This window comes from Scyliorhinus torazame, chromosome 7, assembly GCF_047496885.1.
Source record: "Scyliorhinus torazame isolate Kashiwa2021f chromosome 7, sScyTor2.1, whole genome shotgun sequence".
Lineage (NCBI taxonomy): Eukaryota > Metazoa > Chordata > Chondrichthyes > Carcharhiniformes > Scyliorhinidae > Scyliorhinus > Scyliorhinus torazame.
In genome coordinates, this window is record NC_092713.1 from 295,743,092 (window position 1) to 296,319,807 (window position 576,716).

Sequence of the window (576,716 nt, forward strand, 5' to 3'; positions counted from 1 at the left end):
AATGTGTTTTCCACACAACCCGACTCCATCCTCGGCTATGTCGTGGAAAACGGAGTCCTAGGGCGCGACCCCGACCGCATGCACCCCTTCCTGCAACTCCCCCTTCCCCACTGCCCCAAGGTCCTGAAGAGATGCCTGGAGTTCTTCTCATATTATGCCTGTCCCCTGATGACTGTGGCCCGCCTGGCCTCCAGCCGCATCAAGGCAGACATTACCAAGGCCGCGATGCACGTGGTGAACGAGTCCATCCCCTTCCAGGTGGAGAGCGATGCATCAGACGTCGTTCTGGCCGCTACTTTTAACCAGGCAGGCAGGCCCGTGGCCTTCTTTTCCCGTACCCTCAACACATCCAAGGTTCGACACTCCTCTGTCGAAAAGGAAGCTCAAGCCCTTATGGAAGCTGTGCGACATTGGAGGCACTACCTGGCCGGTAGGACGTTCAGCCTCGTCACCGACCAACAGTCGGTAGCCTTTATGTTCAACAACACACAGCGGGGAAAGATCAAGAATGATAAGATCTTGAGGTGGAGAATTGAACTCTCCACCTATAATTATGATATCGTGTATCATCCTGGGAAGCTCAATGAGCCCCCAGGTGCCCTGTCCCGCACATGCGCCAGCGTGCAAGATGACCGACTTCGGGCCATCAGCAATCACCTCTGTCGCCCGGGGGTCACCCAGCTTCTCCACTTCATCAAAGCCCACAACCTGCCCTACTCCACCGAGGAGGTCAGGGCCATGACCAGGGACTGCCAAGTCTGCGCGGAGTGCAAGCCACACTTCTATCGGCCAGACAAGGCCCACCTGGTGAAGGCCTCCCGCCCCTTTGAGCGCCTCAGCATCGATTTCAAAGGGCCCCTTCGCTCCACTGACCACAACGTGTGCTTTCTCAACGTCGTTGACAAGTACTCCCGTTTCCCCTTCGCCGTCCCATGTCCCGACATGACCGCGGCCACTGTCATTAAGGCCCTGCACAGCATCTTCACCCTGTTCGGTTTCCCCACTTACGTCCACAGTGACAGGGGCTCCTCTTTTATGAGCGATGAGCTGCGTCAGTACCTGCTCGGTAAGGGCTCGAGCAGGACTACCAGCTACAACCGCCAGGGAAACGGACAGGTGGAGAACGGGATGGTATGGAAGGCCGTCCTTCTGGCTCTACGGTCTAGAGGTTTCCCGGTTTCCCGCTGGCAGGAGGTCCTCCCCGACGTTCTCCACTCCATTCGGGCGCTCCTCTGCACAGCCACGAACGAGACCCCTCACGACCGTCTATTTGTCTTCCCCAGGAAGTCCATCTCCAGGGTCTTGCTTCCATCCTGGCTGACAACACCGGGGCCTGTCCTCCTCCGGAAGCACGTGAGGAGCCATAAGTCTGACCCCCCTGGTCGAGAGGGTCCAGCTCCTACATGCCAACCCTCAGTATGCCCACGTGGCGCACCGCGACGGACGACAGGATACAGTCTCCCTCCGGGATCTGGCACCCGCCGGTTCCCCAGCGACCATCACCACGCGCCCCCTCCTACACCGCCTATCACCACCAACCGAATCCCTCACGGTGGGCTACCAGCTGCCCCACTGGGGATCCTGAACACCGCCCCCGCCCCTACATGGCCTACACCCCCCTTCCCTCATCGCCGACACACCGTGATGAAGCTCCAGATGACACGCTCCCGGAGTTAATGAGTCCAACTCCCGTGTCCGCAGCGAAGCCGGAGCTGAGGCGATCACAGAGAACAATTAAGGCTCCGGACAGACTCGATATGTGACCCCACTTCACCCCCGCTGGACTTCAATTTCTAACAGGGGGTAAATTTGGTGAACGTATTTCTACTGCAATTCACCACTGTATTGTGCTGTGCTATGTTGATGCCCCTGTGGGCTCCGCCTGTGGCTCTGCCCCCTCAGGGGTGGTATATAAACCTGCAGCCTGTAGACGGCACTCAGTACAGTGCAGTCGCAGGCAGGCACAGATCTAGCTTATTAAAACCACTGTTCACTTCTACTAATCATCTCGTGTGAATTGATTGTCGCATCACTCTGTAAATTATTAATGCATTGGTGTCTCTTCTGCAACTTTTTTCTCTTCAGTGCAGATCTTAGTTCCTGCATCACATCCTGCCTACAAATTGCAACAGGATGTGGCCGGGGACCAGCTTTACTGGACAAAAGCTCAGCTTCAATCACATTGTGTTCATTTGATTGGGCATCTTTTTGAAATCTCCCAATTGAGCAGTATAAATAATTAAGACACACCTTATTGCACTGTCAGTAGGTCCTGTATTCAAGTTCTTACTTATTATCATAGAATTTACAGTGCAGAAGGAGGCCATTCGGCCCATCGAGTCTGCACCGGCTCTTGGAAAGAGCATCCTACCCAAGGTCAACACCTCCACCCTATCCCCATAACCCAGTAACCCCACCCAACACTAAGGGCAATTTTGGACACTAAGGGCAATTTATCATGGCCAATCCACCTAACCTGCACATCTTTGGACTGTGGGAGGAAACCGGAGCACCCGGAGGAAACCCACGCACACACGGGGAGGATGTGCAGACTCCGCACAGACAGTGACCCAAGCCGGAATCGAACCTGGGACCCTGGAGCTGTGAAGCAATTGTGCTATCCACAATGCTACCGTGCTGCCCCTTAATTAATCTAAGGATGAATTAGTTTTGGGGGTGAATTGGAATGCGAAAGGGTGATTAACCAGCACCGTGCCCCTGGCACAAATCCCCATTCCCCCCCACCCAGAGTGTGACCGCCGGCTGTCTGCTCACACCGCACGCTGCACAATATACCAACACCCATACCACCTGCCATGGCTGGCACACACAGGCCACGAGCTGCCCACCCCCTTGCTACCCACATACGACTGCCTCACATTGTGCAACTTCTGTCCGCCCCCCCCCACCAGAAGGAGGCGCACAATCGCAGAGACAGAGAGCAGACTGGAGGGGGCACGCCAGACCCTTGCCTCACACCGTCGTGGAGTAGCTGCCGTTGCACTTAGTCAGTGGGCCCGGAGAGCGTCGCAGAGGTGGAGGACAGCATGGGGACCAGGTGAGCCCCCGCTGAGTTGCGGTGGCCCTATGGCACATGTGGCATCACCCCCATATCACTACACCACCCGACACAGCCCTCCGCTCAACCCCAGAATCCCACCACCTCCACACCACCCGTCCACCATCGCCACCCGCAATCCAACCAAGCGTTGTGTCTTGTAGGATCACCTGGTAACAAGGCAGGCCCTCTGGTGCCCACCACCTCCACCATAACTCCAGGACACATCGAGCGACGAAGACGGACTGGAAAGTGACGCGAGCCTCCAAACGCCTGCCCACGACATCCCGAAGCACCAGTCCGGGGATGACACTAACTTTCTGTCACAGCTGACACAAACACCTTCCACTATCCCAGAGACACTCACCTTGGTTGGGTATTATAGTGAAGAGGCTCCTGGGGCACTAACAGATGCAGCGGCACCTCAGGTGGAGGTTGTGGCACCCATACGGCCGGTGTCGCTCTGCGCAACCACGGATCACGGTGGGCGGCAAATGCGGTGCGCAGCAAGATGGCTGCCTTGCAAGCCGCAGCAGTGGCAGTCCGTGCCTGGACACCTTGGTCCGGAGGGACACCCAACCCCACGGTTCATCCCCTGGTCACACCCTGGTACTCCTTCCGGATCTAGCAGGCGCCCTGTTTCCTGGTTTTAAATAACACAAGTGAATCACGGTGTTGGAAATTTCTCCTGGCAGAGACAGAGCATCGCGGGAGGCCTGGAAAATGCTGGGGCTGGCCCATTAATGATATGCCAATGGCATTTACTGTTCAATTTACGTGCCCACGCTGGCGTGTGGCATAAAATGCATTCACGCTGCTGTCGAGGCACCGGAGAATGGCATTCCATTGGGCACCTAGCGCCGGCCTTGGTTTTCAGCTCAGCCAAATCGCATTCCGCCATTCCGGAGTCGCTGGACGGAGAATTCAGCCCAACTTGTTTAACCTGTACATCCATTAAAATGACAATATCATGAAATTAAATTAATTATTCGCCTGTCATCTGGTTCTGTCTGTAGCTCTAAAGTTGTTAATTGTTTAATGTGTGCATGTACTTGTATTTTCAATTGGTTTAAATTCATAGACGAATAAGTAATGATAAAATGAAGGGTAATGGATGTGTAAGTTGCTAAAGTAATTGCTTTGTTCTGGCAAGAGAAAGAGAAAGATGGGTACTTCACGGGAGATAATGAGGAATGTTAAGCGATGGCAGAGAAAATGTGAGCTGTGTTGCTTCAGTTTTCTTAAGTGGAAACCTTGAAGATTCTCCACCCCCTAAGCCCACCCCCAAACCAATTGACTGCCAAAGGCTGTAGGTTAGAACGTACAGAACATTACAGCGCAGTACAGGCCCTTCGGCCCTCGATGTTGCGCCGACCTGTGAAACCACTCGAAAGCCCATCTACACTATTCCCTTATCATCCATATGTCTATCCAATGACCATTTGAATGCCCTTAGTGTTGGCGAGTCCACTACTGTCGCAGGCAGGGCATTCCACACCCTTACTACTCTCTGAGTAAAGAACCTACCTCTGACATCTGTCTTATATCTATCTCCCCTCAATTTAAAGCTATGTCCCCTCGTGCAGTTTATAAACTTTTTCCAATAAGAATGCTTTTGTGAAAACTCACTTTTGCTTCATTTTTAGTGATAGTATTTGAAGAAACAAGAACACTGACATAATTTATTTCCTTTGCAGCAAGTTTGTGTAACAAAGAATTTTGTTTGTGTGTTTAAAGTTTTAGTGAGTTTTTCTTTCCTAAATTGAGATTTTGTTGAGTTAAAAAAAAACAATGATAGTTCTACTTGAATCATAAATATTAGTAATTTCTAGCTTGCTAAGCTAGGCTGGACCTAACTGAAATGAAATGAAAATCGCTTATTGTCACAAGTAGGCTTCAATGAAGTTACTGTGAAAAGCCCCTAGTCGCCACATTCCGGCGCTTGTTTGGGGAGGCTGTTATGGGAATTGAACCGTGCTGCTGGCCTGCTTTCAAAGCCAACGATTTAGCCCTGTGCTAAACAGCCCCTAACTGAGGACCCATAATTAGAAATTAAGAATTTGGAACTTAAGAGAGTTTAATTTAAAATGTTTTCTAACTCGAAACTCCTAAACTTACAATATGAACAGGGATTCCGGCTGGATTTTCCCATTTCTGCGCAAAGGCGAGAAAACGGTTGATTAGCTCACTGGTCGCACAGCTGGATTTTCTCGCCACATTGTACAGCACTCCGTCCAAAACAAAATGGAGGCCTGGCCCTTACTGTTACACTGGCAGGGTGGGGCTGGAAAAAGCCAGTTACATTGGGAATCCCGAGAACAGGGCAGCCTCTAAAAAGGGTACCAAGATCTCTGAGAAAAAAACAGGAACCACCCCGCGCACACGTAGACACCCCTACATTCACCCCTACAACCCCGTCCTCCCCTGTCTATGTGATAGGCCTACCCCCCGCTCCCCCCCGCCCCCCCTCACGGGGAAGGGAAGCTCCCCCCGCTTCACGGATAAGGGGAATCCAATCAATGGAGTACCCCAGAGGGGCCCTTCGTGGAAATGCCCCCTGGCATTGCCCCACGGGCAGTTCCAGGATACAGTCCCACCATGTCCCTCTCCCCCAGGGGCTATATTTACCTGTGCACCCCTGGCGGGTTTCCTTCACCTGGCTCCCATTTTAAAAAACCTGATGTAAAGCTCGCTGATGTGACGTCACCTATTCTAGTTCTCGTGGGATTTTGTGCCCCCATCACCATTTGTGCCCGCACTCACCACCCTCTGCGCAATATGGGTGCAAATTCCCCTCGCAAAAGCTTAAAATGTAGCAGTATTTATAACCGCACTACCAGAAAAGTGTGGAGGCTTTGGAGAGGGTGCAGAGGAGGTTTACCAGGATGTTGTCTGATCTGGAGGGTGTTACCTATGTGGAGAGGCTGAATAGACTTGGACTGTTTTCATTAGAAAGACAGAGGTTGAGGGGCGACCTTATAGACGTCTACAAGATTATGAGGGGCATGGATAGAGTGGATGGGCAGGTACTCTTTCCCAGGGTGGAGGGGTCAGTCACCAGGGGGCATAGGTTTAAGGTCCGTGGGGCAAAGTTTAGAGGAGATATGCGAGGCAGTATTTTACGCAGAATGTGGAGAGTGCCTGGGACGCGTTGCCAGGGGAGGTTGTGGAAGCAGATACATTAACGGCGTTCAAAAGGCATCTCGACAAATACATGGATAGGATGGGTATCGAGGGATATGGCGCTAGGAAGTGCTGAGGGTTTTGGCAAAGGTTGGTATCATGACCAGTACAGGCTTGGAGGGCTGAAGGGCCTGTTCCTGTGCTGTATTGTTCTTTGTTCTTTGGATTTAAATCGCATCTTTTGCAACAACAGGACACCACAAATGTTTTCGAGTCAATGAATTGAAATTAATCATTTTTTAAATTAGGGCACAAAGATCGTCGAAATAATTGATTCTGAAACTCTACACATTATATATTTTATAAGAATTTATTATTTTTCCATCAGATAAATTAAGCATAAACATTTATGGGCTAAGCAGAAAGAGGGACAAATTGAACAATATTATCTAAGAGACAACCCAGATATGCTGGGCCAATGGCATCCTTCTGAGTCTGTGATAAGTTAGTAGCAAATATTCAGCATTTTCTATAATTACAATCACCAGTTTTGCCAGCTTTGACATTGCAGTTCTCTGTCAGATAAATACGATTTTTGTATAATGAAGAAAATTTCACATTTTCGTAAATTGTTATTTGGTGGTACAGAGCGCTTGAGTATTGCTGAAAACAGAAACTTCGAAGCTTTTCGTCTGCGTTCAGCAGGACGCTTCTCAAGAATACTGTACTTTTGCTTTATAATGTATTGTGGGTTTTCATTATATCTGCATTCTTGCAAGACATCGTGATGAGTACAAGATGGAAAACTTTGACCTTTCTCCTTTTCCAGCAACATTTGTAAATGTTGCATACATAACAGTTCAGCATGAACTTGACAACAACATTCAGTTGATAAATAAATAAATACTGCACATGATTTTTGCATTTCAGAAAGAAAATGAGCTGTCCCAAATTAATAAGCTTTAATTACCCTCCCAATGCAGAATGCTAATTGAAGATAAGATCTCTAAGTTCTTCAAAGTATCATTGTCTGTATATACTCCTGGAGAGCTTCTTCAGATGTCTCACAAATGTGCCTAATTCAATCAGAGAATCGTTGTTCACGATGCAAGTGGGTGCCTTTAAAGAGAAAAATATTGGTTTCACTTTATGGTCACAAAACATGGATTACAGCAGCTATTTAAATAACATCACCTTACTGGTAGATTACTATCACTTTTAATTCCTGACTAAAGATGACCTGTCAGTATCCTTTGGTTTTGCCTACTGAAAGCATTTATTGCTGATCCTAGTTGACCTTAGAAACAGGTGGGGCGGGCGGGGGGGGGGGGGGGGGGGGGCATTCTTCCTGACCCACGTGAAGTGACTGATACAAATAGATTTCTCAGCCACTTCAGAGCATAGTTAAGAGTCATCAACATTGCTGTGCAGCTAGAGGCACGTATGTGTCAAATTGTGTAAAGGGGAGGCAGTGCTGTTGTGGTATTGTCAGGGACAAGTAATCCAAAGACCCAGGGCAAGATCTGGAGACCTGCATTCAAATCCCACCACGGAAGCTGGTGAAATTTGAATTCAATAAAAATCTGTATTTAAAAGTCTACTGATGACCACAAAAGCATTGTCGATTGTCGTAAGAACCCATCTGATTCACTAATGTCCTTGAGGGAAGGAAATCTGCCGTCCATACCTGGTGCGGCCTACATGTGACTCCAGACCCACAGCAGCAATGTGGTTGACTCTTAACTGCTCTCTGAAATGAAGGGCAGTTAGGGATGGGCAAGAAATGCTGGCACAGCCAGTGACGTCCACATACTGTCAATGAATTAATAAAAGGATGGCAAGTTCCTTTCCGAAATGTTATTTATCGCCCACTTGGGTTTATTTTTCACTGACAATCTGCCAGAGTCAATTTGTTGATGCCAGTTTGTCTTATTTCCAGATTTTTTTCGAAATTGAACGCAAGGCCTCAAACAGCCATGCCAAGATCGTATAAGTCAAGGCCTCTGGATTACTAGTTTGCTATATTCCTGGAATTGCAAACATTTCCAGAACTGCCAATATTTTATTCTATATATTAAACGATTTTCTCTGTTAAAAAGCAGTGTTACCTTTTCTCCTGCTTTCAGTAAGTTCATGTGAAGTTTCTCCAGGTCAGGTTGGATGGAAGGGCAAGGAGTAATATTCTTCAGAGCTTTGGCAGCTTTGCAAAACACTTCATTTGGACCCTGTTAGAGATCAAATTGTTGAACACTGAGATAGTGATAGAAAAAAGTTAACGTTCACCAGATTGTCTCTGGTTTTTAACCATCAAATTTTAAATCAACCAATGTATATAGGTGGTTCGGTAGCACAGTGGTAAGCACTATTGCTTCACAGTGGCAGGAACCCGGGCTCGATTCCTGGCTTGGGTCACTGTCTGTGCGGAGTCTGCAGTATCTCCCCATATCTGCGTGGGTTTCCTCCGGTTTCCTCCCACGGTCCCCAAAGACGTGTTTGTTAGGTGAATTGGACATTCTGAATTCTCTCTCAGTGTACCAGAACAGGCGCCATACTGTGTCAACTAGGGGATTTTCACAGTAACTTCATTGCAGTGCTAATGTAAACCTACTTGAGACACTAATAATGATTATTATTATTCGTACTTAAGGCTTAAAGAAGTAATTATGTAAATATTTGGATCATTAACACTGTTCTTTGCTTTCATAATTAAATGGAGTTAAAGTTCAGAGATAAAGACCCAAAAAAGAAATATAGCATTTAAATGTTTATTGCTGTTATAAATGCTGTTAAAATCCTTTCATTAATATAATTAAATAATAAACTTTCCCATGTCTATTACTTGTAAACTAATGCATCAAAGCGTAAACTCAGGATTTACATTCAGATCTCGTTAGACGTTATCTCATTCTGATGAAGGGACCCACCTAAGACACTAATCTACCTTTCTTTTACAGATGTTCTTATTTTCAGCTTTTATTGCTGCTCTAGAAATTAAACGACATTCAAGTGTTATTCAAATTGCCAGCTAATTTGGAAATTGCTGCAATATGTTGCCAAGTATTGCTGCCTATTATATATATTACAGCACACATGAACATCTGATCATTTTCAAATGGCACTGAGGAACATTTGGTAAGCAGTTTTAAAAGTGCAAACAGGGTGAAATCATAGAATGTACAGTGCAGAAGGAGGCCATTCAGCCCATTGAGGCTGCACTGGCCCTTGGAAAGAATACCCTACTTAAGCCCACTCCTCCAGTCTATCCGCATAACCCAGTAACATCACCTAACCTAAAATCACATTAGTCGTATGAGTTTATTAATTTATACAAATGAAAGTCCACCGCCTGTTACTTTTACAAAGGTGCTACTTCATTTAAAATGATATAACATAGTACTGTTCATCCTAAAAGTTTTTATTATAATAATAATAATCTTTTATTATTGTCACAAGTAGGCTTGCATTAACACTGCAATGAAGTTACTGTGAAAGCCCCTAGTCGCCACACTCCAGCGCCTGTTCGGGTACACAGAGGGAGGATTCAGAATGTCCAAATTATCTGACAGCACCTTTTTCGGGATTTGTCGGAGGAAACCGGAGCACCCGGAGGAAACCCACGCAGACACAGGGAGAACGTACAGACTCCGCACATTCAGTGACCCAAGCCGGGAAACAAATCTGGGACCCTGGCGCTGTGAAGCAACAGTGCGAATCACTACAGTGCCGCCCCTGAACATTATTAGCTGAACATTCTACATTCAAAGAGCCTGAGAAAGAATATCCCTATAGGATGCTTTATATGGAACCAACATGGTGTCAAATAGAACAAAACAAAAGATAAGTCATATCCATGTCATAGAAAAGGTAAATGGATTAACAGTTAAGTTACAGGACATTCGGCATGTTGGCATGGATTGGCTTCAATCACTGGAGAGCTTCAGAGGAGAACTCTCCAGATTTCTTTCATTAAATCATAGAATCCCTACAGTGCACAAGGAAAACGCTTGGCTATTCGAGTCTGCACTGACCCTCTGAAAGAGCACACTATCCCTGTAACCCCACCTAGGGGCAATTTAATAATAATCTTTATTATTGTCACAAGTAGGCTTACATTAACACCGCTATGAAGTTACTGTTAAAATCCCCTAGTCGCCACATTCTGGCGCCTGTTTGGGCCCAATGGTGGAGAATTCAGAATGTCCAATTCACCCAACAGCACGTTTTTCGGGACTTGTGGGAGGAAACCGGAGCACCCTGAGGAAACCCACGCAGACACGGGGAGAAAGTGCAAACTCCATACAGACAGTCACCCGAGGCTGGAATTGAACCTGGGTCTGTGGTGCTGTGAGGCAGTAGTGCTAACCATTGTGCCGCCCCTCTTATTGGCCCGGTTTTCTTTGTCTTTTTTGACATTTCATGCAAAAAAGCAGGCATCATGAGCAGAAGGGCAGGTTTGCTATACCAACTGTTCTTTCCCTGCCTGTCATTTTGATAGGATAAAGCAGCAGAAGAATCTGAATATTATTAAATATTAATAATCCGCTACTAACTGTTAGTGAACACAAGCTGCAAATTTATTCTTCCAATCAATCTACTGTAAGATCAAAAATTATTATAGAGTTAACGTTTGGTGGAGACTGAAGCTTTGTAGGGTTGTAGTGATATTTGATATTTTTGCAGTCTTTAAAATATAATTCACAAATTTTAATTTCACAATGAAACATCAATTTAACTTACTGCCTTGTCGCTAAAAATGTCCGGCACCATGGTTTTATCACAGGCATCCTTCAAAGACAGGAAATGAACTGTTAGAACTTACACTTAAACACTTCAGTACAATATGTTTGTCGCAATGGAACAGAAATATTCCTATGTCCTGAACTGACCCTAACAGATATATAATAATAATAATAATAATATATAATCTTTATTATTATCACAAGTAGGCTTACATTAACACTGCAACGAAGTTACAGTGAAAATCCCCCAGTCGCCTCACTCTACTGCCTGATCGGGTACACAGAGGGAGAATTCAGAATGTCCAATTCACCTAAAAGCAGGTCTTTTGGGACTTGTGGGAGGAAACTGGAGCACCCGGAGAATATCCACGCAAACACGGGGCGAACGTGCAGACTCCGCACAGGGACCCAAGCGGGAATCGAACCTGGGATCCTGGCGCTGTGAAGCAACAGTGCTAACCACTGTTCTACCGTGCCGCCCGCAATTAACATCTTTACAACCATGTATCCTATATGACTGCCACACAGAATGTTTTTTTGTACATAATGTTAGTAAATAAAAAAACTCCTCTCCATTTATTTTTAAGGAAGGCATTTAGCCTTCAATGTAGAACACGCGCAGTTGCACGTTTCCTAATTTGATCCTTTTTCTAGATCTTACTGGATACCTGACATACAATCATCCCGATTGCATTGTCTGTATCCAATTAGACAGACTATGAACACTCATTTTAGATGTTACAATATGTTTTAAAGTATATTTAGAACCACAAAGATGCATTGTAATATTCAAGTGATCTGTTATTAAAATAAAAGATTCTTACTTTACTTATCCATCCATTTGTTAAATGCATCAGAGTGTGGATGATCTCTGTTAAAGTCTGGTAGTCTTGGATTATTGTTCTGATGGCTCCACAGTCGATACTCACTACAATGGAGAAAAGCAAAATCACAGCTTTCAGCATCTTGGTCCCGATAACTGGTAATCTTCTGATTTCTTGAATGAATTACCACCAGAAGCTTGTGAAAAACTGAAGTGTGAACTCACCCTTTTATATTTATTTCTCCAATGTTTAGGAAAAACCCAGAAGGTCAACGAAGCACCATCAGATCATCTTATCACGTTTGAGATTTACCAGAATAAATCATTTTGCGTATTAAGTTACATAATCTAAGGTCTTCCCCCATGCACTGAAGCTGGCAGGAAGGAAACTCTTATCGATGATCATTGTAGTTGGCATTGATGATTCATTCTGAGATATATTTTAGTCCAGATAACAATTACGAAGTTTCCAATTCTTATTTCACAAAATAGGCATTTTGAGACAATTGTGACAATATCACTTATGGTTCTCACTTGTACTATCTGTATTCAATTAACTGAAAAGTGCACCATAGCAGCCAGGGCGAAGAAACAGTGAGGGTGTGAGAGAGATAGGAGATCAGTGAGAGTAAGTACTGCACTAGAATGTCTTTGGGAATAAAAGCCCATCAGTTTCTGTTGCCCTAACAATCACAGAGCATGGTTTCCTCATGCAATGGCCAATTAAGGTGCAAAGAATAGGATGCTCAGTGCACAGCCTCAGGATTTCTCTGGTAAATAGCGCGCAGAGATACTACTACTATGGCCGTGGAGGCTTTGTTTTGCAAAAACAATGTTCCACAGTTTTAGAAAACACGGAGGGGTGGGGCGATTTTCAGCCCACGTTTTCCATCTGTGAGAATGGCGATGCCAGCGCAAAATACATTGAGAATTGGGAAACACGAGCTCGCCAGCAAGATCGCGTTTTCCGATTTTCCAGACTCCTCGCTGGTGTTGTAACCAGGTTCCTGCTATGGAAGGTGGGGAAACTTATTTAAATGTATTAGTATTAGTTAATGAGCTATCCCGCTCGGACTTCCCCCATCCGCACCCCCCTCACTGAATATTCATTGGGTGCCGGCATGACATCACGCTGGTGCGATTTACAACAGCTGTATAGAAAAGAGAACCTGGCGATCTCACCTCCGAAGAGAGTATTGGAGGTGAGCACTCAAGTCGACATCACCCTCCAGGGTGCCCGTTACAGAGGGGGCATCGGAGAGGATGCAGGGGAGCCAGGTAAGTGCGACTTGGGTCAGTGGGAGGGGGAGCAATCTTGGCATCTTGGGTGGTGGGGTCGCTCACTGGCCTTAGCAGCCCTTCATGGTTGTTAGAGGGGTCTGGCGGTTGGTTTGGAGGCAGGGATTGCCATGTCCTCCTTGCTGGGCTTGTGGTGATATCACAACTGAGGGATTGCCCTTCTACAGTGGCAGCTGGAAGGTCAATGTGAGCAGGTGAACTCACAGGGCCAGCACGAGGGGTGTGGGGGGCACTGTGACGTTCTGTGAGATGCCAGGCTGCGCGGGCAGATTGGGGTCTCTGAGTAGGGGTGGTTTCCAGCCTCATGATGCATGAAGACCCTTACATGAGGGGTTGCAGTTTGAAGCCTCAGGGCACGAGCTGTCTGGAAGTGGTTATGGAGGCCAGGCTGTGTTCCGGGTGCGGCTATGCAGAGCTAGGTCGCATGTTCGGTAGCTCCCGCTTGGAACTGACTTTTGGGCTCTTTTACAGGGCCCCCACGGCATTTGTTTGACATTTCCCGGTGTGGCAGGCGGGGGAAGGACAAGCTTAAAGCTGCAATCTGACTTGACTCTATCAAAGGTGAATTCTAGCAGCAGAGGGAACAACTGTGTAAAGATCTACCAAGGCCACTGAAGAAGCAGGGACGAGGCTTCCGGTGGCGGCCATGGAGGAGTAGGTCGAGCGTTCGGCAGCTCCCGTCTGGAACTGACTCTCAGACCTTTTTCAGGAGTTTCCATAGACTTTTTAAACGGACCAGAAGTGTAACGGCCAAAGGAGCGGCACTGGAGCAACGGGAGAAGCGAGGGAAAAAAAACAAAATGGCGGCGGCCAGGGACAAAGGGGAGCTGCAGGAGTTCATCAAGCGCTGCTTCGAGGAGCAGCGCGAGGAGATGCGCAAGGAGATGTTGGCGCCTATGCTTTCGGCAATTGAAGGACTCGGGATCACCCAGAAGGTCCACGAAGCTAAGATCCAGGAGGTACAGAAAAGAGTCAGTCAGAACGAGGAGGAGCTCATGGTCCTGGCGGTGAGAGTGGAGCAGAACGAGGCACTACACAAGAGGTGGGCGGGAAGACTCGAAGACCTGGAGAACAGGTCGAGGAGAAAGAATCTGCAAATCCTGGGTCTCCCTGAGGGAGTGGAGGGGGCTGATGCTGGGGCATACGCGAGCACGATGCTCGAGGCAATGATGGGCACGAAGGCCCCTTCGAGGCCGCTGGAGTTGGACGGGGCACATCTGGTGCTGGCGAAGAAGCCCCAGGCAAATGAGCCGCCAAGGGCGATGGTGGTGAGGTTCCATCGGTTCATGGACAGAGAGTGGGTCCTGAGATGGGCCAAGAAGGAGCGGAGCAGTGAGTGGGACAATGCAAAGATCCGAATATACCCGGACTGGAGCATGGAGGTTGCAAAGAGGAGAGCGGGTTTCAACCGGGCCAAAGCGGCGTTGTACCGGAAAGAAGTGAAATTCGGAATGCTGCAGCCAGCGCGACTGTGGGTCACATACAAGGGCCAACACTATTACTTCGAAACGCCTGAAGAGGCGTGGACCTTTGTACAAGCCGAAAAGTTGGACTCTAACTGAGGGTTTGTGAGGGCAGGGGGGATGTTTGAGGTTTGATGTGTGATGGTTGTTATATACAGGGGGTCAATCACGCGCAGGAAATGTTACATGGGCTGGGGGAGAGAGACAAGGCCGCGACAGGAGCTGCGCCAGAGGGGGCGGAGCGGGCTTTGGAAAGCGCGGGGTGTTTTCCCGCGCGCGGGAAGAAAGGCGGGACGGGGAACGAAGGAATGCATATGGATTGCGAGACTCCCACGCGGGGAGGTCAATGGGACAGCGGGGGAAGCCGGGGTCAGCAGGCGTCAGCTGACTTACGGGAGTGACATGGGGGGAGCAAAAAAGCTAGACAGGAGTCTAGCGGGGGGGAGGGGAGGGGGGGAAGCGGGGGGGGGGGGGGAAAGGGTTGCTGCTGCACTGGCCGAAAGGGAATGGGACACAGAAGAGGTGGTCGGGACGGGGATCCCCCTCTGGGGGACTGGAGGGTGAGGGAGGCGTGACACGGGACTGGCCCAGAAAAGGAGATGGCTAGTCGGCGGGGCGTGGGGGGGGGTGAGAGCCCCTCCAATCCGGCTGATAACGTGGAATGTGAGGGGCCTGAATGGGCCGGTGAAGAGGGCTCGAGTGTTCGCGCACTTAAAGGGACTGAAGGCGGACGTGGCCATGCTCCAAGGGACACACCTGAAGGTGGCGGACCAGGTCAGGCTAAGAAAGGGATGGGTAGGACAGGTATTCCACTCGGGACTGGACGCGAAGAATAGAGGGGTGGCAATATTGGTGGGAAAGCGGGTGTCATTTGAGGCCAAGACTATTGTAGCGGACAATGGAGGGCAATATGTAATGGTGAGCGGTAGGCTGCAAGGGATGTGGGTGGTGTTGGTAAACGTATACGCCCCGAACTGGGATGATGCAGGATTCATGAAGCGCATGTTGGGGCGCATTCCGGACCTGGAGATAGGATGCCTGATAATGGGAGGGGACTTCAATACAGTGTTGGATCCAGCATTAGACCGCTCCAAATCAAGGACTGGAAAGAGGCCGGCGGCGGCCAAGGTACTTAGGGGGTTTATGGATCAGATGGGGGGAGTGGACCCATGGCGGTTTGCAAGGCCGCAGGCCAGGGAATGTTCTTTCTTCTCCCATGTACACAAAGCCGACTCCCGGATAGATTTCTTTGTTCTGGGTAGGGCGCTCATCCCGAGGGTGGAGGGGACGGAGTATTCGGCTATAGCCGTTTCGGACCATTCCCCACACTGGGTGGAACTGGAGCTGGGAGAGGAGAGGGACCAACGCCCGTTGTGGCGGCTGGATGTGGGACTGCTGGCGGACGTGGTGGTGTGTGGGAAGGTGAGGGGGTGTATCGAAAGCTACTTGGAGGCCAACGACAATGGGGAGGTGCGGGTGGGTGTGGTATGGGAGGCGTTGAAGGCGGTGATCAGGGGAGAGCTCATTTCCATTCGGGCTCATAGGGAGAAGACAGAGGGTATAGAAAGGGAGAGGTTAGTGGGGGAGATTTTGAGAGTGGGCAGGAGATACGCAGAAGCCCCGGAGGAAAAATTACTTGGGGAAAGACGACGGCTCCAGACGGAGTTTGAGCTGTTGACCACAGGGAAGGCGGAGGCACAGTGGAGGAAAGTGCAGGGGGCGACCTATGAGTATGGGGAAAAAGCTAGTCGGATGCTGGCACACCAGCTCCGTAAGAGGATGGCAGCGAGGGAAATAGGGGGAGTCAACGATGGAAGGGGAGCCACGGTTCGGAGTGCGACGAAAATAAACGAGGTATTCAAGGCCTTTTATGAAGAGCGGTACAGATCCCAGCACCCAGCGGGGGAAGAGGGGATGAGACGATTCCTAGATCAGCTGAGATTCCCGAGGGTGGAGGAGCAAGAGGTGGCTGGTTTGGGGGCACCAATTGGGTTGGAGGAGCTGAGCAAGGGTTTGGGGAGCATGCAGGCGGGGAAGGCCCCGGGACCGGACGGATTCCCGGTGGAGTTCTACAGGAAGTACGCAGACCTGATGGCCCCGCTACTGGTGAGGACCTTTAATGAGGCAAGAGAGGATGGGACCCTGCCCCCGACAATGTCGGAAGCGACAATTTCTTTGATCCTAAAGCGGGACAAGGACCCACTGCAATGTGGGTCGTACAAGCCGATCTCGCTCCTCAATGTGGATGCAAAGTTGCTGGCAAAAGTGCTGGCCACGAGGATCGAGGACTGTGTCCCGGGGGTAATCCACGAGGGACCAGACGGGATTTGTAAAGGGCAGGCAGCTAAACACCAATGTGTGGCGGCTCTTAAACATGATAATGATGCCATCGGAGGAGGGAGAGGCGGAGATAGTGGCAGCTATGGACGCGGAGAAGGCCTTTGACCGAGTAGAGTGGGAGTACCTCTGGGAGGTGCTGCGCAGGTTTGGGTTCGGGGTAGGGTTTATCAATTGGGTTAAACTCCTTTATAGAGCCCCGATGGCAAGTGTAATGACGAACCGGCGGAGGTCGGAGTACTTTCGACTGTACTGAGGGACGAGGCAGGGGTGCCCCCTGTCCCCCCTGTTGTTCGCATTGGCGATCGAACCATTGGCCATGTCATTGAGGGAGTCTAATAAATGGAAGGGGTTGGTCCGAGGGGGAGAAGAGCATCGGGTGTCGCTATATGCGGATGACCTGTTGCTGTACGTGGCGGATCCAATGGAGGGGATGGTGGAGGTCATGCAGACTCTAAGGGAGTTTGGGGAGTTTTTGGGCTATAAGCTCAATGTAGGGAAGAGTGAGCTCTTTGTATTACAGGCGGGGGACCAAGAAAGAGGGATAGGGGACCTACCGCTCAGGAGGGCGGAGGGGAGCTTTCGGTATCTGGGGATCCAGAAAGCCAGGAGTTGGGGGACCCTACATAAACTGAATCTGACAAGGTTGGTGGAGCAAATGGAGGAGGATTTCAAAAGATGGGACATGTTACCGCTCTCGCTGGCGGGTAGAGTGCAGTCGGTCAAAATGGTGGTCCTTCCGAGGTTTCTGTTTGTGTTTCAGTGCCTTCCCTTCGTGATCACGAAGGCCTTTTTTAAGAGAGTAGGCAGGTGTATTATGGGGTTTGTGTGGGCGAATAAGACCCGAGAGTAAGGAGAGGGTTCCTGGAACGCAGTAGGGACCGAGGAGGGTTGGCGCTGCCAAACCTGGGGAGCTACTACTGGGCAGCAAATGTGGCGATGATCCGCAAGTGGGTTATGGAGGGAGAGGGGGCGGCATGGAAGAGGATGGAGATGGCGTCCTGTAAAGGAACGAGCCTGGGGGCGTTGGTGACGGCACCGCTGCCGCTCTCGCCGACAAAGTATACCACGAGCCCGGTGGTGGCCGCAACGCTAAGGATCTGGGGCCAGTGGAGACGGCACCGGGGTGCAATGGGAGCATCGGTGTGGTCCCCGATCAGGGGTAACCATCAGTTTGTCCCGGGGAAGATGGACGGGGGGTTCCAGAGCTGGCATCGGGCGGGGATTGGAAGAATGGGGGACCTGTTCATCGACGGGACGTTTGCGAGCCTAGGGGCACTGGAGGAGAAGTTCGAGTTACCCCCGGGAAATGCCTTTAGATATATGCAGGTGAGGGCTTTTGTGAGGCGACAGGTGAGGGAATTCCCGTTGCTCCCGGCACGAGAAGTTCAAGATCGGGTGATCTCGGGTGTATGGGTCGGGGAGGGCAAGGTGTCGGAAATACACCAGGAGTTGAAAGAAGAGGGGGAAGCGCTGGTAGAAGAGTTGAAGGGTAAATGGGAGGAGGAGCTGGGGGAGGAGATTGAGGAGAGGTTATGGGCTGATGCCCTAGGTAGGGTTAATTCCTCCTCCTCGTGTGCCAGGCTCAGCCTGATACAATTTAAGGTGGTCCACAGAGCGCACTTGACGGGGGCGAGGTTGAGTAGGTTCTTTGGGGTAGAGGACAGATGTGGAAGGTGCTCAGGGAGCCCGGCGAACCATGTCCATATGTTTTGGTCATGCCCGGCACTGGAGGGGTTCTGGAGAGGAGTGGCGGGAGCAATATCTCAGGTGGTGAAAGTCCGGGTCAAGCCAAGCTGGGGGCTAGCAATATTTGGAGTAGTGGACGAACCGGGAGTGCAGGAGGCGAAAGAGGCCGGCATTCTGGCCTTTGCGTCCCTAGTAGCCCGGCGAAGGATCTTGCTAATGTGGAAGGAGGCGAAGCCCCCCAGCCTGGAGGCCTGGATAAATGATATGGCTCGGTTTATAAAGTTGGAGAGGATTAAGTTCGCCTTGAGAGGGTCTGCGCAGGGGTTCTACAGGCGGTGGCAACCGTTCCTAGACTATCTCGCGGAGCATTAGAGGAAGGTTGGTCAGCAGCAGCAGCAACCTTGGGGGGGGGGAGACGGGGGACGTCCTGGGAGGGGTGGGGGGAGAGGGGGGACTGCCTGGGAGGGTGGATGAGCAAGAGATAACATGAAGGGTTGGGGAAACTGGTACGTACGGGTGAGGGCCAGTGTACAAAGCTGTGTAAATATATCATTTTGCCATGTATATATCTTGCTCTGCGCGATTTCACTTTTTTTTTTTGTTACGGGTGGGGGGGGGGTTATTGTTTGTAAGGGAGAAAAATTGTGTTAAAAAACGTTAATAAATATATATATTTTTTTAAATGGAGGCCAGGCTGTCAGGCATTACTGTGTGGCTGTTCAACTTGGAAGGCTTGCTAACTCCACAGCCCATGAGTGAAGGTGCCATCTAAGGGTGACGTTGACTGTTAATTGTAGTCTACACACACCAGGTGTGCCTTACCTGCATCAAGGGGATGGCTGATGCCACCAGTGCGGAGACCACAAACAGCCACTGAGGCTTGCTGCAATTGGGTTCATGTGCCACCGCGTGTGAGAGGTCATCGTGATGACAGCCACATTCATGGGCAGGGCACTAAAGCAATTGGCTGGACGCTGCAGGAGAATAATGATGACTTGCAGTGAGGACAGAGCGATGATTCTCTTATCCTCTGCAAAATGTCTGACTACTTTGTGATGTCACCAGGGGCTGGATTGCAATATGTCGGGGGATTGGGGGGGGGGGGGGGGGTGCGGGGGGAGTTCCCTCAGTATAATAACTGAGTTATTCATGTACAATATAAAGGTGAATGTTTATTTACAGGTCTTTAGACATTCAGCAAAACAAAAAGAAAGGAAATGAATAGCAAGCTCTTCCTTGAGCTAACTTTACACGCAGTTCAGCACACAGAAATTCCTTCACTCGTCCAGTCCGCCTTCTCTCATTCACCAAGTGGGCTTCCCCTCCAGCAGGGCTCAGTACTCTGCTTATATAGTCTGATCAGGCTGCACAACTGATCCTCATTGCACTGATTTCTCATCAGTCTGTCATGTTGACTCCCTGGTGGCCAACTTGGAAGAGAAAACCCTGTTCAGAAACTGGAGGATAATATGATGGAAATGCTACCCTTCTCGCACACAGCCCCTGGTTGCACCACACATGCCTGACAGAGAGCTGAACATGACCTGCCACTGAACGGGGTGATCTAGGGGCCCAGAGAGACCTCAGCTGGTACTGCCTCCTCAGAGGTCAGGGTGTATTTCTCTACCTACTAAAGACATGTTTTCAGCCCTTGGCATTCTCATAACTAGAGAATGCTGGCAGACATGAGAGGCTTGAACATTGATGTGGGGGTGAACCTTCCATGGATGTGGGGGTTGAAGTGCATCACCAGGAGTGGAGAGGCCTTACTGCGTCGTCAGTGTGGGGGATGGGAGACACACAGCGCTGCCATTCTCACAATGCACCAGGGATGAAGCACTGAGCTTGGGCGGGGATTTGTGGAGCATGGCGCCTAAATATGGCAACGTGGAGGTTCTGTATGGGTGAATAAAATTATTTTGAATACAAGTGTGCTATTAAAATGGTGATTTGTCTCTACTAGTGCCTAGTTTCACCTGTGCCCACTAGGTGCCTAATGTTTCTTACTCAGCCTCACCCTCCTACTACGTCTAGGTGTATCCCCAGGGTCCGCAGCTGAGATTGAGGCGCCCTGCTGACTTCCATGTCCTGTTGCCTGTGAGGACCTTGGTGGTCGTCCTCTGCGGGGCCTGGACCTTGAGGGCTCAGACCTACTTTTGGGCTGTACGGATGTCACAATCTTAACCTCCTCATTCTACGGGGTTGGAAGTGTGTCACTCACAGGGAAGGAGGTGTCTAATAGGTTGGGTACCCCCAGGGTCTCCTGGGTGGAAGACGCCAGGCTGCGCTCCTGCCAATCTTCTTCCTTTTGGGTTTCCGGAGTCCTGTGGTTCCTCCGTGGGGTGGAGGGTAGCTGGAGTGAGATCCAGAATTCCCATGAGTGCCTGCACCATGCAATTGGAGCCCTGCACCATGGGGTTCATGCCTTCAACCATGGAGGTCATGAGCTGAACCATGGAACGGATGTCCCCTACGATGGAATGTATGTCCACTGTGGATATCACCCTCGCAGCGTTGGCCTTGTTGCATTAGACTGACAACACCATCTCCTTGGACAGAAGGCAATGGGACTCCTTCAGTCAGCCTTGCAGTTCGAGGAGGATGCTGTCATTCGTTCCTAATGCTCGTGACTCTATCTTTGATGATCCAGTAACTCTGGGATGACGGTACCCAGGGGCACTTCGCCAGCTGGGACTCAGCAGAGTCCTGGACACTGGCAGCCTTCTCAGTTCCTGATCTCTGGGATGTCCCTTCCTCTGCCTGCTGTGTATCTTCAGCTGTGAGGTGCTCATCAGTGAGTGACCCAGAAGCCTGCCTGCTAGATAATCCCACCAAAGTGTGAGTATCTGCGCTGGCGGAGATACAGGTAAAGCTGTCATGCCTCCTTGATGTTGGTCTCCATGATGTCTCCCTCATAGCTGCTTGCATCTGTGGTCTCCAGAAGGTGCAAGGATGGTCTAGCCTGTTCGACTGATTGACCTGCAAGGGAAGCAAAATGACATTAGTGCATCAGAGGAACGTCTAATGGGAGGTTAACCCACGTGTGGCTTGCGCCATCGCCGGATGTGTTGAGGGTTCTCACTTTTGCCTCTTGTCCCCACCTCATCCTCTGCACAGGCGCGATTCCTCGCTCAAGAGCGCTCTCCTGAAAGTGCGTTAGTGTTATTCAGCTGGGGCTTGACTCCAGCAGGCTATGCTTCCTCATGCTGCTTGTGCTCAAATTTGCCCTTCAGAGACAGATGGGGGGAGTTCAGATGGGTGTCCTGTCAGGTCAGATGCTGATGAAGTCTGGCATGCGTGGGAAATAAATGAGCGAAGTGGGGATGTGAGGAGCAGATTCTCATCACCACGGGGAGTGGGGAAGGGGTGAGGTGGGGGGGTTGGAGGGTTCCATGACAAGTGTTGACACCCCGTGAGGTGCCTGGGAGAGATCACTGTGGAGGTGTGATGGGTGTGTTAAGGGGTGTATTGGGAGAAATGAGCAGACAGACTTAATCTGGCTACAGGAAGGTCATTCATCTTCTTTTGGCACTGCAGCCTCGTCCTCTTATGGAGTGAACTGGCACTCACTATTGTGGCCACAGCCTCCCAGGCGGGGCGGGGGTTCTGACCTTGCTTGTTGGAATCTGGCTGATCACAGGTACAGGATGTCATGCCACTGCTCAACGCCATCCAGACTTTTGGTGACCTCCATGAAACGTGGTGCTGTTTTCCAGGCTGGACTTTGACCAAGTGCTGGAGAGGCGTTTAAAAGGAACGCCCCACTGATTGAAAAGAGTACGTTTTCCAAGGGCGAACGAATGTGCAAGCACAGTGTAAAAAACATGGAAGAAAGATCATTAAAGAGGCTGAATATACAGTAACTTTTCCCGCTGGAGCCAATGGGATACTCCGCAGTTTCTTCGCCGGGACCGACTCTGAAAAAATATAGGAAAAATCCACCCGGTGAACTTGTAACACTGACACTGCTCTGTCACTGACTATTGAGATCACGCTTTCATTTCCATGTCATCACCTCATTCCAGGTTGGGACTAAGGATATTTGTGACATAAGTCTGACATTTAAACTCTAATTTGGAGCCAATGAGACATTGACGCTTTTATAAAACAATTGGCCAAATGTGTTGGTATTGCAATTTAGGTAAACAGTTTGGACTCAGGAAACTGAAAATACGTTTGAAAATAAAATTCCAACTAAGGGACAATTTAGCGTGATCGATCCACCTACCCTGCACATCGTTTTGTGGGTCAGAAACACACAGACAAGGGGGAATGTGCAAACTCTACATGGACACTGACCTGGGACCGGGTGTCATGTGAGAGTACCTTTAAGAAATGGATGTTTAAGCAATGTACCTTTAAGAAATGGAGCTGATCATGTTGCTGAATGATGTCAGAGGGTGGGGGGAGCTGAGCTCACTTCTGCTTTTTTGAGTTTCAGTTTGCGAAGGCAGCTGGGCGTGTCTGTGTGTTTTGCTGAGAGCTGCAGGAAGAAACACAGAGCTGGTCTGTTTATTTCTGAAATCCAAAGACTATAAATATGTTGAATGTAACTTAATGTGTTCCAATTTTTGAAGGTTTGAAGTCTTTTGGATGTTTAAAGGAACAGTTTGAAGGATTATTTAGTGTTGCAGTCTTTTGGGGGGTTATCTTTGAAGTAATGGGTGTTAAGATATTCAATGTTTGTTTTTAAAAGGTTAACTTGAGTTCATAGAATAAACATTGTTTTGTTTTAAAAACCATTTGTCCATTTCTGCTGTATCACACCTGGAGAGTACGCTGTGTGCTTCCCACACCACAATCTATTACAAGTTGTGGGTCGGTTGAACTCCATGAAACACTTTAGGGTTCTGTAAACCTGGAACCATAACACCAGGATCGAACCAGGATTCTTGGCTGTGTGAGGCAGCAGTGCTAACCATTGGGACACTATGCCGCCACCGGAAATATTGGCAGACGACACTAAATTGGGAGATTATAGTTGACACTGGGGAAGGCTGTGGCAAAATACAAGAAAATATTTAATACATTTGCCAAATGATGCCACCCAGCCCCCCCCACTCATGGCAGTGTCACCCATGGACACTACCCCACACACCCAAAGTGAGGACACGCCGCTATGGGGTCCCTGGGGGCCCCCCCTCTTCAGGCCCCCCAAGCCCCCTTGCAGCACTCCCTCTCTTTCAGGACCCCCACCCATCACCCGCCCAACCTCCCGGAGACCACTACCTACCTCCATTCACCCTTATTTTATGGGCATGGCCCCCTCATCCCCTGGTCCATGGCAGTACCGCCATGGCTCCCGGGCACCCTTGCACTTGCACCATGGTACCCTGGAAATGTTCCTGCTGGCTCGGCAGAGCCATCCAGGCACCTTGGCTGTGCCAGGGTGACAGTGCCAAGGTGCCCATGTTCCAGGGAAGGGCCAGGGGGCCACCCTGCACTTAGCCTTACCACCCTGCGGTCTCTGGTGGCCTGGGAGACCCCCCAGGTTGCCGTTCTGCCTGATCCACGTTTGTGTGGACCAGCACTGATTGGTGCCCGGATGCAGCCTCCTTCGGGAGGCCGAAGAATTGAGGGACGCCAGCGGATCCTGCGCAGAAAGTAGATCGTAAGAGGGTTTACAATCTAATTCCGTGAGCATCATTCAGTCCCACCTATTTGTGGCGGGGTTCCGACTCCAACCTCTTGTGGGACTTCAGAAAATCACGGGAGGCGCGGAGCCTGGCGGGAGGCCCGCTGCAAGCCTCTCCCGGCATTCTCCGTCAATCCCTGCCTTGGGTGACTGTCCGTATGGAGTTTGTACATTCTCCCCCTGTCTGCGTGGGTTTCCTCCAGGTGCTCCATTTTCCTCCCACAGTCCAAAGATGTGCGGGCTAAGTCGATTGGCCATGATCAATACTCGGAGTTAAGGGGATAGGGCCTCAGTAGGGTGTTCTTTCGGAGTGTTGGTGGCAGACTTAATGGGCCGAGTGGCCTTCTTCTGCACTATTTGGATTCGAAGGCTACCAATATCGTAGGCACCAGCTCAGGGACTGGGCATCATACACAAAGTCTAGGTTGGAAGACCAAGCCGCAAAATGGGATGGACCAGGCACCAGTGTGAATCAGCCCTGAAGAGTGGAAAAGACATCATAGGTGCCCCGTTGGCACAGGGAATGGGTAGGAAAGGTCACATCCGAGGTCTGCTGCAGAGAAGCCGGATGAGGGTCTTGTAGTGCAATGCTGCATAATAGGGTTGATTGGTGCAATAAATCAACTGGAGCGCCTTCCTGGAACTTAGCTAGGATGATGGAGGAGTCCATCTCTATCGGACTCTGGGGCAGAACTCAGAACGTGGAAACTATCCTCTCTAGCATGGTGAGGATGATCAAGTTCAGCCAGTAGTCTGTAGACCCTGCCACGCAGAGTCTGAGGTTACAGCTTCTACTGCAGTCATTGCAAGTGACTGCAATGGAAGCTTAGGCAGCTGCGGTGGTGGCTCTAGGCTTCTGTGTTGAACGTGACTTGTATATTCTGTCTGAACACTGGGAGGGCTGAGCTCCGAAGCAGCAGCGTGTGAAACATGGGTCGGGAACTCTCTTTGGATATCAGCATTGCTGCTCCCTCCCCTGCCCATGTCATCAGGTGGCCCAGATTGCTGAAGTCTTTGCAGTCTGAAAGAAGGGCATCATGGCCCACAACCTCTCAAGGATGTCCCAGGAGAATATTCCCGTAACAGCCTCCCCGAACAGGAGCCGGAATTTGGCGACTAGGGGCTTTTCACAGTAACTTCATTGAAGCCTGCTTGTGACAATAAGCGATTTTCATTTCATTTTTCATATGTGGACTTCCCCCTTCAGATTCCCAAAAGCCGTCTACCTCGTCTGCTGTTACCACTGGAGATAAACTTTGCAGAAATAGCAGATTATGAAAGGTTACGTATAGATAATCTCTAAGGGCAAACATTAGGGTGATTAGTTTCATATATTCTGGTTGAGTAAGATTTCCTTGTATGTTTTTGCTGTAGATAAACACTGACAGGGCCATGGTGGAGTTGCTTGTCTTAGTAATTATGATCCTCTTGAGACGAGGTTGAAAGGATTGAGTGTAACTGATGAATAGCTTGACACATTGTAGGTTGTGGAAGGAGTGTCATGCGTCAACAGTGACAGTCTAGAAGGTTGCAGCGGCTTAAACCTGGCTCGTTCCTCTCACTTTCATGCCCCTCTCTCTGCCAGTACCTGCTACCGCTCTATGAGGCTTTTTCCTCTTTTCCAGAGGAAAGGGAACCCTTAGCAAGAACCCTTTCTCCTGGTGACCCCTATACGGTGTCTAAGAAGGTAAAGTAGCATAGTAAGTAGTTGCTTAGGTGACATCCTCAGCATTTCAGGAAAGAAATGTTGATAGAATGTTGGTGAAATCATCACAAATTGTCCCCAAAAGACTCCTGAGGGGCCCCAAAAGTCCTCTTCAAATGCAAGGTAATTTATCAATATCAATCATTGAAAGTCGAGTATGGCTTTACATAGCACTTGCAAACTCAGAAAGGATTTGTTTACTCTTATTCAAATTTTCATTGTTAGAAGAACAATGTTCAAAATAAAGTGTAACTCACCATAACGATATCCCGCCTTTTAATGAATGCTGGCTGGCAATTGTATTGTTAATCAGGCCCTTAATAATTCTCTCAGCAATTGCTCCCAATGCGTGCTTCAACTAAACTGTCTTCTTCACATGAGTTAAACAATTGGTGCAGCTTTACACCCCATCTTGGTCACCTTGGGGGTTTCTGCAACAGTATTTGGTGAAAATAGTCCCCTTAAAATATTATGCATAGTTCTGGTCACTATATTATGAAAAGGATATAAAGGTGCCAAGAAGATACAAAAACAGTTTGCAAGGATTTTAAGGGGTAGTCACAGAGGATTATATGGCTGGAAGTGGTTGCAGAGATCCAGAAGGCAATGGAAATGAGGAGAATTTGAAAATCATGGTATTGCTGGACTGTGAAGTGTTAGGAAAATGAAAGTAGTTTTAAGGGATTTATGTTTTTATTGGTAAACATTAGAAATAAGTTACAGTTTTAAGCGGATTGAATTTTTCTGTGCCTGGAAGAATAAAACCTATAGTTAGATTCATGCTGGACAAAGGAGTTTGTATGTGTGGGGATTAGTTCTAACTGTGTTTCTATTGCGCTTAGATAGGGCTACCATGTGAAGAATAAATAAAAGGTATTAGCATGTGGATGTTGCATAGCAACTGGGGACTTGTAAGGTAGATAAGTTTTAGTTTATCTAATTTGTTGGCAGTTAGAATAGGACCCCTGGAGTGAACATCTCTCAGCTCTGCCAGAAGAAAGACTAGACAAGAAGGGAGTTGCAAAGAGGCAGGCTTCCTAAAGTACTAGTTACTTTCCAGATAACCAGGGAATTGGGATAGAAAGAATGTTTACGATGGCTGGAGTTAAGTGAACAGATATGAAGGTATTGTTCAGAAGAATTCAAGGAAAAATAAACAAAATATTCTGTGTTAAGAGAGAATTACGATAACCAGATTTAAAGTGGGGCAGCAGCCTTCAAAGGTAAAACAAATGCTTGATGCCATTTTAATACAGTCTGGGAATCAAGAATTAAAGCAATTGTGCATAGTTCGCACAGCCGTCAAGATAAATGAACCCGACAGGAAAATTCTGGATTGGATTTACTATTAAAAGTGGAATGGAAGCTTTGCTCAAAAGTGTCATTTAGAAAGTCTGGTATGGATTTTGGAATGCAAACCGCTAAGAGAAAGCATTATTTTAGGAGAAGATGTTATAACGCGTTTTGGGAGTGGAGTTTGGAAACTCTCACATGACAATCATTTGCGGGGATTCTGAGGAGAAATCCACAGACACTAACTTGGGTTCAGAGTGGAGTATGTCATAGAATTTACAGTGCAGAAGGAGGCCATTCGGCCCATCGAGTCTGCACCGGCTCTTGGAAAGAGCACCCTACCCAAGGTCCACGCTTCCACCCTATCCCCATAACCCAGTAACCTCACCCAACATTAAGGGCACTTTTGGACACTAAGGGCAATTTATCATGGCCAATCCACCTAACCTGCACATCTTTGGACTGTGGGAGGAAACCGGAGCACCCGGAGGAAACCCACGCACACACGGGGAGGATGTGCAGACTCTGCACAGACAGTGACCCAAGCCGGAATCGAACCTGGGACCCTGGAGCTGTGAAGCAATTGTGCTAACCACTATGCTACCGTGCTGCCCATTTTTTGGCAATAGTCATCTTGTGTGCCAAAAAGGGACTTTGGGTGTTAATAAGACCATTGTAGCTAAAGATATACTTTGGAACCCATGTCAATCTTAAAACCTGGCATTATTTGCTAAGCTAAAGGGATAGTATTGTATTTTAATCCAAATTTTTCATGTTTGATAAATGTTTTTTTCCTTGTTGTGGGCGGCACGTTAGCACAGTGTTTAACACTGTTGCTTCACCAGGGTCCCAGGTTCGATTCCCGTTTGGGTCACTGTCTGTGCGGAGTCCACACATTCTCCCCGTGTCTGCGTGGGTTTCCTCCGGGTGCTCCGGTTTTCTCCCCTAAGCCCCAAAAGACATGCTTGTTAGGTGAATTGGACATTCTGAATTCTCTCTCAATGTACCCGAACAGGTGCCATAGTGTGGCGACTCGGGGATTTTCACAGTAACTTCATTGTAGTGTTAATGTAAGCCTACTTGTGGCAATAATAAAGATTATTATTATTCATAAATTATTATTCATAAATTATTAGTATTATTACAAATTAGCATTCCTGTGACTCTGTTCCTCCACATTTTATAACAAAAAATAAAAGTTATTTTGAGCCACCGTTCCATTCTGGGATCTTCCTGTCCAGTTATAACATCAACTCCGATCATAACAGAAGAAATATAGGTCAATATCGACATACGTTCCTGCATTCTTCAATGGCATTTAAACTATGTTTTGATTTCACACAGGAAGTTGAAGATAAATAGTTTTCTCCTTCTAGTTAAATAAAATACTCAAAGGGCGGCACGTGGCACAGTGGTTAGCGTTACGGCTTTGAGGACCTGGGTTCGAATCCTGGCCCTGGGTCACTGTCCTTGTGGAGTTTGCACATTCTCCCCGTGTCTGCATGGGTTTCACCCCCAAAACCCAAAGATGTGCAGGTTAGGTGGATTGGCCACACTAAATTACCCCTTAATTGGAAAATAAAAATAATCAGGTATTCGAAATTTATTTAAAAAAAAAAAATACTCAGAAGTATAGCATTGCCATGAAGAATGAAAATAACTCAATTCTAGATATAAACACGGAAAAAATATGAAAGGGGTGCACTACTTTTTAAAAGTTTTGTTTTTAAGACACCATTTCACTCAATCCAGTGGTACCCCTCTCCAATCTATGACAGTGCTATATGCATTTCACTGTCTTCGAGTTTAGGTGCAGGTTCAAAAAACGTGTTCAATATTCTTTCAAAGGTCTCCCTGCTGGAACATCCAATAGAGAGACTTCACATGAAGTTAAAGATAAAGGAAAGTGTAGAGGTAGTACTTTCCTACTGAATCACTCCCTTATCTCCATCTTATGTGATTGCATTGCCTGATATTCAATGCAAATATGCATCATTTATACACTCTTAGAAAAAGCCGAATTATTTTTGATAAGTCTCTTTTGCTTCTTGGCGTCTCTAATGGTGAGAATTATGGGTATGGACTGAAAGGATAAAATCGTTCCGAGCCGGATTCTTTCCCCAATTTACTGTTTTCTCCTTCTGGGGCCTCCATTCCTTTAGATGGAAATATGATACATTTTTGGCTCATATTTATGGAATAGCAGCCACAACAGTAGTAATTTGAATTAATAATCAATAAGTTTAACTTATACGTTGTTGATCTCACATACCTTTTGTGAGGTGTGCTACTCAGGCTTTCCTCAAATATCTGGCAAGTTTAATTAGTCTGTGCGATGATGTAATACATACAGCACACCCTTTTTAATGCAAAATCAGAATAGTAAGTACATTTTGTTTCTAAGATGGTGTTGGAGCATGGCGACTCTACAGATCCTTATCCTACACTTTTATAACCGTTCTAACCTTTTAAATCTTAATTCTAATACTAATAAAATCACTAACCATGTTCTTTTGCATTTACTTACAGGTCTGGATATTCTTCAACTCCCGAGTACAGACCCACATGACCTAGCGCGACCCGGTAAGGATTTGACCGACGACCAGAATCTGACTGGAAACAGAAGAGGCCCGACAATCTTAGCAGTGCCTCCATACATTTAGGGCGGCACGGTAGCACAGTGGTTAGCACTGTTGCTTCACAGCAGCAGGGTCCCTGGTTCGATTCCCGGCTTGGGTCACTGTCTGTGCGGAGTCTGCACGTTCTCCCCGTGTCTGCCTGGGTTTCCTCCAGGTGCTCTGGTTTCCTCCCACAAGTCCCGAAAGATATGCTGTTAGGTATCCGAACAAGTGCTGCAGTGTGGCAACCAGGGGATTTTCACAGTAACTTCATTGCACTGTGTAGTGATATTCAGATATCAATATACATGATCAATGTATGTAAATGTAGTACAGTCATTTCAACACTAGATGGCTCACAGTCAGATACTATAAGAACTGGTTTCCCACTTTTTCTAAGTCAGATGATGATGTGATTCAGAACAGTGAACAAGCAAGACATAGAATAGCTAGAATGAGAGAAGTTAGAACTAGTTTTTTATAATAGTGTATAGTTATATAGTTATCTGTATTGTACTTTAATTCTTTATTGTTAGTTTAGTATTGAGTAAAAGAACTCACAGTTTATTATTTTATTACTGATTAAATAGTTAATCTTTCAACAAGAAGACTATTGGTCATTTAATCATCCTGGTGGATTCAAGAAGAATATATATATTTTAGATAAGTCATTATTTAAAATATAACACACTGTTAATGTAAGCCTACTTGTGACAATAATTTTTAAAATTTTTAAAATATATTTTATTAAAGTTTTCGAACACAATTTTTCCCCCTTACAAATCAACAAAAACGGTAACATGATAACTGATAGATAACATTGTTTAAATAAAATAGTGAACTAACAAAATAACACGAAATAGTGCTCCCCCCGCCCCTTCATCCCCTCTAGAACAAAAACAATTTACCCCCCCCTCCCTCCGCCCCCCCCTCCCTCCGCCCCCCCCCCCCCCCTCCTGGGCTGCTGCTGCTGGCTATCTATTTTCCCGCTAACGTTCCGCTAGATAGTCGAGGAACGGTTGCCACCGCCTGGAGAACCCCTGAGCCGATCCTCTCAACGCAAACTTCATCCGCTCCAGTTTTATGAACCCTGCCATGTCGTTTATCCAGGCCTCCACGCCGGGGGGCTTCGCTTCCTTCCACATGAGTAAAATCCTTCGCCGGGCTTCGAGGGACGCAAAGGCCACAATATCGGCCTCTTTCGCCTCCTGCAGTCCCGGCTCATCCGCTACCCCAAATATAGCTAACCCCCAGCTTGGCTTGACCCGGACCTTCACCACCTTCGTGATCACTCCCGCCACTCCCCTCCAATACTCCTCCAGTGCCGGACACGACGAAAACATATGTGTGTGGTTCGCCGGGCTTCCCCCACTCCTCCCGCATTTGTCCTCCACTCCGAAGAACCTGCTCAACCTCGCTCCCGTTATGTGTGCTCTATGTAGCACCTTAAATTGGACCAGGCTAAGCCTGGCATGTGAGGTAGAGGAATTTACCCTACTTAGGGCATCAGCCCACAAACCCTCCTCAATCTCCTCCCCGAGCTTTTCTTCCCAATTTCCCTTCAGTTCTTCTACCAGCTCCTCCCCCTCTTCTCTCATCTCCCGGTATATCTCGGACACTTTGCCCTTCCCGACCCACCTCCCCGAAAGCACCCTGTCCTGGATCCCATGTGTCGGAAGCAGCGGAAATTCCCTCACCTGTTGTCTCGTGAACGCTCTCACCTGCATATACCTAAAGATATTCCCTGGGGGCAGCTCATACTTTTCCTCTAGCGCTCCCAAGCTCGCAAACGTCCCATCTATAAATAAGTCTCCCACTCTCCTAATTCCTGCCCGGTGCCAGCTCTGGAACCCTCCGTCCAACCTCCCTGGGGCAAACCTATGGTTGTTCCTGATCGGGGACCACACCGAGGCTCCCAACACACCCCTCTGTCGCCTCCATTGCTCCCAGATACTTAATGTTGCCGCCACCACTGGGTTCATGGTAAACCTTTTCGGGGAGAGCGGTAGTGGTGCCGTCACCAACGCTTTTAAGCTCGTTCCTTTACAGGACGCCATCTCCAGCCTTTTCCACGCCGCCCCCTCTCCCTCTATCATCCACTTACGGATCATCGCCACGTTGGCAGCCCAGTAATAATCGCCCAAATTCGGCAAAGCCAGTCCCCCTCTGTCTCTGTTACATTGCAGGAATCCCCTCCTTACCCTCGGGGCCTTCCCTGCCCACACGAAGCTCATGATGCTCCTATCTATTTTTTTGAAAAAGGCCTTAGTGATCAATATAGGGAGACATTGAAACACAAATAGGAACCTCGGGAGGGCCATCATCTTGATCGCCTGCACTCTGCCCGCTAGTGACAGCAGTTGCATATCCCACCTTTTGAAATCCTCTTCCATTTGCTCCACCAGCCGAGTCAGGTTGAGTCTGTGTAAGGTTCCCCAGCTCCTGGCTATCTGGATCCCCAAATATCGGAAGTTTCTTTCCACTCTCCTTAGCGGCAGGCCATCTATCCCTCTACTCTGGTCCCCAGGGTGTATCACAAAAAGCTCACTCTTTCCCATGTTAAGCCTATATCCCGAGAAATCTCCAAACTCCCTCAATATCTGCATAACCTCTGTCACCCCCCCACTGGATCCGCCACATACAGCAGTAGGTCAGCTGCGTAGAGCGACACTCGGTGTTCCTCTCCCCCTCTAACCACTCCTCTCCATTTCCTGGAGTCTCTCAGCGCTATGGCCAGTGGTTCAATTGCCAGCGGGAACAGTAATGGAGACAGATGGCATCCCTGTCTTTTTCCCCTATGTAGTCGAAAATACTCCGATCTTTGCCGATTTGTGACTACACTTGCCATTGGGGCCCCATAGAGGAGTTTAACCCAGCTGACAAACCCCTCCCCGAACCCGAACCTCCTCAGCCCCTCCCATAGATACTCCCACTCTACCCTATCAAATGCCTTCTCTGCATCCATTGCCGCCACTATCTCTGCCTCCCCCTCTGATGGGGGCATCATTATCACTCCCAATAGCCGTCGCACATTGACATTCAATTGTCTCCCCTTTACGAACCCTGTCTGATCTTCGTGCACCACCCCCGGGACACAATCCTCTATCCTCATTGTCAGCACTTTTACCAACAACTTGGCGTCCACATTCAGGAGCGAGATAGGCCTATAAGACCCGCATTGCAGCGGGTTTTTATCTCGCTTCAGGATTCGTGATATCGTCACCTCCGACATTGTCGGGGGTAGAGTCCCCCCTTCTCTGGCCTCGTTGAAGGTTCTTACCAGCAGCGGGGCCAACAAGTCCATGTATTTCCTGTAAAATGCCACCGGGAACCCGTCAGGTCCCGGGGCCATCCCTGCCTGCATGTTCCCCAGCCTTTTGGTCACCTCGTCCACCCCAATTGGCGCCCCCAGGCCTGCCACCTCCTGCTCCTCCACCCTCGGGAACCTTAGTTGGTCCAGAAACTGCTGCATCCTCTCTTTTCCCTCCGGGGGTTGGGACCTATATGACCTCTCAGAAAAGGTCTTAAACACCTCATTTACCTTCCCTGCTCTCCGCACCATAGTTCCCGTTTCATCCCTAACTCCCCCTATTTCCCTCGCCGCTGTCCTCTTACGAAGCTGGTGGGCCAACAGGCGACTCGCCTTTTCCCCATATTCATATCTCATCCCCTGTGCCTTCCTCCACTGTGCCTCTGCCTTCCCTGTGGTCAGCAGGTCAAACTCCGTCTGGAGTCTTCACCTCTCCCTAGAGAGTCCTTCATCCGGGACCTCCGCATATCTTTTATCCACACTCAAGATCTCCCCCAGTAATCTTTCCCTCTTTTTGGCCTCTGTTTTCCCCTTGTGAGCCCTAATGGAGATCAACTCCCCCTGACCACCGCCTTCAGCGCTTCCCATACGGACCTCCCCATCATCATTGGCCTCCAGGTACCTTTCGATACATCCCCGCACCCTTCCGCAGACTCCCTCATCCGCCAATAATCCCACATCCAGCCGCCAGAGTGGGCGCTGTTCCCTCTCCTCTCCTAGTTCCAGATCCACCCAATGTGGGGCATGGTCTGAAACAGCTATGGCCGAGTACTCCGTTCCTTCCACCCTCAAAATCAGTGACCTTCCCAGAACGAAGAAATCTATCCGGGAGTATACCTTATGGACATGGGAGAAAAAGGAGAACTCTTTGGCCAGCGGCCTGGCAAATCTCCACGGATCCACTCCCCCCATTTGGTCCATAAACCCCCTAAGCACCTTGGCCACTGCCGGCCTTCTTCCGGTCCTGGATCTAGATTTATCTAACCCTGGGTCTAGCACGGTGTTGAAGTCCCCCCCTCCATTACCAGGTTTCCTACCTCCAGGTCCGGGATGCGTCCCAGCATCCGCTTCATAAATCCCGCATCATCCCAGTTCGGGGCATATACATTGACCAGCACGACCTCCATTCCCTGCAGTCTGCCACTCACCATCACATACCTGCCCCCGCTGTCCGCTACAATGTTCCTAGCCTCAAACGACACCTGTTTCCCCACCAATATGGCCACCCCTCTATTCTTTGCGTCCAGCCCTGAGTGGAACACCTGTTCCACCCATCCTTTCCTTAACCTAACTGGTCCGCCACCTTCAGATGCGTCTCTTGAAGCATGGCCACATCTGCCTTCAGTCCTTATAAGTGCGCGAACACTCGGGCCCTCTTAATCGACCCATTTAGGCCTCTCACGTTCCACGTGATCAGCCGGACTGGGGGGGCTGCCCGCCCCCCTCCCCTGTCGACTAGCCATCAACCTCTCTGGGCCAGTCCCACGTCCCGGTCCCGCGCACCCACCCGTCCCCCAGGCGGCGCATTCCCGTCTCGACCACCTTTTCTCTTACCAGCTCCCTTTCGATCTCTGCAGCAGCAACCCAGTTGTCCGCCCCCCCCCCCCCCCCCCCCGCTAGATCCCCATCTAGCATGGTTACTCCCCCCATATTGCTTCCGAAAGTTAGCTGACTTCAACTGACCCCGGCTTCTCCCGCTCTCTCCTTGACCCCCCCGTGTGAGGAACTCCCATCCTTCTTGCGCCTATCTTTCCGCCATCATCTCTCTGGCGCGGGAAAAGTAAAAGAAACCCCGTGCTTTCTAGAACCATCCCACCCCCTATGGCGCAGCTCCCCCTACAGCCCCGTTCCCATTCCCCATCCCCCGCCTGTGTCTCTTCTTCCCCCCCACCGGCACTCACATTTCTCAGTGTCCTCCCCCCCCCAATTTAGACCTCTATACATCAACATTGTCGTTTCCCCTCCAACATCAGTCCCTCAGTTCTGGTCCAGTTTCTCTTTTTGAATGAAGGTCCATGCTTCTTCCGACGTTTCAAAATAGTAATGTCTGTCCTGGTGCGTGACCCACAATCGCGCCGGCTGCAACATCCCGAACTTCACTTTCTTCTTATGCAGCACCTCCTTGGCTCTATTGAAACTCGCCTTCCTTCTCGCCACCTCCGCACTCCAATCCTGATACACTCGTATCACCGCATTCTCCCATCTGCTACTTCGTACCTTCTTGGCCCATCTCAAAACAACCTCTCTGTCATTGAAGCGGTGAAATCGCACGACCATCTCCCTAGGTGGTTCTCCAGCCTTTGGTCTCCTCGCAGGGACCCGGTGGGCCCCTTCCACTTCCAAGGGGCCCGTGGGGGCCTCAGCTCCCATTAGCGAACGTAGCATCGTCCTCGCATAAGCCCCGCCGTCCGCTCCTTCCACTCCCTCGGGGAGACCCAGGGTCCGAAGGTTCTTTCTCCTTGATCTATTTTCCAGGACTTCAATTCTTTCGATGCACTTCTTGTGAAGCGCCTCGTGCGTCTGCATTTTGACCGCTAGGCCCAGGATCTCGTCCTCGTTGTCCGTTACCTTCTGCTCCACCACACGGAGCTCTATCTCCTGGGCCTTTTTTGTCTCTTTAAGCCCCTCGATTGCCTGTAACATCGGGGCCAGCACCTCCTTTTTTAGCAGCTCCACACACCGTCTTAAAAATTCATCCTGGTCCGGTCCCCATGTCGCCTGGGCTCCCTCCGACGCCATCTTGTTCCTTTCTTTCCTCTGCCGCTGCCCTCGAGGATCCTCCGTGATCTGGCCGCCGCCGGCGATCTTTTCCTTTCACACTGGGGGGTGGGACTCCCTGTTGCTTCACCCCACACCGGGTTTCACCACAAAAATTTCCCGTTGGGGCTCTTAAAAGAGCCCGAAGGTCCGTCAAAGCTGGAGCCGCCGAAACGTGCGGCTTAGCTGGTCATCGCCGCAACCGGAAGTCACTTGTGACAATAATAAAGATTATTTTTAAAAGTAGGCCCAATCTGGCCTGAAGCAAGACCCAGCATCCAAAGTGCCCGACCCGCCATCCAGCCACATGATCCGGTCTGACCCGACTCACAGAGGACCAATCTCGGGGGCTCCCGACCGCCGGCGCTGGATACGACAACGTGACCCGATCCAGAAAGACCCCGCCAGTGACCCAAACACGACCTAACCATCCCCAAAGCAGTCAAGACCCCACTCGGGAACCCCAAAAAACCAAAAGGAAGACCCGACCTTGTGAAACCCCAGGGCCCGACCAGACCTCGAAAATACCCCCCTCCTGTGACATCGAAACCGCAATCAGAGCTCAGGGCCCCTCCAGACGCAACCACTGACCTTCCACAAGGTCAGACTTCTCTCATTGGATCCCAGGACCACCTAGAAGCAGCCACCAACCTAGGAAACGAGTGAAACGCGCCAGTCTGCAGGTGTGACGAAAACAATGCGGTTTCAAGTCTCCTTTCCCGAGCATTCTCCTGGCAAACGTCCAAGTGATCAAAAAGAAGTTGGGCAAGCTTAACAGAGGTAAGTGAGAGATTGCTGTGTTCTCTGTTTCACTGAGACATGGTTCACTCCTACCTCACCAGGCTGCGCCATACAACCTGAGGACTTCTCAATACACCAGATGGACCGCTCGTGGCATCCTCGGACAAGGCGAAGGGTGGAGGGTTTGCCTCCTCATCAACACCTCCTGGTGCTCAGACATGGCGACCCTGGCGAATTACTGCTCCCCAGAACTAGAATACCTGACAATGAAGTGCTGCCCATACTACCTCCTGCGGGATTTCACTTCTGCCCTCTGTACAGCAGTGTACATCCCATCCCAGACAGAAGTGAAGAAGGCACTTGGTGAATTGTACACCGCTTTAAACAACCATGAAATGGAATACCCAGAAGCCTTGTTCATTGTGGCCTGCGACTTCAACGATAGCATATGGCCAAACTTCCACCAACACATCTTCTGCCCTACCAGGGGCCCTAACAATCTTGACCACTGCTACACAAACATCAAGGACACCTACCGATCAATCCCCCGACCACATTTCGGAAAATCGGACCACAAGTCAGTGCTCCTTCTCCCGGCATAAAAGCAGAAACATTAGCGGGAGGATCCAGTTAAGAATGTTGTGAAATGCTGGTCCGAGGTAATCGAAGAGCTCCCACCCGACTGTCTGGAGTCAGTGGACTGGTCCATATTCAAGAACTCGCCGACCAACCCAGCCGGGAATGCCACCACTGTCACAGACTTCATCTGTGTGTCAAGGACTGCGTGCCAAAGAAGGTAGTATGAGTGTTCCCCAACCGGAAACCATGATTTAACTGGATGATCCACTCCCCACTGAAGTCAAGGTCTGAGGCATTCAAAACAGGTGACTCGGACCTATACAAGAATCCAATACCAGGCAAAGCTAGAGTCACAGACTAACGACACGGACTCTCATCGGTTGTGGCGGGTCCTAAATAATATAGTGGGCTTCAAAGCAAAGCCGAGTAGAATCTCGGGCAACAGTGCACCCTGCCCCGATGAGTTCAATGCATTCTATGCTCGATTTGAGCAGGAAACCAACAAGCCGTTGTCAACTGCCCCAACAGCCTCGGACACACCCATACCTACTGTCACAGCCTCAGATGTTAGATCGGCCTTCTCGAAAGTGAACTCACGGAAAGCAATGGGTCCTGACGGAGTCCCTGGTCGCGCACTCAGATCCAGTGCGGACCACCTGGAGGGTGTGTTTGCGGACATCTTCAACCGCTCCCTACTCTGTTCCGAGTTTCCCATCTGCTTCAACTACCGCCCGGTGGCCCTGACATCTATTATTATGAAGTTCTTCAAGAGGTTAGTCATGATGAGGGAGTTGAAGGGTGGGTCAGTAAATTTGCAGACGATACGAAGATTGGTGGAGTTGTGGATAGTAAGGAGGGCTGTTGTCGGCTGCAAAGAGACATAGATAGGATGCAGAGCTGGGCTGAGAAGTGGCAGATGGAGTTTAACCCTGAAAAGTGTGAGGTTGTCCATTTTGGAAGGACAAATATGAATGCGGAATACAGGGTTAACGGTAGAGTTCTTGGCAATGTGGAGGAGCAGAGAGATCTTGGGGTCTATGTTCATACATCTTTGAAAGTTGCCACTCAAGTGGATAGAGCTGTGAAGAAGGCCTATGGTGTGCTCGCGTTCATTAACAGAGGGATTGAATTTAAGAGCCGTGAGGTGATGATGCAGCTGTACAAAACTTTGGTAAGGCCACATTTGGAGTACTGTGTACAGTTCTGGTCGCCTCATTTTAGGAAGGATGTGGAAGCTTTGGAAAAGGTGCAAAGAAGATTTACCAGGATGTTGCCTGGAATGGAGAGTAGGTCTTACGAGGAAAGGTTGAGGGTGCTAGGCCTTTTCTCATTAGAACGGAGAAGGATGAGGGGCGACTTGATAGAGGTTTATAAGATGATCAGGGGAATAGATAGAGTAGACAGTCAGAGACTTTTTCCCCGGTTGGAACAAACCATTACAAGGGGACATAAATTTAAGGTGAAAGGTGGAAGATATAGGAGGGATATCAAAGGTAGGTTCTTTACCCAGAGAGTAGTGGGGGCATGGAATGCACTGCCTGTGGAAGTAGTTGAGTCGGACACATTAGGGACCTTCAAGCAGCTATTGGATAGGTACATGGATTACGGTAAAATGATATAGTGTAGATTTATTTGTTTTCAAGGGCAGCACGGTAGCATTGTGGATAGCACAATTGCTTCACAGCTCCAGGGTCCCAGGTTCGATTCCGGCTTGGGTCCCTGTCTGTGCGGAGTCTGCACGTCCTCCCCGTGTCTGCGTGGGTTTCCTCCGGGTGCTCCGGTTTCCTCCCACAATCCAAAGATGTGCGGGTTAGGTGAATTGGCCAATGATAAATTGCCCTTAATGTCCAAATTGCCCTTGGTGTTGGGTGGAGGTGTTGAGTTTGGGTGGGGTGCTCTTTCCGGGGGCCGATGCAGACTCGGGGGGCCGAATGGCCTCCTTCTGCACTGTAAATTCAATGATAATCTATGATTAATCTAGGACAAAGGTTCGGCACAACATCGTGGGCCGAAGGGCCCGTTCTGTGCTGTATTTTCTATGTTCTATGTTCTATGATCACAAACCTCCAGCTTCCAGCTTGCCTTGATCCATTGGAATTCCCCTACTGCCATAACCGGTCCACAGCAGATGCTATCTCTCTGGCACTACACTCATCCTTGGAGCATGTGACAACAAGGACACCTACATCAGACTCCTGTTCATTGACTACAACTCCACCTTCAATATGACAATCCCAGCCAAGCTTGTGTCCAAACTTCAAAACCTAGGCCTCGGCTCCTCCCTCAATCAGTAAGGATGAGCAACCACACCTCCTCCACGATATTCCTCAATACCGGGCCCCATACGGGCAGCACAGTGGCGCAGTGGTTAGCACTACTGCCTCATGGCGGCGAGGTCCCAGGTTCGATCCCGGCTCTGGGTCACTGTCCGTGTGGAGTTTGCACATTCTCCCCGTGTTTGCGTGGGTTTCGCCCCCACAACCAAAAGATGTGTGGGGTAGGTGGAGTGGCCTCGCTAAATTGCCCCTTAATTGAAAAAAATGAATTGGGTACTCTAAACTTATTTTTTTTTTAAATACCGGGGCTTCGCAAAGCTACGTACTTAGCCCCCTACTATACTCCCTATACACACGACTGTGTGACACAATTTGGCTACAACTCCATCTACAAATTTGCTGATGACACGACTGCAGTGGGTTGGATCTCAAACAACGATGGGTCAGATACAGGAAGGAGATAGAGAACTTAGTGGTATGGTGTAATGACAATGGTCTCTCCCTCAACGTCAGCAAAACCAAAGAGCTGGTCATTGACTTCAGGAAGTGAAGTATTGCACACCTCTGTCTGCATCAATGGTGCTGAGGTGGAGATGGTTGATCTCTTCAAATCCTGGGTGTGCACATCACCAACAATCTGTCCTGGTCCACCCACATTAACGCTATGACCAAGAAAGCACAACAGTGCCTTTGCCTCCTTCGGAAACGAAGGAAATTTGGCCTGTCCACATTAACTCTTACCAATTTTTACAGATGTGCCGTAGAAAGCATGCTGTCTGGCTGCATCTCAGCTTGATATGGCAACTGCTTGGCTCAAGACTTCATGCTCCTGATTGGTTGGTAAGTCAATTATGACTGGCAAAGGAGTTGCCACGGCAAAAGCAACAGGTAATTCATAAAAGGGCACCAGGCTTGAGCAGGGCATAATCAGAAGTATGGGGAGCCTATAGTTCCCCATTGTTTTTTCCATGGCAATGTCTCGGCCAATCAGAATTGATGTACCAACCAGTCAGCACCCTCTTTTCTAGAGTCGTGAACACCGCCCAGTCCATCACACAAGCCACCTCCCATCCATTGACTCTGTCTCACCTCCCGCTGCCTTGGGAAAGTGGGCAGCATAATCAAAGACCCCTCCCACCCAGGTTATTCTCTCTTCCAAACTCTTCCATCGGGCAGAAAATACAAAAGTCTGAAAACACGCACCAATCAATTCAAAAACAGCTTCTTCCCCGCTGTTACCAGACTCTTGAATGACCCTCTTATGGATTGAACTGATCTTTCTGTGCTTCTTCTCCACAGTTGTAGCACAAAACTCTGTACGCTTCACCCAATGTCTGTGTCAATGTATTTAAATTGTGTATTTATTGTATGTTCTATGTATTCATGTATGGAGCAATCTGCCTGGACTGTACGCAGAACAATGCTTTTCCCTGTATCTTGGTACACATGACAATAAATCAATCAAATCAAATTTAAAAATATGGCAATGTCTTGTGATGCAAAAACATTCAAATATGGGAAGGAAAAGTATTAATTAAGGCAATGAATTTCCTCCATTGAGCCATTGTTGTAACAGAATAATGTCCCGGACACCAGCAGCATGGTAGCATTGTGGTTAGCACAATTGCTTCACAACTCCAGGGTCCCAGGTTCGATTCCCAGCTTGGGTCACTGTCTGTGCGGAGTCTGCACATCCTCCCCGTGTCTGCATGGGTTTCTTCCGGGTGCTCCGGTTTCCTCCCACAGTCCAAAGATGTGCAGGTTAGGTGGATTGGCCATGATAAATTGCCCTTAGTGTCCACATTTGCCCTTAGTGTTGGGTGGGGTTGCTGGGTTATGGGGATAGGGTGGAGGTGTGGACCTTGGGTAGGGTGCTCTTTCCAAGAGCCGGTGCAGACTCGATGGGCCGAATGGCCTCCTTCTGCACTGTAAATTCGATGATCCCTGTGTATGTGCTGTCCCACAGACAGGACAGGCCTAGCAGAGGTGGTGGCACAGTGGTATACATTCAGGAGGGAGTTGTCCTGCGAGTCTTAAACAATGACTTTGGACCAAATGAAGTCTGATTGCACCAGATCAAACATGGACAATGTATCCTCCTTATGATTACCACCTACCGTCCCCCCTCAGCTGATAAATCAGTACTCCACCATTTTGAACAGCACTCCGAGGAAGCACTGAGTATGGAAATGGTGCAGAATGTACTCTGGGTGGGGGGAATTCAATGTCCATTGCCAAGATTGGCTTGGTAATACCACCACAGACCAAGCTGGACAGGCCCTAAAGGACATAGCTGATAAACTGGGTCTGCAGAAGGTGGTGAGGGAGCCAACAAGCGAGGGAAAACATACTTGACCTCTTCCTCACCAACCTGCCATCCGCAGATACATCTGTCCATGACAGTATTGGTATGAGTGGCTACCGCACAGTCCTTGTCGAGACGAAGTCCAGTCTTCACATTGAGGAAACCCTCCATCGTAATGTGCGGCACTACCACTGTGCTAAATGGGATTGACTTTGAACTGATCTAACAACTCAAGTGTGGACACCCACGAGATGCTGTGGGCCAGGAGTAGTTGCAGAATTGTACTTAACCACAATCTATCGCCTCATGGTCCTGCATATTCCCCACCAAGGCAGTGGATCAACCCTGGTTCAATGAAGAGTGCAGGAAGGCATGTCAGGAGCAACACCAGGCATACCTAAAATGAGGTGTCAACCTGGTGAAGCGACAACATAGGATTACTTGCGTGTCAAGCAGCATAAGCGACAACTGAAAGACAGAGAGAGCTAAGCGATTCCACAACCAACAGATCAGATCTACGCTCTGCAGTCTTGCCACAACCAGCCGTGAATGGTACATAAGAAACAGGACAAATCCAACCCAGCTAATTACTGCCCAATCAGCCTACTCCTGACTGTCAGTAAAGCGATGGGAGGGGTCATCAACGACCCTATCAAGAGGCACTTACTCAGCAATAACCTGTTCACAGACATTGAATTTGGGTTCCACCAGGGTCACTCAGCTCCTGATTGCATTACAGCCTTGGTTCAAACATGGATAAAGAGTTGAATTCCAGAGTCGAGAGTGATTGCCCTTGACATCAAGGCAGCATTTGACCAAAATGGCATCAAGGAGCCTAGCTAAACTGGAGTCAATGGGGATCGGGGAAAACCGTCCGCTGGTTGGAGTCATATCTGACAAAAAGGAAGATGGTTGTGGTGGGTTGTGGCCATCTCAGTTCCAGGACATCACTGCAGGAGTTCCTCAGTGTCGTGTCCTAGGCCTATCCATACTGAACTGCTTCATTGATGACCTTTCTTCCACCATAAGGTCAGAAATAGTGATATTCGCTGATGATTGCAAAAAGATCAGCACCATTCGTGACTCCTTAGTTGCTGAAGTAGTCCAAATGCAACAAGACCTAGACAATATCCAGGATTGACAAGCGGCAAGTAAGATTTACACCACATAAGCGCCTGACAATGACCATCTCCAATGAAAGAGGATCTAACCATCACCCCTTGACATTTAAGGGCGCTTCCATTTCTGAACCCCCCACTATCAACATCCTTGGGGTTACCATTGACCAGAAACTGAACTGGACTAGCCACATAAACACTGTGGCCACAAGAGCAGGTCAGAGGCTAGGAATCCTGCGGTGAATAAGTCACCTCTTGATTCCCCAAAGCCTGTCCACCGTCTACAGGATACAAGTCACGGGTGTGATGGAATGCCATCCAGGACAAAGCAGCCCATTTGATTTGTATGCCTTCGCCAAACATTCACTCTCTCCACCACTGGCGCACAGTGGCAGTAGTGTGTGCCATCTACAAGATGCACTGCAGGAACTCACCAAGGCTCCTTAAGCAGCACCTTCCAATCCCCAACCACTACCATCTAGAAGGATAAAGGCAGTAGATACCTGCAAGACCACGGTCTGGAGGTTACCCTCCAAGTCATTCACCATTCTGATTTGGAAATACATCCTTCACTGTTGGTAGGTCAAAATTCTGGAACTCCCTCCCTAACAGCACTGTGAGTGTACCTACACCTCAGGGACTGCAGTTGTCCGGGAAGGCAGCTCACCACCACCTTCTCAAGGGCAACTAGGGATGGGAAAAAATGCTGGCCTAGCCAATGACACCTGCATCCCGTATATGAATAATTGAAAAAAAGAATTTTAAGCCATTCACCAACAGAGGGAGTTGCACACTGGTGTCCTAGTTAAGTTAATATTCACCTGAACTGGTAAAGTCTCTGACATTATTGCATTCACAGAAGAGAGCAGGTTAGGCCCAGAAGTCTGTAGTGTAGAAACACTGTGGCCTCTGAAAACGGAGTACTGCGCCGACTGGGCATATAGAGTCTCCATGACGATGCAGATCCACCTGTGCACTGAGCTCTGCGAGACTCCAGACAGGTGCCCACCCAGCGCACCGTATCCTTGCTGGTGGCACTCCACCGGCCAGTCCAGACCACTGCATTCCACAAATGCAGAAGAGTTAACACCCCCATTTCAGTCTGACACCAGTATGCATATTTGCCTCACAGCAAACATCTGTACTGGCAAGTGGAAATGTTAAAAAATAGAGATGAGCTGCAACAGTGCAAGGCCAAAATCAATGCAGATGGCAAGAGGACGGAACTAACACTAAAACAGGAGCCTGGATTCTGAGCTACCTGCGTTTATTGACTAAAAACAGACAGATAGGATCCAATGCTCCACATTTGACTGTCTGAATAGAGTAATGGGTCAACTATCCAATAGGGGGAGCCAGTGTGCACCAGATGACATCAATTCAGATTAGAAGCTTGTTCATTGTTTTCTATGAGATATGGTGATATCTGATTATAATTATGAGACTTACAGCTTTAATTGGCCTCAGTTAGTAGTTCTCTGAGTCAGGACGTTCTGAGCTCTGACTGGGCTCTAATTCTACTCCAGGACCAACTGATTTCTGGGGATATTATTGTTTTTCTTCTTTATGTGGCAGCGGTAAAATCAAGTTTCTTCTGTTATTATGATCACCACAATTGTTAAGACTCAAAGATAATCATGCTTAATGGTTTCGGCACAGCACCAACTTCTGGACAATTATCTCCGAAAGAACCATATTAGTTAATACAAAGAACAAAGAACAAAGAAATGTACAGCACAGGAACAGGCCCTTCGGCCCTCCAAGCCCGTGCCGACCATACTGCCCGACTAAACTACAATCTTCTACACTTCCTGGGTCCGTATCCTTCTATTCCCATCCTATTCATATATTTGTCAAGATGCCCCTTAAATGTCCCTATCGTCCCTGCCTCCACTACCTCCTCCGGTAGTGAGTTCCAGGCACCCACTACCCTCTGCGTAAAAAACTTGCCTCGTACATCTACTCTAAACTTTGCCCCTCTCACCTTAAACCTATGCCCCCTAGTAATTGACCCCTCTACCCTGGGGAAAAGCCTCTGACTATCCACTCTGTCTATGCCCCTCATAATTTTGTATACCTCTATCAGGTCGCCCCTCAACCTCCTTCGTTCCAGTGAGAACAAACCGAGTTTATTCAATCGCTCCTCATAGCTTATGCCCTCCATACCAGGCAACATTCTGGTAAATCTCTTCTGCACCCTCTCTAAAGCCTCCACATCCTTCTGGTAGTGTGGCGACCAGAATTGAACACTATACTCCAAGTGTGGCCTAACTAAGGTTCTATACAGCTGCAACATGACTTGCCAATTCTTATACTCAATGCCCCGGCCAATGAAGGCAAGCATGCCGTATGCCTTCTTGACTACCTTCTCCACCTGTGTAGCCCCTTTCAGTGATCTGTGGACCTGTACTCCTAGATCTCTTTGACTTTCAATACTCTTGAGGGTTCTACCATTCACTGTATATTCCCTACCTGCATTAGCCCTTCCAAAATGCATTACCTCACATTTGTCCAGGTTAAACTCCATCTGCCATCTCTCCGCCCAAGTCTCCAGACAATCTAAATCCTGCTGTATCCTCAGACAGTCCTCATCGCTATCCGCAATTCCACCAACCTTTGTGTCGTCTGCAAACTTACTAATCAGACCAGTTACATTTTCCTCCAAATCATTTATATATACTACAAAGAGCAAAGGTCCCAGCACTGATCCCTGTGGAACACCACTGGTCACAGCCCTCCAATTAGAAAAGCATCCCTCCATTGCTACCCTCTGCCTTCTATGGCCTAGCCAGTTCTGTATCCACCTTGCCAGTTCACCCCTGATCCCGTGTGACTTCACCTTTTGTACTAGTCTACCATGAGGGACCTTGTCAAAGGCCTTACTGAAGTCCATATAGACAACATCTACTGCCCTACCTGCATCAATCATCTTAGTGACCTCCTCGAAAAACTCTATCAAGTTAGTGAGACACGACCTCCCCTTCACAAAACCGTGCTGCCTCTCACTAATACGTCCATTTGCTTCCAAATGGGAGTAGATCCTGTCTCGAAGAATTCTCTCCAGTAATTTCCCTACCACTGAAGTAAGGCTCACCGGCCTGTAGTTCCCGGGATTATCCCTGCCACCCTTCTTAAACAGAGGAACAACATTGGCTATTCTCCAGTCCTCCGGGACATCCCCTGAAGACAGCGAGGATCCAAAGATTTCTGTCAAGGCCTCAGCAATTTCCTCTCCAGCCTCCTTCAGTATTCTGGGGTAGATCCCATCCGGCCCTGGGGACTTATCTACCTTAATATTTTTTAAGACACCCAACACCTCGTCTTTTTGGATCACAATGTGACCCAGGCTATCTACACCCCCTTCTCCAGACTCAACATCTACCAATTCCTTCTCTTTGGTGAATACTGATGCAAAGTATTCATTTAGTACCTCGCCCATTTCCTCTGGCTCCACACATAGATTCCCTTGCCTATCCTTCAGTGGGCCAACCCTTTCCCTGGCTACCCTCTTGCTTTTTATGTAAGTGTAAAAAGCCTTGGGATTTTCCTTAACCCTATTTGCCAATGATAATGTCTGACATAAGCTTGGAAATGTTGCTGCGGTCTCATGGTATTTTGTGATTTCTAATCCCTGCATGGCACCATCCTTTTTAAATGATATTGCCAGTTTGTGCTAAATTATGAGCAGTGGCAAATTATGAAATATGTTTAGCCCATCATTCCAGGTAGAAACTCTGACTTTAACATAGTTTTTTTTACAGTACCCAATTCATTTTTTCCAATTAAGGGGCAATTTAGCGTGGCCAATCCACCTAGCCTGCACATCTTTGGGTTGTGGGGGCGAAACCCACACAAACACGAATGTGCAAACTCCACACGGACAGTGACCCAGGGCCAGGATTCGAACCTGGGACCTCGGCGCCGTGAGGCAGCAGGGCTAACCCACTGCGCCACCGTGCTGCCTGACTTTAACATACTTAACATAGAACATAATGCAGAAGGAGGCCAGTCAGCCATCGAGTCTGCACCGACTCACTTAAGCCCTCACTTCCACCCTATACCCGTAACCCAATAATCCCTCCTAACCTTTTTTGATCACCAAGGGCAATTTATCATGGCCAATTCACCTAACCTGCACGTCTTTGGACTGTGGGAGGAAACCGGATCTCCCGGAGGAAATCTGCGCAGACACAGGGAGAACGTGCAGACACCGCACAGACAGTGACCCAGTGGGGAATCGAACCTGGGACCCTGGCGCTGTGAAGCCACAGTGCTATCCACTTGTGCTACCGTGCTGCCCTAAGGTGACAATGCAGTTGGGCATTATTTATTTTGAACTCGGATACTTTGCCTGGTGCTTAACTGGGTCCAGTCATTCGCGATTAGTGCCAATGATTCCCTCTGAACAACTCCTTTTGCTTTGCCATCCAAGATTTGTAAAATGAGATCCTTAACACCAGTTTGTGTAACATAGAATAAAAGGAGAGTGAGCACAGACATTTGCATTTATTTAACACCATTTGTTATAAATTTAAGGTTTATAAGATTGTTACATTTTGAGACTGTTTCTTGAGGATAAAATGAAGGGATCATGAGTCAGTTCTAAAATCTGCCGTATATAGGGCCTTGGTAACATGGATCGTTTCCTTCAAAATAGTGTTAGCTACTCACAATTGGAGATAACGGCAGCAGCATCTGTGTTTACAGTGGTTAGACCTCAAGTCTCTAAAGTCCCAGGAAGGTGTTGAGAATGATGGATTCTAAATAATTATGCTTTAAACTGTACATTTACTTGCAAGATAAAAGAGAATTTGGTCTCACGATTAGCTAACTAGCATTTCTACCTGGATACAAACCCATGGTAATCAGGTTACAATGAAGATGGGCTTTGAGAGGTGAAGGGTTTCTGAAAATATCACTGAATCTCCTAAGCAAATTAATCTGTAAGCATTTCCGGAGAGTGAGCAGCTAGATGCTGAAAGCCCCACTGTGAAAAAATATGGGTAGGAGCTCACGCAGAGATTGAAAAGATCAAGGGCTGGATCCTCCGATTCTGCAGCTATGTCCATGGGATCCATCTGGTCTTATGACCAGAAAGTCAGCGCCGCCCCTGCACCAATCCTCCGCCCGGTGGGGGGCTGGCAGCCATGCAGCGTAAAGCCCCTGGCTTTACCTGCGGATACTGCCACAGAATGGCCAGGTCCGTGGCTGCGCATGTGCACAGCGGTGATCTGTGGCGGCTGCACCGGGCAACATGGCACCGGCCGTGCACGGACCCGGCCTGCCAAAAACTGCCCCCTATAACCCCCCACAGTCCCCCCAGCCCCTGCCGAAGCCTCCCCAGCCAGCGAAATGCCCCCCCCCCGACTCAGGTGGCACTGGACACCGTCCACAGCCGCCATGCGAAGTCCCCAAATGTTGTGAGGACCCGCGCCCCACGCTGTCAGGGACTCGTCCCATCGGGGGCGGAGCCCTTGGGAGAGGGCCTCAGGTGACATCCTGAGGCCATCCATAAGGCGTGCGGTGTACTCCCCGAGTATGCAGTTTTTGAGGGGGCGGAGCATCGCAAAAAAGGCACCGCCCCCAATTCCAGCATAAACGTGGGATTCTCCGGCCAATCGCCGATCGTGATTTCGGTGTTGGTGATCGGAGAATCACACCCCAAATTTTTGATTTGAAATGAGGATTTGAAGATTCACCTAGCTTGCACTTGATGGAGAATCAAAAGGAAAAACTTTCACTATGAAAGACAGTTTTGAGAAACACAATGCTATCTAATGTGACTCTGGTTAGATATGGATCCTCAGTGGGAAATGCGGCGGCCAAGGCCACACTTCGTCTCGTTCCCTGCACTGAGGAGCCCTGCCCGTCAAAAGTCCTCAGTGCTACAAAATGTCACATGGGATCAGAGGTGAGGTGGCAAGATGGATACAGAACTGGCTCGGTCACAGAAGGCAAAGGATAGCAGTAGAAGGGTGTTTTTCTGAATGGAAGGTTGTGAGTAGTGGTATTCCACAGGGATCAGTGCTGGGGCCTCTGTTGGTCATAGTATATATAAACGATTTGGAGGAAAATGTAGCTGGTCTGATTAGTAAGTTTGTGGATGACACCAAGGTTGGTGAAGTGACAGATAGTGTTGAGGATTGTCAGAGGATACAGCAAGGCTTAGATAGGTTGGCGACTAATCCAGACAAATGTGAAGTGATGCATTTTGGTAGGTCTAACGTAGAGGGGAAATATACCGTAAATGTCAAAACTCTTAGGAGTATAGAAAGTCAGAGGGATCTGGGCATGCAGGTCCACAGATCTTTGAAAGTGGCAACACATGTGGACAAAATGGTCAAGAAAGCATACGGAATGTGTGCCTTCATTGGGCAGGGCATGGAGCATGAAAACAGGCAATTCATTCTACAGTTGTATAGAACCTTGGTAAGGCTGCACTTGGAATATTGCACACAATTCTGGTCGCCACACTAACAGAAGGATTTGGAGGCTTTGGCGAGGGTGCAGAGGAGGTTTACCAGGATGTTGCCTGATCTGGAGGGTGTTAGCTATGTGGAGAGGCTGAATAGACTTGGACTGTTTTCATTAGAGCAACGGAGGTTGAGGGGTGACCTGATAGAGGTCTACAAGATTATGAGGGGCATGGATAGAGTGGATGGGCAGGCACTCTTTCCCAGGGTTGAGGGGATCAGTCACCAGGGGTCATAGGTTTAAGATCCGTGGGGCAAAGTTTAGAGGAGATGTGCGAGGTAGGTTTTTTACACAGGAGGTGGCGAGTGTCTGGAACGCGTTGCCTTTTAAAATTGGCGTCCCGATCTCTCAAGCCCTAACGAGACCCCCAAATCTCAACTCACATAGAAGGGGTCCACGGGTTCCTTGCACCCCCCCAACCCAAACCCCACCGTGCCAAAGAAATGCCATCTTGGCAATGCCAGGCTGGCACCGAGGTGGCACTGCCAGGGTGCCAAGCTGGCACCAGAAGTGCCAGGGTGCCACCCTGTCCAAGGGGCCTTCGATCCCCTGGGAGACCCCCACAAGACAGATCGGTATGGTTCCCGTTTGTGGGGACCAGCACTGAACGGCGCTCACCTAAGGCCTCCAAGGCACTCCCAATGCCTTGGTTGCATCAGGGAACTGCATATTAAAGTGAGACTAGCTGTCCTACTCTAATTTGCAGATTTGTCAAAAAGTGATCTTGCACACAATAGGTGAACTTCACATCACGACATCTCACATTAGATCTCGTGAGGCGTGGCGACCGGAATAGCTTCCTTCGGCACTGTATGGATTCTATGGATTTTACATTGTTTAAGTGGCACGTTGGCACAGTGATTAGCGTAGTTGCTGCACAGCTCCAGGGACCCGGGTTCAATTCCAGCTTTGGCTGACTCTCTGTGTGGAGTTTGCACGTTCTTCCTGCGTCTGCGTGGATTTCCTCCAGGTGCTCCGGTTTCCTCCCACAGTCCAAAGATCCGCAGGTTTAGTGGATTGGCATGCTAAATTACCTCTTAGTGTCCAAAAGATGTATAGGTTAGAGAGGGTTATGGGGCAGGAGGTGGGCCTGGGTAGGGTGTTCTTTCAGATGGTTGGTGCAGACTCGATGGGCTGAATAGCCTCCTTCGGCACTGTATGGATTCCATGGATTTTGGGCGGCACGGTGACACAGTGGTTAGCACTGTTGCCTCACAGTTTCAGGGTCCCGGTTTCAATTCCATCCTCGGGTAAGTGTCTGTGTGGAGTTTGCGCTTTCTCCCCGTGTCTGCGGGATTTCCTCTGGGTGCTCGGGTTTCCTCCAACAGTCCAATGATGTGCAGGTTAGGTGGATTGGCCATGCTACATTGCCCCTTAGTGTCCAAAAGGTTGTGTGCGGTTACTGGGCTACAGGGATAGGGTGGAGGCATGCTTTTAAGTGGGATGTCCCTTCCAAGAACCGGTGCAGACTCGATGAGCCTCCTTCTGCATTGTAAATTCTATGAGAGACTACACTGTTTGTAACATACTTACACAGGATCTAGAACACAAAGTGCCATAAAACTTGCTGATTAATCGCTTAGGTTCTGCAGAAATCAGGATTCTTTTCCACCAGGGAGACTGAAGTGTCAAGATGCGTAGGTGACTGATTTCTGATAAAGTCTCTAATTCACAGATATTTTAAAAAGGTGTATCTCAGGATATCAAATTGTTGGCATAGCTGCTCAAAAAATGACAAGGAAGCACCACTGAATATATATCCCAGCCTAAAAATACCTCCAGCTCTGCAGATATCGAAGCCATGGTCCATAAGAGCTGGTGGGAAACCTGGATTGCCCTGAATGGGAGAGAAAGCGGAAGTTAATTTTGATCACCCGTCCAGATGATTGACCATCCTCCAGACTCTAAGAGTATAAATAATTATAAGATTCTCACGATTGTAAGTCCTAGCCTTAAAATCCCTGTAAAACCGCAGGGCTTGTAAGGAGTATATAGACTGGTCTTCTTCAATGTCGAGCCAAATGGAGGAGCAGTCCTCTCCGACCCAACTCTTATAAACCTAAGATGAGAGGCTAATTGATGCTTCTTAACATTCAGCACCCCTAACCAGGCCCCGCCAACCCGGGAATTGCAATTTAGTCATTTTCAAGCGAAGCTTCTATTTGTTCCATATAAATGAATGAACATCCCACTGATTTTCTTCAGGACCCTACGACAACAAGATTGGCAGCATCTGTGAAATAAATTAGGCAACACTTTTGTCTTAATCAGCATTTTCCTGCCCAAACATGATATCGGCAAGGAGGACCAATGGAACAGGCCCCACCTAATAGGTGCAATTAATGTGAAGATGTTTGCCCCATACAAATGTTTAAAGGAGGGGGTAACGGAAATACCCAGATAAGAAGGGGATCAATTAAATGGAAAATTAGGTAAGGGTGGAGGTCTCCCTCTAAGTCCGCAGACATGGCATGGCCTCAGACTTTGTATAATTGATATTGTAGCCCGAGAAAAGGCTAAATCTATTCACCACATCAATAATAGCAGGAACAGAAATGTGCAGCTTAGATACAAACAGCAACACATCATCCACATAAAGTGTGATCTTGAGCCCGCTTCCCTCCACTGTGTAGCCCAAAAACCAAAGTATCTTGTCGAGCAGCCTCCACCAGGAGCTCTATGGTTATTGCAAACAATAACGGGGAGAATGGGCACCCCTGTCTAGACCCTCACTGGAGATAAAAATTCGCAGACCTATAACCGCCCCTAAGCACTGCTACTATAGGACTTTTATAAACCACCTGTATCCACGTAATAATAATCGCTTATTGTCACAAGTAGGTTTCAATGAATTTACTGTGAAAAGCCCCTAGTCGCCACATTCCGGTGCCTGTTCGGGAGGCCAGTACGGGAACATACTTAACATACTTCCCTCCCAACCCAAACTTCTGCATGGTATAAAATAAATAATTCCACTCCACCCAGTCGAGAACTTTCTCTGCATCTAAGGAGATCACTAACCCATCCGACGCCCATTTTTCAAAGACCTGAAAATATTCAATAATCTCGTGACCTTGTTACACAAATTCCAGCCTTTTATGAACCCAGCCTGATCGCCCTGGATGATCAAAGGGAGAATTCACTCCAGACAACGCGCTAACACTTTGGACAACAATTTCAAATCTACATTCAGGAGTGTGAATTGGCCTATATGGTGCACACTTTTCAGGATTTTTGCCTGCCTTCAGGAAATATTTTCTTCTTGGAGCATCCGCGACAGTAAACCTGCTTCTAATGAGTGACTCCACATGCTAATCAGTAGATCCATTCGTAAATTTTTAATTCCTTGTAAAATTCACCGCCAAATCTATCCAGGCCTGGGGCCTTACCAGTTTGAAGATCCTTCAAGGCAAGAACCACCTCCCCTTTAGAAATAGGAACATTCAGGACCAGCCTTTGGTCCTCAGAGATTGTTGGGAGCTTAAGGAAGAGAGGAAGCTCTCCATGATTGTTAGTACATCCCCAGACTTGGTCGGTTTTGTACAAATTGGTATAAAATCCCTTAACTGCTTTGTTAGTATTCTCTGTTTTAATCATTCTATTATGCTTGGAATCTAGCACAGAGGAAATATCCCGAGGGTCATCCATCTTCCTAGTCATTCTAATTGGTTTGTTTCCAAACTCATATAACGTTTGTTATGCAAACTTTAAATTCTTCTCAGTCCGCTGAGTCAGCAAGGAGTCCAGCATTGCACGAGTTGCATTAATTTCTTTCAATGAGTGGTAAGGATTCCTGCCATGCTCCCTCTCTGCTTCGGGCAATTTTGTTTCCAACCTGCGCTGTCGCTCAAGCATTTTACGCCTTTTGGTTGGATATGAAATGAATAACCCCCTGGGATAAGCCTTTTTTTAAATTAAGGGGCAATTTAGCATGGCCAATCCACCTACCCTGCACATCTTTGGGTTGTGGGGGTGAGATCCACAGGGAGAATGTGCAAACTCCACAGTGACCCGGGTCCTCAGGAGCGTGAGGCAGCAGTGCAAGTGGTTGAGGCAGAAACGTTCGAGACATTTAAGACTTATCTAGATGGGCACATGGACAGACGGGGTATAGAAGGATGCAGGTGGTTGGTCTAATAGGTCACGGGATCGGCGCAGGCTTGGAGGGCCGAAGGGCCTGTTCCTGTGCTGTACTGTTCTTTGTTCTTTGTAGCCACTTTACCCTTAGGATGGAATGTTCTCTACACATGCAAATACCCTACATCCTCACAAATCAATATTAACACCCTTGCTTGTTGGGTGGGGAAGGTTTCTGGTTATTGGGAGTTTGTCCACCAAGGGGATAAGGTGGCAATTGAAGTCCCCACCTATAAATTAATTAGCCAACGCCAGATCAGCAAATCCATGAAGACTTTACTAACAAAATCAGGGGAATAATTTGGTGGATCATACATATTCATTATTGAGACAAATTCCCCACACGAAAGTCCCTTGACAATTACATATCAACTCCCTTGTCCTTTACACAGTTCTCTACTTTGAAAGGCACATTTTTGTTCATTAATGTTGCTGCACCCTGACTACTGGTGGAGAATAAGGCAAAAAACACCTGTCCCACCCAGTCCTGCTGCAACTGAACTGCTCCTTTTCACCGGAATGAGTTTCCTGCAACAAAATTATGTTAGCTTCCTCCTTATTAAGAAATGATGTGGAGATGCCGGCGTTGGACTGGGGTGAGCACAGTAAGAAGTCTTACATCACCAGGTTAAAGTCCAACAGATTTGAAATGAAATGAAATGAAAATCGCTTATTGTCACAAGTAGGCTTCAAATGAAGTTACTGTGAAAAGCCCCTAGTCGCCACATTCCGGCACCTGTTCGGGGAGGCTGTTATGGGAATTGCTGCTGGCCTACCTTGGTCTGCTTTCAAAGCCATCGATTTAGCCCTGTGCTAAACAGGTTTGTTGCCAATCACTAGCTTTCGGGGCACTGCTCCTTCCTCAGGTGAATGAAGATGTAGATTCCAGAAACATAAATATAGACAAAGTCAAAGATGCAAGACAATGCTTAGAATGCGAGCATTTGCAGGTAATTAAGTCTTTACAGATCCAGAGATAGGGGTAATCCCAGGTTAAAGAGGTGTGAATTGTCTCAAACCAGGACAGTTGGTAGGATTTTGCAAGCCCAGGCCAGATGGTGGGCGATATGAATCCAAGGTCCCGGTTGAGGCCGTACTGATGTGTGTGGAACTTGGCTATAAGTTTCTGTTCGGCGATTTTGCGTTATCGCGCGTCCTGAAGGCCACCTTGGAGAACGCTTACCCGGAGATCAGAGGCTGAATGCCCTTGACTGCTGAAGTGTTCCCCGGCTGGAAGGGAACATTCCTGCCTGGCGATTGTCGCGTGATGTCCATTCATCCGTTGTCGCAATGTCTGCATGGTCTCGCCAATGTACCACACTTCGGGACATCCTTCCCTGCAGTGTATGAGGTAGACAATGTTGGCCGAGTTGTAGGAATATGTACCGCGTACCTGGTGGGTGGTGTTCTCATGTGTAATGGTGGTACCCATGTCGATGATCTGGCACGTCTTGCAGAGATTGCCATGGCAGGGTTGTGTGGTGGCGTGGTCGCTGTTCTGAAGGCTGGGTAGTTTGCTGCAAACAATGGTTAGTTTGAGGTTGCGTGGTTGTTTGAAGGCAAGTAGTGGGGGTGTGGGGATGACCTTGGCAAGATGTTTGTCTTCATCGATGACGTGTTGAAGGCTGGAAGAAGATGTCGTAGTTTCTCCACTCCGGGGAAATACTGGACGACCAAGGGTACTCTGTCAGTTGTGTCCCGTGTTTGTCTTCTGAGGAGGTTGGTGCGGTTTTTTGCTGTGGCTCGTTGGAACTGTCGATTGATGAGCCGAGCGCCATATCCCGTTTGTACGAGAGCATCTTTCAACATCTGTAGATGTCTGTTACGCTCCTCCTCGCCTGAGCAGATCCTGTGTATACGGAGGGCTTGTCCATAGGGGATGGCTTCTTTAATGTGTTTAGGGTGGAAGCTGGAGAAGTGGAGCATTGTGAGGTTATCCGTGAGCTTGCGGTAAAACAAAGTGCTGAGGTGACCATCCTTGATGGAGATGGGTTTGCCCAAGAATGCAACTGATTTTGGAGAATAGTCCATGGTGAGTCTGATGGTGGGATGGAATTTATTGATGTCATCATGTCGTCGTTTCAGTCATTCTTCGCTGTGAGTCCAAAGGAAAAAAATGTCTTTGATGTATCTGGTGTATAACGTCGGTTGAAGGTCCTGTGCGGTGAATAGGTCTTGTTCAAACTTCTGCATGAAGATGTTGGCATATTGAGGTGCGAATTTGGTCCCCATGGCTGTTCCGTGTGTTTGGATGAAGAACTTGTTATCGAAGGTGAAGACGTTGTGATCCAGAATGAAGCGGATGAGTTGCAGAATTGCATCTGGAGATTGGCAGTTGTCGGTGTTGAGTACTGAGGCTGTTGCAGCAATGCCGTCGTCATGGGGGATGCTGGTGTAGAGTGCCGAGACGTCCATTGTGACGAGGAATGTTCCTGGTTCAACTGATCCATGGATGTAGGAAATTCGGCAGGAGCTAGGGAATGTGGATTGGGAGCAGTTGTTTAAGGGTAAATCCACATTTGAAATGTGGGAGTCTTTTAAGGAAAGGTTGATTAGAATGCAGGACAGACATGGCCCTGTGAAAATGAGGGATAGAAATGGCAAGATTAGGGAACCATGGATGACGGGTGGAATTGTAAGGCTAGCTAAGATGAAAAAGGAAGCATACATAAGATCTAGGCGACTTAAAACTGATGAAGCTTTGGAGGAATATCGGGAAAGTAGGACAAATCTCAAATGCGCAATAAAGAGGGCTAAAAGGGGTCATGAAATATCTTTGGCTAACAGGGTTAAGGAAAATCCCAAAGCCTTTTATTCGTATATAAGGAGCAAGAGGGTAACTAGAGAAAGGATTGGCCCACTCAAAGACAAAAGAGGGAATTTATACGTGGAGTCAGAGGAAATGGGTGAGATTCTTAATTAGTACTTTGCATCGGTATTCACCAAGGAGAGGGACATGACGGATGTTGAGGCTAGGGATGGATGTTTAAGTACTCTAGGGGTCAAGTCGGCATAAGGAAGGGGGAAGGTTTGGGTATTCTAAAAGGCATTAAGGTGGACAAGTCCCCAGGTCCGGATGGGATCTATCCCAGGTTACTGAGGGAAGCGAGGGACAAAATAGCTGGGGCCTTAACAGATATCTTTGCAGCATCCTTCAGCACGGGTGAGGTCCCGGAGGACTGGAGAATTGCTAATATTGTCCCTTTGTTTAAGAAGGGTAGCAGGGATAATCCAGGGAATTATTGACCTGTGAGCTTGACGTCAGTGGTAGGCAAACTGTTGGAGAAAATACTGAGGGATAGGATCTATTCACATTTGGAAGAAAATAGACTTATCAGTGATAGGCAGCATGGTTTTGTGCAGGGAAGGTCATGTCTTACAAACCTAATAGAGTTCTTTGAAGAAGTGACAAAGTTAATTGATGAGGGAAGGGCTGTAGATGTCATATACATGGACTTCAATAAGGCGTTTGATAAAGTTTCCCATGGCAGGTTGATGGAAAAAGTGAAGTCGTATGGGGTTCAGGGTGTACTAGCTAGATGGATAAAGAACTGGCTGGGCAACAGGAGACAGAACAGCCTTCATCGGACGGGGTGTTGAGTACAAGAGTCGGCAGGTCATGTTACAGTTGTCTCGGACCTTGGTTAGGCCACATTTGGAATACTGCGTGCAGTTCTGGTCGCCACATTGCCAGAAGGATGTGGATGCTTTAGATATGGTGCAGAGGAGGTACACCAGGATATTGCCTGGTATGGAGGATGCTAGCTATGAAGAAAGGTTGAGTAGATTAGGATTATTTTCGTTGGAAAGACGGAGGTTGAGGGGGGACCTGATTGCGGTCTACAAAATTATGAGAGGTATGGACAGGGTGGATAGCAACAAGCTTTTTCCAAGATTGCGGGTGTCAATTACAAGGGGTCACGATTTCAAGGTGAGAGGGGGAAAGTTTAAGGGAGATGTGCGTGGAAAGTTTTTTACGCAGAGGGTGGAGGGTGCCTGGAACGCTTTGCCAGAGGAGGTGGTAGAGGTGGGCACGATAGCATCATTTAAGATGCATCTAGACTGATATATGAATGGGAGGGGAACAGAGGGAAGTAGATCCTTGGAAAATAGAAGACAGGTTTAGATAAAGGATCTGGATCGGCGCAGGCTGGGAGAGCCGAGGGGCCTGTTCCTGTGCTGTCATTGTCTTTGTTCTTTATGTCGTGACAGAAGCTGGACGTACCTTGTACGATGGGTTTCAAGATGCCCTAGGTGTAGCCAGAGAGGTTCTCACACAGGGTCCCATTGCCTGATACGATAGGCCGGCCTGGTGTGTTGGCCTTGTGTGTTTTCGGGGGGCAGTAGAGATCTCCAATGCGGGGAGTACGTGGGATGAGAGCACGTAGGGTGATCTGAAGGTCTGGATCCAAGGACTTGATCTGTCTGTTAAGTATTATTAAGAAAAGACAAGGGGCAGGATGCTCCATTTGGGAGATTAAGTGTTGCTGCAGGGCTGAATTGTGTACGGTTCGTGTTCCCGTTGGGGGCGCTATTCAGTAAGCAGGTCAGGACATGCAAATGTGCCAACACTCTACTGGCGCGAATTCCGAGCAATCCCGGCCCAGCCGGCATTCTATCCGCTGGGGCCAGAGTTAGCGCTAAAGAGTCTGGCGACTGGAGCAGTTTTTAAGCACTCCATTTGAAACGCATTCACTGCAGCCGCCAAGATGGCTCACTGAAGACCTGCCCCCCCAAGGTCGGGAGTCCAAGGTGGACCCACAGCCCTATGCCAGTGAGGAGCGGAGGGACACCCTTTTCCCCAGGGTGGGCTGCAGATTCAAGCCTGACCTCCTGAACAGCACCTGGGAGTTGGTGGCAGAGGCCGTCAGCGCTGCCAGCTTCTCCAGGAGGAGACATCTGGTGATCTGAAGGGGTCGGTGTCACTGTTGAGGCCTCTGCCCTCAGAGGGGCAGAGAACCAGGGAGGGTTCCGTGGGCTGCAGTGCAGGTGTCCTCTGGTTGGGCTGAGCTGTGCTGAGCTCCTCCTTCCTCTGTATTGGGGCAATGCTTCTGAGGAGTGCCAACACCTGGTGGGCCCCTGATTGATCTTGGCCACACCCATTCCTTTGATGGAACATGTGGGGTATGACGGCATACAGAGGGAGGCCTGGGTGGGACTAGAGGCCTTCTGAGCATTTATAGGACACCATCAGCACTCAGCAGTGTGAGCAGCCAGGAGCCTGGAAGTAGCACCAATGTGTGCGGTTACAAGATGAACTGCAGCAATGGCGATCTGAGCCAGGCCACTCTGATCCCAAGGGGGACACCTCGAGTCCACGCACTTGGCACCACACTGAGAAACCTTTCTATTAAATCGGCAACACCTTTTTCTGCCTGTACCACTGAAGGATCCAGTTAACGATTCTTTAGCCCCAAAATGAAAAAAATACAAAAAAAAAAAAATCGCAACATTAATTCTAAGGGGACATTCTCCAGCACATGTGAGGAGCTGTAGGGCTTTCCTTCATTACGCACAGGAGACATACTCATCAGAAAAGATATGTCAGAATGAAAAAAGCCAAATGCCCCTTCTCCATTTTGATCCCACTCATGGAGATGTAACCCACTCATCCATTTCCAGCTGTGGCGCGACTCACATTTATCATGATTAAAGTAAGGAGACAATAAAGCATAGATTATCATCATAAAAGTACAGATAAGAAGAAGAAAAGACGGATATGTATCATGCAGCCCCACTCCCATACCACCTACACAACACACCCCTTAGCTAGAAGGAGCAAGTTGAAGGGTGTTTTCCATTCAAGATAAATGGAAGTCCCTGAGATCCTTCAGGATAAAACATTCAAAATAGTGCTTGATTGCTAATACCTCCATATGACATGATAAATAGTAGCATGGTCAGGCAGGAAACCAACACAGAGTCATAGAGGTTTACAGCATGAAAACAGGCCTTTGGCCCAACTTGTCCATGCTGCCCAGTTTTTAACCACCAAGCTAGTCCCAATTGCCCGCATTTGGCCCATATCCCTCTATACCCATCTGTGGTAGTATGTATTGGGGGTCATGTGGGACTGGAAGCCCTAATGTCATTGGCTGACAGATCCCGGGTCCTGGTTGGCCGTTGACCTCTAGCTCCGCCCTGAAGGCGGAGTATAAGAAGCCGGAGTCCTCCCCCGCAGGCCATTCTACTATCGAGCTGCGGGGGAACACACACGCTTAATAAAGCCTCATCGACTTCACTCTATTCGTCTCACGGAGTCTTTGTGCGCTACAATTTATTAAGCGTGCCTAAAAAGGACTATGGAGCTCAGGATCATTCCGGAATGCCTGAGGATCAGCCCCCACGCAGTGAACGCGGCAGCAGCCTTCAAGCACTGGCAGACTTGCTTCGAGGCCTACCTCAGAACGGCCACCGGCCGGGTCACAGAAGACCAAAAACTACAGGTCCTGCACTCGAGGGTGAGCACGGAGATCTTCTCCCTCATCGAAGACTCGGAGGATTTCCAGACGGCGTTCGCAGCACTGAAAAGTCTCTATGTCCGCCCAGTTAACCAAATCTACGCTCGCTACCAGCTCGCGACGAGACGGCAAGGTCCCGGAGAATCGATGGACGAATTCTACGCCGCGCTGCTGATTTTGGGACGAGCCTGCAGCTGCCCTTTGGCGAACGCAAATGAACACACGGACATGTTTTTTTATTTTTTTTATTAAATATTTTATTGAAAATTTTTGGTCAACCAACACAGTACATTGTGCATCCTTTACACAATATTCTAACAACACAAATAACAATGACCTATTTTATAAACAAAAAATGAATAAATAATAAATAACAAAAATGAAAACTAGCCCTAATTGGCAACTGCCTTGTCACAAGTAACACTCTCCAAAAATATAATTTAACCGTCCAATATATAATTATCTGTAGCAACGACCTATACATACTATACAGTATATATTAACAACCCTGAGAGTCCTTCTGGTTCCTCCTCCTCCCCCCCCCCCCCACCCCTCCCCCCCCCCCCCCCCCCCCCCCCCGATCCTGGGCTGCTGCTGCTGCCTTCTTTTTCCCATTCCGTCTATCTTTCTGCGAGGTATTCGACGAACGGTTGCCACCGCCTGGTGAACCCTTGAGCCGACCCCCTTAGGACGAACTTAATCCGCTCTAGCTTTATAAACCCCGCCATGTCATTTATCCAGGTCTCCACCCCCGGGGGCTTGGCTTCTTTCCACATTCGCAATATCCTGCGCCGGGCTACTAGGGACGCAAAGGCCAAAACATCGGCCTCTCTCGCCTCCTGCACTCCCGGCTCTTGTGCAACCCCAAATATAGCCAACCCCCAGCTTGGTTCGACCCGGACTCCTACTACTTTTGAAAGCACCTTTGTCACCCCCATCCAAAACCCCTGTAGTGCCGGGCATGACCAAAACATATGAGTATGATTCGCTGGGCTTCTCGAGCACCTCGCACACCTATCCTCCACCCCAAAAAATTTACTGAGCCGTGCTCCAGTCATATGTGCCCTGTGTAATACCTTAAACTGAATCAGGCTTAGCCTGGCACACGAGGACGACGAGTTTACCCTGCTTAGGGCATCTGCCCACAGCCCCTCCTCGATCTCCTCCCCCAGCTCTTCTTCCCATTTCCCTTTTAGTTCATCTACCATAGTCTCCCCTTCGTCCCTCATTTCCCTATATATATCTGACACCTTACCATCCCCCACCCATGTCTTTGAGATCACTCTGTCCTGCACCTCTTGTGTCGGGAGCTGCGGGAATTCCCTCACCTGTTGCCTCGCAAAAGCCCTCAGTTGCATTTACCTGAATGCATTCCCTTGGGGCAACCCATATTTCTCGGTCAGCGCTCCCAGACTCGCGAACTTCCCATCCACAAACAGATCTTTCAGTTGCGTTATTCCTGCTCTTTGCCACATTCCATATCCCCCATCCATTCCCCCCGGGGCAAACCTATGGTTGTTTCTTATCGGGGACCCCCCCAAGGCTCCAGTCTTTCCCCTATGCCGTCTCCACTGTCCCCAAATCTTCAGTGTAGCCACCACCACCGGGCTTGTGGTGTAGTTCCTCGGTGAGAACGGCAATGGGGCTGTCACCATGGCCTGTAGGCTAGTCCCCCTACAGGACGCCCTCTCTAATCTCTTCCACGCCGCTCCCTCCTCCTCTCCCATCCACTTACTCACCATTGAAATATTAGCGGCCCAATAATACTCACTTAGGCTCGGTAGTGCCAGCCCCCCCCCTATCCCTGCTACGCTGTAAGAATCCCTTCCTCACTCTCGGGGTCTTCCTGGCCCACACAAAACCCATGATGCTCTTTTCAATCCTTTTAAAAAAAGCCTTCGTGATCACCACCGGGAGGCACTGAAACACAAAGAGGAATCTCGGGAGGACCACCATCTTAACCGCCTGCACCCTCCCTGCCATTGACAGGGATACCATATCCCATCTCTTGAAATCCTCCTCCATCTGTTCCACCAACCGCGTTAAATTTAACCTATGCAATGTGCCCCAATTCTTAGCTATCTGGATCCCCAGGTAACGAAAGTCCCTTGTTACCTTCCTCAACGGTAGGTCCTCTATTTCTCTACTCTGCTCCCCTGGATGCACCACAAACACCTCACTTTTCCCCATGTTCAATTTATACCCTGAAAAATCCCCAAGCTCCCCAAGTATCCGCATTATTTCTGGCATCCCCTCCGCCGGGTCCGCCACGTATAGTAGCAAATCGTCCGCATACAAAGATACCCGGTGCTCTTCTCCTCCCCTAAGTACTCCCCTCCACTTCTTGGAACCCCTCAACGCTATCGCCAGGGGCTCAATCGCCAGTGCAAACAATAATGGGGACAGAGGGCATCCCTGCCTTGTCCCTCTATGGAGCCGAAAATATGCAGATCCCCGTCCATTCGTGACCACGCTCGCCACTGGGGCCCTATACAACAGCTGCACCCATCTAACATACCCCTCTCCAAAACCAAATCTCCTCAACACCTCCCACAAATAATCCCACTCCACTCTATCAAATGCTTTCTCAGCATCCATCGCCACTACTATCTCCGTTTCTCCCTCTGGTGGGGCCATCATCATTACCCCTAACAACCTCCGTATATTCGTGTTCAGCTGTCTCCCCTTCACAAACCCAGTTTGGTCCTCGTGGACCACCCCCGGGACACATTCCTCTATTCTCATTGCCATTACCTTGGCCAGGACCTTGGCATCTACATTTAGGAGGGAAATAGGTCTATAGGACCCGCATTGTAGCGGGTCCTTTTCCTTCTTTAAGAGAAGCAATATCGTTGCTTCAGACATATCGGGGGCAGTTGTCCCCTTTCCTTTGCCTCATTAAAGGTCCTCGTCAGTACCGGGGCGAGCAAGTCCACATATTTTCTATAGAATTCGACTGGGAATCCATCCGGTCCCGGGGCCTTTCCCGCCTGCATGCTCCTAATTCCTTTCACCACTTCTTCTACCTCGATCTGTGCTCCCAGTCCCACCCTTTCCTGCTCTTCCACCTTGGGAAATTCCAGCCGATCCAAGAAGCCCATCATTCTCTCCCTCCCATCCGGGGGTTGAGCTTCATATAATTTTTTATAAAATGTCTTGAACACTCCATTCACTCTCTCCGCTCCCCGCTCCATCTCTCCTTCCTCATCCCTCACTCCCCCTATTTCCCTCGCTGCTCCCCTTTTCCTCAATTGGTGTGCCAGCAACCTGCTCGCCTTCTCCCCATATTCGTACTGTACACCCTGTGCCTTCCTCCATTGTGCCTCTGCAGTGCCTGTAGTCAGCAAGTCAAATTCTACATGTAGCCTTTGCCTTTCCCTGTACAGTCCCTCCTCCGGTGCTTCCGCATATTGTCTGTCCACCCTCAAAAGTTCTTGCAGCAACCGCTCCCGTTCCTTACTCTCCTGCTTCCCTTTATGTGCCCTTATTGATATCAGCTCCCCTCTAACCACCGCCTTCAACGCCTCCCAGACCACTCCCACCTGGACCTCCCCATTATCATTGAGTTCCAAGTACTTTTCAATGCACCCCCTCACCCTTAGACACACACCCTCATCTGCCATTAGTCCCATGTCCATTCTCCAGGGTGGGCGCCCTCCTGTTTCCTCCCCTATCTCCAAGTCCACCCAGTGTGGAGCGTGATCCGAAATGGCTATAGCCGTATACTCCGTTCCCCTCACCTTCGGGATCAATGCCCTACCCAGCACAAAAAAGTCTATTCGCGAGTAGACTTTATGGACATAGGAGAAAAACGAGAACTCCTTACTCCTAGGTCTGCTAAATCTCCACGGGTCTACACCTCCCATCTGCTCCATAAAATCTTTAAGTACCTTGGCTGCTGCCGGCCTCCTTCCAGTCCTGGACTTCGACCTATCCAGCCCTGGTTCCAACACCGTATTAAAATCTCCCCCCATTATCAGCTTTCCCATCTCTAGGTCCGGAATGCGTCCTAGCATCCGCCTCATAAAATTGGCATCATCCCAGTTCGGGGCATATACGTTTACCAAAACCACCGTCTCCCCCTGTAGTTTGCCACTCACCATCACGTATCTGCCCCCTTTATCCGCCACTATAGTCTTTGCCTCGAACATTACCCGCTTCCCCACTAATATAGCCACCCCCCTGTTTTTCACATCTAGCCCCGAATGGAACACCTGCCCCACCCATCCTTTGCGTAGCCTAACCTGGTCTATCAGTTTCAGGTGCGTTTCCTGTAACATAACCACATCTGCCTTAAGTTTCTTAAGGTGTGCGAGTACCCGTGCCCTCTTTATCGGCCCGTTCAGCCCTCTTACGTTCCACGTGATCAGCCGAGTTGGGGGGCTTCCTACCCCCCCCCCCTTGTCGATTAGCCATCACCTTTTTCCAGCTCCTCACCCGGTTCCCACGCAGCTGTATCTCCCCCAGGCGGTGCCCCCCCGCCCATCCTCTCCCATACCAGCTCCCCCCTCTCCCCAGCAGCAGCAACCCAGTAATTCCCCCCTCCCACCCCCCCCGCTAGATCCCCCGCTAGCGTAATTACTCCCCCCATGTTGCTCCCAGAAGTCAGCAAACTCTGGCTGACCTCGGCTTCCCCCCGTGACCTCGGCTCGCACCGTGCGACGCCCCCTCCTTCCTGCTTCTCTATTCCCGCCATGATTATCATAGCGCGGGAACCAAGCCCGCGCTTCTCCCTTGGCCCCACCCCCAATGGCCAACGCCCCATCTCCTCCACCTCCCCTCCTCCCCCCATCACCACCTGTGGGAGAGAGAAAAGTTACCACATCGCAGGATTAGTACATAAAACCCCTCTTTGCCCCCCACATTCGCCCCACCACTTTGTTCGAACGTTCTTTTTAATAACCCGCTCATTCCAGTTTTTCTTCCACAATAAAAGTCCACGCTTCATCCGCCGTCTCAAAGTAGTGGTGCCTCCCTCGATATGTGACCCACAGTCTTGCCGGTTGCAGCATTCCAAATTTTATCTTCTTTTTATGAAGCACCGCCTTGGCCCGATTAAAGCTCGCCCTCCTTCTCGCCACCTCCGCACTCCAGTCTTGATAAACGCGGATCACCGCGTTCTCCCATTTACTGCTCCGAGTTTTCTTCGCCCATCTAAGAACCATTTCTCTATCCTTAAAACGGAGGAATCTCACCACTATGGCTCTGGGAATTTCTCCTGCTCTCGGTCCTCGTGCCATCACTTAGTATGCTCCCTCCACCTCCAACGGACCCGCCGGGGCCTCCGCTCCCATTAACGAGTGCAGCATCGTGCTCACATATGCCCCGACGTCCGCTCCCTCCGCACCTTCAGGAAGACCAAGAATCCTCAGGTTGTTCCTCCTTGCGTTGTTTTCCAGTGCCTCCAACCTTTCCACACATCGTTTCTGATGTGCCTCCTGCGTCTCCGTCTTCACCACCAGGCCCTGTATATCGTCCTCATTCTCGGCTGCCTTTGCCTTCACGACCCGAAGCTCCCGCTCCTGGGTCTTTTGTTCCTCCTTTAGCCCTTCGATCGCCTGTAGTATCGGGGCCAACAGCTCTTTCTTCATTTCCTTTTTGATCTCTTCCACACAGCATTTCAAGAACTCTTGTTGTTCAGGGCCCCATGTTCAACTGCCACCTTCCGACGCCATCTTGGTTTTTGCTTGCCTTCCTTGCCGCTGTTCTAAAGGATCCACTGCAATCTGGCCACTCTCTCCTCCTTTTTCCATCCGTATCCAGGGGGGATTCCCTTCTGGTTTACCGCACAGTGTTTTTAGCCGTCAAAATTGCCGTTGGGGCTCCTATCAAGAGCCCAAAAGTCCGTTTCACAGGGAGCTGCCGAAACGTGCGACTCAGCTGGTCATCACCGCACCCGGAAGTCACACACGGACATGTTAATGCGCGATGCTTTTGTGGCAGGTATGAATTCCTCCCAAATCCGCCAAAGACTTCTAGAAAGAGAGTCGCTAGGACTCTCAGAGGCCCGGGCCCTAGCAGCCTCCCTAGACGTGGCCGCGCGTAATACCCGTGCCTACAGCCCCGACCGCGCGGCAGCCCATTGGGCCCCGTACGAACCCGTCGCGACAAACCCACCTCCCCCCCGGACACCCCACAGGCTTGCGCGGTCCAAACGCCAAGTCGCACCGGGGGCGCCCGCTGTTATTTCTGCGGCCAGGCGAAACACCCCCGACAGCGCTGCCCGGCCCACGCAGCTATCTGCAAGAGCTGCGGGAAAAAGGGCCATTACGCGGTTGTGTGCCGGTCCCGCGAGGTCGCCGCCGTCCCGGGAGAACAGGGAGCCCTGCAAGCCGTTTACGCTCCCCAACCCCCCCAGCACGCCACGTACGACCCGCAGGCGCAGCCGCTCTGGGTCCCGACCACCGCGGTCCCGGGAGAACAGGGAGCCCTGCACGCCGCTTACGCTCCCCAACCCCCCCCGCACCCCATGTATGACCCGCCGGCGCTACCGCTTTGGGTCCCGACCACCACTCTCCACGGAGAAGAGGGAGTTTTGCGCGTCCCTAACGCCCCCCTAACCCCCCCCCCGCGCCCCACGTCTGACCCGCCGGCGCTACCAACTTGGGTCCCGACCACCGCTGTCCCCGGTGAGGGAGCTCCGCGCGGTCCTAGCGCTCCCAGCGCCCCATGTGCGACCCGCAGACGCCACCATTTTGGGTCCCGGCCACCACGAGGGGAGGAAGGGCGCCGCCATCTTGGACCACCCCAGACCTGTACGACGCGTGGGGGCGGCCATTTTGTCCACCCCCGCCCCCATCTTGTGACCCCCCAGCCACGTGCGATGTATGGGGGCGGCCATTTTGTTCATCCCCGACGCCATCTTGGACGGCAACAACGGACCCTACTCCACTACTACAACCACGTCTCGCTTCAATTACGCTCGATCAAGCTCGGCCCCGGACACTCCAGACGACGACGACAACGGTGCTAATAAACGGCCACGAGACACCATGCCTAGTCGACTCCGGGAGCACGGAGAGCTTTATCCACCCCGACACGGTAAGACGCTGTTCATTGACCACCTATCCCAGCGCACAAAAGATTTCCCTAGCTGCAGGATCCCACTCCGTACAGATCCAAGGATTCTGCATAGTTACCCTAACGGTGCAGGGGAGGGAGTTCAAAAACTACAAACTAAACGTCCTTCCCCAACTCTGTGCCCCCACCTTACTGGGATTAGATTTCCAATGCAATCTACAGAGCCTTACGTTCAAATTCGGCGGCCCAATACCCCCACTCACTATCTGCGGCCTCGCAACCCTCAAGGTGCAACCCCCGTCCTTGTTTGCGAACCTCACTCCGGATTGCAAACCCGTCGCCACTAGGAGCAGACGGTACAGCGCCCAGGACCGGACCTTCATTCGGTCCGAAGTCCAGCGGCTACTAAAGGAGGGCATAATCCAGGCCAGCAATAGTCCCTGGAGAGCGCAGGTGGTAGTAGTGAAGACAGGGGAGAAACAAAGGATGGTCATAGACTATAGCCAGACCATCAACAGGTACACACAACTAGACGCGTACCCTCTCCCCCGCATATCCGACATGGTCAATCGGATTGCCCAATATAAAGTCTTCTCCACCGTGGACCTCAAGTCCGCCTACCATCAGCTCCCCATCCGCCCAAGTGACCGCAAGTACACAGCCTTCGTGGCAGACGGGCGATTATACCATTTCCTAAGGGTCCCATTTGGCGTCACAAACGGGGTCTCAGTCTTCCAACGGGAGATGGACCGAATGGTTGATCAACATGGGTTGCGGGCCACGTTCCCGTATCTCGACAATGTAACCATCTGCGGCCACGACCAGCAGGACCACGACGCCAACCTCCAAAAATTCCTCCAGACAGCCAAAGCCTTGAACCTCACGTACAACGAGGACAAGTGCGTTTTTAGCACCAATCGGCTAGCCATTCTGGGCTACGTTGTGCGCAATGGGATAATAGGCCCCGACCCCAAACGTATGCGCGCCCTCATGGAATTCCCCCTCCCGCACTGCCCAAAAGCCCTGAAACGCTGCCTGGGGTTCTTTTCATACTACGCCCAGTGGGTCCCCCAGTACGCAGACAAGGCCCGCCCCCTAATACAGACCACGACCTTCCCTCTGTCGACAGAGGCTTGCCAGGCCTTCAGCCGCATCAAAGCGGATATCGCAAAGGCCACGATGCGCGCCATCGACGAGTCCCTCCCCTTCCAGGTCGAGAGCGACGCCTCCGACGTAGCTCTAGCGGCCACCCTTAACCAAGCGAGCAGACCCGTGGCCTTTTTCTCCCGGACCCTCCACGCCTCAGAAATCCGCCACTCCTCAGTGGAAAAGGAAGCCCAAGCCATAGTGGAAGCTGTGCGACATTGGAGGCATTACCTGGCCGGCAGGAGATTCACTCTCCTCACTGACCAACGGTCGGTAGCCTTCATGTCCGATAATGCACTGCGGGGCAAAATCAAAAACGACAAGATCTTAAGGTGGAGGATCGAGCTCTCCACCTTCAACTACGAGATTTTGTATCGTCCCGGAAAGCTGAACGAGCCGTCCGATGCCCTATCCCGCGGCACATGTACCAACGCACAAATTAACCGCCTCCAAACCCTCCACGAGGACCTCTGCCACCCGGGGGTCACTCGGTTTTTCCACTTCATCAAGTCCCGCAATCTCCCATACTCTTTAGAGGAGGTCCGTACAGTCACAAGGGACTGCCACATCTGCGCGGAATGCAAACCGCATTTTTTTCAGGCCGGATGGTGCGCACCTGATTAAGGCTTCCCGCCCCTTTGAACGCCTTAGTCTCGATTTCATAGGGCCCCTCCCCTCCACCGACCGCAACGCATATTTTCTTAATGTGGTGGACGAATACTCCCGCTTCCCATTTGCCATTCCCTGCTCTGACATGACCGCGGCCACAGTCATTAAAGCCCTGAACAGCATCTTCACACTGTTCGGTTGCCCCGCATACGTCCACAGCGACAGGGGGTCCTCTTTCATGAGTGACGAGCTGCGCCAGTTCCTGCTCAGTAAGGGCATAGCCTCAAGCAGGACGACCAGCTACAACCCCCGGGGGAACGGGCAAGTAGAGAGGGAGAACGGCACGGTCTGGAAGGCCGTCCTACTGGCCCTACGGTCCAGGGACCTCCCAGTTTCACGGTGGCAGGAGGTCCTCCCGGACGCTCTCCACTCCATCCGGTCGTTATTATGTACGAGCACTAATCAAACGCCTCATGAGCGTCTCCTTGTCTTCCCTAGGAGGTCCTCCTCTGGAACGTCGCTGCCGACCTGGCTGGCGGCCCCAGGACCCATCTTGCTCCGAAAGCATGTGCGGGCACATAAGGCGGACCCGTTGGTCGAAAGGGTTCACTTCCTCCACGCGAACCCGCAGTATGCTTACGTGGAGTACCCCGACGGCCGACAGGACACGGTCTCTCTGCGGGACCTGGCGCCCGCCGGCAACACACCCCCCCCCCCGATACCATTCACCCAACCCCCCCCCCTTCCTGCCACCGCCGCACCCCGCGACCGCCCCCTTCCCAGGAGGATCGGTTCCCCTCCCCTCAGGCCGACCAAGAATAAAGCCCAAGCTGAAACCGTAAGGCTCCCGGAGACGACAACACCGGTACAAGCACCACCACCACCGGGGCCGAGGCGATCGACACAGACGACCAGACCGCCCGACCGACTCGTGGCGTCGATCTAAATCAAAATATGGACTTTTCACAAGAACATTTTGCTTTTCTCCCTATACCCTCTGTAAATAGTCGAAACAGGACAAAATTGTACAATACTGTATTGCCATGTGAATGTTTTTTTTCCTCCCAGGACCAGCCCTGTAAACCCTTACCACCATATGAAGCATCACCCCGCCGGGTTCATTTTTGACAAGGGGTGAATGTGGTAGAATGTACTGGGGGTCATGTGGGACTGGAAGCCCTAATGTCATTGGCTGACAGATCCCGGGTCCTGGTTGGCCGTTGACCTCTAGCTCCGCCCTGAAGGCGGAGTATAAGAAGCCGGAGTCCTCCCCCGCAGGCCATTCTACTATCGAGCTGCGGGGGAACAGACACGCTTAATAAAGCCTCATTGACTTCACTCTATTTGTCTCACGGAGTCTTTGTGCGCTACACCATCTTGCCCATGTAACTGTCAAAATGCTTTTTAAAAGACAAAATTATACCCGCCTTTACCACTGCCTCTGGCAGCTCGTTCCAGACACTCACCACCCTGTGTGTGAAAAAATTGCCCCTCTGGACCTTTTTATATCGCTCCCCTCTCACCTTAAACCTTGCCCTCTAGGTTTAGACTACCCTACCTTTGGGAAAAGATGTTGACTATCTACCTTATCTATGCCCCTCATTAATTTATAGACATCTATAAGATCACCCCTAAGCCTCCTGCACTCCAGGGAAAGAAGTCCCAGTCTATCCAGCCTCTCCTTATAACTCAAACTATCAAGTCCCGCTAGCATCCTAGTAAATCCTTTCTGCACTCTTTCTAGTTTAATAATATCCTTTCTATAATAGAGTGACAAGAACTGCACACAGTATTCCTTACTAATGTCTTGTACAACTTCAGCAAGACGTCCCATCTCCTATATTCAATGTTCTGACCAATGAAAGCAAGCATGCCGAATGCCTTCTTCACCACCCTGTCCACCTATGACTCCACTTTCAAAGGGCTATGAATCTGTACTCCTAGATCTCTTTCTTCTATAACTCTCTCCAACACCCTACAATTAACTGAGTAGGTCCTGCCCCGATTCAATCTCCCAAAATGCACCACCTCACATTTATCTAAATTAAACTCCATCTGCCATTCATCGGCCCAATTGATCAAGATCCCGTTGCAATCCTAGATAACCTTCTTCACTGTCCACTATGTCACCAATCTCGGTGTCATCTGCAAACTTACTAACCATGCCTCCAAAATTCTCATCCAAATCATTAATATAAATAACAACTAACAGTGGACCCAGCACTGATCCCTGAGGCACACCGCTGGTCACAGACCTCCAGTTTGAAAAACAATCCTCTACCACCACCCTTTTTCTTCTGTCGTCAAGCCAATTTTGTATCCAATTGGCTACCACACCCTGGATCCCGTGAGATTTAACCTCATGGAACAACCTACCATGAGGTACCTTGTCAAAGGCCTTGCTAAAGTCCATGTAGACAACGTGGCGCATTTTGGTAGATTGAATCGGGGCAGGACCTACTCAGTTAATTGTAAGGTGTTGGGGAGAGTTAGAGAAGACAGAAATCTAGGAGTACAGATTCATACAAGATGGGTATAGAGGGATATGGGCCAAATTGCGGCTTGCAGTGGGGACACTGCACCCTTCTTGGTTACCCATTCAAAAAACTCAATCAAATTCGTGAGACATGATTTCCATTCACAAAGCCATGCGGACTGTCCCGAATCAGTCCCTGCCTCTTTAAATGCCTGTAGATCCGACATGCCTGTAGGTGCGACGACAATAATCTCTCCCTCAATGTCAACAAAACGAAGGAGATTGTCATTGACTTCAGGAAACATAGTGGAGAACATGCCCCTGTCTACATCAATAGGAACGAAGTAGAAAGGATCGAGAGCTTCAAGTTTTTAGGTGTACAGATCACCAACAGCCGGTCCTGGTCCCCCCATGCCGACACTATAGTTAAGAAAGCCCACCAATGACTCTACTTTCTCAGAAGACGAAGGAAATTTGGCATGTCAGTTACGACCCTCACCAACTTCTACAGATGCACCATAGAAAGCATTCTTGCTGGTTGTATCACAGCTTGGTATGGAGCCTGCTCTGCCCAAGACCGCAGGAAACTACAAAAGGTCGTGAATGTAGCCCAGTCCATCACGCAAACCAGCCTCCCATCCATTGGCTCTATCTATAATTCCCACTGTCTCAGAAAGGCAGCCAGCATAATTAAGGACCCCACGCACGCCGGACATACTCTCTTCCACCTTCTTCCATCAGGAAAAAGATACCAAAGTTTGAGGTCACGTACCAACCGACCCAAGAACAGCTTCTTCCCTCCAGCCATCAGACGTTTGAATGGACCTACTTCGTATTAAATTAATCTTTTCTCTACACCTTGCTATAACTGTAACATTATATACTGCATATGTACGGTATGCATTGTTTGTACAGCATGCAAAAAACAATACTTTTCACTGTGTACTAATACATGTGACAATAATAAATCAAATCAAATCCTGGGCGGGATTCTCTCAGCCCACACCGGGCTGGAGAATCATCAGGTCGGGAGCGAATCGCGCGACGCCGCCCTGACGCCGCCGCGCCATTGGCGCCAGCGCAGTTGGCGGGGCGCCGGTTGGGGGCTGTTCTACGCGGCACCCCGCCGATTCTCTGCCCGGGATGGGCCGAGCAGCTGCACAAAAAATCCGAGTCCCGCCGTCGCTGTCCACGTGTGGTCTTACCCGGTGGGACCTCGGCGTGCATGCATCCGGGAGCGGCCTGGTGGGGGTGGGGGTGGGGGGGGGTCTGAACCCGGTTGGGGGGGGGGGGCTCCCCTATGGCCTGGCCCACGATCGGGGCCTACTGATCGGCGGGTCGGCCTCTCGGGCTGGAGGCCTCTTTTGCTCCGCGCCGGCCCCTGTAGACCTACGTCATGTTACGTCGGGGCCGGCACGGAGAAGGGAGCCACTACGCATGTGCGCGTTGGCGCTGGTCGCACTGCGCATGCACGCATTGGCGCCAGTCGCACTGCGCATGTGCAGACCCATGGCGCCCAGCTGACACCGGCAGCGGCAGCTAGAGCGGCGTGGGTCACTCCTGTGCAGTGCTGGCCCCCTGTAGAGGCCAGATTCGCTGCTCCTGAGGGCATGTTGACGCCGTCGTGAAATGCAACGGCGTTTACGGCAGCGTCAACACTTAGCCTCAGGATCAGAGAATCTCACCCCCTTATCCCGTGGGTAAGTCTGACAACTTACCCATCACAGACGTAACAGGGATAGAGTCCAGATTTTACAGTGAGCTGCAGACTGTTACTCCATGTTATTGCTTCCATGGAGCTAACAAAAGCCAAGGCCGTAGGCAAATTGTCAAATGTCTTTCTGGAGTTGCAGGATAAAGAAGGGCATATTTCACTCCAACAGCTTTGAGTGGTTTTCTAACTTCATCGGAGTCTCTATGCTTCTGATGCATTGCCGCTGCAAAATCTTGGAAGAAAGGGGCCTCTGCCCCCTCATGCTGTCACGTTCCATTACATCCCGTCACTTCCAATACTCTTTGGTGATCTCTGAAGTTATAAAAATAGATAATTACAGGCCGGGAATGCTGATTGTCCCCAGGCCTCAAAGACGGGATATGATGTGGCCCTTTCCACCTTAATACACTTTCCTATCCAGCATGGCTGCCAGCTCTCAAAGAATTTAATAGGGATCTTACCCTCCATTCCTTCTGGAAAACCGATGAACCGGATATTTTTCTTCCAGCCTCGATTCTCCAGATCCTCCAGGATTTCTGACATACCATGCAGCTGGTTTTCCAAAAATTGCAAGCAGGCCTCAACTGAGGGAGTTGTATTTTCAACAGTCAGGATTCTCTCCTACGTTTCATCAAGCATCTTATTAGTATTCTGCAGCTCAGTCTCATAAGCACTAATATTTTGTGCTAGCATGCTGAGTTTGTCGTCAATGAGTTTAATGTCCGCAATGATCATCTGCAATGCCTTTGAGAGTGCCAGATCAAGATTCCACTTGAGCATCAAATCGCCATATTGAGGAGCTCCAGCCAAGCTGCAGCTGACTGCTCCCTAATGTTGACGATTTTCTTCGGAATCCTCAGTGTTTTGTCATCTATGCTCAGCCAGAAATCCTCCAGGGACGTACTGCGGAGTATTCACTCCCGGATGTGCCACATAAACAGGATAAATGGGAGGATTGAAGGATGAATAGTGCCAGAGCCCATGGAAACGCTGCTATCCCCGCATCTGCATCACGTGATCCCCTGCAACTCACACAGTGGTGGAACAGACCATTGGGATGTTGAAGGTGAGGTCCTGTGCCTGGAGCGGTCTGGTGAAGCCCTGCAATGCAATCCACTGAGGGTATCATGTATCGTGTTAACTTGCTGCGCCCTGCACAACCTGGCGCTGAAACGGAGGGAGGAACTGCCCGAGGAGGAGATTGAGGAGCGGCGCGTTACCTCCAATGAGGACATCAAAGGGGGCAAGGCTGAGGAGGTCCTAGAGGGAGAGGATGTCAGACATGAGGCAGTGGCAATTCCCAGATGAGGCAGTCGAGCTCAGGATGTGCTCAATGTCGCTAGTTTCATGGAGGGTGATGAGGACATCTAGTGAGGACATCCATTATCCTTAACCTTCTTCTGTGAGTCTGACTGGTGGCAGTGTACTCTCTGTGTGATAAGGCTCCTGTCATGGGGATGCCGGTGTTGTCCATAGTCCCTACATTGCAGGAGGATGATGACGACTTGCAGTGGGGAAAGTGCATAGATCCTCACAGAGGATCTGACTTCTGTCTGGTTGATGGCAGCTTGCTTGCTCTCAAGGACAAGGGTCATATCACGGCGCACAGCAGGGAAAGTTTCACCTCTCCTCATCTAAGGTCACTCTTCATGAACTGCCGTGCGGTTCAGTGTCATTGGAGGCTGAGGTAAATGGGATGGGGGGGGGAGGCACAAAAGGTGCAGAGAGCACACATTGACTTTTCATTTGATTTAATTTATTGTCATATATACCGAGATACAGTGAAAAGTATTTTTCTGCGGCCAAGGGAACGTACACAGTATGTACATAGTAGACAAAAGAATAATTTGCAGAGTGCATTGACAAATGGTACATCGACAAACAGTGATTGGTTACAGTGCGGAACAAGGGCCAAACAAAGCAATTACATGAGCAAAAGCAGCATAGCGCATCGTGAATAATGTTCTTACAGGGAACAGATCAGTCCGAGGGAGAGTCGTTGAGGAGTCTAGTAACAGTGGGGAAGAAGCTGTTCCTATGTCTGGATATGCGGGTCTTCAGACTTCTGTACCTTCTGCCTGATGGAAGGGTCTGGAAGAAGGCAAAGCATGGGGAGAGGGGTCTCTGATAATGTTCTCTGCTTTCCTGAGGCAGCAGGAGGTGTATACAGAATCAATGTGAGGGTGGCAAGCTTGTGTGATGCACTGAGTTGAGTTCAGCACACAACCACAGTTTCTTGCGATCTTGGACCGAGCAGTTGCCATACCAAGTTGTGATGCAGCCGAATAGGATGGTCTCTATGGCACATCTGTAGAAGTTTGTGTGAGTTGATGCAGACATGCCAAATTTCTTTAGCTTCCATAGGAAGTAGAGACGATGTAGGGCTTTCTTGACTGTTGCATGAATGTGAGTGGACCAAGACATACTGTTGGTGATGGTGAGCCTCAGGAACTTAAAGCTATCGACCATCTCCACATCAGAGCCATTGATGCAGATGCGGGGTGTGTGTCGTGCTACGCTTCCTGAAGTTGATGATCAGTTCCTTGGTCTTTCCGACATTTAGAGAGAGGTTGTTTTCGGTACACCATGCAGCCAAGTGATCTATCTCCCTTCTGTAGTCTGATTCGTCGTTGTTTGAGATACGACCCACCATAGTCGTATCATCCGCAAACTTATAGATTGAGTTGGAGTTAAATCTTGTCACACAGTCATGTGTGTATAGAGAGTATAGTAGAGGACTGAGCACACATCCTTGCGGGGCCTCGGTGTTGAGGACTATTGTGGAGGAGGTGCTGTTGCCTATCCTGACAGATTGTGGTCTGTTGGTGAGGAAGTCAAGGATCCAACTGCACAGGGAAGGGTCAAGTCCAAGATTGCAGAGTTTGGTTATAAGTCTTGTCAGGATAATGGTGTTGAAGGCGGAGCTGTAGTCTATGAACAGCAATCTTACATAGGTGTCCTTGTTGTTGAGGTGTTTGAGTGTTGATTGCAGAGCCAGGGAGACAGCATCTGCTGTGGACCGGTTGATGTGATAGGTGAACTACAATGGATCGAGTCCGTCTGGGAGGCTGGCGTTGATCCGTCTCATGACTAGCCGATCAAAACACTTCATGATAACAGACGTCAGGGCCACTGGTCGGTAGTTGTTGAGGTAGCCTACCTTCTCCTTTGGTCCTGGTATTATGGTAGTCTTCTTGAAGGAGGTGGGGACCTTGGAGCGGAGGAGTGAGGTGTTGAAGATATCTACGAATACGGCTGGTCTGCGCAGGCTCTGAGTGCTCGCCCAGGGACTCCGTCGGGGCCCTTCACTTTCCGCAGGTTCACTTTCAAGAAGGCAGCTCTTACCTCTGAGGCTGTAATGGTGGGTATAGGTGTGTCCAGGGCCATTGGGGCGGGTGGCACTGATGTATTGTGTCATGTGAGAGTACCTTTAAGAAATGGGTGTTTATAAATGGGTGTGTATATAAGTATCTGTAGTGAGAGTACCTTTAAGAAATGGGTGTTTATTACTGCAGTGATGTCAGAGAGTGGATGGAGCTGGGCTGTGTCAGCTTTTTACTTTCATTTTAGGCTGTTTGCTGCAGGGTGTGTTTTAGTTTCATTTTCAGAGCTGGCTTCATAGCCAGAAGGTGTATGAATCTCTCTCTGTAATCTAAAGACTGTAAATCGATCCTGGGGATTTAAAACTAATAACAGTAGTGACTTTAACCTGATGTGCTTCTGGTAAAAGGTGTTTTAAGTCATATGGATGTTAAAAGGAAAGCTTAAAGGATTACTTAGTGTTGAAGTCTTTGGGGGTTGTATTTGAAATAATGGTTGCTAAGATGTTCACTGTATGTTTTAAAACGTTAATTTGAATTCATAGAATAAACATTGTTTTGTTTTAGAAAAATACTTTTCCATTTCTGCTGCACCACACCTGTAGAGTGGGCCAGGTGTGGTGCAGCAGACACCTGCTCCCCATACCACAATCTAGTAAACGTTGTGGGTCAGGTGAACTCCATGATGCACTTTGGGGTTCTCTAAACCCTGGCCCATAACAATTGGCTGACTGTTCAAAGTGGGCATAGAACTTGTTCAGTTCGTCGGGGAGGGATGCTCCAGCCCCAGATATTCCACCTGGCCTTGCTTTGTAGCCTGTAATCTCGTGTAAGCTCTGCCACAGGCGTCATGGGTTTGTGTCGTTGGCCTGGGACTCTAGTTTGATGCGGGATTGTCTTTTGATGTGGTATTGACAATGACTGGAATGAGTGACACTAGCTCTGTACATTGTGGGAGACATCCTCATTCCCGACAGAAACAAGCATGACTGATGTGTTCAGCCTCTGTGAGGGGATGCCAGCAATGTGCTGGGAACCTCGCACAAAGCACACGGAGAATCCCTGGACTGAGCACCCTGTCCTTTCCCGGTGCAGGAATACAGTTTTATAGTCAGGACTACAGGAACATAGCTCATCAGAACAAGGAGCCATAGAAAGGATGGAATCAATGAGAATTTGTTTACAGAGGTGAATGTTACGTACAAATGTCTAACTCCTGTGCCTACTCTAAGCAATTAGAGCTTCTTAACCTTTCTAAACCTACCACGACATCTTAGTGCATCCTCAACATCCACAACGGAGGTGAAGGTAGCCTGCTGTCTGCCATGCCCTCTTGTCTGTGATGACCTTAGCTGGTGTCCTCTGGATGTCCAAGACCTGCACGGCTCCGGCCTGATTTTGGGATCCTGTTGTGTGGCAGTTCTATCCTCCTCGGCCTGTGGACTGGGAGCTAAAGCAGTCGCAGGAAGAGGGGATTCAGATTGGCAGGACATTCGGTGCCAAGAGCCTTGGCTTCCTCCTTGGAATACATGGATAATTGGAGTAGGCTCGAGAGGCCCTGCCATCCTTTGGTGTTGGCACTCTTAAATCCCAGAAGGTGCCTGCACCATGGAGGCCATACAATAGTGCAGGACAAAAGTCTTGCATCAGTGTCTTCACTGCGGCTGCCGCCCTCGCTGTGTTGATCTCATTGCATTGCAGTGTCAACACAATCACCTCAGACATAGGCAGACAGACTGCTCCATGCAGCCTTTCAATCCAAGGACTGTACCAGACATCCCTTCCTGATGTTCCCGGCTTTGATTTTGGAGCTCCAGCAACTGAGGCTTGACCAAGTCCAGAGGCTCTTCCAAGACACAAGAGAGTTGAGGTCTCAGCAATAGCTAATCAGCATTTCTACATGGATATCAGGCCCATGTTATTCATGTTACCATGGAGATGAACTTAGAGAATGGAAAGATTTCCTAAAATATCACTGAATCTCCAAGGCAAGTTGGTTTTCCAAGTAAAGGGAGCAATTAGAGACAAAGTCACTATTTTTCAGTGGGAAGATATGTGGATAGCAGATGTCCGGATTGAAAATACCAAATCTGTGAGGATTTGAAGATTCACCTAACTTTCACTGGCGGGAGAATCATTAAGAAAACCCTTACCATGAAAGACAGGGATTAAAAGTTTCCAGGCTGGGAAAGGAAAGGAAGAGAAATAAACCTCGGGAGCTGAGAATCATTTTGGACTGGGAAAATCCAATGATTTCTTAAGAGACAGCATAAAGTATACAATGCTTGTGAAGTGGATTTTTTAGTTTTGTTGAAAGTAAAAATGGGAAAGTTCTGCATTCTGTAATTTAAATTATAGGCTCCCTAAAAAATTGTGTGTAGTCAAGAATGCTTTAAGTCTATCTGTTATAGTAATGAATGTGAAATCTTGTCAAATCTTTAGCTTTCAACTGGAACTTCATATTTTATTTCTTTAAGTTATTGATATCTAATTATAACAATAATCATTATTAGTGTCACAAGTAGGCTTACATTAACACTGCACTGAAGTTATTGTGAAAATCCCCTTGTCGCCACACTACGGCGCCTGTTCAGGTACACTGTAGAGGAATTAGGAGGGATGGCAGAAAACACAGTCAGAGGAAGCATTCAATAATAAGAGAGAAATTACAAAATAGAAGCGTTTAGATAGGTGTTCTCAGAGACTAAAAATTCTTCTTCAAAGATGGCAGAAGCCCCAATCACCGATAGTGGAGTAAATGGAAGGGCAGATTTGGAGGAACAAAGGACAAGGATTAGGAGGAAGACTGAAAGGTCTTAGAAAAGCAGGTTCGGATAAATTTATGGAGAGATTGGCAAACAAGGATGAGTACTTTAATTTGATCCTTTGAAAGGCAGGGACATATCAGAGGTTTTTGAAGACAGGGCAAACTCACATAAGATGGATAAGGGAGTTTGATTGAATAACTAAACACAACTCTGTGATGCATTGTAATTAAAGGAGCATCGTCTTCATTAAGAACAGATTAGTAAATCTTGTTCCAAATTGCTCAGAAATACAATATATACTCACATAGTTCTGATCAAAGGATGCATATACAGTATGCCTCGTCAGAATGGAGATGATTGGGTAATTTCCCTGTAAAGCTTTGCAGAGTGGGACCAGGATACATTTTACACACACAGGGCTGGATTTTACATGCCCTCGTGGGCATGTTTCCTGCAGAGGTGGGGAGGAGACAGGGGTGGTGAATGCCCATCCCACCACTTCCTGCCCCCTCCTGGATTCACGCCCATCAATATAGGGGGTGGGCATCGATATCGACAGCCTGGCTGCCATATTTAAATGAACTATTAAGAATCGATTAGCTTTGTTATCTGGCAGAGGGATACCACCAGCTTTGGTGGTGGATGTTGGGCCCACTGCTGCCTTTGTTCAATGCTGCCCATTCTTTCCTCAGGGCCTCGCTGAGGCTTGCTTTATATCTGCAGGCAACAGGCTTTTGAAACCGAAGCTGAAAAGCTGCAAATTGCTACTTTCTCATTTGTTTTGTCTTCTCCCTTAGCCTTTTCAACATTGGGCAGCTCTTTCAAAGAGCTGGCACAGACAGCATGCCCTGGTTGGCCCCCTTCTGCGCTGTTAGATTCTATCATTGCTGACTTCCCAACTCCATGGGCTCTGGCCCTTCACTAAAGATTTAAAGCTTGTGAGAATAAAGCAGAAGGAAAACCCAGCATCTGACAAAATTTCCAGCAGTTTAATTGGGCTTCAAATTTTACCATGGGGAAATTACCCTATTGTAAATGCTTGCTATATTGTGGCTCAGAAATGCAGCAATAGGCAAATTATTGTCTTCTTATCTACAAGTCATTGCAAAACAGCGATGGAATCAATATTTTTTGACAGTATGTTTCAGGATTATTCAATTTTTCTGTTGTTTGTTTCCGTCAACAAAATACGTTTATAGATGCCAACTTGTTTTTAACCCTCTCTAAATTCCCCAAAATGATTTTTACATCATGGGTGGTAAATATGTTTCTGTTCAAAGGATTTTTCCATTCAATCCACCACATGCCACCAGGAAGACTACGGCAGCTGTGTGCTGTTGGCAGGAACGGAAGATCCCGCTGGTGTTGACAGCTGGAATATCTCGCCCACAGAGTCAGTAGGATGAATTTTAACATGGTGGAGCAAATAGGTTCAGGTATGGGTCAGAGGGTGGAGGGGGCGAAGATCGTCAATAACGCCAAAGCACCTAGGAGTCAGCTCCAACCTACAGATTTTCACTTTAAACTCGCAGGAAGTGCTACCCACGAAACAGGGTGTACCGGCTGAGGCTCAGCTTCCTTGATCTGTTTTGAGAACCTAGTGCTTCCTTCATCGGAATGGCAAGTGTTGTAGACGGCGCCAAGTCTGGATTCTAAGAGTGACAATCTGGAGGCAAATCAGAGTATTTACTCCCAAACTAGTTTATTTACATTATTTACAGTATGCACATAATAGGTTAAAGTGAAGACACTTCTTTCCTCAGGGTTGCCTGTCTGCTGCCTCGAGCGGTGTTTTTCAAACTTATTTTACCGGGACCACTTTACCCAACGGGCCAACCTTTGCGACCCAGGCCGGCTGACCTTCATGATCCACGCCAGCTGATCTTTGCGACCCATGCCGGCAGACCTTCGTGACCCAAGCCAACCAACCTTAGTGACCCACGCCGATCGATCGTTGCGACACACCATTTATGCTTACTTTTAATGTGACAAGTGAGCCTGCTTGGTCCTCATGATCTCATTCAATGTTACGTTTCTGCTAAGGGCTTCAGCTGATGATTTAAGTCCTCGCTGCATCTTTTGAAAATAAATTAAGAGGTTTGTCCTCGAACTCGCCATGCCTTTGAAGTTTTGAGGGTTTTAAACTTCCATTTAAATGCCAGTACTTCCCTGCATATAACACACATGGGCTTCGCATCCTGATTTGCTTTGACACAATTAACAAAGCCACACCTCAAGAAATCATCTTTACACTGCTTTGTTCTCGATTTCAGTTTTTTCTTTGTTTGAAACAATCCATCTTCAATTCTTCACAGTCCTGTTGGATTGCTTGGCTCACAGCTAGAAAATGGAGGAATCTCTCCTCTGTGATTTCGCCCCAAAAGCATGGGCATACATGACATCAGGGTAGAATGCTGGGAGCTGATCTGCTCTCTGCCGCCGCTTCTGGCTTGAAGACTACATTGTTCCATTTAAAAGCTGGTCGCGGCCGACTTTCTCAATTTAAGAGCGAGAAGAAGAAAAATCATCAAGGCACCCAACAACTGACCCGTACCCAAACTGGCAGGACAGACCAGGATAAGAACCAGCACATTGCTCACCCAGATAGAGAAAAGAAGAGAAGAAACCCCTGTGGAAAGGATGCCCAAACTAACTCGAATACCTCAAAGGAGTAAAGAGAGAGATCCAAGCAAAGGCAAGAAAAAAACTCAACCTCAAGGAAAAGTCAAAAGGAACCCAGTTCTCCCAGGATACAAAACCTGCCCAGGCCATCGAAGGATAAAGACGTAGATTTTTAAATTCAAATAACATTTTTTGAAAGTCCGAGACCGATTCGCTCTAACTGGGGGGGCTATCTTCAATTTCAGTGCGGACTGAACTAACCTTACCAGCCCAACCCACCCAACCTTCCCCCGCCCCGGCTCCACTCACCTTCTTTATGAACGAGACTGGTGTGGTTTTTAAAAAAACACACCCCTCCCTCAGCCACAAGGATTATAAAACACAATAACAAAAAGGAGTAAAACTGTGCATAGATCACATTTCACATAATCGACTCGATATGGTTTTGCTGGAATTGGATAATTGTTGACACTCGGCCTCATGCATACATCTCGTACCCCCTTGCAGGAAAAAAGATTATAAATAATCAACAGTATGATCACCAGGGAGTAACATCCAGGATTATAGAAGAATTGCAGGGTTAATTGGTCAATAAAGACATCATCCAGGTTGCACAAGAAGGAAAAGGATAAGACAGGGTTAGATAGGATCACCAAACACTGTCCAGGATCTCTCAAGGATTCCAACGATTACAGCACAAGGTACCGTCACTCCCACCATGTCCTCTCTGAGGCCCAGGCGATCCACAGCCTATGCCCCAGTGGGGGGGAATGGCTCAACCCACTCAGCATGGTGGCCAATTTTCAAACTCAGCCGGGAACTCTCCCAAATCCATCAGAATAAACGACACACCATACAGCAGCGTCTCAAAGACACTAAGGTGGGCCCTCATCAGGCAAAGTGCTCTTTTGAGTGCAAGAACTCTCTCATGCACCTCCACTGCTCTCCCAAAGGTACCCGCACTTCTTCAAAGTGATCTCTAATGACCTGCACCACAGAGCCATGGTCCTCAACCAAGACAACAACTTTGATGGCGGCCATCATCTGGATGCTGACAGCACTGCCAAAGCGAGTGGCCACTCAGCCGCAACTGTGTCGCTGCGAGTTGGGCTCCGCCCCAGCCCACTCTGACCGCCACAAACAAATTAGTATTTTCATGGTTTATATTGGCTCTTCCTCACAAAACAGCACTCAGGACCCTCCAGAGACATGGCACAAGCCATGTAACCCAAGAAAAAGCAAAAATGAAATATGCACCAGGAGACCTAAAGGATGAAAACGCAGCCACTTCTGCGCTCACATCAAGATGAGGATTTTAAAATTGAGGTGTCGCCAGGACTTTGCAATTCAAATTATTATCCTGGAGCATGGTTTGAACATTGCTGAATCTTCATTACTTTAAAGAGCGCAATCTGCCCACTCACCTTAAACTGGTGGTTAATATCAGTTCCTAATTATATCTTTCTTCCAACCCTCATCACTATCTTTATTCACATTGTGCTGCTGCAATGCAAGTCAAAACACTCATTGTGTGTTTGCTGAGCTATGGGTTGTAGTTTGTGAAATATTTCTTCATGAAGAGTGCAACCCCTCAAACCGTGAGGTGGGGTGGGGAGGTTGGGAGTTGTGGGGTGGGGGATGGTGGGTAAATTCACCATGGTGGGTAACATTGGACAGATTTTGGTGAATGTGGGCACCCGTTGAAATGTCAAAAAAAACAGGCATAGCGTAAAACAAATGATGAAATTGCTGTCACTCATTTTTTTTCTTCAGCACAAGATGAAATTCATTTTGCTTAGTTTAGCAAATCATTGCTACTATCAGCTTCATCTGTTTTACAAGGTTTTGGGTTAATTATATTATCTCTTTCATGCTACATCTTAACTTGCTGATGAATGATTCTGGTTTCAAGCAACCCAGAGGAAATGGCCATACTACAGCAATAGGCTGTGAATCGATCAGATAACAATGTACAACCAATTGTGATTGACTATTAAATAGGACAGAACTGCTTCCTTTTTCGTTGCCACGTAACCATAATTAATTCGACTCTGAACATTTACTGCTGAGGCTTTGCAAAAAAATCAGCAAAGCTAAATTGTTGATTCAGTTTTGAGACTTTGGGTAAAATTTTCAGTTCTGTAGGATTAAAGTATACTTTTTGTCCAATCTAAAGATCACTTCCCTTTATCAAATGGCAGAGCCAACGACGAGTTTGGGCACTATTGCCTTGAAAGTATCATAAGGAAGTTTGGACTTGAGGTGGCTAGTGGACCATACGTCATTAGCATTCGCACAGTGGGCTCTGATAGCCTCGGGGAAGATGACTGGCTCCAGACCATTTCAAACTTATGAAAATACGACTGGTCTCAAAGATTATATATATTTGGGTGGAGTGGTGGTTTGGGGGGTTGGTGAAGGGTGGTGGGGTAGTCGTGTGACTGAGATAGTTGCCAGAAGCCTGGAGGGTTTGCTGGGGTTGGGGAGGGGTGCTAAAATTACTTCACAATAATTCAGAAGAACCTACTTTGGGCTCCTCCTCGAGTGAACTGCCATCTGGCCGGGACGTTGAGTGTCTTTAAGACAGAAGTTGATAAATTCTTGATTTCTCGAGGAATTAAGGGCTATGGAGAGAGAGCGGGTAAATGGAGTTGAAATCAGCCATGATTGAATGGTGGAGTGGACTCGATGGGCCGAATGGCCTTACTTCCGCTCCTATGTCTTATGGTCTTATGGTCTTATGATGCTGGTCATTGCATGTATGGCACATGCTTCAACTGGTCCAATAATGGTAAAGAGGCGTCATGTATGTCATATTAATCTGACTTGCATTTTAAATTGGAGCACTATCTGACTCAGCGATAGTGCAAGCTTAGTTGTAGTTCATTAGCCATCATTTTGGGGGCATAATGGTCCCATTTTTATCTGGCAGGAGACTTGAGAATTCACTCCAATACACTTGTTTAAAATGATAGATTCCAAAATACTGGTTTAATAATCTCTCCAAGGACTGATTCATTCTGATTGTAAAGATTATGATTGCGAACTCTGCTTATCATCAATTTACATAACATATGCAATTAAATCTAAGAAAATAACCTTTAAGTTAATCTTCCGTTTACCTATTAGGGTTATTTATATATTGAGACATTTCAACACAACTTTTGGGAATCAGAAATAACCCATATGACCTTGGAGGTGATAACAATGGAAAATTATAAACCTCTTACATCAATATGTGTGTTACAACATACGTAGAAACTCTCCCCCAAGTACTTTCAGACAACTAGTTGCTTGGCCATTGGCCTCCCATTTGTCACAATATTTCTGAAACTAACAACTTATTCAACCATTCCCCCACTTACACTATTCATTCCACTGTCCGCAGTAAAGTCCGCCAACAAGGGCAAGGGCAGCAGATACATAGGAACACCACCAACTCCAAATTCCCCTCCAAGCCACACACCTTCCTGACTTGGAACGATATTGCTGTTCTTTCACTATGACTGTCAAAATCCTGGAACTCCCTTCCTTATAGTAGCCTGGGTATATCTACAACACATGAACTTCAATGATTCCAAAAGAAGGTTCACCACCACCTTCTCAAGGGCAATTAAAGATGGCCAGGCCGGCTTAGCCATTGACACCCACATCCTGTGAACAAATAAATAAAACAATTATGTGAGAAATTCGGCTCGGTGGTGACTGTTTTTTGAGTGTCCTTAGAGTGGAAAAGTGCCGTTCACTGCCTATGTTCATTGTGATGTGAAGGCGCTGGAAGCCATCTTGGTGTAGGTGTTAATAGGCACACAGCAAAAGCACACCGAAAGTATGCAGAGCAGGTATTACAGAGCTGATGCCAATGCTGCTATTTTGGTGCTCAGATTTCAGAAACATCCTTTCTTAACCTGGTGCAGCTGAAGCGATCGAAAGGAACCGTGTTGCTAGACCCACGCATCTTCCTGTGTTATTGAGTCAGGTCAATAAAACACCAGGGTTTGCAAGTACAGGGGTCGCCTTCTCCCTGTAGCCACACACCAGTGTCTACCTGGGCAGAACTTCGGCGGCGTGAGAACAGCTGGTGAGTCAGTTTCAGCGGGAGCACTGCGGAAGGAGGTTGCTGGGAGGTAAGTCAACCTTTAAAAGCACTTGTCTTTGCAGGGGCAGGCCAGTCGATTTCGGCGGCAGAACAGCTGGTGAGTCAGTTTCAGCGGGAGCATTGCGGAAGGAGGTTGCTGGGAGGTAAGTCAACCTTTAAAAGCACTTGTCTTTGCAGGGGCAGGCCAGTCGATTTCGGCGGCGTGAGAACAGCTGGTGAGTCAGTTTCAGCGGGAGCATTGCGGAAGGAGGTTGCTGGGAGGTAAGTCAACCTTTAAAAGCACTTGTCTTTGCAGGGGCAGGCCAGTTGATTTCGGCGGCGTGAGAACAGCTGGTGAGTCAGTTTCAGCGGGAGCATTGCGGAAGGAGGTTGCTGGGAGGTAAGTCAACCTTTAAAAGCACTTGTCTTTGCAGGGGCAGGCCAGTTGATTTCGGCGGCGTGAGAACAGCTGGTGAGTCAGTTTCAGCGGGAGCATTGCGGAAGGAGGTTGCTGGGAGGTAAGTCAACCTTTAAAAGCACTTGTCTTTGCAGGGGCAGGCCAGTTGATTTCGGCGGCGTGAGAACAGCTGGTGAGTCAGTTTCAGCGGGAGCATTGCGGAAGGAGGTTGCTGGGAGGTAAGTCAACCTTTAAAAGTACTTGTCTTTGCAGGGGCAGGCCAGTCGATTTCGGCGGGAGTGGAGCTGGCTGGTTAGTCAATTTCAGCAGGAGCTGAGAATTTTTCTTTTTTTTTTAAGTTAGTTTTTTAGGCGGGAGCAGGAAGTCGACCCGCGGACGTCTGGGAAGACCCTCACCAATAAATTCTGGTGGAGAGGAAACCCGAGACACTACACGTGTAGTGTCTCCCACCCGCCCTCCTCCTCTAACCTAATAATAAAACCCATTGGTCTGAGGTAAGTACCATATTTTATTATATTATTATTATTTTTTATAAAAAATTAATTTAGTTGTTAGCCAGATCTTGGTAGAAAGTTAGAGGAATGGCAGGGAAGGGAGTGCAATGTTCCTCCTGCAGGATGTTTGAGGTGAGGGATGCAGTTAGTGTCCCTGCTGATTTTACCTGCAGGAAGTGCTGCCATCTCCAGCTCCTCCAAGACCGAGTTAGGGAACTGGAGCTGGAGTTGGAAGAACTTCGGATCATTCGGGAGGCAGAAGGGGTCATAGATAGCAGCTTCAGGGAATTAGTTACACCAAAGATTGGAGATAGGTGGGTAACTGTAAGAGGGACTGGGAAAAAGCAGTCAGTGCAGGGATCCCCTGCGGTCGTTCCCCTGAGAAACAAGTATACTGCTTTGGATACTTGTGGGGGGGACGACTTACCAGGGGTAAGCCATGGGGTACGGGCCTCTGGCACGGAGTCTGTCCCTGTTGCTCAGAAGGGAAGGGTGGAGAGGAGCAGAGCATTAGTAATTGGGGACTCTATAGTCAGGGGCACAGATAGGAGATTTTGTGGGAGCGTGAGAGACTCACGTTTGGTATGTTGCCTCCCAGGTGCAAGGGTACGTGATGTCTCGGATCGTGTTTTCCGGGTCCTTAGGGGGGAGGGGGAGCAGCCCCAAGTCGTGGTCCACATTGGTACCAACGACATAGGTAGGAAAGGGGACAAGGATGTCAGGCAGGCTTTCAGGGAGCTAGGATGGAAGCTCAGAACTAGAACAAACAGAGTTGTTATCTCTGGGTTGTTGCCCGTGCCACGTGATAGTGAGATGAGGAATAGGGAGAGAGAGCATTTAAACACGTGGCTACAGGGATGGTGCAGGCGGGAGGGATTCAGATTTTTGGATAACTGGGGCTCTTTCTGGGGAAGGTGGGACCTCTACAGACAGGATGGTCTACATCTGAACCTGAGGGGCACAAATATCCTGGGGGGGAGATTTGTTAGTGCTCTTTGGGGGGGTTTAAACTAATGCAGCAGGGGCATGGGAACCTGGATTGTAGTTTTAGGGTAAGGGAGAATGAGAGTATAGAGGTCAGGAGCACAGATTTGACGTCGCAGGAGGGGGCCAGTGTTCAGGTAGGTGGTTTGAAGTGTGACTACTTCAATGCCAGGAGTATACGAAACAAGGTAGGGGAACTGGCAGCGTGGGTTGGTACCTGGGACTTCGATGTTGTGGCCATTTCGGAGACATGGATAGAGCAGGGACAGGAATGGATGTTGCAGGTTCCGGGGTTTAGGTGTTTTAGTAAGCTCAGAGAAGGAGGCAAAAGAGGGGGAGGTGTGGCGCTGCTAGTCAAGAGCAGTATTACGGTGGCGGAGAGGATGCTAGATGGGGACTCTTCTTCCGAGGTAGTATGGGCTGAAGTTAGAAACAGGAAAGGAGAGGTCACCCTGTTGGGAGTTTTTTATAGGCCTCCTAATAGTTCTAGGGATGTAGAGGAAAGGATGGCGAAGATGATTCTGGATATGAGCGAAAGTAACAGGGTAGTTATTATGGGAGACTTTAACTTTCCAAATATTGACTGGAAAAGATATAGTTCGAGTACAATAGATGGGTCGTTTTTTGTACAGTGTGTGCAGGAGGGTTTCCTGAAACAATATGTTGACAGGCCAACAAGAGGCGAGGCCACGTTGGATTTGGTTTTGGGTAATGAACCAGGCCAGGTGTTGGATTTGGAGGTAGGAGAGCACTTTGGGGACAGTGACCACAATTCGGTGACGTTTACGTTAATGATGGAAAGGGATAAGTATACACCGCAGGGCAAGAGTTATAGCTGGGGGAAGGGCAATTATGATGCCATTAGACGTGACTTGGGGGGATAAGGTGGAGAAGTAGGCTGCAAGTGTTGGGCACACTGGATAAGTGGGGCTTGTTCAAGGATCAGCTACTGCGTGTTCTTGATAAGTATGTACCGGTCAGACAGGGAGGATGGCGTCGAGCGAGGGAACCGTGGTTTACCAAGGAAGTGGAATCTCTTGTTAAGAGGAAGAAGGAAGCCTATGTGAAGATGAAGTGTGAAGTTTTGGTTGGGGCGATGGATAGTTACAAGGTAGCGAGGAAGGATCTAAAGAGAGAGCTAAGACGAGCAAGGAGGGGACATGAGAAGTATTTGGCAGGAAGGATCAAGGAAAACCCAAAAGCTTTCTATAGGTATGTCAGGAATAAGCGAATGACTAGGGAAAGAGTAGGACCAGTCAAGGACAGAGATGGGAAATTGTGTGTGGAGTCTGAAGAGATAGGCGAGATACTAAATGAATATTTTTCATCAGTATTCACTCAGGAAAAAGATAATGTTGTGGAGGAGAATGCTGAGCCCCAGGCTAATAGAATAGATGGCATTGAGGTACGTAGGGAAGAGGTGTTGGCAATTCTGGACAGGCTGAAAATAGATAAGTCCCCGGGACCTGATGGGATTTATCCTAGGATTCTATGGGAGGCCAGGGAAGAGATTGCTGGACCTTTGGCTTTGATTTTTATGTCATCATTGGCTACAGGAATAGTGCCAGAGGACTGGAGGACAGCAAATGTGGTCCCTTTGTTCAAAAAGGGGAGCAGAGACAACCCCGGCAACTATAGACCGGTGAGCCTCACGTCTGTGTTGGGTAAAGTCTTGGAGGGGATTATAAGAGACAAGATTTATAATCATCTAGATAGGAATAATATGATCAGGGATAGTCAGCATGGCTTTGTGAAGGGTAGGTCATGCCTCACAAACCTTATCGAGTTCTTTGAGAAGGTGACTGAACAGGTAGACGAGGGTAGAGCAGTTGATGTGGTGTATATGGATTTCAGCAAAGCATTTGATAAGGTTCCCCACAGTAGGCTATTGCAAAAAATACGGAGGCTGGGGATTGAGGGTGATTTAGAGATGTGGATCAGAAATTGGCTAGCTGAAAGAAGACAGAGGGTGGTGGTTGATGGGAAATGTTCAGAATGGAGTACAGTCACAAGTGGAGTACCACAAGGATCTGTTCTGGGGCCGTTGCTGTTTGTCATTTTTATCAATGACCTAGAGGAAGGCGCAGAAGGGTGGGTGAGTAAATTTGCAGACGATACTAAAGTCGGTGGTGTTGTCGATAGTGTGGAAGGATGTAGCAGGTTACAGAGGGATATAGATAAGCTGCAGAGCTGGGCTGAGAGGTGGCAAATGGAGTTTAATGTAGAGAAGTGTGAGGTGATTCACTTTGGAAGGAATAACAGGAATGCGGAATATTTGGCTAATGGTAAAGTTCTTGAAAGTGTGGATGAGCAGAGGGATCTAGGTGTCCATGTACATAGATCCCTGAAAGTTGCCACCCAGGTTGATAGGGTTGTGAAGAAGGCCTATGGAGTGTTGGCCTTTATTGGTAGAGGGATTGAGTTCCGGAGTCGGGAGGTCATGTTGCAGCTGTACAGAACTCTGGTACGGCCGCATTTGGAGTATTGCGTACAGTTCTGGTCACCACATTATAGGAAGGACGTGGAGGCTTTGGAGCGGGTGCAGAGGAGATTTACCAGGATGTTGCCTGGTATGGAGGGAAAATCTTATGAGGAAAGGCTGATGGACTTGAGGTTGTTTTCGTTGGAGAGAAGAAGGTTAAGAGGAGACTTAATAGAGGCATACAAAATGATCAGGGGGTTGGATAGGGTGGACAGTGAGAGCCTTCTCCCGCGGATGGATATGGCTGGCACGAGGGGACATAACTTTAAACTGAGGGGTAATAGATATAGGACAGAGGTCAGAGGTAGGTTCTTTACGCAAAGAGTAGTGAGGCCGTGGAATGCCCTACCTGCTACAGTGGTGAACTCGCCAACATTGAGGGCATTTAAAAGTTTATTGGATAAACATATGGATGATAATGGCATAGTGTAGGTTAGATGGCTTTTGTTTCGGTGCAACATCGTGGGCCGAAGGGCCTGTACTGCGCTGTATTGTTCTATGTTCTATGTTCTCTTGTTCTATGTGCTGTAGAACTCATGCCGCCACCGCAATGAAGGTATGCGACGGGATTCTCCGTCAGCTGATGCCAAAATCGGGAAAGGCGATTGGGGAAAGATACTGTTTTGATGCCGAGACCGTGGCAGGTGCCGGGTTCATACCAAATCGCAATTCTCCGGTGCCTCGACAGCGGCGTCAATGCGTTCCACTCCGCACGTACTCTGCACATACAGCAAAAGCCGTTTGCATTTCATTAGCGGACCTGACCCGGTATTCTCCCGCGGCGCCGCGATTCCCCGCTCCACTGGAGGGAATTCCTGATGGTGACGTTCACTTGTGCATTCTAAAATCGTGAAACAAGCGTCGTGGCAGCGGAGGGAGAGAGTGTGGGTACAGAAAGTGAGCAACATCACCATAGTGTGCTGACAATTGTGCCACTTGCCGGAGTGGGGCTTCTGCCAGGGCCAGGGAGAGTAGGGGGGGGGGGGGGGGGGGTGAGCCAGAGGTGGGCTGTCGGGCACGGAACATCATAGCCACAGCCTGCAAGGCAGCCATGCAGTTGCGCACGCCGCTCACTGCCCACTGTTAACCTTTGTGCCACTGGTCGCATGTTTGTCCCCCCGGGTCACCCCCTAGGTGCCCTCTGGCCCCAGCCAACCCATCAATGGAATGAGCATTCTCCTGCATAACCAGTGCCATCTTGCTGGCTGGGATGGTGTGTGTGGGGAGTGCAGTGTGTATGTGCGGCTGCAGCTTGTCAGCCTCCTGAGTGTCATTCACGGACCCGGCGAATCAGACACCATTTTTCATTGGAATCAGTCGTGTTCCACGTGGCGCCTGTGCTAGCCCCTCAACGGTCACTGAATCAGCCCCGGTGCGGCGCCAGTTTTGCTGTCGTAGAAGACCACAAATCCTGCCCCAGCGTCAACACTTAGTCTCAGAACAGAGAATTCAGCCGATGGAGTTCGACCAGTGGTGGAGTGCGAGGTGAGGCTGGGGGTGTTGAGCGAGGGGTGGCCTGATGAAGACAAGAGGGAACATTGGAAAAAGGGCTGTGCGATGGGTGGGGGGGGGGGGGGGGCGCGCGCGGCGGTGAGGGCTTACATTGGCAGGCAGAGGGGCAAGGAGGTGGGTGAAGAAGACAAACAATGGAATGCAGAGGGAAGACCAAGGGAAAGGAAGCTGGACTCTGACATGACTGCATGAAAAACTCACAAACAAGGGAGTCAAAGGGAGACCACATAATTTACTGAAAGTGATGCAAAAAGATTCCAGATGGGTAGAGGTCCAAGTGGGGCATGAGTGCCTCACAGCTGATGGGCTGCGGGGAAGGGTGATTGAATCAAGGAACAGACTTCTTCTTGAGGCTGCTAGCCTTTCCCCTCTGGGTTGGTGACATCCTGCACGGCCTGGTGGAAACAGGTGGGCTGGGCTAGTGTTTAAATATGGGGCCGGGACCTTCAAACCCGTCAGCTGATGGTGGGCGGACAAATCAGCTGCCGGTCCATTAGAGATTCGGAGGGGAGCTCATCTGTTCATAATTAATGACGCTCCAAACTCTGAATCTGACATGGGATCCTGTCATTCTGACCAGAGTCACCCACCACTGCACGTAATCTCAAAAGCTAAGAATTCTGCCCATGGGTGATGCCATCTAACTCTTGCTTCTTCATTTGCCTTATTTTCTCACCCAAACCTTTTCACTTTATTACTATTTTTTGGATGGCAAATTTATGTTTTTCAACTGGGAAGTTTGGAAAACACAATCTGCATTTTAAATACATTTCCAGCAGGCTAATAATTTTTTAAAAAAATCAATCGTGGGCTGTGGATATCACTGGCAAGGCCAACATTTATTGTCCGTCCCTCGTTGTCATCGAGAAGGTGGAAACAAACAGCCTCCCTGAGCTGCTGCAGTCCCTGTGGTACAGGAAAGGAGTTCTAGGGTTTTTACCCATCAATGGTGATATCTTTCCAAGTCAGGATGATATGTGAATTAGACAGGACATTTAAGCAATTTCCAACCTCTGATTTAGGACAAAGAACAAAGAGAAGTACAGCACAGCAACAGGCCCTTCAGCCCTTCAGGTCTGTTCCATTCATGATGCCTTAACTAAAACAAAAACATTCTGCCCTCAATCGGTCTGTATCCCTCTATTTCCTCCCTATTCATGTACCCAACCAGATGCTTCTGAAATATTGCTAATGTGCCTGCTTCCGCCTATTCCTCTGGCAGCACGTTCCAGACATCCATCACTCTCTGCATGAAAAACGTATCCCGCACATCTCCCTTAAACTTTCCCCTCTCACCTTGAACCTGTGCCCTATTGTAATTGCCACTTCCAGCCTTGGAAAAAACCTCTGACTATCCACCCTGTCTATGCCTCTCATAATTTTGTTGACCTCTATCAGGTCTCCCCTCAGCCTCCGTCTTTCCAGTGAAAGCAATCCTAGTTTATTCAACCTCTCCTCAAAGCCAATACTCTCGAGACCAGGCAACATCCTGGTGAACCTTCTTTGCACTCTCTCCAAAGCTTCCATCACCATGAGTGGCAGATGGAGTTTAATTTGGATAAATGTGAGGTGATGCATTTTGGTCGATCAAATCAGGGCAGGACCTACTCAGTTAATGACAGGGAGTTGGGGAGAGTTACAGAACAAAGAGATCTAGGGGTACAGGTTCATAGCTCCTTGAAGGTGGAGTCACAGGTGGACAGGGTGGTGAAGAAGGCATTTGGCATGCTAGGTTTTATTGGTCAGAATAGTGAATACAGGAGTTGGGACGACTTGTTGAAGTTGTACAAGACATTAGTAAGACCACACATGGAATACTGTGTTCAGTTCTGGTCATCGTATTATAGGAAGAATATAGTAAGAAGTCTTAAAACACCAGGTTAAAGTCCAGCATGTTTGTTTCAAACACTAACTTTCGGAGCACTGCTCCTTCCTCAGGTGATCGTCAGGATTCCTGACATCAGGAAGAATATTATTAAACTAGAAAGAATGCAGAAGAGATTTACGAGGATGCTACCAGGACTTGATGGTCTGAGCTATAAGGAGCAGCTGGATAGGCTGGGACTTTTTTCCCTGGAGCTTAGGGGTGATCTTTTAGAGGTTTATAAAATGATGAGTGGCATAGATAATGTCGATGGTCAACACCTTTTCCCAAAGGTAGAGGAATCTAGAACTAGAGGGCATAGGTTTAAGGTGAGAGGGGAGAGAAAGAAAAGAGACCAGAGGGGAAATTTCTTCACACAGAGGGTGGTGAGCATCTGAAACGAGCTGCCAGAGGCAGATGTAGAGGAGGGTACAATCTTTTCCTTTAAAAAACAGTTCGACAGTTACATGGACAGGGTGGGTATAGTGGGATATGGGCCAAATGCAGGCAAGTGGGACTAGCTTAGTGATGGAAACTGGGCGGCATGGACAAGCTGGGCCAAAGGGCCTGTTTCTATGCTGTAAACATCTATGACTCTATGATTCTATGATACTGTGGTGACGAGAACTGCACGCAAAACTCCAAAGGCCGCCTAATCAAGGTTTTATATAGTCTCAACATGATTTACCAGCTCCTACTCAATGCCCCTCCTGATGAAGGCTAGTATGCCATATGCCTTCTTAATCACCTTGGCCATCTGTGTTGCCACTTTTAGGGAACTGTGGACCTGCACGCGCAGATCCCTCTGTATGTTAATGTTCCTAAGGGTTCTGCCATTTATAGTATAATACATACCTAGATTTGATCCTCCAAAATGCACCACCTCACATTTGACTGGATTAAACTCCATTTCTGTGACCAAGGCTCCAATCTATTTATATCTAGTTGTATCCTCTAACAATCCTCAGCACTATCAGCAACACCGCCAATCTTCATGTCATCCGTAAACTTACTAATCAGACCACCCACATTTTCCTCCAGTCATGTATATATACTACAGAGGTCGGAGTACTGATCCCCGTGGAACACCACTAGCTACAGATCTCAATTATGAAAAACACCCTTCCACTGCTACTCTCTGTCTTCTATAACCAAGCCAGTTTTGTATCCATCTAGCCAGCTCACCCCAAATCCGATGTGATTTTAGTTTGTGCACGATTCCACGATGTGGGACTTTGTCAAACGCCTTACTGAAATCCATATAAACTACATCCACAGGCCTTTCCTCATCAATTTTCTTTGTCACCTCTTCAAAAAACTCAAACAAGTTGGTGAGAGATGATCTTCCCTGTATAAAACCATGCTGCCTGTCACTAACTAGTCCATTTTCTCCAAATATACATGTATCCTGTCCCTCAGTATCTTTTCCAAAAGCTTCCCTCCACTGATGTCAGGCTTACCGGCCTATATTTTGATGGATTATCCCTGCTTCCTTTCTTAAAGAAGGGAACAACATTGGCTATTCTCCAGTCCTCTGGAACTTCGTCTGTGGTCAAAGAGGATGTGAAGGGATCTGTTAAGGCCCCAGCTATTTCTCCGCTTGCCTCCCCCAGTAGCCTGGGATAGATCCCATCTGGCCCCAGGGACTTGTCTACCTTAATGCAATTTAGGATACGCAACACTACCTCCCTTGATATATTGACGTTCTCAAGAGTGTTCACACACCTATCCCTGACCTCAACATCCGTCATGTCCTTCTCCCTGGTGAATACCGATATAAAGTATTCATTAAGATTTCACCCACGTCCTGTGGTTCCATGCATAACTTCCCTCCATTGTCCTTGAGTGCAACTACTCTTTCTCTTGCTACCCTCTTGCTCCTAATACATGCCTAAAAAGCCTTGCGATTCTCCTTGACCATGTTTGTTAAAGACATTTCATGGCCCCTTTTAGCCCTCCTAATTCCACGTTTAAGTTCCTTCCTACTTTCACTGAACTCCTCAAGGGCTTCGTCAGTTTTTTTAAAAATATATAATTTATTAAAGTTTTTCGATCAAACAAAAATTCCCCATTTTACAACTTTGTAATAATATATACATTGATCGTTTTTTAAATAAATAATATGCTAACTAACGGCAACTGCCAACAACAAAATAAGAAACAACAGATATAATAACTAAAATAGTAACTTTGTGAAATCAAATATAAATAACTAATATATAAACACACACATAAAACCCCTGAAGACCCAAATGAGCCCCCCCCCCCCTCCCTCCTGGGTTGCTGCTGCCTTTCCTATTTTCCCTTATCGCTCTGCGAGATAGTCGAGAAACGGTTGCCACCGCCCGGTGAACCCCTGAGCCGAACCTCTTAATGCATATTTTATCCGCTCCAGTTTTATAAACCCTGCCATGTTGTTGATCCAGGCCTCCACACTCGGGGGCTTAGCTTCTTTCCACAGAAGTAGAATCCTTCGCCGGGCTACTAGGGACGCAAAGGCCAACACGTCGGCCTCTCTCGCCTCCTGCACTCCCGGCTCATCTGCAACCCCAAATATAGCCAACCCCCAGCTTGGTTTGACCCGGACCCCCACCACCTTCGAGATCACTTTTGCCACACCCACCCAGAACCCATGCAATACCGGACATGACCAAAACACGTGGGTGTGGTTCGCCGGGCTTCCCGCGCATCTCCCGCACCTATCCTCCACTCCAAAAAATCTACTCAGCCTTGCTCCCGTTATATGCGCCCTGTGTAGAACCTTGAATTGTATCAGGCTGAGCCTGGCACACGAGGACGAAGAGTTTACCCTACGTAGGGCATCTGCCCACAGCCCCTCCTCAATCTCTTCCCCCAGCTCCTCCTCCCATTTTCCCTTCAGCTCCTCTACCATCGTCTCCCCCTCGTCTCTCATTTCCCTATATATATCTGACACCCTACCATCACCCACCCATGCCCCCAAAATCACTCTGTCCTGGATCTCTTGCGCCGGGAGCTGCGGAAATTCCCTCACCTGTTGCCTCACAAATGTCCTCACTTGCATATAGCGAAATGCATTCCCAGGTTGTCATGATATTCAAACACACACATCATGATGGACACACCAACAGACAAATCAGAGCACACAACACCACAACCAATCACACACAAGGACAGCAACCACATAAAAGCACGAGAACGACACCTAGTAGACAGTAGGTCTGGGGACAAAGACACGGACAAGACCAGTTACAAGATCACAAACAGGGAATCCCCACGTGCAGAGTATCAAGACAAAACTGTACATAGAAAGTTTAAATAAAATAGCGGTGTACCATATACAACCGTGTTGGCTCATCTGTGTGTCAGAACGCCCAACACCACATGGTACAGGAATGGATCGATACCTGCCAACTAACCTGCCATTCTGGACATGGACCGCACCGACAAACCGCAGCTGTTGCAAGTCGCGGGGAACCTAGGTACCAATTGGAAGCTCTTCAGGCAGCGATTTGACCTGTACATCCGAGCCAACGAAAAACAGAGTGCCTCGGATGAAACGAAGATTGCAATGCTCCTCTTCTACGCAGGTCAGCACGCCCTCGACGTCTTCAACTCACTGGTGTTCGAAGAAGGCGAAAACCAATCCAAGTATGACACGGTCATCCTCAAACTGGACCAGCACTTTAAGGTTGAAGTGAATGAAAGTTTTGAAAGATACCTCTTTCAGCAACGCCTGCAAGATAAGGAGGAGCTTTTTCAACCCTTTTTGACGCACCTCCGAATTCTAGCGCAGTCCTGCGGTTACGGCAGCACCACAGAGTCCATGATCAGGGACCAGATTGTTTTTGGCGTTGCCTCTAGTGGCCTACGCCAGCAGCTTCTTAAAATAAAAAGCCTCACCTTAGCGTCTGCTGTGGAAGCCTGTGTCCTCCACGAGAATGCAACCTGCCGTTTTGCCCAATTTCAGGCGTCCGAGTTGGCACGGAGGGGGTCCCCAGCCGTCGAATCGGCAAGCCAGGCCGCCCACGATGCCGAACGCATCCAGGCCGTCGATTACTTCCCGACCCACGGCCCGGACGACAGCGGCCGCTTCCTGCGCTTTTCGCGGTCTCCCGCGCTGGTGCGCGCCAAAAATAACGGCCACATCGAGGGACGCACTGCGCAGGCGCGCCCACCGCAAGATCGCACTGCGCATGCGCAGTGGCGCAACGAACGCCGTGACATCATGACGTGCGGCAATTGTGGAGCTGTACACTTAAAAGGGCAATGTCCTGCTAAAAACCGACAGTGCCTCAGATGTGGCAAGATGGGCCACTATACTGCCCACTGTCATTCGGCTCAACCCATGGATCCTGCACATCCCCGACAATCTCGCAGACAAGTCAGGACCGTCCAGCCCACGCATCAAGACTTCCAGTTAAGTGATGCAGATGACCAGGATGCCTTCCGCGTTTCCGTCATCGATGTCAACAAGGTCAACGCCATCAATCCAGCCGATGAGTGGTGTGCCACCCTGACGGTCAACCCGAACTCGTCGCAAGCCCATTAGACTGGACTTATAACACCGTTCATATGTCTAACAAGTTACACAATTTTATATGATAACCTGTTGTTGTTTATCGTTCCAGATATCGTCTGACTGGACCACTGTTCAAGTTTTTTTTTTCTCGTTCGCATTCATGTTCTGTTATGGTACAACCTTGTTCATGTGACGCAACCGACATCGCCCCATGTAAATAGTTACGTCATATGCACATGCTGTACACAACACACACACACTCTTAGATGCACTCACGGCGCGATCATATTTATTACCACGTAGGCACATATCTTTGTAAAAAGGGGGGATGTCATGATATTCAAACACACACATCATGATGGACACACCAACAGACAAATCAGAGCACACAACACCACAACCAATCACACACAAGGACAGCAACCACATAAAAGCACGAGAACGACACCTAGTGGACAGTAGGTCTGGGGACAAAGACACGGACAAGACCAGTTACAAGATCACAAACAGGGAATCCCCACGTGCAGAGTATCAAGACAAAACTGTACATAGAAAGTTTAAATAAAATAGCGGTGTACCATATACAACCGTGTTGGCTCATCTGTGTGTCAGAACGCCCAACACCACACAGGTGGCAACCCATATTTTTCTGTCAGTGCTCCCAGACTCGCGAACGTCCCGTCTAAGAACAAGTCCTTCAATTTCGCAATTCCTGCTCGCTGCCAAGATTTAAATCCCCCATCTATCCTTCTCGGGACGAACCTATGGTTGTTCCTTATCGGGGATCACACTGAGGCACCCGTCACTCCCTTATGTCGTCTCCACTGCCCCCAAATTTTCAGAGTTGCCACCACCACTGGGTTTGTGGTGTATTTTTTCGGGGAGAACGGTAACGGCGCCGTTGCCAGTGCTTTCAAGCTAGTTCCCCTACAGGACGCCATCTCCAGTCTTTTCCACGCCGCTCCTTCCCCTTCCCTCATCCACTTACATATCATTGACACGTTGGCGGCCCAATAATAATCACTTAGACTCGGCAGTGTCAGTCCCCCTCTGTCCCTACTGCGCTGCAGGAACCCCCTCTTTACTCTTGGGGTCTTTCCAGCCCACACAAAGCTCATAATACTCTTGTCCACCTTCTTAAAAAAGGCCTTTGTAATCAGTACAGGGAGGCACTGGAACACAAAAGGAAACCTCGGAACGACCACCATTTTAACTGCCTGCACCCTGCCCGCCAATGACAGGGGCGCCATGTCCCACCTCCTAAAGTCCTCTTCCATCTGCTCTACCAGTCGTGCCAAGTTAAGCCTATGCAAGGTTCCCCAGTTCCTGGCCACCTGGATCCCTAAATACCGGAAATCTCTTATTACCCTCCTCAACGGTAAATCGTTTATTCCCCTGCCCTGTTCCCCGGGGTGCATCACAAACAGTTCACTCTTCCCCATATTCAATTTATATCCTGAAAATTCTCCAAACTCCCTGAGTGTCTGCATTATCTCAGGCATCCCCTCCACTGGGTCCGCGACATACAACAACAAATCATCCGCGTATAATGACACCCGATGCTCTTCTCCTCCTCTAAGTACCCCCCTCCACTTCCTAGAGCCCCTCAGCGCTATGGCCAATGGCTCAATTGCCAACGCAAACAGTAACGGGGACAGGGGACATCCCTGTCTTGTACCCCTATATAGTCGGAAGTGGTCAGATCGTTGCCTATTTGTAATCACACTTGCCACCGGGGCCCTGTACAGGAGCTGAACCCATCTAATGAACCCCTCTCCAAATCCAAATCTCCTCAGTACTTCCCACAGGTAGTCCCACTCCACTCTATCAAATGCTTTCTCTGCATCCATCGCCACCACTATCTCCGCCTCCCCCTCCGGTGGGGGCATCATCATCACCCCCAACAGCCTCCGTATGTTAGCATTCAATTGCCTCCCTTTAACAAACCCCGTTTGATCATCACGCACCACCCCAGGGACACAGTCCTCTATCCTCGTCGCCATCACCTTGGCCAAAAGCTTGGCATCTACGTTCAAAAGGGAAATAGGCCTGTATGGCCCGCACTGCAGCGGGTCTTTGTCTCTTTTCAGGATCAGCGATATCGTCGCCTCCGACATCGTCGGGGGTAGTGTCCCCCTTTCCCTAGCCTCATTAAAGGTTCTCGTCAGAAGTGGGGCCAGCAGGTCCACGTATTTCCGAGAGAACTCCACCGGGAACCCATCCGGTCCCGGGGCCTTCCCTGCCTGCATGTTCCCAATTCCTTTTACCACCTCCTCCACCTCAATCTGCGCTCCCAGTCCTGTCATCTCCTGTTCCTCAACCTTCGGGAACTCCAGCTGGTCTAGGAAACGCATCATTCCCTCTTTCCCTTCCGGGGGTTGAGCCTTATATAGCCTCTCGTAAAATACCTTAAACACCCCGTTCACCCTCTCCACTCCCCGTTCTATCTTTCCCTCCTCGTCTCTAACCCCTTCGATCTCTCTCGCCGCCCCCCTCTTCCTAAGTTGTTGGGCCAGCAGCCGGCTCGCCTTCTCTCCATATTCATACTGCACTCCCTGTGCCTTCCTCCATTGTGCCTCCGCCTTACCCGTGGTCAACAAGTCAAAGTCTGTGTGCAATCTCCGTCTTTCCCTGTATAGCCCTTCATCTGGAGCCTCCGCATATTGCCTATCCACCCTCAAAATCTCCCCCAACAATCTCTCCCTTTCTTTACCCTCTTGTTTCCCCTTATGGGCCTTTATGGAGATCAGCTCCCCTCTAACCACCGCCTTCAGCGCCTCCCAGACCACTCCCACCTGGACCTCTCCGTCATCATTGATCTCTAGGTACCTTTCAATACATCCCCTCACCCTTACACATACCCCCTCGTCCGTCAACAGTCCCATATCTAATCTCCAGAGTGGGCGCTGCTCCTTTTCCTCTCCTACTTCCAGATCTACCCAATGTGGGGCATGATCTGAAATGGCTATAGCCGAATACTCCGTTCCTGCCACCTTCGGGATCAGCGCCCTTCCCAGGACAAAGAAGTCTATCCGGGAGTACACTTTGTGGACATGGGAGAAGAAGGAAAACTCTTTACTCCTTGGTCTAGTAAATCTCCAGGGATCCACAGGGATCCATCTGCTCCATAAAGCCCTTAAGCACCTTGGCCGCTGCCGGCCTCCTCCCGGTCCTAGATCTGGACCGGTCCAGCCCTGGGTCCAGCACCGTGTTGAAGTTCCCCCCCCATTACCAACTTTCCCATCTCCAGGTCCAGGATGCGCCCCAACATACGCTTCATAAAGTTTGCATCATCCCAGTTCGGGGCATATACGTTCACCAGCACCACCGCCTCACCTTGCAATCTGCCACTCACCATCACGTATCTACCCCCACTGTCTACCACTATGGTCTTCACCTCAAACAATACCCGTTTCCCTATGGCCACGTCTGCCTTTAGCTTCTTTAGGTGCGCAAATACCCTTGCCCTCTTAATCGGCCCATTCAACCCTCTCACGTTCCACGTGATCAACCGGGTTGGGGGGCTCTTTACCCCCCCCCTCGTCGACTAGCCATCCCCTTTTTTAGACCAGCTCCTCACCCGGTTCCCACGCACCTCTTATCCCCCGGACGGTGCCCTCCCGTCCCGACAATCCCATCCCGTAACAGCTCCCCCTTCCCCTTAGCAGCAGCAACCCAGTTAACCACCCCCCCCCCCCCTCCCCCCCCCCCCCCCGCTAGATCACTCTCTAACTTAGTTGCTCCCCCCATATTGCTTCCGGAAGTCAGCAAACTCTGGCTGACCTCGGCTTCCCCCGTTTATCCTTAGCCTCCCATTATGTGAGGCCCCCTCCTTCCTGCGCCCCCTTTTCCTGCCACAATTTCCATAGCGCGGGAACAAAGCCCGTGCTTCCCTCTCGGCCCCGCCCCTGATGGCACAGCTCCCTCTCTCCTTCCCCCTCCCCTTCCCCACTGGCGCCCACATTTCTTCGTGTCCCCCCCTTTCGAGGGGAAAGAAAATTTTCCCCCATCTGATTCACAGTCCCTTGCCACCACCTCGCTACTTCATTTCAAACACTCTTTCTCAAATCTAGTCCAACTTCTCCTCTTCAATAAATGTCCACGCCTCCTCTGCCGTCTCGGAGTAGTGGTGTTTACCCTGGTGTGTAACCCACAGTCTTGCCGGCTGCAACATTCCGAATTTCACTTTCCTCTTGTGGAGCACCGCCTTGGCCCGACTGAAACTCGCCCTCCTTCTTGCCACCTCCGCACTCCAATCCTGATACACGCGGATCACCGCGTTCTCCCACCTGCTGCTTCATGTCTTTTTCACCCATCTCAGGACCATCTCCCTGTCCTTGTAGCGGTGGAACCTCACCACTATTGCTCGAGGTATTTCTCCTGCCTTTGGTCTTCCCACGAGGACTCGGTACGCTCCCTCCACTTCCAGGGGGCCCGTCGGGGCCTCAGCTCCCATTAAGGTATGGAGCATCGTACTCACATACGTCCCAACGTCGGCTCCCTCTGCCCCTTCGGGAAGACCCAAGATTCATAGACTCATAGAATCATAGAAGTTTACAGCATGGAAACAGGCCCTTCGGCCCAACCAGTCCATGCCGCCCAGTTTTTACCATTAAGCTAGTCCCAGTTGCCCGCATTTGGCCCATAACCCTCTATACCCATCTTACCCATGTAACTATCTAAATGCTTTTTAAAAGACACAATTGTACCCGCCTCTACTACTACCTCTGGCAGCCCATTCCAGACACTCACTACCCTCTGAGTGAAGAAATTGCCCCTCTGGGCCCTTCTGAAACTCTCCCCTCTCACCTTAAACCTATGCCCTCTAGTTTTAGACTCCCCTACCTTTGGGAAAAGATGTTGACTATCTACCTTATCTATGCCCCTCATTATTTTATAGACATCTATAAGATCACCCCTAAGCCTCCTACGCTCCAGGGAAAAAAGTCCCAGTCTATCCAGCCTCTCCTTATAACTCAAACCATCAAGTCCCGGCAACATCCTAGTAAATCTTTTCTGCACTCTTTCTAGTTTAATAATATCCTTTCTATAATAGGGTGACCAGAACTGCACACAGTATTCTTAAGTTCTTCCTCCTCGAGCTATTTTCCAGGGCTTCCAGTCTCTCCATACACCTCTTATGCAGTGCCTCGTGCGTCTCCGTCTTCACCACCAAGCCCTGTATCTCGTCCTCATTTTCGGCAGCTTTTGCCTTCACTCCACGGAGCTCCATCTCTTGGGTCTTCTGCGCCTCCTTTAACCCCTCAATTGCCTGCAGCATCGGCGCCAGCACCTCTTTCTTGAGCTCCTCCACACATCGCCGGAGGAACTCCTGCTGTTCCAGGCCCCATACCAACTGGCCTCCCTCCTCCGCCATCTTGCTTCTCACTTCCCTTCTTTGCCGCTGCTCCAGAGGATCCTCCGCAATCTGGTCACTATTATCTCTTCTATCCATTCACATCCGGGGGGACTCCCTTCTATGTCGCCTCACAGTGGGTTTAGCCTTCGAAAATTGCCGTTGGGGCTCCCGATAAAAGCCCAAAAGTCCGTTAAAACGGGAGGTGCCGAAACGTGCGACTTAGCTGGTCATCGCCGCACCCGGAAGTCGGCTTCGTCAGTTTTTAAGTGCCTAGACCTATCGTATGCTTTCTTTTTCCTTTTGACTAAGCTTACAATTTCCCTTCTCATCCATGGTTCCGGAATTCTGCCATTCCCATCCTTCATTTTTGCAGGGACATGCCTGTCCTGCACTTCAATCAATTGTCCTTTAAAAGCCTCCTATATGTCAGACATGGATTTACCCTCAAATAGCCACTCCCAATCCACAAACCCCAGTTCCTCTCTAATTTGAGTGTAATTGGCCCTTACCCAATTAAGCACCCTCACCTGCGGCCCACTCTTGACTATCCCAAATCTTATGGAATTATGTTCGCTAAACCAACGACAGAGGTAGGAAAAGGGATAGGGATCTAAGGCAGGAATTTAGGGAGCTAGGGTGGAAACTTAGATCTAGGACAAACAGAGTTATTATCTCTGGGTTGTTACCCGTGCCACGTGATAGCGAGGCGAGGAATAGGGAGAGGAATTGAACACGTGGCTACAGGGATGGTGCAGGAAGGAGGGTTTCAGATTTCTGGATAATTGGGGCTCATTCTGGGGTCGGTGGGACCTCTACAAACGGGATAGTCTACACCTGGACCAGAAGGGTACCAATATCCTGGGGGGGAAATTTGCTAATGCTCTTCGGGAGGGTTTAAACTAGTTCAGCAGGGGCTTGGGAACCTCAATTGTGGCTCCAGTATACAGGAGGTTGAGAGTAGTGAGGTCATGAGTAAGGTTTCAAAGTTGCAGGAGTGTACCGGCAGGTAGGAAGGTGGTTTAAAGTATATCTTCTTCAATGCCAGGAGCATCCGGAATAAGGTGGGTAAACTTGCGGCATGGGTTGGTACCTGGGACTTCGATGTTGTGGCCATTTCGGAGACATGGATAGAGAAGGGACAGGAATGGTTGTTGCAGGTGCTGGGGTTTAGATATTTCAGTAAGCTCAGGGAAGGTGGTAAAAGAGGGGGAAGGGTGGCATTATTAGTCAAGGACAGTATTACGGTGGCAGAAAGGACGTTTGATGAGGACTTGTCTACTGAGGTAGTATGGGCTGAGGTTAGAAGCAGGAAAGGAGAGGTCACCCTGTTAGGGGTTTTCTATAGGCCTCCGAAAAGTTCCAGAGACTTAGAGGAAAGAATTGCAAAGATTATTCTGGATAGGAGCGAAAACAACAGGGTAGTTGTTATGGGGGACTTTAACTTTCCAAATATTGACTGGAAACGCTATAGTTCGAGTACTTTAAATGGGTCCGTTTTTGTCCAATGTGTGCAGGAGGGTTTCTTGACACAGTATGTAGGTAGGCCAACGAGAGGCGAGGCCGTATTGGATTTGGTACTGGGTAATGAACCAGGACAGGTGTTAGATTTGGAGATAGGTGAGCACTTTAGTGATAGTGACCACAATTCGATTACGTTTACTTTAGTGATGAAAAGGGATAGGTATGTACCGCAGGGCAAAGTTATATCTGGGGGAAAGGCAATTATGATGCAATGAGGCAAGACTTAGGATGCATCGGATGGAGAGGAAAACTGCAGGGGATGAGAACAATGGAAATGTGGAGCTTGTTCAAGGAACAGCTACTGCGTGTCCTTGATAAGTATGTACCTGTCAGGCAGGCAGGAAGTGGTCGAGCAAGGGAACCGTGGTTTACTAAAGCAGTCGAAACACTTGTCAAGAGGAAGAAGGAGGCGTATGTAAAGATGAGACATGAAGGTTCAGTTAGGGCGCTCAAGAGTTACAAGTTAGCTAGGAAGGACCTAAAGAGAGAGCTAAGAAGAGCCAGGAGGGGACATGAGAAGTCTTTGGCAGGTAGGGCGTAGAAGGATGGGTGAGTAAATCTGCAGATGACACTAAAGTCGGTGGAGTTGTGGACAGTGCGGAAGGATGTTACAAGTTACAGAGGGACATAGATAAGCTGCAGCGCTGGGCTGAGAGGTAGCAAATGGAGTTTAATGCAGAAAAGTGTGAGGTGATTCATTTTGGAAGGAATAACAGGAAGACAGAGTGCTGGGCTAATGGTAAGATTCTTGGCAGTGTAGATGAGCAGAGAGATCTCGGTGTCCATGTACATAGATCCCTGAAAGTTGCCACCCAGGTTGAGAGGGTTGTTAAGAAGGCGTACGGTATGTTAGCTTTTATTGGTAGGGGGATTGAGTTTCGGAGCCATGAGGTCATGTTGCAGCTGTACAAAACTCTGGTGCGGCTGCATTTGGAGTATTGCGTGCAATTCTGGTCGCTGCATTGTAGGAAGGATGTGGAACCATTGGAAAGGGTGCAGAGAAGATTCACCAGAATGTTGCCTGGTATGGAGGGAAGATCTTATGAGGAAAGGCTGAGGGACCTGAGGCTGTTTTCATTGGAGAGAAGAAGGTTAAGAGGTGACTTAATTGAGGCATACAAGATGATCAGAGGATTGGATAGGGTGGACAGTGAGAGCCTTTTTCCTCGGATGGTGATGTCTAGCACGAGGGGACATAGCTTTAAATTGAGGGGAGATAGATATAAGATAGATGTCAGAGGTAGGTTCTTTACTCAGAGAGTAGTAAGGGCGTGGAATGCCCGCAACAGTAGTGGACTCGCCAACACTAAGGGCATTCAAATGGTCATTGGATAGACATATGGACGATAAGGGAATAGTGTAGATGGGCTTTAGAGTGGTTTCACATGTCGGCGCAACATCGAGGGCCGAAGGGCCTGTACTGCGCTGTAATGTTCTATGTTCTAAGCCCAAAATGCTCCCCCACTGAAACATCAATCACCTGTCCTGGCTCATTCCCCAATACAAGTCTAATATGGCCCCCCCCCTGATTGGATTGTCAACATACTGTATCAGAAAGCCCTTCTGGACACAGAAAACAAATTAAACAAATTGCTCTCCATCCGAGCCCCTGGCTGTAAGAGATTCCCAGTCAATATGCGGGAAGTTAAAACTACCCTGATTTTTTTCACATCTTTTCAGTATCTGACGACACAACTGCTCGGTCTCCTACGGGCTGTTGGAAGGTCAATAGTACAGTCCCAACATTGTGATTTCACCCTTCTTATTCCTGAACTCCACCGATAATGCCACATGACAAGATCCCTCCAGTGCGTCCTCCCTCAACACAGTTGTGACCTGCTCCCTAATCAGCAATGCAACTCCCCACCTCTTTTGGTTCCCCTTCTGTACCGTCTAAAACAACGGTATCCCAGAATGTGAAGCTGCCAGTCCTGTCCCTCCTTTAACCATGTCTCCATAATTGCAATTACATCATAGTTCCATGCAGTAATCCAGACTCTCAGTACATCTGTCTTACCCGTTATACTTCTTGTTCTTATATCCGTGATATCGGCGTGGCAGGTCCAGTTGAGATTCTGGTCAATGGTGAGAAACAAGTACTTGTTTGGGATTTGAGATGCTAATACCATTGAATTTCAAGTGGAAATTGTTGGCACTTATGTGGTGTAAATAATTGTAACGACCAAGTACAGAGAGGGTTGAATTGGCTCTCCCTTTGCCCTTCCCCAGTTTGACCACAAGTGTTTATATTGAAAAGGATATACTTGGCACTTCAGTGAGTATTTAATGTGCAGTAATCATAAAAGAACGAAAGGTTTCCTTGAGTTTAACAAAGGAAGAGGTTAGCTTTATTATACTTAAACCGATTTACATAAAGTAATAAAATACTTTTGTACAATCGTCACATGGATAGCACTGTTGCTTCACACCTCCAGGATCCCAGGTTCGATTCCTGGCCTTGGGTCACTGTCTGTGCGGAATCTGCACGTGCTTCCTGTGTCTGCGTGGATTTCCTCCGGGTGCTCCGGTTTCCTCCCACAGTCGAAAGATGTGCAGGTTAGGTGGACTGGCTATGATAAATTGCCCTTAGTGTCCAAAAAGGTTAAGTGGGGTTACTGGGTTACGGGGATAGGGTGGAGATGTGGGCTTAAGTAGGGTGTTCTTGCCAGGGGCCGGTGCAGACTCGATGGGCCAAATGGCCTCTTTCTGCACTGTAAATTGTATGACTCTATGAATCACTCACTTTCTCAAACACACATACGTACAGATTGCAAAGTAGGGAAGATATGTTGGCCAAATGAGAGTCAATAAAAAAAAAAGTAAAGAGTCTGTAGTTTGGTGACTCATCTGGCTTCAGGCTGAATACTTTCGATTTAAAGAGGTAGACAACTAATTTGGTTTCTCGTTCAAAGGCGATAGTGCTGGATTCTTTAAAGAAACTTCTGTCTCCAGATGGTATCCCTGGATGATCATGGTCAGCAAACAGGGCTCAACGCCTACCAGGTGAGTTGGGAGTGGAAAACGACAGGAGGGACCCCAACTAGGACTTCTCCCTAAGCTGCTGGTGCTCAGTTCTGCTGAGAAAACATGTGCTTAAAGCATACAAAGGGTTTTCTTGTCATATGTTCTCCCTTCTCCAACTGCAAGGGGGATACAACAGCTCTGGGGGCTCCCCCACCACCAGGCCTGGAGATCAGTTCCTGTCTCAATCAGGGTCTCAATGCTCACGGCCATGGAGAACAGGGACTGGGTCACCTCCTTCTGGGACAGGCCATGTCGCTCTGTGGCTGGCTCAGGTCAGCCAGTGCCTTGGCAATGCCGTTGGCACCCACAGCCATGACCCGTTGTGACTGGGCCAAGCTCTGGAGCGTCGCTGCAATGTCCAGGTGACCCTGGTACATAGCGGCCTGTGACAGGTCAGCCCTGTTCTGTGCCTCGGGCACCAGAGTGCCCCAGGCCTTGGACATCCTGACCCATGGCCAATACCTTCGCCCTCAAGGCCTCCACTTTGGAACTGTGTGGTGTTGGCCTGGGTGGCATGCATGGTTGGCACCGCCTCCTGCTCATGCAGATGGTTGGATTCCTCCTACTACACCTGGATGGTCGCTGACAACCTCTTATATAGACACCGACTCTGTGTCTGCATCTCCAGCATCGATGGGGGCCTCCCTTTCCAGAATCTTGAGACCCATTTGGATGGCAGCTAGTCCCTGGGACCGGGCCTCCCTCTGATCATCCACCACATCTGGGGTTGCTACCTCCACCTGACGTACTACCGCAGATGTGTGGTGCGCACCAGATAGTGCACCAGGAGCATTTTCACTATAATGACAAACCGAGGTGAGTGTCTCTGGGATGGTGCAAGGTGTTGGAGACAGCTGTGACGGAAAGTTAGTGTCCTTCCCAGGCTGGTGCTCCGGGGTGTCGCGGGCTGGAATTTTGGAGGCACGTGTTGCCGTCCGGTGCCGCCTCTTCACTCGACATGTCCTGGGGCTGTGGCCGGGGGCGGGGGACACCAGAAGGGCTCGCCTTGTCACCTGCAAAACACAAGACATGACGCATGGTTGGACCGGTTGGGGTGGTGGACGGATGGTGTGGTAGTGTGGCGGAGGTGGGGTGGTGGGATGGTGTGGGGGTGGTGGGGTAGTGTGGGGGTGGCATGGGGGCTGTGCCACGCCTGCCATAGGGACACCGCAACTCAGCGAGCGCACACTTGGTTCCCCGATGCTGACCACTGGCTCGGCGATGGACCTCTCTTCGGGCCCACCGACCAGGTCCAATGACCACTGCTTGTGACGGTGAGGGGCCGCAGGTCCGGCAGGCCCCCTCCAGTCTTCTCTCTCTCCTTGCCGCCTTCTCCTGGGAACGGGAGTGGAGGGGGCTCGAAGACTGAAAATACACAGTGTTAGCCAGTCAGACATAGGCAGCGTGGTGGGGGGGGGGGGGCAGCTGGCGTCTTGGTGAACAGGGCACCCGGCGGGCGGTATGGATGTTGGCATGTGTGGCAGGGTGGCATGTGGTGTTCGCTCACCCTCCGGATGGATTGGGAAGGGGTGTGGTTATGGGTGTTGGGACAGGGGTTGATACCAGGGGCACAGTGCTGGCTACTCACCCTGGCAGCCATGAGGAGGTCGTGCAGCTTTTTCTAGCACTGCTATTTGGTCCTGGTGGTGGGGCCCACGGCGCTCACTGCCTCTGCCACCTGGGCCCTGGTCCGGTGTATAGAAGCGGGTGGCAGTCTCCTTCCCACCCCATGTACAGGGTGCCCCGCCTTTCCTCCATGGCATCCAGCAGGGTCTTAAGCTCTGCATCTGCAAAATGGGGTGACGCTCTTTGGGCTGCCATCTAATTGGCTGGAATGAGTATGTGTGTGGGGAGTGAAGTGCTTCTATGCGGCTGTAGCTTGTCAGCCTCTCGAGTGGCAATCCCGACCCTGGCAAATCAGACACATTTCATTGGAATTTCTCTAATTCCACGTGGCGCCGGTGCTAGCCCATTAACCGATCCTGAATTGCTCCGGGACCGGCGCCGCTCCCATGGTATTAGAACACCATCAATTCAGTCATCAACACTTACTCTCTGAAATGGAGAATCCCACCCCATATATTTTAAATGGACAGAGTCGACAGAGGGATTGGGGGGTGTCCTGGTACATGAATTTCAAAGCATTAGTGTACAGATACAGCAAATGATTACATAGGCAAAGTGGAATGTTGACATTTGCTGCAAAGGGAATGAAATTTAATAGCACGGAAGTTTTGCTTCAATTGTATTGGACATTGGTGAGACCAAAACTGGAGTACTGAGTATAGTTTTGAGCTCCTTGAGAAAAAGTATAATAATATTAAAAACAATTCAGAGAAGGTTCACTCAGCTGATACCTGGTATTGGGAGATATTTCAGGAAGAAAGGTTGGACAGTTTGAAGCCGTCCCATTTGGGTTTAGAAGAATGAGAGGGGATTTTACCGAATGGGCTTCACGGTAGCACAGTGGCTCGCACAGTTGCTTCACAGCTCCAAGGTCCCAGGTTCGATTCCAGGCTTGGGTCACTGTCTGTGCAGAGGCTGCACATTCTCCCCGTGGCTCCGTGGGTTTTCTCTGGGTGCTCCGGTTTCCTCCCAGAGTGGATGCTAAGAGGATTGGTGTGATTCACCCAAAGAATTTCTATGTCCGATTTCAGGCACATTTCGCAGGGTGTTTCCTCACAGCTGCAGTGCACTTCACCATTTTTTGTGGCCTTCGGGAGTTTCTCTCCGCCAATGCACTGAGGTATTTCCTGCTGGTGAGCTTAGTCGGGCTATTTAGTCTGGCTGCCATGATCTTTCTCCCCCCCCCTGCCATTTCTGGCCCCCTCCCCTCCGTTTACAAACCCCCCCTCAATCTTGTCTTGAGGAGGCCCCCGGGAACACCGCCCACACCCCCCCTTGACTTGGTGTAGCCCCCCAGGCCCAGTCTCTTGCATTGCCAACCAGGCATCTGGGCACATTGGAAGTGCCAGCCTGGTATCATGGCAATGCCATCCAGACACCCTGGCAGTGCCAGGTAATGCCAGGGTGCCACGCTGCTCTTTCCTCCACCACCTGGGCATCTCCAATGGCCTGGGAGACCCCCCAGGTGCCTTTACGCCTGGTCCACATTTGTGTGGACCAGTACTAACTGGCGCCCTGGTGAGGTCTTGTTGGCTCAGCCACTGTGTACCAGGTGCCAGGACAGTGTGGTGAACCTATATTTAAATGAGCTGTATGGCTCATTTCAATGTGCTGATCTGGGTCATGCCCAGTGAGGGCGAGATGCAGATCACGGAACCTGCGAGATTCCATTTCAACCGCCACAAATCTCTCGAGAGGCCTCAACAAGGCTGGTAACCTTGGTGCTGTTTCTCCTGCGGCTGCATATACACACTGCACTCGTCACACACACAGTTCCAGCCAACAATGTGGCAGCAAGACGTGCGGCACTGAGATTTACCGACTGGAACTGGAGACGCTGATTGGTGCGTGGAGGAGAGGCGGGCAACTCTGTACCCTAGGGTGGGAAGAAAGCTGCCAGCTTCTGCCGTTCGCTGGGCCTGGACACAGATGGAAGAGCTCTTCAGCGCCATGGGCCACACCTTCCGGACCGGCCAACAGTGCTGAAAGAAACTACAAGACCCCCTCAGGGTGGCTAGGGTGGCTAGGCAGCACTTTACCCCTGGTACTAACCCCTGTCCCACATACCCATAACTCCACCCCTACTCATCCGGTGGGCGGCCGAATCCCCACCCTGCACCACATGTCGGAATTCATACCGGCCGCCGTGGCTGGGTGCCCTGGCCACTGAAGCCACCAGCTACCCACCCCCTGGGCTGCATGCGCGGACTGGCTAACTATGTTCGTTTTCTGTTTTCCCTCATCCCCCGGAGAAGGTCGCGCTGAACCTCTGAGAGCGGGAGAAGACTGGAGGTGAACCGCAGGTCCTGCAGTCCCTGGCCTTATGGGCCCCAATGCTACATATAGGTGGATCACCACGTGATACTGTGGTAGTCACCACTGTTCTATTGTATATACTGCATACGAGGGTATTACGGTAAGGCTCCTGTACTACAGGTACGGGGGTAGATCCCTGCCTGCTGGCTCCGCCCATTTATAGGGGTATAAATGTGTGTGCTCTCCGAGCTGCAGCCATTTCGGCAGCAGCTGCGGGAGGCTCCACATCTCTGCTTACTAAAGCCTCGATTACTCTCTACTCTCGTCTCGTCGTTATTGACAGTGCATCAATTTATTACGCAGAGATTTTACAACGATGGATCTCCGCATCAAGCCGGATCGCCTGCAGCTGCATCCTCAAGCAGACAACGGCAAGTCGGCCTTCGCACATTGGCTAGCTTGCTTTGAAGCCTACATCGGATCTGCGACAGACCACCCTCAGAGGCACAGAAGCTCCAGATCCTTTACACGCGGCTGAGCTCCGATATCTTTCCCCTCATCCGGGACGCACCGACGTACGCTGAGGTCATGGCGCTACTGAAGGAGAACTACACTCAGCAGACAAACAAAATCTACGCCAGGCACCTCCTGTCCATGCGGCATCAACTCCCCGGTGAGTCTGTGGAAGATTTCTGGGGCACCCTGCACGTCCTGGTGAGAGACTGTGATTGCCAGGCCATTTCGGCCGCTGAACATTCAGACCTGCTACTTAAGAGACAAATTCGTTACGGGCATAGGGTCGGCCTACATCCGCCAGCGCCTCTTAGAAGGGGTTACCCTCGAACTCGCGGCGACCAAGAAACTAGCGCTCTCGCTCACAGTCGCCTCACGCAATATACAGGCATACGTCCCCGACCGCACGGCCCACTCCTTCTGGGCATCGTGGACCCCACCAGCGAACACCCCACCATGGTCCGCATTAGTGACCCCCCCCCCCAGCCAACCCCATGCCTGCGCCGCGCGGTAGCCAACCAATCCCGGGGGACCAAGTGCTACTTCTGCGGACACTCAAAACACGTGCTCTGCAAGGCCTGCGGGAAGAAAGGATATTTTGATGCTGTGTGCCAGGTCGCTCGGTCACCACTATTGTCCCGGCACCCCCATGTGCGACCCGCGGGCGCTGCCATCTTCCGCGCCTCAGACCGCGTGCCACCCGTGGGCGCCGCCATCTTGCTCCCCTCACAACACGTGCGGCCCGTGGGTGCCGCCATCCTGCTCGCCTCACTACACGTGCGGCCCGTGGGCACCGCCATCTTGCCTGCCTAAGGACGCGTGCGGCTCGTGGGCGCCGCCATCTTCCCCGCCTCAGGATCCCTGCTCGTCGGCACCTCATCGGGCCGCTCATCGACTGCAACCGCCGCCGATCAGCCACGCCTCGCCTCCATCACGATCGACCAGTCCCGATCGCACAAACTCGCGACCGCGTGGACGACGGTGAAGGTCGACGGGCACCAGATATCCTGCCTTCTGGACTCCGGGAGCACTGACAGCTTCATCCACCCTGATACGGGAAAGCGCTGCTCCCTCATGGTACACCCCATCAACCAGAGAATCTCCCTGGCCTCCGGATCCCACTCCGTGGTGATCTGGGGGTATTGCACCGCCACCCTCACCATCCAGTGTGTAGAGTTCAGTGGCTTCCAACTCTACGTCCTCCCCAACCTCTGCGCTGCCTTGCTAGTCGGCCTGGACTTCTAGTGCAACCTCCAGAGACTAACCCTGAAATTTGGCGGGCCCCTAACCACCCCTTACTGTCTGCGGTCTCACGACCCTGAAGGTCAACCCAACTTCCCTGTTTGCGAACCTCACCCCGGATTGCAAACCCGTCGCCACCAGGAGCAGACGGTACAGCGCCCAGGACAAGACCTTCATCAGGTCTGAGGTCCAGCGGCTGCTGCGGGAAGGTATTATCGAGGCCAGCAACAGCCCCTGGAGAGCCCAAGTGGTAGTGGTGAAAACGGGGAAGAAAACAGGATGGTTGTTGACTACAGTCAGACCATCAATCGGTACACGCACCTCGACGCGTACCCCCTCCCACGAATATCTGATATGGTCAATCAGATTGCACAGTACCGGGTCTTCTCGACAGTGGACCTGAAATCTGCCTACCACCAGCTCCCCATTCGCAAGGCGGACAGTCAGTACACCGCGTTTGAAGCAGACGGCCGCCTTTACCACTTCCTTCGGGTTCCCTTCGGCGTCACTAATGGGGTCTCGGTCTTCCAACGGGAGATGGACCGAATGGTTGACCGGTACGGACTGCGGGCCACCTTCCCGTACCTGGATAACGTCACCATCTGCGGCCACGGCCAGCAGGACCACGATGCTAACCTTTCCAAATTCCTCCACACCACCAAACTCCTCAACCTAACCTACAACAAGGAGAAGTGCGTGTTCAGCACCAATCGATTAGCCATCCTCGGCTATGTGGTTGAGAACGGAGTTCTAGGGTCCGACCACGATCACATGTGCCCCCTCATGGAACTCTCCCCTCCCCACTGCCCCAAGGCCCTCAAACGATGCCTGGGGTTCTTCTCGTACTACGCCCAGTGGGTCCCTAACTATGCGGACAAGGCCCACCCACTCATCCACTCCACAGTTTTTCCCCTGACGGCCAAGGCTCACCAGGCCTTCAACCGTATCAAGGCCGACATCAGCAAGGCCGCGATGCACGCGGTCGACGAGACGCTTCCCTTCCGGCATCTATCCCGAGGTACTTGTGCCAACGCACAAGTGGACTGACTCCGGACCCTGTACGACGATCTCTGTCCCCCAGGCGTCACCCGCTTTTATCACTTTATAAAGGCCCGCAATCTGCCCTACTCCATCAAGGAAGTCAGGGCTATCACCAGAGACTGCCAGGTCTGTGCGGAGTGTAAACCGCACTTCTACCGGCCAGACCGAGCGCACCTGGTGAAGGCCTCCTGCCCCTTTGAACGCCTCAGCGTGGACTTCAAAGGGCCCCTCCCCTCCACCGACCGCAACACGTACTTTCTTAATGTGGTCGACGAATATTCAAGATTCCCCTTCGCCATCCCATGCCCCAATATGACATCTGCCACCGTCATCAAAGCCCTCAACACCATCTTCGCTCTGTTTGGTTTCCCCGCCTACGTCCACAGCGACCGGGGATCCTCATTTATGAGTGATGAGCTGCGCCAGTACCTGCTCAACAGCGGCATTGGCTCGAGCAGGACGACAAGCTACAACCCCCGGGGAAACGGGCAGGTGGAGCGGGAGAATGGGACGGTCTGGAAGGCCGTCCAGCTGGCCCTACGGTCCAGAAATCTCCCGGCCTCCCGCTGGCAGGAGGTCCCCCCCCCCGACGCCCTTCACTCCATTCGGTCGCTCCTGTGCACGGCGACTAACAAAACTCTCCATGAACGTCTCTTTGCCTTCCCCAGTGAGGTACCCTCAATAATGACACTTGGAGATTAAACTGTAAAGAAGGCTTGATTAGACTAATAACTATGCTAGAGCTAGAGATGAGAGCTGACTGTTACAGACCATGAGGCAGCCCTTACGTATGGCTCCCAGATGGGCGGAGCCAGAGGCAGAGTCGCCAGGGTTACAAGCCCGGTCTTAAAGGGGACATCACCTTACATGATGATAAGGCAGTAACCGTTCATCACATTCACCCCCTGTTTAAAAAGGAGTCCGGCGGGGGTGAAATGCCATCATAGGTCCATCCGTCTCGGTGGCAGGATCGTCCTCCTCGACCTCCTCAATTCGGGCGGTGGTGCGGCGGGCACGGACGTCCCGGTTGAGGGCACATCCGGGAGCACAGCGGTCGGAGCTTCGGTCCAGGTCGGGGCAGGGGATCTAGGCAGGGCCGGGGGTAGCGGAGCCGGTGCCGGCGGGGTGTGTAAAGGGGGGGCGCAAGGGCGCACGGTAGGAGCTCACCAACGGGTGGTAGGGCCGGAAGGGGGTGTGTTGTAGGGGGCGACGGGTCCTGCAGGGGAGCGGCGCGGGAAGGGGTGTCTGTGCTGGAGGATCCAGTGGGTGCCCGATCCCGGAGGGAAACCGTATCTTGCCTGCCGTTGGAGTACTCCACGTAGGCGTAACTGGGGTTGGCGTGGAGCAGTCAGACCTTTTCAACTAGGGGGTCCGTTTTATGGCTCCCCGCGTGCCTCCGGAGAAGAACAGGTCCCGGAGCCATCAGCCAAGGTGGAAGCGAGACCCCGGTGGTAGATTTCCTGGGGAAGAGAAACAATCGGTTGTGAGGGGTCTCATTCGTGGCCGTGCAGAGGAGCGACCTGATGGAGTGTAGGGCATCGGGTAGGACCTCCTGCCAGCGGGTGGTTGGGAGATTTCTCGACCGCAGGGCCAGAAGGACAGCCTTCCACACTGTCGCGTTCTCCCTCGCCACCTGACCGTTTCCCTGCGGGTTATAACTGGTCGTTCTGCTCGAGGCGATGCCTTTGCTGAGCAGATACTGACGCAGTTCATCGCTCATGAACGATGTCCCCCGGTCGCTGTGGATATAAGCGGCGAAACCGAACAGGGTGAAGATGCTGTGCAGTGTCTTAATCACCATGGCTGAGGTCATGTCGGGGCAGGGAATGGCGAATGGGAAATGGGAGAACTCATCGATCACGGTGAGGAAATAGGCATAACGGTTGGTGGACGGGAGGGGCCCCTTGATTTCCACGCTCAGTCGCTCAAAGGGGCCCGAGGCCGTCACGAGCCGAACCTTGTCTGGCCGGTAGAAGTGCGGTTTGCACTCCGCACAGACTTGGCAGGCCCTGGCCATGGCCTTGACCTCCTTGGTTGAGTAAGGTAGGTTGCGGGACTTGATGAAATGGACGAGTCGGGTAACCTCCGGGTGGCAGAGGTCATTGTGGATGGCTTGCAGGCGGTCCTCCTGCACGTTGGCGCATGTGCCGCGGGACAGGGCATCTGGGGGCTCGTTGAGCTCCCCTGGACGATACTTGATATCGTACAAGTAGGTGGAGAGTTCGATCCTCCACCTCAAAATTTATTGTTTTTTATTTTGCCCCGTTGCGTGTTATCGAACATATAGGCGACCGACCGTTGGTCGGTGACGAGGGTAAACCTCCTACCGGCTAGGGAGTGTCTTCAGCGCCGTACAGCCTCCACAATGGCTTGTGCCTCCTTTTCGACTGCAGTGTCGAACCTCGGAGGCGGTGAGGGTTCGGGAGAAGAACGCTACTGGTCTGCCTCCTTGATTGAGTGTAGCAGCCAGGGCAATGTCTGATGCATCGCTCTCTACCTGGAAAGGGATGGTTTCGTCCACCGCGTGCATGGCGGCCTTGATGATGTCGGCCTTGATGCGGTTGAAGGCCAATTGAGCCTCAGCCGAGAGGGGAAAAGTGGTGGTCTTTAGGAGTGGGCGGGCTTTGTCCGCATACTTGGGGACCCACTGGGCATAATAGGAGAAAAGCCCCAAGCACCGCTTGAGGGCCTTGAGGCTGTGGAGGGGGAGGGAGTTCCTTAAGGGGGCGCATGCGGTCGGGACATAGGACCCCGTCTTCCACGACATAGCCGAGGATGGCCAGCCGGGTGGTGTGGAAAACGCATTTGCCCTCGTTATAGGTCAGGTTAAGGGTTCGGGCTGTCTGGAGGAACTTTTTGAGGTTAGCGTCATGGTCCTGCTGATCATGGCCGCAGATGGTGACATTGTCCAAGTACGGGTATGTAGCCCGCAAACCGTACTGGTCCACGATTTGGTCCATCGCCCTTTGAAAGGCGGAGACCCCATTTGTGACACCAAAGGGGACCCTGAGGAAGTGGAAGAGCCGGCCGGCTGCTTTGAAGGCAGTATAGGGGCTGTCTTTTGGTCGGATGGGGAGCTGGTGGTAGGCAGATTTGAGGTCGACCGTGGAAAAGACTCGGTATTGGGCGATCCGATTTACCATTTCCGCGATGCGAGGAAGGGGGTACGCATCAAGCTGCGTGAATCGGTTTATGGTCTGGCTATAATCCACGACCATCCGTTTCTTCTCCCCGGACCGGACTACCACCACTTACGCTCTCCAAGGGCTGTTGCTAGCCTCGATGACCCCCTCTCCCAGTAAACGCTGGACCTCTGACTTGATAAAAGCCATATCTTGGGCACTGTAGCGCCGGCTCCTGGTGGTGAGGTTAGCGAATAGCGCGGGGGGGGTGCGACTTTCAGTGTCACAAGGCAGCACACCGTGGGGGGGGGCAAGGGTCCGCCGAACTTCAGTGTCAGGCTTCTGTGGCTGAACTGGAAATCCAGTCCGAGCAGCAGGGGGGCACAGAGGTGAGGGAGGATATAACATTTGAAACGGGTGTATTTGGCACCCTGGATCGAGAGATCCGCAATACAGTACCCTGTGATTTGTACCGAGTGGGACCCAGATGCGAGGGCTATGGTTTGGGATGCGGGATGGGTGCGTAGGGAGCAGCGCCTTACCGTTTCAGGGTGGATAAAGCTCTCCGTGCTCCCGGAGTCGAAGAAGCATGCAGTGTCGTGCCCGTTGACCTGGACCTGCATCATGGAGTTCTGCAGGTGTTTTGGCCGAGTTTGATCGAGGGTGATCGCACCCAGTCGCGGGTAGTCGGAGTCGTCAGCCGAGTCGGACTCGTAAAATGGCCACCGCCGCCGGCTGCGCTTGTTGGGTCGAGAAGATGGCCGCCGACAAGATGGTCGCTCCCATGATTCGCACTAGGCTGATGACGCGTCAGAAGAGGGCGTGTCGGGTTGGTGCGCAGCAGCATTCCGAGGCCTGTGGGCCTGAGAGCCTGATTTTTGGGCCGGCTGTTCTTTGCTTTTCTGGCCCCTGGGTCTGGCCAGGCAGACCCTCGCAAAGTGCCCTTTCTTCCCGCAGTTGCTGCAGATCGCGGAGCGGGCTGGGCAGCGTGGGCGTGGGTGCTGGCCCTGCCCGCAGAAGTATCATGGTGTGCCCCCATGGTGAGCGGGTCGCCGCGTTGCGCAGGCCTGTAATACGGTTGAGTCTGAGGAAGTCCGGGGGGGGCTGGCAGAGTCCGCGGGGTACGTACCCAAGTTATGTCGGGCCACCTCCAGTGAGGAGGCGAGTGTTAGCGTCTCCTGGAGGTCTTTTGCCCCATTATCGAGCAGCCGCTGCCGGATGTAGGTCGAGCGGATGCCGGACACGAAAGTGTCCCTGATGTGCAGGTTCATATGGACTTCCCCTGTCACATCCTGATGGTCACAGTCCCTGGCAAGCGCGGTGAGTTTCTCAACAAACTCGTCGAGCGATTCCCCCGAGCGCTGCCGGCAGGTAGAGAGCTGATGCCGGGCGTGCACTTCATTGTTGGGTTTGACAAACCGCTTGCGGAGCAACTCGATCGCTTTGTCATAAGTCGGCGCTTTTTCGAGCGTGGCGGAGATTCTGTGACTCACCCGGGCGTGGAGTAGACGCAGCTTGCGTGGCCCCAGGATGGGAGTCTCTGCGGAGTCCAGGTAGGCCTCGAAGCACCGCAGCCAGTATTTAAAAATTTCCTTCGCCTCCGGCGTTCGTGCTTCCAGATTGAGATTCTCTGGTTTTAGGCCTGCGTCCATCCTGAATCTAGTTTAGTCCAATAAATTGAGGTACCCTCAATAATGACACTTAGAGATTAAACTGTAAAGAAGGCTTTATTAGACTAATAACTATGCTAGAGCTAGAGACGAGAGCTGACTGTTATAGACCATGAGGCAGCCCTTATGTATGGCTCCCAGATGGGCGGAGCCAGAGGCGGAGTCGCCAGGGTTACAAGCCCGGTCTTAAAGGGGACATCACCTTACATGATGATAAGGCAGTAACCGTTCATCACACCCAGGAAGTCCACCTCCGGGGTTTCGCTCCCAACATGGCTGGCAGGTCCAGGACCCATTCTCCTCCGCAAGCACGTGCGGCTCCACAAGGCGGACCCGTTGGTTGAGAGGGTACAGCTACTCCACGCGAACCCGCAGTACGCCCACGTTGCGTACCCCGATGGCCGCCAAGACACAGTCTCCCTCAGGGACCTGGTGCCAGCTGGGTCCCCACACCCCTCCCCCCCTCTGCTCCGGCGCCACCCTCCCTCCCCCCGGCACACCCCACCACAGCCCCCGCTCCAGTACGATCCGTCCTCCCCTTCGTCCCATCAAGGGATGAAGATGAGGTCGACACGCTCCCGGAGTCACCAACGATTAAACCAAAGCCTGAATCGTCACCAGAACTGCGGGGCTCGCAACGACGGATCAAGGCGCCCGATCGTCTAAATTTGTAACCGCTTTCTTAAATTTTAAACAACCTGTATCTCAATAGTTTTCCGCCACCCCCGCTGGACTCTTTTTTAACAGGGGGTGAATGTGGTAGTCACCACTGTTCTATTGTATATACTGCATACAAGGGATATTACGGTATGGCCCCTGTACTACAGGTACGGGGGTAGATCCCTGCCTGCTGGCTCCGCCCAGTAGGCGGAGTATAAATGTGTGGGCTCTCCGAGCTGCAGCCATTTCGGCAGCAGCTGCGGGAGGCTACACATCTCTGCGTAATAAAGCCTCGATTACTCTCTACTCGCCTCGTCGTAATTGATAGTGCATCAGGTACATCAGGAGCGGAGACAGCCTACTGTGTTTCCCGCCCTGTGGCCTGGGTCACAGCAGAACAAAGGGCCCGAGGAAAGGGCAGTCGCCGGGGTGGAGGTTGGTATTGCGAGAAAGTGAGATCCCACTGAGTTGCGGTTTCCATTGGCACGTGTGTCACCACACCCCACCACCATACCCACACTCCCACTCCACCACTACCGCCCCCACACCCCTTCTCCACCACCACACCTGCTCTCCCCTCCCCACACACTCCCACTCCCACAGAATCCCGTGTGTCGATCAGCAACCAAGACGGGACCGACAGGGAAAGGAGATCTCGCCCTGCATCCCAAGCCACCCCGGATCTCGAATCCGTGGATGACACTGATTTCCTGTCACAGCTGTCTCCAACACCCTCCACTATCCCAGAGACACTCACCTCGTTTGGGCATTTTAGTGAAGAGGCTCCTGGGGCACTATTTGGTGTGCACCATTCACATGCTCCGGTACAGTAGGTAGAGGCACGAACCCGTGAGCGGGCCAACCACAGGAACTAGCTTCCATCCAGGCGGGTTTTGGGCTTCTGGAATGGACGGTCCCACCAACTTTGGAGATCAGACGCAGAGCCAGGGGCTACGTGAGGAGTTGTCGGCGAGCATCCAGCACCTACAGGTGCAGTTGGAGGAGTGCAACCGCGTTAAGGAGCAGGAGGTGGTACCGGCCATGGGTGCCACCCAGGCCAAAACCGCACGGGTGGCAGCCGAGGTGGAGGCCTTGGGGGCGAAGGTCTCGGCCATGTGTCAACATGTCGAAGGCTTGGGGCAATCTGTGCAGGTGGTGGCCCAGGCCCAGGACAGGGCTTCTCTATCACAGGTCGCCATGTTTGAGAACCATCTGGACATTGCAGCGGCGCCCCTGAGCATGTCCCAGTCACCACTGGCCATGGCTGAGAGCATCGGCGGCATTGTCCAGGCACTGGCCAACGTGGCACAGACCAGAAAGAGGTGGCCCAGTCCCAGAGTGAGATGGTGCAGTCACTGGCTGATGTGGCACAGGCGCAGACGGGGATGGTCCATCCCTGTGCTCCATGGCAGCGAGCATGCAGATTCTGGTCGAGTTGAGAATGGGTCTCCAGGACTGGGAGCGCCAAATCATGGGGGAGCCTCAGTGGTTAGCTCCGCTCACACCTCCGCCCCATGGAATAGCCCGGGGGCCATCCGGCATCCCAAGGGAGGAGGCAATGGGGACCCTGCCGGTGACTCCCACAGGGGATGTCCCAGAACCTACAGCACCTCGGACTCCCCCCTCCTGTCCCTGGTGCATCACATGGGCAGCGGGCAGGACAGGGCATAACCACGTCACCTGGGACACCCGAGCAGCGGCCGGGTCCATCCAGTCCCAGTCACCCCAGAAGACAGCCGCCAACAGGGACCCAGGCCACAAGGCGGGAACCACAGTAGGCTGTCTCCACTCCTGATGTACCACGTGAGGATCCACCTATATGTAGCGTTAGGGCCCATAAGGCCAGAAACGTAGACACCAATTAAGTTGGTACGGGTGCAGGGCACAGTATAGCGATAAGGGCTAGGGCACAAACCTGTATATATTTGTTGACATTAAACACCTGTGCACAACATTACAACCTGCCTTGATGCTCTGTCAGAATGGTGTGAGGGGTGGGGCTGGTCTGGGCCGGCCGCAGAGCGGGTGCAGGGGGCAGTGGCTGGGGGCGGGCGGGATATGGACGGACATAGTGGGTGGGATTGGCCCGGGGACTGCAGTTCAGCCGGGGCTCACGGTTCTAATGCCTGTAGAGCGACATGCATCCTGTCGCTCATCCCCTGGACCGGGGGCTTTTCGGCGAACCCTGCTGCCAAGGTATCCTGGTGGGCCCGATCTACATTGAAATGGATGTATTGTGCTGACCAGGCATTTAGGGCCTCAGTGACAGCACGGATACACCGCACCGAGCTCTGTGAGATTCCAGACAGGTCCCCACTCGGTATCTGGAAGGTCCCCTTGGTGTAAAGGTTCAGAGTGACCTTCACCTTGATGGCCACTGGGAGCGGGTGTCCTCCCCCATACCCCCATGGTGCCACATGCGCCATGATCTGGCGAATATGTCACATAGTATCCCCCGCTCAGCCGAGTCTTCGATAACGAGGGCATATTTCAGCGTCTGTAGATGTCTGTTACCCTCCTCCTCGTCTGAGCAGATCCTGTGTATACGGAGGGCTTGCTCGACAACGCAGAATCGCCGAGCAGAAACTTATAGCCAAGTTCCACACACATGAGTCCGGCCTCAACCGGGACCTTGGATTCGTGTCGCATTACATTCACCCCCCACCATCTGGCCTGGGCTTGCAAAATCCTACCAACTGTCCTGGCTTGAGACAATTCACACCTCTTTAACCTGTAAAGACTTAGTTACCTGCAAATGCTCACATTCAAAATATCGTCTTGCATCTTTGACTTTGTCTATATATATGTTTCTGGAACCTACATCTCCATTCACCTGAGCAAGGAGCAGTTCTCCGAAAGCTAGTGATTTGAAACAAACCTGTTGGACTTTAACCTGATGTTGCAAGACTTCTTACTGTGCTCACCCCAGTCCAGCGCCGGCATCTCCACATCATTTATTACTAAAACTACATTAACAAATAACTAAAATGTCTAAGATGAATACAGTTGGGAATAAACGTCTATCACTAACTTACACTAAGGTACAACAGAGCTACTTTAAACTGCGACTGCTATCGACTCCTGACAAACACCTTCTGATGGAGCCCTGGTGCATCCCGGGTCCTGGGACTCCGTACTCGCTCCACCTGCTGATCGGATGGTAGAACTACAACAATAAAACATATAACTTATAATATACATGCTGAATTTACAGGGGTGATGAACTATTCATATTATGTACAGATAGATGATAGTCTACCTACACTCTATCTTTTGTTGAATTGCAGTGGTCTTTGGCACAGCTGACCTGGTATTCTATAGCCTTATTAATGGTGGCATTTTGAAAAATGAAGCTCTTAAGTGAAAGGGAAGTGCCCAACATATTGTACAGACTCTCCAAAACGTATGTGGGAGGTGGGATATTTGGCTGACCAGGTGTGGATTGCTACCTGAGTTTTGTTTTGGAAAGGCTGGGTTTCTTGTATGCAGAGTTGAAGAGATTGAGAGTGGCTTACAATCTGGTGCTGAGTGGGCAATAACAGGGAGTGAGTAACTGTCACTTAATAGCACTATTGATGAGAGCTTCCACCACTTTGCTAATGATTGAAAGTAGGTTGATAGAAGTGGTGATCGACTGGGTCGGATCTTTACCTGGCAATTTTCCACACAATCAGATAAATACCCGTACACTGGACCTGTTTGGCCAGTACAGGTTTAGTCTGGAGCACACATTTCCAGTTCTACAAACAGGATGTTATGGCCTTTGCTGCAATTCAGACTCAGTAAATGAAATGCCTGAAGTAAAAATAAACAAATAATAACCTCAAAGAAACCACAAATGGGGTATAAATGTTGGTCATAGAATCATAGAAGTAGAATCATAGAAGTTTACAGCATGGAAACAGGCCCTTCGGCCCAACCAGTCCATGCCGCCCAGTTTTTACCATTAACCTAGTCCCAGTTGCCGGCACTTGGCCCATAACCCTCTATACCCATCTTACCCATGTAACTATCTAAATGCTTTTTAAAAGACACAATTGTACCCGCCTCTACTACTACCTCTGGCAGCACATTCCAGACACTCACTACCCTCTGAGTGAAGAAATTGCCCCTCTGGGCCCTTCTGAATCTCTCCCCTCTCACCTTAAACCTATGCCCTCTAGTTTTAGACTCCCCTACCTTTGGGAAAAGATGTTGACTATCTACCTTATCTATGCCCCTCATTATTTTATAGACCTCTATAAGATCACCCCTAAGCCTCCTACGCTCCAGGGAAAAAAGTCCCAGTCTATCCAGCCTCTCCTTATAACTCAAACCATCAAGTCAGGTAACATCCTAGTAAATCTTTTCTGCATTCTTTCTAGTTTAATAATATCCTTTCTATAATAGGGTGACCAGAACTGCACACAGTATTCCAAGTGTGGCCGTACTAATGTCTTGTACAACTTCAACAAGACGTCCCAACTCCTGTATTCAATGTTCTGACCAATGAAACCAAGCATGCCGAATGCCTTCTTCACCACCCTGTCCACCTGCGACTACACCTTCAAGGAGCTATGAACCTGTACTCCTAGATCTCTTTGTTCTATAACTCTCCCCAACGCCATACCATTAACTGAGTAGGTCTTGGCCTGATTCGATCTGCCAAAATGCATCACCTCACATTTATCTAAATTAAACTCCATCTGCCATTCGTCGGCCCACTGGCCTAATTGATCAAGATCCTGTTGCAATCCTAGATAACCTTCTTCACTATCCACTGTGCCACCAATCTTGGTGTCATCTGCAAAATTACTAACCATGCCTCCTAAATTCTCATCCAAATCATTAATATAAATCACAAATAACAGTGGACCCAGCACTGATCCCTGAGGCACACCACTAGTCACAGGCCTCCTGTTTGAAAAACAAGTCTTCTGTCGCCCAGCCAATTTTGACTCCTATTGGCAACCTCACCCTGGATCTCGTGAGCTTTAACCTTCTGCAACAACCTACCATGCGGTACCTTGTCAAAGGCTTTGCTAAAGTCCATGTAGACAACGTCTACTGCACTGCCCTCATCTACCTTCTTGGTCACCCCCTCAAAAAACTCAATCAAATTTGTGAGACATGATTTTCCATGCACAAAGCCATGCTGACTGCCCCGAATCAGTCCTTGCCTCTCTAAATGCTTGTAGATCCTGTCTCTCAGAATACCTTCTAGCAACTTACCTACTACAGACGTTAGGCTCACCGGTCTGTAGTTCCCAGGCTTTTCCCTGCTGCCCTTCTTAAACAAGGGCACAACATTCGCCACTCTCCAATCTTCAGGCACCTCACATGTGGCTGCCGATGATTCAAATATCTCTGTTAGGGGACCCGCAATTTCCTCCCTCGCCTCCCTCAACACCCTGGGATACATTTCATCAGGTCCCGGGGATTTATCTACCTTGATGCGCTTTAAGACTTCCAGCACCTCTTCCTCTGTAATATGCACACTTCTCAAGACATCACTATTTATTTCCCTTAGTTTCCTAACATCCATGCCTTTCTCCACCGTGAATACCGATGAGAAATATTCATTCAGGATCTCACCCAACTCTTGTGGCTCTGCACATAGATGTCCTTGTTGATCCCTAAGAGGCCCTACTCTGTCCCTAGTTACTCTTTTTCCCTTTATGTATCTGTAGAAGCTCTTTGGATTCTCCTTTGCATTATTTGCCAAAGCAATTTCATGTCCCCTTTTTGCCCTCCTGATTTCCCTCTTAACTCTATTTCGACAATCTCTATACTCTTCAAGGGATCCACTTGATCCCAGTTGTTTATGTACGTCATATGCCTCCTTCTTCTTTTTGACCAGAGTCTCAATATCTTGAGTCATCCAGGGTTCCCTACTTCTACCAGCCTTGCCCTTCACTCTAAAGGGAATGTGCTTACCCTGAACCCTGGTTAACACATTTTTAAAAGCCTCCCATTTACCAGCCGTCCCTTTGCCTGCCAACAGTCTCCCCCAATCTACCTCTGAAAGTTCCTGTCTGATACCATCAAAATTGGCCTTGCCCCAATTTAGAATTTTAACTCTTGGGCCAGACCTATCATTCTCCATAGCTATCTTAAAACTAATGAAGTTATGGTCACTTGTCCCAAAGTGATCCCTCACTAACACTTCTGTCACTTGCCCTTCCTTATTTCCCAAGACGAGGTCAAGTTTTGCCCCCTCTCTAGTCGGTCCATCCACATACTGAATGAGAAATTCCTCCTGAATACACTCAACAGATTTCCCTCCATCCAAGCCCCTAATGCTATGGCTGTCCCAGTCAATGTTGGGAAATCTTGCAGCTATCTGTAATCTCCTTACATATTTGCTCCTCAATTTCTCACTGACTATTTGGGGGCCTGTAGTACAGTCCTATCAAGGTGATCTCTCCCTTCTTATTTTTCAGTTCCACCCATATAGACTCAGTGGGCGAACCCTCGGATATATCCCCTCTAAGTACTGCCGTGATGTTCTCCCTAATCAAAAACGCCACTCCCCCTCCTCTCTTACCTCCTGTTCTATCCTTTCTATAGCATCTGTACCCCGGAACATTGAGCTGCCAGTCCTGCCCCTCCCTTAGCCATGTTTCAGTCATAGCTATAATATCCCGGTCCCATGTGCCCATCCATGCCCTGAGTTCATCCGCTTTACCCGTCAGGCTCCTTGCATTGAAATAAATGCAGTTTAATGTAGACTTTCCTTGCTCTCTGCCCTGCTTCCTCTGGTCATGCTTTACACACTCTCCCTTCCTGCCTTTTGTTTCCGTCCCCACTGACTTCCTACATCGGTTCCCACCCCCCTGCCACATTAGTTTAAACCCTCCCCAACTGCACTAGCAAACACACCCCCGAGAACATTGGTTCCGGTCCCACCCAGATGCAGACCGTCCGATTTGTACAGGTCCCACCTCCCCCAGAACCGGTCCCAATGTCCCAGGAATTTGAAACCCTCCCTCTTGCACCATCTCTCAAGCCACGTATTCATCCTAGCTATCCTGTCATTCCTACTCTGACTATCACGTGGCACTGGTAGCAATCCTGAGATTACTACCTTTGAGGTCCTACTTTTTAGCTTAACTCCTAACTCCCTAAATTCAGCTTGTTGGACCTCATCCTGTTTTTTACCTATATCGTTGGTGCCTATATGCACCACGACAGCTGGCTGTTCACCCTCCCCCTCCAGAATGCCCTGCAGCCGCTCCGAGACACCCTTGACCCTTGCACCAGGGAGGCAACATACCAACCTGGATTCTCGTTTGCGTCCGCAGAAACGCCTGTCTATTCCCCTTACAATTGAATCCCCTATCACTATAGCTCTGCCACTCTTTTTCCCGCCCTTCTGTGCAGCAGAGCCAGCCACGGTGCCATGAACCTGGCTGCTGCCACCTTCCCCTGGTGAGCCATCTCCCCCAACAGTTTCCAAAACGGTAAATCTGTTTTGGAGGGAGATGACCGCAGGGGATCCCTGCACTGCCTTCCTACTCTTCCTCTGTCTGTTGGTCACCCATTCCCTATCTGCCTCAGTAATTTTAATCTGCGGTGTGACCAACTCACTGAATGTGCTATCCACAACTTCCTCAGCATCGCGGATGCTCCAAAGTGAGTCCATCCGCAGCTCCAGAGCCGTCAAGCGGTCTAACAGGAGCTGCAGTTGGACACACTTCTTGCAGATGAAGGAGTCAGGGACACCAGAAGGGTCCCTGAATTGCCACATCTCACAAGAGGAGCATGACACGGGTCATGTGATGTCACATCTCACGAACAACAAAAGATTCTGGTAGCTATGTTCTTGAGCACTCAACCAGCTCAATCAGTGGTGTTGCTATTGAACCAATGTGGTGATGGACACCCAGAGTACATTCCATGACCTTGCCAATCTCTGTACCTCTTCCAAGTGGTGTTGATCGTGCAGGAGTACTGATTTATCAGCTGAGGGAGGGTGACAGATGGGAATCAGTAATAGATTTCCTTGCCCAAATTGACCTGAGGAATTGAGGAATTCCAGTGCCACTCCCACCATGCCACCAGCATGGTGCCGCCAACTCTGGTGAGTCTGTCCTCCCAGTGGAACCAAGCATACCCAGGGATGGTAATGGAGGAGTCTGGGATATTCGTTGCAAGGTATGATTTCTTGAGGATGACAATGTCAGGCTGCTGTTTGATTAGTCTGTGGGGGATATTCCCTAATTTTGACACAACCTCTCAAACACGAGTGAGGAAGACTTAGCAGGGTTGCGCTTGTCTTTGTCATGTCTGACACATAAGGTGATATTGGGCCAGTCATCCGATTCTATTCTTTGTGTTCCATCATGGTTTGGTACAACTGAATGGTTTGCCAAGCCATTGCAGAGAACAATACATTTTTTTCCTTGTGATATAATTATTGCAAATACAGCTTGTCATTCATGAAACAAAACACTGTAATCAAAAATTCACGAAAAATGTGCAAGTTTACAAATATAAAAAGAATTTATTGATTTCCATATACTTCAATAGGATGAGCTTTTAACAGTCGTTAAAACTTAAATAGAGAAAATCCCATGCTGAATATTTATTTGATAATACTTCCAAGCAATTTAGAAACAAAAATAAAGGTTTCTGAGCAAAATCCACATCACAGTGATGAATTTCTATAATAAAAATACATACATTCCCACCGGCTTCAGCGAGAAACATACTTAAGTGAGATCTATCAATTCTAATGGGTGGGATCTCTGGCTGAATCTACACAGTGGATTTCTCATCCAGCCCACCCAGGGTGACCAGACATCCTGATTTTGCAGAGGCAGTCCCTGCTTTTCTTTAAATAACCCCCTGCCCCAACGATTTCCTAAAAACTGTTCAAATGTTCCAACTTTCACCATTTTTGTCAAATGTAATCTGGTCCTGGGAGGAGAATAACTGTTTGGAATTTTGTCCTTCTGCCTATAACTACCTTCACAGTGCATTGCATTTCATAGAATCATAGAATTTACAGTGCAGAAGGAGGCCATTCAGCCCATCAAGTCTGCACTGGTCCATGGAAAGAGCACCCTCCTCAAGCCCACGCCTCCACCCTATCCCCATAATCCAATTTAACATGTTTGGATACTAAGGGTAATTTTAGCATGGCCAAACCACCTAATCTGCACATCTTTGGACTCTGGGAGGAAACCAGAGCACCTGGAGGAAACCCATGCAGACACGGGGAGAACGTGTAGACTCCGCACAGACAGTGACCCAAGCCGGGAATCGAACCTGGGAACCTGGAGCTGTGAAGCAACTATGCTAACCACTGTGCTACCGTGTTGCCTGCAGACAGCAAACCTGTATCCCCTCCACCCCCCCCACCCCCTATCTTCCTTTCCATCCCGACCCCCTGCCCCATTGACATCTACAAACGACTGTCACTACCTTTTTGGCACCAACAGATCCAGTGCTGATGACTTCTTTTAAGAATTCAACAGAATAGGGTTGCCAAGTCTGGCAGGACAGATTCCAGGAGATGTTATCAAATGACCTCCCGCCTTCGATTGCCCTGCCACCAAACTCCTGCCATTGGTCACCGACATGTCAATCAGCACCGAGTCCTGTTTTCCATGGCTTTTAAATGTGTCCCAGATTTGACTTTTGAAAATATGATCACCCAGAGCCCACCTCCCCCAAAACCTGCCCGAGTTAAAATCAGGCTGATACATTCTTTCATTTGTATTACCGCAGACCAACATAAATGTTAAATATATACGAATATATAATTTGTAATAATATATCAATTAGGTTCAAAATTCAGCAATTTTCATCTTTTATATAAAGTAACAAAGAAATAAATAAATAAATAATATTTAAATTGCAGTTCAGTTGTGCTTTTTTTTGCATACAAAACATCCTAATCTTTTAGCCTGGCTGTTCAGAGTTTGCAACTGTTACGCCTCACAAATTTGGAGAATATCCTGAGGCCACGCAGAAAAGTGTTCAGATCAACTTCTTCATCTTCATTTACTGTACAATTGATATTCTGCAATGAACAAACAAAACACTGATTTAGCCACACGATGAAAACATTTCCAAGGGTTAGATTTATTGAATGGTGGAACAGGTTCAAGGGGTTGAATGGCCCCTAACGCTGCTCCTAATTTGTACGCTGGTACTGTAGATTATTGTTTTCTTCATTCGGTGTGTGGAGAAATGCAAGGTTTGTGTATCAGGTTACAATGAGCTCTACAAACACGATAAATCCATAAGTAATGCTGCTGGTTGTTAATTAGCATTAAACTGAATTTGTATCTTGAAATAACTCAAAGTTACCCAACCCAAAGTTCCAAAACACCCTGTACTCTAATGCATATACTCTTCAATTAGCGCAGTAGCAGGCAGAAGAACTTGAACCAGATTACCCTCTGCAAGTGCCTAAGAGCCATTCACAATGTACCACCAAAATGTTGCAAGTGTGTGACTTGATTCATCGCACTAAGAATAAATGAGATTGCTTTTTTCAGATTTCAGCTGATGGTGGTGTGAGTGGGTGTGATTATTAGCAGTTTAGTGCATTCGTTATCTGATCTTCAGAAATCAGAATAGAGTTAAATATATGTGGTTAAGCTGGTACGCGTCAATCTCTGTTACAAAATAATATTTTTATTGGTATTCATCTGAATAGCACATGACAATTGTTAACTGTGTGGTCAGTTGAAATTGGAGGCTGAAAACGTGTTGTTTTGCATAGTGGACAGTACATCTTCAATCACTGCCAAGTTAGAGGGGAGTATGACTTTGGCATTTTCCAGTGCACATATTTTAGTTTTTCTGAAGCCAGGTCATAGGTTAAAAAACCCAACGAATGGTTCCAATGACAATGATTAGCATTTCCTTTCAGCTCTGGAGCTTAGCTATGCTGAACAATTTACTTGATACTCACCTTGACATAAATTGAAATTTGTCAATTAAATTGCCCAAATTAAATGTTGGAAAATTATGTGAGACCAACCCTGGAAGGCCATCTCATAGTGTTGCATGTAGGATTTGCTGCAGTTGATGGTGAGTGGAACTTTGTAAATTTAACTGCTAAATTTAACCAACATTGATGGAGCCTTGCTCCAAAGTAAGACTCACCTGGCCAATGGCGGTAGTTTGCACGTACATCCGAAACACGTTGAATTGCTGACAGTTATGATTATGAATGATATTCCCCAGGGCTTTAGCAGCTTTGCAGAATACTTCAGATACATTAGCACACTAGGAATGGCAATTGCCAAGAGATATTGAAATGAGTTTGGTTAATTGATTCAGAAAAACAAATAACTCGATTACTGCTGAAAAAAGAGACATGGGCCGAATCTTGCCCTCCGTTTTGCGGCAGAGGAAGCGGCCCGCCATTGGCCGGTGACAGGATCTTCCAGTCCCACCATTGTCAATGGGGTTTCCTGTTGTTCGTCAACCTCTGCCACAAGGGACCCCATGGAGGGGACTCGTCCATGGCAGGACCAGAAAATCCTACTGCCAGGATCGGCCGGGAAATCATGCCCACGCTGTTGAAGCTTTTTGTCGTGCACTTATCAGGACTGTTCGCAAGAATACCAATAGTAAAGGGAACAACAATTAATACTGCTTGAGAAAAGAGTGTTGTTTGGCTGGCAAATGGACTCTGATTGGTAGAGGCATTGCCATGGCGAATGTGCCAGGGAACAGTTAACTTCCAAGCTCTTGTTCAAATTCAAACCAGGCAGGTCGACTCTGATTGGTCAAGGCCAAGGGAATGAACTCAGGCATGGCTGTCTCAAAAGCTTTTGTTTAGCTGAAAATAAATAAATTACTGGCCTATTTTCAATGGAGGGGGCTGATCCTATTAAATTCAGTAAATCAATTTTCAATTCAATTAGCACTTTTTGTCTGTGGGTATTGATAATTCACTAAGTTAGTGATTTGATGGACAGAAGGATTAAAATGTTGCAAATGATTCTCAAAAGTTCATTATTGCATTTGCAAACACACGCACACATATTTACACACTTGAAGGGCCGAATGCCCTATGTTTGTTCCTGTCTCTTATATCCACATATCAATTTAATAGCTACCCCAGGATAATTTTGTATTGCTAAGTAATTGGGTAAACAGATTTTCTTGTACATTACCTAACATCCACATTAAAAAGCCCCTGGCTCTGACCTGGGTCCTCATACACACAAGCATTATACATTTAGACACCTGCATCAATGTTGGCCTTGTCTTGATTTGTTATTCACTGGTCTCAGTTGGACTGGAACAGCGGTGGGTGGACCAGAAAATAAATGCCTGCCAAACCCCGTAGCCGGAGGTCTTACCTCCGTTTCCGACCTCTCCCATTTTCCTGAGGGTGGGGAGCATGAAGGTCACCAAACAGGCCCACTCCCATGAAGAAACATGGAGGGAAGGACATGTCTTGGAGTTGGGAAGAATTTTAAAACGCAAGTAAAAACGTTTTTTGAAGTTTAAAAGGCCCTTTGTTAAAATTGCTTTAGAGGTCAAGGGAGGACCCAGAATAAAGAACTTTGCCAGTTCTGGGGTCATCATCCTCTTGGCAATGTTTGGCATATGTGGGCATCAGAAGTAGTTTTCCTCCACCTGAGCACCAGGAAGGGTGCGGTTGGAGTGGGTGCTGCACCCTCGGAAATTGAGTTCATTGGAGGTGAGGAGTAGCATTTGCAGAGGAAGAGCCAGAGTGCCAAAGAGGAGGCCAGGCAAATAATGAGGGGCATGAAGGAGAAGGAGATACTAACCTGATCACTGGATCTACAGTCACAGGCATAGACAACCTGTAATTAACTTTGGATCAGTAGAGAAGACTCTTAACTATTCGGCAGGTAGTCACTGACACAGTTCATAGAATCATAGAATTTACAGTGCAGAAGGAGGCCATTCGGCCCATCGAGTCTGCACCGGCCCTTGGAAAGGTCATCCTACCTAAGCCCACACCTCCACCCAATCCCCGCAACCCAGTAACCCCACCTAACCTTTTTGGACACGAAGGGCAATTTAGCATGGCCAATCCACCTAACCTGCTCAGCTTTGGGCTGGGGGAGGAAATCGGAGCACCCGGAGGAAACCCACGCAGTCACGGGAAGATCGTGCAGACTGCGCACAGACAGTGACCCAAACCGTGAATCGAACCTGGGACCCTGGATCTGTGAAGCAACTCTGCTAACCACTGTGCTACCGTGCTGTCCACTGGTTGCCGGCAGTAGTGCGGAGATCTATGGCATCTTACAGGCGACTGCACCCTGGGCAGTATCCCAGATGCTCTCTTTACCAATGCTGGACAACACATTAAAATCACAGCTGAAAGGAACTTCCTCCTCTCCCTCAAGGGTGCCAGACCTCAAGCTCCCCTGTGCCACTTCAGGATCTTGTGGCCCAGTGGTAGGCTTAGGCACAGACTCTCCCTCATGACAAGGAGAGAGAGAGATAGAAAACAAGAAGGATCATCTGATCAGTCACATGATGAATCCTATGATTCAGATGCCACAGACTTGCAACTAACATGCATCTTCAGTCACATCATCATTCCTACTTAAGAGCTAATACTCTTTCTGAAAACAAATGCACCAATGACTGATTAAAGTATATAACCATACATAGAAGTAAAACCCATAGCTTGATATAAAACATTGAAAATATCATGTTGAAAATAATTGTTGAAAATAAATCAGGTTTCCCTTGCCATTAGGGAATAAAAATTTCTGCTGTCATCATTTTTAAAAAATTCTTTCAGGAGATGATTGCATCCCTGGCAGTGACAGCATACATTGCCCATCCCTAATTATCCTTGAACTGAATGGTTTGCTGGACCAATTCAATGGGCAGTTAACCACATTGCTGTGGGTCTGCAGTCACATGTTGGCCAGACCAGGTAAGCATGGCAGATTTCCTTCCCTGAAGGACATTAGTGAACCAGATGGGTTTTTAGAATTGTTGGCAGTTTCCAGATGTTTCAATTAATTACCTTTAAATTTCATCAGCTGCCATGGTGGGATTTGAACCCATGCCCCCTGACCTGGGCTTCTGAATTACTCATCCGGTGACATTACCAGTACACCACCCCCCAACACAACCCTATGGTTAGAGTAATGGATTTGGATAATACCATTGCAGTCACTGTCCTCAAGAATAACCCAATTAAATTTTAATGAAAATATACGAGGCTGAGATCTAAATGACAGCTCAACTAAAGTTTACTATAATGCTACACTAAGAGATATATTTGCAATATGACATTCACGTATAGCCATGTACTTGCGAATGTTCCTGAACATTGTACTCAAAATATGATTAAAAAAAGATACAAAATATAAAATTACATTCAATTATAGAAACGTGAATGAATGTCATGATTGTTCTTACTTTATGCATCCTGAAGTCCACATTATGGATCATGGTGTCACCACAAGAAATCTAAAAAAATTTAAAAAAACAATTGTAAGATTTACAGTAGTAGGTCAAACCCAAAATATTTTATAGTCAATGTCCTTTGGCAGAATAGTTACTAGAAAATTAAAAACGTTATTGCCATTGATATTATATATTCTATTGTAACTGAGATTAACCAGATTTCAACAAACGCTTTACTATATGAATTTACTTCCCGCTCAGGATTGTTTTGCAGAATTATATAAGCAGATTTGTTCAGTAAGCATCTATTCAGTTATTCTGCACATTACTCATTTACTTTTTCTTCTGATAGATCCTGAATGACCTCTTTCAATGCAGTTTGAAACTTGCATTTGACGCTCGCTAAGATGAAGAGAAGAATCACAGCCTTCAGCGCTTGAGACATGATGATGTTCAGAGCTATCAGTCACAGCAACAGGTTGATTCAATGTTGGTTGACTTTCTGAAGGTGAACAGTTGCCTTTTATAGCCAGTAGATCGATGGAGAGGAAATACTGGGGAGTCACCAAAGCGTCACAAATTCCTTAACTATTGAGATAGCAAATCTGCAAGACTAGGTTAAACTAAAGAGGAAGGAAACCCTATTTCTTCATTGAAATTGAGAACAAGGTCAGAGTAAGTAGAGGTGGAGGAAGGGGAGGGAGAAGATGTTACAATGAGATACCAAGCATCATCATTTCAAACAAATTCCTTATGAATATCTGGTGACGCAAATGCTCAATAAATGTTTCAACCCATTTTTGCAATTGTTTAAAATCTTTTATACTGGCACACAAAATGTGATTATGCAAATCAAGGAGTTGAATACAAAAAAATCCAGTCCTTAGCGCAGTTCCAAAGGAGATGCTGTTTTTCGAATGAGACACTACAGGTAAATGTAAAAGATCCTATGGCATCAGTTGGAAGACGCGCAGAGAGCTCTCTTTGGTGTCCTGGCCAATATGATCCCTCAATCAATAAAATATTACCTGGTCATTGCCTAATTGCTGTTTGTGCGATGTTCGGTGTGCTAATTGTTTGCCTTGTTTCCTACATTACAACAATGGCTACATTACAAAAGTCGTACATTGGCTGTGAAGAACTTTGGATATGGAGGTTATTATACGTTGCAAAAAAGGAATGACTTTGGGCAAGATTTTCCGGCCCTTCCCATCGGTGGGGTCTTCCGGTCCCACCGAAGGTGGCAGCGGGACTGGCGTGCCACGCAAAATGCTGGGACTGGAAGATCCCGTCAGCACCCAATGCAAGCCACCGCAGGAAAACGTGCTCACAGTTTTTCTATCTTTTCAATGACTAAATCCGAATGCAAGATTTGATGGGAATTGCATGTTAATGGGGGTGAATGTCCTTGGCATTTCTCCCACTCCACTGCAGTAGCTTTGGTCAAGGTTCAGCATGTTCCACTTTATCCGCGTTGCTCTTTACTTCCTGAAAGAACTCCAATAAATCAGTCAAATGTCATTACCTGTTCAGTAAGCCAGGTTGATTCTGTTTGATTGCATTGAAATTTTCATGTGCCATGCTATATATCCTTAATAATAATTTCCAACAATTTTTCTCCAACAGATATTTAACTGGCTGGCTTCTCTCTCCTTCCTTTCTTGAATAGAATACATCTGTTATTTCCCAACCTGATGTGTCCTTTCCTGGATCAAAGGAATTTTGGAAAATTAAAACCATCTACTATCTCAGTAGCCACTTCTTTTAAGACCTCAGGGTGAAGTCCACCAGGGCCGAGGGACTTGTCAGCTTTTAGTTCTAATAATTTTCACAGTTCCCTGGTGATTATAATTGTTCTAAGTTCCTCTCACCCTTTCACTTCTTGATTTAAAATAATTTCTCGGATGTTACTTTTATCCTGTACAGTGAAGAAAGATGCAAAATATCTTTTCATTTAATTTTCCATTATTAATTTCCATTATTCATTCCTCAATCTCTCTCCCTAAAGGATCCACGCTCACTTTAATTACTCTTTTCTTTTTTAAATACCTGTAGAAGCTCTTGTTGTCCTTTTTTATATTACTAGCTAGCTTTCTCTCATACTCCAATTTCTCCCTCCTAATTAGTGTTTTATTCATTCTTTTCTGTTCTTTATATTCTATCCAATATTCTGACCAGCCACCAATCTTTGTGCAATTGTATGTTTTTTCTTTTGATACGATGGGGATGGTTTTAAACCCACTCTAGCCGTCAGCATGAACAGCATCATAGACCCAATCTCAGGAGAGTCAGAAAACAAGTTCTCGCCGGTGCAATCTGATTTTCTGAACTTCCACGCCTCATGCCGATGATGTAATGAGATTCCAGCAGGCAGGAATTTAAATATAATTAAAGGGCTTCCCCACAACAGGTATTTATGGAGGGAGTGGGGGTGGGCTCCCCCTTATATATGGGCAGGCGGGTTGCTTGTGTGGGGGAGAGGGTCATCCTGATGCCTGTGTTTGAGAGGGAAGGGGTCAGTCCGATGCCTGTGTGGAGGTTTGCTCCAATGCTTGTGCCGGGTGGGGTCACCCAATGCTTGGGGAGGGGGGGGGGGGTTCCCCAGTGTCCCTGCGGGAGGGGGGGGCTTTCACACTGGCAGGGCACAGTTTGATAGAGGTGGCAATGCACGCTCCACAAAGATCAGGATGTAATCTTTAAAGGGTGTCCCAATCTGCGTTTGACACCCCACAATGGGGTTACTGAGAGTCCCCCTTTTCAGGCTTTTTCACGCCCTTTTTCAGGCCCCCCCCCCTTTAGGATCCCCATTCTTTAACCCCCCAGCCCAACCTTCCAGAGGCCCCTGCATAGCCGCCCTGCACCTTCCTTTCATGGGCATGGCTCCCCAGGCCCTGACCCTTGGCAGTGCCACTCTGGTACCTGGGCACCCTGGCACCAATGCACTGCCACCTTGGCACCCTTGCAATGCTACTGCTGGCTTTGCAGTGGCACTCAGGTAGCACCACGATGCTCGTGTTCCAGGGAGAGGTCCAATGGGGCACCCTGCCCTATCCCTGATGACCGAGGGGCCTCCGATGTCCCGGGAGATCCCCCTCCGGGTGCCGTTCCACCAGGTCCACGTTTGTGTGGACCAGTACTGAACAGAACCCGGTTGGTGACTCCCTGGGGAGGCCATTTGATGTCGGGAGCACGATATTCCCGGGCGAGCACGCCTAAGTGGGTTTAAAACCGACTTAGGTGCGTGAGGCTTGGTGATGCCCATTGTGGGCAGGATCCTAATAGCGACGCCTTGTAAGATCACTGGGTAGATCTGGGTAGATCCTGCAAGGTGTATGTGGTAGTCACCACTGTTGTATTGTATATACCGCATACGAGGGGTATTACGGTACGGCCTCTGTACTACAGGTACGGGGGTAGATCCCTGCCTGCTGGCTTCGCCCAGTAGGTGGAGTATAAATGTGTGTGCTCACCGAGCTGCAGCCATTTCGGCAGCAGCTGCGGGAGGCTACACATCTCTGTGTAATAAAGCCTCGATTACACTCTACTCTCGTCTCATCGTAATTGATAGTGCATCAGTGTACTGGCTGCTGGAAATGCCCTATAAATTGCAAATCACCACAAGTTGCTGGACAACTTGCACTGTTCCACCATTAACCTCATGAATATGGCAACGACCATTCAACTGCCTTGTGTGTTTCCTGAAATTGTTTCATTTGTCCATTGCAATTTATTGCCCATTAACTTAAAGAAACTTGCTAAGTAACAGTGTAAGTATGTTTTTAATGATGAGACTTATGTGTCTGCATTGCTACTCCACCTCATCTTGCTCAGTTAGGAAACAATTGGGGTTTCATTCCTATAGGCGTGGTTGGAGATTTTATCTCAGTTACTTTTTCCTGTCCCTCAATCCAGTCTTAATTTCCCCTTTTTAATTCACTTCTGTAGCTGATTTGACTCAAATTTACCCTATTTTCTTCAAGATCTTTATTTTATTTATTTCTCAAACCTTAAATCTAATTAATTGAAGTGACAGAACAAGGCCCCATTGCCCTCAACAGACTCTTTATCAACTTGCACTTCCAGAGTTTTACAGGGGAAAAATATACTTCAAATTGAAGGTTTAGGAACAAAGTCTAATTAACACGTCACATTCTGAGATGTGCTACAAAGTGATTTGTTATAACACTGCTTACAGCTACTAGGAAATTCCCTTTACGAGAACAGAAACTCCTGCTCAGAAACACAGGATCATTGGGAGGTAGAGATGGGAAACTTTAATTTGAAGGAGACAGCTTCAGAGGATTCTCCTTTGATTTCCCATTTACGGCATCTAATCAAAATTGACAATGTTTCTACTCATTTATATTTTACACTTCAAAGACTTCCTGTATGGGTGGCACGGTAGCATAGCGGTTAGCACTGTTGCTTTACAGTACCAGGGACCGGAATTTGATTCCCGGCTTGGATCACTATCTGCGCGGAGTCTGAATGTTCTCCGCGTGTCTGCGTGGGTTTCCTCCGGGTGCTTTGGTTTCCTCCCACAAGTCCCCCACAAAAAGATGTGCTTGTTAGGTGAATTGGGCATTCTGAATTCTCCCTCAGTGTACCGGAAAGGCACCTGAGTGTGGCAACGAGGGGATTTTCACAGCAAAGTCATTACAGTGTTAATGAAAGCCTACTTGTGACAATAATAAAGATTATTATTATTATGAGGCTGACTCAGCACTCGCTTACGCCTGTTTTCAGTAGCATATTTTCCCCAGAACAGGTTGCTAGCCTAAAGCCAAAAGTTATAGCTTGAAGAGTGCCACTCTGTATCAAGCATGGTTGTACAGTCTGTTTTTTCCCATGTCAGCTGTAGGCATGTTGGAAGCATTTGCTTGGCCACATAACAAATGCACTTTCTGTAGCCATCACGCCCTGGAGTGGGATTAAAACCTGGAGCGTCCGGCTCAGAAGCTATGATGCTACCCAGTGTATCACAAGACCTCCAATCTATTTTTGGCTATTATATTAATTGATTTGAGTGGGGGAGCAAGCAGCTGGCAAGGGAATGGGTAGGGTTTTTACAGAATCTCGGTAAGCAGAAGCTACAAAGCGTTTAAAGGGAACTGGAGTGAAAACAGAAACTAAGAATTAAATGGGTTCATCCTATTCAAAGTGGGTGAGATATTCTGATGTGCACCCTCAGGGAACCAAATACACCTATTCACAGAATTTCCTCTTTTTGACCATGACGCACTAACTCCAATGTTACTCAACCTCAACAGATTGACAGCTACAACAGTCAGACCCATATATGGATTCTAATTATATACTGCAAGATAAGAGTAAATTCTGTGGCCATCAACATTCATCTGATTCTAAATGTCACATTTCGTTGAAAAGAGCTGAAGATAATAATTATCTTCTGTGATCTGCCACTAAACATCCTTCCATTGCTATCTTCTGTCTGCTGCAAAGATGCTTTTTACTCTGCATTAAAGTGACCTCATTAAAGCATGGACAGAACTGTTAAAGCAGGGCTACTTTCTTATTGAATGATAATATTTTACAATGTGGTGGGAGGGCTTATCCTGCCTGTGCAGACTCTTTAAAGCAGTAGTCGTGCACGGTCTCACATCTCTTGTTTCTGTTCATAACCCTGTAGGTTCCTCAATCACCATCCGCTCCATCTCTGTTTCAAAATTATCCATGGAAGTGGACACTGTGGCACATCAAGGAGGGGGAAATGTACTTGGCTGCTTTGTACCAGGAAGCAATCACACCCCTTAGGATAGGGTCTTCTGAGTTGGTCAGGGACAGGAGAGTTTGAGTACAAGAGAGGCAGGTAAGGGGACCCAAAGGGTGGAAGTGCAAGAGTGCAGGAGTTTCAGCCTTTGCCATTGTCCAACAGGTTTGAGGTCCTCTCAGTGTGATGAAGTGCATACAGCAATTCTGTATATAATATTGTATACAACCTCCGACCAGCAGTTGGCAGTGTAAGTCTCTGTGCCGGAGATTCAACGTACTGATCTGCTCTGCTGTAAGCTCGCTAGCGTGACATATTTGGATAACATTTTCGAGTTGAAGCTCTGTTTGTCTTAGAAGCCTCTCGCTTACCTTGTCATTGGAGATCCCGAATACTATCTGATCGCGGATCATTGACGACTGGAGGGTACCTCGAGGAAGTTGGGAGTAAGTTGTGTTGGTGAATAGACGTATTTTGCAGTAGCTCTAGAATATTTAGTTAGTGTTAGTAGATTGTTAGTTATTTTTTCCAGTTATCTTTACCACACAGTTGTTTCATAATAAATGATTTAAACTGTCAACTGGTGCTCAACGTGCGGTAAAACGTCAAAGCCCAGGATGCAAGGTACCAAGGCACCTCAACAGCTGCGGATCACTGGTAACGTAGACGAGAATTGGCGGGTGTTTAAGCTCAAACTCTATGTTATAGCCCTTGGTCCACAGGCACAGCCTGTCGAGAGGCGTATTGCATTGCTGCTCACTGTATAATCATAATATTTATTGTCACAGGTAGGCTTACATTAACACTGCAATGAAGTTATTGTGTAAAGCCCCTAGTCGCCACATTCCAACGCCTGTTCGGGTACACGGAGGGAGAATTCAGAATGTCCAAATTATCTAACAGCACGGCTTTTGGGACCTGTGGGAGGAAACCGGAGCATCCGGAGGAATCCCACGCAGACACAGTGAGAACGTGCAGACTCCGCATAGTAGCAGGTTCCCAAGCCATTGAAATTTTCAACACGCTTGTCTTCGAAAGCGTGGCAGATAGTCAGAACTTCGATGAAGTGCTCAAGCAATTTGATTGGCATTGCTCTCCTAAACAAAATGAGACCGTCAAGCATTATATATTTTGCATGTGCACCCAGAAAGCAGGCGAATCATTTGATAGTTTTCCCATCGTCCACCAGTTCCATTAAAAGACAATTTGAAGGCTGAGCTAGAAGAGAAAGACCATGACAGTTCATTGGGCATTAACGAAGGAGTGGTATCAAGTACCAGCGAATCTGTGCAGGAGAAAGATTGTGAAAGCTCTAAGATGGAGCGTGCAGAGGCTGAAAGTGAGATTGCAACAAAAGACAAATTAAGTGGGAACACATCAGCTGGGAACAACCAGCTGTAAATTGAAGAAATAATCCCCATTTTGGAAGACATTGACCTGTCCAAAATACAGGAACACAAGGGTCTGCTGACATTGGATGCCACACCCGTTCCTGGCCACACAGTACAACTTTCGAACGCAAGCGCTGAACCAAATTAATCGACCAAACCCCTTCAATCCAGCAAAAGCTCCAGAAACAGCTAATTCCTTGGCCAAGACCAACAGCAAGGACGATGCCAAAGGTTCACAGGCCGATGTGAGCGTGGACCTTACCAAGTTTGAGGGTGCTGGCACTAAAGCTAAGAAAAAAAGGAAAAAGAAAGAACTGATCTTTCAAAAAAGAGGGAAGTGCAAGAGAAGGGCCGAGGACACATTCTATTGGCCAGGCATTAACCACGACATTGAAGCAATAGTAAAAATCTGCACACCGTGTAAAGAGTCAATTACTCGAAGACCAGAGAGGAAACCGATCTTTCGACAAAAATGAAACACAGCCACAAATTCTGCTGCCAGTCAGAAGAGTTTGTTAGTTATTTATTCCAGTTATCTTTACCACGCAGTTGTTTCGTAATAAACTATTTAAACTAGATGTTCTGTACTGCATTGTTCATATCGGCCAGTCTACAGAACATGAAATGAAATGAAATGAAAATCGCTTATTGTCACAAGTAAGCTTCAAATGAAGTTACGGTGAAAAGCCCCTAGTCGCCACATTCCGGCGCCTGTTTGGGGAGGCTGTTACGGGAATCGAACCGTGCTGCTGGCCTGCCTTGGTCTGCTTTCAAAGCCAGCGATTTAGCCCTGTGCTAAACAGCCCCTCTCAGCTTGTTTGGATGAGAGTGGGATCTGCAGGGTGGATGAGCTGACTGAGCTACGGGCAACTTGGCAGAGGGCAAATAAGATTAGAGAAATAAATGTGTGGCTCAGAGACTGGTGTGGGAGAAGTGGGTTCCAGTTCAGGGGCACTGGGCCAGTACTGGGGAAAGTGAGGGATATATCTTTGGGACGGTCTAACACCTGAACCTTGCTAGGACCAATGTTTTAGCAAGTGCCATTAGATAGCGGGGAAACTCGCCTGCAGAACTGGCGTGAAACTGCCAGCAAAACACTCCACAAATGACACTTCGAAACGTTTCCGTTAGATCGCGCCGAACGCAGGAAATAAAACAGATGAACTAGAAATAAGTATGATCTGATAGCCATTCCAGAGACATGGCTGCAGGATCACAGAGATTAGGACCTAAATATTGACGGGCACATGACATTTAGGAAGGATAGGAAGCTAGTTGAAGGTGGAGGGGAGGCTCTTTTAATTAATGATGGTGTTAGCACAAGGGAAGGGAATGACCTAAGTTCAGGAAACTAGGATGTAGATGTGGATTGAGTAGAGATGAGAAATTATAAAAGCAAAAAGTCACTTGTCGGAGTGGTGTACAAGCTACCTGCCTGTACCAACATGGTGGGACAGAGTACAAAGGAAGAAATATACTCCTTTATATTACCCGAGCTTATCAGACAAGTACAGCAACAATCATGGAGGGATTTTAATCTACATATAGACCTGAAAAACCATATGGGCATCGGAAGCCTAGAAGAGGTCATAGAATGTTTTGGGGATATTTTCTTAGAATAACACATCCTGGAGACAACCAGAGAGCAGGCTATACTACACCTGGTATTATGCAACAAGATAGATTTAATTAATGGCGTCATAGTGAAGGCACCCCCTAGGTAGCACTGATCATAATTTGATTAAATTTGACATTCAGTTTGAGGGAGAGGGGACTGGGTCCAAGACTAGTATTTTACACATAAATGGGGGCAATGATAAGGGCATGAAAGCAGACCTATCCAAAGTGATTTAGCAATTTAGGTCAAGTATTGGTTAGTAGAGATGCAGTGGTAGACATTGAATGGGATATTTCAGAATAAATGCCCTCCAATGAGGAAGAAAAATTCCAAGGGGAGGACTCACCATCTGCGATTGACTAAAATACCTAAAGATAGTAACAAACTTAAAGAAAAAGCACATAACTGTGCAAAGATGGGTGGCAGGTCAGAAGATTCGACAGAATATAAAACATAACAAAGAATGACTAAAAGATTAATAAAGAGGGAAGAATTAGAGGACAAGAAAAAGCTAGATAGAAAAATAGAGACAGCACGGTAGCATTGTGGATAGCACAATTGCTTGACAGCTCCAGGGTCCCAGGTTCGATTCCGGCTTGGGTCTCTGTCTGGGCGGAGTCTGCACATCCTCCCCGTGTGTGCGTGGGTTTCCTCCGGCTGCACCGGTTTCCTCCCACAGTCCAAAGATGTGCAGGTTAGGTAGGTTGGCCATGATAAATTGCCCTTAGTGTCCAAAATTGCCCTTAGTGTTGGGTGGGGTTACTGGGTTATGGGGATAGGGTGGAGGTGTTGACCTTGGGTAGGGTGCTCTTTCCAAGAACGGGTGCAGACTCGATGGGCCGAATGGCATACTGCTGCACTGTAAATTCTATGATAGTATGAGTATCTTCAGATATTTAAAAAAGAGTTAACAAAGTGTGAACATTGGTCCGACAGAAAGTGAGTTTGGGAAATTAGTAATGGAAAATAAGGAGATGGCAGATGAATTGAACAGAAATTCAGCATTTGTCTTCACTATCGAGGATGACACAAGTAACATCACATTAATGAATAGCTGAAAATCAGGAAATGGAAGGAAGAAAGGAACTTAAGAAAATTACAATCACCAGGGAAGTGATCTAGAGGAAACTGTTGAAGCTATGGGTTGGTTTTAATTTTCCAAAATTCACCTGATATGGGGAAGATTTCAATTAGATTGGAAGATAGTAAATGCAACTCCTTTATTCAAAAAGGAAAGGGGGGGGGGGGGGACAGAAAGTAGGAAACTACAGGTCAGTTAGCTGAACATCTGTTTTAAGATGCTACAGCATGGCACTTGAAAACATTCCATACAACCAGGATGAGTCAACATGGTTTTGAGGTATATTAAGGAAATTAGGTATATTACATTTATTGGAGTTATTTGAAAAAGTAACATTCGCCGTGGATAAAGAGGAAATGGTGAATGTACTGCACTTAGATTTCCAGAAGGCATTTAATAAGGTGCCACATCAAAGGTTATTGCAGAAAATAAAAGCTCATTGTGTTAGTGGTAACATATTGGTATGGATAGAATATTGGCTAGCTAACAGAGAGCAGGCATAAATTGCTAATTTTCTGGCCAGCAAGATGTAATGAGCGATGTGTCACAGGGATCAATGCTGGGGCCTCAACGTTTTACAGTTTATATAAATGACTTGGATGAAGGGACTGAAGATAGGGTTGCTAAATTTGCTAATGGCGCAAATATAGGAAAGTAAATTGTGAAGAGGGCATAAGGAGGCTACAAAGGGATAGAGATAGATTAAGTGAGAGGGCAAAGATCTGAAAATGGAGTACAATATGGGAAAATGTGAAATTATTCATCTTGTCAGAAAAGATAAAAAAAGAAGCTTATTATCAAAATGGTGAGAGTCTACAGAGCTCTGAGTTGCAAAGGTTTCTGTGTGACCTATTGCATGAATTGAAAAAGGCTAGTATGTGGGAAAGTGGAGTTGATCTTGTAATCATTTCAACCATGATATTGTTGAATGGCGCAGCAGGCTTGGGAGGGGGGAGAACAGAGTGGCCTAAACCTGCTCCTAATTCATAATAATAATAATCTTTATTAGTGTCACAAGGAGGCTTACATTAACACTGCAATGAAGTTACTGTGAAAATCCCCTAGTCGCCACACTCTGGCGCCTGTTCGGGTACAGGGAGGGAGAATTCAGAATGTCCAAATTACCTAACAGCACGTCTTTCGGGACTTGTGGGAGGAAACCGGAGCACCTGGAGGAAACCCACGCAGACACAGGAAGAACGTGCAGACTCCGCATAGACAGTGACCCAAGCGGGAATCAAACCTGGGTCCCTGGCACTGTGAAGCAACAGTGCTAAACACTGTGCTTGACTGGGAGTGAGTGCTGAGGGACCATTTAATTGCTGCTCCCCGAGTTAGCAATAAACAGCTGAACCCCGAGTTGGGTGAATCACATGCCTGGGGAACTCTGGCTCAGCGTGTTTCACGTGGTGGTTTTTTGCACTACGTGTAGGTGAATTGTGCTCTGGATCGCGCCCATACACCCGGTGGAAACATTTTTAGAGAGAATCGTGCCCTTGGTTTTTAATGGTGTACCAAGTTCACAGTTACTGCCTAATAGTCAAAATGTCCATGAAAGACTAATATTTCCGCAAATTGTCAAATTACTCGGTGATGAAAAAAATTGGTAAAACTAAATTCTTGATATTTCAGCTTCTATCTTAACATCATGTGAATGCTCCAATCACTCTTTTGCTCTTTGTCAAATGATATTTACAGGCATTTGACAGCCTGAAAGCTGTGATAACCACACTTTCAACTACCAGTTTTGCTGTCTGCGTGAATATATCAGTGTGATGTGTTATGGGCCAGGGTTTAGTATCATGGGGTTCACCTGACCCACAACTTTTAATAGATTGTGGTACGGGGAGCACATGGCCCACTCTACAGGTGTGGTACAGCAGAAATAGAAAAGTATTTTTTAAAGCAAAAACAATGTTTATTCTATGAATTCAAGTTAACCTTTTTAAAACATAAAGTGAACATCTTAGCAACCATCAATTCAAATACAACCCCCAAAGAATACAACACCATGTAATCCTTAATAACTTCCCAAACAACATCCAGAAGACAAAAGAAACACCTTCTAAAAGAAGCACATCAGGTTTACATTCACTACTGAAAACATTTATAATTCTGAATTCACCAAATGATCAAGAGATAGTCTTTTCATGGCAGAGAGATCAACAGTACACCTGCTCTGTCTGGCTTCAGCTCCAGCACAGAAAACGAAACCAAAAAAATACAGACACACCCAAGCTTTTCTCAAATTGAAACTAAAAAGCAGAGCCAGAGCTCAGCTCCACCCACACTCTGACTTCACTGCAGGAACATGAGCAGACAGACATTTCTTAAAGTAACATTCACATGACAGATGGGATGCTAACTTTACTTGCAGACATGACTACTGCTGGATGTCCCCTTAACACGGCACTAGATTCAAACAAACGTCAGGAAAGGGGAAACCCATGTCACAGAGATTGCTAGGTATTATGGGCAGTTTCCTATAAGGTCAATGGGCAAGTATCATCACTTTGCCACAAACTACAAATCTCTAACCAATCAGCCACCCCTAGAACAACCCAATGCTTGATCAGAACTGACGTTCCTCGAGACTTCCGGTGACGGTGATGTGCTGAGCGGACATACATTAGGTGGCTCTCCTCCCAACCAACAAAGTCACTTTTAGAAGAATTTGACCTGAAAAACCAACAGAAAACAACCCTAACGGAAGAAAAGAAGCAGAGGAGAAGATGCCAGCGAATGGAAGTTCGAGGGGCCGATGAGAGGGCAGAAGTGGTGGAAAGGGTCACAAGTAATGGGCACACGAGTCGGTGCACCCACGAGCGGGATGGAGGCCCCGGCCGCTTAAGAGCGGGTGAGGCCAGTGACCCGAATACTGGTACCGACACCAGCACCAGCCTGACCGTCCCCACCAGGGGACAGTTGGAGGACTTTTCTAAAAAAGGAGCTGGCCGCCATGAAGGAGGTGATTAAAATCGAGATCCAGGTGGCCGTGAAGGCGGTTGTGACGGAGGCGATGGTCTCCCTACAATGCACAATCGATGGGCTGGGAAAGAAAGTGGAGGTGCAAGAAAGGACCTCGAGAGAGCTTCGACGGAGAGGTGAAAAGGTTGGTGGCGGCCCAGGGAAGTTTGAAGGGAAAGGTCGAGGACCATGAGAACAGGTCCCGGCGGCAGAATATACGTATTATGGGTCTGCAGGAAGGAATCGAGGGCAGAGACCCAACGGGCTAGATTGCCCAAATGCTGGGCAACCTAGTTGGGAGGGTCAGTTTCCTCAACCCCCAGAACTCGACAAGGCACACAGACCCTCCGACCGAAGCCCAAAGCAGGGGAGCAGCCAAGAGCGACTATAGCGAAGCTGCACTGAAACCAGGATCGGGAAAGGATCCCGTGGTGGGCCAGGCAAACGCAAGTAAGCATATGGGAAAGACATAGAATCCAGGTCATTCAGGACATTGGGTAAGACCCGGCAAAGAAAAGGGCCGAGTTCAACAAGGCAAAGTCGACGCTCTACAAAAGTGGGGTGCGATTCAGCATGTTATTCCCAGCCAGATTCTGGTTCACGTACCAGAGCACAGAACATTACTTCAATATCCCGACAGAAACAAATGACTTCCTGCGGTCTACTGGCCTGGACAGAGAATAGGTACGGCAGCGATGAAGGCATGTCGGAGCAGGATCGATGAAAGACAGAGACAGAATCAGAGTCTTGGCTATGTGTTTGCGCGGGACTGTACTGCCTCATTCTGACCAGAAAGACCAGCTACAGGAGAGACGGAGGACAGGGAAAGCAGGTCAGGGTTAGAGAGTGAGGCACGATCAATTGGACAAAGACGATAGTTGAATCCAACTGAGGCTTTATTGCTATCAGATGTGTGGCCTCCCATAGCAGCTGGCAAAATGGCTGCTGGCTGGAGGACACGCATATTTATACAGGCAGGGACTACCGGTGAACCTGTAGTACAGGTCCTACCGTACATCACCTAATACAGGTGCAACAGTGATTTACCACATTCACCCCCTGTTAAAAATTGAGTCCGGCAATGATGGTGGATAATTATGTACAACAATAAGTTAATTATTACAAGATTTGAGCAAACAAGTGTCCTTTGATGTCCCGTGGACCAGTCAGAGGTTTAGCCGGTCCGGGGCCTTGATGTTCCTCTGGGAGAGACGCAGTGGTGTCGGCGATGTTGGTGCTGATCTGGTCGATGGTAACTCTGGGAGCGTGCCGAAATCCTCTTCATCGTCGGGCGTGGGCGGGTGGTGGTGGATGGTCCTAGGGTGGGTGCTGTTGGGAGTGGCGGGAGAGGGGAGGGTGACGCCGGGGGCAGAGGGGGTGTGGGGGTGGAACCTGCTGGTGCCAGGTCCCTGAGGGAGACAGTATCCTGGCGGCCGTCGGGGAATGCCACGTAGGCGTACTGAGGGTTTGCGTGGAGCAAGTGCACCCTCTCCACCAACGGGTCCACCTTGTGGAGTCGGAAGTGCTTATGGAGAAGCACGGTTCCCGGAGCTGCGAGCCAAGTTGGGAGCGACACCCCGGATGTGGACTTCCTGGGGAAGGCAAAAAGACGTTCATGTGGTGTATTGTTCGTGGCAGTGCAGAGTAATGAGTGAATGGAGTGGAGTGCATCAGGGAGGACCTCCTGCCAGCGGGACGCCGGGAGGTTTCTGGACCATAGGGCCAGCTGGACGGCTCTCCATACCATCCCACTCTCCCTTTTTACCTGTCCGTTTCCCCGGGGGTTATAGCTTGTCGTTCTGCTGGAGGCGATACCCCTGCTGAGCAGGAACTGACGCAGCTCATCACTTATGAATTAGGATCCCCTGTCACTGTGGATGTAGGTGGGGAAACCGAACAGAGTGAAGATTGTGTTGAGGGCTTTAATGACGGTGGCAGACGTCATGTCGGGGCATTGGATGGCAAAGGGGAATCTGGAGTATTCGTCGATCACACTGAGAAAATATGTGTGACGGTCGGTGGAGGGAAGGGGGCCTTTGAAGTCCAGGCTTAGGCGTTCAAAGGGGCGGGAGGCATTCACCAGGCGCGCGCGGCCCGGCCGGTAGAAGTGCGGGTTGCACTCCGCACAGACCTGGCAGTCCCTGGTGATTGTCCTTACTTCCTCGACGGAGAAGGGCAGATTTCGTGCCTTAATGAAGTGGTACAACCATGTGACTCCTGGGTGACAAAGGCTGTCGTGCAGGGCCCGGAATCGGGCTACCTGTGCGCTACCACATGTACCTCGTGATAGGGTGTCTGGAGGTTCGTTGAGTTTGCCGGGGCGATACATAATCTCGTAATTATAGGTGGAGAGCTCGATTCTCCACCGCAAGATTAAGTACTGGCAGTCAGAGGGCACAGACAAAGTGCTAGACCAGCTCTGGGATGGGAGCCACCGTACTGGCAGGGAGGGCTAGCACGGGAAGACAGGCAGTAAAGGGGGACATGGCCCGCCACTCTGCAGAGAAGGAGCGCCTGGCCGGGGGGGGGGGGGGGGACAGCAGTGGCAGGGAGGGGGATCTCCAGGGGCAGACAGGGTTGGCAATTGGATTTGCTTTGATAGGCAGGGAGCAGGCCGGGGAAACAAGATGGCGCCGGAAGCAGCCACTTCGGAGGGCCCCTAAACAAAGGGATACCCTGGAGTGCAGGGCGCACCCACGTGGCATAACACAGTTGGCAGCCATGTTGGTTACCTCCTGGACAAAGGGAAACGCCTGAGCGCAGGTGCCCGATCCCATGATGAGAACGGTGACCGTTGACGACCTCCTAACAAAGGGAAATCCCGGAGTGCAGGGGTGTGTCCACCAGGTAAGTATGGTTGATCCCGCAAGAACGGTGGGTCAGAAACCCCCCACCAGGATAGTCACCGAGAATGTAAGGGGACTTAACAGCGTAGTGAAAAGATCCATGGTCTTCACTCATTTAAGAAGCCTGAAGGCCAACATATTCTTCCTGCAGGAGACACACCTGAGGGAGAAGGACAGACTGCTGATAAAAATGGACTGGGTGGGACAGGTGTGCCATTCGTGCTACGGTACGAGGGCTTGGGGAGTAGCCATACTGATCAGCATGAGGACGAGGTTTACGGAGACTAGGATGTTTACGGACCAAGGGGGACGTCATGGTCGGCGGTGGCCTAGATGGGCCACCAGTAGTACAGGTAAATGTGTATACTCCCAACTGGGACGACACAGACTTTATAAAGAAGACCATGGCAGGAATCCCCGACATTGATTATGGGGGTAACTTTAACTGCGTGCAGGACCCCGCTGATTGACCGATCAAATCCCAGAACGGGGAAAAAGACAGGCATGGCTAGGGAATTGGCAACATTCATGGAACAGATGGGGGCGTCGGACCCATGGCAGTTCCTACATCCCGGTCAGAGGGAATTCTCGTTCTTCTCTCCGGTCCACAACGTATAAACCCAGATTGACTTCTTTGCAGTGGGGAAATTGGTGCTTCCAGGAACAACAGAGGTGAAATACTCCACGATAGTCATCTCCGATCACGCTCCACATTACATGGATGAGATTGGAGATGGGCTGTGCCCAGCGCCCCACATGGAGGCTCGACACAGATCTCTTGGCCGACAAGGCCTTCTGCCAGGAAACATCTGAGAATCCAAGAACCCCAAATCAACACTACAGAGGAAAAAAGACAGGGGTGGTCTGGCACTACCAAATTTACAATACTACCACTGGGCAGCAACGGCAGAGAGAGTGAGGGGCTGAATAGGTGAGCCCACCATGGAATGGGTGTGGATGGAGGAGACCCCCTGTAAGTGAATGACCCACCGGGCCCTCGCCACAGCAGAGTTCCCATCCCCCCTGATGAAGTACACATCCTGCCTAGTGGGGATAGCTACACTAGGAACATGGAACCTGAAGTGTTGGGTACTCTGATACACAGACGAACCAACACGGTTGCGAACAGTACAACGCAGTTTTATTTCAATGAACTATTAACATATCAAACTCTGGTATTCAGCACATGGTGAACCTTTGAGTGGCTGGCAATGAGGTCTGTGCCCTGAGCCCTCTCCTGCTCGAGTGCCCAGGAAGTGTCGTGTTCCCTGCTTTGTACAGTGTATGCTCTTGTCCGTGATTGGCTGTCGTGTTTTGCGTGTTGATTGGTCCGTTGATTTGTCCATCATTATGTGTGTATGTATGTGCTGTGATGTTCACCTGAATATCATGACAGAACCAGATGAGGCAACATTTTGGTTTGACCGAGATGTCCCCCATGGTCCCCATCTGCGGAAACCACAAGTTCCCACCAGCCATGCTCGACATCACTTTCAAAAAATGGAGACAGGGAGGGGGGACGCTAACAGTCAGGGACTTTTACATGGGGGACAGACTAAGGCCACTGAGAGAACTGACGGAGGACCTGGAACTACCGACAGCACAGGAACCTAGACACCGACAGGTGAAGGACTTTCTCCGCAAGGAGACAGTCTGATACCCCAAGCCCCCGGGAACTACATTACTAGAGGACCTGATAAACACAGACAGTAAGGAAGGGGGAAACTGTGAGAAAATCTATGGACAGCTACTGGACAGGGCGAGATTGCCACTGGATGAAGCTAGATGAAAATGTGGAGACGAACTGGTGACAGAAGTGGGGTGAGAATTCTGGAGCGAAGCACTGAGCAGGGCCAACTCCACCTCCTCCTGCGTAAGGCTCAGCCTCATGCAGCTCAAGGTGGTGCACAAAGCACACCTGACCAGAACCCGAATGAGCAGGTTCTTCCCGGAGGTGGAAGATAAATGTGAACAGTGCTAGGGAGGCCCGGCCAACGACACCCACACGTTCTGGGCCTGTCCCAAACTTGTAGGGTCCTGGACAGCCTTCTTCGAGGCAATGTCCAAGGTTGTGGTGGTGAGGATGGAGCCGTGCCCGATAGTGGCAATCTTCGGGGTTTCAGAACAGCCAGAGCTACACATTGGGAAGAGGGCCGAAGCCCTTGCTTTCGCTTCCCTAATCGCACGCTGGAGAATCCTGCTCGGCTGGCGACCAGCAGCACCACCCACAGCTGCAGACTGGCTGGCAGACCTGGTGGAATTTCTACATTTGGAGAAGATCAGGTTCATCGAGCTGGATTCTCCGAATTGAAGACTAAGTGCTTACCCCAGAAGAAACGACGTAAAAGCTGCACCGATCCTCCATCTGGTGGGGGCTAACAGCCGCACAGCGTAAAGCCCCCGGCTTTACCTGCAGACACAGCCTGAGAATTGCCGGGTCCATGGCCGCGCATGTGCACGGCGGTGGCCTTCAGCGGCTGCGCGTGCAACATGGCGCCAGCCGCGCGTGGACCCGGCCTGCCAAAAACTGCCCCCTGGAACCAGCATCACCACCCCGGGACCACCCCCCACCAGTCCTCCCAGCCACCGACAATAAGGCTAAGTGTTCCACACGGTCGGGAACTCAGCCCATCGGGGACGGAGCATTGGTGGAGGGCTTCAGGTGACGTCCTGAGGCCATTCATACGGCATGCAGTAGTACACCATTTTCGAGGGGGCGGAGGATCGCAAAATCCGATTTCGGCGCAAACAGGGATTCTCCAGCAATCGGTGAATTTTGGCGTTGCCGACCGGAGAATTCTGCCCCTTATCCAAAGGTCGGAAGAAGGCTTCCTCAAAGCATGGGGGCAGTTCGTCGGCCTGTGCCAAGACCAGTTCGAAGCCAACAGCAACGAGAGAGAAAGCGAGAGGCGGGAGAAAGCAGGCAGGGATGTACAACTCTAAAGGGAAGGGGGTAGGAAGAGAGGCGGCAATTCAGGGGAACTACAGAGAGATGCGTGGGGGGGGGGGGGGAAAGAGGGCAGGAAATGAACCCACAAGGCCGACAATCAAAAGCATAAAGGGAAGGGGTGGTGAAAGGGGAGAATAGGAGCTCGGGGATAGAACACCCTGAATGAAAGAGAGGGGTGCCAAGGATAGGCCAGGGCGGAGGGGGGGAAGCGGGGGAGGGGAGGAAATAACAAGAACGACTGTATGTACATAAGAACTGCATGTGCTGTAAATATTGAATGTAAACTTTTACTGTGTATAATTGAAAATGCCAATAAAAATATTCCAGCAAAAAAAAACTGCCGTTCCTCATCCTTGGATAATGAATTGGCCCTTGTGTAGCCTTTCGAAGGCCCTTATACCTTTCCTGAAGCATAATGCCCATGAGGACCAAGCCTCGGCAGTGCCCTCTGGAACTGCCAGGGAATACTATCAGGGGCACTGGAGTGTCACTGCCAGAGGACATGGAAGTGGCATTGCCAAGTGGGCTCTGGTGGAAGGTAACCCGCCTCCATTGTGGGTGGGATCCCCTTATGTGTGGTGGGAGGGGAGAAGGGGAGGTAGCGCTCCCGATACTCGATACTTCCACGGTGGTGGTGACATGGGGTAGGCAGGGAGTCACCCCAATGCTTGTGGGGGTGATCCTCTGTTACTTCAGAGAATTAAAACAAATCAGCCAAATGCAATTTACAGTTAATAAATCTGTACTGATTCTCCTTGATTAATCAAATGAATGTTTAGATTTTCCTGATAACTCCCGCACTGAGGATGTTATGCTATCTGCCCTGTGATTTCCAGGCTTGCCCCTGTGCGTTACTCCTATATTCAATGAGGATTGGAAAATTGTAACCAATGTCTCTAACTTTGTTTCTTTCAGCAACCTAGGATGGATTGGATTGGATTGGATTTGTTTATTGACACACGTGCCGCGGTACAGTGAAAAGTATTTTTCTGCGAGCAGCTCAACAGATCATTAAGTACATGAAATGAAAAGGAAATAAAAGAAAATACATAGTAGGGCAACACAACATATACAATGTAACTACATAAGCACCGGCTTCGGATGAAGCATACAGGGATGTAGCGTTAATGAGGTCAGTCGATAAGAGGGTCGTTTAGGAGTCTGGTAACAGCGGGGAAGAAGCTGTTTTTGAGTCTGTTTGTGCGTGTTCTCAGACTTCTGTATCTCCTGCCTGATGGAAGAAGTTGGAAGAGTGAGTAACCCATGTGGGAGGGATCTTTGATTATGCTGCCCGCTTTCCCCAGGCAGCGGGAGGTGTAAATGGAGTCAATGGATGGGAGGCAGGTTCGTGTGATGGACTGGGCGGTGTTCACGACTCTCTGAAGTTTCTTGCAGTCCTGGGCCGAGCAGTTGCCATACCAGGCTGTGATGCAACCATATAGGATGCTTTCTATGGTGCATCTGTAAAAGTTGGTAAGAGTTAATGTGGACATGCCGAATTTCCTTAGTTTCCTGAGGTAGTATATGTGCTGTTGTGCTTTCTTGGTGGTAGCATCGACGTGTGTGGACCAGAACAAATTTTTGGAGATGTGCACCCCTAGGAATTTGAAACTGTTAACCATCTCCACCTCGGCCCCTTGATGCTGACAGGGGTGTGTATAGTACTTTGCTTTCTAAAGTCAATGGCCAGCTCTTTAGTTTTGCTGGCATTGAGGGAGAGATTGTTGTCGCTGCACCACTCCACTAGGTTCTCTATCTCCCTCCTGTATTCTGACTCATCGTTATTCGAGATCCGGCCCACTATGATCGTATCATCAGCAAACTTGTAGATGGAGTTGGAACCAAATTTTGCCACACAATCATGTGTGTACAGGGAGAGGAGTAGGGGGCTAAGTACGCAGCCTTGCTGGAGGAGGTGTTGTTGTTTATTCTTACTGATTGTGGTCTGTGGGTCAGAAAGTTAAGGATCCAGTTGCAGAGTGAGGAGCCAAGTCCTAGGTTTTGGAGCTTTGATATGAGCTTGGCTGGGATTATGGTGTTGAAGGCGGAGCTGTAGTCAACAAATAGGAGTCTGATGTAGGAGTCCTTGTTGTCGAGATGCTCTAGGGATGAGTGTAGGGCAAGGGAAATGGCATCTGCTGTGGACCAGTTACGAATTGCAGTGGATCAAGGCGTTCTGGGAGTATGGAGGTGATGCGCTTCATGACCAACCTCTCGAAGCACTTCATTACAACTGAAGTCAGGGCCACCGGACGGTAGTCATTGAGGATGCATTCTATCGGGACAAAGCAACCTCCCTACTTTCAATAATGACAATGAGGTGGGAGTTAATCTTGTTTGGAAACTGGCAGGTAACACCTGGAACAGCAGAGCCAACACATAAGACACTGCTTCACTCGCCCTGGCCTAGCCAACTGCAGAGTACGTCTGCTCCACTTCCAGGAATTCATGGGGATCATTTCTGGGACATTGAGACCAACACAGTTTCATTGGCATCCTGTGCCAGCACACGTTGAACCTTCTGAGGTACACAGGAAAAACATCCTCCTTAAAGAACACCAGTAACTGACGGCCACTGAATGACTCCCACTCTGTAAGAGTCCTTCTTGTTTATTTCCTTTGTCCCTATTTCTTTAATTTTATTATTTTTGGTCCGTGGACCCATAGTCGGGATGCCTTTAAGGAGATGACCCAAGTTGAAGCAGTTTGATTATCAGGACATTGTGTGCCCAGGTTTTATGTTTGGAGAGAAGACGCCAGACTCTTAGGCACCGGATGAATCGTAGGAACCAGCTTTGGAGGAAGCCGTTTCGATTGTTTAACTGGAAACCAGTGGGTTAGCCAGGGTGATGTTCTGTCTGACAAAGATCAGTGATTGGTTTCTGCAAGATGCTTTCTGAGAGAACTGGGCAGAAGTGATTAGGCATTGGAAGGGAAAGGAACAGTTTCTGTCTCTCCTGCTGCTGAGGTAAAGGACTGTTTTATTGTTCTAAAACCAGTGAGTGCCTGGCACATCTTTGCTGTGAACCTGAAATTATGTTGAATCTGCAGACAAAGTAGACAACCTTTCCAGAGAAAACCATCTCAAGCCCAGAAGGAAGAAGTACCAAAACGAAAGCCTGAACCTCAGAAAGACATTGACTGGAAGTCATCCCAGTGCATCAGTGATTCTTATCCTTTTATTTTTATTAATATTTTGTTTCCCTTTCCACCACCCTTTCCCCTCTGTGATGTTTGTGTCTGTGTGTGTGCGTCTGTAAAGAGTGGGGTGAGTTAGGAAAGGGGGTTGGTAAAGGGGGAGCAAACAGCCAGTTACATTTTCTGTCTCTTTAATTATGATACTGTACATAATGAAAGGTTACTTGTGATTTAAAGTTACAAACCTGGCAACAGTAGTTTATTTGGGCTCAACCAAGGACTTTGGGTATTTTAAATAAAATCTAATTTCACCTGTGTTGTGACTCCGGGTCAAGTGGGGCTGGAATTGACCGTGCACTAGCCCAGGGTGTCGTAACAACTGACACAGGACCTTAAAAAACCTACGCACTTTGTCTGAAATCCCGTGGATCTTACTGGAACACACTCCCCACCCGATAACTGATGACAGCGCCACCTCTCGATGATGCACCTCTTGGGTGACTGCAAACATTACGAAGGGTGACTTGGTAGCTGACCTGAGTGGTGAGGTCCGAGGTTTAAACCATCCACAGAAAGTCTGGAGACCCTCAATTGCTTGAGGATGGGCCAGGGAAGATGCATGGGGTGGTACAGTGATTAGCACTGCTGCCTTACAGCACCAAGGACCCGGGGTTGATTCCGACCTTGGGTGACTGTGTGGAGTTTACACATTTTCTCGTGTCTGCGTGGGTTTCCTCCGGGTGCTTCAGTTTCCTCCCCGAGTTCAAAAATGTGTAGGTTAGATGGATTGGCCATGCTAAAATGCCCCTTGGTGTCCAAATGTCTAAATTGGCGTTGCGGGAATAGGGGATTGGTCCTAGGTAGGGTGGTCTTTCGAAGGGTTGGTGCAGTCTTGATGGGCTGAATGGCCTCCTTCTGCACTTTAGGGATTCTATGATTCAATCCTGCCACCTATTTCACAAGTGAAACATGAGGAAGAGCTTTAACTGTGACAGTGGCCATCCAAGTCAGGCCATCGCCCATGTACTGAACTCTTGCCCTGAGCAAAGAGCTTCAGGCATTATTCACACTCCTCTGGCTGAAGCCACTGAACAGATTGTTAACATCAACATCAAGCTTGAAATGTTTTCCCTGACGAATTAATAACAGTAATGATAATCATTGTACCTCATTTTCACTATCATTTATGATATGCTATTATGCCTATAAATTCCCTCTCCTCTATTGGCATAACCTTTACATACCCCACTTCCTCTATGAGGACAAATGCAAAGCATTGATTCATCGATTGATTGATTGATTGATTGATTTATTGTCACATGTACCGAAGTACAGTGAAAAGTATTTTTCTGCGGCCAAGGAAACGTACACAGTACGTACACAGGAGACAAAAAAAATAGCAGATAGAATGCGAAAGAGTACACAGTACATTGACAAATAAGTAATTAGTTACAGTATGGAACAAGGTCAAAATAACAAAGCAAATACGACATAAGCAAGAGCAGCACAGAGCGTCGTGAATTATGTTTTACAGGGAACAGATCAGTCCAAGGGAGAGTCGTTGAGGAGTCTGGTAACTGTGGGGTAGAAGCTGTTCCTAAATCTGGATGTATGGTTCTTCAGACATTTGTATCTTCTGCTTGATGGAAGGGTCTGGAAGAAGGTAAAGCCTGGGTGTGAGGGGTCTCTGACAATGCTGTCTGCCTTCTTGAGGCGGCCAGAGGTGTATACAGAATCAACGAGAGGATGGCAAGCTTTTGTAATGCAATGGGCTGAGCTCACCACACTCTGCAGTTTCTTGCGATCGTGGGCCGAGCAGTTGCCATGCCAGGCTGTGATGCAGCCGGATAGGATGCTCTCCATGGCACATCTGTAGACGCTTGTGAGAGTCGATGCAGACATGCCGAATTTCTTTAGCTTCCGCAGAAAATAGAGTCGTTGTTGGACTTCCTTTTTTAAAATAAATCTAGAGCACCCAATTCATTTTTTTCCAATTAAGGGGCAATTTAGCGTGGCCAATCCACCTACCCTGCACATCTTTTGGGTTGTGGGGGTGAAACCCATGCAAACACAGGGAAAATGTGCAAACTCCACATGGACAGTGACCCAGAGCTGGGATCGAACCTGGGACCTCGGAGCCGTGAGGCCACAGTGCTAACCACTGCGCCACCTTGCTGCCCTTTGATCGACTTTCTTGACTGTTGCATCAACATGAGTGAACCAGGACAGTCTGTTGGTGATGGTGACCCCCAGAAACTTAAAGCTATCGACTATCTCCACTTCGGAGCCATTGATATAGACAGGGGGGTGGGGGGGGGGGGGGATGCCATACTATGCTTCCTGAAGTCGATAATCAGTTCCTTGGGTTTGCTGACATTAAAAGAAAGATTGTTTTCAGTACACAATGCAACCAAGTGATTTATCTCCCTTCTGTAGTCTGACTCATTGTTTGAGATACGACCCACCACAGTCGTATCATCCGCAAACTTGTAGATAGAATTGGAGCCAAATCTTGCCACACAATCATGTGTGTATAGAGAGTACCATAAAGGGCTGAGCACACATCCTTGTGGGGCCCCGATGTTGAGGACTATTGTGGAGGAGGTGCTATTGCCTATCCTGACAAATTGCGGTCTGTTGGTGAAGGAAGACAAGGATCCAGCTGCACAGGAAGGGGTCAAGTCCAAGATGGCAGAGTTTGGTTATTAGTTTTGTCGGGATAATGGTGTTGAAGGCGGAGCTGTAGTTGATGAATAGCAGTCTGACGTAGGTGTCCTTGTTGTCGAGGTGTTTGAGTGTTGATTGCAGAGCCAGGGAGGTAGCATTTGCTGTGGACCGGTTGCGGTGACAGGTGAACTGCAATGGATTGAGACCGTATGGGAGGCTGGCGTTGATCCATCTCATGACGAGCCGCTCAAAGCATTTCATGATAACAGATGTCAGGACCACTGATCGGTAGCCGTTGAGGCACTCTACCTTGTCCTTTTTTGGTACTGGTATTATGGTGGTCTTCTTGACGGAGGTGGGACCTCGGAGCAGAGAAGTGGGGTGTTGAAGATATCTGCGAATACACTCACTAGCTGGTCCACGCAGGCTCTGAGTGCTCGCCCAGGGACTCCGTCGGGGCCTGTCGCTTTCCATGGGTTCACTTTCAATAAGGCAGCTCTTACCTCTGAGAGTGTAATAGTGGGTATGGGTGTGTCCAGGGCTGTTGGGGCGGGTGGCACTGACGTATTAGCTGACTGTTCAAAGTGGGCATAGTACTCAACAAATTTTCCTGTTAATCTCAATAAAACCGTCCAAAAATCAAAAAGCCTGTTTTGTTAAACACACACTGGGTTTCCTGTTTGAATTTTAAAAATTAACAACACCAACTTGTATTTCAAGGTAGCAAAACATCCCAGGTTTCTTCACATGAATACTGTCTAATAAAATTTGACACTGAGTCTCATAAGAAGGTGTGATCAAAGGTTTGGTCAAGGAGATAGGTTTGAAGAAGCATCTTAAAAGGAAGGGAGCGAGATAGAGAGGTTTAGGGATGAAATTAGGACGAGGCAATTGCCAAAGGTTGAGCGAAGGTAATCGAGTCTGTGTATACCACAATAAGGTGAGCACAGAAGTTTCAGGGGGTTGTAGGACTGGAGGAGGTTACAGATGTATACAGGACCATGGATGGATTTGAAAGCAAGGATGATAATTCGAGAACTGAATCCATTGCTAGACCAATAGCCAGTGTAGGTAACACTCATGCGGTGAAATCAAGTCCTCACTACCCATCTGAATTTTCCTTCTAAATCTGGTCAAAGCTCGTTCTTTCTTTTTTTAAAATATGTCTGAGTACCCACATATCTCCCTCTGTTTTTATCTCAACTTGCTCACAGTGGGAAGGGGAGGGCGGTCAGATAATCCCACCTGAGCCCTGATATCAATGACTCCTCAACATAATGAAAGTAAAACATTTATCGCATTAACAAGCTAATATGTTGCAAAGTTTTTACGGCCTCGATGGAAAATTAATATCTTAACCACCTTTTATCTCAGTTCCTATCTATTCATTGGTATGAATACCCTTAGCTTTAAAACACAAGGGACTCTTTCACTCATATCCTTTCTGTGGAGAAATAGTCAAACAAAAATTTCCAAATGTAACATTGTGGTTGGTGAGATAACAAAACGTCTTTCTGATTGATAATATGTCTAGAATAGCAAGTACCAAATATATTTTTTCAATATTAGAAAGCCTTAATTTTTGCTGCGGTCTTTAGTCTCACTTAAGATTGTTCCCTTGGTGCCTTGTAAATTTGCATGGGAATTCACACTGGCTGAAGTTCAAATTGAGCAGCACCACATTGGCTGTCCAGTGTGGCTCATCTGATAGTCAACTCCAGTGATTTCAATGGAATGTGCTAGCTGACATTTTATGTTACTGGACTAGAAATCCAGAGGCCTGGGGATTTGGAGAGACAAGTTCAAATCTCACCATGGCAGTTGGGGAAATTTAAATTCAATTAAATAAATAAATCCTGGAATTAAAAATGACGTGCCAGACCATCAAACTACTATAGAATCCCAACAGTGCAGAAGGAGACCCTTCGGCCTGTTGAGTATGCACCAACCCTCCGAAAGAGTATCCTACCTAGGCCCAGTCCACCGCCCTATCCCCATAACCCCGCCTAACCTGGTCGTCTTTGGACACTAAAAGGAAATTTAGCCTGGCCAACCTTTAGAACGCGGGAGGAAACCAGAGCACCTGGAGGGAACCTACGCAGACCATGAGGAGAGTGTGCAAACTCCACGCAGTCACTCAAGATCGGAATTGAACCTGGGTCCATGGCACTGTGAGGCAGCAGTGCTAACCATTGTGCCACCGTGCCGCCCATGCTGGATTATCATAAAAGCCCAACTGATTTACTAAATGTCCTTTAGGGAAGCAAATCTGCTATCCTTACCCAGCCTGGCCTACATGTGACTCCAAACCCATCGTGACATGCTTAACTCTTAACTGTCCTCTGAACTGGCCAAGAAGGTCATTCAGTTGTTAGGGAAATGTAATAAATTCTGGCTTCACAGTAATGGCTGTATATAAATAATTAAAACCTAGCTTGCAATTCCGTCCAAGATGAATCTCTTCCCCAAGTAGCTCAGGTAATATTATACAAATATGTAGATGCAGTTTTTACATATCTAACTGCTCAGTTATCCTTTTCACTTTTCATCCCCTTGAGGCATTGACTCTCACAAGTGAATGGCTCAACAAGCAAATGTTTGTCAAGGTGTTTATTGACCAAGAGACACTGAGTATTAATGGATGAACTGACAGTGGGAGACATCTGGATCATTCTGCATTAAGATTATATATGTGCAGCATCTTGAATGTCATCAAAAGCAAGTGACCAGGTTTGAATTTTCCTCTTGGCTGAGAGGCACTAAGCCCAATTGAAGCCCAGGTCAGTCACATTGTGTAATGATATACTTTCAGAAACGTTATTAGTGAACAAAAAGGGATTTATTTACAGAGATCTACAAGGGCTGCATGTTTGCAGCTAATTCTAAAATACATCTACACTTGGTGAACTCCTCCACCCGCAATGATTCCCCAATTGGTCACCCAGGCCAGGTGATCCTTACTCTGCTGTGTTGCTCTTAAAGGGACAATCACCACATCCCTTCCCCTTTAACTCCTTCATGCAGTCTTCAATAAATAATTTACTCAGTCCTAAATTCTAACTATTGTAAATAGAGTCTTTGAGGGGGTTTCATGACCAAATACAAGATTTATATTGCTTCACAAATTGTATTTAGGTAACTAAGAATCTGGGAGCCTTCGCAAACTCAATGTTCAACCAATTCAGAGCATTTATCAATACAGCCATTAGAATGCTGAGATACAACAAGAACAACTTGCACTAATATAGTGCCTTTAATGTAGAAAAATATCTCAAGGCACCTAACAGGAGTATTATCAGTAAAAAAACAATTTTTTCACAAACCCACAGAAGGAGATGAGAAGACAGATGTTCCAAAGCAGAGTCAAAGAGGTAGTTTTCAAAAGCATCTTGAGACAGACAGAGAGGTACAGAGAGGAAATTCGAGAGCTTATAACCAAGATGACTGAGAATGTGGCCATCGCCCATATTTCCAGTCATCTTGGTCATAAGTGATCAAATTTTTAAAATATAAATTTAGAGTACCCAATTTTTTTTTCCAATTAAGGGGCAAGTTAGCATGGCCAATCCACCTAACCTGCACATCTTTGGGTTGTGGGGATGAAACCCATGCAGACACGGGGAGAATGTGCAAACTCCACACGAACAGTGACCCAGGACCGGGATTCAAACCCGGGTCCTCAGCGCTGCAGTCCCTGTGTTAAACACTGCGCCACGTGCCACCCCAATAAGTGATCAAATTTAGGGACACACAAAAAGCCATCGAGCAGTGCAGAGATCTCGGAGGCTTAGTAGGGCTGGTAGATGTTAGAGAGAAAGGGAGGGGCAAAGCCATGGAGGGATTTGAAATAAAAGATTTTAAAATTGAGGTATCATCGGACTGGGATCCAACGTGGCTCAGCAAAAACAGGAGGTGACGGGTGAATGTGATTTAGTGTGAGTTTGAATATGGGCAGCAGAGTTTTAGATGGACACAAGCTTGTATAAGGTGGAAGAGGTAAACCGGCATAGTCAAGTCTAGGGGTAAAAATTGGATGGGTGAGAGGTTCAGCATCTAAGGTGAGGTCGGAGACGGACAATGTTACAGACGTGGAATTCATTGTTCTTGGTGATGGAATGAACTTGTGATTGGAAACTCATCTTAGGGCCAAACGCACCACCAATGTTGTGAATGGTCTGACAGTTCACAGGGATAGAAACGACAGCCATGGCAGGGACCAAAGACAATGGCTTCTCTCTTCCCAATATGTGGTTGGAGGAAATTTCTGCGCACTCAATATGGAGTACCAGACAAGTAGCATGACAAATCAGAGATAATGGAAAGTTAAAGAAAGGTGGCAATGAACTAGAGCTAAGTCTTGTCAGGAGATATGTGGAACCCAATATTCTGTTTTCAGATGATATTGCTACACAACCAAAACAATAGAAACTAAAGGAATTAAGTTACGATCAAACATACAGTGCTCAGGCCATACCTTAAGGATAGTGCCCAGTTTCTGCAATGGCGAAGCAAAAGATATTCAACTACCAGAAGAAGAGAAGAATTGCATAGTTGATTCCCAATGTCAAAAACATTTGAGTTGTTTGAAAAGAAACTGGGGATATCTGGGTTTCCAGATGTTACAATCCAGTTGATATTAATACTGGGCAAGTCATATCCCAGAGTGAAACCTGGCTTGATAGATCCAAACATTTATTTTGTTTTACAACCTGTGGAGGAAAGTTACTGTACAAATTTACAGGAGTATGCTGATGAACTTCAACAAAATAATAAAACATTAATTAAAGAACAAAAAATGAGCTATATTACACCAGACAAAAAGGTTGGAAAGACTTATAAACGCAAGAAAATGATTCAAATATCCACTATTGCATCACCCCAGCTATAGGTTTATGGACACTCACAAATCTGGAAAGATAAACAATTTACCAGATGTATTTTATACTCTGATATTCAGGGTAAATGTGCAGTATATGTGAATCAATTGATAAACTGGTGAGACACACCACACTCCAAAGTAATGGCTGATGCGACCAAAGTAGATTCTATAGATTACTAACAAAATCCACCCAGATGCTTGTCACACCTTGAGGCAACGGGTCTCACTGAAACTCTGTCTTTCTCACAAGGGTTTCCATTTCCATGTTTGAAACTCACCTGGGAATTCTCTCCCACACAGCACACTCACTTGGGGTGGATTCAAACCAGGATTCACCCCCAAACTTTCAATCTTGCTTTTTGAGATTAATTTCTCCTGGATCTAGACATACACTCAGGCTCCACCTTCCAAGCAGACTTTCAGATCTTCGGCCACCTGAAGCATTACACGGCTGCTCCAAAGGTCCACAGTAAGAAGTCACCTATTGTCGCTGCCTCCTTAGGTCTACTGGGCTTCTCTCAAACCCACTTTTCTTCAGGTCTGCTCCCCGCTGCTTTTTCTTTAACTTGGACCCTTTACCCCGGCTTCATTCTCTCAACTTGACTTAATAGGATCAGTTTCCCACCTCTGCCCTTGTTCCTCAGCTAGGATCTGTTTCTGCCCCACTCCCTCATTTGGAACCTTATTCTTAGTTTGGGACCTCTCCCTGTCCCCCTCCCCATGTCTTGTTCGTTGAGACTCTTGTTATGGGCGAGGTGTTTTCAGAACCCCAAAATGTATCATGGAGTTCAACCAACCTCTCCCTTTAATGTATTTGTTGCTTTTCCTAGCACACGGCTTTCTCCCTAGGTGTGGGATTACAATTATGGACATGTGGGTTTTTAAACACAAAACACTGTTTATTCCATGAACTCAACTTAACATCTTAAATAAACATTGGATCTCTTAACACCCCTTACTTCAAAGATAACTCAGAAAATATTGCAACAGTAAATAACTCCTTAAAATGTTCCTTCAAACTTCCAAGAGACTTAACACCTTTGAACAGTATCACATCAGGTGAAAGGATCTATATATTTTCTGTAGAATGGCAGAGATATATTAGCTTGGTTGACTTTAGCTCCAGCACCTTGCTTTTTTCCTGCAAACTCTCTAGAAACACACAGACACACCCAAGCTGCTTTCTCAAACCTGGCTTTCTCCCTTCAAGCAGATCACAGCAAACCAGAACTTCTCAAGCTGCTGTCTCAAACTGGCTTTCTACTTTTAAACTGCTCTCAGCAAAACCAGCCAGGCACTTTTTGAGCTGCTCTCAGAAAAAACAGCCAGGCACTTTTTAAACTGCAAAACCAAACTGTAAAAATGGCTGAATTGAGCTCAGCTCCACCCACTCTCTGACATCACTGTTTTCTTAAAGGTACATTGCTTAAACATCCATGTCTTAAAAGTACTCTCACATGACACCTCCCCCCAAGAAAAAATAAATAAACCATCAACTTCAAGGTGGTTTCATTTTTCACTTTTGCACCATCCACTAAGAAATGTACACAGTAAATATACCTTTTCGTTTTTAAAAAAAAAACAACACAGGCAAACAGGTATAATAATATAGTCCATTTTTCTTTGTTCCTTATCGATTGACAGTCTCTTTGAGCAAAGTCTCTGCACGATCCATCCATTCCTCTACTCCTCGGCATTTCTCTTTGGAATCAGATACTTTATTCAATCTGACCACAGAGTCCCTTGCAATTCTCCAATACAGGAACATTGGTTACCACAGCTTTCAGGCAGTCAAATGCCTGTTGAAAGTCCGCTGTCCATTGAACTTTTTAACGTTTCTTCAGCATATCCATCAGTGGAGTAATCACGCCACAAAACCTTTGCACAACTGTTCGATCAAATTCATTCATGCTAAGAAATCGCATTATTTCCCTTCGTCTTGAAGATAATGGAAACTCCGCAAGGAAAGTGACTCGGGCTTCTCAAAATTCACTTTCGGCTAGGTTCATCACCAAACCTGCCACCTGAAGTCGATCGAAGAACTCCATACGATGTTTTAAATGTTCTTTCCATGTCTGGAAGTTGGAAATAAAAGCAGATTGTCCCACTTTCTCCATGCAATCCTTCAATGGTGGGACAGGATAAGAGTCCGTTCTTGTAACTGCATTCACCTTTCTATAGTCCACACACAACTGTTGGGTACCATCTGGTCTAGGTACCATCACTATGGGTGAGCTCCATTGGCTGCAACCCACTTCAATTATGCCATTCTTCAGCATACTCTCAATCTCTCTGTTAACCTGTGCCAATTTTAAAGGATTAAGTCTAGATGGATGTTGTTTGATAGGAACAGCATTTCCCACATCTACATCATGTATAGCCATTTTAGTACTTCCCAATTTATCTCTACAAACTTGCCCATGTGATATCAATAACTCTTTCAGGTCAGTTCGTTTTTTCTCTGGAAGGTAACTTAACAATCCATCCCAATTTTTAAGAACATCCTCATTTTCCAATTTAATTTGAGGTATGTCAAATTCACAGTCATCTGGATTTGGTTCATTGCTTTGAGTTAGAATCATTAAAACCTCCTTTTTCTCTCCTTCCTTTTCAAAGTACCTTTTAGGCATATTCACATGACACACTCGGTGAGTCTTCCTTCTATCTGGTGTTTTTACCACATAATTCACCTCACTTAATTTCCTTTCAATCTGATACGGTCCACAAAACCTAGCTTTTAAAGGCTGACCTACCACAGGTAACAACACTAAAACTTTATCCCCACTGACAAAACTACGAACTTTGGATTTCTTGTCCGCTGCCCGTTTCATCACATTTTGTGCAACTTTCAAATGTTGTCGAGCCAATTCACCTGCTCTATTTAATCGTTCCCTAAAATTTGACACGTAATCCAATAGTGTAATTTCCAATTTCTCACCCACCAATTTTTCCTTAATTAATTTAAGTGGTCCTCTTACCTCATGACCAAAGATTAGTTCAAAAGGACTAAATTTGGGAGACTCATTAGGTGCATCCCTAATTGCAAACAATATGAATGGAATTCCTTTATCCCAATCCTCTGGATAATCTTGACAATACGCCCTCAACATTGTCTTTAATGTCTGATGCCACCTTTCTAATGCTCCCTGCGATTCTGGATGGTGCGCAGTTGATTTAAATTGTTTTATTCCTAAGATATCCATAACTTCTTTGAATAACTTTGAAGTAAGATTTGTTCCTTGATCCGATTGAATTTCTGTGGGTAGTTCATGAAAGAATTTAAGTAACTCCTCCACAATCCTTTTAGCTGTAATATTACGTACTGGAATAGCCTCTGGAAACCTAGTAGACACATCCATTATAGTCAAAAGATATTGATTGCCACTTTTTGTTTTAGGAAGCGGTCCTACACAATCGATTAGGACCCTTGTAAAAGGTTCCTCAAATGCTAGAATGGGTATTAAGGGCGCTGGTTTTATCACTGCTTGAGGTTTCCCTATCACTTGACATGTGTGACATGATTGACAAAATTTAACTACATCTTTATGTAGTCCAGGCCAATAAAAATGTTTCTGGATTTTAGCTTGAGTTTTCCTTATTCCCAAATGACCTCCCACTGGTACCTCTTGTGCAACTCGCAACACCTCCTTTCTATACCCTACTGGCAATACTACTTGATGAACTTCTGCCCACTTTTCATCCGCCTGCATATGAACAGGTCTCCATTTTCTCATCAATAAATCATTTTTACGGTAATAACACTCTGGTATACTCTCAGATCCCTCTTCCGTATATGCTTTCTGATATATCCATTTTATTTCTACATCTTTCTGTTGTATCTCCGCCAATTTTCCTGAACTAAAAATATCCGCCTCATCCTCCACCTGTTCTTGTTAATTTTCAACCATCTGATCAAAAACCGTTTCTGATAATTGCACTTCCACTTCATCTTCACTCTTTGATTTCTCCTCGATTTAACCTGTGACTTTGCGACCTTGTTACTACACAATCCGGAAAAATCCCAGGATATTTGTTCTTCAACCCTTCAGTTGTCTGATTTTCCAATGGCTTATCAACCACAGTAGGCATCACTCCCACCTGCGATCCAGCTATATCATTACCCAAGATAAACTGTATTCCTGGACAAGATAGTTTATCTATTACTCCTACTACTACTTCACCAGACTTTCCAACCTTACCTTATACCCTGAATTCCACATATCACCACCTTTTCTGGCAACATTCTTCCCAAACTACATAATTCCTCATCTTTTACCATTAAAGATTGACTAGCACCTGTATCTCTTAAAATTGTAACTTCTTTACCTGCTCCTCCTGATACACATGAGTAAACTTTACCCACATAAGTAAATTGTTTAAATACATCTGGCACCTTCTTAACAATTACTTCTTGAACAGGCTGGACAATCGTTTGCACCTCCTTCGCTTCCCTTGGGCTTTCCTTTACCACTCTAACAAACCCCACTGTCTTATTCTGTTTTACCACATCAGCCTTCCCAGTGCTTTTCTTCAACCACCAACACTGTGACTTTACATGGCCTAGTTTATTACAGTGAAAACATCTAAAACTTTTCATTTCTTATCTACCCTCCTGGATTTCTTTTTTAACCTGAGGTACACTCTCTTTATTGTCTCCCATCAGATCACCTTTACCTTTACCACTTGAGTATTTCTCATGTCCCCAGTTTCTATCCCTCACCGGCTGAAACTGATGTCGGAAACCAATCTTTGATTTATGAACTAATTCATAATCATCTGCCTTTTCCGCTGCTAATCTCGCAGTTTTAACCCTCTGTTCTTCCACATGAGTTCTCACTACGTCAGAAATTGAATTTTTAAACTCCTCCAAAAGTATAATTTCTCTGAGAGCTTCATACATTTGGTCTATTTTCAAAGCCTTTAGCCACCTATCAAAATTACTCTATTTGAGCCGTTCAAACTCCATGTATGTTTGACCAAATTGTTTCCTTCAATTTCTAAACCTTTATCTGTAAGCTTCAGGCACTAGCTCATATGCACTTAAGGTGGATTTCTTCACCTCCTCATACGTTCCAGATACCTCCTCCGGTAGTGATGCAAACACTTCACCAGCTCTAACTACCAGCTTTGTTTGAATCAGTAACACCCGCATGTCCTGTGGCCATTTCATTTGTTTAGCTACCTTCTCAAATGAAATGAAAAAGGCTTCCACTTCCTTCTCATCATACCTTGGCAATGCTTGGACATATTTAAATAGATTCCCACCAAGCCTTCGACTATGACGCTCTTTCTCACTATCCTCATCACTATCATCCAACTGTATGTTTCCCTTTACGTCTGCCAATTTTAACTGATTGTCATGTTTCATGGCCATTTTCTGAAGTTCAAACTCCCTCTCTTTATCTTTTTCCCTGATCTGTATCTCCCTTTCTTTTTCTTTTTGTTCTGCTAGGGCTATTCTTTCTTTTCTCCTTTCTTCTCTCTCCTTTTCTTTTTATAGAATCATAGAAGTTTACAGCATGGAAACAGGCCCTTCGGCCCAACCAGTCCATGCTGCCCAGTTTTTACCATTAAGCTAGTCCCAGTTGCCCGCACTTGGCCCATAACCCTCTATACCAATCTTACCCATGTAACTATCTAAATGCTTTTTAAAAGACACAATTGTACCCGCCTCTACTACTACCTCTGGCAGCCCATTCCAGACACTCACTACCCTCTGAGTGAAGAAATTGCCCCTCTGGGCCCTTCTGAAACTCTCCACTCTCACCTTAAACCTATGCCCTCTAGTTTTAGACTCCCCTACCTTTGGGAAAAGATGTTGACTATCTACCTTATCTATGCCCCTCATTATTTTATAGACCTCTATAAGATCACCCCTAATGATGGTGCAAGAGGGAGAGTTTCAAATTCCTGGGACATTGGGACCGGTTCTTTGGGGAGGTGGGACCTGTACAAATCGGACGGTCTGCATCTGGGTGGGACCGGAACCAATGTTTTCGGGGGCGTGTTTGCTAGTGCAATTGGGGAGGGTTTAAACTAATGTGGCAGGGAGATGGGAACCGATGTAGGAAGTCAGTGGGGATGGAAACAAAAGGCAGGAAGGGAGAGTGTGTAAAGCATGACCAGAGAAAGCAGGGCAGAGAGCAAGGAAAGTCTACATTAAACTGCATTTATTTCAATGCAAGGGGCCTGACGGGCAAAGCGGATGAACTCAGGGCATGGATGGGCACATGGGACTGGGATATTATAGCTATGACTGAAACATGGCTAAGGGAGGGGCAGGACTGGCAGCTCAATGTTCCGGGGTACAGATGCTATAGAAAGGATAGAACAGGAGGTAAGAGAGGAGGGGGAGTGGCGTTTTTGATTAGGGAGAACATCACGGCAGTACTTAGAGGGGATATATCCGATTTTTCCTCTCTCTCTCTTTCTTTTTCCTCTCTCTCTCCTTCTCTTCCTTTTTCCTCTCTCTCACTCTCGTATTCAAGCCGCTTTAATTCTTTCTCATGTTCCATTTGTTTAATTTGCAACTCAATTTTTGCCATTTCCAATAAGTCAAACTCTATCTCAGGCAACTTTAAATGCTTAACCACCGCCATAATTACCTCAACTTTTTGCATTTTGTCAGGTAATGTTAACTGCAATGTTCTTGCCAAATCTAACAGTCTGCTTTTCGTTTCTGTCCGTAAAGTACTACGTGTGACATTCTCCACCCCCAAAAACGTCTGAGCCTCTGAAAGAGCCATTGTTCACAACACTCTCCCCACTTAAACTAAAATACCACACCGTAAAAGCAACAATCCTTCACTGTCTTTAAGCTTACAAAAGCCAATCCAATGGATAGACTTTTATTCCCTTCGAGCCCCCAATTGTTATGGGCGAGGCGTTTTCAGAGACCCAAAATGTTTCATCGAGTTCAACCAACCTCTCCCTTTAATGTATTTGTTGCTTTTCCTAGCACACGGCTTGTTCCCCTAGGATGGAATTACAATTGTGGACATGTGGGTTTTTAAACACAAAACAATGTTTATTCCATGAACTCAACTTAACATCTTAAATAAACATTGGATCTCTTAACACCCCTTACTTCAAAGATAACTCAGAAAATATTGCAACAGTAAATAACTCCTTAAAATCTTCCTTCAAACTTCCAAGAGACTTAACACCTTTAAACAGTATCACATCAGGTTAAAGGCTTTACAATTATGAGTTTAAATCACCCAAATGATCCAGAGATAGTCTTTCATGGCAGAGATCCAGCTCACTGCAAAACACAGACACAGACCCAGCTGTTTTCCTCCAAACTGCAAAACTAAAAACTGCAAAATGGCTGACCTGACCTCAGCTCCACCCACTCTCTGACATCACTGTTTTCTTAAAGGTACATTGCTTAGACATCCATGTCTTAAAGGTACCCTCACATGATACTCTCTAATGGTGCCCTTTCCAGGTCACCTGATGTACTTTTCATGTCATTTCATTTTTTTTCTCTTTCTTTACTTCTGCACATGTTTGCAGCCTAAAGAACGTAAAACCACTAACTGGACATGTGCGCCCCTTTTCCTCCCCAGTGCTTTTGTGAAACCAATGAATTGTTTCTGTGTGGCCATCTCTTACTCGGTGCATACGGAGGAGGCCCAAGGCCCACTGGGAACTGTAGTTCCTGGCCCCTGAATGGACGATCTCTGACTACCGATTAAGGTAAGTATCAGAGTTTACCGATTAAGGTAAGTATCAGAGTTTGTCACACAGCTTGGGAAACAAAATGTGTCAGTTGATCTTCTAGAGGTGTAAAGATAGCTCATAAAATGGAAATGGACAATATTCCTTGTATCACTTTAAATTGTGACAGTAGATCAAGTGGTGAAGGGGTTGATCTTGATCTGAGCCTGTTGGACTAGGCAGTGAATTATATCACATCTCATCAGTAAACCTAGGGCTGATAATATTCTTTACCTCTCCTACATTGCTCACCTGAGTGAAGACATCAAAGACGGACTATCTGCCTGGCCGGTAATGGATTTTGTTTACATACCAGGAGCCTGAACTGGAGCAGACTATTGCTAATGGGGATAGGAGGGTAGGATGGGTGGTATCTGCAGGAATGGTGTGATCTAGATGGGGTCCTTTAACAGATGTCACACTCTTAATTTACCTATTAAAGGGAAACAGTTGTTTGGTAGCACAGAACTTGAATATTGCTGAAAAGAAAGACATGCTCCTGAAGCTCTTGCACTCATTAGGACAAACACAAGAATGCCAACATTTCGAACAATCAGAACAACTTGGGTTTGGATTTGTTTTATTGTCACATGTACCGAGGTACAGAGAAAAGTATTGTTCTGCATACAGTCCAGATAGATCATGCCATACATGAAAATAAACATAGGACAAACATAAATACACAATGTAAATACATAGGCACAGGCAACAGGTGAGCATACGGAGTGTAGTACTACTCAGTAGAGAAGATGCGTGAAGAGATTAGTTCAGTCCATAAGAGAGTCATTTAGGAGTCTGGTAACAACAGTTCTCAGACTTTGGTGTCTCCTGCCCGATGGAAGAAGTTGGAAGAGAGAGTAACTCGGGTGGGAGGGGTATTTGATTATGCAGCCTGCTTTCCCAAGGCAGCGGGAAGTGTACACAGAGTCAGTGGATGGGCGGCGGAGTCATGTGATGGACTGGGCTGTGTTCACGGCTCTAGAAAAGAGGGTGCTGACTGGTTGGTACATGAATTCTGATTGGCCGAGACATTGCCATGGAGAAAGCAATGGGGAACTATAGGCTCCCCATGCCTCTGATTATGCCCTGCTCAAGCCTGGCGCCCTTTTATGAATTACCTGTTGCTTTTGCCATGGCAACTCCTTTGCCAGTCAGAATTAACTTACCAACCATTCAGCAGCATTCTTCTCCTCTCGTATACATTTTTGAGATTGTTTGAAATTTGGCATTCTTGCATTTTTCTTGATGAGTGAAAAATTAAAGGCTTCAGCAACATGTCTCTCTTTTCAGCAATATTTAAGGGATGTAACATTCATCCTAGATGCCTACTTTATTCCCTCAAATTTAGTGTGGGACAGATGCGATCAAAAGATTGAGCCTGGACTGTCCTACTGCTAAATTGGTACAATTTGTGCCTGCTCAGAAAACAAGCACAACACATTCCAATTTATAACCCAATTTATAACAATTTATGTCAAATAATTAATAAAGTAAATTTGGGACTAATGATAGGAAGCTCTTTTCACAGAGAGTGATCAACTTTTGAAATGGACTTTCAAAACAGATCAGTGAAGACAACACCCTGGACTGTCTCAGGAACAATGAGCTGCTTCAACAGAAGGATGATGCCCTTCCTTGTCCATAATTATTTTGCAATGTAAGTGCCTTCAACTTCCTTGTGACAGAACTCCGAATACAGTCAATCATGCTAAACTATCACAGCAATTATGTAAGTTAGCAACTATAGCAATAATTCAATGGTCATCTCTTTTTTTCCCCGCCACAGATCCTTCTATGAGAAAATCCACCCTACCTTCCCCAACGTCGGAGTTGAAAGGAACCATAACCCCATCCTCTTAAAATCACAATCTTGCAGGATTGTGACACCGATAACGCACAATATATAAATTGACTTTTCTTTATATGTCTCATGCCATTCTGAACAACCAGCTTGCGGCAGATTTAATTTGTTACATTTCATTCAAATTCCACATAGGAGTTTGGTTAATTTCCTGAGGAAAGGTCATTTGATTAATTTCAGACTGGACAAACCTGACTGCAATAAGCGAGAGAAGAGAACAAAGACAGGTGAAAACAATTCATCTCAGTTCAGAATTAATGTGGCCTTCTCTTATAATCATCAACACTTTCAGAGCAGTGACAAGAATATTGGAGTGAAGATGAATTGACGTTCTGAATATACATAAGTTATGTTGAAATTAGATAAAGTTTCATAATGTTTTTGGAATATTCCATTTGGGGATGAGCAAAAAATCAATGCAAACAATTATTAATGGAATTTTCATGCCATAAAAATTGATATTCCTTTTAGTTAACGCAAAATTAGATTTTTACCAGTTTTATTAATCCTGTCCCACTCCCGCCCTGCGAGTACCCTTATCCAAATGACACCTTGGTACCTGTTATCTTGAATAACTGGGCACCCTGCTTGCATTCATACTCTTAATCATTATTCAGTCATGCGTACTGGGGCAGACAGGATCAGACTCAGGATTGATGAACTCCACAATCAATTAACCCACCAGTCAGCACTTGTTTTTTAGACTTGCAATGAACAATGATCACTTTGGGTGAGGAACCAGAGGCTGTTTGTTGCCTGTCTGTGGAGTTGCATCCTGAGCAATTAACCTTGGCTCTTCTGCAGGGCCGGACCTTGATGCCATTCAACAATATTTGACAAAAGCAGAACAGTCCCCTTGTAAGGACCTCACACACTTGTACATTCTGACACAAGCTTGAGGAGATGCCATCTGCTGTCGCTCCAACATGTCAACATGTCATTACTTCAGGCTGTGTAAAGCCTTTTTAAAGTTATTTGGCTTTAAACAAAGAGAAGGGGGGGGGGGGGGGGAACTAGGCTTATAACTGAGCGAATCATGCTGAAGCTGTGTTGTGTTCTAGGTCAGGTCATGCCTTTGAGTAGAAAGTTTGGGTCCAGTCAAGGGAACCATGCAAAGAAGGATTGATCCCTATTGGCAGGCGGGAGAGGGGAGGCATAATCTTTAATATCCTTTATTTTCATAGATCTATCCAGTTCCCTATTCAGTAATAATCCAGACTCTGTCTCAATAAAGTAGTCCAACCTCGACTGATCCATTGTTCTTTTGGTGGTAATTCTGAGTCAGTAGTGCTGACGCTCTCAATGGTTTCTCGGGTTCCCAGTAGGTCACTGGGCTTTGCGGGGTAATTGATGCATGTGTAATGGCTCCTTAATCCCAGTATCCACCTCATTTCCTTATAATTCATAAAGATTTATTTTTTTGCTTTGATTTTACAAATGATTATGTATTGACTTTGGACATTGTTTCTAGTAGGGGTTTCCATGTCCCAACAATCATAGAATCTCTACAGGCCCATTGAGTCTGCACTGATCCTCCGAAAGAGCACCCTAGCTAGTCCCTCTCCCCTGCACTACGTCCGTAAAGCCACCTAACCTTTTGGACACTAAAGGGCAATTGTGTGCGGCCAATCCACCTCCTGCAGAACTTTGAACTGTGGGACGAAACCGAAGCACCCAGAGGAAACCCACGCATACACGGGGAGAACGTGCAAACTCCACGCAGATAGTTACCCAAGGCTGGAATTGAATCTGGGTCCCTGGCGCTGTGCCACTGTGCCACCCATCCTTCTGTATGAAATAGAATTCTCCTAACCTACTATCTGATGAACCTAGATTTACACCTTCCAATTACTGACTCACTGACCAGTGAAAATCATTTTTCTCACTTATTCTTCATAATTTTAAAGAGTTATTTCATGTCTTCCGTTATCCTTCTCTATTTGAGTAAAAAGAGGCCCATTTTCTTTCAGCTCTATTCTTACCAAAGTAGTTTACCTAGGAGATGCAATGAAGGCTCACTAGACTGGAGGGGCGGGAAGTTTCCAATGAACAAAGATTACGAAGAATGGGTTTATATTCGCTGAGGTTTAGAATAACATAAAATATTCTCATTGAAATATGTAAAATTCTTCAAGGGCTTGAGAGGTTTGATGCTGTGAGGCTGATTCCTTTGGTTGGGGAGTCCAGAATTTGGGAATATAGTCCTAAGAGTAGGGGCGACCATTTAGGGCTGGGATAGGAGAAATGTCTTCATTCAAAGTCTTCGGAATTCTCTACCCTACAAGGCTGTGGATGCTACTATCATTGTACATTCAATGTTGGGATGGGCAGATATTTGGGCTCAATGAATCAAGGCTTATGGGGAGCGGGCAGGAAGATTCCAGGCAGTACCTGATGATACCTCTGTGGGTACTTCAATAGACTGAAGCATTCATGCTGAAATGCAGCAAGACCTGAACAACATTTCAGCTTGAGTTGATCTGTGGCAGATAATATCCACGTCACAGAAGTGCCAGGAAATAGCCATCTCTAACAGGAAAGAATCCAACCACTGTTCCTTGAATAGTGTCACCCCACTATCAACATCCTGCCCGTTAACATTGACCAGAAACGAGGGTGGACGTGGCCCAGTGGTTAGCACTGGGATTCTGGCACTGAGGACCCGGTTTTGAATCCTGGCCCTGGGTCACTGTCCGTGTGGAGTTTGCACATTCGCCCCGTGTCTGCGTGGGTTTCACCCCCACAACCCAAAGATGTACAGGTTAGGTGGATTGGGCCACGCTAAATTGCCCCTTAATTGGGAAAAAAAATAATTGGGTACTCTAAACTTATTTTTTTAAAAACATTGACCAGAAACTGAGCTGGACCAGCCATATAGGGCAGCATGGTAGCACAGTGGTCAGCACTGTCGCTTCACAGCTCCAGGGTCCCAGGTTCGATCCCCGGCTTGGGTCACTGTTTGTGCGGAGTTTGCACATTCTCCCAGTGTCTGTGTGGGTTTCCTCCGGGTGCTCCAGTTTCCTCCCGCAGTCCCAAGATGTGAAGGTTAGGTGGATTGACCATGCTAGATTTCCCTTAATGTCCAATAGGGTTGGGTGGGGTTGCAGGGAAGGGATGGAGGTGTGGGCTTTAAGTGGGGTGCTCTTTCCAAAGGGCCGGTGCAGACTCGATGGGCCGAATGGCCTCCTTCTGCACTGTAAATTCTATCTATAACATAAATACTTTGGCTACAAGAGCAGATCAGAGGCTAGGAATTACATCCAGGGGTGTGATGGAATACACTCCACTTGTCTGGATGAATGCTGCTCAAATATTCAATACCATCCAGGACAAAGCTGTCTACTTAATTGGTACCCCATCCACCACCTTCAACATCCCCTCACTCCACCACTGATGCACAGTAGCAGCACTTCACTCTATCTAGCGGATGCACTGTTTCCACTTACCAAGGCTCCTTTAACAGTACTTTCCAAACACACAACCTCTATTATCTAGAAGGACAAAGGCAACAGATGCCTTCGAACACCATGACCTGCAAATTCCCTCTGAGCCTCATACCATTCTGATTGGGAACTATATCGCCATTCCTTCACTGTGTCTGGCTCAAAATCCTGGAACTTCTTCCCCAACAGCACTGTGGGTGTATCTACACCACTGGACTGCAGTGGTTCTAGAAGGCAGCTCACCACTAGCTTCTCAAGGACAATTAGGGAAGGACAATAAAAATGTTTACCTAACCAGTGACGCTCACATCTCGTGAAAGAATAAGAAAATGACTACCACCTCTAGCGGGTGGTTAAGCGTCAATCCATCCTTGAAGAGACCTCTCTGAAAATAGACTGAATGCAGGAACATGCTGGTAAACCAGCAAGCCAGCTGTTATGGCAAAGTGTGCCGGCCTCTGGCCCCACCTCCACCCCGAAGGATAATTCAGCACCTTGCGCATCAATTATATGACCCAGAGGAAAATGTTGCCTCTGTGGATGCTTAAGGACATATCACAAATTCCGAAGACTTTTCTGTAATTTCAACACATTCGGCAGCAGCAATGTAGATTGGATACCTCCACCACATATTGGGCTGGATTCACCGGCAGCGAGAATCGGTTTTGGGTGGAAAATGTTGTGTGGAGAAAATTGCACCGATTCAGATGTGATACTCTGGTCCGCCACTGGCGGCAGTAATGAGGTTCACGCCCCGCACCGGTCATTTGCATGGGTATGACTGCGATTAATGGGTTAGACACTGGGTGTTGACCACCCAATGTATGTTCCAGGGTCGCCGCGCATGGAACCACCTCACCAACGTCCGATTTACCAACTAGGGGACTGGCCCCCGGCAGCTCTGCAGCCCAGTCCCAACTTCCCCCCACCAGCTTTATTCCCCTATTCCCCCTCCCCTCACACGATGCCCTCTTTCCCAGAGCCTCTCACCCCTTCCGTACACTCAGCCCTACACTCCACCTTCTCCCTAGCCTTACATTCCTTCCCACTACGCAGCACCCTCTCATCCTTCCAAGGGCCATACCAGTATCACCTTCGGGTGTTGGTCCTGGGTCAGCAGTGTCAGCAGGTCTTGTCCACGGGATGGATGATGATGACCACTCGCTGCTGATGAGCTCTGGTGCTCCTCATTGTTTGCCAGAATCTGACTTCTGCCATGACATTCCACTGTCCGCCTGGGTAATCCCTGCATGTTTACTGGCAAATTCTTATCACGGGCCCCTCGATGCCCTGCCACGTCTCGCTGAGGGTGTCACCATGTGGGACGTTCATGTGTCATGGGGGCCATGTACTGCCCCAACCTCCACACCCCCTCCCCCCAGCAGACACACTACACTGAGCCCAGCACTTCCCCTGTGGGAGCCGCTGGCAAGGGCCCCATCACTTCCACCTCCCTCTGGATGCTCTCTGGCTCACGGGCTACTCCATGGGACGGAGCTGAGTGAACTCCGGAGGCGCCACCATCACCTGGTGCTGCCAGTCCTGATCTGAACCATGCTGTTGATGCTCTCAGCCATGGCGCACTGAGGCTGGGTCATTTTCCTCAGTGAGTGAACCATGCCCCTTATCACCTCAGTCATGTTCCTCTGTGACAGGCTAAGGTCAGTCAGTGCCTGCCTGCTCACGATGCCCTCAACCATGGCCCTTTGTGATTAGGCCAAGCTCTGGAGTGCCGCTGTAATGTCCATCTGTGCCCGGGACATATCCGCCTCTGACTTGGCAACTCTGTCCTGCGCCTCAGCCATGGACAGCGCAGTGTGCCCCAAGCCTTGGACATCCTGACACGTGGCTCTGATTTATTGCCCCAGGCCTTCTACCGCAGATGCCAGCCTTTCAGTGTTGGCCTGGGTGCCATACATTGTCGGCAGCATCTCAAGCACCTGAAGGCTGTTGGACTCTTCCAGCTGGGCTTGCAGGCGCTCGAAGGTTGATGACATCCCTTTCTTGTTGATTCTGGCTCTGCGTCTGCATCTGCACCAAGATGGGATCATTTTTACAGAAGTGCGAACATGTCTCATCGACCACTATTTCCTGGGACTGGGCAGCCCTCCGACCACCCATTCCCTCAGGAGTCCCTGCCTCCACCTGATGTGCTGCAGCATGAGTGTTGTGCATAGCAGAAGGTGACCCAGGAGCCTCATAACTACCATTTTCCACCAAGATGATATTCTCTACGATGATGGATGGTGCAGGTGACAACAATGTAAAAACATCCATCCCCAAAGTGGTGCTGGGGATCTGGCAGGAGGGGCAGGAACCCCAGGCCCCGGCCTGGTCTGATGGTGATCCTGCAAGACAAAAGAAATGGGGCGGGATTCTCCGGGATGCAATCGGGTTTGGCGATCGGCCGGAGAATCCCCGTTCACGACCGAATCGGGGACGGCGCCACTTTCACAATGGGCCCCCCCCTCCAAAGTGGCATACTCGGAGAGTACTCCGCGTGCCGTATCGACGGCCTCAGGACATTGGCTGAGGTCCACTCCCTGAAGCTCCACCCCCGACCGGCCAGGTTCTCGACGGCATCGGTCGCGTGTGGTCTCATCCGTCGGGAACCCGGCATGGCGGCTGCAGACCCTTTAAAAAAAAAATTTTAGAATACCCAATTCATTTTTCCAAACCCACGCAAACACAGGGAGAATGTGAAAACTCCACGCGCACTGTGACCCAGAGCCGGGATCGAACCTGGGACCTCGGCGCCGTTAGTCTGCAGTGCTACCCACTGCGCCACCGTGCTGCCCCGGCAGCTGCAGACTCAGTCCAGCACCGCCAGTTGGGGGAGGGCCGATCTGCAGGCAGGAAGGACTTTGCCAGGGGCTGGGGACCTGTTGCGGGTGGTCCAGGGCAAGCGGGCATGCCAAAGGGGGGGGCACTATTTCGCAGGCCGGGTCCGCGAGTGGCCGGCGCCATGTTGCACGGGGCGGCCGCTGCAGGCCGCCGCCGCTGTGCACATGTGCGGCCACGGACCCGGCAATTCTCCGGGCCGTACCAGCAGCTGGAGCCGGGTGCTCTATGCTGCCTTGATGCTAGCCCCCAGCCAAACGGAAGATCGGTGGTCATTTTATGCCATTTCTTCTGTCGTAAAACATATCCTCAAAATCAGAGAATCTAGACTATGGACTGAGATCTTGGGAAGGACTGGTCTGTGGGATAAAGGGACATCAGTGTAGCATTCGCCTCTAACTTGTTCGTTGCATGCCGACTCCATCACCACCACTGCCCTCTTTCCAGCCTCACCGGCATCCTGGAAGGCCCTCTCCTCAGCTGGGGTCTGGACCTGAAAGTCAGGGATTCCCTCTCTCATCTTCTGATGCTTTTGCCTATTATGGGCCACGATATCATTGGGACCTAATGTGACGCATGGAGTACTACGGGGGAGTTTGTAGCTGGTGGCATCTGAGTGCAAAACCCTGGCCAAGGATGGCAATAGATATGTTGGGGTTTTGTGGAGGATGGGTTGTCAGAGAGATGAGGGAGATGGGGTAGTCGTTGGCCTCTAGGAGTTTGGAGACTCATGTGAAGAGTGAGGGACGGGAGTCATGCCAGGGGCACAGAGCTGGTGACTCACCTGAGCTGCCCTAAGGAGGTAATTCATCTTCTTGCGGCATTGCATGCCAGTGCTCCTTGTCATGCTGGCAGCACTAGCAGCCTCTGCTCTCTCCTCCCAGGCACTGTTTAGGAGGCTTGTCTTCAGTCTCTGCCCCACCCTGGGGAAGAGGGCGTCCCTCCTCTTCTTGATGGCATCCAACATTCTGCCGCTCGGATTCCCGACAGTGGGGGAGCATGTCTTCTTACAGTTGTCTTCTTGGCTGGAATGAGAATGTGTGCTGAGTGGAGCATTTCTAAGCAGATCCAGTTTGTCAGGAACTTTAATGTGAATCCCGGGCCCAGAGAATCAGATGCCAGCGGGGCAGGGTATCACTTACATTTGCCTGACCTGAATTTGGTCTGAACGCTGCTCCTGGCGGGAAAATGAATTCCACAAGATTCAGCTCCGGTGGGAGAACATAGGGCTGGATTCTGCACCTCGCGATGACGGAAATGCGAATTGCGATCAGTCGGAGAATCTGGTGTCCGGCAAAAATCGAGGTTCGCACCGGTTTGGGTGCCATGCAATCGCGAGATACCTCACCAGTGGCAAAAATGAGGTTTGCGCACTGCGCCGGCAGGGGCTTACAAAGCCGGCATTTGTTTGCATTTAAATGTGATTAGCAGGTTGGAGACTTCATGCCCTTATGCAGTGTTCCACCCCTCTCAGGCATAAATCTCGCAGGAGCAAATTGCTGCAAGTATTTATAAACGGGGACTGGGCACCGTGTCGGGCTTCCTGGGCTGGGGGGTGGCTGCCCGGACCTGGAGCAGTAGCAAGGAGCAACCTGATGCTGTATTTGTGGAGTTGGAATTTCCCCTTGGGATCAGTGTGGCCTAGCTCAGACCACCATTGCTGCAATCTGAATTTTAAATGCACCATTTAGTGCTGGTCAGAAGCTCCTGGCTGAATGCTGCCTGTGTACTTTGAATGCTCAGAAGGCCTCTGGTCATATGGGAGCCCACCCAGGCCATCCCTCTGGATACCCTCATTGTCCAGCTATTGCATCAAGGAGATGGGCGTGGCTTTCAGGACGGAGGCCACACCAGTGACCCCCTACCCTCTTGATCACCAGCTGTCTCCTCCTGGTGAGGCTGGCAGCTCTGACTGCCTCTGCCAACACCTCCAAGGAGGGCAAGCTTGAGGATGCGGTCCTTGCTGGGGAAGAGGGTCTCTCCCCGCTACTCACTGGCATGGAGCCTGCGTTCGCTTCAGTCTCCTGAATTCGGGGGTCAGGTCTTCTCTGAGCCACCTTGGTGGCTGCAGCGAGTGTGTGCTAAGTGCTTAAAAACAGCTGCAGCTGCCAGTCTTTGTACCACGAACTTTGTCGCCCAGTGGTTAGAACTCCTGCTGGGCCGCAAATTGCTCGGAACTCACGCCAGCAGAGTGCTGGCCCATTTGCATGTCCTGACCCCCTTACTGAATCGCGCCCCCAACGGAAATGTGAACCACATGCAATTTAGTGCCCTGGTGTTTTCATTTCCTTCATGGACTCTGGGACACTACAAATTGGCGGGTGTAGTTTATTTAGACTTTCAGAAAGCTTTCGACAAAATCTCACATAGCACATTACTGTGTAAAGTTAAAGCGCATGGGGTTGCGGGAAATGTCTGGAGATGGATAGAAAGCTGGTTAGCAGACAGGAAGCAAAAAGTTGGAATAAATGGGTCTTTTTCTGATTGGCAGGCAGTGACTAGTGGAGTACATTACTGCAGGGATCTGTGCTACGACCCCAACTGTTCACATTATATATTAATGATTTGGACGAGGGAACTAAATGTATTATCGGCAAATTTGCAGATGATACAAAGTTGGGTGGGAAGGTGAGCTATGAGGACAATACAGCGATGTTTCAGTAAGATTTGGACAGTGCGCGTCAAACAGACAATGGAGGTCTTAAGTTTGTTCCCTCGTCAATGTTAACAACAACAATAACTTGCATTTGCATTGCAACTTTAATGTAATAAATATGGCATGTGTGATGACTGTAGGATATTGTTAAAAATTATATTTTATCGTAGTAATGTTATCAAAAATCCTGGGTTCAGATACATGCAGGCACTATTATTTAGGGGTTGTGAAGGTGAAGTAATCATTGTTTTTCACCATTTTACAGAGAGATGACTAATAGAACATTGCTTTGATTTTGAGGTATAGATAATTTATGAGGGATAGTGTTTAATCCTAGCTAAGCAGGGCAAAGGACAGCTTCATAGAATTACATAGAATCACTTCAGTGAAGGAGGCCATTCGGCCCATCGAGTCTGCACCGACCCTCTGAATGGGTACCTAGGGTCAGGCCCCCACCCTATCCCTTTAACCCAGTAACCCCACCTAACCTAACCTTTTGGACACTAAGGGGCAATTGACCATGGCCAATCCATCTCATCTGCACATCTTTGGACTGTGGAAACCGGATTACCCAGAGGAAACCCATGCAGACATGGGGAGAAAGTGCAAACTCCAGACAGTTACCCAAGGTCGGAATTGAACCCGGGTCCCTGGCACTGTGAGGCAGCAGTACTATCCACTGTGCCACCATGCTGCCAGTGGGAGGAGACTGGAGACAGCCTTATTCTTGAGATACAGATTATGTAATTAATGGGAGGAGCCAGGTCTGTCTGTAGTTTGCAGTTTGTCATAGGATTTTGGTCTGACAAGATAGAAGGACTTTCGGGTTGTTCTTGAAAAGGTTTCACTGCAAAAGTCTGCACAAAAAACCAAGTGTCCCTGGTTGATAACTTTATTTATAAGTGGCATTTGAACTGTATTGGGTTGATTAATTGGAATATACAGTAGCAGGTGTAGATAGTGAGTTAAAGTTTTTTCTTTTTATTTAATAACTGTTTTAACTGTCAATTGGAAAACCATTACTCTGCTGTTAATGTGATAAATTCTGTGTTTAAATTAAAGTTTGCTCTAATATAAAATATATCTTTTGGTCAATGTTATCACTCCTGTAGTTTAGTAGTTTTTCCTCACAGTCTCATACAGGAGTGCTAACATACACTTCCCAAGAGCATTAGAAAGCAAAATTTGCCACAGAGTCAACCAACAATATACTAGGGCAGATGTCTAAAAAATTGGTCAAAGAGTTTTTTTTAAAAAAATTCATTAATGGGATGTGGGCATCACTGGCTAGGCTAGCATATATTGCCCATCCCTAATTTCCCTTGAGAAGGTGGTGATGAGCTGCCTTCTTGAACTGCTGCAGTCCCTGTGATGGAAGTGTACAGAGTGTCTTGTAGGAGAAAAGAAGTGGCAAACTTTATGGAGGGAATTCTAGAGCTTAAGGGCTAGGAGCTGAAGGAAGGACACAAATGGTGTAGTGATTAAAATCGGGGATACTCAAGAGACAAGAATCAAAGGAGTGCAGACATCTCTGAGGGATGCAAGTAGGATAATGTGGGAAAATGTGAGCTTGCCCACTTTGGCGGGAAGAATAGAAAAGCAGCATATTATTTAAACAAAGAGAGATTACAGAACGTGCTGGTACAGAGCTACCTGGGTGCCCTGGTACATGAATCGCAAAAGGTAAGCCTGCAGGTACAGCAAGTGATTAGGAAAGCAAATGGTATGTTGGCATTTATTGCAAGGGAAATGGAGTACAATATGCAGGGAAGTTCTACTGCAGCTGTTCAGGGCCTTGGTGGGACCACCTCTAGAATACTGTGTGCAGGTTTTGGACTCCTCATTTGAGAAAAGATATAATTGCACTTGGGGCAGTTCAGAGAAGGTTCACCTGACTCATTGCTGGGATGTGGGGCTTATTGTGTGGAGAAAGCTTGAACAGGTTGGCGTATTGAACCATATTTGTAATATATAACATATAACATGTCCTTTGGAAAAAGGTTGAAAAAGTTGGAGTTTTGAAACATATTTGAAAGGGTAAATAATGGGATGATGTTTCCACTTGTGGGAGAGACTTGAACCACGGGACATAGTTTTAGAACAGGAGGTTTACTGTTTAAGATGAAGATGAAGAACATTTTTTCTCTCAAAGAGTTGCTAGCGTGTGGAATGTACTTCCCAGAAAGGAGTGGATTCATGGTCATTGAATTTAATCTCGGCTGAATTGGATAGATTTTGGGTTGACAAGGGAGTCAAGGGATATGAGAAGTCAAGTTGGAGCCACAACCAGATCAGCCAGGATCTTACTGAATGGTGGAGCAGGCTCATAGGGTTCAATGGTCTGCCTCTGCTCCTAAGTTTTATGGAATGGAAGTCCTATGCACCTATATAGTGGGGAGAAATAGCAAAGATAGGGAGCGGCAAAGGCCATGGAGAGGTTTGAAAACAAGGGTGAGAATTTTAAAACCACGGCATTGTTTAAACAGGAGATAATGTAGCTCGGTGAGCACTCGGGTGATGAGTGAACCGGGCTTGGTGCGAGTTAGGACACAGGTAGCACAATTTTGGATGACCTCAAGTTTAGGGAGGCTAGAACATAGGAAGTAGGTCATGAAAGTATTGGAATGGGTCAAGTCTAGAGACAATAAAAGATGAGGGTTTCAGCAACAGATCAGCTGAGGTTGGGGTGAAGTCAGGCGATACAATAGACGTAAAAATAGGCCGTCTTAGAATCAGCATTGATATTTAATTGAATTCTCAACTTGGGGTCAAATATGACATCAAGTTATTTGACATCAGCCGCAATGGTGGTAGAGGTTTGACCACTGACCTTAGTGCTGCAGAATTAAGTTGAAACCAAGGACTTCACTTCTGCCTGATGTCTAGCAACCCCAATTAAAAGGTTGTGCACAGCAAAACGAGGTGAGGACAGGAGAAACTTTGTCAATAACATTTCTCCACCCACACTAATGCTTAACTGTGTTCAGACAAAAAGAATGCCGCATTTACTGAATATTATCCATAAAAGATCGTCACAATTAATAATGTGGTACATTTAGGGGAGAGCAGCAGCATAGTAATCCAGAGGCCCAGGCTAATTCTCCAGGGACATAGGTTCAAATCCCACCATAGCAAATGGTGGAATTGAAATTCAATTAGTTAAGAAAATCGGGAACTGAAAGCTGGTCTCAGTAATAGTGACCATGAAATAACAATTGACTATTGCAAAATGCCATCAGGTTCATTAACGTCCTTTAGGGAAGGGAATCTTCCACCCTTACCTGGTGATGCCAGAGCCGCAACAGTGTGGTTGACTCATGGCAACCTTCAAAGGAAATTGAACGATGGGCTGCAAATATTGGTTTTGTGATACCTATATCCCATCAAAGAATTAAAAAAAAAAAATCCAAATTGATTTTGAAATATCTAAATGCATAAGATCAGTCCCCTTGTTACTTCCACATTCTCCTTGTGCTTGGTCTTTCCTCTGGTCATTATGAAGCACATTTTAAACTAATGACAGGTTTTTGGCCCCCAATGTGACAGTGGAAATTGAGCTGGACAGATGTGGAATTTTCCCGTCACAATCACAATTCCCGGCCCTTTGTGTGGAGGAGGGACAGTTACCTGCCTACAGGTGTTCGGTACTAGGGAGGGGGCAGAGCAGCTGGTAACCGGATTGTCTCATGTAAAACTGAGGGCTGTAACTCTGCTCACTGCTGGAGAGCTCCCTGTTGGCCCTCGAGCTTTAAGAGCCCATCTGCCATACATGATTGGACAGTAAGCACTCATCCTGGCCCCTAATTGGCCAATCCAGGAAAAATCGATGCCGGGTTCCTGCTTCTGATGTTGTGCGGGTCAGGAGCCGAACACAAAATGGAAAATCCTGCTGCTAGAAGTCAGACTCAACTGCAAATTTAGGACTGGGTAAATCAATGCACCTCAAGGCAAATACAGCCCAAGTTTATAATAAAGTCCTTAATTGATACAAACTGAATCATTTCTGAAACTCATGCCTAATAAAGCCCTCAATTAGACTTGCATAATAATCCCACACTATGTGTTGCAGTACACTTATAGATTAATCTTTGTTTGAAGTCTCTTTATTCAAACTGTTTAAAAATGCCACCGTGCTGCTTTAATTAAATTGCTTGATTCAACATACAGGAAAATTTGGCCTTCATCTAGAGTATTAAGAATCTTTGATTTAATAAGATTAGACTACAACAAGAAAAAAGAAAAAGAAAAAAATCAATCGCAGATGCTGGAAATTTGAAAATAAAAATGGACATAATGGAAACACTTAGATTTGCAGAGTGATTTGCAACCAATACACTCATTGCTCTAAGAGTTCTCCGTTCTCAGGCTATGTGATCTCTCAGCATTTTCTAGTTTTACCATGTTGGCAAGACTGTCCTCTAGTGTTAACTACAGGAAATTACTTTGCGTGGAACATTGCAATCCTTTTAATTTTGAACAAGAGTGTAATATTTGCAATTCTCCAGTTCTCTGGCATCGAAGGGGGATTGGAAAATTATGACAGTCTCTGTAATTTATACTTTTCCTTCCTTTAGCATCTTACCCCAGAACTTTAGTTAGATCTGACTTAGAATACTGTGTACAGTTATGGTCTCTATTATACAAAGAGGATATTAAGGCAATGGAGAAGGTGCAAGGACGGATTTACTTGAATGACATGAGAACTGAGAGGTCAGAACTATGAATAGGTGGCTGCGTTGGTAGAATTCTTACCTTCGTCTCAGGATTTTTCTCACACTTCAGGGCTTGAGCACAAGAATCAAGGCTGACCACCTGGTACAGAGAGAATGCTTCACAATTGGAGTTGTCATCTTTTGGATGAGATGTTAAACATACGAAGATTAGGAGCAGGAGTAGGCACTTGGACCCTCGAGCCTGCTATGCCCATTCAATAAGCTCACTGCTGATCTGATTGTAACCTCAGTCCCACATTAATGCTTACTCTTGATAACATTTCACCCTCATGTTAATAAGCAATCTATCTAGCTCAGCCTTAAAAAATATCCAAAGACTCTGCTTTCACTGCCTTTTAAGGAAAAGAGTTCCAGAGACTCACGACCCCGTGAGAGAATTTTTTTCAGAATCTGTCTTAAATGAGCGACCCCTTATTTTTAAAAAGTGTTCACTGTTCTAGATTCTCTGACAAGAGGAAGCATCCCCTCGTCATCCACCCTGTCAACACCTAGGAACTTAAAGGTTTCAATCATGTCGCCGCATACTCTTCTTTTTTTTTAATAAATATTTTATTGAAAATTTTTGGTCAACCAACACAGTACATTGTGCATCCTTTACACAATATTATAACAACACAAATAACAATGACCTATTTTATAAACAAAAAATGAATAAATAATAAATAACAAAAATGAAAACTAACCCTAATTGGCAACTGCCTTATCACAAGTAACTCTGCAAAAATATAATTTAACAGTCCAATATATAATTATCTGTCGCAACGACCTATACATATTATACAGTATGTATTAACAACCCTGAGAGTCCTTCTGGTTCCTCCTCCCCCCCCACCCCCCCCCCCCCCCCCCCCCGATCCTGGGCTGCTGTTGCTGCCTTCTTTTTTCCATTCCATCTATCTTTCTGCGAGGTATTCGACGAACGGTTGCCACCGCCTGGTGAACCCTTGAGCCGACCCCCTTAGAACGAACTTAATCCGCTCTAGCTTTATAAACCCTGCCATGTAATTTATCCAGGTCTCCACCCCCGGGGGCTTGGCTTCTTTCCACATTAACAATATCCTGCGCCGGGCTACTAGGGACACAAAGGCCAAAACATCGGCCTCTCTCGCCTCCTGCACTCCCGGCTCTTGTGCAACCCCAAATATAGCCAACCCCCAGCTTGGTTCGACCCGGACTCCCACTACTTTTGAAAGCACCTTTGTCACCCCCATCCAAAACCCCTGTAGTGCCGGGCATGACCAAAACATATGGGTATGATTCGCTGGGCTTCTCGAGCACCTCGCACACCTATCCTCCACCCCAAAAAATTTACTGAGCCGTGCTCCAGTCATATGCGCCCTGTGTAATACCTTAAACTGAATCAGGCTTAGCCTGGCACACGAGGACGACGAGTTTACCCTGCTTAGGGCATCTGCCCACAGCCCCTCCTCGATCTCCTCCCCCAGCTCTTCTTCCCATTTGCCTTTTAGTTCATCTACCATAGTCTCCCCTTCGTCCCTCATTTCCCTATATATATCTGACACCTTACCATCCCCCACCCATGTCTTTGAGATCACTCTGTCCTGCACCTCTTGTGTCGGGAGCTGCGGGAATTCCCTCACCTGTTGCCTCGCAAAAGCCCTCAGTTGCATATACCTGAATACATTCCCTTGGGGCAACCCATATTTCTCGGCCAGCGCTCCCAGACTCGCGAACTTCCCATCCACAAACAGATCTTTCAGTTGCGTTATTCCTGCTCTTTGCCACATTCCATATCCCCCATCCATTCCCCCCGGGGCAAACCTATGGTTGTTTCTTATCGGGGACCCCCCCCAAGGCTCCAGTCTTTCCCCTATGCCGTCTCCACTGTAAACAAATCTTCAGTGTAGCCACCACCACCGGGTTGTGGTGTAGTTCCTCGGTGAGAACGGCAATGGGGCTGTCACCATAGCCTGTAGGCTAGTCCCCCTACAGGACGTCCTCTCTAATCTCTTCCACGCCGCTCCCTCCTCCTCTCCCATCCACTTACTCACCATTGAAATATTAGCGGCCCAATAATACTCACTTAGGCTCGGTAGTGCCAGCCCCCCCCTATCCCTGCTACGCTGTAAGAATCCCTTCCTCACTCTCGGGGTCTTCCCGGCCCACACAAAACCCATGATGCTCTTTTCAATCCTTTTTAAAAAAGCCTTCGTGATCACCACCGGGAGGCACTGAAACACAAAGAGGAATCTCGGGAGGACCACCATCTTAACCGCCTGCACCCTCCCTGCCAGTGACAGGGATACCATATACCATCTCTTGAAATCCTCCTCCATTTGTTCCACCAACCGCGTTAAATTTAACCTATGCAATGTGCCCCAATTCTTGGCTATCTGGATCCCCAGGTAACGAAAGTCCCTTGTTACCTTCCTCAACGGTAGGTCCTCTATTTCTCTACTCTGCTCCCCTGGATGCACCACAAACAACTCACTTTTACCCATGTTCAATTTATACCCTGAAAAATCCCCAAACTCCCCAAGTATCCGCATTATTTCTGGCATCCCCTCCGCCGGGTCTGCCACGTATAGTAGCAAATCGTCCGCATATAAAGATACCCGGTGTTCTTCTCCTCCTCTAAGTACTCCCCTCCACTTCTTGGAACCCCTCAACGCTATCGCCAGGGGCTCAATCGCCAGTGCAAACAATAATGGGGACAGAGGGCATCCCTGCCTTGTCCCTCTATGGAGCCGAAAATATGCAGATCCCCGTCCATTCGTGACCACACTCGCCATCGGGGCCCTATACAACAGCTGCACCCATCTAACATACCCCTCTCCAAAACCAAATCTCCTCAACACCTCCCACAAATAATCCCACTCACTCTATCAAATGCTTTCTCGGCATCCATCGCCACTACTATCTCCGTTTCCCCCTCTGGTGGGGCCATCATCGTTACCCCAAACAGCCTCCGTATATTCGTGTTCAGCTGTCTCCCCTTCACAAACCCAGTTTGGTCCTCGTGGACCACCCCCGGGACACATTCCTCTATTCTCATTGTCATTACCTTGGCCAGGATCTTGGCATCTACATTTAGGAGGGAAATAGGTCTATAGGACCCGCATTGTAGCGGGTCCTTTTCCTTCTTTAAGAGAAGCGATATCGTTGCTTCAGACATAGTCGGGGGCAGTTGTCCCCTTTCCTTTGCCTCATTAAAGGTCCTCGTCAATACCGGGGCGAGCAAGTCCACATATTTTCTATAGAATTCGACTGGGAATCCATCCGGTCCCGGGGCCGTTCCCGCCTGCATGCTCCTAATTCCTTTCACCACTTCTTCTACCTTGATCTGTGCTCCCAGTCCCACCCTTTCCTGCTCTTCCACCTTGGGAAATTCCAGCCGATCCAAGAAGCCCATCATTCTCTCCCTCCCATCCGGGGGTTGAGCTTCATATAATTTTTTATAAAATGTCTTGAACACTCCATTCACTCTCTCCGCTCCCCGCTCCATCTCTCCTTCCTCATCTCTCACTCCCCCTATTTCCCTCGCTGCTCCCCTTTTCCTCAATTGGTGTGCCAGCAACCTGCTCGCCTTCTCCCCATATTCGTACTGTACACCCTGTGCCTTCCTCCATTGTGCCTCTGCAGTGCCCGTAGTCAGCAAGTCAAATTCTACATGTAGCCTTTGCCTTTCCCTGTACAGTCCCTCCTCCGGTGCTTCCGCATATTGTCTGTCCACCCTCAAAAGTTCTTGCAGCAACCGCTCCTGTTCCTTACTCTCCTGCTTCCCTTTATGTGCCCTTATTGATATCAGCTCCCCTCTAACCACCGCCTTCAGCGCCTCCCAGACCACTCCCACCTGGACCTCCCCATTATCATTGAGTTCCAAGTACTTTTCAATGCACCCACTCACCCTTAGACACACCCCCTCATTAGTCCCATTAGTCCCATGTCCATTCTCCAGGGTGGGCGCCCTCCTGTTTCCTCCCCTATCTCCAAGTCTACCCAGTGTGGAGCGTGATCCGAAATGGCTATAGCCGTATACTCCGTTCCCTTCACCTTCGGGATCAACGCCCTTCCCAGCACAAAAAAGTCTATTCGCGAGTAGACTTTATGGACATAGGAGAAAAACGAGAACTCCTTACTCCTAGGTCTGCTAAATCTCCACGGGTCTACACCTCCCATCTGCTCCATAAAATCTTTAAGTACCTTGGCTGTTGCCGGCCTCCTTCCAGTCCTGGACTTCGACCTATCCAGCCCTGGTTCCAACACCGTATTAAAATCTCCCCCCATTATCAGCCTTCCCATCTCTAGGTCCGGAATGCGTCCTAGCATCCGCCTCATAAAATTGGCATCATCCCAGTTCGGGGCATATACGTTTACCAAAACCACTGTCTCCCCCTGTAGTTTGCCACACACCATCATGTATCTGCCCCCGCTATCCGCCACTATAGCCTTTGCCTCGAACATTACCCGCTTCCCCACTAATATAGCCACCCCTCTGTTTTCGCATCTAGCCCCGAATGGAACACCTGCCCCACCCATCCTTTGCGTAGCCTAACCTGGTCTATCAGTTTCAAGTGCGTTTCCTGTAACATAACCACATCTGCCTTAAGTTTCTTAAGGTGTGCGAGTACCCGTGCCCTCTTTATCGGCCCGTTCAGCCCTCTCACGTTCCACGTGATCAGCCGGGTTGGGGGGCTTCCTACCCCCCCCCCCCCCCCCCCCCCCTTGTCGATTAGCCATCCCCTTTTTCCAGCTCCTCACCCGGTTCCCACGCAGCTGTATCTCCCCCAGGCGGTGCCCCCCCGCCCATCCCCTCCCATACCAGCTCCCCCCTCTCCCCAGCAGCAGCAACCCAGTAATTCCCCCCTCCCACCCCCCCCCGCTAGATCCCCCGCTAGCGTAATTACTCCCCCCATGTTGCTCCCAGAAGTCAGCAAACTCTGGCCGACCTCGGCTTCCCCCCGTGACCTCGGCTCGCACCGTGCGACGCTCCCTCCTTCCTGCTTCTCTATTCCCGCCATGATTATCATAGCGCGGGAACCAAGCCCGCGCTTCTCCCTTGGCCCCGCCCCCAATGGCCAACGCCCCATCTCCTCCACATCCCCTCCTCCCCCCATCACCACCTGTGGAAGAGAGAAAAGTTACCACATCGCAGGATTAGTACATAAAACTCCTCTTTCCCCCCTTTTTAGCCCCCCTCTTCGCCCCCCACATTCGCCCCACCACTTTGTTCAAACGTTCTTTTTAATAACCCGCTCATTCCAGTTTTTCTTCCACAATAAAAGTCCACGCTTCATCCGCCGTCTCAAAGTAGTGGTGCCTCCCTCGATATGTGACCCACAGTCTTGCCGGTTGCAGCATTCCAAATTTTATCTTCTTTTTATGAAGCACCGCCTTGGCCCGATTAAAGCTCGCCCTCCTTCTCGCCACCTCCGCACTCCAGTCTTGATAAACGCGGATCACCGCGTTCTCCCATTTACTGCTCCGAGTTTTCTTTGCCCATCTAAGGACCATTTCTCTATCCTTAAAACGGAGGAATCTCACCACTATGGCTCTGGGAATTTCTCTTGCTCTCGGTCCTCGCGCCATCACTCGGTATGCTCCCTCCACCTCCAACGGACCCGCCGGGGCCTCCGCTCCCATTAACGAGTGCAGCATCGTGCTCACATATGCCCCGACGTCCGCTCCCTCCGCACCTTCAGGAAGACCAAGAATCCTCAGGTTGTTCCTCCTTGCGTTGTTCTCCAGTGCCTCCAACCTTTCCACACATCGTTTCTGATGTGCCTCATGCGTCTCCGTCTTCACCACCAGACCCTGTATGTCGTCCTCATTCTCGGCTGCCTTTGCCTTCACGACCCGAAGCTCCCGCTCCTGGGTCTTTTGGTCATCCTTTAGCCCTTCGATCGCCTGTAGTATCGGGGCCAACAGCTCTTTCTTCATTTCCTTTTTGAGCTCTTCCACACAGCATTTCAAGAACTCTTGTTGTTCAGGGCCCCATGTTAAACTGCCACCTTCCGACGCCATCTTGGTTTTTGCTTGCCTTCCTTGCCGCTGTTCTGAAGGATCCACTGCAATCCGGCCACTTTCTCCTCCTTTTTTCATCCGTATCCAGGGGGGATTCCCTTCTGGTTTACCGCACAGTGTTTTTAGCCGTCAAAATTGCCGTTGGGGCTCCTATCAAGAGCCCAAAAGTCCGTTTCACCGGGAGCTGCCGAAACGTGCGACTCAGCTGGTCATCGCCGCACCCGGAAGTCCTCGCCTCATACTCTTCTAAACTCTAATAGATAGGTTCCGGGGATAGGGCGGGGGTGTAGGCCTGGGTAGGGTGCTCTTATGGTGGATTGGTGTAGGATCAATGGGCCGAATGGCCTCCTTCTGCACTCTAGGGATTCTATGATCTTTGAGATGGTTACAAACCTAACCTCTCCAACCTTTGCTCATAAGGCAACCTGCTTATTCCTGGTATTAGTCTAGCAAACCTTCTCTGAACTACTTCTAACACATTTACGTCTTTCCTTAAATGAGGAGATTACTCCACCTCAGTTAGGTGGATTGGTCAGGCTAAGTTTCCCCTCAGCGTCCAGGGACTTGCAGGTTAGCTTATTGGGATATAGCTGGGTGGGCTGAGAAGCTGGCTGAGGTAGAGTGTTCGTTCAGATTGCCAGTGGGGGCTCGATGGGCCGAATGGCCTCCTTCTGCACTGCAGTGATGCTATGACTCTATAATTCTATGAATATTGTACACAATACTCCAGATGTGGTCTCACCAATGGCCTGTACAACTGAAGCATAATCCTACTTTTGTAATCAATTTCTTTCACAATAAGTTAAAACATTCAATTATAATAATCATTATTATTGTCACAAGTAGGCTTACATTAACACTGCAATGAAGTTACTGTGAAAATCCCCTAGTCGCCACACTCCAGTGCCTGTTCGGGTTCACAGAGGGAGAATTCAGAATGTCCAATTCACCTAGCAAGACTTGTGGGGGGAAACCGGAGCACCTGGAGGAAACCCACACAGACACAGGAAGAACGTGCAGACTCCGCCCAGACAGTGACCCAAGCTGGGAACAGAACCTGGGATGGCAGCATAGTGGTTAGCACAATTGCTTCACAGCTCCAGGGTCCCAGGTTCGATTCCCGGCTTAGGTCACTGTCTGTGTGGAGTCTGCACGTTCTCCCCGTGTCTGCGTGGGTTTTCTCCGGGTGCTCGGGTTTCCGCCCACAGTCCAAAGATGTGCAGGTTAGGTGGATTGGCCATGATAAATTGCCCTTAAGTGTCCAAAATTGCCCTTAGTGTTGGGTGGGGTTACTGGGTTATGGGGATAGGGTGGAGGTGTGGGCTTGGATAGGGTGCTCTTTCAAAGAGCCGGTGCAGACTCGATGGGCCGAATGGCCTCCTTCTGCACTGTAAATTCTATGAAATCTATGACCCTGGCGCTGTGAAGCAACAGTGCTAACCATTGTGCTACCGTGCTTTGTGCCATCAGTAAATTTAGCAGCCATACCTTCCTCCTTAATCCAGGTCATTTATATACATTGTAAAAGGTTGAGGCTACAGCAATGACTGCTGTGGTACACCACTTGTCACATCCTGCCAACCAGAAAAAGACTCATTTATGCCAACTTTTTGTTTCCTCTCAGCTAGCCAAACTTCTACCATGCCAATATGTTGCCCCCTACATCATGAGCTTTTATTTTCCACAATAACCTTTGATGTGGCATCTTATCAATTTCCTTCTGGAAATCTAAATACAGTACATCCACTGGTTCCCCTTTATCCACAGCACATGTGACTCCATCAAAAACTGGTTAAGTGGTTAAACATGATTTCTCTTTCACAAAACCATGTTGACTTTGCCTGATTGCCATGAATTTTTCCAAGTGCCCTGCTGTAACATCTTTAATAATGACATCTAACATGTTCCCTATGACAGATGTGAGGATAACTGACCTATAGTTTCCCACTTTTTGTCTCCCTCCCTTTTTGAATAAAGGAGTTACATTTGCTATCTTCCAACCTAATGGAACCACCCCCGAATCTAAGGAATTTTGAAAAATAAACCCAAAGCTTCAACTGTCTCATTCGCCAATTTTTTCAAGATTTTCGAGTGAAATTCATTAGAACCAGGGATTTGTCAGCCAGCAGACCAACAACTTACTCGATACCACTTCCCTAGTGATTGTAATTTTACTGAGTTCCTCCCTCCCTACTATTTCCTGATTTACAGCTATTTCTGGGATGTTATTTGTGTCCTCTACAGTGAAGACAGATGCAAAATACTTGTTTCATTCATCCTTAGTAGCCATACTTTCCATTATCAATTTCCCAGTTGCACTTTCTATAGTTCCAATGCTCACTTTGCTAACTTTTTTCTTATTTAAATATCTATTGAAACTCTTACTGTTCATTACACTGAGACACCACCTGCCTGAATGAGATTCCCTGACATTATGTCAAAGAAGAGCAGAGGAGTTATTCCTGGTCCCCTGGCCAATACTTACTTCTCAATCAATGTCACAAAAACTGCTTAACTGGTCATTGTCATATTGCTGTTTTTGGGAGTTTGCAGCGTGTGAAGTGGCGACATTACATCAGTAGCTCCACTGCAAAGTACATTATTGTCTTTGAAGTGCTTTGAGACATCCAGTGGTCATATAAAGCAATATGTAAGTTTGAGTCTTTCCTTGGCTTTTTTTGTCTTATTCAGAGAAGGCAGGGTGTCTTAATAATTATGAAGGAGTTTGATGGGATGGATAGTTTGGAAGATGATGCCGGGAAGACCGGAACTAGTTTAAGATAATATTGTAACTGATAAATCCAATAAAGAATTCATGAGTGGTTAGAATGTGCAACTTGCTGCCTCATGAAATAGTTGAGGTGAATAGCATTGATGCCTTTCAGGGGCAGCTAAATAAACACCTGAAGAAAAGATGAAGTGAATATACAAATCAATGAAAAGGTTAGGGGAGGTTCATGTGATGCATAACATTTTAAAACTTGATTACAGCTTCTTAACTCCATTGTAAACAGGCCATGTTTAATCTCTCTTCATCCAGAGCATAATGCTAATTGAGGCCTAGGGCGACAGATTCAAGATAGCTGTCTCCAGTTGCTTCACAGCATCACAAACAATCATTATTCAGGGTTTCAGCAGTCTTATTACAATCTGGCCGCTTGTTGACTAGAAGCCCAACATGCCCAGTGATGAGAACTAATCAGCTTGCAAGGTACTACCATCTCTAAGGCTCACATAACTGTGTTCTCTCCCTTTAGCGCCTCAATGCCTGGGCAGCACTGGTATTGCGAGGCTGAGAAGAGATGCAACCACTAACAGGTCCACCTCAGAACCTTGGTTTAAAAGGAGGGGCTATGAGCCTCATACTGAAATGGAGTAATAAGTCACTTCACATATACCCCTCACTCTGGTTGCATTCTAACTATCTAGCATAGATTGAAGTTAGGAGGTGGAAAATCAGACCTTGGCACTAAGTGGAGGCATGTCAATAAGAAACTGTTGATAAAGTTTAGTGCTTAATCATAAAAAGTATGTCAATGAGGCTGAGGTTTCTGCATTGTATTGTTTCTATAGAAAGCGAGCCACTAGCATCATCATTATTTTAGTTGAAATGCTAGTAGGTGAATCCATCATTGTGTTCAGTAAATGAAAGTGTTCATGTGGCAGCTCATGAAGTGGTCAAAACGTAAGTAAGAGAATTTGGAACTGGGTTTGTAAAGAGTAATTCAATTCCAACAAACTTGAATGATTTTTTTGAAGAGGTGGCTAAAGGGCAGGGAATGTGTATTGATTCTGCATATATGAATTTTGAGAAGGCATCTGATAAAGCACCTCATGAGATACTCTTAGGCAAACTTTATGGAATGAAAGGTAAATTATAAGCCTGGTTAGGAAAATGGGTAAGCAGCAGGAGACAAGGAGTAGGGATATTGTTCTTACTGACATGATATTACTACTATCCGTTATATGAAATCCTCAGCTCCACTCGTGTTTCAGGTTTCAGATAATTAGTTTTCAGATACTGCATGTGGACCAGGCCTATTTACATTCCAATAACCTAAGCCTAGGTTAGCAATAGTCTAGATTGAATAAAATGGCTAGAAAAGTAAGATGTATTATTGATTAATAGAGGGCAATAGCTTCCCACCGTGGCACCATCTGCGATCCTGCTTGTGGGAGAGGGTTCAGAGTATCAATGTACTCTGATGGGAGGCATTCTTAATTGTTTTCAGCTTCATCTGCCTCATCAACATTGTTTTTTGTTTCATAAGTTTGTCTTTTATTTTATGGACTGAAATCATTTCTTGCCCACTTATAAATGTACGTTGTTTGAGTGCATCTATCAACACATCTTAATAATATCGACTATAGGCACTTTCTTTACCGCATTCACTGTGTTCATCCTCGCCATCACTGTTTTGATTAAATTGATCTTGATGTAACATCACTTCCTCAATCTTCCTATCAGTTAAAGGAAGAATGATGGAAACATTGTTATCAGCGTTAAACACTTTCTCGATAGCCTCGGCCTCCAGTGTATTTACACATTTCATTGAAAAACCTTTTAATCAAGGAGCTGGCTTACCAGATTATTTCCTTTTTTCAGGAAAACCTTCAAAGTCTTTGCCAAATTTTGTCTTCAGTGAACATTGTTGTGGACCTAAGGTAGTCTCAGCCGTTGGTCAAGATGTTTATATCAACAAGACACTAGGCATTAGTAGATGTGTAAATGGCACCCTTAACTGTAAACACCTTTTGGAAGTTTACCATCCTCTAGGCCTGTGTTCACAGAACCTGGCATACTATTTATGAAGGAGTCTTTATATCTGCATTCCATGGACCGAAGAATGCCCTGAATTAATGACATTACGCTGGGGGAAAGTAAACAGCAAAAACATGAGTTCAGCAGGGGAATGTGCTGAACAATTGTCTAGGAGCAGCATGATTGCACAGTTTTCTTCAAGTCCAGCTACCCGAAAATGAATTCATGCTTGTGCAACAAAATGGTTGTGAAATGAATCAGAACATGTCCCTGGTTCCCCTGGCTATCTCAGTGACAGAATAGTGAACAGGCAATGTCTGAATATCCTTGAAGCTCCTGGGAAATTTGCTCTTCCCGATTACAGCCAATTTCCATTTGTGTGTACCAGCCACATTAGCACAGCCAAGGACAGTCAATATAGCATCCTTAAACGTGTTTGTGTACTCTCCTCAGCCTTTGCTAGCTCTTTCCTAGGGATGTACTGGCCTCCCCGAACAGTCGCCGGAATGTTGTGACTAGGGGCTTTTCACAGTAACTTCATTGAAGCCTACTTGTGACAATAAGCGAATTATGTACTGCCAGAATAGATTTGTTTCATCAGCACTGTCCATTTGTTCAAGCGATTGGCTTTCGTCTGGAATTAGCATAGAAAACTCTTCTTATTTATATTCAGTTAATACCAGACTCATCAATAAAACTTTCAGCAGTGTCAGGGCTGCAGATGATTTATCACCACAAACTTTCAAAAACTGATACTGTGATGCTTCCTGAATATCTGCAAACTACCTGTCACGTATTCACATGCACGTTCAAGCCGCAGGTCTGCATTGTATATCTTAGCTTGCTGCATGATCAATGGGCCAGTTGGTGGAAATCTTTCATTCCTGCGCTGCTGAATCCGCTCCATCATAACACAATTATGTTTATCATTTTTCGACGTTTGCAAAATTTTCCTATTATTTATTAACTTTTGTGAATCACTTTCAATATAAAATTTCAACAATTGGCCTTTCTGGTTCTTTATATGGTGGTGATACCCACTCCATACCCCTCACTCAATTGCCTCACAGGTGCACCATGGTAAATTCTGCAGCAACTCTACTTTCTTCGCAATTGATAACGAATTATGCCGCCTTTTCCTTTTCTCATTGCTATCCTTAAGGGTATCGGATGGTCTTTTTTGACAAGTTCACGCCCAAAATCGCAAGGTAAACAGTACGGACAAACTAGACTTTCCACACTAAAGATCGATCGGGTGTAGTCAGCGAGGTTGGTGTTTGCTTGGATTATGTCAGCTCAGGTCGTGCAAAAGGTCAATGAGATTCAAAAGAAGTTGGGTTTTTGGATGTGTTCGATTTTCGGATTTACTGATAAAATATACTCGACCAGCAGTGGTCTTGTGCAAAGATCTGTATTGCGGTCTCAATGATTCATTGTATTTATTAACAACTTAGGTGATGAGATAGAAGCCACATATCAAAGTTTTCTGATGGCACAAAGATTGGTGGTTTTGTCAGCAGCATAGATGGAAGATATTGAGATATTGGTAGATAACGTGAATGGGCAGAACTATGGCAAATGGATTACAATTAGGTCAAAGAGATTTGGGGGTGCAAGTACATAAGAACAGAAGAAACAGGAGCAGGATTAGGTCCTTTGAGTCTGCTCTGCCATTCAATAATATGAAGGATGTACTATCTTCCCTTGTTGTCAGGGGCAGAGTTTCAAGGAAACACACTGTGCCTAGTAACAGGGCCCTGAGTAATGGGGGAGGGGGAGTCTCATTAGCTGACGTCTAATCAGAGCCTGGTAACGTTTGCTGATAGGCTCAACAAATACAAATGAGCCAATCAGCAGGCAAAGTAGAGCAACTTCAATCTCTGATTGGTCAAGTCCACTTGAGTGGGAAAGCAAACTGGTGTGAACATTGAGGTGACTAGGCAAGGAGGGAGAGAGGCAGAGGATCCTGGATGGGATTCTCTGGTCTGCTAGTCGTGTTTTCCGGCATTGCTTGCCCGCCGGCAGCGGGATTCTCCATTCCCGCAGCCGGCCAATGGGGTTTCTCATTGTGGCCACCTCATGCCATCAGGAAACCCGCAGGCATGGGTGCATTGCTGGGGGACCGGAAGATCCCGTTGATGGAGAATTCCGCTGCCTGTTTTTATTTTTGAGAAAAAAGGCGAAGCCAGCAGGATTTTTGACTCAGGGTTGAGGGCAGGCCAGCTAGCAACAGCAACAGCAAGGCAAGACGCGAGGCGCCGGGCAAAAGGCACGGGTCAAGGAGAGCCAACCGGTCAGCAGCCATTGTGCAGTGAGGGGAGCAGGCGAGGGGCGATTTGACCCAGCCAGGGTTGAGGAGGGCAGGTCAGCCTGCAACAGTGAGGCGCCAGGGCCGAGCGAAAGCCACAAGGTGGTGAGCTAGCCAGTCATGGTCACCAACCATCATGGTGGGGCAGAAATGAAGGTGAGCAACTCCGCTTCTGTCTGTTGTTTGAATATCATTTAATTCCCTCAGTATCAAAAATCTGCCGACCTTTCTCCAATAAATTCAATGACTGAGCATCTACAGCTCTCTGGGATAGAAGATTCCAAAGATTCACATGCTTTGAGTGAAGACATTTCTCCTCACCTTAGCACTGAGGAGCACGCTCTTTATTCTGTAACTGTGACATAATCACTAAAATGCATGAACAGATACAGAAAAAAATCAAAAAGGCTAGTGGAATGCAAGATAATGCCTTGGTTAGATCACACCTAGAGTACTGCGAGCAATTCTGTGCACCACACCTTAGGAGGGACACATTGACCTTGAAGGGTGAGCAGCGTAGGTTTCCAGAATAATAGCTGGACTCCTAGGGTTAAATTACAAGGACAGGTTATACACGGATTGGATTCTCTGGAATTTAGAAGATTAGGGAGTGAAATTATTGAAGTTTTCAAAATATTAAGGGGAACAGATAGGATACATAGAGAGAGAGAAACGATTTTCGCTGGGTGAGGAGTTTGGTCTTTCAGGAGTAAAATTCAGAAACACTTCAAAACAAAGACCGGGTGGTCGAAGTTGGAAACTCTGTTCTGAAAAGGCAATTTATACTAGGTCAATTGTTATCGATCAATTTCAGATTTAAAATTATTTATTAGTCAAAGGCATTGAGGGATATAGGCAAAGGTGGGTGTATGGAGTCAGGTCGTTGATCAATCATCATCTCATTGAACAGTGAAACAGGTGTGTACTTGAATGACCTACTCATGATCCTATGTTCCTATTGATATAAATGAACCAATTGGGTTTCAATGGCAATTTAACAGTGTCATTGTTACTGACACCAGTTTTTACATTTTAAAAAAATGATTCATATTCTCAAATATCGATGGTAGGAATTGAACTTTCATTTCCTTGTTTATTAGTCCAGACCATCGGATTCTTAGTCCAGTAACATAATTACTTTGAACTGCCCAGATAGTGTGGCTTCATTCCCAAAAGTACAAGGAGATTATCAATTGCAAAGTGGCCAATCAAGTCAGTCAGTTGTATCTAACCAATACAAAGTCTACAAAAAGAAATTAAACTGGCATTGACCAAGGAACCGGAAATGACATTGGCAAACCCAGCCCTGTCAGCCCCGCAAAGTCCCTCTTACTGATATCTGAAGGCTTATGTCAAAATTTAGAGAGCTATCTCATAAATTAGTCAAGCAGCAGCTCGATATTGTCTGACTGGCAAAATCAAAAATTACAGACAATATCCCAGACACCACCATCACCATTCCTAGTTATGTTCTGTCCAACTGGTAGGACAGATCCAGCAGAGGTGGCAGCACAGTGGTATACAGTTGGGAGAGTGGATCTGGGAGTCCTCAACATCGACTCCGGACCACATTAAGTCTCATGGTAGCAGGTCAAACATGGGCAAGGAAAGCTCCTGCTGATTACCACATACCACGCCCTCCTCAAGCTGACGAACCAGCACTCCTCCATGTTGAACATCACATGGAGGAAGGACTGAAGGTGGCAAGTATGTGGAATGTACTGTGGGTGGGGGACTTCAATGTCCATTACCAAGAGTGGCTCGGTAGCACCACTATTGACCGAGCTGGCAGAGTCCTAAGGATCATAGCTGCTAACTGGGTCTGCGGCAGGTGGTGAGGGAACCAATGAGAGAAAAAAACATATTTGACCTCTTCCTCACCAACGTACCTGCCGCAGATTCCTCTGCCCATGACAGTACCGGTTATTGTAAATACCTTTCATCATGTAGTGTGGCACTGCCACTATCCTAACTGGAATAGATTTCAAACATATCTAGCCACTCTGGGCAATCATGAGGTGTTGTGGGCCATCCGCAGCAGTAAAATTGTACTGAACCACAATCTGTAACCTCATGACTTGGCATATCTCCCACACTGCCATTATCACCAAGCTGGGGGAATCAACTTTGCTTCAATGAAGTGTGCAGGAGGGCCTGCTCGAGCAGCATAAGGCATACCTAAAATTGAGGTATGAACCTCGTGAAACTACCACACAGGACTATTTGCATGCCAAACAGCATAAGCAGCAAGAGATGAATAGAGCTGAACAGTCCCACAACCAACAAAGCAGATCTACGTTCTGCAATCCTGCCAAAACCAGCCATGAATGATGATGGACAATTAAACAACTGACTGGAGGAGGTGGCATCACAAATATCACCATCCTCAATGATGGGGGAGCCCAGCCCAGCCCATCAGCACAAAAGACAAGGCTGAGGCATTTGCTACAATCTTCAGTCAGAAATGCTGAGTGGATGATCCATCTCAGCCTCCTCCAGAGGTCCCCAGCATCACAAATATCAGTATTCAGCCAATTCGGTTCACTCCACATGATACCAAGAAATGGCTGAAGGCACTGAATATTGCAAAGACCCTGACAATATTCCAGCAATAGTACTGAAGGCTTTTGCTCCAGAACTTGTCACGCCCCTAGCCAAACTGTTCCAGCTCAGCTACAACACTGGTATGTATCCAGCAATTTGGAAAATCTCCCAGGTATGTTTTGTACACAAAAAGGACAACTTCAAACCAGCCAATTATTGCCCCGTCAGTCTACTCTTGATCATCAGTAAAGTGATGGAAGGGGTTATTCATAGCGTAATCAAGCGGCACTTGTTTAGCAATCACCTGCTCATTGACGCTCATGTTGAGTTCCACAAGGGCCATTCAGCGCCTGACCTCATTACAGCCTTGGATCAAACATTAAATCATATCTAGTACAAAGAAAGATGGCTGTGGTTGTTGGAGGTCAGTTATCTCAGTCCCGGGACACCACTGCAGGAGTTCCTCAGGAGAGTATCGGAGGTCCTACCACCTTCAGCTGCTTCATCAATTACCTTCGTTCCATCATAAGGTCAGAAATGGATATGTTCGCTGATGACTGCACAATGATCAGCACCATTCATGACTCCACAGATTCTGAAGCGGCCCATGTCCAAATGCAACAAGACTAGGACAATATCCAGGCTTGGGCTAAAAACACCTGCACCACACAACTGTCAGGCAATGACTATCTCCAACAAGAGAGAATCTAACCATTGCCCCATGACATTCAATGTCATCACCATCACTGAATCCCCCACTATGAACATCCTGGGTGTTACCATTGATCAGAAACTGAACCGGACCAGCCTTATATATTTTGGCTGGAAGTCAGAGGCATCCCATTCACCCCTTTATTTCCCGTATCTGTTCATGATATTTTAGTGACCTGACAAACATACTGCCCTTACTTTGTTTGGTTTATATGTGACCCCAGTCCCACAACAATGAGGTTGACTGCACTCTGAAGGGGCCTTGTAAACCATTTAGTGTGTCAGAAGATCATAAGACATAGGAGAAAAATTTGGCCACTCGGCCCATTGAGTCTGATCAAACCACTGCCGCTACTTTCCCAGAGAAACTAGAGGAAACATCAGTTTGCCAGGAATCTTCACACCTTAATTTGTTTAAGTTGCTTATTTTTATTAGGCTAATACCATGGAAAATAGTTTATGGCAAACCGTACTAATCTGAACCATCATCATTATTTGTGTTTTGTGATCTGACCTCTATGGATAAAATAAAATATTCAAGGTCATGTGCATCACTTGATCTTGATGGTAGGAAGACCTGACTGTTTCATCTAAAAGCTTTAAACTCAGCAAGAAACATATTCTGGAATTGGTGTGTTGTATTAGATTATTTGATTGTACTACTGAATGTTGTCTGTATGTTGTTGTCAAGCCTGCGTGTAATTATTGAGAAAGAGAAACAAAAATAAGATGAAAGTTTGTGACTACAGAATTTTGAAGCATCGAATAAAAACACCAGCTCAGACATAGAAACTGGTGCGCCATCTCTGCATATCTCCAAGCCTTAAAACACAATTGGCAATGAGGTGGAGAATGGTTTAAATTTACCACTCCAGCACTGTTACTTTCTCCATTAGGAACGTCACCCAGGCCATGAAATTAATTGATTTTGGGGCTTACGACCTATTTATTCACTTCAGGGATGGCCAGTCGGGATGTAGCAGTGACCTGAAAAAAACCTATACTCATACATTGTCTTGGAGCTGAAGGCCAGTGAATGTTCAAGCAGTTCACAGAAGACCCATCTCAATTTGATGCAATGGTATTCAAGACATTAGCCATGAGCTATCCATGCAACAGTGTCACAGGAGTCAAAATGACTTGAAATAGATGGTATTATTGAGTAAATTGACTTGTTGCTTGGGATATTAAAGCTAGTCATTCCGTGACCACAAATGCACATCATCTCTATCAGGGCCAAAACAGATCAGGTAGATGCTCAGTACCATCAGCTGGCTGTCCTTTGATTAGAGGATGATGTCGACTCAGGGTTGTGTTTTTTTTGCCATGGGTCTTCATGTGTCTGAACAGGCCAATTCCCGACCTTTGGATTTATGGCACACAGAGCAGGACATCCCACAAAGTAGTGGGATCCAGAGTACAAGATGTCCTTCCTTTTCTTTCTTTATCTGCCATTGCCTTGTCGCATCATTAAGGCATTTGGACCAAATTTTCCATCTAGGCAGTATTTAATGGTCCCATCAGAAGGCAGTTTATCTTTGAGGTGAATAGCCATCAGATTGTAAACAGTATTGGGGTTATCACACAGCCTTGGCACTGGGCCAGATTTTGAAGGTGTCCCACTCAGGACAGTTGCAAACATAACAAAGAGCCAGAGCTGTCAATCAAGCAATACTTTTTTCTGGGGCTCAGGTGTTTTAGTACTCAAATGAAAGTCTGGGCTCATAGCCAAGAATACATAATGAGGCTTGGTTGAGAGCCCAGCAATCCAATATTCTGATGAAGCACATGAGCCTGAGAGAAAACATTGCTTGATTGACAGCTCTGGCTCTCTAATCACGGTCATCAATTTCACAAAGCTTAGTTACACAAGGTTTAGACTATTTCAAGGGCTTGCAGTTTCTGTTATTGATACTTTAAAGGGTTTGGATGATTGACATTTTTAAAAAAAATTCTAAAAGCTAATTTCACTACAGGGCAACAAAAGCTTAAAAACTTTTTTTTTTTTTTTTTTTACACATTCTATTGTTACTTTCAGATCTATTAGTTCCATACAATGCACAGTGGGCCAATGGGCACCGAAGGGCCATAACCTGGCGTAGGTGACATTAGGAACTATAGGGTGGGTGTGTTTTGATTCCTGAAATCAGGAATAGTAAGGCGAAAAGATCACTGATAGGAGTAGTCTATAGGCCACCAAATAGTAACAGGATGGTAGGGCAGGCAATAAGCAAAGAAATAATGGATGCATGTAGAAATGGTACAGCGGTTATCATGGGAGATTTTAATCTGCATATCGATTGGTTTAACTAGGTTGGTAAAGGCAGCCTTGAGGAGGAGTTTATAGAATGTGCCCGGGATAATTTCCTGGAACAGTATGTAATGGAACCTACAAGGGAACAAGCGGTCCTAGAGCTGGTCCTGTGTAATGAGGCAGGATTGATTAATGATCGCATAGTTCGGGATCCTCTTGGAAGGAGCGACCACAATATGGTGGAATTTAAAATACAGTTGGAGGATGACAAGGTAAAATCAAACACTAGTGTTTTGTGCTTAAACAAAGGCGATTACAATGGGATGAGAGAAGAACTAGCTAAAGTAGACTGGGAGCAAAGACTTCATGGTGAAGCAGTTGAGGAACAGTGGAGAACCTTCCGAGCGATCTTTCAGAGTGTTCAGAAAAGGTGCAAACCGACAAAAAAGAAAGACGGTAGAAAGGGGAAAAATCGACCATGGATGTCTAAGGAGGTGAGGGAGAGTATCAAATTGAAGGAAAAAACAGACAAAGTGGCAAATATTAGTGGGAGACTAGAGGACTGGGAAGTCTTTAGGGGTCAACAGAAAGGTATTAAAAAAGCCATAAAGAAGAGTAAGGTAGACTATGAAAGTAAACTGGCTCAGAACATAAAAGCAGATAGTAAAAGCTTCTACAAATATATAAGACAAAAAAGAGTGGCTAAGGTAAACATTGGTCCTTTGGAAGATGAGAAGGGAGATTTAATAATAGGAGACGGGGAAATGGCTGAGGAGCTGAACAGGTTTTTTGGGTCAGTCTTCACAGTGGAGGACACAAATAACATGCCAGTGACTAATGGAAATAAGGATATGATAGGTGAGGACCTTGAGATGATTGTAATCACTAAGGAGGCAGTATTGGGCAAGCTTAATGGGGCTAAATGTAGACAAGTCTCCTGGCCCTGATGGGATGCATCCCAGAGTGTTAAAAGAGATGGCTAGGGAAATTGTAAACGCACGAGTGATAATTTATCAAAATTCACTAAACTCTGGGGTGGTCCCAGAGGATTGGAAAGTAGCAAACGTGACACCACTGTTTAAAAAAGGAGGTCGGCAGAAAGCGGGTAATTATAGGCCGGTAAGCTTAACTTCGGTTGTAGGGAAAATGCTGGAATCTATCATGAAGGAGGAAATAGCGGGGCACCTGGAGAGAAATTGTCCCATTGGGCAGACGCAGCATGGGTTCACAAAGGGTAGGTCGTGTCTGACTAATTTGATAGAATTTTTTGAGGACATTACCAGTGCAGTAGATAACGGGGAGCCAATGGATATGGTATATCTGGATTTCCAGAAAGCTTTTGACAAGGTGCCACACAAAAGGTTGCTGCATAAACTAAAGATGCATGGCATTGAGGGTAAAGTGGTAGCATGGGTAGAGGATTGGTTAAATAACAGAAAGCAGAGAGTGGGGATAAATGGGTGTTTCGCTGGTTGGCAAACTGTAACTAGTGGGGTCCCTCAAGGATCAGTGTTGGGCCCGCAGTTGTTCACAATTTACATAGACGATTTAGAGTTGGGGACCAAGTGCAATGTGTCAAAGTTTGCAGACGACAGTGGTAGTATGTATTGGGGGTCATGTGGGACTGGAAGCCCTAATGTCATTGGCTGACAGATCCCGGGTCCTGGTTGGCCGTTGACCTCTAGCTCCGCCCTGAAGGCGGAGTATAAGAAGCCGGAGTCCTCCCCCGCAGGCCAGTCTACTATTGAGCTGCGGGGGAACAGACACGCTTAATAAAGCCTCATCGACTTCACTCTATTCGTCTCACGGAGTCTTTGTGCGCTACAATTTATTAAGCGTGCCTAAAAAGGACTATGGAGCTCAGGATCATTCTGGAATGCCTGAGGATCAGCCCCCACACAGTGAACGCGGCAGCAGCCTTCAAGCACTGGCAGACTTGCTTCGAGGCCTACCTCAGAACGACCACCGGCCGGGTCACAGAAGACCAAAAACTACAGGTCCTGCACTCGAGGGTGAGCACGGAGATCTTCTCCCTCATCGAAGACTCGGACGATTTCCAGACGGCGTTCGCAGCACTGAAAAGTCTCTATGTCCGCCCAGTTAACCAAATCTACGCTCGCTACCAGCTCGCGACGAGACGGCAAGGTCCCGGAGAATCGATGGACGGATTCTACGCCGCGCTGCTGATTTTGGGACGAGCCTGCAGCTGCCCTTCGGTGAACGCAAATGAACACACGGACATGTTAATGCGCGATGCTTTTGTGGCAGGTATGAATTCCTCCCAAATCCGCCAAAGACTTCTAGAAAGAGAGTCGCTAAGACTCTCAGAGGCCCGGGCCCTAGCAGCCTCCCTAGATGTGGCCGCGCGTAATACCCGCGCCTACGGCCCCGACCGCGCGGCAGCCCATTGGGCTCCCTACGTACCCGTCGCAACAAACCCACCCCCCCCCCACCCCGACACCCCACAGGCTTGCGCGGTCCAAACGCCGAGTCGCACCGGGGGCGCCCGCTGTTATTTCTGCGGCCAGGCGAAACACCCCCCACAGCGCTGCCCGGCCCGGGCAGCTATCTGCAAGAGCTGCGGGAAAAAGGGCCATTATGCGGTTGTGTGCCGGTCCCGCGAGGTCGCCGCTGTCCCGGGAGAACAGGGAGCCCTGCAAGCTGTTTACGCGCCCCAACCCCCCCAGCACGCCATGTACGACCCGCAGGCGCAGCCGCTCTGGGTCCCGACCACCGCGGTCCCGGGAGAACAGGGAGCCCTGCACGCCGCTTACGCTCCCCAACCCCCCTCCCCGCACCCCATGTATGACCCGCCGGCGCTACCGCTTTGGGTCCCGGCCACCACTCTCCACGGAGAAGAGGGAGTTTTGCGCATCCCTAACGCCCCCCTAACCCCCACCCCGCGCCCCACGTCTGACCCACCGGTGCCACCAACTTGGGTCCCGACCACCGCTGTCCCCGGTGAGGGAGCTCCGCGCGGTCCTAGCGCTCCCCAGCCCCCCATGTGCGACCCGCAGACGCCGCTATTTTGGGTCCCGGCCACCACGAGGGGAGGAAGGGCGCCGCCATCTTGGACCGCCCCAGACCTGTACGACGCGTGGGGGCGGCCATTTTGTCCACCCCCGCCACCATCTTGTGACCCCCCCCAGCCACGTGCGATGTATGGGGGCGGCCATTTTGTCCAACACCGACGCCATCTTGGACGGCAACAACGGACCCCACTCCACTACTACAACCACGTCTTGCTTCAATTACGCTCGATCAAGCTCGGCCCCAGACACTCCAGACGACGACGACAATGGTGCTAATAAACGGCCACGAGACGCCATGCCTAGTCGACTCCGGGAGCACGGAGAGCTTTATCCACCCCGACACGGTAAGACGCTGTTCCTTGACCACCTATCCCAGCGCACAAAAGATTTCCCTAGCTGCAGGATCCCACTCCGTACAGATCCAAGGATTCTGCATAGTTACCCTAACGGTGCAGGGGAGGGAGTTCAAAAACTACAAACTAAACGTCCTTCCCCAACTCTGTGCCCCCACCTTGCTGGGAGTAGATTTCCAATGCAATCTACAGAGCCTTACGTTCAAATTCGGCGGCCCAATACCCCCACTCACCATCTGCAGCCTCGCAACCCTCAAGGTGCAACCCCCGTCCTTGTTTGCGAACCTCATCCCGGATTTCAAACCCGTCGCCACTAGGAGCAGACGGTACAGCGCCCAGGACCGGACCTTCATTCGGTCCGAAGTCCAGCGGCTACTAAAGAGGGCATAATCCAGGCCAGCAATAGTCCCTGGAGAGTGCAGGTGGTTGTAGTGAAGACAGGGGAGAAACAAAGGATGGTCATAGACTATAGCCAGACCATCAACAGGTACACACAACTAGACGCGTACCCTCTCCCCCGCATATCCGACATGGTCAATCGGATTGCCCAATATAAAGTCTTCTCCACCGTGGACCTCAGGTCCGCCTACCATCAGCTCCCCATCCGCCCAAGTGACCGTAAGTACACAGCCTTCGAGGCAGACGGGCGATTATACCATTTCCTAAGGGTCCCTTTTGGCGTCACAAACGGGGTCTCGGTCTTCCAACGGGAGATGGACCGAATGGTTGATCAACATGGGTTGCGGGCCACGTTCCCGTATCTCGACAATGTAACCATCTGCGGCCACGACCAGCAGGACCACGACGCCAACCTCCAAAAATTCCTCCAGACCGCCAAAGCCTTGAACCTCACGTACAACGAGGACAAGTGCGTTTTTAGCACCAATCGGCTAGCCATTCTGGGCTACGTAGTGCGCAATGGGATAATAGGCCCCGACCCCGAACGTATGCGCACCCTCATGGAATTTCCCCTCCCACACTGCCCAAAAGCCCTGAAACGCTGCCTGGGGTTCTTTTCATACAACGCCCAGTGGGTCCCCCAGTACGCAGACAAGGCCCGCCCCCTAATACAGACCACAACCTTCCCTCTGTCGACAGAGGCTTGCCAGGCCTTCAGCCGCATCAAAGCGGATATCGCAAAGGCCACGATGCGCGCCATCGACGAGTCCCTCCCCTTCCAGGTCGAGAGCGACGCCTCCGACGTAGCTCTAGCGGCCACCCTTAACCAAGCGGGCAGACCCGTGGCCTTTTTCTCCCGGACCCTCCACGCCTTAGAAATCCGCCACTCCTCAGTGGAAAAGGAAGCCCAAGCCATAGTGGAAGCTGTGCGACATTGGAGGCATTACCTGGCCGGCAGGAGATTCACTCTCCTCACGGACCAACGGTCGGTAGCCTTCATGTTCGATAATGCACAGCGGGGCAAAATCAAAAACGACAAGATCTTAAGGTGGGGGATCGAGCTCTCCACCTTCAACTATGAGATTTTGTATCGTCCCGGAAAGCTGAACGAGCCGTCCGATGCCCTATCCCGCGGCACATGTGCCAACGCACAAATTAACCGCCTCCAAACCCTCCACGAGGACCTCTGCCACCCGGGGGTCACTCGGTTTTTCCACTTCATCAAGTCCCGCAATCTCCCATACTCTTTAGAAGAGGTCTGTACAGTCACAAGGGACTGCCACATCTGCACGGAATGCAAACCGCATTTTTTCAGGCCGGATGGAGCGCACCTGATTAAGGCTTCCCGCCCCTTTGAACGCCTCAGTCTCGATTTCAAAGGGCCCCTCCCCTCCACCGACCGCAACGCATATTTTCTTAATGTGGTGGACGAATACTCCCGCTTCCCTTTTGCCATTCCCTGCTCTGACATGACCGCGGCCACAGTCATTAAAGCCCTGAACAGCATCTTCACACTGTTCGGTTACCCCGCATACGTCCACAGCGACAGGGGGTCCTCTTGCATGAGTGACGAGCTGCGCCAGTTCCTGCTCAGTAAGGGCATAGCCTCAAGCAGGACGACCAGCTACAACCCCCGGGGGAACGGGCAAGTAGAGAGGGAGAACGGCACGGTCTGGAAGGCCGTCCTACTGGCCCTACGGTCCAGGGACCTCCCAGTTTCATGGTGGCAGGAGGTCCTCCCGGACGCTCTCCACTCCATCCGGTCGTTATTATGTACGAGCACTAATCAAACGCCTCATGAGCGTCTCCTTGTCTTCCCTGGGAGGTCCTCTTCTGGAACGTCGCTGCCGACCTGGCTGGCGGCCCCAGGACCCATCTTGCTCCGAAAGCATGTGCAGGCACATAAGGCGGACCCGTTGGTCGAAAGGGTTCACCTCCTCCACGCGAACCCGCAGTACGCTTACGTGGAGTACCCCGACGGCCGACAGGACACGGTCTCCCTGCGGGATCTGGCGCCCGCCGGCAACACACACACACCCCCGACACCATTCACCCAACCCCCCCCTTCCTGCCACCGCCGCACCCCGCGACCGCCCCCTTCCCAGGAGGATCGGTTTCCCTCCCCTCAGGCCCGACCAAGAATAAAGCCCAAGCTGAAACCGTAAGGCTCCCGGAGACGACAACACCGGTACAAGCACCACCACCACCACCGGGGCGGAGGCGATCGACACGGACGACCAGACCACCCGACCGACTCGTGGCGTCGATCTAAATCAAAATATGGACTTTTCACAAGAACATTTTGCTTTTCTCCCTATACCCTCTGTAAATAGTTGAAACAGGACAAAATTGTACAATACTGTATTGCCATGTGAATGTTTTTTTTCCTCCCAGGACCAGCCCTGTAAACCCTTACCACCATACGAAGCATCACCCCGCTGGGTTCATTTTTGACAAGGGGTGAATGTGGTAGTATGTATTGGGGGTCATGTGGGACTGGAAGCCCTAATGTCATTGGCTGACAGATCCCGGGTCCTGGTTGGCCGTTGACCTCTAGCTCCGCCCTGAAGGCAGAGTATAAGAAGCCGGAGTCCTCCCCCGCAGGCCAGTCTACTATTGAGCTGCGGGGGAACAGACACGCTTAATAAAGCCTCATCGACTTCACTCTATTCGTCTCACGGAGTCTTTGTGCGCTACAGACACTAAGATGAGTGGTAAAGCAAAAAGGGCAGAGGATACCGGAAGTCTGCAGAAGGATTTGGATAGGTTAGGTGAATGGGCTAGGGTCTGGCAGATGGAATTCAATGTTGCCAAGTGTGAGGCTATCCATTTTGGGGGGAATAACAGCAGAATGGATTATTATTTAAACGGTAAGATGTTAAAACATGCTGCTGTGCAGAGGGACCTGGGTGTGCTGGTGCACGAGTCGCAAAAAGTTGGTGTGCAGGTGCAACAGGTGATTAAGAAGGCCAATCGAGTTTTGTCTTTCATTGCTAGAGGGATGGAGTTCAAGACTAGTGAGGTTATGCTACAATTGTATAGGGTGTTGGTGAGGCCGCATCTGGAGTATTGTGTTCAGTTTTGGTCTCCTTACCTGAGAAAGGACATATTGGCACTGGAGGGAGTGCAGAGGAGATTCACTAGGTTGATCCCAGAGTTGAGGGGATTAGATTATGACGAGAGGTTGAGTAGACTGGGACTGTACTCATTGGAGTTTAGAAGGATGCGGGGGGATCTTATTGAGACATATAAAATTATGAAGGGAATAGAGAGGATAGATGCGGGCAGGTTGTTTCCACTGGTCGGGGAAAGCAGAACTAGGGGGCATAGCCTCAAAATAAGGGGAGGTAGATTTAGGATGGAGTGTAGGAGGAACTTCTTCACCCAAAGGGTTGTGAATCTATGGAATTCCTTGCCCAGTGAAGCAGTTGAGGCTCCTGCTTTAAACGTTTTTAAGAAAAAGATCGATGCCTTTCTAAAGAATAAAGGGATTCGGGGATATGGTGTACGGGCCGGAGAGTGGAGCTGAGTCCACAAAGATCGGCCATGATCTCATTAAATGGCGGAGCAGGCTCGAGGGGCCAGATGGCCTATTCCTGTTCCTAGTTCTTATGATTGTGTATCTATTGACTTTTCGCCATGTGCTATTTGTTAAGCCTGGATATGGTTACTAAGAAATAAATTAGAAGTAAGCTGGAAGCTTTGACTGCAGACATTTTAAAGCACTGAATAAAAGTTATTGTTTAAACATAGAAACTGGTGTGTCATCTCTGCATATCTCCAAGGCATATAACACATTATGGTGTATGCTGTAAACGTGTTTCTTTGGCTTGAAAGCATTGTCCTATGTCAATTTAATGCAGTGGTTTACTGTTTAGTTCACCTTGTAATTAAATCTGTGCTAAAAAGCTTTACCTATATTCAATGTTTGCATCAGCTCAAACAGGACAGGAGAACCTGTTAGGCCTCCTGAATTACAACCGGGCGCATCTTGAAACTAAGTACTTGGTGGCTCTAATTAAGAGTTGGCTGAAAAAATCTAATTAAAATGTTTTTTAAAAATGCTTTTGATCTCCCCACAGGTGGAAATACCTTCTCTATTTTGTAATATTGATTGAGGGATAAATATTGGCCTCTGCTTTTTCTCAGCTGTAATAATAATCTTTATTATTGTCACACATAGGCTTACAATAACACTGAAATTAAGTTACTGTGAAAAGCCCCTATTCGCCACATTACGCGCCTGTTCGGGTACACGGAGGGAGAATTCAGAATGTCCAAATTACCTAACAGCCCATCTTTCGGGATTTGAGAGAGGAAACCGGAGCATCCGGAGGAAACCCACGCAGACACAGGGAGAACGTGCAGAATCCGCAGAGTGTGGCCCAAGCCGGGTATCGAACCTGGGCCCCTGGCGCTGTGAAGCAACAGTGACAACCCACTGTGCTACCGTGTTTATGTCAGCTGTCAGGATATTATTGGAAAAGATTCTTAGGGACAGGATTTATTCATATTTGAAAACAAATGGACTTATTAGCGATAGGCGGCATGGTTTTGTGAAGGGTAGTTCGTGTCTCGCTAACTTGATGAAGGAAGGGCAGTGGATGTTGTCTACATGGATTTCAGTAAAGCATTTGACAAGGTCCCTCGAGGCAGACTTGTACAAACGTGAAGTCACACAGGATCAGAGGTGAGCTGGCACGATGGATACAGAACTGGTTCGGTCACAGAAGACAGAGGGCTTCCGCAAGGATCTGTGCTGGGACCTTTGTTGTTTGTAGTAAAAATAAATGATTCGGAGGAAAATGTAGCTGGTCTGATTAGAAAGTTTGCAGATGACCCAAAGATTGGAGTTGCAGACAGTGAAGAAGATTGTCAGAGGATACAGCATGATATAGGTTGGTTGGAGACTTGGGCGGAGAAATGGCAGATGGAGTTTAATCCAGACAAATGTGAGGTAATGCATTTAGGAAGGTCTAATACAGATGGGAATTATACAGTAAATGGCAGAAAGAATTGACAGGCAGAGAGATCAGGGCGTACAGATTCACAGATCACGGAACGTGGCAATGCAGGTGGAAACAGTATGTGTCCAAATGCAGCAAGACCTAGACAATATCCAGGCTTGGGCTGACAAGTGGCAAGTTACATTCACGCCACACAAGTGCCAGGCAATGACTATCTCCTATAAGAGAGGATCTAATCATTGCCTCTTCACAATCAATGACATTACCATCGCTGAAATCCGCACAATCAACATCCTTGGGGGTTACCATTGATCAGAAATGAACTAGCCATATTAATAATGTGACTACCAGAGCAGGTCAAAGGCTATGGCGAGTAACTCACCCCCTGACCCCCAAAGCCTGTCCACCACCTCCAAGGCACAAGTCAGGAGAGTAATGGAATACTCTCCACTTGCCTGGATGAGTGCAGCTCCAACAACACTCAAGAAGCCCGACACCATCCAAGACAAAGCAGCTTGCTCGATTGCTACCCCTTCCACAAACATTCAAACCCTCCAACACCACCAAACCATGGCAGCAGTGTTTACCATCTACAAGATGCACTGCAGTAACTTGCCAAGATTCCTTAGACAGCAACTTCCAAAGCCACGATCGCTACCATAAAGGAAAGGAGCAGCATCTACCTGGGAACCCCACCACCTGAAGGTTCCCTTCCAAGTCATTCACCACCCTGACTTGGAAATATATCGCTGTTCCTTCACTGTCACTGGGTCAAAATTTTGGAACTCCCTCCCTAACAGCACTGTGGGTGTATTTACACCACATGGACTGCCGCGATTCAAGAAGACAGCTCACCGCCACCTTCCGAAGGGCAATTCGGGATAGTTAATAAATGCTGGCCTAACAAACGACACCCACATCCCGTAAATGAATTTTTAAAAAGGCTATCAAGAAAGCATATGGCATGCTTGCCTTCGTTGGTCGGGGAATTGAGTATAAAAAATGGCATGTCGTGCTGCAGCCGAACAGAGGCTTGGTTAGGCCCCACTTGGAATATTGCGTACAATTCTGGTCACCACCCTGCCTGAAGATGTGGATGCTTTGGAGAGGTTTACCAGATGTTGCCTGATCTGGAGAGTATTAGCTATGATAGGTTGGATAAACCTGGATTGTTTTCACTGGAGCAACGCAGGCTGAAGGGTGACCTGATGGAGATTTACAAAATTATGAGTGGCATGGACAGCATGGATAGTTTAGACGCTTTTTACCAGGATGGAAAAACCAATTACTTGGGGACATAGGTTTAAGGTGCGACGGGCAAGTTTAGAGGAGATACGTGAGGCAAGGTTTTGTTACACAAAGGGTGGTGAGTGCCCGGAACACACTGCCGGGGGAGGTGGTGGAAGCAGAGACCAAAGCGGCATTTAAGAGGCATCTTGACGAATACATGAATAGGATGGGAACAGAGGGATATGAACCCTGGAAATGCAGAAGGTTTTAGTTTAGACAGGCATCATGATCAGTGCAGGCTTGGAGAACCGAAGGGCCTGTTCCTGTGCTGTACTGTTCTTTGTATACCTGAGTATTATCACCTTTCTAACTCCTTACAGGCTATACTCTGGTCTTTCCTCCAAACCCATGCACGTCGTGTGGAGAAATGAAATTATAATAGTGCGCCAGCTGCACCTCCCACAAGGAAACAATATTAAAATGGCATAAGCAAGAATTCACACAGAAATTGTTGGCCTTGAAACAATTTTAATAACGGTTCTCCAACAGGACCTGCAATCACCCCTTCAATGTCCTCCAACACTCGAGGAAGTAATCAGTTTTTAGGAAGAGGAAAGTTGCTTTCTCCCGAATACAATTGGAGCTTAAATCTCAAACACAATATTCGAATCACAGGATGGGGCTACAATCAGGCACATCCGCATTTGCCGCACAGCAGAAACTAAACCCAAGATTCAGTGGCCCAACTGCTGGAATACAGGCAAACTGGACTCAAATTCAGAATGCTTTAAAGAATCCAAGGTGGAGTGCGGAGGCAATTAGTTTGGCTGTGCCCTGGGTGGCATGCCAGATATTGGAAGAGTCCAACTTATTCTCATTAACCCAAATCTATAACCCATTCATAAACAACCCTGGGACTGGAAATGAAATAAAGTATTTGAAACATTTGAGACATCCGAGTAGATGGATGGTTCACTTTCAGTATTTCATGACTTAAGCTTCAATGTTTGCTTTTTCCAACTTGTGTTTGAATTTTGTCTGAAGAGGGTCATCAGCTTTAGAATGATCTAATCCCAAATATAGTAGTTTGTGATGAACAAATGGATTCTTGATCATTTACAATTAAGATGTATCTATTCTGCTTAAATCAATTTATTTTATGCTTTTACATTACTGCACTATTTAAGCTTTTTCCCCTTTTTTTTTTAAACATAAAAACTAACCACAGCAAAGTGGTATCTTCCATTATTTTCCACGTGATTTAACCTGACCCACACTAATTTCCCATTTTTTAAAACTAACCTGAAGTAAAAGTTAGGTTATTTAAGATTCATGCTAAGATTGGCAGTTGGATCCAGAAACTATTCTCAAACTGTGAGTAAGTTAGTAACATAGCTAAAGATTGCCTTGAAAGTTAAAATTTAACCAAGAATTTGCTTCTAAACCTGTTGTGGCTCCTTGATTGTGGTTTACATCTAATACTCAAGTACTAATGGAACTTAATAATTTGAGGCTTAACTTCATCTTAATTTCACCTAGATGCAGCAAAGCCTAGCACCGAAGCGGAGAATACAGTAAGCTAGTGAGATGCCTGTGTACTGGAGAAATCAAACTTCCTTTGCTGTGAACTCATAATGGGGCTCTTTGCTGGTGTAGTTTAATCAGCGGCTAGACACTGGCTGCCCCAGGGTGACGAGCTCGGAATAAACTAGACTATTTATTCTAACATCTGTCTTTTCTTTTTTAACATCTTAATATTTGAAAAACTGGATGTGTACTTGTTCCTATTTGCCTGTTCAGACAGCACATCCATACAGGTTGGCCTCTATTTGTAAAGGTAGAAGGGTGATGGGGTGGGATGAAAGATGCTTCATTATTTCTGCACCAGTTTAAAATACCTTTGATTGTGTGTCAACAGCATGCTAAATTTCCGTCCCAAAATTAATCTCTTGATCATGCAAGTGATCAATTTACAAAACAGTTTCAGTCCCAGGTCACCTTGAAATGTTATTGAGATAAGACCCGATGCAGACATTCACGAAGCATGCGAGTTCAGGGAGTTGACGCTGCATTTCACGATTTCCGAACACTGATCGATATTTTTTTTGATTCGGTAGAAGCTTTCGATGTATTGCGAGCGACTCAGCAGTTCCACAAAATCTTCATCGTGAGTGATCACCAGCAGCTGGAAGTTGCTTTGGTTTGAGCGGCTCTTTATAATCCTGCAAAAACAGTGACACGACATTAACAATAAAGATTGGTTAATTTGCCAAAAGAAAAGAAAAATGGAGGGACATAGCAATTAGCATATCTGCTACTCTCCACCCCTCCTTCCTGTAATGGCAAGATTCTACATAATGCAGAGACTGGTTCAGTGGGAGCAATCTCAACTCTACGTTGTGTTCAAGCTCCACTGCACACATAAGTATATAGATTATTCTGGTTAAGTTTTGTTTGCATTTTGGGGCGTGGGGTTGTGAGGATGGCTAAGTTTGGTGTTGTATTTGTTAAGTGTTGCAGTTTTACTGTGTTATAATGAAAAATGTTCTCAGTAAAAATATATATTTTTTAAGTACATAATCGAGGTTGGCATTAAGTTGCAGATGCCACCTTTCAGATAGAATTTCAAATTGCTGTTCCTGTTTCTATTTGCAGATGGACGCAAATGATTCCAAATCACTGTTTCAAAAGTGGAGAGTACCAGGTATACCAGTTAACATTATTCTCTGAAAAATAGATTATCTGACCATTTATTCATTTGCTATCAGTAGTTATGTGCAAATTGGCTAACAGGTTTGTTACAGTACGATACTGAAATTCATTGATTGGAAAATATATTGGGAGATTCTGAAACTGTAAAGATCTATTCATAGAATGGAATCATACAGTGCAGACGGAGGCCATTCGGCCCATCGAGTCAGCACCAGCCCTTGGAAAGAGCACCCTACCTAAGCCCACGCCTCCACCCTATCCCCATAACCCAGTAACCCTACTAAGGGACAATTTTGCATAGCCAATCCACCTAACCTGCACATCTTTGGACTGTGCGAGGAAACCGGATCACCAGGAGGAAACGCAGACATGGGAAGAAAGTGCAAACTCCACACAGACAGTCACCCAAGGCCACAATTGAACATGGTCCCTTAGCTGTGAGGCGTTATCTTGGCTGATTGTCCAGTCCCATTTATACAAAAGAACAGAGCTATGCCGTTGACAGACAAATAAGTCATCAGACTCTGATGGGCTGATGGCTGGTCAAACAAGGTTGTCCCGAATGACAATGGAACTTGAATGGATCATCCGGGCTGAATGCATCCTGTTTATTCCCACTAACGGGCTTAAGTCTGAATGGGACAAGGTAACACAGGCTGTGGGCACATCCCTCTAACTCTGCTGCTAGCAGTATTTTTAACCCGTAAATTGCCTGCTACATCTTGGACACCATTGCTGGACCCATGTGCCTAATATCTCCCTATCATGTCAGTCAGGTATCCTCGAAGAATTCTGACCCTTCAATTAGGAGATTCCTCCAAATAGGTCTCTTCTGAGCTACGGTCTCCCAGGCATTAATTCCTGTGTTGCATTTCTTTTTTTAAATAAATTTAGAGTACCCAATTGATTTTTTTCCAATTAAGGGGCAATTGAGCATGGCCATTCCACCTAGCCTGCATTTCTTTGGGTTGTGGGGGCAAAACCCACACAAACACGGGGAGAATGTGCAAACTCCACACGGACAGTGACCCAGAGCCGGGATCGAACCTGGGACCTCGGCGCTGTGAGGCAGCAGTGCTACTCACTGCGCCACTGTGCTGCCCTGTGTTGCATTTCTTGAGGTAATCCTAGAGTGTGTCTTTGAAGTGCTTCCTTTGTTGTCCTCTTGTTTGGGAGCCTTCCTTGAGCTGGGCGAAGATTTGTTCTGACAGTCGGGACACTGGAATCCTACGCATGTGGCTGGCCCAGTGGAGTTGGTTTTGGATGATCATGACCTCGATGCTGGTGCTCTTGGCTCCTTTAAGGATGCTGATGGTAATACACCTGTCCTCCCAACTGATGCAGACAATCTGTCTCAGACAGTGTTGAGGATACCTCTCCAGAACCATGAGATGGCATCTGTACGTAATCCAAGTTTCTGAGCTGTATAGAAGAGTTCGGAGGGTGACTGCCTTGTACTTGGTGTTAGCACGAATGTTGCAGCCTTCAAAGACTCCCGCTTTTTGGCTTCTGCAGGAGGCGTTTGTGGATTGAACACAATGTTGGATCTCCACATCGATGTCAATCTCAGATGAGAGGTGGCTCCATAGGTAGGGAAAATGTACTATTTTTGGTAGGGTTTCTCTGCTGGTCTTGATGGAGGAAGAGGCTGGATCTTGCCCTGGGATGGGTTGGTAAAGGACTCGAGTCTTCTTGAGGTTGAGACTGAGATCGATTCTTCGGTATGCTTCGGCAAAGGTGTCAAGCATGACTTGGAAATTCTCTTCTGGGAGAGTGGAGATGTTGATGTCATCTGCATACTGAAGTTCCACGAGCGATGTCAGTTCGTTTTCATCATGGATTTCAACTGGTTGAGTCTGAAAGTTGTTTTGTCCATCCTGTAGATGATGTCCACCCACTAGGAAGCTTGTTCTTGACAAGGTGAAGGATGATGATGATGAAGATGGAGTAAAGGGTGGTGATGATGACACATCCCTGCGTGACTTGTCTTGACCTTAAAAGGTTTTGGTTTAATTTCCGTTGGTAAGGATTCTCGCTGAAATCTTGTCATGGAGGAGTTGGGAGGGTTTTGATGAATTTCTTCGAGTCAAAAGCTTTGGTCAGATTGATGAAGGCCAGGAGGAGTGGTTGATGTGGCTTCTGGTATTGCTCCTGAAGTTGCTGAGCAGCCCATGCTGCTGGTGGACTTTGATGGGCATAGAGGAGCGAATGAGCAGGTGGTCTTTCCAGCAGTCATCTGCACTGGTCATCACTTTGGTGAGAAGGGTGTCCTTTTGGACTCGGGATTCGACAATGACGAAGTCAATGAATTGCCAATGCTTTTATTGTGGATGTCTCCAGGAAGTCTTGAACCTGGCGGAACAGTGTGTTAGTGATGACCACCTGGTGTTCCGTCCATTTGGTGAGCAGGAGAATCCCGTTGGAATTGCAATTCCCAACTCTTTCCTTTCGAATGGTTCCTTTCCAGAATTGGGAGTCCTTGTCAACCCTGGCATTGAAGTCACCAAGCAGGAGTAGAGGGTGGAGTAAAAACCTTCTTTGGACTCATTATTGGAATCAAGGTTGGGGCGTACGCACCCACAACCTTTGCATGCTGGCTCTTGGCAGGTTATTTAAAAAAATTAAATGTATTTTATTACAAACATGTATCAAAACAGGTTACAGCGAACAAACACCCCGGGAAACATGCTTCCCTACAATCAACTATACAGTCTGTACAGATTTTTCCTCTTTTTCACCCGCCCCCTCCCCCGCGACGAACAGCCCCTCAAACACAGTCACAAACATCCCCCACCTTCCCTCAAACCCCCCTGAAGAGCCTCTTGTTTTTTTTAAATAAACGTTTTATTGAGGTATTTGTTGGTTTTACAGCGACAACAATATAAACAATATACATGAATCTATAAACATAGTGAAAAAGCAGTCTTCCTCCCTTACAGGTCCCACCTTTATTAACCCCCTACTCTAACCTAAACTAACCCCCACCCCCTTCTGCTCACGATTAAATTTCTGCAAAGAAGTCGATGAACGGTTACCACCTCCGGGCGAACCATAACATTGACCCTCTCAAGGCGAACTTGATTTTCTCCAAACAGAGAAAGCTCGCCATGTCAGATAGCCAGGTGTCCGACTTCGGGGGCTTTGAGTCCCTCCAAGCTAATAATATCCGTCTCCGGGCTACCAGGGGAGCAAAGGCCAGAACGTCTGCCTCTTTCTCCTCCTGGATTCCCAGATCTTCCGACACCCCGAAAATCGTCACCTCTGGACTCGGTGCCACCCTTGTTTTTAACACCGTGGACATGGCATCTGCAAACACCTGCCAGAATCCCCTAAGCTTTGGACATGTCCAGAACATGGGCTACTGTCATGTGAGCCCGGTGAACGACCTTGAATTGTATCAGGCTGAGCCTGGCACATGTTGTGGACGCGTTGACTCGACTCAATGCCTCCGCCCAGAGACCATCCTCTATCTCTCCTCCCAATTCCTCTTTCCACTTGCGCTTCAGCTCCCAGTCTGCGTCTCCTCTGACCCCATAAGTTCCTTGTAAATGTCAGAGACCCTCCCTTCTCCCACCCTCTGGAAACTACCCTGTCCTGTATACGCCTTGATGGTAGGAGCGGGAAGGTTGAAACCTGCCTGCGTAGGAAGTCCCGCACCTGCAGGTGCCTGAATTTGTTCCCCCTCGCCAATCCACATTTCTCCTCCAGCTCCCTCAAGCTAGGAAAGCTCCCCTCTATAAACATATTCCCCCATCCTCTCAATCCCTGCTCTTTGCCATCTCCGGAACCCCCCGTCCACCCTTTCCGGAGCAAACCGGTGATTATTACAAATTGGAGACCAAACCGATGCTCCCACATGCCTCCTCCTTTGCCCCCAGACTCTCAGGGCCGCCACCACCACGGGGCTGGTGGTGTACCGTCCCTGCGGGAACGGCAGAGACACCGTTATCAACGCCCCTAAGCTGGTGCCCTTACATGAAGCCGCCTCCATACGCTCCCATGCCGCCCCTCCCCCACCACCCACTTCCTGATCATGGCTATATACGCCACCCAATAGTAGTTACTGAAATTTGGTAGTGCCAGCTCGCCCTCTCTCCGGCTCCGCTCAAGCATCCCCGTCCTTACTCGCGGGGTCTTGCCCGCCCATACAAAGCCAGTGATCACTTTGTTGACCCGTTTAAAAAAGGACCACGGAATAAAGATGGGGAGACACTGGAACACAAACAGGAATCCCGGGAGGACCGTTATCTTCACCGTCTGCGCGTCCCAGCTAATGAGAACGGGAGCACGTCCCACCTTCGGAAATCGTCCTTCATTTGGTCTACCAGTCGGGCCAGATTTAGCTTGTGCAGCCGGTCCCATTCCCGTGCCACTTGGATACCTAGATACTTAAAGCTTCCCCCTACCACTCTAAATGGCAGTTCCCCCAATCGCCTCTCCTGTCCCATCGCCTGGACTGCAAACATCTCACCTTTCCCCATATTTAGTTTATACCCCGAAAACTGGCCAAATTCCCCCAGAATCCTCATGATTTCTTCCGTCTCCTCTGCTGGGTCCGATACATACAGGAGCAGGTTGTCTGCGTAAAGCAAGACTCTGTGCTCTCCCTCCCTCCCCAACAACCCCCTCCAGCTCCTTGAGGCTCTCAGTGCAATTAGCTCTATGGCTAATGCGAACAACAGTGGGGAGAGGGGGCACCCCTGTCTCGTCCCCCGATGCAGCCTAAAATAATCCGATGTTGTCCTATTCGTCCGTACGCTTGCCACAGGGGCCTGATACAGCAACCTCACCCAGTCAATAAAGCCCCGCCCAAATCCGAACTGTCCCAGTACCTCCCACAGATACTCCCACCATTGCGACCACTACCTCCACCTACCTACCTTCCCGGGGCATCATGATCACGTTTAATAGATTCTTACATTGGCCACCAACAGCCTTCCCTTAACAAACCCCGTCTGGTCCTCCCCAATAACGTTCGGAACACAATCCTCAATCCTAGAGGACAAGATTTTGGCCAGCAGTTTGGCGTCCACATTCAAGAGGGATATCGGCCTGTAGGACCCACACAGCTCCGGGTTCTTGTCCCGCTTCAGGATCAGCGAAATAGTGGCATGTAACATCGTCGGGGAAAGCACCCCTCTCTCCCTTGCCTCATTGAATGTCCTCATCAACAACGGCCCCAATATCCCAGAGAACCTTTTATAGAACTCCACTGGCCCCGGGGCTTTACCCGACTGCATGGCATTCAGACCCTCCGCTATCTCTTCCAACCCGATCGGCGCCCCCAGCCCTTCTACCAGCTCCCCATCCACCTTCGGGAAATTCAGCCCCCCTAGGAAGTGCCTCATCCCCCATACAGCCTACTGTAAAACTCCTTAAATGCCTTATTCACCCTGCTGAATCTCCAACCAGGTTCCCATCTCCATCCTTTACTTTCCCTATCTCCCTGGCTGCCTCCCTCTTTCTAAGCTGCTGTGCAAGCATTCTGCTGGCCTTCTCTCCATGCTCATAAATCGCCCCCCTCGCCTTTCTCAGCTGTTCCACCGCCCTCCCTGTGATTAACAAGCCGAACTCCGCCTGTAGCCTCCGCCATTCCCTTAAAATCCCTGCCTCTGGGTCTCCGCATACCTCCTGTCGACCTGTAGTATCTCCTTTACCAGTTGGTCCTTCTCTGCCCTGTCTACCTTCTCCCTGTGGGCCCATATCAAGATCAGCTCCCCTCTCTTCTGCTGTACAGAACCTTAGTTAGGCCACACTTGGAGTATAGTGTTCAATTCTGGTCGCCACACTACCAGAAGGATGTGGAGGCTTTAGAGAGGGTGCAGAAGAGATTTACCAGAATGTTGCCTGGTATGGAAGGCATAAGCTATGAGGAGCGATTGAATAAACTCGGTTTGTTTTCACTGGAACGAAGGAGGTTGAGGGGCGACCTGATAGAGGTCTACAAAATTATGAGGGGCATAGACAGAGTGGATAGTCAGAGGCTTTTCCCCAGGGTAGAGGGGTCAATTACTAGGGGGCATAGGTTTAAGGTGAGAGGGGCAAGGTTTAGAGTAGATGTACGAGGCAAGTTTTTTTACGCAGAGGGTAGTGGGTACCTGGAACTCGCTACCGGAGGAGGTAGTGGAAGCAGGGACGATAGTGACATTTAAGGGGCATCTTGACAAATATATGAATAGGATGGGAATAGAAGGATACGGACCCAGGAAGTGTAGAAGATTGTAGTTTAGTCGGGCAGTATGGTCGGCACGGGCTTGGAGGGCCGAAGGGCCTGTTCCTGTGCTGTACATTTCTTTGTTCTTTGTTCTAACCACCGCCTTCAATGCTTCCCAGACCACCGCTGCAGAAATTTCCCCCGTGTCGTTGACTTCCAGGTAGTTCTGAATACATTTCCTCAGCCGCCCGCACACCTCTTCGTCAGCTAGAAGCCCCACGTCTAACCTCCAGTGCGGGTGCTGGTTACTGTCTTTACTAACCTGTAGGTCAACCCAGTGCGGGGCATGGTCTGAGATTGTGATCGCCAAGTACCCCGTGTCCACCACCCTCGTCAGTAAGGCCCTGCTCAGAACAAAGAAATCAATCCGGGAGTAAACTTTATGCACGTGTGAGTCGAAGGAGAGCTCCTTCACCCTCGGCTGCCCAAATCTCCATGGATCCGCCCCCCCCCCCATCTGCTCCATGAACCCTTTTAGTTCCTTTGCCATTGCTGGCACCTTGCCCATTTTTGAGCTTGACCGGTCTAAACCAGGGTCAATAACTGTGTTGAAGTCCCCTCCCATGACCAACTTATGCGAATCCAGGTTCTGTATCTTCCCCAGCATCCTCTTTATAAACTCCACACCTCCCCAATTTGGCACATACACATTTACTAGTACCACCTGCGCCCCCTCCAATTTCCCACTGACCATAATGTACCGGCCTCCGACATGCGAAACTATTCTTCCCACCTCAAATACCAGCCGCTTGTTGATCAGGATCGCGACCCCTCTCGTCTTCGAATCCAGTCCGAGTGAAAAACCTGTCCGACCCAACCTTTCCTTAATCTAATCTGGTCAGCTACTCTAAGGTGCGTCTCCTGCAACATTACCACGTCCGCTTCGGTCCTCTCAAATGCGCGAACACGCATGCCCTCTTGACCGGCCCATTTAGCCCTCGTACATTCCAGGTGATCAGCCTAGTTGGGGGGTTCATCGCCCCCCCTTCACTGATCAGCCATCACCTTTCTTGGGCCAGTCTCCAGCCCGCGCCTCAACCGGCCCGCCCGCAGGCAGCCTCCACCCCTTACCTCCTCTCTGTCCCTCAGCAACAGTCTCTCCCTCGTCAGCAGAACATTTTCCCCCTCCCCCACTAGTAATAGCACAATGTAAATCGACCCCTTTGATAAACATCTGTTCCCCCCACGACGCTTCCGTGAGCTAGCCCGCCCAGCTAGCTTGGTGGCCCCCACCCCTGGCGCCAGACATTCTCCCATCTATTGTTCCCTCCCCACCTCCCCCCCCCGCTCATACACACATATTCAAATGACAAACAATCTGAACACAATTGCCCAACAGAAAAAAAAACGCTAAACAAATGAGAGATCAAGCAAGACAGCCAGCATCTGAACAAACACACCTCCATCCCCCAACAGTGCAAATATAAACTTTAACTCACTCAGCTCCTAAACAGACCCCAAATCAATACAGAAGGCATTACAAATAGCGTCCACAAAACGAAAAAACAAGAAACTTTTTTAAACATGAACGTTGCAGCAAAGTTCAAAAGTTCTCAGTCCCCCACCAGTCCTTTACTTTTCACGAAGTCCAGTGCTTCCTTAGGTGACTCAAAATAAAAATGTTGCTCCTTGTACGTGACCCAGAGACGGGCCGGATACAGCAGTCCGAACTTCACATTTTTCTATAAAAGGGTCGCCCTGATCTGGTTAAACCCCACTCTTCTCCTGGCCACCTCCGCACTCAGGTCCTGATAGATCCGCAGGATACTGTTCTCCCATTTGCAGCTCCGTGTCTGCTTGGCCCACTGTAAAATACGTTCCTTATCCAAATACCTGTGGAATCTCACCACCATTGCCCTCGGGGGGGTCTCCCATTCGTGACTTCCTCGCGGGCGCTCTTTGAGCCCTGTCTACCTCCAAGGGTCGGGGGAATGCCCCATCCCCCAGCAGCTTCTCGAACATGTCCGCTATGTATGCCCCAGCGTCCGCTCCTTCGGACCCCTCCGGGAGCCCAACGATTCTCAAGTTCTTTCAGGATCATTGCTCACATTCCTAAAAATCAAATATTTCCTTGAGAGGGCTCCGAATTTAGGATACTTACTCCACCAAGGCATGGGCCAGGGATTCGATGTTCTCACGGTCTAGGTTTGTGGTTGGTTCATCCAGTGCAAGAATTCCACAGTTTAGGCAGAAGGTCTCCGCCAGTGCCAGCCGGATAATGAGTGAAGCAAGGACCTGAAAAGGAATACGGAAATAAATCAGTGAGTTGGCCAGTACAGCGAGCAGACTGAATGGCTTCCTTCTGTGCTGTGAATATCTGATTCAATGCAAAACTATTTACAATTCGCATTAAACCGGTAATAACTAGGCTCGTTAATCCAATTAAGTCTTCAACAAATTAACAAAATCAGTTTTGTGTTTGAAGTAACTTTTCTCTTGAGATGCATATGACTGGTAGAATCTCCACAATGAAGTAATTGTCAATCATCAACATGGCTGCCAGCTGCAGCTCAGTGATTAATAATCCTGAAAATAGAATGACAAACTCCAAGGAAATAAAATAAGGGGCACATTGTCAGGAAGTCTCCGTAGAGGTGAATGTTTTTTTTTTTAGTGTGACAAGTGGTGCTTCCGAGGCTGGCGTGTGGGGAACCGGGACTTCTGCCGGAACCTGGGGGCCTCACTCTCCGAGCCTGCATCATCTGCATGATTAGAGAGGTGCTTTCTGTTTAACATCTCAGACCAGAAAAGTAAGATTATTGCCTTTTGCTGCATGGCGTCACCAACACATACGGGAGTACCTGAAACACGACGATGCATGGAAACAGATGGGATCTGACATACCTTCTGTCCAGCGCTGTATCTTCCTCTCATGTCCAGTGCCGTGTCCCCTTTCACCATTACCACACGGTAATTGTAATTCCTCCTTTTGTCACTAGCTGACACATTTTCGTCAGCATCAGAACGGATCTCAATATATTCAATATCTATTGAAAGAAATCACAAGATTCAACTTAATTATCCAAAGGAAAGCCATAAATCATGTTGTGCCCTTGTTACCTAACAATCAGAGCAGTGTGTGAGATCATGTATGTGAACTGTTATGCGAAAGGGAAAATAAAAATCAGAAAAAGGAAAAATTACTTATTTTTAAAATATATAAATATACCTATTGTATTGTAAAATACTTGTTCCTGGTCTCAGCAACTTGTTAAATTAGTGTAAAATAGGGAGTCCACCTTAAATGAAAGACTAGAATTCAAATGGTGGTTTTATATCTAACTGTAGTCACCAGGTGAGGAGGGGGCAGTGACAGAGTATCACCGCCTGGTAGGTCTGCTCCTGGGTCTGGCCAAGGTGACCAACAACAGGTCCGGGCAGAGGGCAGTCGTTCGACTAGAATGTCTGCCCCTCTATAGCAGCTATATTCATGGCTGGGTGGCCTTGGAGAGGGAGCACGCGGTGTCCATCGGCACACCTCAGGCCTTCCGTGACCGTTGGGTGGGCCTGGGGCACATCATCACCCCACAGTAATGACATGTTGATATATTTAAATTTGATTTAATTAAACAGGGCTCTCAGCTGTGTCAGACCCATCTCCCACATCTATGTGCTCATCCCCTCCCCTCCCTCCCGAATCAGGATAGGGTCCGCCTCGCCCTATTTTTCACCCCATCTGCCACCCCAGTTTTATTTTTATCAATTTATTTTCATTTCTTTCAATGATCTGTTTTTCCCTCACCATTGGCCCCCTCCTCCCACCCAACTTGGGCCACCTGATCCTAGTTGTCCTTTGACACACTGCTCACCTTTGTTCAGCCACTCACACATTCTAATCTCTTTATGTGCCACTATCAGCCCCCTTCCTAGCATTAATCACCTCCATTTACATTCCTTTTGTTGTTCTGTTCACGGCATCTTCGTCAATCTCCACCTATCGCTCGCCCCCTATCCAGCCCCACGCTCCACACCCCCCACAACAGTACAAATCTGACCCTATTTCCAGTTCTCTTCAGCTTTGACAAAGAGTAATCCAGAGTTGAAACATTAGCTCTCTTCTCTCGCCACTGATGCTGTCAGACCTTCTGTGATTATCCAGTATTTTCTGTTTTTGTTTTGATTTAATTAGTTAAGTTTCCCATTGGCTTTTTAATTTAGTGAGTGTCTCACCAGTGGCTCTCACTCATGTCATTTTTTTAAATTTATTGATTGTTGTTTTATTAAGAGAGAATATAACTAGTTGTGTAAACACAATTAAGGATGGGCATTAAAGGCTGCAAGTGCCCACTCCTGATTTGTTGAGCGGCGGTTGGAGTTTAGGCTGTGCGATGAGGAATTGTAGCTGGTACAGGATGTAGCAATCAAATAGATGTGTGTTCAGTAAATTTAAAAGACAGAGGATGGAATTCTCCTATCTGGAGACCGAGTCCCATGGTTTGGACGGTCATGTTTCCCGCTGCAGAGGTTGGCGGAAAACACGCTAATCCTCCGGCCCCGACCTAATCAATTGCGCAACCGAGCGTTTTGCACCATGTTCCAAGGTGGGTAGGTCTGATGGCGCATCATCTGCCGTCCTTTCCGGGCGCCATACTGAAATTGCGCCCAACATCACAGACCCATTACTGCAGAATATGAATACAATAATTATAATTGCTTATTGTCACAAGTAGGCTTCAATAAAGTTACTATGAAAAGTCCCTAGTCGCCACATTCCGGCGCCTGTTCGGGGAGGTTGGTACGTGAATTGAACCCGGCTGCTGTCATTGTTCTGCATTGCAAGCCAGCTATTTAGCCCACTGTGCTAAACCAGCCCCTGCAAGATGGATCTCCAGAGAAAGATGGAACTCCAGGAACATTGAGGCTGGAAGATGGATTTCCTCCAGGACACTGAATCTGGAAGATCCACCTGCAGATGCCTCCCCACCCGCTGCTGTGGTGTTCCGGTGTCTACGGTTGTTGGTGGCCTCCATCCTGAACTCTGGAGGCAGCGCAGGCATCATTCAGGCGAGAGTCGACGTCTGCACGCCACATTGCTGAAAATGTGTTTCATTCAGCAAGTGTTCCCGCTGGCTTCGCGGAAAATCGTGCATGGGCGGTCCGACCTTCATCTGCAACCTAATGTTGGCTCTCCTCTCAAAGTGGAACGCAGCCTGTGGTCATCTGGGGCTATGGTGACTTTACTTTAGTGGGATGCAAATGAGTTCCATGCTGACCTCCAGTGGGTTTCCCAATCCGCCATGTCGGTCACCAGCGGAAGATCCCACTGTAAATTCATATTAGCATAAAACCAATCTTTGGGTCTACCGTCGAATTCCCCCCACCCGACCAGCTGGCGGGGGCTTAGGAAAATTCCGCCCAACGTTTTTTTTTTACATTTATGTTATTACTTTTATTAGTATTCCGCTTCTAGAAGTGGAAGAAAAACGTGGTCAATGTGCCTTTCAAATTGGGAGGTGATGTTTGACTAATTTATTGCATTTCGTTGAGCAAGTGGCAGATCTTGAGAAGGCACCAAACAGGCTACTGCATGAAGTTCAAGTTGATGTACATTCTATGATAAATGGATCTGCACCATTACCAGAACATGAGAGGAATCCTGGGAGTTTTAGTGTAATGGGTAGAACACCCATCAGAACAATATTCCTTGGTTGTTAAGAAAGCATACAGAATTTGAGGTGCATAACAGGAAGCAATGATAGTTAAATTAAGAAAGGCAATTTGAAAAGTACATTTTTGCAATATCTGCAATACTTAGTACCGTTTTAGTCTTTCTATTTGTAACACCCATCAATTAATCATTTTGACTTTTTATTTTCTACAGCGGTTTTGCAAATAGAATGACTTGCACTAATAACAGAGGTTCCAAAATCCATCAATACACTCTTCCACTTATTTATTGACATTCTCATAGTTTCAGAAATGGCAGGATCTTCAATCCATCTAGTTATTTGGAGGAGATACAGTTTATGGCAGAAAGAGTGAAAAGTATTTGGCCTATCAAATCACTCAGTTCAAGGGCACTTAGAGGTGGCCCTGCTAATGACATCTACATCCGCAGTGTTAATGTAAGCCTACTTGGGACAATAATAAAGATTATTATTTTTCCACAAATGAATTGTAAAAAACTGTATCCGGTGCAGTCACGATGGGTCAAATGGCCTCCATCTGCGTCATAACAATTTGGTGATTAAAGATGGTGTGATGGAAGTTTGAAATTGTCAATGGTTTGGACTGATTTGAACAAGTAGTAAATTTTCCATTGAGCTTATGAATCAAGTAATTTACAAATTAAGACAGCAAAATGCAGGAGGAATATTTTGACAAAAAGGATGTTTTTTTTTTGTGAAACAGATTAGTTGTTTGGTGGTGGAACAAAACAATTTAATAGGTTTCAATAAGGAAATAAATGGAATTCAAATACACCAAGTGGTACAGATGGTCCAAAGGTCTTATCCTGACTGATGCAAGTTGGAGAACAATGTTTTTTTTTTAAAACTCCAGCAACGTTGCAAATCATGGGGTTGGGATAAGTGGGTCCTTCTCTGGCTGACGAACTGTAACTAGTGGGGTGCCACAGTCAGTCGTTCAACTGTTCACAATCTCTATTAATGATCTGCAAGCAGGGACAGAGTGTAACATAGCAAAATTTGCAGATGATACTAAAATAGGCGTGAAGGGGAGATGAAGATTTTACACACGATTATAGCTAGGCTCAGAGACTGGGCCAAAATTTGGCAGATGGACTTTAATGTAGATAAGTGTGAGGTTATCTATTTTGGCTGAAAACATAGAAAGGCAAATTATCGAAATGGAAAGTAGATTCAAAATATGTCTGGGCAGAGGGATCTGGGTGTCTTTGTACATGAATCGCGGAAAGTCCATGTGCAGGTACAGCGTGTAATTACAAAGGCAAATGGAATGTTAGCGTTTATTGCAAAAGGACTGGAGAATGAAAGTAGAGAAGTGTTGTTATAATAATCTTGACCAGTGTCACAAGTAGGCTTACATTAACACTGCAATGAAGTTACTGTGAAAAACACCTAGTCACCTCATTACGATACCTGTTCGGGTACACAGAGGGAGAATTCAGAATGTCCAATTCACCTGACAAACGTGTCTTTCTGGACTTGTGGGAGCAAACCGAAGCACCCAGAGGAAACCCTCAAGGACACAGGAAGAACGTTCAGACTCTGCAGTGACCCATGCAGAGAATCAAACCTGGGTCCCTGGCGCGGTGAAACAAAACTGCTAACGACTATGCTACTGTGCCGCCCATGGATGTTTATCCCAGGACCGGGTGGTGCAATTGTATAGGGTGTTAGTGAGACCACATACTGTTCCCAGTTTTGGTCTCCTTATTTGAGGAAGGATGTGGTGGCATTGGAGGCAGTTCAGAGGAGATTCACCAGCTTGATTCAAGGGACGAAAGCGTACAAGGACAGATTACCATTTGGGCATATACTCACTGGAGTTTAGAAGGACGAGAGGCAATCTGATCGTGGCATGCAAGATACTAAATGGGATCGATAAAGTAAATGCAGACCAAACATGCCCCCTAGTAGTGCAATTCCCCTAGTAGAGCAATCTAGAACAAGGTCACAGATATAGGTTGAGAGGCAGTAGATTTAGAACTGGGATGAGGAGAAATTACTAATTTTGGTGGTGAATTTGTGGAACTCGCTGCCCCATAATGCAGTTGAATCTGAGTCATTAGATGGTTTCAAGATGGAGATACATATATTTCTAATAAAAAACAGGTTAAAGGGATATGGTGAATAGGAAGGGAGGTGGACTTGGGACCAGGAAGAGATCAGCCATGATCTGGTTGAATAGCGGAGCAGACTCAAAGGGCTGAATTGCCTACTTCTGCTTCTAATTACTATGTTCCTCTGTCATTCCAGTCTGCAAAACAACCACTGGAAAACAAATGATTTGATAGAGTTTCAATTTACACCATGAGATTTGTCAGTTCAGAAGAAAATACGGAGGACAGGATTTTCCAGCCCTTCTCACCCTACCGAAGGCCACTTCCCGTGGTGGATTCCACGGCGGTGTCGTTGGAGAGCAACATAAATGGCCACTGACTTTGGTGGGACCAGAAGATCCCAACAGCAGCCAATGGCAAGCTGCCTCTGCCGCCGGAAAACACCAGCCCATGAATGCTGTCTTGGGAGTCTTTCTTTTGGAATTTCTTCAGTTATTAATTCAACTAAAAAATACTTAGCTCAAAAAGTTTAGACTTCTGGACTTTTGCTGTTGCAAGGAGGTAAAACGCAGTTCCATTATATTTAGTGCAGTAAGAAGAAAATAGGGAAGACAATAATTGTGGATTATTAGAGACTGGGCTTGGATCAACATTCTCTTAAAATTTGAAAATGGGGACTATTGGGGTACATTGAAATTTTACGTTCCAATCAGAATCAAATTAATTTTGAAATTTATCAAAATATGCTTCCATGGAATTTTTTTTAGATGATATATTTTGCATCTGATCAAAACTTCTATATAAACATCAATATCCCTTCTGGCTGGGTTTAAAACTTGAAATGAAGTATATTAACTCCCCCTTTCTTTACAAAAGGTTGTGACTTCTTTAGTTTCTCATCACAACTTTAGTCACTGATGTTAAAAAGTTATTGATTCAAGAAAGGGGACTCTGTTAACAGCATGTTAATTATATTGTTAAGATACATAGGTGAAGGCCAAAATTGAATGCATATAAATTGGGGACAGCAGGGAAGCACCGTGGCGCAGTGGATTAGCCCTGCTGCCTCACGGCGCTGAGGTCCCAGGTTCGATCCCGGCTCTGGGTCACTGTCCGTGTGGAGTTTGCACATTCTCCCCGTGTTTGCGTGGGTTTCGCCCCCACAACCCAAAAATGTGCAAGCTAGGTGGATTGGCCACGCTAAATTGCCCCTTAATTGGCAAAAATGAATTGGGTACTTTAAATTTAAAAGATAAATAAATAAAATAAATAAATAAATTGGGGACAGCTGGGGGTGAGGAGGTCTGAGAAATTGAACATGGACAATAAATTCTCTCAGTAAAGAAAAGCTTATTGTCTTGGTTTTGACTTCGTCAATTGGCTTGTTTCTACCAACAATTGACATCCAAAACCATGTTTGTTTTCCCCTGTAGCCCCTCATGAGCTCCAATGCTGAAAACGAAACAACAAGCACCATCCTCAGTGCGCCGCACATTGTACCTTGACCTCTGTATGTGCTCCGCCACAGGTCACGGATAATTTTGTTGATTTCTTCCATCTTCATACTGTGGAATCTCATGATGGCTCTAAACAAAAATGAAAGGAGGGGAAATAAAGCATCAATGAATCAGCTTCACCTTTTTTAAGTCTGTTGTCCTTCTGTCACAATTGTCAGAAGGTTAAATACATTAGCACTCCACTTGCTTTGATGCATAGCAAGTCACGAGTTATACTGAAAAACCCATACCAGAAATAACACTTTTGAACTCCAGTGTTACATCACCGTTTCAGAGATACATACTGCCAATATATTTGGATTGAACATGATATTGCAGTGGATCAGCCCACTAAAAGCTATCTGAGCAACTTAACCGTGTCTGCATAAAAATAACCGATTAGCACTTTGCCAGAAACTGCAAACAGCATCAAGCTGGTTATCCAAGTTTGAAACTCTTATCTGCAAAGAATGGACATATGCACATAACTATAGGATATTTGTTATAATTTCATGTCTCTGATAACTTCAAACAATTCACACCCACCCAATGAATTATTTTTTTTAATGTAGCAATTTGTTGTGCATGCAAACATGGTTAGAGGCATAACTGAATAAATTTAACTTATTTGGCGTAGACTGCATTTTCGAAAGAAAAATCCATAAAAGAGCAAGAGGAATTGTGTTTCCATGAAGATTACAAAATCAAGACAGCACATAATTCACAACATAATTTAAGTATATTGATGCCCGGTGATGATTTTCCCAACCTCAGAGCACCGAATGACTGACACAAATAGCTACACTTCCAGTTTAAGAGGGGAAGTTCTGAGTTGGTTGGAATGGTGGGTGCCACTTACAATTTAAGGAGGAGTGTCTAAATTCCATTTAGTTTTAGCCATTTAGTGGGCGGCACAGTGGTTAGCACATGGGTTCAACCCCGGCCCCGGGTCACTGTGTGGTTTCACCCCCACAACCCAAAGATGTGCAGGGTAGGTGGATTGGCCACACAAAAATTGCCCCTTAATTCAAAAAAAATATTTGGGTACTCTAAATTTAAAAAAAAGATATAACCATTTAGTTCACGCAAAACGTAACGCATACAGCCTGTCGGACATGAGGCAGTGACTGGGGGTGCAGTGGTACAGATCATATTGGGAAATTTAAAATGGAAAGTTTTGTAAAAAAATAACTGGTTTCAAAAATATGAAAGGTAATGTGGAATAAAGCTGGCATGGGGATCACAAGGCTTTTTTCCCTATTCTAGATCCAGAGTTCATTTGTGGTTTTGGAGGTCAATACATTTTTGGTTTTGTAATAACAGAAAGATCAAGGCTTGCCATTTCATTGGTTACTTTTATTCAAAAAGCATGCAGGTGCTGCAAAGGCTACCTTCTAATGGAGGCACCTCGCATTATCAAAAAAGGCGTTACACTTCCTGCATTTACTGTTCAGCTTTCTTGAAGTTGTGAGATGACTCAAAACACTGATCATAATAACCTGACATCATTGACACAATATTTATCTGATTTAAAAAAAACAAAGATGCAATCAATGTCTTTTCTTCTTAACCAAAGTCAAGTAGTTTTTGGAAGTTGACAGAAATGAGTCATATAACTTTTCCAAATTTAACGATGCAAAAAGAATCTCTAACATTGCAATTTTTAAAAAAGTTACTTACCATCATTCCTTGACGGTACTCTGCAATCATATTTGTTTTATTTAGAAGGCGCTCCTTATAAAAACTACCAGTTAATTACATAAAAATAAATCAGTACACAGTTTGGACTTGCTAAAAATCAATTGTGGAATTACAACTATTAGGTTGGTGCTGACACAATATCTGCTTTTATAATGGAACTAGTCTCATACCAAAGTCTACCAAGGAAAATTAAAACACTCTTTTGTGTGACTGTCACCATTGTAAAATTCTACCTTTTTTCAGACTGTTTTTCGATCTCCTTTCACACTGCTGACAGGAAGTGCCTAAGAATGATTGGAGATACAATACAGGGCTTTATAGAGGGTGCAAGTACTTCGGCTCCAGAGGTGGAGGGGTGGTCTGGGGAAGATTGCAGTTTATTGGAGGAGGCCTTGGAGAATTGAATGAATGTATTTTTGTACTTAGCCAGGCCAGGACCCTGGGAAAGACCGCCAAAGAGAAAATTCCGCAGCAAAACCAGCAGATTTCCCCAAGAGTCGCCATGAATGTAGAAGGTTCAGAAATGCTGAATCACAAGAAATGATCTGTCGCATCCATTGATTGCATGTGGCAAAGCAAGTCCTAGATTCAAGGAGAAGCTTATTTTATTTTGTAATCTTTGGATGTTTTAGACAGTTACTATGGGGTTTGTTCTTAAATGAAAACCACAAAGGTCACACCCAAAGGGCGAAGATGAACAGGTGCCTTAAAGAGAAGGCTGAGAGGTAACCTAATAATTACCTCTTATTAGGTAAGCAGAGCAGTAGACAGAGTGTAAATGTTTTTACTTGTGGGGAAGAGCAAAACTAGTGGCCAGTTAAATAAAATAGATACCAAGGAGATGGTCACGTGATGTGATCACAGGACCGGTTGTGTTTTCATGTGCTTCGCCTCTATTCATCTTTTAATCCTCACATTCATCCTGGTGCACATTTCATATTTGCTTTTTCTTGGGCTACATGGCTTGAACCAAGTTCCTGATTGATGTTTTTGTGAGGAAGAGCTGAGATAAAATGCTAAAATCCTCGTTTGTTCATGGCGGTCAGAGTGGGCTGGGGTGGAGCCCAGCTTGTAGTGGCGCAGTTGCTGCTGAGTGGGCTCTGGCCTTGGCTGTGCACCTGGATGATGGCCGTCATCAAAAATGTTTTCTTGGCTCAGCATCTTGGCTCTGCTGTACAGCTCTTTACAGCAGTCATTTTCAAACTCAGGGTCACGGGCGGGTGTCGGGATGGTCGCAGGGCCATTGGTCGCGGCCTTCCCGATCGCGGGACCAAGTGCCCAACGGCCATGACCAGCTTTCCAAAATGCCGCTGCGACCAGCTTTTAGAATGCTGGCCAGCCCCGCATGCCCCTCAGAGCACGCTGACGTCAGGAGGAGGCAGTTGCCTCCTCCTGACGTCAGCGTGCTGACTCAGGGGCAGATTCTTTTTAATAATTGATGGAGTCTTCTCTCTAGAAGCGTCGGCAGAGAGGTCATGTGCCTCGTACAATGGCACCACGTGCTCTGGGCGCAAGAGAGATTCCTCCATTTTGTAGTTGCCAGCAGTGGTGTGAGCTTCAGGGCCTCTGGTGAACAACCCATTAAGAAGCTGAAATCAGGAACAAAGCAGTATAAAGATGATTTCTTGAGGTTTGGGTTTATTAATTGTGCCAATGTAAATCAGGATGCAAAGCCATGTGTGTTATATGCAGGGAAGTACTGGCAAATGCAAGACTAAAACCTTCAAAACGTCAAAGGCATTTAAAGACTAAGTATGGTGAGTTTGAGGACAAAGTTCTTGACTTTTTTTCAACAGATGCAGTGAGAACTTAAAACCTTAGTGTTGGGTAGGGTTACTGGGTTGGGTGGGGTTACTGGGTTATGGGGATAGGGTGGAGGTGTGGACCTTGGGTAGGGTGCTCTTTCCAAGAGTCGATGCAGACTCGATGGGCCGAATGGCCTCCTTCTGCACTGTAAATTCTATGAATCTATGAAAACATCAGCAGAAGTCCTGAGCAGAAATGTATCACTGAATGACAAAGCAAGTGAGATCGTGAGGACCAAGCAGGCCCACCTCTCACAAGTAAGCAAAAATGGTGGGTTGCAAAGGTCAGCTGGCATGGGTCACAAAGGTTGGTCGGGTGTAAAAATGGATCTCGGTCAAAAACGTTTGAAAAACACGCCGTTTGAGCTGGCTTTGAAGAATTGCAGGGTATTTTTAAAAAGCAGCGGAGGTGCATGAGAAAGTTTTTGCACTTGAAAGAGCACTTTTCCTGGTTAACGGCCACTTTAATGCTGTCAAGATCCTGTTGCATGATGTCATCTATTCGGACAGTTCAGGAGATGGGGGCTGGGCGGGATGTGCCCCTCAGCCCGACCCAGGCAAGAGGAGAGTTCCCGAATGAGTTCGAAAATTGGCTGCCATGCTTTCGTAATCTTGATTTGGAGGCTGGGTGCATCAGATTTGATGGAGCACAATGCATCCGGTCTTCAAGGCCAGGAATCGGTTGGGCCCACCGATCACTGGTTCTATTCCCTATGTGAGGGGTTGGAGGTCGCTGAGTGGGTCGAGTCATTTGGACTTTTCTTTTGGATTTTTTTGTTAATTTAAGAATCCATTTATTTATCCTTTATTGGTTGGGCAATGTTTTTATCCTGGGGAGGATTGGGTTCCTTCTGACTCCTCCTTTATGTTGAGTTGTTATTTTCCTCCACTTGGGTTGCTCCCTTCACTCCTCCCTTGAGCTATCAAAACGTGATGAGTAATTTTGGCGCATGCTGAGGTGGGACTGATAATTGTGGTTGGGAAGATGGGGAGGGAGGTTGCTCTGCATATCCTTTGTGGTGGTCGCTTTGATCTAGGTTAGGCATTCCTTCCTTGGAGATTTTACTTTTCTGCTCTTCGTCTGGATGAGCATTGTGTTGGTTCTTATCCTGGTCTGGCCTGGTGATGTGAGGGGAGGGGTTTGGGGCCCCGCCTTGGTTGGGGCTGGAGTAATTATCCTCTTCCTATTAGTATATGTGAGGGATGGCGCGTTGCCCTGGATGGGGTTTAAATGTTATGGGCTCAGTGGGGGTACAGGTTTTTGGGGTGTGCAAGGAGGTCCTGGGGGTATAGTTTCTCATATGCTCGTTGTTACTGGGCAGGAAGGCCTGATGCTGTGGCTATAATCCTGTTGGACCGAGGGACTTAGGATGTCCCTCTACGAGGGTGCTTGCGGCTGGCATCCTGGGAGACTGGTTTTGCTTCTCTGGTACATGAGGACTTGGGGATGGACCGTGTTCTGTGCCTTGGTGGATATCCTGTTGTTCCCCTGGGGGATGGAACACTTTCTTGTTGATTGGGTAGCCTGTTCTCCTCTTCATTGGTGAGTATTGGGTGGGAGCCAGGGAGGCATGGGGTCTGGGTAGAGTCCTGATCTTTTGTTGTCAGATAAGTTAGTTGTGGTAGTGTTAGTTCTTCCTTCCTCATTTTCTTTCTTGGGAGGCCCTGAAGGTTTGTCATCTGATGGGTTAGTAAGAAATCTCACAACACCAGGTTAAAGACCAACAGGTTTATTTGAAATCACAAGCTTTTGGAGCGCTGCTCCTTCATCGCGTGCTGCGCCTTCACCTGATAAAGGAGCAGTGCTCCATAAGCTTGTGATTTCAAATAAACCTGTTGGTCTTTAACCTGGCATTGTGAGACTTATTACTGTGCCCAAACCAGTCCAGCGCCGCCACATCATCTGATAGGTTAGTTCTGGTTGTTTTAGCTCTTCTTTCCTCCCTTGGGAGGCCCTGAAGACTTGATCATAATCCAAACATGTTGTTGCCGCTCCTCTCTTCACAATCGAATGGAATGATTTTTGTTCTGCCCTAGGCCTGTATTGGGGTTTAGTTGTGTTTTGTGGCATGTATCTAACTCTCCTTAGAACTGGAGTTTGTGTATTTTCATGGGAGGGTACGATGAATCTATTCTTGGCTCCTACATGGGTGCAGATGGGTCGGAAAGTGGAGGCTGTGATGGGTCGTTGGTGCTGGAGTTGAGGGGGTTGTACATTGGTGCATGCCAAATCATGGCACGGGAAGTTCAACCTGATTTCTCACGATGATTGCGGGCTTGTGCGGCGTGGATGTGTGATCATGTTATCGTGATCCTCTTGGATTTCCCCCTCAGTCTCTGCTGGGGCTAGAAGAGTATCTAGTTTTGTCTAATGATTGGATCGAGCTAGTTGTGATGTCGTTCTGTTCCATATAGTACTCATGTATGCAAAGTCGCTTTTTTCCTCCTTGCTTACGACGATGTATTATTTTGTAACTTTGATGCGTTATTCTCTAAAATAGAATTCCAACAGTGCAGAGAAGGCTATTCAGCCCATTAGTCTGCGCTGACCCTCCAAAAGAGAACTCTACCTAAGCTCACTCCCCGCTCTATCCCCACCTAACCTGCACATCTTTGGACTGTGGGAGGAAATCCACGCAGAACATAGAACGATACAGCGCAGTACAGGCCCTTCGGCCCACGATGTTGCACCGAAACAAAAGCCATCTAACCTACACTATGCCATTATCATCCATATGTTTATCCAATAAACTTTTAAATGCCCTCAATGTTGGCGAGTTCACTACTGTAGCAGGTAGGGCATTCCACGGCCTCACTACTCTTTGCGTAAAGAACCTACCTCTGACCTCTGTCCTATATCTATTACCCCTCAGTTTAAAGCTATGTCCCCTCGTGCCAGCCATTTCCATCTGTGGGAGAAGGCTCTCACTGTCCACCCTATCTAACCCCCTGATCATTTTGTATGCCTCTATTAAGTCTCCTCTTAACCTTCTTCTCTCCAACGAAAACAACCTCAAGTCCATCAGCCTTTCCTCATAAGATTTTCCCTCCATACCAGGCAACATCCTGGTAAATCTCCTCTGCACCCGCTCCAAAGCCTCCACGTCCTTCCTATAATGCGGTGACCAGAACTGTACGCAATACTCCAAATGCAGCCGTACCAGAGTTCTGTACAGCTGCAACATGACCTCCTGACTCCGGAACTCAATCCCTCTACCAATAAAGGCCAACACTCCATAGGCCTTCTTCACAACCCTATCAACCTGGGTGGCAACTTTCAGGGATCTATATACATGGACACCTAGATCCCTCTGCTCATCCACACTTCCAAGAACTTTATCATTAGCCAAATATTCCTGTTATTCCTTCCAAAGTGAATCACCTCACACTTCTCTACATTAAACTCCATTTGCCACCTCTCAGCCCAGCGCTGCAGCTTATCTATATCCCTCTGTAACCTGCTACATCCTTCCACACTATCGACAACACCACCGACTTTAGTATCATCTGCAAATTTACTCACCCACCCTTCTGCGCCTTCCTCTAGGTCATTGATAAAAATGACAAACAGCAACGGCCCCAGAACAGATCCTTGTGGTACTCCACTTGTAACTGAACTCCATTCTGAACATTTCCCATCAACCACCACCCTCTGTCTTCTTTCAGCTAGCCAATTTCTGATCCACATCCCTATCCCCAGCCTCCGTATTTTCTGCAATAGCCTACCGTGGGGAACCTTATCAAACGCTTTGCTGAAATCCATATACACATCTACCCTCGTCTACCTGTTCAGTCACCTTCTCAAAGAACTCGATAAGGTTTGTGAGGCATGACCTACCCTTCACAAAGCCATGCTGACTATCCCTGATCATATTATTCCTATCTAGATGATTATAAATCTTGTCTCTTATAATCCCCTCCAAGACTTTACCCACTACAGACGTGAGGCTCACCGGTCTATAGTTGCCGGGGTTGTCTCTGCTCCCCTTTTTGAACAAAAGGACCACATTTGCTATCCTCCAGTCCTCTGGCACTATTCCTGTAGCCAATGATGACATAAAAATCAAAGCCAAAGGTCCAGCAATCTCTTCCCTGGCCTCCCAGAGAATCCTAGGATAAATCCCATCGGGACCCGGGGACTTATCTATTTTCAGCCTGTCCAGAATTGCCAACACCTCTTCCCTACGTACCTCAATGGCATCTATTCTATTAGCCTGGGTCTCAGCATTCTCCTCCACAACATTATCTTTTTCCTGAGTGAATGCTGACGAAAAATATTCATTTAGTATCTCGCCTATCTCTTCAGACTCCACACACAACTTCCCATCCCTGTCCTTGACTGGTCCTACTCTTTCCCTAGTCATTCGCTTATTCCTGACATACCTATAGAAAGCTTTTGGGTTTTCCTTGATCCTACCTGCCAAATACTTCTCATGTCCCCTCCTTGCTCGTCTTAGCTCTCTCTTTACACGGGGAGAAAGTGCAAACTCCACACAGTCGCCCAAAGCCAGAATTGAATTTGGTCCCTGACGGTGAGGCAACAGTGCTGACTACTGTGTCACCATTCCACCCTAAAATCTCAATAAATATACTTATTAAAAAAAGAACGATACCAAGAAAGGAAATAGGGAATTCAGAAAAAGCTAATTTATCTAGAGAGTAGTAAGGATGTTGAACTCAATACCAGAGGGAGTGGTTGAAAGGAAAAGTATCGATACATTTAAGGGAAGCTAGATAGTCACAGGGGTGATGAGAATAGCAGGTTATAACAGTTTGATGAGAAATGATGCCAGCTGTTTCACGTCACACATAAATGTTCACATAGACTGATTATATCAAAGAACTTGTTTTGAGCATATATATTTCAAAACATGTTCATGGACGGTGGACATTGCTGGAAAGGCAGTCATTGTCAACCATCTTCTTGAACCGCTGCAGTCCATGTGGTGCAGGTACATCCAAAGGTACCTGCCCCCAGGTACATGGTGCAGCACGGTAGCAGTTGCTTCACAGCTCCAGGGTCCCAGGTTCAATTGCCGGCTTGGGTCACTGTCTGTGCGGAGTCTGCACGTTCTCCCAGTGTCTGCGTGGGTTTTCTCCGGGTGCTCCGGTTTCCTCCCAGTCCAAAGATGTGCAGGGCAGGTGGATTGGCCATACTAAATTGCCCTTAGTGTTCAAAAAGGTTAGATGGGATTACGGGGATAACAGGGGTAGGGTGGAGGCGCGAGGCTTAAGTAGGGTGTTCTTTCCAAGGGCCGGTGCAGACTTGATGGGCCGAATGGCCTCCTTCTGCACTGTAAATTCTATGAAAGTGCTGTTGTTTGTGAGGCGGGGGTGAATAATAAGGGCGTTGCAAGATTTTGATCCATGGAAGTGAAGGAATGGCAATATAGCTCTAAATTAAGAAGAAATGTGTCTTGTGGGGAGAATTTGAAGGTGGTGGTGTTCCAATCCATTTGAGGACTCTGAGGAACAGAGGGTCTGGGTGTCTTGGTACATAGATCACAAAAACTTAGTATGCAGGTATTAGGAAGGCAAATGGAATGTTGTTGTTTATTGCAAGGAGAACGAAATGTGGAAGATGGGATATTTTGCTCCAGTTCTACTGGACATTGGTGTGAGCACAACTGGAGTATTTTTATGAGGTCCACGAAGAATCCAGCACGAGTTTGTAGAAGAGAAAGAAAACTTTATTTACAATACATATATATATATATATATATATATATATATATATACATACATATACACACACACACAACAGCAGTAACTACCTTGCTGCTCACTCCTCAATAGCTGGTTCCATACTGGCCAGCTTTATTTATACAGGGACCTGCTATTGATTTCTCCGCCCCCTCATTGGGGAAGCTCATACCCCCAAAGGATTGTGGGATTGCCATTAGTCCCCAGCCAGTGGCAACCAGGCAGGTTATAACAACCCCCCCCCCCCCCCCCCCCCAAAGTTTAAGGAATCCACCGAAGACCATGGCGAAGGAGGGCGTCGGACTCGTTTTGCCGCAGGCCGGACACCATTTGCACGAGGCGCTGGATCGGGCGGCGTGTAACGAGACGGAGAACTGGGCTTCCAAGATGAACGGCGTAACGGTTGTACATCCACGGCTCGTGGGACCGAGGACTCCCCTTCCGAGACACCCTCTGTCTCCATCTCGGAGTCGGAGTCCAAAGCCTCTGTCATCGCGGCGTCCCTATCTCCACGTGGTTCTGCAACTGAGTGCGGCATCAGAGGAAGATAGTGAGGAACACCCTCCACTGTGTCTGGTCTCTGCGGCTATAGAAGTGAGCTCCGGGGGCAGGCAATCTTTGGACGAGGCGGCCTTCTGGACCGAACATGGTCTACATGCTTGCGCTCGAGACGATCCTGGACTTGCACCTGGTAAGAGATCGTGCCCGTTCGTCGAACGATAATGCCAGGGACCCACTGGGCACCACCAGCAAAATTTCGAATGAACACCGGGTCACCACGCGCAAACTGGCGAATCGACGGATGCCGAGAAAGGCCATGTCCCTGCCGTTCTTGAGTGTGGCGTACTTTTGCGGCAATATCCAGGAAAACCATGCTAAGCCGGATGCAAAGTCTCCGGCCCATTAGGAGTTCCGCAGGAGCTACCCCAGTCACCCCAGTTAGCATGTGGAATCGTCCTATATGAAAACAAAAAACGAGCCAGTCTCGTGTCCATAGATCCGGAAGACTGCTTCTTTAAGGCCTGTTTGAATGACTGCACTGTGCGCTCTGCCAAACCCATTGGAAGCTGGGTGGTATGGAGCAGTGAGGATATGGCGTATGCCGTTTATCTTCATGAACCTCGCAAACTCCTCACTTGTGAAAGGAGTGCCGTTGTCTGTGACGAGCACCTCAGGGAGGCCATGCGTACTGAAAGACAAACGCATCTTCTTGATCATTACGCAGGACGTTGTGCCTGCCATCTTATGCACCTCTAGCTATTTATATTGGGCATCGATTAATAGAAGGAACATGGATACTTGAAAAGGGCCGACGAAATTCGCATGCTGAAGCCATGTAAAATGGCTGACTCCCGATTAGAATGGTCAAACCCCGATTTAAAATGGTGAACGGAAGAGGCTGATGGGAAAATCAGCCAACAGGACTCAAACGGACAGCTGCAGGTTAAACAGTGTATTTGCTTCTGGGGAAGTCAGTCCAGACCGATACCTGCAGCCACCAACATCACAACAACCCAGCCATCTGCATTTTAATCAGCCATCGCCGGGAACAATTGCTACAAATTAGCAACATAAAGCCGACCCAGACCTTTCGGCGCCAGCAGGGGCTGACACAAAGAAAGGTAAACGACCACCCCCCCCCGATCAAGGAATCGCTCCAGTATTGGAGCATATCGAACCAAGTGATTGGGACCAAGTCCAATCACTTGGAACCAGGTACAAGGTCCGCCCCGAGAGGCGGGAAGCCCCATGGGACTATAAGAATAGGGGCCAAGTTCAACTCGACCCTTCTTTTCCTGCTCGCAACCTTCGAGACCCTTCGACAAAAAAACGTAAGTTTTACTCTAGCGATCGCTACCAGATAGGCACTCCTGACTATCGACTTGTACCAGCTTTTGAATTCCACAGGCTCAGAACCAATTCGAAAGACCATTCGTTTCCCTGACCTGGTGGGCCATTTCCAAAGTTAAGTATTGGCCTTTAGTGGTAGATAGTAGTCTAGAAGTAGGATTATTGTATAAGTATTAATTGCTGTATATAATAAATGAGCGTTGATTTAACTCTTACTAAGCGGTGTGTTGCATTATTAATCATTACTTGGACTTGAACCACGTGGCGGTATCAGAAAGATACCTGGCGACTCATGAGCAAAGGTGACAGAATTAGAGCAAATAAACTAAGGCTAAAACGAGCAACAATGCAAGTGCGCCCAAGGCCGCCCTGGCCAATTCCAGTGATGTAGGGGCGTGGCCGACGGAAGCTTCTGATGCTCCTGGCAAATGGAGCAGTTTTGGCCCACCTTTCCCAATATCGGTGTTAAGGCCTGGCCACCAGACATAACTCCGGGCCAACATTTTTATTTTGGTCACACCCGGATGCCCTTTGTGCAAGTCCTGTAGTATCAGGTCCTGTCCTTTTTCTGAGATGACCACACGCGTCCCCCACAAAAGGATACCATCTTCCACGCTAAATTCTGACAGCTTGGAGGAAAACGCCCGCAACTCGCCTGGGACCTGTCTATGTTGCCCACCATACAGGACTATGTGCCGAACCTTTGACAGGACTTGCTCCATCTGGGTCCACTCACGGATCTGTGATGCCGTGACAGGCAAGGAGTCTATAAAATTTAGGATTGCAACCACCTCACCTGTCGTGGGGGTCGACATGGGGCCGGTTGACAAAGGCAATCGGCTCAGTGCATCGGCATTCGCTATCTGGGTCCCTGGTTTGTGCTCCAGAGAATACTCGTAGGCAGCGAGCAACAGGCCCAGCGCTGGGTCCGAAGCAATGGGCGGTATTGGCTTATCCTGTCAGAAAAGTCCCAGCAGAGGCTTTAGATCAGTCACGATAGTGAAATGGCGGCCATACACATACTGGTGGAAGCGTTTCACCGCAAAGACCACCGCCAGACCCTCCTTCACGATCTGCGCGTACTTCGTTTCCGCTGCAGTCAACATGCGGGACACGAAAGCTATCGGCCGCTCGGCCCCGTTCTCCATCTTGTGGGATAGGACAGCCCCAATACCATATGGGGATGCATCACACGTGATGAGCAAAGGCTTTCCAGGACCGTAGTGGGCTAGTAACCCCGACGACGGCAATTACCCGCAGGAAAGCGGTTTCTTGTGGCTGACCCCAAATCCAGGTGTGATTCTTCTTTAGCAGAATGTGCAACTGGGCCAGCGTAGTTGCCAGAGGAGGAGCTTTCCGTAATAATTTACGAGGCCGAGAAAAGAACAAAGATGCGAAATGTCAGTCGGGGCGGGGGCCTGTTGAATTGCGCGCACCTTCTCTGCGACGGGGTGCAAACCTTTGTGGTCCACCCGATAACCCAGGTAGACCATTTCATTCGCCTGAAAGACGCACTTTGTACGACGTAAACGGACTCCAGCCTCTGAGAAGTGTCTAAGGACAGCCTCCAAATTTTACAAATGTTCCTGCTCCGACGTCACTGTAATCAAAACATCATCTAAGTAAACAGCGACAAGCCTCTCAAGATGCCCTCCATGACGCAGTGAAAGATATCGCAGACAGAGGATACCCCAAAGGGCAACCGTGTATATTCATACAGGCCCCTGTGTTCATTAATAGTTACATATGGTCGGGAGGCAGGGTCCAGCTCCAACTGTAGGTAGGCGTGACTCATATCTAATTTTGTGATTGAGAGTCCGCCCGCAAGCTTCGCGTAGAGATCTTCTATGCGGGGCATTGGTTATCGGTCGAGCCGGGAAGCCGTATTCACTTTAAGTTTATAGTCGCCGCACAAGCGAACTGTGGCATCTGGCTTCATTACAGGTACAATTGGCGCTGCCCAATTAGCGAAATGGGCGGGCCTGATAATGCCAAAGGACTCCAAACGAGTGAGCTCCCCTTCTACCTTCTCGAGCAAGGCGTAAGGCACCAGGCTCGCCCGGAAATAGCGCGGCATGGCTCCTGGTTCGACCTGGATACGCGCTATGGCCCCTTTTATCTTCCCCAAACCGGGCTGGAATACATCTGGGTACCGTCCTAGTACCTCCGTCAACCCTCCAGAACCTGTTTGAAGGATGTGCTGCCATTGCAGCCGCAAATGGCGCAACCAATCCCGTCCTCGTCGCCAGTTTTGTGAGGGCCATGAAGAATCCAGCACGAGTTTGTAGAACAGAACAAAAACTTTATTTACAATAACATATATATATATATATATATATAATACACAACAGCAGCAGTAACTCCCTTGCTACTCACTCCTCTCTAGCTGGTTCCATACTGGCCAGCTTTATTTATGCAGGGACCTGCTAATGATTTCTCCGCCCCCTTCATTGGGGATGCTCATACTCCCTCAGGGTTGTGGGATTGCCATTAGTCCCCAGCCAGTGGTAAGCAGGTAGGTTATAACAAGTATTATGTAGTTTTGGGTCTTATTTAAGAAAGAATAAGAATGTGTTAGAAGCAGTTAAAAGAAGGCTCACTCGACTGATATCTGGGATGAGGGAGTTTATCTTATAAGGAAAGGTTGGACAGGCTGGACCTGTATCCATTGGAGTTCAGAAGAAATGAGAGGGGATCTTATTAAAATATACAAGATCCTGAGGGGACTTCACAGGGTGGATATTGAAAGGATGTTGCCCCTTGTTGGAGAGACTAGAACTACGGGATGTTGTTTAAAAATAAGAGGTCCCCCAGTTAAGACTGAGATGAGGAGAAATTCTATCTCTCAGAGGGCTGAGTGTTTTTGAATTCTTTTCCCTGGAGAGCGGTGAAGGCAGTGTCATTGAATATTTCTAAGGCAGAGGTAGATTGACTTCCTGTTAGTCAAGGATCTAAGATTACCAGGGTAGGCGGCGGACTTGTGGAGTTGAGACCACAATCAGATCAGTCATGATCTTGTTGAAAAGCGGACAGGCTCGAGGGGTGAATGGCCTACTCCTGCTCCTAATTCTTAAGTTCGCTGCCTTGTTCTTCTAGGTGGTAGAGGTGGCTGGTGTGGGAAGTGATGTTCAAGGAGCCTTGGCCAGTTGCTCAGCCTCTTATGGAAGGTGCACACTACTGCTACTGTGCCTTAGTGGCGGAGAGAGTGAATGTTTAAGGAGGTGAATGAGATGCCAATCAAGTGGGTTGCTTTGTCCTGGATGGCACTGAGCTTCTTGAGTGTTGTTGCAGCCACCCACATCTAGGCAAGTGGGGTGTATTCCATTACACTCCTGACTTGTGCCTTGCAGATGATGGACACAATTAGGGGGTCAGGAGTAACTTGCTGCAGAATTCCTAGCTTGTGACCTGTTCGTGTAGCCATGGTATTTATATGGCTGGTCCAATTATGTTTCTGGTCAATCGTAACCCCCAGGATGGTGATAGGTGATTCAGTGATGGTAATGACATTCGATTCAAGGGGAGATAGTTAGGTTTTCTCTTGTTGGAGATGGTTATTGTCTGGCACTTGCACGTTGAAAATGTTACTTACCATTCATCAGCCCATGCCTGAATATTGTCCAGGTAATGTCTATGTAAATGTACAAATGAATTGTGCTTCAATAGTTGTCAAGTACTTTGAAATGCTCAGAGGTTGTGGAAGGTGCCACATAAACACAAGGCCTTTTATCGCCTCCAGGTTGTTATTTGTTTTTTGGATCAATCCCCAATTCGAGCAATAATAATAATGACATTGATCTAGATGCTAAAACCCTTCCTACCGCGCAAGTGATTTATTATTTTTTTAATTAAATATTTTATTGAAAATTTTTGGTCAACCAACACAGTACATTGTGCATCCTTTACACAATATTATAACAACACAAATAACAATGACCTATTTTATAAACAAAAAATGAATAAATAATAAATAACAAAAATGAAAACTAGCCCTAATTGGCAACTGCCTTGTCACAAGTAACACTCTCCAAAAATATAATTTAACAGTCCAATATATAATTATCTGTAGCAACGACCTATATATACTATACAGTATATATTAACAACCCTGAGAGTCCTTCTGGTTCCTCCTCCCCCACTCCCTCCCCCCCACCCCCCCCGATCCTGGGCTGCTGCTGCTGCCTTCTTTTTCCCATTCCGTCTATCTTTCTGCGAGGTATTCGACGAACGGTTGCCACCGCCTGGTGAACCCTTGAGCCGGCCCCCTTAGGACGAACTTAATCCGCTCTAACTTTATGAACCCCGCCATGTCATTTATCCAGGTCTCCACCCCCGGGGGCTTGGCTTCTTTCCACATTAGCAATATCCTGCGCCGGGCTACTAGGGACGCAAAGGCCAAAACATCGGCCTCTCTCGCCTCCTGCACTCCCGGCTCTTGTGCAACCCCAAATATAGCAAACCCCCAGCTTGGTTCGACCCGGACTCCTACTACTTTTGAAAGCACCTTTGTCACCCCCATCCAAAACCTCTGTAGTGCTGGGCATGACCAAAACATATGGGTATGATTCGCTGGGCTTCTCGAGCACCTCGCGCACCTATCCTCCACCCCAAAAAATTTACTGAGCCGTGCTCCAGTCATATGTGCCCTGTGTAATACCTTAAACTGAATCAGGCTTAGCCTGGCACACGAGGACGACGAGTTTACCCTGCTTAGGGCATCTGCCCACAGCCCCTCCTCGATCTCCTCCCCCAGCTCTTCTTCCCATTTCCCTTTTAGTTCATCTACCATAGTCTCCCCTTCGTCCCTCATTTCCCTATATATATCTGACACCTTACCATCCCCCACCCATGTCTTTGAGATCACTCTGTCCTGCACCTCTTGTGTCGGGAGCTGCGGGAATTCCCTCACCTGTTGCCTCGCAAAAGCCCTCAGTTGCATATACCTGAATGCATTCCCTTGGGGCAACCCATATTTCTCGGTCAGCGCTCCCAGACTCGCGAACTTCCCATCCACAAACAGATCTTTCAGTTGCGTTATTCCTGCTCTTTGCCACATTCCATATCCCCCATCCATTCCCCCCGGGGCAAACCTATGGTTGTTTCTTATCGGGGACCCCCCCAAGGCTCCAGTCTTTCCCCTATGCCGTCTCCACTGTCCCCAAATCTTCAGTGTAGCCACCACCACCGGGCTTGTGGTGTAGTTCCTCGGTGAGAACGGCAATGGGGCTGTCACCATAGCCTGGAGGCTAGTCCCCCTACAGGACGCCCTCTCTAATCTCTTCCACGCCGCTCCCCCCTCCTCTCCCATCCACTTACTCACCATTGAAATATTAGCGGCCCAATAATACTCACTTAGGCTCGGTAGTGCCAGCCCCCCCCTATCCCTGCTACGCTGTAAGAATCCCTTCCTCACTCTCGGGGTCTTCCCGGCCCACACAAAACCCATGATGCTCTTTTCAATCCTTTTAAAAAAAGCCTTCGTGATCACCACCGGGAGGCACTGAAACACAAAGAGGAATCTCGGGAGGACCACCATCTTAACCGCCTGCACCCTCCCTGCCATTGACAGGGATACCATATCCCATCTCTTGAAATCCTCCTCCATCTGTTCCACCAACCGCGTTAAATTTAACCTATGCAATGTGCCCCAATTCTTAGCTGTCTGGATCCCCAGGTAACGAAAGTCCCTTGTTACCTTCCTCAGCGGTAGGTCCTCTATTTCTCTACTCTGCTCCCCTGGATGCACCACAAACAACTCACTTTTCCCCATGTTCAATTTATACCCTGAAAAATCCCCAAACTCCCCAAGTATCCGCATTATTTCTGGCATCCCCTCCGCCGGGTCCGCCACGTATAGTAGCAAATCGTCCGCATACAAAGATACCCGGTGCTCTTCTCCTCCCCTAAGTACTCCCCTCCACTTCTTGGAACCCCTCAACGCTAGCGCCATGGGCTCAATCGCCAGTGCAAACAATAATGGGGACAGAGGGCATCCCTGCCTTGTCCCTCTATGGAGCCGAAAATATGCAGATCCCCGTCCATTCGTGACCACGCTCGCCACTGGGGCCCTATACAACAGCTGCACCCATCTAACATACCCCTCTCCAAAACCAAATCTCCTCAACACCTCCCACAAATAATCCCACTCCACTCTATCAAATGCTTTCTCGGCATCCATCGCCACTACTATCTCCGTTTCCCCCTCTGGTGGGGCCATCATCGTTACCCCAAACAGCCTCCGTATATTCGTGTTCAGCTGTCTCCCCTTCACAAACCCAGTTTGGTCCTCGTGGACCACCCCCGGGACACATTCCTCGATTCTCATTGCCATTACCTTGGCCAGGACCTTGGCATCTACATTTAGGAGGGAAATAGGTCTATAGGACCCGCATTGTAGCGGGTCCTTTTCCTTCTTTAAGAGAAGCGATATCGTTGCTTCAGACATGGTCGGGGGCAGTTGTCCCCTTTCCTTTGCCTCATTAAAGGTCCTCGTCAGTACCGGGGCGAGCAAGTCCACATATTTTCTATAGAATTCGACTGGGAATCCATCCGGTTCCGGGGCCTTTCCCGCCTGCATGCTCCTAATTCCTTTCACCACTTCTTCTACCTCGATCTGTGCTCCCAGTCCCACCCTTTCCTGCTCTTCCACCTTGGGAAATTCCAGCCGATCCAAGAAGCCCATCATTCTCTCCCTCCCATCCGGGGGTTGAGCTTCATATAATTTTTTATAAAATGTCTTGAACACTCCATTCACTCTCTCCGCTCCCCGCTCCATCTCTCCTTCCTCATCCCTCACTCCCCCTATTTCCCTCGCTGCTCCCCTTTTCCTCAATTGGTGTGCCAGCAACCTGCTCGCCTTCTCCCCATATTCGTACTGTACACCCTGTGCCTTCCTCCATTGTGCCTCTGCAGTGCCTGTAGTCAGCAAGTCAAATTCTACATGTAGCCTTTGCCTTTCCCTGTACAGTCCCTCCTCCGGTGCTTCCGCATATTGCCTGTCCACCCTCAAAAGTTCTTGCAGCAACCGCTCCCGTTCCTTACTCTCCTGCTTCCCTTTATGTGCCCTTATTGATATCAGCTCCCCTCTAACCACCGCCTTCAACGCCTCCCAGACCACTCCCACCTGGACCTCCCCATTATCATTGAGTTCCAAGTACTTTTCAATGCACCCCCTCACCCTTAGACACACCCCCTCATCTGCCATTAGTCCCATGTCCATTCTCCAGGGTGGGCGCCCTCCTGTTTCCTCCCCCATCTCCAAGTCCACCCAGTGTGGAGCGTGATCCGATATGGCTATAGCCGTATACTCCGTTCCCCTCACCTTCGGGATCAATGCCCTACCCAGCACAAAAAAGTCTATTCGCGAGTAGACTTTATGGACATAGGAGAAAAACGAGAACTCCTTACTCCTAGGTCTGCTAAATCTCCACGGATCTACACCTCCCATCTGCTCCATAAAATCTTTAAGCACCTTGGCTGCTGCCGGCCTCCTTCCAGTCCTGGACTTCGACCTATCCAGCCCTGGTTCCAACACCGTATTAAAATCTCCCCCCATTATCAGCTTTCCCATCTCTAGGTCCGGAATGCGTCCTAGCATCCGCCTCATAAAATTGGCATCATCGCAGTTCGGGGCATATACGTTTACCAAAACCACCGTCTCCCCCTGTCGTTTGCCACTCACCATCACGTATCTGCCCCCGTTATCCGCCACTATAGTCTTTGCCTCGAACATTACCCGCTTCCCCACTAATATAGCCACCCCCCTGTTTTTCGCATCTAGCCCCGAATGGAACACCTGCCCCACCCATCCTTTGCGTAGCCTAACCTGGTCTATCAGTTTCAGGTGCGTTTCCTGTAACATAACCACATCTGCCTTAAGTTTCTTCAGGTGTGCGAGTACCCGTGCCCTCTTTATCGGCCCGTTCAGCCCTCTCACGTTCCACGTGATCAGCCGAGTTGGGGGGCTTCCTACCCACCCCCTTGTCGATTAGCCATCACCTTTTTCCAGCTCCTCACCCAGTTCCCACGCAGCTGTATCTCCCCCAGGCGGTGCCCCCCCGCCCATCCTCTCCCATACCAGCTCCCCCCTCTCCCCAGCAGCAGCAACCCAGTAATTCCCCCCTCCCACCCCCCCGCTAGATCCCCCGCTAGCGTAATTACTCCCCCCATGTTGCTCCCAGAAGTCAGCAAACTCTGGCTGACCTCGGCTTCCCCCCGTGACCTCGGCTCGCACCGTGCGACGCCCCCTCCTTCCTGCTTCTCTATTCCCGCCATGATTATCATAGCGCGGGAACCAAGCCCGCGCTTCTCCCTTGGCCCCGCCCCCAATGGCCAACGCCCCATCTCCTCCACCTCCCCTCCTCCCCCCATCACCACCTGTGGGAGAGAGAAAAGTTACCACATCGCAGGATTAGTACATAAAACCCCTCTTTGCCCCCCACATTCGCCCCACCACTTTGTTCAAACGTTCTTTTTAATAACCCGCTCATTCCAGTTTTTCTTCCACAATAAAAGTCCACGCTTCATCCGCCGTCTCAAAGTAGTGGTGCCTCCCTCGATATGTGACCCACAGTCTTGCCGGTTGCAGCATTCCAAATTTCATCTTCTTTTTATGAAGCACCGCCTTGGCCCGATTAAAGCTCGCCCTCCTTCTCGCCACCTCCGCACTCCAGTCTTGATAAACGCGGATCACCGCGTTCTCCCATTTACTGCTCCGAGTTTTCTTCGCCCATCTAAGGACCATTTCTCTATCCTTAAAACGGAGGAATCTCACCACTATGGCTCTGGGAATTTCTCCTGCTCTCGGTCCTCGCGCCATCACTCGGTATGCTCCCTCCACCTCCAACGGACCCGCCGGGGCCTCCGCTCCCATTAACGAGTGCAGCATCGTGCTCACATATGCCCCGACGTCCGCTCCCTCCACACCTTCAGGAAGACCAAGAATCCTCAGGTTGTTCCTCCTTGCGTTGTTTTCCAGTGCCTCCAACCTTTCCACACATCGTTTCTGATGTGCCTCCTGCGTCTCCGTCTTCACCACCAGGCCCTGTATATCGTCCTCATTCTCGGCTGCCTTTGCCTTCACGACTCGAAGCTCCCGCTCCTGGGTCTTTTGTTCCTCCTTTAGCCCTTCGATCGCCTGTAGTATCGGGGCCAACAGCTCTTTCTTCATTTCCTTTTTTATCTCTTCCACACAGCATTTCAAGAACTCTTGTTGTTCAGGGCCCCATGTTAAACTGCCACCTTCCGACGCCATCTTGGTTTTTGCTTGCCTTCCTTGCCGCTGTTCTAAAGGATCCACTGCAATCTGGCCACTCTCTCCTCCTTTTTCCATCCGTATCCAGGGGGGATTCCCTTCTGGTTTACCGCACAGTGTTTTTAGCCGTCAAAATTGCCGTTGGGGCTCCTATCAAGAGCCCAAAAGTCCGTTTCACAGGGAGCTGCCGAAACGTGCGACTCAGCTGGTCATCGCCGCACCCGGAAGCCTCCGCGCAAGTGATTTATAACAAAGACATATAACGTTTTAATGAACTGATGCTGAATATTATGATGTAGACACATATTGAACCAAAGCAATATTTAATTCCTATGAAGCTGCAGAACTAAACATATTTGTCCTGAGATTGATATTGAAGAACCCTATCTCGGATTCCGAAGAACGTTTTGTAGATTTACCAGTGGCACCAAAAAAAACAATTCTGAATACCAGGTGAAGAATACAGATTTCAAGCCACATGGCACCCTTGCTTTGGTGAGATATTCTGCTGCTAACTTTTTAAAAAAGGATGAAATAAAAAGGAGGGAAAAAATAGCGGAAAAATTTGAAATTTGTTGTCATGAGAGAAGAGTTACAATCATCATAGAATTTACAGTGCAGAAGGAGGCCATCCAGCCCATCGAGTCCGCATCAGCTCTTGGAAAGAGCACTCCACATAAGCCCACACCTCCTCCCCAACCCCGTAACCCCACCTAACCTTTTTGGACACTAAGGGCAATTTATCATGGCCAATCCACCTAACCTGCACATCTTTGGACTGTGGGAGGAAACCGGAGCACCCGGAAGAAACCCATGCAGACACGGGGAGAACGTGCAGACTCCGCACAGACAGTGATCCAAGCCTGGAATTGAACCTGGGATCCTGGAGCTGTGAAGAAACTGTGCTGCCATGCTATGGCCGCAAGATAAATAAAGTAACAACTCAGCACTACATATAAAACATACAAAATAGGAACAGAAGCAAACCATTCGGCCCCTCGAGCCTCGTCCGCCGTTCAATAGATCATGGCTGATCTTTTTGTGTGAGTTCCACGTTCCCAATCTACCCCCGATAACCTTGGATTTTCTTGCCCAACAAGAATCTAGAGATTGCAAGAGAAGATGCAACACTTGTCCCTTTACCTCCTCACCTTCCAAGGCATAAAACACTTCTTCCAGGTTAAGCAGCATTTCACTTTCACCTCCTTCAGTTTAGTCTACTGCCACAATGCAGTCTCCTCTAAATTGGGGAGACTAAACGGAGACTGGGTGACCACTTTGTGGAACACCTTCACTCAGCCTGCAAGGGTAACATTCCAGACTTCTTGTTGCATACCATTTTAACTCAACAGCTTGCATCCATGTCCACATGTCTGTCCTTGACCTGCTGCAATGCTCCAGTGAAGCCCACTCAAGTTAGAGGAGCAGCATCTCATCTTCCGATTAGACACATTACAGCTCCTAGGACTCAACATTGAGCTCAACAACTTTAGATTGTGACCTTTCCATCCATCTTAATTTTTTTTAAACATTGCATACATTTATTGTTTCAATGCAAAAGCCCTCCGTTCCCTTCTCTCCCTCACCCACCATGTCTCTTATTCTTAAGTATGCTACATATTGTTGCAATTTCCCCCAGCTACAGCTTAATATCCAACACATTTTCCCTCTCTTTAGTTCTGATGAAGAGACAAACGGACTCGAAACGTTAACTATTTTATCTCCCTACAAAGCTGCCAGACCTGCTGAGCATTTTTTGTTTTTGTTTCATCATTACATAAATTAGTCCAATTTTAAATGCCAAGAAAGAAATCTGTGCTGACTCAAGATACCAAGATTTTTCTTTGCGTGCAAGATGAACATTGAACACAAAGTTCAGAAGATACAAGAGTGAAATGAAAAATCTGTTCACATCCAAGAATCAAATGACTCAACTCTCAGCGACTCCATCAGCAACATCAATTTATTAAGTTATCTCTGGAGTCTCAATTCAGCTAATAATTTTCATCAGATGAAAGGTCAGTGATATCCGAAACTTAAACTCAGCTTCTCACTCCACAGATGCTGCCTGACCTGCTGAATATCTCTCTCCAGCATTTTATGTTATTATCTCAGATTTCCAGATCTGCGGTACTTGGCTTTTGGAAGGTTTCAAAAGCAGCACTTTAATAGAACACATGAACTATTCCCCACGATACACAGCCAGAAAGAATTGCTTAAATAGCTATTTCCATGACCTTGAGCATCCAAACACACGTTACAGCCAATTAATTTATTTTGAATAGTTATTGTTGTAATGTACGAACACAGCAATCTATTCGCACACAGCAAAACGCTGATTAATGAACTGTCAAGGAGCTGTGGAATAATATTTATTTTCAAATACATCGCTGAAAGAGTGCAGAGGACATCAAATGCGGGGTGAGGGGGCAGAAGTGGAAACATCCAGGAGGCAAAGTCCGTGTCGGAACTAGATATACATCCTGTAGTCAGTTTCAGAAGCTAAAGAAGTAATTAAAGAACAAGACCTCAAACGTAATAATCATTGGATTACACCAAGTGTCTTGAGCTAATGTGTACAGGAATAGTAGCATTAACCATGTGGCTACAGAAATGGTGCAGCAGGGTGGGCTTCAGCTGCCTGGGGCACTGGAAGTGGTTCTGGAGCAGGAGGGACCTTTCAAGATGGGAAAGTTGCATCCCAGCATAACTGGTGAGGTTAACAATGTCAGGGAGGTGGGCACCAGGAATGAAAAAGGTGCAGAAAGATCAGGGGGGACAAACAGCACTAGAAGTAGTTCAAAAACAGGAAGGATCACACAGTGGGAAAATGCAAAGCAGTCTAAGATGAATTCCAAGTACACGTGTGTAAATACACACAGCATGGTAAACAAGATTGGTGAGCTGCAGGCATAAGTTCCCACAGGCAACTATAAAACAGTGACAATAACATACTGGGTTCAAAGAAAGGGAAGGGCTGGGAACTTAATATTCCTGGCTACAAGGCAATCAGGAAAGATAGGGAAGATTTAAAAAGTCATTTGGTAATACAGAACCTGAGTATGGCTGAAGAGACATGCCGTTGAAGCTCATCTTACACTCATCACAAAATATTTGCAAGAACACCAAATGCAAAGGCAACAATAATTTATACTTAAGAGAAGAGAATGCTGATTGGTTGGCAAGTGGACTCTGATGGGTAGAGATGCTGGCAAGGAGAATACACCGGGGAACAGTTAACTGCAAAGCTTTTATTTAAACTGATCGGTCAAGGCAATACCATGGAAAATGAACCTGAAAATGATGCCCAGCCCCAAGCTTATGGCTAAAGATGTTTTTTAGGGGAGAGCAAGGGAGTGGGACTAATTGGACATCTTTAACGAAGAACCAACACAACACAAATGGCCTCCTTCTGTGCTGGATCATTTTATGATACAGCATGTGATTACCTACACAGGTTAGAATTATAGAATATAAAGGACAGCCTGTGGCACAGTGGTTAGCACTGGGACTGCTGCGCTGAGGACCTGGGTTCGAATCCCAGCCCTGGGTCACTGTCCGTGTGGTGTTTGCACATTCTCCCCATGTCTGCGTGAGTTTCACCCCCACAACTCAAAGATGTGTTGGTTAGGTGGATTGGCCATGCTAAATTGCCCCTTAATTGGAAAAGAAAAATAATTGCCTACTCTAAATTTATTTTAAAAAAGAATTATAGAATTTAGAGAAGGAGGCGGCCATTCACCCATCAAGTCTGCACCGGCCCTGAGAAAGAGCACCCTAGTTAAGCCCATGCCTCCACCCTATCCCCATAACCCAGTAACCCCACCGAAGGGCAATTTAGCATGGCCAATCCACCTAACCTTTGGACTATTGTGGGAGGAAACCGGAGCACCCGGAAGAAATCCACGCAGACATGAGGAGAAAGTGAAAACACACCGACATCACCTGAAGTTGGAATTGAACCTGGGTCCCTGGAGTTGTGAGACAGCAATGCTAACCACTGTGCCGCCTTATGATTAGCAGTAAATTACATATCTAGTCATCTACTTTCCTGTTATCAAATATGCTGAATGTTACAAACAATTATCATTATGACAAAGACCTGGCAACAAATGAATTTAACAAAAATCTTTCATTTCTAAATGTTTTCGGCAAAATCTTTTTTAGATCTTTCTCTTAGTTCTTGAAATCACCACAAATATTTTTTCTTCCATAACTCCTCCAGCTCATGATCGTAAACCAAAACGCAATGACACAAGTGGCATCAATGACGAAGCATTTCCACTACGTTGACAAATCCGTCACCATCTCCAATACCAGTAAGCGAAAGCTCAATGCTCATTGGCTGTGTGAACCCCAATTGCGCTTTCAATCAAGATGAGAATGCCCAGGTTTTCTGCCTCAAAGTTACGCTCATAGTTCATACTGCTGCCCACAACATTGCTGACTTCGGATATAACTTAGAAAAAACGTCTTCTCAATGTTGCAAGATAATCATGCTCGAACATTTGAATGAAACTTATATTAAATAAAAATTAGGAATGTCAACAATTTCCATGGCCTGTTTAAATTAAATTGGATTTTAAAATTATTGGTTAAACATGACTTAGAATCATAGAAACCCTAGTGTAGAAGGAGGCTCCTTGAGTCTACACAAACCCGAGCAGCCTACTCGGGTGCATCACCTCTATCCACCCCACCCTATCCCCGTAACCTGACTTACACATCCCTAGACACTAAGGGCCATTTTAGTGTGGCCAGTCCACCTAACCTCCACACCGTTGGACTTTGTGAGGAAACCGAAGCACCCGGAGGAAACCCACGCAGACAAGGGGAGAAAGTGCAAATTCTCCACAGTGACCCAAGGCTGGAATTGAACGCAGGTCCCTGGTGCTGTGATGCAGCAGTGCTAACCACTATGCCACCATGACTTGACCACATTAACTTATAATTTATCTTAATTTTTTCACTGTCCTCTTCATGACAAGACCACATTGGGCTGGATGATCGGTTTATTTCAATGGCATTGATCAAGGAGAGCCTGTCAATCGGGCAATATTTAAGAATACAAAGGCTTAAAAAGCAAAGCTGTTATTAGTTTGAAATTTGATTAAAACATTTTCATGCTTGATTTCAAATTTCTCCTCATCTTTGTAACCTCCTCCAGTCCTACAAGATCTCTGTACTGTTCCAATTGTGACCTCAGAGCACACCCCGATTTTCATCATTCCGTCACTGACACCTGACAACCGTGTCTTTGGTTGCCTAGCCCCTAAGATCTGGAATTCCCTCCCTAAACATCCTGGCCTCCCTCTATTTAAGACAGTTCCTTAAACCCTATGTTACCTGTCCGAATGTTAGTTGCATCTCTTGTGGCAGCAACTAAAGTGCATTACAAACATTGATGTAAAAAGCACCAGTATGATTTACTATTTGCCCCCAATTAGTGTGTACCACAAAAGTTGCAGTTCCCGGCTATTGTACAGAAATAGTCCTGCCTGATGACAGTTGGGACATCTTACTACAGGGAAAGGCACTATATAATTTCAAGTTGCTGCTATTTTTGAAATAGGTATTGAAACATAGTGCCATCAAATTATTTCTCAAGTATATTTAAGGTATCTTTCATATGTTATCCCTACTATTGGAGGGGAGATGGTGGTTTAAGTGGTAATTTTATTTAATTCATTCATGGAATGTTGGTGACACAGGCAGCAGATACTGCCCTTCCCTAATTGCCCTTGAGAAGGTAGTGGTGAGGTGCCTTCTTGAACCGCTGCAGTCCATGTGGTGTTGGTGCACCCACAATGCTTTTAAGGAGTTGTTGTTGGAGATGGTTATTGCCTGGCACTTGTGTGCTGCGAATGTTACTTGATATTTGTCAACCCAAGCCTAGATATTGTCGAAGTCATGTTGCTTTTGGACATGGACTGCGTCAGTATTGGAGGAGTTGTGAATGGTGCTGAACATTGTGCAATCAGTGAACATCCCCACTTCTGACGTTATGATGAAAGGAAGGTAATTGATGAAGCAGCTGAAGGTGTTTGGGCCGAGGACACTACCCAGAGGAACACCTGCAGTGATGTCCAGGGGCTGAGATGATTGACCTCCAACAACCACAACCATCTTCTTTTGTGCCAGGTCTCCATACTTGGTCAAATACTGCCTTGATGTCAAGGGCAGTCAATCTCACCTCTGGAATTCGGCTCCTTTGCCCATGTTTGAATCAAGGCTGTAATGAGGTCAGGAGCGAAGTGACACTTGTGGAACTGAAACAGGGCATCAGTGAGCAGGTTATTGCTAAACAGGTGCTGCTTGATAGCACTGTTGATAAACCCTATCATTTTATATAGTCATAGAATCCCTACAGTGCAGAAGGAGGCCATTCAGCCCATCGAATCTGCACCGGTCCTCTGAAAGAACACCCCATCCAGGATCAGGCCCCCAAACTAGCCCCGTAACCCCACCTACACCTAACCTTTTGAATACTAAGTGGCAATTTAGTATGGCCAAACCAGCTAGCCTGCACATCTTTGGACTGTGGGATGAAACCGGAACACCCAGAGGAAACCCACGCAGACATGGGTAGAAAGTGCAAACTCCACACAGACAGTCACGCGAGGCCGGAATTGAACCCAGGTCCCTGATGCTGTGAGACAACAGTGCTAACCACTGTGGCACCCCTTTACTGATGATAGAGAGCAGACTAATGGGATGGTATTTGGCTGGGTTAGATTAGTCCTACTTTTTATGTACATACCTGGGCAATTTTTCACATGACCGCGTGGATGCCAGTGTTGTAGCTGTACTGGAACAGTTTGGCTAGGGACATGGCATGTTCTGGAGCACAGGTCTTCAGGACTCTTGCCAGAATATGGTCAGGGTCCAGGCTTTGCAGCATCAGTGCCTTCAGCTGTTCCTTGATGACATACTGAATGAACCAAATTGGCTGGAGCCTGACACCTGTGATACTGGGGATCTCCAGAGGAGGCCAAGATGGATCATTCACTCAGCACATTTGGCTGAAGATTGTTGTGAATGCTGCAGCCTTATCTTTTGCACTGATGTACTGGGCTCCGTCTTCTTTGAGGATGGGATATTCTTGGAGCGTCCTCCTCCAGTGAGTTTTTTTAATTGTCCACCACCATTCATGACTGTGTGGCAGGACTGCAGAGCGTAGATCTAATCTGTTGGTTGTCGATTCATTTGGCTCTGTCTATTACTTGCTGCTTTTGCTATTTGACACGCAAGTACTCCTGTGTTGTAACTTCACCAGGATAATTTTTAGGTATGCCTGGTGTTGCTCCTGGCATAACACTGGACTAGTAATACAGAGGCCCAGGCTAATATTCTCGAGGATGGAGGACATAGGTTCAAGTTCCAACATGACAGCTGGTGGAATTTAAATTCAATTAACAAAACTGGAATATAAAGCTAGTCTCAGTAATGGTGACCACGATACTATCATCAACTGTCGTAAAACCCGTCTGGCTCACTATTGTCCTTTTGGGAAGGAAATCTGCCATCCTTGCCCGGTCTGCCCTATATGTGACTCCAGATCTACAACAATGTTTCTTAACTGCCCTCTGACATGGTCTAGCAAGTCACAGAGTACAAGGCTATTAGGGTTGGGCAACAAATGCTGCCTTGCCTACGAAACCCACATCCCATAAAATAACGGAAAAAAAAGGAAAATATCTTCAGATATAAGAGCATGGCGTAAACAATGGGTTGAGGTTACAATACAGGGTGAAAAGGTTGCACTTTTTTCACATGACAGAACAAGAGTATTTATCACATCCTGGAATACAGCTTTCTACTTACTGGTCCAGTGCCTTGTAATAAATATCGAGATCCTTGTTAGCCAGTTCAGTGGTTCGCATGATGATCATCATTTCTCTGAACTTTATCTCGGCGTCTTTATACTGAGGCTCCCTCAGCTCCTTTCTGAAGTGAAGTATTTCCTCCTCAAAACCTTTCTGCCGCCCTTGTGCCAGATTGCGATTTTTCTTGAAGTCATCTAGCCGCTCTTCCAGCTGTTTCCGCTCACTGCCGGTCAAAAAAAACTTGTTGTGCGCATGGAAGACAAATAGCACCTCATAGAATGGGCAGCAATGCGAGTATTGAATGGCTTTGTACATTACATTTCTGAAATAAATACATCTCAATTCTAACCAAAAGAAATGGAAAATGTAGCCTTTCATTGGTAATAAGCCTGCAAAGCTGTAGAGGAGGGCATCCTTTCTCTCCTATTCTAACTTCAGCTGTGTGAGGGTTTGCTCTTGTGCATTATACATTGACTAGCAGAAAATAGAATTAGTTGGCGTCAGTCTTTGCTTAGTGGTAGCACTGAATCAAACATAGTGGATCGAAACACCAGACCAAGATTTTAACATGCAATCTGGGCCAACGCCAGTGCAGTCCTGAAGGAACGGTAAGTTGTTGGAGATGCCCAGATTTCAATGAAACATTAACCTCAGGTCATGTGCAAGGCCTCAGGCACCAGTACATGATCCAATAGCATTGTTTTCAGGACATCAGGGTAGTTCTCATTATCTCCTAGTCAATATTTGTTCCACAAAAAAAGCTCCCCATTGAACAGATTAACCGGTTCCTCATCACATTTGTGTGAGCTTGCAGTGCACAACTTAGCTGCCATGTTTTCCTGCCCGACAGCAATAAGTACACTTCAAAACACCAATGGCTGCACTCTGCTTTATGATATCCCAAGGCTATGAAACCTGCAATATAAATGCATGCTCCTTCTTTGTTTAATGACTTTCAAGTGTCAATAGAAAATTTCACATGGAACTTTAATCTTTTTGGAAGCTTTACCAGCGGTTAACTCTTCCACATAGAATCACAGAATTATCATGCCTGCACCAGCTCCACAAAGAGCTACCTCGCAAGTCCCTTTCTCTAGCCCTATTTCTGTAGCCCTCTGAATTCATTACTTTCAAATATATATACAGCTCTCTTTTGAAACCTCCTATGCAATCTGCCTCCTCCACTCTCACAGGCAGCGCATTCCAAATCCCAACAACTCTGAGTAAAGAAGTTTCTCATCTCACTCCTTGTTCTCTTGCTGACAATCTTGAAATTGTGATCACTAGTCACTGACTTAACAACTAGTGGAAACAGAATATCCTTATTTACCCTGTCAAAATTGTTCATAATTTTACACACCTCAATAAGGTCGCCTCTTAATCTTCTCTACTCTAAGGAGAACAAATCCAATTTCTCTAATCTTTCCTTGTATCTAAAATTCCTCACTAGATATACTCCAGGATAAAACGTTTTCTGCATTCTGAGTGGGAGGGATTCATATCTTTGGTTTCACAAAACTACTATATTCAGTTGTTGAACATGCAGCACCATGTCACTGACAATCGACCCTTATTCATACAAATAATTTCAATCTGACCTTTCTCCTTCAATTATTCAATCATCAAAGACATTCTGATTCAGTGCAAAATACATGGCGGAAAATTAATTGGCCACTGGAATTGAGTCCACCGACCTTTCAAGAGTAGGAAAAGTTTGTGAAGGACTAAGATCCACAGTGTAAAAATATCAATGCAGTCGAGAGAATAGAAAGCAGGACAAACCAAGGGCCACTGGCAAAACACCATCAGACTTGCATTTTAAAAAGACAAGTCATGCTAGGAAGCTGAGACTGAGGGAGGAAAGGTATGTTTAGGAAAGATTGTTAGACGGAAATGTGATGGATTAAATAATGATCTCGTGGCAACTAAATATCAACACTGAAATACTTCTGCAAGAAAAATTAAAATTAAGCTGTCTGCTCTGCAGTGCAAGCTTGCATTAATGCACCTTCTTAACTAGCACAATATTATTAATAACAGTGGCATTCTTACATTACAATGAACTTGAATAGAATCTAAACTGACAGTGAGGCCTAGATTGTGCAACGATGGAGAGCCTCCCAATTGTTGTGAAAATGGAACAGGAGGCCAAAATCCAGAAATCTCGCTCTACACATTGCACCTACCATTTTTACAGAGGCAGGAATGGAATCGGGTTAGGATTTGCGCAAGCACATTTGTGGAGGCAGCTGTCCATATTAAACAGCCTCTGGTCATGTCTGATTTTCATTATCCAGGAGTGGGAAGCATGATGTGGGCAGATTAGATCTGGTACAAACAGGTCTAAACTTTGCAGAGGTGGTGCACCCCTTTGGATATGGCCCTGGGACTCCTTTGCAGGAGGTCAGGAGCACTTTGCGAGAAATAAGGTGCCTTTTGAATTGGGAGGGACAACAGAAATTCACCCAAGGAGGTGGAAACCTGCTAAGGGGAGAACAAGGAAACTTGGCTGGCAAGGGAAGTCAAGGACAGCATCAAAGCAAAGGAAAAAAACATATAATTTGGTGAGGATTAATGGGAAGCCAGAGAATTGGGAAGCCTTTAAAAACTGATGACAATGAAAAGCATTAAGGGGGGAGAAGATGAAATAAGAGTATAAGCTAGCTAGTAACATAAAATAAGATTGCAAGAGTTTTTTTTTCGATATATAAAAGGTAAGAGTGAGGCAAGAATGGACATTGGCCCACTGGAAAATGTGGCTGGAGTAGTACTAATAGGAAACAAAGAAATGGCAGAGGAACGGAATCGGTACTTTGCATCAGTCTTCACAGTGGAAGACACCAGTGACACACCAGAACTTCAAGAGGCAGGGGGCAGAGAGGAGCGTAGTGGCCATCACAAAGAAGGTTCTGGGGAAATTGAGAAGTCTGAAGGTGGATAAATCACCTGGACCGGATGGACCACAGCTCAGGGTTCTGAAGGAGACAGTTGAAGAGGCATTAGTGGTGATCTTTCAGGAATCCCTGGAGACAAGGTGGGTCCCAGAGGTTTGAAATGGCTCATATAACACCCCTGTTTAAGAAGGGAGGGAGGCAGAAGACAGGAAATGATAGGCCCGTTAGCCTGACTTCGGTTGTTGGTAAGATTTTAGAGTCTATTATTAAGGTTGAGATTGCGGAATACTTAGACGTGCATGGCAAAATAGGACTGAGTCAGCACGGATTCGTCAAGGGGAGGTCATGCTTGACAAATCTGTTCGAATTCTTTGCAGAGCTAACAAGGAAGTTAGACAAAGGAGAACCAGTGGACGTGATCTATTTGGATTTCGAGAAGGTCATTGACAAGGTTCCGAACAGGAGGTTGCTAAATAAGATAAGAGTCCATGGTGTTAGGCGCAAGGTACTGGCATGGATAGAGGATTAGTTAACTGCAGAACACAGAGAGTGGGGAGAAAGGGGTTATTTTCAGGATGGCAGCCGGGGACTAGTGGTCAGTTTTGGCACTGCAGCTATTCAGGATATACATTAATGATCTGGAAGAAGGAACTGAAGGCACTGTTACTAAGTTTGCAGATGATACAAAGATATGTAGTGGGACAGGTTGTGTTGAGAAAGCAGAGGATCTGGACAGACAGGAGAGTGGGCAAAGAAGTGGCAGATGGAATACAATGTGTGAGATTATGCACTATGGTAGGAAGAATAGAGGCATAGACTATTTTCTAAATGGGAAAGGTCATGGAAATCAGAAGCACAAAGGGACTTAGGAGTCCTAGTTCAGGATTCGCTTAAAGTTAACATGCAGGTTCACTTGGCAGTTGGGAAGGCAAATGCAATATTAGCATTCATATCGAGAGGGCTAGAATACAAGAGTAGGGATGTACTGTTGAGGCTGTATAAGGCTCTGGTCAGGCCTCATTTGGAATATTGTGAGCAGTTCTGGGTCCTGTATCTAAGGAAGGATGTGTTGGCCTTGGAGAGGGTCCAGAAGGAGGTTCACAAGATAGGTCCCTGGAATAAAGAACTTTAAAAATAATCTTTATTGTCACAAGTAGGCATACATTAACACTGCAATGAAGTTACTGTGAAAAGCCCCGAGTCGCCAAATTCCAGCGCCTGTCGGGTAAGCAGAGGGAGAATTCAGAATGTCCAATTCACCAGTAGCATGTCTTTTGGGACTTGTGGGAGGAAACAGGAGCACCTGGAGGAAACCCACGCAGACACGGAGGGGGAACGTGCAGAAACATATCAGCCATGATTGAATGGCAGAGCAGACTCAATGGGCCAAATGGCCTAATTTTGTTGTTTTATGGTCACAACTGGACATTAGCATGCGTAAAAAGTGCATCAACAGAAGAGAGATGTCAAAAGCAACAGTCAGAATTAGTCATCATAAGCAACTGTCTATTTAAAACTCCTGCCCTTGAAACCTTCGAAAAGCCATTTGGGAATGTTAAAATAATTGCTTGCTCGTTCACGCTGTTGACATAAATATGAAGGCTACTGTTACTAGATTACTGCTGCATTATTGATTTCACAACCTTCCATGTTACAATGGAATGCCTACGATTTCACAGTTTGATTGTAGCTGTAAGTATTAAGCATTTTTATGCAGTTAAAGGAATGCAAATAGTCATTTGGCAGTGCAGAACTTGAAGACGAAGTACTGGTGCACAAGGTAGCCTTCTGCCAAGCCTTCCACGATACTGCTTCTGGAGTTAACCAACCCAGTTCCCCTTTTCACCCACCCCTACTCCCTCTTCACCAAACCCAAAATCTGATAGTTGGAGCTATTTTTATGGACATTAAGTTCTCAGAACCTGAAATTCACCTGTCTCTGCACATCCAAAAATTGAGGACTTAAATCTGGAGCAATTCGACATTAATCTAGAGAATTGCAGTGAATTGTTTTTGATGACACAATTCTGACCTTTACCAGGAGAATATACAAAACTACATCTTATTCTATTTGTTCTTTTTCACTATCTAAATGTAGTATGCACGGGCCGACATGATGACGCAGTGGTTAGCACTGCTGCCTCATGGCGCCAAGGTCCCGGGTTTGATCCCGGCCCCGGGTCACTGTCCATGTGGAGTTTGCACATGCTGCCCGCTTCTGCGTGCGTCTCACCCCCACAATCCAACGATGTGCAGGGTAGGTGGATTGGCCACGCTAAATTGGAAAAAAAATTAAACTGTAATATGCATAAAGCAATTCCATTCCGCTCAGTCACAAAAAATGTTTCACCGTCACCCACACCGCTGCCAAACAAAACCTACAGCTTCTTCCATTTTGGGGTTACAATTGCCTCAGGGTGCAGGGGAAACTTTCAGACTTCCTGATTGATTGCCTGCCGTGTGATATTGAACAGACCAGAGTTTCCACTTTGGAGGAAACGTCTGCATGATCACTGAAGGGAAATGCCACGATACATGGACGAATAACTCTACACCTGACTTTACAGTGGTTTCAAAACAGTGGCATGGCTTCACTGATGGTACGTTTGAGTAGATAATGCACCGTCAGGATGAAACTGTTTCACAAAGAAAGTCATCTTGTCAATGCCAGACAACTTAAAATGTGTCATTTCCACTTTCCAAGCTCTCTAACAAACACAAGTTCCCTTCAGTACAGGGGCAGCCTGCTAAAATCTAGGTCTGGCCATAATGGAGTTTTGAACATCACTGACAATATGAATAAGCAGCAACAAACTTCTATTGTGTATTTTAAGTTTTCCCCTACTTCCTGAGATGCATTACTTTCATCTCTCCCATCTCTTTCAGTCGTTCCTTCCTCTTATTCTCTACAACTTTTAATTCTTCCATCCTCTTCCGCAATGTCAAGTTATCCTGTAACCATCGTTCCTCAAGCTGTAGTAGGTTGGGGGGTAGAGAGAGAGAGAGAAAAAAGCAAAATATAATCATGTATATTTCGAATAGCATTCATCTGTCAGGCATATAAAGAAACATAAACTACAAAGCATATGTTAGGAAACTGAAATCAAATGATAAAACGTTAGGGAGCGATGTTCGTTTTTGGAATTTTCTTCGCCAGCTAGCAGTGGAACCTGGGTAATTGAATATATTCAAGACTGAGTTGACAGATTTTTGATTGAGAAGGAGCGGAGGGTTATGGCAGTCAGGCAAGCACCGGGAGTAAAAGCCACAATCTTATTTGAATGGTGGAGCAGTCTTGACGGTCTGAATAGCGTACCCCTGCTGCTGTCTGATGATCTTAGACGTATCAATATTTGTAAAGAGGAAAGAGGGATTAACATTGGGTGCAGACTGTTACGAGGAAAAAGTACAGCCATTCGGCTTTAGTGTACTTCACTCTCCCACTCATGAGAAACCAGACAAAAGCTTGGAATTACAAACGAGATCTTTATTACAATGCTAAAGAATGGGCTAATGGCATTCCAAGTTGGCAAGCCAGAGACAGCTGATTTAAGGATTGTACGGACAGATATACCTCAGGTTCGGTTACAAGAAATTAGCATATACCAATATGTTACTAGCTATTTGAGTCCAATCATGACTATCGATTAGGCTTATATCATGTATAGTATATGAGAACAATTAACTAAGTTCAACAATTGCATACTTACTTGAATATAATATCCAATCAGTGCAGACACGTGCATGCTCTCTCCTAATATTTATATCAGCTCCTCATTATCAAGAATGTGGGTATCAGTCGCCTCCCCTGTCTAAATATATGGCCTTCCACTGCAATAACAATTCTGTGATATTATGTCTTTCTTCCCAGACAATGTGACACCAGTACAAATGGTGAAGTCAGCCCAGTCCATCACATGAACCTGTCTCCCATCCATTGACTCCATCTATACCTCCCGCTGCCTGGGGAAAGCGGGCAGCATAATCAAAGACCCCTCCCACCCGGCTTGCTCACTCTTCCAACTTCTTCCATCGGGCAGGAGATACAAAAGTCTGAGAACACGCACAAATAGACTCAAAAACAGCTTCTTCCCCACTGTTACCAGACGCCTATACGACCCTCTTATGGACTGACCTGATTAACACTACACCCCTGTATGCTTCATCCGATGCCGGTGTTATGTAGTTACATTGTGTACCTTGTGTTGCACTATTATGTATTTTCTTTTCTTTTCATGTACTTAATGATCTGTTGAGCTGCTCTCAGAAAAATATATTTCACTGTACCTCAGTACACGTGACAATAAACAAATCCAAATCCAAATCACATTGTTCACTGCCATCCTTGATAATGACCATCTGTTGTTTGTCTTTCCTGGAGCCCCATCACCAGAAAGATATGTCCTTGGGCTGATTTCGTACAGCTAACAACATCAACTAAACAGCTTGTGTGTAATACAGATCGATACAGAAGAGTTTTAACCCCTTCAGCACTTAGTAAGTAGTTAAAGTTTTTGAAACAAGTTCCAATATAATGTCTATAACTACACCCTTTCACGGGCCCTTTCTTGTGTTTAAGTGTTATAATTTTGTTAGCTATATACACTTCAAAATACGCCCAAGAATAATTATTGTTTCCTCTCCTGCAAGAAGGAATCAACATCCAGATTAATTGAATTTGTATGAAGGTTCAACTGATACATTCACTGCCTCGTGTGGAACTGAGATAGCAATACAGAATGGTCCCAAGATTTGAACAACTGAGCTGATGTGACCTATTGATGATAGCAGTGAGTCCACAAGTACCACTGCACTAGGGAAAAGGCAGCACTCGCTCATGAAATGAAAATGACTTATTGTCACAAGTCGGCTTCAAATGAAGTTACTGTGAAAAGCCCCTAGTCGCCACATTCCGGCACCTGTTCGGGGAGGCTGGTACGGGAATTGAACCGTGCTGCTGGCCTGCTTTGGTCTGCTTTAAAAGCCAGCTCATTAACTCTATGCTAAACCAGCCCCTCATTACCTGTGATTTCTGTTGGTAGCTGTACTTGATAAGAGTTTTTACTAACTTGATAGAGTTTTTCGAAGAGGTCACAAAGATGATTGATGCAGGTAGGGCAGTGGATGTTGTCTATATGGACTTCAGTAAGGCCTTTGACAAGGTCCCTCATGGTAGACTAGTACAATAGGTGAAGTCACATGGGATCAGGGCTGAGCTGGCAAGGTGGATACAGAACTGGCTAGGTCAGAGAAGGCAAAGAGTAGCAATGGAAGGATGCTTTTCCAATTGGAGGGCTGTGACTAGTGGTGTTCCGCAGGGATCAGTGCTGGGACCTTTGCTGTTTGTAGTATATATAAATGATTTGGAGAAAAATGTAACTGGTCTGATTAGTAAGTTTGCAGATGACACAAAGGTTGGTGGAATTGCGGATAGCGACGAGGACTGTCAGAGGATACAGCAGGATTTAGATTGTTTGGCGACTTGGGCGGAGAGATGGCAGATGGAGTTTAATCCGGACAAATGTCAGGTAATGCATTTTGGAAGGTCTAATGCAGGTAGGGAATATACAGTGAATGGTAGAACCCTCAAGAGTATTGAAACATAGAACACAGAACATTACAGCGCAGTACAGGCCCTTCGGCCCTCGATGTTGCGTCGACCTGTGAAACCACTCTAAAGCCCATCTACACTATTCCCTTATCGTCCATGTGTCTAATAGAACATAGTCAGAGAGATCTAGGTGTACAGGTCCACAGGTCACTGAAAGGGGCAACACAGGTGGAGAAGGTAGTCAAGAAGGCATACGGCATGCTTGCCTTCATTGGCCGGGGCAGTGAGTATCAGAATTGGCAAGTCATGTTGCAGCTGTATAGAACCTTAGTTAGGCCACACTTGGAGTATAGTGTTCAATTCTGGTCACCACATTACCAGAAGGATGTGGAGGCTTTAGAGAGGGTGCTGAAGAGATTTACCAGAATGTTGCCTGGTATGGAGGGCATTAGCTATGAGGAGCGGTTGAATAAACCCGGTTTGTTCTCACTGGAACGAAGGAGGTTGAGGGGCGACCTGATAGAGGTCTACAAAATTATGAGGGGCATAGACAGAGTGGATAGTCAGAGGCTTTTCCCCAGGGTAGAGGGGTCAATTACTAGGGGGCATAGGTTTAAGGTGCGAGGGGCAAGGTTTAGAGTAGATGTACGAGGCAAGTTTTTTTTACACAGAGGGTAGTGGGTGCCTGGAACTTGCTACCGGAGGAGGTGGTGGAAGCAGGGACGATAGTGACATTTAAGGGGCATCTTGACAAATACATGAATAGGATGGGAATAGAGGGATACGGACCCAGGAAGTGTAGAAGATTGTAGTTTAGTCGGGCAGCATGGTCGGCACGGGCTTGGAGGGCCGAAAGGCCTTTTCCTGTGCTGTACTTTTCTTTGTTCTTTGTACGTAATAGGCAAAGGCAGTTTTGAGCTCAGTTGTATGCTGGCTACCATGTGACAGTCCGCCAATGTACACCACCTGACTAATGAAGCGTGGCCACATGTATAATGCACTAACATCAATGAGTACCTTCTGGAGTGGAAAGGCAAGTGAGCAGAGACATTGGGCACTTGCACAATTTTAATACATGTACCAAATAAGTACTCATAAGAAAAAATGACATCGCAAAATTACATAAACACACTCTGAAATGACACTACAAACTCAATCAAAGCTGTTCTTGACTGGTTGATCAGTATTAAATGATAGCGTCATTCCTCCCTCTGCATGTAGTCTAGATTTAAACCTAGTCAAATGGGATTGTGACACTTCTGTCAGATGCAAAAATCCCAATCAATTCACTTGAATCTACTCCCTTGTTGATAACAATTCACAATTGGAAACTTAGCCTTCAGTTTGCTTAATTAATAGTGGTGCTTGAAAAGGCAGCAAGAACAACTGGTAGAATCAAGGGGCAAATGGGCGGCAGATTTATATTGTAGTGGGTGGGTGGGGGGGGGGGGGCGTGGAACAGTGGGGCTGGATAGGGGATGTTGGATGTCTGGATAAGATGTTGAGGACAGAAGAGTAAGCACCAAGAGGGAAATGGAAAGCAAAGAAGGTGGAAGGGCAAAACAGACAAACGGAAAGCCTGTCTGGGAGAAGAGCAGTATTTCTGCAGGGTAGGCCATCCTGGAAGAGAAGTGCAGGCAGTGCATTGAACACAAGGACGGCATAGCAGCTCAATGGTTAGCACTGTTGCTTCACAGCACCAGGGACCTGGGTTCAATTCCCGACTTGGGTCACTGTCTGTGCGGAATCTGCACATTCTCCGTGTCTGCGTGGGTTTCCTCCGGGCGCTCCAGTTCCCTCCTACAAGTCCTGAAAGACGTGCTTGTTAGGTGAATTGGACATTCTGAATTCTCCCTCAGTGTACCTGAACAGGCACCGGAGTGCGGCGACTAGGGGATTTTCACAGTAACTTCATTGCAGTACTAATGTAAACCTACTTGTGGCACTAATAAAGATTATTATTATTAAATAGGGCATCCACACTTCAAGTTTAATTGTAGCTGTCTTGTTAGATAACTGAGTTTAACCTTGACTTCAGGCAAGAAGTGTAGATTTTCACTGGGTATGAAATTTTCCTTTTGAGTCACACAAAAGTTCTCCAACTTCCCTCAAATAAATATGAAATCCTTTCAAAGAAACAAACTACGTTCAATCACAATGAATAATTTCCTGCCTATTTTGGATACTGATCATAAACCACTTGCAGGAAGGTACAACCAAAGCTTTGCCTCCCCTCCTCCCCACAACCCCTTAAGTATGTTTTACACTGATAAGAACCTTTATCTTGCATCTTAAGGTTTAGTGTTGTTGATAAAACCTTCGAGTGCTGCCATACTAAGTTAAATAAAATTGTCATAAAGAAACACTTATCAGTGAGACCTATCTAGCCACACAGAAACAGTTCAACAAGTCTTCAAAAGTCCCATGAATCTACTTACTGAAAGTGAAGCTTGGCAGATGAATGTAATTTCCATTTTTGCAACAGTAAAATGTTTTACAGACTATCATGGCAGTCTCTTGTAAAGATTGAAGACTGCCTGGAATAACTTATCACGGCTTCCTAAATTCAGTTTTTGAAGCAGTTCTAAAATGGCCTGTTCCATACTTAAAGGCCATAACCTGAAATTTAGCTTTATGAAGGCCAGGTGGTAGCAGTCATCATAGAACATAGAACAGTACAGCACAGAACAGGCCCTCCGTCCCTCGATGTTGTACCGGGCTTTGTCCAAAACCAAGATCAAGCTATCCCACTCCCTGTCATTCTGGTGTGCTCCATGTGCCTATCCAATAACCGCTTGAAAGTTCCTAAAGTGTCCGACTCCACTATCACAGCAGGCAGTCCATTCCACACTCTAACCACTCTCTGAGTAAAGAACCTACCTCGGACATCCCCCCTATATCTCCCACCCCGAACCTTATAGTTATGCCCCTTTATAACAGCTACTTCGACCCGAGGAAAAAGTCGCTGAACGTCCACTCTATCTATCCCTCTCATCTTATACACCTCAATTAAGTCACCTCTCATCCTCCTTCGCTCCAATGAGAAAAGCCCTAGCTCCCTCAACCTTTCCTCATAAGACCTACCCTCCAATCCAGGCAGCATCCTGGTAAATCTCCTTTGCACCCTTTCCAATGCTTCCACATCCTTCCTATAATGAGGTGACCAGAACTGCACACAATACTCCAAATGTGGCCTCACCAGGGTCATGTATAGTTGCAGTATAACCCCACGGCTCCTAAACTCAAGCCCCCTGTTAATAAACGCTAACACACTATAGGCCTTCTTCACGGCTCTATCCACTTGAGTGGCAACCTTCAGAGCTCTGCATCCTATCAATGTCTCTTTGCAGCCGACAACAGCCCTCCACCTCATCCACTACTCCACCAATCTTGGTGTCATCAACAAATTTACTGACCCACCCTTCAGCCTCCTCCTCCAAGTCATTTATAAAAATCACAAATAGCAGAGGACCCAGTACTGATCACTGTGGTACACCGCTGGTAATTGGTCTCCAGTCTGAAAATTTTCCATCCACCACCACCCTCTGTCTTCTATGTGACAGCCAGTTACTTATCCAATTGCCAAATTTCCCTCTATCCCATATCTCCTTACTTTCTTCATGAGCCGACCATGGGGAACCTTATCAAACGTCTTACTGAAATCCATGTATATGACATCAACTGCTCTACCTTCATCTACACACTTAGTTACCGTCTCAAAGAATTCAATCAAATTTGTGAGGCAAGACTTACCCTTCACGAATCCGTGTTGACTATCTCGGATTAAGCTGCATCTTTCCAAATGGTCATTAATCCTATCCCTCAGAACCCTTTCCATTAACTTACCGACCACCGAAGAAAGACTAACCGGCCTATAATTACTAGGGTCATTCCTATTCCCTTTCTTGAACAGAGGAACAACATTCGCCACTCTCCAGTCCTCTGGCACTATCCCCGTGGACAGTGAGGACCCAAAGATCAAAGCCAAAGGCTCTGCAATCTCATCCCTTGCCTCCCAAAGAATCCTAGGATATATCCCATCTGGCCCTGGGAACTTGTCAACCCTCAGGTTTTTCAAAATTGCTAATACATCTTCCCTCAGAACATCTACCTCCTCCAGCCTACCCGCCTGTATCACACACTCATCCTCAAAAACATAGCCCCTCTCCTCGGTGAACACTGAAGAAAAGTATTCATTCAACGCCTCTCCTATCTCTTCTGACTCCATGCACAAGTTCCCACTACTGTCCTTGACCGGCCCTAACCTCACGCTGGTCATTCTTTTATTTCTCATATAAGAGTAAAAAGCCTTGGGATTTTCCTTGATCCGACCCGCCAAGGACTTCTCATGCCCCCTCCTAGCTCTCCTAAGCCCTTTTTTTAGCTAATTCCTTGCTATCTTGTAACCCTCAAGTGACCCAACTGAACTTTGTTTTCTCATCCTTACATACGCTTCCTTTTTCCTCTTGACAAGGCATTCAACCTCTTTTGTGAACCATGGTTCCCTCACACAGCCATTTCCTCCCTGCCTGACAGGGACATACCTATCAAGGACACGCAGTATTTGTTCCATTTATTTAGTTATCCTTCTTACTAGAGGTTGATGATGGACCAAATACTTATGAAGACCAATAGGAGTCATGCTGGCTGTCCTACACCTTTCACAGGCCCAAAGAGTCCCTCTGAAGTTAGCCATTTGCTATTGCTCATGCCTCATTCATACACTCGATTATTCCAACAGGCTTGCAGTCATCAAAACTTCCGCAGTCCGTGTCAGAACTCGCAAAAATTCCCATTCCCCGATCGCCTCCATGTTTGTTAACCTACATCGGCTTCCAGTCGAGCAAGGTAATCTCCCACAACTCTCCGAGATACCTGCGCTCAGTAAACTTCTGGCCTCTCGTTCATCTCTAATTTTAATGATTTTACAACGGTGGCTGTGCCTTCAGCTGCCTAGGTCCCAAGCTCTGGAATGCCCTGCCGACATCAATCTGTCTCTCCATCTCACTATGGTTTAACAAAGCTTTTAGTTCTCTGACCTAATATCTCTTTTTATGGTTTGGTGGCATGCTTCGCTTTATAATGTGCCTATAAAGCACTTTTGGAGATTTCATTACATTATAAGGACTCTATGAATATAGTTGTTGTTATGCATCTCAGATGATGCCTCCTCTTCGGACCATCAATGTTGTGGGTACAAGCTAAGTGACCAGCTTCCAGCTCATCGGTCCTCTGCTGAAGTCTTTTCCCATAATGATGCAATAGCCTGGTCAACGTTCTCACCCCATCACTGCAGTTCCTCAGCTTTGTCAGTGACATAGATCATATCATTCGTACACCAGGGACTGGATCCACTGGGTATATTTTTAGTGTGGGTGGGGTAGAAAGGAGGAAGGGGGCCCCTAAATTGAGAGGGTGGCAAGCCCACCGCCTTCCTGCTCATCCTGACCCTGTCCCCATAACAGGGTCGGTAGGTGGGCTCCAAAATCAGCAGCCCACCTACCATTTAAAAATAAATTGACAGGAAATTGAGCTTGCTATCAAGCCAATTGACCTGTATTTCACCTGCCCGTGATATATAATGGTTAGTGTGGGAAGACGGGTGGCAGTGAGACAGCTCTTTAATAACAATAATCTTTTATTGTCACAAGTATGAAGTTACTGTGAAAAGCCCCTAGTCGCCACATTCCGGCGCCTGTTCGGGTAAGCTGGTACGGGAATTGAATCCGCGCTGCTGGCCTTGTTCTGCATTACAAACCAGCTATCTAGCCCAAATAACTAAACCAACTTTTAAAGGTGCTTTCTGAAAGATAGGAAGAATGGAAAGAGGGGGGGGGGGTGCACAGCATTCTGAGGTGCCACTGCACAAGGGGACACCAATGGCCTCAAAATGCCCTTCCTCCATCCTGCCTCCTTAAGCTGCCCGATCCTTCCCTGCCTTCAAAGCCCGGGACTTACCTGGCTCTGCGATCCATCAAGGCTTCCCCCGCGATTGGTTGCAGTCCCAACAGCGCTCACAACTTACCCCTGACGTTGCTGAGATTGCAAGGCCTGCTGGTCAACCAGACTGGCTGGTAGCTTTCGAGGCAGGGGCGTCCTCCTACTGAAGGGTGAAAGTCACACTCTTGGCCTCCTTTACTTGCCGGCAGGGTGTCATTGCTAGAGGGTGGACTTTCTTTAATCTGGTCCGTTGTCTGTTAGCTGACTCTTGCAATGGATTGGCAAACAATAAGCACTCCTCCACCCCAGTGAAAATCACCCCAGAAGTTCAAAATTCAAACTCATTACTAGTTTGTTCACTGATGGGAGCTGTGGGGCTGCTGATAATAACACTTGTTTCAAAAACAGTTTCACAATGAGAAGGCTGACCACCTTACTTTAAATTAATGCCATTGGAAAACGTAAGATCTGCATAAGCTATGCACAGCATGGCAGATGGGGACTACCTCGGGTCATCTTCCACCCACTGTCCAATCCAATGCACTTAGTACATCAATATCATTGAAATCCAGCTCATGTATGCCAACCCTAGAAACAGGTTCTCATTGCCTAGTTTATAACCACAGTATGCAGTGAAGTATGCCCAACCTAATTAAAGCGAAGAACCTGAAATGGTTTCAAATGGTGTGGTATTCTGAAACATCTAACACCACGAAGGAAATCCACAGCCTGCCTACCAGCGAACCTGCAGATCTAGTTCTCAGTGACAACCACCCCAGCACTATGCCGCCTGCACATTGCTGCAGAATAACTTACTTAGTTATTTTCTTTGCAACCTCATTTATTCCCACAAGATAAAACGCACAAGGGAACGAGTTCAGAGGAATGCAGTTACAACTGAGACATTTCCTTCTACTTTAAGTTCTTTCAGGCCTTTGTGGTTATAAATTCCCACTCACTGCATTTACGCAGCAGTATTTGCAGGAAATAAACAAGCCATTTGGCCCAGATGATCTTCGCTAATGTTTATGTTCCACCAGAGTCTCCTCCCAACTTTTTTCATCCAACCCCATCAACATATCTTTCTATTTCTTACTCCCTCATGTACACATCTAGCTTCTCCTTAAATGCATCTATGCCATTCACATCACCTACTCCTTGTGGTAGTGAATTCTACATTCTAACCACTCTCTGAATAAATAGGTTTTTCTTCATAATTTTGCCACTATTAAATTGGATTTAATTTGTACTTCAGATTATTTTTAGAGCATGAGTCATCAATGAGTATTCATCAGATTTTTTCAGAAACAGGAATGTGTCATTTAAAATAAAAATGAACAGCTGGATTTTGTCTTATATGAGGATCTGTGTTTATATGGCACGGTTAAGGACTTCAGGACACCCCAAAGTGCATCACAATCAATGAAATATAAATCATGCAAATTTTTTGCATTCACCTCCATTATTGGGAACATGTAAATCAGCACAAGTCTTGAAATAGAACATCAATAGTTTCACTTACCTCTCATCCAAAAATAAAATATTATATGTACCTTACAGATTGAGCTGAGAACTGATAGAGTTGAGAAAGGATCAAACACCCCATGCTAACATGGCAAACTACACAATATAGCTCTACTGTTTGTTTCAAAACAGCATCTTAACCACTTTTGTTGGCTATCTGGCAATGTTGAACATACAAGATACTATATAAATCCAAGCTAATTCTTTCCTTAAAACAAAGATGTAGGATTTTCTAATTGTTTTAAATATTACGGCTGGAAATCCCGACATTTTGTCATCAGCACAGAAATTAGCTGCACATCCTCTATGGCAAATATAGCCTTTCTTAGATAAGGAGACCAAAACTGCAGACAATACTCCAGGTGCGATCTCACCAAGGCCCTGTACAACTGCAGTAAGACTCCTGTACTCTAGTCCCCTTTCAATGAAGGCCAACATACTATTTGTCTTCCTAACATGATAGCCAGGATCCCAGGTTTGATTCCCGGCTTGGGTCACTGTCTGTGCAGAGTCTGCACGTTCTCCCTGTGTCTGCATGGGCTTCCTCTGGGTGCTCAAGTTTCCTCCCACAAGTCCCAAAAGACGTGCTTGTTAGGTGAATTAGACATTCTGAATTCTCCCTCTGTGTACCCGAACAGGCGCTGGAATGTAGCGATTAGGGGCTTTTCACAGTGACTTCATTGCAGTGTTAATGTAAGCCTACTTGTGACAATGAAGATGGTCATTATTATTAACTGCTTGCTGCACCTGCATGCTTGCTTTCAGGACACCCAGGTCCCTTTGGAAGTGAACATTTCCCAATCTTTCACCATTTAAATAATGCTCTGCCATTCTGTTTCTCCATCTGAAGTGGATAACTTCACACTTATCCTTTATACTGCATCTGCCATGTCTTTGCCCACTCACTCAACTTGCTAAGTCACCTTGAAGCTTTTCAACATCCTCCTTACCACTTCCATTCGCACTAAGGTTCATGTCATCAGCAAACTTGGAATATTACTTTTGGCACTCTCATCCAAATCTTTGATGTATATTGTGAATAGCTGGTGTTAATTGTTGATTTCAAGTATTTTGTTGCTTTTGGATACAAGATCAAATTGAATCAGTCAATATTGTTTCCAGTGCAGTTTGAATGTTCATCAGTCGGTGAAAGTGAAATTCTTCCCTTACTTTCTGTGTATCGATGTCCTTTCTTGTAGCCTCCATATCTTTGTGTATCTTCTCTCGCTGCTTTTCAGCTTCGTTTATTTGAGTCACGGTATCCTGAAGTTCTGACTCTTTTTGCTGAGAAATTAAAAGAAATATACAGACGTTAAAACAAATCAAAAACATTCCAGGTACCTGCTGCTCACCCTTTAACAGCCCATTTTACCTCTTTATGTTCATCTCTTCTGTCCTTGATGTATCTTTCAATTTCTCTTGCATATGCATCAATATTCTTGGCTTTTTCTCTGATTTCATTTATCTAGGAAAAAAAATTACAATTGAAGAATACACCTTTACTTTATAAAGTCTTGATTTTTCTTTCATGTACAATCCTTCTTTGTCTCTGCACTCTTAATACTTTATAAAGCACAAGTGTGTGCAAGACAAGTAATATTCCATTACCTGAGGAGTTTCTGCCAAGGATTCTCCCACTCTGCTGGGCAGGTTACAATAAAAGAAAAACCTGGTCACCTGATAGACAATTTCTTTCTCCATTTCTGATCTAGCTTCTCGCTCTTTGTAATATTAATAAAAGCATAAAAAAGGTAGAGAGTGGCTGAGTGTTCAGTATTTATAAAAAAACATTTCTTTTTATAGTAGCTTCTCATCTTCGCTACGTCAATACTCACCTGATCCATTCCTCAGGATTTCAAAAAGACATTGTCCTCCCTTCCCTCCATCATTCCTTTCCTGTGCCATCTTCCAGCTTTTAAATACAAGTTTGGTGCCACAATCTCTGTTTCCTAGATTGCCTTTTTCTCCCGTAGAATCCCTACAGTGAAACCCTGCATAATTTCTTGTCTATTCTTTTCAACCTCACTGCCACTCTGCAGCTTAAAACTGGGACAAATGAAGAAACTCATCCTGGTTTGCCAGAAAATTAAAGCCACAATCTTCGAATTAGAATCCGTTTATTAAACGATTGTTCTTTCTTAAAAAAAATCATTCGTGGGGTATGGTTGTCGCTGGCTAGGCCAGCATTTATTGCCCATCTCAAAATGCATTCTCGTTAATGAACAAGTGCCCAATGGAATATTGTGCATTTAAAAAAAAAAAAAAGAGATTTGCAATCCGATGATGGAAAGCACAATTAAAACTGGTCCTTGGCACCAAGGTGAAATTAAAAAGCTGGCGAGGCCCTCACTACCACAAGGTGCAGGATGGCAAGGGGGTGAATAGAATGGATGCATTTAGGCAGAAACTTTTAAAAATAGATTTAGAGTACCCAATTCATTTTTTACAATTAAGGGGCAATTTAGCATGGCCAATCCACCTACCCTGAACATCTTTGGGTTGTGGGGGCGAACCCCATGCAAACACGGGGAGTACGTGCAAACTCCACACGGAAAGTGGCCCAGAGCCGGGATCGAACCTGGGAGGTCGGCGCTGTGAGGCAGCAGTGCTAATCACTGCACCACCGTGCTACCCTATTTAGGCAGAAACATGATCAACATATAGGGAGAAAGGAATATAGAGGATTATCATGATTTGGGTTTCGAAGGAGTGGACGGAGGCTCAGGAGAAGCACCGACCAGTTGGACCAAAAGGCCTGTTTCTGTACCATACATTCTTCATAATAAACCACCAGGCTGAGGCATGCACATTTGAGATCAGCAATCCTGGACTGCAATTGAAAACATTTTGGTTGGGTTTCAAGTAAAGTATGTCATGCCTGACCTTCTCTTGTATCTCCTTGAAGCTTGCATTTTTCCTCTCTATCAGATCCTGTTTTTCTTGCTGTAGTTTATCTAGAGCTGCAGCTAGTGGAGATAACTGTTCCTTAGATTCCTGCAAGAGAGCAAACTCATTTTAATGGACATCCATTAAATATGCTACTGTAAAATCGTACACTGCATGTAGTTATTTTAGTTTTACTTTGGACTCATACAGTTAATGAGGCTCATTGCTGTAACAGCATTGACTGACTGGTCTCTCAAGTCAAGGTTATGATCATCATCTAGTTCCAATTTTACATGGGATATGATTCAGCTCCACAGGCCAAAGCAGCCCTTGTGAACCTTGCTCCACTGATCAGGCTTCACATAAGCCTTTACAATGAGAGATGATAGAACACTTAGGGTATTGTGGTGGTGGTTTTGTGTGTGTGTGTGTTTGGGGGGGGGGGGGGGGAGAGAAGAGAGAGAGAGAGATAGAGTGGATGGAGAAGCCAAGAGGGACATCAAAAGCCAAGCTCAACTTGGTCCTCGTGCAATATTTGTACAGGTGCACTTTTCACTGGTAGGGGAACATGGGGGTCACTCGGTCATCAAGACGATGAAACATAAGTTGACTTTATCTCTCCTATCGAATAGAGTGAAGTCAACCACCTGAGGAAAATAAGGTATTAAACCAATTACGTTCCTGGCCTGTCTCAGCATTACTCAATCTGTGCAAAGGCAACTCAGTCAATTTCTTCTGCTTTCAATGTCGTCTACAAAACATTAATCTTGGCTCATTGCCGGCAATCTCAATCAGTCCGATAATCGGTCCCACTCCAGATACTTCAGCGTATAATCTAGGTGATAGGGTCATGGACTACGGGTCTTTGGGAACGTGAGGAAGATGTGCTAGAATAAAGCAACACAATGGACTCTCCAAATGCAACCTCATATAGCCAGGGAAAATAAATTTGAGTTTGAATTCTCATTCACTTGTAGGTGGGACAATGGACCTCTCCAGTTGTATCACTGTTGCACAAGTAGCAATTCTGATAGCATTGTAGCTCTAAGCTTCCATGGATAGAACCCACAAAAGAATAATTATTCCATCTGAAATATAAGAATTATGACATTTATGACAATGTATGCTAGCGTCTGAACACGAGACAAGTGACTGCACTGTAAATTAATTTGCAAGCGGAGATAGCAGGATAACTAAATGAAAGACGTGGCCCTAAAGGCTGCAGTTGTTTGCTATTGAAGGAAATGAATGGTACCAAAAGCAACATACTCTTATTTCTCTCTGCAGGGATTGAATCTCTGTGGAGAATTCTGCGCTCTGTTCCTCCAACTGTTGACGTCGCTGCATATTGCTGGCGATCTGCAGTTTTTTAGCTCGGACCTCATTGACCATGCCCTTCAGTAGCTGGATCTGCTCTTGCTGCTCTTGAATCATTTTCCGCTTCAGTTCAATTTTATTAGACACTACAATGGAAACAGTGTTATCACAACACATGCAAGTCAAAAGTAGAGACTCTGCAAAGAGCTGCAGATTTCATCAGTTCTTTACAAATATACAAAATAACAGTTTCACTTTGAAAATAGTTTGCATTCCCATTTCATGGTCTCACATTAGCCCGTCACCATAGCAGACACCTACCTTCTGGAATTGTTAGGTAAGCAGTTCTTATGTGAATACAGCAATGTGTATTTATATCGCATCTTTAACTTCATGAAACATTCCAAAGTATGGACAGCACTGCGTGGGCAGCACGGTAGCATAGTGGTTAGCACTGTGGCTTCACAGCTCCAAATCTCAGGTTCGATTCCCTGCTGGGTCACTGTCTGTGCGGAGTCTGCACGTTCTCAACGTGTCTGCGGGTTTTCTCCGAGTGCTCGGGTTTCCTCCGACACTCCAAAGTCGTGCAGGTTCGGTGGATTGACCACACTTAATTGCCCTTAGTGTCCAAAAAGGTGAGGAGGAATTATTGGGTTCGGGGGGATAGGGTGGAAGTGAGGGCTTAAGTGGGTCAGTGCACTCGATGGGCCGAATGGCCTCCTTCTGCACTGTATGTTCTATGTTATCTGATCTACGTTCTATGCATATCACAAGAGCATTTTCAAACAAAATTTGACACTGAGCAACATAAAGAGTTATTAAGATAGGTGATCAAACACCTGGGTCAGTTAAAGCTTCAAGGAGCAAGATGAAGGATGAGGGGGATATACAGAGGTGCAGAAGTTTAAAGAGGAAATTGCAGAACTTAGGGCTTTGTCAGCTGAAGGCACCGCCACCGCTGGCGAAGGGAAGGGGATGGAGGAGAGCACAAGGGGCTAGTATTAATTAATTGAATTTACTTTCAACCGCAAGCTTCCAAAGGGTTAAGAATTGCATACCAATCAAAGGCATACTCATGCATGACAATTCTGACTTAACTACCACCATTGACTCATCAAGGAAGAGTCAGGGAGCTGATCAGGGAACTGATTTCCCTTGTGGCAGGCAAGGCATATCTGAGATTTGTGAAGAATGCAATTAGCATGTCAATTTCATCTTTGGAAGGAACCCACTTTTACCCAGCTCACATGGGCTGCAGTTTAAACAAACGTTTCAACTGGAACAATCAGCCATCCAGCGATTAATCCCTGACAGCATGGCCTCCAGGACCAACGGCCTTGGACTTCCATACAGCTCATACCCTCTGGCTTCACAGTGCTGTCTTTCATTCTCACTGCAGTCACCTTCTCACCCTTGTATGTCTTTTCAGGCCTCATGAGGATGGAACCCTTCTCAGAGTTCTCCACTCTGCCCATGCAGCCTGGCCTCTCATGAAACCTCACCCAAGAACGATAGTTGCCCCAGTGCTGACCCTAAGAATTTACCTCCTCCCAATCACTTTCCAGTTGCCACTTTGGAAGGGCAATTCCTCAGCGGTTATGTCGCCACACGCCCAGCATGGGAAGCACTGCCAGTACACCAGCTGCCAGACCCCTCTGCATCCAGAGACTCTCAGACATCAGGGGCTTCTAAGATCTCCGAGTGCCCCCCCCCCCCCCCCCCGATGCCAAGGTTGAACCCCTCCCCGGCTCAGAGATAAACCTATCTGGGTTCCCCCACGTCCTCTCCTCTGCTCCCTGTGCGACTGGCACACTGGATGGTAATGACTTGAGCAATCCGAAGTCGCCAAGTTCTCGTTTTATACTGCTGTTGTAAATCACGCTTTGTGACATCATGCCGGCAACTTGTGAATATTCAGTGAGTCGGGAAGCCCTAGCTTGGAGCTCCATTCCAGTGCTCGTCCTCTGCGCGCCGCTTGGCTTGTCCGCCGCCACCGATCGGCAGTATGCGACCTACGGTTCAGTGGTCAAGCTGCTCAATGGCCGGCGCAATGCCCGCTTGCACTCCCACAACGTGAAGTACAGATCAAGGAGTGGTCAGCAGTCTGTGACTGGTGTGGATGGAGCTACTGGACAGTGAGGGGGAAGCCAGGCCAGGTTTGTCAGCCAGGAATACCGATGAAACGAGGCCAGTCAATACAGCTGACACATGTCAACAATGGAAGAAGACTACACAATTATCACTGTGTCGCCACTCACTGGAAACCAGGAAGTAAGTGCTTTTGGTGAGAATGGAGCAGGAAATGACTTGGATGCTTGGATAGTGCAATGTAGTGGAACCAATAAGAAATATTGTGTCATTTTGTGTGTTTGAAAAATTACTTCACCTCGTCTAATGTCACAGTTTGGAAAGTAAGAACAAGATTGTACTTTTTTCTATACTTGTTTAAATTTCTCAAGAAATGGGTATATATTTAAAACAAAGTTTGTGTGTAAATGTATGGATGCGCTGTTCAACTGAAATTGTTTATTTTCAGTAGTAAAAAGTCATAAACTTGGAATAATCAGGTATTGGAAATAAAGTATCAAAATCAAAAAAGAATGCGGGCTGTGACCGGCCTTTAAATATGAACGATGGAGTCTTTCTGCCTGAGGCAGAGAGAAGGTCACACGGCCAGCACGAACACCCTGTACGTCTGTGCTTTGGCTGTGAAAAAGGAGAGATTCCTCCATTTTATAGCTGCCAGCAAGCAAGCAACAGGACTGTGTGATGAACTAAAGATGGATTACTTTGTAATAAGGAAGAGAGGGCCAGAGACACAAACAGGCCAGGATCTCTCAGCTAAACCTGCTGGAGAGAGCTTCACAGGAGAGTCCATGGCAAATCAAAGCAGTGCTGGTGTGATCTGTATACAGAGCCCAATGGCTTCTGGTGAACAACTCATTTAGAAACTAAAATCGGGAACAAAGCAGTATAAAGATTATTTCTTGAGGTATGGTTTTATTGTGTCAATGCAAATCAGGATGCAGAATCCATGTGTGTTATATTCTGGGAAGTACTGGCAAATAAATGTTTAAAACCCACAAATCTTCAAAGGCATGGCGAGTTCGAGGACAAACCGCTTGATTTTTTTCAAAGGATGCAGCAAGAATTTAAATCGTCAGTTGAGGTCCTTAGCTGAAATGTAGCATTGAATGACGAAGCAAGTGAGATCGCGAGGACTCAGCAAGTGAGATTGTGAGGACCAAGCAGGCTCACCTGTCGCATTAAAAGGTAAGCAATAATGACATGTTGTGACGGTCAGCTGGCGTGGGGTGCGAACGTCGGCCAGCGTGGGTCCCGAAGTTCAGTCGGTTGGTAAAAGTGGGTCCCGGGAAAAAGTGTTTGAAAAATACTGCTCCAAGTCTATGTTGGTAACTATCAAACTTGAAAAGAAAGCCAGTCATTTCAGGTGGGTTTGTTTCTGAAAAATCGTCCAATCTGCAAAATACCGAGGGATTCTATGATAACAGCAATTACATTGCAATTGATCTCAGGTTGTTTATTTACTGCCTATACCACATACTAGTCTAGAGACCCTCAGTAGGCCTCAATCAGGACCTCTATATTACCCAGCATCTGGGAGGACCAAACTGGATAGAGTATTCCACATGGGGCCTAATGAGGAGTTTTTATAAGGGCAACATGAGAGTTTCTGTTTAATCTTGGGTCCTCCACATGATACATGTTAACATTATGGCTGCTTTTACTACAACTTCATGACACTGGTTGTGAATCTTTAGAGATTAATACACTAAATGACCTCAGCCCATTTCCTAGACAATGGACCTCAGCTCTGAGCTTTACTTGGTTCAAATATGGTTAAGATTATCCACCCCCACATGCAAAATGCTCCACTTATCTTTATTGAATAACATCTGCCAGATGCAGGATCATTTCCTCATCACATCTAGATCTAAGTGTCATCTATTTTTCTTAACTAAAGTACTACCACCCACACAAACTTTTGCATCACTTGCAAATTTGCAGACTGGGCTACCAATATTTTAATACAGATCATTAATAAAGATTGCAAAGAATAAAACTCCGGGCCTGTAGTCTGCCACCAGCAACTAGCCCTCACAAAGAATAAATGACAGTATAACAATCTTTTGCATGTCAGAATGGAACCAATTCCTAATCTAATTCAAACTCGGCCTGCTAATCGCACAGCACTCTTGTTTATGAGGCAGAAGGTGAAGGGTTCATGCCCCAATCCAGAAATGGTAGCATTTATTCTAGTTTGACACTTCAGTGTGGTACTAAGGGAGGGCCACACTTTCAAAGGTGCTGTTCTTTGAATGACATGTGAAATCAAGGTCACATGTGGGCTCAAAGATCCCTTTCATCTATCTGAAGAGCAGGCAAGTTTTTCCCCAGTGTCATGGCCAATGTTTATCCCTCCACAATCATCATTCAGATTAGCTTCTCACTTATCTCATTAATGTGGGACCAGAATGGTTAGAATATAGAACTTGCTGCCACAAGGAATAGAGATGAATAGCATGGATGAATTTAAGGGACACTAGATAAGCTCCACAAGGGAGAAAAGAATAAAGGCGATATTGATGATGGTAGAATCAGAGAATCACTACAGTGCAGGAGGTCATTCGGCCCATCGAGTCTGCACCCTAACCCCATAACCCAGTAACCCCACCTAGGGGAAATTTAGCATGGCCAATCCACCTAACCCGCACATCTTTGACAGGTGAAACAGGAGGGTTGTGTGGAGCATAAATGCCAGCATTGACCGAATTGGGCTAAATGTCTATTTCTGTGCTGGAAACACTTTTGAGACTTTGCTGTGCGCAAATTGGCTGCCACGCTTTTTTCCTGCATTACGACTGTGACTACATCTCAATAATACTCTGGGATAGCCAGCCATCACAAAATCTGTGATCATAATCTATGGTGTTTCCTTCTTATACCTTAATTTTATACACTTGGGGAGAAAGAAAATCAGCAACAAAAGTCTTTTAAATAACTATTGCATAAGACTGTTTAGTCTGTCTTGGAGTATTGAAACATTACATACACCAAGACCAGCAAGGGGATTTACGCATGGAAGCAGAGGGCCCGGCTGTGACACTAAGTGACTATACTTTATATCTGTCTTTACCAACAAAGAAGATACAGCCAAAGTTAGTGAAAGTAGCTTACACACTAGATAGGCAAAAAGTTGATAAAAAGTTGATAAAGAGGAGAGCAGTAGAAAGGCTGACTGTACTTAAAGTTGATAAATCATTAAGGTGGAGGTGAGATGCATCCGAGGACACTCTGGAGTTTGGGTGGAAATTGTAGAAGCATTGGCAATAATCTTTTGATTCTCCTTACAGACAGGAGTGGTACCAGATGGTTGGAGAATTGCAACTGTTACACCCTTGTCCAAAAAAAGGAAGTAAAGATCAATCAAGCAAGTTCAGTCCAGCAACTACAGGCCAGAGTTTAACCTCAGTGGTTTCAAAATGATAATCAGGGCAATGATAATAGGGGCTGGTTTAGCACAGTGGCTTGAAATAGCTGGCTTGCAATGCAGAACAATGCCAATAGCGCGGGTTCAATTCCCGTACCGGCCTCCCCGAACAGGCGCTGGAATGTGGTGACTAGGGGCTTTTCACAGTAACTTCACTGAAGCCTACTTGTGACAATAAGTGATTATTATTAAATTAACCGTCACTTGGACAAATTTATAAAGGAAAATCAGCACGATTTATTAGTTTCAAATCGTGTTTAACTAACTTGATGAACTTTTTTGATAAGGTTAACAGAGAGGGTTGATGAGAGTAATACAGATGATGCAGTGTATAAGTATTTCCAAAAGACATTTGATCAAGTGCTACATAACAATATTTTCAGTAAAACCTAAGCCCATGGAGCAAAACCAATCATGGTCACGTGGATATGATGTTGGCTGAGTGATAGAAAACACAGGGGTGGAATTTTCCCATCTTGAACAAGGTGCATGGGAGGGCCAAGAACGTGGAGTGTTTCCTGCTGCGGAGGCTGCCAGGAAACCACGCCATATCCTCCAGTCCCAATCTAATTAATTATGCAATCAGGTGTCTTTCGCTATGTTCCATATTGAACAGGCCTTATGGCATGTAGTCCACTGTCGTGTCCAGGTGGCACATTGAAAAGGCATCCAGCATCACTGGCCCAATAATTGAAGAAAGAGGTTGGACCTCCTCAAAAGAAGATGGATCTCTGAGAACACCCTGAGGCAGGAAACTGGACCTGCTGATAAAGAAGTTGGGTCCCCAGGAACATTGCAGCTGGATGATGGACCTCCTCGATGACACTGAATCTGGAAGATGCACCTCCAGCCCCCCCCCCCCCAAATCCCCAACCCCCAACCCCACTGTAATGGTGTTCCGGGACCCAGGGTTGCTCCCGGTCTCCATGCTGAACTCTAGAGGCACCCCCAGGCATTGTTTAGGTGAGTTTCGACATCTACACTCCATGTTGCTCCAGATGCGTTTTGGGCCAATGGCTTTTCTTGCTGACGTTACAAAGAATCAGGCATTAAGGGGAAGATTCTGGTTAAGCCTTCATCTGCATGCTGATGCAAAGCAGTCTCACTCCGACATCCAGCAAGTTGCCCGATCCTCCATGGTGGGCATCAGCGGAAAATACCATGGAAAATTCACACCAACGAGTGTTAATGTAAGACTACTTACGACATTAATAAATATTATTAAACGATTTTTGGACCTCTGCCACATTTTCTACCTCCCCCTCCCCAACTGAACCAGACAGTGAGGTCAGGGAGTTGAAAATGATTGTTTTTCCAACCAATGGAAGGTGCAGAGTCGAGTTTGGTTGGTTCTGGGACCACTCTTTCTCTTGATCTATATTAAAGGGCACTTTTTCAAAATTTGCTGATGACACAAAACTTGGAAGTACTGCGAAAGGCCACAGAGCTATGCACACATTCCACTTCAACCACTGCCCCCTCGTATCGTGTAGGCTCAGTCATTCCAATTGTTATTCTTCGCTTAGGCAAAAAAAAATCCAGCAATCGAATAAAAAGCATTTGGTTTCCAAAGGGAGATGAAGGATCAAGGTTTCAGTTTAAAAATTAAGTAATTTCAGTCCTTGTGGTAGCATTTTTTTTCAATAGTGCACAAAGTCACGATTGGGGATCTCTTAGTACTGGAAAGTAACGACTCAATGCCAGTCATAACATCTACTGCCAGTATTTCCACTGTAGACTCAATCTTCGATGATCAACAGGTGATGAGCTGCTATCAGTTTTCTATTTGGCCTTTATTTCCAACACATGCAAATACTCTAATTTATATGTATAATCCCAATGGCTGTGCAACAGATCGTACAGCAGCAAGCAAAGTCAAATTATTTGACAAATCATTATACTCCAGCCTACATCGTACATTAAGATTTCAGAAGCTGATCCATCTGGATGTTTTATCAAAAACACTTGTTTACATAAATATTCAGAGCGGTAAAAATGTTATTTAATGGAAATGTTTGGATGTAAGTCAAAACAGGAGTGTTTTCCTATTTCTGTCATCTAATGAAGAAATAAACTGCATTGTAAACCATCTCTTGAATCCACAGGACATCCCAAAACAGTGATGAGTCACCAGTCACTTGTTTCAAAAACACAGTTGGTGATTTACTTATTTGTTACTTTAATTTATTATTTCAAGAATACTCCACCATCTTTCCCAAGGACAGTAAGAAGTCTTACAACACCAGGTTAAAGTCCAACAGGTTTGTTTCAAATCACTAGCTTTCGGAGCACTGCTCCTTCCTCAGGTGAATGAAGAGGTGAGTTCCAGAAACATATATATATATATATATATATATAGACAAAGTCAAAGATGCAAGACAATTTGAATGCGAGTCTTTGCAGTTAATTAAGTGAACAGGTCCAGACGGAGGAACTGGAGAGAGGGATAATCACAAGTTAAAGAGGTGTGAATTGTCTCAAACCAGGACAGTTGGTAGGATTTCACAAGCCCAGGCCAGATGGTGGGGGGTGAATGTAATGCAACATGAATCCAAGGTCCCGGTTGAGGCCGTACTCATGTGTGCGGAACTTGGCTATAAGTTTCTGCTCATCGATTCTGCATTGTCGTGCGTCCTGAAGGCCACTTTGGAGAACGCTTACCCGGAGATCAGAGGCTGAATGCCCTTGACTGCTGAAGTGGTCCCCGACTGGAATGGAACATTCCTGCCTGGTGATTGTCGCGCGATGTCTGTTCATCCGTTGTCGCAGCGTCTGCATGGTCTCGCCAATGTACCACGCTTTGGGACATCCTTTCCTGCAGCATATGAGGTAGGCGACGTTGGCCGAGTCGCACGAGTATGTACCACATACCTGGTGGGTGGTGTTCTCACATGTAATAGTGGTATCCATGTCGATGATCTGGCACGTCTTGCAGAGATTGCCATGGCAGGGTTGTGTGGTGTCGTGGTCGCTGTTCTGAAGGCTGGGTAGTTTGCTGCAAACAATGGTTTGTTTCAGTTTGCGCGGTTGTTTGAAGGCAACTAGTGGGGGTGTGGGGATGACCTTGGGAAGTTGTTCGGCTTCATCGATGACGTGTTGAAGGCTGCAAAGAAGATGTTGTAGTTTCTCCGCTCCGGGGAAGTACTGGACGACGAAGGGTACTCTGTCGGTTGCGTCCTGTGTTTGTCTTCTGAGGAGGTCGGTGCGTTTTTTGTTGTGGCGCGTTGGAACTGTCGATCGACGAGTCGAGCGCCATATCCCGTTCGTACGAGGGCATCTTTCAGCATCTGTAGATGTCTGTTATGCTCCTCCTCGTCTGAGCAGATCCTGGGTATACGGAGGGCTTGTCCATAGGGGGTGGCTTCTTTAATGTGTTTAGGGTGGAAGCTGGAGAAATGGAGCATCGTGAGGTTATCCGTCGGCTTGCGGTAAAGCAAAGTGCTGAGGTGACCATGATGGACCAAGAGGTGGATTTGAAACAAACCTGTTGGACTTTAACCTGGTGTTGTGAGTCTTCTTACTGTGCTCACTCCAGTCTAACACCGGCATCTCCACATTATGTTTCCCAAAGCAGACAAAGCAAACAGAAAATTAGATCAAGTTTTGGCAAGGCCACCATTTATTGCTCATACCGAATTGCCTTGAATTGAGTGCTTTGCTCCACCATTTCAGCCAGTACCACACTACTAAAGGACATCAGTGAGCTGGCTGTTTTTTAGCCATGGTATGGTCATGATTACGGAGACCAGCTTTAAATTATAAATTATTTTATTAATTGAATTAAAATTCCACCAGCTGCCATGCTGTGATTTGAACCCATGCCACAATGCATTAGCCTGGGCCTCCAGATTACTGGTCCAGTGATTCATTACAACTACGCCACCATCTCTCTCATAGGCGAAAAAGCAAACATAATTATTTTTAAAATTGATTTACGGATGTGGACGTCGCTGGCTAGGCAGCATTTATTGCCCAACCATAATTGCCTTCTGAAGGTGGTGGTGAGCTACCTTCTTGAAACTCTGCAGTCCCTGAGGTGTAGGTACACCCACAGTGCTGTTAGGGAAGGAATTCCAGAATTTTGATCCAGCGACCGAGCAGGAATGGCGATATATTTCCATGTCGGGGTGGTGAGTGGCTTGGAGGGGAACTTTCAAGTGGTCGGGTTCCCAGGTATCTGCTGCACTTGTCCTTCTAGATGAGTGAGTTTGGAACATGCTGTCTGAGGAACCTTGGCGAGTTACTGCAGTGCATCTTGTAGATGGTATACACGGCTGCTTCTGTTCATTGATGGTGGAGAGATTAAATGTTTGTGGAAGGGGTAGCAAGCAAGCAGGTTGCTTTGTCCTGGATGGTGTTGAGCTTCTTTATAATTAAAAAAAAATAATCCTTATTGTCACAAGTAGGCTTACATTAACACTGTAATGATCTGGCGTGTTGTTGGAGCTGCACTCATCCAGGCAAGTGGGGAATTTTTCATTACACTTCTGACTTGTACCTTATAGATGATGGATAGGCTTTTTTTTGGGGGGTGGGGTCAGCACTGGTTGGCCATTCAGCCCATCAAGCCTGCTCCGCCATTCATTATGATCATGGCTGATCATCCAACTCAGTAACCTATTCCCGCTTTCCCCTCCATATGACAGAATCCCTACAGTGTAAAAGGAGGCCATCTGTACCATGGAGTCTATATCAACCCTCCAAAAGAGGATTCCTAGCCTTTGATCTGCTCTGGTATCCACAGTATTAATATCACTAGTCCAGTTCGGTTTCTGATCAATGGTAACCCCAGGATATTGATTGTGGGGGATTCAGCAATGGTAATGCCATTGAATGTCAAGAGGCCCTGGTTAGACCTTCTCTTGCAGGAGATGGTCATCTCCTGGCAGTTGTGTGGCGCGAATGTAACCTGTCAGCCCAAGCCTGGATATTGTCCAGGTCTTGCTGCATTTGTAAATGAATTGCTCAGTACCCGAGGAGTCACGAATGGTGCTGAACATTGTGCAGTCATCTGCGAACATCCCCTCTTCTGATGGAAGGAAGGTCATTGATGAAGCAGCTGAAGATGGTTGGGCCGAGGAAACCACCGAGGAACTCCTGCAGAGATGTCTTGAAGCTGAGATGATTGACCTCCCACCACCACAACTATCATCCTTTGTGCCAGCTATGACTCCGCCCAGTGGTAAGTTTTCTCCCTCGATTCCCATTGGCTCCAGCTTTGCTAGGGCTCCCTGATGCTGTACGCGGTCAAATGATGCCTTGATGTCGAGGGCAGTCACTCTCACTTCACCACTGGCATTCAGCTCTTTTGTCCATGTTTGAACCAAGGCTGTAATGAGGTCAGGAGCTGAGTGATCCTGGTGGATCCCAAACTGAGCATCTGTGAGCAGGTTATTGCTGACTAAGTGCCGCTTGATAGCATTATATTTAAAAAAAAATATATATTTTATTAAAGTTTTCAAACACAATTTTTCCCCTTGCAAATCAACAAAAATGGTAACGTGATAACTGATATATAACATTGTTTAAATAATATAGGAAACTAACCAAATAACACGAAGTAATGCTCCCCCCACCTAGAACACAAACAATTTACCCCCCCCCCCCCGCCTGGGCTGCCACTGCTGGCCATCAATCTTCCCCCTAACGTTCCGCTAGATAGTCGAGGAGCGGTTGCCACCGCCTGGTGAACCCTTGAGCCGATCCTCTCAGCGCAAACTTCATCCGCTCCAGTTTTATGAACCCTGCCATATCGTTTATCCAGGCCTCCAGGCCGGGGGGTTTCGCTTCCTTCCACGAGTAAAATCCTACGCCGTGCTACTAGGGACGCAAAGGCCACAATATCGGCCTCTTTCGCCTCCTGCACTCCCGGCTCATCCGCTACCCCAAATATAGCTAACCCCCAGCTTGGCTTCACCCGGACTTTCACCACCTTCGAGATCACTCCCGTCACTCCTCTCCAATACTCCTCCAGTGCCGGTCACGACCAAAACATACGTGTGTGGTTCGCTGGGCTTCCCCCGCACCTCCCGCACTTGTCCTCCGCTCCGAAGAACCTGCTCAACCTCGCTCCCATTATGTGTGCTCTATGCAGCACCTTAAATTGGATCAGGCTAAGCCTGGCACACGAGGAAGAGGAATTTACCCTACTTAGGGCATCAGCCCACAAACCCTCCTCAATCTCCTCCCCGAGCTCTTCTTCCCATTTTCCCTTCAGTTCGTCCACCAGCTCCTCCCCCTCTTCTCTCATCTCCCGGTATATCTCGGACACTTTGCCCTCCCCGACCCACACCCCCGAAAGCACCCTGTCCTGGATCCCTTGTGTCGGGAGCAGCGGAAATTCCCTCACCAGTTGTCTCGTGAACGCTCTCACCTGCATATACCTAAAGATATTTCCCCGGGGCAGCTCATGCTTTTTCTCTAGCGCTCCCAAGCTCGCAAACGTCCCATCTATAAATAAGTCTCCCACTCTCCTGATTCCTGCCCGGTGCCAGCTCTGGAATCCTCCGTCCAGCCTCCCTGGGGCAAACCTATGGTTGTTCCTGATCGGGGACCACACCGAGGCTCCCAGCACACCCCTCTGTCACCTCCATTGCCCCCAGATACTTAATGTTGCTGCCACCACTGGGTTCGTGGTAAACTTTTTCGGGGAGAGCGGTAATGGCGCCGTCACCAGCGCTTTTAAGCTCGTTCCTTTGCAGGACATCATCTCCAACCTTTTCCACGCCGCTCCCTCTCCCTCTATCATCCATTTACGGATCATCGCCACGTTGACGGCCCAATAGTAGTCGCCCAAATTCGGCAACGCCAGTCCCCCTCTGTCTCTGCTACGTTGTAGGAACCCCCTCCTTACCCTCGGGGCCTTCCCTGCCCACACGAAGCTCATGATGTTCCTATCTATTTTTTTGGAAAAGGCCTTAGTGATCAGTATAGGGAGACATTGGAACACAAATAGGAACCTCGGGGGGACCATCATCTTAATCGCCTGCACTCTGCCCGCCAGTAATAGCGGCTGCATGTCCCACCTTTTGAAATCCTCTTCCATTTGTTCCACCAGCCGAGTAAGGTTGAGTCTGTGTAAGGTTCCCCAGCTCCTGGCTATCTGAATCCCCAGGTATCGGAAGTTTCTTTCCACTCTCCTTAGCGGCAGGCCATCTATCCCTCTACTCTGGTCCCCAGGGTGTATCACAAAAAGCTCACTCTTTCCCATGTTAAGCCTATATCCCGAGAAATCTCCAAACTCCCTCAATATCTGCATGACCTCTGTCATCCCCCCCACTGGATCCGTCACATACAGCAGTAGGTCATCCGCGTAGAGTGACACTCGGTGTTCCTCTCCCCCTCTAACCACCCCTCTCCATTTCCTGGAGTCTCTCAGCGCTATGGCCAGTGGTTCAATTGCCAGCGCGAACAGTAATGGGGACAGCAGGCATCCCTGTCTTGTTCCCCTGTGTAGTCGAAAATACTCCGACCTTTGCCGATTTGTGACTACACTTGCCGTTGGGGCCCCATAGAGGAGTTTAACCCAGCTGACCAACCCCTCTCCGAACCCGAACCTCCTCAGCACCTCCCATAGATACTCCCACTCTACCCTATCAAATGCCTTCTCTGCATCCACTGCCGCCACTATCTCTGCCTCCCCCTCTGCTGGGGGCATCATTATCACCCCCAATATCCGTCGCACGTTGACATTCAATTGTCTCCCCTTTACGAACCCCGTCTGGTCTTCGTGCACCACCCCCGGGACACAATCCTCTATCCTCGTTGCCAGCACCTTTGCCAGCAACTTGGCGTCCACATTTAGGAGTGAGATAGGCCTATAGGACCCGCATTGCAGCGGGTCTTTATCTCGCTTCAAGATTAGTGATATCGTCGCCTCCGACATTGTCGGGGGTAGGGTCCCCCCTACTCTGGCCTCGTTAAAGGTTCTTACCAGCAGCGGGGCCAACAAGTTCACATATTTTCTATAGAATTCCACCAGGAACCCATCTGGTCCCGGGGCCTTCCCTGCCTGCATGTTCCCCAGCCCTTTGGTCCCCTCGTCCACCCCAATTGGCGCCCCCAGGCCCTCCACCTCCTTCCTGCTCCTCCACCTTCGGGAACCTTAGTTGGTCCAGAAACTGCTGCATCCCCTCTTTTCCCTCCGGGGGTTGGGACCTATATAACCTCTCGTAAAAGGTCTTAAACACCTCGTTTATCTTCCCTGCTCTCCGCACTGTGGCTCCCGTTTCATCCCTAACTCCCCCGCCGCTGTCCTCTTTCGAAGCTGGTGGGCCAACAGGCGACTCGCCTTTTCCCCATATTCATATCTCACCCCCTGCGCCTTCCTCCACTGTGCCTCTGCCCTCCCTGTGGTCAGCAGGTCGAACTCCGTCTGGAGTCGTCGCCTCTCCCTGTATAGTCCTTCATCCGGGGCCTCCGCATATTTTTTGTCTACCCTCAGAATCTCCCCCAGTAATCTTTCCCTTTCTTTGGCCTTGGTTTTCCCCTTGTGAGCTCTGATGGAGATCAACTCTCCCCTGACCACCGCCTTCAGTGCTTCCCATACTACCTCCACTCGGACCTCCCCATCGTTGTTGGCCTCCAGGTACCTTTCGATCCCCGCACCCTTCCGCAGACTCCCTCATCCGCCAATATTCCCACATCCAGTCGCCAGAGTGGACGCTGCTCCCTCTCCTCTCCTCGTTCCAGATCCACCCAGTGTGGGGCATGGTCTGAAACAGCTATGGCCGAGTACTCCGTTCCTTCCACCCTCGAAATCAGTGACCTTCCCAAAACAAAAAAATCTATCCGGGAGTATACCTTATGGACATGGGAGAAAAAGGCCTAACAAATCGCCACGGATTCACTCCCCCCATTTGGTCCATAAACCCCCCTAAGCACCTTGGCCGCTGCTGGCCTTCTTCCGGTCCTGGATCTAGATCTATCTAACCCTGGGTCCAGCACGGTGTTGAAGTCCCCCCCCCCCCATTATCAGGTTTCCTACCTCCAGGTCCGGGATACGTCCCAGCATCCGCTTCATAAATCCCGCATCATCCCAATTCGGGGCATATCCATTAACCAACACGACCTCCATTCCCTCCAGTCTGCCACTCACCATCACATATCTGCCACCACAGTCCGCTACAATGTTCCTAGCCTCGAACGACACCCGTTTCCCCACCAATATGGCCACCCCTCTATTCTTTGCGTCCAGCCCTGAGTGGAACACCTGTTCCACCCATCCTTTCCTTAACCTAACCTGGTCCGCCACCTTCAGGTGCGTCTCTTCAAGCATGGCCACGTCTGCCTTCAGTCCTTTCAAGTGCGCGAACACTCGGGCCCTCTTAATCGGCCTATTTAGGCCTCTCACGTTCCACGTGATCAGCCGGACTGGGGGGCTGCCCGCCTCCCTCCCCTGTCGACTAGCCATCACCCTCTCTGGGCCAGTCCCACGTCCCGGTTCCGCGCACCCACCTGTCCCCCAGGCGGTGCATTCCCACCCCGACCACCTTTTCTTGTACCAGTTCCCTTTCGATCTCCGCAGCAGCAACCCAATTAGCCCTCCCCCCTCGCTAGACCCCCATCTAGCATGGTTACTCCCTCCATATTGCTTCCGAAAGTCAGCTGACTTCAACTGACCCCGGCTTCTCCCGCTCTCTCCTTGACCCCCCCCCCCCCGTGTGAGGAACTCCCATCCACCTTGCGCCTATCTTCCCGCCATCATCTTTCTGACGCGGGAACAAGAAAAAGAAACCCCGCATTCTCTAGAGCAGTCCCGCCCCTCACGGCGCAGCTCCCTCCGCCGCCCCACTCCCATTCCCCATCCCCCGCCTGTGTCTCTTCTTCCCCCTCACCGGCGCCCACATTTCTCAATGTCCCCCCCTCCCCAATTTACATCTCTATATATCAGCATTGTCGTTTCCCCTCCAACATCAGTCCCTGAGTTCTGATCCAGTTTCTCGTTTTTAATGAAGGTCCATGCTTCTTCCGCTGTTTCGAAATAGTAATGCCTCTCCTGGTGCGTGACCCACAGTCGCGGCGGCTGCAACATCCCGAACTTCACTTTCTTCTTGTGCAGCACCTCCTTGGCTCGATTGAAGCTCACCCTCCTTCTCGCCCCCTCCGCACTCCAATCCTGATACACTCGTATCACCGCATTCTCCCATCTACTACTTTGTACCTTCTTGGCCCATCTCAGAACCACCTCTCTGTCATTGAAGCGGTGAAATCGCACGACCATCGCCCGAGGTGGTTCTCCCGCCTTTGGTCTCCTCGCAGGGACCTGATGGGCCCCTTCCACTTCCAAGGGGCCTCAGCTCCCATTAGCGAGCGTAGCATCGTGCTCACGTAAGCCCCGTCGTCAGCTCCTTCCACTCCCTCGGGGAGACCCAGGATTCGGAGGTTCTTTCTCCTTGATCTGTTTTCTAGGACTTCAATCCTTTCGGTGCACTTCTTATGGAGCGCCTCGTGCGTCTGCATTTTGACCGCTAGGCCCAGGATCTCGTCCTCGTTGTCAGTCACCTTCTGCTCCACCACACGGAGCTCTATCTCCTGGGCCTTTTGTGTCTCCTTAAGCCCCTCAATTGCTTGCACCATCGATGCCAGCACCTCCTTTTTTAGCAGCTCCACACATAGTCTTAAGAATTCACCCTGGTCCGGTCCGCATGTCGCCTGGGCTCCCTCCGCTGCCATCCTGCTCCTATTCTTCCTTCTGCCACTGCCCTCGAGGATTCTTTGAAATCTGGCCGCCGCCGCCGATATTTTTCTTTTTCGCTGGGGGGGGGGGGGGACTCCCTGTTGCCTCACCCCACACCGGGTTTCGTCCCGAAAAAATTCCCCGTTGGGGCTCTTAAAAGAGCCCGAAAGTCCGTTCGAGCTGGAGCCGCCGAAACGTGCGGCTTAGCTGGTCATCGCCGCAACCGGAATGCTTGATAGCATTATTGAGGACTCCTTCCATCACTTTACTGATGATGGAGAGCAGACTGAAAGGACGATAATTGGCTGGGTTGGATTTATCCCATTTCTTGTGTACAGGACACACCCTGGGCAATTCTCCACATTGCAGGGTAGATGCCAGTGTTGTAGCTGTATTGGAACAGCTTGGCTAGGGGTGCGGCAAGTTCTGGAGCACAAATCTTCAGTACTATTGCCGGAATATTGTCAGGATCCATAACCTTTGCAGTATCCAGTGTCTTCAGCCATTTCTTCATATCATATGGAGTAATTCGTACTGGCTGAAGACTGACATCTGTGATACAAGGGACCTCCGGAGGAGGCAGAGATTGATCATTTACTCAGCACTTCTGGCTGAAAACTGTTTCGAATGCTTCAGCCTTGTCTTTTGCACAGATGTTGAAGGGAACCAGCTATTTCTAATAGGTAAAAGGGTAATTGTTTTAGCCATTTTAATGTAAATACTAAAGCCTAGTTTGAAATCCATTTTAAAATGGATTTCATCATAAGACTTCAAGCATAACTTTAGATTACGGAAACACACAGCTTGCCATAACAAAAGCACAGAATTTGCAACATTTATAGGCTAGCTAGAAGCTAATGCAACATTTTTACTGAAAGTTTAAATTGACATTATAAACTGTCCATTGTTCTAATGAACAGACTTGCAAAAGTTCAAATTAGTTTCATTACCACAATCTGATCCAAGGTCAAAATAAGCACCATGACAACATGAATCCACCATTGTTCAGAATATGAATAATATAGCAGTCTGCAGAAACCAGAACTGATTAAAAGTATAACTCACATTCCAACACACAACAATCATCTAAAAAGCAACATATCTACAGCTATGTTGCATATTGATGATTGACAACTGACCATCCAACCAAATGCATTTGAGATTCATCTAAGCCAATTAGCACATCACAGGGGTAGGGACAGATGGAGTCAGACTGATACCATTTTCCTTAAACATGGAGGTCCGGGCAGCCATTTTCCATTTCGAGATCATTCTATACTATTTACTTGCTATGCTTATTTCGTATTTTCATATTTCCACTCTAACTCTTAAAGTCTGCGCAAGCTATTTTTGCTTTGAGCAAGAAATCATTACTGTATTTTGAAAGTTAAATCTGTTTGTATACTACTAAGTCGATTATATCTCTTAAAAGTCTTCTGCTGACAAAGGCCTTATTGAGAACATTTGATTTGTAACCACAAGAAAATCTCAAACTCTCAATTATAATCAATAGACACAATAAAAGATTTCATTTCGCACCTGAGACGTGTAACTTAAATTTCTACTGAGTTCAAACTGTATATGAGACTACACTTAAACCACATGGTAGATTTCATCAGATGTGCTAGGGATATTTGTGGAGCCTTCTCCTCCAGTGAGTTCTTTAATTGTCCACCACCATTAACAGCTGGATGCGACAGGACTGCAGAGCTTAGATCTGATGCTTTCATACTGGAATTGCTTAGCTCTGTCTATTACTTGCTGCTTCTGCTGTTTGGCACACAAGTAGTCCTATGTGTAGTTTCACTCGGTTGACACCTCATTTTTTGGCCCCCAATCTATATTCTTCAGCTCCCGCCTAATATTGTTATAATTAGCCTTCCCCCAATTTTGCACATTCATCCTAGGACCACTCTTATCCTTGTCCACCAGCACTTTAAAACTTACTGAATTGTGGTCACTGTTCCCGAAATGCTCCCCTACTGAAACATCTACCACCTGGCCGGGCTCATTCCCCAATACCAGGTCCAGTACCGCCCCTTCCCTAGTTGGACTGTCCACATATTGTTTTAAGAAGCCCTCCTGGATGCTCCTTACAAACTCTGCCCCGTCTAAGCCCCTGGCATTAAGTGAGTCCCAGTCAATATTGGGGAAGTTGAAGTCTCCCATCACCACAACCCTGTTGTTTTTACTCTTTTCCAAAATCTGTCTACCTATCTGCTCCTCTATCTCCCGCTGGCTGTTGGGAGGCCTGTAGTAAACCCCCAACATTGTGACTGCACCCTTCTTATTCCTGATCTCTACCCATATAGCCTCACTGCCCTCTGAGGTGTCCTCCCGCAGTACAGCTGCGATATTCTCCCTAACCAGTAGCGCAACTCCGCCACCCCTTTTACATCCCCCTCTATCCCGCCTGAAACATCTAAATCCTGGAACGTTTAGCTGCCAATCCTGTCCTTCCCTCAACCAGGTCTCTGTAATGGCAACAACATCATAGTTCCAAGTACTAATCCAAGCTCTAAGTTCATCTGCCTTACCCGTAATACTGCTTGCATTAAAACATATGCACTTCAGGCCACCAGACCCGCTGTGTTCAGCAACTTCTCCCTGTCTGCTCTGCCTCAGAGCCCCACTGTCCCTATTCCCTAGTTCTCCCTCAATGCTCTCACCTTCTGACCTATTGCTCCCGTGCCCACCCCCCTGCCATACTAGTTTAAACCCTCCCGTGTGACACTAGCAAACCTCGCGGCCAGGATATTTATGCCTCTCCAGGATAGATGCAACCCGTCCTTCTTATATAGGTCACACCTGCCCCGGAAGAGCTCCCAGTGGTCCAGATAACGGAAACCCTCCCTCCTGCACCAGCTGTTTAGCCACGTGTTTATCTGCTCTATCTTCCTATTTCTAGCCTCACTGGCACGTGGCACAGGGAGTAATCCCGAGATTACAACCCTAGAGGTCCTGTCTTTTAACTTTCTGCCTAGCTCCCTGAACTCCTGCTGCAGGACCTCATGCCCCTTCCTGCCTATGTCGTTAGTACCAATATGTACAACGACCTCTGCCTGTTTGCCCTCCCCCTTCAGGATGCCCTCTACCCGCTCGGAGACATCCTGGACCCTGGCACCAGGGAGGTAACATACCATCCTGGAGTCTCTTTCACGTCCACAGAAGCGCCTATCTGTGCCCCTGACTATAGAGTCCCCTATTACTATTGCTCTTCTGCGCTTTGACCCTCCCTTCTGAACATCAGAGCCAGACGTGGTGCCACTGCTCTGGCTGCTGCTGTTTTAGGCTGATAGAGATCTAGGCAGGGCAGGGGGTCCCTGGGTCCCGTGTCGGAGTCCAAAGAATCACAGCAAAGGAGGTCACGCCCCCTTTTTCTAGCATGAGCAGCCACAATGCAGGTGAGTTTTTAACATTGTAGCGTGGCCAATCCACCTACCCCGCACATCTTATTGGGTTGTGGCGGTGAGACCCGCACAGCACAAGGAGAATGTGCAAACTCCACACGACAGTGACCCAGGGCCAGGATCAAACCCATATCTCGACGCCGTGAGGCAGCAGTGCTAACCACAGCGCCATGTGCTGCCGTTCAAAGCAGTTGAGTTTAACGGTCCCTGAAAAAATAACAAGCTAAGTGTCTAAGATAAGTGGATAGGATATGGGGGGGGGGGGGGGGCTCAGACATTGGGGTGGAGCTTCGGATCGCAGACGTGGATCCAGCTGGGTTTGGACCAGGGTAGGTGTTCAGTACAAGGTAAGAGTCCCTTGTGAGGACGGGAGCATGGGGCTGTCCTGCGTGGGAATCGACATGGGTATTTAAAATTGTTACACTGAAGTTAGAAGTGGTTTAATTTCTTCTAACTTTTTCAGAGTAACACTAGAAAAACCATCCAAAGTTAGTGTCTTAAATTACATTGTCGGATGATACCCAGCAGCACAACTGTCCAAGGGAAGTTAGCTCTTCTGGACAATTGGCATGTAAACTCTTATCTGGGAATTTCCGAGAGGGATTCCCCAACGGATCTTTGGGCTTGGGGTGCTTCCCAAATGCGACGCCAGGGATCCAGGAGGTTACGGACCATTATGGTTGCCTCTGGGTATGCAACAGCTGTGCATCAAGATCGCTCAAAATTCAGCATTAAAGCAGCTTTATAAAACACCAATATAATCTTATTATGAAATGTTGCGCAGCAAAACTAGCGATATGAATGAATGCTGGGAAATTCACAATCACTAGAATTACTGTCCATAAGAAATAGGAGCAGAATTAGGCCATTTGAGTCTGCTCGGTCATTCAATCGTGGCTGATATGTTTCTCATCGAATCCAGTTTATGGTTACTGGAGAAAATTTTACTTTCAGGTCAGAAAAGATTTGCTTTTTAATTTCAGAATTGAACTCAATTAATTCTTAGCACAGCTATATCTGACACTCTCATTTTTACCACAGGCACTCCAGTCTCTGTTATCATACAAGACATAAAGGTAGCAAATTTGCAGGACTGGCGGTCTTATTCCAATTATAAATTGTTGATCCAGGTTTTATATTGTGGCAATTGCATTCAAATCCTAAACAACTGCAGCTATTCACTCTGCCATACCTGCTATCTGCTTATAAAGGCCAAAATTCAGTGATCAAGTTAGCTTGTGAGATTCCTCATGGAATTACAGGGAGGGGGAAATAGAGTAAATGCATTGTATCTGGGAGAGTTGTCTCCGAGACAGCACTATGACGATGGCAGGTTGGAATTAGCACTGTGCTCCTGCTTTGATGTAAAACTACGCTACTCCAAGGCAATGACATTATTGACCGAGTCAGGCTGGTTTCTCATTTGTGACTTGGAGGTTGAACTTGATTCTGGCTGAATCAGTGTCATTTATGGGCAAATATTCCCGCAAGTGAATGGCCTAATTGTGATGGGAAGTATAGAAACAGGAAGCTTACTAATGATATGTGTTGAGAAGTGCATGGTTTTAGCTGGTTAAACCTAATCAGCTCCTCCCTCGAAGGTGTGCAAGCTTGGGCTTCGGTCAATATATGAAGAATCTCTCTGGACTTGGGTAAGTGGGTGTGCGCACATTAGGAGTCATGTATGAAGTCCATTTCAAATAAACAGAAAACTGCAAGTTTCTCAGTGGGTTTGTTTGGAGAGTCTCAAACATGGCGGGGTTCCATGTCATCCGTAAATAACCTGAGCTGACTAACTGGAATGGACAACATGTCGGAAAACCCAAGCATTTGCGCAATTCACAATTATCTTCATTCTTTCTTACCGGTCTCCACTTGTAGTTGCATCTCTTGCTTCTCCTGGTTGACTTGCTGCATTGTTCGGTTCACATCTACTCCCTGAAGCTTGGCAGCTTGTTGTGCAATCCTACGTTCAACATCTCTCAACTCCATCTGATAGAATGACAAAGGGCCCACGATCATCAATGAGCTGAATCTTGCACCATGGGAGACCATTCAGCCCAAAGAGCCTTAGCTGACACTTTGAAACAGCAATCCAATTAGTCCCGTTCCCCAACGCTTTCTCCACAGCCCCGCAACTCTTCAAGTTCCTATTAAGTTCCATTTTGAAAATGACTGCTGAATCTACTTCTGCCATTCTTTCATGTAGACCATAACTCGCTGCATAAAAAATATTAACGCACCTTCTGGTTCTTTTGACAATGACCTTAATGCTGTGTCCTCCGGCGATTGGCTCAACTGCCATTGGGAGCAGTTTTGTTCCCCATCTACTCTATCAAATCCCCATTTTGAACAGCTCTTTTAAACCACCTCTTAACCTTTCCTGCTCTAAGAACAACTCTGGTCTCTATGAATAACTTAAGGTGGTCATCCCTGATATCATTCAAGCAAATCAGTCTGCCCTCTCTCCACCCTCTTGATATCCTTTCAACAGCATTATCCTCAGAATTGAACACAATACTCCAGCTGAAGCCTAACCTATGATTTATCATGGTTTAACATCAGTCACTTACCACATGCATAGACTAAAAAGGCTGGGGTATAATAAGGGTCTTTCAGACCCATGAATTCTTGGATATGCCTTTTTACTCCCTTTCCAATTTTCTCTTCTCCCCGGATTTAATACTAATAATATATAATAATAATCACTATTGTCACAACTAGGCTTCAATGAAGTTACTGTGAAAATCCCCAAGTCACCACATTCCGGCGCCTGTTCGGGGAGGCTGGTATGGGAATTGAACCCGCGCTGCTGGCATTGTTCTGCATTACAAGCCAGCTATTTAGCCCACTGTGCTCAACCAGCTCTTAATACAATGTCTTAAGGTAGACATAACCATAAGGGTGACGTAAGGCAGCCCTTTGCTTCCACACGTACCAATTCTTCACATGTTAGCCTAGGTGGTGAGTCAATAAGCTATTTGACATAGGGTATTAAAGTGTCCCCCCTGCCCCCACCAAGAGGTTAGCTCATCCATCAAGGAATCAGGTCGGAAACACTGGCTGATTGCCACCCTTCCTAGCAGAGAAATACAGGAACTAATTGTACGAATTTCACTACTGCCCCAACAAATTCAATGTTCAAACCAGGAATCGCCCTGACCGTATTATTTGCTCCCACACAACAGAACCATCCAGAAAGCTTTGTTAAACTCACTTTCACTAAACATAAAAAATCATCGTTAAGTTTAAAAAATAAAATTTTAACTTGTCGTTTTTTGTTTATATTTTTAGATTTAGTTCCATAACAATCTGGAACTAGCTGGGAGTAACTAGATAAATTGAAAGTAAAAGAGTTGAAAGGGGGGGGGGGTGATATGCCCTCTTTTACAGCACTAACTACAATATGTTAAGTTCTAACGGTCCAGTGTGACTGTTAGTCCACGGATGTTAGAGAATGGGTGAGTGGCTGAATATGTAATGTGGTAAGATGGATAAGGTAGACAGGCAGGGTGGCAGGGTGGCAGGGATAAGTCAGGGGCAGGTACTCAGGGAGAGGTCAGTCAGGGGTCATGTAGGAGTCAGTTCTACAGTTACCCAGGAATTAGACTAAGTTTGTTCTGTCTAACATTTCCTGGGTAACCATTTTGGTAAGTAAATCAGAATGTCTGAAGACTCCAACTCTAGCTCAGCAGAGAATGCAGGGAGCAGGGGAATTGCCTATCGGAAGTTGAAACATCCCGACAATTCCCACGGAGGTCAGCGAGTCTGGTCTTCCACAGGGGCCCAACATGCATCTTCAGTTGTATGTCAGGTCTCTTGACTTTCCAGAGACCAGATTTGGCCCATTATATTTATGGCCCTGGATTTGGACCCAGCATGACACTGGACCAAGAAACAGGAAAATCAATAATGCAAACAATTAGGGTAAGGATCCCTTCAGAACTCAAGACTGATACTGTATTTAGAAATTACACAGGCACTAAGTTAGCATCTCATTATATTAACAAACTGGTCACATTTCGGTTTGACTTTTCAAAAAGATGAATATACTAAAGTTTCAAATTTATCTAGTGAACCCATGTTGTAAGATTTTCTGAACACAACCATGCAAAGTAGCAGAGTTACAAAAGAGATACTGTAACTAAGAAAGAGGCTTGGATCATGCCAATTTAATTATATGTGTTAATTTAGCTCCCCCGCATGGTCATGCACAGCAAGTCAACAAAATTAGTGCACCAGATTTAATTTAACTAAAGCACGTGAAAAACAACTCAACAGAAATAGGGAGGAGTTGATGGGAAAGATTAAAACAAGTTAAAGTTAATCCTGCCTCTTGTCAAAATGTTGACTTTTTAAAGGGGCATCGATTGACAGTGCTTCCCTCTTCCAGCAAGCATTAAGAAAATATTTTTGGTTGTGTATTGTGGGCCCAAAATGCCTCTTTGAATGAAAATCAGCAGAGTAGTTGTTACTTCATATAACTAATGACCAAGTAACAGAACTGCCACAAGCCACATCATGAAAACGTTACAAAATCTGGGCCCTGCCTTGAAGTTTCTTTTGTGTAGACAGCTGTGGTGATCACTCCCAATCGTGCATCTACGGTTCAGGAATGTGTTGAATATCTAACTATATGAAAGGGCAATCCAAGAGTACAATTACAGTATTCCTTTCAGTCTGAACTGGATGTGTCCTCCACACAAAAATGTTTTCAATCTTTCTGAAGAATAACTGAGAAAATACTTAGTAAAACTAGGCAATATCACACAGACTCGAAATGCTGGCTGGAATTTTCTAATTATTTTTCAGTGTTGTCTCAGGCAGGAAAGCGGAGGGCAGCTGCCTTGCTGGCTTTTGTCACTGACTCTTCTAGCATTTTGGGGGCACAATGGAAGAGGCGAAACCAACGACATCATGCTGGTAACCTCGATCCCTGATGGGTCAGGGCACCCTTTAAAGGATCCCCACCGTGGAAACGGACCCCCCCGTCGGCACTACCTGGACAAGTACTGCCCAGGCATGACCCTCTTCACCCTGGGGTCTGTATTTTCCTGTTTGCCATGTCCTTATATGTCCTCACCTGTCGCAAACTTCATCGCCATGATGTCACGCAAAGGTAGGGTGAGGGGGTGGGGCTCCTTACATTGGGACATAATACAGTAGGGAAGCGCGCTAGTGATATTTAAATATATTGTAATTGGATTCCTGATCTTTCAAGAAGGTACCACATTATGTCATTGGTGGGGGCGGGGACAACGTAAACAGGAAATCCCGCTGGTGTAAAAGCCATTTGGGGAGTCCGGTTGGATTCTCCGTCCCTACTGGCTTTTTCACCTGCTGAAAACAGGGGGCAGAAAATCCCCCCCCTTAACTGTTTCACTCTCTACAGACACTGCCAGGTCTGCTGACTTTTCCTTGCATTTTCTGTTCTGATTTAAGGCAATGTCAGAATTGTTAAGCCGCTTTACTCCACAGCAAGTGATCATTGCAATTAGAATTATTTGATCTATTCAGCATATGTCTTCACACAATAATACTAAAGAATGAACATGCCGTGTTTGCCCACATTGGTGGGCCATCAGGTTTCATTGTAAATAAATCTTACTGCCCTACTGGATTCTAAATTTGAGTCTGGTGAAAACAGCTTTCAATTTAAACCAAAACTAAACTATTAGCAAGCTTTTCTATTAATAATAACAGCTTATTGTCACAAGTAGGCTTCAATGAAGTTACTGTGAAAAGCCTCTAGTCTTCACATTCCGGTGCCTGTTCGGGGAGGCCGATACAGGAATTGAACCCGCGCTGCTGGCATTATTATAAGCCAGCTATTCAGCCCACTGTGCTAAACCAGCCCCTATCCATGTGTTTTGAATATTATTTCATGTTTATCACTCAAGGGCCTGTGCATGGTAGCACAGTGGTGAGCACTGTTACTTCACCGCGCCAGAGTCCCAGGTTCGATTCCAGGCTTGGGTCACTGTCTTTGCATGGTCTGCACATTCTCCCTGTGTCTGCGTGGGTTTCCTCCGGGTGGTCCGGTTTCCTCTCAAGTCCCGAAAGAAGTGCTTGTGAGGTAATGTGGACATTCTGAATGCTCCCTCCGTGTATCCGAACATGCGCCGGAATGTGGCGACTAGGGGCTTTTCACAGTAACTTCATTGCAGTGTTAATGTAAGCCTACTTGTGACAATTGTTATTGTTATTATTACAATGAGCACCCACGACCTGGGATCTCCTAGAATAATGAGACAATGAGCGCAATTTAACAGGAAAAAAATACAGTCCCATTTTGGGCACTTTTAAGAGTAACGGGGTGTTTCTCAGAACCTGCAGCACGGAGAACGACACCGCCAACTAACGGGATTTTTGTTTTTTTTCAGCCTCAGCAACAAACGCCCTGGCAACACTGCATTTACCTCACTTCCTAACGGCTAATTAGCCTGATAGCTCATTTAAAACATGATAATTTGGATCTCATGGCTCATTTAAATATGTTAATCTGGACCTTGCCCAGCGGGTACAAGATCCAAATCGTGATGTCGCAATAGAAAGGAGGATTTTGCCCGTATTATCCTATTTCCCTTCAGGCAATCTCCCAGTGTTAACACACCACACATCGCCTGAAGGGACAGGTAGGTGACCTGTTCCAAAAAGCAGTACCAACGACGATGGCCAACATGTGCGAAGAACAGCCTCAGGGTGAGGAGGTGCACACGTCCATCTCTGCACTGTCCCACAGCGATACAATGGTTCATTGGTAAACTCTGCCATTCACTAACGGTACTCATTGCAAAGGGAATAATAAATGGGAGTCATGACAATGCAACAATTCAAGAGGAGCTGCAATGAGGACTCACAAGCGTGAAAATCAGTAGTGTTACAGTGATATGAATTTCCAAATTTATGTGGCTACGTCTTGAAGCTGGTACAAATATTTGACAACATGTTTTTATACATCTCCTCAAAATAAAGGGAAAAAAAGTAGTGTAGGCAGTTCACAGAATTATTACCACAAAATTCAACCCCAGGCCAAAGAATGTGACATGAGATATGGCTAAAAGTCTGGTCAACACGGTGATTTTCAAGGAGGAAATTAAAAGAGAGGTGAAGAGGCAGAAAGGGTTCGGGAACGAATGCCAGAAATTAGAACTTAGTAAAACTTATTAGAACAGGTAAAAGCACAGACGTTGATAGTAGGGTGAAAGGATTTTGGGATGCACGAGAATCCAGACTTGAAGGAACACAGGGTTCCTGGAGAGTTTTAGGGCTGGAGAGTGCTGCAGGGAAAGTGACAAGACCACAAATGCACTAGAATGGGAGGATGAAAATTTTAAATTAGAGACACTGCGAGACAGTGTAGGTCAGCATAAGGATGATGGATAAATGGGATGTGGTGCAGTAAACAAGGCTTTTGCATCAGCAGAAAAATATGAAGGGGGAAGACTGAGGGGTTAGTCAAATCTGGAGCTAACAAAAGGCATGGTTCAGGGTTTCAAGTGAATTGCTGAGTCTATCTGAATCGGGTAGAGGGATCAATTGCTAGGGGGCATAGGTTTAAGGAGCGAGGGGCAAGGTTTAGAGGAGGTGCAAGAGGCAAGTTTTTTTACGCAGAGTGTAGTGGGTGCCTGGAACTCGTTGCCGGAGGGGGTGGTGGAAGCAGGGACGATAGTGACGTTTAAAGAGTGTCTTGACAAATACATGAATAGGATGGGAAGAGGGATATGGACCCCGGAAGAGCAGATGATTGTAGTTTAGACGGGCAGCATGGTCGGTGCAGGCTTGGAGGGCCAAAGGGGCTGTTCCTGCGCTGTACTTTGCTTTGTTCTTTGTTCTTTTGGGTAATTTTATGGAGCTAGAAGTAGCCGATCTTTCTGATAGAAGAATATGGAGTCCAGAATTCAGTTCAGAGTCAAATAACCCCATAGCAGATATTTTGCAGTGTATGAATAGAGAGTTTTATTCAATGTGTGTCTATTTTTGCCAACAGTAACAGTCATTACAGTTCCCATAACCTCTGTGGCTCAGTACTAAGATGCTATTCACAATGATGCAATTGCCACAAAAAAAATTAATTGCAAAAAATGACATAACATATAGTACGTTACTGTGAATTGCAAAAAGGGTGTATAACGTTTGCATGGGCCTTCCTTTAGATCTTGTTTGGAATATTTGTTTAAAAATTGAGTTCTGTACCGGGAAAGTTTACTGAACCTAAAAAAGGATAGAATGTGCTGGATGCAAAGCAAATGTGCACATAAATGTACCTCAATTTTATCTGCAGATAGGACTGGTGTAGATGTGTGCACTTCCAGGTATCTGCAACCGTTCCGCAAACTCTCAGTCCTGTGGATCTCAAACGTTCAAAAGACTGTGCCAGCTGCCCAAAGAACAATAATGCTCCCACAACAGAAATTTTTCATTATCGTGCAACAGGTTGGTACTGCTGGCAAGTCAACAAAATGAAAAATTCAGAATTACTAAAGCACCGCAGTTGTGGCGGACATGAGAAATTTAATCATCCCGTAGATCACATTCGGAAGCCCCAACTATAATCTGAGAGATCAGCAGCAATGAATTAGAAAGGTGCCTTCCTATTGTTACCTGGTATCGCTCCATAAGTGATATGTCTTGTAGGCATGCTTTTGCAGTGCCTTCCTCAGATATCAAGACAGCAAGAAGTGTCTCCTGTTCCTCCATGTCAATTTTCAGGCGCTGAATATCTCGATTGATGCTCTGAAGCTTATTCCGTAACTCGGGTAAATCCTTTTCTTTAAGTTCAATGACAGTTTCTCTACAGAACAAAAAGTCCTGAGGGTTATTTCACAATTAGATACACAAAATAGCCTGACAAACATCATCAAATCCAAACACCCCTTGAGAAACAAAGATTCTGATTGTTTAATCAGCAATATATATCCTGACGCTTGTGGATAGTATCACTGAATGATTTCAGCACAGAAGGAGGCCACTCATCCCATTGTCTGTATGCGGCTCTCTGCAAGTGCAATTCAGCTAGTCCCACACCAATGCCTTTTCCTGTTACCCCGGCAAACATTTCTCTTCAGATAATTATCCACTTCTCTTTTAAAAGCCATCATTGAATCTGCCTCCATCACAGTATTATGATCAGGGTGAGGAGTTGTTGAATGGTTCCCCTCTTTTTCCACTCCTCGTTGACTGCAACAGGGTTTTTTTCTGAAAAGGATATACTTGCCAATTCAGCGAGTGTTTAACTTTTTATGTGCTGTGATCATAAAAGACACAATCAGGCAGGTTTACACTTGGGGTGGCACGGTGGCGCAACGGTTAGCACTGCTGCCTCACGACGCCGAGGACCCGGGTTCGATCCCGCTCCGGGGTCACTGTCCATGTGGAGTTTGCACATTCTCCCCATGTCTGCGTGGGCCTCACCCCTACAACCCAAAGATGTGCAGGGTAGGTGGATTGGCCATGCTAAATTGCCCCTTAATTGGAAAAAAAGAATTGGGTACTCTAAATGTATTTTTAAAAAACGCTTTATTACACTTAACCCAAGCTAAGTAAAATAATACAATGCTTGGACTTACACATGCCTAGAGTGGTTAGGATAGATTAAGTTGGAGTTTATAGAAATAAAAGGGTACACAGTGTGTGGTGGTTGGTGACTTGACTGGTTTCAAGATGAGTTTGCAATCCGGCCGTTACCTTCATCAATTAAATATAAAGATATAGTCGGCGGATTCAGCTGTTCTTCTGAAGACAGTAGTGTGGGGTTTATTTCCTTCAAGAAGTCTCTGTCTGCAGCAGGATGTCCTTGGGTGGTAACAGTCAACAAATGTGGTTGGAAAGCTTTCTAGGTGGGTTGGAGAGATGGAGAGGACTCCACTCACATCTTCTCACATCAGCATCTCAGCTGCTTGCCCTCTTACTGCAGAGAAAGGAGAATCTTAAACACAAAAAGGGTGGGTCTGTCACATGAATGTCATCCAGTGATTCAAATATGGTTTTTACTTGTGTATCATTCCTTGTAACTTAATCAGTTCATGTTTGGGATTTCCCGCCTCTCAGCTAAGGGCCATTGTTCAAGCGATTAGGTTTAATGGTTCGTCTCCACTAGTTGAATACATCAGGCCTTAGAAGTCTTGCCACTGGGGATAGAATATGTAGTTCAGTCATACTCCCCGGTCATTGCTCTTGATGGGTCTTTGCAGACATTATAGCTCATCTTGTCAACTTCGGTTGCGAGCACAAGTCATCTTTAGTCTCTGCTTTAAAATATTGAATTTGGGTTTCCAGCCGGGAGAATATTTGAAAAAAAAAAAGTAATTAATTGACATAAAGCAGGTTTTTGTGGCAACAGTCACCGGCAGTGTATTCCAGACCCTAACACATTGTGTAAAGAAGTTCTTCCTCATGCCGCCATTGCATTTTTGTTCACCTCAAATCGGTGTCCTCTGGTACTGGATCCTTCTGCCAATGAGAACATTTTTTTCCTATCTGCTCTGTCTAATCTCATCATTTTAAATATGTGTATCAAATTTCTTCTGAAATCTTCTTTTACAGAAGTAAAACGGCCCCAGTTTCTCCAATCTATCCGCATACCTGAATTTCCTCATCTCTCATGAATCTCCCATTTTCATTCATCTTTTCTGCAGCCCCTGAAATGCCTTCACACATTTCCTAAAGTGTGGGGTCCAGAACTGGACGCAACACTCCAGTCGAGGATGAACCAGTGTTTTATCATAGCTTACTTGATTTTGTACTTTATGCCCTTATTTATAATCCCAGGAACCTGCATGCTTTACGAACTGCTTTCTCTAACTGACCTGCCCCCTTCAATTATTTGTATTCATGTACAGCCAGGTCCCTCTTCTCTTACACTCCTTTCGAATTGTACTCTTCAGTTTATATTGCCTCTCATTATACTTCCTACCAAAATGAGTCACTTTACACTTCTCTGCATTAAATATCTGTCACTCGTCTGTCTATTTCACAAATCTATCCAGGTCCTTTTGAACATTATCACTATACTCCTCATAGTTCAGAATACTTGCAAGTTTTGAGTCGTCTGCAAATTTTGAAATTGTGCTCTTACATCCAAACTTACAACTAACAAATGAAGAAAAGTTGCGATTCGAACACAGACTTTGGGGTACTCCACTTAAACTTTCCTCAAGTCCGTAAGACAACTGTTCACCAAGACATGGTTTCCTATCACTGCCAATTACATATTGATACTGTCCCTTTATTTCATGGGCTTCAACTTTGCTGAGAAGCCTGTTATATGGCACGCCGACACTGGGCACAGCAGCAGTCGGATAGAACACCTCACCACTTCTCCAGCACTGGTAATTTGCTGGGGTCCAGGCCATAGAAACGAGAGGGGTCGCAACATCCGCCAGGCAAAAGAGCAATACACTGCCAATGGTGGAAGAACAACTGACCACCCCTCCCCCTTGCAGTCCCTACAGTGGACCTGCATCAGTGGTAAGCTGCTTGGTAAGCCAACCACCGGAATGTCTCGCCAACCTGGTGCATAGCGATGGAGGGAGAGAGAGCGAAAACCACCTCTCCTTTTCTAGCACAGGCAGTATCTTCCAGCGACTCCCGGGCCAGTGTAGCCACCTGGGTTGGCCACTTCCCGACTTAAAATTGAGGTCCGCAAAGAATGCAGGGAAATTCAGTCAAGCCAGGAAAAACTAGCAGGTGCAAAGTTTCCTGTGTATTAGAACTTGCAGAAACCCAGACAGCACTGAAACCAACAGCCATCTGCATATTAATGAGCGATCCCCGGGAACAATTGAAACATTTAAGGTGAATAAGACCAAGCCAGACTCCTCGGCGCCAGCAGGAGCCAAGACAAAGGAAGGCCAACGGACACTTAGGGACCGCCCAGCGATCAGGGAACGGCTCCAGTATTTGAGAAATCGATCCAAGTGATCAGAATGTAGTACAATCACTTGGAACCAGGTACGGGGTCCGCCCAAAAGGGCGTGAAGCCCCTGGGGACTATAAAATAGAGTCCCCAAGTTCAATTCGTCCTTCTTGGCAGGGTCACTCAGCAGCTCGAACCAACCCTTGACAGTGACCTGCCTCGCTGCCGCACCAACCAAGTAAGTCTCCAGTCAACGCTCGCTACGAGATAGGCGCTCCTAGTTACCAGTCCATACCAGCTTTTGAATCCTGCAGACTCAGAATCGAACGAAAGGCCATTTGTTCCCCTGACCTGGTGGGCCAGTTCCGAAGCTAAGTATAGGCCTTTTAGTGTTAAAGATAGTCTAGTAAGTAGAGTTTTATGCATGAGTAGTGATTGACTGTGTATAATAAATGTGTTTTGATTTGAATCTTACTAATTGGTGTGTCGAGTTATTGATCAATACTTGAACTTGAACCTCGTGGCGTTATCATAAAGATACCTGGCGACTCTAGAGCAAAGGTTATAGAAACAGAGCAAATTAAGTAAAGATACAACGAGCAACGAATTAAGAGCCAACCAAAGTTAGCAACACTACAGAGGCAGGAGGGGCTGCAACTGGCAAAAAGATAATCCGCAGTTTCATGATATCCATCATACAATTCCCCACCACCACCACCCCGACAAACATAGACCACAGTAGAAAAGGAAACCAAGGAAAACCAGCAGCCCGCACGGCTCCCATAACAGGAGCAGCAGATGGCCGCTGAACATAAAATGTCATCGGTAGTCATTGAAGGTGTCCCAGCAACCTCTGGGCTGCACAACAGAGCAGGGCCGCCGCCATTCCTCTTCTGCAGTATTGACGCCTGATCTTCCATAACCGCCCCTCCTCTCCTGCAGTATTGGCGCCTGATCTTCCATAACCACCCTGTCCGAGAACCGGGCCACAGGAACACAGGGGGCATGAACAGGTGACCCACAAATCCAGAACAGAATACACAGTCAACACACAAAACAGGCCTTTAAAAACATCCAGTTTGCACGAGCAAGCCCTCCTGCACAGACCACCTCTTAATCATCTAAATCTAGTGAAAACAGGTCTAAAATGCATAATTTTTCCTCATAACTTAACCTTGTAGTCCAGATACCATTCTTGCAAAACTACATTGCACTCCCTCCAATGCCAAAATATCCTTCCTAGGCTGTGGTGCCCAGAACTGCTCACAGCATTCCAAGTGGGGTCTAACCAGGGTTTTGTATAGCTGCAGCATAATCCCGTCACCTTTATATTCCAATGCTCTAGATATAAAGGCTCACGTTCCATTAGCCTTTTGATTATTTTCTGCAGTTGTTCGTGGCATTTTAAGGATCTGTGCACCTGAACCCCCAACTCTCTTTGGACATAGAGACACTATGCCTAACATCTTTTCATTTAGAAACTACTCTGCCCTATCCTTTTTGGTCCAAAATGGATAACCTCACACTTGCTTACATTGAATTCCATCTGTCACAATTTTGTCTATTCAGCTGATCTGTCAATATCTCTTTGCAATTTTGAGCTATCATCTGGCTCTGTCCAGGGAGTGTTTGGTAGGACAGAAAGGCAGCAGCTGTAGTTCCCCTGTATTGGGTATCCATAATATTTAAAGATGGTTTGAAAGTCTCACAGACAAAAAGCTTCTCTTCCCCCACTCCAGATGCGATCCGGAACTTGCCATCGGGAGCAGGCAGTTTAGGTAGCAAATCTCAATTTTGGCCTTTCCCGCTATTTAACCAGCGTGCCTAGATCTGCCCTGCGGTTACCAGAGCAGGTCAAAAGCTAGGGATCCTGCAGCGATTAACCTCACCGTCTGAGTCCCAAAGCCTGTCCAGACACAAGTCAGGAATGTGTTGGAATACTCTCCACTTGCCTGGATAACTGTAGCTACAGCATTCAAGACGCTCGACACTGTTCAGGACAAAACAGCCCCCTTTATTACTATCCCTTCCACCAGTTTTCAATCCCTCCACCACCAATAAACAGTGGCAGACATGTGTACCATCTACAAGATACATTGCAGGAACTCACCAAGGTTCCTTAAGCAACACTTTCCAAACCCACGCCCACTACCATCAATAATGACCACAAAAGCAGCAGATACCTGGGAACACCACCACCTGGTGGTTGCCCTGCAAGTCACTCACCATCCTGACTTGGAAATATATTGCCATTCCTTCACTGTTGCTTGGTACTGGAATTGCCTCCCTAACAACGCCTACACCTCAGGGACTGCCACGGTTCAAGGAGGCAGCTCAACACCACCTTCTGAAGGGCAACTAGAGGTGGGCAATAAATGTTAGCTTAGCCAGCGACGCCCACATCAAGTAAACTCATGGCCTTGGGGCCAGCCCTCTATTTAAGGAGGGCCAGCGCCTCTGCAGTTTCCTCTTTTACTCCTCACAGTATCCTCGGCTGCATCTCATCAGGTCCTGGTGACTTGCAAAGAGCACGTGGGATGTAACCTTAGATCACGGATTGATGATTGGATGGGACGTAGGAGATTGAGTTTGGGGATATTGGGAATGTACTCTGGTGGAATGTGACAATGGTGCTCCCTCAGTTTTTGTACTGGAGTCTCAGTTGTTCACATAGAACATTACAGCACAGTACAGGCCCTTCGGCCCTCGATGTTGCGCTGACCTGTGAAACCACTCTAAAACCCATCTACACTATTCCCCTATCGTCCATATGTCTATCCAATGACCATTTGAATGCCCTTAGTGTTGGCGAGTCCACTACTGTTGCAGGCAGGGCATTCCACGCCCTTACTACTCTCTGAGTAAAGAACCTACCTCTGACATCTGTCTTATATCTATCTCTCCTCAATTTAAAGATATGTCCCCTCGTGCTAGACATCACCATCCGAGGAAAAAGGCTCTCACTGTCCACCCTATCCAATCCTCTGATCATCTTCTTTGCCTCAATTAAGACACCTGTTAACCTTCTTTTCTCTAACGTAAACAGCCTCAAGTCCCTCAGCCTTTCCTCATAAGATCTTCCCTCCATACCAGACAGCATTCTGGTAAATCTCCTCTGCACCCTTTCCAATACTTCCACATCCTTCCGATAATGCGGCAACCAGAATTGCACGCAATACTCCAAATGCGGCCACACCAGAGTTTTGTACAGCTGCAACATGACCTCATGGCTCCGAAACTCAATCCCTCTACCAATAAAGGCTAACACACCATATGCCTCCGTAACAACCCTCTCAACCTGGGTGGCAACTTTCAGGGATCTATGTACATGGACACCAAGATCTCTCTGCTCATCCACACTGCTAAGAATCTTACCATTAGCCCAGTACTCAGTCTTCCTGTTATTCCTTCCAAAATGAATCACCTCACACTTTTCTGCATTAAACTACATTTGCCACCTCTCAGCCCAGCGCTGCAGCTTATCTATGTCCCTCCGTAACTTGTAACAACCTTCCACATTGTCCACAACTCCACCGACTTTAGTGTCATCTGCAAATTTACTCACTCCTTCTACGCCCTCCTCCTGGTCATTTATAAAAATGACAAACAGCAGTGGCCCCAAAACAGATCCTTGTGGTACACCACTAGTAACTGGACTCCAGTCTGAACATTTCCCATCAACCACCACCCTTTGTCTTCTTCCAGCTAGCCAATTTCTGATCCAAACTGCTAAATCACCCTGAATCCCATGCCTCCGTATTTTCTGCAGTAGCCTACCGTGGGGAACCTTATCAAACGCTTTACTGAAATCCATATACACCACATCAACTGCTTTACCCTCATCCACCTGTTTGGTCACCTTCTCAAAGAACTCAATAAGGTTTGTGAGGCACGACCTACCCTTCACAAAACCGTGTTGACTACCTCTAATCAAGTTATTCCTTTCCAGATGATTATACATCCTATCTCTTGCAAACCTTTCCAAGATTTTGCCCACAACAGAAGTAAGGCTCACTGGTCTATAGTTACCGGGGTTGTCTCTACTCCCCTTCTTGAACAAGGAGACAACATTTGCTATCCTCCAGTCTTCTGGCACTATTCCTGTAGACAAAGATGACTTAAAGATCAAAGCCACAGGCTCAGCAATTTCCTCCCTACCTTCCCAGAGAATCCTAGGATAAATCCAATCTGGCCCAGGGGACTTATCTATTTTCACACTTTCCAGAATTGCTAACACCTCCTCCTTATGAACCTCAAGCCCTTCCAGTCTAGTAGCCTGAATCTCAGTATTCTCCTCGACAACATTGTCTTTTTCCTGTGTGAATACCGACGAGAAATATTCATTTAGCACCTCTCCTATCTCCTCGGACTCCAAGCACAACTTCCCGCTACTGTCCTTGACTGGCCCTACTCTTACCCTAGTCATTCGTTTATTCCTGACATATCTGTAGAAAGTTTTAGGGCTATCCTTGATCCTGCCTGCCAAAGACTTCTCATGTCCCCTCCTGGCTCTTCTTACTTCTCCCTTTAGGTCCTTCCTAGCTAACTTGTAACTCTTGAGCGCCCTAACTGAACCTTCATGTCTCATCTTTACATAAGCCTCCTTCTTCTTCTTGACAAGTGTTTCAACTGCTTTAGTAAACCACGGTTCCCTTGCTCGACCACTTCCTCCCTGCCAGACAGGTACATACTTATCAAGGACACGCAGTAGTTGTTCCTTGAACAAGCTCCACATTTCCATTGTGCCCATCCCCTGCAGTTTTCCTCTCCATCCGATGCATCCCAAGTCTTGCCTCATCGCATCATAATTGTCTTTCCCCCAGATATAACTCTTGCCCTGCGGTATATACCTATCCCTTTCCATCACTAAAGTAAACGTAATCGAATTGTGGTCACTATCACCAAAGTGCTCACCTACCTCCAAATCTAACACCTGTCCTGGTTCATTACCCAGTACCAAATCCAATATGGCCTCGCCTCTCGTTGGCCTATCTACATACTGTGTCAGGAAACCCTCCTGCACACATTGGACAAAAACAGACCCATCTAAAGTACTCGAACAATAGCGTTTCCAGTCAATATTTGGAAAGTTAAAGTCCCCCATAACAACTACCCTGTTGCTTTCGCTCCTATCCAGAATCATCTTTGCAATCCTTTCCTCTACATCTCTGGAACTTTTCGGAGGTCTATAGAAAACCCCTAACAGGGTGACCTCTCCTTTCCTGTTTCTAACCTCAGCCCATACTACCTCAGTAGACGTGTCCTCATCAAACGTCCTTTCTGCCACCGTAATACTGTCCTTGACTAACAATGCCACCCTTCCCTCTCTTTTACCACCTTCCCTGAGCTGACTGAAATATCTAAACCCTGGCACCTGCAACAACCATTCCTGTCCCTGCTCTATCCATGTCTCCGAAATGGCCACAACATCGAAGTCCCAGGTACCAACCCATGCCGCAAGTTCACCCACCTTATTCCAGATGCTCCTGGCATTGAAGAAGACACACTTTAAACCACCTTCCTGCCTGCCGGTACACTCCTGCAACTTTGAAACCTTACTCATGACCTCACTACTCTCAACCTCCTGTATACTGGAGCTACAATTCAGGTTCCCAAGCCCCTGAACTAGTTTAAACCGTCCCGAAGAGCATTAGCAAATTTCCCCCCCAGGATATTGGTACCCCTCTGGTCCAGGTGTAGACCATCCCGTTTGTAGAGGTCCCACCGACCCCAGAATGAGCCCCAATTATCCAGAAATCTGAAACCCTCCCTCCTGCACCATCCCTGTAGCCACGTGTTCAACTCCTCTCTCTCCCTATTCCTCGTCTCGCTATCACATGGCAAGGGTAACAACCCAGAGATAATAACTCTGTTTGTCCTAGATCTAAGTTTCCACTAGCTCCCTGAATTCCTGCCTTACATCCTTATCCCTTTTCCTACCTATGTCGTTGGTACCTATGTGGACCACGACTTGGGGCTGCTCCCCCTCCCCCTTAAGGATCCCGAAAACACGATCCGAGACATCACGCAACCTGGCACCTGGGAGGCAACACACCAACCGTGAGTCTCTCTCGTTCCCACAGAATCTCCTATCTATCCCCCTAACTATGGAGTCTCCAATTACTAATGCTCTACTCCTCTCCCCCCTTACCTTCTGAGCAACAGGGACAAACTCTGTGCCAGAGACCTGTATACCATGGCTTACCCCTGGTAAGTCCCCCCCCCCCCCCCCCCAACAGTATCCAAAGCGGTATACTTGTTACTAAGGGGAACAACCACAGGGGATCCCTGTACTGACTGCTTCCTCCCAGCCCCTCTCACCATCACCCATCTATGTTTATTCTTCGGAGTAACTACATCCCTGAAGCTTCTACTATTACCACCTCTGCCTCCCGAATGATCCGAAGTTCATCCAGCTCCAGCTCCAGTTCCCTAACGCAGTTTCTGAGGAGCTGGAGATGGGTGCACTTCCCACAGATGAAATCAGCAGGGACACTGAAGGCGTCCCTCACCTCAAACATTCTGCAGGAGGAACATTGCACTTCCTTCCCTGCCATCCCCTCTAGATAAAAAAGGAAAAAGAAAGAAAGAGCTTACCTGTTATTCACTCCCCTTCTCGGCAAGCACTCACTCAGCAACCTCTGCGCCCCGCACGATAACACCAGCCAATGAACTTATTGTTTTGCTGTGATGTCACTCCTGAATTGTTTCTTAATCTCAGCCTGCTGTCCAGAGGTGTCCCTCGCAGCACCCGCTCTTTTCAAATATCCGGTCTGACTCTCAGCTCCCGCTCTTTTTAAACCTCCGCAACGCTCAGCTCCCGCTCTTTTTAAATCTCCGCGACTCTCAGCTCCCGCTCTTTTTAAATCTCCGCGACTCTCAGCTTCCGCTCTTTTTAAATCTCCCCCGACTCTCAGCTCCCGCTCTTTATAAATCTCCGCGACTCTCAGCTCCCGATCTTTATAAATGTCCGCTCTGACTCTCAGCTCCCACTCTTTTTAAATCTCCACTCTGACTCTCAGCTCCCGCTCTTTATAAATCTCCGCTCTGACTCTCAGCTCCCGCTCTTTATAAATCTCCGCTCTGACTCTCAGCTCCCGCTCTTTTTAAATCTCCGTTCTGACTCTCAGCTCCCACTCTTTTTAAATCTCCGCTCTAACACTCAGCTCCCGCTCTTTTTAAATCTCCGTTCTGACTCTCAGCTCCCACTCTTTTTAAATCTCCGCTCTAACACTCAGCTCCCGCTTTTTAAATCTCCGCGACTCTCAGCTCCCGCTCTTTTTAAATCTCCCCCCGACTCTCCGCTCCCGCTCTTTATAAATCTCCGAGACTCTCAGCTCCCGCTCTTTTTAAATCTCTCCCTGACTCTCAGCTCCCGCTCTTTTTAAATCTCCGCTCTAACACTCAGCTCCCGCTCTTTTTTCATCTCCGCGACTCTCAGCTCCCGCTCTTTTTAAATCTCCTCCCGACTCTCAGCTCCCGCTCTTTATAAATCTCCGTGACTCTCAGCTCACGCTTTTTAAATCTCCGCGACTCCCAGCAACCACGCTTTTTAAATCTCCGCGACTCTCAGCTCCCACTCTTTTTAAATCTCCGCTGACTCTTAGCTCCCGCTCTTTTTAAATCTCCGCTCTAACTCTCAGCTCCCGCTCTTTTTAAATCACCCCCGACTCTCAGCTCCCGCTCTTTATAAATCTCCGTGACTCTCAGCTCCCGCTTTTTAAATCTCCGCGACTCCCAGCTCCCGCTCTTTTTAAATCTCCGCTCTGACTCTCAGCTCCTGCTCTTTTTAAATCACCGCTCTGTCTCTCAGCTCCCGCTCTTTTTAAATCTCCGCTCTAACACTCAGCTCCCGCTCTTTTTACATCTCCGCGACTCTCAGCTCCCGCTCTATTTAAATCTCCCCCCGACTCTCAGCTCCCGCTCTTTATAAATCTCCGTGGCTCTCAGCTCCCGATCTTTTTAAATCTCCTCGACTCTCAGCTCTCACTCTTTATAAATCTCCGTGACTCTCAGCTCCCGCTTTTTAAATCTCCGCGACTCCCAGCTCCCGCTCTTTTTAAATCTCCGCGACTCTCAGCTCCCACTCTTTTTAAATCTCCGCTCTGACTCTTAGCTCCCGCTCTTTTTAAATCTCCACTCTAACACTCAGCTCCCGCTCTTTTTAAATCTCCACTCGGACTCTCAGCTCCCGCTCTTTATAAATCTCCGCTCTGACTCTCAGTTCCCGCTCTTTTTAAATCTCCACTCTGACTCTCAGCTCCCGCTCTTTTTAAATCTCCACTCTGACACTCAGCTCCAGCTCTTTATAAATCTCCGCTCTGTCTCTCAGCTCCCGCTCTTTTAAAATCTCCGCGACTCTTAGCTCCCGCTCTTTTTAAATCTCCGCTGACTCTCAGCTCCCGCTCTTTTCAAATCGCCGCTCTGACTCTCAGCTCCCGCTCTTTTTAAATCTCCCCTCTGACTCTCAGCTCCCGCTCTTTTTAAATCTCCGCTCTGACTCTCAGCTCCCGCTCTTTTTAAATCACCCCCTGACTCTCAGCTCCCGCTCTTTATAAATCTCTGCTCCGACTCTCAGCTCCTGCTCTTTTTAAATCTCCGCTCAGATTCTCAGCTCCCGTTCTTTTTAAATCTCTGCTCTGACTCTCAGCTCCCGCTCTTTTTAAATCTCCCCCCGACTCTCAGCTACCGCTCTTTTTAAATCTCCGTGACTCTCAGCTCCCGCTCTTTTTAAATCTCTGCTCCGACTATTAGCTCCTGCTCATTTTAAATCTCTGCTCTGCTCTTTTTTAATCTCTGCTCCGACTCTCAGCTCCCACTCTTTTTAAATCGATGTCAGGGGCTTAGAGAAAGGAATAGTTACATATCCAAGTTTGCAGATTTGCATACGAAAGTAAATTCGGACGGAGTTGTGGAAATACCTCCACTACAAGGACACCAACATGTGAGATATAAAGATGGAAATTTTGACAGTGACAACCAGGAAGCAGTTGCTGACGACCATGACAGTTTGGTAGGCATTGGAAGAGGTGAACAGAAACGTAAAGCTCAGCTGGCCGAGAAGAGGGCACAGAGGGAACAGACGCCAGCAAATCGTGCATCTTCTCAGCCCACTGTTCTTCTTTGAAGCAAGCGTGGCAGAGACCACCGTGCCAGAGTGGGGCTCCTGCGCCACACCAGGCGATGTTTAACATAGAGTCGACCCCCACAGTACAAGCCATCACTTTGGATACAGAAGGCTGGCCCAAGAATTAAGCTGTGAAATCAGAAAGCACATTGATTTGATTTGATTTATTATTGTCACATGTATTAGTATACAGTGAAAAGTATTGTTTCTTGCATGCTGTACAAACAATGCATACCATACATAAAGAAGGAAGGAGAGACTGCAGAATATAATGTTAGTTATACCAAGGTGTAGAGAAAAGATCAACTTAATACGAGGTAGGTCCATTCAAAAGTCTGATGGCAGGAGGGAAGAAGCTGTTCTTGGGTCGGTCGGTACGTGACCTCAAACTTTGGAATCTTTTTCCTGACGTAAGAAGGTGGAAGAAAGTATGTCCGGGGTGCTTGGGGTCCTTAATTAGGCTGGCTGCCTTTCCGAGGCAGAGGGAATTGTAGACAGAGTCAATGGATGGGAGGCTGGTTTGCGTGATGGATTGAGCTACATTCACGACCTTTTGTAGTTTCCTGCGGTCTTGGGCAGAGCAGGATCCATACCAAGCTGTGATACAACCAGAAAGAATGCTTTCTATGGTGCATCTGTAGAAGTTGGTGAGAGTCGTCATAGCTGACATGCCAAATTTCCTTAGTCTTCTGAGAAAGTAGTCGTTGGTGGGCTTTCTTAATTATAGTGTCGGCATGGGGGGGGAATGGGGGGGGGGGGGGGGGGGGATCAGGACAGGCTGTTGGTGATCTGTACACCTAAAAACTTGAAGCTCGCGACCGTTTCTACTTCTTTCCCATTGAAGTACACAGGGGCATGTTCACCACTACGCTTCCTGAAGTCGATGACAATCTCCTTTGTTTTGTTGACATTGAGGGAGAGATTATTGTCGTCGCACCAGTTCACCAGATTCTCTATCTCATTCCTGTACTGTCTCGTCATTGTTTGAAATCCGATCCACTACGGTGTTGTCATCAGCAAATTTGAAAATCGAGTTGGAGGGGAATTTGGCCACACAGTCATAGGTGTATAAGGAGTATAGTAGGGGGCCGAGGACACAGCCTTGTGGGGCACCGGTGTTGAGGATGATCGTGGAGAAGGCGTTGTTGCCTATCCTTATTGATTGTGGTCTGTGGATTAGAAAGTTCAGGATCCAGTCGCAGAGGGAGGAGCCGAGGCCAAGACCATGGAGTTTGGAGATGAGTTTCGTAGGAATGATGGTGTTGAAGGCTGAGCTGTAGTCGATAAATAGGAGTCTGACATAGGTGTCTTTGTTTTCTATGTGTTCCAGGGACGAGTGCGGGGCCATGGAGATGGCTTTGCTGTGGACCTGTTGCAGCGGTAGGCGAAAAGTAGTGGATCAAGGCAATCCGGGAGGCTGGAGTTGATTCGTGCCATGACTAACCTTTCGAAGCACTTCATGATGATGGATACCAGAGCCACTGGGCGATAGTCATTAAGGCACGCTGCTTGGCTTTTTTTTCGTACAGGGATGATGGTCGTCTTCTTGAAGCAGACAGGGACCTCAGATTGTTGTGAAGAGAGGTTGAAGATGTCTGCGAATACCCCCGCCAGCTGATCCGCGCAAGACCCGAGTGCCCGTCCGGGTACCTCATCCGGTCCAGTGGCTTTCCGTGGGTTGACCTTCGAGAAGGCTGCTCGAACGTCTGCAATGGTGATCTCAGATGCAAGTTCATCCGAGGCTTCTGGGGTGGAGGGCTTGCTCTCGCTGGGACCGGTACTGTCTTTTGGCATCTTTGATGGATTTCTTTTGATCATATCTGGCTTTCTTGTATAGATCAGGATCGCCTGATTTGAACGTCTCAGACCTAGACTTCAGCAAGCAGTGGATATCCCTGTTCATCCAATGTTTCCAGTTGGGAAACACGCGGATTTGCTTCTTTGGCACACAGTCTTCTACACACTTATTAATGAAGTCAGTTACTGTAGTGGCGTACTCGTTCAGGCTGATCGCAGTGTTTTTAAATACTGACCAGTCCACTGACTCTAAGCAGTCCCGTAGGAGATCATCCGATTCCTCAGACCAACAATGCATGGATTCTCCCGCTTTAGTTTTTGCTTATAAGCCGGGCGCAGGAGCGCAGCCTTGTGATCAGATTTGACAAAGTGCGGGCGGGCGATAGAGCGGTAGGCATGTTTGATATTTTTGTAGCAGTGGTCCAGGATGTTTTGGCCTCTGGTGGAACAGGTGACGTGTTGGTGGTAAACTTGGTAGTACGCTCTTAAGCTTGGCCTGATTGAAGTCCCCGGCCATGATGAACTCGGGATGTTTCGTTTCAAGGCTATTTGTGGTGGTGAATATTTTGTCCAGTGCGATTTTCAGATTCGCATGGGGTGGGATGTAAACTGCCGTCAGGATAACGGAGCTGAACCCCCGTGGAAGGTAGTAGGGACGGCATTTTAGCGTCAGGTATTCTGGGTCCAGGGAGCCGAAACTCGCCAGTGTTGCTACATCTAGGCACCATTTGCACATAAAGCAGCATTGTAGCATTCTCTCCCACCTATTCATCTTCATTTGGTCAGTGCATCAAGACATATGGATCAAAGATTGTTAACTGGGATTGAGGCACAGAATCAGCCATGATTTAAACTGAATGGCAAAACAGGCCTGAGTGGCCTTCTCTTGTCCTTAAAATGACAATGAAGAAGAGGACAGTTTTCGCAATTTTTACAAGTCAGGTGTATTCCAGGAATATAAAAAGCCAATGATGGATTTCAGGGAACAGATTTGAGTGAAGGTCTAGGACAACACTCCCAAACTATGGGTCGCAAATCCCATTGGGTTCACAGCAACAATAGATAAGGTCCCAAGCTCCCCCTTCTCCAACCCCAAGACTGTGCACTGCACGGGCACCCAGGCAGCGTCTGGCAATGTCTTTGCCCTGCTCCTTTCTCAGTCGCTGCCCAAGGCAGAAGAGAGCAACAGACCTAGTGGGTCTGCAGGAGGCTTCATACATGTCTTGTGTAGGTTGCAAGCCTTGAATAGGAAGCTATTGATCCCGCTTTTGCATTGAACAGGATGGCAACTGTGGGCCTGTGTAACTCTGGTTGCATGCCGGAGTTAAAGGCTACCATCTTTATAGGGGGCAAATTGTATTCCAGCCACCATACTTGTACAGGGACAAGTGCAACAAGGCACATGTGTGGCCGCCATCTGAATAGGGGGTGAAGTATAGCAGGACATATGCGCAGCCATTGAGTGCCAGGAAGGGGGAGGGGAGGTGCTTCATCAAGCCTTGTCACAGTGGAATATGAAAAGCTTTACACAACTTATGCAAGTACATAAAAAAATGGCATTTTACAAAGTATATTAAAATATAAATTTCATATTTATAAGTTGTATTAAATGTTGATCTATAATTCTCCAACTTTAACACTGATATACAGAATATTGCTATGCTGCTTAATATTGTTTTTGTTTTGTTGGCATCTGGGGTCATTTTAAATGTCAAAATGGGGTCATGTTGGAAAATCGGTTGGGAAGCAGTGGTCTGGGAAATGGCAGAATAGTTTAAACCCCACTCCTGGTAGATGAATTTGTGGGCAACATGGTAGCACAATGGGTGGCACGGTAGCACAGTGGTTAGCACTGCTGCTTCACAGCGCCAGGTACCCGTATTCGATTCCGAGCTTGGGTCACTATCTGTGCGGAGTCAGCACGTTCTCCCCGTGTCTGCATGGGTTTCCTCTGGCTGCTCCAGTTTCCTCCCACAAGTCCCAAAGACGAGCTTGTTAGGTGGATTGGACATTCTGAATTCTCCCTCAGTGTCCCCGAACAGGCGGCGGAGTGTGGCGACTAGGGGATTTTCACAGACACTAATAAAGATCATATTATTATTATAAATGGCAATTTTGGATCAGACTTTATTATCAATGCTGAGGATGGGTTATTAATAATTGGAAAAAGGGAACATAAAAAGGGCAGTAAGTCAGAGCATAGAATTGGTTTGACCTTTCTTATAGGCAAATTGCTAGATGCAATTATTAGAGAATCAACATGCAAGTTACATAAAAGAGAAAGGGATTTTTCTTTAAATGAAGAAAACCAGAAATCGAAGAGCAAATAGAATTGATAAACAGGGAAAGTGAAATGGAAATAGATTTAAGCAGAACGGGTGGCTCTGGTATATTTTGTACCTGACCGGTTTCAGTCCCATCATCTCGTCACGGCGTTTTTCTTTCTTCTTCAGTTCAGACTCAGCTGATTTAAGCTTATCTGGGACAAGCCGCAGCTTCGACTGCAGATCATCAATAATGTCCTGTAACTCGGCCTCGGAGGGGAAAATGCGCTGACAGACGGGACAGCAGGGCTCATTTTCCTCAGTTAGTTGGCCGATAAACTGGCTGTATACGGCTGTCGCTCCGGAAAGCATAGCTAGAAAAATAAAATGATAAACCGATAAAGGGACAAGACCAGATTTTGGTTTTCATGTCGAGGTGCTGGCTGGGGGCAGCAGGGCAGAGGGTAATTTAATTCCCCACATCATGCTGTTAGGTTCTTTCCTGGGATGTGGGTGTCGTTCGCAAGGCCAGCATTTTTGTCCTTGAAATGAGTAACTTGCTCGGTCCTTTTAGAGCCCAGTTAAGACTCAAAGAATTGCTGTGGATCTGGACTCTCATGTCGGCCAGACCAGGTAAAGCTTGGCAGATTTCCTTTCTTACAGGGTATTTCTGAACTTGATGGGTTTTTACAACAAACAGTTTCACCGAGACTAGCTTTATATTCCAGGTTAATTAACAATTTAAATTCCACTAGCTGCCTTGGGTGGATTTAAACACATATCCCCGGGGCATTAACCTGGGCCTGCGGATTATTAGAACAATGACATTCCCACTACACCACCACCTCCCCTATAGATAAGAACAAAGAAAAGTACAGCACAGGAACAGGCCCATCGCCCCTCCAAGCCTGTGCTGATCATGATGCCCTAACTAAAAAAAAACCCTTCTGCCCTTACTCAGTCCGTATCCCTCTAGTTCCTCTCTATTCATGTATCTATACAGATGCCTCTTAAATGTTGCTAATGTGCCTGCTTCCACCACATCCTCTGGAAGCACGTTCCAGGCACCCACCACTCTCTATATGAAAAACTTAGCCCGCACATCTTCCTTAAACTTTCCCCCTCTTACCTTGAACCTGTGCCCCCTTGTAATTGACACTTCTACCTTTGGAAAAAGCTTCTGACTATCCACCCTGTCTATGCCTCTCATAATTTTGTAGACCTCTATCAGGTCTCCCCTCAGTCTCCGTCTTTCCATTGAAAACAATCCTAGTTTATTCAACCTCCCCTCAAGACCAGGAGATGGACAATAAATTGTGTCAAAGTGAGCAAGAGATAATACAATATTGTAAATTGAGATTTTATTGCAGCCTATTAAAGCTGATCATTCACACAGCAGCAATTTGTAAAGACTATGTAAAATATGTTTCTGTGCAGCAGCTATCTCGTACAATGTCCTCAGAAAATAAGGAAGCATAGTAAAAAAATTAATAGTTTGCGGGATGGCTGTCTTTTTTTAAAAATGGGAGTTGACTTCCATTGCCCAATATCTGACGATGTAAGAATTTAGAGGCAACAGCATTGCCTTGTAATGGGTGCTGGATACGTCTGTTTTTTTTGTCCACTTCATCAGTTTCTACGAGGTGTGCACATCACCAACAATCTGCCCTGGTCCACCCACGTCGACGCTACAACTAAGAAAACACAATAGCGTCTATACTTCCTCAGGAAACTAAGGAAAATCGGCATGTCCACATTGACTCTTACCAATTTTTGCAGATGCACCATAGAAAGCATCCCATCTGGCTGCATCACAGCCTGGTATGGCAACTGCTGAGCCCAAGACTGTAACAAACTAGAGGGTCGTGAACACAGCACAGTCCATCACATGACTCCGCCTCCCATCCATTGACTCTGTCTGCACCTCCAACTGCCTTGGGAAAGCGGGCAGGATAATCAAAGACCACTTCCAACCGGACTATACAAAAGTCTGAGAACACGCACTAACAGGTTCAAGAACAGCTTCTTCCCCACTGTTACCAGACTCCCGAATGATCCTCTTATGGACTGAACTAATCTCTTCACACATCTTCTCTACTGAATAGTACTACACTCCGTATTCGTCACCCGCTGCCTGTTTCTATGTATTTTCATCGTGTGTTTATGTATGTCCTATGTTTTTTCATGTATGAAACGATCTGCCTGGACTGCATACAATACTTTTCACTTTACCTCGGTACACGTGACAATAAATCAAATCAATTAAGGTGGAACAGCAAACAAGCGTTACGCAATGTAACGTGATAGAGAGGGAGAGACAAACAAGATCAGCTTCTCAACTTACAATGGACAAACAAGCATTAAATATAGGATACACAAAATGTGTAATGTGCTAGGTGAGGTTACAGGGATGGGGAGGGGCAAACTCTGGAGTGATTTATACACAAAGGGCTGGATACTCCGCACCCCGACACCGAAATCGTGGCTGGCGGCGGAATGGAGAATCCAGTTTGATGACGAAATTGGGCCCGGAATCGCTGGTTCGGCGATTCTCTGGGCACCAAAAAGCAGCGTCACCCGGGGGTATGCCACGCCACCGGGGGCCATTGCCAGAGGCCCGCTCCGACATCCTCCGCCCCTGACCAGCTGAGTTTCCGACGGCATGGAACTAACCTGGTATTGCCGGTCGGGATGCTCGCGTGGTGGCTGCAGACTCAGTCTGCGACCGCCCTGGTTGGGGATGGGCCGATTGGAGGTCATGGGGGGCCTTGTAGGCGGATGGCTGATCACTGTGCGGGGTTCGCATGCATGGCCTCTGACCCGGAGGTGTGGGGGCCCGTATCTGCAACAAAAGCTGCGGAATTTGCTCCAGGTCCCTGCTAGCCCCCTGCAGGGCTGGGAATTCGTGTCACTTTTTCCCAGGATTTTCAGGAGTAAAACTCCACAGTTTTGACACCAATAATGGAGAATCCAGCCCAAGGAATTTGAGTGATTTAAACAGGAACTAACATAGGTCAGTGAGGACAAAGGTTTTAGGGATAGTGTGATCGGATACAGGTAAATGATTTTTGAGTGAACTGAAATTTACAGAGGATGGCGCGTGGAAGATCAAAGAGATTATCAGAATACAGAAGACTTTCTTGAGACGGTGACCAAGCAGAGAATGGAGAAGGTGGCCAGGGGGCAAGGACTGTGTGAAGACTGAGGATGACCTCTTTGGTGTTCCCAGTATAGAATTGGAATGAATTGTTTCACACTCGCTGGCAGACATCAGTCTGACGGTACAGAAACAGCATCGGCTGTAAGGATTGCGTGGAATTAGAGCTGGATGTCAGTTACATAAATGTGAAGTTGGCCCCGTCAGTGAATAATGCTGGCAAGAAGAAAGGAGTGTAACAGAGAGAAGATTAGGTCAAGGATGGGTCCATGGTCGGGGTGGTGGGGCATGTGGAAGTGGGAGTCTTAAGATGATTGTTCAGTTGGAAGAAAAGTTATTGGTTAGGGCGGCACGGTGACTCGTTGGTTAGCACTGCTGCCTCACAGCATCAGGGACCCAGGTTCAATTCCGGCCTCGGGTGACTGTCTGTGTGGAGTTTGCACATTCTCCCCGTGTCTGCGTGGGTTTCCTCTGGGTGCACCGGTTTCCTCCCACATTCCAAAGATGTGCAGATTAAGTGGATTGGCCACGCAAAATTGTCCCTTAGTGCCCAAAGGTTACGCGGAGTTAGTGAGTTACAGGGATGGAGTGGAGGCGTGTGCTTAAGTGGGGTGCTCTTTCCAAGGGCCAGTGCACACTCAATGGGCCGAATGGCCTCCTTCTGCACTGTAAATTCTGTGAGCTCCTTATTGGATAGGCAAGAATAGAACCAAACAAGGTCTGTTCCATGAAGGTCAAAAGGGAAGCACAGACAAAGGTTTGATGGCTTAAACATCTTAAACAGAGGCGTCAAGGGATAGAATAGTTAGGTCACAAAGAATGCTGTTTGTGACTTTGATGTTTGGTGCGAAGGAAGGACATCAGATTAAAGCGACTCAAACCATGAACTGCTGGAGAAATCTGGGAGGTGACAAAATGTCCAAAGATTTTGGAGAGGACAAAACCTTTGGAAATGGGTCAGCAATCTGCTAGGACAGAACAGCTAAGCTGTTTATTTTTTTTAAAGAGGGGTAATGATAGCAGTTTTGAAGGGTAAAACATCTGAGGAGATTGAGTCATTTCTCAATTTATCTGGAGTTTGAAGAAGGCAGAAGTTTATTGGAAATAGGTTTGAGCGAGGTAAGGAGGAGTTTCATGCATGATCTAGAATGTTGTGCAGATGTAGCGGAGGACTGGAAGACTAGGGAAGATTCATATGGTCGATTCAGATCAGGTGATGGATTGTGCAACAAGTCTGCATCCCTTGGACTGGAGGCACTGGCAATGCGGCAGATCAGGGCACAACTGAGACAGTAAAAGATTCTGGTCAAACCAGGGCTGAGGTGGTGACAATGTAAGGCTAAGTAATAGATGCAGGGGAATTGCAGTGAATAAAACCGAAACAGCTTGAAGCTCAAAAGTGTAAGTGTGCCAGAGAAGGATACAGAAGGAGGTGAAGTTTAAAGGGGTCAGAGTATGTGGGTGATGAAAAATTCAAGGTGGTGTCTGGAGAAGACGTGGTCAGAGTTTGAAAGCATTGGACTACGAGAGATGGTGAGGTCAAAGGATTGCCACCCTTCTGGTCAGGAGAGTAGTTGGCTGTAGAGGCTGATGAAGAAAAAGATGGCTTTCTTAGCAAGAGTCTTGGGCTAAAACATGGGTAAGGAGATAGGTAGTTAACAAATGTTTCAAAGCAGACGGAAGAAGCATGGAACATGGCCAGGTGGTGGACAGAAGAGATGGTGCCAGCCAAGTAGGAGGAGAAGCAAACTTGGTGGCCATTGTGGTGCTTCGGACCAAACAGACGGTGGAAAGTATGAACAAGAGGACAGGTTTTAATAGGAGTCAGGGTTTCACCAGCCATTTACCAAATTTCAGTGTGGTGCAGGAAGTCAATAGTTATGTTCAACAAGGTCAGAGGTGACAAGTTTCATCCTCACCTCTTTGCTTTGACGTCTTTTCGATATCATCCTGAAGTTTATACAGGTCACTTTCAAAATCCTGGCTTCCACACACATCAAAGAGCTTCTCTTCAAAGGCAGAGAGCTGCTGTTCTTTCGTTCTCAGTCCCACACTTGTGTGATTTTTGTTCTGGTCTGCTGAAGCTAAGTCCTTGCTAAAAATATCAGAAAAAATATTTAATGTAAAATTGAACAGGAATTTACGTAGAGGCTGAGTGCATGGCACGGTGGACTAAATCTCCCATTTAAATTGGGAATCCTGCACTTGCAGGCCATCAGGGTGAGAAGACTGCTGAAGTTGTCAAAGGGTTATTTATTGGCCGGTAGTGTAAACGAGTAAATAAGATTTACAAGGATAATACCAGAAATGCGTATATATATATATATCTGGAAATGATCAACAGGATGGGTCTCTGTTCTCTTGGAAAAAAGAGGTTGCTGAGGTGTGACCTAATGGAGGCCTTTAAAATTGAGACATTTTGATAGAATGGATAGAGATGTTTCCTCTTGACAGGAAATGCGTAACCAGAGACCTTCAACATCATATAGTCAACAAGAAATCCAACAGGGAAATTCAGAAGAAGCTTCTTTCGCCAAATAGTGGCTCCACCACACAGACTGGTTGAAGTGGATAGCACAGATGCACTTAAGGGGAACCAGACAAGCATTGGGGGGGGGGGGGGGGGGGGGACACACACGTAGATTTAGATAAGGAAATAGGAGAGGAGACTCAAGTGGGGCATAAACACCAGCATTGACTGGTTGGGCCAAGTGGCTTGTGTCTCTGCTGTGCATCATGAGTCATCCCATGTAATAAGTTATCTTTTTTCCACTGGATGTTAATAAGCAAGTACTGGCTTGTCTGATCTGATTAACGGCTAAATACTAATTGGGTATGAAAATCCAAGTGCTGCATTGTGATTTTTTTTCTATTGAAACCACCTGCCGTGGTGGGATTCGAGCCAGGAACCCAAGAGCATTGGCTCTAGGTTTGTGGTTTATCAGTTCAAAGACCTAGACCATTACGCCACAGCAGGAACCCAAAATAAATCACAAAAAAGGCCTCGCCCAGGATTTAAACTGAGGACCACTCGCACATTCACTGATTCATTTAAAAGTGTTTGAATTGCCTATTTGTGGTAATTCTGTTGTGATCGAATGTTCACCCAGTTTGTCTAGGAAGGGGGGTTGAACTTGTTTACTCCAGGATACCATCCAGTCCCTATCATTGAAACCTCTGAATTAATGAGCTACAAATTCCATCAGGCATATTTCACTGAACTGTAATAAACACAAATATATTCTCTCCCAGTAAACACTTTATAAAACAACGAAGATGGCTTTTCATTTGAACTGGGCGGCACGGCAGCACAACGATGCCACGGCACGGTAGCACAGTGGTTATCCCTGTTGCTTCACATTGCCAGGGTCCCAGGTTCGATTCCTGCTTGGGTCACTGTCTCTGCAGTCTGCACATTCTCCCCATCTGCTTGGGTTTCCCTCGTGTGCTCCGGTTTCATCCCACAAGTCCCATTGTTAGGTGCTTGATAGATGAATTGGACATTCTGAATTCTCCCTTAGTGTACCCGAACAAGCGCTAGAATGTGACGACTAGGAGATTTTCACAGTAACTTCATTGGAGTGTTAATGTAAGCCTACTTGTGACAATAATAAAGATTATTGTAATGCAGGGAACACCAAATGCCAGCAGGTGGAGCCAATGGGAAGCCAATATGGCACAACACTGCCACCAGCTGGCCTACTTTGTTCCTGCACATAGGGAGGCAAAACACTCGGCTGGAATCTGAGACACTGGCTGGGATTCTCTGAAATCCCGGCCAAGTGTTGACTCCGGCGTCAAAACCGGCACGAGTGACTCCAGCGTCAAAGAGTCTCCAGGCCCCCGCGCATTCACCCCTTCCAAGGGGGCTAGTACGGCGCTGGAGAGGTGTCCGCTGCTCCGGCGCTCGAAAGCCGGTGCGGGTCCACGCATGCGCAGGGGCCCGGCACTGAGGAACATAGGCCCCCCCTCCCGGGAATTGGCCCGCCCGCCGATCGGTTGGCCCCGATCGCGGGCCTGGCCACCGTGGAGGCACCCCCCCCCACCACCAGGACGGTCCCTGCAGCCAGAACTCCGAGGTCCCGCCAGGTAGGACCATATGTAACCCACGCCGGCAGGACTCGGACCGACGGGCGCGGCGGCGACCCCGTGGGCACAATTGTCGGCGATTCTCCGGGCACCAGAGAATCGGCGGCCCGGCGTGGCGCATTCTCGCGCCTCCCCGCCGATTCTCCGACCCGGCGCGGGATCGGAGAATCCTGGCCACTATATCTCATGTGCTCAAAGCTCTTGTGAAACTGTCCCTGACGATGATGTAGAGTGGAGGTGATCTGGAAAAGTCTACGACAAATCAGCAAAGATTTTCTGGAGAACGTCTGCACGTACCAACAGTCATGGGGCATTAAGCATATAACTCAACAATTCAACAGTGAAGTTCCCAACTAAGCTAAAGCACACCTCAAACATTTACAACATCATAGTAAAGTAAAATAAAGTGGCCAGTGTCCCAGATGACCATGGCTGCTTTCCCCTTTGAGGGGGAGAGCTGGCTGGTTATGTTTTAACTGGATGATCACCACATCAAAGGCGAGGAGCAAGGTTGGAAGGGGTGGCCTTCATGAACAACCTCAACCTGTACGGAAATTGAACAGCTTCACAAACCAGCTGTCCAGTAAACTGAGCTAAACCGGCCCCAACAACATACCATTGACCAGAAACTGTAATGGACTAGCCATATAAATACTGTGGCTACAAGAACAGGTCAGAAATTGGAAATTCTGCAGCAAGTAACTCACTTCCTGACTCCCTAGACCCTGTCTGCTAGCTATGAGTCACACATCAGGAGTGTGGTGGAATACGCTCCACCTGCCTGGATGAGTGCAGTTCCAACAACACTGAAGAAGTTCAACACCATACAGGACAAAAGTTGATTGGCACCCAATCCAGATCCATCCCCTCCAACCTGGCATGCAATTTGTGCACAGCAAGATCCCAAGCTAGCTACTCTGATTAGTTGGTACAACGATATATTGCAGATACAGTTTTCCACATAGGCGTGTGCAGCTGCAATCAAGAGTAGTGTATGGTTCACTTAAAGAGAGAGCTCAAATCCTTCAGGCAGAAAACATTTTTCTTGGTACACTTGTTAACTCAATGGCCGAGGCAATGGGGGAAAAAAGAACCCTGAACAAAGGTACAACAAAACCCAGCCAGCATCCATGGAAAAGAGATCACAGAATGGTTGCATCACAGGCCATTCAGCCCATTGTGTACGTACTGGCTCTCTGCAAGAGAAACTCAGCTATTCCCACTCCCTCACCGTTTCCCCCGTACGTAGTCCTACAAATACTTTTCTTTCGACAATTGTCCAAATTCCATTTGAAAGCCACAATTGAATCTGCCTCTCCTATATTCTCAAACAGCGTATTTCACATCACATGCGAATCATTGTTGTGTAAAAACTTTTCCCCTCATGCGTTTTGCCATCACCTTAAATTGGTGTGTTCTGCATCTCCATCCTTCCACCAATGGGAAAAAGTTTCTCCCCTATCTGCTCTGTCCAGGCCTCTCATAATTTTGAACATCACTATCAAATCTCCTCTCAACCTTCTCTTCTCCCACAGGCAGAAGACATTGGTGGGCCACCATGTTTCATTGTAAATAAATCTTACTGCCCTACTGGATTCTAAATTTGAGTCTGGTGAAAACAGCTTCCAATTTAAACCAAAACTAAACTATCAGCAAGCATTTCTATCCATGCCTTTTGAGAATTATTTCATGTTTATCACTCAATGGCCTATGTCTTACAACCCATACGGCGGCACGGTAGCACAGTGGTTAGCACTGTTGCTTCACAGCGGCAGGGTACCAGGATTCCCGGCTTGGGTCACCATCTGTGCGGAGTCTACACGTTCTCCCAGTGCCTGCGTGGGTTTCCTCCGATTGCTCCGGTTTCCTCCGAAAGACGTACTGTTAGGTAATTTGGACATTCTGAATTCTCCTTCTGTGTACCTGAACAGGCGCCGGAATGTGGCGACTAGAGGCTTTTCACAGTAACTTTATTGCAGTGTTAATGTAAGCCTACTTGTGACAATAAAGATTATTAAATTAAAGGAGAGCCACAGCTTCTTCAATTTACCTACGTAACTCATCCCTGGAACCATTCTCAGCTAATCTTTTCTGCACCCTCTCTAACGCCTTCACATCTTTCCTAAAGTAGTGTGGACACAATTGTGCAGTTGAGGCCTAACTAAGGCTTTATAGAGGTTCAGCATAACTTTCTTACTCTTATGCCTCTACTTAGAAAGTCCATATTCCCATGTGCTTTATTAATGGCTTTCTTACTGCCATGCCACCTTGAATGATCTGTGCACATGCACCCTCAGGTTTTATCAGTTCCTGCAGCACCTTTAGGATTGGAGCCTTTTTCTAATATTATCTTTTCTAATTCACACTTCTCTGCATTGAATTTCATCTACTACATGTCTACCCATTCCACCAGCCCATCTATATTCTCTTGAAGTCCATCACTGTTCTCCTCACACTTCACAATACTTCTGTATCATCTGTCAATTTTGAAATTTGTGCCATGTCAAGGTTATTCATGTAGATTCATTATAGAGGACATAACTATCATCCCAGAAATAGCTGTAAATCAGGACATGGAAGGGAGGGAGGAACTCAGGAAAATTAGAATCACCAGGGAAGTGGTATTCAGCAAATTGTCGGGTCTGCGGGTTGACAAACCCCCTGGTCCAGATACACTTCACCAAAACGCCTTGAAAGAAGTGGCTAATAAGATGTTGATGCGTTGGGTTTTAATTTTCCAAAAATTACCTAGATTTGGGGAAGGTTCCATTAGATTGGAAGATAGCAAATGTAACTCCTTTACTCAAAAAGGGAGGAAGACAGAAAGCAGGAAACAATAGCTTAACATCTATCACAGGGAAAATGATAGAAGCCATTATTAAAGATGTTACAGCAGGGCACTTAGTATAATTTACGGCAATCAGGCAGTCAACATGGTTTTATGAAGGGGAACTCATGCTTAACCAATTTATTGGAGTTCTTTGAAGGAGTCACAAGTGCCATGGATAAAGGGGAACCTGTAGATGTACTGTACTTAGATTTCCCGAGGGAATCAAAGATTATTGCAGAAAATAAAAGCTCATGGCATAGGGGGTAATATATTGGCATGGATAGAAGATTAGCTAGCAAATAGGAAACAGAGTTGGCATAAATGGGTCTCTGTCTAGCATGTGACGAGTGGTGCGTCACAGGGGTCGGTGCCGGGACATCAACTTTTTACAATTTATATAAATGACTTGGATGAAGGGACTGAAGGTATGGTTGCTAAATTTACTGGCAACACAATAGGTAGGAAAGTAAATTGTGAGGAGGGTGCAAGGCGGCTACAAAGCGATATAGATAGGTTAAATGAGAGGGGAAAATCTGTCAAATGGAATATAATGTGGGCAAATGTGAAATTGACTATTTTGACAGGAAGAATAAAATAGAAGTTTATTTTCTCAATAGTGAGAGATTGCAGAGCTCTGAGGTGCAGAGGGATCTGTATATCCTAATGCATGAATCAAAAACAGCTAATATACATGTACAGAAAATAATTAGGAAAGCTAATAGAATGTTATTGTTTATTGTGAGGTCAATTGATCACAAAAGCTTCAGATGTACAGAGCATTGGTGAGATATCTGGAGTACTGTGTACAGTACTCGTCTTCTTGTTTAAGAAAGGATGCAAGAGCATTAGACGCAGTTCAGTGAAGGTTTGCTGGACTAATACCAGGAATGGACAGGCTGTCTTATGAAGGTTGGAGAGGTTAGGTTAGTCCCCATGGCGTTTAGAAGGGGTATTGACAGGGTGGGTGTGGAGAGGATGTTTCCTCTCATCAGAGGATCAAGTTTTAAAAATAAGGGGTCAATCATTTTAGAGATGAGGAGAAATGTTTTCTCTCAGAGGACTGAGTGTCTCTGGAACTCGCTTCCTCAAAAGGCAGTGGAATCAGAGTCTTTGAACATTTTTAAGACAAAGCTTGATAGATTCTTGATTAACAAGGGGGTTAAAGATTATTGGGGGTAGGAAGGAATGTGGGGTTGAGGTTATAATCAGATCAGCCACAGTCTCCTTGGAGCAGAGAAGGTAAAGAGGTGCACTTATTGAGGCGTTCAAAATTCTGAACAATTTTGACAGGGTAAAGAAGGATATTATGTTTCCACTAGTTGGTATGTATTATCATAGAATTTACAGTGCAGAAGGAGGCCATTCGGCCCATTGAGTCTGCACCAGCTCTTTGAAAGAGCACCCTACCCAAGCCCACACCTCCACCCTATCCCCATAACCCAGTAACCCCACCCAACACTAAGGGCAATTTTGGACACTAAGGGCAATTTAGCATGGCCAATCCACCTAACCTGCACATCTTTGGACTGTGGGAGGAAACCGGAGCACCCGGAGGAAACCCACGCACACACGGGGAGAATGTGCAGACTCCGCACAGACAGTGACCCAAGCCAGGAATCGAACCTGGGACCCTGGAGCTGTGAAGCAATTGTGCTAACCACTATGCTACCGTGCTGCCCCTCATGTCAGTGATTAGGGGTCACAATTTCAAGATGGTCAGCGAGTGAGACGAGGAGAAACGTCTTTACTCAGAGTTGTTGGTGTTTGGAATGCGCTGCCTGGGAGAGCGGTGGAGGCGGATTCCATAGGAGGTTTCAAAAGAGAGCTGGATATATATTTGACAGTGATTAATTTACAGGGTTACAGAGATAGGGCTAGGGAATGGGACTAGCTAGGTAGCTCTTTTCGGAGCTGGTGCAGACACGATGGGCTGAATAGTCTGCTTCTATGCTGTAAATAACAAGCAAACAAATATTATTAAATGGAGCAGGCTTTAGGGGACAAGTGACCTACTCCTGCTCCTAATTCATATGTTCTATCATACAACACAGTGGTCTTAATATCAATTCCAGCCTCCAGCCTGGAAAACTATCATTCAACTCTCACTCAGCCAATTTCATAATTATGGGCTTCAACATTGCTCGCACGTTTGTCATGTAGCACTTGAACAAATGATTTTTGGAAGTCCAATGAAAAATCCACATCAATTACCTCATCAAAAAACTCAAGCTAGGTAAACGTAGTTTCACCTAAACAAATGTGTGCTGGCTTTCCTTAATTAGTGTCTATTTGTCCAATAATCGCACATCCCATGAATGAATTTCTAAAAAAGTAAAGCCAGTATTTCTAACACCTTCTCTTTATTCATTTTTGGTGCATCCAGTGTCTAAACTACCTCCTCTTTCACTGTGTCTTTGGCAATACCTTCTCCCTTCATAACAACAGATGCTAAGTATTTATTTAGTACCCCAGCCATGCTGCCACATCCATGCTCCCAATTGTTCCTACTCCTCCATTTAGCACCCTTTTACAAGTATATATGCCGATAAAAAACTTCAGGATTCCGCTTTTTGTTAGCTACCAGTCTCTTCTCAGTTTCCCTCTGAACCTTCCATGTTAAGCTCGCTTCTCAATTGCATCATTGACCTGATATCGGTCATATGCACCCTTTTACTTCTTCATCTCATTCCCCATCTTTCATCGTCCAGGGAGCTCTGGCTTGGTTTCTTACCTATCCGAAACGAGAATGAACTTCAACCATACCCAAACTATCGCTCCTTTAAAAGCAGTTCAGTGATCAGTTACGTTTTAGCCAGCTGATCTTTGATTCCAATTTACCTGGGCCATTCGATTTTTATTAATTATTTTTTACTTTGGATAGCTTGTTTTCCCATTATGACGACCTTTGACCTGGAAGCAGTACCATAAGGAACATCTGTAATTTCTTTGCAATGTCTGGAATATATAATTGCTTTTAAGTACGCTTGAAAAGAACGTAAAAGAGTCTACATCAATTGTAAAGGGATCAATTGTACTTTCCTTGGATAGGAAGAAATACTGGTCCATTTGACCTGGACCCGAGACCCAGAAGCAGTGCTAACAGGAAAGAAGTTCAGACCAGAAGTTAAGTGGCTGGCAGACAAAAAGGAGAAGTACAATCAGGAAATCTGGTGATTGAAGACAATCAGCACACATACATGGGAACATTTAATACCCAGTCTTGTCCTCCTTTGAGCCAGGATGGCATTAGCATAACATTATATTTCCATGCAACTATATGCACCTCACCAACCTTACTTTCCACACTCTGTGCTTTTAGGCTTATTGCATTCCCTCTTACACATGACCGCACCTCATGCCTTACTATTTCATACTCTGGTGCTATTCATCCATCTCTCACATTTCTTTGCTCATCACTCCAATGTTATGTCCTGTTCCCAATCCCCTGTCAGGTTTAAACACTTCCCAATAGCACTTAGCAAACTGCCCCGTAAGGCCACTAGATTTGGCACTGTTTAGGTGCAACCTGTCTGCCCCTTAAGGATCCCATCTCCCCCAGGACTGTTTCAGGAATCTAAAGTCCTTTGTCCCTCCTGCACTATCGCCCCAGCCATGCTTTGATCTTCTCTATCCTAGTTCTATACTCACGAGTGCGAGCCACTGGGAGAGATTGCGAGCCTGGAGATACAGATGGGTAGCTTCCTTTCCAGCTTTCTAAAATTTGCCTGCAGGACTCCATTCCTTTATCTATATAGGTCATTGGTACCAAATGGACGGTGACCATTAAATGTCCACCCACCTGCTTTGTAACCGTTCAGCGAAATTCTTGGCTGATACCAGGAAGGTCCATGGAAATACTTAAGAAGCCCCATCACTATTGTTTTCCCAATCTTCTTCCTGTCCCTCCGTACAGCTGAGCAATGTGGTGCCGTGGTCTTGGCTGCACTCCCCAGATGAACTATCATCACTCTTCCCAGTATTGAGAACTGAACCCCAGCTGGAGAGTGAGATGCACTGTGGAGACTGCTGCAATACCTGCCTCGTCCTCCTCCTGTCTGGTGGTTACCAGTTCCTCCCTGCTTACATATCTTTAAATTGCAGGATGACCATATCTAAAACAAATCTATCCTCAAAACTCTCAACCTCATAAATTCACCATAGTGATGACAGAGGCTGCTCCAGCTCCAAAACCCAGAGTTCAAGCTGCTCCAGTTGGTGACACTTCAGGCACATATGGCTATTCTCGACATAAGCATCTTGGGAGTTACCACATGGAACAGCATGTGCACTCCATGCCTCCATTTATTAGACAATTAACAGATATAACTCAAATAAACTTAAGACTTGAATAAGCTGCTTACCAAATCATCGATTTCTCTTGTGGTGATGTCACCTTATAGAATTACATAGATTTTCATAGAATTTACAGTACAGAAGGAGGCCATTCGGCCCATCGAGTCTGCACCGGCTCTTGGAAAGCGCACCCTACCCAAGCCCAGACCACCCTATCCCCATAACCCCACTGAACCAACACTAAGGGCAATTTTGGACACGAAGGGCAATTTAGCATGGCCAATCCACCTAACCTGCACATCTTTGGACTGTGGGAGGAAACCGGAGCACCCGGAGGAAACCCACGCACACACGGGGAGAACGTGCAGACTCCGCACAGACAGTGACCCAGCCGGGAATCGAACCTGGGACCCTGGAGCTGTGAAGCAATTGCGCTAACCGCTATGCTACCGTGCTGCCTTATGTTTACCTATTAGTTTTAATAATTAAATGCTGGTTAAGCTACGATTTAATACAGCACGTTATAGTTTCCCTGTCCTGGTTGAATCTACTGTCCACGCTTTACAGGAAAAATACCATAATGCTCACCAACCAATGACTTACTTGCCATCCTTGAATGTTACTCTTTGATTTGCTACTTATTTATTTGTTCTTGCAGTTTTTTCTCTCGCTTGCTCTCTCACCTTCCGCTGTTCTTGCAGGGTTCTCCTGCTTTTTCCATTGTCATTTTATCCTAGCTGTTCTCTGCAACCTCCCACTGTTCTCAGAGTGCTCGAATGACGCTGCTGATTTCTCGCTCACTTTCCCACTGCGTTACTACTGCTTTGTCTCTGCAGTTCTCTCAGACCTCCTGCTAATCTCGTAGTGCTCCTGCTCTCCTCCTTTCTTCCCCCACTGTTTTATCCCTCTATGGTCGCAGGGCTCCCTCTCTCCCCACCACTGCTTTAACCTCAATGTGCTCTCAGAACACCTGCTATTCTTGAAGGCTACCATTTTGTCTATAATCAGGCTGGTGATCTGATGAAATGACCTGTCAGAAAATGTATTAGCCTGCTCTCTCCGCAGTTTTGGACTGGAGAGAGGGGGGGGGAGAACTGCAGGGACAAAGCAGCAGTACCTCCCCTCCAGTGTTTTCAGAATTAATATTAATAATAATAATCTTTATTTGTGTCACAAGTAGGCTTACATTAACAGTGCAATGAAGTTGCTGTGAAAAGCCCCTAGTCACCACACTCCGGCGCCTGTTCGAGTACACAGAGGGGGAATTCAGGATGTCCAATTCACCTAGCAAGTCCTTTCGGGACTTGTGGGAGGAAACCGGAGCACCCGGAGGAAACCCATGCAGACACGGGGAGAATGTGCAGACTCCGGACAGACAGTGGACCAAGCCAGGAATCAAACCCAGATCCCTGCCGCTGTGAAGCAACAGTGCTAACCACTGTGCTACCGTGCCATCCTTCTGTTTAATGCATTGCCACTTCCCTGCCAGGAATGCCTACCCTATAGAAGTACTGCTCTTCTCTCCGACAGAATTTCCGTTTGTCTGTTTTGTACTGTCCACCTTCTTTGCTTTCCATTTCCCTCTTGGTGTTTGACAAGGTGTTTACTCTTCTGACGTCGACATCTTTGTCAATCTCAACCTATCGCTTTCCCCTATCCAGTCCCACCACTCTACGACCCCCACTACAATATAAATCTCACTACATTTCCAGTTCTGTCTAGCTTTTGTTTTTTTAAATGTGTTTATTGCCCTTTTTCAATTTTACAGAATGATATTTACATGTTGTACAGTTTCTTATTTACATACATATTTCTTAACGTACATTCTTCTCTTACCCCATCCTGGTCCACTTGTTGATAGCCCCCTCTTCCGCCCTGGGTGCCCTATGGCTGAGCTCCGCTCCTCTTTTCTGCGGCTTTTGTTGTTAACCTCATGGGTTCGGGGAGAACCAGTTCTCTCTAGCTTTGAAAGAGCCATCCAGACTCGAAACGTTAGCGCCCTTCTCTCCAAAGATGCTGTCAGACCGCTGAGATTGTCCAAATTCTCTGATTTTGTTTCAGATTCCAGCATCCGCAGTAATTTGCTTTCACCATCGAACCGAGACCCACCCCATCTCTCGGGTGCCACAAAGTCTAAGTTCTGTTGCTCGAAAACTAGCACCATATACTATGTTGCAACTTTTTGAATTCCTCATTCTCTCTGCTGCTTGACTTAAGGATACATGCCCATTAAGCATCCATGAATCAAAATGATTTTGGAAAAAAAGGGGAAATAAGGGAATCAAATCTCCAGAGTGTGACTTAAACTCATCAGCCTGACTCAGAGAATGTTACCACTGTGTTAAGGCTGACATCTTGACTGCAATTTCAAGAGCTCTTTTAATTGACTTGTTACAACTTTAATGCAACATCATGCATTAAATACTGTACAATTTTGGCATTAGGAAACAGTACAGAACAGACATAGACAATGCCATCAATGAAGGTCAGAGCCAAGAATGAGATCCCTGGAGAGAACCTTGCACAAGCTGATATCAGCATCATTTTCTACCCAGTGATACACAGCAATCAATCCAACATGAATAAGATGGCATAGAAGATCTGAGATGCAATGCTTTTATTCAAGGTTCATCGCGGGAAGCTCCACGACGCAGGACCCAGTACCATACAGACTGTTCCCAGGTACGCACACTGAGTCAAACATCAACTACCGCTGGAGGGACATCAACTCTTAAGTCTGCTTAAAACTTGTTGATCTACCAGTCCAACAAGCTGGCCACGACCGAGTATTGCAGACTGACAGCATGCATTTAAGCCTGTGGCAACTGTTGCAAAGGCTCAATGGGAAAAGGCCATAATCAAAGTTCTTCCAGCCTACGAAGCGGGGATGGAAGCCAAATAAATCTCCTTGGTTAGTATGCAACAGGGAGTGTTTGATATGTAAATAATATATAGTAAATATAATCTGTAATTTTAAGTACAGTCAGGCACCTCAAGAAGGTCATGTACTATATTGAAAAAAAATTCAACTGTATTGCACTTTATGGGCGGGATTCTAGGGCCTCTCAGCCATGTGGTTCTCAACAACAGGAGGTGGAAAGCCATTCGCTGTCCTGTCACTGTCAATGGGAATTCCCATTGAAGCCACCCCATGCTGCTGGGAAATCTGCGGCGGGGATGCACCGTTGGTGGGACCAGAGAATCCCGCCATCATAAACAGCCGGAGAATTCTGGCCTACATAATATCAAATTTAAGCTGTTTAAGTAATGTACTTGTACAAATTTTACAAAAAAGTATTTTTTTTAAAGCAACCAATCCAATATGAAAAGCCTTTCATTGCTTTTCACACCTTTATGCGCCTGTTGTCACTCTTCCTTTCCTCATACCAAAATGTTAAATTCCCATGAAGATACATTCATCCAAAATGGAAATACCTCAAAATAATGGCGGCTTTTTTGTGGCAGAGTGTAAAATGGAAAGAGTTACACTGACACTCACCACAATTAGTTTATTACGACATTCTAATGAGACACCGAGCTCGATAAAATCAGAATAAAAATACAAAATTAGATATACAGTCCAGTCATCGCTGTTTCCATTCTCCCCCCTTCCGATTCCGGTAACACACACAGGGTAAAGCACAGAGTAACAATTATCATTCAATCTTTGCAGTTAGTAAGTTCTTGAACTCTGCTGCCATTATGTGGTTGGCACCCCTAATACGTACTGCACTCCTTTCCGTTTCTCACCTGATAAGACTCAGATGGTTCCCAAGAGCTTGTGTGGAAGATCTGTTAGCTAAGTGGTAACAAAAGGGAATCACCCCAATTTAAAATGCCAAGAAAAGTCTCCATTTACTGAAACGGGCATGATATTTGGAATTTCACAGAGGCTGATAACTGTCCCACCAAAAATCTTGCAGTTACTCACAAAGCTTTTCTGTAAGTGTGCACACAAGCACTTACGCCAGAAATTGCACGCATCTCAAAGTCCCTCATCTTTAGACTATAAGACCGTAAGACATAGAAGCAGAATTAGGCCATTCTGCAGCAATGGGTTCCCCAGATTCACCACCCTCTGGCTGAAAAAATTCTGTCTCATCTCTTTTAAAGGATTGTCCCTTCAGTCTTAGGCTGTGCCTTGGGTTCTAGTTTCTCCTATTAGTGGAAACATCCTCTCCACATCCACTCTACCGAGGCCTCCAAGTATTCTGTAAGTTTCAATTAGATCCCCCCACCTCATTCTTCTAAACTCCATAGAGTACAGATCCAGAGTCCTCAACCGCTCCTCATATGACAAATCCTTCATTCCGGGGATCATTCTTGTGAACCTCCTCTGGACCCTCTCCAAAGCCAGCACATTTTTAAACTTTTTAATGAAGCAAAGTTCGCAACAGAACCCACTTCAAATCATAGAATGATACAGCAGAGGCGAAAACCATTCAGCCCACTGTGCACGTGCTGGCACTTTGGTACAGCTATCCCCCCTAACAGCACTGTGCGTGCACCTACACCACAGGGACTGCAGCGGTTAAAGAGGTGACTCACCACCACCATCTCAGGGATGGGCAATAAATGCCAGACTAGCCAGTAATGACCACATCCCATGAACAAATTTTAAATTCCAACTAATTCCACTCCCCTGCTCATTCCCCAAAACACTGTAATTTATTTTTCTTCAAGTATTTATATAAATTTTTGTTTTTGAAGTTACTATTGAATCTATATTCACCACCCTTTCAGGTAGCACATTTGAGATCACAACCACTTGCTGTGTAGAACGATGATTCCTTATGTCGCCAAGGTTCTTCTGCCAACCACCATATTTCAGAGTTTGCTACTTCCCTACTCTTCTTCCGCTGCAAAGTTTTTCCTTATTTGCTCCCAACAAAATCCTTCATGATTTTCAATACCTCTCATTCCGGGGAACCTTATCAGCTCCAAGGGGAACAGTCCCAGCTTCTCCAGTCTCTCCACAAAGCTGAACACCCACATCCCTGGTACCATTCTATTAAATCTCTTCTGTGCCTTCTCCAAAGCCTTGAAATCTTTCCAAAAGTGTGATGACCAGAATAGAGCACAATACTCCAGCTGAGACGAAGCCATGTAGAATGAGGGTTTACGCCGTATCCTTGTTTGTGTATTTTATTCCACTATTAATGAAACCAAATGTCCCATTAGTGTTTTTATTTTTAATACCGCCTTCTCAAACTTGGTCTGCCACCTTCAGAGATTTGTGGAAATACATCACCACCTCTCCATGTTCCCTATCCCCTTTAAAACACTACGATCAAGTTCAACGGATTTAAAACCGTGGAAGTCCTAGAGGAGTATAGAATGTGCAGGGTATACTTAGAAAAGAAATCAGGAGAGCATGAAAAAGCATTGGCAGGTAAAAAAAAAAAAATTCCACAGTGTTTCATAAGTATATTAAGGGCAAGAGGATGAACACAGTACGGCCCATTAAGGAACAAAGTGGCAATGTGGGAGAGAAGCCAGAAGACATAGGTGAGGCCTTAGATTACAGGGCAATATAGACAGGCTGGACAGATGGGAAGAACTGTGGCAAATGGAATTTAACCCTGAAAAGTGTGAGGTGATGTATTTTGGGAGGACTAACAAGCCAAGGGAATACACAATGAATGGGAGGACACTAGGAGACAGAAGACCAACTAGAGAACAGGCCATTCTAGACCAGGTATTGTGTAATGAGAAAAGAATTGGCAATCTAGTTGTGCGAGACCCCTTGGGGATGAGTGACCATAATATGAAAGAAGTTTTCATCCAGATGGAGAGTGATGTAGTTGATTCTGAAACTAGGATCCTGAATCTACGATGGTATGAGACCCAAGTTGGCTATGATGGATTGGGAAAGGTTACTTAAAGAGCAGGCGATGGGTAGGCAGTGACAAAGATGCATGGGTAAACTGCAACAATTGTTTATTCCTGTCTACTGCAACAATTGTTTATTCCAGTGTAGCACAAAAGTAAAACAGGAAAGGTGGCCAAACCATGACTTACAAGGGAAATTAGAGATATTAGAGAAATTTAAGCAGAGATAGATAGGTTCTTGATTAATAAGGGGATCAGGGGTTATGGGGAGAAGGCAGGAGAATGGGGATGAGAAAAATATCAGCCATGATTGAATGCGGGAGCAGACCCGATGGGCTGAGTGGCCTAATTCTGCTTCTGTGTCTTATGTTCTTAGTATTAGACCCAAGGAAAAGGCATACAAATTGGTCAGGAAAAACAATAGGTCTGAGGATTGGAAGCAATTTAGAATTCAGCAAAGGAGAACCAAGAAAATGGAGTACAAGTGTAAGCTTGCCGGAAACATAAACCCGACTGTAAACATTCCTATAGGTATGTGAAGAGAAAAAGATTGGTGAAGAAACATGGGAATTTATAATGGGGAACAAAGAAATGGTTGACCAACTAAATATGTATTTTGGTTCTGTCTTATCAAAGGAGGACACAAATAAGATACCAGAAATGTTGGGGAACACAACGTTTAGTGAGAGGGAGGAACTGAACGAAATCAGTATTAGTAGAGAAATGGTGTTGGCGAAATTGATGGGATTGAAGGCTGATAAATCCCCAGGGCCTGATAATCTACATACCAGAGTACTTAAGAAAGTGGCCCGAGAAAAAGTGGATGCATTGGCAGTCATCTTCCAAGATTCTAGAGACTCAGGAACAGTTGTTACAGACTGACGGGTAGCTAATATAATCCCAGTATTTAAAAAGGGAGGTAAAGAGGAAACAGGGAATTATAGACCAGTCAGTCTGACATGGGTCGTGGGGAAAATGCTAGAGTCGATGATAAAATATTTAATAGCACAGCACTTGGAAAACAGTGGCAGGATCGGACAGAGTCTGTATAGTTTTACGAAAGGGAAATCATGCTTGACAAATCTACCGGATTTCTTCGAGGATGTAACAGGTAGAGTTGACAAAGTGGATGTGGTTTATTTGGACTTTCAGCAGGCTTCCGACAAAGTCCCACACAAGAGATAAGCGTGTAAAATTAAAGTGCATGGGATTGGGGGTAGTGTATTGTGATGGGTAGAAAACTGGTTGGCAGACAGGAAACAAAGGGGAGGAATAAATGGGACTTTTTCAGAATGGAAAGTAGTGACTAGTGGGGTACTGCAGGGATCAGTGCTAGGACACCAGCTAGTCACAATACATATTAATCATTTAGATGAGGGAACTAAAGGTAATATCTCCAAATTTTGCAGATGACACAAAACTGGGTGGGAGGGCAAGCTGTGAGGAGGATGCAGAAATGCTTCAGCGTGATTTCGACAAGCTGGGTGAGTGGACCAATGCATGGCAGATGCATATAATGTGGATAAATGTGAGGTTATCCACTTTGGTAGCAAAATCAGGAAGATGTATTATCTAAATGGCTATAAACTGATAAGAGGGGAATGCAGCAACGATACCTGGATGTCCTCATACACCAGTCGCTGAAGGTAAGCATGCAAGTACAGCAGGCGGTAAAGAAGGCAAATAGCATGTTGGCCTTCATAGCAAGAGGATTAGAGAACAGGAGCAGGGACGTCTTGTGTGCAGTTTTGATCTTTTTATCTGTGGAAGGATGTTCTTGCTTTAGAGGGCGTACAAAGAAGGTTTACCAGACTGATTCTTGCGATGACAGGACTCAGAAGAGATTGAGTCGGTTAGGATTATATTTGCTGGAGGTCAGAAGAATGAGGTGAGATCTCACAGAAACCTATAAAATTCTAAAAGCACTGGACAGGGTAGATGCAAGATGTTCCCAATGGCAGAGTCCAGAACCAGGGGTCATAGTCTAAGATTCTGTGTAAACCTTTTAGGACTGAGATAAGGGGACATTTCTTTACCAGAGAGTGGTATGCCTGTGGAATTTGCTACCATAGGAAGCAGCTGAGGCCAAAATATTGTATGTTTTCAAGAAGGTGTTAGATATAGCTCTTGGGGCCAGAATGATCAAAGGACATGGGGGGGAAAAGCAGGAAGAGGTTACTAAGTTGGATGATCAACCATGATCATATTGAATGGCTCAGCAGACTCGAAGGGCCAATTAACCTACTCCTGCTCCTATTTTCCATGTTTTTTATGGCCAGAGAGACCTTGGGGAGCATGTCCATAGATCCTTGAAGACAGCAGACAGGTACATAAGGTGGTTAAGAAGGCAAGTGGGATACTTACCTTTATTAGCCAAGGCATAGAAAAAAAAGTAAGGAGGATATGTGGAGCTCTGTAAAACACTCCATAGAATCATAGAAATGATACAAGACAGAAGGGGACCATTCCGCCCATCTTGTCCATGCCGACATTCATTAGGCCACAGCTGGAATACTGTGCGCAGTTCTGGTGGCCACAGTACAGCAAGGTTGTGATTGCACTAGAGAGGGTGCAAAGGAGGTTCATCAGGATGTTGCCTGGGCTGGAGCATTAGGAGGTTGTGCTTTCTTTTTCCAAGATACAATTCCAGCTTTTTCTCTTGTGACTGGATTTTTTTAAAAACTGGAATCATCTAAAAGACAAGGGAGACTGCCAGACGGCTGCAGTATACAGCTTGCATTCCACCAAGTGAGATGGAAAACAAAAGATGCTCAACTCCCCTGGGATGCGTGAAACACCCCATCTCATGTTGGCTTTACATTATCCGGAAGCTTTGAGAATGCTTCTGAGATGAGACATCAAAATGCAATTAGCAGTTGTAAAGCAATGGCTGCAGCAGACATGGGTTGGGACTTTGGGCCGGGGAAACCCACCACCCACAGATTAATAGAATTGTTCTGCAATATACAACCAGCAGGGTACTTGGAGAGACTGGTTACCAAGTAGAGATAGATCACAATGCTGTATTGAAACTGGCTTCAAAAGCTGTTATGGTTTCTCGCTCCCTCTCTCTGAAGTGTTGTACCCAGATTTGTAAAGTAACCACTGCCATGGGAGTGGCCTTTTAAGAAATGTTTTTGTCTTCTCACATGGCTTCAGTGATGTCATTGTGTGGGTGGATCTGGGCTGCGGCTCTGAGTTTTTACTTTCGCTTTGAGTTTTGGACTGGTTTGAACTGCACAGGTTGAAAGAAGTATCTCTCTATCTTCATTTTAAAAGCTGTTTCCAGACTGCTTGGTAACTTAAAAGAGATAATTGCTTTCTGGAAGGAATTCAAATCTGCTGTTTGAAAAGGGGAAAAGAGTATCAATAACAAGTCTTATACCAGTGAGAATGCCATGTGCTGGGCCACACCTTTGAAAAGGGGTTTCTGGTTTTACTTGGATTTTGTCATTGAATTGGAACAGTTAAGGGGGAATTCATTAAGGGTTATACATAGATTACTGTAGCTGTGTGAGGTCTGTGTGTTTGTAATTGATAAAAGTTTTTGCTGTGTGTGTTTATACAAATGTTAACTAAATTCTTAGAATAAAGCTTGTTTTTTTGATTAAAAGCACCTGAATAACACCTGAAAGGTAGGCTCTTGTGCTCATCCTAGCCAATTTCAACAAACAGTTATAGGTCAGGTGAACTCCATAATATACCTTGGGAGTTTTCTGAACCCTGGCCCTTAACACCATACTGAGAAAAATCTACTGCAAATCAAGATCTTTGGGGAATAAAATGTGTTCATCTGCTCCATACAACTACATCCAGGAAAACAACTGAACAAAACGATCTCAACGTGAAATCACCACATCGAGACCAGCCAAAGGACAGGGGTGGACAGCAACCATACACTCCTTTGTTTTATCTTCTTCACAAACTGTTAAAAGAAATCCATAAGCTATCCTCTTGTCAGCTGTATTAGTGGGTGTGGGCCTAAAGAATGCGACATATGAATGGTGGTTGCCACCATCGGTTGTTACCACCTTGGTTTTTAAATTTGGGAAGTTGTTCCAATAAACTTATCTTGTTCTTTGTCTAACCAAGGAAAACTTGTCTGACTAATCCTTTACAACCTAAAAACATAAATAGTGGGACTTCTGCAGTATTGTCAAAGCACATCCTCGCCAAATTCACAAAGAACCCCATTATGATCAGACCTGGAGTGGGAGAAAAGGAAAGTAATTTCACTCCCCGACCAAAATATATAACTTCAAGTTTCTGTGCATTAAATTTCATCTGACATGGCTTTGCACATTTCACCAGACTGTGTCGCCCTTAAGTCTTTTCTATTTATCTCATTAATTATGATCAAAGTAGACACGAGGAACATCGGATCAGCCATGTTCTTAGTGAATGACAGAGAAGGCTCGAGGGAACAGCCTCCTCTTGTTCCTATTTATGATCTTATGGTCTTATTATACACTACATCTCCCATTTTTGTATTGTCTACAAACTTTGAAATTATGCCCCTGTATACAAAAGACCGGGTCATTATTATATATCAAAAAGAGAAGTGGACCTAATGTTGACCCTGGTGAATATTACGCTATATTCTGCTCCAGTCTGGAAAGCAATTTTTCACAACGGCTCTCAACCTTCTGTCCCTTAGTCAATTTTGTATCCATGTTTCTACTGTTCGTATAGTCCACAGCTATATTTTGCCAACATGCCCGTTATGTAGCACTGCATCAAATGCCTTTTGAAAGTCCAAAGATGCAGCACTATCCTCATCATCCCTCTCCATTAATTCAAAGAACTTGATCGTGTTAATCAGACACGATTTGCCTTTCGCTAATCCGTGCCGACACCATTTCTGTGGGTTTGTGAAACGCTTGCAATGCAGACTGAGACTCTTCATCAAGATCTCACTCTCCACGACAAGTGCTTAAGATTTTAACGAAGATTTGGTTCTCTAGCATGGTGAGTGAAATAGGACAATGCAAAAAAAATTTGGGGGGAGAGCGACAGGAATGATTCGTAGATTGGAGATTCTCAGCTTCTCAGTTAGAGTCAAAGACCTTGGGCGGGATTCTCCCCTACCCTGCGGGGCAGGGGGTTCTGGCGTAATGGAGTGGCGGGAACCACTCCGGTGTCGGGCCTCCCCCAAAGGTGCGGAATTCTTCGCACCTTTAGGGGCCAAGCCCTCACCTTGAGGGGCTAGGCCCGCGCCGGAGTGGTTTCCGCTCCGCCGGCTGGCTGGATAGGCCTTTGGCGCCATGCCAGCCGGCGCCGAAAGGTCTTCGCTGGGCGACGCATGCGCGGGAGAAGACCATGGCGAAGGCGGAAGCACCCCCCCCCCCCCAGACCCCGGAGCCTGCCCGCGCCGCCTTGTCCCGCCGGTAAAGTAGGTGGTTTAATCCACGCCGGCAGGAGAGGGTTGACAGCGGCAGGACTTCGACCCATCGTGGGCCGGAGAACCGCCGACCGGCGCGATTCCCGCCGCCCAGCGCAGCGCGATTCCCGCACCCGCCAAATCTCTGGTGGCGGAGAATTCGGGACAGGGCGGGGGCGGGATTCACATCAGCCCCCGCCGATTCTCTGACCCGGTGGGGGGTCGGAGAATCGCACCCTTTAGTCTGTACTTTACAGCAACGTTTGACTGAGGTAACCGAATTGAGGTCAATAAGCTAATTGAAAAGCTACATTTCTAGTCCAATTTAAGAGACTGGAGAGGAATAGGGGCCATGTGTTTGAACTGTGCAAGAGTAGAAACAGACTGTATGTTTCTCAGAGTATTGAGCCCCTGGAATACACTGTAAGCTAGTGCTGTGAATACAGAGTCTCTGCACATCTTCAGGAAGGAGTATGTCTGGTTCATGCCTGAGACAGATACCATATCGTATAAAGAGAAGTATCTTAATAGATAACACCTGCCAATGTGACCTCACCAATGTTCTATATAACTTCAACATTACTTCCTTGCTTTTCTAATCTGGTTAGCACTGTTGCTTCACAGGGTCCCAGGTTCGATTACCACTTGGGTCACTGTCTGTGCAGAGTCTACACATTCTCCCCGTGTCTGCGTGGGTTTCCTCCGGGTGCTCCAGTTTCCTCCCACAAGTCCAGATAGAAACGCTTGTTAGGTTAATTGGACATTCTTAATTCTCCCTCATTGTACCCGAACAGTCGCTGGATTGTGGTGACTAGGGGATTTTAACAGTAACTTCATTGCAGTGCCTACTTGCAGTAAGCATCCTTGTGACAATAATAAAGATTACTATGCCACGATTAATGTGGGCAGCACGGTGGCGCAGTGGGTTAGCCCTGTTGCCTCATGGCGCCGAGGTCGCAGGTTCGATCCCGGTTCTGGGTCACTCCGTGTGGCGTTTTCACATTCCCCCGTATTTGCGTGGGTTTCACCCCCACAACCCAAAAATGTGCAGACTAGGTGGATTGGCCACACTAAATTGCCCCTTAATTGGAAAAAGTACTCTAAATGGATTTTAAAAATCTATGCTATGATTAATGATGCCCACCATATGCCTTTTCACCACTCTGTTAACCTGCCCTTCTGCCTTCAGAGATCAGTTGACAAACATGCCAAGGTTTCTTTGTTCCTCAGGACTTCCCAGTGTGGTGCCATTCATTGAATATTTCCTTGTCAAATCGCTCCTTCTAAAGTGTAACACTTCACACTTTTCAGTATTAAATTCCATCTGCCACTTGTCTGCCCATTTGACCATCCTGTCTATATCTTCCTGTAACCCAAGACTCTCAGCCTCACTGTTAATCATCTGGCTTATCTTTGTGTCACCCTCAAAATTACTGATCCGACCCCCCACATAGTCATCTAAGTCATTTATATAAATTACGAACATAGGGGACCCAGCACAAATCCCTATGGTAAGCCACTGGACACCGGCTTCCCTCAGGTGAATCCACCGTACCAAGTTCCCCTGTATCCCATGTGCATTTGCCTTCTTTATAAGTCTCCCATGTGGGACCTTGTCAAATGTTTTGGTGAAATCCATGTAAACTACAACATCTGCACTACCCTCATCTACACTTAGTCACATGTTCAAAAAATTCAATCAAATTTGTTAGGCACGACCTCCCTCTGACAAAGCCATGCTGACTATTCCTGATCATATCTTGTCTCTCCAAATAAGAACAAAGAAAAGTACAGCACAGCAACAGGCCCTTCGGCCCTCTAAAGCTTTTGCCGACCATGCTGCCCGTCTAAACTAAAATCTTCTACACTTCCTGGGTCTGTATCCCTCTATTCCCATCCCATTCATGTATTTGTCAAGATGCCCCTTAAATGTCACTATCGTCCCTGCTTCCACCACCTCCTCCGGCAGCGAGTTCCAGGCACCCACTACTCTCTGTGTAAAAAAGCCTCGTACATCTCCTCTAAACCTAGCCCCGCGCACCTTAAACCTATGCCTCCTAGTAATTGAACCCTCTACCCTGGGAAAAAGCCTCTGACTATCCACTCTGTCTATGCCCTTCATAATTTTGTAGACCTCTATCAGGTCGCCCCTCAACCTCCTTCGTTCCAGTGAGAACAAACCAAGGGGGTGGAGAACGCATAGCTAATGCCCTCCATACCAGGCAACATCTTGGTAAATCTCTTCTGCACCCTCTCTAATGACTCAACATCCTTCTGGTAGTGTGGCGACCAGAATTAAACACTATACTCCAAGTGTGGCCTAACTAAGGTTCTATACAGCTGCAACATGACTTGTCAATTCTTATACTCAATGCCTCGGCCAATGAAGGCAAGCATGCCGTATGCCTTCTTGACTACTTTCTCCATCTGTGTTGTAGTGACCTGTGGACGTGTACACCTAGATCTCTCTTGACTGTCATTACTCTTGAGGGTTCTACCATTCACTGTATGTCCCCCTACCTGCATTAGACCTTCCAAAATGCATTACCTCACATTTGTCCGGATTAAACTCTATCTGCCATCTCTCCGTCCAAGTCTCCAAACGATCTAAATCCTGCTGTATCCTCGGACAGTCCTCATCGCTATCCGCAATTCCACCAACCTTTGTGCCGTCTGCAAATTTACTAATCAGACCAGTTATATTTTCCTCCAAATCTTTTATGTATACCACGAACAGGAAAGGTCCCAGTACTGATCCCTGCGGAACACCACTAGTCACAGCCCTCCAATCAGAAAAGCACCCTTCCATTGCTACTCTCTGCCTTCTATGACCTAGCCAGTTCTGTATCCATCTTGCCAGCTCATCCCTGATCCCGTGGAGAGATTCTGACCTTCAAAAGTTTCTCCATTAGTTTCCCCACCACTGACGCGAGACTCATTGGCCTGAAGCTCCCTGGCTTATCCCTACAGCCTTTTTAAAATAGTAGGACCACATTCACGGTTTTCCAATCTTCTGGCACCTCTCGTGTGGCCAGAGAAGAATTAAAAATTTGGATCAGAGTCCCTTCATCTCCTCCCTCACTCCCCACAGCAACTTGGGGCACAATTCATCTGGACCTGGCGATTTCTCCACTTTAAAGCCTGCCAACACTTCCAATACCTTGTTCCTCCCTGTGACAACTTGCTCAATAATCTCAGTCTCTCCCACTGAGTTCCATATCTGCCTCCTCATTTTCTTGGGTGAAGACGGATGTGAAATATTCATGCTTGTTAGGTGAATTGGACATTCTGAATTCTCCCTCAGTGTACCCGAACAGGCGCCGGAGTGTGCGACTAGTAGATTTTCACAGTAACTTCATTGCAGTGTTGCCCGGTAGCACAGTGGTTAGCATTGTTGCTTTACAGCGCCAGGGACCCAGGTTCGATTCCCTGCTTGGGTCACTGTTTGTGCGGAGTCTACACATTCTCCCCGTGTCTGCATGGGTTTCCACCGACGTGGGTTTCCTCCCACAGGTCTTCAGTGTACCCAAAAAGGCGCCATTGTGTGGCGACTAGGGGAATTTCACAGTAACTTCAATGCAGTATTAATGTCAGCCTACTTGTGACACTAATAAAGATGATTGCAAATGTAAGCCTACTTGTGACACGAATAAAGATTATTATTTAACACCCTACCCACAGATTCACCCCTTGGTCCTTAATTTTCCTTAGTTATCCTCTTCCCATTGATATACATTTTCCTTAGTTATCCTCTTCCCATTCAATATACTTATAGAATATCTTGTGATTTTCCCTACTTTTACCAGCTAGAGATTTCTCATATCCCCTCCCTGCTCTCCCAATTGCTTTCTTAACCGCTATCCTGCACATTCTGTACTCCGATGCCCCTGTTGATTTGCTCCCCTTGTACTTATTAAAAGCCTCTCTCTTCCTTCTCATTGTATCCGGAATATCTCTGGTCATCCACAGTTCTCTGGGCTTGTTACTCTACTTTGTAGAATTCAACTCAAGTTCTACCAGTTGAAGGTTCTTTAATGCAGCTTGTAAATTGTTTTAAATTAAATGAGGTTAGTATCGTGTTTATCACAAAATTTCATGAAAATGATCAACTATGAAAGTAAAGTCACACAAATCTGACTCGTTGACAATTACTCAGTTTGCACAATGTTTGAAAGGGGGAAAACAAAAGTTTTCAACGGATTTGAAATGATGCAGTATCTATCACTAGAAGAATGTGCAGGCAGCAATTGATCAATCAAGAGCAACTGATCCCAATTTGGGAAACTTAACCTTGTAACCAGAAATACACATCACAATTTAAAAGAAGAAAAAGGGGGAAAAGATAAGAAAAAAATAACTATTTTTGTTTGGGAAGGGTGAGAATTACAATTTACTGGGGCAACTTTTTTTTGAAAATATTTTTATAATAATAATAATCTGTATTAGTGTCACAAATAGGCTTACATCAACACTGCAATGAAGTTACTTTGGGCAGGACCAAATTATCTGTATATGATTGGCCAGACCTCTCCCACACCTCTCACATGTGTTCTCCACCCCCTTAAACAGCCAGCTCATCCTTGACCTTGTCAGGTGCGCCCTGTGCACCACCTTCAACTATATTAGCCCCAGTGACAACACCCCCTCCAACAAGGAGGGCGGCGACACCGGACATGTTGGGAAAACGTTTTTTGCAAAATCCTGCACCTGTACATACACCCCCCCCCCCCCCCCCCCCCCCCCCCCCCCAAGGCGGTATCCCAAACCTCTCCCTCAACTCCTCCAAACTGTCCTTCCAAAAACATGTCCTTCATTTCCATCACCCACTGCTCCTCCCACACCTAGCCTTGCCGGCTCAAACACATGATTCTCCAGGACTGGCATCAATGTCAACCCCACCCCCATTTAAATTGCTGCCAAAATTTCATCCACCTCTTCAGCGTGACCACCACCACCGGACTAGCTGGTTATTTACCTTGGGCAAACAGGAGCAGTGGCGTTGCCAGCCGGTAACCTGACCCCCTCTAAGAGCCTACCTCCATCCCCACCCCTGTATCTTCTCGGCGTTCGGCGCCCAATAGTAATACATCAGATTTTGAAGAGCCAAACCCCCCTGACTGTCGCCCTGTCTAAAGCACCGTCTTCTGAATCCTCACCTTACCTGCCCCGAAAAACAATGAAATCAACCGTTTCACCCCCATAAATAAAATGCCTTCAGCAAAAAGACCGGTAAACACTGAAATAAAAATAAAAACCGCAGCAAGATATTCATCGATACTGCCTGCACACGGCCTGCCAATGATAGGGGGAGACTGTCCAATCTCACCAAATCTGCCTTGACCCTACCCATCAGGCTTGTAAAATTTAACTTATGGAGCCGGGCCCAATCTTGAGCCACCTGTACCCTCAAGTACTTGAAGTGAGTATTCACCACACAAAACGGCAACCCCCCCCGCCAGCTCCCACCCCCGAAGAAACCAAAAAGCACTCGTCTTTTCCAAATTCAGTGTATATCCTGAAAAGGCCCCAAACCTCTTGAGCAGCCCTATTATATCCCCCACCTTGGGACCAGGTTAGAAATATATAACCAAAGGTTGTCAGCTTACAAGGATACCTTAGGCTCCCACCCCATCTCACTATCCCCCTCCATTTATCCGAACACCTCAACTCAATGGCCAAGGGCTCTCTCGCCAGCGCAAACAAGAGGGGAGATATGGGACTCCCCCTACCTTGTTCCCCTATGCTGCCAAAAATATCTTGAGTTCACCTCATTCATACGAACACTCGCCTTCAGTTCCTTATTTAACAATTTGACTCACGCCACAAACTTGGGCGCAATCTTCTTAAAGAGTTGTTCACTAGAGGCCCTGGAGCTCTGGATACAGCTCACACTAGCACTGCTTTGTCCTGGTGTGGACTCGCCTGAAAAGTTCTGTCTAGATTCAGTTGTCTCTGGCCCTCTCTTCCTTATTACAAAATAAGCCATCTTCATTTCTTCACACAGTCCTTGCTTGCTGGCAGCTACAAATGGAGGAATCTCTCCTCTGTGATTTTGCACCAAAGGCATGGACCTACAGGGTGCATGGCATGTATGTGCATGTACGTTCTGAATTCTCCCTCTACGTACCCGAACCGGCGCCGGAATGTGGCGACTGGGGGCTTTTCACAGTAAATTCATTGTAGTGTTAATGTAAGCCTACTTGTAACAATAAAGATTATTAAACGTTAAATTTGAAGGCCAATCGTGGAGGGCATCTTCAACTTAAAAGCCAGTCGCAGCCAGCATTCTGAAAAGCCGGTCGCGGCCGTTGGATGCTTCTCCCGCGATTAGGAACGCCACGATGGATCACTCTGCAACCCTCCTGACAGCCGCCCATGACCCACCCGCGGATCGCGGCCAAGTTTGAAAAACCCTGCTGTCGACTACCATACTGCTCATCTCAGTACGACCAAACCAATGGTCCAATCCATCAAACCAAATACAGCATTCCATCCTCTCTGCAGTACTACTGGAGCTCAAGAAGTATTCCCAAACTCTACAAAAGATGATCTGCCAAACCCTATGTCACAAGGTAAGAATCTACTTAAGTCACTGTAAATTGATCTCCCTGATAATACAGTGCATATTACATGGCTTTAGACCCTCTAACATTACAAAAGAGCATAACCTGACTCACTACATCACAGAAGAGTTTCTAGCCTTTCACAAAGAACTAAAGTATCTTTGCGAGAGTTGCATTTCATCTTTTTAATAAAAAGGACTGCAATACCACCGCATTCCTCCTGATGGCAACCTTGAGATGCTATTGTCCCCAATTCGCACAGTACCATCATTGGAACTTTGCTGATGCACTAATGCAGGAATTACTCAATGCAACAGATTGGTAAATGCATGCAGGATATGGACATTTACAGTTCTCTTTCCTATGAGGGGTATGGGCAGAGACATTTCCTAAATTAACACATGAATAGTTCATATCACTGGACCTTAACCTTGGAATATAGTATATCCTCCACAGTCCAAGCTTTTAGCAGAGGCTGCAGTTTTGGGAGAGGTTGAATCTCCAAGTACACAGGATGCATTCGAGCATAATAGTTGAGGCAATACTTCTCCACCTGCTCATTTTCCTTTGCATTTACTATGAGGCCAAGAAAGTTCAGCCGACTTCCGGTTGTGGCTATGCGGAGCTAAGTCGCACATTCGGCAGCTCCCGCTAAAAACGAAAAAGTGCCCCCAACGGCACTTTTTCGACGTTTCCCGGCATGGGAAGGAAATTGCAATAGTTCCCCGACAGAGTATGGCTTGGACCAGGAGCGGGGAGACTAAAAAAGTGGTGGTGAACCCAAAGAATGTGCGAAGGAAGAGCAAAATGGCGGCGGGCGGGGACCAGGCAGCGTGGATGCAGTGGGCGCAGGAGCAACAGGAGGTTATCCAGCGCTGCTTCAGGGAGATTAAAGCGGACCTGCTGGAGCCGATGAAGGCTTCTATAGACAAGCTGCTGGAGACCCAGACGGCGGCGATCCGCGAGGTCCGACAAAAGGTCTCCGACAACGAGGACGAGATCTTAGGCCTTGCGGTAAAGGTGGAGGCGCACGAGGCGCTCCACAAGAACATAGAACATAGAACAATACAGCGCAGTACAGGCCCTTCGGCCCACGATGTTGCACCGAGACAAAAGCCATCTAACCTACACTATGCCATTATCATCCATATGTTTATCCAATAAACTTTTAAATGCCCTCAATGTTGGCGAGTTCACTACTGTAGCAGGTAGGGCATTCCACGGCCTCACTATTCTTTGCGTAAAGAACCTACCTCTGACCTATACCTATTACCCCTCAGTTTAAAGTTATGTCCCCTCGTGCCAGCCATTTCCATCCGCGGGAGAAGGCTCTCACTGTCCACCCTATCCAACCCCCTGATCATTTTGTATGTCTCTATTAAGTCTCCTCTTAACCTTCTTCTCTCCAACGAAAACAACCTCAAGTCCATCAGCCTTTCCTCATAAGATTTTCCCTCCATACCAGGCAACATCCTGGTAAATCTCCTCTGCACCCGCTCCAAAGCCTCCACGTCCTTCCTATAATGCGGTGACCAGAACTGTACGCAATACTCCAAATGCGGCCGTACCAGAGTTCTGTACAGCTGCAACATGACCTCCCGACTCCGGAACTCAATTCCTCTACCAATAAAGGCCAACACTCCATAGGCCTTCTTCACAACCCTATCAACCTGGGTGGCAACTTTCAGGGATCTATGTACATGGACACCTAGATCCATCTGCTCATCCACACTTTCAAGAACTTTACCATTAGCCAAATATTCCGCATTCCTGTTATTCCTTCCAAAGTGAATCACCTCACACTTCTCTACATTAAACTCCATTTGCCACCTCTCAGCCCAGCTCTGCAGCTTATCTATATCCCTCTGTAACCTGCTACATCCTTCCACACTATCGACAACACCACCGACTTTAGTATCGTCTGCAAATTTACTCACCCACCCTTCTGCGCCTTCCTCTAGGTCATTGATAAAGATGACAAACAGCAACGGCCCCAGAACAGATCCTTGTGGTACTCCACTTGTGACTGTACTCCATTCTGAACATTTCCCATCAACCACCACCCTCTGTCTTCTTTCAGCTAGCCAATTTCTGATCCACATCTCTAAATCACCCTCAATCCCCAGCCTCCATATTTTTTGCAATAGCCTACCGTGGGGAACCTTATCAAACGCTTTGCTGAAATCCATATACACCACATCAACTGCTCTACCCTCGTCTACCTGTTCAGTCACCTTCTCAAAGAACTCAATAAGGTTTGTGAGGCATGACCTACCCTTCACAAAGCCATGCTGACTATCCCTGATCATATTATTCCTATCTAGATGATTATAAATCTTGTCTCTTATAATCCCCTCCAAGACTTTACCCACTACAGACGTGAGGCTCACCGGTCTATAGTTGCCGGGGTTGTCTCTGCTCCCCTTTTTGAACAAAGGGACCACATTTGCTGTCCTCCAGTCCTCTGGCACTATTCCTGTAGCCAATGATGACATAAAAATCAAAACCAAAGGTCCAGCAATCTCTTCCCTGGCCTCCCAGAGAATCCTAGGATAAATCCCAGCAGGTCCCGGGGACTTATCTATTTTCAGCCTGTCCAGAATTGCCAACACCTCTTCCCTACGTACCTCAATGCCATCTATTCTATTAGCCTGGGGCTCAGCATTCTCCTCCACAACATTATCTTTTTCCTGAGTGAATACTGACGAAAAATATTCATTTAGTATCTCGCCTATCTCTTCAGACTCCACACACAATTTCCCATCCCTGTCCTTGACTGGTCCTACTCTTTCCCTAGTCATTCGCTTATTCCTGACATATCTATAGAAAGCTTTTGGGTTTTCCTTGATCCTTCCTGCCAAATACTTCTCATGTCCCCTCCTTGCTCGTCTTAGCTCTCTCTTTAGATCCTTCCTCGCTACCTTGTAACTATCCATCGCCCCAACCGAAACTTCACACTTCATCTTCACATAGGCCTCCTTCTTCCTCTTAACAAGAGATTCCACTTCCTTGGTAAACCACGGTTCCCTCGCTCGACGCCTTCCTCCCTGTCTGACCGGTACATACTTATCAAGAACACGCAGTAGCTGATCCTTGAACAAGCCCCACTTATCCAGTGTGCCCAACACTTGCAGCCTACTTCTCCACCTTATCCCCCCCCCCAAGTCACGTCTAATGGCATCATAATTGCCCTTCCCCCAGCTATAACTCTTGCCCTGCGGTGTATACTTATCCCTTTCCATCATTAACGTAAACGTCACCGAATTGTGGTCACTGTCCCCAAAGTGCTCTCCTACCTCCAAATCCAACACCTGGCCTGGTTCATTACCCAAAACCAAATCCAACGTGGCCTCGCCTCTTGTTGGCCTGTCAACATATTGTTTCAGGAAACCCTCCTGCACACACTGTACAAAAAACGACCCATCTACTGTACTCGAACTATATCTTTTCCAGTCAATATTTGGAAAGTTAAAGTCTCCCATAATAACTACCCTGTTACTTTCGCTCTTATCCAGAATCATCTTCGCCATCCTTTCCTCTACATCCCTAGAACTATTAGGAGGCCTATAAAAAACTCCCAACAGGGTGACCTCTCCTTTCCTGTTTCTAACTTCAGCCCATACTACCTCGGAAGAAGAGTCCCCATCTAGCATCCTCTCCGCCACCGTAACACTGCTCTTGACTAGCAGCGCCACACCTCCCAGTCTTTTGCCTCCTTCTCTGAGCTTACTAAAACACCTAAACCCCGGAACCTGCAACATCCATTCCTGTCCCTGCTCTATCCATGTCTCCGAAATGGCCACAACATCGAAGTCCCAGGTACCAACCCATGCTGCCAGTTCCCCTACCTTGTTTCGTATACTCCTGGCATTGAAGTAGATACACTTCAAACCACCTACCTGAACACTGGCCCCCTCCTGCGACGTTAAATCTGTGCTCCTGGCCTCTATACTCTCATTCTCCCTTACCCTAAAACTACAATCCAGGTTCCCATGCCCCTGCTGCATTAGTTTAAACCCCCCCAAAGAGCACTAACAAATCTCCCCCCCAGGATATTTGTGCCCCTCAGGTTCAGATGTAGACCATCCTGTCTGTAGAGGTCCCACCTTCCCCAGAAAGAGCCCCAGTCATCCAGAAATCTGAATCCCTCCCGCCTGCACCATCCCTGTAGCCACGTGTTTAAATGCTCTCTCTCCCTAGTCCTCATCTCACTATCACGTGGCACGGGCAGCAACCCAGAGATAACAACTCTGTTTGTTCTAGTTCTGAGCTTCCATCCTAGCTCCCTGAAAGCCTGCCTGATATCCTTGTCCCCTTTCCTACCTATGTCGTTAGTGCCAATGTGGACCACGACTTGGGGCTGCTCCCCCTCCCCCCTAAGGACCCGGAAAACACGATCCGAGACATCACGTACCCTTGCACCTGGGAGGCAACATACCAAACGTGAGTCTCTCACGCTCCCACAAAATCTCCTGTCTGTGCCCCTGACTATAGAGTCCCCAATTACTAATGCTCTGCTCCTCTCCCCCCTTCCCTTCTGAGCAACAGGGACAGACTCCGTGCCAGAGGCCCGTACCCCATGGCTTACCCCTGGTAAGTCCCCCCCCCCACAAGTATCCAAAGCGGTATACTTGTTTCTCAGGGGAACGACCGCAGGGGATCCCTGCACTGACTGCTTTTTCCCAGTCCCTCTTACAGTTACCCACCTATCTCCAATCTTTGGTGTAACTAATTCCCTGAAGCTGCTATCTATGACCCCTTCTGCCTCCCGAATGATCCGAAGTTCTTCCAACTCCAGCTCCAGTTCCCTAACTCGGTCTTGGAGGAGCTGGAGATGGCAGCACTTCCTGCAGGTAAAATCAGCAGGGACACTAACTGCATCCCTCACCTCAAACATCCTGCAGGAGGAACATTGCACTCCCTTCCCTGCCATTCCTCTTACTTTCTACCAAGATCTGGCTAACAACTAAATTAAATTTTTATAAAAAATAATAATATAATAAAATATGGTACTTACCTCAGACCAATGGGTTTTATTATTAGGTTAGAGGAGGAGGGAGGTGGGAGACACTACACGTGTAGTGTCTCGGGTTTCCTCTCCACCAGAATTTATTGGTGAGGGTCTTCCCAGACGTCCGCGGGTCGACTTCCTGTTCCCGCCTAAAAAACTAATTAAAAAAAAAGAAAAATTCTCAGCTCCTGCTGAAATTGACTAACCTGCCAGCTCCACTCCCGCCGAAATCGACTGGCCTGCCCCTGCAAAGACAAGTACTTTTAAAGGATTCACTTACCTCCCAGCAACCACTTCCGCACTGCTCCCGCTGAAACTGACTCACCAGCTGTTCTCACGCCGAAATCGACTGGCCTGCCCCTGCAAAGACAAGTGCTTTTAAAGGTTGACTTACCTCCCAGCAGCCACTTCCGCAATGCTCCCGCTGAAACTGACTCACCAGCTGATTCTCCCGCCGAAATCGACTGGCCTGCCCCTGCAAAGACAAGTGCTTTTAAAGGACACACTTACCTCCCAGCAACCACTTCCGCACTGCTCCCGCTGAAACTGACTCACCAGCTGTTCTCACGCCGAAATGGCAGGTGCGGTTCGCGGAGATGGAGAATCGGTCGAGGCGGAAGAATTTGGGGATTCTGGGCCTCCCGGAGGGGCTGGAGGGGCCGGACGTGGGGGCCTATGTGGTCACCATGCTAAACCCGCTGATGAGAGCGGGGTCCTTCCAGGGGCCCCTGGAGCTGGAAGGGGCCCATAGAGTGCTGGCGAGGTGGCCCAAGGCTAACGAGCCACCGCGGGCGGTGCTGGTGCGGTTTCATCGGTTTGCTGATCGGGTGTGCGTGCTCAGGTGGGCCAAGAAGGAGAGGAGCAGCAGGTGGGAGAACGCGGAGGTTCGGATATACCAGGACTGGAGTGCGGAGGTGGCGAAGAAGAGGGCCGGGTACAATCGGGCGATGGCAGTGCTGCACAAGAAGGGGGTGAAGTTTGGCATGCTGCAGCCGGCGCGACTGTGGGTCACCTACAAGGACCGGCACCATTACTTCGAGTCTCCGGAGGAGGCTTGGGCCTTTGTTCAGGCCGAGAAACTGGACACAAATTGAGGGTCAGGATGGGTGGTCGGGGATTGTTGTTGGGGTGTTATACTTTGAAGGGGTGTTCTTTGCCCTTATTTCTGTTTGGTTCAATGAGGATGGGTAGGGTGGGTTGGGCACTGTTTTGGTTGGGTCTGTCGGGATGGCTCTTGGAGGGGGGTAAGTAAATGGAGATGGGGCGGATGGCCGGTAGGGGTGATGGGCCCCCGCGGGGGAGGAGGAGGCCCGAGTCGGGGGAGGAGGAGGCCCGAGTCGGGGTGAGGGGACTGGGCCTGTAAAAGGAACGGTGACAGGGGTGGTGGGGCCGGGCAGGTGGAAACCGCGGGACCTGGTTGCTGCTGCTATGGTCAAGGATGAGCTGGAGCGGGCAGAGGGAGTTGGGACGGGAGTCTGCCGCCGTGGGGAACGGGCCGGGTGTGGGGTGTGGGCGCGTGGCTGGCCATGGAGGGGCTATGACTAGTCGGCAGGTGACGGGGGCGGGTGGCCTCCCTGATCCGGCTGGTAACCTGGAATGTAAGGAGACTGAACGGGCCGGTTAAGCGGGCCCGGGTGTTCGCGCACCTGAAGGGGCTGAAGGCGGATGTGGTCATGCTCCAGGAGACACACCTGAAGGTGACAGACCAGGTAAGATTGAGGAAGGGGTGGGTACGTCAGGTGTTTCACTCAGGGTTGGATGCCACAAATTGGGGGGTGGCAATCTTGGTGGGAAAGAGGGTGTCGTTAGAGGCGTCGAGCATTGTGACAGACAATGGCAGCAGGTACGTAATGGTAAGTGGTAAGCAGCAAGGGGAGAGGGTGGTGCTGGTCAATGTGTATGCCCCGAACTGGGATGATGCAGGTTTTATGCGGCACATGTTGGGTCGGATCCCGGACTTGGGAGTGGGGGGGCCTGATAATTGGGGGGGGGGGGGGGGGGGGGGGGGGTGGAGACTTTAACACTATGTTGGATCCGGCACTGGATCGCTCCAGGTCTAGGACTGGTAGGAAGCCGGCGGCGGCTAAGGTGCTGAGGGGCCTTATGGACCAGATTGGAGATTTGCAAGGCCGGGGGCTAGGGAATTTTCATTCTTCTCGCATGTCCATAAGGCTTTCTCTCAGATCGACTTCTTTATTATGAGTAGGGCGCTGATAGCGAGAGTAGAGGATACAGAGTACTCGGCGATAGCCATTTCGGATCACGGCCCGCATTGGGTAGACCTAGAGCTGGGGGAGGAGAGGGACCAGCGCCCGTTGTGGCACTTGGAGGTGGAGTTGTTGGCGGACGAGGAGGTAAGTGAGCGGGTCCGAGGAAACATGGAGAGATACCTGGAGGCCAATGATAACGGGGAGGACCGAGTGGGGATGGTATGGGAGGCGCTGAATGCGGTGGTTAGGGGAGAGCTGATTTCCATTAGGGCCCACAAGGAGAGGAGAGAGCAGAGGGAGAGGGAGACGCTAGTGGGGGAGATGGTGAGGGTAGACAGGAGGTATGCTGAGGTGCCGGAGGAGGGATGGCTGAGGAAGAGGCGTAGCCTCCAGGCCGAATTTGACCTGTTGACCACCAGGAAGGCGGAGGTGCAGTGGAGGAAGGCCCAGGGGGCGATTTATGAGTATGGGGAAAAGGCAAGCCGGATGCTGGCGCATCAGCTTCGTAAGCGGGACGCAGCTAGGGAGATCAGGGGAGTTAAGGACAGGGGAGGGAGCGTGGTGCGGAGTGGGGTTGGCATCAATGGGGTCTTCAGGGACTTCTTTGAGGAATTGTATCGGTCCGAGCCCCCACGGGAGGAGGGAGGGGTGGACTGCTTTCTGGACCAAGTGAAGTTTCCGAAGGTGGAGGAGGGACTGATAGCGGGATTGGGGGCCCCGATTGGGCTGGAGGAGCTGGCCAAACGGATAGGGAGCATGCAGGCGGAGAAGGCACCGGGGCCGGACAGTTTCCCGGTCAAATTCTACAAGAAATATGTGGACCTGTTGGGCCCGTTGCTAGTTAGGACCTTCAATGAGGCAGGGGGGGGGGGGGGGGGGGCTTTGCCCCCGACGATGTCCCGGACACTGATCTCTTTGATCCTGAAGCGGGACAAGGGTCCCCTGCAGTGTGGGTCTTACAGGCCGATTTCGCTGTTAAATGTAGATGCCAAGGTGCTGGCGAAGGTCTTAGCCACGAGAATTGAGGATTGTGTGCCGCAGGTGATCCACAAAGACCAGATGGAATTCGTGAAGGGGAGGCAGTTGAACGCGAATGTGCGGAGGGTCCTGAACGTGATTATGATGCCGGCGAGGGAGGGGGAGGCAGAGATAGTGGTGGCGATGGACGCTGAGAAGGACTTCGATAGGGTAGAGTGGGGGTACTTGTGGGAGGTGCTCAAGAGGTTCAGGTTTGGGGAGGGGTTTGTTAGGTGGGTTAGGTTGTTGTACGAGGTCCCGATGGCGAGTGTGGCCACGAACAAGAGGAGGTCTGAGTACTTTCGGTTGCATCGAGGGACGAGGCAGGGGTGTCCCCTGCTCTTCGCACTGGCGATTGAACCCCTGGCTATGGCACTGAGGGAGTCGAGGAACTGGGGGGGGTTGGTGCGGGGCAGGGAGGAGCATGGGGTGTCGCTTGATGCAGACAACTTGCTGCTGTATGTGGCGGACCCAGTGGGGGGAATGCCGGAGATAATGAGGATCCTCAGGGAGTTCGTGGATTTATCAGGGTACAAGCTCAACATAGGGAAGAGCGAGTTGTTTGTGGTTCACCCAGGGGACCAGGAGAGGGGGATTGGCAAGCTCCCACTGAAAAGGGCGGCGAGGAGCTTCAGGTACTTGGGGGTTCAGGTGACCAGGAGCTGGGGGGCCCTGCATAGACTTAATTTCATGAGGCTGGTGGAGAAAATGGAGGAGGAGTTCAAGAGGTGGGACACGTTGCCGCTGTCCCTGGCGGGTAGGGTGCAGTCAGTCAGGATGACGGTGCTCCCAAGGCTTTTGTTCCTGTTCCAGTGTCTCCCCATTTTTATCCCGAAGGCCTTCTTTGGGCGGGTCAACAGGAGCATAACGGGGTTTGTGTGGGCGCGAGGGACTCCGAGGGTGAGAAGGGTGTTCCTGGAGCAGAGTAGGGATGGGGGCCGGCTGGCACTGCCCAACCTCTATGGGTACTACTGGGCCGCCAATGCGGCGATGGTGCGCAAGTGGGTGACGGAGGGGGAGGGGGCTGCATGGAAGAGGCTGGAGACAGCGTCTTGTGAGGGTACGAGTCTGGAGGCACTGGCAACGGCGCTGCTGCCGTTCCCTCCAATGTGGTATACCACGAGCCCGGTGGTGGCGGCTACCCTCAAAATCTGGGGGCAGTGGAGGCGGCACAGGGGGGAAGTTGGGGCCTCAGTGTGGACCCCAATACGGGGGAACCACCGGTTTGTCCCAGGGAAAATAGATGGTGGGTTTTCGGGGTGGCACAGGGCAGGGATAAGAAGGTTGGGGGACCTGTTTGTGGACGGGAAGTTCGCGAGCCTGGGTGAACTGGAGGAGAAGTATGGGCTTACCCCGGGAAACGCCTTCAGATATTTACAGGTAAGGGAGTTTGCCAGGCGGCAAGTGGTGGAATTCCCGCGGCTGTTACCATGCACAGTACAGAAAAGGGTGCTCTCGGGGGGGGGGGGTGGGTTGGAGTGGGGAAGATCTCGGAGACTTACCAGGTGATACAGGAGGAGGTGGAGGCCTCGGTGGCGGAGTTGAAAGGTAAGTGGGAGGAGGAGTTGGGAGAGGAGATCGAAGAGGGGACGTGGGCAGATGCCCTAGGGAGGGTGAACTCTTCCTCTTCGTGTGCGAGGCTCAGCATCATACAGTTTAAGGTATTGCACAGGGGACACATGACCGGGACAAGGATGAGCCGGTTCTTTGGGGGTGAGGACAGGTGTGTTAGGTGCTCAGAGAGCCCAGCAAATCTCACCCATATGTTCTGGGCATGCCCAGCGCTGGAGGAATTTTGGAAGGGCGTAGCAAGGACGGTGTCGAGGGTGGTAGGATCCAGGGTCAAACCGGGCTGGGGGCTCGCAATATTTGGGATTGCAGGGGAGCCGGGAGTGCAAGAGGCAAAAGAGGCCGGTCTTCTGGCCTTTGCGTCCCTGGTAGCCCGGCGAAGGATTCTTCTCCAGGGGAGGGATGCGAGGCCCCCAAGCGTGGAATCCTGGATCAACGATATGGCGGGGTTTATTAAATTGGAGAGGGTGAAATTCGCCTTAAGGGGATCGGTTCAAGGGTTCTTTAGGCGGTGGCAACCGTTCATGGACTTCCTGGCAGAACGATAGACAATGGTCAGCAGCAGCAACCCGGGGGTGGGGGGGGGGGGGATTCAATTTTATTTTTGTTTATTTACCCAGGGGGATCTGAGGGGGTGTATATATTTGCTATGTTTGCTTTGTGTTAAACTCGGGGTGTTAATTTATTATTTATGTATAGGGGGGAGGGGGGGGCACGTGGGTTGCTTTAATTTGTTCTGTATTTAATTTTAGTGGGTTTCTTTTCCATTCTGTTGTTGATATTTTGAGAAAACCCTAATAAAAATTTTTTTTTTTAAAAAAAAGAGTTCAGCCATGTAAAATATTTCTCTCACAAGATGATGAATTATACTGCACAATTAAAGAATAAGCTTTAAATTTATTTTGAAGCCAGAGTTCAAGAATGTATCGCCAAAGGAACCAAGTTTGACAATGGCTGCAATTGGAAGGTTTTCAAGATCAGTTAAATATTCCAATTTCACAACAAAAATAAATAAATCAGGCCTGGTGCTCATTGGAGAGCCTGGGAAGAGTTCAAATAATCTTCCTGACTGTTTAAGGGTATAATATTTCAGCTGAAGGAAGACCACCACTTGTGACAATGCCACATAAACACAGAGTTTAATGCTTCTTTACTAGTCTCACTATTTAAGATGCTTCAATTTGATTGTGAAAGATCTTGGGCTGGATTCTCCGAGCCTCCGTGCAGAAATCGTGATCGGCGCGGGGCGTAGAATGGGCGTTTACACCAAAATCTGGTCCGATGCCGCTCCCGCGATTCTCCAGTCCCTGGAGAATTGCCGCAAATCGCGTGCACGTGGTCTACGTGGCATGGGTAGGGGGCGGCTGACAGAGGTCCCCACCAGCGATTCTCCGAGGAAAACTGGCCGAGTTCCCGACGGCGTGGTTCTAACCACACTTTGCTTGTCGGGAACGGCCGGTGGTGGCTGCGGACCCAGACCGCACCCGCCCGGGGGAGGGGTGGGGGGGGATCCTTCACCAGGTTTGGGGGGGGGACCTCCTGGACGGTCAGGCAAGCGATCGGGCGGCACCAATCCGCGGATGCACGCAATCTCGTGGGGACCTACTTCTTGCATCAGGGTCCACGGAGAGAGTCCGCCATGACGCACGGGGAAGCCGACGCAGGCCGCCGCCATGTGCATGCACGGACTCCCAACCGCAAGTGCAGGGACCCGTATCCGCAGCCAGAGCTGCGAGAAGCACTCCGGGAAAGTCCTGAGTGAAACACCCGCGTTTTGACGCTGGCTTGGTGACATAGAATCCCGACCCGTGATTATGTCTGAATGATAATGAATTACTTTAAGGATAGAACAACCTTCTCCAGCTATACCTCAGAGCTTGTATGAGATTTGACATCATGGCATAAGGTCTAGCATCTGATCAGTATGCTCCAAAAGAATCTTTCGTTGCAAGCAAGTTTGAAGAATTACTTTGGATGCAGCCATAATGGGATCTCAGTATTTCGTCAATGTCAGAACCCGAGGTGTGCGACTGCCGTGCTTAACGGTCAAGACTTCCAGACCAGCATTGATTGGACTAGCGAAGAACTGTCAAATTAAGGACATTCTCAATGAAAGACCAAGTCAGACCCCAATCCCTCAAAGTCAGAGACAAAGCAAATGTACAGATGCACTCAGTGGGTGGCACGGTAGCACAGTGATTAGCACTGTTGCTTCACAGCTCCAGGGTCCCAGGTTCAAATCCCGGCTTGGTCACTGTGTGTGGAGTCTGCACGTTCTCCACGTGTCTGCGTGGACTTCCTCCGGGTGCCCATTTTCCTCCCACAGTCCAAAGGTGTGCAGGTTAGGTGGATTGACAGTGCTAAATTGCCTTAGTGTCCAAAAATAGAGTTAGCTGGGGTTACTGGGATAGGGGGTGTGGGGTGATCTTTCCAAGGGTAGGTGCAGACTCGATGGGCCGAATCGCCTCCTGCACAGTAAATTCTATGATTTTATACGGCATATGAGGATCTTGCAGCCAGCTTTAAACAATATATTGTATTTTAAATATATATATTGTATACTATTTCAGACAACAGGAATCTTCCCGCACCCAACGTTTGAGGATTGATACTTACTTCATCTTGAAAAGTTTATCCCTGGACTGATTGATCTCTGAAACTTTCGTATGAAGCCAATCTTCTAGTTGTTTCTTGTTTGGGAAATGCCCCAACAGTGCAACCAGTTCCTCGCTGTGTCTTGACTTTATCCTCCTGATCTGTTCTTCTTTGTCAGCCTAACAAAGAATTAATTTCAGATCAGCATAACTATGAAAAATATATGGCCTCAGTGGTGATTTGTGCAAACATGAGGCAGATGGAATAATTAAAGAGGCACAGCTTTGGAGATTCAGAAAACCAGTTCATCTCCAAAACAAGGAGGAAAGGCACAATAGTCCAATCAAAGGATCTGGAGTCAGGTTTGAGCAGTGCAATAACAAAATCTTAAATTCTCAATAAAAATGTTCGGTCTAATTCCTTCTTGATCAGTGTCACTATTTTTGACTGGAATTAATCCAAGGCTTTTAAACTCAGGCATCAATATAGGAAAAATAACTGCTCTGTGGCTGGGTTCAAAATAGCTCCCACAGCTGTTAATGTAAGGCTGAGTAAATACTTGTCATGCATATTTGCATATTAGTCACTGAAAGATAATCATGTAGCACCATATTGAAAACTATTAATTGGGAGGTGGAGGCAGAATGCTATTGTCACTGAACTGGTAATTCAGAGACACAGGGTAATGCTCTGGGGAACCGGGATGTTGGGATCTGAATTCAATTTTTAAAAATTGGAATTAAAAGTCTAATGATGACCATGAACCCACTGCTGATTGTCGAAAAAATCCACCTGGTTCGCGAATGTCCTTTAGGGAAGGAATCTTCCGTCCTCATTTGACTCCAGATCCACAGTAATGTGATTGACTCTTTGATGACCTCTGACATGGTCTAGCAAGCCAATTAGGGATTGCCACTAAATGCTGGCCTAGCCAGTGATGCCCACATCCCATGCAAGATTTTTCTTTTTTTAATACTACAGAAATAATTGACTGCCAGAGATAAGAGCATGAGAAAGAGACAGACAAACATGCACACATTTACCTTGTCTTTTTTCAGCATTTCCATTTGAGTTCTGGTCGTAGTGTGCAAGTTTAACACCTCCATTTCTTGATCTAGTCTCCGCAAGGACTTGTCTGATTCTTCCTTCTCTTTCTTCAGAACAACTAACTCAGTCCTCAGGCTCTCCACATTGCTGCTTGTTTCTGCATGTTCCAGGTCATGCTCCTATAAAGCCAATAAATTCAGAAACCAGTGAGAAGTCACAAAATAGTTAGGGATGTAAGTATTTCCAACTTCAGGGTCACCATATAACTATACATCTCAGCTTTGACAAAGAGTCATCGGACTCGAAACATTAGCTCTTTTCTCTCTCTACAGATGCTGCCAGACCTGCTGAGATTTTCCAGCATTTTCTCTTTCGTTTCAGGTTCCAGCATCTGCAGTAATTTGTTTTTATACATCTCACTTCCCATAAACAGATTTGTATCCCACGGATGGACGCGAGGCAGGAGCAACCAAGATTCTTAATTCTCTGGTCCCAACTACTTCTCTGCTGGCTTGCATGTTTCCTTCCAGATTTTTAACCCCTCTCCCAAGTGCATTTTCAGTTGTCATTCCCAATGTGCACTATCATACTGAGAAGCTTCAATTAGCCTCCATGCAGATGGATTCCCAGTACATTCTGTTGAGGTAGATTTTAGCTCAGTATAACACTCACATTGAACACCGAGGAGCCATTTGCAGGCTTGTACTCAAACACATTGTATGTTTCTGACAAACTTTATGCCAAGGAAAAATAATTCAGCACTATTTTTAAGTAATATAAGTTCTTATGGATAAACATACTGAACCCACATTATCCCTTAATCGCATAACCTACATAATCACATAATAATCATGACCTACCGTCCGATTAGCGTGCTTTTGCACAGTTCCTTGAATGCAGTAAAAAAATTATTCAGTTACGGGATGCGGGCGTCACTGGTTAGGCCAGTATTTATTGTGCATCTCAAGTTGCCTTTCAGAAGGTGATGGTAAGTTTCCTTCTTGAACCGCTGCAATCCCTGAGGTGTAGGGACATCCACAGTGCTGTTAAGGGAGGGTGTTCTAGGATATTGACCCAGCGACAGTGAAGAAACGTCAATATATTTCCAAGTCAGGGTTGTGAGTGACCTGGAGGGGAGCCTCCAGGTGGTGGGGTTCCCAGGTATCTGATGCTCTAGTTCTTCTAGATGGTAGTGATCGTGGGCTTGGAAGATGCTGCCTAAGGACCTTGGCGAGTTCCTGCAGTGCATCTTGTAGATGGTACACAGGGACGCCCCATAGTGCATCACAGAAGTGTTATCAGACAAAATGTGGCACTGAGTCACAAAAGGGGATATTAAGACAAGATGACCAAAAGCTTGGTCAAACCGGTAGACGTTAAAGAGACTCGTAAGGAAGGAAAGAGAGGTGGAGATCCAGCCAAGATAGGATTCAGCCAATCTAATAATGACTTTGAGTGCTCAGGTAAGAAAATCATCACAGATGCAAGGACAGGAGATAAAAAGGGGGGAGAAAAAAAATCCAACTTTTCTAATGCTTTGACTTATTTTCCTTTTTAGTTATTTTAAACACCAACTCTTTCACTTTGGAGGAGACTCATGTTATAAGGAAACAAAAATAGAAAATACTGTACAATCTCAGCCAGCAGGTCTGACAGCATCTGTAGAGAGAGGACAGAGCTAATGTTTTGAGTCTGGGTGGCTCTTCGTCAAATCTTTGGGTGGCATGGGAGCACGGTGGTTAGCATTGCTGCCTCACAGTCAGGGATCCAGGTTCGATTCCGACATTGGGAGAACTTTGCACGTTCTCTCCGTGTCTGCATGGATTTCCTCTGGGTGCTTCAGTTTCCCCTCTCAGTCTAAAGATGTGTAGGTTAGGCGGATTGGCCATGCTAAATTGACCTTAGTGTCCAAACTGTTGGAGAGGGTTACGGGGATAGGACAGGGGCATGGGTCTAGTTTGGGTGCTCTTTAGAAGGGTTGATGCAGACTCTATGGGCCAAATGGCCTCCTTGTGCACTGTAGGGATTCTATAATTCTATGATAAAAAGGAACCTTACTAACACAACACAATGAAATAAAAACAGAAAATATTGGAAACACGGATGTCTGGGAGCATCTGTGAACAGAGGCAGATAGAGCTAAATGCTTACAAAAAACATGCATTGGCATAGCATCTTTAATGTATTAAAGCATCGGGGCACGGTAGCACAGTGGTTAGCACTGTTGCTTCACAGCGCCAGGGTCCTAGGTTTGATTCCCAGCTTGGGTCACTGTCTGTGCAGTCTGCATATTCTCCGTGTCTGCGTGGGTTTCCTCCGGGTGCTCCGGTTTCCTCCCACAAGTCCCGAAAGACGTACTGTTAGGTGAATTGGACATTCTGAATCCTCCCTCTGTGTACCCAAACAGGCGCTGGAATGTGGAGACTAGGGGCTTTTCACAGAGACTTAATTGCAGTGTTAACGTAAGCCTACTTGGGGAAGGTTAGTGGGGAATTGGGATTGGGGAGTCGTTGATGTAAGTCATGTTGGCTGGGTTTTGTTGTTGGTTGGATGTGTGTTGTTCATTTTGTTATGTTGTTATCTTGTTGTTAAAATTCTAATACAAATGCCTCAATAAAAAAAAATATTTTTTAAAATAGAAGCCTACTTGTGACAATAAAGATTATTATTATTAAGTGTAAAATCTGAAATAAAGTCACATGAGGAAATAAACCAAAAATTTGATCAATGAGTAGGGTTCTAAGGATCTGACTCTTAATGGGGGAAATAGAGGTAGAGAGGGGGATAGGTTTAAGAGAGGAAATTCCAGAGCTTAGGCGCTTGGTAGCTGAAGGTATGGCCACTAACGCGAAGAGCACAATATCTTTGTGTGTGTGTGGGGCAGGGGAAAATTTGAACGGTTGACACCATAAAAGCATTTGAAAACAAGGCTGATTATTTTTTTAATTGAGGTGTTATTTAACCTGGATCCAAGTGTTATCAGTGAAGTAAGGGGTGATGGGTAAACAGGACTTGATGCAAGTTCGAATACGGGCAGCAGAGTTTTTAATGCCCTCAAGGATATGGAGGGTAGAACATGGGAGGTCGCCCAGAAATGAATTGGAATAGTCAAGTCTAGAGATAAGAAAGGCATGGATGAAAATTTGAGCAGCAGATGGGCTGAGACAGGGGTGGAGTTGGAAGATGTTACAGTCTCAGTGATGGTGCAGATATATGGTCAAAAGCTCCTCTCACGAGTCAAATATGAATTACAGTTACGAACAGTTTGTTTCAGCCTCAGGCAGTTGCCCGGGAGCGGGATGGAGTTAGTAGTTAGGGAGCGGTGTTTGTAGCAGGGACCAAAAAACAATTGCTTCAGTTTTCCCATTATTTAACTGTTATATTTCTGCTCATGGAGTACTGGATATCAGATAAGCAGTCTAAGAATTTGGAGACAAAGGAGGGGTCCAGAAGGGTGCTGGTGAGGGTAGGGTTGGGTCTCGTCAACGATCATGTGAAAACTGACGCTGTATTTCTGGATATTGTTGCCGAGAGGAAGCTTGAAATGAGAAATAGGAGGGTTGCCACCATAAGACATAGGAGCGGAAGTAAGGCCATTCGGCCCATCGAGTCCACTCCACCATTCAATCATGGCTGATTTCAACTCCATTTACCCGCTCTCTCTCCATAGCCCTTAATTCCTCGAGAAATCAAGAATTTATCAACTTCTGTCTTAACGACACTCAACGTCCCGGCCTCCACCGCCCTCTGTGGCAATGAATTCCACAGACCCACCACTCTCTGGCTGAAGAAATTTCTCCTCATCTCTGTTCTAAAGTGACTCCCTTTTATTCTAAGGCTGTGCCCCCGGGTCCTAGTCTCCCCTGCTAATGGAAACAACTTCCCTACATCCACCCTATCTAAGCCATTCATTATCTTGTAAGTTTCTATTAGATCTCCCCTCAACCTCCTAAACTCCAATGAATATAATCCCAGGATCCTCAGACGTTCATCGTATGTTAGGCCTACCATTCCCGGGATCATCCGTGTGAATCTCCGCTGGACCCGCTCCAGTGCCAGTATGTCCTTCCTGAGGTGTGGGGCCCAAAATTGCTCACAGTATTCTAAATGGGGCCTAACTAATGCTTTATAAAGCTTCAGGAGTACATCCCTGCTTTTATATTCCAAGCCTCTTGAGATGAATGACAACATTGCATTTGCTTTCTTAATTACGGACTCAACCTGCAAGTTTACCTTTAGAGAATCCTGGACTAGGACTCCCAAGTCCCTTTGCACTTCAGCATTATGAATTTTGTCACCGTTTAGAAAATAGTCCATGCCTCTATTCTTTTTTCCACAGTGCAAGACCTCGCACTTGCCCACATTGAGTTTCATCAGCCATTTCTTGGACCACTCTCCTAAACTGTCTAAATCTTTCTGCAGCCTCCCCACCTCCTCCATACTACCTGCCCCTCCACCTATCTTTGTATCATCGGCAAACGTAGCCAGAATGCCCCCAGTCCCATCATCTAGATCGTTAATATATAAAGAGAACAGCTGTGGCCCCAACACTGAACCCTGCGGGACACCACTCGTCACCGGTTGCCATTCCGAAAAAGAACCTTTTATCCCAACTCTCTGCCTTCTGCCTGACAGCCAATCATCAATCCATGTTAGTACCTTGCCTTGAATACCATGGGCCCTTATTTTACTCAGCAGTCTCCTGTGAGGCACCTTATCAAAGGCCTTTTGGAAGTCCAAGATAGATAACATCCATTGGCTCTCCTTGGTCTAACCTATTTGTTATCTCTTCAAAGAACTCTAACAGGTTTGTCAGGCACGACCTCCCCTTACTAAATCCATGCTGACTTGTCCTAATCTGACCCTGCGCTTCCAAGAATTTAGAAATCTCGTCCTTAACAATGGATTCTAGAATCTTGCCAACAACCGAGGTTAGGCTAATTGGCCTATAATTTTCCATCTTTTTCCTTGTTCCCTTCTTGAACAGGGGGGTTACAACAGCGATTTTCCAATCCTCTGGGACTTTCCCTGACTCCATAGACTTTTGAAAGATCATAACTAACGCCTCCACTATTTCTTCAGCTATCTCCTTTAGAACTCTAGGATGTAGTCCATCTGGGCCCGGAGATTGATCAATTTTTAGACCTCTTAGTTTCTCTAGCACTCCAGCTTCAGTGTGAAATATTCCCACCTGGATGAAAGCAGAATGGATCAGAAGTAAAGCTTTATGATGTGCAACAGTACAACTCTCCCCACTCCCATTGATAAGAGCGCCACCTGCTGCAGAACGATGTGACATTTCCACCAGCCCACCTGTGGCCTCGCCGATTCAGCAAACCCAAATGCCAAACTATGGGGAGTTTTGTGCTGTGGCTTTTTGCCTACAATGCTCAAAACCATTTCACTGAACAGCAAACAGAACACAGGAATTTTAGTATCATCTATCACAAGTGGATCCTACGAAGATCCCAATCCAACAATCACAGCTACATTCAAATACGAACCTTAATAACAGATCTCTCTCTTAACTCAAGTCAACGTGAACCCCCATCCCAATGACAGCTGGACTTAAATATGGATCTCACAGATGGATCGCTGTTATATTCAAATTTTCATCACACATTCAAGGGTTTTAACCCAATGGGAAATCTTTTCCATGCCACTCTTTATCAAAACTATACAGCCAGTACTTTTTTGAACTTTCACCCTTGGTTTTTCCAAAATATTGCTTCACATGCTCTTCCTTCAGAACATTTAACATTGTTCCTTTGAACGATATCAGAATAGGACTGATCGGCAATAAATGGTATTCTGACCTGGTTCCGATGACAGGTTGTCGGCCTGAAACGTGAACAGTTTTTCTCTCCACTGATGCTGCCTGACCTGCAGACTATTTTCAGCATTTTCTGTCTTCATTTCAATTTCTAGCATCTGCAGTCTTTTGTGTTTGTAGTAGCACTCGGACTGCTTCCCCAAAGGCTACCCCGTACTACTTTGCACCATTGACCTTTCTGAATGTGGAATTTAGCTATGAACAAGTGTCGTAGAAATCCCAGCATGTAGCAATCCGCAAAAACAAACTTTTTTTTAAGGCTACCATCTCTGACAAAAAGCATTATCTCAAAGCTGCTCCAAAACTATGGTTGGGATTTTCCACTGTTACACCCCCTGGGCTAGTACATGGTCAATTCAAGCTTCACTTCGTAGATTATCATAGAATGTACAGTGCAGAAGGAGGCCATTCAGCCCATCGAGTCTGCACCGGCTCTTGGAAAGAGCACCCCACCCAAGGTCAACACCTCCACCCTATCCCCATAACCCCACCCAACACTAAGGGCAATTTTTGGACACTAAGGGCAATTTATCATGGCCAATCCACCTAACCTGCACATCTTTGGACTGTGGGAGGAAACCGGAGCACCCGGAGGAAACCCACGCACACACGGGGAGAATGTGCAGACTCCGCACAGTGACCCAAGCTGGGAATCGAACCTGGGACTCTGGAGCTGTGAAGCAATTGTGCTATCCACAATGCTACCATGCTGCCCCAGAGTCGCAACACAATTGGAATTAATGAATAATTCTGAGAAAACACCTTGGGGCCTTGGCTGCCCAATAACTACAGTCATCAGATTTGTAAAGATAAACACGATTAATTTTATTAATAACACCTATAATTAAATATACAGCGGGCCAGCTGCTGTCTTATTCATGCCAAAAAGTCTGTGTTCTGCTGTGTAGTCGGTTGTAACTTTTGAGTTCCTTGCTTCTTCTGCTCAGCTTAAAGGTATATATCCATTTAGCATTCATGGATTAAAATGATAACGGCAAACGACAAAAGTAAAGGCAGGGGAAATAAGGGAATCAACAGGGAGGGTCCTTACATCACTCCCATTCACATCTGGCAGCTAGAGCAGAAAATATCACAAGAAGGCCTAAGTCGCATTTCACATCAACAAAACCCTCTGCAGCATGGTGACGCAGTGGTTAGCACTGTTGCCTTGCCACCGAGAACCCATGTTCGATCCCAGCCCTGTGTCACTGTCCGTGTGGAGTTTTCATTCTCCCAGAGTCTCCGTGGGTCTCACCCCCACAACCCAAAGATGTGCAGGGTAGATGGATTGGCCACGCTAAATTGCCCCTTAATTGGGGAAAAAAAGAATTGGGCACTTTAAATTAAAAAAACAAAAATGCAGGACATGATCGTCCATGATCAGTGACTGTCCGCGTTTCCTGCCATCCAACATCAGGAACGTCATTGTAATAAATTAGTCTGCCATTATCAGGTCCATACACCAGAATCATACCCCCACATCATATAATGCATCCATGGCGGCATGATGTTAGAACAGCATGATGCATGCCTGCTATCAGAAAGTGTGCACCTGCCGAGCAGTTCTCCAAGGTGTGCTCCGAGGTGAGCGCAAATCCATGTCTTCCTGGGATTAGAATGGGGGAGTTGGGCAGGGGAGTTGAGCAGGAGCACTGTAGGGTGCCAGGGAATTAACTTTCGTGAAGAATGTTACCTGGGTCGGCAGTACGGCTTCCAGACAAACACCTTGGTGCTTGTTTTGTGCAGGGGTAGATTTCTAATATGGCGCCCGGATTATCGAAGCCCTGAGGTGATGTTTGGGCGAGCAAATCAGTCGCTGCCGACCATGACATGTCATGGAATACATGCATGCCTGTTTCTTCTTTTTTTAAAAAATATTTTTATTAAGGTATTTGAAAATTTTTATATGAATAACATAGACAATGACATCAACATGGTATAATAAATATTCCCCCCCATCTCAATCTTCACACACCCCAACCATAAAACAATAAACCGCACCCCGGCCCTTGGAATACTGCATCTGCTGACATTTTGATTTTCCCCGAGAAAGTCGACGAACGGCTGCCACCTCCGGGTGAACCCGACCATTGACCCCCTTGAGGCGAACTTTATTTTCTCGAGACTGAGAAACCCAGGTCTCTACACTCGGGGGGCTTCGGGTCCCTCCACATTAACAAGATCCGCACCCAGTCAACAAAGCCCTCACCAAACCCAAACCTTCCCACCGCCTCCCACAGGTAATTGCACTCCACCTGATCAAAAGCCTTCTCCGCATCCATCGCTACCACCACCTCCACCTCCTCTCCTTCTGAGGGTATCATAACATTTAAAAGTCTTCGAACATTGGCCTTGAGTTGCCTGCCCTTTACAAATCCCATCTGGTCTTCCCCTATCACCCCCGGGACACAGTCCTCTATCCTTGTGGCCAGTATCTTAGCCAGCAGTTTGGCATCCACATTCAGTAGAGAAATTGGCCTGTATGACACGCATTGCTCCGGATCCTTCTCCCGTTTCAACATCAATGAAATCGAGGCCTGCGACATTGTTGGGGGGAGGGCTCCTTCTCTCTTGCTTCATTAAATGTCCTCACCAGCAGTGGGCTCAAAATATCTGAAAACTTGTTATATAATTCCACCGGGTAGCCGTCAGGCCATGGGGCCTTGCCCGACTGCATGACCTCCAGCCTCTTGATTATTTCCTCAATCTCAATTGGGGCTCCCAGCCCTTCCACCAGATCCTCATCTACCCTCGGAACCTCAACTGATCCGAAAACTGTCTCATCCCCTCCACCCCAGCCGGGGGTTCCAACTCATATAATTTACTATAGATGTCCTTAAACACCTCATTCATCCCCGCTGGGTCGAGGACAGTATTCCCGCCTCTACTCTTTACTTTACCTATCTCCCTGGCCGCCTCCCTTTTCCTGAGCTGGTGCGCCAACATTCTGCTTGCCTTTTCCCCGTACTCATAAATCGCCCCCCTTGCCTTCCACTGTTCCACTGCTTTCCCTGTGGTCAACAGCCCAAACTCCACCTGTAACCTCTGCCGCTCCCTCAGTAGCCTCGTGTCCGGGGGCCTCCGAGTATCTCCTGTCCACCTCGAGTATCTCCTCCACTAATCTATCCCTCTCAGCCCGTTCCACCTTTTCTCTGTGGGCCTGAATCTAGATTAATTCCCCTCTGACCACTGCCTTCAGAGCATCCATCCCCCCCACAATCTGTTCCATAAACCCCTTCAATTCCTTTGCCGTAGCCGGCCTCCTCCCTGCCCTGGATTTTCACCGGTCCAATTCCGGATCAATGTTAAAGTCTCCTCCCATGATTAAGTTATGTGATTCAAAGTCTGGGATCTTACCTAAAACCTGCCTCATAAATTCCACATCATCCCAATTCGAAGCATATATGTTCACGTGTACCACTCGCACCCCCTCCAGTTTCCCACTCACCATTATGTACCCACCCCCCTTGCCTGACATGATTCTCCCTGCCTCGAATGCCACGCGTATGTTGATCAAGATCGCTACCCCCCGGTCTTCCCCGAGTGGAATTCTTGGCTGACCCACCCCTTTCTCAATCTCGTCTGGTCTGTAACCACTAGGTGTATCTCTTGTAGCATTGCCATGTCCGCCTTCAGCCCCCTCAAATATGCAAACACGCGACCCCTCTTGACCGGCCCATTCAGCCCTCTGACGTTCCATGCAATCGGCCTGGTCGGGGGACCTACAGCATTCCAGCCCCCCCCCCCCCCGCCCCTGCCAACTAGCCATCACCCTTTTAGGCCAGCCTCTAGCTCGTGCCCTCCGCCTCCTCGAGCCCCCCCTCGGACATTCACCGTTCTCAACCTCCCATTTGTCCCCTAGTAATAGTTCCTCCCCTGTCAGCAAAGAAGCTCTCCCCCCACCCTCCCCCCCCCCTAGCAACAACACTAGAAACCCAACCCAATGCAAGCTCCAGCTTAACACCTGCTCAGCCCCCCAACTGCGCTTCCGAGAGTCAGCTGACCCATGACTTGGCGCCCGCCCCTGGCACCAAGCAGTCTGTCTCCCCATTGTTCTCTCCCCCCAGATGGACAAACATTTTTAAAGCATCACTTTCCCAGTAAACAAACATCAGTAAAAACAGTGACGAAACAGCCACTTTAGAAAAATAATCACCCAAAAAACAGAACCAACCCCAAAGCCCATCCCCCCTCTAACCAGCTCCTTGCAAGACAAAGTTACCTTTAGCCATCCAAACAGCCCCTTATTACACATAGCACTACTGATATATTTATACAACGCAGCACAACAAATCACCGCCATAGTACTTCTCCAAGGCTTCAATGTCTCTTAATTCGCCTCCAGCCTCTTTTCTTTAATAAAAGTCCATACTTCGTCTAGTGTTTCAAAGTAGAAGTCCCGTTCCTCATCTGTGACCCACAGACGGGCTGGGTACAGCATCCCAAACTTCACCCCTTTCTTAAAGAGGGCCGTTTTTACCCGATTAAACCCAGCTCACCTCTTGGCCAGATCTGCGCCCAGGTTCTGATAAATGCACAGCTCACAGTTCTCCCATTTGCTGCTCCGTTCCTTCTTGGCCCACTGCAGAACATGTTCCTTGTTCAGGAATCGGTGAAAGCGTACCACCATGGCCCTCATCGGCTTATTCCTCGATGCTTCTTCGCGAGGGCTCTGTGCGCTCTATCTGCTTCCAGAGACCGAGGGAACGCCTCAGCCCCCATCAACTTCTCCAGCATGTCCGTCACATACGTCCTCACCTCCAGGTTCTCCAGCTTTGCCTGCATTCTTTTCTGGCGGTCGTTCATCATCTCCACCTTGGTCTCCAGCACGGTTATGTACTCCTCGTGCTCGTACACCTTTTTCTCTACCTCGCTCTCTCATGGGTCTCTTGATTCTGCACAACTTGATCAATCGAAGCCTTAATCGGATCCAGCGTGTCCTTCTTCAGATTGGCGAAGCAATCTTCGAAAAACTTCACCAGCTGCTTTGTCGACCACTGTGCCATCTCCCCGTGGCCCTGCTTCTCCGCCATGCTTTCCCGCGTTACCAGCTCTGCTTGCGTCTTCCTTGTAGGACTTTTGTCTTCTCACACGGCCACTGCTGGTCCAATTCTCCATACACCGGAGGGCGATTTCTCCTTACTGACTCACTCTTCACCGATTTATCCCATAAAATCCGGGAAAAAACCGTCCAAAAGTCCGTCACAGGCGGGAGCTATCAAATGTGCGGATAAACATATGGATGATAATGGTATAGTGTAGGTTAGATGGCTTTTGTTTCGGTGCAACATCGTGGGCCGAAGGGCCTGTACTGCGCTGTATTGTTCTATGTTCTATGTTCTACTCCTCCATGGCCGCCACCGGAAGTCCCATGCCTGTATTTTCAACAGTTCTGCACTATATGGGGTAGAAAGCCATCAATGCCCTTTTTCCACCAGATATCAGCTTTGCCGCTATCCGAGACAATTCTGCCCTTCATAGAAACAAAGAAAATAGGAACTGGAGGCCATTCGGCCCTTCTTGCCTGCTCAGCAAATCATTATGACCATGGCTGATCATCCAACTCAGCCACCTCTTCCATCTTTCCCCCGCCCATATCCTTTGATCCCGTTAGCCCCAAGAACCACGTCTAGCTCCTTCTTGAAAACCTACAATGTTCTGGCTCATCTGCTTTCTGTGGCACAGAATTCCACAGGCTCACCACCCTCTGGGTGAAGATATTTCTCCTCATCTCAGTCCTAAATGGACTATCCCGTATCCCAGACTGTGATCTTTGTTCTGAACTTCTCAGCCATCGGGAACATCCTTCTTGCATCTACCCTGTCTAGTTCTGTTAGAATTTTATAGATTGTTACGAGATCCCCCCTCATTCCTCTAAACTCCAATAAATAAAATGGCAGCCGATTCAATCTCTATTCTTCCGTTGGTCCTGCCATCCCAAGTATCAGCCTGGTAAACCTTCACAGCACTCCCTTGATAGCAAGAGCATCCTTCCTCAGACAAGCAGACCAAAACTGCACACAATATTCCAGGTGTGGTCTCACCAAGACCCTGTATATCTGCAGCAAGACATCTCTGCTTCTATACTCGGATCCTCGTGCTATGAAGACCAACATACCATTTGCCTGTTTTACCGCACCTGCGTGCTTGCTTTCAGCAACTGGTGAACATGGACACCCATTCCCGTCTCTCAATCTTTAGCCATTCAGATAATATTCTGCCTCCTGTTTTTGCTGCCAAAGTGGATAACCTCACATTTATCCACATAATACTGCATCTTCCATGTATTTGTCCACTCACTCAGCTTGTCCAAATCACACTGAAGCATTTCTGCATTCTGTTCACAGCTCACCCTCCCACCCAGCTTTGTGCCATCTATAAATTTGGAGAAATTACATTTAGTTCCCTCATCTAAATCATTAATATGGGCTGCAGTTCCCTCAATGTCAACAAATACAAAGCAGATCCATTATAAACCACACTAACCAGGAGGATTTTGGGATTCAACTCTGGTCTATAATAGATGAACTGATAGGAGAGGCAGTGAAGATGCTACATTTGATCTCATGCCTTGATAAGGGTTGGGCGTGGGGGAAAGGTGTTGGCAATCTCCAGGTGCCTGGCACCTATGCTCTGAAATACCTCCTCCCAACGTCACTGCCTCCCAGCTTCTCTTTTCTCTTTTAAGGCACTCCTTAATACCTACCTCTTTGACCAAGCTTTTGGCTATCTGTCTTATATATTCCGGTGTGTAAATATGCTTTATAGCTCTCCTGTGAAGAGTCTTGGGATGTGTCATTGTGTAAAAGGCACTAATGAATACAGGATTCTGTTCTGAGAGAACTGTCAAGATTCAACTCTTAATCGCAATCAAATTATCTCTTCTGGAAAAGAGAGGCCAGGGTTGCGCTCAGCAATGATGGCCTCCATTACCAACTAATCCATTCCATTGTTTCATGAATAGGAGGGCTGCCAGGTTCAGGAATGAGAAAAGTCCTGCAAGGGGAAAAAGAATAACCATATGGCACCACCCTGCAATTCTGTAATTGTTTATAATTATTTGGGGGTGGCACAATGGTTAGCATTGCTGCCTCACAGCACCAGGGACCCGGGTTCTATTCTGGCCTTGGGTGATTGTGTGGAGTTTGCACGTTCTCCCCATGTCTGCGTGGATTTCCTCCGGGTGCTCTGGTTGCCTTCCACAGTCCAAGAATGTATAGGTTAGGCGGATTGGCCATACTAAATTGCCCCTTAGTGTTCAGGTTAGATGGGGTTATGGGGATACAACGGGAAAGTGTGCTTAAGTAGGGTGCTCTTTCAGAGGATCGATGCACACTCGATGGGCCAAATGGCCTCCTTCTGCACTGCAGGGATTCTATGAAGCTGAAACAGTCAATTTCCTGATTCTTTCTTGCAAACATACTAATATAAATTTTTGCATTGCTTTGATCATTGGCTTCTGTTTTGCAGGGATACTGCAGTTAGCTACCACTGAAAGCAGAGGGGCGACAGCCCTTCTTTGGGTTTGATATTCAAGATCATAGATCCAAAAACCTGCGGAATTTCTAATTAGCGGGACCCCCTCAGCAGCCTCATCCTGTGTCTGCAAGTCACAAGCCACCAGTCAACCTTCTCCAAAGAGCTAACAGGAAATTAGTTCAAAAGTGGATGCGGCTGACCTGACCATTTGAAGGATTGATGTCACAACAGCAGTTGGTCAGTAGCCTGGTCACACAACTGTTGTGAATGCCAGTCAATGTCAGGTCTCAAGATGGAACCTTCACATTTGTCTATTCTGATACTGATGCAGACACCAAGGACCTTGATGGCTCCTAGAAGTCAAGCCCACACAGCTAATCGCTCAGCCAGTACATCTGAGGTTTAATGCATCTTGCTTCTAATTGATACCCTGACCAAAATACCATTGGGACGGAGTACAACAGAATTAATTTTAGATCTTCTTGCTTCCAAAACATACTTCAACTAGAGAGTTGTGTTAAATTCTTCTGTTAAAAGTGCAACAAGTTTCACAACTTTGGAAGTCATGCGCCATGAAAAGATAATGCATCTCGATACCAGGTGCATCACAGATTTCTGAATTTAGAAACATTTGAGGCAGTACTGAGGGAGTGATTATTTTTTGTTTCATAAATTTAGACTACCCAATTCATTTTTTTACAATTAAGGGGCAATTTAACATGGCCAATCCACCTACCCTGCACATCTTTAGGTTGTGGGGGTGAAACCCACAAAACACGGGGAGAATGTGCAAATTCCACACGGACAGTGACCCATGGCCGGGATCGAACCTGGGACCTCGGCGCCGTGAGACAGCAGTGCTAACCACAGCGCCACTGTGCTGTCCCATGAGGGAGTGATTATTACATTAAATCCGCAAAACATAATTTATAAAGTTCTCATACAGATGCACTGTAGAAAGCATCCTATCTGGCTGCATCACAGCCTGGTATGGCAACTGATCGGCCCAAGATCGCAAGAAACTTCAGAGAATCGTGAACACAGCCCAGTCCATCACGCGAACCTGCCTCTCATCCATTGACTCCATCTACACCTCCCGCTCCCGCTGCCTGGGGAAAGCTGGCAACATAATCAAAGATTCCTCCCACCCGGCTTACTCACTCTTTCAACTTCTTCCATCAGGCAGGAGATACAAAAATCTGAGAACACGCACAAACAGACTCAAAAACAGCTTCTTCCTGCTGCTACCAGACTCCTAAACGACCCTCTTATGGACTGACCTCATTAACACTACACCCCTGTATGCTTCACCTGATGCCGGTGTTATATAGTTACATTGGGTGGGATTCTCCCGCAATTGGCGGGGTGAGCCATACTGGCGGCAAAGAGTGGCGTGAACCACTCCAGCGTCGGGCGCCCGTAAGATGCGGAATCCTCCGCACCTCCGGGGGCTAAGCCGGCGCTGGAGTGGTGGCCGCCACGCCAACCGGCGGCGAAGGGCCTCTGCCGGCCGGCGCGAGTTGGCGCATGCACAGGAGCAGCAGCATGTTCTAGTGCATGCGCAGAACCGCTGCCGTGATTTCTGCGCATGTACAGGGGGTTTCTTCTCCGCCCCGGCCTTCGCGGAGCCTTACACAGGCCAGCGCGGAGGGAAAGAGTGCCCCCACGGCACAGGCCCACCTGCAGATCGGTGGGCCACGATCTCGGGTCAGGCAACCGTGGGGGCCACTCCAGGGCCGGATCCCCCTGCGCCCCCCCCCCCCCCCCCGAGGACTCCGCAAACCGTCCTCTAAGCCAGGTCCCGCCGGTATGGACCTTGTCTAATCCACGCCGGAGGGACTGGCCGGAAACGGGCAGCCGCTCGACCCATGGGGACCTGGAGAATCACGGGGGGGGGGGGGTCACTGCCAACGGCCCCCGACCGGCACAGCGCGATCCCGCCCCCGCCCAAAAACCAGCGCCGGAGAATTCGGCAACCGGCGTTGAAGCAGGATTCACGCTGCCCCCTGGCGATTCTCCGACCCGGTAGGGGGTTGGAGAATCCCGCCCATTGTGTACCTTGTGTTGCCCTATTATGTATTTTCTTTTATTTCCTTTTCTTTTCATGTACTTAATGATCTGTTGAGCGACTCGCAGAAAAATACTTTTACAACACCTTGGTACACGTGACAATAAACAAATCCATCCATCCATTCATTAATTATATAGGGCCCATTATCAGAAAATTGTTACCATGTTATGAACTTAGTGTTCGAGCTTGAGCTACAAGATAAGAAAACTGACAATAATTGTATCAAATGTTCAATTAAGTTTCTTGCCAAAACTGGTTGCACATTTGTTCTCAAGACCTTTTGGTTGCTTTTCAGGATTTGAACTGCCTCTGACCCAAATCATTAAGCTGTTGCTTGCGTATTTTTTTCCACCAAGAAATGATTCCTAAAATTGGGTCACATTTGTCTTTGAAATAGAAAGCACCTGTATATGACCAACTTTCACAACCACTGGATGTCTCGAAAGCATTTTGCAGCCAATGATGTACTTTTTAAGAATTACATTGTAATGCAGGAAACACAGTAGCCAAGTGGTGCACAGCACTGTCTCAGAGACATCAATGTAATGATAATCAGATAATGTTTTTGTGATTTGATTCAGTGCTAAATGTAGCCCAGGTCTCTGGGAACACCTCCTCTACTCTTCTTTGAAATACTATGGAATCTTTTACATGCCACCTGAGAGAAACTCATTCGAAAGATGACACCTGCGGCTGCGCTGCTCTCCTTCAGTACTGCCTCAAATGGCTCTAACTCAGTACTGCTGTGCAACATAGTTCTCTAAATTGAGTTTAAGGACGGGGTGGAATGCGAAACATAATGGTTGGAGAATGGAGTCCCTTCATTGCCTTACCACTTTATTGAGCTCTTGGTCCAATTCTTGCAGTCTAGTGGAAGACCCTTCCAGCAGATGGAGTTCCTGTTTAACATTCTTCAGCTCAACTTGTCTCTTGCTCTGAATGTCCAACTTAAGTTCGATTGTTCTCTCCAGTCCTGTCTTCTTATCTCTGATCTCATCAATCTGCCGTTGCTTCGTTGCTTCTTTATCTGCATAGTCACCCTGTTAAAACGAACAATTCTTGATTACAGCAGTTTATGCTGGGCATATAAAGACTCCAGACAGTTCAAGAATAAACATTAACCTGGGAGACTAAGACCTTGTCACTCTTGCAAAGCAAATTATTTTGATACAATTGAAAATCAGGTCTTCATCCACATTTCATCCCGAGATCACCTTTATTTGACTGCCTGGCTCAAATTTAGGCCATAAAAGATTTGCATCTTTCACACCCTCAGAGCATTTCAAAATGCTTTAGTTAATGTATCACTTTTGAAATGTAGCCACTGTGGTATGTAGGAAGAGTGGTAGCCAATTAATGCACAGCATATTTCACAAACTGCACTGCGACAATGATACAGATCATCTGCTTTAGTGATGGCTGTCGAAGGGGAATCACTCTCCAGGGCACTCAACTTAAATAAAGTTCACATTACAAATTTGTTCTGTGGTTGTTCTAAAGAGGAATAACTAGAAATAGAAATTAAACGCTAACATAGTATTCTTTCTTATCGACATTGTGGATCTTAATTGCAGGCCACAAAACAATGCATCTAATATATATGGTAAGATTAGGGTCACTCCCCACCTTGCAAAAGCACATCCAGCCACAGGATAGGATTGCTAAGCAGGATGGTTCACATTCAGCCATCAGGTGGTCTACATTGGCAGAAAGTACAATGCCACAGACACAAGACAGAGACCCATACAGGAAAACAATACACTTCTGGGAACAAAAAATATTCTCACCAGCATCTGGTTGGCCGATTCTTTCTCACTGTCCAACCGAGCTGACAACTGTCGACGAAAACTATCAAACTGGCGATCGCTGAATGGCGCTCGCTCATAACCATCCAGTTCTAGCTGCATTGCTAGAGAGTGGACCAGTGCGTCTCGTTTTTTAATATTTTCTTGCTGACGATCAGCTTGGAGCTGAAGTCGACCTAAACACAAGTAAAGTGGGGAGCAAACAAACTGATTCAAACATTAATCGCTTCCATCAGGAAAATTGTACAACTCACTTTCCAATCCACTGCATTGATTAAGAACTCAAATTTGCAGGCAATGTTTTGCAAGTTCCTCATTTGGAAGCTCCAATCACTGAAATAAATAGCAATCATAACATCAGATGGATAAAATCTGGTGAATTAGCACGTTCAATTCTAGATTTCTTTTCATTGCCAAATGCAGCAACTATGACTTTTACACCTCCATGCACAATTGTAATTAATTACTGGCTTCATTTAGGTAATCCATAGTTCAATTAAAAGCAAAATACAGCAGATTTTTAAAAAATATTAATTTACAGGATGTGGGCATCACTGGCTCGGCCAGCATTTATTGCCCTCCCTAATTGCCCTTGAGCAGGCGATGGTGATCTGCCTTCTTCAACTGTTGCAGTCCCTGTGGTGTAGGTGCAGCCCCAGTGCGAGGGAGTTCTAGGATTTTGACCCAGTGACAGTGAAGGAATGGCGATATATTTCCAGGACAGGTTGGAGAGTGGCTTGGAGGGGAACATCCAGATGCTGGTGTTGCCATGCACCTGCCACCCTTGTCCTTCTAGATGGCAGTAGTTGTGGGTTTGGAAGGTGCTGCGTAAGGAGCCTTGGTGAGATCCTGCACTGCAGCTTGTAGATGGCACAAGCTGCTGCCACTGTTCGTTGGTGATGGAGGGAGTGAATGTTTTGCAAGGGGTGTCAATCAAGTGGGCTGCTTTGTCCTGAATTCTGGAGATTGGGAATAAAAACACAAACTGATAGAAAAGCCCAGCAGGTTCTGCAGCATCTGTGGAAGGGAAAACAGAGTTTAATGTCCAATATGACTCTTCTACAGAAAAAGCTTCTTAAATCTCTGCACATAACTGAAGTTCCTCATCTCGGTTACCTTTCTAATACATCTCGTTTGCACTCTCTCCAAGGTCTCAACATCCTTCCTAAAATGTGATGCCTAGAGTTGCCACAATACTCCAGCTGAAACCTAACCAGTGTTTTACAGAGGTGGAGGATGACTTCCTTGCTTTCATGCCCTATGTTTACATTAATAAATCCAGATCCATATGTTGTTTTAAAATTCAGTCTTCTCAACTTGTCCTGGAACACTACAAAGATTTGCGTTTCTACATCTGTTTTAAAATTGTTCCATTTAGTTTATACTGAACAAAGAACAATACAGCACAGGAACAGGCCCTTCGGTCCTCCAAGCCTGTACCAGTCATGACACCAACCTTTGACTAAACCCTCAGCACTTTCTTTTGCCATATTCCGCTTTACCCATGCTATCCATGTGTTTGTCAAGATGCTTTTTGAACGCATCTCCCCATTCCACTAAAATGCATCATTTCACAATTCTCAGCATTAAGTTTCATTTGTCATGTGTCTTTTATTTTCATTCTCCTCCTCATGTTTTACTATTTTGGGAGCCTCATGTCATCTGCAAACTTTGAAATTATGCCAGGTTTTCCTAAGTCCAGGTCATTAACACATCAAAAAATGCAGTGGTCCTAATACCATCTCCTGGGGAATATCTTCCCTCCAGTCTGAAAAACTGAAAGACTCTCTGTTCATAAGCCAATTTCATGCCCACATTTCCACTGTCCCTTTAATCCTTTAATGGGTTTACATGTGCACAAATCTCAGCAGCTGTCATCCCAAGTTTCCTGAGGAGCTACGCACCAGACATTGGCTTTCAGCATGTTGAAAGGACTTACAAAATATCCTAGTCACCAAGATGTTCTGCACATTAAGTCCCACAACAATAATCCTGGCTTCATCACCAAGTTAATTAACCCAGGTCCCATTTAAGGTGCTTTTGCTACAAGCCTTAACTCTTCCGATGTATTAAGTGCCAGGTGAATACTGACCAGAACCATCCTCCCAGCTACAATTTCCCCATTTTTAAGTCTACCACACAACTGAAACTTTTAAATGGGTTGGAGCAATCTCTCCTTTGCATGGTTGAAAATAGTGCTCCACAAAGAACTATTTGGATAAATCTTATGCAACACAACTTTAGCCTATTTTAGCCCTTCTTCAGGCAGCAGAGTACATCCACTTCTCAATGTCCTGAAGTGTATCCAGATTAAAGTTGGCATCAATCAGGACCATCAGATGCCCCCCGTCTCTTTCAACCAGCATAGATCTACTCTATACTTGGTCAAAGCTGAAATACAGCACATTGGGTCACTCACCTCACATTGTAAGCAGAGTACACTAGATCGCCAATGAGACAAATTATATGATTTCACTCCTAAATAGTCACTTCTCAATTTCCCTACCAAAAGGAATAGTTTTTCTGCATCTATCCTACCAGGTCCCTTTATTATTTTAAATAACTTGAATGGATCACCCATCAACCTTGGAATCTACAGCAAATACAAGCCAGGTTTCCAGACCTTCTCCTTGTAACTTAACTCCATAAACTCTGATGTTATGCCCGTGAATCTGTACTGTAGCCCTCTCCAAGGCCATTATGTGCTTCCTGAAGTACTGCAGTCAGCGCATAAATCCAGATCCCTGAAGAACACCACAGCGATGATTTCAAGGCCTTACTAGCCACTGGCATAAATCCCGTAAAGGCCGCTAAATCATTCGAGAGGCCGTAAATGGGGTTTGTGCCAGCAAGATTTCAGTTCAGGATCTTCCACACAATCAGGTTCACATGTGGGAAGGTGTGAGCCTGCTTTGCATATATTAGCATACATTATAATCTCAGTCGGCCCAAAAATGAAAACCAGTTGTGATGACCACGCTGGGGGTGCATACATAAGTATAGCCCCGGGTGGTGAGGGACATGCCCGGGAGTGCCCCGATGCTTGTCCGGGATGATTGGGGGGGGGGGGATATTTGCGCAGATCAGGACACCCTTTAAAGATGATACCCCCGATCTCTGAAGAGCGTTGCCGGCTCTACAAGGACCCTCCCCATCCAGATTCCCTCTGCACAGAGTGCCAGAGAATCTCGGGTGAAACCCAGCTGTGCAGCTGCACATCAGCGTTCACTCTGAAACTGACAGATTTTGGGACGATTCCACCCCACTTGTCGCATCCTGCAATCAGATAACATTCCCATTCTAACCCGACCCACTCCTCCCCTGCTTCTCAATTAATTTCCAACCCCCTGTCTCAATTTTGGTAATAATCGCTCCTACATGTTCCTTGTAAGGACAAACGGGTGAGAGTAGTTTGCAACTCACAAATGGGCTTATGGCAAAGATGCGAAAGTGAAACATCAGATCATGCAAAAGCTGAAGAAACATTCTTTCAAATAATTAATGGAGCAAATCAGCAGGTTGCATACATATTAGAACAAGTGTAATATGCAAGTTCTAAAATTGAGTCAGAATTTGCAGATGAAAGTTGAAATGTCAGCTAGAAGTTCCTTTGTAGTACCTTGTTCAACCAGCATCTCTGACCTTTGTCGGTTGAGTTTCTGACACCTCTGGTTTACCCGATCAAGTTCGCGTTGGCGATCATTCAGCAGTCTCTCCTTTTCATTCACTGTCCTTTGGTGATTGTGGTACTTGTCTTGAAGTTGCTCATCCGTCCCTTGGAAAAGCTGAATTACAAAGTGGATACAAATAAGTCATTGATAAAAGCGAGTATTATTATTTAGTTAGAGTGGTTACAAATTAACTGGTATTGACCTGGTTCGTTGAAGAATACGTTCCATTCCAAAAAAAATAGATGTGTGTGTGCGAGCGTGTGTGTGCATGCAAACGCATTCTTACAAGCGCACGCCTACAACACTTATGCAGTACAAAGGAATTTGTTAGGGTTGTCAGTCATTCAGGATTGGCCTCGAGTCTCCAGGAATTGAAGATCAATCCCCAGGACACTGTGTGAAGTCCTGGAAAAAAACCATTGGGGTATGAAGGAGTACTTTTATTTTTGTAATTTTCTTTGAAAATGTTTCTTAATCGGATATAAAATTATTACAAATAGGAGAAAAAGACAGTCACGCATCATCCAATTGGATAACAAGTCCTTTTGCTTTCCAATTGGTGTAGGAAGGCAGTACATCACAAGGTTAGCATAATGGCTGACTAAAGGTTGCAGTGTGAGGCAAGTCATGTGAAGAAATCTTCAGGAATATATTTAATCAGTTGCTGGCCCCAGATATTGTATCCTTGTACATTACATCGCTTTGGGCTCCTTGGATTTTCTGAAGACGGAGGGGAGGTGGATTGATGAGGGGTAAAAAGGAAGGACCATAGAAAAAGAGAGAAGTGGGACTAATTGCGGAGCTCTTTCAGGAATAGGCACAATGGGGTGAACTGCCTCCTTCTGAGCTGTTAAGATTCTATGATTTGCATGTTCCATTGTCTGAGTAAAATGCTCCAGAGAAATCAGGTCCTTTGACTAAGCAGAGCATAAAGAAATCCTTAACAAAATCTACAAACCTATTGATGGTTCATTAGACAACTAAACACAAAGTGTCAAACTAAGTCACACATGATTAAAAAAAGTCCCAGATTAAATCAATATTCCATGTGGATACCACAATTGGTTGTCTTTTCACTGCGGTATGAATTTGGATTCTTGCACCTATCTTGAAGATTCTGCAATTCCTATTGGTCTGGACCCATTAAATTCAACATTCATTTAAATATGGCAATATATTTAAGAAAATTCCTACAGTTGGCCTCTAATTTCCAAGCTAGCTACATTCTGAGTCAGTATCCACACAGTCCAACATTTCTGACAAATGCTGCAGCAAGAGAAATACTTGAACGAAAACTCCTCAATACTGCAGACTATTGATTTCCCAAAGGTGAAGCGGACTTCACCTTGTAGAAGTATACAAGACATGGGAAATGTAGTTAGGAAGGCTGTTTGCTTGGTTGTGGAGTAGGGATCTAGAGCCAGGGGACACAGTCTCAGAATAAGTAGAACACTTAGGACCGAGATGAGGAGAGATTTCTTCTGTCAAAGGGTGCTGAATCTTTGAAAATCTCTATTCCAGGGGACTGTGGAGGCTCAGTCATTGAGTATGTTCAAAGCAGGGCCAACAATTTTTTCAATACAAATGACATCAAGGGATAAGGGAACAGTGTGGAAAGATGGCATTGAGGTAGAAGATCAACCATGATCTAGTTGAATGGCAGAGCAGGCTCAATGGGCAGAATGGCCCATTCCTGCTCCTATTATAATTTCTCTGTGGTCAAATATGAATTTCCATAAATGAACCTTGATTTCTTTCAACTGGAATCCACGCATTTTATATACTCCAACCTTATTGTATCTTACATCATCTGAGACAATGTTATTCTTCAGAAATTGCATTATTGCCTCACAGTGCAGATGGTCACAATTTAAAGTTTTGCTCTTTATTTATTAATAATAATAATTACCTTTTATTGTCACAAGTATGAAGTTGCTGTGAAAAGCCCCTAGTCGCCACATTCCGGCACCTGTTCGGGTAAGCTGGTATGGGAATTGAACCCGCGCTGTTGTCTTTGTTCTGCATCACAAACCAGCTGTCTAGCCCACTGAGCAAACCAGCCCTCTAGATTTTGCATGTATTTGCATGCAAATATTAAATACAGAAAGCACAAAAATTTGCGTAATGGATTAAGAAGGTAGCTTATCTTTTTAAGGATAATCAGGGATGAGCACCAAATGCAGGTCTTGCCAGTGGTACCCACATTCCATGAATGATTTTTTAAAAAGCTCCTCTTCTTCCATCAAACTGTATCAGCAGAACTATTATTTTCTTCCACATGGTTAACCTAGCTCCTCCTTAAATGCCACCCCAACCACCTGGTGATACAATGAGAATGAGAAGTGTAGAAATAGTTAATTATTCCTCCTAACATGTTCTTCTAATTTAGTTTGGCCATCCCTGTCAATTATCACAGGAAACAGCCCAGCTTCTTATTTATTTCTCCTTGATCTTCATTTCAGCATCCCCGACCACAAGGAGAAATCATTAATTAATCCATTCAACAATGGTGGATATAAAATTATTCGTGGGCAGGATGGCAGCATTGTGGATAGCACAATTGCTTCACAGCTCCAGGGTCCCAGGTTCGATTCCGGCTTGGGTCACTGTCTGTGCGGAGTCTGCACATCCTCCCAGTGTGTACGTGGGTTTCCTCCGGGTGCTCCGGTTTCCTCCCAAAGTCCAAAGATGTGCAGGTTAGGTGGATTGGCCGTGATAAATTGCCCTTAGTGTCCAAAATTGCCCTTAGTGTTGGGTGGGGTTGCTGGGTTATGGGGATAGGGTGGGAGTGTGGGCTTGGGTGGGATGCTCTTTCCAAGAGCTGGTGCAGACTCGATGGGCCGAATGGCCTCCTTCTGCACTGCTAATCTTCAAACTAATCCTTCCCAATTAAAAAAGGCAGAGCTGCTAATTATATGAAGGAAATGAACCAACTTGATCTTTTGATAAATTATATCATTCTGTCTATATGTAATTTAGCCCAGCAATTCCAGCATAGGTACAACCCACCACAAAGATAGCACTTAGCAAGATCATAATTTTAGAAGTGCCTTAAGCTTCTACCTAAATGAATAATAGCACTCCCCTTTTACACCTAACAATGCTGATTATGTAAAAGTAATTAGCAATGAAATTATTCACACCAGATATAGATCAAATTAGTTTTTTTTGGTAACCTAACAGTACTATTCCGCATCAAGGAAACAGAATGTTACCAGTGGGCTGCATGCATTGCAAATAACATAAACACTCGGATATACAATCTTAAAACAATGACAGTGCTAGCAGGGCTCAATAAATGCAAATTGCCTTGAAGTCCAATGATCCTCGTTACATAATTAGGTAAATGTACAAGTCCCGTCGAACACACATCATTTATTACATGCAGTAATAATTTGTCTATTTGCAGCTACTGCACAAGGATTCAGTTCTACTCCTATCCAACATCAGCTCGCGTGCTACTCAGTCACTTCAGTCGGCCCTCATTAACCACAATAGAGATGGGTGTTAAAAAATAAACTTAGGTTCCTAGTGATAGGGAGTTTGCTATAACAGCATGTATTGTTATATTCTTTAAGCCATTTTATTTCCAATTAGCAGAGACAATGTTGTGCTTTGTCAAATACTATTGCTCAAGATTGAGAATAGATTTGAAATTAAAGGAGGCTTTTCCTAACAAGTGCCTTTGGTAAACTTTGTAAATTTTCAGGAACCTGTAAGCGTTTGGTGCTGTTGGTGTTTATTTTTTTTAAATGGAGGCTGCCTCCGCTTCTTTATAAATGCCGTTGAAAATGACAAGTTAAAAATATAAATTTCTGCTCTAGACCGCTAAGCACTGACTCTTACTGGAACACAAGATGGAATCAACCGTTACGTTTTCCACAGTTGTGCAATCTGCTTGCTTTTTCCGCAAAGGTATGTGGGGGTAGTACTGGCAGCCTTCCACCTCTATTAAACTACTGTCGAACAAAATTTGTGTTCTGAAGAAGAACAAGCCAAGGAAATTGTTGAATTTAAATATACTTTCAATGTTATTGTTAAGAAAATGGAGCATCGGCGCTGGCTTAACATAACAGAGACTAACCTGCTCCATTTTCTCCTCCAGTTCTCGATTGTCCTCCTCCATTTGCTTTTTCCTGCTTTCAAGAGCTTTGATGTCATTGTCAAGCTTCATCACTTTAGTCAAGTTTTGGTCAATTTGCAACAAACGCTCCTGTAAAAAAAAAAAACAATCCAGTTCACAACAGGCCAGCTTAAATAAGTCCAACTAGGTGTTACGCATAGCCAATGCAATAATGTACAATAAATACAAAGACAACACCAGAAATTCTACAGGTATGGAAGTACAGTAGTTAAGTTAATAGACTGGTAATCGATAAGAACAAAAGAAATAGAAGCAGGAGTTTTTGAAATTCTTTCATGGGATGTAGCTGGGGTCGGCAAGGCCAGCATTTATTGCTCATTCCTAACTGCCCCTGATGTGAATGGTTTGCTCAGCCTTTTCAGAGGGCAGTTAAAATCCACATGAAATGAAAATCGCTGTTACAAGTAGGCTTCAAACGAAGTTACTGTGAAAAGCCCCTAGTCACCACATTCCGGCACCTGTTCGGGGAGGCTGGTACGGGAATTGAACCTTGCTGCTGGCCTGCTTTAAAAGCCAGCTATTTAGCCCAGTGTGCTAAACCAGCCCCATTACTGCACACCTGAAGTCACGTGTAGGCCAGGCAAGGATGGCAAATTTCCTTCCCTAAAGGACATCAATGAACCAGATGGATTTCTTTGTCAATTAATGATAGTTTCATGGCACTTCATTTTGGAGGCTTGCTTTCAATTCCAGATTTTATTCCCTGAATTTGACTTCCACCAGCTGCTATGGTTTTAAGGTTTTCTCTATGGCATTAGCTAGGGCATATGGTGACTAGTCCAGTGAGATTATCATTATGCCATCATCTTCCCCCACCAAATTTACTGAATGACCCTCAAATTAAGAAATTTCCATGTATTTCAACCCTTCAAAACTATTACTCATGTAAAAATTGATCCCCTATTTGTTGGCTAAAAATTTAATCTTAGAAACTAGACTTTTTCATGGGTTTATACGGTGATACTCCATCCATCAGTAAAACTATTATAAGGGGCTAATAAACTACTCCCTATCAATGCTTTCTTCCCCCTCCCCTTTTCAATTTTCACTCAGATCTATTACTTCCTGCTTTTCAGAACCAAGAACATCCCTCTTTATTATGCATCATGCAACCACGTCTCCATAATGGTTTTTAGGTATATTCATTTATTTAGTGGCCACCTAAAATGGCCACCACAAAGATCGATGGGAAATTTGGCCAAAGACAGAACACAGACAGGCTGCAGCCTGTAAATATACAAAGGCTGCAGCTCAGACTTTTGCAGAAACTGACACAGAGAAAATACCATTAAAAAGGCCATCCCGGAACAATGGGCTCCAGGCAGAAACTAACAATAAGTGTCAGACTTGGTGGCATCTATTTTCCTTATTTGGGAAGGCCTATGTGCCTTGGACACTAATGGCCATGGCTGACCAGGACCTGCCCAGCCATCAAGCTGGCAACCCTTAATTGGTTGCGATCGATCAGAGTGATTGAGCCCCGATCGATTGATTGAACAATTCACCTGGGACCGCCCACAAGCGTGCGGAATTCCCAAAGGATAAAAGGTGCTGCGCAGCCCACCATTCGCTCTCTCGACTGCAGCATTTGACTGACGACAACAACGGTGACCCCTTCACCAGCCAAGCAGAGGACCATCCACGCCATCCACAGAGGGACCAGAGCCGAAGACACACACGATCAGCAACAGACATCCAGCACTGCCAGACAACATAATTCCAGATGAGGCCATGTCTGCTCTGTACTTGCCAATCACCTGGAAGTTAAGTTAAGGTCTTTCTAGTGTATTAGCTTAAGAGCTCAACTCGTATGTGTGTGTGATTGATTAACATTAACTTTGTGTGTGTGAAATAAACTATTATTGTACTAAGCAACTTGTGGTAATTTGTCCATCGTATATGGGTCAAATACAGACTAGTTTAGAAGGTACAACAATTTCTGCCACAAGTTCATCTATCTTGTTAAAAATGCTTCAGAATCAGACAAAGTGCGTTTAATTCTAACCATTTAACCATTTTGCACAGATTTGACCATATTTGCTGATGCACTATTACAGTTGAATTGTTTGTCCCTTCCGATGCACTCTTTTATGTTTATCCAAATTGTTCGACGGTTCTACGACTTCGACATTTTTGCTATTGATTTATAAGTTTACCCTCACCTGAACCCCTCCCCTTTTTTTTAAAGTTTAAAGCCATATAGCCCTATGTATAACCCAGAGGCTTGAACCAATAAACCAGGCCTTAAATCCCACTACGGCAGTTTGTGAATTTCAATTCAATTAAATAAACAAATGCAAGCATCAATAACAGTACCCATAAAGCTAATGGATTGTCGGTAAAATCTAACTGGTTCACTGATGTCTTTAAAGGTGCACTGTGGAGGTTGCTTCAGAGAACACGGCACATTGAATTGTTCCACCTTCTGAGGTTGGGAAAGCTCGCCAGTGTCTGACTCCTTTAGTTTAAATAATAGTTCCTCTTCGGAGAATACAATTATTTAAATAATCTGTTATTTCTATTTCGAGAGGAAGCTACAGATAGGAAGCAAACAATCACAAAGCAGGTCATCAAGAGATGGACTTTACATTTAGATTCATCCAACAAGGGCGGCACAGTAGCACAGTGGTTACTGCTGTTGCTTCACAGCGCCAGGGACCCAGGTGCGATACCCAGTAGCAGCCGCTCAGTGTGGAGTCTGCACGTTCTCCCCATGTCTGCATGGGTTTCCTCCTGGCGCTCCGGTTTCCTCCCACAGTCCAAAGCGGGTTAGGAGATTGAGTGCAAAATTGCTCCGTAGTGTCCAAAAGTTAGGTGAGGTTGCTGGGTTACAAGGATAGGATGGAGGTGTGGGCTTAGATAGGATGTTCTTTCAGAGGCCGGTGTAGACCCGATGGGCCGAATGGCCTCCTTCTGTACTGTAAATTCTATGACACAAAATGTGCTATCAAATCTGCCATTTGAAGAAACAGGAATGAAAGAAGAATTACAAACAGCCCAGTTACTAAGTTCATAGCAGAAACAATTAACAGGATTTCCTGGCCCCACAAAATTCCTACACAAAGTCAACGGATAGTTATTTAGCAGCTCCGTGTAATTTTCCATCATCCCTGCGATGATCCCATCACAGACCGGACTGGAAAGACCCAGCCAATGCATGCAATTACAGAGCAGCAATCCCATCATGAGAAACAAATTGCAAAGTCAAAATTCAAACAGATTATAACCGTCACCTAAAATTGCAAAGGCAAATAAACACTTTGACTTTAATCTACATTGCATAAAACATGCAGCACAGTAATAGGCTACTTGACCCAACTGATCGGTGCTGGTGTTTATGCTTCACACGAGCCTCCTCCCATCCTATCAGCATTTCTTTCCTCATGCACTTATTCGACTTGCCTTTAAAACTCATTTTAAACACCCTTGCCAAGACAAATAATCTTGGGTCACTTGAACACGAGCAGCCAGTCAAAACATTACAGATAGACGCTTTGCAGCAGTATACTCCACAGCCATACATAAGAACATAAGAACTAGGAGCAAGAGTAGGCCATCTGGCCCTTCGAGTCTGCTCCGCCATTCAATGAGATCATGGCTCATCTTTTGTGGACTCAGCTCCACTTCCCCACCCGAACACCATAACCCTTTATTCCTATACGTGTGCATTAGTGTGAAATCCTGCATCCCACGTACGCCACAGCCATATGGAGCACAAGGTGCAAAATTTGATCATTTGCTTCTGCTAAATTAACTAATCTCAGCCAGGGTATCAAGCGTTATCGATATCGGACGAGAAGAGGATCCACTCAGCTGCAACATTCCCACCCCTCCCCACCAACCATTGTCAAAAGGCCTGTTGAAACTCGCCTAATCTCTAGGCACCCTCAAGATCACATTTCTGCACTAGTATTGGAAAGGAAACAGAAACAGGGTGATTATAGCACTAATGATAGAGTGAAAATTAGCCATTTGGCTCATCAAGTTCCATCCTTATCAAATAACAGCATCCAGATGGCGTAAACAAATATTTGGAATATTCTTGGTGTCTTTGGAATCTTTAGTTAAATATATATTCCACAAAGTTGGTAGCACAAGGAAATACGTTTATTCTACACGCTCAGCCATTTTATTCTTTGCTCCAGCACTGAAGATGCTCTACACAATTGACAGAGGGATTCATTACCCAAGTGCAATAAGTAATCATGAATTGTCAAAAAGTAATACAAACCTTTGGCCACATTTGCCCCAAAAAGACAGCTAAAATTTGCATTTCGGGGGAGAAAATGAGTCAAATCGATCACATTTTTATCAAAGTATTAGGAATGGAATATGATTCTTCGCCCTCCCAACCTTTGATACCCAGTAGCATCCGCTTAGTGTTCCTTGATGAAGCATAAATGCATTGTGCATCTCCTTCCACTTAACCTAATAGCATGACTTAAATGCAATTCAAAAAAACATGCCCACAGTGAACAAAACTGCCAACTCGACAAGATTTTTTTTATTTTTTGGAACTGGGTGTCACTGGCATTCCTAATTGCCGTTGAGCTCGCTCGGCCATTGCTGAGGGTCTGGAGTCACATGTAGACCAGACAAGGATGGCAGATTTTCTTCCCTAGAGAGCATCAGTTATCCAGATGGGTGTTAAACGTTATTAGACTTTTCATTCAATCCAGGTTCTTACGGAATTCAAATTCCACCATACTGTCATGGTGGGATTCAAGCCTAGGTCCACAGAGGATCACCCTGGGTCTCTGGTATACGAGTCCAGTGACAATACTATTGTGCCACGACCTCCCTCCCACCTGCTTAGAACTAAACTGAACTACTCAAAATCATTTCATGCAAGGCCCTTAAAAGGAGAAATAAAAAAGGATACTTCCATCTTATCAAACCCAAGTCTAGTTTCAATCCCACCCAGGGAAGTGAAAGGGTACAGTGCCAATTCCACTGCAGCACAACGTTTGCCACACTGCACCCATTCCAACTCTAATAATGGTACAATTTAGCTCTTTGCAGGACGAGCTCAAGTAGAATAATGTGATGCATTTTAAAAAAAGATTCCCCAATGCAATGTTGTCCACGTGGTTGGTTAACTGAAAATTCAGATGTGGCTGATTATACTTCTGATTAACAATTATAAAACGAATGATGGGCACTGTCCTTGGCAATGTGAACTCCATACATTCACAAGGCGTATGCACGTGAACTTCAAACTTTGTGTGTGTTTGTTGGGAAAATGGTGAGATGAAAAGCAGTGTGCGGACACTTATCTGATCATTGCAAGTTCTTTCCTTCCTTAGTTACTGACTGATAGTAGATGCTAAGTAAATCTACACGTTGAAGAGCATTTACTTGTGTGCATGTATTCTGGAATTTTATTCTAAAATGAATGAATATGTGTTTGTAGCTGCACCTGGGACCAGTTACTAATACCTATCGGACAAAATCATCCCAATGCAGTTATGTTTCTCTGCTGGAAAGACAAGGCACTCCCTGGCTACTCAGCACATTGACCATCATACGTTTTACTGGTAATGTCACTGGGCTAGTAATCCAGAGGCACAGATTGCTCCAGGGACAGGGGTTCAAATTCCACAGGGCTGTTTCATGGGTTAGATGATGTGGAAATATTACAAAACCTAGACTTGCATCGCCTGGAATACAGAAGGTTAAGGAGTGATTGTGGTTTTTTTTAAAGGATTTTGAGAGGAATCAATTTGCTCGGTAACGAAACATTTTCCATTGGTGGGAGAGCCTAGGACAAGAAGTCATAATCGTAGAATCAGAGCTGGGCCATTTCGGAGAGAAGTTAGGAAACACTTTTCCTGACCAGGTACTCCTGTGAGGCTTTTCTTTAGCTGGGAACGCAAGACACACTGGGGTGATTCAGTAGCTGTGCGAGGTTTGCATGGTGACTGTCTGCACCTGATGTCAGACCAGAAAATGACAGCTACCTTCTGCTTATGCTGCTGTGCTGCCAGGAACAGAAATATTACAGGATGACCCATCAGTGTATTTCAATATGTTGCTGCCTTTTGAGTGTATTTGCATGTAAATAAACCAATTCTGCTACGTTAAAATTGTTTGAGCATCAAACTTGTTGAAGCTGCACCCACCACAACTTCACACCTTTTGAAGAGATTGAAATCAAATTTAACTGAAAATTGCAAAAGACCCACAGGAAACAAACCCGTCAGACCATTTTATGCTGGAAGTTGCAAGTTAAAAGCAGCAAGCTTGATGTTTATCAGGGGGTGAAGGGGGCTTAAAACATCTTCAACACTTTTGCATACTTTGAGCCTTGATCCAATCTAAAGGTGTTGGTGCACTTGAGTGTTCACCTTTTAAGAAACATGGGACCAGAACTTTTTTAAAATGTGGTCAAATTCTCCATGACAACAGATACCTGTTCAAATTTACCAGTACAGTGTCTTTTTCGAGTAACTGGGACCAGTGCAGTATCCTGATGGCTCTGTTAACTGAGGACTGATTCAGTCAAGTCTGGCCAGCTGGAATCAGGTTTTATCAATTTTATATCTGTATTGTTTGTCCCTAGCAAATATGATACGGATCCAGCATCCCCAGCATAAATGCTGCCATAGGCCTGTTGGGCACAAAGGTGTGTTTCTGTGCCGTAGATTCTGTATCTGTCTTTGGTTGGGTTTTGCTCATTTGGGGTTTTGGATCGAGCCTTCAGCTGAAGCTCGATGAAGAGTGCCAGGTTGAAGGATGGGGGGGGGGGGGGGGGGGGGGGGGGGGTGAGGGGGGGGGGGGTGAGGTGTTGGGATTGAAATTTTCCTTTTTACATGCAAATAAAAAGTAGTTGGATAGCTCAACCTCTTGCGGCATGTTAAAAAATTATTTCATGGGATGTGGGCATCACTGGAACATAGAACATACAGTGCAGAAGGAGGCCATTCGGCCCATCGGGTCTGCACCGACCCACTTATCTCTCACTTCCACCCTATCCCTGTAACCCAATAACCCCTCCTAACCTTTTGGACACTAAGGGCAATTTAGCATGGCCTATCCACCTAACCTGCACGTCGTTGGACTGTGGGAGAAAACCGGAGCACCCGGAGGAAACCCACGCAGACACGGGGAGAACGTGCCGACTCCGCACAGACAGTGACCCAGTGGGGAATCGAACTTGGGACCCTGGCGCTGTGAAGCCACAGTGCTAGTCACTTGTGCTACCGTGTTGCCCAAAGGAAAAGGCCAGCATTTGTTGTATGTCCCTAACTGCCCTTGAATTGAGTGGTTTGCTTGACCATTTTTGAGGGGAGTTAAGAGTCAATCACATTGCTGTGGACCTGGAATCACATGTAGGCCAGACCAGGTCAGGATGGCAGATTTCCAACCAGATAGTTTTCCTAACGTCACATCCTGTGCCTCATTGTTCCGCTGACCAATAGGAGGCGCCAGGAGCGGTACTTCAGATGGTGGGTCTGTTGGACCTTGACCCAGCCTCTGTGGGTCCTCAACTCTCAAATCTTCAAATTTTACTCCACTGTCAGGAAGCTGACATTTTGCCTCCAGCTCAATCACGTGCCCATGCCCATCTCATTTCCCGCTCCCGAGATCTTCTCAAGATTCCATCTAATGTTTTTGGTTGATGACTTTTCATCAGAATTGGGAACCATTAGAAATGTAATAGGTTTTGAGCAAGGGATGGGTGGATCAAGTACAAAAGGTCAGTGATTAGGTGGAAGGCATGACAGACTGAATGACAGAAGATAATACAGGGCCGAAGAGAATGGTAATAGGGCAAAACATGCCAAGAGCAGGCATGCTATTTGTTTGAAAGCAAAAATAACAGAAAAATCAAAAAATGCAAAAAGGAGACGACAAAATGGAAGGTCAAAGTTTATGATCCAAAATTGGTGAACTCTGTGTTGAGTCAGAAGCCTAATTGAGAGATTTACTTTGAACTACACTGAAATAATGCAGCAAGCCGAGGACAGGTATGTCAGCGCAAAAGCAAGGCAATTAAAATGACAAATCACTGGAAGCTCAGGTTCATGCTTGTGGTCTGAGTAGGCATGTCCCGCAAAACGGTCACCCAATCTGCATTTGGTATCTGGTGTAGATGAGGTCATATTGCATGCAGTGAATACAGCAAACTAAATTGAAAGGGACACGCTGTGTTATGTGCCTGCATGCATTATAATGTAATGGTATTTGCAGAGCAAAGGTTAATATGGTAAGAGGGTCTGGGGGAACAGTCTGGGTACAGCACTCTTAACTAAGTAGCCTATCTGTAGTGACCATAATTTGGAGTTGTGAATAGATGAAGATTAAGAATAAATGGTTCATGTTTGGACATCCAGGTCTCAAGCTCTCAATCAAACATCGCCACGTATCATATTACAACACAGTACATGTAAATCGCTGCTTCACCGAGAAGGAGTGTTTGAGGCTTTGGATAACGAGGAAAGAGGAGGCAAAAGAGCAAATATTACATAAAGTGCATTTGCAGCAAAATTTATTTAAGACTTCCAGCATTCACAAAACTTGGATGTTCCTGTAAAAATGTTTACAATTCCAAGCATATAAATTGCTAGACTTAAGAAAAAGGTATCTTTTACTGAAAAATATTTAAGGTAGTAGTAAAGCCAAAGGACCCCTCTTCAACAACCTCGCCACAGCAGATATTGGGGCAAGAAGTCACTTTCCATTTATGCTGGTGCGATTGCAGAGTAGTTCTATTAAGAAGTTCTTTTCATAACTGGGGAAAATAACTGGCGTATTTATTTTATATCAAATTTGTATGACTCCATGGCACCTTTCAAACAGGATTCAAACACTGCTGATTTTCTTTATCCAAATACTCAGAAAGACAATGGGCTGGATTCTACAAAAATGGGGCTGTGTCCCCACGCCGGCATAAAAACACTGCCATTTCACTGCCCAGTTTCCTGCAAAAAATAAAGAGCGATTTGTTTACCTGCAGGAGCTGGCAGGGACGAAGTGCTTCACCTGCAGCTTTGGCTGCAGATAGGGCCCTGCACTTCCGGTTCCGAGTCTGCGCATGGCGACGGCTTCGCCGAACGCCATGACGGACCCGGACAGCGGACCATCACAAAGAAACAAGGTTCCCCGATCAGGCGCGCGCCCCTGCACCGGACCGACCCGATCGCTGCCCCGTCCGCCCATAAGGCCCCCCCCCCCCCCCCCCCCCCCTCCCCCCGGTGCTGGATCCCCCCCCGCCCTTCACCAGGGCGGCCACAGACTGAGTCCGCAGCCGCCACGCGAGTGTCACGAGCAGCCATATGTAGTTAGAACCACGCCTTCGGAAATCGGCCAGTTGGGAGCGAGTATCACTGGGAGGGCCTCAAAGGCCCCCCAGACGCGCGGCGTGATTCACGGACGAGCGATTCTCTGGGGCCTGGAGAATTGCCGGACGCGATTCGGTCGTGAACGCAGATTCTCCGCCCCCGCACCAAACGTGATTGTGGCTCAGGGCTGCCGAGAATCCAGCCCAATACCTGTAAGCAAATTTATCAGTAAGCTTTTTCCTCAGTTTCCTTGTCACACATATATTTGCTGTTTTATATAAAAAGAAACCCAGACACAACCTTCCAGGCTACAAGTGGCTGCAATGAAAAAACATCACCTCTAAGGGAGCAATCCGGTTTTCAATTGATTGGACATTTTCCTTCGAAGCAGCCAGCTGGGTCTCTTTGTCAGCCAGCTGACCCTGAATTTCGTGGGCTTTTTCTTTGTTTTGCTTCAGGTACTTGAGCTCCGTTTGGTACTCCCGGACTGACTGTGACTGTTTCAAGCGGACCTGGCGCAACGTTTCCAATGCTTTAATATATCTGCAGTAAAAAGGGAAAAATAGAGATTATGCATTAATTCAACCTGGCTGTTCATGGTAAACCTCTGAAGACAACCTTCACATGCCAATTGCATGTTCACTTTTGCATTTTTAAACAGAGACAATCACCAAGGGAGCACTTTCATTGAAGGGTCAGCACTGCTGCAAGGTATTTTCTGTTTCTATTTCAGACTTACAGCATCCAAAATACTTTCATAAGTATTCAGAAAGAAACCCAATTAGTCATACAACATTGTCAGGAAAAATTCCCAAACGTTAACTTGGAAGACTGAATGATTCATGTAGACTATTCCCGAGAAATGAAATGTTTGTTGTTCACCCTGGGCCCACTCCATCCTGGATACTTTGCAAGTTAAGGTCAGGATTCCAATCATGGGCAGCACAGGCTATTCAAGGAAAACTTACATAAAAACCAGAAATAGATCAGAGTGTATGTGGGGCAAGGTACCATCATGATCTATGGCATGCAAAGATCGGACGTAATTAAGTCCAACATTCTTCCCTGTTGTTTGCAGGTCAGTACATATCAAGAAGCAGGCGATAAGCACTTCCAGTGAAACATGACTTCTACAAATAAAGACATTCACTTACACCTAAGTCATTGCTAGAAGGATACACTCAACCCTACCCATCCATTAAAGGAACATTTTTCTGGAAATCGGTGGAGAAAATAACTCACCTTGTAGCTGAGAAAATCTCATCAAATTTCTGTTTCAGAGCTTTTCCTTCACTCAAAGGCCAGTTTGAATCTTCTTGATGACAGAAAATGACATTGTTTAACACAGATTTTGATACACCCAAGGCGCTGATCATCTCTCGGTCCATCTCTGCACATTTCGAACTCAAGCTCACTTTCTCCCCGTGCCTTTAAAAATTGCAAAAGATTTTCAAGGATTTATCAAAATTACTTGTCCTTTCTGAACACCATCCTTCATAACACAAACACACATCAAAATCCACATTCTCTCTCCAAGGTCGGATCACCTGTGAGACAAACAGACATGGCTACTTCGACAGCTATACCAGAGTTGCACAGCAGTCGTACTCACTACTTCAACCTGAATAACAGAGACACTCACATTTTAACCCCAGCTGATAGCAAGGGACATTCACTATACATGTCCAACTCAACAGTAAGAGACACTCACTAATTACTCCCAGCTGGACAGGAAGGGACTCTCATTATTTACTACCAGCTGGACAGTAAGGGTCACTCACTATTTACTCCCAGTTGGGCAGTAAGGGACACTCACTGTTTACTCCCAGCTGGACAGTAAGGGACACTCACTATTTACTACCAGCTGGACAGTAAGGGACACTCACTATTTACTCCCAGCTGGACAGTAAGGGACACTCACTATTTACTCCCAGTTGGACAGTAAGGGTCACTCACTATTTACTGCCAGTTGGGCAGTAAGGGACACTCACTGTTTACTCCCAGCTGGACAGTAAGGGACACTCACTATTTACTACCAGCTGGACAGTAAGGGACACTCACTATTTACTACCAGCTGGACAGTAAGGGACACTCACTATTTACTACCAGCTGGACAGTAAGGGACACTCACAAATTTCTCCCAGCTGGACAGTAAGGGCCACTCACTATTTGGTGGCAGCTGGGCAGTGAAGGCACTCACTAATTTCCCCCAGCTGGACAGTAAGGGACTCTCACTATTTCCAGCCAGCTGGACAGTAAGGGACACTCACTATTTACTACCAGCTGGACAGTAGGAGACACTCACTGTTTACTCCCAGCTGGACTAAGGGGCACTCACTGTTTTCTCCCAGCTGGACAGTAAGGGACACTCACTGTTTACTCCCAGCTGGACAGTAAGGGACACTCACTGTTTACTCCCAGTTGGACAGTAAGGGACACACGAGTTACTCCCAGTTGGACAGGAAGGGACACTCGCTGTTTACTCCCAGTTGGACAGGAAGGGACTCTCGCTGTTTACTCCCAGCTGGACAGTAAGGGACACTCACTGTTTACTCCCAGCTGGACAGTAAGGGACACTCACTGTTTACTCCCAGTTGGACAGTAAGGGACACACGAGTTACTCCCAGTTGGACAGGAAGGGACACTCGCTGTTTACTCCCAGTTGGACAGGAAGGGACTCTCGCTGTTTACTCCCAGTTGGACAGTAAGGGACACACATGAGTTACTCCCAGTTGGACAGAAAAGGACACTCACTGTTTACTCCCGGTTGGACAGTAAGGGGCACTCACTGTTTTCTCCCAGCTGGACAGTAAGGGACACTCACTGTTTACTCCCAGTTGGACAGGAAGGGACACTCGCTGTTTACTCCCAGTTGGGCAGTAAGGGACACTCACTGTTTTCTCCCAGCTGGACAGTAAGGGACACTCACTGTTTACTCCCAGTTGGACAGGAAAGGACACTCACTGTTTACTCCCAGTTGGGCAGTAAGGGACACACATGAGGTACTCCCAGTTGGACAGTTAAGGGACACTCGCTAATTACTCCCAACTGGACAGTATGGGACACTCCCAGTTGGACAGTAAGGGGCGCTCATTGTTTGTTCCCAGTTGGACAGTACGGTACTCCCAATATTCATTCGCAACTGGACAGTATGGGACACTCACTGGTTACACCCAGTTGGATTGTATGGGACACTCACTGTTTGCTCCCAGTGGGACACTCACTATTTACTCTGCAAAATGTCATTTTCTTTCCACACTTCACCAATTTTTCCAACAGTGTTTCAAAACATTCTACCAACACTGCTGAAATCAGAATTTCCTCCTCTCCACTGCTGCCGCTGCAACAATACCCAAGAACCTGGTCATTGACCAATACACGCTTGGTACACAAGGTCACAATGATTGTTGACATATGTCACAAGACATTTATCAGTAACCACAATAAATTGTGAAGAGATAGTTAACTGGTGAACTCAACTACAAAATGCACAAGGTCCGGGCCAGCACTCACTTCATTCGTGTGATCACCCCCTCCAGCGTTTTGAATTCTATCTTTTTTCCTTTCTGTGTGCAAAGCATTGACCTCTGCACAGCCACTACTCCTCCATTCACATCTCGAAACTGGAGACGGATTTGCGCTCGCACATCAGTTTCATGGGCAACCTTTATTAAAAGTAAACAATATTGTCCTATAACTAGTTATAGTTATCTGAAACGTCAATAGAAAATCATGCATATAAGCTGTTGATAACTTTTAGTCAATTGTCTATCAGCTTCATCATTGGGCGGCACGGTAGCACTGTTGCTCCACAGCGCCAGGGACCCAAGTTCGATTCTCTGCTTGGATCACTGCCTGTGCAGAGTCTGCATGTTCTCCCCGTGTCTGCGTGGATTTCCTCCGGGTGCCCCAGTTTCCTCCCATAAGTCCCGAAAGACGTGCTTCTTAGGTGAATTGGACATTCTGAATTCTTCCTCAGTGTACCAGAACAGGCAGCGTCATGTGGCGATTTTCACAGTAACTTAATACATTTCTGTATGTTTCACCCAATGCCGATGTCTAAGTATTTACATTGTGTACCTTGTGTTGCCCTATTATGTTTTTCTTTTCATGTATTAAATGATCTGTTTGAGCTGCACACTGTACCTTGGTACACGTGACAATAAACAAATCCAAAAATCAAAGGTCTGATTTTCCACATCGAGGCTCTCTGTCTTCGTGAAAATGGTGCCACGTGATTAGAACTCAACATGGTTTTATTAAAGTGAAATCTTGTTTTCCAAATTTATTGGAGTTTTTTTGTCACTAGTAGGATGGATAAAAGAGAACCAGTAGATAAAATATATCTGGATTTCCAAAGGGCACTTGATTTGGTGATGTACATAGGCAAGGTAAGGGCTCATGGAATTGGGAGTAAACATATTGGCATATATATAGGTTTGGTTAACATATAGAAGAGTGGGCATAAATGAGGCATTTTCAAGTAGCCAACAAGAGGGAAGTTGGGTTCTAATGTAGGGAAGTCTGAAGTTATTCACTTTGGCTGAACCAATACAAGAGCTGAATATTTTTCAAAGGTGAGAAACCATGTAACCATGTTGTACTAATTTGGTGGACAGCATTAAATAAATTTGAACAAAGCCGTCCCATGCACATTTTAAGTGCACAAATCTTTTCTCAGAGCTTCAATTTTAGTTTTCAAACAACCACTTAGCATCAACATGATGCATGTTCTGCCTGAAGGAAGGTCCTTGGCTCATAGTAGTCTTTCCCCGTCTCTCTGTCCTGTGCGACTTTTTTCATTTGCCAATACCTTCCTTCAATGTTCAAGCCTTTCAACATTAATATTCTCCTCTTCACTGTTCCTCCTTCCTTGCAATCTTCCCTCCATAATGTCTCTCACAAGTCTGTTTCCTCTTGAGATATACCCTGCACAATTTCTCTGCCTTTTCCTAATTAAGCTCAACGTATGACTTTGCTCATTCACTCTCCACAATGTTTCATCTTTTTTTAAACTAATTTTCCGAGACGCGGGTGTCGTTGACTGGGCCAGCATTTATTGCCCACCCCTAACTGCCCTCCATTTCAGGGGCCATTGAGAGTCAGCCGCGTTGCTGTGGATCTGGAGTCACATGTAGGCCAGACCAGGTAAGAACGGCAAATTTCCTTCCCGAAAGGACATTAGTGAACCAGATGGGTTTTTGTTTGCTTTACTGACCAGCTGATCCTTTCTATTCTCCTCCAAACACACATTTCATAGCTATTTAGCAAGTCGAGATCCTCCTTCCGTATGGTCCATCCATACAAAACAACATTCCATATGAAGCTCTCTACTAGTCGTTTATATTCAGGCGATATTAGGATTTCAATAAAGTTCAATGTTGGGTATACAAAATATACGCTGCTAATTTAAACAAGCAGCAATATAATTGGAACAGTTTTAAATTCCAGATGCAGCAAGCGTTTTTAACACAGACAGGTCAACATTTTTGTGGGATAATGACCAGATAATCAGTTTACATGATGTTGGTTGAGGGATAAACATTGTCTCGGATTATGGGAAGAATCTCCAACTCTTCTTCAAAGCAGTGCCACAGACCTTTTCCATCCGCGGTTTAACCTCTCATCCCAAAGCTTGCACCTTTGGCAGTGCGGCACCCCCTCAGTACTGCACTGGTATGTCAGCCTAGATTTTGTGCACTCAAGTGGAACTTGAACCCATAACTTTCTCACTCAGATTAGAGACTGTGAACATTGAACCAAGGCTGATAACTACAGTGGCCAGAAATATCACCTCACTTGTACAAGAAAATCTTGCAGATTACTGGACTGCAGCAAAATCATCCTGACGATAAAACTTGTAGCTCTTCAATTACTTGAATATTTCCAAATGTTCTTCTGTTTATGTGCAATTACAGGTAGTGTCTCAAAACCGGCAACCTCGGGTCTAGGGTCGTGCTGGTTACATACCTTGCCAGATTCCGGGTCCGGCAGTTCGACTCAAGCTGGGTTGGATGGGGGTCAATGGTTCTTTGGAGCACAGGAATAGGCGGGGCACAAGCAGCGAAGGGGATAGCTAGTTCAGGACCACACCATGCCTAGCCAAATTGGTCAGATAAGTTTTTATTTAATTTTACGCCATTAAAATTGTTACATAGCACATTGACAAATAGTTTTCAGACAATCGGACTTGAGATACTGCACTGTATGTATTTCACCTGAAAATAAATCTCACGCCAGTGGGGCAACCCCATTTGGTCAGTGAAGAGCAATGATTAGCCCTCTGGCACATTATTACATGTTAAAAATATAGAGCGAAAAAGTCCATTAACACCAAATTTCTGGTGAAAAACATGGGCAGGACAGGCTGATTCGCACCTCTTCCTTTTTTCATAAAGGCGACTACTTTTTGGGCATGAGTAGATCATTTTGCTATTTTTAAATTAGTCACCTCCCTGGCAACTGGTGGATAATCTTTCAGCATCACACATTCTCCTTCTTGGCCTGCTTGCAAATTTCAGAACTTGATAAAAGTTAACAATGACTGTTTTGAGCTGCAGTCCTCAAATACATGTGCAAATCTGACCTATTAATTTTGACAGGAATTTTCTACATTTAATCTTTGATGGAGTCTGTTCGAGTCTCAACCACAGGTTCTCGTTTCCATAGACAGTTAAATGAATGAAGAAGCAGGCCATAGTTGATTAAACACATTTATTCATCCAGAAAATGAATCCAATAAGAGTTGTGCCCAAGTACGTAGCTTGACTCGTTGAAATAAAAGTTCATAAAATGTTTCAGTGCCAAGATCATAATGAAAACCTCTAAGAAAGATTAATGAATTCAAACCGAATTTGCATGGCAACTTCGTGTCTACCTTTAAGATGGTCAGGGCTTTTTATTTGCAGTCAGAAGAATAATTCATGATATTTCAATCAAGAACATACATGGCTTCAACAGAAGCTGAAACAATGAAAAAAATATTAAGGATCATTTCAGGTGGTGTCAAACTATTCCATCTCTGTTCTCCACCTGCTGTACATCTCAACTTGCCTCACATTCTGGACTTGCCTGGTCTCTGAACAAAATTACATCCCCTCCCAGCTCTGGCTTAGTTGATAGCATTTACACCTCCGAACCACAAGGTTCTAGGTTCACGTCCCACTCCAGGACATGAGAACATGAAAGGTAGATATTATCATAGATTATCATAGAATTTACAGTGCAGGAGGCCATTCGGCCCATCGGGTCTGCACCGGCTCTTGGAAAGAGCACCCTTATATTATCTCGTACTAAGAGAGCACTGCACTTTTGGTAGAGCTGTCTTTTGGATAAGATGTCAAATGAGGTCCATCTACCTGTTCAGGTGGATGTAAAAGATCCCATGGCACCATTTCGAAGAAGAACAGAGGGCTTGCCCCTGACGTCTTAGCCAATATCAATCCCTCAAGCAAAATCAGAAACCCGATTATCGGCTCATTATCACATTGTTAAGCCCAATCGTAAATATTGAAATGCGTATGTTAGTCTGTGATGTTGACATAACCGAAGCTGAAGCAGAGACTCACGGATGCTGTACCCTCCGCTATGTATCTAAAATTATGAGGCGTAACATTAGCCCAACCGCTGCGCTTACTTTCTTTCACATTCAGTTTAGAATCCAGTTTTCTGGAATGAAGATACAAAGAAACAGTTGGCAAATAGTTCAAAACTATTAACATGGTCAACTTTCTTTGCACCACATGAAGAGAACTCTTAGATAAATTCCCTTCTCTGCCATTGTCAGGTTGATCATAGGTAGCGCTCTCACCAGAGTCAGGTTTGTGGCTTCAATCATCTTTCCAGGATTAGAGCAGGTAATCTGATTCACTGATGCATCATTGTTGTATGAATATTCTTTCAGCTACTATGCTAAACCAAGCTACTGTCCGACATTGGGAAAATATTTTTAAGAACGTTACAGCAGGACATTTAGAAAATCTTAATGCAATCAGGCGGAGTCAACATGGTTTTGTGAAAGGGAAATTGGGTTTGACTAATTTATTATTACTTTCTAATCTAAGGAAGTAACAAGCAACATGGCTAAACAAACAAACAAAGAACAAAGAAATGTACGGCACAGGAACAGGCCCTTCGGCCCTCCAAGCTCGTGCCGACCATACTGCCCGACTAAACTACAATCTTCTACACTTCCTGGGTCCGTATCCTTCTATTCCCATCCTATTCATATATTTGTCAAGATGCCCCTTAAATGTCACTATCGTCCCTGCTTCCACTACCTCCTCCGGTAGTGAGTTCCAGGCACCCACTACCCTCTGCGTAAAAAACTTGCCTCGTACATCTACTCTAAACCTTGCCCCTCTCACCTTAAACCTATGCCCCCTAGTAATTGACCCCTCTACCCTGGGGAAAAGCCTCTGACTATCCACTCTGTCTATGCCCCTCATAATTTTGTATACCTCTATCAGGTCGCCCCTCAACCTCCTTCGTTCCAGTGAGAACAAACCGAGTTTATTCAACCTCTCCTCATAGCTAATGCCCTCCATACCAGGCAACATTCTGGTAAATCTCTTCTGCACCCTCTCGAAAGCCTCCACATCCTTCTGGTAGTGTGGCGACCAGAATTGAACACTATACTCCAAGTGTGGCCTAACTAAGGTTCTATACAGCTGCAACATGACTTGCCAATTCTTATACTCAATGCCCCGGCCAATGAAGGCAAGCATGCCGTATGCCTTCTTGACTACCTTCTCCACCTGTGTTGCCCCTTTCAATGACCTGTGGACCTGTACTCCTAGATCTCTTTGACTTTCAATACTCTTGAGGGTTCTACCATTCACTGTATATTCCCTACCTGCATTAGCCCTTCCAAAATGCATTACCTCACATTTGTCCAGATTAAACTCCATCTGCCATCTCTCCGCCCAAGTCTCCAGACAATCTAAATCCTGCTGTATCCTCAGACAGTCCTCATCGCTATCCGCAATTCCACCAACCTTTGTGTCGTCTGCAAACTTACTAATCAGACCAGTTACATTTTCCTCCAAATCATTTATATATACTACAAAGAGCAAAGGTCCCAGCACTGATCCCTGTGGAACACCACTGGTCACAGCCCTCCAATTAGAAAAGCATCCCTCCATTGCTACCCTCTGCCTTCTATGGCCTAGCCAGTTCTGTATCCACCTTGCCAGTTCACCCCTGATCCCGTGTGACTTCACCTTTTGTACTAGTCTACCATGAGGGACCTTGTCAAAGGCCTTACTGAAGTCCATATAGACAACATCTACTGCCCTACCTGCATCAATCATCTTAGTGACCTCCTCGAAAAACTCTATCAAGTTAGTGAGACATGACCTCCCCTTCACAAAACCGTGCTGCCTCTCACTAATACGTCCATTTGCTTCCAAATGGGAGTAGATCCTGTCTCGAAGAATTCTCTCCAGTAATTTCCCTACCACTGAAGTAAGGCTCACCGGCCTGTAGTTCCCGGGATTATCCTTGCTACCCTTCTTAAACAGAGGAACAACATTGGCTATTCTCCAGTCCTCCGGGACATCCCCTGAAGACAGCGAGGATCCAAATATTTGTGTCAAGGCCTCAGCAATTTCCTCTCCAGCCTCCTTCAGTATTCTGGGGTAGATCCCATCAGGCCCTGGGGACTTATCTACCTTAATATTTTTTAAGACACCCAACACCTCGTCTTTTTGGATCACAATGTGACCCAGGCTATCTACACCCCCTTCTCCAGACTCAACATCTACCAATTCCTTCTTTTTGGTGAATACTGATGCAAAGTATTCATTTAGTACCTCGCCCATTTCATCTGGCTCCACACACAGATTCCCTTGCCTATCCTTCAGTGGGCCAACCCTTTCCCTGGCTACCCTCTTGCTTTTTATGTACGTGTAAAAAGCCTTGGGATTTTCCTTAACCCTATTTGCCAATGACTTTTCATGACCCCTTCTAGCCCTCCTGACTCCTTGCTTAAGTTCCTTCCTACTTTCCTTATATGCCACACAGGCTTCGTCTGTTCCCAGCCTTTTAGCCCTGACAAATGCCTCCTTTTTCTTTTTGACGAGGCCTACAATATCACTCGTCATCCAAGGTTCCCGAAAATTGCCGTATTTATCTTTCTTCCTCACAGGAACATGCCTGTCCTGTATTCCTTTCAACTGACACTTGAAAGCCTCCCACATGTCAGATGTTGATTTGCCCTCAAACATCCGCCCCCAATCTATGTTCTTCAGTTCCCGCCTAATATTGTTATAATTAGCCTTCCCCCAATTTGGCACATTCATCCTCGGACCACTCTTATCCTTGTCCACCAGTACTTTAAAACTTACTGAATTGTGGTCACTGTTACCGAAATGCTCCCCTACTGAAACATCTACCACCTGGCCGGGCTCATTCCCCAATACCAGGTCCAGTACCGCCCCTTCCCTAGTTGGACTGTTTACATATTGTTTTAAGAAGCCCTCCTGGATGCTCCTTACAAACTCCGCCCCGTCTAAGCCCCTGGCACTAAGTGAGTCCCAGTCAATATTGGGGAAGTTGAAGTCTCCCATCACCACAACCCTGTTGTTTTTACTCTTTTCCAAAATCTGTCTACCTATCTGCTCCTCTATCTCCCGCTGGCTGTTGGGAGGCCTGTAGTATACCCCCAACATTGTGACTGCACCCTTCTTATTCCTGATCTCTACCCATATAGCCTCACTGCCCTCTGAGGTGTCCTCTCGCAGTATAGCTGTGATATTCTCCCGAACAAGTAGCGCAACTCCGCCTCCCCTTTTACATCCCCCTCTATCCCGCCTGAAACATCTAAATCCTGGAACGTTTAGCTGCCAATCCTGCCCTTCCCTCAACCAGGTCTCTGTAATGGCAACATCATAGTTCCAAGTACTAATCCAAGCTCTAAGTTCATCTGCCTTACCCGTAATGCTCCTTGCATTAAAACATATGCACTTCAGGCCACCAGACCCGCTGTGTTCAGCAACTTCTCCCCGTCTGCTCTGCCTCAGAGCCACACTGTCCCTATTCCCTAGTTCTCCCTCAATGCTCTCACCTTCTGACCTATTGCTCCCGTGCCCACCCCCCTGCCATACTAGTTTAAACCCTCCCGTGTGACACTAGCAAACCTCGCGGCCAGGATATTTATGCCTCTCCGGTTTAGATGCAACCCGTCCATCTTATACAGGTCACACCTGCCCCGGAAGAGCTCCCAGTGGTCCAGATAACGGAAACCCTCCCTCCTACACCAGCTGTTTAGCCACGTGTTTGTCTGCTCTATCTTCCTATTTCTAGCCTCACTGGCACGTGGCACAGGGAGTACTCCCGAGATTACAACCCTTGAGGTCCTGTCTTTTAACTTTCTGCCTAGCTCCCTGAACTCCTGCTGCAGGACCTCATGCCCCTTCCTGCCTATGTCGTTAGTACCAATATGTACAACGACCTCTGCCTGTTTGCCCTCCCCCTTCAGGATTCCCTCTACCCGTTCGGAGACATCCTGGACCCTGGCACCAGGGAGGCAACATACCATCCTGGAGTCTCTTTCACGTCCACAGAAGCGCCTATCTGTGCCCCTGACTATAGAGTCCCCTATTACTATTACTCTACTGCGCTTTGACCCTCCCTTCTGAACATCAGAGCCAGCCGTGGTGCCACTGCTCTGGCTGCTGCTGTTTTCCCCTGATAGGCTATCCCCCCCGACAGTATCCAAAGGGGTATATCTGTTCGAGAGGGGGACAACCACAGGGGATTCCTGCACTGACTGCCTGCCCTTTCTGGTGGTCACCCATTTCTCTGCCTGCACCTTGGGAGTGACCACATTTACATAACTGCGATCTATGACGCTTTCCGCCACCTGCATGCTCCTAAGTGCATCCAATTGCTGCTCCAACCGAACCATGCGGTCTGTGAGGAGCTGCAGTTGGGTGCACTTTCTGCAGATGAAGCCATCCGGGATGCTGGAAGCCTCCCGGACCTGCCACATCTCACAGAGCACAGCACCCCTCTAACTGACATTGCGTCAATTAATTAAAATTTGTCTTTTTTTTTTTAAATACTTTTTTTAAAATTGCAAAGTTACTGTCAACTATCTGTTTCCTAGCACTAGATTTCTAATAGAAATGCGATAGCTAACTATAATACTCTCCGATCTCTGGCTTAGATATCCTCTAAATTATAATTAAGTTATTATGTTTAATTAGTTCCCAAATACTCAAATTTTTTTAAAATTTAGGTTAGAATCCCAACCAGCCATTCTGGCCACAGCTTTTCTGTGATGTCACTTTAGTTTCCCCCCGACACACACAATTTGAAAAAAGGTATAAAAGTAAAAATCACTTACTTACCTTCTTACCTTCCGAGTGTCTGAGATGTTCTCAGGTTCTCTCGCTGACAGAGACTGCTCCTCCACCTCCGATCCTTGACCTGCACAATGCTAATAATATAATAATAATATAATATGGCACTTACCTTACACCAATGGGTCTTATTATTAGGTTAGAGGAGGAGGGCGGGTGGGAGACACTACACGTGTAGTGTCTCGGGTTCCCTCTCCACCAGAATTTATTGGTTGGGGGGGGGGGGGGGGGGGGACTTGCCAGAGGTCGAACTTCCGGTTCCCGCCTTATATAAAAACAAATAAAACAGAAAAGAAGAACAGACACGGGACCAGGCAAGGCTTTTTAAATACACTACTCACCTCCCAGAAGGCCCCTGCGCACCGCTGCCGCCGAAATCCAAAGGGCTGCTCCTGTAAGGGTAAGGCTTTTTAAATACACTACTCACCTCCCAGAAGGCCCCTGCGCACCGCTGCCGCCGAAATCCAAAGGGCTGCTCCTGTAAAGGTAAGGCTTTTTAAATTCACTACTCACCTCCCAGAAGGCCCCTGCGCACCGCTGCCGCCGAAATCCAAAGGGCTGCTCCTGTAAAGGTAAGGCTTTTTAAATACACTACTCACCTCCCAGAAGGCCCCTGCGCACCGCTGCCGCCGAAATCCAAAGGGCTGCTCCTGTAAAGGGAAGGCTTTTTAAATTCACTACTCACCTCCAAGAAGGCCCCTGCGCACCGCTGCCACCGAAATCCAAAGGGCTGCTCCTGTAAAGGTAAGGCTTTTTAAATACACTACTCACCTCCCAGAAGGCCCCTGCGCACCGCTGCCGCCGAAATCCAAAGGGCTGCTCCTGTAAAGGTAAGGCTTTTTAAATTCACTACTCACCTCCAAGAAGGCCCCTGCGCACCGCTGCCGCCGAAATCCAAAGGGCTGCTCCTGTAAAGGTAAGGCTTTTTAAATACACTACTCACCTCCCAGAAGGCCCCTGCGCACCGCTGCCGCCGAAATCCAAAGGGCTGCTCCTGTAAAGGTAAGGCTTTTTAAATTCACTACTCACCTCCAAGAAGGCCCCTGCGCACCGCTGCCGCCGAAGTCCAAAGGGCTGCTCCTGTAAAGGTAAGGCTTTTTAAATTCACTACTCACCTCCAAGAAGGCCCCTGCGCACCGCTGCCGCCGAAATCCAAAGGGCTGCTCCTGTAAAGGTAAGGCTTTTTAAATACACTACTCACCTCCCAGAAGGCCCCTGCGCACCGCTGCCGCCGAAATCCAAAGGGCTGCTCCTGTAAAGGTAAGGCTTTTTAAATTCACTACTCACCTCCAAGAAGGCCCCTGCGCACCGCTGCCGCCGAAATCCAAAGGGCTGCTCCTGTAAAGGTAAGGCTTTTTAAATACACTACTCACCTCCCAGAAGGCCCCTGCGCACCGCTGCCGCCGAAATCCAAAGGGCTGCTCCTGTAAAGGTAAGGCTTTTTAAATACACTACTCACCTCCCAGAAGGCCCCTGCGCACCGCTGCCGCCGAAATCCGAAGGCTGCTCCTGTAAAGGTAAGGCTTTTTAAATACACTACTCACCACACCTAAAGGAGAACCTGTAGGTGTGGTATTTGTGATTTCCAAAAGCCATTCGATAAGCTTCCACAGAAAAGGTTACTACACAAAATAAAAACTCATGGTGTAGGGGACAACATATTAGCATGGATAGAGGATTGGTTAGCCAACAGGAAGCAAAGTGTAGGAATAAATGGGTTATTTTCGGGTCAGCAAGCTGTAACTAATGCAATGCCACAGAGATCTGTGCAGTCTCGATTATTTACAATCTATATCAATGGCAATGGAGAATTAGAAATAAGGGGTCTCCCATTTAAGACTGAGAGGCTTTAATTCCTGCATCCTTATTGGTAAAATATCAATTTTACCTCTAAATTTGCAGCGTTCAACAACTTGCATTTATATAGGGCCTTTCTCACAAACCATTGTTAGTTTATGGAATTCTCCTTGCCAGAGAGGAGTGGAGGCAGGGTCATTCAATATTTTTAATACGGCGTTAGATGATTCTTAATTGACATGGGAGTCAAAGGGTATAGATAATAGACAGGAAAGCAGAGTTGAAACCACAATCAGATCAGCCATGATCTATAAAATGACAGAGCAGGACCAAGAGACGCCATGGCCTACTGCTCGTTTGCATGTTCATATGTCCACAGCACTGTAGTGACATACAACAGCATGCCCACTGCACTTTAGATTAGCTGAGAATAGGTCAAGCTGAATGTAGGAAGCAAAAACATATTGACAAAATGCTAGCATAGGCCAGTCACAACTCTACCCACTTCCAATTGAAGTTGGATTATTTTAGTTGTTTTACTAATATGAATAAAACTGAAGAGCTCTGACTACTACAACTTTAAACCAACATATTTACAATTAGCACAGTTAAAAATATTAATCTTGTTTTCCTAGAATAATGTGAAGAACCTCTGTGAATTCCAAAATTAACTTAGGGCATTATTTCAAAAATACATAATCTTTTTGCCTCCCTCGTTGTCAGCTTCCAGTTAGGCTATTGTTGATAAAGGGAAGGCAGCATCAAATCCAAGCATTTGCCTTCAGGATTCCCAAACTACAAATCGTCTGTCAAACAGAAGCAAGACTAAAATCGGTGTTATTTAACACTAACTAATAACAACTAATGTGGCTTATAAGCAGGTAATACCACAGAATTTCAAATCAGCAACATGCGAGTATTTGAAACTGTCAATGCGATAATTCATGGCGAACATTTGAAAAAATGATTGATGTTGAAGACAAGTTGTTACTTTTTTTTTTATTAAGTAATTTAGCATGGCCAATCCACCCACCCTGCACATCTTTGGGTTGTGGGGGAGAAACGCACGCAGACGCGGGGAGAATGTGCAAACTCCACACGGACAATGACCCAGGGCCGGGATTTGAACCTGGGTCCACAATGCCTGAGGCAGCAGTGCTAACCACTGTGCCACCACGCGCCCGAAGTTGTTACATTTAACAATAATTAATAGTTTCACAACAAGTAGGCTTACATTAACACTGCAATGAAGTAACGGTAACAGGTTTAAAAGCTGGAAATTGTAGTTAGTTATTATAATGGGGAGTGTTGGAATTTGACAAAGCTAGAAGTTGCATGCTCACCTTTTGAATCATAAAAAATAATTTTAATTAAAAAGGAACAGAGTAAATCATTTCAATTCAGTTAAAATGCATCATGGGCACCTTCACAAATCTGCCTTACCTTTGGGTCATGGACGAATGTTTGTCCTTTGGTTCCTGGAGGGAAGTCACCTGTACAAATGTACTTCAGGCACTCGATTATTGTCTGCAACAGAGCAAAAGCTAAAACATATGCCAACAAAATAAATGCTTGATTTCATTTCATGAAGATGGGCAAGTTGTTAAAAGATGAAAATTGTTCAAGAACTCCACAATGTATTTTTTGATCAATTAGTATAAAACAAATTGCCTAAACTATTTAAATCTAGTTAGAGGCAAGTATAGAATAATTACTGGCTCATACTGTTCATTACTGGAAACAAACACCTTTATATTATATTGAAACCAATTTACTGCATCTTCATCTTCCTGAATTAACATTGCTGTGCTATTCATCACAGGATTGTTGCAGCACAGGAGACCATTTGGCCCAACATGTCTGTACCAGGCCTCCAAATGAGTAACTCACCTCATGACATTGCCCCAACTTCTCCCTATAATCCTGCACATTCTTTCTTTTCATATGCGGTTCCTTTTCAATGCAGTTCTCCTTTTAACATGTCTCATTTCCTCCAAACCAAATGGCTATGGGTACCCATATGGGTCCCAGTTTTGCCTATCTATTTGTGGGGTATGTGGAATATTGCTTGTTCCAGTCCTACTCCGTCCCTATCCCACAACTCTTTTTATCGGTACATTGATGGCTGTTTCGGTGCCGCTTCATGTTCCCGTCAGGACCTGGAAAATGTATTAATTTTGCTTCCAATTTCCACGGGTCTATCATCTTCACATGGTTCATCTCAGACACTTCGCTTCCCTTCCTTGACCTTTATATTTTAATTTCTGGAGATAGACTGTCCACTAGTATCCATTCCAAATCCATCGACTCCCAGAGCTACCTTGACTACAGCTCTTCACACCCCACAGAGTGCAAGGACACCATCCCACTCTCCCAGTTCCTTTGCCTCCGCCACATCAGTTCTGATGATGCCACTTTCCAAAACGGTGCTGCTGACACGTCTTCAAACTTCCTTAATCGTGGTTTCCCACCCTCTGTGGTCGGCAGGACTCTCAACCAATCGACCCAACTCCCGCACCTCTGTTCTCACTCCTTCCCCTCCTCCCAGAATAGGGATAGGGTCCCCCTTGTCCTCACTTTTCACCCCACCAGCCTCCGCATTCAAAGAATCATCTGCCAGTTCCGCCAACTCCAGCATGATGCCACCGCCAAACACATTTTCCCCTCACTCGGGCAGCACTGTAGCACAGTTGCTTCACAGCACCAGGGTCCCAGGTTCGATTCCCGGCTTGGGTCACTGTCTGTGCGGAGTCTGCACGTTCTCCCCATGTCTACGTGGGTTTCCTCCGGGTGCTCCGGTTTCCTCCCATAGGCCAAAGATGAGCAGGTTGGGTGGATTGGCTATGCTAAATTGCCCTTAGCGTCCAAAACAAAAAAAGGTTAGATGGGGTTACGGGGATAGGGTGAAGGTGTGGAGATAGCGTGGAGGTGTGGGCTTAGGTAGGTGCTCTTTCCAAGGGCCGGTGCAGATTTAATGGGCCAAATGGCCTCCTTTGGCACTGTAAATTCTATGATTCTATTCTCACTCCTCCTTCAGCATTTCGTAGGGATCGTTCCCTCCAGATACCCTGCGCCACTCCACCATCACCTCACCCTCTTCCCACAGCACCTTCCCATGCAATCACAGGTGGAACACCTGTCCCTTTGCCTCCTCCATGCTCACCATCCTACAGCCTAAGCACTCCTGAGGCAACGCTTCATGTGCATCTCCTCTAATCTGGTCTATTACAATAGTCTACTCTACAGTGGAGAGACTAAACGCAAACTGGGTGACAATTTTGCAGAACACCTTCAGTCCGTCCACAACCAGGACCCAGACCTTCCTGTCGCTTGCCATTTCAACTCACCGTCTTGCTCTCACATCCACATATCTGTCCTTGACCTGCCGCAATGTTCCAGTGAAGCCTAGCACAAACTAGAAGAACAGCGCCTCATCTTCCGATTAGGCACGTTACAGCCTCCCGGATTTAACATTGGAGTTCAACAACTTCAGACTGTGAGCTCCCTCCTCTACCTTCACCCCATTTTTATTTCTATCAATTTATTTTTCATTTCTTCCATTGATCTGTTTTTCCCTCACCATTGCCCCCACCCCACTTGGGCCACCTGTTCCCTGCCCCTAGTTGTCTTTTGACACACTGCTCACCTTTGTTCTGCCATGAACACATTCTAATCTCTTTATGTGCCACGATCAGCTCCCTTCTTAGCCTTCATCACCCTCGTTTACATTCCTTTTGTCTTTCTGTCCACAACATCTTTGTCAATCTCCACCTATGGCTCGCCCTCTATCCAGCCCCCACCACTCCACATCCCCCCACAACAGTATAAATCTGACCCTATTTCCAGTTCTCTTCAGCTTTGACAAAGAGTCATCCAGACTCAAAACATTAGCTTCCTTCTCTCTCCACCGATGCGGTCAGACCTGCTGCAGTTGTCCAGTATTTTCTGTTTTTGTTTTCTTTTCATATAACAGTTGACTGCCTTTGTCTCAAGTCATAATGACGCTTGCTGTTGGACATAAACTGTGGTACCACCTCCAAGCCGACTCCCATTTTTGCAAAATACCTGCTAAATTGCCCTTAGTGCCCTTCAGTTTTAGTTAATTTTAAATGTGCCAATATGATGGACTTCCACTTGCTCGAAGCTACCCATATTCATCCACAGGGACCCGTCCTCTGCAGGCAAAGGAAGATGTTAGGTATTCTATTTTATTTGTGAATTAAAGAAAAAGTGTGGGAGATAATAGTTCCATGGTACATTCATCAGAGCAATGCCCTGACCAATCAGTCGACTAATCTGCACCCCATGCAGTATGTATAAATTGTTGCTCCCTTTGAAATTTGGCATTCTTGCATCCGTTGTGATGAGGGCAAGATGAAAAGCTTTGAGATCATGTCTCTTTTCTCAGCAATTCTGAAGTTCTGTACAATCAAGTGACCGATTTTAATCATTGTGGCAAATAGTTAAGAACTCCATCTACAGGAGACGATGCTGGAAATCTACACTGGCCAATAGACGATTATTTTAACAAAGCACAGAGGAGGGCAAAGATTTCATATTCTATACTTATGTTCCAAAGCAGTACATTTCAAACATGAAACCCCTGTTCATAATGCAGAAGAATGTACACTTAAATTTAATTCTTTCCACAATGACATCCCACTTCAATAAACAAAGTAATACCGAGTATGAAAAATAGACTACAGGATTCCAGCATTCATTATTCTTGTAGACTACATGAGTATCCTGACTTGCTGGTAGTTGGTGCCATGATGTGACTACCCAAACTAATTTCAAAGAGGACACTTATGCCGGGGGGGGTGATTGGGAAGTCAAGTTAAACTGATTCATATCTTAATGTGGCAGTCGAGGCTGGATTTTAATTTATTCTACATCAGATCGCATGTTTTACTAATTTAGTCTGCCCCTTCCAGTTTCTGCTATTTCAATCCACATTGGTTTAAGTTTCTGCATTTGTTTCATGCATTGCATTCTTCTGTTTACCACAAACATATCAATCATATAATGAGGACTGTAGAGCAATAATGTGGTTTCTTTGTTTTGTAAGCGTCCTTCGTTTATTTCTTTTGTTCCCATGTCTTCTATTTTATTATTTTGGTCCGTGGACCATAATCAGGATGTGCCTCTAAGCAGGTGGCTTAAAATTGAAACAGCCTGCTTGCCAGGACACTGGGCTCCCAGGTTATGTATATTGCAGAGGAGAAACCAGACTCCTCGGCACCAAGTAGATCGTAGGAGCCAGCTTTTGGGGGGGGGGGGGGGTGGAGTGGAGTCAGTGTGATTGGTTAACTGGCAACCGGTGGGTTAGCCAGGGACAGTGTTCTGCCTGACAACGGGAAGTGTTTGCCTCCTACATGATTCTTTTTTGAGAGAAGTTAGCAGAAGTGTTTAGATCTTGAAGTGGAAGGAATGCGCTCTCTCCCTCTCCTGTTTGAACTGAAAAAAACCTCTCTATTGTTCTGAATGCAGTGAGTGCCTGACACATCCTTTGCTGTAAACCTGAAATGATGCTGAGTCTGCAGAGAAAGCAGACAAGCCTTGAAGGAAGAAGTACCAAAATGAAATCCTGATGGTCAGAAAGACATTGACTGGAAATTATCCCAGTACAATGAGAGGGGGGGGGTATGTTTAATCTGTAAGACTGCCGCTTTGTTCTGTCTACAGAGCATATGGGATTCGACATCACACCTTGTCTTGTCCTGGATAGTGATGGATAGCAGTTTAAAAATGGACCCCTTCAAAGGTACATCACAACATCATGCACCAAAGTCGAATTCCAATACTCCAGCTGTAGAACTCACCGTTTTTCCAGCACCATTTGGTCCCACTAGAACAGTTAAAGGGGTATAGAAGGTGATAACTTGCTTGTTTTTGTCATCTATCCCAAAACTCCTCACACCCTGGATACTCATCTTCTCAATTTTGGACATCCTGCTAGCCTGTAAGCTTCCAAATGCTTCTGATCTTGTAAACAAAGGATGCAGAACCTAGAATATGAAATAAATTTGATTAATAAGAACCTCAATTCCGCATCTATGTTTGCTTAATTGAGAATCAAGAGGTCTTCTTTCAAGAAAACATCAGCCGAGTTTGCACTCCAACTATGAAATCATGCTGAAGTTCCCTAACTTCCAGTGTTATATTATTTTTCATTTGAAGGATGTGGGCATCGCTGGCTGGGCCATCAATTATTCCCCATTCCTAATAGCCCTCAAGAAGGTGGTGATCAACTGTCTCCTTTTTCCGACTAGTGAGGTACCACAGGGATAAGCATTTGGGCCCCAGCTGTTCACGATCTATATAAACAACCTGGATGAGGAAACAAAATGTGTCATCTCCAAGTTTGGTGATGACACAAAACTGGACAGAATTGGGAGGAAGATGCAAGGAGGTTTCAAAGTGATTTTTAGATGAATTGAGTGAGTGGGAAAACACATGGTAGATACAGCATAATGTGGCTAAATGTGAAGTTTTACACTTCAGTGTGAAAAACAGAAAGGAAGAGTATTATTTAAATGGTGACATATTGGGAAGTGTGGATGTACGAAAAGATCTGGGAGTCCTTGTCCACCAGTCAATGAAAGTGGAGAGGCAGATGCAGCAATTAGTGAGGCAAATGGTATGTTGGCCTTCTTTGCTAGTGGATTTGAGTTCAGAAGCATGTCTTACTGCAGTTATGCAGGGCCTTGTTTTGTTAAAAATGTGTTCATGGAATGTGGGTGTCACTGGCTGGGCCAGCATTTATTGCCCATCCCTGAGGGCATTTAAGAATGAACCACATTGCTGTGGGGTCTGGAGTCACATGTAGGCCAGACCAGGTAAGGACGACCGATTTCCTTCCCCTAAAGGACATTAGTGAACCAGGTGGGGTTTTATGACAATCGACAATGGTTTCAGGATCACTGTTAGACTTCTAGTTCCAGATTTTCTTATTGAATTCAAATTTCATCAAATGCCATGGCAGGATTCGAACCCGGTGCCCAGAGCATGACTCCGTTTCTCTGGATTACTAGTCCAGCGACAAAGCACTACGCCACACCTGGAGCATTGCGTGAAAACTTGGTCTCCCTACCCAAGAAAGCACATACTTGCAAAGGAGGAAGTACAGCAGATGTTTACTAGGCTGATACCGGGGTTGATGGGCCTGTCCTCTGAAGAGGGATTGGTTCGACTCGGCCTGCATTCACTGGAGTTTAGAAGGATAAGAGGAGATCTGATTGAAATCATAGAATCATAGAAGTTTACAGCATGGAAACAGGCCCTTCGGCCCAATCAGTCCATGCCGCCCAGTTTTTACCATTAAGCTAGTCCCAGTTGCCCGCACTTGGCCCATAACCCTCTATACCCATCTTACCCATGTAACTATCTAAATGCTTTTTAAAAGACACAATTGTACCCACCTCTACTACTACCTCTGGCAGCACATTCCAGACACTCACTACCCTCTGAGTGAAGAAATTGCCCTCTGGGCCCTTCTGAATCTCTCCCCTCTCACCTTAAACCTATGCCCTCTAGTTTTAGACTCCCCTACCTTTGGGAAAAGATGTTGACTATCTACCTTATCTAGGCCCCTCATTATTTTATAGACCTCTATAAGATCACCCCTAAGCCTCCTACGCTCCAGGGAAAAAAGTCCCAGTCTATCCAGCCTCTCCTTATAACTCAAACCATCAAGTCCTGGCAACATCCTAGTAAATCTTTTCTGCACTCTTTCTAGTTTAGTAATATCCTTTCTATAATAGGGTGACCAGAACTGCACACAGTATTCCAATTGTGGCCGTACAAATGTAGAAAATTCTAAAATTCTAACAGGGTTGGACAGACTAGATGCAAGGAGGATGTTTTCCCTGGTTGGGTAATCTACAACTGGGAACACAGTCTCAGGATACGGAGACAGCAATTTAGGGCTGAGATGAGGAAACATTTCTTCTTCAAAGGGTAGTGAACCTGTGGAATTCTCTACCACAGAAGACTGTGGAGGCAAAGTTACTGAATATATTCCAGAAGGAGAACATTTTTTAGATTTTAATGGCATCAAGGGCATGGGGAGAAAGTGGGAATATGGCATTGAGATAGAGGATCAGCCACGAACATACGGAAATGCAGAGCAGGCTCGAAGGGCCGAATAACCTACTCCGGCTCCCAGTTTCTATGTTTCCTGCTGCAGTCCCTGTGGTGCAGATGCTGTTAACGAGGAAGCTCCTTCTAACGGTATCAATAATGTAAAGTCTTGAGCCATGAAGTAAAAGTACTAAATGGACTGAATGCTTTACAATTATTTAAAACACGGCATTTTCCCATTTTGAACAAAAAGCTGTCAGCAGCATTTGACCAATGTGACTTGGTGAACATATTACAACATCACGGTGCAGCAAATCTGTGCCTCTAATTCGTGTTCTCCAAGTCAGCAGTTGGAAGGAAAACAAAATCCAACTCCTCTCTCACCAATTTATTGGTGAATTTATAGGCTACCAAGAGGCACACATACCAGAAGTCTCAGGATCAATCCCCATCTTTGTTGAAAGGGTGAATTTAAGAGGGCAGAAGTTCCAGAGTCTAGTCCCATATTCCCTTGAGGATAGAAGAATAAAGCAGCAACTAATTGACATGTTTAAGATGTTTAAAGGATTTCATAGGGTAATTAGAAGCGCTGGTGGGGGATACTAGAACAAAGGGGCATTACCTTAACATCAGAGCTCGGTCATTCAAGAGTGATGTCAGGAAACATTTCTGCACACAAAGGCAAGGGGAAATCTGGAGCTCTTCCCACAGCCACTCCAGAAACAAAAGTTCTTGAGACCAATAGATTGACAGACTTTTGTTAGGCAAGGAATTAAGGGATACAAAACCATTGCAGTAGATCGAGTTAGAACAGATCAGCCATGATTTAATTGTCTGGCAGTACAGGTTCAATGGGATGGATGGCTTACTGCTGTCAGTTGCGCAACAGTAAGGATGAGCCCCTAGATTAAAGTTTCTCAATGATTCCCAATTCTGACCACAATCCAGAAACTCTGTTGGAACATCTGTGGATGTGCATGCTGGGTAAAGTTATTTTAAGTAAACCTTCTTTGATAACATACAACTACAGTTAATTAGATAACTTGCTTAGACAGGTTTTCAGAGGTTGGACTCAGAGAATATAAAAGCAGGTCATCTTACAGAGCTGAATTTGTCTGTACCAGAGTGCTGCTTTGGGCTGCCGCAGAGTGCTTAAGTTGGAGTTTGATGACTATGGGAGTTCAGTGAGGAGGGAACAAGCTAAGCCTTTATATAGTCGGTGATGGGCGGCACGGTGGCGCAGTGGTTGGTACTGCTGCCTCACAGCGCCGAGGACCCAGCTTCGATTCCGGTTCCAGGTCACTGTCCATATGGAGTTTGCACATTCTCCCCATGTTTGCATGGGTCTCAACCCCACAACCCAAAGATGTACAGGGTAGGTGGACTGACCACGCTAAATTGCCCTTTAATTGGGAAAAAATGAATTGGGTACTTTATATTTATAATTTCTTTAAAAAGAGTATGGTCAGTGATGTTTTGAGTACCGTGAGTATGGTCAGGTAAGTATTATTACTTTTATCACTTATAGTTTTTAAGGTCTTATTTTGTGGTTCATCATTTGTAAGGGCTCTATTCTGTAACAACAAGGAGCAGGAAAGTAGGGCCCTCAAATAATTGATATATTTGATATTAAGTTATCTTCCAAAAGGTTTAATTTACAGGAGTAAGTCACGTTAGGGAGCTCAAAACCATGGTGCGCTCTTCCTGCTCTATGTGGGAAATTAGAAACATTTCCAGTGCGTGGGACCAGCATGTGTGCGACCAGCATGTGTGCAGGATGTGTCTCAAGCTGCAGCTCCCAGGCGCCCGGGTTATCGGAGCTGGATTAGTGACTGAGGACTCTGTGGACTGTATCATGGAAAGCACAAATTGTGGTCCATCACAGGCTACGAGTCCACAGGCAAGAAGGGAATGGGTGATCACCAGGCATAGCAAGAGGTATAGGCAGGCAGTGGGCTATTCCCTGCAAAACCAATATACCACTTTCGATATTGTTGAGGGGAATAGTCTCAGAGGAAAGCAGTGAAAGCCAAATTCATTGCACCATGGTTGGATCTGTTGCACAGTGGAGGAGGAACAAGTGTAGAAATGCAATAGTAAAAGGGGATTCAACTGTAAGGGGGCTAGACAGGCATTCTGTGGCCGCAACCGAGACTCCAGGGTGGTTTGTTGCCTCCCTAGTGCTAGGGTCAAGGATGTCTCAAAGCGGTGTTAGAGCCCTTCCTTTTGATTTTCCTTTGTTCCCATTCTTTTCTTTTGTGTTTATTATTTTTGGTCCATGGACCCATAATTGGAATGTGCCTTTAAGCAGTGGACTCAAGCCTACTAGTCAAGACAGTGTTCCAGGTTTAATATTTTGGAGAGGAGAAAACAGATTAGTCGGAGCCAGGTGAACCTTAAGAACCAGCTTTGGAGGAAGTTGGTTCGATTGGCTGACTGGCAAGCTGTGGGTTGCCCAGGAACAGTATTGACTGACAAGTCAATGATAGGTTCCTGTGTGATGCTTCCCAGTGAGCTGGGCAGAGGTGATTAGATCTTGAAAGAAGGAACACTCTTGCTCTCTCTTTCTCACTGAAGTAAAGAACTGCTTTATTGTTCTAAAACCAGTGAGTGCCTGACTCATCTTGACAATATATTTGAAATCATCTTGAATTTACAAACAAAGTCGACAGCTTTACCAGAGAAAACTATCTAGAAGGAAAAAACATACTTAGAAACACACATAGAAAATAGAAGCAGGAGAAGGCCATTCTCTCTCACTCTTCTAAGCTCCAATGAATATAATCCTCCTCATGGCAGTCCCGCCATCCCAGGAACCAACCAGGCAAACCTCCGCTGCACTCCCTCCATAGCAAGAACATCCTTCTTCAGACCAAAACTGTACACAATACTCCAGGTGTGGCCTCACCAATGCCATATACAATTGGAGTAAAACATCTCCATTCCTATACTCAAATCCTCTCGCTATGAAGGCCAACATACCATTTGCTGTCTTTACTGCCTACTGTACCTATATGTTTACTTTCAGCGACTGATGCACAAGGGCACCACGGTCTCGCTGAGTATCCACCTCTCTCAATTTATACCCATTCAAATATAATCTGCCTTCCTCTACTGCCGAATTCGATAACCTCACATTTATCCACATTATGCTTCATCTTCCAGGCATTTGCCCACTCAATCAGCCTGTCCAAATCCCGCTGAAACATCTCTGCATCCTCCTCACGGCTCACCCTCCCACTCCCACTCAACTTTGTAACATTTGTAAATTTGGAGATAAATACATTTAGTTCCCTCGTCCAGAGATAATACATTCAGTTCCCTGGTCAGTCATTGACATATAATATGAACATTTGGGTTCAGAGCATAGATCCCTGCAATACCCCACTAGTCACTGCCTGCCAATCAGAAAAAGACCCATTTATTCCAACTTTTTGCTTCCTGTCTGCTAACCAGCTTTCTATCCATCTCAAGACACTACCTGCAATCTTTAACTTTAGAACATAGAAAATACAGCACAGAACAGGCCCTTCGGCCCACAATGCTGTGCCGAACTTTTGTCCTAGATTAAGAACAAATCAATCTACACCCCAGCATTCTACCGTAATCCATGTACCTATCCAATAGCCGCTTGAAGGTCCCTAATGTTTCCGATTCAACTACTTCCACAGGCAGTGCATTCCAACTTTACATAGTAATCTGCTACGTGAGACCTTGTCAAAAGCCTTCTGAAAGTTTAAATAAACCACATCCACCCTAGTCAACTCAGCTAGTTACATCTTCAAAGAATTCCAGTAGATTTGACAAGCATAATTTCCCTTTCGTAAATCCATGCTGACGTCTGATTATACCACTGCTTTCCCAATGCTGTGCTATAAAATCCTTGATAGTGGACTCCAGCAACTTCCCTACTGCCGCCGTTTTCTCTCCACCCCTCTTTTTAATAGCAAGGTTAAATTAGCTATCCCTCAATCTGCAGGAACCATTCCAGAATCCCAAAATTTTGGAAAATGACCACCAATGGATCTACTATTTCTAGGGCCACTTCCTTAAGTACTCTGGGATAACGATCATCAGGCCCTGGAGATTTGTCCCCAAACCATTTCTTTACTAACACTAATTTCATTCAGCTCCTCACTGAAACTCGTGTTTCTCAGAACTTCCAGTACATTATTCATATCTTCGTTTGTGAAGTCAAAAGCAAGAATAAATTTAGTTCCACAGCCATTTCTTTGTTCCTCATTATGAATTCCCCCATTTCTGACTATAAGGGGCTTCCATTAGTTTTTAATCAATCTTTTTCTCTTTACACACCTTAAAAAAACTGTCAGTTTTTACATTCCCCGCTAGCTTACTTTCATATTGTATTTCCCCCTTTTTAAAAAATGTTTTATTGGTTTTCACATTTTACACCTCAGTTCATGTTGCATACTCACACAAAACAGAAAACAAAACAAAAACAAGAGAACAAATTGAACTTATAAAGCAAGAACAAAGAAAATTAAGATAAAAGGGAAGACAAAGGCAAGCAGAAGTCTACAAGCCATTGTCTGCCCTCCCACTGCGGCCCTGGTCTCCCTTTCGCTGGTCTGCCCGTTATACTCCCCAGTGTGGCCCAAGTGCTTATTTACAAGTGCATCTTTACCATTTACTTTGGTTTTCAGCATGCCCTCAGGCCTTTCCCCAGCGGTTTTGTCCCTTGTCTCTCTTGCCTACTTTGCGTGCTTTTGCTACCCCCCGGCCCCACACTCCGTTCTCCCCTTGTTTCTTCTGTCCCGTGGCTTGTTTGTCCTGGTATCTGAGGGTAACACGTTGTTTCCTTACGGAGAAAGTTTTTGACTCCTGTGTCTCACGTTTCTTTTTCTTTTGGTAGTTGGAATCTCTCTGGGAGTTCTTCCAGGGTCGCTACTCTATCACTAACCGTCAGTGGCCCCTTGTCATGTCTCCACCTTTTGAAAGTGGCATCCATTATTGCGGAAGTAAACCTGTAGTTGTTGCAGATGGGGGCCATTGTGGACGTTTCTGTTAGACTGAAGTGCTGTCTCATCTGGTACCAAGTTCGGAGCGTGGCTGCCACCACGGGGCTTTTTGCATACTTGGTCGGTGGAGGGGGGTAAATGGGAGGGTGATCATGGCTAGGGCTCACATGTCCCTCTGCAGGAGTTCTTCAACCCCCACCCAAACCACCTCAAAAGCCATGATTAGTTTATCTGCCATGCTCAAGAAGGCCTTGGGGATGTAGATTGGGAGGGATCTGAACAGGAAGAGGAATCTGGGTAGTACATTCATTTTGATCGTCTGCGCTCTCTCTGCCAGCAACAGTGGGACTGCATCCCACCTCTGTAGGCCCCTTTTGACTTCCTCCTCCAGACTCGTGAGGTTCCATTTGTCGATCCGTATTCAGTCGTGGGTTATATGGATCCCCAGGTGGTGGAATCTGGTTTGGGCTTGTTTCAATGGCAGCCCTACAGCTCTGCCCCTCCCCCTTGCGGGTTCACCAGGAATATTTCACTTTTGCTCAGGTTGAGATTGTAGCCCGAGAAGGCTCTGAACTCCTTTAGGAGTTTCATTACCCCTTCCATGCTGGCCTGGGAGTTCAAGATGTACATGAGCAGGTCATCCGCATAGTGTGGCACTCCCCACTGGCTACCTCTCTACCCCTTCGCCGTTCTGAGGGCGATTGCCAGTGGCTCGATTGCTAGTGCAAACAGCAGTGGGGACAGCGGGCATCCCTGCCTCATGCTTTTGCGCAGCTTGAAGTATTTAGAGCTGGTGGTGGTTATCCGTACGCTCGCCATGGAAGCGCTGTACAGTAGTTTCACCCAGGAGGTGAAACCTGACCCAAACCCAAACTGTTCCAGTACCTCTATGAGGCACTTCTACTTGACTCTGTCAAAGGCCTTTTTGCGTCGAGGGAGATGATCACTTCTGGTGTTCTCTCCCCAGAGGGGGTCATTATCACGTTCAGTAGGCGCCAAATGTTCAATGTTGGCTGCCTGCCCTGGACAAACCCACCTGGTTGCTGCTGCTAGGCATGGCTTGGTGATGTTGGAGGGGGGGGGTTCTGGATTTAGCAGGTTGTTTTGGGTTGAAAGTGCCTAAATTCATGTTTCCAGAAGGAGAGCCATCTTTTGTGTGTCTGCTCAGCACATCCCTGTCACTGGAAGTTGTATTTCCCCTTCTTAAACAATCACGTGGTTCACCTTTGCTGAATTTCAAACGGTTTCCATCCTCGGGTCTATTGCTTTTTCTTGCTAATTTGCATGCCTCGTCTTTGACCCTAATACTATCTCTGACTTTCCCTTGTAAGTCATGGTTTGGTCACAGCTCCCTTTTTACTCTTGCGCCAAAATGGAATAAACAACTTTTGAAGTTCACCTATTCGTTCCTTGAATGCCTGCCATTGCCTGTCCACTGTCCTTTCTTTCAGTAATGTTTCTCAGTCCATCATAGCCAACTCATGCACCATACCATCAGAGTTACCTTTATTGACGTTCAGAAGCCTAGTCTCAGAATCAATTACCTCACTATCCACCTTGATAAAGAATTCTATCATATTATGGTCACTCATTCTCAAGGATTCTCTTACAACTAGATTGCCAACTAATCCTTTCTCAATGCACAACACCCAGTCCAAGATAGCCTGTTCGCTTGTTGGTTCCTTACCGTAACCATTCCGTACATTACGGAAATTCCTCCTCGATTGCTCTATGACTAATTTGAATCACCCAATCAATATTCAGATTAAAGTCACCCATAATCACGGAAATTGCTTTAATCACATGCATCTCTGATTTCCAGTCTACTGCTATGTATTAGACAGAAGTATTGAAAAGAAAGCTTGAACTCCATAAAGACTTTAACTGGAAGCTAACCTAATGCACCAGCGATCCTTTATCCTTTTATTTTATCATTTTCTTCCCTCAGAGGGTTACACCTGGGGCAGGACCAGGACTGATGTCCTAAGGGGAATATTTGCTTGAGTGGTTGGGGAGGGTTTGAACCAGTGTTTTTCAAACTTTTATCCCGGGTCCTATTTTTACCAGCTAGCTATCCTTCGTGACCCACGCCGGCCGACCTTCGCAAACCACGCCGGCCGACCTTCGCGAACCACGCCGGCCGACCTTCGCGAACCACCATTTTCTCTTACCTTTAATGCAACAGATGAGCCTGGTTGGTCCTCACAATCTCACTCCAAACAGGTTCACAGGAGGAGAGGGCTATGCACATATCGGGTACCTTTGTGCTGTCTTCGTCTTTGTGAGGACGGAAAATCTAACCTCGCACATGTAGGTCATCGTGAAGGGCAAAAGCAGTAAATGCTTGTTTTACTCAGCTCCGGATACTCCTCGGAGATGCTACTCCAGGATGCTGATAGCCTTCTGGACTTGTGCCGTGTTTTTAACATTCTGCCACAACTGGGGCGCAGAAGTTCAGTCGCTTTATTTGGAGTCAGCTGCAAGATAACAATTGATTCTGTGGTCTCAAACTCAAAGGATTTTTCACCCACCTCTTCTCATTCAAAATCTCAATCTTCTCCTCTGGAAAGTAGCGACAAAAACGGTTGATCAGCGCAGCCAGATGTGGCTGAATAAAACTTGTCAGTCTATTGACAGTTCCCTTATGGTTTTCTTAGATGTGTCGTAGCAGTGTAGGGTACATGTAGTAGTTTTGGCTTTGTACTTGCAAACTTTTTATAACTTTTGGAAAGCATCGATTTCTTCAGTGCCGAAAACAATCATCATTCTTCGCTTGCAGTTTGAGGTTCAGTTTATTTAGAATTGAAAAGATGTCTGCAAGGTAAGACATAGTTAGTATCCAAGTTTCATCAGCTAGAGGGGACGATTTCTCAAGGAGGAAAGCGTGGAATTGATACCTCAGTACGTATCTCTGCCTAGCACCTGACCCGTTGACAGCCAAGGTACTTCTGTGCGGAGCAATAATGGCATGCGCTCAGTCCCATATCGGAACACAAAGTCTCAAAAAGTCTGGTAGAGAGTGTGCTGCATTTAATGAAATTCACAACTTACACAATTCCTTTCAATACCACTTCAAGGTCGGATGGAATTCCTTTTGATGCCAATGCTTCAAGGTGAATAAAACAATGATTCCAAACAATGTCCTGACCAGCTGCTTCCTTAATCCTTTATTATAACTCCGCTGGTTTTCCCAGTCATGTTTGTGATTCCTCTGTAATGAACCCAGTCGAGCCCGCACTTTCCAACTACGCAACTATTCAATGCTTCAAAAGTCTCTGCTCCAGTCGTGTGGGTTGCTAATGTCAAGCAGCAAAGCAAATCCTCAACAAATTCATTGTGCCAAACATACCAAACATAAAACTAGCAAGGTTGCACAATCTGATACATCTGTACTTAAAACTAATTGTATTGAGAATTCCTGTGCTGATTTTAAATGAAAAATAAGCTTAGCTTCTAAATTCTCAAGCAATATCACAAATTCGCCGAGCCACTGTATTATCACTAACTGGGATGCATTTCACTTTTTCAGCTAACCTCTCACCTAGGACCGTATGAGCTATGACTATTGCTGCAGGGAGAATTAACCTTTTCGCTACAGTGTGGGGCATTTTTTCTTTAGCTACTGAGTAAGCTGCCATGCAAGAGGCTTTGTCATTCAATGTAACATTTCTGCTGAGGACTTCAGCTGACGATTAAAGTCCTTGCTGCATCCTTTGAAAAAAATCAAGAGGTTTGTCTTCGAACTCACCATGCTTAGTCTTCAAATGCCTTTGACGTTTTGAGAGTTTCAAACTTTAATTTGCCAGTACTTCCCAGCATATAACACAAATGGGCTTCGCATCCTGATTTGCATTGGCACAACTAAAAAATCATCTTTATACTGCTTTGTTCCTGATTTCAGCTTCTTCCTAATGGGCCGTTCACCAGAGGTCCTTGCACACACACCAGCACTACTTTGTCCCGCTGTGGATTCTCCTGAGCCACTCCCTCCAGCAGGTTTAGTTGAGAGATTCTGGCCTGTTTGTGTCTCTGACCTTCTCTTCCTTATTACAAAATGATCCATTTTAAATTCTTCAATCCTGTTGCTTGCTGGAAAATGGAGGAACCACGCTCGCGCCCAGAGAATGTGATGCCAGTGTTCAGGGCACGTGTCCTGCTCTCTGCTGTTTCTTCAGGCAGGAGGACTGTTTCAATTTTTAAAAAATCTTCTCCTGGGTCAGCGCGCTGACGTCAGGGGGGGGCGATCTTTCCCACTGCACTCCAGGCCTGCACACTGATGAACGGGCACACATGCATTCTGAAAGCCAGTCGCGGCCGCCATTTGTAAAAGCCGGTCGCGGCCGCCATTTGTAAAAGCCGGTCGCGGCCGCCATTTGTAAAAGCCGGTCGCGGCCGCCATTTGTAAACGCCGGTCGCGGCCGCCATTTGTAAACGCCGGTCGCGGCCGCCATTTGTAAAAGCCGGTCGCGGCCACCATTTGTAAACGCCGGTCGCGGCCGCCATTTGTAAACGCCGGTCGCGGCTGATGGGCATTACTCTCCACAATTGTGAACGCTGCAACTCATGGCCCGCGACCCTCCCCACACCCGCCCGCAACCCACCTGTGGGGCGCGACCCTGACTTTGAAAATTACTGGTTTAAACTAAAATGGCAGGGGAATGGGAACCTATGCAAGGAGTCAGAGGTGGGGGAATTAAGGATAAGAACAAAAGACAGTAAGAGGAATAAGAAAAATGACAGCCAGAGAAATCACAGGCCAGAATCAAACAGCGTCTCAGCAAAAAATAATGGGAACGGAGCAAGTAATGTTAAAAACACAAGTCTTAACAAGTCGCAATAAATTGGATGAATTAATCACGCAAAGAGATGTAAACGGGTATGATATAGTCGGGATTACGAAGACATTGCTTCAGGGTGACCAGGGATGTGAACTGCATATTGGGATATTCAGTATTTAGGAAGGACAGACAAAAAGAAAAAGGCAGTGGAATCGCATTGCTTGTTAAAGAGGAAATTAACAATGTGAGGAACGCTATTAGCTCCGATGATGTGGAATGGGCATAAAACAATACTGGGGGCTTTATATAGAGCTGCAAACTGTTGTGATGTTTGAAATGGCATTAAACAAGAAATTGCAGCGCATGCAGTAAAGGAACATCTGTTATTATGGGTGACTTTAATCTGCATATAGATTGTGCAAGTCAAATTAATAACAATACCATAAAGGAGGAATTCCTGGAGTGTGTAAGGGATGGTTTTCTGGACCAATACGTTGAGGAACCATCTGGAGAACAGGCCACCCTAGACTCGGTATTGTGCAATAAGAAAGGAATAATCGGCAATCCCATTGTGAGAGGCCCCTTAGGGATGAGCGCACATAATATGATAGAATTCTTCATCAAGGTGGAGTTGATTCTGAGACTAGGATCCTGAAGCCTTTTGGAAAATATCTTTATTCAAGTTTTTGATATTTTAACATTTTAAACACAAAACATAACAAAGAAAAAACAACCCAAACTCCAACACCATCCCCCGCAGTAACCCCAACCAATCCCATTTTGCCGCCGCCACCCCGTTCCCCTTAACAACTGATGGTAACCAGCTCCTTGAGCTATAGTACAAACAAACCCCATCTCTTGTGAAACCCCTCACTCCTCCCCCCATCCGCCCCACATACAAAGTTCACCTTTTCCAGATACAAGGGGCTGGATTCTAAAATGGGGCTATGTCCCCTCACTGGCGTAAAAACGCTGGTGTTGCACTCCCCAGTTTCCTGCAAAAAATAAATAGCAATTCACTTACCTTGAAGGGGCTGGCCGGGCCCTGGAGTGCCTCACGCAGCTTCGCGAACGGGCCCCCACACTTCCGGATCCAAGTCCGCGCACGCCTCCAGCGGCCGCACCGAGAGCCGTGGTGGACTCGGACCGAGGACCAACACGGACAACGTAGGCCCCCCCGATAGGCCGCGCTCCCCTGCATCAGACTAGCCTGTTTGCCGCCCCGGCCGCCCACAAGGCCCCCCCCCACCCCCCCGAGTGCTCGATCCCCCCGACCCCCACCAGGGCGGTCGCAGACTGAGTCCGCAGCCACCACGCGAGGTTCCTGCGTGGTGGCACCACGCACCACCGGACTCCCCAAATATTTGCCTGGAGCAAACGAGTACCGTCGTTGCCAGCACCCGCAACCCTGACCCCTTACAAGAACCTGCCTCTATTCACGCCCACAAAGTCTCCAGCTCCCCACTCCAGCCCCGCACCTTCTCCGCTTTCACTGCTCAATAACAATACATCAAGTTTAGACAGGCCAGGATCCCGACCTTCAGGATCTTGAATCTTATTAAAGGAAACTACGATGGTATAAGGCACGGGATGGATTGGGAAACGTTACTTAAAGGGATGACGGTTGATAGGCAATGGGAAACATTCAACGAGCACATAGGTGAACTGCAATAATAGTTTATTCTTGTCTCATGCAAAAGTAAAACAGAAAAACACTTCTTCAATGTTTCCCTCCTTACCGAGTAAAGATCAAGAGGGAGGCTCGAGGACAGGTAGAAGTGGAAAGAAGTTGAACTGTGACGTCACAGCCTGCAATGAAAGAGCGCGAGGCGAGCGGCGGGGACTCAGTGAAAGAGCGCGAGGAGAGCGGCAGGGACACAGCATAAAAGAGCGCGAGGAGAGCGGCGGGGACACAATGAAAAAACGTGAGAGTGGCGGGGACACAGTGAAAGAGCGCGAGGAGAGCGGCGGGGATACAGGATAAAAGTGCGCGGAGAGTGGCGGGGACACAGTGAAAAAGCGCGAGAGCGGCGGGGACACAGTGAAAGAGCGCGAGGAGAGTGGCGTAGACTCAGTGAAAGAGCGCGAGGAGAGCGGCAGGGACACAGGATAAAAGAGCGCAAGGAGAGCGGCGGGGACACAGTGAAAAAACGCGAGAGTGGCGGGGACACAGTGAAAGAGCGCGAGGAGAGCGGCGGGGATACAGGATAAAAGAGCGCGAGGAGAGCGGCGGGGACACAGTGAAAAAGCGCGAGAGTGGCGGGGACACAGTGAAAGAGCGTGAGGAGAGCGGCGGAGACTCAGTGAAAGAGCGCGAGGAGAGCGGCAGAGACTCAGTGAAAGAGCGCGAGGAGAGCGGCAGGGACACAGGATAAAAGAGCGACTGGAGAGCTGCGGGGCCACAGGATAAAAGAGCACGAGGTGAGAGGTGGGGACACAGCTGCCGGAGAAGCGGCCTTCAGATTTTTGGCGGGAGCAGTGGCCAGGGGTCTGTCGGGGAGGTATGTTTTCCTCTTTAAAAACTTACCTTGAAGAGTGACATCACAGCAAAGCAGTGACCTGATTAGCTGGTAAGGAAAGTGCACCAATTAGCAGTAGCTGGGAGAAATGTAACTCTTCGTGTGTTGCTAAGTATTGTGATTGGTAAGTAAAATCTTTATTCCTTTCACTTATTATTTGATATTATATTTGTAATCAGTTACGGTAAAGTGTAAAAATAGCAGGAGATCCCAGACCCGTGTGATGCTCCTCGCACGCAATGTGGGAGTTCAGGGACGCGGCCGATGCCCTGACTCCTTCATGTGTGGGAAGTGTGTCCAGCTGCAGCTCCTATTAGACCGCATGACGGCTCTGGAGCTGCGGATGGACTCACTTTGGAGCCCCCGCGATGCTGAGGAGGTCGTGGATAGCACGTTCAGTGAGTTGGTCACACCGCAGATTAGGATTGGTGAGGGAGACAGGGAATGGATGACCAAAAGGCAGAGAAAGAGCAGGAAGGCAGTGCTGGTGTCCCCTGCGGTCATCTCCCTCCAAAACAGGTATACCATTTTGGATACTGTTGGGGGAAGGTGACTCACCAGGGGAAGGCAGTCGTAGCCAGGCTCATGGCACCATGGCTGGCTCTGCTGCACAGAAGGGCGGGAAAAAGACTGGCAGGGCGATAGTCATAGGGGATTCAATCGTAAGGGGAGTAGACAGGCTGTGGTCAAAAACAAGACTCCCGAATGGTATGTTGCCTCCCGGGTGCACGGGTCAGGGATGTCTCAGATCGGCTGCAGGACATACTGAAGGGGGAGGGTGAACAGCCAGTTGTCGTGGTGCATATAGGCACCAACGATATAGGTAAAAAACTGGATGAGGTTCTCCAATAAGAATTTAGGGTGTTAGGAGATAAGTTAAAAAGTAGGACCTCAAAAGGTAGTAATCTCAGGATTGCTACCAGTGCCACGAGACAGTCAGAGTAGAAATTCAAGAATGGTCAGAATGAATACGTGACTTGAGAGATGGTGCAGGAGGGAGGGGGTTCATATTTTTGTGACATTGGAACCGGTTCTGGGGGCGGTGGGGCCATTACAAATCAGATGGTCTACACCTGGGCAGGACTGGAACGAATGTCCTCGGGGGTGCTTTTGCTAACACTGTTGGGGAGGTTTTAAACTAATATGGCAGGGGATGAGAACCAGATTAGGAAGTTAGAGGTCAGTAAAGAGGCAGCAACTAAAGCCAGTAAGGTACTAGATAATAAACTCAATGTGACTAAGGGGAAGAGTAGACAGGGAAGAGATGATGAACGCAAAGGGACAGGTGGTCTGAGGTGCATTTGTTTCAATACGAGAAGTGTAGCAGGTAAGGCAGATGAATTTAGGGCTTGGATTAGTACCTGGGAATATGATGTTGTTGGTATTACTGAGATTTGGTTGAGGGAAGGGCAAGACTGGCAACTAAATATCCCAGGGTATAGATGCTTCAGGAGGGATAGAGAGTGAGGTAAATGGGGTGGAGGAGTTGGATTACTGGTCAGAGATTATATCACAGCTGTGATTAAGGAGGGCACGATGGAGGATTCGAGCACTGAGGCAATATGGGTAAGAGCTAAGAAATAGGAAGGGTGCAGTAACATTGTTGGGACTTTACTACAGGCTTCCCAAAAGCTAGCGTGAAGTAGAGGTACAAATATGTAGACAGATTACAGATTATAAATGTAGGACCAATAGGGTGGTCGTGATGGGAAATTTTAACTTCCCCAATATTGAATGGGACTCATGTAGTGTTGGAGGCGTAGATGGAGCAGAATTTGTAAGGAGCATCCAGGAGAGTTTTTTTAGAGCAGTATGTAAATAGTCCAACTCGGGCAGGGGCCATACTGGGCCTGGTATTTGGGAATGATCCCGGCCAGGTGGTTGAAGTTTCAGTCGGTGATTACTTTGGGAATAGTGATCACAATTCCGTAAGTTTTAGAATACTCATGGACAAAGACGAGAGTGGTCCTAAAGGAAGAGTGCTAAATTGGGGAAAGGCCAAGTATAACAAAATTCGGCAGGAGCTAGGGAATGTGGATTGGGAGCAGTTGTTTAAGGGTAAATCCACATTTGAAATGTGGGAGTCTTTTAAGGAAAGGTTGATTAGAGTGCAGGACAGACATGTCCGTGAAAATGAGGGATAGAAATGGCAAGATTAGGGAACCATGGATGATGAGTGGAATTGTAAGACTAGCTAAGATGAAAAAGGAAGCATACATAAGATCTAGGCGACTTAAAACTGATGAAGCTTTGGAGGAATATCAGGAAAGTAGGACAAATCTCAAACGCGCAATAGAGGGCGAAAAGGGGTCATGAAATATCTTTGACTAACAGGGTTAAGGAAAATCCCAAAGCCTTTTATTTGTATATAAGGAGCAAGAGGGTAAATAGAGAAAGGATTGGCCCACTCAAAGACAAAACAGGGAATTTATGCGTGGAGTCAGAGGAAATGGGTGAGATTGTTAATGAGTACTTTGCATCGGTATTCACCAAGGAGAGGGACATGACAGATGTTGAGGTTAGGGATGGATGTTTAAATACTCTAGGTCAAGTCGGCATAAGGAAGGGGGAGGTTTTGGTATTCTAAAAGGCATTAAGGTGGACAAGTCCCCAGATCTGGATGGGATCTATCCCAGGTTACTGAGGGAAGCGAGGGACAAAATAGATATCTTTGCAGCATCCTTGAGCACGGGTGAGGTCCCGGAGGACTGGCGAATTGCTAATGTTGTCCCTTTGTTTAAGAAGGGTAGCAGGGATAATCCAGGGAATTATAGACCTGTGAGCTTGACGTCAGTGGTAGGCAAACTGTTGGAGAAGATACTGAGGGATAGGATCTATTCACATTTGGAAGAAAATAGACTTATCAGTGATAATGTGGAAATGCCGGCATTGGGCTGGGGTGAGCACAGTAAGTCTTACAACACCAGGTTAAAGTCCAACAGGTTTGTTTCAAACAAACCTGTTGGACTTTAACCTGGTGTTGTAAGACTTCGATCAGTGATAGGCAGAATGGTTTTGTGCAGGGGAGGTCATGTTTTACAAACCTAATAGAATTATTTGAGGAAGTGACAAAGTTAATTGATGAGGGAAGGGCTGTAAATGTCATATACATGGACTTCAGTAAGGCGTTTGATAAAGTTTCCATGGCAGGTTGATGGAAAAAGTGAAGTTGTATGGGGTTCAGAGTGTACTAGCTAGATGGCAAAAGAACTGGCTGGGCAACAGGAGACAGAGAGTGGTGGTGGAAGGGAGTGTCTCAAAATGGAGAAAGGTGACTAGTGGTGTTCCACAGGGATCCGTGCTCGGACCACTCTTGTTTGTGATATACATAAATGATCTGGACGAAGGTATAGGTGGTCTGATTAGCAAGTTTGCAGATGATACCAAGATTGGTGGAGTTGCAGATAGCGAGAAGGACTGTCAAAGAATATAGCAAAATATAGATAGATTGGAGAGTTGGGCAGAGAAATGGCAGATGGAGTTCAATCCAGGCAAATGCGAGGTGATGCATTTTGGAAGATCTAATTCAAGAGCGGACTATACGGTCAATGGAAGAGTCCTGGGGAAAACTGATGTACAAAGAGATCTGGGAGTTCAGGTCCATTGTACCCTGAAGGTGGCAACGCAGGTCGATAGTGGTCAAGAAGGCATACAGCATGCTTGCCTTCATTTGACGGGGTATTGAGTACAAGAGTCGGCAGGTCATGTTACAGTTGTATAGGACTTTGGTTAGGCCACATTTGGAATACTGCGTGCAGTTCTGGTCGCCACGTTACCAGAAGGATGTGGATGCTTTAGAGAGGGTGCAGAGGAGGTTCACCAGGATGTTGCCGGGTATGGAGGGGGCTAGCTATGAAGAAAGGTTGAGTAGATTAGGATTGTTTTCGTTGGAAAGACGGAGGATGAGGGGGGACCTGATTGAGGTGTACAAAATTATGAGAGGTATGGACAGGGTGGATAGCAACAAGCTTTTCCCAAGAGTGGGGGTGTCAATTACAAGGGGTCACGATTTCAAGGTGAGAGGGGGAAAGTTTAAGGGAGATGTGCATGGAAAGTTTTTTTACGCAGAGGGTGGTGGGTGCCTGAAACGCTTTGCCAGCGGAGGTGGTAGAGGCGGGCACAATAGTATCATTTAAGATACATCTAGACAGATATATGAACATGAACAGGTGGGGAACAGAGGGAAATAGATCCTTGGAAAATAGAAGACAGGTTTAGATAAAGAATCTGGATCGGCGCAGGCTGGGAGGGCTGAAGTACCTGTTCCTGTGCTGTAATTTTCTTTGTTCTTTGTAGGAAAGGTGGCTTACAAGAGAAATTGAGATCGTATTAGATCCAAGGAAGAGGCACACCAATTGGCCAGAAAAGCAACAGAACTGAGCTTTGTGAGCAGTTTAGAATACAGCAAAGGAGAACCAAGGGATTAATTAAGAAGGAGAAAATAGAGTAAGAGCGAAAGCTTGAGGAAAACATAAAAACTGACTGTAAAAGTTTCTATACATATGTAAAGAGAAAATGATTGGTGAATGCAAATGTAGGTCCCTTACAGTCAGAAACAGGGGAATTTATAATGGGAAACAAAGAAGTGGCTGACCAACTAAATACATATTTTGGTTCTGCCTTCACAAAGAACACAAATAAGATATCAGAAATGTTGGAAACACAGGGTTTATTGAGAGGGAGGAACTGAAAGAACTTTTTATTATTAGATTCCAATTCTGGCTGAGATAGAATTGGGGCTTGCCTCTGCCCTGCTCTGAGTGGAAGCCAAAGGTAAATCACCACTGCCAAATATTGCCAAGAAAACAGCTCAGAATGAAGCATCAGCTGACAATGAGCCAAGAATGGCCTTGCGAGCAGAGCACACATGACATTGTAACCTTATAACTTACTTCCCAGAGCATGAAACAGTAGTGTGACCAAAATTATTTTACGTTTCATAGAATTTAGTGCTGAAGGAGGCCATTCAGCCCATCGAGTAAGTAATTTTTACTCATTTTTACTTTTATTACCTTTTCAAATTGTGTGTGGCGTGCGGGGGGAAACTGAAGTGACATCACAGAAAAGCAGTGACCTGAGTGGCTGACTGGTTGGGAATCTGCACTAAATTTAAAAAATTAAGCATTGGTAAACTAATTAAACATAATTACTTAATTATAATTTAGAGGGGTATCTAAGCCAGAGATCGGAGAGTACTGTATTTAGCTTCAGATTTATAGTAGAAATCTAGTGCTAGGAAACATATAGTTAACAGTAACTTTTAAAAAAAAACTTTTAAATTTAATTTACTAATTAACTGACGCAATGTCAATTAGAGGGGTGCAGTGCTCTGATTGTGAGATGTGGCAGGTCCGGGAGGCTTCCAGCGTCACGGATGGCTTAATTCTGCAGAAAGTGCACCCAACAGGAGCTCCTCACAGACCGCATGGTTCGGTTGGAGCAACAGTTGGATGCACTTAGGAGCATGCAGCTGGCGGAAAGCGTCATAGATAGCAGTTATATAAATGTGGTCACACCCAAGGTGCAGGCAGAGAAATGGGTGACCACCAGAAAGGGCAGGCAGTCAGTGCAGGAATCCCCTGTGGTTGTCCCCCTCTTGAACAGGTATACCCCTTTGGATACTGTTGGGGGGGGGGATAGCCTTTCAGAGGAAAACAGCAGCAGCCAGAGCAGTGGCACCACGGCTGGCTCTGATGTTCAGAAGGGAGGGTCAAAGCACAGAAGAGCAATAAGTCATAGGGGACTCTATAGTCAGGGGCACAGATAAGCGCTTCGGTGAACGTGAAAGAGACTCCAGGATGGTATGTTGCCTCCCTGGTGCCAGGGTCCAGGATGTCTCCGAACGGGTAGCGGGCATCCTGAAGGGGGAGGGCAAACAGGCAGAGGTCGTTGTACATATTGGTCCTAATGACCTAGGCAGGAAGGGGCATAAGGTCCTGCAGCAGGAGTTCAGGGAGCTAGGCAGACAGTTAAAAGACAGGACCTCTAGGGTTGTAATCTCGGGATTACTCCCTGTGCCAGTGAGGCTAGAAATAGGAAGATAGAGCAGCTAAACACGTGGCTAAACAGCTGGTGTAGGAGGGAGGGTTTCCGTTATCTGGACCACTGGGAGCTCTTCCGGGGCAGCTGTGACCTGTATATGAGAAGGACGGGTTGCATCTAAACTGGAGAGGCATAACTATCCTGGCCGCGAGGTTTGCTAGTGTCACACGGGAGGGTTTAAACTAGTATGGCAGGGGGGTGGGCACGGGAGCAATAGGTCAGAAGGTGAAAGCATTGAGGGAGATCTAGGGAATAGGGCCAGTATGGCTCTGAGGAAGAGCAGACAGGGAGAAGTTGCTGAACACAGCGGGTCTGGTGGCCTGAAGTGCATATGTTTTAATGCAAGAAGTATTACGGGTAAGGCAGATGTACTTAGAGCTTGGATTAGTACTTGGAAATATGATGTTGTTGCCATTAGAGACCTGGTTGAGGGAAGGGCAGGATTACAGCTAACACTCCAGGATTTAGATGTTTCAGGTGGGATAGAGGGGGTGTAAAAGGGGTGGCGGAGTTGCGCTACTGGTTAGGGAGAATATCACAGCTGTACTACGGTTGGACACCTCAGAGGGCAGTGAGGCTATGTGGGTAGAGATCAGGAATAAGAAGGGTGCAGTCACAATGTTGGGGGTTTACGACAGGCCTCCCAACAGCCAGCAGGAGATAGAGGAGCAGATAGGTAGACAGATTTTGGAAAAGAGTAAAAACAACAGGGTTGTTGTGATGGGAGACTTCAACTTCCCCAAAATTGACTGGGACTCACTTAGTGCCAGGGGCGAGGAGCATCCAGGAGGGCTTCTTAAAACAATATGTAGACAGTCCAACTAGGGAAGGGGCGGTACTGGACCTGGTATTGGGGAATGAGCCTGGCCAGGTGGTAGACGTTTCAGTAGGGGAGCATTTCGGGAACAGTGACCACAATTCACTAAGTTTTAAAGTGCTGGTGGACAAGGATAAGAGTGGTCCTAGGATGAATGTGCTAAATTGGGGGAAGGCTAATTATAACAATATTAGCCGGGAACTGAAGAACCTAGATTGGGGCGGATGTTTGAGGGTAAATCAACATCTGACATGCGGGAGGCTTTCAAGTGTCAGTTGAAAGGAATTCAGGACCGGCACGTTCCTGTGAGGAAGAAGGATAAATACGGCAATTTTCGGGAACCTTGGATAACGAGAGATATTGTAGGCCTTGTCGAAAAGGAAAAGGAGGCATTTGTCAGGGCTAAAAGGCTGGGAACAGACAAAGCCTGTGTGGAATAGAAGGAAAGTAGGAAGGAACTTAAGCAAGGAGTCAGGAGGGCTAGAAGGGGTCACGAAAAGTCATTGGCAAATAGGGTTAAGGAAAGTCCCAAGGCTTTTTGCACGTACATAAAAAGCAAGAGGGTAGCCAGGGAAAGGGTTGGCCCACTGAAGGATAGGCAAGGGAATCTATGTGTGGAGCCAGAGGAAATGGGCAAGGTACTAAATGAATACTTTGCATCAGTATTCACCAAAGAGAAGGAATTGGTGGATGTTGAGTCTGGAGAAGGGTGTGTAGATAGCCTGGATCACATTGAGATCCAAAAAGACGAGGTGTTGGGCGTCTTGAAAAATATTAAGGTAGATAAGTCCCCAGGGCCTGATGGGATCTACCCCAGAATACTGAAGGAGGCTAGAGAGGAAATTGCTGAGGACTTGACAGAAATCTTTGGATCCTCACTGTCTTCAGGTGATGTCCCGGAGGACTGGAGAATAGCCAATGTTGTTCCTCTGTTTAAGAAGGGTAGCAAGGAAATCCAGGGAACTACAGGCCGGTGAGCCTTACGTCACTGGTAGGAAATTACTGGAGAGAATTCTTCGAGACATGATCTACTCCCATTTGGAAGCAAATGGACGTATTAGTGAGAGGCAGCATGGTTTTGTGAAGGGGAGGTCGTGTCTCACTAACTTGATGAGAGTTTTTCGAAGAGGTCACAAAGATGATTGATGCAGGTAGGGCAGTGGATGTTGTCTACATGGACTTCAGTAAGGCCTTTGATAAGGTCCCTCATGGTAGACTAGTACAAAAGGTGAAGTCACACAGGATCAGGGGTGAGCTGGCACGGTGGATACAGAACTGGCTAGGTCATAGAAGGCAGAGAGCAGCAATGGAAGGATGCTTTTCTAATTGGAGGGCTGTAACTAGTGGTGTTACGCAGGGATCAGTGCTGGGACCTTTGCTGTTTGTAGTGTATATAAATGATTTGGAGGAAAATGTAACTGGTCTGATTAGTACGTTCGCAGACGACACAAAGGTTGGTTGAATTGCGGATAGCGATGAGGACTGTCAGAGGATACAGCAGGATTTAGATTGTTTGGAGACTTGGGCGGAGAGATGGCAGATGGAGTTTAATCCGGACAAATGTGAGGCAATGCATTTTGGAAGGTCTAATGCAGATAGGGAATATAGAGAATGGTAGAACCCTCAAGACTGAAGGCACTGAAAGAGCAACAAGTATTTTTCACAGCATAAGGAAAAAAGAAAAACTGCAAGGAATAGATGAATAATCTGGATCTTTTTATTTCCTCTTGTAAAGAAGGGCAACCTAATGGAGGATTTAAAAATTATGAACGGTTTTGACACAGTAAAGAGGATGGATGTTCCCACTTGTGGGGAAGAGCAAATCCAGAAAGCATCAACATAAGATAGTCAACAAAAACTCAAATAGGGACTTCAGAAGGAACTTCTTGAACCAAAGATTAATGAGAATGTGGAACTCGCTACCACAGGAATTTGTTGAAGTGAATAGATCTATTTCAACACAGAAAGGGGTTATTTAATCTAAACAGATTAGATACATTAGTTAGTTTTAATGGGAAGTTCGATAAACGATTCGGGGGGGGGGGGGAAGGGAATCGAGGGTTATGCTATTTTTAGTTTAAAAGGGACAAAATAATGCAGATAATGTGTGCCATGAAAGGTTATTCCACCTTGTCCGAAACAGTAGATCCAGGGCACAATGACTGTGGTTTAAGGAGGATAAATTCAAAATGTATCTGTATGAACAATGTTTTAGTGAACAAATGAATGCTCAATCTATGAAACAGGCCCCTGTAGGAGACAGTGACAGGAGACAATCATTGTTGATGCATCCAAATGTAAATTAGGTACATTTATTTCAGAAAATTGCATGAGGGCGCAATGTGCAAGTAATTTAATACATGACATGTGGCAAGTGCTTGGGAGGGAAAACGTGGCTCTAAACCTGTGGTTCCTTGAAGCTCTCTCCCACTGGGGATTTTCATGTGCCATTTTTGGGCCTGTTGCAGATTAATTGATAGAAATTTATTACTATGATTTGCCAATGAATTCATTATCATTCTATCAGAGCTTTTGAATTTTCAAATCTAACAACTTTTGTGCAACCTGGTTGAAACAAAAGACTATGGCCCAGATGTTCGGTCTTCAGGTGGGCAGAGACCATGGGCTACTCGGTCCCAGTACACTGACTCTGAGAATTTCCAGGAAAATTTGAACTTCCGATGGGGAATTAAACCACTTCCCAGACCCGCCAGCCCTTCAGACGGTTCTGACTTAGTTACTCAGGAAATGTTAGAATTCCTGGGTAACTGTAAAACTGACCTCCCAATCACTCACTGACCCCACCCCAACCCCCCTAACTTAACCTAACTAGCCCCTACCACCCGACTGCCCGCACCACCACCCCTCAACCCACCGGCACATTGACCACCTGCCACCCTTCTCACTCATCCATTTGCCTTCCCCATCTGTCATTCTACCTACCTGCCACCCTACCACCTCAGGAACATAAGAACTAGCAGGAGTAGCAATTCAGCCCCTCGAGCCTGCTCCGCCATTCAATACGGTCATAGCTGACCTAATCTAGGTCTCGACTCCACTTTCCTGCCTGTTCTCAATAACCCTTCAACCCATTACTGATGGGCAGCACGATGGCACAGTGGTTAGCACCGTTGCCTCACGGCACCGAGGTCCCGGGTTCGATCCCGGCCCTGGGTCACTGTCCGTTATGAGTTTTCACATTCTCCCCGTTTCTGCCCCTTAATTGGAAAAAATATAATTGGATACTCTGAAATTCTTTTAAAAACTAATTAAAAATCTGTCTATCTCCTCCTTAAATTTATTTCATGTCCCGGCATCCACCACACTCTGGGGCAGTGAATTTCACAGTCACGACTCTTTGAGAAGTAATTTCTCCTCATCTCTGTTTTAAATCTGCTACCCCTTATCCTAAAACTGTGACCTCTCGTTCTAGATTGCCCCACAAGAGCAAGCATCTGCTCTACATCTACTTTGTCAATAACTTTTATCATCTTATATACCTCAATTAGATCTCTTCTCATTCTTCTGAACTCGAGAGAGTTTGGGCCTAAACTTCTCAATCTCTCTTCATAAGACAAATCCCTCATCTCTGGAATCAATCTGGTGAATCTCCTCAACTGCTCTCATGCAACTACATCCCTCCTCAAATAAGGAGACCAAAACAGTACCCCAGGTGTGGTCTCATCAATGTCTTGTACAGTTGCAGCAACACTTCCCCACTTTTATATGCTATCCTTTTAGCTATAGAGGCCAAAAATGCATTTGCCTTCCTTATTATCGGCTGTACCTGCATGCAGGCTTTCATGCACAAGGACACCCAGATCCCTCTGCATCAAAGCACTCTGAAGTTTCTCTCTATTTAGATAATAAATTGTCTTTCCATTTGGCCAAAATGGATAACCTCACACTTATCCACGTTAAACTCCATCTGCCAGATTGTGGCTCACTGACCTAACCTATATACATCCATTTGTAAATTTCCTTTTTCCTCATTTGCAACTTATTCTCCCATCTGCAAATTTGACTATAGTACCTTTTATCTCTAAAATAATTGGGGCCAGGAGCACCAAATCCTGGTGGCACCCCACTAGTTACATCTTGCCAACCAGAAAAGGTCCCATTTATCCCAATTCTTTGCCTTCTGTAGGTTAGTCTTCTAGCCAAGCTAATAAATTATCCCTAATCCCATGTGAGTTTACCTTGTGTATTAGCTATTTGTGTGGCATCTTATCAAGTGCCTTCTGATAGTCCAGATATACATCTACAGGATCACATTATTCCACTTAGCTTGTTACATCTTTGAAGAAATCTAGCAAATTAGTCTACCTTTCATAAAACCATGATGACTCTGATGGATTGCGTTTTGACTTTCCAAATATCCTGTTAATGCTTCCTGAATAATGGAATCTAACAATTTCCCAATGACAGATGTTAAACTAACTTCTATAGTTTCCTACTTTCTGCCTCCCTCCCTCTTTGAATTAGCATTTTTCCAATCCACTGGAACCTTTACCGCATCCAGGGAATTTTGGAATGTTATAACCAATGGATCCACTCTCTTCACTACCACTTCCTTTAAGACCCTAGGATGTAGGCCATCAGGCCCTGGGGCATTGCCTTCCTTCAATCCCAATAGTTTGTTTAGTACTTTTTCTTACTGATAATGATGTCTAAATTCCTCTGCATTACCTGTTACTATTGGGATAGTACTAGTGTCCTCCACTGTGAAACCTGAAGCAAAACATTGATTTAGCGTAACTGACATTTCTGTATTCCCCACCATTAACTCCCCAGTCTCATCCTCTAAGGGGCCAACATTCACTTTAGCTACTCGCTTCCTTTTTATATACTTTGTGGAAGCTTTTGCTTTTTGTAGAGGTTGCACTAATTTTCTTTCATAATCTACCTTGGCTCTTTTTATTACTTTTTTAGTGACCCTTTGTTGATCTTTAAAACTTGCCCTTCTTCCAGCCTGCCACTGGCCTTTACAACATGGGATGCCGTACTTTTTGCCTTTATGTTATCTTTAACTTCCTTGCTTAGTCATGGATGTTTTTCCCTCTCTTACAATCTTTCTTCCTCTATGGAATATATTTTAGTTGGGAGGAATTGAATATCTCCTTAAACAACTGCCACTGCTCATCAACTGTCTTACCTTTTAGTCTTCCTGCCCAGTCCAGTAGGGACAGATCTGCTCTCATGCTGATGTAATTATCTCTGTTTAACGCCAGAACACTAGTGTGGGACTCCAGTTTCCCACTCTCAAACTGAATTTGAAATTCTATCATGGTATGATTACTCTTCCCTGAGATACTTAGCTACAAGGTCGTTAATTAATCCCTCCTATTATAAAATATCATAGCCAGACGAGCCTGTTTGGTTCCAAAGCATATTGCTCCAAGAAACGTTTTAATACATTCAATTAACTTTACCCTTGCCAATTTGATTCATCTAGTCTACATGCATATTAAAATCACCCATGTTTATTATCGTACCTTTCTTACAAGCCTCCAATATTTCCTGGTTTATACTATGCCCTGCATAACCTGCAGGATATTTAGAGTACTTTTTGTTTTCATTATAAGACCATAAGACAGAGGAGCGAAAATAAGGCCATTCGGCCCATCGAGTCCACTCCACCATTCAATCATGGCTGATTTCAACTCCATTTACCCGCTCTCTCTCCATAGCCCTTAATTCCTCGAGAAATCAAGAATTTATCAACTTCTGTCTTAAAGACACTCAACGTCCCGGCCTCCACCGCCCTCTGTGGCAATGAATTGCACAGACCCACCACTCTCTGGCTGAAGAAATTTCTCCTCATCTCTGTTCTAAAGTGACTCCCTTTTATTCTAAGGCTGTGCCCATGGGTCCTAGTCTCCCCTGCTTTTATATTCCAAGCCTCTTGAGATGAATGACAACATTGCATTTGCTTTCTTAATTACGGACTCAACCTGCAAGTTTACCTTTAGAGAATCCTGGACTAGGACTCCCAAGTCCCTTTGCACTTCAGCATTATGAATTTTGTCACCGTTTAGAAAATAGTTCATGCCTCTATTCTTTTTTCCAAAGTGCAAGACCTCACACTTGCCCACGTTGAATTTCATCAGCCATTTCTTGGACCACTCTCCTAAACTGTCTAAATCTTTCTGCAGCCTCCCCACCTCCTCAATACTACCTGCCCCTCCACCTATCTTTGTATCATCGGCAAACTTAGCCAGAATGCCCCCAGTCCCATCATCTAGATCGTTAATATATAAAGAGAACAGCTGTGGCCCACCCCACTCGTCACCGGTTGCCATTCCGAAAAAAAACCTTTTATCCCAACTCTCTGCCTTCTGCCTGACAGCCAATCGTCAATCCATGTTAGTACCTTGCCTCGAATACCATGGGCCCTTATTTTACTCAGCAGTCTCCTGTGAGGCACCTTATCAAAGGCCTTTTGGAAGTCAGGATAGATAACATCCATTGGCTCTCCTTGGTCTAATCTATTTGTTATCTCTTCAAAGGACTCTAATAGGTTTGTCAGACACGACCTCCCCTTACTAAATCCATGCTGACTTGTCCTAATCCGACCCTGCACTTCCAAGAATTTCGAAATCTCATCCTTAACGATGGATTCTAAAATCTTGCCAACAACCGAGGTTAGGCTAATTGGCCTATAATGTTCCATCTTTTTTCTTGTTCCCTTCTTGAACAGGGGGGTTACAACAGCGATTTTCCAATCCTCTGGGACTCTCCCTGACTCCAGTGACTTTTGAAAGATCATAACTAACGCCTCCACTATTTCTTCAGCTATCTCCTTTAGAACTCTAGGGTGTAGCCCATCTGGGCCCGGAGATTTATCAATTTTTAGACCTCTTTGTTTCTCTAGCACTTTCTCCTTTGTGATGGCTACCATATTCAACTCTGCCCCCTGACTCTCCTGAATTGTTGGGATATTACTCATGTCTTCTACTGTGAAGACTGACGCAAAGTACTTATTTAGTTCCTCAGCTATTTCCTTGTCTTCCATCACTAGATTACCAGCGTCATTTTGGTGCGGCCCAATGTCTACTTTTGTCTCCCGTTTGTTTTTAATGTATTTAAAGAAACTTTTACTACCATTCCTAATGTTACTGGCTAGCCTACCTTCATATTTTATCCTCTCCTTCTTTATTTCTCTCTTTGTTATGCTCTGTTTGTTTTTGTAGCCTTCCCAATCTTCTGACTTCCCACTACTCTTTGCCACATTATAGGCTTTCTCTTTTGCTTTGATGCATTCCCTGACTTCCTTTGTCAGCCATGGCTGCCTAATCCCCCTTCTGATAACCTTTCTTTTCTTTCGGATGAACCTCTGTACTGTGTCCTCAATTACTCCCAGAAACTCCTGCCATTGCTGTTTTACTGTCTTTCCCACTAGGCTCTGCTCCCAGTCGATTTTCGTCAGTTCCTCCCTCATGCCCCTGTAGTTACCTTTATTTAGCTGTAACACCTTTCTTTACATCTGATTCTACCTTCTTTCTTTCAAATTGCAGACTGAATTCTACCATATTATGATCACTGCCTCCTAAGTGTTCCCTTACTTTAAGATCTTTTATTAAGTCTGGCTCATTACATAACACTAAGTCCAGAATGGCCTGTTCCCTCGTGGGCTCCATCACAAGCTGTTCCAAAAAGCCCTCCTGCAAACATTCAACCCTTTCCTTGGGTCCACTGGCAACATTATTTCCCCAGTCCACCTGCATATTGAAGTCCCCCATGATCACTGTGACTTTGCCTTTCTGACATGCACTTTCTATTTCGTAGTGCATTTTGTGCCCCTGGTCCTGACCACTGTTAGGAGGCCTGTACATAACTCCCATCATGGTTTTGCCTTTGTAGTTACTCAACTCTACCCACACAGACTCCACATCATCTGACCCTATGTCGTTTAGTGCTATTGATTTAATTTCATTCCTAATTAACAAGGCAACCCCGCCCCCTCTGCCCACCTCTCTGTCTTTTCGATAGGTTGTGAATCCCTGGATGTTTAAATGCCAGTCCTGATCCCCCTGCAACCACGTCTCTGTGATGCCTATCACATCATACCTGCCAGTCACAATCTGGGCCACAAGCTCATCTACCTTGTTCCGTACACTGCGCGCATTTAAATATAGCACCTTTAATTCTCTATTGACCGTCCCTTTTTGATTTCTTAGTGCGGTGGACCTTGGTTTACTGAGCTTTTCCATACACTGTGTCATATTTTGTGAGATGGGGACTATCGTAACCTCTCCTGAGTTCTGTCTTTTCGTGCTTTTTTGTATTCCTAAGCAGCTACGCTTCCCACTGATTACTTCACCTCTTGGCTCCCTGACTTTCCCTTCCCCACCAATCTCTAGTTTAAAGTCCTATTGACCACCCTATTTACTCTTTTCGCCAGAACACTTGTCCCAGCTCGGTTCATGTGGTGGTGGTGTGTGGTGTGGTGTGGTAGCATGAAAATGATTCCTTTCCCCCACCTGAATACTACGACATATTTTCCAGACAACATCACACAATCTTATCAACAGATACTGAGCATAAACCAAAATGCAAAGATGGAAAATCACAAGAAATAAAAAGCATCAAATTACAGCCCTGGCCACAAGAAGCCAAGTCGAACAGCAACAGTTGACATCATTATTGGAAGTCCAGCATCCCAAACTTTGTTAAAGCAAAACAAGAAACATAAATCTGTTAACTGAACAACTACTGCAGAGTTCCAACTATTTTAGGAAAGCCCTTTAAGGTTTCCTCTCACAATATAGACTGTTGAGAATTCAGTGATTCTGTTACTGCTATTTAACACCTGTACTATTAGCACTTGGGGCGAATGGGATCAATGGTTATGGGGAGAAAGCAGGATTAGGCTATTGAGTTGGATGATCAGCCATTATCGTGATAAATGGCGGAGCAGGCTCAAAGGGCCAAAAGGCCTCCTCCTGCTCCTATCTTCTAAGTATTCTACATCGTAAGTCACTTGCATCATTAAACCACTTAAAATTAGGAGGCAGTCACCCAATCCATGTCGGTGTCATTTCTTTCCTGGAGCTATCAGACTAGTCCCACTGCTCTGCTCTTTGCCAATAGCACGGTAATATTCTTCCTTCAAGTATTTATCCAATCTCCTTTTAAAGATTTCACCAACCCTCAAGGCAGTGCATTCCAGGTCACAACTTGCTGTATAAAACATATTGTGGGCGGCACAGTGGTTAGCACTGCTGCTTCACAGCCCCAGGGACCAGGGTTCAATTCCAACCTTGGGTGACTGTGTCTAGTTTGCACATTCTTCCCGTGTGTGCATGGGTTTCCTCCGGGTACTCTGGTTTCTCCCACAGTCCAAAATTGGTCAGGTTAGGTGGATTGGCTGTGCGAAATTGTCCCAGTGTCCAAACGGTTAGGTGGAGTTATGAGGTCCTGGGGATAGAGTGGGGAAAGGTAGGGCAAGGGTGGGGTGCTCTTTCAGAGGACCGGTGTAGACTTGATGGGCCGAATGCTGCAGTGTAGGGATTCTATGATATGCTTCCTCCCCTAGTTCTTTACCTTAAATCTGTCACCTCTGGATATTGACCCTTCTGATACTTTCAAGTTTGCCCTTACATGCCGTGAAAATCATTCATGTATTCAATCTTTGCACAACACTGATTATTTCACTTTATGCCGCATGAATCCTATATAAATTTTAAGCTTCAAAGTTTATCTGCAGAAGAATTGTTACCAAAAGTATCTTTGCTGAAACAAGAGACATATTGTCAGAGCTCTTCAACTTGAAGGAGGTTGAGGGGCGACTTGATAGAGGTCTACAAAATTATGAGGACATAGACAGATAGTCAGAGGCTTTTTCCCAGGGTAGAGGGGTCAATTACTAGGGGGCATAGGTTTAAGGTGCGAGGGGCAAGGTTTAGAGTAGATGTACGAGGCAAGTTGTTTTTACACAGAGGGTAGTGGGTGCCTGGAACCCGCTGCCGGAGGGGATGGTGGAAGCAGGGACGATAGTGACGTTTAAGGGGCGTCTTGACAAATACATGAATAGGATGGATGGGAATAGAGGGATACGGACCCCGGAAGTGTAGAAGATTTTAGTTTAGACAGGCAGCATGGTCAGCGCAGACTTGGAGGGCCGAAGGGCCTGTTTCTGTGCTGTACTTTTCTTTGTTCTTTTTTCTTTGTTGAACTCATCCAGACTGAACTCAAGAATTCAAATTCTGCAGAAAGACGAAAAGCTTCCGCAGTTTGTCCGTTCTTTTTTCAGCAAAATTCAAGTTCAGTACTACCAAACGACAGGTATCTTTCTTGAAAATATTAGGATAGTGTATTCCAAATATAACCCAATGAAGCTCCAGACTGAATTGGAAAAGACATCACAAAGTTCCACAGCAATTTACTAACAGAATGAAGCATGCCCAGAAACAACGTACAGATACTACAAAACTGCCTGGCTGCATTGATGGGTAATTAGTGCCATATGACTGGATAAGGCCAGGAATCCACAGACTGACCTTATTTGACTTAAAGGTGAATCGATAATATGCTGCCTGAAATCAGTGCAAATCCAGTTTCCGCTGCAGTAAGTCTGGTCACGGGGTAGGCTGTGCATGCCCCTGTTCTACTTCCATAATAGGTATGATGTGGAGATGCCGGCGTTGGACTGGGGTGAGCACAGTAAGAAGTCTTACAACACCTGAGGAAGGGGCAGTGCTCCGAAAGCTAATGACATCGAAACAAACCTGTTGGACTTTAACCTGGTGTTGTAAGACTTCTTACTGTCCATAATAGGTGGAACAGCACACCAAAAATGTATAATTTTCAGTAGAACCAGAATGGATCAGTAATTATACTTTAATGCTACCTGCCATTAATAGGCTAATGCACTTTTGAACTGAATCTTACCCTCACTGTTTTCCCACAACTTAACAGGTATCAAAAATGCATGAGACACTACAGCTGTATTGGTCCAGATTCCAAAATAGTGATTTTCACTATGTTCAGCTGAGAACCAGGACTCAACGTTGCCGGATATTAAATGTAGAGTTTTATTTCCTGTCAGCACAAAATCTCCCCATTTTTAGTAAAAAGAACTTTTCTTCAGCCTTATGCAGAACACAAAATATACTCCCAGTTCCCGCATGTGAAAATGAAGGACAGAAAAAGGCCCACGGGTCAATTAAGCCTCTCCCATGTAGATACGACACCTGGCGCATCACATTACAAAAGCCCACCACTCTCCCGGAACCATGTACTCTCCTGGTAAAAGCTGATTAACCAGGTAAAACCACAGGACAAACAGACCTGGAAAATTCCTCTCTGATCCCCCTTCGTGAACAAAACAGCCAGATTAAATGAAATTAAAAATAAAAATGAAATGAAAATCGCTTATTGTAGGCCTACAAGTAGGCTTCAATGAAGTTACTGTGAAAAGCCTCTAGTCGCCACATTCCGGCACCTGTTCGGGGAGGCTGGTACGGGAATTGAACCGTGCTGCTGGCCTGCCTTGGTCTGCTTTAAAAGCCAGCGATTTAGCCCAGTGCTAAACCAGCCCCTTAATAGACCCTAATTTATTTTACAGAATACTTTGCTCTTGTACAAGATGATTTCCATCCCATCTAGCAAAGGGTGTAGCTGTCTTGAAGGAATTCGGTGAAAGTTCACTGCATGAACAGTTTGTTCCACAGGTCCTTCCAAGATTTTAAATGCCTGTATCAACCGAGTGTACAGCTTCTTAAAATATGTGGCCAACTCCATCCTGCCTCAGCCCAGCTGCTGCTGAAATCCGTGCCCATGCTTTTGTTACCTCTGCGCTCAGCTATTCCAATAGGAATATCGGAAATAGGAGTAATAGGCTATTTGTAACCCTTGAATCCGCTCTATCATTCAACTGGATTATGGCTGATCATTTGCCTCAATGCCATTTTCCTGCACTATCCCCAACTCCTTTGATGTTTTAATGTCTAGAAATCTATCAATATTTGTCTTGAACATACTCAATGACTGAGCCTCCGTAGCCCACCGGGATAGAGAATTCCCAAGATTCACCACCCCGAGTGAAGAAATTCCTACTTATCTCAGTCCTACAGGGTTTACCACTTACTCCGAGACATCCACCCTAAGCCAGGGGAAATAACCATCCTGTGAGAATTATAAGTTTCAATGAGAGCATCTCTCATTCTTCTAAACTGAGAGAACACCGGCCAGTCTCATAAATCTCTCCTCACAGGACAATCCCGCCATCTCAGGGATTAGTCTGGTGAAATTCCTTGCACTCCTTCTGTGGCAAGCATATCCTTCTTTAACTAAGGACACCAAAACGGTACATAATATCCCAGGTGTGATCTCACCAAGACTCTATACAATTGCAGCAATACTTATTTTTACCTGTACTCAAATCCTCTTGCAATCAAGGACAGCAGACCATTTGCCTTCCGAACTGCTTGCTGCACCTGAATGTTGGCTTTTAATTAATTTTAATAATCTTTATTGTCACAAGTAGGCTTACATTAACACTGTAATGAAGTTACTGTGAAAAGCCCCTAGTCACCACATTCTGGCGCCTGTTTGAGTACACAGAGGGAGAATTCAGAATGTCCAAATTACCTACCAGCACGTCTTTCGGGACCTGTGGAGGAAACCGGACCACCTGGAGGAAACCCACGCAGACATGGGGAGAACATGCAGACTCCACACAGACAGTGGCCCAAGCCGGGAATCAAACCTGGGACCCTGGAGCTGTGAAGCAACAAGTTGACTCATGGACAAGGACATCAAGTTCTCTTTGGACATCACAACACTTTCCAATTTATCGCCAGTTCAGAAATAAACCACATTTTTATTTTTCTTACCAACGTGAATAACTTCAGATTTTTCCACATTATAATCCATCTTCCATGTTCTTGTCCACTCACTAAACCTGTCTAAATCCTCTTGAAGCCTCCTTGCATCCTCCTCACAACATTCCCACCTAGTTGCATCATCAGCAAATGTGGAAATATCACATTTGGTCCCCACATTCAAATTGTGGATATAGATTGTGAATAGCTGAGGCCCCAGCACTAATTCTTGCAGTACCCCACTAGTCACCTGAGGCTCCAGCACTAATCCTTGTAGTACCCCACTAGTCACCATCTGCTGACCTGACAATAAGCCTTTTATTCCTACTCGCTGTTTTCTGTCCTTTAACCAATTCTCAGTCCATGCCAGTATATTACCCTGAATCTCATGTGCTCTAATTTTGTTTACTAACATCTTGTGTGGGACCTTAGCAAAAGCCTTCTGAAAATCCAAAGCCCCGCCAATGTCAATGGACTTTTGAACAACTCACCATATTTTATGGTCCCATCCCCACCAGGACAGGGACATAAAATTCCACCCCACATTCCCACCCCCCTTATCTATTCTGCGAGTTACATCCTCAAAAAATTAAATGGTTTATCAAAAATTATTTCCCATTCATAAAACCATGTTAACTATGCCCAAGCTTGGCATTTTTTTTTAAGTGTCCTGTTATCACATTCTTTATAATAGATTCTAGTATTTTCCCAACTATATTGTCAGGCTAACGGGCCTGTAGTTCCTCATTTCTCTACTGTCTTAAATACCCTGCAATGGGGTTACTTTTGTAATGTTCCCTGGTGCATTCCCTGTGGCAATACCTTGATCAATCAAAGTTGACTTGCCAACCAATCAGCACCCTTTTGTCATGCAGTTTAAATTGTTGCCCATCTTAAAATTTGGTATTCTTGCATCTGTCCTGATGAGAGCAAGACAAAAAATATTAGACAGCTTGGATCTTTTTTGAAGCAATGTTACAACACTGAAAGTGGTCATTGGTCCCATTATGTCTCTACTAGCCCTTTTAAAAGAGCTATTTAATTAGACTTGCATCCCAAGTTGCATCATGTCCTATTTACCCATCACCACTGTTTATTGACCTACATTGTCTCCGATTCCAGCAGCAACTCAAATTTTAAATGTTCATCTTTTTTGCAAATTCCTCTGTGGTCTCACCCAGCTCTCTGCCTTTGTCACCTCTTCAGCCCTATTAACATTCTGAAATCTAGTCTCTTGTACATCTACGTACATCATTTCACTATTGGTGACTACCCCGTTAGCTGCTTTGGCCCCGAGCTCCAAATTTCAACCCCAAACATCTATACCTCTTTTTCCTCCTGTAAGATATTCCTTAAGATCTCTCTTTGATCAAGATTTTGGTCATTTGCCTTAATATCTCATGAGACTTGCTTTCAAATGTTGTTTGCCAATCATACCTGTGAATTATTTGGAATGTTTTATTACATTAATGGTGCCATGTAAAATAATTTATTTGGCAGCAAATCCACGGCCTCTACCACCTAGAAGAACAAAAGCAGCAGATGCGTGGAAACATCACCACCTTGCAAGTTACTCTCCAAGTCACACACCATCCTGACTTGGAAATATATCAGCAATCACTTCATTATCACTGGGTGAGAATCCTGGAACTCCCTCTCTAAGCAAACACTGTGAAGATACCTACACCACTCAAGCGACAGCAGTTCTAGGCGGTTGCTCCCACCATCTTTGCAACAAGCTGGCACAGTGGTGAGGATTGCTGCCTCACAGCACCCAGGACCCAGGTTCAATTCCCATCTTGCTTGTGTGAAGTTTGCACGTTCCCCTTGTCTGTGTGGGTTCCTCCCACAGTCCAAAATGTGCAGGTTAGGTGGATTGAACTTGCTGTTGCAAGGCCAATCCAGAGTCCAGGGATTGCCCCTCAGTGTCAAGGGATATGACGTTAGGTTGCGGGGTTACAGGCATAGAGTGGGCGGGGGAGTAGACCGAGGTGGGGTGCTCTTTCCGAGGGCCAGCGCAGACTCGATGGGCCGAATGGCCGCCTTCTGTACTCTGGGATTCTATGATCTTCTGAAGGGCAATAGGAGTAGCAACAAATTCTGGTCCGACCAGCAATGCCCACATCCCATGAATAAAGAAAGCCTGTTTAACTCTCTACTGCTTGTTCAGTCACAATTCCCTAAATAACAACAATGACCACACTTCGTAAGTAATTAATTGGGGTGCACGTTGGGACATTTTGAGGAGATGAAATTAAGTCGCCATATAATTTCAAACACATTTGAAATAACATGCAGTTCACAATCCTCCCTTCCAAACCAAAAGACTTATTTTTGAAAACTGTGGTGCTGAAAGACCTGCGAACACGCTTTCGACTGCTCAGGAGTATTTTTGAAGTATGTGAGCTAATCTGCTTGCAGGAAGTCGAGGCCACTTGGCCGCACATGTTTGATTTTGAAGGGGTTTGGGGCTCCCGGTCGGGGAAAAGTTTTTTTTTTTAAACGTTCAAACCGTGACACGTGGAAAATTAAACCTTGGGTTTTTTATAATAATAGAAAGCCGCCGCGAGAAAAAAACAAATAGGATCTGAGGAAAATCAGAGGGTGGGGGATATAATGCGGAGTGAGGGACGGGTCTGATGAGAGATATGAGGGGGCGGAGAGGAAGTCAAAGGCCGCAACTTACAACAGGCGAACCCGAGTCCCGAACCAACAACACTCACTCCAATGGAACCCTGGCTCCAGCTGATTCCCCCCCCGAACGACGATTACCGGCCTCACTGCGCACGCGCAGCGCAGCCCGCCAACCCAGGGAAAGGGGGCGGGACTTCCAGGCTGCACTGCCCCTGTCAATCAGCCTGCAGCTACCTCGGGTCATCTTTTCTCCATTAACGTTGGTGAATGATAATAAGCTTTATTATAGTAATAATCTATTATTGTCAGAAGTAGGCTTACATTAACACTGCAATGAAGTTACTGTAAAAAGCCCCTAGTCGCCACACTCTGGCACCTGTTCCGGTACACTGAGGGAGAATTCAGAATGTCCAATTCACCTAACAAGCATGTCTTTCGGGACTTGTGGGAGGAAACCGGAGCACCCGGAGGAAAAACACTCAGACACGGGGAGAACGTGCAGACTCTGCACAGACAGTGACCCAAGCCGAAATTGATCCTGGAACCCTGGCGCTGTGAAGCAACAGTGCTAACCACTGTGCTACCATGCTGCCCATATACATATAAAGATATATATATTATACATAGAGGCATAGAGTACAAAGGCCAACCCTATATGGAACATGATGTGGAGATGCTGGCGTTGGACTGGGGTGAGCACAGTACGAAGTCTTACAACACCAGGTTAAAGTCCAACAGGTTTGTTTCGATGTCACTAGCTTTCGGAGCGCTGCTCCTTCCTCAGGTGAATGAAGAGGTATGTTCCAGAAATTTGTCTCTACATATGTTCGAACATACCTCTTCATTCACCTGAGGAAGGAGCAGCGCTCCGAAAGCTAGTGACATCGAAACAAACCTGTTGGACTTTAACCTGGTGTTGTAAGACTTCGTACTATATGGAACAGTTCGACCTCATTGTGATCGGTTCCCGATTCTGGACACCTAAAGCTGGGAGGAGGAGAGTTAAAGTTGGGGCCCAGGTGAGGGCCCCAGAAACAGAAGCATCAGGGTCCTGCTACTGAGTCAGAAACTCCAGGTTCTAAGTCCCGCTCCAGCGTTTGGTAATCAAGGAAGGTGCATTCATAACTTAAGCAAACATTGTTGAGCATCGGGTAGCAGAAGGTTTGTGTGCTTTTGCTATGGTCATGTCAGCATCACACACTGCCATCCGTACTCTGCCATCATTTATGTGGTTGGTACCAACTGAACCAGATGCAACCTGTTGAGATGGTGGTCTTGAGAATGCAAATGGAAATGATTTAAAGATGGTCTTCAAGGTTTCAAATGATGGGGCTGTGACTATTTCCTTTGGCAACTTGTTCCACTGTGGGATTGCCCTTGGCAGGGCTTCAGGGAGAGTAATCATGGACCCTAGTGCTTCTGTTTCAGGTGAATCTTAAGAACAGCTTTGGAGGAAGTTGGTTTGATTGGTTGGCTGACAACCTGTGGAGTGGCCAGGGACAGTGTTGTAGCTGACAACAGTCAGACAACAGTGATTGGTTCTTGTGTGATCCTTCTGAGAGAGCTGGACAGAAGTGATCAGACCTTGAAAGGAGAAGGAACTCTCTCTCTCTCGCTGCTGAAGTACCAAACTGCTTTACCGTTCTAAAACTAGTGAGTGTCTGGCACATCTTTACTATATATTTGATATGATCTTGACTCTACAGAGAAAGTAGACAGCCTTGCCAGAAAAAAAATCTCAAGCCTAGAAGGAAAAAGTATTGAAATGAAAGCTTGAACTCATGAAAGACCTTAATTGGAAGTCATCCTAGTGCATAAACAATCCTCTACCCTTTTATTTTATCATTTCCTTCCCTATCCACCATCCTTCCCCTCTGTGTGTTGTGTGTGGGTGTATAGAATGGGGCGAGTTGGATAGGAAGTTGGAGAGTGAAAGGAAGGCAGGTAGCCAAGGTAAGGAATGGATAGCTGGGAATACTCTGAGATCTTGTCAGGCCAGGAAGTAAGCTACTGAGGGTGGAGGTGAAACTCCAAGGTCTAGGTGTTACCATTGCAATAAAATGGGACACGTTTGTTCAGCATGTTGGAAGTTGTGAGGAAAGCCCATGGGACTTGTTGGGGTTCATAAGGAGGGTTCTGAAAAGTAAGTGAAATTGGAGAATATTACTGGTAGCTCTAACTAAAACTAGGAGATCTGACGTAACACTACTGTGGGAGCATAAGTGGTAAATGAGGGAGATGAGAGATATACAGGGTTTGGTCAAAGGGGAAGATCACTCCATTTTCAACAAATGATGCAGCCAAACCCGTAACTATTTTAAAAGACAGAGGTTCTGCACTGTCCCTCTTACTGGAGAGGAATTTGGTTTTCCCTCCGGAGAGGTAGTTAAGGTATTAGTGAATGGGATACGTGGAGATTATATCTCAGTTCCATTGTATAAAGTACAATTAGAGTGTGATTTATTATCAGGTCCAGTAGTTGGTGTGGTGAACAAGTTATCAATGGACGGAGTAGACTTACTTTTGGGAAATGATATAATAGGAGTGAAGGTTATAGCTTCACCCAGAATTACAGAGAATCCAAGGGAAGATAAGACAAAACAGTTACAGGAACAGTGTCCAGATATTTTTCGATCATGTGTGGTGACGAGGGCAATGGCTAAACAAAGTCCACCACCATCAGATGGTAGAATGGCTGAAACTATCCTGAAGGATGAGGATAATTCCAAGCAAGTGCTTGGTAGGACTTCATTCATTGAGTCCCGGGAGGCAGACCTAGAGCTACATAGATTGGCACTGTCAGCTCTCACAGAAGTTGAAGCTGAAGGGTTCCAGGGTCCTATTATGTTAAGGATCAAGTAATGAGGGTGGCACAGTGTTAGCACTGCTGCCACACAGCACCAGAGACCCAGGTTCATTTCTGACCTCGGGTGACTCTGTGGAGTTTGCACATTCTTCCTGTGTCTGTGTGGGGTTTCCTCCAGGTGCTCCGGTTTGCTCACATGGTCCAAAGATATGCAGGTTAGGTGGAGCGGCTATGGTAAATTGCTCCAAGGTGGTGTTACAGGGGTTAGGTGTGGAATTCAGCCTAGGTAGGGTGCTCTTTCAGAGGGCCAGTGCAGAATCGATGGGCTGAATGGCCTCCTCCTGCACTGTCGGGATTCTATTCTATGATTAGGAAGTGTAGACATCCTCTCAGACCTGCAGATGAGGATAGTGGTACCACCCAAATATCGTAAGGAAATACTGCAGGTGGAACGTGAGCTACCAATGGCAGGACATGAAGGAATTTGGAAAACTCAGGCGTCTGTCAACAACCATTTTACATGGCCAGGACTGCATCAAGATGTAACGCAATTCTGTAGAACCTGACACACCTGTCAGGTACTAGGTAAACTACAACATGGGATTAAACCAGTGCCTTTAATACCCATAAGAGTGTTTGAAGAACCGTTTAGTCGGGTATTGGTAGATTGTGTTGGATCTTTGCCTAAAATGAAGGCAGGGCATCAGTACATTCATACGGTCATAAATATGACCACCTGATTTACGGAAGCTATACCTTTAAGAACAATTACAGCAAAGGTAGTATTGAAAAGTTGACGCAGTTTTTCACATGATATGGCCTACCCATAGAAATACAACCTGACAAGGGTTTTAACTTTATGTCTAAAATTTTCCAGGACATAATTCTCTGTTTCGGTATAAAGCAGCTGACATCAATCGCCTAACATCCACAAACTCAGGGAGCTTTGGAGAGATATCATCAGACTTTCAAAACCATGATTATGGCCTATTGCCATGAATATCCAAGAGGTTGGTTCAAGGAAATGGACTTTTTACTGTTTGTCACCAGGGATTCTCTGAACGAATCTACTCGGTTTAGTTCATTTGAATTGGTTCATGGCCATGAAATACGGGGTCAATTAAAGATAATGAAAGAGAAGTTTTGGAAGCAGAAAGTCAAATCCTCAATGTTGGATTAAGTGTCCACGCTTCTGAAAAAACTCACAGGAGCTCACACATCCATACCCACTATTACAGCCTCCGAGGTAAGAGCTGCCTTCTTGAAAGTGAACCCACGGAAAGCGACGGAGTCCCTGGACGAGCACTCAGAGCCTGCACTGACCAGCTGGCGAGAGTATTCGCAGATATCTTCACACCTCACTTCTCCACTCCGAGGTCCCCACGTGCTTCAAGAAGACCACCATAATACCAGTACCAAAGAAGAACAAGGTAGCGTGCCTCAACGACTACCGACATGTGGCCCTGATATCTGTTATCATGAAATGCTTCAAGCGGCTTGTCATGAGATGAATCAACGCCAGCCTCCCAGAAAGTCTCGATCCATTGCAGTGCGCCTATCACCGCAACCGATCCACAGCATGCTATCTCTCTGGCCCTACATTCAACATCGAACATCTCGACAACAAGAATACCTACGTCAGACTGCTGTTCATAGACTATAGCTCTGCCTTCAACACCATTATCCCGACAAGACTAATAATCAAACTCTGCAATCTTGGACTTGGCCTCTCCCTGTTCAGCTGGATCCTTGACTTCCTCACCAACAGACCGCAATATGTCAGGACCGGTAACTGCACGTCCTCCACAATGGTCCTCAGCACTGGGGCTCCACAAGGATGTGTGCTAAGTCCTCTACTGTATTCCCTAGGCACACACGACTGTGTGGCAAGATTTAACTCCAATTTGATCTATATGTTTGTGGATGTTACGAATGTGGTGGGTCTTAAATCAAACAACGACAAATCAGACTACAGAAGGGTGATAGATCACTTGGTTGCATGATGTATTGAGAACAACCTCAAATGTTGGAAAGACTAAGGAACTGATCATCGACTTCAGGAAGTGGAGCATGCCCCCCCCCCCCCCCCCCCCCACCCGGTCTACATCAATGGCTCCAAAGTGGAGATGGTCGATAGCTTTAAGCTACAAGGTCACCATCACCAACAGTCTGTCCTGGTCCACTCACATTGATGCAACAGTCAAGAAAGCCCAACAACGTCTCTACTTCCTATGGCAGCTAAAGAAATTTGGCATGTCTGCATCAACTCTCACAAACTTCTACAGATGTGCCATAGAGATCATTCTATCCAGCTGCATCACAACTTGGTATGGCAACTGCTCGGTCCAAGATCGCAAGAAACTGAAGAGTGTGGTGAACTTAGCCTAATGCATTACACAAGCTTGCCACCCTCTCATTGATTCTGTCTACACCTCCCGCTGCCTCAGGAAGGCAGACAGCATTATCAGAGACCCCTCCCACTCAGACTTTGTCTCTTCAAAACTCTTCCATCAGGCAGAAAATACAGAAGTCTGAAGACCTGAACATCCAGACAAAGGAACAGTTTCTTCCCCACAGCTACCAGACTCCTTAACGGCTCTCCCTTGGAGTGATCTGTTCCCTGTAAGAACACTATTCACGAATCCCTATGTTGCTCTTGCTCATGTACTGCTTGTTTGGTCTTTGTTCCACACTGTAACCAATCACTATTTGTCAATGTACACTGTTGATTATTCTTTTGTCTACTATGTACGTACTTTGTATGTTCCCTTGGCCACAGAAAAATGCTTTTCACTGTACTTTGGTACTTGTGACAATAAATATCAATCAATCAAACAATCAGGGAGCCCAAGACCATTTAAAGATTTTGGGAGAAAGAGTGACAATGTGGGCAGTCAAACATGCCTAGTCCAAAACATTCCAAGCTGGAAATGGGGTTCTGATATTGTTGCCTTTGCAGGGTGAACCTCTGAAAGCTAAATTCAGCAGCCCTTTAAATGTAGGAGGCTGAGTAAGGTGACTTATCTAATAGATACTCCAGACAGTAAGAATAATGTCCGAATATGCCACATAACTAGATTGGAACAATACCGTCATAGAAAATAAGATAGGAAGGAACAAGTGTGTCAGGTGGTAGAAGTAGGGAAGAGGACAGAGATATTAGGAATGAGGTAGGGGAAAAGATCGACAGTTCACAGAGCCACCCTCATGTGGTATGACTAGCAAATATGGTAGTATTGGAACAGTTAGACACCGAGTTTGCATACTTAGAGGAAGAGCAACAAAAAGATCTCATAAGCCAAAAGCATCTGAACTTACATAAACTGGTTCAGAGAGAAGCGGGAACCCAATACATGTTGGGAAATCATTTAATTGAGCCGACTACAGGTAGCTGGAGTTCGCAGGTTGTGTTAGTACTTAAGTGGAATTGGACAACCCGGTTCTGAATAGATTGCCGGAAAGTCAATGCCACCACCAAAATGGATTTGCCTTTGATTCCAAGGTTGGAGGACTGTATCAATAGGATAGGCAGTGCCTCATCCCTGTCAAAAATGGATCTATTAAAGGGGTATTGGCAGATTCCTTTAACACCCAGGATTAAAATCTGCCTTTGTGACTCCCAGTGTAATGTAATACCATCCAGATTCAAAACTGTATCAGCTACATTCCAACAACTCGTGTACCAAGTAGTGGCCAAATAGACTGCGTGGTCTATTTGGACGATATGGAATTTACAGTGACACATGGAAAGAGCATATGGAACAATTGGAGGAGATATTCAAACAATGCAGTTGGCCAATTTAGTCATCAATTCGGCAAAAAGCAAATTTGCCAATGCAAAAGTGAACCAGTGTTGACAGCCTCTGATTTTTCCAAACTTTTTAAAATGGCTATAAATGCCAGCAACCTGGGGTAGGAGCAGTGTTACTACAGGATGATGAGGCAGGAATAGAGAGGCCGGTGGGATACGTTTCAAAAAAACTGAAGTCCCAGCTAAAGAAGGTACTCCACCATTGACAAGGATGTTAACAGGAGTTGGGGGACCCTACATAAACTGAATCTGACGAGGTTGGTGGAGCAAATAGAGGAGGATTTCAAAAGATGGGACATGTTACCGCTCTTGCTGGCGGGTAGAGTGCAGTCGGTCAAAATGGTGGTCCTTCCGAGGTTTCTGTTTGTGTTTCAGTGCCTTCCCATCGTGATCACTAAGGCCTTTTTTAAGAGAATAGGCAGGAGTATTATGGGGTTTGTGTGGGCGAATAAGACCCTGAGAGTAAGGAGAGGGTTCCTGGAACGCAGTAGGGACCAAGGAGGGTTGGCGCTGCCAAACCTGGGGAGCTACTACTGGGCAGCAAATGTGGCGATGATCCGCAAGTGGGTTATGGAGGGAGAGGGGGCGGCATGGAAGAGGATGGAGATGGCATCCTGTAAAGGAACGAGCCTGAGGGGGTTGGTGACGGCACCGCTGCCGCTCTCGCCGACAAAGTATACCACGAGCCCGGTGGTGGCTGCAACGCTAAGGATCTAGGGCCAGTGGAGACGGCACCGGGGTGCAATGGGAGCATCGGTGTGGTCCCCGATCAGGGGTAACCACCGGTTTGTCCCGGGGAAGATGGACGGGGGGGTTCCAGAGCTGGCATCGGGCAGGGATTGGAAGAATGGGGGACCTGTTCATCGACGGGACGTTTGCGAGCCTAGGGGCACTGGAGGAGAAGTTCGAGTTACCCCCGGGAAATGCCTTTAGATATATGCAGGTGAGGGCTTTTGTGAGGCGACAGGTGAGGGAATTCCCGTTGCTCCCGGCACAAGAAGTTCAAGATAGGGTGATCTCGGGTGTATGGGTCGGGGAGGGCAAGGTGTCGGAAATACACCAGGAGTTGAAAAAAGAGGGGGAAGCGCTGGTAGAAGAGATGAAGGGTAAATGGGAGGAGGAGCTGGGGGAGGAGATCGAGGAAGGTCTGTGGGCTGATGCCCTAGGTAGGATTAATTCCTCCTCCTCATGTGCCAGGCTCAGCCTGATACAATTTAAGGTGGTCCACAGAGCGCACTTGACGGGGGCGAGGTTGAGTAGGTTCTTTGGGGTAGAGGACAGATGTGGAAGGTGCTCAGGGAGCCCGGCGAACCATGTCCATATGTTTTGGTCATGCCCGGCACTGGAGGGGTTCTGGAGAGGAGTGGCGGGAGCAATATCTCAGGTGGTGAAAGTCCGGGTCAAGCCAAGCTGGGGTCTAGCAATATTTGGAGTAGTCGACGAACCGGGAGTGCAGGAGGCGAAAGAGGCCGGCATTCTGGCCTTTGCGTCCCTAGTAGCCCGGCGAAGGATCTTGCTAATGTGGAAGGAGGCGAAGCCCCCCAGCCTGGAGGCCTGGATAAATGATATGGCTGGGTTCATGAAGTTGGAGAGGATTAAGTTCGCCTTGAGAGGGTCTGCGCAGGGGTTCTACAGGCGGTGGCAACCGTTCCTAGACTACCTCACGGAGCGTTAGAGGAAGGGCGGTCAGCAGCAGCAGCAACCTTGGGGGGGGGACGTCCTGGGAGGGGGGGGGGGGGAGGGGGGTGGTGGAAAGGGGGGACTGCCTGGGAGGGTGGATGAGCAAGATGACCCACATAACATGAAGGGTTGGGGAAACTGGCACGTACGGGTGAGGGCCAGTGTACAAAGCTGTGTAAATATATCATTTTGCCATGAATATATCTTGCCCTGCGCGATTTCTTGGTTTTTTTTGTTACAAGGGGGTTGAGGGGGGTTATTGTTGGTAAGGGAGAAAAATTGTGTTAAAAAAACTTTAATAAATATATTTTTTAAAAAGTCATGGTCCTCAGGTATTTTAAAATAACATCTAATTTATCATGTGTTGCGACTGCAGGTCAAGGGGTGACGAGTGGTGTCCCTCAGGGTTCAGTGTTGGGGCCACAGCTGTTCTGTTTATATATTAACGATCTAGATGACGGGACTGGGGGCATTCTGGCTAAGTTTGCCGATGATACAAAGATAGGTGGAGGGGCAGGTAGTATTGAGGAGGTGGGGAGGCTGCAGAAAGATTTAGACAGTTTAGGAGAGTGGTCCAAGAAATGGCTGATGAAATTCAACATGGGCAAGTGCGAGGTCTTGCACTTTGGAAAAAAGAATAGAGGCATGGACTATTTTCTAAACAATGACAAAATTCATAATGCGGAAGTGCAAAGGGACTTGGGAGTCCTAGTCCAGGATTCTCTAAAGGTAAACTTGCAGGTTGAGTCCGTAATTAAGAAAGCAAATGCAATGTTGTCATTTATCTCAAGAGGCTTGGAATATAAAAGCAGGGCTGTACTTCTGAAGCTTTATAAAGCACTAGTTAGGCCCCATTTAGAATACTGTGAGCAATTTTGGGCCCCACACCTCAGGAAGGACATACTGGCACTGGAGCGGGTCCAGCGGAGATTCACACGGATGATCCCAGGAATGGTAGGCCTAACATACGATGAACGTCTGAGGATCCTGGGATTATATTCATTGGAGTTTAGGAGGTTGAGGGGAGATCTAATACAAACTTACAAGATAATGAATGGTTTAGATAGGGTGGATGTCGGGAAGTTGTTTCCATTAGCAGGGGAGACTAGGACCCGGGGGCACAGCCTTAGAATAAAAGGGAGTCACTTTAGAACAGAGATGAGGAGAAATTTCTTCAGCCAGAGAGTGGTGGGTCTGCGGACTTCATTGCCACAGAGGGCGGTGGAGGCCGGGACGTTGAGTGTCTTTAAGACAGAAGTTGATAAATTCTTGATTTCTCGAGGAATTAAGGGCTATGGCGAGAGAGTGGGTAAATGGAGTTGAAATCAGCCATGATTGAATGGTGGAGTGGACTCGATGGGCCGAATGGCCTTACTTCCGCTCCTATGTCTTATGGTCTTAAGGGGGGCTGGATCTGACCCGTGCACTAGCCCAGGGTTTTGTGACATAAAGTGTGAACAAAATAAAGCAACAATGTCAAAGTAGTAAGTTTTTGTTTAATAAATTTAGAGTACCTAATTTTCTTTTTAATTAAGGGACAATTTAGCGTGGCCAATCCATATATCCTGCATACATTTGGGTTGTGAGGGTGAGACCCACGCAAACACGGGGAGAATGTGCAAACTCCACATGGACGGTGACCCAGGGCCGGGATCGAACCCAGGTCCTCGGTGCCGGGAGGCAGCAGTGCTAACCACTGCGCCACTGTGCCGCCCACATCAAAGTAACAAATTGATCATTAAAAAAAAGAGTAATTAATAAAAATGACAATTAAAAAGTGCTAAGCAACAGAGTTAGCTAACAAAACCTTTTTTTGCCTTTTCACTAAAGGAGTAGAGTTAAAGGCAGACAGTGGGGGATCTCTTATTTCTAATAAGGGTTGGGATCCGGTGGTAGGTTGGGATTGAGTTTATTACAAAACTTGGTTCGTACAATTTCAAATATGAACAAGAGAAATAAAAGGCCCAAAGGGACAAAAGAAAGAGAACAATGGAAAGAGAACAAAGAAGAGAGAACTACGTGCACAAAAGGGTCTTTTGCATGCATGTTTTTGGTACCGCCCCTTCTTTGCCCCCATTGGCTTACAAATTCTGAATTGTGACTCCTGATTGGTGCTCCATCTCAGCATTTTATACCAGCATTTACACTTATACCTAACTTACTGTACATTGTCACATTTGTGATCTGGATTCAGAAAAGCTGAAGTGTTCCCACATTATATTTTCCCACAGTTACAATATTTTAAATTGAGTTTCAATATTTCCCCACAGTCCCCCCTTCGATTCTTCTAAAAATTGAAAGAGAATAAATCAATAAAAGCAAGCAAGCGGAAAATAGCACAGAGGAACACATTCATAGATTCCTTTGATGCCCCCTTTGTTTAGGAACAGCTTTCAACACTGGAACGGGCAAGCCGATACAATCCCCTTTAAATGTAGGATTTGCGCTTGTTAGGCAAGAGGGGGTGTCGGATAGTCTTGAGAGGCATAACTTTAGGAGGGGCTTCGGTTAATTGTTTATAGCAACACAGGAGGGGCTGGTTTAGCACATTGGACTAAATCACTGGCTTTTAAAGCAGACCAAGGCAGGCCAGCAGCACGGTTCGATTCCCATACCAGCCTCCCCGAACAGGCGCCGGAATGTGGCAACTAGGGGCTTTTCACAGTAACTTCATTGAAGCCTACTTGTGACAATAAGCAATTTTCATTTCACTTAATAAGCATTAAAAAAAAATACAGAATAAGAACAATAATGAAGAATAAGATCAAATCTTGAACTAATGAGGTTCTCATGGAATCCAGCCATCCAGTTGCCCAACTCCACAAGGTGGTGGATGGAGGTTGTTTGCGTTTTTCTATCTCCTTTTGGATGTGCTCTGCCAAATTAATAATTTCCTTGGAGCTGTCCGGGATAAAGGTGACTCCCTTGCCAGCTTAGCAGTCCTATATAAAGGGACCAGGATGGAAAAGAATCTTTCCATTTCCATAATGGTGCACCTCATCCGATGTTCACTGAAGGAGATAGAATGACAAATAAAGGGAACAACATACCTCAAATAACAAGATCCTGCCCAAGAACGTGGTAGCCAGGGATAAGCCCTGTGGCCACAGATAAAGTAAGTACCATTATAAGAGGCGAAACGGGACACCGACTTTGGATACCAACGCTCAGAGAAGTTGCCTCCACTGGTAAGATTGTGGAGATCTGGCAATAGGGAGGCATCTTCTGACCCTCCCTGAGTGATAATTCCTCTTGTGATGTAGTATATTTGACAACCTTGCTCATGTCAAAATAGTGAATGCAATTACTGTTGACGAATGTGATATAAAATAGTTACTTTAGAGATATTAGTTAATGTAATGTAGAAATAGGCCACTTTGATTCTGGTTAGTTCATCGACAAAGGATTTCAGACCGCATGGAAAAAGCAGGAAGAGGTGTGTCTACGAGAGTGATGCTGGATAATAGGGGCCGGAGGAAGGGATTGGAAGTGAGCCAATCAGAATAGATCAAACAGGTCAGGAGGGACATAGGATGACCTATGGGCGTCGAGTATGTGGAACTTGATGCCATTTGAATGTATCAGTACAGAGCTCTTTGTCTGATATACTCACTTGGTTTCGGAGGTGCAGAAAGCAAGATGTTATCTGTATCGCTGTGAACTAAGTAAAGCTTGCAAGCTAAATAAAATAACTAATGTTATACCTGCAAATCCATCTCGACTTTTATTGAGGCCAGACTGACGGGTAAAGAAAACTGGGATTCAACACTGTGTCCTAGCTCTCGCTCCCCTGACCAGTTGCTAGTTAGTCATATGGGTAGTCAGTAGCACTTGATAGGGTGCTTTCTACTTGGCATCCAGAGGTTCTTTATGTATTTCCTTCATGTAAACCCAAACTCCAGGGACAATATCGTGTCCTCCTTTTGGTGGATCTCCCCAGGCTGCCATTACCTGTTGAGAAGCAGAATTAATAGCATTTGTTAGATTCTGATAATATTCTAATAAGGCATCACTCATCAAGTGACAATCGGATTTTCACAAATCAACGGTTCCTGGCAGAGACATGGGTCTCTCTGTTATGATTTCAAATGGACTTAGACCAGTAGTTCTATTCGGAGTTGCCCTAATACTGCAGAGGACTATTGGTAGTGCCTGGGGCCACGGCATTTCTTCCTGTTGGTGTTTGGCAAGTTGTTGTTTCAGAGTTCTATTCATTATGGGTGATGAGTATAATGCAAGTCCCAGGTAATGTATAGTAATCTACAGACTTCTTGGCAGACAGCACCTATAAAGTGGGTTCCCTGATCAGAGTCAATGCTGGTCAGGACTCCCTCTCGGGGAATGTAATCCTTACATTGGATCTTGGCCATATGATTGGCTGTGGCCCTTCTAGTTGGAACAGCTTCCACCCACCTTGAGAACTTGTCGACCACCCCAAGAACATAGGTGTATCCTGGACATGGGGGAAGGGAGATATAGACAACCTGCAAATGCTGGAATGGTCCGGCAGGGAACCTCAGTTGGGACATTACTGTGATAGGTCCAGGATTATTTTTCTGGCAGACCACACAGCGGTCTGCTACCAACTGAACGTGTTTTTTGAATCCCTGACCCCACCAGCTTTTCTGTAATTGTGCCGTCATTTGTTGCGGGGCCAAGTGCTCCCATGAATGGATCTGTTGGGCTAAAAAGGGCATCGGTGCTTGTGGTGTGACTGGCTTGTCAGTGCCTCTTTGTCGTCAGATGCCTTCATCACATAGCTTCATTCCTGCCTCAATCCATGTCCATTTTTACTCTCGAGAGCAGTTGCCTTGCATTGTCTGTAGGTCTCGAGTGAGACTGATTGCTCCTAGTCTGCATATTTGTGTTGGTTCCTCTGGAGGAGCGCATTGTGAGGTGGCTTCTTTGGCTGCCTTATCGGCTAGGGCATTTCCTTGTCCTTCTGTGGTATTTTCCTTCCTATGCATCTTACATTTCAAGGTGGACACTTTGCATGGCTTCTAGTAAGTCTTGTACCTCTTTCCCGTTGCGCATATGTGTACCGGCAGCAGCGAGAAATCCTCTTCTCTGCCATAACTGGCCAAAGTCGTGAGCAACTCCAAAGCTGTACCTGGAGTCTTCAGAGATATTAGCCGTCTGTCCTTTTGCTATCCGGCATGCCTCCGCCAGGACCCGTAACTCAGCCTGTTGGGCTAATGTCCCTGAGTTAGACAACCCTTTGCCATCATCTCGTGAAGGCTTGTGACTGCCCATCCTGCTTTTCGGATGTCATTGTCAACAAAGCAGGAGCTGTCTGTAAGCAGGATCGGGTCGGGGCTGTGCTGGATAACTGTGGAATGCATGGTAGGCAATTCTCTCAAATAGTTTTGTACGGCCATGTAAAATACCATAGGGCTGTTGTATCCATGTGTACTGTTGCTGTTGGACAGTAAAGATGAACCACAGTCGGACCTCAGGTTCCAATGGCACCAACCAAAATCCATTGGCCACATCTATAACCGAGAACTATTTGTGTTCTGGCGTTCGGGCTTTAAAACTGCTGGGGGGGGGAGAGGGGGGGGAGGCGGGGGGGGGGGGGGGGGGGGGGGGGTCGGTGACCAAAGGTGCCTTTTGATCAAACACTAGTTGGCCTTCCTGTAAACAATGGTCACACGCCAAGTCCCATTGGGTTTCCGCACTGGCCATTCGGGGCTATTGGGAGAACTATATGTTTTGACCAGCATGCCTTGCTCTTCTAGTTGTTAGATGACTGGCAAGATCCCAGCAATGGAGGTTGGGCTGATGGGGTATTGTTTAGGGCACGGTGGGGCAATTACAGTAAATTATGTCGGTTCAATCCGGAGTAGGCCGCAATCGTTCTTATCTTTGGCCCATATTGGGTGTTCTTTCAACTCCTCCTTCTTCAGGCTTCTGATAGACTATATAAAAGCAAATTACTGCGGATGCTGGAATCTGAAACGAAAGCGAAAATGCTGGAAAATCTCAGCAGGTCTGGCAGCATCTGTAGGGAGAGAAAAGAGCTAACGTTTCGAGTCCAATGACTAAGAGTCATTGGACTCGAAACGTTAACTCTTTTCTCTCCCTACAGATGCTGCCAGACCTGCTGAGATTTTCCAGCATTTTCTCTTTCATTTCTGATAGACTATGTTACCTGGCCATCTTCAAAATGCAACAAGGAATTCAATTGAGTCAGGATATCTATGCTTCAGGACATCTATGCCCAGAAAGGCTTGGTTCACTGTGCCTACCCAGACAGCTGTGGTCAATTTGTGTGGGCCAAGTCCAATGAGCATAGGTTGAGTTTTTCTGATTACCAAACTATGGCCCCCAGCCCGGTAGGCAACTTACACCCTGTCATCTCAAGGCAAAGAGTTTTTATATCATAGGGTCAAACATATTGATTTTGTCCCTGAATCCAGGAGACAGTCTATATCTTGATCACCCACCCTCATAGTGATATGCAATCCATCTCCTCGCTGTTGGATCAGTGCCAGGAGAGATGCCGGGAGAACGAGGGCAGGCTCCCCGAGTTTTTTGTCACCTGCAGTAATTCCTTCTGTTGCTGTGGTGTAAGCTGCTTGAATCTTTCCCAGAGATCGTCGCCATCAGAGGGTGGACCTGGTTTATGAATTGGGTTGTTTCCCTGATGTTCTCTTCTTCGTCCTTTTTTTTTACACCTCTAGTCCCAGTGGCCTTCTTTTCTGCAATCATTTTCCAGGTGGTCTACCTTGTGTGTTGTTAGGATCCTTGGGTTTCCATCCTGCCTGCATGGTTTGGAATTTAGCTCCCATATCCTAGTCTAGTTATGTCGATCTACTGATATTACGAAGTTTGTTTCTCGGCATTCCCACCTGGGCAGGGTGACCTTCGGCATCTTTGACAATTCTGGCTTTAATCCTACAATTAAGGCAGGTTTCATTAGTCCGAAAGTGTTCTTGTCCATATCCTCGGGTCCCTCTTTGTTCAGTCTCGAGTCATCCAACCAGACAGATTAGAATCGCTCGTCATACTCTAACACTTCCTCCACCCTTTTTTACTGACAAGCTGTGATCTTTCCCCAGTCCAATTTTGTTCGGCTGAAAACCCGTAGCCAGCGTTCAATCGTGGCCCATCCAGCCCCTAGTAGCTGTTCATCATCTCCAGGGCGACTTAAACCTCTTTATTAAGTTTCATCCCCTCCCGACTGGGTACCATTACCATCAGGATCCCTGTTCCACGGGTGGAGATGGTAAATGCCCTTTAAATGTTCAAGCTGTTCCCATGTCTCCATTCCCCCTTTCTTTGGGTGTGGTAATTCTTTAGACCATTTATCATTTTTTTCCGGGTCCGCCGGGACATGGTAAAAATGTTGGGCGTATTTACCTCTAATTGTTTTCTTGCCACATTCGTCAGTAGTTTCTTGTGACTTAATTTTAAGCTGATTTTTTCTTCAGAGGGTTGTGCCGCACCTTAGAGAGTTCCTCCTCTGAACTACTTTCTCCACTAGAGTTGCTCGAGGACTCAGAATCGGTTTCTAGACCGGCTTCGCGTAACTACGTTTTTTCCTGTTCCTCTTTTATTTCCTCTGGGCAAGGGTACAAATAGGACAATTTTGTCGTGGGGGATCGGGAGATTCAAGGTGTCCCTGGCCTTTTCGATTATGTTATTGAACAATCTTCACGCAATTGTTTCTTAAATTCTTTATTTTCGGACTTAAATTCTTTATTTTCCACTTCTAACTTTTCTGATTTAAGTTTTTCCTTCCTTTCTTAACTGTTTGCAGACTGCCCCCAGCTGGTCCTTCGCATTGATCAGTGCACAATCATGTTAGGATTGACTCATGATTTTGTTTCGCTGTCGCACCATGACGACTAGGGATCATTTAGTTGTTCCTTTTCTTTCTTTCATATGGGTCATGTTGAATCCGCGGTTGGCAGAACATATAGATGGAAGTAGAAATTTCAGAACTAGGTTTATTTCGATACTCCTCCACTCCCCTAAAGGTCTCCTTCCCCGAACAGCAGCTAGGCCGGCATTTTTATATGACTGGGGCTCTCCTTGTAAAGGGGAAACCTGCCCTTAAAGGGGAAGACTTGCCTGTCTTAAAGGGAAAGTTCGTATTCCGGGGAGGTCATGGGAAATTGAAAAGTCCTGATCCCGGGACCTCCATTGGGGTTATAACAGGTTTCTTTCTCCAGATCCTTTTAATATCTTCCAAGAACCATTGTCCTGTGGAGATACTATATTTTTCCTCAATCTCGGTGCAGGCTTTGGATCAGTCAAACTGCTGCTCTATATATTCTTTGAATTGCCGAAGGATCTCGACTTCGGAGACATCCAGTGGGGCCTGCCCACCTTTGACTGTGGTAGGCAACTCTTTGTTCTTTTCCTCTGCCGTAATGGCAATTCTTTTAGGAGACTTAAGCCTTAATGCTTTTCAGCCAGGCCATATACCTATACTTTAAACCATCAAAATCCAGACATCTGTTCGGGACTTGAGCCGGCTACCAAATCAGAGAGGATCAAGGTCGTGTCAGAGGGTTACTTAGTCTAAACAACGGCTGAGGACTTTTTTAAATAAAGAGGTGTCCTTCCTCCAGGGCCTGATATAGGTCTGATGTCCAGATCTCTGGTTCCTTTTCCTCCAGCGATCCTGCTCGCAGTGCCAAATTGTGGGATCTCTTATTTTCTAATAAGAGTCGGGGTCCGGTGGCAGGATGAGATTAAGATTATTGCAAAACTTGGTTAGTACAATTTCAAATATAAACAAGAGAAACAACGGGCCCAGAGGGGCGAAAGAAAGAGAACAATGGAAAGAGAACAAAGAAGAGAGAACCATGTGTACAAAAAGGATCTTGTACGTGCACATTTTTGATACTGCCCCTTCTTTGCTCCCCATTGGCTTACAAATTCTGAATTGTGATTCCTGATTGGTACTCCATCTCAGCATTTTATACCAGCATTTACACTTGTATCTAATTTACTGGCTGCACTCACATTGTTACATTGTCACATTTGTGGTCTGGATGCAGAAAAGCTGATGTGTTCCCACAGTATATTTTCCAACTGTTACAATATTTTAAATTTGGTTCAATATTTCCCCTGACTTTGCGTATATTCTGAGCTGGCCTCGAGAGAATTTATGTAAATGTGGGAGTCAGATTCAGGTTGCCTTTTCAGCCTGGCTGGGTTTTGGGGAGGGAGCAGGGCATGCTTGTATCTGTCCCTGCTCAGAGCAGCCTGTCTGTGTGCATGTGTGTATCTAGCTCATTCCCAGTCTCCCATTCCATCTCTCACTCAAAACATGGTCACTCACTCACAAGCATAGTTACACACACATAATCAATCACTCACGCACTCACTAACACACAAATATTGGGCCCACTCGCTATTTGCAGCTATAGTGCCCCCCCCCCCTCCCCCCCACCCCACCCCCCCCCCCCCCCCCCCCGCCCCCGGACTGAGAAGGTTTGGAAATATTTTTTTCAGGAGATGTTTGGGACGGCTATGAAGATGCAACACATGCTTCCTCGTGGTCCTGTCTACCCTCCAGCTGCTCCAGGCCTCACTGTTGCTGCAACCACCACTTCTCATGGCCCTCCAGGCCTCACTGTTGCTGCAACCACCACTTCTCATGGCCTCATTTGCGTGCTCAGCTACCTTGACTAATGTTGTACTTTAGTAGGCCAGCCTTTTCAGGAGGGCAAGAGTGCAGCCGAAGGGTGGACTATATCTTCAAGAATGCACCCTGTCTGAAAACAAAGTAGCCACAGGGACTTGGGCTCTTGCTGCAATAACCCTTTATATTACAGCAGCAGAGCACCCACCACAATCTTGTCTGCAAACACATTGGGCGGGATTTCTGCCCCCCCCACGCCGGGTTGGAGAATCGCCGGGGGGGGGGGGGGGGGCGTGAATCCCGCCCCGCCACTCCGACGGCGGCTGCCAAATTCTAAGGCGCCAGTTTTCGGGCGGGGATCGCACCGCGCCGGTCGGGGGCCATTGACAGCAGCCCCCCCGGCAATTCTCCGGGCCCCATGGGCCGAGCGGCTGGCCGTTTTCGGCCAGTCCCGCCAACGTGAAGTGGACATGGTCCATCCTGGCGGGACCTGGCTTGACGGCCGTCTAATGGGGTCCGCGGGGGGGATCTGGCCCCCCCGGGAGGGAGGGGGGGGGTCCCATGGAGGCCTGGCCCGCGATCGGGGCCCACTGATCACGGGCCCCACCCACGGGCCATGGGGGCACTCTTTCCTCCGCGCCGGCCTCGGTAAGGCTCCGCAATGGCTGGCGCGGAGAAGAAACCCCCTGCGCAATGCCCCGGAGGATTCCGCAACCTCTGGGCGGCCCGACACACCGGAGTGGTTCACACCGCTCTTGGAGCCAGTACGGGCAGCCCCCCCAATTGCGGGAGAATCCCGGCCATTGAGTCAGACAGGCAGCGACCTAAGAGAGGGTGCCAGGCCGCCCTAAGGAATGCGCTCCAGTGACTAGCACTGGATGCACAACCCTCTCTTGGATCTTGGACCTTGGAAGAAAGATTGTTCATAGACTGTCTTGGAAACAAAAGATCTTTGCAGCTTGTGTGGATGTCTACCTCATGTTTTGTCATTGCCAGAGGGCATCAGGTTCTTCTTTCTGTCAATTCCACCAAGAAAGCACAACAGCGCCTATACTTCCTCAGGAAATTAAGGAAATTCGGCATGTCCACATTGACTCTTACCAACTTTTACAGATGCACCATAGAAAGCATCCTATCAGGCTGCATCACAGCCTGGTATGGCAACTGCTCGGCCCAGGACCGCAAGAAACTTCAGAGAGTTGTGAACACCGCCCAGTCCATCACACGAACCTGCCTCCCATCCATTGACTCATTTACACCTCCCGCTGCCTGGGGAAAGTGGGCAGTATAATCAAAGATCCCTCCTACCTGGCTTACTCACTCTTCCAACTTCTTCCATCGGGCAGGAGATACAGAAGTCTGAGAACACGAACGAACAGACTCAAAAACAGCTTCTTCCCCACTGTCACCAGACACCTAAATGACCCTCTTATGGACAGATTTCATTAACACTACACCCTGTATGCTTCATCCGATGCCAGTGCTTTTGTAGTTACATTGTGTATGTTGTGTTGCCCTATTATGTATTTTCTTTTATTCCCTTTTCTTCTCATGTACTTAATGATCTGTTGAGCTGCTCGCAGAAAAATACTTTTCACTGTACCTCGGTACACGTGACAATAAACAAATCCAATCCAATCCAATCCAATTCCCATCAGTCCATTTCATATTTTATCGAAGATGGTCAGTCTATCTTCTCCCTCCTTTGCTGTGGTGATCCCCATTCCAAATCTTTGATCAAGAATGTGACACCAGTGTATTTCTCATACTGATCTGTGCAGTATGTCTTTGGATTGCTTCAATCTTATTTATATCTCTCACCATGTAAGGATCCCACATGCAACTTACATATTCCAGGACTGAAGAAACAATGTTTTGGTAAGCTGGAATTCTGATATTTTTGTTGTAATGCCAAAATTTCCATCTCAGAAATCCAAGAACCCTGTTTGCAATCTGCTGAAGATTGTTTTTAAGATAACCCCCAGGTATGGTCATGTATCTACTTTTTTTTCATATTTGTTCATAGCATGTGGGTGTCGCTGGCGAGGCCAGCATTTATAGCCAATTCCTAATTGCCTTTGAGAAGGTGGTAGGGATCTGCCTTCTTGAACTCCTGCAGTCTACGGTGTTATTAGGGAGGAAGTATCAGGATTTTAACCTAGCGAGAGCAAAGGAACAGTGTTTCCAAGTTATGATGGTGGAACTTGAAGGCAGTGATGTTCCCATGTGAGGTCAGCAGGTTGTGCCTGTTTTATGACATTGCTTAAGTTTCTACTTCCGATCAAATTCCTGACTAAGCTGTAGTCATGCAATCTTGATAATGATAAAGTATAAATACTGAACTGAATTTCTGTAAAAGCGCGGACTTGGGAAGGAATCAGCAGTGGTAGTAACTGCTGTCCGACCTCAAGTTTCAGCCAAAACTGCATGCGGTCTTTTCGGAAATAAAGGCTTGTTATTTTACCATAACTGTTGTTGAATCTTCCTACCACAGTCAAAGAAGCAGGAAAATATTGACTTCTACATTTGGCGCAAGCGAGCAGATACCAATACCCTGAGTGAATTCCGTGGGGGACTGAAGAAGAGATCGAGCCACGACCCAGAGGGAAGAGACGGAGGTCAGCACAAGGTAAGATTCACCTTGGTCTCTCTCTCTCTCTCTCTCGGATCGGTGGTACGACCCCTCGTCCCTGACGGAGGAAACTAACAGGTGACGGTACTCGATTCTAAATTGGACTGTGAGTAGAGTGTTTAGGGTCAGGGACCCGATTGTGGTTAGCCTCAGGTCAGGGACCTCTTGATCTTGCTTTCAATCCGGATCAGGTTTATACAGGCTTAAGTTTGGGTCAGGGACCCTGTGATTTGATTTTGGTACCAGGAATTGTTTTCACATTTTTTTGCCAGGGGCAAAACTCATACTGACGTTATGGGACAAAGTTTAGACAAAACAGGGGGCAATTCTCCTTTGCTTTTTATGTGTCCTGAGACCCCTTCTCAAGAACTTAATTTCCAAAGATTATCTACTGCACTGAACAGTAAATTGGGTAAAGATATTTGGCCACTAGGTGGCACATGGAACTTGGAAAATTGCACTGCTGCTGAAAAAACTATTTGGTCAAAAAATGCAGGTTCCAAGTGGAAAGCTTTAATTTCAGAATGGCTAAAAGAATCGTCTAAATGCCATGAACGATCACTATTAATAAGTTGGCGGGATAACGCCTGTAAAAAAGGGATTGATGAGTGTGTGGACGGTAAATCAAAAAGTTGGGAAACTTTAAAATTGGAATGTGAACTTTGGGATAGGAAACATCAAGAGACAAAACGACAGGGCAGCAATAAGAAAGCACCGATTGATAGGTAGGGCTAGCCCATCAGATTAAACAAAAGGAGGATCCTCCCAGTTGCCCTGGCATGCCGATGTTTACCTTCTCAGGCGATACGGAGGAAGAGGAGGAATCGACCCCTAGACCCTCCTTTTATCCAGGGCTCCCCGCTGCTTCTTTGCCACTGTCCCAAGTCCAGCCTCCCCCTTATGGTCCCGCTGCCAATGAAATTCCCACTGCCGCTTCTCCCGTGGCATTACGTACCCTATCACAAACGCAACCCCTGAATATGGAACAACCCTTCACCTCTGTCAATCAGGCTCTTCTTGATTTTTCACTTCAACCTAAGGAGGAGAAGGCTTTTCCGCCACCACCTCCCCCCTCAAATTATCCCATTAGGAATGTTATCAACCCCCACGCTGGTGATAATGACAAACCATTCATTGAGGTGTGGCAGGCTTTTAAACCCCAGGAACTATGTTTGATCATGGCCCAATGTCCTTCCTGTAAAGACGACCCAGGAGGGTTTACTGAAGTTTTGAGACCATCTGCGACCATGTACGGGACTACCGCACAGGATCAGTATTCACTCATTTTTTCATCGCTTCCCCCAGGGTTAGGGGAAAGGTGGAAAAATGAATTGGGACTTCATGGGGACACATGGACGGCCTGCAGCACTGCACACGTAACGGAGGACGATCAGCGCACTTTAATGTTCCCCGCACTGAAACAAGCTCTCCGTAAACCCGTGGACACCTCCAAACTCCTTGAATGTACCCCCACTTCTAAGGAAGATGGTCCAGAATATTTTGACCGCTTTTGTGGCGTGTACACTCTTTACTCTGGGGATATTGCTTTCAATGCAGGAACACAGTCTCCCCAATTTAATGCACTACTAATGCAGGTATTGCCTGACCGCGTAGTATCCAGTATTAAAACTAATAACATAGATTGGTCTGACAATTCTAAATCTCAAATGAAACGGGCTGTGTTTTATTATTGGAGCAATGGCCGCAACCATGAGACCTGTTGCAAAGAAATCATGCCTAGAATTAAGTCCGAATTTGTCCAACGTCCCTCTCAAAGAAAACCTCCTAAAGGTTAAAACTCTCAGACAGATTCACGTTACTATCGCCCAGATTGCACGGACCCTCCCAAATTTGGTTACCGCTCACAGGCTCCTTACCCCTTCACCCTTCACTCCACACACGGAGGATTTTGACGGCGCTCCTCCGCGTCATCCTCCTGCCAAATACAATGTAACTTGCTTCAACTGTCAACGTACAGGGCACTTTGCTAGGGATTGCCCAGCACCCCGACGACAAGGTAGATTTCAACCCCATCAGCAGACACCCTTCACTGCCTCTAACCCCTATTGACTAGTCTGATTGAACTTTCCGGTCCTTTCAGCGGACCACTCTGACGGGCCCACGGCTAGGATTTACATAGAAGGCGTGCCCATCCCCTTCTTGATTGACACTGGCGCGACTAATTCTACGTTAGACTGGACATTAATTCAGAAGCATAGATTTCCCCTCTCTGATAAGCATGTGGAACTTGCTGGTTTCATGGGGGAAGGTGCTGTTTATCCGTTTATGAAGTCGCTCTCTGTTCAATTTGAGGGCCGGGAATGTTGCATTTCTTTCATGGTCACCCGGGTTCTCGGTGTTAACCTGGCTGGACGTGATTTGCTGTGTCTCTTGTAGGTGGAAATTGTTTGCCTTCGTAATGGCTCTGGTATTATCAGGTATTGCAGTACCTTTGAGGCTGAAGACCATTGGTTAAACATAGGAGTTTACCATTGGCTGTTTTGTATGTAGCTCCGCCCTGACAGGCGGGGTATAAGAACCGGTGCCGTCCCAGCAGCCCTCATTCTGTACCGAAGCTGCTGGGGAACAGTTCTAGTCTATTAAAGCCTTCAGTTATGTTACTACCTCGTTTTAATAGATATTGATCGTGCATCAATTTAATAGATTACTACGTAAGCTGAAAGGATGGATCTCCGAATCAAGCCGGAGTGTCTGCAACTCAGCCCCCACGCGGAGAACTCGGCAGCGATCCTCAAGCACTGGCTGGCGTGCTTTAAAGGCTACCTCGAGACGGCCAGAGGCACACCCTCAGGGGAGCAGAAACTGCATCTCCTGCACTCAAGGGTAAGCCCTAGGATCTACACCCTCATCGAGGAGGCGGAGGACTTCGATGCAGCGATCGACCTGTTAAAAGGACATGAGATCCGCCCTGTAAATCAGGTCTACGCACGTCATCTGCTTGCAACAAGACGGCAAACCCCGGGGAATCGTTGGAGGAGTTCTACCGCGCGCTACTGGTGCTGGGCAAAAACTGTGGCTGCCCACAAGTTTCGGGGAGCGAGCACACGGAACTCCTAATCCGGGATGCCTTCGTAGCAGATATGAGCTCCTCAGAGATCCGCCAGCGGCTCTTAGAAAAAGATACCCTGGGACTTAGAGAGGCACGGGCCCTGGTAGGGTCCATGGACGTTGCCTCCAGAAACGCGCAATCCTATGTCCCCGATCGCGCGGCGCCCCCCTGGGCAGCGTGGCATCCTGCAGCAGCAGCCCAACAGACTTTCCCCCTGTCCCCGTAGGCCTGTGCTGTAAGACGGCCCGCTAACTCCGTCGGGCCACGCTGTTTCTTCTGCGGGCAGGCGAAGCACCCCCGCCAGCGCTGCCCGGCCTGCACCTCCACCTGCAAAGGGTGCGGCAAGAAGGGCCATTTTGTGGGGGTCTGCCAGGCACGAGCGGTGGCCGCAGTCTCCAGCAGTGACTCCGGACCGCCGCAGCAATCTTCTCTTCGGACCCCAGGCGGCCAGCATGCACTGCCACCCCCCCTAGGGCCACATGCGGCCCACGGACATGGCCATCTTGTTCCTCGGACACCACGCTGGACGGATGGGCGCCGCCATTTTGTCCATCCCCGACCACCATGTGCGACCCATGGCAGACGCCATCTTGGATGGGGCCCCAGGACCCCAGCACGGCTGACTAAACACTGCCCGATTAAAACACGCAGCTACTTCATCTGGCCTCGGTGACTCTGGACCAAAATCGACCTCGGACACTCAACAGCAACGACGACGGTCTTCATCAACGGCCACGAGACGTCCTGCCTGATCGAATCTGGGAGCACGGAGAGCTTTATACACCCCGACACGGTAAGGCGCTGTTCACTTGTTACCCACCCTGTAAACCAAAGAATCTCCCTGGCCTCCGGTTCACACTCAGTGGAGATAAAAAGGTTCTGCCTAGCAAACCTCACGGTCCAAGGCAGGAAATTCAACAATTTCCGCCTTTATGTCCTGCCGCACCTCTGCGCGGCTACACTCCTGGGGTTGGATTTCCAATGTAACTTGCAAAGCCTGACCTTCGAATTCGGCGGCCCTATACCCCCCCTTACTGTCTGTGGCGACCCGCCTTCCCTGTTTGCGAACCTCACCCCGGATTGCAAACCCGTCGCCACCAGGAGCAGACGGTACAGTGCCCAGGACCGGACCTTCATCAGGTCAGAGGTCCAAAGGCTACTGAGGGAAGGGGTCATTGAAGCTAGCAACAGTCCCTGGAGTGCTCAAGTAATGGTGGTAAAGACGGGGGAGAAACATAAGATGGTCATTGACTACAGTCAGACCATCAACAGGTTTACGTAGCTGGACGCGTAGCCTCTCCCCCGCATATCCAACCTGGTAAACAGGATCGCGCAATATAAGGTCATCTCCACGGTGGATCTCAAGTCCGCCTACCATCAACTACCCCTCCGTACTAGTGACCGCAAATACATTGCCTTCGAAGCAGATGGGCGGCTCTATCATTTTTTAAGGGTTCCCTTTGGTGTCACTAACGGGGTCTTGGTCTTCCAACGCGAGATGGACCGAATGGTTGACCTGTACGTCTTGCGTGCAACGTTTCCGTATCTTGATAACGTCACCATCTGCGGCCATGACCAGCAGGACCATGACACTAACCTCCGAAATTTTTTCCAGACCGCTAAAATCCTTAACTTAATGTATAATAAGGATAAATGCGTATTTAGCACCGACCGTCTAGCCATTCTCGGCTTCATAGTGCGAAATGGAGCTATAGGCCCCGACCCTGAACACATGCGCCCCCTCATGGAGTTCCCCCTCCCTCACTGCCCCAAGGCCCTGAAGCGCTGCCTTGGGTTTTTCAGTTATTACGCCCAGTGGGTCCCTAACTACACAGACACAGCCCGTCCCCTAATCCAATCCACAACCTTCCCCCTGTCGATGGAGGCCCGCCAGGCCTTCAGCCGCATCAAAGCAGACATTGCAAAGGCCATGATGTGCGCCATCGACAAGTCCCTCCCCTTCCAGATCGAGAACGATGCGTCCGACGTAGCTCTGGCCGCCACCCTCAACCAAGCAGGCAGGCCCGTGGCCTTCTTCTCCTGTACTCTCCATGCTGCCGAAATTCACCATTCCTCGGTCGAAAAAGAGGAACAAGCCATAGTAGAAGCTGTGCGACATTGGAGACATTACCTGGCCGGCAGGAGATTCACTCTCCTCATTGACCAACGGTCGGTGGTGTTCATGTTTGATAATGCACAGCGGGTGGCCACGAATGGACGGGGTTCTGCGTATTTTCGGCTCCATAGAGGGACGAGGCAGGGATGTCCTCTGTCCCCATTATTGTTTGCACTGGCGATTGAGCCCCTGGCAATAGCATTGAGGGGTTCCAGGAAGTGGAGGGGAGTGCTCAGGGGAGGAGAAGAACACCGGGTATCTCTGTACGCGGACGATTTGTTGTTGTATGTGGCGGACCCGGCGGAGGGGATGCCAGAGATAATGCGGATACTTGGGGAGTTTGGAGAATTTTCAGGATATAAACTGAACATGGGGAAAAGTGAGTTGTTTGTGGTGCATCCAGGGGAGCAGAGCAGAGAAATAGAGGACTTACCGCTGAGGAAGGTAACAAGGGACTTTCGCTACTTGGGGATCCAGATAGCCAAGAATTGGGGTATATTGCATAGGTTAAATTTAACGCGGTTTGTGGAACAGATGGAGGAGGACTTCAAGAGATGGGACATGGTATCCCTGTCACTGGCAGGGAGGGTGCAGGCGGTTAAAATGGTGGTCCTCCCGAGATTCCTCTTTGTGTTTCAGTGCCTCCCAGTGGTGATCATGAAGGCTTTTTTCAAAAGGATTGAGAAGAGTATCATGAGTTTTGTGTGGGCCGGGAAGACCCCGAGAGTGAGGAAGGGATTTTTGCAGCGTAGTAGGGATAGGGGGGGGCTGGCACTACCGAGCCTAAGTGAGTACTACTGGGCCGCCAATATCTCAATGGTATGTAAGTGGATGGGAGAAGAGGAGGGAACGGCGTGGAAGAGATTGGAGAGGGCGTCCTGCAGGGGGACTAGCCTACAAGCTATGGTGACGGCGCCGTTGCCGTTCTCACCGAAGAAATACACCACAAGCCCGGTGGTGGTGGCTACTCTGAAAATTTGGGGGCAGTGGAGACGGCATAGGGGAAAGACGGGAGCCTCGGTGTGGTCCCCGATAAGAAATAACCATAGGTTTGCTCCGGGGAGAATGGATGGGGGATTTGGAACATGGCAAAGAGCAGGAGTAACACATTTGAGAGATCTGTTTGTAGATGGGACGTTTGCAAGTCTGGGAGCGCTGACCGAAAAATATGGGTTGCCCCAAGGGAATGCATTCCGGTATATGCAACTGAGGGCTTTTGCGAGGCAACAGGTGAGGGAATTCCCGCAGCTCCCGACGCAGGAGGTGCAGGACAGAGTGATCTCAAAGACATGGGTGGGGGACGGTAAGGTATCAGACATATATAGGGAAATGAGGGACGAGGGGGAGATTATGGTAGATGAGCTGAAAGGGAAATGGGAAGAAGAGCTGGGGGAGGAGATTGAGGAGGGGCTGTGGGCTGATGCCCTAAGTAGGGTAAACTCATCGTCCTCGTGTGCCAGGCTAAGCCTGATACAATTTAAGGTGTTACACAGGGCGCATATGACTGGAGCACGGCTCAGTAAATTTTTTGGAGTAGAGGATAGGTGTGCGAGATGCTCGAGAAGCCCAGTGAATCACACCCACATGTTCTGGTCATGTCCGGCACTACAGGGGTTTTGGGTGGGGGTGACAAAGGTGCTTTCGAAGGTGGTGGGGGTCCAGGTCGAACCAAGCTGGGGTTTGGCTATATTCGGGGTTGCAGAAGAGCCGGGAGTGCAGGAGGCGAAAGAGGCTGATGTTTTGGCCTTTGCGTCCCTAGTAGCCCGGCGTAGGATACTGTTGATGTGGAAGGAAGCCAAGCCCCCGGGTGTGGAGACCTGGATAAGTGACATGGCAGGGTTTATAAAGCTGGAACGGATTAAGTTCGTCCTAAGGGGATCGGCTCAAGGGTTCACCAGGCAGTGGCAACCGTTCGTCGAATACCTCACAGAAAGATAGAGGGAATGGAAAAGAAGAAGACAGCAGCAGCAACCCTGGCGGGGGGGGGGGGGGGGGGGGGGGAACCAGAAGGACTCTCAGGGATGTTAATGTATAAGTATAATATGTATAGGTTGTTGTTATAGGTAATTGTATACTGGACTGCTGAATTGTATTTTTGGAGAGTATTTATTTGGGACAAGGCAGTTGCCATTTAGTTTTGTTTTTTAATTTTGATGTTGTTTATATATTATTTATTTCTTGTTTAAAAAACTGGCCATTGTTATTTATATTGTTATATTACTGTGTAAAAGATACACAATGTACTGTTATGGTTGGCCAAAAATTTTGAATAAAATATATTTAAAAAATAGATAATGCACAGCAGGGCAAGATAAAAAAACGACAAGATCATGCGGTGGAGGATAGAACTCTCCACCTACAACTACAAGATCTTGTATCGTCCCGGGAAGCTAAATGGGCCTCCTGATGCCCTGTCCCGTGGCACATGTGCCACCGCACAAGTGGACCGCCTCCGAGCCCTCCACGAGGACCTCTGCCACCCTGGGGTCACTCGCTTTTTCCACTTTATTAAGACCCGCAACCTGCCCTACTCCATCGAGGAGGTCAGGACAGCCATCAGGGACTGCCAAATCTGCGCGGAGTGCAAACCGCACTTCTACCGGCCAGAGAGGACGCACCTGATAAAGGCTTCCCGTCCCTTTGAACGCCTCAACATGGACTTCAAAGGCCCCTTCCCCACCACCGACCGCAACACGTACTTCCTGAACGTGATTGACGGGTACTCCCGGTTCCCATTCGCCATCCCCTGCCCAGACATGACCGCGATCACCATCATCAAGGCCCTCCAGGGTATCTTTACACTGTTCGGTTTCCCCGCGTACATACACAGTGATAGAGAGTCCTCCTTTATGAGCGATGAATTGCGTCAATTCCTGCTCAACAGGGGCATCGCCTCAAGCAGGACGACCAGTTACAACCCCCGGGGAAATGGGCAGGTAGAGAGGGAGAACGGAATGGTCTGAAAGACCGTCCTACTGGCCCTACGGTCCAGGGCCCTCCCAGTCTCCCACTGGTAAGAAGTCCTCCCGGAGGCCCTCCACGCCATCCGGTCACTGCTCTGTACAACTACCAACTAGACACCTCACGAGCGTCTCCTTGTTTTCCCCAGGAAGTCCTCCTCCGGGACCTCGCTCCCGACTTGCCTAGCAACACCCGGACCCATTCTGCTCCGAAAACACGTGCAGGCGCACAAGTCGGACCCGTTGGTCGAGAGGGTCCACCTGCTGCACGCTAACCCCCAGTACGCCTACGTGGCGTTCCCTGGCGGCCGGCAAGATACGGTCTCCCTACGGGACCTGGCGCCCGCAGGAATCCCACGTGCAACTGAACCACCACCCCCACCGCCCCCCCCCCCCCCCCCCCCCCCACAGCACCTCACAGGAGGGTTAGTTCTCCCGCCGCCCCTGCCTGCCTAGGCCCTCCCACCCACTGACGTCCCCTACAGGCGCCCCCTCTCTTGTGAACCATTTGCCCCACCAGCGCCGTCTAGAGGTGACAAAGCTACCATGGAGGCCGAAGCCACGCTCCTGGAGTCGCAGACGCCCGAACCCCCACCGGAATCACCACCGAGGCTCAGACGATCCAGGAGGACGACCAGGCCACCCAACCGACTGATTGCTTCAGTATAACCGATCTGTAACTGTAAATAAACACTGAATGTATATATCTTCCACGATTGTAAATATTCTCTACAACCCTGTAAGGAGATATCACGGTACCTCCATATCTGATCATACCATGTTAAATGCAATTATAACCACTGGCCACCACCCCTGCCGGACTCTTTTGTAACAGGGGGTGAATGTGGTATTATCAGGTATTGCAGTACCCGAGAGGCTGAAGACCATTGGTTAAACCTAGGAGTTTACCATTGGCTGTTTTGTATGTAGCTCCGCCCTGACAGGCGGGGTATAAGAAATGGTGCCATCCCAGCAGCCCTCATTCTGTATCGAAGCTGCTGGGGAACAGTTCTAGTCTATTAAACCCTTAAGTTATGTTACTACCTCGTTTTAATAGTAATTGATCGTGCATCAACGGCATTACAATATCAGCTATCCCGCAAGCCCAGCTTCAAAATTTTCCCCTTTTCACTACTCCACAGTGGATGTCGGTTGATTTTGATCCCTCCCACTTTTCACAACCCTTAGATATTCCCCATCCACATGTAACTCTTTGCTACGATCATACGGGATGCTCGACTGAATTGGGGAGCATTTATCAAGAGGCCCTCGGTTCTCTACAATCCGTTTCCTTTGTAGACCTCGCTAAGGGAAAAGAAGGTTTTGCCTTTCTTGTTGAGGTACCCCACGGGCTCTGGCAACTGTTGGGACTCATGTCACCCCACACGACCCTTACTGTCAACGAAGGCTACAGTGCCAAATCCTTGGGATTTCTGGCAGCTGCACTACGAGGACAAGCTGATCCTTTCTTTACTGACGACAAACCTTCCCCGAAGGCACTTTAGAATATTTTCCACAACCATTTTGTCTCAATGGTACATTGCACCACCATCGATCAGTCCAGTCTCCGATTTCGGGAGTCCCTGAGGATTTATGGGCAGCTTCCAAACACAAGGTTGGTCTCACTAATGTACCTCCCGTCGTTATTAAAGTCAAGCCTGAAATGCCCTTGCCCTCCATTTCACAGTACCCTTTATGCCCCGAGGCTGAAGAAGGAGTCTCGGTCATGATTCAATCGTTCCTTCAACAGGGAATTTTGATACCATGCCAATCGCCCTGCAACACCCCGATTCTTCCAGTTCCTAAGATAGGAAGACAATCCGAATGGCGTTTGGTCCAAGACCTCCAACGTATTAATCACATAGTGGAACCCCTACCTCCTATTGTCCCAAACCCAGTTACAATCCTTAGCAATGTCCCACCTGAAGCGACTGTTTTTATCTTGTGGATTTACAACATGCCTTTTTTGCGATACCCCTCGCCCCTGCATCACAGTATTTGTTTGCCTGTGCATTTAAGGGCAACCAGTACACTTGGACTAGGCTCCCACAGGGCTTCATTCATTCTCTGACCCTTTTCTCACAGGCCCTGCACTCCCAGTTAGCTACATTAGCACCTCCTGGTGGGTCCACCATCATCCAATATGTTGATGATTTACTCCTTGCCAGCCCTGATTTCGTCGCTAACCAGCGTGACACCATTTACCTGCTGATCCGTCTCCATTCGTGGGGATATGTGATCCCGCCCGCTAAAGTTCATAAAGGCCAATGGCAGGTCATATTTTTGGGTGTCCTAATAAGTGCTCCGGATCGCTCCCTTACTCAGGAACGTATTAATCCTATGTTGCAGACCCCATTTCCTACATCGCCCAAGCAGGTACGAGCCTTTTTAGGATTGGTGAACTTTTGCAGACAATGGATTCCGAATGTTACTGTCCATACTAAAGAACTAACTCCGTACTCTTCTCAAAATGCTCCTCTTAAGTTTGAACTCCCCGATTCGGCGAAGCAATCTTTTGTTACTCTCAAAGGCGCCCTGGAAACCGCCCCAGCGCTAGGACGACCTGTGTATGACAGACCCTTTCAGTTGTATGTTAATGTTCTTGATGAATGTGCCACTGGTGTTCTGACACAAGAACACGGTGACCGGAGTTGCCCGGTCGCCTACTATTCTACTAAATTAGGTTCTGTAGCTTGCAGTTTACCTCCCTGCACCAAAATTCTTACCGCTGTCCATTTGTTAGCACAGGCGGCTTCTAATCTGACCCTTCACCAGCCAGTACAAGTGCATACCTCGCACTCTATTGTGGCTCTCCTAACGTCTCAGCAAACCCAGCATCTGACTCAAGCTCGCTTGAGCCGCTATGAGGTTTCACTATCGCAGAACCCCTACCTCTCTTTTCATTATTGTTCTACCTTAAATCCTGCTGTGTTCCTCGAGCAGCCCCCCGATAACCTTGCTGACCCACCATACGATTGTTTGCTTAGGAATCACTTCCTTACCGCGCCTCGCCCGGATTTAATAGATCGGCCTATTGAAAATCCAGATCTAATTTTTTATGTTGATGGAAGTTCCTCCATTTCTCTCACTGGCATCCCAGAGTCGGGATATGCCGTTGTTACAGACACTGACGTTCGGGAAGCAGCAGCCTTCCAGACCCCTGTCTCTGCACAAAAAGCCGAGCTATTCGCCCTTACTCGAGCATGTATTCTGGCTGCAGATAAAAGTGCAAACGTTTACACCGATTCTAGGTATGCCTTTGGCGTGACCCACGATTTTGACCACCTCTTGCAACAATGAGGCTCTCACCTCTGCGGGAGCTCCCATTCAAAACGCTCTTTGGGTTAAAGATCTCCTTGATGCTGTTCAGCTTCCTCATTAATTGGCAATTATTAAATGTGCTGCGCACACGAAGGGGGACACTCCTGTTCAATTAGGGAATGCCCATGCTGATTCAGCTGTTAAGGCTGCGGCTACATCAGCCTCTTTGATTGTTCCCAGTGAGGCTAATCAGGCTCTAAATCAGGTACCTGCATTAGGAACGAAGGGCATGCCAGAGATAACTGAGGTTCAAAATTTACAGAGGGACGCTTCTGATTCTGAGCGCGCACTATGGAAGTCAATGGGGTGTTCGCATTCCTTGACACGGGACCTCTGGCTTACTGCAGTTGGTCAAGTTTTATATTCAGAATTCTTTATTGCCGGTACTTATTGATTATTTGCATTCTTGTACCCATCTTGTCAAGGAGGGATGGTACAGTTACTCCTGAAAACTTGATGGCACCCAGATTTGAATACAGCAGCGCAAACGCGGTTGGATCGATGCCTCATTTGCATGAAACATAATAAGGGTAAAGGCATTAAATGCCCTCCAGGAACCACTCCCTTGCCAGATGGCCCTTTTGCCTGTATACAACTTGATTTTATTGAATTACCAAAAGTACAGTGCTATAAATATTGTTTAGTAATAATCGATGTGTTTAGTAAATGGATTGAAGCCTTCCCCACCATGAATTGTACTGCACATACGGTGGTGAAGTTGTTGTTAACAGAAGTTATTCCTCGTTTTGGGGTACCCAAAATGGTGAGCTCAGACAATGGACCACATTTTGTGGCTCGGATCAATACTGAATTGTGCGAAGCACTCGCAATTAAACAGCAACTGCACTGCGCGTACCGTCCGCAGGCAGCAGGAATTGTGGAAAGAGCCAATGGGACTTTAAAAGAAATATTATCTAAATTAACTGAAGAAACTGGGTTAAATTGGCTAAAGGTATTACCCTTGGCACTGTTTCACATGCGGGTGACTCCACATTCGCGGACCGGACTGTCAGCTGCAGAGATAGTCGATGGTCGGCCAATGAGGACTCCCTGGGATGCCCATGAAAATCCCCTGGAGGGAATAGGCAGCGACCTAAGAGATGGTGCCAGGCCGCCCTAAGGTATGCGCTCCAGTGACTAGCACTGGGTGCACAACCCTCTCTCGGATCTTGGACCTTGAGAAGACAGATTGTTCATACGCTGTCTTGGAAACAAAGGATCTTTGCAGCTTGTGTGGATGTCTACCTCATGTTTTGTCATTGCCAGAGGGCATCAGGTTCTTCTTTCTGTCAATTCCCATCAGTCCATTTCATAGTTTATCGAAGATGGTCAGTCTATCTTCTCCTTCCTTTGCTGTGGTGATCCCCATTCCAAATCTTTGATCAAGAATGTGACACCAGTGTATTTCTCATACTGATCTGTGCAGTATGTCTTTGGATTGCTTCAATCTTATTTATATCTCTCACCATGTAAGGATCCCACATGCAACTTACATATTCTAGGACTGAAGAAACAATTTTTTGGTAAGCTGGAATTCTGATATTTTTGTTGTAATGCCAAAATCTCCATCTCAGAAATCCAAGAACCCTGTTTGCTTTGGATGTTATCTGCTGAAGATTGTTTTTAAGATAACCCCCAGGTATGGTCATGTTTCTACTTTTTTTTCATATTTGTTCATAGCATGTGGGTGTCGCTGGCGAGGCCAGCATTTATAGCCAATTCCTAATTGCCTTTGAGAAGGTGGTAGGGATCTGCCTTCTTGAACTCCTGCAGTCTACGGTGCTGTTAGGGAGGAAGTATCAGGATTTTAACCTAGCGACAGCAAAGGAACAGTGTTTCCAAGTAATGATGGTGGAACTTGAAGCAGTGATGTTCTCATGTGATGTTGTACGAATTAAGTAATGGCATGATGGGAAAACTGGTCAACTAGTTGGTACAATGTAAGAAAAGCTGACCTAGCCACTTCAATGTACCAGACCCCTTTGAAAGGAATGCTGACCTAGCCATTCCAAAATGCCTGACCTCTGTAATTTCTGATAAGGCTAACTCGGCATAACCCAGGGCGGTATGAATAAGACAAGATAAGGAATGGATGAGTCTCCTCCGACCTTTTAATGTTCGACCAAAGGACAAGATAATGGTATGAGGGATGAGACAAAGAGCCCAAGAAGGTCAGCAGGTTATGCCTGTTTTATGACATTGCTTACGTTTATACTTCCGATTGAATTCCTGACTAAGCTGTAGTCACGCAATCTTGATAATGATAAAGTATAAATACTGAACTGAATTTCTGTAAAAGCACGGAGTTGGGAAGGAATCAGCAGTGGTAGTAACTGCTCTCTGACCTCAAGTTTCAGCCAAAACTGCATGCTGTCTTTTCGGAAATAAAGGCTTGTTATTTTACCATAACTGTTGTTGAAACCACAGTCAAAGAAGCAGGAAAATATTGACTTCTACACCCAGGTATCTGCTGCCCTTGTCCTTCTAGATGGTAGCGGTTGTGGGTTTGGAAGGTGCTGTCTAAAGAGCCTTGATGAGTTCTTGCAGTGAATCTTGTGGATGATACACACTGCTGCCACTGTGTGATGGTGGTCGAGGGAGTAAATGTTTGTGGGTGGGATATAAATCTTTTTTTAAAATTTAAAGTACCCAATTCTTTTTTTTCCCTAATTAAGGGGAAATTTAGCGTGGCCAATCCACCTACCCTGCACGTCTTTGCAGACGCGGAGAGAATGTGCAAACTCCACATGGACAGTGACCTGGGGCCAGGAACGAACTCGGGTCTCGGCACCGTGAGGCAGCAGTGCTAACCTCTTCCACCCCTGTGGGATGTAAATCAAACGGGCTGCGTGGTCCTAAATGGTGATGCACGTCTTGAGTTTTGTTGGAGCTGCTCTCATCCAAGCAAGTGGAGAATATCTTATTATATGAATGATGTTTCTTGCAAATGCTTCAGCCTTATCTTTTGCACTGAAGCACTTGGCTCCTCCATCATTGAGGATAAGGATATTTGTGGAGCCTCCTCCTCCAGTATGTTGTTTACGTGTCCACCACAATCCACAACTGGATTTGACAAGGCTGCAAAACCTGGATTCGATTGGTTGTGCGATCACTTAGCCCTGTCTACCAAATGCCGCTTGGTATATCTGTTGGAGAATTTAATTACAGACCTCAAAATTATCTGTTGGTGAATCATTTTTGTTAGTAATGCACATGACATTGTATTTTTTGCCATTGTTCCTGCCATTTTTGCAATTCAAGAGGATCATTCTGCAATAATTTGATATGATCTCAATTATTCTCTGATGCGTAAATTACACAGTCATCTGTAAATAGTTGCACCCTGGTTTTTACCTTGTTGGGAAGGTTATTTATGTATGTCAAGAACAGTAAAGGTCACAACTCAGTTCCCTGGGCATTCCAGGGAGGACAAGTCAAGGATGAATGCTGCATCCATCAAAGTTATTTGCACATAAATGTCCTTCCCAACAAGTTAAAATGCAGGGTTCAACTACTTACAAATGACTGCATGATTTACGCATCAGAGAATGAACCTGCTCCTCAATAATTACGTTGTGATCTGGTAATAACATAAAGGAGGAATTTAACCCCAAGTGTTTAATCATAGAATCCCAACAGTGCAGAAGGAGGCCATTCGGCCCATTGGGTCTGCCACAACCCTCTGAAAGAACACGCTGCCAAGGCCCACAGTGCCCGACCCTCGTACCCCACCTAACCTAGCTACTGAGGGGCAATTTAGCATGGCCAATATGCCAATCCACCTAACCTACACATCGTTGGACTGTGGGAGAAAACCAGAGTACCCGGAGGAAACCCACGCAGACACAGGGAGAATGTACAAGCTCTACACAGACAGTGACCCAAAGCTGATATTGAACCCGGGTCCTTGGTGCTTTGAGTCAGCTGTGCTAACCACTGTGCCACAGTGCCACCCCATACTTGTTAGGATAATAAAAAATTAAGTTTGTTCACATCAGATTATTTTCAGCAGGACAGTTTGGACTCTAGACTGGTCTCAAAGGTCAGGCAAAATGATTTGTCGTGATATTTGTTCTGGAACAATTTCTGTGAATTTGTTCACTAACTGTGCTGCGCAACTGATTCCCATGAATATCACACTTTGAATGAAAATAAAGCAACTGTTTTTGAGTGGGGACTTGTGATAAAAAGAATCACTTATTCAACTTCTGAGATCTGGAGAGATTTATAGGAAGGCTTAGAAGTAGACCTGAGGTTTTCATACCTAAATGTTTGAGTACTTGTTTAGCGTGGGTGGATTCTCAGAACTTTTGAGGACTGTTATGAGTATTTTGAGTGAGTACCTATACATGTCTGAGAGCTGTTTCAATACAGTTTCTAGAAAGTTTCTAACAACTTTCTGGTTTTTTACATGCCCCACAATATGTGTAGTTTTGATTTGTCAGTGGTGTTTTATTTGTGATAGCTTGCGAATGGGGTGCGAGTGAATTTTTTTCACTCTGGTGAATCATAATTGGCCTGGGAGATTCAAGCTTATGACTTTTAGATTGTTAGTCTGTTATCTTAACTATTACCCTGTTTTACTAATGGACTCGATATAGTCTATGAAATGGAGCAAGGGCAAGCTTTCAAACTCAAGAGCTGGCTATAATGTTGACAAAATGCTACAAAGGAATTTCTAAACTAATTTAACAGGAGGATGGGCACCAAGATGAAATAGAGAAGAGAAACAAAGTGCATGGGACAATGGGAAAAGCAAATGGCACCAGAATAAAGAATAATATAGAAATGTGAAAGTTCGCTGGGCACCCCAGAAGCATAATGGTTAACATTGCTTCTTCACAGTGCCAGGAATCCGGGTTCAATTCCGGCCTTGGGTCATTGTGTGTAGTTTGTATGTTCTCCCGTTCTCCCTGTGCCCCTGTGGGTTTCCTCTGAGTGCTCTTGTTTCCTCCCACAGTCAAAAGATGTATGTATTGGCCATGGTAAATTGCCTCTTAGTGTCCGGGGATGTGCAGGTTAGATTATGGGGCTACAGGGACAGGAAGGGGTGGACGGGGGGGGGGGGGGGGGGAGTGGACATGGGTAGGGTGCTCATTCAAAGGGTTGGTGCAGACTCGGACGGGGGGGGGGGGGGGGGGGGGAGTGGACATGGGTAGGGTGCTCATTCAAAGGGTTGGTGCAGACTCGATGGGCCGAATAGCGGCCTTCTGCACTGTAGGGATTCTTTGATATGACAGCGCAAATATAGAGCAGTCTATAATGGGTTTAGAGTGCATCTACAGAAATGAACATAACATGGTAAATAAGGTTGGTGAGCTGCAGGTACCATTTTCCACATGAGACAATGATATAGTACCAATGGCAGAGACTTTGCTCAACAAAGAGGAGGATTAGGAATATTCCTGGCTATAAATACTCAGGAAAGAAGGTGGAGGAAAAAGAGGCAGGGTGACAAAAGACTATTATAGCACTGGTGACAGATGTTGTAAATGTAAATGTCACCACAATCCCAGAGAACCATAGACTGATTCCCCTTTTGAGAGCTGACTGGTGGTGATTTAACCTGAAGGTCATCACACCTCAGGCGAGGGGCAGGACTGCGATGGTGGGGCCTTCATGATAACCTCAGCCCAGGATTGAGCCCGCTGTTGCCGTCACTCCGCATCATGAACCAGCCGTACAGCCAACTAAGCTGGGAATTATTTCTCCTGTATTACTATGCAGCTAAGCTATTATAGTCTGCAATTTATCGAAACAGAAAGACATTTAAAGAATAAGGAAACTGAATACCCTTCAAATGTGAGGTAAAAGTAAAAATGCTGCAAATTTCCACCCTGAGTTGTCGTAATTTGTTTGCAACCAGAGTTTGAGCCCATCCTTTTTCTCACAGATGCTCATGGATTTGATGTGGATATATAACTTCGAGGTAACCATAATGCATCTCAGCACGACAGAAACCTAGCAGATCGGATTGTATTCCAGTTTTATACTCAGTCCAATATTATTCTCCATTGACTCCAATGGAGAGTAAAAATCAGGTGGAATATAAAACCAGTGTGTATCCAAACGCATCAGTTTCCTAGTGGGCTGGTTTGGCTCAGATTGCCTGCCTTTGGTCTGAAGATAAAATCTGTGTTCAGGAAGTGCAAGTACTTGTAGTTCAATCCTCAAGTATGATTATATATAAAGCATGAAACAGTACAGTCTGATCAGTAACATGCATTTTAGACTTAAACACGACCAAACTAACACTCGAGCATTTAAGTGCTCCAAAAATCCTGTAGATAATTATTTGTTCTGGTATTAACTTATGCCTAATCAATTAGATAAGTTTCCTCTTCAAATTACATTGCTGCAATTAATCGTACAAACTTAGGGCTGAATAAAATGCTCTGAAAATGAGCGTAACGTGCATACGCCAACATATTTTCTGATGCAATGATTTTGAGTCGCAATGATTTTGAGTCGTGTTCTTGGAGTCATCATGTTATCAAAAGCAGGTCAACAACCAACCTGACCAATTACTAACCCATGAGTCTACTCTTGGCGATCAGTAAAGTGATGGAAGGGTCATCACACAGTGCAATCAAGTGGCAATTGCTTAGTAATAACCTGCTCACTGATGCTTTAGTTTAGGCTCCACGATGGCCATTCAGCTCCTGGCATCATTTCAGCCTTGGTTCAAAAATGGACAAAATAATTCAAACTCCAGAGGTGAGGTGAGAGTAACTGCCCTTGACATCAAGGCCATATTTCACCAAATGTAGTATCAAGGAGCCCCAACAAAACTGGAGTCAATGGAAATCAGGGCAAAAACTCTCCATCGGTTGGGGTCATACCTAGCACAAAGGAAGACGTTTGTGGGAGGTCAGTCATTTCATGGACGGCATGGTGGCACTGCTTTCTCACAGTGCCAGGGACACAAGTTCGATTCTGACCTTGGGTGACTGTCTGTGTGGAACATAGAACATAGAACAGACAGTGCAGAAGGAGCCATTTGGCCCATCGAGTCTGCACCAACCCAGTTAAGCCCTCACTTCCACCCTATCCCCATAACCCAATAACCCCTCCTAACCTTTTTGGTCACTAAGGGCAATTTATCATGGCCAATCCACCTAACCTGCACATCTTTGGACTGTGGGAGGAAACTGGAGCACCCGGAGGAAACCCACGCAGACACGGGGAGAACGTGCAGACTCCGCACTGACAGTGACCCAGCGGAGAATCGAACCTGGGACCCTGGCACTGTGAAGCTACAGTGCTATCCACTTGTGCTACCGTGCTGCCCTTTCTCTCCATGTCTGCATGGGTTTCCTCTGGGTATGCTGGTTCCCTCCCACAGTCCAAAAATATGTAGGTTGGATGGATTGGCCTTGCTAAATTTCCCCTTAGAGTCCAAAGTTTAGGTGTGGGCCTGGGTGGAGTGTTCTTTTGGAGGGTTGGTGCAAACTTGATGGGATGAATGGCTTCCTTCTGCTGCTGTAGAAAATCTATGATTTCAGTTCCAGGACATCCCTGCAGGAATTCCTCAGGGTAGTGCCCTCAGCCCAACAATCTTCAGTCGTTTCATCAATGACGTCCATTCAAAAGTCAGAAGTGGCAATGTTTGTTGATGATTGCACAATGTTCAGAACCATTTGCGACTCCTCAGACTGTAGCAGTCCATGCCCCAAGGCAAAAAAACCTGGACAATATATAGGCTTGGAATGACAAGTGGTAAGTAACATTCGTGCCACTCAGGTGCCAGGCAATGGCTATCGCCAACAAGAGAGAATCTAATACTTGCTCCTTGGCATTCAATGGCATTACCATCACTGAATGGCAATGGATGAGGACTGTGACGTTGACAAATGGATGCAGGAGAGGTTGTCCCCATCAGAATTGCCCTGAGAGGTATGAGAGATTTTGTTCCCTTCCTCCTTACAGCGGTTCTTGGACCCCGGAATTATGAAAACAAAATGCATGCCACAAACAGAATGCAGCTGCATCTCAGGTTTGTTTGTTTATTGAACCCACAAAGCCATAGTACAACTCCCTTTATGGGTTGACTGAAACTTTCAACCATCCACATGGCTGGCTGTTGATTGCAGCCCTGAATCTGGAGATGACCGGTCCCCATTTTCTTCTTCTGTCTGCAGTCACCAAACTTCAATATTGTCTCTTCTTTGCAATGTTCAACTGACACTGTCAATCAGACACCTGGGCCCAGAGACGGACTGACACTTTTGGAGGCTCCGTGCTCTCTCTCTTTGCAGGGGCCCCAGTTCTCGCCCTGCCACCTTGTGACGTGGTGGCCCGCCCCCCCCCAATGATGTTGAGCCCCACCCTGAATGACATCAATGCCCTCCTAACTCTGCCCATCCTCAGCTCACACAGTGCAAGGCACAGAAACCCAATATTCCACCCTCGCCGCCCAGTCCATTTGCTGCCCAACCCTCTCATTCTCAGTTCTGTTGCCTGGCTTGGCTCTGGTTGAGTCGCCCTGCTCCCGCTGGCCGGATCTCCCTGATTCCCTGAGACATGGCGCTGGAGCTTGCCTGGCCTTCTTCACACCTCCTGACTGCTGCTCTGCTTACCTTTCAGCTCTCGCCCAGGTGGCCGAGTCTCAAGCCTCGGCCCACAACAACCACTTATGCTCCTGGCTGCTCCTGTTGCTAGTTATCTGGCCTCTGTCATTTTTGGTTGCTTGCTTCCATCCCACCCTCCTCAGCCCTGGCCTGGAGGTCAAGAGTCACCCTACTGCTCCTTTCGATGAACGTTGGCCACCACCTCCTCCTTGCCTTGCGGAAGGCTTCGCAGGCTTGCACTCCGATGTGACATCGGCGACTCCACTTTTGCCTCAGGCTGCCTGCCGGACCAAATGGCTGAAGCCTGGCTGCCATTTTGCACCTTTATTCAATGAAAATTCAGAAACTTCACATCAATTTTGGAGATCGATATCTGAACTTCGCTCAGTCTCCACCACATCTTAGGGGCAGCATGGTGGCGCAGTGGTTAGCACTGCTGCCTCAAGGTGCCGAGGTCCCAGGTTCGATCCCAGCTCTGGGTCACTGTCCGTGTGGAATTTGCTCTGGGTCACTGTCCGTGTGGAATTTGCACATTCTCCCCGTGTTCACATGGGTTTTGCCCCCACAAAACCCATGGGTAGGTGGATTGGCCATGCTAAATTGCCCCTTTGGGCACTCTAAATTCACTTTTTAAAAAGTCTCCACCACCTCTCAATGTCTGGTAAACTGTTTTCCTGCTCTAAAGTGGAGTCCACCAATCAGAGCCCAATGTTGTTCTGTAATGCCCGCTGATAAGCCTATCAGCATAGTTAGGGCTACTAAGGTTCTGATTGGTGTTCCCAGGATGTTCCCACCACAAAAGTTACCTCTCCATATGGGCCCCATCTCCACCCCATTGCAGGGGCCCCCGCACTGCAGTGCTGTGTGTTTCATTGAAAGTCCACCTCTGCCTGGGCCTCAGGCATACGTTCTGTTAACATTTTGCTGGATTGTCCAACTCTTCGCACCCCTTTACCCTGGCCCATTCAGTGTCCTGAGCTATGCAGAACTGCAAGGACATAGACAATTTTCCTGCTGTTTACACAACAGGAGGATAATATGATTTCCTTCCCACTTCGCTCAGAGTTTATTCAGGTGTAAATTCTCCTTTCTTTCTTTTGCGAGAGCCACAAAGAATCCAGCATGAGTTGAAGGACAGAAAGAAATAACATTTATTTACAATAACATATATATATATATATACACACACACACACACACACACAACAGCAGCAGCAACTCCCTTGCTGCTCACTCCTCTCTAGCTGGTTCCAAACTGGACAGCTTTATTTATGCAGGGAATCTGCTAATGATTTCTCCGCCCCCCTCATTGGGGAAGCTCATACTCCTAAAGGATTGTGGGATTGCCGTTTGTCCCCAGCCAGTGTGTAGCCACCTAAAATGGCTGATTCCCGATTAATTTGGCCAAAACCCGATGTAAAATGGCTAACCGAAAAGGCTGATGGGAAAAGCAGCCAACAGGGCACAAACGGACAGCTGCAGACAGAACAGCGTATTCGGCTCTGGGGAAGTCGGCCCAGAACGATACCTGCGACCATTAGCAGCACATCAACCCAGACATCTGCAGTTTAATCGGCTATCCCCGGGAACAATTGTAACATATTAGCAATTAAATGCCGATCCAGACCTCTCGGAGCCAGCAGTGGCCGAGACAAAGAAAGGTGAACGACCACCCCCCGATCAAGAAATCGCCCCATTATTGGAGCATATCGAACCCAGTGATTGGGAACAAGTCCAATCACTTGGGACCAGGGTCAAGGTCCACCCCGAGAGGCGGGAAGCCCCCGGGAACTATAAAAGATAGGGACCAAGTTCAGATCGACCCTGCTCTCCCTTCTTCTCCGACTCGCAACCTTCGAGACCCTTCAACGAAAGAACAAGTAAGTCTTACTCCAGCGATCGCTACCAGATAGGTGTTCCAGACTATTGACCTGTACCAGCCTTTTTGAATCCCGCAGGCCAGACCTAATTCGATAGACCATTCGTTTCCCTGACCTGGTGGGCCATCACCAAAGTTAAGTATTGGCCTTTAGTGGTAGGTAATAGTCTAGAAGTAGGATTATTGTATAAGTATTTATTGCTGTATATAATAAATGATCGTTGATTTAACATTTACTAAGTGATGTGCTGCATTATTAATCATTACTCGAGCTTGAACCACGTGGCGGTATCAGAAAGATACTTGGCGACTCGTGAGCAAAGGTGACAGAATTAGAGCTAATAAAACTAAGGCTCATAAGAGCAACAAGTGGTAAGCTGGCAGGTTATAACATTCCTCCCCCCAAAGTCCAAGGAATCCACCGAAGACCTTGGCAAAGGAGGGCGTCAGACTTGTTTTGCCGCAGGCCGGACACCATTTGCACGAGGAGCTGGATCGGGCGTGTAACGAGACTGAGAACGGCGATTCCGTGATGAACGGCATAACAGTTGTACATCCACGGCCCGTGAGCCTGAGGACTCCCCCTCTGAGGCGTCCTGTGTCTCCATCTTGGAGTCGGAGTCCGCTGCCTCCGTCATCTCGGCGTCTCTATCTCCACGCGGTTCTGCAACGACCTGCACAGGCTTTGAGTGCGGCACCAGAGGAAGATTGTGAGGAATACTCTCCACTGTGTCTGGTCTCTGTGGCTGTAGAGGGGCGGGGAATCTTTGGAAGATATGGTCTTCTGGACTGAACGTGGTCTACATACTTGCGCTGGAGATGACCCTGGGCTTGCACCTGGTAAGAGATAGGGCCCGTTCAGCGAAAGATAACGCCAGGGACCCACTGGGCACCACCAGCAAAATTTTGAACGGACACTGGGTCACCGGGCGCAAACTGCCGAGAAAAACCTTGTCCCTGCCGTTCTTGAGTGCGGCGTACGTTTGCGCCAATGTCCAAGAAAATATGCTAAGGTGGGTGCGAAGTCTCCGGCCCATAGGGAGTTCCGCAGGAGCTACCCCAAATCACCGCATGTGGAGTGGTCCTATATGAAAACAAAACACGAGCCAGTCCCGTGTCCATAGACCCGGAAGACTGCTTCTTTAGGCCTCGTTTGAATGTCTGCATTACGTGCTCCGCCAACCCATTGGAAGCCGAGTGGTATGGAGCGGTGCGGATATGGTGTCTGCCGTTCATCTTCATGAACCTTGCAAACTCCTCACTTGTGAATGGAATGACGTTGTCCATGACCAGCAGCTCGGGGAGGCCATTTCCTACTGAAAGACAAAATGCAACTTCTCGATTGTTGCGCAGGACATTGTGCCTACCATCTCATGCACCTCTAACCATTTAGACTGGGCATCGATTAACAGAAGGAACATGGATCCTTGAAAAGGGCCAGCAAAATCCACATGCAAGCCCGCCCAAGGCCGCCCTGGCCATTCCCAGTGATGTAGGGGCGCGGCCGGCGGAAGCTTCTGATTCTCCTGGCAAACGGAGCAGTTTTGGGCCACCTTCTCAATGTCGGTGTCGAGGCCTGGCCACCAGACATAACTCCGGGCCAACATTTTCATTTTGGTCACACCCAGATGCCCATTGAGCAAGTCCCTTAGTATCAGCTCCTGTCCTTTTTTCGGGACAATCACATGCATCCCCCACAAGAGGATGCCGTCTTCCACGCTAAATTCTGACAGTTTGGAGGAAAATGCCCGCAACTCGCCTGGGAGCTGTTTATGCTGCCCACCATACGGGACTATGTGCTGAACCTTTGACAGGACTGGCTCCGTCTGGGTCCATTCACGGATCTGTGATGCCATGACAGGCAAGGAGTCCATAAATTTTGGGTTGCAACCACCTCACCGGTCGTGGGGGTCGACATGGGGCTGGTTGATAAAGGCAATCGGCTCAGTGCGTCGGCATTAGTTATCTGGGTTCCTGGTTTCTGCTCTAGAGAATACTCGTAGGCAGTGAGCAACAAAGGCCAGCGCTGGATCGGTGCGGAAGCAATGGGCGGTATTGGCTTATCCTCTCGGAAAAGTCCCAGCAGAGGCTTATGATCAGTCACGATAGTAAAGTGGCGGCCATACACATACTGGTGGAATCGTTTCACTGCAAAAATCACCGCCAGGCCCTCCTTCTCGACCTGCACGTACTTCTTTTCCGCTGCAGTTAATGTGCAGGAGGCGAAAGCTATCAGCCGCTTGGCCCCGTTCTCCATCTTGTGGGACAGGACAGCCCAATACCATACGGGGATGCATCACACGTGATGAGCAAAGGCTTTCCAGGATCATAGTGGCTTAGTAACCCAGACACCGACAATTGTTGTTTTACCCGCTGGAAAGCGGTTTCTTGCGGCTGACCCCAAACCCAGGTGTGATTCTTCTTTAGCAGATGGTGCAACGGGGCCAGCGTAGTTGCCAGATTGGGGAGCAACTTCCCGTAATAGTTTACGAGATCGAGAAAAGAACGAAGATGCGAAGTGTCAGTCGGGGCGGGGCCCTGTTGAATTGCACGCACCTTCTCTGCGACGGGGTGAAAACCTTCGCGGTCCACCCGATAACCCAGGTAGACTACTTCTTTCGCCTGAAAGATGCACTTTGTGCGACGTAAACGGACTCCAGCCTCTGAAAAACATCTAAGGACAGCCTCCAAATTTTCCAAACGTTCCTGCTCCGACACCCCTGTAATCAAAACGTCATTTAAGTAGACAGCGACACATAGTAAACCTCTCAAGATGCCCTCCATGACGCGTTGAAAAATAGCACAGGCAGAGGATACCCCAAAGAGAAACCGTGTATATTCATACAGGCCCCGGTCTGTATTAATAGTTACATATGGCCGGGAGGCAGGGTCCAGCTCCAACTGTAGGTAGGCGTGAATCATATCTAATTTCGTGAACGAGATTCCAGTGGCAAGCTTCACGTAGAGATCCTCTGTGCGAGGCATTGGATATCGGTCGAGCCGGGAAGCCGTATACAAAGTTTAAAGTCGCCGCACAAGCAAACTGTGGCATCTGGCTTCATTACAGGTACAATTGGTGCTGCCCAGTCAGCGAAACGGACAGGCCTGATAATACCCAAGGTCTACAAAGCAGTGAGCTCCCCTTCTACCTTCTCAAGCAAGGCGTAAGGCACCGGGCGCACCCGGAAATAGCGTGGCGTGGCTCCTGGTTCGACTTGGATGCGGGCTACGGCCCCTTTTATTTTCCCCAAACCGGGCTGGAATACATCTGGGTACTGTCTTAGCACCTCAGTCAACCCTCCAGAACCTGTTTGGAGGATGTGCTGCCACTGCAGCCACAAATGGCGCAACCAGTCCTGACCCAACAGGCTGGGCCCATGGCCGCGCACCACGATAAGTGGGAAACACCCCTCCTGGCGTCCATAAACAACAGGGGTCATCGTAGTTCCTGCAATGTTCAATGGTTCCCCCGTGTACGTGGCCAACCTGGCCTGTGTGTCGGTTAATCCAAGAGTCTGTATACCCTGCTTGATGCGGTCGAATGTCCTCTGGGCGATCACAGAGACCGCTGCGCCAGTGTCTAACTCCATCTCAAGCGGGTGACCATTGACCCATACTGTCACCTTAATGGGGGCCACACGGGGAGCTGCCACACAACGCAGCTGCAGGCAGTGGTCCTCCGTCTCCACGTCCTCGGGAGTAGTCGCCGCAGGTTCATCCAAATGGAAGGTACGGCCCCTGGGCTGGCCCCAGTTTCTGTTAGAACGACGGCGAGTCTGGCGCCCCAGGATTGGCGTCCGCGACGGGGTCGGCGCCCACAAGTCTGACATGGACATGGCTCCTCATCCATTGGTTCTGGAGAAGGCTCCCTTCGGGGAGGAACGTCTGACGGCCACAGGTGTCGATCCAGACATTGCCTCGCCCAAGGTACCGCAGGAGTGCAGGGTGACGCTTTTGATCGGAAGGGGTTGCACCTCCATTCCCTGTAGCTCCTGCACTTTCCGTTCTGCGCTCTCTCAACATAATATTATTTGAATAGCCTGTTGAAAAGTCAATGTTGGCTCAGCTAACGACTTTCTCTGGGTGGCCGCATTGTTAATACCGCAAACCAAACTCATAGATTATCCTAGATTATCATAGAATTTACAGTGCAGAAGGAGGCCATTTGGCCTTCGAGTCTGCACCGGCTCTTGGAAAGAGCACCCTACCCAAGGTCAACACCTCCACTCTCTCCCCATAACCCAGTAACCCCACCCAACACTAAGGGCAATTTTGGACACTAAGGGCAATTTATCATGGCCAATCCACATGGCCAATCGCGTAACATTTCTGACAAGGTCTCACCATAGTCACAGTACTCCGCAATCCTGCGTAGCCTGGATAGAAACTCTGCAAGGAATTCTCCTGGGGTCCTCTCAGCGGTATTAAACCAGTAACGCTGGACTATCATGGACGGGGTTGGGTTAAAGTGTTGCCCCACTAAGTTCATCAAACGCCTTGGTGTCCAGCACAGCTGGGTACATAAGGCTCCTAATCGCCCCAAACGTATGCGGGCCGCAGGCAGTGAGCAAAATGAACACCTGCCGCTTGTTTTCGGTGATGCTGTTTGCCCGGAAATAGTAATGCATCCGTTGTGCGTACAGGTTCCAACTTTCCAGCACAGCATCAAAAACATCCAAACGTCCATACAGAGGCATGGTGTAGCAGGAAAACAACTTCCAACCTGTCTCCAACAAAAATCCAGGGAGGTGGCTTCAGCAGCGTAGACAGCTATCCAGTTTTGTGAGGGCTACGAAGAACCCAGCACGAGTTGAAGGATATAAGGAAATAACATTTATTTACAATAACATATATACACAACAGCAGACTCCTTTGCTGCTCACTCCTCTCTCGCTGGTTCCAAACTGGCCAGCTTTATTTATGCAGGGAATCTGCTGATGATTTCTTCGCCCCCCTCATTAGGGAAGCTCATACTCCCAAAGGATAGTGGGATTGCCGTTAGTCCCCAGCCAGTGGTAAGCAGGCAGGTTATAACACTTTCTCAACACGAACTGCTCACAATTCGTAATTACAGTTAACCTGTGTCATTGCCCAGTTTTCTAAATCATCCATGAGTCAGTTAGCTCAATCCCTCTGGGTGTTTAGATTAACTGTTTCGTGTTCTTCAGTTCAGGGGTTAATTGTTTCATATCCTTCATTTTAATTAGTGACCTCAGACATCTGTGGAGGGAAACAGGCAACAATTTGAGTGAGATTTAAAAAGAAATCAACTCTGAACAGTGACAAGCTAGGCAAATTTAATCGCAAGCTTGCAAAAGTTCACATTTATCTTAAGAGCCTGCAGATACCCTTACTTTCAAAATAAAGCACGTCAGTGAACAGTTGCCACTTTTGCTGGGTCAGCTGACACTGCCACATGCCCTTTAAATGACCTTGACCTTGATCTGGGTCACTGCAGATGAGCTCCAACCCTGGATAACCTGATCTACTGCTCTGATTGAGTGGGATGCTCTTAGTCTGCAGCCCGGAACACACTGAACACACTTAATTGGCACAGCGTTTTGGGCGGTGAGCATGGAAGTCTGAGTTCCTCCCACTTCAGGCTACACGGCCTGTCACACTGGTGTGTATTATTCAGTCCTATATTTTCATCTCCCTGTTCAATAAAATGTGCAACAGGCAGAAAGTCACATCATGAAAGGGGAGAAACATCTGATTACTCAGGCGTCTGTAAGCATAATCTGCTGCTGTCCTCAAAGTAGTTAATGGAAATCAGATATGGTGCAATATGAGAAAGTTAATTTGTCCTGTCACTTCATGGTAACCAGCTGAATTGAGATTCAACACAGCGAACTAATGAATAAACGTTTCCACACTGAGTGGAATCTTCAATGACAGGCAAATATATTTAGCTTCCAAGATGGCATGCATGAAAAATGGGAACATCTCCCATCAGTTGCTGTCATGCTAGATCTCTCACACAGGTCTGCAAGGCAATTATTTGTTGCCTTTGAATGTGTTCTCTACAGCCTCCTCTATTTTTAGAATGGTGGTTAAAACCCACATGTTAGATGCATTCCAACGAACAGCCACACTGCATCGAGCCTGAGAAATGCCATTTGGTTACCTCCTAAACAATGATTGCCTCTTTGTTGTGTTACGTGCACAGCTAAATTATGCTGATGCTTATATTCCAAACAATTAAAACTGCAGCAAATTTCCTAATGTGCTTCATACGACCGTTAGCAAAATTTGACATATAAAGACTTAGTAGGACTGGTCATCCAAAACTTTGTAAAGAGTGTAAAGTTATAAAGAGTGCCTTGAAGGAGGAAAGACAGGTAGAAAAGCAGAGAGGGAGGGAGATCCCAAACCAGGGGCCTATGAACTACTGAAAGCTTGACGACCAATAGTACGGTAATGAAAATCAGGGCTGTGCCAGTGGCCAGAGTTAGAGGACGTTACAGAGGTAGGGAGGGATTTCAGACAGATTTTGAACAGGAAGATGAATATTGCAAATTCCGGTTGAGGTATCAGGAGCCAATGTTGGTCAGTGAGCATGGGAGTGATGGGTGAATGAGATTTGATGTGAATTAGGATATGAGTAGCATGAGCTTAAATTTGTGGAGAATGGAAGGTGAGAGACTGGCCAGAATGAAATGGAATAGTCAAGTCTGGAGGGAACAAAGAGATCGATGAGGGATTCAGCAGCAGACATGCAGAGGCAAGGGCAGAGATATGTAATATTATGGGGCTGGATTTTACAGGCACCTGACAGGCATGTAATTGGCAGGGGTCCCAGCCCATCTCCTTCCTACCAATTCCCAACCTGTTCCCCTAATACAGGGGGAGTGCAGTTGGGTGTGCGTTGGTCGTGGGGGTTAGCCGCCTACTAGGCTGCATGCCCTCATAGGCCTATTGAGGCTCTTAACTGTCCAAATGGAACACAATCCACCTCCAATGCCATAAGACTCAAGGTCAGAATGCAAAAGCCATTTTTGAAAGGGCTTCTTTAAAAAGGCAGAAAGGAAGTGGGGTGGGCACATCAATCAGGGTTGCCCTGTGTGCATCGGGTCACACCACCTCCTTTAGTTCCTCGTCGTCTGCCCTCCAAACCTGGTCTGCACACCTTTCTCCCCACTACTTCGGATATCTTATCCATGAACACCATAAATGCTTGGGACTTACCTGTCACTATCGCTCTTCTTGTGCTTGTTTGCAGTCCCAACAGTGCCAACCACTGTGTTCTGGCACTGCCAGGATTTCTAGTTCTTCAGGGTGGAACTTCCTGTCCGCCCACAAGTGAAAGTCTAATCTGGAGCCTAATCCGCCCACCCCGATGTGTTATCACTGCAGGATAGACATTTTAAAAGTTGGTCCATTTGTGACCAACCAATTTTCCTTCTAGGGTGGTGTGGGCAGTCCACCCTGCCCCCCATAAAATCCAGCCCATGGAAGTGGCAAGGGCAGCCTAGATAATGGAAAGGATTATGCCATTAAACATAGTTGTGCAAATTAATTTGAAGGGCTCCTGAAATTATGCCTCAGGATATAGCATTTGACAGAATGTTTTTGCATTAAGTTGAGCCCTGGTGGAGTTTATAACCAGTTATAGAATTCCTACCAGCAACAATGTTTTGCGAGAGGTATTTTGAATGAAGAAGAATCTGGAGAGAGGGTTAGGCTGACCTTAGCACTCTGTAATAGAAATAATTGAAATGCTTATGTCCAGTTTTGAGGCAGTTCCTTTAATTTAGTCAGTATGTAAAAAGTATGTAGTTTCATCAAAACCATGTCTCCATACTAACAGAATGTATTTCTGTTTAATTTTGTTTGGTTTGTTTTCTTTTAGAGATAATGAAGATACCAATTATTTTTACACAGCATTATTAAAGGCCTCGGGCATGACAAAGTGGCTAACAGCCTCTGACTTAATTTTGAAATTAGTCACCAAAGTGACTTGTTCAAATGAAATACCATTTAGTGATTCAGATTTTTCCCATTACAACCGCTGTAAAAGCTGATGCCAGGTACTGTAGAACATTTCTCATTAGAAAAACACATACAAACATTATACCCTCTAAGTTGAAATAATTTACGTTGCTAAATTGCTATATTCATAAATGAAATAACTTAAACAATTTGGAGGGAGGTGATTCTAAACATTCAGTCAGAAAGTTTCTAATGTTTGTGGGCTTTGAGTGTCAGGCTGAAGTTTGAAGAATTAGTATAGGCCGAAGCAGTCTGAGTCAGTTGGTTATGTGCCACTAACAAGGTCGCTGATGGAATGGTTGGTATGCCATTATCCTTAGTAAGGAGAGCAGGTTCAGCTCTTATAGAGCAAAGGGACTCTTGGGGTTGTGTCTTAGCACTTATTTGACTCCAGGCAAGAAGAGTGTGGGACTGCTTTGAGGTCTTCTAGGTCCCTTTCAACATTGGCTCCCAGGGCAACAGTGTGAGCTCGTGTCACAACAATAATCTGAGCATCCAGGGCAGCAGTGAAGGGAAGTAGGGAGTAGAGTATTGTGAACCTTTCAATTGGTGAAGCTGTAGGTGGTGGAGATCTGAGCAAAGAGGTACATTGACAACTCTAGTAATGTCATTGAATTTCTTTCAGCATTACACCCATATCCTGGGTTGACATACCCTGACCTCTTCCTATTGCTGATGTAATTGATGTTTGAGATCTTCCTGCCCAATGGGGGTAGAACGATGACCCTCTTCCTGTGCAATCCTTGTAGCATTTTGCCTAAGGTATAGCACCCAAGGACTTTGATGCTCTTTCATTGCTTGCTGAATCGAAATCTATGCTTTCAAGTAATTCTCTGGTGACGACAACAGAGATTGTCTTCCCTATAAGAAGCATTTCATGTTGTAAGTGCCATCGTAGATGACCAATATTTAGCCGCAGATTAGTGTGCAGCCAGTGAACAATCAGAATAGCAGCGGCTGCAATCTGCACCATGAAAATCATTGGGAAGTACAGATATTGCATGCTGACTGAATCAATACTAATGATCACTTCATCTCATGTTCAGCCCCCTGCACATCCAATTCTGGCCACGATTGGACCTCTAGGCAACATTTCTTAAGTCTTTTTGTGAGGAACTCCAAGCAGTCCAGATCAGGCTGCGCAAGAGCTGGTACAATATAGGAGGAGCTTGTGCAGTGCAAGCTGCGTTTCAGATTTTACGTCTATAACTAACATAGAATCTCATTTGCATATTGAAAGACCCCAAAGCATGTTTGAGGCAGTTGTCCTTGATCATTTAAAAAGTGTCCTCACCGATGTGGCATCCGGTACAGATTGGGTGGGTAACTTTCAACATGTACCCATGAAAATCAAGGATTAATTATCCTGTGGTGAAAAACATTTTTGAGAAGTGTCTCTCCACAGGTTTTGTAGAAATTTGAATTGGCCACATTTTCTGACTGAATATCTTAGAAATCTCTTAACCTTTTTCTAAATCTTTTGAAAATAGCACAGACTTTGCCACATCATAACAGAAAAACGACAAACATGTGGTAACAAACATTGATGATTCAGGCAACATATCTGACCTCAGTGCGTTCCTCATGATTCCTTCCACCTTTAGTCACATTCACCTGTCCATCTTAATTACCATCATTTAAAAACGATGAGACCAACACGAGAATTATAAGTGATGTTTCTGTTGCTCAAGTTGCACAGTGAAATTGTCAAAAAGCACCAGCATTATGTCAGCAAATGACTTTATCCCCAGTGAGCATAAAATTTTCTTTCAAATAATAAGAGAAACTGGGACTTGAACAGATACGGTACAATGTGAGGACTGATAGAAGTGCTCAAAATTATGAAGTGTTATTCCAAAGTGAAGCAAGCAACATTGAACAGAATCTTTTCGCCCGAGTCCCTGCAGGAACAATGTGGGCATTTTTGGGTTGGGATCACCATTCACTGTTTTGCCCTCCTTTTTTAAAAAAATATTTTATTGAAAATTTTTTGGTCAACCAACACAGTACATTGTGCATCCTTTACACAATATTATAACAACACAAATAACAATGACCTATTTTATAAACAGAAAATGAATAAATAATAAATAACAAAAATGAAAACTAGCCCTAATTGGCAACTGCCTTATCACAAGTAACACTCTCCAAAAATATAATTTAACAGTCCAATATATAATTATCTGTAGCAACGACCTATACATATTATACAGTATATATTAACAACCCTGAGAGTCCTTCTGGTTCCTCCTCCCCCCCCTCCCCCCCCCCCACCCCCCTTCCCCCCCCCCCCCCCCCCCCCCCCCCCCGATCCTGGGCTGCTGCTGCTGCCTTCTTTTTTCCATTCCATCTATCTTTCTGCGAGGTATTCGACGAACGGTTGCCACCGCCTGGTGAACCCTTGAGCCGACCCCCTTAGAACGAACTTAATCCGCTCTAGCTTTATAACCCTGCCATGTCATTTATCCAGGTCTCCACCCCCGGGGGCTTGGCTTCTTTTCCACATTAGCAATATCCTGCGCCGGGCTACTAGGGACGCAAAGGCCAAAACATCGGCCTCTCTCGCCTCCTGCACTCCCGGCTCTTGTGCAACCCCAAATATAGCCAACCCCCAGCTTGGTTCGACCGGACCCCCACTACTTTTGAAAGCACCTTTGTCACCCCCCATCCTAACCCCTGTAGTGCCGGGCATGACCAAAACATATGGGTATGATTCGCTGGGCTTCTCGAGCACCTCGCACACCTATCCTCCACCCCAAAAAATTTACTGAGCCGTGCTCCAGTCATATGCGCCTTGTGTAATACCTTAAACTGAATCAGGCTTAGCCTGGCACACGAGGACGACGAGTTTACCCTGCTTAGGGCATCTGCCCACAGCCCCCTCCTCGATCTCCTCCCCAGCTCTTCTTCCCATTTCCCTTTTAGTTCATCTACCATAGTCTCCCCTTCGTCCCTCATTTCCCTATATATATCTGACACCTTACCACCCCCCACCCATGTCTTTGAGATCACTCTGTCCTGCACCTCTTGTGTCGGGAGCTGCGGGAATTCCCTCACCTGTTGCCTCGCAAAAGCCCTCAGTTGCATATACCTGAATGCATTCCCTTGGGGCAACCCATATTTCTCGGTCAGCGCTCCCAGACTCGCGAACTTCCCATCCACAAACAGATCTTTCAGTTGCGTTATTCCTGCTCTTTGCCACATTCCATATTCCCCATCCATTCCCCCGGGGGCAAACCTATGGTTGTTTCTTATCGGGGACCCCCCCAAGGCTCCAGTCTTTCCCCTATGCCGTCTCCACTGTCCCCAAATCTTCAGTGTAGCCACCACCACCAGGCTTGTGGTGTAGTTCCTCAGTGAGAACGGCAATGGGGCTGTCACCATAGCCTGTAGGCTAGTCCCCCCTACAGGACGCCCTCTCTAATCTCTTCCACGCCGCTCCCTCCTCCTCTCCCATCCACTTACTCACCATTGAAATATTAGCGGCCCAATAATACTCACTTAGGCTCGGTAGTGCCAGCCCCCCCCCTATCCCTGCTACGCTGTAAGAATCCCTTCCTCACTCTCAGGGTCTTCCCGGCCCACACAAAACCCATGATGCTCTTTTCAATCCTTTTTAAAAAAGCCTTCGTGATCACCACCGGGAGGCACTGAAACACAAAGAGGAATCTCGGGAGGACCACCATCTTAACCGCCTGCACCCTCCCTGCCAGTGACAGGGATACCATATCCCATCTCTTGAAATCCTCCTCCACTTGTTCCACCAACCGCGTTAAATTTAACCTATGCAATGTGCCCCAATTCTTGGCTATCTGGATTCTCAGGTAACGAAAGTCCCTTGTTACCTTCCTCAATGGTAGGTCCTCTATTTCTCTACTCTGCTCCCCTGGATGCACCACAAACAACTCACTTTTCCCCATGTTCAATTTATACCCTGAAAAATCCCCAAACTCCCCAAGTATCCGCATTATTTCTGGCATCCCCTCCGCCGGGTCTGCCACATATAGTAACAAATCGTCCGCATACAAAGATACCCGGTGTTCTTCTCCTCCTCTAAGTACTCCCCTCCACTTCTTGGAACCCCTCAACGCTATCGCCAGGGGCTCAATCGCCAGTGCAAACAATAATGGGGACAGAGGGCATCCCTGCCTTCTCCCTTTATGGAGCCGAAAATATGCAGATCCCCGTCCATTCGTGACCACGCTCGCCATCGGGGCCCTATACAACAGCTGCACCCATCTAACATACCACTCTCCAAAACCAAATCTCCTCAACACCTCCCACAAATAATCCCACTCCACTCTATCAAATGCTTTCTCGGCATCCATCGCCACTACTATCTCCGTTTCCCCCTCTGGTGGGGGCATCATCATTACCCCTAACAGCCTCCGTATATTCGTGTTCAGCTGTCTCCCCTTCACAAACCCAGTTTGGTCCTCGTGGACCACCCCCGGGACACATTCCTCTATTCTCATTGCCATTACCTTGGCCAGGATCTTGACATCTACATTTAGGAGGGAAATAGGTCTATAGGACCCGCATTGTAGCGGGTCCTTTTACTTCTTTAAGAGAAGCGATATCGTTGCTTCAGACATAGTCGGGGGCAGTTGTCCCCTTTCCTTTGCCTCATTAAAGGTCCTCGTCAATACCGGGGCGAGCAAGTCCACATATTTTCTATAGAATTCGACTGGGAATCCATCCGGTCCCGGGGCCTTTCCCGCCTCCCTGCTCCTAATTCCTTTCACCACTTCTTCTACCTCGATCTGTGCTCCCAGTCCCACCCTTTCCTGCTCTTCCACCTTGGGAAATTCCAGCCGATCCAAAAAGCCCATCATTCTCTCCCTCCCATCCGGGGGTTGAGCTTCATATAATTTTTTAATAAAATGTCTTGAACACGCCATTCACTCTCTCCGCTCCCCGCTCCATCTCTCCTTCCTCATCCCTCACTCCCCCTATTTCCCTCGCTGCTCCCCTTTTCCTCAATTGGTGTGCCAGCAACCTGCTCGCCTTCTCCCCATATTCGTACTGTACACCCTGTGCCTTCCTCCGTTGTGCCTCTGCAGTGCCCGTAGTCAGCAAGTCAAATTCTACATGTAGCCTTTGCCTTTCCCTGTACAGTCCCTCCTCCGGTGCTTCCGCATATTGTCTGTCCACACTCAAAAGTTCTTGCAGCAACCGCTCCCGTTCCTTACTCTCCTGCTTCCCTTTATGTGCCCTTATTGATATCAGCTCCCCTCTAACCACCGCCTTCAGCGCCTCCCAGACCACTCCCACCTGGACCTCCCCATTATCATTGAGTTCCAAGTACTTTTCAATGCACCCCCTCGCCCTTAGACACACCCCCTCATCTGCCATTAGTCCCATGTCCATTCTCCAGGGTGGGCGCCCTCCTGTTTCCTCCCCTATCTCCAAGTCCACCCAGTGTGGAGCGTTATCCGAAATGGCTATAGCCGTATACTCCGTTCCCCTCACCTTCGGGATCAACGCCCTTCCCAGCACAAAAAAGTCTATTCGCGAGTAGGCTTTATGGACATAGGAGAAAAACGAGAACTCCTTACTCCTAGGTCTGCTAAATCTCCACGGGTCTACACCTCCCATCTGCTCCATAAAATCTTTAAGTACCTTGGCTGCTGCCGGCCTCCTTCCAGTCCTGGACTTCGACCTATCCAGCCCTGGTTCCAACACCGTATTAAAATCTCCCCCCATTATCAGCTTTCCCATCTCTAGGTCCGGAATGCGTCCTAGCATCCGCCTCATAAAATTGGCATCATCCCAGTTCGGGGCATATACGTTTACCAAAACCACCGTCTCCCCCTGTAGTTTGCCACTCACCATCACGTATCTGCCCCCGTTATCCGCCACTATAGTCTTTGCCTCGAACATTACCCGCTTCCCCACTAATATAGCCACCCCCCTGTTTTTCGCATCTAGCCCCGAATGGAACACCTGCCCCCCCCCATCCTTTGCGTAGCCTAACCTGGTCTATCAGTTTCAGGTGCGTTTCCTGTAACATAACCACATCTGCCTTAAGTTTCTTAAGGTGTGCGAGTACCCGTGCCCTCTTTATCGGCCCGTTCAGCCCTCTCACGTTCCACGTGATCAGCCGGGTTGGGGGGCTTCCTACCCCCCCTTGTCGATTAGCCATCCCCTTTTTCCAGCTCCTCACCCGGTCCCACGCAGCTGTATCTCCCCCAGGCGGTGCCCCCCCGCCCATCCCCTCCCATACCAGCTCCCCCCTCTCCCCAGCAGCAGCAACCCAGTAATTCCCCCCTCCCACCCCCCCCCCCCCCCGCTAGATCCCCCGCTAGCGTAATTACTCCCCCCATGTTGCTCCCAGAAGTCAGCAAACTCTGGCCGACCTCGGCTTCCCCCCGTGACCTCGGCTCGCACCGTGCGACGCGCCCTCCTTCCTGCTTCTCTATTCCCGCCATGATTATCATAGCGCGGGAACCAAGCCCGCGCTTCTCCCTTGGCCCCGCCCCCAATGGCCAACGCCCCATCTCCTCCACCTCCCCTCCTCCCCCCATCACCACCTGTGGAAGAGAGAAAAGTTACCACATCGCAGGATTAGTACATAAAACTCCTCTTTCCCCCCTTTTTAACCCCCCTCTTCGCCCCCCACATTCGCCCCACCACTTTGTTCAAACGTTCTTTTTAATAACCCGCTCATTCCAGTTTTTCTTCCACAATAAAAGTCCACGCTTCATCCGCCGTCTCAAAGTAGTGGTGCCTCCCTCGATATGTGACCCACAGTCTTGCCGGTTGCAGCATTCCAAATTTTATCTTCTTTTTATGAAGCACCGCCTTGGCCCGATTAAAGCTCGCCCTCCTTCTCGCCACCTCCGCACTCCAGTCTTGATAAACGCGGATCACCGCGTTCTCCCATTTACTGCTCCGAGTTTTCTTTGCCCATCTAAGGACCATTTCTCTATCCTTAAAACGGAGGAATCTCACCACTATGGCTCTGGGAATTTCTCCTGCTCTCGGTCCTCGCGCCATCACTCGGTATGCTCCCTCCACCTCCAACGGACCTGCCGGGGCCTCCGCTCCCATTAACGAGTGCAGCATCGTGCTCACATATGCCCCGACGTCCGCTCCCTCCGCACCTTCAGGAAGACCAAGAATCCTCAGGTTGTTCCTCCTTGCGTTGTTCTCCAGTGCCTCCAACCTTTCCACACATCGTTTCTGATGTGCCTCATGCATCTCCGTCTTCACCACCAGGCCCTGTATGTCGTCCTCATTCTCGGCTGCCTTTGCCTTCACGACCCGAAGCTCCCGCTCCTGGGTCTTTTGTTCCTCCTTTAGCCCTTCGATCGCCTGTAGTATCGGGGCCAACAGCTCTTTCTTCATTTCCTTTTTGATCTCTTCCACACAGCATTTCAAGAACTCTTGTTGCTCAGGGCCCCATGTTAAACTGCCACCTTCCGACGCCATCTTGGTTTTTGCTTGCCTTCCTTGCCGCTGTTCTAAATGATCCACTGCAATCCGGCCACTTTCTCCTCCTTTTTTCATCCGTATCCAGGGGGGATTCCCTTCTGGTTTACCGCAGTGTTTTTAGCCGTCAAAATTGCCGTTGGGGCTCCTATCAAGAGCCCAAAAGTCCGTTTCACCGGGAGCTGCCGAAACGTGCGACTCAGCTGGTCATCGCCGCACCCGGAAGTCCTCTGTTTTGCCCTCCTGACCATTGTTCCTTCCCAGAAGAAACTAATTATCTTCCTGCCACCAGGCTCACTGATTAACTGGGAAGGGTGGATGGAATGATATCTCCTTTCTGTCAATGGAAGGATTTCTAATTAGATGGAGCATGGGATGGGTTACAATGGTTCACCCTCACGGATTTTTGAGGCTGCAGAAAGCACAGGAATGAAAAGACTCGGGAAGGTTGCCCTCGTGCTCTTACCTGGATGTCCTATTGGGGGGATCAGTGAGTCGAACTCTCCCAAGATTGAGCAGAAGACTACCATCTCTCCAACCTAGAGGCCAATGATATCAGTGGCAGAGGTATGGCCCTAAGCTAGAGATAGTGCACCAAGAGGATCCAGGATCTCAGGTCTGGCATAACATTTTCAGGCGCCAAGTCCCACATTCTGACTTACCCAGCATTCTCTAGCACAGGATGCCTTTGGTCAATCCAACTCAAAGCTCCAGTGATCCCTCACCCTGCAAATACTTCATATCCCTATCTCATCTGAACAACCAACACTCAGACTCACCCTCAATATATTGTCCTCTTGTACCCATGCCTCACAGAGACCCTCCACAAATGTTACCCTTCCTCTTCTTTGCACAAGCAATTGCAAATACTCACACCTCTTTGCTTTCTTTCTTTGCAGGACATGATGGGCACGATTCAACGGGAAAAAAAATCTGTTTCCGGTTTTGGGCACATTTAACAGGGTGTTTCTTGGTGGCTGCAGTGCTGAGAAACACCCCATGAGTTATTTTCTGGCCTCAGGAATTTCTCTCAGCTGAGGTAGCTCTTGAGCCATTTCCTGCTGGTGAGCCCAGCCAGGGTGATCATCTGACACTGCTAGGGTGACAGGCTGAGGCTGGCACTGCCAAGTGCCCAGGTGACAGAGGGACTGCCAGGGTGCCACCCTGCCCTGTCCACGAGCACCTAGGGGTCTCTAATGGCCTGGGAGGTGCCATTATGACTGGTCCACATTTGTGGAAACCAGCACTAAATGGTATCCTGACAAGGTCCACGGGAGAATCCTGTGAACGTATATTTAAATAAGCCAAATGGATCATTTAAATATGTAGATCTGGATCATGCCCAGTGAGGGCGAGATACAGATCCAGGTTGTGATGTCTCAACACCAAGTCGGGAGCAACAAAGCCACTAAATTTCACCTGAGAGCATACAATTAGTGATAAGCAGAGTCCTGGGTGGAAAGGGGTGGGGGGGGGGGGAGTGTGGAAATAAGGGCTTGGGCATGGCCCTCAAGTGACAGACATCTTGGTGGTCACAGACAATGCGTGTCCACTGGAAAATGTTACTCACAACCAGGGACTAAGGTGGAAAAATCAATCCAGCCTGGTCTTTTAGGTTCAAGCTGCTTTATTGTAAGACACTTTCTCATAGTTACTAACACACAAGATGCTCTCACACCAAAGTGTCCCAGATGTCTGCATTAATAGGATAACCAATGTCATATGTTCAATTAACAATTCCCTAAACAAGGGAATTATCATTCACAGTGATTAATAATGCATTGACAGAAAAAGGTTCTTGGGCGTGATCCTCCGTGAGCTGAAATTGGGGCGTGCGACCGGGCGGTGAATAGCTTCCGACGACGGAATTGCGGCTGGTGCCGGTTTGATGCCGAATCACGATGCTCCGCCTCCTCAAAAATGGCATCAATGCGACGCATACCGTGAATAGTTACTTGTCATTAGTGGGCCCACCCGCGATTCTCCGCCTCCGATGGGTTGACTTCCCGACGGCGTGGTCCACGTGAGCTCTCACAAATCATGAACCTGGCGAGGTGCCTGCTGAGAGAGAGAGATTGTTTATGGACAGTGTCCAGCACCGCCGTATTTTGCCGATAGCCGTGGCTTTTGCCAGGGCTAGGGGGAGTAGTGGATGATGGCCAGGAGGTGGGCTGTGGGGTTGGGGTGGATGGGTACGCAACACCATTACTGCAGCCAACAAGGCAGCCATGCAGCTGGACATGCTGCTGACAGCCCACTTTAAACCTGGTGCCCTGGGTCGTGTAGGTGACCCCCCCTGGGACAACCCGCTGGATGCCACCTGGCCCCAGCCGATCCATCAGCTGTATGGGCGCTCCAGCACAACCTGTCCCATCGTTTCGGCCCCGATCAGTGTGTGTGTGTGTGTGTGTGTGTGTGGGGGGGGGGGGGGGGGGGGGGGTGGTATTGTTTAAGCACGGCTGCAGCTTGTCAGCCCTGCGGGTGTCCATCACGGACCCGGCGATTCTCGCACCATTTTCCATGTGTTTTAATTGTGTTCCATGCGGCGCCATTGCTAGCCCCTCACCGGTAGCAGAATTAGTGCAGGTGGGGCGCCGATTTTTCTGACGTGAAGGTCCACGGATTCTCCGTTGGCGTCAACACTTCGACTCAGAAACGGAGAATCCAGCCCCTTGTTCCAGGAGCTTTTGGGTATAAGACACAGGAGCAGAATCAGGCTACTCGGCCATCGAGTCTGCTCTGCCATTCAATCAAGGCTGATAATTTTCTCATCCCCATTCTCCTGCCTTCTCCCCATAACCCCTGAATCAAGAATCTTATCTATCTCTGCCTTAAAGACACTCAGTAATTTGGCCTCCTCAGCCTTCTGCAGCAAAGAGTCCCACAGATTCACCACTCTCTGGCTGAAGAAATTCCTCTTCATCTCTGTTTTAAAGGATTGTCCCTTCATTCTGAGGCTGTGCCCTCTGGTTCTAGTTTTTCCTCCTAGTGGAAACATCCTCTCCACGTCCACTCTATCCAGGACTTGCAGTATCCTGTCAGTTTCAATAAGATCCTCCCTCATCCTTCTAAACTCCAATGTGTACAGACCCAGAGTTCTCAACCCTCCTAATATGACAAGCTCTTCATTCCAGGGATCATTCTTGTGAACCTCCCCTCGACCCTTTCCAAGGCCAGCACATCCTTCCTTAGATACGGGGCCCAAAACTGCTCACAATACTCCTAAACCAGGGACTGGTTTAGCACACTGGGCTAAATAGCTGGCTTTTAAAGCAGACCAAGGCAGGCCAGCAGCACGGTTCAATTCCCGCACCAGCCTTTCCGAACAGGCGCCGGAATGTGGCGACTAGGGGTGTAGCACCGTCAATATGACGCGAGGCAGGTTGAGGTAATGTCAATTGAAGGCTTTATTAAGCAGAACTTTATCCCCAGCAGCGTGGTTACAGAATGCAGCTGCTGAGGGAAATGGAGGAAAAGCTGGGTTCTTATACCGGCATTTCTGGGTGGAGTCCAGTAGGTGGCAGATCCTATCAGGACCTGGCATCCCTCCACCAATAGCCTGTCGACACGTGGTGTACCGTATTACCCTAATACATACCACCACATTCACCCCTTGTTGAAAAAGAACCCGGCGGGATGGTGGTTCGCATGGTGGTAGGGGTTTACAGAGTCGGTACTGTGCCGTAACTTTGAACAAAACACAAAATTATCGCTTCAACTGGGCCAACGGGCCAATCAGGGTCGGCATGATGCCATAACTATAACAAGACACAATAACTAAAAATGTTGAGAGTTAATGTGATTCGATGAGCCGGATGGGCGCCCTGGTCGTCCTTTCCGATCGTCTCGGGCGTGGTGGTGATGGCGCTGGCTCGAGTCCCGTCGACTCTGGGAGCGTAGTGCTGTCCCCTGTGTCCTTACTCCTGGGCGGGTCTGGGAGGAGAACCGAACCCCCCGGGAAGGGGGTGGCTGCGGGATGAACCGGCGGGAGTAAGGAGGTGGTGATTGTCATTGGGGGGGGGGGGGGTAGCTCCGGCGGGTGCTAGATCTCGCAGGGAGACCGTGTCCTGCCATCGGGGTACTCCACATAGGCATATTGTGGAACCCACTGGGCGTAATAAGAAAAGAAGCCCAGGCAACGTTTCAGGGCTTTGACACAGTGGGGGAGAGGGAACTCCAGGGGGCGCATGCGTTCAGGGTCGGGGCCTATCACTCCATTACGCACTACGTAGCCCAGGATGGCTAGACGATCGGTGCGGAACACGCATTTTTATTTGTTGTAAGTGAGGTTCAGGGCGTGAGCGGTCTGGAGGAATTTTTGGAGATTGGCGTTGTGGTCCTGCTGGTCGTGGCCGCAGATGGTGACGTTGTCGAGATACGGGAACGCGGCCTGTAAACCGTGCTGGTCAACCATTCGGTCCATCTCTCGTTGGAAGACCGAGACTCCGTTCGTGACGCCGAATGGAACCCTTAAAATGTGGTATAACCGCCCGTCTGCTTCGAAGGCAGTATAGTTGCGGTCACCGGGACGGATGTGGAGCTGGTGGTAGGCGGACTTGAGGTCCACGGTGGAAAAGACCTTGTACTGCAATCCGATTGACCATGTCGGATATGCGGTGGAGAGGGTACGCATCTAACTGAGTGTACCTGTTGATGGTCTGACTATAGTCGATGACCATCCTCTGTTTCTCCCCGGTCTTAACGACTACCACCTGGGCTCTCCAGGGACTGTTGCTAGCCTGGATGATGCCTTCCTTCAGCAGCCTCTGGACTTCGGACCGGATAAATGCTCGGTCCTGGGCGCTGTACCGTCTGCTCCTTGTGGCGACGGGTTTGCAATCCAGGGTGAGGTTCGCAAACAAGGAAGGTGGTTCAACCTTGAGGGTCGCGAGGCCGCAGGCAGTCAGTGGGGGTATAGGCCGCCAAATTTAAATGTTAAACTCTGGAGGTTGCATTGGAAGTCCAACCCTAGGAGTGTGGGCGCACAGAGATGGGGGAGGACATACAGCCGGTAATTTCGGAACTCCCTCCCCTGCACCGTTAGGTTAGCGATGCAGAACCCCGTGATCTGAACGGAGTGGGATCCCGCCGCCAGGAACATTTTCTGGTGCTTGGCCGAATTACGAGGGAACAGCGCCTTACCGTGTCCGGATGAATGAAGCTCTCCGTGCTCCCAGAGTCGATAAGACACGGCGTCTCGTAGCCATTCACTAGGACTGTAGTGGTTGCAGTCTGGAGCGTCCGGGGTCGCGACTGGTCGAGGGTCGTCGAAGCCAGACGTGGTTGTTGAAGTTGAGCATCGTAATCAGGCAGTATGTGGCCGTCTGTGTCGGGGTCCTTCAGCCAAGATGGCGGCTTCCACGGATTGAGCGCGGTCGGGGGTGGACAAAATGGCGGCACCCATCTCTCCCTCGTGGCGTCTGGGGTCCAAAATGGCGGCGTCCGTTGGTCGCACGTGGATCGCTGGGGGGGGCTGGGTCTGTGGTCCCGTTTCTTCCCCGGAGATAGCGGCGACCCCGCGGGACTTGCACACCGTCGCGTAGTGGCCCTTCTTCCCGCAGCTTTTGCAGGTAGCCGCGCGGGCCGGGCAGCGCTGCCGAGGGTGTTTCGGCTGGCCGCAAAAATAGCAGCGGGGCCCCCCCCGGTTGGTCTGGTGTTTTGGCCGGGCAGGTTTGCGAGGGTGGGGGAGCTGTCGGAGAGTCAACCGCAGCGGGGGTCCACGGAGCCCAAGGGGCTGTAGTGCGGTCGGGGGTGTAGGCGCGGGCGTTACGCGAGGCCACATCGAGGGATGTCGCCAGAGCCCGAGCTTCTGTAAGTCCCAGAGATTCTTTCTCCAGAAGCCTCTGGCGGATCTGGGAAGAGGCCAAACTTGCCACATACGCATCGCGGACCAGGAGCTCTGTGTGTGCACTCGCTGTTACCGCCGGGCAGTTGCAGTTTCGACCCAGGATCTGCAGGGCGTTATAAAACTCGTCCAGCGATTCCCCCGGAAATTGCCGTCGTGTGGCGAGCTGGTAGCGAGCAAAAACCTGGTTGGCGGGCCGGATGTAGATATCCTTCAGTGCGGCGATGGCACCGGTGAAACCGTCCTCGTCCTCGATAAGGGAGTAGACATCAGGACTCACCCTGGAATAGAGGACCTGCATCTTTTGTTTGTCTGTCGGTGTGCCGGGGGCCGTTTGGAGGTAGCCCTCAAAGCATGCCAGCCAGTGCTTGAAAATAGATGTCGAGTTAGCTGCTTGGGGTGCGATGCGCAAGCACTCCGGGGTGATTCGGAGCTCCATGTTCCCACGCCGTTTTCTTCAATTTAAATTCTGCTTAATAAATTGTAGCACCGTCAATATGACGCGAGGCAGGTTGAGGTAATGTCAATTGAAGGCTTTATTAAGCAGAACTTTATCCCCAGCAGCGTGGTTACAGAATGCAGCTGCTGAGGGAAATGGAGGGAAAAGCTGGGTTCTTATACCGGCATTTCTGGGTGGAGTCCAATAGGTGGCAGATCCTATCAGGACCTGGCATCCCTCCACCAATAGCCTGTCGACACGTGGTGTACTGTATTACCCCTAATACATACCACCACATTCACCCCTTTTCACAGTAATTTCATTTGAAGCCTACTTGTGACAATAAGCGATTTTCAAATTTTCAAATTTTCAAAATGGGGTCTGACCAGAGTTTTATACAGCCTCAGAAGTACACCCCTGGTCTTGTATTCTAGCCCTCTTGACATGGATGCTAAATTGCATTTGCCTTCCTTACTGCTGACTGAACCTGCACATTAACCTTAAGAGAATCTTGAACAAGGCCTCCTAAATTCCTATGCATTTTCCCATTTAGAAAATAGTCTGTTCCTCCATTTTTCCTTCCAATGTGCATAACCTCACACTTTTCTACATTTGGACCTCTTGAGGCACTGGTGCTCAGACAGGTTGAGAGACTGATCCTCTCACTGCCTGTTGACCTTGTATAGGAAGCTTTGCTTCATCAAGCTGGATCTCAGTGGTCACTGCTCTACCCTTGCAGTGGCATATGGCTGAGGAGAAGACAGTTGATATTGGTGGTGCTGCTTCTGTATTTGGCCTCATCAGAGGTAGAAGGTAGAGCTACATAAATTGCTCCCATGCCATGGTGATAGCTGGCAGCAGGGACGTGCAGCTGCAGGTGAATGAATTGCTAGAAGGTGAATTGTATTCCAAGAAGCTGACAATCACATGACAAGCAGTCAAAGCATTCTCCTGAGAGAAGAAATGTTTTGAATGGAGGTCTCTCAGGGCCATGGCTGGAGCTCTTCAGTGTAATTTATCAAAGCCTTCCCAGTTAGTCATAGAACATAGAACATAGAACGATACAGCGCAGTACAGGCCCTTCGGCCCACGATGTTGCACCGACATGGGAAGTCAAAAAACAAAAGCCATCTAACCTACACTATGCCATTATCATCCAATAAACTTTCAAATGCCCTCAATGTTGGCGAGTTCACTACTATTGCCGGTAGGGCATTCCACGGCCTCACCACTCTTTGCGTAAAGAACCTACCTCTGACCTCTGTCCTATATCTATTACCCCTCAGTTTAAGGCTATGTCCTCTCGTGCTAGCCATTTCCATCCGCGGGCAAAGGCTCTCACTGTCCACCCTATCTAACCCTCTGATCATTTTGTATGCCTCTGTTAAGTCTCCTCTTAACCTTCTTCTCTCTAACGAAAACAACCTCAAGTCCATCAGCCTTTCCTCATAAGATTTTCCCTCCATACCAGGCAACATCCTGGTAAATCTCCTCTGCACCCGTTCCAAAGCTTCCACGTCCTTCCTATAATGAGGTTACCAGAACTGTACGCAATACTCCAAATGCGGCCGTACCAGAGTTTTGTACAGCTGCAACATGACCTCATGACTCCGGAACTCAATCCCTCTACCAATAAAGGCCAACACTCCATAGGCCTTCTTCACAACCCTATCAACCTGGGTGGCAACTTTCAGGGATCTATGTACATGGACACCGAGATCCCTCTGCTCATCCACACTTCCAAGAATTTTACCATTCGCCAAATATTCCGCATTCCTGTTATTCCTTCCAAAGTGAATCACCTCACACTTCTCTACATTAAACTCCGTTTGCCACCTCTCAGCCCAGCTCTGCAGCTTATCTATGTCCCTCTGTAACCTGCAACATCCTTCCGCACTGTCGACAACACCACCGACTTTAGTGTCGTCTGCAAATTTACTCACCCACCCTTCTGCGCCCTCCTCTAGGTCATTTATAAAAATGACAAACAGCAACGGCCCCAGAACAGATCCTTGTGGTACACCACTTGTAACTGAACTCCATTCTGAACATTTCCCATCAACCACCACCCTCTGTCTTCTTTCAGCTAGCCAATTTCTGATCCACATCTCTAAATTACCCTCAATCCCCAGCCTCCGTATTTTCTGCAATAGCCTACCGTGGGGAACCTTATCAAACGCTTTACTGAAATCCATATACACCACATCAACTGCTCTACCCTCCTCTACCTGTTCAGTCACCTTCTCAAAGAACTCGATAAGGTTTGTGAGGCATGACCTCCCCTTCACAAAGCCATGCTGACTATCCCTAATCATATTATTCCTATCTAGATGATTATAAATCTTGTCACTTATAATCCCCTCCAAGACTTTACCCACAACAGACGTGAGGCTCACCGGTCTATAGTTGCCGGGGTTGTCTCTACTCCCCTTCTTGAACAAAGGGACCACATTTGCTATCCTCCAGTCCTCTGGCACTATTCCTGTAGCCAATGATGACATAAATATCAAAGCCAAAGGCTCAGCAATCTCTTCCCTGGCTTCCCAGAGACTCCTAGGATAAGTCCCATCAGGCCCCGGGGACTTATCTATTTTCAGCCTGTCCAGAATTGCCAACACCTCTTCCCTACGTACCTCAATGCCATCTATTCTAATACTGCAATACCTGGTATTACCACAACCCCTGATGTCATGTGTTCTGGCCGCGAGAGAGTTTCCTCCATTTTGCGGATGCCAGCAGTGCTGGTGTGAACACCAGGGCTTCTGGTGAACAACCCAGGAAGAAGAAGCACAAAATAGGAACAAAGCAGCATAAAGATGATTATTTGAGGTATGGGTTACTAATTGTGCCACTGCAAATCAGGATTCAAAGTTCATGTGTGTTGTATGCAGGGAAGCACTGGCAAATGAAAGTTTAGAACCCTCAAAACTTTAAAGACATTTGAAGACTAAACAAGGGGCATTCGAGGACAAACCTTTTTATTTTTTCAACAGTTGTAGTGAGATCTTAAATCATCAACTGAAGTCATTATCAGAAATGCGACATTGAATAACAAAGTAAGTGAGATCGTGAGGACCAAGCAGACTCACCTGTCACGTTAAAGGTAAGTGTAATAACCTGCCTACTTACCATTGGCTGGGGACTAATGACAATCCCACAATCCTGTGGGAGTATGAGCTTCCCCAATGAGGGGGGCAGAGAAATCATTAGCAGATTTCCTGTATAAATAAAGCTGGCCAGTATATATATCTATATGTGTTGTAAATAAATTTTATTTTTTGTATCCTTGAAACTTGTGCTGGATTCTTCGTGGCCCTCACAAAAGTAAATGAAAATGGTGGGGAGCAAAGGTTGGCCGACGTGGGTTGCAAAGGTTGGCCAGCGTAGGTTGCGAAGATTGGCCGGTATGTGTCCCAAAGGCCGGTTGGTAAAAATGAGTCCTGAGCAAAAAGGTTTGAAAAACAGAATTCGGCAGTTCTAGAGATATGACAACACTGGAAAGGGTGCAGGAAGAGATTGACCAAGACGCTGGCTGGGCTGGAGAGTTTTAGTTATGAAGAAAGATTGGATCGACTGGGGTTGTTTATCTTGGAGCAGAGACTGAGGGGAACATGATTGAGATGTATAAAATTATGAGGGGCAGAGATAAAGTAGACAGGAAGAAACTTTTCCCCTTGGTGGAGGGATCATTGACCAGGGGACATAGATTTAAGGTAAGGGGCAGGAGATTGAGAGGAAAGTCTTTTTCACTCCGAGGGTGGTGAGAGTCTGGAACTCACTACCTGAAAGGGTGGTGGAGGCAGAAACCCTCATAACAAGTATTTAGATGTGCACTTGCGATACCAAGGCATACAAGGCCAAGTGCTAGAAAATGGGATGAGAATACTTAGGTATTTTGTTTCTGACCAGTACACGTGCGATGAGCCGAAGGGATGTTTCTGTGCTCTAGACTTCTATGACTCAATTTTCACTATGGTGGGAGCCTCTCCGTCTTGATGAAAATCTTAGGAATGGCTGAAAATTTTAACTCCCGCCTCTGAACACGACATGTTCCATTTTCATGACCACTTGGTGGGTTAATTTGGATATTCAGGGAACGCTTTTGTTAAGATAAATTACCCCTTTGATAGGGTTCCATGACCCCTTTTTGGAGAGGTAAGGCACCCTTTGTGATTGTTAAAAGTAAACATGGTTGTGTGTAAAAGTGCATAAACTCATTGGAACTGTTAAGTTGTCAAGGAATTGTCAATGGATACCAGGTGATTTGGCATGAACGTGGTTAGGCAAAGGGTAGGGTTGGTGTTTGGTTTGCCATGGGTTGGTACTAAGTTGGCGTAGAGCTATAAAGGTCCACGGGGATGTGGGGGCCTCCGGGGTATGAAGGGCCATGTGGGTTCGAGATGCATAGGTTGACAGAGGGTGTATGAGTGACCAGGGATGGGATTCTCCCCTACCCGGCTGGGCGGAGGGTCTCGGCGGGATGGAGTGGCGTAAACCACTCCAGCGTCGGGCACCCCAAAGGTGCGGATTTCTCCACACCTTTAGGGGCCAAGCCCTTACCTTTAGGGGCTAGGCCCGCACCGGAGTGGTTGCCGTCCCGCCGGCTGGCGTGGAAGGCCTTCGGCGGAAGTATGCGCGGGAGCGCAGCGGCTGCTGATGTCATCCCCGCGCATGCGCAGGTGGGGTCACCTACGCGTCGGCCATTGCAGAGACCTACATGGCCGACGCGTAGTAAAGGAGTGCCCCCACAGCACAGGCCCGCCCGCGGATCAGTGGGCCCCGATCACGGGCCAGGCCACCGTGGGGGCACCCCCCGGGGCCAGATCGCTCCGTGCCCTCCCCAGGACCCCGGAACCCGCTCGCGCTGCCAGTCCCGCCGGTAAGGGAGGTGGTTTAATTCCCGCCGGCAGGACTGCCATAACAGCAGTGGGACTTAGGCCCATCGCGGGCCGGAGAATCGCTGGGGGAGGCCTGCCGACCGGGGCAGCGCGATTCCTGCCCCCGGCGAATTTCTGGCGCCGGAGAATTTGGCGGCCGGCGGGGGCGGGATTCACGCCGGGGGAGGGGAGGGTGGTGCCGGGTCGGAGGGGGGTGGGTTGTGTGTGGAACCAGTTGGTGCCAGCCCCCTGAGGGAGACTGTGTCTTGGCGGCGTTCGGGTATGCTACGTAGGTGTACTGCGGGTTGGCGTGAAGTAGCTGTACCCTCTCAACCAACAGGTCCACCTTGTGGAGTCGAACGTGTCTACAGAGGAGAACGGGTCCTGGAGCAGCCAGCCATGTCGGGAGCGAAACCCCGGAGGTGGACTTCCTAGGGAAGGCAAAGAGACGTTCATGGGGGATTCATTAGTCGCAGTGCACAGGAGCGACCGAATGGAGTGAAGTGCGTCGGGGAGGACCTCCTGCCAGCAGGAGTTCGGGAGATTTCTGGACCGTAGGGCCAGCTGGATGGCCCTCCAGACCGTCCCATTCTCCCTTTCCACCTGCTCATTTCCCTTGGGGTTGTAGCTCATCGTCCTGCTCGAGGCAATGCCCCTGTTGAGCAGGTACTGGCGCAGCCTATCGCTCATGAATGAGGATCCCCGGTCGCTGTGGACGTAGGCGGGGAAGCCGAACAGAGCGAAGGTGGTGTTGAGGACTTTGATGACGGTGGCAGACGTCATGTTGGGGCATGGGACGGCAAAGGGGAATCGGGAATATTCATCGACCACACTGAGAAAGTACGTGTTGCGGTCGGTGGAGGGGAGTGGCCCTTTGAAGTCCATGCTAAGGCGTTCAAAGGGGCGGGAGGCCTTCACCAGGCGCGCACAGTTTGGCCGGTAGAACTGTGGTTTACACTCTGCGCAGACCTGGCAGTCCCTGGTGATCGCACTGACTTCCTCGATGGACTAGGGCAGGTTGCGGGCCTTGATGAAATGGTAAAAACGTGTGACCTCTGGGTGACAGAGGTTGTCGTGCAGGGTCTGGAGTCGGTCCACTTCTACGCTGGCACATATACCTCGGGATAGGGCATCGGGGGGCTCGTTGAGCTTACCGGGGCGATACAAAATCTCCTAATTGTAGGTGGAGAGCTCGATCCTCCCACTCAAGATTTTATTGTTTTTGATCTTGCCCCGCTGTGTGTTATTAAACATGAAGGCAACTGACCGTTGGTCAGTGAGGAAATTTATCATGGCCAATCCACCTAACCTGCACATCTTTGGACTGTGGGAGGAAACCGGAGCACCCGGAGAAAACCCACGCACACACGGGGAGGATGTGCAGACTCCGCACAGACTGTGACCCAAGCCGGGAATCAAACCTGGGACCCTGGAGCTGTGAAGCAATTGTGCTATCCACAATGCTACCGTGCTGCCCAACAGCTTCCACGATGCCGCCAACAGCTTCAACGATGGCTTGGGCCTTTTTCGATATAGGAGTGGGGGATTTCGGAGGCATGGAGGGTGCGGGAAAAGAATGCCACAGGCCTGCCTGCCTGGTTGAGGGTGGTGGCCAGAGCGAAGTCTGATGCATCGTTCTCGACTTGGAAGGGGAGCATCTCGTGGACTGCGTGCATCGTGGCCTTGGTGATGTCGGCCTTGATACGGTTAAAGGCCTGGTGAGCCTCGGCCGTCAGAGGAAAAGCAGTGGATTGAATGAGTGGGCAGGCGTCCGCATAATTTGGGACCCACTGGGCGTAATACGAATAGAACCTCTACTATTTTATTAAGCTAGAAACTGTTGAACATACTTTCACTGTGGGTTAACACGATGTTAGATTAAACTAAAGACGTCTGCCTGTCCTAACCAGTCTATGCACTCAGCACATGGTGAAGATCTGTGCTGGAAGCTGGAAGCTCTTTCCTTCTGAGAGGCTGCATCCCGAATGAGCGGGAAAACTGATGCCCTCTGTCTTTATAGTGAGTGTTCTCTAACTGGTGATTGGCTGCGGTGTTGTGTGTGTTGATTGGTCTTGCTGTGTGTCCATCAGTGTGTGCGTGTCTGTACCATGATATACTGGTGTATATTATGATATCCCCCCTTTTATTAAAAAAATGTATGTGTGTGGCAATAAATAATGTATGGTGAGAATGTTCTGAACTACGTGTGGGGTGCGAAGACATATTTACAGGACTATGTACATGAGAACTAAGCTATTTACATGGGAAGGTGCCTGGTGCAGAGAAGCAGTATGCAACAAGAATAACGAGATCAACATATACAAACCAGGGAAACGATCAAACAAAGCAACAAATCCATAAGTCCGCAAACTTCATAAATTTAGTCTGAGGTGGGCGACGAATTCTGTTTGATCACCTCAAGGGTGGGTCGAGAGCCGCCGGTTCAGGAGCGGGCTGGACTGCGTCAAAGCCAGGGGGAGGCCGAGTGACAGGGAGCTCTGCATAGTCCGTGGCAGGGTCAGCAGGAGGGCGAGGCGACATTGGAGGATCACGTGGTGAGCGTGGAACGAGACGACGGGTGCGTCGATTACGGCGCAGAATAGAGCCATCCCGTAGACGAACCAGGAATGAGCGGGGGGCCACCTGCTGAAAGACAACAGCGGTTGCAGACCAGCCCCCATCTGGAAGATGGACGCAGACATTGTCATCTGGAGCCAGAGGAGGGAGACCAGCTGCACGGGAGTCATGAGCCGCCTTGTGCTGTACACGAGACTGCTGCATCCGGCGAAGGACCGGAACGTGGTCGAGGTCTGGGACATGGATGGACGGCACCATCGTCCTCGGGGTGTCACTCATGAGTAATTGGGCTGGCGACTGGACAGTGGGGTGGAGCAATAGGCCAGCAAGGCAAGGTAGAAATCAGACCTAGCATCGGCAGCCTTGCATAGGAGCCGTTTGACGATATGTACTCCCTTCTCTGCTTTGCCGTTGGATTGGGGGTACAGGGGACTGGACGTCACATGGGCAAAATTGTACCGCTTGGCAAAGTTGGACCATTCTTGGCTGGCGAAGCAGGGACCATTGTCCGACATAACCGTGAGCGGGATGCCGTGTCGAGCAAAGGTTTCTTTACATGCACGAATGACTGCAGATGAGGTGAGGTGGTGCAACCGTATCACCTGCGGGTAATTCGAAAAGTAGTCCACGATCAGGACATAGTCTCTACCCAGCACGTGGAACAGGTCGATGCCCACCTTGGTCCATGGTGACGTGACCAACTCATGGGGCTGCAGGGTCTCACGTAGTTGGGCCGGCTGGAAGCGCTGACAAGTGGGGCAGTTGAGCATTGTGTTGGCTTTGTCCTCATTAATGCCGGGCCAGTACACTGCCTCTCAGGCCCGTCGGCGGCACTTTTCCACGCCAAGGTGGCCCTTGTGTAGTTGTTCCAGGACAAGCTGGCGTATGCTATGCGGGATGACAGTGGGGTCCAGTTTTAGAAGAACCCCGTCTACTACCGCCAGATCATCTCTGACATTATAGAATTGAGGGCATTGGCCCTTAAGCCACCCGTCCATTAGGTGGTGCATGACACGCTGTAGCAAGGGGTCAGCCGCCGTCTCGCGGCGAATTTGGAAAAGGTGTTCATCCGAGGCAGATAGATTGGAGGCCGCAAATGCCACATGGGCGTCAACCTGGCAGACAAATCCCGCTGGGTCACATGGAGTGTTGACTGCCCTGGAGAGAGCGTCAGCAATGATGAGGTCCTTGCCTGGCGTGTATACCAGCTGGAAGTCGTATTGTCGGAGCTTGAGAAGAATACGCTGGAGGCGAGGCGTCATGTCGTTCAAGTCTTTCTGTATTATATTGACCAGCGGGCGATGGTCGGTCTCAACGGTGAATTGAGGAAGTCCGTAGACATAATCATGAAATTTAACAACACCGGTCAGAAGGCCCAGGCACTCCTTTTCTATCTGCGCATAGCGCTGCTCCGTGGGGGTCATCGCACGTGATGCATATGCAACGGGGGCCCATGATGAGGCCTCATCACATTGAAGGAGCACTGCCCCAATGCCAGATTGACTGGAATCGGTCGAAATTTTGGTCCCCTTTGCTGGATCAAAGAAAGCTAAGAGCGGGGCCATGGTCAGTTGAGTTCCCTCCATTCGCGCTCGTGGGCAGGGAGCCATTGGAAGTCTGTCGCCTGCCTGACCAGGTTCCTGAGAGCCGTGGTATGAGAGGTGAGGTTAGGGATAAATTTCCTTAAAAAATTGACCATGCCCAGAAATCGGAGGACCGCCTTCTTGTCCTCTGGTGTTTTCATAGCTGTGATGGCAGCTACCTTGTCCGCATCCAGCTCCACAACCGATTGGGAGATGTGGTCCCCGAGGAACTTAAGTTCTGTCTGACCAAAAGAGCATTTGGCCCTGTTGAGGTGGAGGCCATGCTCATGTATAATATACATCTGAATACCCGCTGGAGGCGACTAACTGTTAGTCCTGCATGTTAGGACCAAATGATTATGCCACATCGACGCGAACACCTTCAATACCTTCCATCATTTGTTCCATAATCCTATGGAACACTTCTGATGCAGAGATGATCCCAAATGGCATCCTGTTGTAACAATATCTGCCAAAGGGGGTATTAAATGTGCAAAGTTTCCTGCTGGATTTATCGAGCTGGATTTGCCAGAATCCTTTTGAGGCGTTGAGTTTGGTAAAGAGCTTGGCGCGAGCCATCTCACATGTGAGCTCTTCGCGCTTGGGAATTGGATAATGCTCCCTCATGATATTGCGATTTAGATCCTTGGGATCAATGCAAATTCTCAATTTGCCGGAAGGCTTTTTTTACACATACCATGGAACTGACCCAGTCGGTCGGTTTCGTGTCTTTGGAAATCACTCCTTGGTTCTGGAGGTCCTGCAGCTGCTGCTTGAGGCGGTCGTTAAGGGGTGCTGGGACCCTGCGAGGTGCGTGCACCACAGGCGTGGCATTCGGTTTTAATAAAATCTTGTAGGTGTAGGGGAGCGTGCCCATGCCCTTGAAGACTTTCACGGCACTGGTTGATAATGGCGTCGAGCTGCGTCCTGAAGTCGGTGTCCTGAAAGGCAGACGCGTCAGCAGGAGAGAGAGAGTGAACTCTCTGAACTAGGTTCAACAGCTGGCATGCCTGCGCGCCAAGCAGGGAGGCTTTCGAGGAGCCCACGATTTCAAAGGGAAGGATGGCTTTGCGTGACCTGTGCGTCACTTCATGTTGACACGAGCCGCTGGCCGCAATGGCATTGCCATTATAATCTAATAGCTGGCAGGCTGATGGCAGGATGGCTGGTTTGACACGAAGGCTTTGGAGGTCAGACCGCGCAATGACACCCTATTTTTTTTAATGATAACGACTCCAAAAGGCGCCATCGGGACCTCGGTGTCAATATTGGGTAGCATTTCCGAATCTGGCTCGGTGACCGTGGGTTGAATGGCCCGGACATTCCTGCGAAGCTGGCTGGAGCGACGAGAGTTGGCAGGCCGAGATGATCTGCATAAAGCAGCATAGTGGTCAAGTTTGCCGCATCGTCGGGATTTAGCAGGACATTGCTGCTTTAAATGGGCGGGGCCACAGTTGCCGCACGTTGTAGAGTCAGTACGCTCGCTGCGTCACCGCGCATGCGTGGCGTGGCTGTATGTGGTGCGCGCCTGCATAGTACGTTCGTCGACGTCACCGTCTCCTCGTTCGGTGCACACAAGCGTGGGAGTCTGCGAAAAGAGCGCGAAATGGCCTCCCTCATCCAGGCTGAGGCCCTGGAGTTGCTCGATTGCTTGGATCCGGTCTGCCTCCTGGGGACCTTGCCGCGCCATTTCAGCCGCTTGGATGTGGGAATACCGACTAGTGGCGTGTTCATGTAGCACGCAGGTCTCGATGGCAATCGCTTGGGTGAGCTGCTTTACCTTGAGGAGCTGCTGGCGTAGGGGGTCCAACTGAACACCGAAAACGATCTGGTCGCATATCATGGAGTTGGAGGTGTACCCGTAATTACAGGACTGCGAAAGGATGCGGAGGTGGATGAGAAAGGACTGGAAAGGTTCCTCCTTACCCTGCAAACGCTGTTGGAATACATAGCGCTCAAAACTTTCATTCACCTCGATGTCGCAGTGACTGTCAAACCTAAGGAGGACCGTCTTGAATTTTGATTTATCTTCACCATCAGCAAAGGTGAGAGAATTGAAAATGTGGATGGCATGGTCCCCGGCCGTGGATAGGAAGAGAGCGATCTTCCTGGTGTCAGAGGCAGCTTCCCGGTCTGTGGTTTCAAGGTAGAGCTGAAAGCATTGTTTGAATATGTTCCAGTTGGCCCCTAGGTTACCGGTGATGCAGAGCGGCGGCGGCCGACGGACGCGGTCTATTTTGCAGGATGACTGTATGCTGGTGGAAGGCAGATCACTTGCAGGTAGGTCGAAGAAGTTCTAACATCCCTCAACTACTGGTACCATGATGTGCTGCGTGCTCTGGATCCGCGGAACACATACAGGCCACTAACACTTAAAATAGTACAACACTATTTTATTAAGCTAGAAACTGTTGAACATACTTTCATTGTGGGTTAACACGATGTGAGATTTAACTAAAGACCTATGCCTGTCCTAACCAGTCTATGCACTCAGCACATGGTGAAGATCTGTGCTGTAAGCTGTAAGCTCTGTCCTTCTGAGAGGCTGCATCCCGAATGAGTGGGAAAACTGATGCCCTCCGTCTTTATAGTGAGTGTTCTCTAACTGGTGATTGGCTGCGGTGTTGTGTGTGCTGATTGGTCTTGCTGTGTGTCCATCAGTGTGTGTGTCTGTACCATGATATACTGGTGTATATTATGACAAACCCCAGGCAACGTTTGAGGGGCTTGGGCAGTGGGAGAGGGGGAGTTCCAGGAGATGTCAGGGGTGTCGGGCCGCAGAACTCCGTTCTGGACCACATTGCCGAGGATGGCTAAGTGGTTCGTGCTGAACATGCACTTCTCCTTGTTGTACGTGAGGTTGAGGAGAGTGGCGGTGTGGAGAAATTTGGCGAGGTTGGCGTCATGGCCCTGCTGACCGTGGCTGCAGATGGTGACATTGTCCAGGTATGGGAAAGTGGCCTGCAGCTGGTACCGGTCAACTATTTGGCCCATCTCCCGTGGGAAGACCGAGACCCCGTTGGTGACGTCGAAGAGAACCGGCCATCTGCCTCGCACGCAGTGTATGGGGGGTCCACCTTGCGGATGGGGTGCTGCTGGTAGGCAGATTTCAGATCTACTGTCGAGAAGACCCGGTATGGTGCAATCTGATTGACCATATTAGATATGCGTGGGAGGGGGTACGCGTTGAGCAGCGTGTACCGATTGATGGTATGACTGTAGTCAACGGCTATCCTGTTTTTCTCCCCAGTTTTGACCACTACTACTTGGGCTCTCCATGGGCTGTTGCTGGCCTCTGATGCCTTCCCGAAGCAGCCGCTGGACTTCAGACCCCATGAAGGTCCTGTCCTGGACGCTGTACCATCTGCTCCTCGTGGCAACGGGTTTTCAGTCCGGGGTTAGGTTTGCAAAAAGGGCAGGTGGGTCGATCTTAAGGGTCGCGAGGCCGCACACAGTAAGGGGTGGTAGGGGCCTGCCGAATTTCAGGGTTAGGTTCTGGAGGTTGCACTGGAAGTCCAGGCCGAGTAGCAAGACAGCGCAGAGGATGGGGAGGATGTAGAGGCGGAAGCCGCTGAACTCCACGCCCTGGACAGTGAGAGCGGCGATGCAGTACCCCCGGATCGCCACGGAGTGGGACCTGGAGGCCAGGGAGATTCTCTGGTTAGCGGGGTGTACCGTGAGGGAGCAGTGCCCTACTGTATCGGGGTGAATGAAGCTCTGTGCTCCCGGAGTCCAACAGGCAGGAGATCTTGTGCCCGTTGACCTTCACTTTAGTTGAAGCAGTCGCGAGGTTGTGTGGTCGAGACTGGTCAATCGTGACTGAGGCGCGACGCGGCTGGTCGTTGCCGGTTGCAGGCAATGAGCGGCCGGATGAGGTTCCTGACGGGCATGGGTCCTGAGTCGGGTAAGATGGTGGCGCCCACGGACCGTACGTGTCGTGGGGAAAGCATGATTGCGGCGCCAGTTGGTCCTGGGAGGAACAAGATGGCACTGCCCATGGGTCGCACATGTTGCGAGTCGAGCAAGGTGGTGGCGTCCACTGGCCGCACGTGGTCCTAGGAGGGGAAGATGGCAGCGCCCACTGGCTGCACATGGGGGTTGCTGGGACAATAGCGACGATTGAGCGGACCTGGCATACTGAAGTGAAATGTCCCTTCTTGCCACAGGCCTTGCAGAGGGCGCTCCACGCCGGGCAGCGCTGTCGGGGGTGTTTTGACTGCCCACAGAAGTAGCATTTGAGCCCCTCGGGGTTGGTTGGCTGCCGCGCGGCACAGGCGTGGGATTGGCTGAGGGCGGGCGCTGATGGGGTCCACGATGGGGCGGCCGTCTGTGGAGTGCACGATGCACAGGGTGGGGGGGGGGGGGGGGGGCCGCGCTGTCGGGGGCATAGGCCTGAATGTTGCGTGATGCGACCGTAAGTGAAAGCGCTAGTTTTTTGGTCGCCGCGAGGTCGAGCGTGGCCCCCTTTAAGAGGCGCTGGCCGATGTAGTCAGACCCTATGCCCGTAACAAATGTGTCTCTCTTAAGCAAATTCAAGTGTTCCATGGCGGAAATGGCCAGACAGCCACAGTCTCTAACTAGGGGGAGCAGGGCGCGCCAGAAATCTTCCACTGACTCACTGGGAAGTTGACGCCGCGTGGAGAGGAGGTGCCTGGCATAGAGTGTGTTAGTCCACTGAGCGTAGTTTTCCTTCAGTAGCGCCATGGCCTCTGCGTAGGTCAGCGCATTCTGGACAAATGGAAAGATGTTGGAGCTCAGTCGCGTGTAAAGGATATGGAGCTTCTGTGCTTTTGGAATTTCATCTGCCGCAGACCCGATGTACGCTTCAAAACTGGCTAGCCAATGTTCAATGTCCTTTTTGGCGTTGTCTGCTTGCGGATGCAGCTGCAGGCGATCCGGCTTGATGTGGAGGTCCATCTTCTGAAAAACTCAGTGCAATAAATTGATGCACAATCACTTACACAAAGACGAGAGTAGGATATAATCCAGGCTTTATTACTCTGAGATGTGTGGCCTCCTACAGCAGCTGACGAAATGGCTGCTGTACTGGGAGCACACCTATTTATACTCCACCTATGGGCGGAGCCAGCAGGCAGGGATCTACTCCAGTACCTGTAGTACAGGGGCCTTACTGTAAAGCACCTATATCAACATCCTATATATACATCAGCGGTGACTACCACATACTTATTACAAGGCTGAAGTGTTCTGAGGCTTGGAGAAAGCAGTCACAAAGTGGTTGGATGTCATCCAGAGAGTGTGATATGAAAGTGCAGGCATCAGCAAACAAAAGTTGCTTTGAGAGAAGAAAATGATGTTCCCCTCTCCTACAGAACCTCTGTGACCTCTCGCTTGCAGCAATGAGTGTCAATCTGTGAGTAGTTCACAATTTCACCTGCTGCAGCCTGGAAGGATCTGCATTTGTGAAAATTCAGCCCACAGTTATTTTGGTGAGCCTTGGTATTGCCATCCTCCTCCTGCTCTGAGTCTGCAGGTCTGATTCCAATAGGTGACCCAGTCTACGATCCCATTCTTGATGAAGCACAGCTGCGGAACACATTGCTCCTGGTTCAGGTGTCGGTAGGAGAAGCCAACCGTATTACTGCACCACCCTGATCATTGATTTGTTGAAGGCCCTCCTCTTCCTCCCATCTCTGTGAGCAACTTGTCTTTGCTGCTTCTGCTCCGTTTCCCTCTGACGTTGCAGCCCAAGGGGAACTGTAACTATTGACCCCATGACTGGGTGCAAGTGGTGCACTCCATTCAGAACAACACAACTCCTTCGAGAGATGGTGCAAGAGGGAGGGATTCAAATTCCTGGGACATTGGAACCGGTTCTGGGGGAGGTGGGACCAGTACAAACCGGACGGTCTGCACCTGGGCAGGACTGGAACCGATGTCCTAGGGGGGGGGGGGGGGGTTGCTAGAGCTGTTGGGGATAGTTTAAACTAATGTGGCAGGGGGATGGGAACCGATGCAGGAAGTTGGAAGGTAGTAAAACAAGGACAGAAATAAAAGGCAGTAAGGGGGAAAGTGTAAGGCAGAAAAGCAATAGTCAAAAATCAAAAAGGGCGACAGTACAAGGTACAGTGACTGAGGGGAGCTCAGTGAATAGGACCAGGAATACTAAAAGAAATAAAACGGGAAGTGAAAACATTAATGGTAAGCGACGCGGCAGGTTGTTACATGAAGATATGGGTTCAACGACAAGGAAAATTAGGAGAAAGGTTAAGAGGAAATATAACTTAGGAGAGGTTACTGATTGAGGTGTTAAGATTCAGAACAGAGGTAAAAAAGCCAACATAAGTGTACTTTACCTGAATGCTCGTAGTATTCGGAATAAGGTAAATGAGTTGATGGCGCAAATCATCGTGAATGACTATGATTTAGTGGCCATTACTGAAACATGGATAAAGGATGGTCACGACTGGGAGTTAAATATCCGAGGGTATCAAACTTTTCGGAAGGACAGAGTGGATGGTAAGGGGGTTGGTGTAGCTCTGTTATTTAAGGATGACATCCGGGCAACAGTAAGGGATGACATCGGTGCTATGGAGGATAAGGTTGAATCCATTTGGGTGGAAATCAGGAATAGTAAGGCGAAAAAGTCACTGATAGGAGTAATCTATAGGCCACCAAATAGTAACATTATGGTGGGGCAGGCAATAAACAAAGAAAGAACAGATGCATGTAGAAATGGTACAGCAGTTATCATGGGGGATTTTAATCTACATGTTGATTGGTTTAACCAGGTCGGTCAAGGCAGCCTTGAGGAGGAGTTTATAGAATGTATCCGCGATAGTTTCCTAGAACAGTATGTAATGGAACCTATGAGGCAGGATTGATTCAGGATCTCATAGTTAGAGATCCTCTCGGAAGGAGCGATCACAATATGCTGGAATTTAAAATACAGATGGAGGGTGAGAAGGTAAAATCAAGCACTAGTGTTTTGTGCTTAAACAAAGGAGATTGTAATGGGATGAGAGAAGAACTAGCTAAGGTAGACTGGGAGCAAAGACTTTATAGTGAAACAGTTGAGGAACAGTGGAGAACCTTCCAAGTGATTTTTCACAGTGCCCAGCAACAGTTTATACCAACAAAAAGGAAGGACGGTTAAAAGAGGGAAAATCGACCGTGGATATCTAAGGAAATAAGGGAGAGTATCAAATTGAAGGAAAAAACATACAAAGTAGCAAAGATCAGTGGGAGACTAGAGGACTGGGAAATCTTTAGGGGGCAACAGAAAGCTACTAAAAAAGCTATAAAGAAGAGTAAGATAGATTATGAGAGTAAACTTGCTCAGAATATAAAAACAGATAGTAAAAGTTTCTACAAATATATAAAACAAAAAAGAGTGGCTAAGGTAAATATTGGTCCTTTAGAGGATGAGAAGGAAGATTTAATAATGGGAGATGAGGAAATGGCTGAGTAACTGAACAGGTTTTTTGGGTCGGTCTTCACAGTGGAAGACACAAATAACATGCCAGTGACTGATGGAAATGAGGCTATGACAGGTGAGGACCTTGAGAGGATTGTTATCACCAAGGAGGTAGTGATGGGCAAGCTAATGGAGCTAAAGGTAGACAAGTCTCCTGGACCTGATGGAATGCATCCCAGAGTGCTAAAAGAGATGGCTAGGGAAATTGCAAATGCACTAGTGATAATTTACCAAACTTCACTAGACTCTGGGGTGGTCCCGGCGGATTGGAAATTAGCAAACGTGACACCAACTGTTTAAAAAAGGAGGTAGGCAGAAAACGGGTAATTATAGGTCAGTGAGCTTAACTTCGGTAGTAGGGAAGTGGCTGGAATCTATCATCAAGGAAGAAATAGCGAGGCATCTGGATGGAAATTGTCCCATTGGGCAGACACAGCATGGGTTCATAAAGGGCAGGTTGTGCCTAACTAATTTAGTGGAATTTTTTGAGGACATTAACAGTGCGGTAGATAACGGGGAGCCAATGGATGTGATATATCTGGATTTCCAGAAAGCCTTTGACAAGGTGCCACACAAAAGGTTGTTGCATAAGATAAAGATGCATGGCATTAAGGGGAAAGTAGTAGCATGGATAGAGGATTGGTTAATTAATAGAAAGCAAAGAGTGGGGATTAATGGGTGTTTCTCTGGTTCGCAATCAGTAGCTAGTGGTGTCCCTCAGGGATCAGTGTTGGGCCCACAACTGTTCACAATTTACAAAGATGATTTGGAGTTGCGGACCAAGGGCAATGTGTCCAAGTTTGCAGACGACACTAAGATAAGTGGTAAAGCAAAAAGTGCAGAGGATACTGGAAGTCTGCAGAGGGATTTGGATAGGCTAAGTGAATGGGCTAGGGTCTGGCAGATGGAATACAATGTTGACAAATGTGAGGTTATCCATTTTGGTAGGAATAACAGCAAAAGGGATTATTATTTAAATGATAAAATATTAAAACATGCTGCTGTGCAGAGAGACCTGGGTGTGCTAGTGCATGAGTCGCAAAAAGTTGGTTTACAGATGCAACAGGTGATTAAGAAGGCAAATGGAATTTTGTCCTTCATTGCTAGAGGGATGGAGTTTAAGACTAGGGAGGTTATGCTGCAATTGTATAAGGTGTTAGTGAGGCCACACCTGGAGTATTGTATTCAGTTTTGGTCTCCTTACCTGAGAAAGGACGTACTGGCACTGGAGGGTGTGCAGAGGAGATTCACTAGGTTAATCCCAGTGCTGAATGGGTTGGATTATGAGGAGAGGTTGAGTAGACTGGGACTGTACTCGTTGGAATTTAGAAGGATGAGGGGGGATCTTATAGAAACATATAAGATTATGAAGGGAATAGATAGGATAGATGCGGGCAGGTTGTTTCCACTGGCGGGTGAAAGAAGAACTAGGGGGCATAGCCTCAAAATAAGGGGAAGTAGATTTAGGACTGAGTTTAGGAGGAACTTCTTCACCCAAAGGGTTGTGAATCTATGGAATTCCTTGCCCAGTGAAGCAGTAGAGGCTCCTTCATTAAATGTTTTTAAGATAAAGATAGATAGTTTTTTGGAGAATAATGGGATTAAGGGTTATGGTGTTCGGGCCGGAAAGTGGAGCTGAGTCCACAAAAGATCAGCCATGATCTCAGTGAATGGTGGATCAGGCTCGAGGGGCCAGATGGCCTACTCCTGCTCCTAGTTCTTATGTTCACCACGAGTTTGTTCAGCACCAGTCCCTTATGAAGATAAACAACTTTTCAGAACTCCTCCAACGACCCAGGACTTCTACTGACTCAACAACGGCAACTTGATAGTCAAAAGCAACTCACTCGCAAGTTGGATGGCGATGCCTTTAAATAGTAGTGGATATGGGGGAGGTGCTGGGGCACCCCCATGCAGCTCAATACATGTTCAGTTGTACATGTTTAAGAGAGGAGATTAATTAAAGTGGTGAGATTCAAATTGGCAGGTCAGATATGGGATTAACTTTCAGCGCTTTAGTTGCAATTGCGATCTGTCCCCCAACATTTTTTATCCTCAACCAGCTCCCGTAGCGCTGAAACTACTGGCTCTATGGAGATGGATTTGCAGCCATGCAAACATAAAATAGTACATTATGGTCGGAGATTATTGGGTCCATGGAGTCCATCTTGGTTCTTTCAAAAAGCAACGCAATTACTTCTGCCCCTCCACTCTTTCCCCGTATCATTGCAATTTCTTTCTCTTTGAAGTATTTATCCAATTTGAAAGCGACTATTGAATCTGCATCCACCACCCTATCAGGTGGTGCATTCCAGATCCTCACCACTCGTTGCTTAAAGAAGATTGTTCTCATGTTGCATCGGATTCTTTTGACGACCACCTTAAATCTGTGCCCCCTAGTTGTCGACCTTTCAGGCATTGAAAACAGCTTACATTATTCTTTTTTAAAAAAAACATTTTATTGAAGGCATTTTAAATATTTACATTATCACAAAAATGCAGAAGGCAATTTAGCAACAGGTAATAAAGCCCCCCTCTCTGCATCACCCCTAACAACAGCCCCCACTCATCTCGCTGCCACCGGTACCCGCCTCCTTTTTCCAATTTATGGCCCTCCCCCTCACCCCGCAAGCAGAAAGTAAACACAATCCCCCCCTGCTGACGACTCAATACCCCTTAAAGAAGTCGTTAAACACCTTTCACCTCAAGGTGAACCCCCTCCTCCATCCCTTAAATTGTGAACTTAAATTTTTCCAAATGCCGGAACTCTGCTAAATCCTCACACATACCCCTGCCATGTATCCAATAATCTCCACTCCCTCTTCATCAGCTCCCCATACATATCCGCAACCCTGCCCTCCCCCAGATTACAGGGAGAAGATGGGGGAATGAAACTAGGTGAATTATTCATTCGGAGAGTTGGTGTGGACACAATAGGCCGATTGGCCTCCTTGTGCACCAGAACAATTCTGTGATTCCGAGATTTGTAGGAGTGTAAGGGCTGTAACAGGATTTCACTCTGAATGATTCTGATTTAGCCAAAGCATGGAAAGTATGCAGGGCAGAGAGATGATTCTGATATAGCCAAAGCATGGAAAGTATGCAGGGCAGAGAGAAGAGAGTGAACATAGAACATACAGTTCAGAAAGAGGCCATTCAGCCCATCGATTCTGCACCAACCCACTTAAGCCCTCACTTCCACCTTATCCCCGTAACCCAATAACCCCATCTAACGTTCTTGGTCACTAAGGGCAATTTAGCATTGCTAATCCACCTAACCTGCACGTCTTTGGACTGTTAATTGCTATGTTAATTTTATTTTATCGGCGCAATAGGGAGTAGTATGCTGATGGAACCAGATTTATATTTGTAATGGCGCAGACAACAGAATCTGTGTGCAGAGGGAATGAAAACTCGGCTTTCAGATCAGAAAACGGAGTTTTTATTTTTTCCCTCAGTCAGCCAGTGAATGGGGCGAGAGGCTGGATGATGATTTTGTTTCATGTTTGGTACCCATTGAGGATGGGAGAGGTTTGGAATATTTCCTGAGGTAGCAAGGATGTAGCCGGAGGTGGGAAGGGGAATTAAAAGTAGTGATAGTCCTGGAAAGAATGAGAATAACAGAACATATCAAATTAAAAATGAGAACATGACTTTTTTCCCTTGAAGGAATTTGGAAAAAGAGTTATTTTTACACTAAGCATTGAAAGTGATTCACATCTGAGAATCATAGAACCACATAATCGTCATGGTGCAGAAGGAAGCCATTTGGGTCATCGTATCTGCAATGGCTCTCTGAATGAGCATTATAACTTTGTGCCATTCTCCTGCCTTTCCCCATAACCCTGCACATTTTTTCCATTCAAATAATCATCTGGTGCCCTCTTGAATGCCTCGATTGAACCTGCCTGCACCATGCTTCCATGTCATGCATTCCAGACCCAAACCACTTGCTGTGTGAAAAAGGGTTTTCTCAGATCAAATTTGCTTCTTTTGCAAATCATTTAAAGTCTGTGCCATCTCGTTCTCGACCCTTTTGTGAGCAGGAATGGTTTCTTGCTTTCTACTCTGTCCAGTCCGTCATGATTTTGAACACCTATCTAAAATCCTTTTGCATCATTGGCTTTGTCTTTATATACTGTATTTGTGTAATCTCCTCTTCACTCACCTGATGAAGGAGCTGCGGTCCGAAAGCTACTGATTCAAATAAAGCTGTTGGATTTTAATCTGGTGTTGTAAGACTTCTTACTGTGCCCACCCCTGTCCAACAGCAGCAACTCCACATCATAAAACTCGCTTAGCCTTCTTCTCTCCAAGGGGAACAGTCCCAACTTCTCCAATCTATCTTCATAACTGAAGTTTCTCATCCCTGGACGTATTATTGTAAACCTCTTCTGCACACTTTCCAATGTGTTTGCATCCTTCCTAAAGTATAGCACTCAGAACTGTACACATTACTCCAGCTGAGGGTCTAACTAGTAAGCTCAGTGTAACCTCCTTGTTCCTATACACTATGCCACGATTAATAAAGCCTAGGATACTGTATGTTTCATTAATAATCTTTATTGTCACAAGTAGGCTTACATTAACACTGCAATGAAGTTACTGGGAAAAAACCCTAATCACCACATTCTGGCGTCTGTTCGGTACTGTTATGGGCGAGGTGTTTTCAGAACCCCAAAATGTATCATGGAGTTCAACCAACCTCTCCCTTTAATGTATTTGTTGCTTTTCCTCGCACACGGCTTGTTCCCTAGGTGTGGGATTACAATTATGGACACGTGGATTTTAAACACAAAACAATGTTTAGTCCATGAAATCAACTTAACATCTTCAATAAACGTTGGATCTCTTAACACCCCTTTCTTCAAAGATAACTCAGAAAATATTGCAACTGTGAATAATTCCTAAAAATATTCCTTCAAACTTCCAAGAGACTTAAAACCTTGAAACAGAATCACATCAGGTTAAAGGCTTTACTATTATGAATTTAAATCGCCCAAATGATCCAGAGATAGTCTTTCATGGCAGAGCGACACTCCCCAAGCTCTTTTTCTAACTGCAAAACTCTGGAAACACACAGACACACACACCAGCTCTTTTCAAACTGCAAAACTAAATTGTAAAATGGCTGATCTGAGCTCAGCTCCACCCACTCACTGACATCACTGTTTTCTTAAAGGTACATTGCTTAATCATCCATGTCTTAAAGGTACTCTCACATGACACCTCCCCCCAAGAAAAAAAAACAAAACATCAACTTCAAGATGGTTTCGTTTTTCACTTTTACACCATCCACTAAGAAATGTACACAGTAAATATACCTTTTCGTTTTTAAAAAAAAAAACACATGCAAACAGGTATAATAATATAGTCCATTTTTCTTTGTTCTTCTTCTTCCAACCGAAAACCTTCTCAATTGATCACATTCGTGGCAAAGCATCGGCTATCACATTTTCCCGTCCTGCCACATGTGCTATTTTTAAATGAAATGGCTGTAACAACAAACTCCAGCGAAACAGCCTTGCATTGTTACTCCGGAATCGCTCCAAAAACGTCAAAGGATTATGATCCGTATATGTAATGGTGTCAGATGGATTGCTGGTCACATAAATGTGAAAATGTTGCAAAGCCAGCACCAAACTCTTAAAGTCTCCTTCTCAATCATCGATACTTTTTCTGGTGAGAATTCAATTTCTTTGAAAAATAACCAACAGGCCACTCTAGCCCTTCGTCGTCGTCTTGTAGAAGCACCGCTCCTACGCCCACATCGCTCGCATCAACAGCCACTTTGAAGGGTTTGGTAGAATTTGGGATGACTAACACAGGAGCAGTGGTTAACACAGCCTTCAGGCCGTCAAATGCCTGTTGACACTCCGCTGTCCACTGGAATTTGTTACGCTTCTTGAGCAAGTCCGTCAGTGGAGCGACCACACTGCTAACATTTGGTACAAATTTCCGGTAAAATCCACTCATACCAAGAAATCGCATTATTTCCCGTCGTGTCGAGGGTATCGGAAACTCCCCAATAACTTTTGTGTTCACATCCCGTGGGACCAGTTGACCCTGTCCGATTGTATGGCCAAGGAAAGTGACTTGAGCTTTACCAAATTCACTTTTGGCTAGGTTTATCACCAAACCGCCTCCTGAAGTCGATCAAAGAACTCCCTCAGATGTTTTAAATGTTCTTTCCATGTCTGGCTGAAAACTACCAGATCGTCGATGTATACCGCACAATTAGGTAATCCTGAAACAACTGTATTAGTTAACCGTTGAAATGTTGCTGGGACGTTTTTCATGCCAAATGGCATAACTTGAACTGGTATGTACCATCTGGAGTCACAAAAGCTGAAATCTCCTTCGCCCTTTCAGATAAAGGTACTTGCCAGTAACCTTTCAGTAAATCCAATTTGGAAATAAAAGCGGATTGTCCCACTTTCTCAATGCAATCTTCCAAACGTGGGATAGGATAAGAGTCCGTTCTTGTAACTGCACTCACCTTTCGATAGTCCACACACAACCGTTGGGTACCGTCTGGTTTAGGTACCATCACTGTGGGTGAGCTCCATTGGCTGCAACCCACTTCAATTATGCCATTCTTCAGCATTCTCTCAATCTCTCTGTTAACCTGTGCCAATTTTAAAGGATTAAGTCTATATGGATGTTATTTGATAGGAACAGCATTTCCCACATCTACATCATGTATAGCCATTTTAGTACTTCCCAATTTATCTCTACAAACTTGCCCATGTGATATCAATAACTCTTTCAGGTCAGTTCATTTTTCCTCTGGAAGGTAACTTAACAATTCATCCCAATTTTTAAGAACATCCTCATTTTCCAATTTAATTTGAGGTATGTCAAATTCACAGTCATCTGGATTTGGTTCATCACTTTGAGTTAGAATTATTAGTACCTCCTTTTTCTCTCCTTCCATTTCAAAGTACCTTTGAAGCAGATTCAGATGACACACTCGGTGAGTCTTCCTTCTATCTGGTGTTTTTACCACAGAATTCACCTCATTTAATTTCCTTTCAATCTGATACGGTCCACAAAACCTAGCTTTTGAAGGCTCCCCTACCACTGGTAACAACACTAAAACTTTATCCCCACTGGCAAAAGTACGAACTTTGGATTTCTTGTCCGCTACCCGTTTCATCACATTTTGTGCAACTTTCAAATGTTGTCTCGCCAATTCACCTGCTCTATTTAACCGTTCTCTAAAATTTGACACGTACTCCAATCGTGTAATTTCCGATTTCTCTCCCACCAATTTTTCCTTATTCAATTTAAGTGGTCATCTTACCTCATGACCACAAATTAGTTCAAAAGGACTAAATTTGGGAGACTCATTAGGTGCATCCCTAATTGCAAACAATACGAATGGGATTCCTTTATCCCAATCCTCTGGATAATCTTGACAATACGCCTTCAACATTGTCTTTAATGTCTGATGCCACCTTTCTAACGCTCCCTGCGATTCTGGATGGTACGCAGTTGATTTAAATTGTTTTATTCCTAAGCTATCCATAACGTCTTTGAATAACTTTGAAGTAAAATTTGTTCCTTGATCCAATTGAATTTCTGTGGGTAGTCCATATCTAGTAAAGAATTGAAGTAACTCCTCCACAATCCTCTTAGCTGTAATATTACCTACTGGAATGGCCTCTGGAAACCTAGTAGACACATCCATTACAGTCAAAAGATATTGATTCCCACTTTTTGTTTTAGGAAGCGGTCCTACACAATCGATTAGGACCCTTGTAAAAGGTTCCTCAAATGCTGGAATGGGTATTAAGGGCGCTGGTTTTATCACTGCTTGAGGTTTCCCTATCACTTGACATGTGTCACATGATCGACAAAATGTAACTACATCTTTATGTAGTCCAGGCCAATAAAAATGTTTCTGGATTTTAGCTTGAGTTTTCCTTATTCCCAAATGACCTCCCACTGGCACCTCATGAGCAACTCGCAACACCTCCTCTCTATTCCCTACCGGCAATACTACTCGATGAACTTCTGCCCACTTTTCATCCGCCTGCATATATACAGGTCTCCATTTTCTCATCAAGACATCATTTTTATGGTAATAACACTCTGGTATACTCTCAGATTCCTCTTCTGTATATGCTTCCTGATATATCCGTTTTATTTCGACATCTTTCTGTTGTAACTCCGCCAATTTTCCTGAATTAAAAATATCACCTCATCCTCCACCTGTTCTTGTTCATTTTCAACCATCTGATCAAAAATCGTTTCTGGTAATTGCACTTCAACTTCATCTTCACTCTTTGATTTCTCCTCCTGTCTTAACCTGTGACTTTACGACCTTGCTACTACACAATCCGGAAAAATCCCAGGATATTCGTCCTTCAACACTTCAGTTGACAGATTTTCCACTGGCTTATCAACCACAGTAGGCATCACTCCCACCTGCGATCCAGCTATATCATTACCCAAGATAAACTGTATTCCTGGACAAGATAGTTTATCTATTACTCCTACTACCACTTCACCACTCTTCACTCGACTTTCCAACCTTACCTTATATAATGGAACGCTACTCCTCTCACCCTGAATTCCACATATCACCACCTTTTCTGGCAACATTCTTCCCAAACTACATAATTTCTCATCTCTTACCATTAAAGATTGACTAGCCCCTGTATCTCTTAAAATTGTGACTTCTTTACCTGCTCCTCCTGATACACATGAGTAAACTTTACCCACACAAGTAAATTCTCTAAAGACATCTGGCACCTTCTTAACAATTACTTCTTGAACAGGCTGGACAATCGTTTGCACCTCCTTCGCTTCCCTTGGGCTTTCCTTTACCACTCAAACCAATCCCACTGTCTTATCCTGTTTTACCACATTAGCCCTCCCAGTGCTTTTCTTCAACCACCAACACTGTGACTTTACATGGCCTAGTTTATTACAGTGAAAACATCTGAAATTTTTCACTTCTTTTCCACCCTCCTGGATTTCTTTTTTAATTTGAGGTACACTCTCTTTATTGTCTCCCATCAGATCACCTTTACCTTTACCACTTGAGTATTTCTCATGTCCCCAGTTTCTATCCCTCGCCGGCTGAAACTGATGTCGGAAACCAATCTTTGATTTATGAACGAATTCATAATAATCTGCCATTTCCACTGCTAATCTCGCAGTTTTAACCCTCTGTTCTTCCACATCAGTTCTCACTACATCAGGAATTGAATTTTTAAACTCCTCCAAAAGTATAATTTCTCTGAGAGCTTCATACGTTTGGTCTATTTTCAAAGCCCTTATCGACCTATCAAAATTACTCTGTTTGAGCCTTTCAAACTCCATGTAAGTTTGACCAAATTCTTTCCTTAAATTTCTAAACCTTTGTCTGTAAGCTTCAGGCACTAGCTCATATGCACTTCAGATGGATTTCTTCACCTCCTCATACGTTCCAGATACCTCCTCCGGTAGTGATGCAAACACTTCACCACTAGCTCTACCAGCCAGCTTTGTTTGAATCAGTAACACCCACATGTCCTGTGGCCATTTCATTTGTTTAGCTACCTTCTCAAATGAAATGAAAAAGGCTCCCACTTCCTTCTCGTCAAACCTTGGCAATGCTTGGACACATTTAAATAGATTCCCACCAAGCTTCTCTCTCTCTTTCTCTTTTTCCTCTCTGTCACTCTTATATTCAAGCCGCTTTAATTCTTTCTCATGTTCCATTTGTTTAATTTGCAACTGAATTTTTGCCATTTCCAATGAGTCAAACTCTATCTCAGGCAACTTTAAATGCTTAACCACCACCATAATTACCTCACCTTTTTGCATTTTGTCAGGTAATATTAACTGCAAGGTTCTTGTCAAATCTAACAGCCTGCTTTTCGTTTCTGTCCGTAAACTACTACGTGTGACATTCTCCACCCCCAAAAACTTCTGAGCCTCTGAAAGAGCCATTGTTCACAACACTCTCCCCACTTAAACTAAAATACCACACCGGAAAAGCAACAATCCTTCACTGTCTTTAAGTTCACAAAAACCAATCCAATAGATAGACTTTTATCCCTGACGAGCCCCAAATTGTTATGGGCGAGGTGTTTACAGAACCCCAAGATGTATCATGGAGTTCAACCAACCTCTCCTTTTAATGTATTTGTTACTTATCCTAGCACACGGCTTGTTCCCTAGATGTGGGATTACAATTATGGACACATGAGTTTTTAAACACAAAATAATGTTTATTCCATGAACTCAACTTGACATCTTAAATAAACATTGGATCTCTTAACGCCCCTTACTTCAAAGATAACTCAGAAAATATTGCAATAGTAAATAATTCCTAAAAATGTTCCTTCAAACTTCCAAGAGACTTAACACCTTTAAACCTGGGCAGCACAGTAGCATTGTGGATAGCACAATTGCTTCACAGCTCCAGGGTCCCAGGTTCGATTCCGGCTTGGGTCACTGTCTGTGCAGAGTCTGCACATCCTCCCCGTGTGTGCTTGGGTTTCCTCCGGGTGCTCCGGTTTCCTCCCACAGTCCAAAGATGTGCAGGTTAGGTGGATTGGCCATGATAAATTGCCTTAGTGTCCAAAATTGCCCTAGTGTTGGGTGGGGTTACTGTGTTATGGGGATAGGGTGGAGGTGTAGGGTGCTCTTTCCAAGAGCCGGTGCAGACTCGATGGGCCGAATGGCCTCCTTCTCCACTGTAAATTCTATGAGAATATATGAGAATCACATCAGGTTAAAGGCTTTACTATTATGAGTTTAAATCACCCAAATGATCCAGAGATAGTCTTTCATGGCAGAGATCCAGCTCACTGCAAACACAGACACTCCCCAAGTTCTTTTTCTAACTGTAATAGTCTGGAAACACACAGACACACACCAGCTCTTTTCAAACTGCAAAACTAAACTGCAAAATGGCTGATCTGAGCTCAGCCCCACCCACTCTCTGACATCACTGTTTTCTTAAAGGTACAAATGTACATCCATGTCTTAAAGGTACTCTCACATGACAGGTACACAGAGGGAGAATTCAGAATGTCCAAATTACCTAACAGCATATCTTTCGGGACTTGTGGGAGGAAACCGGAGCACCTGGAGGAAACCTGCACAGCCACATGGAGAACGTGCAAACTCCATACAGGCAGTGACCCAAGCCGGGAATTGAACCTGGGACCCTAGCGCTGTGAAGCGACTGTGCTACCGTGCCACCCATTAACTGCTCTCTCCACCTGTCCTGCCACCATTAATGATCTATATACTTGTAGACCAAGGTCTCTGTGCTCCTGCACACCCTTTAGAATTGTACCCCTTATTTTGTATTATATCTCCCTGTTCTTCCGACCAAAATGAATTGCCTCACACTTCTCCATATTGAACTTCATCTGCCATTTTATCTGCCCATTCCACCAACTTGCTATGTTCTTTAAAGTTCCACACAGTCTCCTCAATTTCCAGTGCGTTTTGTATTATCTGCAAACATTAATATATATCAGGAAAAGCAAGGGTCCCATATCAACCGCCTTCCTCCCCCGAGGAACTCCACTACAGACCTTCCCCCAGTCCAAAGAATATCCATTGACCATTATTTGCTGTTTCCCATTATGCAGCCAATTTTGTTTCCATATTGCTACTGTCTCTTTTATTCCATGAGCTATAATCGTTCTCACTAGTCTGTTGTGTGACAACATGATTTAAAAGCAAATGGATTAAAAAATGTCAATAATCAGAAGTCTGCCAGTTATGAACAACCTGAAAGAACATGCTGATTGATTAATTCTGCCTACCACACAATTGAACATCATTGTGTATGAATTTCAGTATCACTGTGATTTTATTAATTTATTTTTTATTAATTTATGGGATACGGGCATTGCTGGTTAGGCCAGCATCTACTGACCATCCCTTATTGCCCTTCAGATGGTGGCAGTGAGCTGCCTTCTTGAACTGCTGCAGTCCCTGAGGTGTAGGGACACCCACAGTGCTGTTAGGGAGGGAATTCCAGGATTTTGACTCAGTGACAGTGAAGGAACGGTGATATATTTCCAAGTCGGGATGGTGAGTAACTTGGAAAGGAATCTCCAGGTGGTGATGTTTCCAGTTATCTACTGACCATGTCCTTCTAGATAGTAGTGGTCGTTGGTTTGGAAGGTGCTGCCTAAGGAACCTTGGTGAGTTCCAGCAGTGCATTTTGTGGAAGGTACAGTCTCCGGCCATTGTTCAACGGTAGTGGAGAGATTAAATATTTGTAGAAGGAGGCGCAATCAAGTGGGTTGCTTTGTCCTGGATGGTGTCAAACTTCTTTATTGTTGTTGGAGCTGTACTCACCCAGGCAAGTGGAGAGTATTCCATCACACTCCTGACCAGTGTCTTGTAGATGGTGGACAGGCTTTGGGGAGACGGGAGGTGAGTTACTTGCCGCAGGATGCCTGGCCTATTTACATGGCTGGTCAAGTTCAGTTTCTGGACTTTTGCACTATGTACCTGATGCCAGGTACATTGGCCGCACAACCAAGCTCTGAAAAATAGTAATACGGACCTGAAACATTGGGCGGAATCTTACCAAAAATGGCAACATGTCAGTTCCAGTGAGAAACCTGGTGCGAATCACACCAACATCTGTGGGATTTCTCACGGAGTATTAAGCCTCTAAGCAGAAGTTTTTTTTCTTCATGTGAATCACGCCGCGCTCATGGCATCCTCTCATTGATTTGCTCGCCTTGAGGAAACTTAATCACTGTAATCAGTGGTGAGCTCCATTTAAGTCTCTCTAGCATTTGTTCCTTGTCCAGTTGAGGAGATGGCAGCCAGGAAGCCTGCTCGAAGATTCTCGGAGGGAGCACTCACCAGACTCCTGGATGAAGTCCAGCAGAGGTAGGGCCTCCTATACCCACAGGCATCCCTTCAGCAAGGTGACCATACCTACCTGGGAGGCTGTGGCTGCTTAGTCACTGCCAGCTCCCTGGGCTGCAATGCCATAAAAAGAAATGAATTACCTTCCTTGCGCTGCCTGGGTAAGCCTGCCACCTCCAGTCACTTGCTACACCCCCTCACACACCCCTCCCACCTCCAAGGTGATCTCTCATCCAGCCATCTTGCAGGGTCCTCACCTGTCACAAGACCCTCTTCACCCCCTGCCCTCCAAATCTTAATGGCACCCCCAAGTCTCTACTCTGCTGCTCACATCCCCACTCCCACCCCAATCCCATGATGCGACTCCTCAACCATCTGAAAGCCTATAATTTCCCCTCTGTCCCTCTGCAGAACAAACTTCAGCACAACAGGTGTTAGTGGGCACAGCCATCCAGAGTGATGCGAGAGCTCCGATGCCTCACGCCATGTGAGTAAAGCACCATTGAGCTGGCTGGGGAGCAGTGGATCCTGTCTGTGCAGAGGGCAAAGTGTGGTCAGCGAGCAAGGTGGGAACTCTCAGTAAACACAGTCATTCCTCAAGGCTTATGTGAGTAAACATCTCACATCATTTATCTCCTGTAATGTACTAATGCCATCTCCCTTCCCTTACAGGGCAATCAAACGAGCAGGTTGGACCATACTTGTGCCCCCTGAAGACCACAGACCCGAGCAGTTCTGAGGAAGAATTCTCCGATATCACCATTGTAGAGGAGTCACATCTGTCACCCCCACCCTCACAAGCGCAGATACTCACACCCTGGTGGGATTTACTAGTCGGCAGGCTTCTTTGGTAAGCACCTCACTCCTGATGATCCACTGTAGGTGGAGGCAGGAATGTCCCAGGGATCCGGCACTTTGAGGGATGGCAGAGCTCAGACATTGCTGGGCCCCTGGCTGGTGATATGCCCCTGGGTTCCGGCTTTCCTAGATCTGATGGAACTGCAAAGGCAGATTTGCAAGCATCAGGAAACGACGACAGCATCCCTCCTTGGACTGCAAGGCTGACTGGAGGAGTCCCATTGCCTTCTGTCTGAGGAGATGGCGCTGTCACTGCAACGTAACAAGGCCAATGCTGCGACGGCGGCATATGTAGTGGAGACATTGGTGCAGGACGTGCACTGCATGGTGGGGGATGTCTGCTTCATGGCTCAGCCCATGACCTCCATACCTGCGGGCATGTGCTCCATAGTGCAGGGCTTCAGATGCATGGTGCAGACACTGGTGGGAATCCACGAGTTGGATGGTAAATAGTGAGGAGGATAGCCTTCAACAACAGGAGGATACAGACGAGCTGGTCAGATGGGCTGATCAGTGGCAAATGAAATTCAATTTGGATAAGTATGAGATGATGCATTTTGGCAGGACAAACAAGGCAAGGGAATATATGATAAACGGCAGGCCCTGGGAAGCACCGAGGCTCAGAGGGATCTTGGTGTGCTTATACACCAGTCCCTTAAGCTAACAGAGCAGGTGGATACGTGGTTAAGAAGGCATATGGTATACGTGCCTTTATTAGCCGAGACATAGAATTTAAGAGCAGGAAGGTCATGATGGAACTGTATGAAATGTTGGTTAGGCCACAGCTAGAGTATTGTGCGCAGTTTTGGGATCTACATTATAGGAGGGATGTGATAGCACTGGAAAGGGTGCAGAAGAGATTTACCACGATATTGCCTGGGTTGGAGAGTTTTAGTTATGAAGAGAGATTGGATAGACTTGGATTGTTTTCCATGGAGCAGAGGAGACTGAGGGGGGACATGATTGAGATGTATAAAATTATGAGGTGCACAGATAGAGTAGACAGGAAGAAACTTTTCCCCTTGCTCCAGGGGTCACTGACCATGGGGAATAGATTTAAGGTCAGAGGCAGGAGCTTTGGAGGGTATGTGAGGAAAATATTTTTATCAGAGGGTGGTGGGACTTTGGAATCCACTGCCTGAAAGGGTGGTGGAGGCAGAGATCCTCGTAACATTTAAGAAGTATTTAGATGTGCACTTGTGATCCCAGGGCATATAAGGCTATGGGCCAAGTGTTGGAAAATGGTTAGGTGGTTCTTTTCGACTGGCACAGATGCGATGGGCCGAAGGGTCTTTTCTGTGCTGTATGATTCTATGACTCTATGACTCTATGTCACTTGTAATAAACATCACTTTGTTCGCCAGCAGATCCTCCACCCTGCCATCTGATGGCGCTATGCTCTGCAAACTGCCATGCACACTTGACGCTTCATCCCTGTGTAGTGTTAGAATTATAGTGCTATATATCACTCTCTCACCTCCCACATGTTGTGTTGGGTGTTCTGGATCCGTGGAACACATACAGGTCACCGACACTTGAAATACTGCAACACTATTTTATTGAATCATTAACTGTTTAACATACTCTGACTGTGGGTTAACACGCTTTAACTAAAGACCTTTGCCTTGTCCTAACCAGTCGATGCACTCAGCACAAGGTGAATGTCTGTGCTGCAGGCTGTGAGCTCTGCAGCACCTTGGCCATGGCCTAAGGCCCTTCCTTCTCCATCTCTATGGGTTGCGTTTCGCCATGCTCCTCAACCTCCTCCTCATTTGAGGAGATGTGGCGCTTCTCCATCTCCTCCTGGACTAGCTGATCTCCCCTCTGCAGTGCCAAGTTATGCAGAGTACAGCAGACCGCAATTATGCAGGACACTCTCTGGGGGCTGTATTGCAGGGCAACCCCCAACTGGTTTAGGTTTCAGAACCACATCTTGAGCTGTCCAATTGCCTGCTCGACCGGCACACACGTGAAAGCATGATACGTGCATAGGTATTAGTAGCCTCTGCACTGGCATCAGCAGCCACCTCCTCTGAGTGGGTACCCCCTGTATCTGGGGAGCATTCCTCCAGCTGCTGCTCTCCCTCAAAATCACCTGGAATCTGCGAGCGCCCCAAGATGTAACTGTGATGGACGCTCCCCAGGAAACAGGCACACAACTGCATTATGTGCATCATGTGGACACAAATGCACTGGACATGGAGGGAGTGGAATCCCTTGTGGAATGCTCTGCCGGCAGACAATTAGAATGGTCTGTTTCCTAATGTATATAAATGGCATGCATTGGGCAAGCTTAACTTTGTCAACAACTTTGAAGTTGTTGCTTTCTCCTTCTTGGGGACTTTGCATAACTTCACTCATATTGAATCCTGTTGGCAAACAGTGTGCCAAGGCTGGACAAGGGTGGCAGACAAAAGCTGGAAAGGAGGGTAGGATTGAAGAGTGGAGCGAAAGATGGTCAGGGGAGGCTGGCTTTTGGGGCAAAGGTGGGGAGAATGCCAAGGAAGGTGGGGAGAGGGGCAATGCCAGGGAAAGGGAGGGAGAGAACATCTTGAAAAGGGAGGGGGGGGGTCAACTGAGTGTATCTGGGGAAGAGAAGGATGTGTCTTAAAGAACAGGTTCAGTGGTGTCACATCTTAGATATACCCAGATGGGTACCGTGCAATTTGGCTTGGAGCAACTCCTGTTGCAGGGTCGAGTACTCTGGCTCCCCAAACTATGATGCCAATTTCGCAACTTAATTAATCCTTTCGTATAAAGTATGGTTTCATCTCTTCAAAAACTGGTTCACTGTCCCAACCCTCTTAGTATCCTGTGCCTCACTTTGGACAACAGTGGATCCCTGTTGGTCTAATACTTGATTTGCTGCGCCGAACCAGGCAATATGTCCAAAAAACTCAACACCATAATGATTTCCCGCAGTACTGGGGGAGGTGCTGCACTCTCCGGTAAAGGGAGGTGACTAAGTGCTTCCGCATTTCCGATATGTGTTCCAGTCCGGTGTTTGAATGTATATCGTAGGCAGACAAAATTAACACCCATCGCTGAATTCTTGCCGATGCAATTGGTGGAATAGGCTTATCTTCTTTAAAAAGACCCAAGAGTGGTTTGTGGTCCATAACAATGGTAAAGTGCCTCCCATATGCATACTGGTGGAATTTCTTCACCCCGTATAATATTGACAAGCCTTCTTTTTCAATCTGAGAATAGCCTATTTCAGCCTCTGGGCGGGTTCTCGAGACATAGCCTATACACCTATCAGACCGTCTTTATGGGACAATACTGCTTAAACTCCATATGGAGAAGTTAACACCAATTCTTTAGATGAATCAAAATACACCAATAAACTCGATGAAGGTAACAATTGCTTCTCTATCTTAAAATCTTCTCCCTGGGTCGTTTTCCATAATCAATGCTGGTGCTTCTTTAGTAGCATATACTAAGGAGCCAATAATACCGACAAATTTAGTAGAAAACAGCCATAGTAATTCACCAATCACAAGAATGACTTGAACTCAGATGTGTTTCTGGGGTGGGTGCCTCCTTTATGGCTCTGGCTTTGTCTTCCATGGGATATAATCTTGTGCATCTATGCGATACCCAGATAGATGACCTCAATGGCTTGAAAAGTATATTTTCCCTTCTTGAGGTGTATTGCAGCCTCTTAAAACTTCTTTAGCACTTCCTCTAAGTTAGCTAGGTGCTCAGCATCTGACGATCCAGTTATCAAAACATCATGACTTGTGCCAGACCTTGCAATAGGCTTTCCATTATTCTTTGGAAAATAGAACATGCCGATGACACACCAAAGGGTGGATGTGTATACTGAAACAAATGTTTATGCATGCTTATTATAACATAATGATGGGAAGCATCGTCTAACTCAAGTTGCTGATATGCTTGGCTCACATCAAGTTTTATATGTGACTGACCTCCATCCAGCTTTGCTTCAATCTTGGGGTTTGGGGATACTTACTAATTTGGCAGCCCAATTAAGTATTAATTTTTAATCTCCTCAAATGCAGATGGTCCTGTCAGGCTTTATCACGGGGGCGATGGGTGCTGCCCACTCTGTGACTTGAACTTGCTGAATAATATGCAGTACTTCCAACCTCTCCAATTCTGTGTCTAACCTTTCTCCCAAGGGGCATGGCATTGATCTCGCTCTAAAATAAAGAGGAGTTGCCCCAAGATCTACATAGATCTTCGCCCAGAGGCCCTTTATTTTACCTAACTCATCACGAAAAACATTCTCAAACTTCTTCACTAACTCAGGCAGTCACTCTTCCTGTACTTGGAAGATTTCCATCAAATTTAACTTGATTACCTTGAACCAATCACTGCCCAAAAGTCTTGGTCCTTGGACTGACAGTTTTATTATTGATAGCTGAGCGGACTGCTGCTGATAGCTTATCGGTACTTTGTTGATGGCTTCTCCTATATACGTTTTTAGTTTTGCTGCGGTACCTCTCAAACTCAATAGCTGGACTCCTATCAAAATGTAAATATCAAAATGTGTCTTCTCCTATCACCAGCGCAGAGGCTCCAGTGTCAACTTTTATCTTTAAGGGCCAACCATTTACCAAAAGCATCACAATGATGAAGGCTACTTTGCCAGCTTTCACATTGAACAACAAATGAACATTTAAATCTGGACTCTTTTCATTTTATGCAATGTATTACTAACCATGTTACTGGGTAGACTTGACTTATTTTTACCCCAATGCCTTAAGTGATCTTTCCTGTGGCAGAAAAGACGTTCAGCCTCTTTATCCCAGTAGGCTTCAGGGGAGTGATTAACCCACACCGGTAACACGGAACTTAAATTCTAGGCAATTGATGGCTCTTTTAAATCTTCTCGATTATGCGTGGCTGCATTTGCTTCTCGTTTTAAAACTACAGCCTAAATTTTAACTGCAGCTTCCTATTCTAACTGGTGAACTGTGGTCATTTTGCTCTGAAGCTCCTGAGCGCCCTTCTCAACGCTCTTTATCATAAACACTATCTCTAGTATCTTTAAAAAATGTATTTCTTCCATTTCTAATAGCTTCCTTTGGATGACCTCATTATTTACCCCGCAGTACCTCAATGCCCAAGAGAGAACTCTACCCCCTGGGGTGATTATCCACTCTCAATTCCAATTGCTCCTTCAAACAGGTTACCCCTTTCTGATGTGTTACCTTAAAGGGACAATAACCACAAAACACCACATTCCTTCCCCTTTAACTCCATTATACAATCTTCAATAACTAAGTCACTCAGTCCTAAATGCTAACTAAACATTATATGCATATAATGGACAATTATAAATTGAGTCTTTGAGGGGGTTTTTCTGTTTTTTGTAAAGCAATGTCATTCTGGAGTCTGAGATGCTACCGCAGGATCAACATTAACAGGAACTGCAATAAACAGGTACCTCTCCTGGCACTGACAGTTCATTACTACTTACTTCCACGAAGACATCAGTTTTGTGTACAGTGGGTTGATCAGGTACATTGGTGATAACAGGCTGGAAAATGTTTCCTGTTGGCAACTGCTGGAGCATCTCTCTACTCCTCAAGTGGTCCACCTTTTTACGAACGATCCATCCCTTCCTGTCTACTGGGTATGACAGGAGTCCAGTGACAGACAATAATTCCAGGGATCTAACTCGATTTTCGACCAAAGTTTCATATTATGATACCATATCATATTATATACTTAATATGTTTTTTTTTCAGTAGTGATGGCTCATTGATGAGGTCTTGAGGCTTGTGTATGTAAACAGAAACACTTTTACTGGTAGGCTGTAGCTATGTACCGTTTCAAATATGGTCTTACATGTAACTCTTCCATATAGGCTTGCTGTCCTAGACAGTTCTTTAGTCACGTGACTACATATTTCTGTGGGCGGTGCCACTGTCTAGTCCCACATTAATCCTTGCTCTGGTGACATTAGCAGGGGCTGTTTAGCTAAATCGCTGGCTTTGAAAGCAGACCAAGGCAGGCCAGCAGCACCGTTCAATTCCCGTAACAGCCTCCCCGAACAGGCGCCGGAAAGTGGTGACTAGGGGCTTTTAAAAGTAACTTCATTTGAAGCCTACTTGTGACAATAAGCAATTTTCATTTCATTATAATGAATGCAGGCACATATCATCACAATACAACACAAACCTACGCTTTGACAGTTCTTTCACAATCTCGGTCTGTCAAGTGTGAAGGAATGGTCATAGTTTCTGGTACGAAGGTCATGTGATAAAGTTTCTTCTCTTTCCAACATTTCAATTTGGCACCTTTTTCATCGACCATTTTATCATATTGGTTCTTGTGCTTTTCTGTTAGTGTGGCCATTTCAGCAATCCTGTTCTAGCATCTAATTTGTTTCTTCCACTGTCTGTATTGTTGATTCTATTGTCAATTTCAATGTTTTTAATGTCTTCAATTTCTGCTTTTCTTCCGAGGGGAATCCACCATGTTCTTACTGGACATATACAGTTCACAAATGGAACCTTAATTTCAACTTGTCCTAATTTCAGCTCAACCCTTTTTGTTTCGTTGCTGGTCAGGTCTGTCTCTGATGAAGTGTTGGCTTGTTTCCATTCTGTAATTCTCTCATTGTGGGATCTTATCACCCTCCTTCTGAGGTGTTTCAGTACACTCCTTCCATGGACTTTTTCCTTCAGGTCTACATGGCCACTTATGGGCTCTTCCATTACCTCTTCCTTGGGGTCTTTGTTGCTTCCTCTGAGATCTTCCATTGCCTCCTATGAGGTCTTCCATTTTCTCTTTCTTGAGGTCTGCATTGCCTCCTCCAAAGTCTTGCATTGCCTCTCCTTTGAGGTCTTTGTTGCTGATGGACCTTATTTTGAAAGTTGCTCTCTACTGGGATCTTATCCAATTTTCCTGTCCATTGCTATTTATTCCTTCTTGTGGTTGCTGCCTTATTGGAATATAGTGACAGGTGTAGATAGTAAGTTGAGGTTTTTCCTTTTATTTAAGAACTGTTTAACTGTTAATTGTAAAGCTCCTTTATTTGATGCTAATGTGGTTAATTCTGTATTTAAATTAAAGTCTATTTTAACATAAAAGATACCTATTGGTCAGAGTCATCACTCCTGGGGTGAAGAATCCTTTCCTCACAGTTTTACAAATTGAAAATTGTTTGGAGTTTCTCGTCCGGTACCTTAACAAAGATTGGGATCTGGTATGGTATCCTAACCATGTCTTCCACAAGTCTTTTACATGTCTTCTGCCCAAGAGAAGACCCCACCCCCTGGGGTGATTACCCATTCTTGGTCTCAATTGGTCCCTCAAGACAGGCGACCCTCTTCTGCGGTGGTGGCCTTAAAGGGACAGTCCTAACGAAACATTGCAGTCGACTTTATGCAATTGTGTCTGAGTTCAGCAGTTTTCTTTGTTGCACTCTATGGAAGGGGGAGAATGGCAGCTTGTGGGGAGACTCAGGACTGGCAAGGGGTGAGCAGAATGCATGGTGTGGAGTGGGGTCAGGGCCATGGAGGTGATGAAAAGGGACCCAAGGAAGGCAAGAGGGTATATTTGGGGAATGGAGGAACAAAGTTGGGTGAGTGTGGTGTGGTGGAGGTGCGGGGTTGGTGCTGACAGTCAGTCAGGATAAGAAAATTAGTAGCCTGAAGCAGAGGGGGCAGTGGGGGTCACCTGTATTATCCACATGTGTGTCAATCTCAGGGTTTTGGCTGGAGGAGGGTCTGTTCATGGTCATGGGAGGGAGATCAATTCAGCAGGATCGGGCAATGCAGTCTGAGGTTGGGCTAAATGCCTCATGGAGGGGGAGATCTTGGGATCTTACAAAAACTCAAAGGATGATACAGAATAAGATAGGTTTAGAGGGGAAATGTTGGCGGGGCCAGTGTAGGTTCAACAGGGGAAATTTAATTTCCAATTGGAGACAACAGTGTCCAGGGTAATTGAGGGAGGTTGGTGGGTGAAAGAGGGAAGGTGCAAAGTGATGTTGCGAGGATCAGGGATACTGGGGACAAGTGTAAATGTGACAGGAGGAGACTGGAGGGTAATGGGCTCTGGACCTTTGGAAACTTTACAATGACCATCTTCACATCATCACCATAGGTCTCTGCCAGGATTGGAGATAAAAGTGGCAGGAGCCAAGTGTGGCATGGGTGGAGTTTTGGTTGCAGGCTATGGAAGGAGTCGGAAAAATCTCACTGCTCATCAGTTCAGTGGGTGAAATCCATGGAGACACATGCTCTCATCTCACTGTCTTCCCTCTTCACACAGTTTAATTGCTAGGATGTCTGTGGGTCTCATTCATCCATTATAGCTGGAACCTCAGGGCGGCATGTGGCGCAGTGGTTAGCAGTGGGACTATGGCGCTAAGGACCCAGGTTCGAATCCCAGCCCTAGGTCACTATCCCTGTGGGGTTTTGCACATTCTCCCCATGCCTGCGCGGATTTTGCCCCCACAACCCAAAGATGTGCAGGTTAGATGGATTGGCCATGCTAAATTGGCCCTTAATTCGAAAAAAAAAATTGGGTATTCTAAATTTATATATTTAAAAATACCTGCACCCTCAGGAGCAGGAGGGTAGGGTGCAGGGCAGCACGGTGGCAGAGTGGTTGCAACAGATGCTTCACGGCGCCAAAGTCCCAGGTTCGATCCCGGCTCTGGGTCACTGGCCGTGTGGAGTTTGCACATTCTCCCCGTGTTTGCATGGGTTTCGCCCCCACAACCCAAAGATGTGCAGGCACGTGCTAGGTCATGTTTGGCCACGCTAAATTGTCCGCTAATTGGAAAAAATGAATTGGCTACTCTAAATTTATAAAACAAAAGAAGGATAGGGATGTGACAAAAAGGGTTCTTACCCGTCAACAACAGAGACCACACTGTGTACTGCAGGCAGCACCAGAGAGGGTTTTCCAGGAAGGCATCATGGAAGATGGGCTCTGGCACTTGGGAGCAAAGTTGTGGCTGTGATGCAGAGCTTCCCATGTTGTTCAGAAGGCTCTTTTCTAGCCCGCCCGCATTGGGCTGAGTACTTGCTGCATTGTCAGCCGACAGCACATTTCACCAATGAAACGTTTTCCCAGTGTGTGATCGCACATGTCTCCTGAGGCCACCAATGGCTCTTCAAATTTTAATTAGCATCACGTGGGAACCGACAAAAAGGAAGTGAGCAGAAATGCCACCTGCCTCCAGTTCCACCATCGGGAACAACGTGTCACAGAATAAAATATCGCCTACAGCTTAACACCTGACTGACACATTTTGAAACATTATGACTATATATGGAATCATCAAATGACAAATGTTTTTGTGAAAGTCCCAACAAGGTTGGAGCTGTAATTACTAACATTCCAGGGTTCAGCGTTTTGTGAACCTCCTACAGCCGAGTTAAGTGGGCGGGAAAGTGTTACTCTCAGAAACGTCAAGCCATTGTAAATGTAAATCTGTAAATTCTCCATCCAATCTCATCTCCAAATATGACCTAGCACGTGCAAAGCAACAACTTTTATTTACACAGCACATTTAACCTAATAAGACAACTAAATCCGCTTAACAAGAGCAGTATGTACTGTGACATCCAAAGAAGATGATATCACAGTAGATGACCAGAAGATGTAGGCTTTAAGGAGGGTCTTAAAAAAACAGAGAGAAGTGGAGAGGATTCGTAGAGAATTCCAGGGTTTACAGCCATGGCAGCTGAAAGTACACCTGCTAATGGTGGAACAATTAAAATCAAAGACACCCAAGACTCCAAAACTGGAGGAATTCAGACACTGCGTGAGCTTGTAGGGCTGGAGGAGACTACAGAGATAGGGAGGTTAATCGGACAATTGGAGTTTAATCCGGACAAATGTGAGGTTTTGAAAGGTCTAATGCAGGTAGGGAATATACAGTGAATGGTAGAACCCTCAAGAGTATTGACAGTCAGAGAGATCTAGGTGTACAGGTCCTCAGGTCACTGAAAGGGACAACACAGATGGAGAAGGTAGTCAAGAAGGCATACAGCATGCTTGCCTTCATTGGCTGGGGCATTGAGTATAAGAATTGGCAAGTCATGTTGCAGCTGTATAGAACCTTAGTTAGGCCACACTTGGAGTATAGTGTCCAATTCTGGTCGCCACACTACCAGAAGGATGTGGAGGCTTTAGAGAGGGTGCAGAAGAGATTTACCAGAATGTTGCCTGGTATGGAGGGCATTAGCTACGAGGGGCGGTTGAATAAACTCTGTTTGTTCTCACTGGAACGACGGAGGTTGAGGGGCGACCTGATAGAGGTCTACAAAATTATGAGGGGCATAGACGGAGTGGATAGTCAGAGGCTTTTTCCCAGGGTAGAGGGGTCAATTACTAGGGGGCATAGGTTTAAAGTGTGAGGGGCAAGGTTTAGAGGAGATGTACGAGGTAAGTTTTTTACACCGAGGGAAGTGGGGGCTTGGAATTCGCTGCTGAAGGAGGTGGTGGAAGCAGGGACGATAGTGACATTTAAGGGGCATCTTGACAAATACATGAATAGGATGGGAATAGAGGGATACGGACCCAGGAAGTGTAGAAGATTTTAGTTTAGACAGGCAACATGGTCAGCACAGGCTTGGAGGGCCGAAGGGCCTGTTCCTGTGCTGTACTTTTCTTTGTTCTTTGTCCTTTGAGGTATGAGGCCAGGGAGGGTGGCAACAAAGGAAAGGAGCCTTGAGTGAAAAATGGCGAATTTGAAAATAGCTGAAAGGACTAGAACCAGGCAGTTGGAATTTCTCAGCCAATTCCTTAAAACTAGCAAACCTCCTGTCCACGTCCAGGTCTCCAAACCTCTCCTGAACCTTCCCCTCCCGGGACTTAAATGTCGATTCCAAACCAGTTGGTAGGAAAAATGGTTATTGCAGATGGGGGCTAGCGAAGACAGAGAGCAGAGCTTGAAATGTTGCCTGAACTGCATGCAACACCTCTGGGTGGAAACTATCACTGGATTCGAAGAAAATCTCACCAGGAGAAAGGCAATGGCGTAGTAACTATTTCACGAAGATTAGAAGCAGTATAGTAGCTCGCTTCTATTTATCCCCATATGGAGCCAGGATTGTTAAACCACAATAATATCTTCTGACTTTTGGCTGTCTAATGGTAAAACAATAAATTGTGTAGAATCAGGCCCCCCAACTGTCTGTTACTTTGGAGCAAAGGCCACGGATTCTGGGAGTCTTACCCTCCCAAATAAATCATTTTGTTGACTTTACCAAAAGAGGACTTGTGAAGAAAAATGGGGAGGAACTGCGAGAGGAATAAAAATCTCGGGAGCACTTTCATTTCGATAATCTGAATCGTACTTGGGGAGAGAGAGGTTATTCCACCTCTGAAAGTCTGTTTTGATATTTCCCACCAGATTAGTATAATTTAATTTATGAAGTGGGGCCCAGTTGTGGGTTACCCTGACCCCCAGATAACGAAAGCTAGTGTTGGCAAGGTGAAAAGGTAACGATCCCAGTTTGGCTCTCCTCCCGGGGGTGGGGATTTGACCGGGAAACATTCACTCTTGCTCAAGTACAACTTGTATGCAGAAAAGGAACCACAAATACAAATCATTCATTATCTCGACCATGGAGGTGTCTGGGTCGGTAATATAGAAAAGTAGATTATCCTCATAAAGGGACTCCCGATGCTCCACCCCTCCCTGATTTAGCCCCCTCCACTTAACAGAGGACCTCGGTGCTAATAGCAAGCGATTCTATTGCCAAAGCAAACCAGATCCAGACCCAGACTTGCCCGATGCCATCGAAATAGCAACCACCGACCGAACCCTATCAGCAGTATTCCTGCAAGAATGACACAATCACTTAGGACTAGTAGCCTATGCCTCAAGAATATTAGACCCCGTAGAGCAAGGATTCTCAGCTTGCGAACGGCACTTGCTTGCAGCAATTTGCAGTACAGTACTTTGCGTACATCACAGGCCTTAACCCAGTCACGATCTTGACCGAGCTCACCCCCACGCAACTATTATTAGACGGTAGATTAAAGGACGGTTCAGTCATCCAAATCAGAGCAGCTCGCTGGACACTACTGTTACATTACGGTGAAACGCACCAAAACCCACACATTTCTGGCTGATAATCTCCAATATGCAGGGACCCCACATGAGTGCCAGATCATAGCAGCCCAATACCACACAGGACCCTTTATCCCAAAGTCACTACACCCACAAGCAGGCAGTAAGACACAGAATTCCCAAACCACAGGGGATACTTTTTAAATTTATATAGACGGTTCCTCCACAATCGAAAATGGAGTTAGAATTACTGGTTGTGGAATATATGTGGAAGACGCACAGGGACGCCCACTAGAAGAGATCTCTTTAAAATTGCCCGGCCACCTAGGTTCACAAGCAGCAGAACTCGCAGCCATAGACCCGACGCTTTTCCAACTCGTGCAGACATACACTCGGACAGCCTGTATGTGTGCAATAGTTTAACAGAATTCCTGCCCCTGTGGGAATCTCGAGGTTTTGTTTCAGCCGATGGAAAATCCCTACCCTCTGCCCCGTTGTTAAAGCACATTCTCAAGACCGCCTCAGATCGCACATATGGTATCGTTAAAGTAAGAAGCCATCATCGTTCCTCCCCACCCGGTAATGTCAAGGCAGATGCCTGAGCCAAAGCCGGATCACGCCATGGTCACTTCTGGCAGCCACCCGAAAGCGAACCGATACACTCAGTCTAGATTATCCAGACCAATATTGAGGATCTATCTCAAGCCCAAAAAGCAGACAACACGCTCAAACAGGCTTTAGACAGCAACTTCCCAGCCCCCTATTATAAATGGAAGGACGCACTGACTGTACAGGACGGCATTGTTTTAAAAAACGGAATTTATGTGGTCCCCACCCAGGACAGAAACCAGCTCATTTACCAATTTCATGACGGACACGGACATCAGGGGATAGACAATGCCATTGCCCATTTAAGACCTTTGTGTTGGTGGCCCGATTTAAAAAGCGATGTGACCAATTATGTCACAAATTGCCTTATCTGTGCTCAGAACAATCCAGAACATTACTCAAAGAAAGGACAATTACGTCACACCCGACCTGTGAATGGCCCTTGGACAAATTTGCAAATCGATTACATTGGCCCCCTTCCCCCTTACAGAAACGGTTTCAAGTATGTGCTGGATATAATCGACACCTTTACTCAATGGGTAGGAGCATTTCCCTCACGGACAAACACAGCAAAGGCCACCGTTAAGATTTTCACCCAACAGATATTCACACGCTGGGGTCTTCCCTGCAGCATTGAGTCAGACCAAGGTTCCCACTTCACCGGCAGAGTCATGCAAAATGTTTCAACAATTTTTGGGATCAGGCAGAAATTCCACATAGCATATCACCCCCAATCCAGTGGCATTGTTGAGAGAATGAATCAAACTCTAAAAGCGACCATTAGGAAGATGGTGCAACAGAACAATACCACGTGGGACACGGTCCTCCCATTAGCTCTCAAGTTTATTTGGAATGCCATTTCCAGTTCCACAGGTTTCACCCCCCACACTCTCATGACCGGACGGCCCATGAAGGGTATTGAATATTTATTAGGCCTCGATTAGCCAAGTCCCACAGTAACCGCCCTCACCCACGAAAAAGCAGTCCAATAGGTTACAGATAGCATTAAAGCGGCACCACGCGCTGCAGCTGTCCGATTAGGCGCTAGAAGGAAGCAGAGTAAAGCCTGCTTTGACAAAACCATCCACCCCATAGAGTACACAGTCGGTCAGCAAGTAATGGTTTCACTTTACAACCCCAGTTCTTTCCTCTCCCCTAAATTTGCAGGACTCTACTCCATATCCGACAAAGTGAGCCCCTCCGTGTCCAAGATAACGTACCCAACGGTAGAACTGGTTGGTTCCACATCAACCAACTCAAATGTAGCCACTCCCACCACATCTCTCTGGCAATAGGAGATGATCACGCCCCGTCCATCAACAACCTAGTCCGACCCCTATGCCAACCCTCCCCCAGCCATGCCGGCATTTATCCCTTGTCCACGCCCACAGACCCGAACTTGTCTCCGCCTACAGATACAGACTTTCACCTTGAACTTGACTCCGACGACAGTGAGAGCAATCCGGATTTGATTACTATCCCTGAACACTGGCGCAATCTCTCTGCCCCCCAGTCACCCCAGCCCCCGGAACCACGGCTTGGATATCTTTGACCCCCTATATGCCCTCCCCCAGCCACCGCCACAGCCACCGCCCGACCACAGTAACTTGCCCTCCACTCCCACAGCCCCTATGCCTCACGCCAAACAAGCTCCTCTTTGGCACCGCGACAACTCTCGCAGACTAGTAAGGCACGACGATTCGGATTATCCGACGGCCCACATGGTCAAGGCATAGAAACGGCAGACACGAGTCTGGCAACCGGGAGATGGTGATGATTCAGATACTGACTCTTGTTTCGGTAATGCTTTGACAACACTGTTTGGTACAGAACCCTGAGGTGTCCAAATGATGTGAGAAAGAGACACCGCCTAAGCATTAAGGTGTCCAAAGTTCTGATGGAGCCTGCCCGCCCTTTTCCTTCTTTTTTTCTACTGCATAGTTTTAATTCATGTCGTCCGACACACAATTACTCTTCTGATTCGAGGGTACGATACCCAATGTCAGTTAAAGGCACAAGTTTGTCGAGAAACAGATCACTGTTCTCCCAGTTTTTATGACAAGTTTCCACACGACTGCCGCCCACCCAGGTCACCCAGGTAGTGAGTAACGGCACTGATCCCCGCCCTACCTGAGGACCCCAAATTCATCCAGTCAGTTAAGCTCGGGTAGTGGAATAACAGCACTAACCCCCGCCCTACCCGGGGATTCCACCCATTCTTATCCTGCAGCGGCCCACATGCATCTCATGTTCCCATCACTCTATACTCTGCGTTGCCTTTCGCAGGCCTTAGTTTCACCTTCTCTACTCTCCCTTTGGTTGTGGTATAAAGAATGCATTTTGCCACGTTCCGTACGCTCACCCCTTCTTTCCTTTACCTTCCGCGACCCCCTGGTCGCTCCCCACCTGCTATTTACACATATGACACAATTGGTTGCTATACACGCTGCTACACGTGAACTACCTCTGAACCCTGGGATGAAACTCTATAAAACTAGCCGTCCTGAAATTCGGCTGGTTAAGATAAGCCTCAACCACCACTGGTTGCAAGTAAAGAAAAGACTGGTCGAAGAAATTGTCCACCCACTCCCCGCATCGACCACAAACTGCGAGAGTCTCTGTACTTTAAAAATTTGCTTTGTTCGTCTCTCCAAAATAGTATTTGAAAAAAAAAATGAGGGAGTCTCACACGGTGACAATCATAACAGGTAATTGGAGTAAGGAGAGAAAGACTAATAAAACGAGATATTAACCAAAGATAATAACAGATACTATGCTTGCAACCCCAGGATTACCCGGAAAACAGAAAACACAGGATGAAGCAAGGACTGCTGACATGCGTTTGGATCATCGCTGGACTTCTGCAACTGCGCGCGCAATGGACTGTTTTAACAAACACTACACCAGCCTCGAACACTACCACACAACAGGCCACCACTGCACCACACATAAAGACAGACACTGAAACCCCCACTTGGTGCGAAAACATTGCCAAATGGAACCTCCTTTCATACTTGGTAGAGGCCCTTCCAGTAATTGCAATAATCTGCAGTGTCATTCAGACACTCCGACTCCATAAATGGCGAGCAAAAGCCTCCCGCTCCCCGATATATACAGTCCGATCCCCGTTCTTTGGAATTCAACAAAATAGAACTCATGTAACAATCGCTGCTAAAAATAAACCATGTACCTCTTTGACTTTATTAGGGTTAAGTAGAAATGTGATGCTGCTGTTTAAAATTGTGTACTGTACATAAGTTCTTTCGATATTCACCAGCAGCATGAGAGTAGCTTATATAGTGTTAGCTAGAGATCAACTGTGCGGATACATTAAATGTTTTATAGAGACCTGATTATAGTAACCGTTAGAGATTAATTAATTTATGAATGTAGAAATGAAATATTACGTAAATGTCCGAAACCATAAGATAGAGTAGAGTAGAACCTTGCCTTGAACAAGGGTGACTGGGCCAAAGGACCATGGGAATTATGGCCAACCCAGGGCTCAGACAGATACAGAACCTATGTGTATTTGAAACACAGGTAACCAGACCTGATCGATACCCGCACTCGTTTGCATTTTAACTGCCCATTTACCCAGGACAATAGAACTCCAATCAAGCAACCGGTACAGCCACAGACTGATTGGCGCCACTGCCCTTACTCAGAAAGCACAACTGCCAAGGTCAATGACCACTGAGGACCCGCCCAGCCACCAAGGCACCCGCCCCTTTATTGGCCAAAATCGAAGACAGTGATCAGAGCCCTGTCGAACTATTGGGTCCAAGGTTAAGGACCGTCCCAAAGAGTGCAAAATCTCAGAGGGATAAAAGAGGACACAGCCATGTGTTCTGTCTCTTTTGGATCCGGCCTGTGCCACCCAATCGCAGCAGGATCAGCCAGCCAAGTTCAAGACCAACGATCGCTACCTGACGGATGAGCCCAGCAGAGACAGAGCCACGTTCTTCGAACCAGCCAAGTGAAATCCAGATAAAGGCCTTATCCATTTACACACTCCCGGTCTCCCTGAAGTTAAGTATAGGTTATTGTAGCTGATAGGTGTAGTTTAATTCGTAGTAGATATTGTGTTTGCATGTCGCGATAACTCGTGTGTATGTAAATAAACCACCTTTTGAACTAACTAACTGGTTGTGTGGTCATTTGATCGATATAAGGTTCACCAACATTATTAATAGAGCAACAACACCGACTGACCCAGCGCATCAGGTAAATTACGATTTGTCTGACCAGAAGAGAGTCTGACGTCCTCTACCTGCTCCTCCTCCTTCTCGTTTGTCGAGGGCATCTTTGGACTTTGTGGGGGGGAGGAATATAATATCCTGCATGGACTTACTTGGTGGGAATGATTATTTTTCCCGTGGTCCTCACGGAGTATGAGCTCCCCTTTAGGGGCGGGGGAACTTTAATTAACCAATGTATAAAAGGTCAGCCAATAAGGCACGATTAGAAGAGGAACCCGGTAGGGAGCTACTGGGCAGTGTATATACCGTATTATAAATAAATCCAGTTCTTTACTTCACTCAGTGTGGACACCCTATGTCCTTATTAAAGTGCGAGATGTGAAATTCCTCCTGTACACTGATGCATATTTTAACACTGGATTCCACAGCTGTGAAATGACTCAAGACTTGATACTTTGTGACAAGGTTTTCGCACATTTTAGTGCATCAGTGTCGTATGACCTCGCTACAACTAAGAGTTCCTGGTGCTAAAAGAAAGTAAAGTATCTCTGAAATCAAAAGAATCTTTCCTCCTGTCCACCACACAGTCTCTGTCTCACTGAGAAGGGTGCTGGTGAGTCACTCCAAGGTCTTTGCTGGTTTGCAGGTGGGAAGTTTGCTGTGCATTTGCCCTCTGAGGTGGAAGTGTGTCACTTCTACTGTCCACTATGGCTCTGAATTTGACCTGTGGGGAATTTAAACTTATGACCATACTCTTTTGCACATATCGCTGGTGAACTAAAAGTAGTGAATGACTAAGAGGTGTTAATCTTACTCATCTTGTTACATTCACATTGGTAAAGAAATGGCGATGAACAGACTTTTTCTGTTGAGGGAGAAAGGAGCTTGGATGAGCTATAGAGTGGACGTAGAATAGTTCTATGATATGAAAGGAGGTTTTTTTTTTAAAGGCCAGTTAGACTCTAGCTTCACCTGATGTGCACATCGACAGATGTTCCAACAGAGTTTGCTGAATTGTAGTCAGAAGAGGGGAGACAGACTGTTGCCTAACTGACATTAACAGTAGGCCATCCATCCGCTCGAACCTGTACTGCCAGGCAATTATATCATAGCTGAACTGTTCTAACTCTATCTACTGCATTGGTTTTGCATCTCTTCATTCTTTGCCTAACAAAAGTCTGCCAATCTATTTTTCTAATTTTCAGTGACCTGGGCTCAACAGATTTTTTTTGGAGTGGCTTGGGAAGAGCTCCAGATTTCCCCTTGCCTTTGTGTGCAGAAATCTTTCCTGACATCACTCTTGAATGACCGAGGTCTAATGTTAAGGTAATGCCCCTTTGTTCCGGTCTTCCCCAACAGAGATTCTATTTACCCAGTCAAATCATTTTATCATCCTAAACATGTATCATAACCCCCACGAGACCCACCGGGACGGCCCGATTAATCTCCCCGTGGAATACGAGCTCCCCCGCTGAGGGGTGGAAGCCTATCAGTGGGCTCCTTAATTCCACAGCTGAAAACCTGACCCAGGTAGAAGCCGGGGTTCCAGAATAGTCCTGGCTTTTCCTCAACCAAGGGTTGAAAATAAACAATTTTTGACTCTCCTTTCCAGACTCCTCCTTGACAACATTTTGGTGACGAGGATAAAGTGGAACCGCAGTCGGCGCTGCTAGCCATTTGGAGTACAATCACCTCTCTTGACATAGAGTCATAGAGTCATAGCTGTTTGCAGCATGGAAACAGGTCCTTCGGCCCAGCTTGGCCATGCTGCCCAGTTTCTATCACTAAGCTAGTCCCACTTGCCCGCATTTGGCCCATATCTCGCTATACCCACCCTGCCCATGTAACTGTTTTTTAAAGGAAAAAATTGTACCCAATTATCTCACTGCCTCTGTCAGCTCATTCCAGATGCTCACCATTCTTTGTGTGAAGAAATTTCCCCTCTGGCCTCTTTTGTATCTCTCCCCTCTCACCTTAAACCTATGCCCTCTAGTTCTAGACTCCTCTACCTTTGGGAAAAGATGTTGACTATCTACCTTGTCTATGCTCCTTATTATTTTATAGACCTCTATAAGATCATCCCTAAACCTCCTATGCTCCATGGGAAAACATCCCAGCCTATCCAACCTCTCCTTATAACTCAGACCATCACGTCCTGGTAGCATCCTCGTCAATCTCTTCTGCACTCTTTCTAGTTTAACAATATCCTTCCTATAATAGGGTGACCAGAACATAGGAATAAGGTTTGCACCGTTTTGAAAATGCTGCTCTTTGGCAGACTTGTTACATTCAATATAAGCGTGGAGGACTGGGCTCAGTACACAGAGCGTATGTGCTATTTTTCTAAGGCAAACACTATCGTTGGGGCTGATCGTCAGATAGTAATTCTTCTAACCACCTGTGGGCTCCCAC

General features: G+C 47.0%; 2 protein-coding genes and 2 long non-coding RNA genes across 7 annotated transcripts; all 4 read right to left on the reverse strand.

Moving 5' to 3' along the window:
* Positions 1–7,126: 7,126 nt before the first annotated feature.
* On the reverse strand, positions 7,127–8,400 carry LOC140427486 (uncharacterized). The gene is made up of 2 exons (XR_011948514.1): positions 8,290–8,400; positions 7,127–7,300 (listed from the first exon to the last, which is right to left on the reverse strand). It is a non-coding gene; the product is annotated as an uncharacterized lncRNA (long non-coding RNA).
* A 2,517-nt stretch (positions 8,401–10,917) lies between these two features.
* Positions 10,918–29,732, reverse strand: LOC140427487 (uncharacterized). 2 transcript variants are annotated; one of them, XR_011948517.1, is made up of 3 exons: positions 29,692–29,732; positions 11,745–11,848; positions 10,918–10,966 (listed from the first exon to the last, which is right to left on the reverse strand). It is a non-coding gene; the product is annotated as an uncharacterized lncRNA (long non-coding RNA). The 2 variants fall into 2 exon arrangements; XR_011948515.1 differs by lacking the exon at positions 29,692–29,732 and adding an exon at positions 22,888–22,972.
* Positions 29,733–129,883: 100,151 nt separating this feature from the next.
* Positions 129,884–134,782, reverse strand: LOC140427402 (interleukin-4-like). The gene is made up of 4 exons (XM_072512937.1): positions 134,675–134,782; positions 134,350–134,400; positions 131,086–131,208; positions 129,884–129,991 (listed from the first exon to the last, which is right to left on the reverse strand). The coding sequence occupies exons 1-4, from the start codon at positions 134,780–134,782 to the stop codon at positions 129,884–129,886; spliced, it is 390 nt and encodes a 129-aa protein (XP_072369038.1).
* An 81,132-nt stretch (positions 134,783–215,914) lies between these two features.
* rad50 (RAD50 homolog, double strand break repair protein) lies at positions 215,915–463,315 on the reverse strand. 3 transcript variants are annotated; one of them, XM_072512634.1, is made up of 26 exons: positions 463,239–463,315; positions 426,294–426,479; positions 421,915–421,998; positions 409,823–409,974; positions 407,552–407,737; positions 406,648–406,852; positions 396,966–397,094; positions 392,830–392,995; positions 389,193–389,386; positions 388,239–388,445; positions 372,019–372,201; positions 370,997–371,154; positions 331,506–331,681; positions 326,566–326,803; positions 309,989–310,178; positions 303,250–303,376; positions 281,737–281,930; positions 280,465–280,575; positions 278,954–279,046; positions 278,752–278,865; positions 267,412–267,539; positions 261,671–261,895; positions 233,538–233,623; positions 227,177–227,319; positions 226,434–226,567; positions 215,915–217,628 (listed from the first exon to the last, which is right to left on the reverse strand). In XM_072512634.1, exons 2-26 carry the CDS (start codon positions 426,420–426,422, stop codon positions 217,442–217,444), a joined length of 3,939 nt encoding a protein of 1,312 aa, XP_072368735.1. In that variant the 5' UTR covers positions 426,423–426,479; positions 463,239–463,315; the 3' UTR covers positions 215,915–217,441. The 3 variants fall into 3 exon arrangements, with proteins under 3 accessions (XP_072368735.1, XP_072368734.1, XP_072368736.1); XM_072512633.1 differs by having other exon boundaries at positions 463,202–463,315; XM_072512635.1 differs by lacking the exon at positions 463,239–463,315 and adding an exon at positions 460,287–460,305.
* Between the last annotated feature and the right edge of the window lie 113,401 nt (positions 463,316–576,716).

Excerpts from the sequence above, each read along its gene's own strand:
- rad50 (XM_072512634.1), bottom strand. The coding sequence starts at position 426,422 with ATGTCCAAAATTGAGAAGATGAGTATCCAGGGTGTGAGGAGTTTTGGG. Across the intron at positions 233,624-261,670 it reads TATTACAAGGCACTGGACCA|AGCCATCATGAGATTCCACA; the intron begins GTAAGTAGAAAG and ends ATTTTTGTTTAG. Across the intron at positions 226,568-227,176 it reads GATACAGCGCTGGACAGAAG|GTCCTTGCTTCACTCATTAT; the intron begins GTATGTCAGATC and ends ATTCCTTTTCAG.
- LOC140427402 (XM_072512937.1), bottom strand. The coding sequence starts at position 134,782 with ATGTCTCAAGCGCTGAAGGCTGTGATTCTTCTCTTCATCTTAGCGAGC. Across the intron at positions 131,209-134,349 it reads TGGACTTCAGGATGCATAAA|TGTGCTAATGTATCTGAAGT; the intron begins GTAAGAACAATC and ends TGCCATTCCTAG. Across the intron at positions 129,992-131,085 it reads AAACTACCGCCATTGGCCAG|AATATCAATTGTACAGTAAA; the intron begins GTGAGTCTTACT and ends TGTTCATTGCAG.